General features: G+C 45.3%; 1 protein-coding gene across 4 annotated transcripts; it reads left to right on the plus strand.

Annotated features, from left to right (window-relative positions):
- The first annotated feature begins 72,838 nt into the window (after positions 1 to 72,838).
- Positions 72,839 to 481,921, plus strand: LOC146833852 (2-5A-dependent ribonuclease-like). 4 transcript variants are annotated; one of them, XR_014960622.1, is made up of 8 exons: positions 72,849 to 72,986; positions 116,056 to 117,690; positions 216,543 to 216,643; positions 254,683 to 254,867; positions 393,427 to 393,556; positions 478,289 to 478,410; positions 480,000 to 480,207; positions 481,396 to 481,921. XR_014960622.1 is itself a non-coding variant. In XM_085601751.1 (7 exons), the coding sequence occupies exons 2-7, from the start codon at positions 116,175 to 116,177 to the stop codon at positions 480,139 to 480,141; spliced, it is 2,196 nt and encodes a 731-aa protein (XP_085457877.1). In that variant the 5' UTR covers positions 72,839 to 72,986; positions 116,056 to 116,174; the 3' UTR covers positions 480,142 to 480,526. The 4 variants fall into 4 exon arrangements, 3 of the variants coding, with proteins under 3 accessions (XP_085457877.1, XP_085457878.1, XP_085457879.1); XM_085601751.1 differs by lacking the exon at positions 481,396 to 481,921 and having other exon boundaries at positions 72,839 to 72,986; positions 480,000 to 480,526; XM_085601752.1 differs by lacking the exons at positions 478,289 to 478,410; positions 480,000 to 480,207; positions 481,396 to 481,921 and adding an exon at positions 403,069 to 403,172.
- The last annotated feature ends 94,795 nt before the right edge of the window (positions 481,922 to 576,716 follow it).

Below are 576,716 nucleotides of genomic sequence, written 5' to 3' on the forward strand. Positions count from 1 at the left end.
TGCGATCGGGAGGGTGCGCGCTCGGTTCGGGGAGGGTGCGCTTACGGTGCGTGTAGGGTCCACGGATCCTCCCCGGCCATTGATATATATGTACATTTAACTCTAATTTGCTCAGGAACTACTGAACGGATTCACACCATTTATGCAAAAGGCACGAGTCTGAACTGAAGACTACCTCTTAGCCAAATTTGGTGTCATTCCGTTCAGCGGTTCGGGCTGTAGCTGCGACAACAGATCCTATGGGAAATTGCATGGGGAAAACGCATTTTGAGACCCCCCTTTTTTCTCGGCCCCCGCTTGACGAATCACCACGAGATTTTCAGGGTAGGAGCGGTACGGAGCTGGCCAAAAGTTTGGAAAATTTTGCAAAGATTCGTCAACTGGCGCAAAAGTTATTCCCAATAGAATGTTGCGGATTTCCTATGGAAAATAGGTCCTAACTATAACTATCTACTGGCGACCGCCAGTAGATAATATATATATATATATATATATATGCACTGACATGGCTCCGTGATGTTGGACCCCTGGCGCTTCTGTAAATCCGGTGCGACGCCTCAGTAGAGCCACACTGAAGAATTATTCACCATCACATTTCTTCCAAGAAGAACCCCCTCAACTTTGAAACGAAAATAAGCTGAATAAAAGATTTTGGGGATCAAGAATACAGAGCTTTGTGAGTGCGCGCCAATTATTTCTTGGAAGAAATGTGATGGTGAATATATATATATATATGATCAAGGGCTTACGGGCCCGAAACGCGTCATGGCGGCATCTACTGCGGGTAATAAAAGTAATTAAGCACAAGTTGGTGTCCGTTTCCTGCTTTCGGAAGGTCCAGCAGCACGATTCTTCCGAATTAGTTGGATTTCGAGGATATATATATATATATATATATATATATATATATATATATATATATATATATATATATCAGAAAATTGCTGGTGCATGGAAGACGTAGTCGACATCCAGAATTCCAAAAAACACTCGCTGACACGGACCTTTGGTAAGTGCTTGATTTAATTAGATCGTGAGGCTGTCGTCATAACGTTTCAGCTCCGTGGAGCCTTGATCACATGACAACGTCAGTACAATACAAAGACCAATAAATAGCCAGTATTCAGGGTTCAAAGTGCATCAATTGATACCAGGTGACTTGCGTCTTTCATAGAAATAAAGAAAACACTGTTTCATTTACATGTTCATGTGCAATATAACGCAGATGGCTTAATCCCCATAAAAAGAGAGAATAGAATATAAGAATGTGCAAATTGTCGCAATATTACATGATAATAAATATATAAGACAATAAATAGATAAATAGGTTTTAAAAATTAAAACATATACAATCTATTAAAATTCCTTGCTAGAACAACCCCCGTGTTGGTGAAGGCGTATTCAACAGTTATGGCCACACTGAAGAATTATTCACCATCACATTTCTTCCAAGAAGAACCCCCTCAACTTTGAAACGAAAATAAGCTGAATAAAAGATTTTGGGGATCAAGAATACAGAGCTTTGTGAGTGCGCGGCAATTATTTCTTGGAAGAAATGTGATGGTGAATATATATATATATATATATATATATATATATATATATATATATATATATATATATATATATATATATATATATATATATATTTTCACTTAAAAAAACATAGGTTTCACACATGTTATAGTTAGCTGGACATTTCACTCGTAAAAAACCATTTAAATTCCCCCGTTATAGTTATAACTCGCGCGCCCGCAATCCACTGCTCATGACGTCACATATTACATCACTCATGACATGGTCAGTGGCATCACTCATGACATCATTGATGACATCATCCTTGTGATAGAGTGGCGGTGGCACGAGTTATAGTTATCTGAACTAACTATAACGGGGGAATTTCAATGTTTTTTTACGAGTGAAATGTCCAGCTAACTATAACGTGTGTGAAACCTATGGTTTCTTAAGTGAATTTGTAAGGTTTTTTAAATGCTAAGTTATGTATGTATTAGATTGACTGTATCCTGTAATATGGAATGGCTCGTTTAAAATGTTTTTTTTTTTTTAAGGTTTTTCACCGTGCGCGCACGGTGCGCACACCCTGTGATTTTTTGAAAAAAAAATAAAAAAATGTTTTCATCCTTCGGGGTCCTTCAGGGACCCCCTGACAAAGGCTAGGGGGTCAGGAACTCTCTACCCTGCACCCTTTTCACGTTCTCCACCTTTCTTTTTCACTGTCACACACAAAACATACAAAATGGCGGCCGACACTTCCTGATTTCGACCGATACGAATGTTGACTGACATGTAACCACCAATCAGAATTACGCTCGCGCACGTTAGGGTGCGCGCACCGTGCGTGCACGGTGCGCGCACGGTTCGCGCTTATAGATATTTATGTACTTTTAACTGCAATTTTCTCAGGAACTACTGAACAGATTGACACCATATATGCAAAAGGCACATGCCTGACCTGAGGACTACCTCTTTGCCAAATTTCAAGTAATTCTGTTCAGCCGTTCGGGCTGTACCTTCGACTAAAGGTCCTATGGGAAAATGCATGGGGAAAATGCGTTTTGGGACACACTTTTTTCTCAGCCCCCGCTTGACGAATCACGCCGAGACTTTCAGGGTAGGAGCTGAGCGGAGCGCCCCATTAGTTTTGAAAATTTGGCGAGGATTCGTCAACCGGCGCCAAAGTTATTCAAAATAGAATTTTCTGATTTCCTATGGATATATATATATATATATTCACTGAAAAAACCATAGGTTTCACACATGTTATAGTTAGCGGAAATTTTACTGATAAAAAACCAATGAAATTGCCCCGTTATAGTTAGTGCTGGCAACTATAACTCACGCGACCGCAATCCTCTGCTGATGCTAATACTGTATTTAGACACTTATTTGCCCATGTCTTCTTCCATACATTTTTAGCTATACATATATTACAAATATTTTTTTTTATAAAGACACATATGTCATCAGCAGAAGATTGCGGTCGCGTGAGTTATAGTTGCCAGCACTAACTATAACGGGGCAATTTCATTGGTTTTTTATCAGTAAAATTTCCGCTAACTATAACATGTGTGAAACCTATGGTTTTTTCAGTGAATTTGCAAGGTTTTTTAAATGCTAATTCCTAACTATAACGTGTGTGAAACCTATGGTTTTTTCAGTGAATTTGTACGTTTTTTTAAATGCTAAGTTACTTTACGCCATTCGAGGCGTGCGCGCCCACTTAACGCAGTGCGTTCCGTGCACGGTTTTTATCAACTTTAATAAGCCCTGTACATTTGGTGGCCTTCGGCCACCAAAAGCACAGGGGGTGGGGTCAATGTGGATAGTGTTTTTTTTATTTTGATTTTATAATTTCATGTTGCCAAAATATAGTTTTTTTACTGATGTAATAAGCCCTGTACATTTGGTGGCCTACGGCCACCAAAAGCACAGGGGGTGGGGTAAGTGTGGATAGTGTTTTTTTTATTTCTATTTTTTACCGTACGCTTACGGTAAGCGTACGGTAAGCGTACTCGGCGAAATTGCCGAAAAAAAAATAAAACCGTTTTTGCTCTTGGGGGATGTTTGGGGACTCCCTCAACATGACTATGTGGGAGGGAGTTGTCAAAACAGCCCCGTAACATGTTTTTGGGCATCATGTTTGATAAATAACACTCAGTGCGAGAGACAAAATGGCGGACGCCGCTTCCTGGTTTCGGCCGATTCGAATGTTTACTAAGATCTAAGAGCCAATCAGAATCGCGCTCGCGCACGCCACCGTACGCGTACGGTAAGCGTACGGTAAGCGTACCATAAGCGGGCTCAGATATATATATTGATTTAAAGGCTATTTTCTCAGAATCTACTGAACAGATTTACACCAAACCTACAAAAGGCACTTCCTTGACATAGGGACTACCTCTCTGCCAAATTTCTAGTAATTCTGTTCAGCCGTTCGGGCTGTAGCTCGTTCTAAAGGTCCTATGGAAAAATGCATGGGAAAAACGCGTTTTGGGACCCCCCTTTTATCTCAGCCCCCGCTTGACGAATCCTCCCGAGACTTTCAGGGTAGGAGCGGAGCGTAGCGCCCCACCTATTTTGAGAAATTCGCGAGGATTCATCGACCGGCGCCAAAGTTATTCAAAATAGAATGTTGCGGATTTCCTATGGAAAAGGGGTCCTAACTATAACTACCTACTGGCGACCGCCAGTAGGTAATATATATATATATATATATATATATATATATATATATATTATCTACTGGCGGTCGCCAGTAGATAGTTATAGTTAGGACCGTGTTTCCATAGGAAATCCGCAACATTCTATTTGGAATAATTTTGGCGCCGGTTGACGAATCCTCGCGAAATTTTCAAAATAGGTGGGGCGTTCCGCTCCGCTCCTACCCTGAAAGGCTCGGGGGGATTCGTCAAGCGGGGGCTGAGAAAAAAGGGGGTTCCCAAAACGTGTTTTTCTCATGCAATTTTCCATAGGGACCTTTAGTCCAAGGTACAGCCCGAACGGCTGAACAGAATTACTTGAAATTTGGCAGAGAGGTAGTCCTCAGCTCAGGGAAGTGCCTTTTGCAGGTCTGGTGTCAATCTGTTCAGTAGTTCCTAAGAAAATCAAAAGTAAAATCATATATATATGTGGGCGGAGCCTAATCACACATCTCGTCCTGAGATCTGATTGGCTGTCAGCACTTCATCCAAGAAGTGTTGGCAGCCATCTTGGGACCAATATACATGATAGCACCTCATTAAAAAGCATTGCAGTTAATAGAAGGTTTTAAGACTTTAGTTACATTATAAATCATTTGTTGATGGTACCATACTCATTTTAGGAATTGTGGTATGTTCTAAGGTGATTTCACCATGTGAAAAAGCCTTCTGCTGGGATATCATGATTGAGAGAAAAATATTTTCTCATGCTTTTCCCACAGAGGTTTGGAAGGTGATCTATAAGCTAAACTGAGAGCTTATTTTCTGTAAATTCACATTATGTTTCTCAGTCATGTTAATGTTAATGTTAATGTTAAATGGTTCTTATAGAGCGCTTATCACCACTGGTCTCTAAGCGCTAAACAGACAACCACCAACATCGTACCGCCTCCCCAACCACATGCCAACTCCAATTAGCCTGAAGGCGTTACTGTGCCAAACAAAAATGTCTTCAGTTTTTTCCTGAAGGAGAGAAGGTTAAAATCCTCCTTCAAGCTAGAGGGAAGGTCATTCCAGAGTTGAGGAATGAGCACTGAGAGAGCACTACCGCCTTTAGTTTTTAATTTGAATCTGGGTTGAACCAGATTTGGAACAGCCCCAGAACGTAGGGGCCTAGCGGGAACATACTTCCTCAGGCGCTGTTTAACATATTCCGGGGCATTGCCAAAGAGTGCTTTATGGGCCATGCAGAGGCCTTTAAACTGGACCCTAAGCTTCACTGGAAGCCAATGCAGTTTACGAAGGAGGGTGGATGCGTGTGCACTTCTAGGAAGAGAGAAAACCAGTCTGGCCGCGTCGTTTTGCACGACTTGCAGTTTCCTCATCAGCTTCTGTGACAGGCCCAAGTACAGAGCGTTACCATAGTCTAGCCTCGAGATGACCGTTGCTGAGACAATAGTCTGCAGCGTGGAGGCAGAGAGAATGGCAGTAAGTTTACGCAATTGCCGCATCACGGCAGTACAGGAGCCTACCACAGCCGACACCTGGGGGGCCATAGTGAGAGCTGCATCGATCTTTAAGCCAAGACTCTTCACTACCGGCCCCGGGCTGGGGGTTTTGCCAAGTTCAGGGGGCCAGTACAAATCATCCCAGGGATTGGCTGTGTTGGTCACCACCAAAACCTCCGTTTTATCTGCATTAACTTTAAGGAAGTTGTTAGTCATCCAGCTGACCGTGAATCTCAAAAGATCTCTGACTGACTCCTGGGCCTCCGGAGTATCACCCAGCTGGACCAGTAGCTGCGTGTCGTCTGCGTAGTTAAAGACCTCGCAGTTCTTACACGTCAGTTCCTCAATCAGGGGTTGCAGATAGATATTAAAAAGAAGGGGGGAGAGTGCAGATCCTTGAGGCACCCCCCAGGTTACATCCCTACTCCCTGATAGCCGGTCCCCCATCTGGACCCTCTGAGTACGACCCGACAGGAAGGACTCCAACCACTTGTATGCCTGGCCGGCAATCCCCAGCTTCGCGATACGGCTCAGCAAGATGGAATGGCTGACCGTATCGAAAGCTGCCGAGAGATCTAGCAGAATCAGAGCGCAAGGTTGTTTATTATCAGCTCTTACTCTTAGCTCATCGGTGACCGTGGCCATCACCAGTTCCGTACTATGTAGAGGTCGGAACCCTGCCTGCCTGGCATGAAGGAGATGGTGTTCCTCAAGGTAGTTGGTAACTACGTTCAAAACATGTTTTTCCAGAATCTTACTTAGGAAAGGCAGCTGAGAGATAGGCCTGTAGTTTTTTAGTATTTTAGGGTCAGAACCTGCTTTCTTCAGAAGCGGGGAAACCCTGGCCTCCTTCAGGGATGCTGGGAGGTAACCCGCTTCCAATGAAGCATTAATTAGCTGCAGGAGCTGGGATTGGATGCCTGGCAAGGCTAGTTTGAAAATTTTCGGGGGACAGGGATCACTAGAGGATCCAGATTTAATACGGCTAACCAGTTCTAACAGGTGCTCTCCATTGATGGTTGGAAACTTAAACAAAGCTCTCGCAGACTGTACGCTGTCTGTACCAGATTGCGTTGGTAGACTGTCCGAGAGTGTAGAGATATCCGACAGGATATCCTGCACCTTTTGGAGGAAAAAACCTTGAAAGGTGTCACAGTCAGGCTGGGCCAGCCCGCTGTTTTTGTCATTCATTTGGGTGAGTTCCCTTAGAATAATAAAGGTTTCCCTTTGTTTATTCGTTGCCTCCCTGATCATGTGAGAATGAAGTCTGACATTCTCAGTAAAACATGTACATCCAACAAGGGCAGAGACTGTCAGTTGATTCCTTTGTGTTCTACTGCAGCTTCCCAGAGTGTTCCAAAGAACAACTAGAGCGCTAACAGTCCTACTTATGATAAACGTATGGCACACCTGAAGCCATCTTGCTTGGATTAAAGTGGTAAAACATTTAATTTAAAAAGGAACAAAATGAGGGGGTTCATTTTTCCATAACAAGTATGATTAGTGCTGCAGAAAGAAAAAGTAGGGCACATTTTGGCTTCTGAAATCCTCTTTTATTTCATTAAAAAATTCTGACATGCAGACTGAAACATGCACTTTCAATACCAGCAGCAGTTTTCCCTGGTGAGCAGTAGCTTTACTACAGTGATCTAATGAGCAAAAAGAGTGCTAACATTCTGAATTTGTGGCAAATGTGTGACACATCTGAATGCCTTCTTGATGGAATCAAAGTAAACAACTGAAAGTATTTCCTACTGAGGAGACTGCAGTAAATGAGGAAATTAGGAAACTTCATAACAAATAAGTCTCCCAAGATGGCCACCACAGACAAAAGAGCCCAAATGTAGCCCAAATATCACCCAGATGTAGCCCAAGTATAGCCCAATGACCGAATGTCCCAGAGTGTTCTTAAAAACAACTAGAGCGCTTACTGTCTTCATTATGACAAAAGTATGGCACACCTGAAGCCATCTTGATTAGAATAAACTGGTAACACTTAAAACATTTAATTTAAAAAGGAACACAATGAGGGGGTTTATTTTGCCATAGAAATTATGATTAGTGCTGAAGAAAGAAAATGAGGGCACATTTTGAGTGACTTCTCAAATCCTCTTCCATTTCATTAAAAAATTCTGACATGCAGACTGAAACATGCACTTTTAATACCAGGAGCAGACTTCCATGGTGAACAGTAGTTTTACTACAGTGATCTAATGAGCAACTAGAGTGCTAACTTTCAGAATTTATGGCAAATGTGTGACATATCTGAATACCTTCATGATGGAATCAAAGTAAAAAACTGAAAGCATTTCCTACTGAGGAGACTGCAGTACATGAGGAAATTAGGAAACTTCATAACAAATAAATCTCCCAAGATGGCCACCGGAGACAAAAGAGCCCAAATGTAGCCCAAAATCACCCAGATGTAGCCCAAATATAGCCCAATGACAGAAGTGTGCAAAACACTTATTATTTGGGGTTTTTGCAGTGTTGTATAGTGCAGACTTGTCAGGTATTGGAGTGCTTTACATGAGCATTGGTTACATCACACAAGAACAAATTCATTTTGGTTGTAGACATGGGGAGACTAAGTGATTTGACCAGAATCACAGAATGTCGAGCTGAAGCAGAAACTCCAACCTGGTTCCCCAGTTGCAAAGTCTGCAGTTCTGGAAGTAACACCACATCCTCTCCCCTAAGTGCAACATTTAATCAAGTGGTCAACTGGATAAAAAAACATAAAGATAACAAATAATTTAAAAGTGCTTTGTCGCTATTTGAAAACTCAGAAAATATGTCCTTAATTTAGTCTTTTAGAGCACTAACCATAATTTTGTTGCCAATAAGACCCTCTCATATATGTAATTTCTAAAGGAAATGCTCTAGGTATTACAGTTTTGATTACATCAAGATGACGTCAGGCGTTCCACACTTTTGTAATAAATTTAGAATGTTAGCAATCTAGTTGTTCATTAGGATACTGTTGAGAGGCAGAGGCCAGGGGCACGGACTCTGAAAATTGAAGGCAGGTAGGAGGGTGCAAAGGCAACAATTTAACCACACTGAGCAGGCAGGAAGGGCCGTGGCAGCACAACAGACTATGGAGGGCAGTGGAAAGGGGGGCAGGGGCAACAAACCAACAATACAGGACTTGCAAGAGAGGCTGTGGCAATGTAATAGACCATTGTGGGCAGAAGGAAGAGGCAATGGAAGTACAACCATACATGCCAACAGATCCGATTCAGCCAGGAAACGTCCAATGTTTTTAAGCTCAAATGGGCTTTATTTGATCTGTCTCCTGTCTACAATCTCCTCTTTTTCAATGTAACTCAAAGGGGAAAATCAATACCCCAGTTTTTTTTCAAAATCTCCCTCTTACCAAGTTCAAAATGTTCGCAAGTATGGTACATTGGATCATGGAAGGAAATGGGGTAGGGACATGGACTTGGATAACAGAGGACAGGAGGGACATGGAGAGGTGCACCAAACTGACCCTGCAGGGCAGGCATCAGGGTTTGCAGCAGCACAATACACCACACAGGGCATGCGGGACGGGAGTGTAGCACAACAATCCATAGAAAGCAAGAGGGAGGGGACAGGACCATGCACATGGACAACAGAGAACAGAGGGGCAAGAGGCAATGGTAGCTAGCTGACCATAATGGACAGACAGGAGAGAAAGCTGCAGCATAACAGACCATAAAGGGCAGGAGGGACAGATCAGGGGCATTACAATGGAACAGACAAGCCAGGAGGGAGGGAGTAGGGGTCTGCACATGTAAACAGAGGGCTGGGGGCAAGGGGGCAGGGCAGGAGCAGCAAGATAGCCATGGAGGTCAGGCAGGATGGGCACTAGAAGCAAGACACACCATGAAGAGCAACAGTGAGACTGTGATGGCATACACACAGACCATGGAGGGAAGGTGGGAGGGGGTCAGGGGCAGCTAACTGACCACACAGGGAAGGTGGAAGGGGCCACGGCAGCACAGAAGACCATGCATGGCAAGTGGGAGGGTTAGTGGCAGCACAATGGCTATGATGGGCAAGAAGGAGGGTGCAGGGGCATGCACAAAGGACGATGGAGGATAGAAGGGAGGGTCAGGACCTGTGCACAGACAAGAAAGTTCAGGGGAAGGGGCCTCACAACAGACCGCACGGGGCAGGCAGGAGGAGCAGTTGCAGCACAACAGACCAGGGAGGGCAGAAGGGTGTGGCAGTACAATGGACCATGTAGGACAGGAGGAAGAGGATAGGGGCATGGCATGTGGACAGGCAGGGTGGAGGTGGCAGGGACAGGTTACAGTCATCTGACAATGCTAGGCAGGTGGGAGGGGAGTGGCAGCTCAACAGCACACTCAGAGTAGATAGGAGTGGCAGGTCCATGGAACATGGTGGGCAAAAAGGATGGAGCAGGGGCATGCACAAAGACATCGGAGGGCAGGGGGAAGGAGAATAGGGGCAGCAAGCTAAGCACAGAGTTTAAGCAGGAGGTCAATGATGGGGCATAGAATTGGGCAATGGAGGGCAGGAGGAGGGGACTGGTACATGATACTAAATTGAGGGCAGTGGCAGCACATCAGACCATGCATGGCAGGAGGGAGGAGGCTAGTCCATGGATTCACACAACAGAGGATAGGGAGGAGGGGGATGGGGCAGCAAGCTAACTGTTCAGAGAAGGTGGGTATTAGGAACTTTATTGTTTTTAAAACGTGTGTCTGTGCGAACTACTTAAAATATGAACAAGTATGCATCATAATCTCACTTTTATTCAGGAAGAAGAGGACGTTTGTGACTGTGACTCCGGGCTCACTTGGCAGAAACACCCCCTGACCCTCCACCCCCTATCGCAAAATGTAATGCCCGTGAAAAGGGTAGGTGAACACAGTGTTATATAGAACATAGTCCTGAGAGCACGATTGAAAATGAAAACTAGATATAGTGTATGGTATAAACTATGCACCAAAAAGTGTGATATAAGATGAACCGGGCGTGAAATATAATATGCAATACATTGTGCGCAATGACAGATTCATTGGAGAGCGCGAGATAGCACAGGCACTAGCGTGTGCTATGCTATGTGCGCCTTGGAGTGTAATATGCACAGGGCAGTGTTGTGTAACCTAACTAGTCTCTAAAGTTGTAATATAAAATATGTGCTGGGGAGTGTAACGTTACATATGCACTGTGACAAAGATATGGATCCCAGATTGTAATGTGTATGGCATAGCACTGTGCGTTATAACATAGGCATCGAGGAAGGCACGTTAGATGGGGCAATATAACCCGTGCGAAGACAAGTGTGGCATGACATATTCACGGGGTGGTGTTACAGTGCACATGGGCTAGAGAGTGTCATAGCATATGCACTAGCTGGTGGAATACAACACAGAGGTGTGTGGCACTCGGCAGGCAATGGTGGGTGTAACACAGGATTGGGCTCTGTCAGGAGCGCGCTGTGACTCTCAAGTGATGTTCGTCCCCTTTCCAGAGAGTAAAATAAAAAGTATTACACATCCGGCAGTGGATGTGTGTTTTATTAACCGTGAGGGGGGTTTCTTATATAGTTTTGGTCGAATTTTTGTCGAATCCCCTTTGAATGGCTTGGTGTGCATGTGTATTAAATGTGCCCGTCAATAGCTACCCATGTTTGTATAAATAAACGACAAGGGTGTTTACCGGGATAAGGCACGGTAGGGCATCAGACATGTCAGAGCTTCACTAGTGGTGTAAATACATTCCACGTGGATTCATTGTATGCATAGTCGCCTTTTAATGAATATCACTCAAATCGTCATAGTGATGGGTATGTACGGTTTGTCCAGCATGTCCTAGGTGTGTCTATAAATATATATTTTTTAAAAATAATAAAAAACGGTGGCCGGCGCTGGGGATTGGGGTCAAAAAAACATAATTAGGAGAAAGGCCCTGGGGGATGGGGTCATTAGGGCCAATAAATTAGAATAAGAAGGGGAATCACACAGCCCCCCTTCTTAAAAAATTAAAATAAATAAAAGACTGGCATCGTGCCGGAGGTCACGCCCCCTCCTTGCAGCACTCTGCAAACGCGCCCCCTGGCGAGTTGTAAGTTGGGGAATTAATTCCTCTTCAATACTGAGGGTCCCTGAGGGCCAACTAGCCCAACAGGCATCTCCAGTATGCGCCAGAGAGCTGCGCTGCAGACAGGTGTTCTGAGGCCAAGCCCCTTTTTACACCTCTCTGCAACGCAGCTCTGTGGCACTTACTGGAGGTACCTAGTGGTCTAGTTTGACCCTAGGGACCCTTAGGATTCAAGGAGACTTAATCTCTCAACTTAGAACAGCCACAGGGCGCGTTTACACAGTGGTGAAGGGAGGGGACGGGGCCTGAGTTAACGTGTGCAAAAACGCCCTGTGGCCTGTTTTAAGAGGTAGTTTTATCCCCCTGCCCTATTATATACTAGGGGCTTACAGAGGAGGTCATGCTAATCACAGGGGGACCCTAACGTATAATGTTCCCTAGTGTATGTAGGTGTTTTCACTGTATTCTAAGTGTCTTTTAACATAGCACTGGCTCTAGGACTGGTTAGTCAGACTCAGTTACCACCAGTATCCGTCTGAAAAAGTTGAGGGTACAGGATGATTTTGCAACAAGGATTCTTTCTGCTCTTCTTTTTGTTCTTTCTGCACGTTATCCTTCTTCCTGCAATTTTCTTCGTCTTTGAGGACTTCTGTTGCTTCTTTCTGCACTTCTTTTTGTTCTTTCTGTGCATTTTTTCTTCTTTCTTCACATGTCCTATCTCTGTAGGCATAGTTAGAAATTAGCATTTAAAAAACCTTTGAAATTCACAGAAAAAAACATAGGTTTCAGGCACGTTATAGTTAGGAATTAGCATTTAAAAAACCTCAGAAATTCACTGAAAAAACCATAGGTTTCAGGGGTGTTATAGTTAGCTGGACTTTTCACTTGTACAAAACCATTAAAATTCCCCCGTTATAGTTAGAACAGCTAACTATAACTCGCGCGCCCGCAATGCACTGCTGATGACGTCACATATTACATCACTCATGACATGGTCAGTGACATCACTCATGACATCACTGATGACATCTCAAATGACATCACTGATGACATCATCCTTGTGATAGAGTGGCAGACCTCCTCTCACCCTAATATAACCTTTGATACACACATTCAAAAATAGAGACTAAAATTTTCAAAACAATGGACATACCAATACCAGTTACAACAACCTCTTCAGTAATTCTAAGATCAACATACACATCCACTCATTCACCAACAGTCCTATACAGTCACTCATACATGTACTCACTCATCATATGTACTCATACACCTATACATCCTGTTACACAATGCCACTCATCCATAGAGTTACTCACACACATAGTCATTCATGCTAATAAAGAATCAAACATACATTTACTTGCATATACAGTTATACACACACCACCACACTTACTTCTACGGAACCTTACACATACTTAGTCTTTTAAACAATCACTTATAGAAACACATACTTATTCATACAGGAACTCTTTTAATCTCTCACTCTCACATATACCCACTTATATACACCAATAGTCACATATACTAGTTTAAAACATATGTAGTTACTCATAAAGACACTATTGAGACAGTCATTCACTCACTAACACACCCATACACACACTAATCCACCCATACAGTCCTGCACACATGCTGTCTTCAACACATACAAACAGTGAGTCACTCATTCATGCACCTATGCACTACGTAATACCCCCCACCGAACCATGCAGACACTCAGACTGATACTCAAAAAACCAACTAATAACCTATATTGACACCCATGTAGCTACTCACCAACCCATGCAGCCACTTATACACAAAGTGAGAGACTGATACAGATATTTACATATTTAAACATTACTCACTAAGCCATGTATTCACTATGATACACTTAATCAGTCAGTTACACAATCAATTTTTCAAAAACAAATCATCCATTTAGACACTTATATACCCATTTATTCTTCCATCGACCTTGAGATATACATATATAAAACATATTTAATTTTCAGAAAAACAGACATTCACTGGATGATGTCATCAGTGATGTCATTTGAGATGTCACCAGTGATGTCATGAGTGATGTCACTGACCATGTCATGAGTGATGTAATATGTGACATCATCAGCAGTGCATTGCGGGCGCGCGAGTTATAGTTAGCTGAACTAACTATAACGGGGGAATTTCAATGGTTTTGTACAAGTGAAAAGTCCAGCTAACTATAACACCCCTGAAACCTATGGTTTTTTCAGTGAATTTCTGAGGTTTTTTAAATGCTAATTCCTAACTATAACGTGCCTGAAACCTATGTTTTTTTCTGTGAATATATATATATATATATATATATATATATATATATATATATATATATATATATATATATATATATATATATCTACTGGCGGTCGCCAGTAGATAGTTATAGTTAGGACCGAGTTCCCATAGGAAATCTGAAAATTCTATTTTGAATAACTTTGGCGCCGGTTGACTTATCTTCGTGGAATTTTCAAAACTAATGGGGCGCTCAGCTCAGCTCCTACCCTGAAAGTCTCGGGGTGATTCGTCAAGCGGGGGCTGAGAAAAAAGGGGGGTCCCAAAACACGTTTTCCCCATGCATTTTCCCATAGGACCTTTAGTCGAAGGTACAGCCCGAACGGCAGAACAGAATTACTTGAAATTTGGCAAAGAGGTAGTCCACAGGTCATGGCATGTGCCTTTTGCATATATGGTGTCAATCTGTTCAGTAGTTCCTGAGAAAATCAAAAGTAAAATCACATATATATCTGGGCGGAGCCTAACCACACATCTCACCGTGAGATCTGATTGGCTGTCAGCACTTCATCCAAGAAGTTTTGGCAGCCATCTTGGGACCAATATACATGATAGCACCTCATTAAAAAGCATTGCAGTTAATAGAAGGTTTTAAGACTTTAGTTACATTATAAATAATTTGTTGATGGTACCATACTCATTTTAGGAATTGTGGTGTGTTCTATGGTGATTTTACCATGTGAAAAAGCCTTCTGCTGTGATATCATGAATCATGTTTGAGAGAAAACTATTTTCTCATGCTTTTCCCACAGAGGTTTGGAAGGTGATCTATAAGCTAAACTGAGAACATATGTTCTGTAAATTCACATTATCTTTCTCAGTCATGTGAGAATGAAGTCTGACATTCTCAGTAAAACGTGTACATCCAACAAGGGCAGAGACTGTCAGTTGATTCCTAACTTGACCCACCGTGGAGTGTCCTGCTTGTGTCCTACCTTGCCAGCGCTGATCTTTTGCTGTCCTGCAGTCCCCCGCCGCCGCCATTCACACCAGCGGCCGCAGAGTGGGGACAGAGCCGGAAACTACATCCCCCAGCATCCCAAGCGCCACCGGACACGCGGACGTCCCGTTCGCGCCACGAGTCGCTTAAAAGAGCGACGCTGCCTCGGTGGAGCGGGTCCCTCAGCCTAACTTGACCCACCGTGGAGTGTCCTGCTTGTGTCCTACCTTGCCAGCACTGATCTTTTGCTGTCCTGCAGTCCCCCGCCGCCGCCATTCACACCAGCGGCCGCAGAGTGGGGACAGAGCCGGAAACTACATCCCCCAGCATCCCAAGCGCCACCGGACCCGCGGACGTCCCGTTCGCGCCACGAGGTGCTTAAAAGAGCGACGCTGCCTCGGTGGAGCGGGTCCCTCAGCCTAACTTGACCCACCGTGGAGTGTCCTGCTTGTGTCCTACCTTGCCAGCGCTGATCTTTTGCTGTCCTGCAGTCCCCCGCCGCCGCCATTCACACCAGCGGCCGCAGAGTGGGGACAGAGCCGGAAACTACATCCCCCAGCATCCCAAGCGCCACCGGACCCGCGGACGTCCCGTTCGCGCCACGAGGCGCTTAAAAGAGCGACGCTGCCTCGGTGGAGCGGGTCCCTCAGCCTAACTTGACCCACCGTGGAGTGTCCTGCTTGTGTCCTATCTTGCCAGCGCTGATCTTTTGCTGTCCTGCAGTCCCCCGCCGCCGCCATTCACACCAGCGGCCGCAGAGTGGGGACAGAGCCGGAAACTACATCCCCCAGCATCCCAAGCGCCACCGGACCCGCGGACGTCCTGTTCGCGCCACGAGGCGCTTAAAAGATCGACGCTGCCTCGGTGGAGCGGGTCCCTCAGCCTAACTTGACCCACCGTGGAGTGTCCTGCTTGTGTCCTACCTTGCCAGCGCTGATCTTTTGCTGTCCTGCAGTCCCCCGCCGCCGCCATTCACACCAGCGGCCGCAGAGTGGGGACAGAGCCGGAAACTACATCCCCCAGCATCCCAAGCGCCACCGGACCCGCGGACGTCCCGTTCGCGCCACGAGGCGCTTAAAAGAGCGACGCTGCCTCCGCGTCGCGGGACGCGCGCGGGCGACGCCGGGCTGAGCCCGGGCAGAGGGCGGGCCGTCTGTGGCCGTCCGGGGCAGGAGGAGGCTGGGCAGGGCCACGGATCCTTGATTATCGACGGACTTGTAAGTGATCAGTTCCACGCATATACCTGTCTCACAGGTTATCGCATTTGTCATCATGATGTCGAAGTCTAAGTCTTCTAACCAATCTGGCACAGGAGAAAAGAGGACTATGGATAACTACCTGGTAAAAGTTGTAAATAAGATCAACAAAGATCGGAGACTCTCATTGGGTAGATCGAGCCTTGAAGTATCCCCAGTGGACATATTAGCACCTAATACTGAAACATCCTTTTCTGAAAGTTGTAGGGCTAATACTGACACTGACACTGTAGATGTGACTGCCGATGTACCCCTTGATGTGGTTAATGTTGAAAGCATCGATGAACCTATTTCCTTAAATGACTTATCCCCCCCACAGATTATAGCATCCTGTTCAAAAACCACCCCAACTCCTTCTCCTATGCAGAGGAAAGTGCGGGCGTGTAGGAAAGCATCAATGAAGAGGGTGGTGTCTCACAAGTCTAAAAAGCAGGGTACACCTCAACCAAGTAGGGGGGTTACTCCAGATTCGTTAAAAGAAATATTGGGGACTAATGATAAAGCTGAGGGGGTTTTCCTTCATACAGCCTCAATAGGACATCTGGTATCAATCATTGAGTCCAAACTGGAGGCTTTAATTAGTCCCTTGCTGGCGAAGTTAAATTTATTCTCTGCAGAAGTAGACAGATAATCCCCGAACCGTCCGTTTCGGCCTCTGTGGTCCATAATCCAACAGATGGTGCCTTGGGACCCACTTTGCATTTGTCTGGTATTTACAGTAAGGGAGCTTCTATTACTCCGGGGGATAGCAGCCAGTTAAGTCGGCCTATAAATGCGTCATCCACTGCGATACCAGTACTTCCTTCTTCTTCTATAGCCACTTTATCAGGCAAATCATTCTCTGCACGCACACGCTCACAGAATATCCAGAAGCCTGTAGCTGAGGGAGATGCTGGGTTTATCAATCACAAGAGAAATCATATTGTTAACCTCCCACCACAGTGTGCACCTTACGCAGTGGTATTGATTAATGTTCCTGAGGTCGACTCTAGTATGCTTAACTCCAGGCAGGAAACTCACGACTCTCTAAAAAATAAGTCACTTGCCTGGCTCAACAAAAATTGTGGTTTTCCGCTGGCATTTTCTAATGATATTTTGTCTACCCGCAGAGTTGGCTGGATAGGGGAAGGCAGGAAAACTACCAGAGGGGACTGTATTATAGTTAATTTTAAATACCCACAGCACGTGGCAACCGTCCTCCTAAGAGCCGCCTCATTACCCAACCAAGTTAATTCAGTCTCTGCTAGACCTCTGGGTTATTTTTATAGTTATTTGAATTGCTCGCAACTACCGCGGCCCCAACAGGATGAGCATTATGAACCTGGTTTAACTAGGGGGGGGGTTGGTTGTCCCCCTAACTTGCCACCGAGAGCCCCGATGTATTTTAATAGAGGGGATATATACGGAAATGAGCCATCTAGCAGGCAGAGGGATTACACCCTCCCCCTTTTCAATCGATATTCTGCCCTGTCCTCATTGGAGGAAAACGACTGACTGTTTGATAATACCAGGAAGTCGAACGATAAACAAGCTATCTGTGACCTGTCTAATATAGTAGCGACTGTCCTTTCGCCCTCTCCTCTTGAATCTAATAAAGTGGATGCTGTTATGGTGAGCACAGGAACTAAACTGACCAAGATTATAACCTTGCCCTCCATCGCAGACTCCCTTTTAAATTCAGATTCCTGCCTTGTAGAACGATTAAACGATTGTGTAGTGGCAAACTGTGATTCCAATACAGGTTACCGCGTTGTTACGTGGAATATTGCAGGTTTGAAAAGGAAATTAGATTCCCCTTTCTGGAGGGATTTTATTAACATAGGGTATGATATAATATGTCTTCAGGAAACTTGGTGTGAGGAACCTATTTTTATTGAGGGATATTCAGCACACAGTTTGAATGCAGTGAGTTTGATCGCTGGAAGAGCCAAAGGTGGTCTCTTGCTTTTAATATCAACTAAATTAAACTCCTGCAAAATTAAAAGTTGTGTTTCAGTGGATGTCTATTCTCAGGTATTACGTCTAGAGTTTGACAAAGGGAAAGATTTGTTGCTGATAAATTTTTATAATAATGTATTCACTGCTGACAGAGGTAAAATTCTGATTCAGCTAGAAAAAGAAATTGTGAGTACACAGGCAGTTTCAGGCCATCAGTCGATCGTCCTTTGGGTGGGTGACTTCAATATAAGTCCTTGTCCTTTTGCTACGAGTAACTTATGTGGATTAAGAAGGGAATGCGGTAATACGGAGGAAAACGATTGTTTACACTTCCCACATTGTGCGTATGGCACCGCCCTAAATATGATGCTAGCTAAGTTTGACTTGGATATGTTAAGTTGCACGAAAAATAGTACTAACGAAAACTGTCCAACTTTTACTGGAAGAGGAGCTAACTCATATATTGACCATATTTTACTGTCTAATGATTGTGCATACTCCAACTTATGTGTTAATGAGCAAGCTTTAAGTGATCACAACAGTATCTCTTTATCACTGCATAGTTGGGGTTACAAAAACATGGATGCCAACAATTGTATTAATAATATCGAGGCAGTAAGACCTAATGGGTTTAGGATTAAATGGACAAAGGTTGTCCCACATGAATTGTTGGAGGAGGTCCTAAGAAAATGCAACATGGAGGTAAATTATTGTATTGGCGATGAGGTACACCCGCATGTTGTACTTGACCACCTATGTACAATTAATGAAACAATTGACAACCTACTTACAAAACCATATAAGGGGAAAAAAGAAATCAACACTGGTTGCTTTGACAAAAGCTGTACTCAGGCTCTCCATGCTTTAAAACAAGCGTTGAGCTCCAAACCTCGAAATTGCACAATAATTAAAAATTGTCGTGTTGTTTATAAAACATCACTTATTAAGAGGAAAAAAGCTCTCCAAGAGGAGGCCTGGAACAATCTCAGCTTTGCGGCCGAAATAAATGATAGTAAATTATATTGGCATACTATAAACAGCCCTTTTTAAAAAAATGATATAGTGCCTGAAATAACTTCTCACGTTGACTGTAAATCGTGGATGCATCATTTTTTAAATATTTTTAACCCGGATAGGTTAATTTTAGATTCCCATCAGGATAATGAGTTTACCTGGCCAAGATTGCCCCTGGCTATTGGCCTGGATGAGGTCTATGAGGGCCTAAGTAACAGCAAAGGTGGCAAGGCGCCTGGCCCGGATGGGGTCCCGCTGGATTTATATAAATCCGAGTTACATCTGTGGGCCCCCATTCTGACCAGGTTATTCAACGCAACAGTGGAGGGACAGATGCCAATTTCCTGGGGCCAGTCTATAATCATTCCCCTTTTCAAGAAGGGCTCCAGATCTGAGGCAAGTAATTACCGACCCATTTCCCTATTAGACGCATCTATAAAAATTATGAGTAGAATAATTTTAAATAGACTTGAGACTTGGGCCAAGGACAATTCGATAATTTCAAAGGCACAATACGGATTTAGGAAAGGTCTGGGGACGTTGGAGCAGTGCGTTAATTTAGACCTCCTTATACATAAATACACTGTTGCTAAGGATGGTAATCTGTTCCTCTGTTTCGCAGACCTAAGCAGTGCCTTTGATCTTGTAGATCACAATATTTTATGGGACACCCTGTTAGATCTGGGCACCCCCAAAGAGTGTGTATACTTTCTGGCCCGGTTATACTCCGGACTTTCATGCAAAGTACGTTATGGTCCTATGGGAGAATGCACGCCCTTTTTTAAAGTTGCAAGAGGAATTCGCCAGGGGTGCGTCTTGGCTCCGTTTTTATTTTCACTATTTATAAATGAAATTGATTCGATTTTAAGCAAATTGCCCTCAGACGCCCCTGTGATTGATGGAAGCGTTACTCCTATTTTATTATACGCAGATGATGCGGTTCTTTTATCACGAACACAGAATGGCCTACAACGCCTTATAGATAGATTTGTGTTATTTACCAAAGATAGGAAACTGATAATCAATAAGACCAAGACTTTTGTTATGACCTGTGGAAAGAGGGTGAAATCTAATTCTTCCTTCTTTATTGATAAAGTCAAGATACAATCGGTCAACAGTTTCTGTTATTTGGGGATAACATTTTCTAGGGATGGGAAATGGACTAACGAGGACGAGAATGTGAGGTTAAAGATGAATAGAAATACCAGTAGTATTTTTAGATTCGCGGCTAAACTAGGGCAAAGGAGAATGAAAGATATGCTGGCTATTTACAAAGCTAGGTGTATTTCATCCGCTTTATATGGGGCAGGAGTATGGGGACACCATCCTGTTAATAGTTTACAGAATGATGAAAATAAGTTTTTGAAGAAACTGCTATGTGCCCCCCCCTCAGTTCCCAATATTTTAACTCATATGGAAGCCGGTATTGACTTTATCATGGACCTAGCTGCATTACGCCCATTGTTACTTTGGCGCTCCATCTGGTCCAAAACTGAGACAGTATTTACACAAACAATCATTAAGGATTGTTTGAACCTTGATAATTTGTCTCGTATACCATGGCTGAGCTATATTTACTACTGGTTTAATCTTCTGTTTGATTGTAATATTCGTCTGAACCCTGAAGCAGCTGCGCTGATACCAAAGAAAGATATAAAATTGAGGTTTCTAGCACATAAGAATGCAGCTAGAGAGAATCAGTCCAGTAATTTAACAACTGTTGCTTCTTACCTTGATCTGAATTTAAGGAGAGGTTTCCAGACATATCTTGCGATTGTGACTTATAACTCTCACAGATTTGTCCTAACCCGCCTAAGGCTAGGGATTGTGCATCATTTAGTCTCATTCCCGGATATGAAGATCAAATCTAATATGCTGTGTCCTTGTGATAACATTTCAAAACAAAGCTGCTGTCACTTTTTATTGTTCTGTAAATTTTATTGTCATTTTAGGAAATTTTATCTAAAACCCATCCTTTTAAAACATAAGATACGTTCTACCAAATCAGCAATGAAGTTTCTAACAACTCTGGAAAGTCCTGATACCTGTTTTTTTGTGGCATCCTATGTGCTAAAATGCATGAATATAAGGAAGTCCATAGTCTGTGTTGATTAGTTATATTTTGTTATGTACTTTGCACATTTAGGTATCGCTCAGATTTTTATATGCACATATTGTCTTCTGTCATGTTCAGTGTACAAGATGTTTTTGTTTACTATGTATTTTATGTGTTTTGGTCTGCTTATATGGTTGTATTCTTACATACCGAATAAAGCTTTTGAACTGATTCCTTTGTGTTCTACTGCAGCTTCCCAGAGTGTTCTAAAGATCAACTAGAGCGCTAACAGTCCTACTTTTGACAAACGTATGGCACACCTGAAGCCATCTTGGTTGGAATAAAGTGGTAACTCTTAAAACATTTAATTTAAAAAGGAACAAAACGAGGGGGTTCATTTTGCCATAGAAAGTATGATTAGTGCTGCAGAAAGAAAAATTAGGGCACATTTTGAGTGACTTCTCAAATCCTCTTCTATTTCATTAAAAAATTCTGACATGCAGACTGAAACATGCACTTTCAATACCAGCAGCAGACTTCCCTGGTGAGCAGTAGCTTTACTACAGTGATCTAATGAGCAACTAGAGTGCTAACATTCTGAATTTATGGCAAATGTGTGACACATCTGAATGCCTTCTTGATGGAATCAAAGTAAAAAACTGAAAGTATTTCCTACTGAGGAGACTGTAGTAAATGAGGAAATTAGGAAACATCATAACAAATAAGTCTCCCAAAATGGCCACCAGAGACAAAAGAGCCCAAATGTAGCCCAAATATCACCCAGATGTAGCTCAAGTATAGCCCAATGACAGAATGTCCCAGAGTGTTCTAACGAACAACTAGAGCGCTAACAGTCTTACTTATGACAAAGGTATGGCACACCTGAAGCCATCTTGATTGGAATAAAGTGGTAACACTTAAAACATTTAATTTACCAAGGAACAAAATGAGGAGCTTCATTTTGCCATAGAAATTATGATTGGTGCTGCAGAAAGAAAAATTAGGGCACATTTTGACTTCTCAAACCCTCTTCTATTTCATAAAAAAATTCTGACATGCAGACTGAAACATGCACTTTGAATACCAGCAGCAGACTTCCCTGGTGAGCAGTAGCTTTACTACAGTGACCTAATGAGCAACTAGAGTGCTAACATTCAGAATGTATGGCAAATGTGTGACACATCTGAATGCCTTCTTGATGAAACCAAAGTAAAAAACTGAAAGTATTTCCTACTGAGGAGACTGCAGGAAATTAGGAAACTTCATAACAAATAAATTTCCCAAGATGGCCACCAGAGACAAAAGAGCCCAAATGTAGCCCAAATATCACCCAGATGTAGCCCAAGTATAGCCCAATGACAGAATGTCCCAGAGTGTTCTAGCGAACAACTAGAGCGCTAACAGTCTTACTTATGACAAAAGAATGGCACACCTGAAGCCATCTTGATTGGAATAAAGTGGTAACACTTAAAACATTTAATTTACAAATGAACAAAATGAGGGGGTTCATTTTGCCATAGAAATTATGATTAGTTCTGCAGAAAGAAAAATTAGGGCACATTTTGACTGCTCAAATCCTCTTCTATTTCATAAAAGAATTCTGACATGCAGACTGAAACATGCACTTTGAATACCAGCAGCAGACTTCCCTGATGAGCAGTAGTTTTACTACAGTGATCTAATGAGCAACTAGAGTGCTAACATTCAGAATTTATGGCAAATGTGTGACACATCTGAATGCCTTCTTGATGGAACCAAAATAAAAAACTGAAAGTATTCCCACTGAGGAGACTGCAGTAAATAAGGAAATTAGGAAACTTCATAACAAATAAATCTCCAAGATGGCCACCAGAGACAAAAGAGCCCAAATGTAGCCCAAATATTACCCCGATGTAGCCCAAGTATAGCCCAATGACAGAATGTCCCAGAGTGTTCTTAAGAACAACTAGAGCGCTTACTGTCTTACTTAAGACAAAAGTATGGCACACCTGAAGCCATCTTGATTGGAATTAACTGGTAACACTTAAAACATTTAATTTAAAAAGGAACACAATGAGGGGGTTTATTTTGCCATAGAAATTATCATTAGTGCTGAAGAAAGAAAAATTAGGGCACATTTTGAGTGACTTCTCAAATCCTCTTCTATTTCATTAAAACAATTCTGATATGCAGACTGAAACATGCACTTTTAATACCAGCAACAGACGTCCGTGGTGAGCAGTAGCTTTACTACAGTGATCTAATGAGCAACTAGAGTGCTAACATTCTGAATTTATGGCAAATGTGTGACACATCTGAATGCCTTCTTGATGGAATCAAAGTAAAAAAACTGAAAGTATTTCCTACTGAGGAGACTGTAGTAAATGAGGAAATTAGGAAACATCATAACAAATATGTCTCCCAAAATGGCCACTAGAGACAAAAGAGCCCAAATGTAGCCCAAATATCACCCAGATGTAGCTCAAGTATAGCCCAATGACAGAATGTCCCAGAGTGTTCTAACGAACAACTAGAGCGCTAACAGTCTTACTTATGACAAAGGTATGGCACACCTGAAGCCATCTTGATTGGAATAAAGTGGTAACACTTAAAACATTTAATTTACAAAGGAACAAAATGAGGAGCTTCATTTTGCCATAGAAATTATGATTGGTGCTGCAGAAAGAAAAATTAGGGCACATTTTGACTTCTCAAACCCTCTTCTATTTCATAAAAAAATTCTGACATGCAGACTGAAACATGCACTTTGAATACCAGCAGCAGACTTCCCTGGTAAGCAGTAGCTTTACTACAGTGACCTAATGAGCAACTAGAGTGCTAACATTCAGAATGTATGGCAAATGTGTGACACATCTGAATGCCTTCTTGATGAAACCAAAGTAAAAAACTGAAAGTATTTCCTACTGAGGAGACTGCAGGAAATTAGGAAACTTCATAACAAATAAATCTCCCAAGATGGCCACCAGAGACAAAAGAGCCCAAATGTAGCCCAAATATCACCCAGATGTAGCCCAAATATAGCCCAATGACAGAATGTCCCAGAGTGTTCTAGCGAACAACTAGAGCGCTAACAGTCTTACTTATAACAAAAGAATGGCACACCTGAAGCCATCTTGATTGGAATAAAGTGGTAACACGTAAAACATTTAATTTACAAATGAACAAATGAGGGGGTTCATTTTGCCATAGAAATTATGATTAGTTCTTGAGAAAGAAAAATTAGGGCACATTTTGAGTGACTTCTCAAATCCTCTTCTATTTCATAAAATAATTCTGACATGGAGACTGAAACATGCACTTTGAATACCAGCAGCAGACTTCCCAGGTGAGCAGTAGTTTTACTACAGTGATCTAATGAGCAACTAGTGTGCTAACATTCAGAATTTATGGCAAATGTGTGACACATGTGAATGCCTTCTTGATGGAACCAAAATAAAAAACTGAAAGTATTCCCACTGAGGAGACTGCAGTAAATAAGGAAATTAGGAAACTTCATAACAAATAAATCTCCAAGATGGCCACCAGAGACAAAAGAGCCCAAATGTAGCCCAAATATCACCCAGATGTAGCCCAAGTATAGCCCAATGACAGAATGTCCCAGAGTGTTCTTAAGAACAACTAGAGCGCTTACTGTCTTACTTATGACAAAAGTATGGCACACCTGAAGCCATCTTGATTGGAATTAACTGGTAACACTTAAAACATTTAATTTAAAAAGGAACACAATGAGGGGGTTTATTTTGCCATAGAAATTATGATTAGTGCTGAAGAAAGAAAAATTAGGGCACATTTTGAGTGACTTCTCAAATCCTCTTCTATTTCATTAAAAAAATTCTGATATGCAGACTGAAACATGCACTTTTAATACCAGCAGCAGACGTCCGTGGTGAGCAGTAGCTTTACTACAGTGATCTAATGAGCAACTAGAGTGCTAACATTCAGAATTTATGGCAAATGTGTGACAAATCTGAATACCTTCTTGATGGAATCAAAGTAAAAAACTGCAAGCATTTCCTACTGAGGAGACTGCAGTAAATGAGGAAATTAGGAAACTTCATAACAAATAAATCACACAAGATGGCCACCAGAGACAAAAGAGCCCAAATGCAGCACAAAGATCACCCAGATGTAGCCCACATGTAGCCCAGTGACAGAAGTGTGCAAAACACTTATTTTTTGTGTATTTGCAGCTTTATATAGTGCAGACTTGTCAGGTATTGGAGTGCTTTACATGAGCATTGGTTACATCGCACAAGATCAAATTCATTTTGGTTGTAGACATGGGGAGATTAAATGATTTGACGAGAATCACAGAATGTTGAGCTGAAGCAGAAACTCCAACCTGGTTCCCCAGTTGCAAAGTCTGCAGCTCTGGAAGTAACACCACATCCTCTCCCCTAGGTGCAACATTTAATCAAGTGGTCAACTGGATAAAAAAACATAAAGATTACAAATAATTTAAAAGTTCTTTGTCGCTATTTGAAAACTCAGAAAATATGTCCTCATTTTAGTTTTTTAGAGCACTAACCATAATTTTGATGCAAATAAGACAGTCTCATATATGTAATTTTTAAAGGAAATACTCTAGGTATTACAGTTTTGATTACATCAAGATGACGTCAGGCGTTCCACACTTTTGTAATAAATATAGAATGTTAGCAATCTAGTTGTTCATGGGGATACTGTTGAGAGGCAGAGACCAGGGGCACGGACTCTGAAAATTGAAGGCAGGTAGGAGAGTGCAGATGCAACAATTTGACCACACTGGGCAGGCAGGAAGGGCAGTGGCAGCACAACAGACTATGGAGGGCAGTGGAAAGGGGGGAAGGGGCAACAAACCAACAATACAGGACTGGCAAGAGAGGCTGTGGCAATGTAATAGACCATTGTGGGCAGAAGGAAGAGGCAGTGGTAGTACAACCATACATGCCAACAGACCCGTTTCAGCCAGGAAACGTCCAATGTTTTAAGCTCAAATGGTCTTTATTTGATCTGTCTCCTGTCTACAATCTCCTCTTTTTCAATGTAACTCAAAGGAGAAAATCAATACCCCAGTTTTTTTTCAAAATCTCCCTCTTACCAAGTTCAAAATGTTCGCAAATATGGTACATTGGATCATGGTAGGCAGGAGGAATTGGGATAGGGACATGGACTCGGATAACAGAGGACAGGAGGGACATGGAGAGGTGCACCAAACTGACCCTACAGGGCAGGCATCAGGGTTTGCAGCAGCACAATACACCACACAGCGCATGCGGGACGGGAGTGCAGCACAACAATCCATAGAAAGCAATAGGGAGGGGACAGGACCAAGCACATGGACAACAGAGAACAGAGGGGAAAGAGGCAATGGTAGCTAGCTAACCATAATGGACAGACAGGAGAGAAAGCTGCAGCATAACAGACCATAAAGGGCAGGAGGGACTGATCAGGGGCATTACAATGGAACAGACAAGCCAGGAGGGAGGGAATAGGGGTCTGCACATGGAAACAGAGGGCTGTGGGCAAGGGGGCAGGGCAGGAGCAGCAAGTTGACCATGGAGGTCAGGCAGGTTGGGCACTAGAAGCAAGACACACCATGGAGAGCAACAATGAGCCTATGATGGCATACACACAGACCATGGAGGGAAGGTGGGAGGGGGTCAGGGGCAGCTAGCTGACCACACAGGGAAGGTGGGAGGGGCCGTGGCAGCACAGAAGACCATGCATGGCAAGCGGGATGGTTAGTGGCAGCACAATGGCTATGATGGGCAAGAAGGAGGGTGCAGGGGCATGCATAAAGGACCATGGAAGATAGAAGGGAGGGTCAGGACCTGGGCACAGACAAGAGAGTTCAGGGGAAGGGGCCTCACAACAAACCGCACGGGGCAGGCAGGAGGAGCAGTTGCAGCACAACAGACCAGGGAGGGCAGAAGGGTGTGGCAGTAAAATGAACCATGGAGGACAGGAGGAAGGGGATAGGGGCATGGCATGTGGACAGGCAGGGTGGAGGTGGCAGGGACAGGTTACAGTCATCTGACAATGCTAGGCAGGTGGGAGGGGAGTGCAGCTCAACAGAACACTCAGAGTAGATAGGAGTGGCAGGTCCATGGAACATGGTGGGCAAAAAGGATGGAGCAGGGGCATGCACAAAGAGGGCAGGGGGAAGGAGAATAGGAGCAGCAAGCTAACCACAGAGGCTAAGCAGGAGGTCAATGATGGGCCATAGAATTGGGCAATGGAGGGTAGGAGGAGTGGACTGGTACATCATGCTAAATGGAGGGCAGTGGCAGCACATCAGACCATGCATGGCAGGCGGGAGGAGGCTAGTCCGTGGATTCAGACAACAGAGGATAGGGAGGAGGTGGATGGGACAGCAAGCTAACTGTTCAGAGAAGGTGGGTATTAGGAACTTTATTGTTTTTAAAATGTGTGTCTGTGCGAACTACTTAAAATATGAACAAGTATGCAGCATAATCTCACTTTTATTCAGGAAGAAGAGGACGTTTGTGACTGTGACTCCGGGCTCACGTGGCAGAAACACCCCCTGACCCTCCACCCCCATCGCAAAATGTAATGCCCGTGAAAAGGGTAGGTGGACGCAGAGTTATATAGAACATAGTCCTGGGAGCACGATTGAAAATGAAAACTAGATATAGTATATGGTATAAACTATGCACCAAAAAGTGTGATATAAGATGAACCGGGGCGTGAAATATAATATGCAATACATTGTGCGCAATGACAGATTCATTGGAGAGCGCGAGATAGCACAGGCACTAGTGTGTGCTATGCGATATGCGCCTCGGAGTGTAATATGCACAGGGCAGTGTTGTGTAACCTAACTAGTCTCTAAAGTTGTAATATAAAATATGTGCTGGGGAGTGTAACGTTGCATATACACTGTGACAAAGATATGGATCCCAGATTGTAATATGTATGGCATAGCACTGTGCGTTATAACATAGGCATCGAGGAAGGCACGTTAGATGGGGCAATATAACCCGTGTGAAGGCAAGTGTGGCATGACATATTCACGGGGTGGTGTTACAGTGCACATGGGCTAGAGAGTGTCATAGCATACGCACTAGCTGGTGAAATACAACACAGAGGTGTGAGGCACTCGGTGGGCACTGGTGGGTGTAACACAGCATTGTGCTCAGCCAGGAGCACGCTGTGATTCTCAAGTGAGGTTCGTCGCCTTTCCAGAGAGTAAAATAAAAAGTATTACACATCCGGCGGTGGATGTGTGTTTTATTAACCGTGAGGGGGGTTTCTTGCATAGTTTGGTCGAATTTTTGTCGAATCCCCTTTGAATGGCTTGGTGTGCGTGTATATTAAATGTGCCCGTCAATAGCTACCCATGTTTGTATAAATAAACGCCAAGGGTGTCTACTTGGAGAGTACCCACCGGCGGGGGCACCGGGATTAGGCACGGTAGGGCGTCTGTGGTAAATAAAATATCACGCTCTCATAATTTTTCATATTATCAATAGGATCATGCATAAAGCAAGAGGCTGAGTCTGTGGTATCAGATTCATAAAGGGCTTTATTCCAATAACTCGAGTCAAAGGGAGAATATTTCCATCACCAAAATTGGATCTGGACGGGGCTGAAAAGTATTCTCAATATTCTCAAAACATTATTCACAGAGTACAGTATATATACATTTCTCAATTGTACGTAAGCAAAAGAGCAAGAGAGAATGAGATAAGAGCATGTGGGCGTGTAAGTAGGCGTGAAGGTGGGCGTCCATGTGGGCGTCCACTTGATGATAATGGGTAATTTGTCATGTGTGGGTGGATACCTGGAGATGATTTCGCAATGTCAGCAGAAATACTTGGCAGAGATGCGCGCGCAGCAGCATGACGTGTGATTGACGCGCAACTAGAGGGTGAAGGGGACTTGACATTTAGCTCTACATGTGGAGACAAAAAGTCTGGGGGGTCAAGTCAACCTAATCCCAAATCATATCTAACATCCTATGTTTAAAGAACTATGTTATCCACAAGGGAAGGGCTCTCGGACAAAATCTATTCTATACTGACTGTGAGTGCGTGCACAAGCGTCTAAGTGTCTATATGAGATGCAAGGGGCAGAAACTTTCCATGGTAACAGGGCTATGAATTACTTGCATGAGGACAGAGAAGCCGAGTCTTTTGCTCGGTAACTGGAAGAATGTTTACTTAAACTACTAGGCAGGATTGCATCGGCTGAGGGGGAAGCAGATAATTCGAAGGTGAAATACAGTTCTTGGCAGAGAATAGGCTGATGTCAGGCTTCGTGAGCCGCGCAGAGAATGAGACAAAGTTCATGGTCACAGGTGCAGGCTCAGACTGGAGTTTTCAGAGGCAGAAAGCAAGAGGAGTTTGATGACAGAATCAGGGCCTACTTGCCTGGACTGTAAAATGGCATAAGTGAACCATATAAAGCCAGTGGCCTTTCATATTTAGGAATGGAATATCCAGCCTATTCATGGCGGATCTGACAGAGGACATGTTGACGGTGGACGCACATGTATTTGCGTCTTCATAACTGGAACTGGAGGGAACATACATGTACTTGTGACATGCACATAGAACCGTTGGGGTCCAAGATAGGGGACATAACTGACCAGGAAAATCCATATTTCCACATTCCCTCCTTGTCCCCTACTTGCCCTTCAAGAGATATCGATCTTCATTAATCCATTGATCTGTTCATATAGCATCATTTGTTCTTCTTTCTTCTTCCGTGACGAATGAAATCTTGGTGGTGGAATACACGATGTGGCACACAGACCACAAATCGCTGGTCCACATTGTAGACATAGACAGCAACTGAATAGTATGAGAAGGCCAATACCTAGGAAGGATAAAACTCTCCATCCCCAGGCTGATATCACACTCCAAAACCAACTGGACCAAGTCCAGGTGCCTGGATTCTGGTGTATCTGGCTTACAATCTTATGAAGGCGAGTTATGGCTTTATATACAGATGGCGAATTTTCTGGTATGAAAAATGCAACAGCTTGATTTGATGACCCTACAAGCTCCGCCCCTATCGGCCAGGATAACGTCAAGGACAAGACTATTTTGAAGCACAACAATCCGCATAGCAGACTGCTCTTCTGTTAAATTGCCTAAGGCGGAAATAGTTTCGTTCACTACTGCTTCAAGGGTTCTGGTTAATCTACGTATCAGCTTACTATTGGTAACTGTACCTATATAGGGAAAGAAACCTTTATTGAAATCTGTGTATTTTTCCCATGCTGCTTCAGTGTAATCGACAATTGGGAGATCTCTCTGCTGTCTATTGTGTACTAAATGAGTATTTCTATGAGAATCAGGAGGAGCTAGGAAAACAGGTGGTAGGAGGAATGCTATGTAACAGGTATCATCCCAATCTAGAGGTAGGCGTATATATGCGGTCTGGCCACATATAAAGTAGGAATGACGAGAAGCTCTAAATGTAGACTTGCCTTGATCACTGAATTTTATTACAGTGGTGCATTTACTATGGCCCATGTGTATGGAGCCATTCTTTCTTATACATAATTCCCCTTTTACTGGGAATACGGACATGGCGGGCAAGATTGGTGTAGCTTCAGATTCAACGTTCAGGATCATGAGGTTAAGTGTAAAATTACCTAATCCATATACTTCATGTTCTAGATCAGGTCCTGTTCTTTTGGGAAGTCCCTCCTTGTTAGGGTAGCAGACTTTAAGCAAAACTAAGTTCAGGTTTCCCCATACCCAGTTGTCTTGATAAACTGCGGAATTCGAATCTAGGGAATTAATCAAACTAAACCATGCTCCACAGGAGCCATTGTGTGTGAACGGATAGAGAAAGAGGGGCAAAACTCCCTTATAGTTCTGATAGGGGGGGAGTCGGCCACAGACCCAGCAGTCTGTAGCATTGCTAGTCTGATGTGAATGGTGCAGCATCTGAATAAAAGTATTGTTGCGTAAGGCAAGTCGATATGATAGCTCATAGGATGGCAGATCACTAAATGTGTGCTTTATGGTATCATTAGTGGAGGAGTATAAGAGTGAGGCAATAGGAGGAAAAATAGCATGTAGTATTAAGCTGATACATATTATCGTGATGCACATCTTGCTCTTTGTTTTTAATATTATAGTCCAAGATCTTATGCAAGCCAGAATACATGTTCAACCGCTTCACCACCTAGTGGACTTAATTGATCAAACGGGTTCTGACTTTTTTTTAGATCAAAGTTTAGCTTTGTGGAAACTTCTGGGGAGTCTCCTCTAGAAAATGGTGTTCAAAATCCAAAATCCAAGTTTAAAGTCTTTTTCCTTTGTAAAAGAGTGGTGAAGGTGCACTTTGACTTTAACGGCCGTCCCCGTGGTCCAGAGCACTGACTTTGGCGCCTTCCATCCAGGAGCGATGGAGTATTCTTTGACCTGGGTGTTGTCAGGGAAGGCGGCAGCAACCTGCGAACAACAAGAGAGTAGTGCAGACATCAAGGAAGCCAGGTAATCTGTCAGCATGTTATTATCTTTTAGGCATTGGAATGCCCCACCTATTTGGTGGTCTACCAAAGACCACTTCATAGGGAGATAAGCCTGTTCTAGAATGAGCTACCATTTGCATGTAAAAGAGGGCAACCGGCAGGGCTACCATTCAATCTATACCTTTGTCTGCGCAAATTTTTAATGTCTGATTATGTCTTTCTACAAGGCCTGCTGCTTCAGGATGTCGCACACAATGGAATTTCCAGGTATACCCTAACAGAAGGGACACCTGCTTCATTAGTACCAGGACATATTTGTAACCTCTACATCTGTTTATTTGGATATAATCCATTTGGAGCACTTCAAAAGGGTGGTCAGGTGGATGGAATCCACCTTGTTCCATCGGAATGCCTTTACCTGGATTGAATTGGCAACAGATCATACATGTTCTGACCTTTTGTTTCGCTGCTGCACGCAGGTGCTTGTTGAACCATATATTCTGTAAGCTATCTATCATTGCTTTCTCTCCTAAGTGTGCAGGACTATGTGCGGTATTTATAATCACTTGTACCCTTGAATCAGAAAGAAACCATGTGGATTTGCCCTTTGTCATCCAACCTTGATCAGTCAGTACCCCTCCTTGTTCCGATCATTTCTTTAATTCGTCTACAGTAGCATGTGTCTGTATGTCTTGTACATCCTTGGAAGGATCCCTAACTGTCATGGCTTTGGACACTTATTGAACCTGTAACTTTGTCATGTCTAGTGGGGTCTGAGCTGTCTGTTTAGCAGTTCGGTCTGCCAGATCATTGCCTTGGGAAATGGTATCTGTGGCTCTAGTATGTGCTTTACATTTTAGGATAGCTATGGCTGTTGGTAAATGTATTGCTTCCAGTAGGGCTTGAATAAGGGGGCCATGCTGTATCTTGGCCCCATGAGAGGTCAAGAAACCTCTTTCTCTCCACAAAATCGGTGTAAATGTTTACTCTCAGGTGCTTAGCTCTTATGCACGCTTGTGTCAGGGCGATGAGCTCTGATGCTTGTGCTGACAATATGTCTATTCTTTTAGTCTCTATTATTACAGTATCAGCAGTCACTGCATATGCTGCCACTAATTCTCCCGCCCCTGTCCTCATGCATGAGCCGTCAACATATAGTGTTAGGTCGGGGTCTGGGAGTGCAACATCTGTCAAGTCTTGTCTTGGTTTAGTCACGGTATGTATTACTTCAACACAGTTGTGTGGTGAAACGCTTTCTGTACTGGAGGGCAAAAGGGTAGCGGGATTCAGTATGTTGCATCGTCTGATCTCTATGTGTGGTTGAAATAACGTCAGCTCATAATCCGTCAGTCTAGCTACAGTCAGGTGTTGTGTTTGTGTCCGGTTCAAGAGAACCTCTACTGCGTGTGGTACTTGTACTGTCAGAGGGTGGCCCAGCACTATCGAGTCACTTTGTCTTATGGCTAAGGCCGTTACTGCAACTGATTTAGGCACGCAGGCAAAGCCTGTGCTACTGGGTCTAATGTACTAGAAAGATAAGCACAGGGCTCGTGTTTTCCTGCATGATCTTGTGTTAGGACAGATAGTGCTGTTCCATCCCGCTCTGTCACAAAAAGCATAAACGATTTGTTGTAATCAGGGTTTGCTAAAACTGGTGCTTGGCATAAAGCTCTCTTTAATTCTTCAAATGCCACAGTGTGTTCTTGAGGACTTTAGTCTTTTTGTGTCTTGGGCTGTGAAAAACCAGAAATCAATTGAATACGTTCCGGTGCCCACAACTAATTCCCCTGAAAGATCACAATAAAACATGAGAAAAAGGGGAAAGCACCATACCTATTTCCTCGGCTTAATTTCTAAGGGGGCTAATTTCTAAGGGGCTTAATTTCTTAAGGGGCTAGCGGGAAGCGAACCTCCTCAGGGGCCAGCAGAAAGCCAATATTCTCCTCCTTCCCCCCCTTTTTGACAGGAGGAAATCTGAAACAGATTTCACTGCTGTCAAACACTATCAAACCCTGTGTCTTGTCAACACTATTAATCCCTGTGTGTAGCTACTGGGCGTAAGCAAAATTTATAGGAGATACACAGCGTATGTGAAACGGCGAGAAATCCTTCAAATTAATGTACAAACCTCATTGTGTTAGCTCATAAGCTGGCCAAATGACATCTCATATGCAAATGTCCCTATTACATGAACCTACACCAACCTGAAGTCAATATTAATGCTAGGAGGCCCTAATAGGAATGCTAAATTACCTAAATATTCGGAAAACCAAGTTTAAGAACAGTTGTTAATGTTGATAATTAATAATTTATCTGCTAAAGAAATCAGTCATTGTGCAATAATTTCCACCTATACAATAAATAGCCTAATTCAAAAACAAGTCAACTTTTGGGGCCACCACTCACAAGAATGAGCTTACTAAAGCAAACTTTAAAAAGGAAATCCTGTCAGATATTTTCTCATTACCCTAAATACCGGGCCTCATATGTCACTCTGTGGTGGCAGTCCTTATTTAAAACAGGCCTTTCAAGAGTTAAGATGCTAGTGCACAGATCATAATTGTTCCTTAATGTCCAATCTGGAAACATATGACCGAGGCTGCCTGTCTATAAGAGAAAGGCAGTCATGTGATACATATTTTAGTCTTGCATAACTTTTCCTTCTTTTATTCATCTCCAATACCAATTAGACATACACTGATAACGTGTTGTCTGCTATTTTGACAGCATGATAAAGGTAATATCACGTCTGTGAAATTTAGTAATTGTGAACAAGTTCCAGCCAAGCGCTGTGCAAAGATCGCCGTCGTCACGACTATCTCTGTACTTGCACAGGAGAACTTGGTATTAAACGCTAAACAGACTGGTCAATACAACACAAAAACAAAACATATATAAAATACATATGCCAAGCCATCAGTATACCAAGCACAGAAAGCATAGACAATTGCACTAACATATATAAATGAGCAGCGATGCGCAATTACAGTACCTACAGCTCAGATGCGAACATTCTGGCCTGCTTAATTTGTCAGGCTTATAATCAATAACTTATTTACCTGCCCTATACAACCCCATCTGGCAGTGGGTCATCCCAATGATGACCGCGTCAAGTCTGACACACAGGATCAGCAACAATAATCAAAAAATGACGAACACACGAACCTGTCTCTTTTTTTTTTTTTTTTTTTTTTTTATAAAAATGAGCTATGCATCTTTGTACACAATGTACCCTCATGTCCTAGTCGAAGATGCATCTCACATCTTTCCTCACAGACCCGTAACCACTGGATCATTTATCCAATGCAACTGGTGGCAGCTTGTGGCCACAATTCAAAAATGTCTGAATTTGAAAATCGTTTTTATATAGGCACATAGCCCTTAAAATTCCAAACAAGAGCAACATTTTACTTTCTGGCCAGAAGCAATATAACAATTGCTAAAAAATAAAACAAATCTTCTCCATAGACATTTCCTCGGGGCACTTGTTTTGCACAGAATAGAACAAGGGAATCTTTCTCGACTTACATTTCTCAGCTGCCCTGTCTTATCAGAGAAGCTAAAAATAGCCCCTCAGCGCGGCCTGAGCCTGGGCTGCCAGCCATCTTTTTTTTGTTTTTCCTACTCCTGGCCCCAAGGCTCTCCAGCTGCAGGCATTACACAGATGCGATGTCAGAGAAGCCTTCTAAGCAGTGCCTCTGTTCTGCTCCTCTCACCGGCCCCCACCTACACTGGCTACAAGGTCAGAATTTGACTCCGATTTCTGTATCACATTCTGCTCTACACGGCCCCCACCTTCTCCTCACTCTGAAGCTGTCAAAGACAAAAAGACTACTCAATTCCATAAAAACTGCAATAATTCACCCAATTGAAAAAAAAATTTTTATATACAATTTGCTCTCAGGGGGTCATAATCTTACCGTCTTGACCCAGCACATTGGCTCACTGGACCATCAAGAACACAAACCTGTATTCATGAACAATTTGCAAATTCGAAATACCCACAATTCTTTTTTCAAGCTAAACTTTTCACTAATTATTTTTTCGTTAACACTTTGTACATTAGGGGTGTCACCAAATCACAGGAGTTGCTCCTTCTCTAGCTGCACCCCTCTGCACTCTAACTGGTCTTTCTACTGGGGCCACTCTTGCTAGGTCCTCTGAAAGGACGGGATAAATACCAGCAACGTCAGTATTTCTTTTCCTGTCAGCCTGCGCTCATTTTACCAACTCTAATTCCTCCTGTAACATCTCATCCTTGGCTTTTCCAGACTCCAGTCCACTTCTCTCTGCCTCGTGAAACACTTACTCTGTCCTTCTATGCAATTCTTTACGCCATAATTCAATGGCATATTTCTGTGACTGTCTGGCTGTCTTTTTCCATAACTCTTCTTCTACTCTCATGATGCAATCTGCATCCCATGTCCCAACTGCGGGCCACCTCTGACTTTCTGGTAATTCTTTGGTGTAGTCCACCCATAAATCAAGAAATAATATGGCGTCTAAGCCATGTTTGTGATACATGAAGTGCCCTGGAGTGTCCCTAGGAGGAATAGGAACAGCTTCTTCGAGCACCCCTTTTCTAGTTGTGATCTGTCTTAATTTTGAAAAGAGCGGCATATTGACAACTGATCTGATACTTAATCTTGAACACACTTAATACAAAAAGCACAACAATGAACAATCATTCATACCACAATATGCAGGACGTTTTTAACACATTAAACATTAAACCTTAAACATTTTAACCTCTAACAACAATGATGATCGTCTGCGTAACTAATCACCAAGCATAATTCTCGACAATTACTAGATACTTCGGAATACTTGATATACTGCTAAACAGTACATATACACTGCTGAAACAGTGCAGACCGGATTTGTGTACCCAAATCCGTCTTGACCGGCACAACCTATGTGCACGTCAGAACGCCTCCCCAGCAATGGTACTCACCGGGTAGCTCGGAACGGAAGGCCTCGCAACGGAGCTGAACTGGACTGGACCGGACTGGACTGGACTGGACCCGACTCGTGACCTGCATACTTCGGAATCTGGTGGGCCTCTGTATACCTCGGACACAGCTCTCTCGCAGGTGGGCTCTGGGTAGGACAATCTGCGTTCCTCACCGCCTCGTATGGATGCCTGGTCGCAGTCTGTCCCCTTCATTGGCCTGAGGGAGTTGGCGGGAAGACCCGCGACGTGCGCGCTTGAAGTCCATCACGGCTATGGAAGGGGGCAAAACTGGACCTTCATCTCCGGCGTGTGGGGAAAGAGATTAAACTGTTCGGGCGCCATTTTGTGGTAAATAAAATATCACGCTCTCATAATTTTTCATATTATCAATAGGATCATGCATAAAGCAAGAGGCTGAGTCTGTGGTATCAGATTCATAAAGGGCTTTATTCCAATAACTCGAGTCAAAGGGAGAATATTTCCATCACCAAAATTGGATCTGGACGGGGCTGAAAAGTATTCTCAATATTCTCAAAACATTATTCACAGAGTACAGTATATATACATTTCTCAATTGTACGTAAGCAAAAGAGCAAGAGAGAATGAGATAAGAGCATGTGGGCGTGTAAGTAGGCGTGAAGGTGGGCGTCCATGTGAGCGTCCACTTGATGATAATGGGTAATTTGTCATGTGTGGGTGGATACCTGGAGATGATTTCGCAATGTCAGCAGAAATACTTGGCAGAGATGCGCGCGCAGCAGCATGACGTGTGATTGACGCGCAACTAGAGGGTGAAGGGGACTTGACATTTAGCTCTACATGTGGAGACAAAAAGTCTGGGGGGTCAAGTCAACCTAATCCCAAATCATATCTAACATCCTATGTTTAAAGAACTATGTTATCCACAAGGGAAGGGCTCTCGGACAAAATCTATTCTATACTGACTGTGAGTGCGTGCACAAGCGTCTAAGTGTCTATATGAGATGCAAGGGGCAGAAACTTTCCATGGTAACAGGGCTATGAATTACTTGCATGAGGACAGAGAAGCCGAGTCTTTTGCTCGGTAACTGGAAGAATGTTTACTTAAACTACTAGGCAGGAATGCATCGGCTGAGGGGGAAGCAGATAATTCGAAGGTGAAATACAGTTCTTGGCAGAGAATAGGCTGATGTCAGGCTTCGTGAGCCGCGCAGAGAATGAGACAAAGTTCATGGTCACAGGTGCAGGCTCAGACTGGAGTTTTCAGAGGCAGAAAGCAAGAGGAGTTTGATGACAGAATCAGGGCCTACTTGCCTGGACTGTAAAATGGCATAAGTGAACCATATAAAGCCAGTGGCCTTTCATATTTAGGAATGGAATATCCAGCCTATTCATGGCGGATCTGACAGAGGACATGTTGACGGTGGACGCACATGTATTTGCGTCTTCATAACTGGAACTGGAGGGAACATACATGTACTTGTGACATGCACATAGAACCGTTGGGGTCCAAGATAGGGGACATAACTGACCAGGAAAATCCATATTTCCACACGTCAGACAAGTCAGAGCTTCACTAGCGGTGTAAATACATTCCATGTGGATTCATTCTATGCATAGTCGCCTTTTAATGAATATCACGCAAATCGTCATGGTGATAGGTACATACGGTTTGTCCAGCATGTCCTAGGTGTTTCTATAAATATATATTTTTTTAAAATAATAAAAAACAAAGGCCGGCCCCGGGGGATGGGGTCCCCGGGGCCATAAGTGGCCTGAGGAGGGGGGCAACGCAACCCCCCTCCTAAAGAATAAAAAAAAAAAAAGGCCATGACCCGGGGGTTGGGGTCCCCGGGGCCGATTAAGGCCTTCGAAGGGCCAAATTTATTTTTTTCAACAAAAAAAGTTAGGGTGCTGGCCCAGGGGGATGGGTTCTCCAGGGCCAGTAAATTAGAAAAAGAAGGGGGGCCACACAGCCCTCCTTCTTAAAAAAATAAAATAAATAAAAGACCGGCATTGCGCCGGAGGCCACGCCCCCTCCTTGCAGCACTCTGCAAACGCGCCCCCTGGCCAGTTGTAAGTTGGGGAATTAATTCCCCTTCAATACTGAGGGTCCCTGAGGGCCAACTAGCCCAACAGGTATCTCCAGTATGCGCCAGGGAGCTGCGTTGCAGACAGGTGTTCTGAGGCCACGCCCCTTTTTTCACCTCTATGCAACGCAGCTCTGTGGCGCTTACTGGAGGTACCTAGTGGGCTAGTTTGACCCTAGGGACCCTTAGGATTCAAGGGGACTTAATCTTTCAACTTAGAACGGCCACAGGGCGCGTTTACACAGTGGTGAAGGGAGGGGACGGGGCCTGAGGTAACGTGTGCAAACACGCCCTGTGGTGCATTTTAAGTTGGGGAAATAATTCCCTTTCAATCCTGAGGGACCCTGGGGGCCAACTAGCCCACCAGGTGCTTCCAGTAAGCGCCACTGCTCTGCGTTGCAGAGAAGTGGTGCAGGCTGTGCCCCTTTTTACACCTCTCTGCAATGGCGCTTACTGGACGTACCTAGTGGGCTATTTTGCCCCTAGGGATCCTCAGGATTCAAGGGGACTTAATCTCCCAACTTAAAAAACGGCCACAGGGCGTGTTTACACAGTGGGGAAGGGAGGGGACGGGGCCTGAGGTGACGTGTGCAAACACGCCCTATGGCGCGTTTTAAGTTGGGGAAATAATTCCCCTTCAATCCTGAGGGCCTCTGGGGGCTAACTAGCCCACCAGGTGCTTCCAGTAAGCGCCACTGAGCTGCGTTGCAGAGAGGTGGTCCAGGCTGTGCCACTTTTTACACCTCTCTGCAACGCAGGTCTGTGGTGCTTACTGGAGGTACCTAGTGGGCTAGTTGGACCCTAGGGACCCTCAGGATTCAAATGAACTTAATCTCCCAACAAAAAATGGCCACAGGGCGTGTTTACACAGTGGTGAAGGGAGGGGACGGGGCCTGAGTTAACGTGTGCAAACAAGCCCTGTGGTGCGTTTTAAGTTGGGTAAATAATTCCCCTTCAATCCTGAGGGACCTTGGGGGCCAACTAGCCCACCAGGTGCTTCCAGTAAGCGCCACTGCGCTGCGTTGCAGAGAGGTGGTCTAGGCCGTGCCCCTTTTTACATCTCTCTGCAATGCAGCTCTGTGGCGCTTACTGGAGGTACCTAGTGGTCTAGTTGGACCCTAGGGACCCTCAGGATTCAAGGGGACTTAATCTCCCAACTTAAAACGGCCACAGGGCGTGTTTACACAGTGGGGAAGTGAGGGGATGGGGCCTGAGGTGACGTGTGCAAACACGCCCTGTGGCGCGTTTTAAGAGGTAGTTTTAATCCCCTGCCCTATTATATACTAGGGGCTTACAGAGGAGGTCAAAGCATAGTGTTCCCTAGTGTATGTAGGTGTTTTCACTGTATTCTGAGGGGGAACAACCTTTACAACGCAACTTTTACAACGCACTACACTTACAACACATTTTTTACAACGCAAAATCCATTACAACGCATTCCATTACAACGCATGACACTACAACGCATTTTTAAAAACTACCTTTACAACGCATTCCATTACAACGCATACTACCTTTACAACGCATACCATTACAACACATAATATTACACTACACTATCCAACACTTACCCTACTGTTGCACCCCCTGGAGTTAGAATAGTAATTTTTACCCCTATACTATCCAACACTTACCCTACTGTTGCACCCCCTGGAGTTAGAATAGTAATTTTTACCCCTATACTATCCAACACTTACCCTACTGTTGCACCCCCTGGAGTTAGAATAGTAATTTTTACCCCTATACTATCCAACACTTACCCTACTGTTGCACCCCCTGGAGTTAGAATAGTAATTTTTACCCCTATACTATCCAACACTTACCCTACTGTTGCACCCCCTGGAGTTAGAATAGTAATTTTTACCCCTATACTATCCAACACTTACCCTACTGTTGCACCCCCTGGAGTTAGAATAGTAATTTTTACCCCTATACTATCCAACACTTACCCTACTGTTGCACCCCCTGGAGTTAGAATAGCAATTTTTACTCCTCTACTATCCAACACTTACCCTACTGTTGCACCCCCTGGAGTTAGAATAGTAATTTTTACCCCTATACTATCCAACACTTACCCTACTGTTGCACCCCCTGGAGTTAGAATAGTAATTTTTACCCCTATACTATCCAACACTTTCCCTACTGTTGCACCCCCTGGAGTTAGAATAGTAATTTTTACCCCTATACTATCCAACACTTACCCTACTGTTGCACCCCCTGGAGTTAGAAAAGTAATTTTTACCCCTATACTATCTAATACTTACCTTAAATGCAATTTAATATTATGCGTTGTAATGGTATGCGTTGTAAAGGTAGTATGCGTTGTAATGGAATGCGTTGTAAAGGTAGTTTTTTAAAATGCGTTGTAGTGTCATGCGTTGTAATGGAATGCGTTGTAATGGATTTTGCGTTGTAAAAATGCGTTGTAAGTGCATGCGTTGTAAAAGTGTGCGTTGTAACGACATACATCCTATTCTGAGTGTCTTTTAACATAGCACTGGCTCTAGGACTGGTTAGTCAGACTCAGTTACAGAGGAGGTCAACGCATAGTGTTCCCTAGTGTATGTAGGTGTTTTCACTGTATTCTGAGTGTCTTTTAACATAGCACTGGCTCTAGGACTGGTTAGTCAGACTCAGTTACCACCAGTATCCGTCTGAAAAAGTTGAGGGTACAGGATGATTTTGCAACAAGGCTTCTTTCTGCTCTTCTGTTTGTTCTTTCTGCACGTTATCCTTCTTCCTGCACTTTTCTTCGTCTTTGAGGACTTCTGTTGCTTCTTTCTGCATTTCTTTTTTTTCTTCCTGTGCGTTTTTTCTTCTTTCTTCACATGTCCTATCTCTGTAGGCATAGTTAGAAATTAGCATTTAAAAAACCTTTGAAATTCACTGAAAAAACCATAGGTTTCAGGCACGTTATAGTTAGGAATTAGCATTTAAAAAACCTTAGAAATTCACTGAAAAAAACATAGGTTTCAGGGGCGTTATAGTTAGCTGGACTTTTCACTCGTACAAAACCATTGAAATTCCCCCGTTATAGTTAGTTCAGCTAACTATAACTCGCGCGCCCACAATGCACTGCTGATGACGTCACATATTACATCACTCATGACATGGTCAGTGACATCACTCATGACATCACTGATGACATCTCAAATGACATCACTGATGACATCATCCTTGCTGATAGAGTGGCAGACCTCCTCTCCCCCTAATATAACCTTTGATACACACATTCAAAAATAGAAACTAAAATTTTCAAAACAATGGACATACCAATATCAGTTACAACAACCTATTCAGTAATTCTAAGATCCACATACACATCCACTCATTCACCAACAGTCCTATACAGTCACTCATACATGTACTCACTCATCATATGTACTCATACACCTATACATCCTGTTACACAACGCCACTCATCCATAGAGTTACTCACACACATAGTCCCTCATGCTAATAAAGAATCAAACATCCATTTACTTGCATATACAGTTATACACACACCACCACACTTACTTCTACAGAAACTTACACATACTTAGTCTTTTAAACAATCACTAATAGAAACACACACTTATTCATACAGGAACTCAAATATACCAATAGTCACATATACTAGTTTAAAACATATGTAGTTACTCATAAAGACACTATTGAGACAGTCATTCACTCACTAACACACCCATGCACACACTCATCCGTCCATACAGTCCTGCACACATGCTGTCTTCAACACAAACAGTGAGTCACTCATTCATGCACCTATGCACTACGTAATACCCCCACCGAACCATACAGACACTCATACTGATACTCAAAAAACCAACTAATAACCTATATAGACACTCATGTAGCTACTCACCAACCCATGCAGCTACTTATACACAAAGTGAGAGACTGATACAGATATTTACATATTTAAACATTACTCACTAAGCAATGTATTCACTAAGATACACTTAATCAGTCAGTTATACAATCAATTTTTCAAAAACAAATCATCCATTTAGACACTTATATACCCATTTATTCTTCCATCGACCTTGAGATATACATATATAAAACATATGTAATTTTCAGAAAAACACACATTCACTGGATGATGTCATCAGTGATGTCATCAGTGATGTCTTTTGAGATGTCATCAGTGCTGTCATGAGTGATGTCACTGACCATGTCATGAGTGATGTAATATGTGACGTCATCAGCAGTGCATTGTGGGCGCGCGAGTTATAGTTAGCTGAACTAACTAGAACGGGGGAATTTCAATGGTTTTGTACGAGTGAAAAGTCCAGCTAACTATAACGCTCCTGAAACCTATGGTTTTTTCAGTGAATTTCTAAGGTTTTTTAAATGCTAATTCCTAACTATAACGTGCCTGAAACCTATGTTTTTTTCGGTGAATATATATATATATATATATATATATATATATATATATATATATATATATATATATATATATACCAGTAGGTAGTTATAGTTAGGACCCTGTTTCCATAGGAAAACCTCAACATTCTATTTTGAATAACTTTGGCGCCGGTCGACGAATCCTCGCAAAATTTTCAAAACTAATGGGGTGCTACGCTCCGCTCCTACCCTGAAAGTCTCGGGGGGATTCGTCAAGCGGGGGCTGAGATAAAAGGGGGGTCCCAAAACGCGTTTTTCCCATGCATTTTTCCATAGGACCTTTAGACACAGCTACAGCCCGAACGGCTGAACAGAGTTCCTTGAAATTTGGCAGAGAGGTAGTCTACAGGTCAAGGAAGTGCCTTTTGTAGGTTTGGTGTAAATCTGTTCAGTAGATTCAGAGAAAATAGCCTTTAAATCAATATATATATCTGAGCCAGCTTACGGTGCGCTTACCGTGCGCTTACCGTACGCGTACGGTGACGTGCGCGAGCGCGATTCTGATTGGCTGTTAGATCTTAGTAAACATTCGAATCGGTCGAAACCAGGAAGCGGCGGCCGCCATTTTGTGTGTTTCACTCAGAAAAAAAAGGGTGATAACTTGAAAAGGGGGCAAGGAAGAGAGTTACAGACCCCCTAACATTTGAAAGGGGGTCAAAGAAGGACAGAAAAGTACAAAAAAATGTTTATTAATTTAAAAAAAAAATCACAGGGTACGCGTACGGTAAGCTTACCGTAAGCTTACCGTACGCGTACGGTAGAAAAAAAAAATAAAAAAAGAAATAAAATTCAGAAATAAGTGTTTAGATATTAGGGGGCTCTAAAAAGAGCCGTTGTGTTTATGAAGTGATTAGATTTTTTAGTGGTACCTACAAGTAAGTACCGACGCAGAGTCTAAGGTTCAAGAGGAAGACTCTGTTTCCTTCATCAGTGAAGTGTACACCATCTCCTCTATAAATGTCTTGCATGTCGTAACGCAAGTTGTTGTTGTAAATGGAACCCATACCATAGTCTCGGAGGAAAGCAGAAACAGATTTGTTGACGTGCTTTCTTGCTTTGTCAATCTGCGGACAAAATTGATTGGACCAGTTCCATTTTTGCCTTTGGCATATGTTAGAATACACAAAGGCAGTTTTAGGGAAAAGTGAAAACAGTTGTGCAAAGGTGTCCTTCATAAGCATTTCCAGACCTACCCCAGTCAAAGTGCCTAGGTCATTGCCACCACAGTGCACTATTATGAGGTCAGGGTGTTGGATTTGCATGAAGGATTTCACCAATGGTATCAATTGGTGCCACTTTAACCCTCTCTGACCAATCCATTTAATGTCTACATTTGGCAAAGCAAGGTCTCTCACCATACCTGTTTTCTCTGCATACTTTTCACTCCAGAAGACATAGCTGTGTCCTACAATCCACACTGTGAACATCTTCCAAGGAGATCGGGGTGCACTCAGGAGGTGTAATTCAGTAGAATGGTAAAAAGAAATGAAAGACAGTTTGGAAATGGAGGCATACATATTTTTTTTTAAAAAAGAACTGATTGGCTGTTTCATACCATTCTACACTAAAAACTAGGCTGTATGTGTAAATTTATAGAAGCATGTTTTGTATTGGTACAGAAAAATGTGTTACCAAAGAACAGTACTATGGATTTGCTGTTAGGTTTGAAAAGTCAAGCACTCCTGCTCTTTGGAAATGAAACATTGTGTGGTGAACTTCTGACCTAACTCTACACAGCAGTGTTTCAAGAGCAGTTGCTATGGTAGCAGGCAGAAGTCAAGTTGGGGGAAGGGTACTAGGCTGAAGTCAAGATGGGGGAAGGGTACAGTTGGAAAAGGGTTGGTTTTCAACCAATAGAAATGTGTGATTACATTTGAAAAAAAGGGGGAAGCACTGAGATTTGAAACTAACATGTATATGTGTGGAAAAAGAGAGGGAAACTTTGCCATTATCTGGTTCTGCTGAGAGGAGAGAGGTGTACAGAACAGAGATCCTGGCTCTGATAATCTGCTGTTTGAGTGCCACATTTCTTTCACAACTAACCAATTTTAAAGGTGAGTTAAGAGTTTGAGAGGGGATGTACATGGTAAATTAAGAAATGAATAATAGAATTGGAATTCCTTTTGTTGAAGTTGTGTTTATCATTTTGTGTTTTGGGAGAAATTTAAATGTGAGGAACATGTAAAATAATATGGACTATGTTTTCACCATAAATTAAGGTGTACTGGTATAAATAAGGAATACTTTTAGGGTTTGAGGTTCCAGTCAGTAATGCAAATACATTCAGCATCACTAAGGCTGGTTGCCTTTGCTGGAGTGTAGTCAGTCACCCAGGTTACACATGTTGCTGGTCTCAGAAAGCTGTTTGGTATTGCTCTGGTGATTTTACATTTGCATTAGATGGAAAGGGGGAGCTATTTTTTTATGCAGAAGCAGACTCTTAGCACACACCCAGCTGCTTATCCTGTGGAATCATGCACAGTATTCACAACCGAGTGGGGTTTGAGGTTGCAGTCAGTAATGCAAATACATTTAGCATCACTAAGGCTGGTTGCCCTTGCTGGAGTGTAGTCAGTCACCCAGGTTACACATGTTGCTGGTCTCAAAAAGCTGTTTGGACATGTGCTTTTTTGAGAATCTGAAAAGTGGATTAGAAATGTGTCAGATTGTAAAAGTACTTATCACTTGCCAAAAAAAAGAGTAGTAAGTGTGCTTTCAAATTGGCAAAGAAATTTCGTTTTCTGACTAATATGAAAACATGACTCTGTGTGCAAAGAGGAATTACAGGCAGAGATTTATTGCGTACTGCTCTGGTAATTTTACAGTTGCATTAGTAGGAAAGGGTGAGCTATTTTTTTATGCAGAAGCAGACTCTTAGCACACACCCAGCTGCTTATCCTGTGGAATCATGCACAGTATTCACAACCGAGTGGGGTTTGAGGTTGCAGTTAGTAATGCAAATACATTCAGCATCACTAAGGCTGGTTGCCCTTGCTGGAGTGTAGTCAGTCACCCAGGTTACACATGTTGCTGGTCTCAAAAAGCTGTTTGGACATGTGCTTTTTTAAGAATCTGAAAAGTGGATTCAAAATGTGTCAGACTGTAAAAGTACTTATCACTTGCCAAAAAAAAGAGTAGTAAGTGTGCTTTCAAATTGTCAAAGAAATTTCGTTTTCTGACTAATATGAAAACATGACTCTGTGTGCAAAGAGGAATTACAGGCAGAGATTTATTGCGTATTGCTCTGGTAATTTTACAGTTGCATTAGTTGGAAAGGGGGAGCTATTTTTTCTGCAGAAGTAGACTCTTCGCACACACCCAGCTGCTTATCCTGTGAAATCATGCAATATATTCTGAAAACAGCAAAATAATGGCAAAAAATTGTTTTTGGAAAATATGTAAATATGTGTACTGTATTATAAAATGTTTTATTAAATATTAATACTTTTTTCTTTTTTTTCAGATTGAGAAAGAAAATTTTTGAAAACTTGAACCATTTTTCTAGCAATTAAAATTACATTTTAATTAATAAATAATTTTTTGAGTGGGCATGGTAAGTCAGAAATTTCATGGTCCCTTTTTTCCACTTCTCCACAATCACATTTTCAGTTTTTCATTGTCATCTCTCAAGGACCTTGTAATGTGGTAATTGATTTTTAGTGGGTTTTTAAAAAAAAATAATAATTACGCGTACCGTACGCGTACGGTAAAAAAAAAATCAAAAAAAAGTAAAAAAAAATATATCAAAAAAAGTTGATAGGTAAGGTTGGCTCTTAAAAGAGCCGTTGTGTTCGTACAGGGACAGAGGAAAGAAAGAATGGGAATATTAGTCGGTAGGACAAATGTGCTGGTCTATTTTATTGTTAACTAGGGCAACACTGGTCTCCCTATGAGCAATTAGACCATAACAAGTGGCGCACCGCATTGTAACCCTCGCAAACCGATGGTTAGTTTCCAGAGGACCAGAAAAAGGAGATGCTCCCCCCACAGATGAAGGGCTCAGCTGACCTGCCGAAGATGGACTCGGCCCTGCAGATGATGGACTAGGCTGAGCTGCTGTGGATGTGCTTGGTTGACTTACTGAAGGGTTACCTCCAGTATGTCGAGCATATGTCCTACCGTGTACATCATGAAGGTGTCTTAACATAGTGTCATTCCCGAAGGAATACTTCTTGTTAGGATTCCCTCTTGAAAGTACACGGTCACAAAGCTTACAAGTCACTAAAGGTGCATTTACCTTTTTCTTGCCCTCTGGAAAAGAAAAATACTCCCATATGAAAGAGCTCTTTTGTTTCCTCCTTCTCTGCCTGATGGTAGTGCTGCTAGCCTCACTCTCAGAAGAGGTCTGCTGTTCTGCCATCGTATCACAAAGACAACTCAGCTCCTTCTCCTAAGGGATCACAAGCAGAAATGAGGGGAATGGGTGTGGTGTAGGAGAGTTCTAGAACTGAAAGTAGTAAAAACCAATCAAAAGTGTTGTTTCTTGATCACATGACCCAACGTGCGCGTACATTACGCTTACGGTGCGCTTACGGAGCGCTTACGGTAAAAGTACGCATGCGCGTAAAAAAGACACGCGCACGCGCGCATGCGCAAAAAAGGCACGCACCTTCACTTCCACGTAACATGCGCGTGCAGCGTACGCGTTACGCGCCGCGTGACGCACGTCTACGCAAATTGCGTAACTGAACGCAAACAGCGTAGAAATCTAACGTACTAAAAGCAAGACGTGCGCTTACAGTACGCGCACGTTATAAAAATACTAAAAAAAAAGAAAAGGGAAAAAAAGATTCACTATGCTATACTACTATATCTTACCTGTTTAGTTTAAAAAAAAGGTGAAAATAAAAAATATATTGTAGAATTTTTAAAATTTAACCATAGTCTTTAAAGAGGATATAAATTTAAAATAAAAATATGTAAAAAACATTGCAAAAAAAAAACGTTAAATATAAGAATTAGCATTTAAAAAACCTTGCAAATTCACTGAAAAAACCATGGGTTTCACACACGTTATAGTTAGGAATTAGCATTTAAAAAACCTTAGAAATTCAATGAAAAAACCAAAGGTTTCACACATGTTATAGTTAGCTGGACATTTCACTCGTAAAAAAACAATGAAATTCCCCCGTTATAGTTAGTTCAGCTAACTATAACTCGCGCGCCCGCAATGCACTGCTGATGACGTCACATATTACATCACTCATGACATGGTCAGTGACATCACTCATGACATCACTGATGACATCTCAAATGACATCACTGATGACATCATCCAGTGAATGTGTGTTTTTCTGAAAATTAAATATGTTTTATATATGTATATCTCAAGGTCGATGGAAGAATAAATGGATATATAAGTGTCTAAATGGATGATTTGTTTTTGAAAAATTGATTGTGTAACTGACTGATTAAGTGTATCATAGTGAATACATGGCTTAGTGAGTAATGTTTAAATATGTAAATATCTGTATCAGTCTCTCACTTTGTGTATAAGTGGCTGCATGGGTTGGTGAGTAGCTACATGGGTGTCTATATAGGTTATTAGTTGTTTTTTTGAGTATCAGTCTGAGTGTCTGCATGGTTCGGTGGGGGGTATTACGTAGTGCATAGGTGCATGAATGAGTGACTCACTCTTTGTATGTATTGAAGACAGCATGTGTGCAGGACTGTATGGGTGGATGAGTGTGTGTATGGGTGTGTTAGTGAGTGAATGACTGTCTCAATAGTGTCTTTATGAGTAACTACATATCTTTTAAACTAGTATATGTGACTATTGGTGTATATAAGTGAGTATATGTGAGAGTGAGAGATTGAAAGAGTTCCTGTATTAATAAGTATGTGTTTCTATAAGTGATTGTTTAAAAGACTAAATATGTGTAAGTTTCCGTAGAAGTAAGTGTGGTGGTGTGTGTATAACTGTATATGCAAGTAAATGTATGTTTGATTCTTTATTAGCATGAGTGACTATGTGTGTGAGTAACTCTATGGATGAGTGGCATTGTGTGACAGGATGTATAGGTGTATGAGTACATATGATGAGTGAATACATGTATGAGTGACTGTATAGGACTGTTGGTGAATGAGTGGATGTGTATGTGGATCTTAGAATTACTGAAGAGGTTGTTGTAACTGGTATTGGTATGTCCATTGTTTTGAAAATTTTAGTCTCTATTTTTGAATGTGTGTATCAAACGATATATTACAGTGAGAGAAGGTCTGCCACTCTATCACAAGGATGATGTCATCAGTGATGTCATCAGTGATGTCATTTGAGATGTCATCAGTGATGTCATGAGTGATGTCACTGACCATGTCATGAGTGATGTAATATGTGACGTCATCAGCAGTGCATTGCGGGCGCGCGAGTTATAGTTAGCTGAACTAACTATAACGGGGGAATTTCATTGGTTTTTTACGAGTGAAATGTCCAGCTAACTATAACATGTGTGAAACCTTTGGTTTTTTCATTGAATATATATATATGTATGTTAGACTTGGCATCTTTTGGCGTGTTTCCCCAGAGTTTTTGCTTTCTGAACTCCCGGTTTTTGGTGGCTTAGTATTTCTGCACACTTTACTCACTACTGATCAGTGGTAAAGTGCAAGTGCTCCTGTGGTAAAATGTGTTATGGATTGGTGTTTCCATGATTAGCCTATTTGATTTATGTGTCAGTCCCTAGTAAAGTGCACTGAGTGTGCCAGGGCCCGTACATCAAATGCTGTTAGTGGGCTGCAGCACTGGATTGTGCCACCCACACAAACAGCCTGTAAATGTAACTCTGGCCTGCCATTGCAGAGCCTGTGTGTAGTCTGGGACTGCCATGTCGACTTGGCAAGTGTACCCACTTGCCAGGTCCTAACCTTCCCTTTTCTTACATGTCAATCACCCCTAAGGTAGGCCCAAGGTACCCCTGTAGGCAGGGTGCAGTGTATGTGAAAGATAGGACATGGCCTGGTGTGTGTGGCATGTCCTGATAGTGAATTACTGCCAAGTTTGTTTTTCACTATTGCAAGGCTACCTGTTCCCCATAGGACAGAATAGGGAGTTTGTTTATACCATCTTAGAAACATAACTGGCCCTGGGAACTGGGTAAGGAAATAAAGTGTAGTATGCCTGAACTCAGAATTTGAAGATGCATCTTTTAGTGAAGGTGATTTTTACATTCTGTGTTTGAGATACCACTTTTAGAAAGTAGGTATTTTCTTGCTCAGCCATCCAGCAGGGCTCTACTAGGTTTGTGGATTGACTGTCTGGGTTTTGGATGACAGGGGCTGGGGAGCAGCAGAGGCTCCAGATAGTCTAGGTGGGTCAGGAAAGGGCTGAATAGACTTGGGCTGCATTTAGAGTAGGGGGAGGAGATTTCCTTGCACCTGAATGGGCCTGGTCTGCCTCTGACAATGCCGTCTCCACCTCCTGCCAGAAAGCCACACCAGGGAGTGAAGAACTGGTTCTGGCTGGGCACTGAGAGGACAAAGGATTTTGTGGTATAAATATTGGGGCCAAAACCCCTGAACTTTTGCACCAAGAAGACTGCCAAGAAGAAGAGCTGGAGAAGCTGTGAGGAGTAACTACCACTTTGCTGAGTGCTTTGCTGTGTTGGCCTGCAGTGGCTGCTTTTGTCTTGGGCAGTGAAAGGACTGGACTGAACTTTCTTCAATCTATTTCTGTGAGTTTCTCCAAGGGCTTGAGGTAGAGCTTGCCCCCAGTTCAAGAAGTCTCAGGAACAGCAAAGACTTCGAGCTCTTCTGCCCTCAGCACTGGAAACTGTGTGTTTTGTACTGCAACAGAAGAAAAAACAACCCGATGCCGTCTTAGATGTAGCTGCCGACTCCGTGTCCTGAAGGCACCGCAGAGGGCACCGCCGCACCGCGACCCTGGTCTCACCGCTGCCGCCTGCTGATGCCGCCACCGAGCTGCTGCTCACACCGCGACCTGTGGGCACCACACTTCGCATCGCCTCACTTCACAATGCCGCCGTGATATCCCCGACGACACCGTTCCATGTCGAAATCAACGCCCCTGCTTGTACCGTGGTTTGAGGGCACCGCTTGTAAAGTTACACAAAGCACCGCCCTCATCCAGCACCGCAGCCCTGGCCTACTGACGCCGGCACCATCGACTCCAGTTCGTCAGCCACTGACAGTGCTTCAGCAACGATGACGATGCTGCTTGCACCGTGACCTGCCAGCACCGTGACGAGCACCGCATCAATTTGCACTGCAACCCTGGTCTCAGCGCCGCCGCCATCTGATGCCGCCACCGAGCCGCTGCTCACACCGTGACCTGAGAGCATCGCATGCTGCACCGCTGCACTTCGCACTGCAGCACAGGACGCCTGCGGACACCAGCGCTCCTGACTTCAACCGTGAGGAGTTCAGTCTGCAATGCGTGTGACTTCAAGGGCCTGACGACTCCTGCACAGACCTCCAGAACCGACGACTTCGGACGTCGTGCTTTCAGAAGCTCAACAAAGAGGTCGCCGACGCCCTGCATTTCTAAAGTGATAGCCCTGGACGGACCTAACGACATCAAGGAACTGTTTTCCAAGGTTATTTTGATAACTGAAGATTCCTAAGTACTCCATTGTGGATATTTATCATTTTTGGTCTTGTCTGAAGTATATAAAAATATTGGATATTTTTCTAAACTGGTGTGGTGTCCTTTTGTAGTGCTTACACTGTATGACTGTTGGTTTTGTGCAACTACTTTACACACTGCCTCTAACATAAGCCTGACTGCTCGTGCCAAGCTACCAAGGGGGTGAGCAGAGGTTATTTTAGGAGTGTCACTCCCTTATCCTGACTAGGAAGAAGGGTCCCTATTTGGACAAATGTACCTACCTGCCAACTAGAGACCCCCATTTCTAACAATGTATATATATGTATATCTATATATATAGATATACACACACACACACCCTTTACAATTGCACTTTGCAAGTGACCTCACCAGTTTTAACAGTGATCTAGTGTGTGCCGCCCTAAAAATCACTTCTGGGCTTCAGTGCTTTATTGAAGGATGTTGGTACTAAGAAAGAAAAAGCTAAAAAGTGAAAATTGTAACATTTTTAAATAAACTGGTCAATAAATTTAAGCTCAACAGGATTGTGCTTTTAAAGTGCATCACCACCTAAAACACTTTCAAACATTTTTTGATGACCTTCCTATGACCCTGTAAAGCGGTATTTGAACTGCAACATAGCATTTAGGTAGGTGAACTCTTTGATTAGCTTCAACTGACGAAACTTAGCGAACATCTGTTGACAATAAGGAAATCCCAGTACTTGATGTCCGCATGCCTTGCAGAAATACAATAAATCATATTTAAAATGCACCACTTTTCAACAATATCTACCATGGAGTGCCCACGCATGCCAAGATCAGCTTAGGGCACTCTGAGTGTCAAGAAGATATCATCCTGCAAACATGCCAACATTTTAGAAGACAACACACCTCATAATACTTTTGTCACAAACTACAAACATACACCCATTCCCACCTTCCTGACTACATAAATAATACACACCATAAACAAACTCCTATGCGAAGCATCCTCTCTCCCCCACACCTAAAAAATATACAGCAACACAGCAACTCTCTTCTAAGCGCCTCTCATCCATTGGACGATTTATAACCTTACTAGATGACCCACATACTGCACCACCACCTCTAACCCGAGTACCTTCCAACATAAACAGACGCAAACAAAATAAGCAACATCCCACTCTTCACAACTTCGTATCTCCATGTCTACTGCACAACAAGGCTACACTACAAAAACAACACAGCTCCCCAACTCACTCTCAATCACCATCTCCACCACCTACACATGCAGACCCATCAAAATGCCTTCTTAGCCTGCTTGACGAGGAACATGATACATACAACAGCTACACAATTGCTGTCCTCATATACCAGCACTACGGCTGCAAGCCCACAAAATACTGTTCACTCTTCTATAAAACAAAGTCACACCTTCATCAAAGCACATTCTCTCAACGGTCTGCAAATAAATAAACGATCACTCTAAAAAAAACAAGCATCACCTCTACGACTTTTTCACTGACACACAACCTGACATACTCTTAATAACTGAATCATGGTTGGGAGATGATATGGCTTCAGTCTTGCTTGAAGCCATTCCTCTAGGCTATCAAACTATCACACAAAATCGTATCAGCAAAAGAGGAGGTGGCCTAACTGTTGTGTTCAATCAAACATTAAATATCAGTAAAACTGACGACATCTCCATGCAAGGTTATGAGGACCTCTGCACAAGATGCAACCCTACACGATCTTTCTCGTTTAACTTCCTGCTCCTCTACAGACCTCCACCTAGCAAAGCAACATTCCCATACACATTTCTAGACAAACTAGCAAATCATTACACAACCAAATCAAACACAGTGGACTCATATTTAAAACAAAGAAAAACCACCAGCACCAACCCTTTTACAAAATAAAATTTAAAGAATAAGCTAACCCAGACTCTCCATTCCTTCCGACAAATTTCACACAATGGATTTATGGACCTGGTCAAAGTAAGCAGGCCTGCGAGCAGCCCTCTGACCCATGTCCTCCACAAACCTTCAAGAAAATTCTTCAAATACCTCTACTGCCTCACCAGTAAGAGGAATCATCAACAATTCCATAATATTTCCAGAAGAACTAAAAAAGTCATACATAAACCTTTTACGGAAGGAGAAAACAAACCTGGTCCCACTGAATTCCGACAACTACAGACCGATTACAAATGGACGTTTCCTTGGCAAACTGAGAGAAAGACGACATTTGCCTAAATGTCACAGTTCATTGAAGATAATTCCATACCTTCAGACTTCCAAACAGGATTCCGTCCTGGAAAAGGCACAGAATCTGCCCTCATTGCTATCTGGGGTGACCTTAAGACCACAGTTGACAGTAACGGGGTTGCTGCACTACTTGTCTTGGACCTCTCAGCTGCCTCTAACATGGTGGACCATGACGCTCTAATACAAAGACTCTACAAAGCAGGCGTAGATGGGACTGCTCTTGACTGCATCCCATCCTACCTTCACAACAGAACTAATCTCATCCATACCCCCCCTTTCTCGTCGAAACCATACTTCACAAAAGCAGGGGTCCCTCAAAACTCCATCAACTCACCCATAGTTTTCAACATTTACATGAAGTCATTACTGGCACTGATCAATCAATTTAAGCTCACATTCTATAACTATGCAGATGACACACACATACTCCTTAAACTGGAAAACACCAAAGACATTGGAAACTCACCAATTTACAGTTGTCGCAGAGCCGTGGATCAATGGATGGCATGGAGCTATCTCAAATGGAATCCTTCTAAAATGGAAATACTCATGTGTGGTGATTGGAAAAATTATGACCCACTGGCCGCATGGCCTGATGATCTGGTAACACTGCCTTGCCATGAATTCCAAGCTATCAATGAAGGCCCAAGTGGACAAACGAGCAAAATCAAGCTTCATTACCCGAAAAACTCAGCAATGCATTTTCCCCCACCTGGGATTTCCACACACTGTCTAGGCTACCATCTCTCTTGTTCTGTCTAAACTCAATTACGCCAATACCTTCTACCACTCTTTAACAGCTATGAAAAGACTACAACGAATTCGTAACTCTGCTGCGAGACTACTCTTACATATAAAGCCACCAGCCCACATCTCCCCTCCCATGAAAGCCCTACATTGATTTCTGGTTGCCAGAAGGTCCAAGTTCAAGCTGCTTTGTATCACCCGCAAAGCAATTCATAGAACAGGACCACTCTTCATCCGGAATGAAATCACCAAATGTATTCAACAAATGAACCTCCGCTCTAGACTGGTACCTCGTCTCAAAATCCCACTGTACAAGACAAAAAGGACAGGTGGCACATCCTTCTCACTTCAAGCAGCCAAACTATGGGACTCTTTACCCTCAAACATAAGGTTCACGATAACCACCTTATCTTCAGAAGACTACATAACTAGAGGTGAGCAATGAATTCTGCTCCACTGCCAGTTTGCGGAGATTTGTTAACTACACACTCCATTCCTCCATGGAGTCAGCTCCTAAACTGCACCCACAAATGCTTTGATAAAGCAACTTTACATGCTAAAAAGCACATAACCAATTCACATATTCACAATTCACATAAGTGAACTTTAAAAATGAATAATATCAGGCAATGAGAGAGGTGATTATTTTGGGGTCCCCCTAACCTAGGGGGAGGACCAAGCAAATGCCTTGAACACAAAGAGCATATCATGCTGAACGATTCAGTGGTGGTCCCATCCTCTTAGGACCACCCCAAGCACAGTTATGGGCAAAAATACGATCCCAACCAAAGGCCCTGCAAATCATTATGGATTAGCAGTGGGCAATGAATATTATAGTATCCTATATCAAAATAATTCTACAAAGATCTGCAGTTCAACTAGTCCTTACTAGGTGTCCCTCATGAGTCAAATGCAAAATCATTGAAATTATTACATCAAGCTGCAGTTCAACTAGTCATTGCTAGGTGTCCCTCAAGTCAAATGATTGTGTATTTGACTCATGAGGGACACCTAGTAACGACTAGTGGAACTGCAGCTTCATGAGAGGGTTTCAATGCTTTTGCATTTGACTCGTGAGGGACACCTAGTAACGACTAGTGGAACTGCAGTTTGATGTAATAATTTCAATGCTTTTGCATTTGACTCGTGAGGGACACCTAGTAACGACTGTAGATGTGTACTGCTTAGTATAAACGTGTATAATAATTATGTTTTACAAATATTCATTAGTTCTGCTTAACAAATGTACATATTACCTATAGTTACATTATTCTATCATTAACATGTCTATGTGACTGCATAAATAAGTACATTTTTGATCACAACTTCGTATCTACGATTGCTTAAATATTGAATTACAAAAAAATAACAACAAATAAATGTATTTAAAGTACAGCAACACTTGAAAGTCTGAGTTTATTAAATGCAACTTCAATCTACACATCTTTAAAAGCACAGTTGTAGCACACCCTTATCAGTCACAAAGAATTCCAAAAGAAACATACAACCAATATGTATATGTAATGACAGCGTGTATTACAATTCTTAAGTCCACAGGCGAGTATATACTTTTCAGATTATATATATATTCTCAAGGATTGTTCACAAATCACATCAATTGGAAAAGCTCATTTATTCATATAGATCAAATTCCCAGCAGTTCTAGAAGCCAACACGTGTTTCGTCTGTACACATCTGTAGTCAGACTTTTTCAAGGCACACTGTATGGAACTTGAGTCGGGGTTCCGTGACATAAACGGTCCTCCACGTCAGTAGTGTCTTGATATACACTACTCTATCACTGTATCCGTAGCACTGACGCGATGGTGTAGCTATTGTTTATAATGCGTAATCCGATGTCCAGTGGCCCCTAAATTTGAGCCAAAAGTTGTACTGTGAATATAGTACTCATGGCGGTGGGGTGAAGTGAATCCTTATTGTCGGTTGGATAAGTCTTCCGAAGTCAAAGAGTTGAAAAAATTCCCCGGGCCAAACCCTGGTAAGTCTGTCCTCTCTCAAGTCCAAATGACTTGTTCACACCCCAGTACGTGTAGTTCTGAGCGACCACAAGAAAAAAAGCTTATTATCTTCCTTATACATGTATACATATCCATCTACGTATGTATCTTTATATTTATTACTTAGCTTCCAGTTCAGCATATCCAATGCACTATCCTATATCTCACCCTATATCTCTCGCAATATACCCTCTACCTCTACTCTGACTCATCTCAAACCTCATTCTACTACTTTTTCCAATGCACTACCCTATTTCTCACCCCGATACCTCTCTCAATATATCCTCTACCTCCACTCTCTCACTCATCCCGAACCCCATACCATTACTATGATCCCCAAAATAACCCTTTCTAGTCCCTTCCCTCCTCTACCCCTCCTTGCATCATCTTATACCTTTTTTACTATTCAGATCTCCCAAACAAGCCTTTCTAAACGCTTCACTCTGACTCTTCCCCCTCTACCTCCCCTTTACTCATCCCAAACCCCCTCCTACTGTTATGAACTTAAAAAAAACTAAAAAAACTTTCTTGAGCTTTCCTTCTTCTGTCCCTCCAGCATTCCTTTTCAATCCAAATAACAGACTAACATGTCCACGGCTCAAATTAATTTCATATTTCCCTATACTAATACCCCATTAATCCTGTTTGGGTTCTGGAGTAGAGTGCTACCCATCGAAAAGCATCCAACACCTCATCAGGGGTAGCAAGTGTTATCTAAATGCAAACCTTTCCCTCTTCTATCCTACCACTATCGTTTTTCAATCCAAATAACAGACTAACATGTCCACTGCTCAAATCAAATTAACTTCATTTTTCCCTATACTAATTTACCACCAATCCTTTTTGGGTTTTGGGTTTTGGGTTCCGGAGTAGCGTTTCTACTCCTCATCAGGGCCAGCAAGCGCATAATAAATACAAACCCTTCCCTCTTCCATCCGTCCACTATCCTTTTCAATCCAAATAACCAACTAACATGTCCACCGCTCAAACTAATTTCATACTTCCTTAGATTAACTCAGCACTAACCTCCTTTTTGGGTTCCGGAGTAGTGTGCTACTCGCAGAAAATCGATTCAACACCTCATCAGGGGTAGCAAGCTCTATATAAATGCAAACCCTTCCCTCCACTACTCTTTCTAATCCAAATAACAGAGTAACATATTCACTGCTCAAATTAATTTCCTATATATTTTATTTTGTTGCAGATGTTATAGAGCACAAACTCGACCCGAAAGTATTGGAGCACTTTAAGTGAGCACCAGTTACGTTACACAAGGACACATTAATTTCGTGGTAGGCACGTGGAGATTAAGTGATTTGGCCGGAATCACAGGATGTTCAGCCCATGCCATGCGGCTGCCCGCGGCCCACACAGGGGGCCACCCTAAGTGGGCAGCCCCTTTAGTGCCATTTGGGCACCAAGCCACCCCCTCTGAGGATGGGACTCAGGGAAGAGTCCCCCCTTTGCCTGTGGTGCACTAGGCGCGTCACTTCCTGCACGACAAGGATCTGGGGGAGGCTATATATGCCTCCCGCAGCCCTCCTGGCATCCTCTGTTGTGCCAGGCACGCCGTTTTGAGGGTTTGTGCGATCGTCGCCATTCGTTTAGTGAGTCAGCAGGCTCGACGCTGTTCCGGTCGTGCTCCGTGAGCTGTTACGTGACATTTGTCACGGTGAGTGCACTAAGCCCCCCCCACCGATCCCCCCGTCTCAGGGACAGTTCCCGGGCAGTCCAGCTTGGCCATGGCGCGGGCTGCCATGGGGAGGGTTGAGCTCTTTGTGAGCATGGCCAGCCACCGGCGGCGATGGCCAGTAACCGGGCCAGCAAGGGGTATGGGTTATGCCCGGGGGTGAGGGAGCATTCTCACAGCCGTCACTTTATCTATCTTTGGCTGGGGGTTGTGCGTGTTGCTCCGTGCCCCTAGTAAAGCAGGGATGGCGACCCATGGACACTGGGCAGAGGATCACGGGAGGGCCTCTACACGTAGGTGGGCCAGGGCTTGCGCGTGCCCTTCTTTGTGTCCAAGGGGTGTGGCGAGCGCTTTCTGGAGGGTTTTTCTCCGTGGCGTAAGCGGCCTGCTGGGGGTAGAACCGAGGATTCGGCTGGGGGCTTCAAGGTTCCTGGCGGGCTGGGGGGTCATGGGCCTGCTTAGTGGCACCGGGCCCTGAGTGCTCCAGCACACTCTTGCCGGGATCACGCACACCACAATGTGCCTAACATGATTAGGGTGTGCTCCGAGGCGAGGCTTTGTGTCGGCGCCAGAGTGTCTCTCTCATAGGCATTGTGGGGTCTGGCATGGGTCGTTCTCCAGCGGGCGTGTGGGGTAGTGCGAGCGGAGCGACGGTTTCACTTTCCTGTTTCTGCTGTCGCACACCCCTCCCCATTGACAGGGGCCTGCTCTCGGTGTCCGCCCTGGTGCCTTCCACCCTAAGCGTCTCAGTGGCCTAGTGGTTGCGGCCTGGGCTTTCAGTTCGATACCCGGCACTCCTGGGGGTGGGAGCGGGAATAATGGTGCCCACCGCCGCAGCAAAACCACGCCATTGATTGCATACCACTGCACGACCTGGTATGAGAGCAGTGGATGGCAAATCGCTGGTAGACACCATGCCTCTTCACGACTGCCCCCCTTCTTACTCGATCGTACCCTGCGCTATGTTTCAACGTGGTTGTTACTCCAGCTACATGGGGCACAGGGCTCGGCGCGAGGCCACTGGTTCACTTCCCAGTATCTCCAGGCAATTTCAATGTTACGTGCGGTGTAAGGGGGGATGACCCCGCGCGCTCAACTTTTCATGGTAATGTTTTCCTTTCCTTATGTACTCACTGAGTTTGTGCCCAGATCCCCGCTAGTGGGGTGTTTGCAAGGGTGTCGAGGTGGGGGGACCCGCCGCCCGATCGGCCAGTGCAGGGGGTTATGGAGACAACGGACTGCTTGCTCGCACCCCTCCCATACCCCCCAACCTGCTGGGTGCTGGTGCGCCATGAGCAGGGGCGCGGAGGGCATTACCGCTTTCTAACCGGTTGTGCAGGGGCACCTGAAGTACGGTGCATGACTAGCGGGGCGCAGGGGGCCATTACCACTTTAGTTATAAGTTTGATTATCTGATGTTTAATGGTTGTGGTTTATGATGTAAAAGTCACTCTGGCATAATTGGTAAGGTCTTAGAATCTTTCTCTGAGAATTGGGTGTTCAATCCCTGGTTTTTCATGGCACCGTATGGTTAATAAAATGTGGGCTATTTACCTTGCGAGCTGCCATGGATGCATGGGTTACCGATCTCTCTGGCTGGTTTGCATGTTCCCATGCCTGGAGGTTCCCTGCGCATGTGCTTTGAGGGCTATTGGTCAGGGTGGGGCCACATGGGGCTGCTTGTGTTCGCCAGCCCTTGCTAGGTGGCAGCGTGGGGCAGAGTGGGGGCGCCAGAGCGGGATGCCAAAGGAGTAATCTGCTGACCATTATTCGGTCAATGCTCTTAACATTTACATGTTGTCTTTGCCCCCTCAGAGATTTCTGTTAGGTGCAGTCGTTTCGGAGACGCCAGGAGCAGATCGTGGCAGCCAGGCAACATAGCAACGGCAAGGCAGAAAGTAAGCTAGTGCAAGCCATGCCCAGTGGGCAACGAATGGGTAGTTGGGGGTGACAAACCAAGTGTGGGTGCTCATGGTGCTGGCAAACATGGGTTGGCTGGAGGTACCTTGCAGGGATATCATGCTGGTGTGCGCCATTGGGGGGGGCACCACTGAGGGGACGCCCATTAGGGGAAATAACCGTTTTGTCATTTCATCCCCAAGGTTCTAAAGATTTGATCCCATGCCCCAATCGGAAGGGCGGACAAGGGCCACCGGGCCTCTCAAGCGAGCCAGAATTGGTTAGCGTCGGACCCAGCCGAAGCTGGGGGGGATGGGTTTGGGTTGGGTGGTACCAAATCATTATTGAATGTCCGCGATAACCACTGTTCTTTACAGGACGGGGAAGACACTAATTAGATGGTCGACCGCTCAGCAGGCTAGGTTGTCAGGAATCAAGAAGCAAAGTAAGTACCGGGGCACACGTGGGTTGGACATGCACCGGGGATAGGGACTCAGGGCCCCTGCAGTACAGTGTGTGGCAGCGCCCTCACGACTTGGCGGGGCAAGTATTTATGTTTTTCATTCCTCCTTAGGATCCATTTAAGGCTGTCAGCGTGACAGTCCAAAGACATGAACAGCCAAGGAACCCCCGCCCTTTTGTTTTCTCAAATCAGCTGCGTGGACGAGTCCCTGCCCAGCACGTCGCAGGAGGCAGTCTGGGCGAACTTTATGGACATAGCGAAGGCCAAAGGAGTAGAATGGGCCCAAGGAATCCTCAGTTCCCAAGTGCAGGAGGACACACAACTGTACTGGGGTGAATGTATGACATTGTTCTGCATTCTGTCCATCAATAGTTCTTTTTGCATTTGTCACCCCGAGTGGGACAGGTATGCTCAGACGTGAGTCCCGTGCTCTCCATGCCACTGGAATCAAGCTATCCTGGCTGAAGAGGGGTGAAACCCCGAAACCGGTCCTAGGATGCTTGTTTCCTGTCCAGGGAGGACCTGGTCTGGCAGTTCGGGCAGGACTGTTCCCATTGGGCACAGGGTCAAGACTGATTTGCATATGGCTGGGTCCAAACTGGAATGGCATGGTGAGCAAAAAAACGATGGATTTAGGCCCAGGTCTCTGTACTGGGGTGAATGTATGACATTGTTCTGCATTCTGTCCATCAATAGTTCTTTTTGCATTTGTCACCCCCAAGTGGGCCACAGGCAAGACCAGCATAATCCGTATCTGTCAAGCCCAAACGGGTGTGCAGGCCCACTAATAAGGAATTTCCGGCAGACCCTCCGGCACCGAAGGTCAGGGTAATGACCAGTCGTGAAGAAGTAGGGCCCGTGGCGCCACTGGCGAGCACACAGAACTCTCCCGCTGTTAGCGGTGTGAACATTGATAAATGGGGTAAGATTATAGACACCATGTTGAACCTAATGGCGAACTATCAAGCCAGTTTAGATAACTATATGGCATCCCCCCAACCCCCCCCCCCCCGTAAGTGCCCCCCGTGATGGTGCGAGCGGAGCCGCCATCCATTGCCCAGGTTTGGGGAGATCAGGCTAGCAGCGTGAGTGTGCCAAGTGCCCCGGAGGCAGCCGCTGATGCGGGGAGCTCGGGGTCCCGCCAAGGGCCTGGGTTGGGGGGAACAGCTGCTGGTTCCCAGCGGCGCAGCACCAAGTAGCACACCCCCTGGTTTCAGGGGAGAGCAGCTGACATCTCTAGCTCCTCAGTTGACTCCCGTGCCCAGTCCTGTGGTCCCCCTCATAGTTGAGTCCCCGCCGGCTGCCCCTCAGAAGGCCAGCACCCCCACCCCCACTATCGAGCCGGCAAAAACAGCTGCAGTGGTGGCACCGGCATCCCTGCCACTTATCACAGTGGCTCCACTGGTGTCTGGGCAGTGCTCCCTGGCTTGGGAGATGCCGCTGGCAGCTAAGGAGGGGATTTGGAAACGGGATTTCATAGATATATTCACCCTATTGATGCATGGTGTAGACGGGGTCGATACCAGGAAGATGGGGGGTAAGGAGGACAACAAGAAGGTGAAATACAAGGCATGGCCAGAAAAAAAGTATTGGAAATTGTGGGGATGCATTCGCCATCTTCTCAGCGGTAATCATGGAGAAATTCCAAGAGCAGGGGTCGGCGCTACTCAGGTACTCTCGCACCATAACCAATGAGGCGGAGATGACCGGGGGGATGAGTTGGTACAATTATGACCGGGATTTTCGGAAGAGGATGGCTAACTGTCCTGAGCTTACATGGGACCAGAAGGAAATCAGCTCTGGGTTAAGCACATGGGGTAGTTCACCCCTGAGCTGAAGGAAGGGGTGAGCAAGAGTGAGAAGGGGCGGGACAATGTTAAGGGACAGAAGCAGGCGGGGAAAGCTTCTTTTAAGCAGCCCTTTCGAAGAGGTCAGGGAGGTGGACAAAAGCAAGGGGGAAAAAGATTCAACTCAGGCATGTGTAGGCTGTACAATGCTGGGTCCTGTTCCTGGGGCAAAGCTTGCAAGTTTGCCCATAGCTGCAGCAAGTGTGGGGCCAATCACCCTGCTGTGTCCTGCAACAATAAGCGGGAAGGTCCTCCAACACCGGCCAGCCGGCAGTGCAGTTGGTCCACTGGTGGCATCTAGACCCTCCCTGAGTACACCCTCCCAGGTACCACCCCCTTCCAGCACACATGGCCCCTCTTGCCCACCTTCCCAGGTGATGTCAGCCGCCAAGGAGTTTATGGTCAAGGGTCCCTCTTCCATTGTCATTTCCAACCTCCTCCTCTTGCTCCGAGACAACCCGAACCCCAAGGACAGGCGGCTTGTGAAGGCTTTGTGAAGGGATTTAAAATACCGTACCTAGGCCCCTTCGTGGACAGGGATGCAGAGAACCAAAAGTCAACCAGAGAGTTACCTGAAGTAGTGTAAGTGAAAAAGTTCAGAATGAATCGACACTGGGGAGGGTTGCAGACCCCTTTGATCAGCCCCCCTTTAACAAATTTCTTGATCTCCACGCTGGGGGTGGTCCCCAAGAAAGACCCTGGGGCCTTTCAGTTGATCAATCACTTGTCTTATCCGGAGGGAAACTCAGTTAACCATTGGCTGGAGGAGGGGACGTGGTCAGTCTCCTACTGTTCCTTAGATATGGCAGTTGACATGGTTAGGAGAGCAGGCAGAGGGGCATGGCTGGCGAAAGCAGACATTGAGTCAGCATTCCGCCTGCTGCCCGTCCATCCGGAGAGCCAACACTTCCTTGGGTTCAAGTGGGAAGAGAAATTCTTCTTTGACAGATGCATGCCCATGGGTTGCGCTGTGTCCTGCGCCTACTTTGAAGCTTTTAGCTCTTTTCTCCAGTGGGCACTCACCTGGGCATTTGATGTGCAGGGATTGACCCACTACCTAGAAGACTTTCTGTTTATTGGGGGCGCAGGTTCACAGGAGTGTAGCAGAGGGTTGCAGAGTTTTCAAGAACTGGCAGGGCACCTGGGGGCCCCGTTGGCGCCTAGTAAGACGGAAGGTCCGGCGCAGGTTCTCACATTTTCGAGCACTGAGCTGGACAGTTTTAAGGGCGAATCCAGGCTCCCAGCTGAGAAGGTGCAGGATCTGCATCAAGACATTCAGGCATTGCTACGTAAGGACAAGGCTACCCTAGGTGCCATCCAGTGCTTACTGGGAAAGCTTAACTTCGCAGCTAGAGTGGTAGGGTGTTCGCCAGAAGGCTAGCAAGGGCAACGGTAAAGGTAAGCAAGAAGTATCACCTAGTCCGGCTGGGAAAAGGTTTGAAAGAGGATTTGGCAATGTGGCATGGGTTCCTCGTGCTATTCAATGGCACTGTCATCTGGAGGTCACCTTGGGCAGACAGTGCGGAGCTCTGCCTCTTTACAGACGCATCGGGCAGAGAGGGCTTCGGCACAATAATGGGTACCGAATGGTGTGCACAGAAGTGGCCCAACGCATGACGCAAGCATAACATCACAGCAAACATCACTGTCCTAGAACTTTTCCCCATCGTAATTGCCTTGCATTTATGGCCCGAAGCGCTATCAGCCAGAAAGATCCTATTCTGGTCTGATAACATGGCGGTAGTGCATGCAATCAATGGGCAGACGGCCAAGTGCCCATTAGTGCTGTGCTTGCTAAGAGAGTTAGTCAGGGCCTGCTTGTGCTGCAATATCGAGTTTAAGGCAAGGCATGGTGAGGGGGGTCAAGAATGTGGCGGCTGACGCTCTCTCTCATTTTCAGTGGCTCCGATTCCGGGAGGCCTGGCCGCGAGCGAGAGCGAAGACGTCCCCTTTCCCGGCACACCTGTGGCGCATTCTGTAGTGGAGCAGTGATTGAGGGCATTGGGAGAATGCTCTCTGGCACCAGAAACCATGAAGAAATACAGAGCCCACTAGACCACTTTTTTGAAAGTTTCTGAGTATCAGGACCATGGCGCACTTTCCTTGGAACACAGAGTGCAGGCATTTGTAGTGTGGGCAAAGGAACAGGGGAGGAGCCGTTGCTGGGTATGTAGTCCTTTGGCAGCAATAAGCCTTGATGCCAAACTAAAGGGAGGTCAGGACCTTACCAAGTCCTTTCTCATCAGGGAGGCCCTCAAAGGTTGGGACAGGGAGGAGGTAAAGGTTCCAGACAGCAGGGCGCCCATTGACATCCCCACACTTCAGGGCATGCTGGATGGAATGGAGCAGGTCACCTACTCACAGTTTGAGACCAGACTCTTCTCGACATCATTCTGTCTGGCGTTCTTTGGGGCTTTTCGGATCAGTGAGCTGGTGGCCAGGTTCAAGACAGATAGGTCCGGCGACGCCTTAAGCAGACAGGACATCATCTTGGATGGTACTTTGTCTATTCATATCAGAAAGTCCAAAACAGATCAGATAGGGCGGGGGGCCAATGTGGTATTGAAGCCGCTAGGGGATCAGAGATACTGCCCAGTCGCCCAAGTAAAAGACTATATGGCGCTGCGTCCCAACGTTCCTGGTTACTTCTTGATTCACGCTGACCAGGGGCCTCTGACCAAATTTCAGATAGAATGCATAATGAAGGATTGTCTTGCTCATTCTGACAAAAAATACTCCAGCCACTCCTTTAGGATTGGGGCAGCCACGGCTGCGTTTAAGGCAGGCATGTCACCAGAGGGTGTAAAAAAGGTGGAATGTTGGGAGTCTCGCTGCTACAAGCATTACATCCGCCCTTGAAGGCAATTTTGTACATAGCAAATATGGTGTGCAGTGACTTGAGTGTATTATTGACAAATCATGGTTGAATACAATGAATATTAAAAAGTTGAGTGTAAGAATGGTGTCCTTTATTTTGCCAGGATTCCAGGTATGGGTGATTGGGCACTCATTCGTCGCCAGGGTGGCACAGTGGGCGGGGTGCAGGAATTGGATGTGGGGATTTTCACAAATGCAGTTTGTTTGAATGGGTTTCCCCGGAATGAGATGGAGCAGCCTCATGAACAGTTGGTAACAGAGATTGGCCCAAGGGGGAGTTCCCTCCAATTTCTTAGTGATTCACCTAGGGGGCAACGCCCTCATTGCATTGGGGAGGAGGTCTCTTTTACAAGCCATGAAAGCTGACTTAGGGGAGATCAGTAATTACATGGGTCAATGTGAGCTCTGGTGGTCTGAGATTATTCACGCAGAGTGTGGCATGGGGCTAAGTCAGAGGAGGCCGTTGAACATCCCTGGAAAAGAGTTAATAGTTCAATGCATAAGTTCACAGACCAGAGGGGCCTTGATTTAATCAGACATTAGATGATTCAAGCTAATGTGGAAGTGTACTTGGATAAAGATGGGGTCCATTTGTCACCAGTAGGGATGGATCTCTTCCTTTTAGATTTACAGGAGGCCCTGGAGATGATAGGTTGCAGGTAGAGTTTAGCTGGTTTGGTGGGGGGCTCTAGTGGCGACGGGGGCTGCCTCCAAAGCTGTGGCGGAGTTACAGGGTGATCTGGAAGCAGGACAAAGTCCTGTGCACACATTTTTAGTTTGATGGTTTCAGTGTAGAAACCGCTAATCAAGTGTTCTTTGTGCAAAAAGAAATATGAAGGTTGACATCAGGAGAATCTTTCTGAAGATATTTATATATCAAACCAGATCAAATACAGAATTGAAAAGCCAGCCGACATGTGTTTCGTCAGAACGCGGTACAATTGTGACTCTTCAGGGCTGTTATATGGAAAAATCAACAGTACACTACACTGGAACTCTAGACGCGACTACTATTCGTCCTTCACTCGGGAGCTGAGGTCTCGTGTTTTCAGACTACTTCTGAAACACCTAGGAAGGACGACCCTTTCCTTCCTACCTGTCCTCATTGTTCGATGAATCTGTGTCCTTACCGGGTTGGAATTATCACCGGTACTGCGACTCATGCACCACGATTTTTCCATATAACAGCCCTGAAGAGTCACAATTGTACCGCGATGTGACGAAACACGTGTCGGCTGGCTTTTATCTTCAGAAAGATTCTCCTGAGGTCAACCTTCATATTTCTTTTTGCACAAAGAACACTTGATTAGCGGTTTCTACACTGAAACCATCAAACTAAAAACGTGTGCACAGGACTTTGTTCTAATTTCTACAGTGTGGGTCCTGACCTACACACTCGCAGGGGTTGTTTTGGGTTTGTTTTCCCCTGACCTGGCAGCACCGTACTCATTTGTCACATCTGTAAATTCGATTGCGTACCTGCTTGAGCGCCATTTCTTACTGTCCTCAATTGAAGCCCTCCACCGAACCAGTGATATGGAAGCAGATTAGTACAGAAGGGTACCTCTGCGCGGCACAATAGGAGTGCCAGAGCCAAATACCAGGAGCCTCATGGCAGGTTCCTGGAAAACCGTGTTGGTGCCCCGTTAGTCCTTCAGGCGGCTGTGGGCCTGAACAACTGGGGGCTTGCCTTGCTAAGCTCCGCCCTGAAAGGGACGTGAGTAATAAGGGACCAATGTGTCATGTGATCCGGAAAGAGGATCACCCCATAAGGTGTAGCACTAATGGGGTTCTCCACAGTGCTTGGCTCATCAGGCGGGCATGGCAGCATAGGTTGGTTACAGCTGCCTGCCCTTGGATCACCCGTAAGATAACCCACCATATTGCATACTTTTGTATGGAATAAACCTGCAGCAATATTTTTCCAAACAAAGGTTATGTTGTGTTTTTATTTATTCAGCATGCATGCTCTGTTGTTGTGTGGGCGGGGTGTGTTGCCAATATTGGCACTATGCTCGTCCGTTCAAATAACTTTATTCGATTCACTTGAATCATAAAAGTGGTCCATACATACATAAAACAATTTGACAAAACATTTTAAAAATCTTCTATACAAAAATTGGGGTGAGTTCATTTTAAAAACAAAATTTTTGATAAGATGCAACATTCCATCAAGTTAATTCTCCAGTAACAATTCATACCTTTTCCTAATTGACAATGCAGTTCTAATGAAGTTGAGCACAGCACTACAAATTACAGTAGCGGACAAAGAGCATAAATAGTTAAAACCTTCTTGATAAGAACAGGGACGAATTTCCTTTAAAAGAAGCTTAAGAAAGCGTACCCTAATATCGTTATAAAGTGTGCAAAACAGCATAAGGTGCATAGTACTTTTTGGGCCCGGTTATTACAAGGACAGGGAGTCAGCCTCTCACACCAACTAACCTGTTTAGGAAAAGCCACAAGACACTGCAAAGTAGAAAGACGAAACCTAGTCAAAAGGAAACAAGCTTGTGTTTGTGTAGTAAAAGACAAATAAAATTGATGATGAAGTAGCAACCCATCAGTAAGAACATCATTTTCCCGGTCAGAAGTACTTATTTCATTATAATATGCATTTTTTATAATTCATTTCATGTTAGATTGTATACCATCCGATTTATCATAGTAGTGACCCAAGCCGATCCTATAAAAAGTATTCTTGACATAACAAAGCCAGGAAATGGACAGGGCCTTTTCCAAATTCATACAATCTCTAATGATCGCTCTTGAAAATAGTAACTCCTCCGAAGTCCATACCTTTCCCCATAAGATCAATGGGGCAATATTTATTCTATCTTTGACATAATCTAGGCCCACATCAGAGTGACAACATTTTGTAGGAGAGCTAGTTGGAATCATCAGTAATCTTTTCAAGAATTTATTTTCTAAAATTTGTATCTGGCTGCTTTTTTGGTGACCCCATACTCCTGCCCCATATGTTGCTACCGAGAAACACTTTGATTTATATCAAGTCAGCAGTTCTACCACTGGCTTATGTCTTAGTTTGGACGCAAAACGAAACAGCCCCTCTATAATTCTACTAGTATGTTATACCCTGGTTACAATCAAATGGTCCCAATTTAATTTGTTATTAAAAACATTACCCAGGTATGTTAAATTGGGTACCTTGTCAATGATCTTTTCATTTACCACAAATGTTTGCGTTTTAGTCTGCTTGGGGCCACATACATGACAAACGATTTGCTAAAATTTACTTTCAGGTCCAAACCCATCATAAACTCAGTGAAAGCAATCAACAATTTTTGAAGGCTATTGGCCGTCAAGGCCATCAAAACCGTGTCATCGACATATGACAATAAGGGGACCAGCTGCCGGGATATGGCCCACTATTACTGATTTAAAAACATTTACCAACAATGGTGCCCATAGTTATAGATTACATTTAAACAAATCAAGCGGCACCCCATCTGGACCAAGAGAAATAGATAAGCTAAGTTGGTTCGCAGTTTCCAAGTTGATTACTATTTTATCTCTTTGATCATGGGGTAGTAGGCCTCTTGGGTTGAATATATTTGAGAAATGTGACTCCCAGGCTTCACCAGTTACTGTGGATTCAATGCTCCTTACATCATTTGTGAAGAGGGGACGATTTATAAATTCCCAAAAACCCTTGGAACAAGCATCACCAGTTATTGTTGATTCAATGCTCCTTACATCATTTGTGAATAGGGGGCCATTTATAACTTCCCAAAAACCCTTGGAATCATTGAGAGCGCTAGCTCTCTCGAGATCTTCCCAAGCATTTTTTCTAAGTTCATCCTTTCTATGTCCAATTAAATTTTTATAGGTTTGTCTCGCTGTCCGAATTAGTGCCCTATCACGGGGGAATATATGCAGGGCCTCTTTAAGATCTTTTTGTGCTCTAGAGCACTCTGCGTTGAACCATCTAGTTTCTTGTGGAGCCTTTCTTTTTACTGTTCGTGTTAGATTATTTGCCACATCTTTACAAATTTTTTCAAAACACTCTATAACCTCCTTCGCGGTAGAATCATCAGATGGCATATCAGAATTTGACTGAGGTTTGATGTCACAATCTCCCTCTCAAATCTATGTGCATTTATTTTGCTCCATTTAAGTCTCACCCCCTGATTTTTATTATAGCCTTATAGCCCGCCGTAGCCCGAGCCGAAGGCGAGGGACTTTAACAAAAGCAGCAGGACTTTAATAGCGGTATAGCCCTGCTACGAAGGGCTATAAGGCTATTAGAACATTCTGCCACTAGAGGGCAGAATGTTCTAACAAATTAAACAAAGGCTTCTCGAAGCTCGAGGGGATTTAAATCCCCTAGAGCTTCGAGAGGCTTTTGTAAAACATTGGAATGTTGCTCTGCGGGCCTTTACCGGCCCGTAGAAGCATGGAGCACTCCATTGTTTACAATGGAGGGCTCCACATTCCAATGTTCTAATATATATTAAAGGAATTTCATCACTATCACCCTTAAAAGCAGTTACATGCAAACTGGCAATAAGGAGATTGTGGTCACTAACAGGGTTAGGTTCTACCACAAAACTGTCTACCAGATGAGCAAATTTTTTGGATATTAGCATGAAGTAGATAGTACTCGCCCTACACCCTCCCAAAAATGTGGGGTACTGTATATGTGGCTTACCAACCAGAGTATTAACGATACATAGTTTGTTTACAACAATAATGGTATTTAACGCTTCACCATATGAAGAGTGTTTAAAATGCGCAAGTGGTTCGTTTTCAGTATCTAGAAGCCCACATACCATTTGCGAACTATGCTGGCACAAAGTACAGTTGAAATCTCCCAACCATATTATACATAGAGGGAAATTTTTAATCGCAGCCTTATCGATTTCCTCTTTGAGGGTATTAATGATCGCACAGTAGTTCTGGTCAAAAATATTATAGTACAGGTTAATCAATAGTGTTGGGGCATCAATCAATTTCCTAATCATGATGATCTGATACCAGGGGGAGTCAGCTATATTTTCAATCTTTACTGCTCCATATTTGACAGAAATCAGTGTCGCCAATCCTCCTTTCGCTCTCTCTGAGATAGATGGAGTTGCCTGGGCATTAAATGAGCGGAAACTGTCAATAATGACTTCCTCCCTACTCCATGTTTCCTGAGTACAAATGACATCGAATTTCTTCATATATTGTAGCCAAACCTCATCTGATAGTTTGGGTCTAATACCCGCAATGTTCCAAGAGATAAGTCTCAGTGGACAATCATTTCGACTGTGTCCCGCTGCCCCTACCCCTTCTATCTTAAGAGTGGGTTGTGCTACTAGCATGATGTTTGTGTCCTTATTGACCCTCCCTTCGCTGTCTGGATACAAATGCAATGGGCAATTAGGGCTGTCCTCTTGATCAGATAGATGAGTATGGTCCATAATGCCATTTAATAAATTAGGGGCTATCTCCGGTTCATTGTTTATGATATCCATCTTCCCTAGAACTCTCGAGTGTGAGGCCAGTCAATCAATATCTCCCAAACCACTCAGTGCCTCATAGCGGTTTGGGTGATACCAGGGAGGATGCACAGGATACTGACTATCTATTCTAGGTCTCTCTTTATCCACAACAGACCACAGCATTCTAAGTGGCTGGTAGAAAAAGCCCAGCGGTAAAACAGACACCCCCCTTGAACATGCAGACCAGGTATTTGCCCTTTCTAGAATTGTCTTAACTAGACGTGGATTTCTAAATGTTAAGATGATACAATCGCCTGCAAATTTCTTCGCGGATTTCCCCACCCACCTAATCCGACGTGCCATTTTGAATTCCACAAATAACTCCTCTTCTAAGCCCATCCTCGCCCTCAGAAAATGTAATGCTTTGTTCCTCAATGCAGACCAGTGCTCTGGTTCGCTTGAAGACAATGGGGGGACATTAGCTAAGATTATAGTATAAGGAGTTGCATCGGGTGGTAAATGTAAATTAGTATGTGGGCCATCTGAAGTTCTTTGATCAGGCAGCCTACCTTCCGTGATACTTGGGGTATGGGGTCTCTGGGCTCTCTCTCTATTAGGGTGGGAGTCGTTTTCACCATGTGTATTCTGGGGATTCGTTGGCATTATGTCTTTAACCCTAGAAGAGTACCCATCGCTATTTGATGTTAATCCTGGTGAACTTGTACATTGTAGGTCATTCTGTTTTTTACTTCTATCACATGATTTGTTTTTGTCTATGATCCTATTTTTAACAGTGCCCTCTGCCCCGATAGATGTTGCCGCATTTAGGTTACAACTTATCACTGTTTTTTCTAAATTCAGTAACCTATCCTCAATGTTGTTTAGCCTTTTTAACAGTGGATCTAAAAGGGTAGAAACCGTTGTTTCCAATTTTTTCCAGAAATCATCCTCTGTTGGAAACCCACCCCCTCCTGAAGCTACTTCAGCGCAGGATTGAGCAGATGCCTGATTATGTTCTAAATGTTCATTAAGTTTATTCCTAAGCCCTAAAGGCTTGGGCAGAAGAAAGTTTTGTTTATTCCCAATTTGTCCCTTTCTTTTCTTAGGAGGTGGTAAAAGACTATTCGCATGATTGGTTTTAGCTTTGGCTTTTTGGCCCGAGTGACATTTAGTCTGACCGTTTTTTCAGGATCATCTAAATTAATACATGTATCAGGAACGTTAATAGTTTCAATCGTTTCAAGGTCCGAAGATGTTGAATACAATGTGTTATTTTGGGTTACATTAGCTTCCAAGCTCAGTTGAGAAACTGGGGCAGTAGCAACAGAGATGATGGATGCAGTTCGATTATCGGTATTTTGATAGTCTTCGCTCAGTGAGTTCTATTTCATGGATGTGCGCTGACTTGGCCCTCAGCAAGAATGCATCTAGGGTCCCAACTACTTCCTGGCCGTTTCTAGACTTAAGCACTATGCTCCATTCCCCAGCTCCAAGGTCGGCAGCTGTAGCTGTGAGGTCACATCCTCTCTCTCATTTCATTATACTAATTCACAACTAATCCTTTTTGGGTTAAGAGTAGCGTGCTACTCAATGAAAAAGCGCATCAACGCCTCGTCAAGGGTAGTAAGTGCTATATAAATTCAATTTCAATTGCAATTTTAAAAACTATCCTGAGAACGTATTTCCCCCGTTGACTTCTATTGAAGCAGAGGCAGTTTCAAGAGACAGACAAAATAAAGCGATTTGGCTTAAAAAACCTCTTGCATTATCCCGCCTGAATCGGGTCTATTTACAGATGAATACTCGTATTGGTTTTGAAAAGGTGGCAGTCATGTTACTACGCTGTACGTGATCCTTACGGCAGCTCCTCTCCGCCCAGGGGAGCTGCCATATTTCTTCTCAGAGCTGATGCATAGCAGGGCTATGTCGTCACTGTGTATAAACGAAAGTGGCTGCCTGGCTGCTCCTCCTATTGCTCCAGCTGCGCGCGCTGCTCGCAGCTGTTGCTTGAGCCTGGCTCACCTGGCACTAAAGCGTGGGCTGCAAAGCTGGACGGGAATTAGGGGTGAGTAACATTCAGTGTTTATCGTCGAAATTACAAAGTTACTGCTGGTCGCTATTCAGGCGGCAGTCACATAGGCAGTTTTTTTTTTTTAAACCAAATTGTGCGTTCTTGTTACTTGTTTGAAATACAGGAAACGCGAATGGACGTCTAAGCTCCAGATTGCTAGAGACAGCTGAAGTGACATTTTGGCACAGGCGTATTCGCCGATGCTGCTGCATGGACCACAATGCCTTGGGGTAACACGCTGGTAGGACGAGCAGGGTGCGGCCAATTGGACTTTTGACATCGTGCAACATTTGACTCCGGACGATACCTAGGGGCTGAGCTCCGTCCTTAGACCCTCAGTAGCCTCGTTTTTTTACACAAAAGGGTGGAGGGGAGGGAGTGGCATGTGGTGGAAACTAAAGTACACCGGGCACGTTCAGCTCCTTTATGATTAGGGTGACCAGATGGCTCCACGTACCCCTCCCTGGTCGCCACTTTTCCATCTTTTCTTTTACATAACTTTATCAGATGCTGTAGTCCAATTAGCTGAAATAAAATGAACCGATACTACAACTCCCAGAACGCACCGTTATGTAAATGCAAGGTTCAGGAATGGAAAAGTGGTGCCCTGGTGATATGGAGCCCTCTGGTTACCCTACACATTACTCTGCAAGCCGGAAGTAGCGAGTGTAGAAACAAAGTTCTAGCCAAGGGATAGTCCTGCCAAATCTTTTGGGCTGTGATAGTTTTGAGAATCGTGACAACGATCAAACCTTGAAATTAATAGTTGCCAAAAGGGTGAGTTGTTGAAGTCGATCGTACTTGAGTAACCCAGGAAATTAGAATGATTTTGGACTGCATAATAGTGATTAGAATTTTGTTGAATAATCTTAAATACGACTTTTTACCTAGCAGCATTTTAATCAATTATTTAATCCCGTCGAGTGGTAATCGTGAAGTAACAGGCTCCAAACTTTCTGGACGAGTCCTAAGAATGCTAGGGTTTTCAGGTATGGGGAGCAGGATGCGCAGTTAAGCGCTAAAGATGGTGTATGTGGCGTGTCACAGGCCAGTTTGTCTCAACAAGAACTGTTGATGAAGTGTGTTGCTGTTTGTTCACGATTTACAGATATGATTAAATTATGCACAGTGTTTTAATTGTAATCAAGTGCTAAAACCCTTCTGGGAAGACCACTGCAACTTGCACCACCCATTGTCCTGAAGCCCTGCCAATGCCAACACAACCTCTAAGCATCACACTCCTACAAGTGTGAGAATTCACACTATTTCAGGCATCCCAAAGCTATCAAAAAGACCTGGGCAGCTGATATCATTAATTCTTAATGTATATTGAAGTATTAAACACTGTTGAATCCAATGCTAGACCACATCCCAGTGAGATTTATCAACAGGGGTGGTCACAGCAGGTCACTACCGTTCTCGTTGAGGAAGCTGCCACTCGAGTAGAACATCTGCTTGAGCAGCAGAAAGTATCTGCGCCCTCTTGCACTGCGTTTCTGCTGATTTTACAGCACAGGACAAGCGCCCAGCACTAAAAATCAGCATGTCTTGCCTCACCCCGCCACAAAACTCTGCTGAGTACGGCAGAGTTATTTTGTCACTTGCAAACTCCACCCAGCCCAAATTGTATCAAACTCAGAAGGATGAAAGACTTGAGTGGACCCACCAGGATTTGAACCTGTGACCATAAGATTTAACACAGACCTCTAGAGTGGGCGCATTAGTCCACTAAGCCACCATACCCGGCATAAGTACATTTATCCACCGCCTCAGAGATTGTTTAATTCATCATCCCTGAGTCCTTTCCACGACTGCTTACTGCTGTTTTAAGCAGGCCCAATTGAAGGAATATATACAGCTGTAGTGCCAAATTTTCACAACTACTTAGATAAAGGGTAAAGCTAAACACTCCTGCTTATGTGGCTTGTCCCAAAATTTGATGGAAACAGAATGATGTCAGGGCGTCAGTTTGTCTTTAATTAAGCCAAAGTGCGCCAATGGCTAAATCAGGGAGCGGTGTAGTCCCGATACGGACTTAGGTGCTCCCCGACTTGACCCGTCACTAATACATTTCAGATCAAGCTCAATATTCACTGCTGAAACATTCTTACTAAGAATGACAGACACAGGTTATAGTTTGGACATTTATATAAGGAATTAATAGGCAAAATACATGAAATAGGCCATCAATAAGTTTAGGAGCAAAGGGTACAATTCATATGTACAAAGAACTCAGTAAAATTCTATATGAAATCGGGCATAGATTCACCTTCTCAAGGTGGGAAGTAGGGGTTCCGCTGTATAGTGAAAGGCACGCCCTTTTAATAGTACTTTAGACAAAGACTTTCATATATTTCTACACAAGTATATGTTTCTCAGGATATGAACAAGCTAGAAGACACATTTTACTACATAATACATTTGAGGATTCTTTCATAGTAGTATTGCATTGGATTTAGTCGTTCTCACAGCTTGCTAGTTGATACATTGAACATCAATAGGATGGGACAGTTTGAACATCCTTGATATGGTGCTGGGAGACATCTCTGGGAACTCTCCCTCTTTATTAGTGTAAACTTGCAATTCTTTATTTAGAACAAAAAACAGCACAAGTCATCACGTTTTATATTACACCAGTGATTCAAGATGGAGGACAGTGTAAACGCAGTTTATGTTAGTGTGAATCCAGTTTCTAATGCATTTAAAGAGAGAAAAAGAAAAGCAGCTCACAACCTCACCTCTGATGATTTCTAAATCATCACCCTATCCCTTTATTACAACACATCATTTATTAACTTCGGGTTCTTCCACTCGGATTCTCCCAAGTCCTTCAAGGTGTTGAACAGATCACTTTGCATTTCTTCAACCTTAACGTCAAGTCTCTTTCTTTTCCTATCTCTCGTTGCTCACAGCTTTTTATATCCACACTCTATGCCATTGCAGAACCTAACCCTTCCCAGGCATCTAGTCTTCCAGTTTGGTTAGTTAGTGTGTTATGTTAAAAATGTTAGTAATGTAGCTGTTAAAATGCTCATCTATGCGCGGGATGTAAGTGCAGTATTCACAAGCGTAAATGACTTTGCAAACTCCGCCCTTCGCAAGGGACAAATCCAACTCAAGGTGATTTTGCATAATGATTGCTCTCAAAGCAAGTCATTTTTTATATATGATGGTCAATCAATCAGAGTATATGTAAAGCGCGCTACTTACCCGTGAGAGTCTCAAGGCGCTGGGGGGGGGGGGGGGGGATGCTGCTGCTACTGTTCGAAGAGCCAGGTCTTGAGGAGTCTTCTGAAGGCGAGTAGGTCTTGGGTCTGCCGTATGTGGGTAGGGAAAGTGTTCCAGGTTTTGGCGACGAGGTAGGAGAAGGATCTGCCACCGGAGGTCGTTCGTCGGATGCGGGGGACGGCGGCGAGGCTGGCGGAGCGGAGCTGGCAGGTGGGGGTGTAGAAGCTGAGTCTGCTGTTCAGGTAGGCTAGTCCGGCGTTGTGGGGTGCTTTGTGTGCGTGGGTGAGGAGCTTGAAGGTGATCCTCTTGTCGACAGGGAGCCAGTGTAGGTCTCTCGGGTGGGGGGTGATGTGGCTGCGGCGGGGGACGTTGACGATCAGTCGGGCGGAGGCGTTTTGGATGCGTTGTAGTAGTCGTAGTGTTTGGCTGAGCATCCTGCATAGAGTGCGTTGCCGTAGTCCAGTCTGCTGCTGACGACGGCCTGTGTCACCGTTCTTCTTGTTTCGGTCGGGATCCACTTGTAGATCCTGCGGAGCATGCGGAGGGTGTTGTAGCAGGAGGAGGAGACGGCGTTGACCTGTTTAGACATGGAGAGGGAGGAGTCGAGGATGAATCCTAGGTTGCGTGCATGGTTGGTGGGTGTTGGTGCTCTTCCCAGTGTGGTTGGCCACCAGGAGTCGTCCCAGGCTGAGTGGGTGGGTCCGAGGATGAGGACCTTCATCTTGTCCGAGTTCAGCTTCAGACGGCTGCTCCTCATCCAGTCGGCGACGGCTTTCATTCCCTCGTGGAGGTTGGTTTTGGCGGTGTGTGGGTCCTTGGTGAGGGAGAGGATGAGCTGGGTGTCGGCGTAGGTGATGATGTTGAGGTCGTGATGGCGGGCCACCTGTGCGAGGGGGGCCATGTAGACGTTGAACAGTGTCGGGCTGAGGGATGAGCCTTGGGGGACACCGCAGATGATTTCGGTGGCTTCGGATAGGAAGGGTGGGAGGCGGACACTCTGGGTTCTGCCGGAGAGGAAGGAATTGGTCCAGTCAAGGGCCTTCTCTTGGATTCTGGCTTCTAGAAGGCGTTTCTTTAGAGTGCGATGGCAGACCGTGTCGAAGGCGGCTGACAGGTCCAGGAGTATGAAGGCTGATGTTTCGTTGTTGTCTAGTTGGCACCTGATGTCTTCTGTGGCGGCGATGAGGGCTGTCTCGGTGCTGTGGTTACGTCTGAATCCGGACTGGGATGGGTCCAAGATGTTGTTGTCTTCCAGGTGGCGGGCAAATTGTATGTTGACGATTTTCTCGATGGCCTTTGCCGGGAATGGGAGCATGGAGATGGGCCGGAAGTTCTTGAGGTCCTTGGGGTCCGCTTTGGGTTTCTTGAGGAGGGCGTTGATTTCGGCGTGCTTCCAGCTTTCCGGGAATGTCGCTGTTTCGAAGGAGATGTTGATGACCTTCCGTAGTTGGGGTGCGATGGCTCACTCCTGTAGTGTCAGTGGCAAGGCGATCTACTAATGTGGACAGCTTTCTAATCTTTACATCGTTTAATGCAATTCCTATAGAAGGTATAAGTGCTCCAAAGATATCACTAAGGATCTGTTTAAAACTCCACATACTCCACTTTAGGTATCGCTCAAGAGGAAAATCTAGCTCGTAAGTGTGATAGATCCCAGGCAAAAGCAGAGCTGAATAGCAACTACCTACCTAGTTGTGTGGCAACTGAAAATACGTTGACTTACCACACACATAATAGATGCCCTAGACACTTGCCTCTAATTCAGCAAAAGGTCTGCCTTTAAATAAATGGTTATGCTCACAGTCGCCGCTCCATCCCAAATTATCTACAGTCTCAATTCCCTTTTGCTTCCTTATCACAGATTTGGATCCCTTCTTGTCAATGTCAATACTCAGTTTTGGAGGTGGTGCCTTTAAAATCGGCTTGTCTTTCCCAGTAACATGTTCCACACTCGTCTTATTTTCCCCTTTCTCCTCATCTGTTCTTAATCTTTTGTTCAGTTCACCTACAAATACCCTTTCGTCTTTACTGGTTCCTCAGGTTGTAAAATGCATGCTTTAATTAGTAGCGCTCATGTTAGTTACTGGAGTAAAGAATTTCATCATATACTCACACTGATCCCTTAACTTAAAACCTTTGTAAGAACATAAAACATGTTTGGTAGACCACAAATAAGCATCATTCATTGTTGGCACATCTTCCAAAAGTTTATCATAATCGGAACAACTTAATGGCATTCTGATAAAAGAGATTTAAGGAAACATAACAAGAAAATGAGTAAGACGTGGTAAATGAAAATATATGTACCCCGCATGCATAGCAGTTTTCTACCTCCTTTACTATCATATATTTGTCTAAAATTTGAAAATACACATTATAACTATACATACTCTCATACTGTGGAACATGTGAAACCTTATTCTTGTGTACTGGTTTATAAACAACAAACTTAGTTATGGAGTTTAGTGGAGCATGAGGGATCTCAACTCCCAACAGATAAGCATCCAACAGCTATCAAATAGAATATAAGATATAGCAACTGCCCAAACTACAAGCAATAGTTTGCAGAAGTGATGCTTTATGATTAGCTTAAATCAGATCAAGGAAATTTCAAAATTCCAGATGGTGGTGGTTTGTCTTCTAGGTTCTATCCTACAGTTTCTACTCTTTTTCAAAAGTTACAGGGATGTTTATTCTGCATTAGTTGGTCACCTAAGGAGCTACCACCCTCTTGACCTTTTACCATACCTGTCTGGCCGTCCTTTTCAACGTTTGTCAGTGATCAACATAAATGAGCTCTTTGTGTGGTTTTCCTTGATCTCGGGGAGGTTCGCCAATGTCGGTCAGGCAGTCGTCAGATTCAAATTGATTTTGGCAAGGTATGTCGAATCTGTGCCTGAATACTTACGGTTGGCATTTCTTTCTCTTTTGGGTCATTTGGAATTCGTCAAGTCTAGGCTTTCACCCATGATGTCCGGTTGCTCAGCTTGCTCTGGTACTTCTAACTCACCTTCTTGTCTGGAATTTTTCTAGTTGTCAGTAGTCTCTTTCGAGTTGTAATCGTTGGCCAGCCTTCCTCAGTGAAATCTCGATCCTTGGAGGTACTCTAGATTTCTGGCTCTGGTGAAGCCGATTCACTCTCAAATGTGGAACTTCCTTGTACCACGCTACCCTCTGACTCTTACAGTCTTGGCTTTGGTAGGTTTGTTTCAGCTATCCACGAGTTTTCACTGTCCCTTTGAATGCATATTTTTAATCCAGTAGCTGGTATCACAGCAGCTGTTGTAGTGCCAATACCTTCACCTGGCTCCTGCTCTGGATTTTGCTCTGTTTATGGAGACTTTGGGACCTCAGACTGGTCCTCTCTCTTCAGAAGCCTCAGAAACTTCAAATCTGGGATGACACATGGGGTTAGTGGATGTTGACTCTGCTTCTTCCTCTTCCAGTCTTACCCTCGTGGTGTGGCAGGCATCTATTCTTTTCAGCTGACCAGCACACTTAACTGCAATGTTCGAGACCAGGATCACCTGATAGGTGCCTCTCCCGTGCTTCTCCAGAAAGGACTGGCCTACGTGTTTCTTTATGTGACCCAATCTTTAGGATTAATTTCATGTCTTGGGGATTCTTTAATGGCAGGAGTTGCTGCATCAACCTGATGAGGGATAGAGTGCACCACATCAACCAATCCTATTCAGCACTTGAGAGCCGGGTCACCTGTGACATTCACAAGAGCAACTTCAAGAAACAGATGGAATTAGCATCATTATCTTGTGAAGACACAATCCTCTTTGTTTACAGGGCATACTTCGGATACTCGTCAGCACCAGGGGAGAGCATCAGGCCACTTTAGTGATGTGGTGGCACAGGTCTTGATCAATTTAGTTTTGATCGTCCGGTTAAATGTTTTTACGATACCTGAACCTCGGTTCTGTAGCTACAATGGAATTTATGATCAATCCCTAATGCTGTGTACAACAACTGCATCACCTCACTTTTGAAGTGAGTTTGTTGATCTGGTTCAAGATGAACTAGCATTGTGTATCATGGTAATAACTCTTGCAGTAATAATTTAGTGACTGTTAGACTGTCACATCTCTTTGTGGGATATGCCTCAAAACATTGTGAGAATAAACCTACAATGACGAGAATATACCTCAATCGATTGTATCTGGGCATTTCCACAAAGTCAATCTGGGGACCTTTGGAGACTTTTCAATGTGGCTCATGCTCACTACAACCATTTTGCCCACATTTTGCTTCTGACACGCGGCACAGTGCTGACACCCAAATGTTAGTTATCCTTCACACATCCCATCTCTCCCCATTTGGCCATCTTCATTTCAGAAGCAGTATGTTGCAATTTTCTCAACTCATTAAAGATGTGCACAGTATTTAGCAGCATATTGGAGTTAGTCTCTCCTTCAGCATTGAATGGTTCATCCATGTGAAAGGTGCTGGACTGATGAGCACAGTATCCGGCAAATTCGTCTGCATAACAATTGCCTCTTGTGTCATAATTTTTGCCACGCTTGTGTGCAGCACGCTTCACCTCTGCAGTTTCTTTGGGAAATTGCAAAGCTTCCAACAAATTTGACACAATCATCTATTGCGAATGGGAGATCCTGTGGATGTCATGAAACCTCGGTGCGACCACAACTGCTTAAAACCACGCACCACCCCGTACTCGTACTGGCTGTCAGTGTAAATGGTGGCTTGTGAGCCATCTGAAGTTCACTAGGATCTGATAAAGGTGATCAATTTACCTGTTTGTGTAGACTTTACATGGCACAGGTAGGATGCTTGCACAACCCCACTTACAGTACATACAGCATAGGTGGTTCTTAAAATACCACGTTGGTCTTTCAAACAAGACCCATCAACAAAAACAGTATGATCAGATTCAGAAAGGGGTAAATCCAGTATGTCGGGTCTAGGTTTCATGCTTAGTTTGGTTATAATAACACAGTTGGGCCAAAATCACTCTCATCATCTCCGTCTAGAGCTGGCAATGGAAAAGCAGGGTTTAGTGTGTTACATCTCCTGAGGGAAACGTTTTCGGCTGCCAAAATGATTCTCTCATAGTGGGTTAAACAGTTGTTTCTCAAATGTTACATGTCAGTACGGGTCATGAGAATGAGGGGCCACTACAATTAGGGGGTAACCGATCACAATCACTGTGGTTTGTTGAAACCTAAGGGCTAACAACTGCAACTGCTTTGTACCACCAGGCAAAGCTGCTGCCACCAGATCAAGAGTCAGAGAGAAGTAACCAATGGGGCCCTTAGTCTCCCATGGGCTTGTGTTAATAATAATAATGCACACCCATCTCTTTCATGGCAAAGGAAGGCAAATTCTTCAGTATAGTCTGGCATTCCAAAAGCATGTGCGCTGCAAAGTAACTTCTTGAGCTCCTGAAAGGCTTCCATGCTTTTGTCATCCTTTGGTACCAGGTCATTGACATCAGTTCGTGTCAGCCTCAGTAAAGGCATAGCCACAAAGGAAAAGTTCAGGATCCATTGTCTGCAGTAGCCAATCATGCCCAAGAACTTTCAAACTTCTCTCTGTAGGGTTGGAAATTTCGTTTTAAGAACTTGCCTCACTCCCTCTTCTATCTGATGTCCCAGATACATGACTTCCTTCTGACAGTGCTGTAATTTCTCAGGAGGAACTTTATGCCCATTCTCAGCCAGGTGGTTGAGCAGAGCAATCATGACTTGCTTACAAGCTTTCTTTGTCTTTGATGAATTAAAAGATTTTCGATGTACCATATTAGGATCGAACGACATGGTAGCTGCAGAGACTCTAGGTTCTTTTAAAGTAGCTGATTGAAATGGGATTGTCTTTCAGTATACCCTTGTGGGGCACAACACCACACAAGGGTCTTCTCTCGGACCCAGAACACAAAGAAAAACGGTCTCTCTTCGTGTAAGGAAATTGATAAGAAGGCTTGACAGAGGTCAATGACTGTGAACCATTCGGCTCTGCGGGAATCGAAAACAAAATCACAGCAGAGTTCATTACCAAAGAATAGCATGGAATGACAATTTGGTTAATTTTCCAGAGATCCTGAACTATCCTCCACTTTTTGCTTGCTTTTTGTAAGGCAATGATTGGTGAATTATATTAACTTCCAATAACTTCTTATAAAATACCCTGTTCTATCATGCTCTCGATGACGGGGGTAATTCTGGAAATGGCTTCTGGGGAAATTTTGTAAGGGCGGGTTTGAGGGAATACCGCATTGGTTCGTAGGGTGATATTTAGAGGTTTGGCACCTTTGATCATTCTAATTTCTCTCCTGGTGAAATCCCAGACATCCTCTCAAACTGTTTCCCTCAAATTGTTTGGTTGATCCTTCTCACTAATGATCAGATACACTCCAACGACAGACCCCAGTGTTTATAATTTGAACTCTGCATCAGCTGCTTTCATCTCATTCCGACTCTGTCTTGCATGCAGTAAATGACGCATTTGAATTTACAAAGAAGATCCCTTCCTAGCAGGTTTACAGAACTAGAATCATAAACCATGAACTGCTTTGCTCTCTGATTTCTCCTATTTTTACTGGAACAGGGGCAGTAATTTGGTTGGTGCACTGTTGATGGTGATGCCTATGACTTGGACTTCTTTTCCCGAGAGGGGTATGTTAGGGAACTCCACTGTTCTAATGGACGGATGAGTGGCTCCTGTGTCTGTTAGGAAAGATACTGGGTGTCTGTTAACCTCTCCGTTCAAATATGGTCCACTCTGGTTCACTTCCAGGACTGCTCCAAGTATGCACTCCTCCTCCCTCCTCAAGCATGGTCACTGGTCCTGATCAAAATCTGCAGAAGTCTCAAACATCATAGGGAGGGATTGGGCCATTTTGAGACTTCATCAGGTGGTGGGGTATTCTGTTAGTCATTTGGAAATGTGGACTTCCTCCTGGCAGCTGCATTGGGCTAGGGGAACTCTGTGGCATGCCAGACTTTGGGATCTTCAGGGATGACCTACTGTGTCTGGGTATCGGGAAAGCTCTCCCTGCCCTGCAAGATGTGCGACTTGGGCATCGTTCATGACTTATTCTGGGTTTTAACTCCTGCTTCCAATGCCCCACCTTGTTGCAATTGTGTCAAGGGGTAATCTTCTTTAGTGCAATTACTCTGGTTCCTGACACATTACCTCAATCTCTTCCCATCCCAGGGGCTTTCCCACCATAGGTCAAAGAAACTCCATGCATTGTCATCCCATAACCGAGATCTGTTTCAGGGCCTTTTGGTGGAACTCTAAACCCCTTTGTACCTCCGCCCAGTGATAATTGGGTTTGGGCGATCATATTCTTCTCCTTAAGCTCCTTTTGCTTTGCTTCCAACATTTCACTACAATATTTAGCATACTGCAGGATCATGCCAACTGGTTTATTCTGCCTGCATAGGACACCTTGGAAAATCTTCTTGCTGATCTTCGTTATATTTAATTTTGACTATGGGTGAAAGTGCATTCGTCATTGCCACCTTAGGGGGTTCTGTGTTGTCTAATCAACTGTCCAATTATATTCTGCCCATATGTCCTTTGAGATCCCCACCTCAAAGAACACATCCAAATGTTCCCACTAGACCTTTAAAGTGGTGACAATTAGTTCCATCTGTGTATACCACTTATCAAGATTCTGTCTGAGTTATGGAAGTGAGTTTGTATTGTGGAATAGATCTGATTGTGCTCACAGGACATGTACATGCACTCCTCCATGTACTTCTCTCATTGAATACTTCTTCACCGTTCCCCCTGTAGCTCCTTCCCCATCTTCCTTTGCACTTTCTTTCTTACATTTGATCTTCTCTTTGCTGGACCACAGCTTCCTGAATTTATCAGTCTCACTCCATTCCCTAATGTTCTCGATCAGTTCCCTTACATGAATCTGTAATCCTACCAACTTCAACAATTTTAACCTTGTTACCCATCATCATCCTAACATTCTTACGCAACGTCTTTTGCTGAATCCACACACATTCGCCACGTTTTCCATACTCGCATGCACCTCTTTTGCTCTCTTGCTGCTTCCTGCTCATCTAGAGCAATTTGCTCTCATTTTAATGCTTTAGGAAGTCCATTCCCACATTTCCCTTAACAACTTCTACGAATTCTGTTTTCAGTTCTACATGTAACAATCTGTACATTTGCTTAAAAAAAATCTAAGAATATCAAGAACGCAATAACCATCGTTCCCACCAATCCAAAAGCTAAAGCCACATAATAGTTCTCAAAATCCGTCCAATGCATTCCACTTCAGTGCACCCACTACAACTCCCAGCATACACTGTTTCACAATTCATTTGCTTCCCTTGCATGCATTAAAATCCCTATTAATACTCGCGTCTTCTTTCTTCGGCTACTTCATCTCTTGGAACCAGGATTGTTACCGGAACGTCTGGACCATGAACGTGCACTAATCAGTTCTATAGCCAATTGGGTTTTTCAATTAACAGTCGGATCCAATCGGAACCATCTCCTTTACTACTAGATCTGGCAGAGTGTTAATATGTCTTGAATCATGCCAAAGCATGCCCTGGCTAGCACCCAGGAGCGCTGTAGTCCCGATATGGGTTTTGTGCTCCCCAACTGGACCCATCACTAATACATTTGAGATCAAGTTCAATAATCAATGCTGAAATATTCTTACTAAGAAAGACAGACATAGGTCACGGTTTGAAAAATTTTATAAGTAATTTTTAGGCAAAATACAATCAATACATATAGCAGCAAAGCGTAAAATTCGTAGGTACAAAAGACTCAGTAAAGTTCTATATAAAATCCGGAATAGATTTACCTTCTAAAGGTTGGAAGTAGGGGTTCCGGGGTACAGAGAAAGGCATGCCCTTTTAAAGGATTTTAGACAAAGACTTTCATACATTTCTACACAAGTACATGGTTCTCAGGATATGAACCAATGAGGAACTAGCAACAGGAAACACTTTACTGAAGAACACATTCGAGGATTCTCTCATAGTAGTATTACATCGGATTTAGTCATTCTCACAGCCTGCTAGTTGATACAATGTACATCGATAGCCTGGGACGGTTTGAACGTCATTGGTATGGTGCTAGGAGAGATCTCTGGGAACACTCCTTATTTATTAGTGTAAACTTGCAATTCTTTCCTTGGAACAAAAAACAACAGTACTAGACAACATGTGGTATATTACAACAGTGATTCAAGATGGAGGACAGTGTAAACACAGTTTATGTTAGTGTAAGTTCTGTTTCCAATGCATTTAAAGTGAGAAAACAGAAAACAGCTCTCACAACAGCATATGTTAGTTGTAAGTCAAGATATCTAGTAAAGTGCAGTGCCCTGGATCATCCCAGCACCTAGTAATGCTTCACTCTGGACACTCATGCTTTGTAGGCTTAAGTCAACTATTGGATCTAGCCCAGTACAAAAACCACCATAACCTGCCAGGCCTAAAAGTTTCAACATCATTTCACTTTTTGAAATTTAAATGTATCCATGTGTATTGGTATGCATATTCACTTGACTCGCACACCAGAGAGCACTAACCATTACCCTTATTTTTAGCAATGACAATAGCCACTACCTTTTGATTTTACTAAAATTTTATGTATTATATACTTTTTCATGGGGGCCTCTAGGTAGCTATCCATCTTTTGGTCCGTTATTTTTTCATTCACATTTTTCTTCTACTCTCTATAGCATAAAGCAAAGGGCAGTGGGCTGCATGATTCAGACACTGGCTAACTTCACAGTGAGTGGCTGCATTCTACCCTTTCTCAACGAGCACATCTGCACTTGAAACAGTTCACTTCTGTGTGAGGGAATACTAAAGCAATGTCTGCTTTTTGAAGCAAAAAATTATTTTTGCCTTTCGCCAATGTTTTTAAAAAACATTTTTTTACATTTTGTATTTTTTTTAATAACCAGGTCCCGGCAGCTTTCCCAACCATAGCATTCAGCAAAAGACGAGATAAAAAAAGCATTGGCAAAGCCAAAACCATGACTGCAAAAGCCAGATGCTCTTAGCGCACACAATATCTTAACTTGGGTAAACAGAAGAGGAACTAACAAAGGGAGAATAGCTTTCCCATGTAAGGGGTGGGATCAGCAACCTAAATCATTTGTGGAGGGCAGAATCTAGGTGCCACTTGGACTGAATACTAGTTTTACACTGTGAGGTGTCCTTCTCTTCCCTTTGGCAATCATGGAATCCTCCCTGAGTAACTCTTATTTAGTTCAAGTGCCTCCGTTTTACCTACCTTTTCAAGTTTGAGGATGGCTGAAGATATCCCCTCTTTGCCCAGTAGATTAGTCCACCTTGTAAGAAAATATGTCCACACAGCCCTTACATGCACAATATTCTATATACATTAATTATACACACACACACACATATATACCCTATGCATAATTCAGGCTGGGATCTCTGTCTTCTCTATCTATCTATCACCCGTGCCAAATTCACTTATCTCTCTCACGCCCAAGAACTTGGGGGCTCGTGAACAGCCTTACATTGCAGCAAAGGTACTGTTCTGAGTGTGACGTCCCCAACCCCTGTAAGGTCATAACCTAGCCCCTCTGTCTTTCCATTTGTTATGACTGCACCATGCCACTCTAGGGAATTCTGTGGTCAGGAGTTTACTTCTAAGCATCTGAATTGGGGCTAACTCTTTTACTCTAACTAAGTGTTCTTTCCTCGTTGAGAGTATGTATGCTGCCCTTTAGTTTCATTTGCCTATTTGACACCTTGTGCCTTGAATATTTTGATATTCTCCCTTCACGATCTTTGACCCTGGAGGGTCTGCGTTATGATTTCTTTAATGATTTAGCTCGCTTCCGAGGATCTATGGACTCCAGTTCTCTCTAGTTTTCTCCTAAAACCTAGCACACTTTACTTACTGTGGGAGTCATTTGAGCGTAGTCTACACCCAACCAAGAGTTGAGAAAGCTTCTTATCCTGCTGATGGCCCTTGATTTGGGAGCCTTCCTATTAAAACCTGGTACTGTGGTACACTAGGATAACCAAGGACTATTCACTCGCCGATTGTCAGCCCTACCATGATCCATTAATAGACTTGGGGAATTCCTTGAAGTAGATGGACTTATTAAGATGCTTTCAGCCCACATTAAAAGCCTAGGTCTTTAGGGTCCACCTCTTGGGATGAGCAATTTTCAACTCCAACCAAGGAAGACATCCTGGGTCACACAAGACTAAAATATCTGTGATCCCTCCCACACTAAGTATGAGAGGGGGCCCGAATAGCACTTCGAGCTATCACATCCCTAGTCTCGTTTTTCTGGAAGAAGATTCTCCTAAATATTTCACACAGGACAGGCCCATCTAGCCTCCTCTTCTCTCCGGTCCAAGACTCCTCCTCCCCATGGCCTGACAGGCCAGCCAATTCTAACCAACCTGACCATTTTACTGTAACATTAGAAACCCAATCCTCTTTGTGCTGATTAATGTGATCAGCTCACAGAAGCAATAATCCATCAGCATCAACCATCAAGACACTAATGCACTCATGTTTTCACAAAGCATGCTACCATAAAAAAATTAACAAGAATTGGCAAAGCCAGTAGGTTTGACTTGCATTTTGAGTCCTGACTAAAATATAAAAAATTCTTGCTGCAGTCAAAAATCAAAAGAAAAAAAGTTTGCTTTCTGTATATAAAACATCTTTGAAATAAAAACAATCTAATGTGTCTGGATTCAGAATAAGTTTAAAATGTAAAATAGTCCCTATTGCATTGCAATACAGGCACTCCTTAGGGTTTGTAATGGTGCAGTAAGCAGTCAATCACATTAATCGAGAGAGATATCTACTAGGCCTGGGCGAAGCACTACGCTACGCTCGCGTAGTTTGCGAAGTTCGCGTTACTTCGCACTACGCGAACTGCACGTAGCACAGTGCGAACACGCGTAGCGTAGTTTTGCGTAGTGCTGCGGTCATTTTTTGCTTGCTCGCGGTCCTCAACGTCAAGTTAGCGACCGCGAGCAAGCAAAATGACATCCCGGCGAGACTTTTTCCTTGTTCGCGATCAGCAACATCAAGTTGGCGATCGCGAGCATGGAAAATAAACCTCCCGGCGAGATTCCCAACGCGAGGTTTCTCATTGCGAGGGGTCGCGTATGCTCGCGACCGCTCGCGATGAGAAACTACCAGTTCGCGTTGAGAAAGCTGCCGCTCGAGTAAAAATCTACTCGAGCAGCAGAAAACTACAGCTCGCACTGTGCAAGATGCCATTTTCAATGATTGCACAGTGCCGGTTGCTTGTCCGCACTGTGCAATCATTGAAAACAACATCTTGCACAGTGCGAACATGTTACTACGCAGTTCGCGAAGTGCTACGCGTAGCTCGCGAAGTGCTACGCGTAGCTCGCGTAGTGCGAACTTCACTTTGCGTAGCTTCGTGAAGTGCTACTTCGCGAACTACGCCCACCCTTAATATCTACTCCTCGTGGTAGAGCCAAAGCCCAGTCCGTGTATGCTTTAAATATTTGGTAACAGCAGTTCTTGCACACAATTATGAAGTCAAGCCAGACCTAAAAATGGTGAGCATAGTCCATCTGTTATGTACTACTGCAATTCCAGAGGGTCTTCTTCTATCAATAGATATGCAGGAGTAAGCTTGTCACTTTCTCAAAAGCTGTATTTATTTCTTGAAATACCAGATTATCATTTTTAAGAACTCCATAATTGGCCTCCAACATTACCATGTACTACAGTTCTACTTGGTAAATTCTGTTTATCGTAGTGATTTTTAAACATCATCAAATAGCGAATGATGATCATTTGTCAGAGATTTACATCATCATTATGCCAGGGATGGACAGAAATATTTCGTGAACAGTCATTATACGACAAAACTGGACATCGTTATGCCAGGGCTATCCTTCTATAACAAATAGCCACCATGATGTCAAATACACCCATAATATAAAACCAAACAGCACAATTATGACAGGGGTTGTGAGATTGTGGTCAAGATTAGAAACCCTGCCAATGATGGGCCACCGTTATGCCAGGCATGCCCATAATTTTGTCAAGAATGCCCACAATATGTCAAAGAAGCGCAACTATTACTTGGACTTGCAAGGATATTACCAAATAATCTAACAATTGATAGAATGTAACCGTTCTGTTAATAATACCCACAAATGTGTCAGGAATGCCCACAATATGTCAAGGATAGACAACCATCATGCCATTGATTGCCAGAATGTTGTGAGGAATGGCATCAATATGCCACGGTTCGAACTCAGTTCTGCCAGGGATAAGAAGAATGCCTATAATATGTTTTAAGCAGGAGGCCAGTGGTATGCCAGTTGTGACCAAAATGTTATCAGGAATGCCAATAACATGTTAAGGATTTGTCTCTTCTGTACAAAGGATAGTCAGAATGGCAAAAAGAATACCTATATTATGTCAAGGATCAGCCACTATTATTAAAAGAATAGCCTGAATGTCCAAGGATGCACCACTATTAAGGACGTGCTAGCTAGGGGATTAGTTAATAATGTCCATCATATGTCAATAATGGGCCACTAATATGCCAGGGATAGCCAGAATGTCATCTAGAATGTTCAGAATATGTCAAGATTTTTCCACTATTATGATGGAGATTGCCGGAATGTCATCAAGAAAGCCTACAATAGTTTGAGTGTACCGGCTTTTCCCAAACACGTCAGTTTCCTTACGAAATGTATTTTGTCACACATAGAGGCTTTTAATCTGGTTTCCAGCTTACCTTACTGAGCGCGGTGGCTCTGCAAGCAGTTTTCCTGATCTCCTGCAGTTGCATGGATGCCCTGGAAGTAGGAACAGTGTGGCAGGTAAAGTTGAAAGCTGATGTCATGGGTAACAGCTTTCACTTGTCCCTCCAAGGTCTGCAAAGGAGCTGGTAACTAAGCAGATAACTTTCGTTGAGGTCTTTTTCTCGTAATGACTCTTTTGAGTAGCAGGTGGAAAGAACTGGGGCTTTGACAAATTTGCCCTAATGAAATGTGTCAGGACTCACTTTAGCAGGTGAAACTGCAAGAGTATAAGAAGCTAAGCAGGTATCATTTGATCTCTGCGATGGTTATCCACCTGGAGGAAAGGTTTTCTGCTGCAAGATGGTATTCAAAAGTAGATCTTGCAAGACTAGACCAGTGTTCATTTTAACCAACCTAGTATGGGCTTCCCGGTCTCACGTGCCTTGACCTTATTAACTTGATTGTTGAATTGCAGAAGGATCCAGATTAATGTTGTCACTCAATTCTGGTGGTGCACATTGGTACAGGGTTAAGGGGTGTTCAATCCCCAAGTCTGATGCTGTGACACCTACCAAAGAAAACAAATCAGGATTGCTTATTTCATTACAGATATTACTTATTCGGGGACAGGGAATATTCCAAATGTAGAATACATATGCATGATCTATTCGGTTTACCTTCTCATATGCCAGAGCTGTGCCTCTATGCTCTCTGGTTCCTTGATACTTAGAAGCCCCAAAAGATCAGTCACTGCTTAAGGAGGGATTAACACTTATTTACAATAGCTATCCATTGAGCTTATAGGGGAGATAAACCCTGTTGAATTGAGTTATCCTAATTATTTTAGACAAAGGATCAACAAACTCGCCCCAGAACACTAAATGAGTGACAGTGACTAAGCCTTTTTGTCAAAACTGTTTTTATTGATATTTTATCACAAATCATTACTTATTCCAGAGGAGGAGGCAACACAGATCCCAACAGCACACTGTAGATCTTCAAAATACAAGTACAGTGTCTTGCAGAAGCTAAATACAGTCAGTAACGTGTGATTATAGTACAATACTTCAACCACCACCTTGTTGTCATGGCTCAAATGGTAAGACCCCCAACAAGAAGTAAAAGAACTCCCTCCCCTCCCCCTGACTTCCACTATCTCGAATAAGGGAGTGAGAAACAATAAAGACAACGGAAAAAAGAGAACAGAAATGGTAATTTAGATAGGCAGTGAAATGGTGTTTAGAAGCTGCTAAAGCATGTGTGTTGCGACTAGTGTTATGGAATGTGACTCCGGGAGATGCAACTATGAGGGCAGCGTCCTCTCAAAAGAAGAGAGGTGCTCCAATTGTATCAAAACTGAATAAGATGGAGAGCTCTTGTTCTGGTGGGGCAAGTTGTCAGAGGGAGACCTATAGAGACATAAGTCACTAGGGACCGCAGGTGAATGAGATCCTCTTAGATGATGTCTGCCATTCTTTCCATGGTATGGGCCTGCCATAGGTGAGCATACCACTGAGTTAATGCCGGGTCCTCCTTTTTCTTTCAAGCTGCGGCAATGGCCAATTTTGACGCCCCTAAACATAGCCACATAATCACTTTGTCCCCTTTAGTTTGATATTTAGGCTCTCACAGGCCTAATAGTTTGAAACCTGGGGTCTCCAGGATTGGGTAACCCTGGATATTTCTGATTTGCACAGGGATCTCAGTCTAAAATGGACTGAAAGTCCCACCATATGTGAAGGAAGTCTCCCAAAAGCCCATATCCTCTCCAACAAAGGTTTAATGTATTTGGATTTTTATTTTTTTATTTGGTAGGATACAGGTACCAATAGTACATGATTTTATAGTGTGCCTCTCTCATGCACAATGAAGGATTACATTTTGCAGCAATGTCCCCCCACATGTATTTCCATTTTATCTCTGGAATGTCCATCTCAAACACTTGTTACCAAACTGATTTATGTTGTGGTTGTGGATTGTGTAGCGTATCTAACAATAAGGAGTAAAGGAATGAGACGTTTCCTTTAGAGCTCCAAGCCCTCTTAACAAATTGTTCAAAGGTGGTAAGGTCTCTGGTGGTCGCTGCCCTGAACTCTGTTTGTAATGCCCAAAGTTTAAATTGAGTATAGTGGTAGTGTTCAGGGTCTCATTACTGGAAGTCACGTTTACAATTTTTGAACGTTAAAATATCCAAAGTGTGAAGAAGACGTGATCATTTTAAGCACCCACTCTCTTTCCATGCGTCAAAGGGGCCTGGTTCTAGCGCTGGTGGAAAGGCTAGAATATAATGAATGGGTGTGTATGGTGATTGAAGGTTGTATATTCCGCATATCTATTGACCTCATCCCATACTTTTAAGGTTGTCCTTGTGGGATTGTTCGGGTAGGCATTAGGGGGCAGTTCTGCTTTTGATTTCCACAGTACATCCCAAATAACTCTCCTCAATATGGCTCTGTCCACATGTAGCCAGTGCTTGTCCGATTCTCGAAGGGACCTCTCCGCAATCACTCTTAAATGAGCAGCTTTATAGTAAAGGTGGAAATCGGGAAGGGCCAACCCTCCCGACCCCCTTGACAATCTGAGACGGGTGTATGACAGTTGGGCTCTGTGGTTTTGCCATATAATAATGGTAATGAGCATGCACAAGGTCGAGAGGAAGTCTTGTTCCAAGGTGATAGGAAGGCTCTGAAAAAGATATAGAACCTTGGGCAAGGTGGTCTTCTTAACCACATTAACGCGGTACAACCACAACACATAGAGAGAGGTCCACCGCCTGAGGTCTGCTTTAAGTTGGTTAAGAAGCATAGAATAGTTGGCCTTGTAGAGGTTTGATAATCTGGAAGTGATGTTATTGCTTAAATAAGTTATGTTCTTTTTCACCCATTGGAATCGGGTTGAGGCTACCAGTAACTCCTCAGCACTGTTGGGTAAGGTCAGAGCGTAGAGGAAGGATTTGGTTATATTAATGTGAAAGCCTGCTATATTCTCTAATCTGTGCAATCCATCTTGGAGGGCAGCTAGAGAAGAAATAGGGAAGGTGAGAGTTAAAAGTATATCGTCTGCAAATAGAGATATTTTATGTTCTGTTTCACCAAACGTGAGGCCTTGAATTGTTAGTGTGGATCTGATCTGAGCTGCCAGAAGTACAAAGCTTAGAGCAAATAACAGCAGGGAGAGGGGACAACCCTGTCTCATCCCTCTCCCAAGTTGCAAGGGTTCAGAACTGACCCCATTAAGTAATACTCTGGATCTCAGGGCGCCATAGTTAGCTCAGAACATTGCTATGAATGCATCACAGAAACCAATGCGTTTTGGTGTTAGAAAGAGGAAGGACCAGTCCACTTGGTCAAACACTTTTTGACAGTGGAGGCCTAGAAGTGCTGGCTGAATCTGTTTATTCATGGCTTTCTCTATCAAATGAAGTACAGTATCACGTTGTCATGAGTCTGTATGCCCTTCATAAAGCCGGATTGATCCGGGTGGATCAAATCCGGCATCAAATCATTAAAATGTGAGGGCAATATTTTTTCATAGAATTTAGCGTCTAGATTGAGTAGTGCTATGGGTCTGTATGAACCCCAGTAGCTCATGTCTTTCCGGGTTTTGGGATCACTGTCACTAATGCCTCGCTCATAGAGGAGGTAACTGACCCCTGTTCCTCAAAATGGTTAAAAAGAAGTGTTAACTCTCAGGCCAGATCTAGACTACATGTCTCATTGAAGTGAGATGTGAGGCCGTCTGGCCCTGGTTCTTTATGGAGTTTCAGGGAAGCAATAGCTTTGCGTACCTCTTCTTCTTGAATGGGTTCTCCTAATACCTCATTTTGGGCCTCTGTTATCTGAGGAAGCTTCACATCATTCAAATACTCAGATTGGTTCTTAGTGTCTACCCGCTCTGCTGTGTAGAGTTAATTATAACAGTTCCCAAATATGCACGCTTTGTCCGTTTCTGAGGACGCTAACTGGGATGACTGTGTGCATATGTCTCTAATGTATTCTTTTTCACACTTGGTCCTTAGTTGGTGGGCCAAGTGTGTGCCCACTTTATTACTTTGAGAATAACAGACCTATCTGAGGCGGAGAAGAGTCAACTCAGCCCTATTGTTCTAAATAGGGTTAAGTTTTCCCCTAACCACTGGGACTTTCCACTGTAGATTCAATGTCGGAGTTAATTTGGGTGCCAGTTCAAGTTGGGTCTGTTTATGTTTTTTTAAACTCTTTCTATTAAGCAGGTAATCAGCACCTGGCAGTGCGTTTATCAAATGCAATTCCATACTCTTACATAGTTATCATCTCCACATCCCTGTCCCTTGTTATGTACAAGTCGGGTCTGTTTATTGAATGCAGAATTCAAAGCTATACATTTGCCCCTGATATGTGGTTTAAACATGTTCCAGTTTTTAGCTTTAGAGGTATCTTGAGGGCTATTAATTAAAAAAATCCTTGATAGCCTTTCTTAGGTCATCTCTTAGAAGCCGGTCCCTCGTCTGGGTAGAGGTGAAAACAATCATCGGTACAGCACCGGTGGTGTGACCCATTCCAACATCACCAAGACTGGTGCATGATCTGAAAAGGAGATGGGGAGGATTGAGGCAGCTTGTAAAATCTTGCGTCGGGCTTGGCTTAGAAAATTATAATCTAGCCAAGAATATTTTCGGTGTATGTGTGGGAAAAGAGTGTGTAGCTGTGTGCCATGGAGTGTCCTCCAGACATCTATGAGGCCTAGGGGCTGGAAAGCCTGTTTAAGTGGTTTAGGGAAGCTACCTGTTGATTCCCTGTTGGCATGAGTATTGTCGGTGCTGGAGTACCAAGCCAAGTTGAAATCGTCCATCATAACTATGTCTCCCTCAGTGAAACTACCCAGGAGAGTTAGGAGAGCGTGAAGAAAGGGGACCTGATTAGAATTCGGGGAATAAACGGAAGCATATTTTGCCCCTGAGGTGACCGTTTACCATGATGATCCTACCCTCCTTGTCTTTTTTGTAGCCTTCTGGTTTAAATTGTATAGTGGAATGAAATAGTAGGGGCACGCCGTTGTGGTTAGTAGAGGCCGATGACTTATAAACTATGGGATAAGTGTTTTGCCTCAGTCTATGATCTTCATCTCTCTTAAGATGTATCTCCTGGAGAGCTAAAACATGGTAGTGTAGGTCCCCTAAAAGTTTACATAATTTGTGGTGCTTGGCTGGCGAGTTGAGGCCTTTACCATTCTTAGTTAGTGTAGTGATCACCATGGTTACACTGAGAGTTTAATCCGCCCTCTGATTTTTTCAGTGCCCCTCATCCCCTCCCCCGATTGATCCCCATAGTCCGCCTGCAAGTACCCCCCCCAATATCCTCCCATCCTGCGCAACCCCCAAATAAAGTCCATTAATTGCAAAAATAAATGTATGAATAAAAAACGAAAAATCTTAAACTTGCAACTTGTACAACATTAAAACCCCAGAACGATTTATCTTGGGGAAAATTTCTAAACATGTCTGGCGAGTCGGTCTAATACCTCTACCCATGTTTCTTAATAACATTCAAAGTTAAGGCATTTATTAGCATTCAAGTAGTCCCTTAAAATAAAAAATTGTTACTGCTTGGAACACAAGGTATTTCTCAAATGTTTCCTGTGTCTCTCTGTGATTAGCAAGCGATCTCCAAGGTCGATCTGGCCCCAGACGGACCCTCCTGCTGGAAGCTATTTACCGTATAGTTCAGGGAGTGTAATTTCTCTTATGGTGGGTAATCGGGAGATGAAGAGCTGCATTGTTAATCATTTCTTCTTGATTTGACGAGGACGGCGCTGGGTGAGAAATTGCCCAGTTTTTTTGGGGGGTGCGGGTAGTACCCCAGATGGGCCAGTGCAATCTACAGTAGAGGGTATATTTGGATGTGGCATGTCCAATAGTGTCAAAGCTTCTGCTAGGTCAGTGACATGTCGAGGTTTGTTGTGGAGCTCAAATCCCAGACCAAAAGGATATGTCCAGTGATATTTGAAGTGTTCATCCTTTAATTTGTGAGTTACCGGTCCTGAAAGAGGGTGCAGGAGGCTCCTTGAAAGGTACCTGACTCTGCTTTTCGGGCCGCCAAGAGGATGGCTTTTTTAATTCTGATTGCATGTAGTTTGGCTAGGACATCCCTGCGGAGTTTCCTGTCACCTAGCGTTGATGGTTGAACTTGGTGGACTCTATCAATCTTAACTTTTGGTGTTGGACTACCCAGAGTCTCTGTGAAAAAACCTGTCACAAAGGCCTCTGAATCATGGCCCTCAATCCCTCTTTGAGGTTTGCTGCTTGAAGCTGTTGGCGAAGTGAGACCATCGACTCCACCTGGCCGCTTCTCTGTTCAAGATCAGCTGTCTTGGTTTCAAGGTCCAGGACTGGTGTGTCCACTGAGTCGACATCCTGTTGGTGTGTGGTTACCTTGCCATATAAATCCGAATGCAATGTCTTCAGGGAAGAGGTCAAGCCCGTTTTATGATCCTCTAGCAGCTCTTTCTTAAAATCCTGTAGAGAAGCATGTTTAGATCCTCCTTCGTGAGAGACATGGTGGCCGTCCCCAGAGCATTTATAGAACGTTCACGTGGTTCTGCTGGAGAGAAGTAGCTGGATACCTGATTAGGCTGTTGCTTCTATGGAGGCATAAAGACAGTAGCGTCGTGCAGGCAGGTCTGACTAATTACATTAGAGGTGGGCAGGAGACATCGGTGATTCCCATGTAGGAACTCCCCCCTCTGAGCCTCGTGATGTAGATACTTGTGTTGTTGCTGTAGTCGGGTTATGCATGCCTTAATTATGTACCCGTGGCTTGAGTAAGGGGCTGCAAATCACCCCCTGAGATGTGTGGCCTTTTCAAAACCTGGAGCTGAGGTATTGAGTCCAGCCTTGTACTCCCTTTAGTGGCACTCCCTCTATCCAAATGTGGACCTGATCTCTGTATATGGGAACGATTCTCTTTAATCAGAACATGATACATGCCACAGCCCCACCCTGATCTGGATGTGTGCATTTGTAAATGCACCCCTTATTTGACCTGCTAAATAAAGGCTTTAGTCGAGAAGAGCAGTCCAGGGTTGCTAGAGTTCCTGTCGGTCACCAATTGGTCCGTTGTTTATAGAATGCTTCTACGTCCACTTCTATCTGTAGCTATTCAAAGCGTTGTCTCGAAGATGGACTCTGGGTCCTGTCCCCATAGTACTCCATTTTAGAGTCCGGCATCACAAGGCAGTTGACCTTGAAGAGGGGGGGCGATCTCCCATACAATCGTTATAGAGGGATCTGGCTATAAGCGGCGATCATCTCTCCAGCTGAGTGATGGCCACGTGAGTCCCCGAGGTGCCATGTTGAAGTTAGACATGCCACGCTAACGGGCTCCAGGAGTGCTCCAAAGTGCCTAGCACTCTTCCCCCCTCTCCCATCGGGGAACTGGACAGACCACCTCGCAGCCCTTCCCAGTGGTGATGCCTCCAGGTGAGGGGGATTCAGCGGCAGAGCAGCAGCATGGGGCTCCAGGCGACTGGAGCGGTACTCACCGGGTCATCGGTCAGCCGGTCGTGGATCCCCCGACTGCTCTGCTTTCTTCCACTGGTCCTACACAGTATTGAGGATGAGCTCTGGTGTGCAGTAGGTGGGCTGGTGGGTCCTGTCAAGCTGTAACTTCTGTGGGCTCCTGTTATAAATGTTCAGGCGCCATCTTGCCTCCAACTTCATGCTCCAATCAGCCCAAAAGCTTTGCAGCGTCTAACCATCGGGCCGTCTCAGGCCCCCTCAGCCCTGTCTAAACCATTTTGTGGTGGTCTAAGTTGGGTCAGGTCGATGCGCCACAATAAGCCTTAAGTTTGCTGAGAACGATAGCGGAGCCGTAGTGGATCATGTCCACTCGGCCATCATGTCTGGGCATGACCCCTAATCTGCAGATTTTGTGAGGGAACTTTTTCAGCAACAGATTTGGGACAATTTTGCAGCAAGCCAAGGCAATCAAGCAAAAGTAACCTCAGCTTTGCCTCTAGATATTCTCGACCCATGTCTCAAAGTGTCTGGGAAATGTTCTTTGTCTCAGCAGCACTGGAAACCATGAATTTTTTTTCAAAACAGAATTTTATTGATTTTCAGAAGATATATTGAATCATCTTACAAATATTATTGGAATTGCGCATGAGTCTCATCTTACATCATAATGTAGTTAAACATAGGAACCTCAGGATGTCCAGTTGCAAACAATCATCAGTCCTGCTAATGAGCAAGGAAATAAGTGTTCATCCTAGCCCCAGGGTAGTCCTCAGCCCTTTGCCCTTTAGTGATTTGCAGTGCACGCTATTAGCCATGAATCTCCTCGAGGTTCTTCTCCACACACGATACCCCAACAGAGTTCCCTCCCACCACACCCACCTCCAAACACCCACCCTCTCCATCCCCCAGGCATGCCGCTGTGTAATCAAATCCTCCACATGCGGGTGTTGGTCGATCTAACAATACACAGTGTGTTCTATTTTATGAAACCCGCTCTACTGGTGAAGCTGTGGGGGATGTCCACCATACCGGTCAGTCCTATTATGTAGTCAGCAGACAGGGACACCAGATGTGCCAAGAGATCAATCTCCCACGGTAGGGTTCTCCACATCAGGGTTCGCATCTTCGTCATCAGGCGGTTGCCGCAGTAGGTCCACTAATGCCACCCATGCCCTCGCTGCCTCCAACGTCTTTTCATTCCCGGTTCTTCAGTCCATTTGCAGTCTGAAGGTCCCTTCACATTATGCCCACTTCACAAGCTCCCTCGTCCACCTTAGCACGCCAGGGCCATTTATTGCCTTCCAATGGCAAGTGATTTCTCTTTTAGCCAACACCAACCCCAGGTCTATGAATTTGCTAGTGACCTTATTCCTTGCAGTGTGAGGGAACCAGTGCAGCAAGCAACACCCTGAGGTCAGAGCCACTTCTCTCTCCGTCGTGGCCGCCAATCCCGCAATCACCCCTCTCCAAAACTCTCCCAGGAGTGGGAAATCCCAGAACATGTGTTAAACCCCCGCACCCTCCATGTTACACCTCGGGCAGGAGGTCGAGGCCCCAAAATATTCGTTAATCTTACTCGGGGTGAGGTATGCCCTATGCAATACATAGAAGTGAATCAGCTGGAACTGAACATTTCTAGTGCTCTTCCAGGCCCTTTCCACAAGTTCTCCCCATGGTTTCTCATCAATAGCCTCACCTAAGTCCTCCTCCCATTTGATGCGCTGCGGGAGATCAGTCAGGCTGTCAGGGGTCGGCATATCTCCTGCGTGAGGCGTCTATATAGGCAAGTGACCGCCTTAAATGTTCCAGCAGCTATCACTATATATTAACAAACCATGGAAGTCTGGGGTTCCACTATCCCCTCCTGCCAATGCTTTCTGATAGCTGCTGTCAGAGCTGCATGTAGAAGAAAATCTCCTCTTGGGAGGTCGTAACGCTCTAAAAGATCATAATTTTATTTTTAACCATATATTGTTGGCATTTAATCTTTAGGTTCACATACATCGTATTATGACGAAAACTCTCAGCATGTATGAGAATTGGGTCTATGACCATTTATAGGATCTCAAAAGCCAACACCTTCAAAACAAACAATAGAACATAGAAACAATACCCCCCTCCCCCCTCTCCTGGGTTGCAATGGAACAAGGACTGCAGAGGGGCTGCTGATTGGCAGCCACTCGTACAAGTGAGGTTTCGCAGTCGTGTGTAGTGGAGGCCAGGATCTCATGTGCTAAATTTGACGCCCCCCTAGATAATTGTCTAGAGCTGCGTCAGCCGCCCCAGCGGAGCCCACCTCCTCAATGTCTTCTTGGCCAGAGGCTGTTAGTTCACCTACTAAGGTGTCCCAGGCTTTGGCCTTGTCCATGGTACCAATCCCTCGACTGGCTTCCCTTAACAACAACCTGCTTTCAGCCCCCGCCCATCTCTCTAACTCTCTCCTCCAGGTGGCAATCTGTGGTCCTCTCAGGGTCTTCCAATTTCTAGCTATCTCCCTCTTGGCTAGGATGTAAGCAAGGTCATGAAACTTCCCCGTTACCTTGTTCTTAGCCGTGTGTGGAAACCATTCAAGGAGGAAGTTCTCTGGCGTCTGTGGCAATGCTTTATCAATGAGGTCGCCCACTATCTGTCGTATGTCTCCCCAGAAAGTCTGCAGTAGGGGCCAGTCCCAAAAAATGTGGAGTATGTGTGCCTCCCTCACCCCGCATCTTGGGCAGCCTGCTGATTCCACACTGAAGTACTGCAGAATGCGGGCCGGTGACAGGTACGCTCTGTGCAGCACATAATAGTTAATTAATTTAATACGGGCGTTCCGAGATGCCTTTGGTGTACGTTCTAGTATTTTTTCCCAGTCCCTCTCTGGAATTGGCTTACCCCATTGTAGTTTCAGGCGTTCTAGTGGCCGCCGTGCATCTGTATGTATGGCCTTGTATAAGCAGGACATCGTTTTAATTCTGCCCGCTGAGAGCGCCACGTATCTGCACCCCGCCAGTGGCTCTCTGTCCCCTCCTCTCCAATGTTGCCTAATCTTGCAAGTCGAGGCCCTATGCTTCAGGAAGTGTCCCCCGGGGAGGTCCTATGTAGCCTGCAGGTCCTCGAAGGGTATGAGTGCGGAGTCTCTGTACAGGTCCCCCATTTCTCTCAATCCCGCCTCTACCCAGTCTTCCAACCCCGCCCAGTGTTCTCCCTGTGGAAGATAGCGCAACTGTGTCAGTGGTATGGCAGGTGAGTAGGGAGTCGCAGCGCCCACCTTCCTCCGGTATCTGGACCAACAGTGCGTTACCACCTTGGTGGCCTGCTTGTCTGTCGGCGCGGTGCGGCGGACTCGTAAAAAGATTTTTGCTAGGTTGGCAGTATCCGGTGCGTCTGGGCAACGTTCCCTGTCAGGGTTGCGGTCTGCCGCTAGCCACAGGATCAGCCAGTATAGTTGTGCAGCTAGATAATAGCTCTCAAGGTCAGGCACTGCTAGCCCCCCTCTGCTGTAGGGTGCCGCAATGATGACAGTGCTACTCTCCGCCTGCCTGAGCCCCAGATAAAGGTCATCCTGACCACTCCTGGCTCTGCACGCCAATGGTTCCATGGCCAGAGCAAACAGGAGGGTGGAAAGGGGGCATCCCTGTCTCGTACCTCTCTCCACTCTCTGCGGAGGTGAAATTACTCTGCCAGTGCCCACCCGGGCTGTAGGGGCTGCGTACAGGAGCTGCACCCATTTTAGGAATCCTTCCCGAGGCCCATTCCAGCCAGGACTGCATACAAATACTGCCACTCCAGGCTGTCAAAAGCCTTCTCTATGTCCACTGCGAGCACTGCCGCTTCCTGCTTATTGTACCCTCCAGCGTCCATTACCGCTAGGAGGCGTAGAATGTTAGTGGCAGTTTCTGCCCCGGGATAAATCCCGCCTGATCAGAGTGAACAAGATGAGGCATATGTGGCAGCAAACAGGTCGCGAGGATCTTACTCAAGATTTTATAGTCCATGTTCAGCATGGGCAACGGTCTGTAGGCCGTAAAGTCATGGGGTTCCTTCCCTGGTTTAGGAATGGGGATGATAAGGGCCTCCCTGGTGCTGCCCAGCAACCGCCCCAGTTCACGGGCCTTGTGATACATTATAGTCAGGTGGGGGGTCAGCTCCTCCACATATGTTGCAAAAAATTCGACTGGTAGTCCGTCGGTACCTGGCGTTTTATTACGCGCCATTCCCTTAATAGCCACTCGGATCTCCCGTTGGGTCATATCCCCCCCCCTAAGAGCTCTGCAAATTCAGGGGTCAGGCGTGTCAGTGGGAGATCCGTCAGTTAGTCCCCCATATCTGCCAGTTCGCAGGTATATGTTTTGGCATAGAGTGCAGTATGGTATCGTGCAAAGACCTCGTTGATCTTACCCTGCACGAAGTGTCTGATTATCCCCCCCCCCCCCCATTCGTCCTCTATTTCCACTAGAGGAGAGCCCCGGCGCTCCGGATTTGTCAGCCATGCCAGGAGCGAACCGGACTTGTCCCTTTCAGTATGGGTGTGCTCCAGATATTTTTTATAGTCGAAGCTCCTGAGCCTCTCTGTTTGCCTCGTTGTCTCCTCCTTAGCATCCAGGAGTGCCCGTTGGAGTTCCGGGTGTCCCGGCCTCCTGCGTTCTACTTCCCGGAGAGCTGACTCTTCCCCCTCCACTTCTCTCATGAGGACCCTCCTGACTCCTGTGGCACGTGTAATGCACTGGTCTCTAAGGACCACCTTAAAAGCATCCCATTCTATGGCGAGGGATGCCGCCGTCCCAGTCTGAAATAGTCCACTATCTCACCCCTGACCTCCTCTCTAAAGACCTGATCTTCCACTGTATCTGGTCTAAGTCGCCATGTGTGAATCGCCGTTGGCGGGTGCGCTCACCTCAGGGACATAATCAGCACCTTATGGTCTGAAATGGTGCGTGCTAAATATTCTGCTGACGTGACTTATTGGTGAGCGTCCGCCGAGCACAACAAGGCATCTAGCCAGGCGTGCACCTCGTGGACCAACGAAAAATAAGAGTAGTCTTTGGTTTGCGGGTTCAGGGTGCGCTATGTGTCTAGCAGGCCCCAGCACTGCCTCCAGGTGGTGAACGCATGGGAAGAGCGTGCTGCTTGGGAGGTTGGCAGCGGGGAGTGAGACCGGTCCAGAAGTATGTCATCTACACTGTTGAAGTCGCCCCCCACTATCACAGTACCTGCAAGATATTGTGCTAATTTGTGGCTGAATGCCGGAAAGAATGCTGACTGATCGACATTAGGGGCGTATACACTGATCAAGGTAATGTCCCGGCCCTCCACCCTCCCCTTGATGGCCACATAGCGGCCCTCCGGATCGGTTACTGAATGGGGCAATTGGAAAGGAACCCCCGCTTGGATCCACACTAACGCCCCTCATGCATAGGCCGAATAAGTAGTGTAGAAGAGCTGCCCCCTCCACATTTTATGTAATGCCTGCCCTTCCTTTTGCGTGAAGTGCATTTCTTGGAGAAGAGCTATCTGGGCTCCTCGCCGTTTAATGTATGAATGGACTTTATGGCGTTTTGACATAGTGTGCATGCCCCTGATATTCCAGGTCTTGCATTTGTAATGTTGGTGGTCAGCCATGGTCGAGTAGTACTCTGGTCCGAACCCTTCCTAGGCCGGTCAACACCCACCTCACCCATCTCTGTGCCGAGCCCCCGTAACATCTTACATTTTGCAACCCAGTGTTCCCCCCCCCCCCCCCCAAACCCAACAACAAACTTGTTCCTGAACTCCCACTCCCCGGGATAAGTAGGGAAAAAAAAACATCCAAACCAATTTATAAAGTCTACAAGTGACTGCTTGTAGGGTGGTCAGTCAGTCCCAAAGGGTGGCCAGCTGCTGAAGCTCACCTGTCTCTGCCGCCGCCATCTTCTCCACAATGTCAGAGGCCCACCCCACAGCAGTCCTCCCTCATGTACCCCTGCACCTGAATGTAATCGCAGGAGCGCCCCCCAGTGAGCAAGATCTGCACCTCCCAGAGCGCCATTGTGCACCACTAGATGATGCCATCTGCCGTCTGCGGTGTTACAATCGGGAGTGGCGCACTCTGCACCTCAGAGTCACTGGACCCACCCTCCGAACCAGTATCTGCCGTATTTCCGCTGTCCTCCGGCTGGTCTTGGCTCTGCACCCCACCGCTGATCCGGGCCACCACCTGCATCGCGTTCAGCCGTTCGAGTTGTGTCTCCTCCTGTGAAGACGCCAGGGTCTCCGTCCCAGTCCTCCGATTCCTGGGTCGGTGTCCTCGTTGTCCTGCTTTCGTCAGGTTCCGTGGCCGCTCTGCACCGTCATGGTTGTCTAACCAGTCGGACGCCTCCTGAGGGGTTCTGAAGAACTCCGTGTGCCCAGCCGTTACAACTCACAGAGTAGCCGGGTATTGCATCGTGTATTTGTAATCCAGATGCCACAGCCTCTCTTTAACCTCCCGGTAGGAGCTCCGCTGTTGTTGCACTTCCCGCAAACAATCCGGGAAGATGCGCACCGTGGAATTGTGCACCTGCATGTCGCCCTTGATGCGTGCCTGGGTCAGAATGTGGTCACTGTAGTGTAGGAGTTTTGCTATCACCACTCTTGGCGGGGCGCCTGGCAAGGGTGGTTTTGCTGGGACGCGGTGTGCTCTTTCCAGGGCGAAAAAGTTTGACAGCCCGTTTGGCGCTATCTCTTCCCTGATCCATTTTCCAAGATAATCCGTCATGCTGCGGCCTTCATTTTTTTACGGCAGGTCCACGATCCTCCGGTTGCTTCTGCGTGACCTGTTTTCGGCATCTTCAGCCCTGTCCTCTAGCATCCGCACCTTTGCCTCTAACAGGGCCATTCGCTGCTTCGGATCAGTGAGCACCAGCAGGACCTCTGCAAGTTCCTCCTCAGTTGATTTGACTCGGTCCGACAATTTTCTTGTGATCGTCTCTGAGCAAATCCATGTCTGTGCTCAATGAGTCAATCTTGTTTTCCAGGTGCTCGCTGGACATGGTGATAGCCTGCAAGATGTCCTGTAGCGTGAGGGCTGCAGGGTGTTGCCCTTGCTTCTGGGACTTCCCATGTTCGTCTGCAGGCGCGTTCAAGGTGGGATCCTCTTTGTCCTTCTTCTTCTGGGGCTTCCCCACGGTGTCTTCACACCCTGGGGCACCTCTGGTGATGCGCGTACTCATGGGGCACCCCAAATCGTTCTCACCGGGTTTGGGCTTGTCGCTTTCAGCAGGCCCCTGTAATTATACTAGCCTGGTAGTGCGACGCTGTCGACGGCTGCCGCGCAGTGCACCCAGAGTCGCCAGTCTGAATGCAGGGCCCCACTCCAAGCCTCCCCCGCTCGCTGTCTGCGGTATCCGCTGTCACCAGGAGGTTCCAGGCCCCTCAGGAGCTCCTGCCTGCCCCAGGTCCTGGACAGGAGCCCCCAGTACTTCTCCTGAGTAGCGCGTGCTCAGGCTGCCCGGGTAGGCACACGGTCCCACCAGGGGCCTAGTCCGCTCGTCCTATGGCGCTCTCCAGTCCTGCACCCTGGAAGTCGCACAGGAGGAAGGGAGCCAAAACCTTGCCACGTCCACCTATGGCACCCATGGGCAGCCGGCGCCCGCCCCAGCCCCGTGCCTATCTGGGCTCATATTCTCATCGCCCCACCTGTGCAGCAGCGTACGCTTCAAGCTCCAGGCTCGTGGGGGGGTGGGGCGTCCCACCAGCGCTGCAGCTCTCCATCTGGTCGTGGGCCCTATGGGGCCTATCCCAAGTCCCTCGGTGGCAGCCGATCGCAGCACTCAGCTCTACACAGTGGGCAGGTGGGGCACCCTCCAGAGCTCAGGTGGATCTGTGCTAATCAAGGTGCCCCAGACTCCTCGATCTCCGTCCGTGCCGCCATCTTACCACCGTTCACCTCCCTCGGCCTTCCATCTGGTCTCACAGGCGCCGGTATGCAGGGAGCTTCTCCGGGGTCCACAGGTCCGTGGGAGTCGCACCCCGCAGAGGGCAGAAGATGAGGTGCTCCAGTGCTCAAGCCTCGCACCATGCGGGAGGCAGCTAGCGCTTGTTTCGTCGCTTTCAATTCCCGCTGGGAACCGCCATCTTGGTTCATCACCCGGCCGTGCTCTCAGCGATCAGTTTTCAGCGATTTACGGCCGCAGAGGAAGTTCGTTCCATCTCCTGGGTGCCCCCTCTTCGGTCCCAGTTATGGGGGTGTGCCGTGGGGCGTCGTGCCCCTCTTAAGGGTTCAGGATGATCGGCGATGGCGGCTGGCCGACGGGAGCTCGCGGTGAGTGCTGCTCACTCCATCGGCGCCAAGCCACGCCCCCTTCCTCTAAAATATCATTAATAAGGGAGCAAGGTATTTTCCTCATACAAATGCCCTATGGTGGAGATTCCTTCCTCCCCCCATGCCTGCAATCTATGCCTATCCCCTCCGTAGGGTAGTGCCTCGCATATAGCTAGCAGGATAGCCGGCGCGTAGGGGCATCGTATCTGCGCCCGTCTGAGTGATCTATTCCAACACTTGCGCACCGTCTGCAGATCCGAGGGGGTCGCACGATCTCTTATGGGGGAGACGCAACAACAAACGGGAAAGGAGTCGCAAGCTCGGATCTTGATTCCCAAGGTCCACCGCATTCCTGACCTGCCTTGCTATCCACTTCGTAAACCCCTGTAATTGTGCTGCATGATAGTAGGCCTCGAGAGCTAGCACTGCATATCCCCCCTCGGCTCTGGGCCTCATCATGGTGGTTATCGCCATTCTCCGCCTTCTAGTGCCCTACAGAAACCCCGTCATCGGTGTATTGAGTTGAGCAAATATCCTGGGCGGAATCTAAAGCGGAAGTGACCCGAAGTAATAGAGGAGCCTAGGCAGCGTCACCATCTTTAATAATGCCACCCTGCCCGCTACAGACAGTCGGAGAGTCCCACAGAACTCAAAAATGATTGTGGTGCTGCGTATTGTTCGCCGTATGTTGTCCTCCAGCAGATCTTCAGGGGCATGGTATATTTGGGTACCCAAATAGGGCAGACATCTGTTTTCCCATGACATGCCCTCTGCTTCTGGCGGCCCAACTCTATTCGAGTACACAGGGAAAAGGCACGGCTTGGCCCAATTTACCCTAAGCCATGTGGCTCTCCCCAGAACACTCAGGAGATCTTTGGCTCCTCTGAGTGCATCTGCTGAATTAGCAGGAACCTCAGGAGGTCGTCCGCATAAAGCACTATATATTGGAGCTGTCCCGTCACCTCCAACCCCTGATAATAGCGGCCTGATCTAGCATGTGCAGCCAGAGGCTCCATTGCCAGCGCAAATAACAGGGGCGACAATGGGCAGCTTTGTCTTGTTCCTCAGCCCACTATGCAGGCATCCGAAATCAGCCCTCTCATCCTGACTCTAGCAGTAGAATTTTTATATGAGATTGCCGTCCATTCCACGAAATGTTCCCCCAACCCAAACGCCCTCATAACCCTCAAAGCTATCAAAAGCTTTCTCAATGTCAACTGCCAGAATACACGCCTCTTCCCTCCGGTAAGTGTCCGCTTCTAAGACTCGTAGGAGCCTACGTATATTCTTCGCTGTTTTCCTGGTTGGGATAAATCCCGCCGGATCCGTATGTATTAGCGTCGACATGTGTACGAGTAGTCGCTTGGCCAATACACAGCTTAATATTTTATAGTCCAAATTAAGCATGGCGAGGGGGTAATATGCAGTCTGCTCCCAAGCCAGTTTGCCAGGTTTTAAAAGTGGAATGATTACCGCCTCCCTCGTTGAAGCAGGTGCAGAGCCTTCTTGTTTTGCCCTGCTATATAGCGCCACTAGTTGAGGAGCTAAGATATCTACATACGTTGAATAAAACTCTATTGGCAGCCCATCTGTCCCCGGCGTCTTATTCCTGGCCATATGTTGAATGGCGCTACGTACCTCCCCAATCTCGACTTCTCTACCCAGAGCATCAGCTGCCTCAGCATCTACCTTTGGGATGTCTATATCGCCAGAAATCCCACCTCTTCCTCCATTCCGGGATCAAGCCTACTCTGGTATAAGGCAGTGTAATACTCCAACAATTGGATGTTGATATCTTGTTGACTATAGTAGATCTCATCTTCCCGCCCTCGTAGTTCGAGTATCGTCACCCCTCTACACGCTGGGTGGCCAACCAGGCTAACAGTGCCCCAGATTTATCCCTCTCAGCATGGGCCCGGGCAATGTAAACCTTATAATCGAAGCAGTGCAACCGTTCTACTTGTGTTGCTAATGCCTCCCGAGCAGCAAGGAGGTCTGCTTGCCTATCCATCCTCTCCGGCATATCCTTTTCTATCTCCCGGAGTAGTTGTTCCACTCTTTGTATGTCCTTCATAAGAACCCTCCGTACTCCTACCACTTCCCCAATGCAGTGGCCCCTTCTAACAGTTTTAAGGGCAACCCATTCGATGAGGGGACTTGTCGCCGTATTGTCATTCTCTAAAAAATAATTCTCGATAGCAGAACCTCCTGTGGCCCGGAACACCTGTGTGGCATCTTGAGCCTGTCCTGCTTCTGATGTCATAGTGTCATGGCAACCTAGGAACCTACACTGGGTGTTGGTATCCCAGGTGAGAGAATGTGTTATTTCAAAAAGTACAAAGGAGCTGTTGGCTGTACTGGCTGGGACCTGGATGGGTTTCTTCTTAATAAGAAATAAACCTGAAGTTCTTCTGCACAACCTGCCTTTTGTGTGATTCTTTCATCCACTTCAAGGATCTTACAACCTGATCTTCTAACGCTTCCATTTGCAGGCGCCATACAGGTATTTTAGGTCTAACCCGTATCCAATCTAATATCACCAGCAGCGGGTTATGATCGGAAATCGTTCTAGTCAAGTATTCACTTAGTCTAACCCCCCCATGCACATTTGGGGAGCACAGGATCGAATCTAACCTAACGTGTAGTTCGTGTAATGCAGAAAAATAAGAGTAATCCCTTTCCTCTGGGTGTTGGGCCCTCCAAGTATCCGTCAGCCCCCAGTGTTGTTGCCAATCACATCTAGCCTCAGCAATTCTATGTGTGGGAGTGTCAGGAAGTGGTGGGTGTGAACGGTCTAGTCTAACATCAGTAATACAGTTAAAGTCACCCCCTAGTAATACCGATCCTGTCAAGACTGACGCTAGTGTCCGTGAAAGATGCGCTAAAAATGCGGGTTGGTCCATGTTAGAGGCATAGAGACTCACAATCACTATGTCCCTGCCGTCTAATCGCCCCGAGAGCACCACAGATCTGCTCTCCGGATCAATTATTTGCATAGTACACTCCTTCTTCCTTGTGGCCAAAGCCTGGAACGACCTTCTGCTCCACCTCAGACAGACAACATCGCTTCCCCTCTTCATAAGAAACATCAAAACCTGGCTCTTCGACAGACCGCCTCCTTGATGGACTGAAACCTTCATCCCCCCACCCCTAGCGCCTTGAGACTCTCACGGGTGAGTAGTAGCGTTTAACAAACGATTGATTGATTGATTGAAAAGGGACTCCCGCTTGCACCCAGACTAGAGTTCCCCTGGCAAAAGCAGAGTATGTAGTATAAAACACCTGCCCCCTCCATCTCCACTGTAATGCAGCACCTTCCTTCTGTGATAAGTGAGTCTCTTGTAAAAGGGCAATCTGTACCCCTCTCCTGACCAGGTAGGCATATATTTTATGGCGGCGCAACATGGTGTGTATCCTCCTAACTTTCCAAGATATACATTTAAGAACTATGGTGGGCCCCATTGTACCAATGGCGGCATACCTTTAGCGATTTCCCTCACAGCGACATGCCTGGTCCCAAACAAAATTTCCTCAACAATAAGAAACCACCAACACCCCCTCCCCAGGACAGGTACTGGCAAACAAGTTCCCATCCAAACTAGAACGTGTGAACATCTATTCACGAAAAGTGACGGGCGTAAGCTGACCCTGCTGGACTCAGATCTCCCCCAGGCTACCCCCCATCCTCTTAGGTCTTTTGAGAGACCCAGTATCTGCTTCGGTGTCATCAGGATGCTGCTAGAGGGCGGGAGTCACAGCAGATGTCAACTTCCAGTGCCAGAATCCCCTCTTACATATGACCTGGTGCATGAACTTCAGGCTAATTCATCCGCTGTTTGAGGAATGACGTCCGGGAGGACAATCTCAGAGTCTCCGCTTGTGCTACCTGGATGGGAGCTTTCAGATTGGTCCATGCCATGCTCGCTGGTGGTCGATTTCAGACTAGCTCCTCCATGACTAAGGTCTGCAACTGCTTGTAAAGCTTTGTGCCACTCTGGTCGGCGTTCTTTAGGTGAGGGAGCTCTTGGAAGATGCGGAGAAGTGGTCGATGTCCGCTGGGTCAAGTCCGGTGATGAAGTACGAGTTTCCGTGCTCTGCCGGTCCTCCAGCCATTCCCATGCGTCATGCGGGGTAGTAAAGAAATGTGTCTCTAACTTATCGATCACCCGGAGGCACACCGGGTACAATATGGCATATGGGATTTGCAACTGGCGCAGTTTCTGCTTTATGGCCATAAAGGAAGCACGTTGGCGTTGTACTTCCCTGGTGAAATCCGGGAAGATCATCACTCTATTATTACCAACCTGCAAGTTCTGTTTCTCTCGGGCTTGCTGTAATATGTGGTCCCTATCTCGATAGTGAAGTAGGCGCACTACCACCAGCGGTCGGGGAGGAGCTCCAGGTTTGGGTGGTCTAGCTGGGACCCTGTGGGCATGTTCAAGTGCATAGAAGGCGGCGAGGCCCTCCAGGGCTACCTCCGCTCTAAGCCAGTTCTCCTGGATGTGCACCTGCATCAGCCCCTTCCTCTCTCTCCGGAACTCCCATGATCCGTAGATTATTTCTGCGGGAGCGACCTTCACTGTCCTCTGCTCTCATTTCAGGTACCTTGAGCCTGGCCTCTACAGTTTTCAGAGAGAGCTGCAATGTGGAAACTGCTTCCGGGACCTCCTCCAGATTCTTCTCATTGAGTGTCACTCTCTCTTTGAGCTTGCGGTGGTGGTCTTTCAACAAGTTGAGATCGGCCCCTATGGAATCTATATTTGTCTCCAGGGCTTCTCTTGAGGAAGTGATGGCCTGCATAATATCCGCTAGGGTAGGTCCTTCAGGGGCAATACTTTTCCGCCTCTCCGACGTCTCGTCTTCATCATCAGTGAGCTGACCTGCCTCTTCCACATTTAGGACAGCATATCCCTTCTTTTTGGACACTCTCCCCATTGTTAACAGTCCGTTAGCGCCCTCTGGGCTGCTGCAGGGCAATATCATCCTTGTACGCAGATCACTGGCTACCGATTCAGCGTCAATGTGGGGCAGATCTTTGGATTTGGCTGTGGGCATATGATGTTCCCGCCCTCCAGGCTCTCTGCAGTATACGCAGTCCCCCAAGGTGCTACCCAGTAATGCAGGTCCTCAAACAGTTCTTATAGTCACTCCGCTTGTTGTCTCCTCAGCCCCCCTGTGCCTGCCATACACACCTAGGGGTTGATTTAGGGCCGCGTCAAATTCGACGTGAGTGCCTCCACTCTTCCACGCTCTCTGGCCCAGTCCTCCGCTTAATATAATATCTCTGTGTCTCCACAAGCGCTTTTCTGCTGCAATGGGGCTCGGCGGCATAACAATGGGTCCCAACTAGCCGGTCGCAGGTGCCTCAGTGTGGCCTTGTGTCTGTGTCGCACGCCGCATCTGCTGTAGTCCTCCCATCCAGCCCCCAGTGCAATTCAATGGGCTCGCACTCCCAGGTTGGCAGCCACTCTTCGCCCCTCAGAGTTACTGCTAAGTCCTCCCTACGTAGTGGGGCTGGCCCATTGCCCTCATCTCTCAGTGCTGCAATTCAGGGTATGAGGCATACGCTCCAGCGCTCCTCATACGGTCAGCATAGAGCGGCTTCGTTATCATCCGGCGCTCCTTCACCGCACCTCCCTGGTCTGCTGCGCACCACCGCTGCCATCAGGACCCGTTCCCGCAGCCCACAGCCGCCATTTTGTAGGCGTAACACAGCGTCGCGATGTCCAGGAGATCACGCCTAAGGCCGCCACTCTCACTGCTCTCTGCCGCAAGCCTGCACACCCCACCCACCAGGCAGCTCGCACGTACACCTCAATTCCACCGCCTCTGACCTCGGTGGAGGGCGCCGCGTCAGAACCTGGCCGCCATCTTGGATGCGCCGCCCTCTGCGCTCAGTCAGGGAATTATCTGCATTTTCACCCCGTCAGAGGCGCCAAAATTCCCGGCTAGCAGTCCAGCCTGGACACCAGTAATTTCGCCACCAGTATTGCAGCAAGGGACCTCACTGTTGGGCCAGGATCATTGCCGTTAGGGGAGAGCCGCAGAAGGAGCGCTGGAGTCCGCACCCCCTCACATCGGCGCCTAGCCACACCCCCACTGGAAACCATTCATGTTGATCAGTGATCTGTTCTAAATAAAGCCCAGAGTTTTGTAAATTTCGAGAGCTAGGTTTAGAGCTGTCCTTTGCATGGCAAACTGAATAAATGGTTCTTGCATTCTATTATAGACTCCGGGAGTAAGTGCCCCGGAATGTGTAATGAAAATAGCCACAAAAGCTGAAGAGACAGGCCTCGCAGGCACAGTAAATATGTGGCAGCCAAAGTAAATCTTGGCTTCTCATCACATTTGATACCACCTTTCATGTCCAAGCCTCAAAGGATCTCACTGGCCCTTGTGTTAAAGGAGGTAGTGTTAAAGGGTATACTGGTTGACTGTTCCCTCTGGGGGCGCTCCTATTCACGCTCTGTCGGTCTTCCCACCTGTCGACATGGCTTGTACTCTGAAATTACTTAAGGGCCTCAAGTCCGGTTCTCCTTCGGATGTATGCCCTGCCAGACTGCTGGCCGCGGTCGCGGAGATCATCAACCCTGAGGTGAATGCCATTATTAACCTTTCCCTTAGGGAGGCCTGTGTTCCGCCGGAGTGGAAACAGGCTAAAATTCTTCCCTTACTAAAGAAACCGTCCCTTGACCCCACGCTGCCCGGCAATTATCGCCCTATCTCCCTTCTCCCTTGCCTTGCTAAGGTATGTGAGAAGGTAGTGACCCGACATCTCTCCGAATTCGTGGAAAGATCTGAGGCTTTGCACCCCGCCCAGTCTGGGTTTCGGGCAGCCTATAGCACAGAGTCCGCGCTAGTGGAGATCTCAGAGGCAATTAGGGACTGCTTAGATGCTGGTGGCAGAGCAGCTCTGGTAATGCTTGATCTGTCAGCAGCATTTGACACGGTGCCCCATGCCAGACTGCTCTCCCGCCTCTCTGAGATTGGGGTTTCTGGCTTGGCCCTCGCTTGGCTGAGGTCCTTTCTGGAGGGCCGTACCCAACAGGTCTGGGTGCCACCAGCCGCCTCTTCTCGGCAGGAGGTTCCTACAGGTGTCCCCCAAGGTTCGTCCCTTAGCCCCCTCCTTTTTAACATCTATGTTACTCCTCTGGTCTTTTTGGCCGAGAAGTTGGGGGCTAAGGTGATAGCCTATGCGGATGACACACAGCTTCTTTTTACCTGGGCCAAGGGGGAAGATTCCGTCTTGCCTGTACAGAAGTGTCTGTCTTCGGTATTTGGTTGGCTTGCTAGTGCCCAACTCAAGTGCAACGAAGAAAAATCAGAGATCCTTCTGTATGGTAACTTCCCCTTGGACTTCAGACGCGAGATCTGGCCCCCGGATCTCCCTCCTCCTCCCTCTAGTGGTAACTCCGTTAAAAATCTCGGAGTGTGGTTTGAGGACAACCTGTCGTTCTCAGCCCAGGTGAAGAAGGTCTCGGGTGGCTGTTTTGGCCTTCTTAAGGTGCTTAGGGGTTTTCTTCCTCTTCTCCCTAGAACTGCCAAGGAAACGGTTGTTAGGGCACTGCTACTTTCCCGCCTGGACTACGCCAATGCCCTGTATGTGGGCTTACCTGGCTACTCCATGTACAGGCTGCAGTTGATCCAAAATGCAGCCGCAAGGCTCCTCCTTGGAATCGCCAGGAGCAGTAGCGTTCGCGCTCATTTCCGTGCCTTGCATTGGCTGCCCATGGCTGAAAGGGTTAAATTTAAAGCATTGGTCATCGCCCACAAAGCCCTTCACAACCTGGGTCCCATCTACTTGCAGAGGCGGTTTTCATTTTATGCCCCGACCAGAGCTCTCCGCTCTTCAGCCCTTCTGCTGGCCAAGGTTCCTCGTTTCTCCCGGTCCAGGCTCGGGGGCAGCTCGCTTGCGGTTAAAGCTGCCGCTGCCTGGAATGCTCTCCCTTTCTTCTTGCGCAACACTAAGGACCCACTCTGTTTCAAACGTCTCCTCAAAACCCATCTGTTTCCATAGCCTTCTACTTTAGTTCTCCTCATTTGGCTTCGCGCTGGGACACTCCTTGGAGTAACTATCGCGCGTTATAAATTTATCTAACATAACATAACATAACTGGTATTAAAACTGTGAAACTTGTCAGAAGCACTGTCCGTGTGGTCAATTTTAACTAAGTTCAGCACTTGAAGTTGGTCTCCATCAGACACCTGGTTGGCACAAGTGTTGCACCTCAAAGTGTTGTATTTTGCAGGTTCCTGTCTGAGGTGGCATGATGGGAAAAATAATAATAGACTGGGAGGTGGCCCCAAGCAATTACCTGTGGCTGAGATTAATTCAAGCATTCTTTCCATCACTTTTTTGTTTTCCTCAGTGCAATGCCCTTAGTCCAACTGGTTTGCCAAGATGTCATTACCATGCTTACTGTGCCATAAATTTCAAGCTGCATCCTATTCATGAGGCCCAAAAAGGCCAAAACCGGCCTGGGGTTACTTGTGTTCCCATTCATAAGGGACCTGGCCTGGCACTTAAGTCTGGGCTGTTCCCATTGGAGCAGGATCAAAGCGGAGTTACTTATGGTTGGTTCCTGTTTGAGGTGGCTTGATGGGAGAAAAAACTACGGGCTATGCTGCTGCCCTAAGTTCTTACCAGTGGCTGAGATCAATTCAAGCACCTACCTATCACTTTGGTTCCATGGTGTGATGCTAAAGGTGTGGGGGTACGCCAAAACATGGGCCCTATACTCACTGTATCATTGGACTCCAGTTGTAGCCTACGAATGAGGCCCACTTAGGCCACGGACAGTCTATGGTTGCCTGTGTTCCTGTTCAGAGGGAACCTGGCCTGGTAGTTTGACCTGGACTGTTGTTTTTGGAGCAGGATCAAGGCTGATTCGCCTATGTTTGGTTGCAGTCTGAGGTGGCATGTTGTAAAAAAAACGACGGAGCCTCATGCAGCCATAAGAAACTACCAGTTTCTTGGATAATTTAAAGAATTCCACCCATTACCTTAACTTCTAACCTCATCATTACCAGCTTATAGCACAACAAGTTTCTTGCTAAGGGAGGGATTGTTACAGATTCATGGGTATAACTAACAATCAGAAGACATGGAAGATGCTTCCATCTATCTCAATTTGTAGACCACCAGGGTCTAGTTGCATCTTCCCCCTAAAACGGGAACTTTAGGTCCTGTTGCAAAAGTGAAATGGCAGCTCCTGAAGTCCCTGGGCAGAGGGCACGCAAGATGGCAATGAAGGATAGAATGCTTTTGAGATAGATACCTTGAGATTTGGGGTAGATTGTAAGCTGGAGTGTGAATCTTTCCAACTTTGTGAAAGAGGCCTATGATTGGATTTGAAAAAGTTCTATGTTGCTGGAGCTGAACAAAAATTCTGTCTTTGTTGGGTTGAGCTCTACTAGACATCCTAATCTGGGTGAATGAGATGGAGTACGTGTGGTGATGGATGAAGCTGACAAATTGATTTTTCACATGCAGATCAGTGCCACCAGCTTACTGGAGTCTGCTGATTCTTCGAATGGCCCGAAGAAATGATAGCGGTTTAGCGTAGCGCTTTAAGATCACCAAAGAAATAATGGACCCTTGTATCATCATCTCACAGCTGGTGTGACCTAGAGTCTCTCATTTTAATTAATCGGTCCCTTTTGCAAAGGTAGTATGTTAATCATGACAAATATTGTTTGCAGTATTTATATTGGATTGGTAGTGTAGAACCTGAGATAAATGCCTGGAAACTGACTGAATCCTATACCCAAAACCCTGCTCCCAAGTTTTTCTTTTTTTCCTCTTTTTTGTTGGTCATTTAGCGGTGTTAAAGATGCTCGCCACAGAGTAGATCAGCTCTAACACAACTGTTAATCTCAATTTTTGTTTTCTTTGTGTCCATCCAGATTTTCAATGCATTGCGGATAGCATTAGGGTACGAAACCTAGTTCTACTGTGGTCTCAAGGTACAGAAAGTAAAATAAGAAAAACTGCATCAATGTGTGATATGTCTGAATCCACTGGTGGATGATTCACATGAATAGCTTCAATCTTAGATGCAGTTACTGGATTTGGGGGTTGGGAGACAGAATTAAAAACTGTGAACACTGTTGTGCATCACTATTTTGAACACGACAGTGCTGAACTGTTTCTGATGTTTTCAGAATGACATATATCAAATAATGAAGTGTATTATTGACTAGGTGCAACCAAAAGTGTTACTCTATTACATTAATTGTGGAAGAAAGTAGAGCAACATGGTTCTGACTTTATTGCTTATCTAATTACCCTTCTGCTTTAGAATTCATTGCACCATTTCTCTATTTCAGGGTGAGCCTTGGGTAGATAAAGCAGTTCGGCCTCTAAAGTACAGTTCAGCAGAAGAATCACTCCGACTATTCAGAAGTCACCATTAACGTCATCTACTGTCATGAACTAGGGGGAGGTGATGGAAACCTCTATGTTAACACCCTCCTCCCTGGGGGATCAGGAAATTATTACAGTAGCAGAAGAGATGCATAGTGCAGCCTCAGGCATCCAGTCTCAAACAGGATCTGAGTCACAAGCCAACACAACGCTTTATTCAGCGGGGTTAAGCAAATGCAGCTTGCTCTGGAAGGCTGTTATAGAAGGGAAGACCGACAAAGTGCGCCTGCTGTTGGAACAAGGTGCTGATCTTAATGCAAAAGATAAAAATGGATGGACCCCTCTGCTTCAAGCAGTGCAGCTCGAATGGGATGAGATTATTCATCTTTTGTTGGAAAGGGGTGCAGACCCATTAGTCAAAAAGAATAATGGTGCTACTCCATTCATTATTGCTGGGATTCTGGGAAATGTAGAATACCTGAAACTTTTTCTTTCCAGAGGAGCAAATATCAATGAGCAAGATGATTACGGCTTCACAGCTTTAATGGAAACCGCCTTAAATGGTCATGAGCAAGCAACCAAGTTCCTTTTAGGTGAGGGAGCAGATGTGAATGTGGTGCGGAGTGCAACTGATGAAGGAAAGTCCAGGAGCACTGGTGGACGGACAGCTCTTATGGATGCAGCAAAGAACGGGCATGGAAGCATAGTTAGTATGCTGCTGGCTAAAGGAGCCAATGTGAATCACCAGGACCTTCATGGACGAAGTGCATTGCTTCATGCCCTGCATAGTTCAGACCCCACTGTCATCAGTGTTCTTCTAGATTCTGGTGCAGAGATTAACATGAGAGACAGAGCTGGAAAAACAGCTCTTTTCCTGGCAGTGGAAAACAAAAGACCAGGTTTAGTAAAGGCTTTATTGAGCAAGTGTGGAGGTCAAGCTGATGTTCAGGATAACACCGGAAAGTCCGCATTGCAGGTGGCAGTCAAAAACAAAGATTATGAAACAGCCAAACTCTTGTTGGAAAATGGGGCTGACCCAAAAAATAAGCATTTAATCCGTGAAGCCCTGCCCTTGTATAATCCATTGTTGGTGAAGCTGCTTCTCGAGTATGGTGCAACTGTGGATCCAAATGACATGTCAACAAACTGGACTGTAGCCAGCAAATGCTGGGGGGAGAAACTGAAGGAACTCCATCATATGCAGCGTCCACTCAAAGGAAAACTGGCGATCTTTATCAAGGACGACTACAAGATTAAAAGTACTTCTGGGGTAGGAGTCTATCTAGGCATCTATGATGGTCATGAAGTAGCTGTGAAGATAACCCTGAAAGAAGGCGGGAATGAGAGATTCCTACAGGAGCAGCGGTGTCTGAATTATTTCCAAGGCAGAAGCCATACAATGAAGCTACTTGGAGCAGAAGAAGACGATGCCCGCCATTACTTGTGCCTTATGTTATGTGAAAATAGCATTGAGGGACATGAAGACATGCCTCTATTGAACACCAGAAACATCCTGAAGGATGTATTTCAGGCTCTTGAGGACTTACACCAATCAAACTTTGCCCACCAAGATGTATGTCCTGCCAACATTTTGATAGGTGAGTACTGTCTTCTCACTCTTGCAGTGAGTAAATGTGGTCTGGTGCGTTAGGTATTTCAGATGGAACCAAGGGATATGATTGATCTTATATAGTGTAATGTCTCTTAGATATTTTATTGATACAATGTTTTTTAACTTCTTTTTATCTTTGCATTTTTATGCGTTGAAATAATGTGAAATAAAGTATGTTTTGACTGACTGACTATCACCCTTGGTTGACCACAGGTACAATACAACATTGGGTGAATCACTTTTTGCAGTCTTGCTGCAAACAGTATTGTAACTAATCATTTAACATGTACTAAAAAGCGGTCTTTGTGACTGCCCCTTGCTCATGACTGTCTTCACTGTCTTAGCTCCCTTGGCCTGATTTTTTTGAGTTTGGCTTTCCTCACTATTCTTGTGTTTATACCACCCAGAGCAGCGTGCCAAACTTTGATTGGTTGACTTGTATATTTAAACTACTCATTTCAGGGGACTATTGTTCCTTTGATATGCTTCTATTGCATATCAGTTTTTGCACATACAAAAGGTATGGACTCTTCTCTTTTTTGCCTTTCTTGGTTGACTCCCTGCTCTTTATTTTCTCTCTCTGCATTAGTGGCCCCACTCCCTCTCCTTTGCCTTGCCTTGGTTCACTGTGCCTCCCGCTTGCCTCCCCTCCCGTCTCTGAGTCTGCAGCTTGAGCCTGCTTACAGGTGCTCTCCTGACCTTCCTTCTTTGCTGAAGCTGTGCGTTAACCAAAATAGTGTGGGGGAATTGGTTGCTGCACTACCAGGGTGTTGGGGCGCAGATCCATGTGGATGGATTATATTGGGTTAATGTCTTTGCTCATACCTGCTCTATGTTACTTTGTAAGGGTTGGTTTTCTTTCAAATGCCCTACCCATGCTGCGTGCCAGATACCTTACTTCATCCGCTTTCCTGAAGTAAGAATCTGGTACAGACAAAAGGGCAGTCCAGAACTAGAAATTCCCTTTTTTTGAATGGCAAAAACTGCAGTCTCACCCACCCTTCTCACTTCAGTCCACCCTCCAGGCACAGGAATGCAAGCAATACACTTTCACTATCTGGGGAACTACCCTCACTGTCCATGTTGTTCCAAGCTAAATCAGGAGCATCCAGAATGGATCCTAATGGATTCTGTCTCTCACACAGACACACAGAGTCCTAATACCATACATGTGTCACATGCTTACTGTACACGCACAGGAACTTGACATGTGCACAGAATGTCAGTGTCTGGTTCTCCGTTACAGATAACAGTGGACACTTACATGAGAGGGGTCAGTAGACAGCACCCTCTCTGACACATTTGTCTTTTATTTAATGCCAGTAGTGCAGAGGTACCCCAGCAGTGGATAGACCATTCATCAGTTTCTAGTGCCTGTTGAAACTGCCTTGTAGAGCACTATTTCATATGCTAAAAATGTTTCTTTCTGGGGGGCGCTAGGTGGCGAGAGACCAAGATTGCCGCACACAAGTAAGGCTCTCGCCAGCCGTGCGGATAAATATCTTTTAGTCCTATCCTGAGATGAATTCAGCGTTTTAATTCCAGCTGAATCGCTGCTGGAATCCCTGGAGGTCACATTGGTGAAGTGCGTCGTGCACCAGTGCTGCGATTCAAGCGGCTGAGAGCCGTATATCCCCACGCCTGATCCTGCGATTGGGGCCTGGAGCTGTGTGGCGGCGACAAGATTCAAGCAAGCCCGCGGCCTGACTCGGGAGCGTAGGCCCGGAGGCACCTGCAGCACGAGACACGGCCAACGGCGCCACTGCGATCTCGGAGGCCACAGTGACCCACAAGATTCCAGCAAGCCAGCGGCCTGAAGTGAGATAATGCGGAGGGGGAGAGAGCAACGCGCCTGCTGAGATTATTCCATCGGGTAGCCGCCCTTGAGAACCTGCCCCCGAGCCGATCTGAACTTTTGTGTGGGCTGGAGCCGGAACCTCGCAGAGTCTTGCCGGGCACCCAGGAGCTTACTAGAGGAGCGTGGGTTGTGGAAAGACTCCTGCTTTTACCGTGACGGCTGTGGTGCTGGGGGCTCTGTGCGGGGCAAAGGAGCCAAACATGTGTGCATACTGAAGCCCGGGGTGCTCGAGCGTGCCCTGTTACCTTAAGAGCACTAAATTTTTTGCCGCATACCTGGCCCAGAGGAAGTTGGACATTTTTGCCTGCCAACATATCCCAGAGGAGCGGAGCTGCGGGGCGCCATTTTCCCTAACTCTGCAGGACGAGCAATCACTGCCCACACACGGTGAGCCCAGGCCTGGCACGGGGAAAAGGTGCAGACTTCAAAGCCCATCTCCATACTGTCAGGTCGACTGGCTGTGCTAAACGACTACCCACTCTACCGCAGGTGCTAATGACAGACGCCGGGCCCTTCCCTTCCAACAAAATGAGATCGTGAGGTACAGATCGATGGCAGACATTTTGCAGCACGTCTCTGGCGCCCGGGCGCTCCTGCTTCCAAAGGGTCTGCGACCTGTTTCATTCCTGCCAAGAAGGCCTCCATCAAACTCCAGTGAACGCAATGGGTAGAACCGACACGAAACAAACTAAAATACCCTTCAAGTCATGCAAGCCGTCCAAACCTGGCTCCGCGGACCATGCGGACTCGGACACAGCGGAAAGCCAGGAAGAAGACTGGAATGCTCTACTGCTAAGCATGAAAAACAGTTTGACATCCATTGATGCGAAATTGGACAACATGAATGCGCGCTTGGACTCTGTGGTGCACAAACCAGACCACCATGACCAAAGGCTCAAGGAGTCGGAAACCAGAATCTCTGACCTGGAGGTTGGTACCACGGAGAAAAGGGAGCGGGTCTCGCAAATGGACAAACTCCTCAAGATTATCGCTGACAAAAATGAGGATTTGGAAGCCCGCTCTAGGCAAAACAATGTCTACATCCTAGGCCTTGCGGAGACGACCAACACAGGCCGCATGGAGGATTTCATTGAGCAGCTCCTGGTCGACCTGTTTGGGAGGAACTCTTTGTCAACTCACCTGATGGTAGAACGAGCACATAGGTCCCTGAATGCGCGACCACCTCCAGGTGCACCTCCACGCCCGGTGATAATCCGGTTCCTTAACTACCGGGATCGGGATACGGTCCTGCGCCTAGCCCGTGAGAAGAAGCAAGTCCACTACGAAAACACCACCCTCGCCTTCTATCCGGACTTCACACAAAATGTACAGGAGGCGAGGTGCAAATACGCCGCTGTCAAGAAGAAGCTGCAAGCTCAGGACATCCCATATGCGATGCTGTACCTAGCAAAGCTTCGCATTACTCACGAGAAAAGCAGCATTTTTTCCAAAATCCTCAGCAAGCGGAAGAATACCTGAAGCGTTGCCGCAGGATGTCCCCAACTGATACAGCCGCTCGCTCGCGTTCCAGATCCCAATCTCCAACGTCGGCTCCGGACTGATAATGGGCTGATCACTTAGTTGCTCGGATGGCTTGTTCTATTAGGACCTCCGATGCCATTTGATACTTGATGATAACCAGAGATCTTTTGCATATGAAGAGACTGACCAATGGTCCGCCCGGACACTCACCCTCCTCCCATGCATGCTGCTAGTCTGACGAAGACTTGGTGGCAAGTGGGCGCGACAAAGGAGGGGAGATGGCAAGTCGTGGGCCCCTAGTATCTTCCCCGTGTTTGTGAACCCCCATATAACTTTTTCTGAGCTGTATTGAAAGTTTGTTTTTTTAGGTTGTGTCTGCTCAGGGAGGGTGATAATGCCTGACAAGTCGGGGATGTCGGTGTGGGAGGGGGGAGGTGGGCCTTGCCCTGTAATGTCTGATTTAGTTCAACATTCCAGTCTTCACAGTACGAGAGTTATAAAAACCTATTTATGGTGGGGAAATGACGGATACTCCAGACACCAATAACAAGATGCTCATCCTATCATGGAACGTCCGGGTATTAAATAACCCACGGAAGAAGAGGCAGGTCATAGGCTACCTAGAGAGACACCACATAGCCCTACTGCAGGAAACCCACCTTAACCCCACGACCACGCCTCTGTTTGCTGCAAGATGGGCTTCCCACCGCTGCTTTTCGTCCTATTCCACGTACTCCAGGGGGGTTGCCATCCTTATCAGACGTAATGTGGCTTTTGTTCTGTGAGGGACTGAGGTAGACCCTCAGGATAGATATGTTAATGTTAATGTTAATTTAATTTATATAGCGCGGCTGCTACCCGGAGGTGTCCTGGCGCTTTGTAAATACAGAATCCGTGAGCGAACAACAATGGAGCGCTAGAGAGTAAAAAGCCAGGTTTTGAGGGCCTTCCGGAACATAAGATGATTATCAATCGATCTTAAGCGAAGGGGTAAATCATTCCAAAGTTTGGGGGCTGCAAAGGTGAAGCGCTTGCCGCCCCAAGTAGCCTTACGAATGAAGGGGACCGTAGCCAATTTGGCTTCAGAAGAGCGTAAAGATCTAGCAGGGGAATACCAAGTGATGTTTTGTTGAAGGTGTTGTGGGCCCAGTTTATATAGAGCTCTGTGGACTATGCACAGAGATTTAAATTGAATTCTGCGCCTGACCGGGAGCCAATGAAGCTCTTTGATTTTATCCTTAATGGGCGCAAATTTGGGAGTCTGGGTCAGGAGTCTTGCTGCTGTATTCTGGACCCGCTGTAATTTCCCTAACAGGCCTTCTTGTAAGTTTAGATAAATGCTGTTACAATAATCCAATTTAGGCATAACAAGAGATGTAATGACCGTCTGTTGGCAGGATTTGGGGAGGTAGGGGAGCAACTTCCTGCAAGTCCTAAGCAGATGGGAAGTGGAAGAAACAATGGTATTGATTTGGTCCTTAAAAGACAATTTATCATCAAGATAAATGCCTAAATTTTTTACTTTGGATGTAGGTTCTGGTAGTAAGCCCATGTTATCTGGCCACCAAGATGGATTCCAAAAAAACGGGTTGTTGCCAAAGACAACAACCTCAGTCTTATCAGTGTTCAACTTAAGACTGTTATCAGCCATCCAGGAGCCTACCGCCGCGATGCACTCCTTGAAGCGAAGAGGGGCAGAAGCAACATTCTGGGGTGAGAGAGAAACCACGATCTGTGTATCGTCTGCATATGACGTAAGGGAGAAACCAAATGACTTGATCAGTGGGGCAAGTGAGGTGACATAAACATTAAACAGCGTGGGGCTGATGGAGGAGCCCTGTGGCACCCCACAAGGAAGCCTAAATGGCTTAGACGTAAATTTTCCCAGGGCAACTGAGCTTACTCTCCCCGCTAAAAAGGATGAGAGCAGCTCCAATGCTGAGCCTCCGACACCGATCTCATGCAGTCTAGCAAGAAGAGTGGCATGATTCACGGTGTCGAAGGCTGCAGAGAGGTCAAGCATAATAAGTGCTGCGTGACCACCCTGGTCTAAGGAGGTTTTAATTTCTTCCGTTGATTTTAGCAGGGCCGTTTCTGTACTGTGAGCACTTCGAAAGCCGTATTGAGTGGGGTCAAGGAGATTGTTCGTGCCCAAGAAGGTGCTCAATTGGCTGTTAATGGCCTTCTCCAGTATTTTTGCCGGTAGGGGAAGACGGGAAATTGGCCTAAAATTGTTGGGATTGCCTGGGTCAAGCGAGGGTTTCTTTAGAAGGGGAACTATGGATGCTATTTTCCATATTGATGGAAAGATACCAGTTTGTAAGCAGTTATTGAAAATATCTGTAAGGGCTACGGCAGTTGGCTGAAGAGCCATTTTAATAAAGGCAACAGGACTGGGGTCCAAAGGGGAGCCAGACTTGGCATTAGTGATAAGCTTCATAATTTCTGTGGTGGTCATGGGGGCAAAGGACATAAGTGTAGGGCTGTTTAATTCAGCAGCTGCTGAAAAAGTAGAGCCAAGGGAGACTGGTACGGATATATCATTAGTGAAAGGGGAAAAGGAATTGAAGATGTGGCTAACTTTATTAAAGAAAAACTCGGCTATGCTTGATCTGGGGGCGACTAGCTTCACAAGACGTCACAATTGCTAATTATTATGGTCCCAATGTAGACGACCCACTGTCCCTAAATCTGCTATGGAGTAAGATCCAGTCTCTTGGCTCCACTTACCTGCTATGGGGGGGACGTTAATAGGACGATGTGCCCAATGATGAACAGATCCCAAGCTACTGCATCCCATTATATGGCCACTCAAAAACTGCTAGCAGTCCTGGTGACCACCAACTATCTCCTTGACACATGGCGTTACAAGCATCCTTCACAAAAAGAAGGTACACATTTCTCTGCAGTCCACTCTACATGGTCCAGGCTTGACTACCTGTTCGTCTCAGTGGGTATGGCGCACTGGGTAGATAACGTCACCCACCTAGCACGTACATACTCGGACCACTCGCCCGTCAAATTGGTGTTAACACCCCCAGTGGACCAGACCCTTTATGCCAGATGGCATCTTAACCCCACGCACCTCCTAGACATGGTCTTTAGGACTGAGCTTGAACAGGAAATTCAAGACTTTTTCGTGAACAACTTTGAGTCAGTACCTAGCCTTACTACGGGTTGGAGGCTTTTAAGGTTACGGTCAGGGGACGGTGTATTTCTAAAGGCGGGGGGATACTTAAGGATATCCGAAGGGAACTCAGTCAGCTGGAAGGTGACATCAAAATACTTGAGAGAGACCTTGCTACCATGGAGGAGGGGGAGGAGACCAGTGCCAAACTGTGTGACAAGTTGACAGAGTATACAACCGCAGCGGGATGAGAATATAAATTTTGAGGGAAATATCATGTAGCGAGAGTGTATGGAGAAGAGGATCGCCCGGGGAAGGTCCTGGCAAATTTAGTTCGCCCACCCAAATTCTCCAACTATGTAGCCGAGATCCAGGACTCGGAGGGGGAGATTCACAGGAACCTCCCAGATCAATTGCATACATTCGTGAAGTTCTACAAAGCATTATACACCTCACAGAGGGGGCAGCCGCTTGACCTCCCACAGTACTTTGAAGATACGGCCTTAGCATGGCTTGGTAATACCCAGCTGGAATTCTTGAGTGCCGAATTAGGGATAGACGAAATTACAGAGGCCATAATGCAAATGAAGTCAGGGCAAACACCAGGGTCGGACGGCCTCCCTTTAGAATTTTACAAAGCTTACATGACACAATTGCCCCCCATATTGAAAGAGGTCTTTAATGAAGCCAGAGAAGAGGGTTCCCTCCCGAGAACCATGAGAGAAGCGCAAATAGTCTCAGTACTCAAACCAGACAAGCCCCCACTCCACTGCGAATCCTATCGCTCCCTTTCGCTGCTAAATTGCGATACAAAAATACTTGCGAAGGTACTCTCCAACCGCCTTAATCTCCTGATGGAGCGGCTAGTCCTGCCCGACCAATCTGGGTTCATCCCTAATAGTGCAACATCACACAACCTTATAACACTATTGGTCGTCCTGCAAGACATAGATCACAATAGCTCTGCGGTGGCGGTGTTTCTTGATGCCACCAAGGCCGTTGATTCGATGGAGTGGGACTACTTTGTTGGCACCCTATGGTATATGGGAATGCCCTCTGCTTTTCTGGGCTGGGTGGTGTTGTACAGGCATCCGATTGCCACAGTGCTGCTGAACGGTGCCTGATCCACTAGTTTTGCCATCTCTAGAGGCACAAGGTAGAGCTGCCCCCTCTCCCCCATTTTGTTTGCCCTAGCAATAGAACCCCTGGCTGCGAAAATTAGACCGCATCATAAAGAAAAGGCACTGGTGTATCCCTCTAGACAGCTTATAGTTTCGCTCTATGCAGACGATATTACACTATACATCAAAAACCCCCAGGACAATCTTAATCCTGTTTTGCGAGAAATAACCAAATTTGGCGCTTTTTAAGGTATCCATATTAACTGGGCCAAGTCTGCGGTATTCCCATTAACAGATTTGACTAAGCCGCACCAATTAGACTATCCCTTAGTCTGGAAATGTGATAGATGTTAAATATCTGGGAATCCGCATTACTAGAGATAAAGAGGAGCTGATGCGCAATAATTACGGAGCTACAATAGATAAAGTGACGGACACCATTACCCGGTGGCTGACATTGCCCCTTTCGATGGCCGGGAGAGTCTCGCTAGTTAAAATGGTTCTCTTACCAACATTTCTATATCTTTTTATTAATATCCCATACAACCCCGGGGGGAGGGGTTTAAGACACTAAAATGCAAGTCACCCGGCTTATTTGGGGGGGGAGGCAGGCGCGGCTTAGCTTCACCATGCTGATGCTGCCCTACTCCCTAGGGGGGTTCGATGTCCCCAATTTTGAATACTATTACTACTGTGCCCAGGCACACTTCACAGTGTATTGGTTTCTCCCGCCTCCCTTTATGCCGCATTTAGTGGTAGAAGATGGCCTTATGGCCCCTGTCCCAACCTCGGACTACCTGTTTACGTTAGGAGGGAGCGGGGAACGAGATTCGTCCACAGTTGACTGCACCAATATGGCCTGAAGAAAGATTACAGCCAAACTAGAGGTCCCAATGATGTATTCCCCTAAAATGCCCTTGGTACACCACCCATCATTCTAGGTTACCTATGAGGGGTTATGCCACCGGATGTTAGAAAAACTCAAATACACTACATGGGGAGACCTCTATATAGGAGGCACTTTCCGAATCGGGGTGCAATTTTAGCACTCATGATCCTACTACCATGGACCTATTCATGAACATTAGACTTAGGCAAAGTGTGAAGGCTGTCACCCCAACATTCCCCTTAGAACCACTCACCTTGCCACCGCCACATGCGATTTTGCAACCAAAACCCCCTAGCCATGTCATCTCGCTTCTGTACAAACACACACAAAAGGCACTATTACCTTACACCCCAATTGCCCGGGCAGAATGGGACAAAGACCTAGAGACACCCATAACAGATGAGCAGTGGGAATTCAGCTGCACACAGACAGAAGCTCTCACCGCTAGCAGTCGGCTGCAACTTATTCATTATAAGTTCCTGCATAGATTATACTACACCCCTGCTAAACTCCACAAATTTAAGTTACGGGAGAAGGACAGGTGTGCGCGGTGTGGAAGGGGAGGGGCGGACTTTTATCACTTAGCATGGCAATGCCAACAGATATATGACTACTGGTTACAGGTATTCGAGGGCATGTCACGTATGCTAGAAACAACTACAGCCGACCCCATTGATAGCACTGCTGGGCTGCACCCAAGCCATAGTTACGATACATAAAAAGTTTCTTGCGCTGGGATTCCTCATAGCTAAGCACAGAGTAGCTTGCAAATGGGGATGGGGACGTGCCCCCAAATTTAAGGACTGGATGCAGGATTTGACTACCTGGTAGGAACAATCGTTATGTTATGCCGAGCTGCTTCCATTATCGTCATGGCTGAAAGACATATGGGGCCCACTAACCTCATACCTCCTCTCTCAGAGGGCTGCTGAGGATGCAGAAGAGGACGGGGCGGTTGACCGACCGCGGTCTGAGAGGTGAAGCACCCTACTCTCCTTCCCCCCCCCAGGATGTAGCGGGGAGTACGCAATCTTGGAGACTGGCATACAGGGAGTTGTGTGATAATGTTGGGAAGTGTGGTTTCTGTCCTATATGTGCGGGGCTTCAGCGGTTCCTATCCCTCTATGGTGGGACATTCCTCATGAGTGCTGGGTGTTTCATTCCTCTGGACTGAAGACTTGGTTGTGATGTAACTCATGCTTTTTAAGACAGTACAGGCTTACGGAGTTGGGTGGGGGTGTTTCTGGTTGTTTTGAGTTCATTTGTTACCCCTGTGGGGACGGTTTGATAAATACTGAAACCTCATTGTCTGCATAATAATAACTCTGTTCAGTAAAACTTGACAGTACAATAAAGACATTTAAAAAAAATAAAAAATGTTTCTTTCTGTAGTTGTGCTCCCTCATAATGCCTGCCACCTGAAAATGCCTCCTCTACATTCCTAAACCCCTACACGAAAAATGTACCGACTTAAAAAGTCTGACTGTTCTCTCTCCATGTTTTTTTTTCAAATGACCATTGCCTTACTGTCCATCCTCTGCATGCCTCACAGTACAGCCTACTCTTGTCATCTCCTCTAGTCTTCATGTTAAGCTCACCAGTTATTTTTCATTTATCTTTAATTGTATTTTCAAACTTCAATACCTAACCAGTTCTTGTAAGGTTGAAACAAAAGTTCCAACTTTAAAAGAAGTGCAAAATGTAAATAAAATCACAAAGGCGGTTAATTATACTGTATAATAAATTCATATGATCATAGGTGTACATACAGTTCCTCACCAGCAGGCCACCATCCCTGGGAGAGCCTGTCATTCCCAATGGGCTTGCAAATTGCGAGAGGCTCATTAATATTCATGACCATCGCAATATGCGACCCCATTGGGAATCGCAAACCGTGTTAAACACACTGTTGTACATGCCAAATAGCGCCTCGCAAATTGCGAGTCGCAATGCGACGCAATTTGCAAGGCACCATTTGGCAGGTCGTACATCTGGCCCACTGTCTCTTCAGTCTCCTAAGTGCTTTTTCCCAATCACCTACCCTAAAAGTGTTGGGGATACCATCCATGACACTATTTTCCAGTAATACCGTCTTGCCTTCATGTAGCTGCCAGAAATGTCAAGCTATTGGGTATGTGTTATCTCTGTTATTAATAAGTCTAAGATGTTGTAGCATCCTCTTGTGTATGGGTAATTTGGTGTTCTCAATGCACTTTATCTGGCAAGGGCAATTTCGCCTCTATACCACAAAATCATTCTACCACCCACACTGTTTTCTAATAAGCTTAACTGTATTTGTTGATGGGCTCACCTACTATGAAATTCATGCCATGTTTACAAGGCATACACTTGAAGCATTTGTGGAACCCACACTACTTCCTAAGCCAGAAGGTACATTCCATTCTTCTAAGGTCACTGTGTACCAACCTATCCTTCCTGGATGGAGGCTACCTTCAGTTCATTAGAGATTTATTATTTAGTTAGTTACCTAACACAGAGTCAGATTTTAATAATGGCCAATGTTTTTTCAATATGTGTCTCAGTGACTTGTGTTCTGTGCTATAAGTAGTTATTAATCTCAGGGTATCTCCACGAGTAATTGCTTCTTTTTTCCTTTGGGTTATAGAAGTTCAAAACAATATGTCCCCTCTTTTCTTATTTTTAACGCTCTTAACAGATTGACTTAACGTGTCCACCAAGATTTATGAATCTCTTTCTAGTTTATCAGACCTGGATGCCATGTAGTTGGCCACCATGCTACTATTTCTTCTAGTTCTACAGAGCTCTCCATATGGTATGGGGGGGGGGAGAGGGTGTGTGTGTGTGTGTGTACACACACACGTGTCTCATTCTATTTATACATCTTTCTATATATCTCTCTCTATATATATATAGATAGATATCTCTTTCTCTCTCTATATATATCGATATATTACCTACTGGCGGTCGCCAGTAGGTAGTTATAGTTAGGACCAAGTTTCCATAGGAAGAGATTTTTTTGTTTTGCTTTTAACTTTGGCGTCGTTTGATGAATCTTCATGAAATGTTCCAAAAGAATTCTTTTTTCATACCCGCTCCTATGTTGAAAGTTTGGGGGTGATTCGTCAGGGGGGGCCGAGAAAAAAGGAGAGTCCCAAAACGTATTTTCTCTATGTTAATTTCCATAGGAAACTTTAGACAAGGCTACAGGTCGAACGATTGAACAGAATTATCCCAAATTTGGCAGAGAGAAGGGTCTTGGTCTAGAAAGCACGCTTTTCTTTATTTGGTGTAAATCCGTTCAGTAGTTTTGGAGAAATATCTAAATTCTGCCTTCTGAGGTGTTACGAGCATGAGCTTGCTGCTTATTGGCTGCGAGCGGTGTGAGCGGTTGCAATTAGGAAGTGTTGGTCAGCCATTTTGTGATTCCATTGAAGCGAGTAAGGGGAAAAAAGGGCAAAAAGAGTAGGAAAGAGGGGAGTAGGAGCGCTGTGAGGTCTGTAAGGTCTGTGGGGTGGTTAGGGTGTGCTACACAGGGAGTGTGAAGCGATGTATTCACCCCTACCGGTGTGAAAGTGCTGTTTTGCCCAGAGTGAGATGGTGCTGAGGTGAGGTGCCGGTACACTCTGGGATGAAACCGTGAGCTGATGGCTGTAAACTGATGTGCTGTGGGCGCTGTAGGATACTGGCCGCTGTAGCATAGCTTTACAAGTAGTGTTAGTATGGGTTTAGAGTATAGCAGTGTGAGCTCTGTAGGGTGGTTAGGGTGTGCTATACAGGGAGTGTGAAGTGAAGTATTCACCCCTAGCGGTGTGAAGTGCTTTTTTGAGCAGAGTGAGATGGTGCTGATGTGAGGCGCCAGTACACTCGGGGATGAAACCGTGAGTGGATTGCTGTAAACTGATGTGCTCTGGGCGCTGTTGCATACTGGCCGCTGTAGCATAGCTGTGCAAGTTGTGTTAGTATGGGTTTAGACTATAGCGGGAGTGGGAAGCAGTCTACTGACCCCTACCGGTCTGAAGACTCGAATGGAATGTTTTAGCAAGCAGGAATAAAGAAATAATCGTGAAGAATATAATGCAGAATGTTGCAATGCCACAGAAGACAAATGGTGAATTCAGGTGTGTTTAAGAAAGTGGCTGTGTGGGATAAAGCGATGGAGTCTGCAAGTTATATAAAAAGTGTCTTTATGGAAGTGCCATAAATGGAACCACTGGTCCAAGAGCTAAGGCATCCAGCTGAGGCAAACTCCAACCGCTTCTGCTGTATTCAAACCTAAGCTCCTGCATCAGTCATTCCTTCCACATTACATGTTACAGTTCCATGTGACATAACCAATACCTATTAGACATGAATGACTATAAATTGTAGAATGAAAATAGAGGTAGGATACGATTACCACACTGTGCCAACCAGTCCCTAAACAATGCCGTGTTTTTTTATCTTGATCGCCAGCTTGTGAGCAGAGGCTGAGGATGAGCTAATTTGTGTGAAAGGGCTTCGTGGGTAACAGGCAGGCAGAGAGACGTGTGCACAAAGAATAGATATGGTTTCAAAATGGATGTCGGGTTTAGGCTAATTTAGCAAGTAAATAGCGTTTTTGCATAGGCCATACATCATCCATCCCTGGTTAGTGTGGAGACGTAAGGGCCAATAATGAAAACAGAGTTCAAATGCCTAAGCATACTTAGAAAGTTATTATATGAAAATAGTTCAATTGAAGTGCATAAAAAAATTAAATAGGAAAAAGTTGGAATAAATCAATCCTAGACTAAAGTGAATTTCTTACAAGTCTTGGAGATTGCAGTCCGGAAGTTCTACAGCGGCTTGAAATGCGTAATATTCCAAGAGGTGATTGTTGCCATCGTCTGAGAAAATCGAAGCGATCCAATTCATATCCTCGAAGGGACAGTAATGCTCCTCGAATGTTGAAGCGGCAATTTGAATTGGCTGGCAATCTGCAATGTTGTCAAAGGTCGCATGTTGCAGGAGATCTTTCGCGGCTGCGCAGAAATCCCATTCCGCCAGGATACCTTTTTGCGTTGCATCCACCATTGCTCCACTGCCCGAACAATCAAGTTCATAGTTTTCAAGATACTCCATTACCTGCTGGATATCGGGGGCATTTGCTGGGATGTTGGCAAGGCATAGATCCATTCGCCAGTCGATTGGGCAAGTTTTGCAAATAAATGTCATGTTGTAGCTGGCTCCGATGATAGATAGAGGCAGGCAGCTGAAAAGTTGTTCCATTTTTTTCACGGTATTGATGTAACTTCCCGTAGAGGCGTATTCTGTCAGAGATGCTTGTTACCACAGGAAGCGTAGCCATTTTTAACAAGCTAAAATAGTAGTAGGATGGCCGCAAACAGAGCGAGAATTATGGGCACTGTTGCTGTTATTCCAGAGATGATCGAATGAATGAAGTCTGGTATTAGTCTAAAAACAGGTTGAAAGCCTGTGAGAAGTCCGGGGGAGACAATGTTAAAGTGTGACAGACCTTAAATGTCAAATGTGTTGAAAATTGTGTAACAATTCACGAAGTGTAATGGGAGGTTCGTATTTAAAAGGGAGTGTATTTTACTTGAAGTTCGTGCTATCTGCAGTCTATAAATTACTTTTGGAGAAGTGAGGGACACTTCTGTTTGAAACAAAAGAGCTTTCAGTTTACTCCGTTTAATAAAATCTGTTTTCAAAGTAGGTATTGAAGTCCAAGTTGAACTTTGGGAGTTACTTTGTGTGGGTGGGAATAGAGATTGCCAGAGGAAGTTATCCGGTTTGAAACAGTAAGGACATACGGTATGCCAGCTCATATTGCTTAGCAGTCCATGTTATTAAGAACCAGATAACGGCCGTTGGAAAGCTGTGTGAATGTTGGTCTGATTGTGGGAGTTGGCGTGCTTTTAAGAAAGCATGCAAGATTGGGGGCTGTAAGCTTAGAAGCGTCATGCAGTTGGACATTCTTGCATAGTAATGAATGATTGCCATTGTGGTCTCACTTTTCACCTGTGAGAAAAACTTTGATATCTTTTTTTAAGACTGCGATATGTAAATGGGAGAAACCACTGCTCGTGAATAAACATGCTATCTTATATAATCACATACAACATGGCAAACAACATGTACACCTAGCAGACACAACGACACTACGTACTGTGGGAACCGTGGCTAGCCATGTACACAAACCAAACATAGCACCTCTGCCACACAATGTAGAATGCGGGGAGAGATGGGAGCAAAGTATGTGCGAAGGTGGGAAGTGATTCTCGATTATAAAAGTATACAATGCAAAGTGTTGAGGGGATGTCCCGGGCAGACTTGAGTATGCAGAGCACAGACATGTGCATGTCAACATACACTGATGGTCTATTGAGTGAAGTGAACAGTGGACGCAACCATGATAGTACAGTCAGTAGAGAAGATTACGAAAACATAGCGCGTACGTGGCCCCTCCCCCCCAATCTTTAGCGTAGTGGGCTGGCTCGGCGTACGCAAGGCTAGCGTAGGGGTATGAATAAAAGGCACGTTTCGCTGGGTGTGGTTCTCTTCCGGAAAGGCGAACATGTCTGTCAGGTCTGCGCAGCTTACACCGCCATGAGGCTGATGCTGTGAACGAAGGCGGCCACGGGAATAATGCTCTCAGCCTGCTGCTACCCAGAAACCGTCATGGCCGCTGCGACGCACACATGCCCCACAGTTGACCTTTCGACACCGTCGTATGTGAAAGAGGGCCCATCACGTGCCGGCGGAAGCTCCTGGGCCGAGGTCTGCAAGCAGGGAAGGCTCCTGAGATCAACGCTGGCTACCGCGACACAGGCAGACAGCGCCCAGCCTGAGGCCCAGCACTGTGGAGTGCTCTGTATACTACTAACACAGTAGTCCAACAGGTACCAACAGTGGAACGGTGTCTTGATCCCACAATGGACAATATTAGAACTGCATCTGAGAGTGCAGATGAAGGTACTCCTTTCGACCAGCTGTAACCAACTCTAGGTCCCAACAGTGGAACGGTGTCTTGATCCTACAATGGATGATGTTAGAACTACATCTAAAAGTGGAGATGAAGGTACTCCCTTCGACCAGGTGCAAGCAACTCTAAGTCCCAACAGTGGAACGGTGTCTTGATCCCAGAATGGATGATGTCCGATATTACCTGCTGCTTGGTCTTCACAGAACTCCCTCCGTTGAGGTGCATCAGACTCTGTGCTTCCGTAGCTAATTGCTGCACATGATCATTGGGCTTGGCTGACTGCAGTCGGTGGAGTACACCGCGGTACAGCAGGTCCGAACAGTGGAACGTGGTCTTGATCCCAGAATGGACGATGTTAGAACTGCATCTGAGAGTGCAGATGAAGGTACTCCCTTCGACCAGGTGTAACCAACTCTAGGTCCCAACAGTGGAATGGTATCTTGATCCCAGAATGGATGATGTCCGATATTACCTGCTGCTTGTTGGTTTTCACAGAAGTCCCTCTGTTGACGTGCATCAGACTCTGTGCTTCCGTAGCTAAGTGCTGCACATGATCATTGGGCTTGGCTGACTGCAGTCGCTGGAGTACACCGCGGTACAGCAGGTCCGAAGAGTGAAACGGGGTCTTGATCCCACAATGTACGATGTTAGAACTGCATCTGAGAGTGGAGAGGAAGGTACTCCCTGCGTCCAGGTGCAAGCAACTCAAGGTCCCAACAGTGGAACGGTGTCTTGATCCCAGAATGGACAATGTCCGATATTACTTGCTGCTTGGTTTTGACAGAACTCCCTCCGCTGAGGTACATCAGACTCTGTGCTTCCGTAGCTAACTGCTGCACATGATTATTGGGCTTTGCTGACTGCAGTCGGTGGAGTACACCGTGGTACAGCAGGTCAGAACAGTGAAACGGGGTCTTGATTCTGTGATTGAGGATGTCAGAAGTTAAAGTTTGTGATGATTTGTGTATACTCCCTCCGATCAGGTGCAACCAACTGCGTGCTTCCGAATCCAACGGCACGTGGCTGTGAGGCGTTAATGATCACTGCCTCTGGCCTACACTGCGGTCAGCAGGGCTCACAATTCAGATCAAGTGGTGATTGTTTAATTACAGAATCCAGTAGGCAACTAACTACGTCTATTGAAATATACACAATAGCCTTTTAGTATAATTGCTTGAAGAAGTTTTTTAAGATGACTTCTAGGTCTAGTACAATGACCAAATTATTCTTGTTAGTGGTAAAGAACACTGAATAACAGTGTACACAGTGGACAGCAGAGATCGCAATTTGAATTGTTTTGATTTATTTATTGCAGAGTTTTGTGTAATTTCTGTTGTATTTAATGAAGAGGAAGTGAGAAAAAGTATTCATGGAAGACTGTGCTCACTGCTGCCTTCAATTAACACTGCAGACAGCAGTGTTCACAATTCAGATCGAGTCGCTATTGTAGATGATGCAGTCCTGTAGGCAAAAGACATTGCTCCAGTACGCTCTGTCCGCACCACGCATACGCATCATCACAGGGTTCGCACACGGTTTTTTGTTGCTTTGCGTACGGCAAACTGGGCAGCTCAAGTCAATGCCACTTGGCTGTGGGCCCTTGCTGACCGCTCTCTGGCCTACACTGCAGACAGTAGGGTTTACAATTCTGATCGAGTCGCAATTGCAGATGATGTAGTGTTGTAGGCGACAGACATTGCTCCAGTGTGCGGTGTCCGCCCCACGCATACGCATCATCACAGGGGCCGCACACGGTTTTTGTTGCTTTGGTAATGGCAAACAGGACAGCTCAAGTCAATGCCATGTGGATGTGGGCCCTTGCTGACCGCTCTCTGGCCTACACTGCAGACAGCAGTGTTTACAATTCTGATTGAGTCGCTATTGCAGATGATGAAGTGTTGTAGGCAACAGACATTGCTCCTAGTATGGCCCGCCCGCAGCAAGCATCATCGCTTGGTGTGCACATGCTGAATGCTTTTGATGTGGCTATCGAAGTGCACTAGACCTGATGGACCCTTTATGATACAATCTTTTTGTGTATTATTTCAGATCTACTGCCTGTATCTTAGTATACCACAAGTTATGTTTTTTTTCCTGATAGAATCTTTTCTGTATTATTTCACCTCTAGTGTCCCTACCTTACTGCAGCACAAACTATTGACCCTTTTATTATTGAATCTCTGTGTGTGATCCAATGATTACTGTTGTAGTTGATGCTAGCAGCAACCATTCCCTGAGGGCTGGTTTACACTCACCCCACACGCATCCAGCACAGACGTCACTGGATATGTGACCCTGGTAATAAAAAGGAGTTGAGCGCTTGTGCCCGTACCCACTTCCACTATCTATCTGTGTCCGTGTGTTCATTATCTATGCTTGATACTGTTCCTGGGCCGTACCACATTACATTGTGCTGTGGACAGCGTATGCAACCATGTTACCTCTGGCTGTGGGGAAATGTTCTGTTATGTAGCTTTTAGATGCATGGCTATCACAGGTGGAAAGCTACTGTATAGTGCATGAATATTGATGCAGATGATGGTTGCATGTTGTGTGTAGTGTCAGATATGTGTACATAGTAAAAATCTTTCAAAAAAGCTCTGTAAGCAGAAGAGAAGTCTGTCATCAAACGCTTTAGAGAGAATGACTAAAATGGGTGGGGTCCTCCAACTGTTACAATGGGAAATGTTATGAGCCAATCAAATGCTTTTCTTAAAGGTCACATGGCAATCGCGCACCAAGCGTGTAAGGAGGCCGCACCCGATACGATTTTGAGAAAATATTACCATAATATAAGTTTATTACAGTTAGAAATATATAAATGTTAAAAATATTTTAGCTTATTGCTTGTTCTCATATACACTTTAAACTTATTTAGATATAGTTTTGAGACAAAAAAATGAGGGAATGGCGTTCCCGGTGCGACACCATACGTCTGTGACGTAACACAGGGCCTGGCAGCGTGCACTCGTTGCACATGCAAGGCGCAGCGGGCGTGACCCCATACGCACATGACCTAAGGCACGGCTTGGCACTGCGTACCCGTCGCATACCAAAGTAGTAGCTGGCCTGACCACATACGTATATGATGTTACGCGGGGCGCGGTACCACAAACCCGTCGGATACGAAATGCGCATCCTTTACGAATTTAGCAATATGGCGGATAGAATTCCCATGCTGATTGAGCTTGGTACACTAACGGTATGGGACATCAGTTTTCTAAAAAAAAAAAAACATATACATACTTTTTTTGAAGATATAAACCATTACATATTTTTCAAATAAAAAAAAAAAAGATAATAGAGTTACAAAATATTAGAAAAAAAATTAGGTTTTATAAAAATTAAAATATGAAATTAACATTTAAAAAACCTTTGAAATTCACTGAAAAAACCATAGGTTTCAGGGAAGTTATAGTTAGTTGGACATTGGACTCATATAAAACCAGAGAAATTCGCCCTTTATAGTTAGTTGAGCTAACTATAACTCGCGCGCCCGCAATGCACTGGTGATGACGTCACGTATTACATCACTCATGACATGGTCACCTATCTTTTTTCTGTGTTTTTTAATTATCATCCCATTCTCAACTTGGTGAAAACTGCAAATCTCACCACTCTTCCATCAATACCTTACACCAACAAAATCGCCACAAACAAGAGCCACATCTAACTCTAATGAAATGCACAGTATGCGTTCCCATGCAAAAGAAACACAAAAGCACCACTTCCCCATATTTTCAACGACCAGCCAAATCTGCAATGTGATCCAAAAAGCAGGCGATAAGCCGAGTTAGCAGTAACAAATTAACATCGACCTTTAACTGGTGTAAGGAGGTCGACTATCTACTTCGTTATTTCGACCCAACTCACAGCCACATCTAAAGACCAACACGTGATACAGCTACTGATCATGCAGCTCCGACACCCATCAACACCCAGCCCCACCACCACCAGAACCTCCCCCTCAGACCACCCCACCCCTACTACCACTGAGGCAGCACAAAACAGAACAACGGACCTTCCCAAAACGCCATGCCCCTCAGCCACACAATAGCTGAATGTTGGGAGATGAGCAACCAACTATATATGAAGGAGGCAAGTCACCCATCACTGATAAAGCACACAATGCCAAGTGTAACGCTCATGTGCTGCACAGACCTCACTATGCAAAGCACAAACCTCTCCATGTGGAGATATACTATTGATACTTGTAGTGTAGTGCACAGTGGACGCAACCATGTTACCTCAGTCAGTGGGGGAAGATCTCGGTCAGGTAGCTGTATTGTCCCCCCCAGAAGTGGAAGCGGAGTGGGCTGCTCCAACGTACGCCACTCCAGCGTAGGAGTATGAATAAATAGACCAGGCCCTAGGCGTGGTTCACTTGTGGGAAGACCAACGAGTCTGTCAGAACGGCAGCCCTCAGCCTGGCACGTGGCACCCGCCATAACTGCAGACCTCCTCGACGCAGGGCCCCTGCAAACCCAGCGGCACTGCACTGCAGACTTATGTCTGTACCGACTACTGCCTTCGATCTACTCTATGGACAGCACGGCTCACAATTCAGATGTAGGGGCGATTGCAGATATCGCAGTCTAGTTCGCAAGACACGTTGCTCCCAGTGCAGCCCACCCAGACCACGCATCATCGCAGGGTGCGCACACGCTGTGTGCTTCAGGTACTACTAGCTCACTGCACCATAAGTCATCGTCACATGGCCTTATCAACGCAGAATTCATTAGACAAAACACATTGCTCCCAATGCGGCCCACCGGGACCACGTCTCATCGCAGGGTGCTCACACGCTGAGTACTCTAGGTGCCACTAACTGTGCAGCTCAACTCAACGCCACGTGGCTGTGCGCCCATCCTGACCGCTGCCTCCGCCCTACACTGGAGTTACATGGTTCACAATTCAACATTAGTAGCAACGCAAATTGTGTAAGAGACTATAATGGGTTAAGAAGACCAAATGCTCCCAATCTGTGCAGCTCAAGTCAACGTCACCTGCCTGTGGGCCTTTGCTGACGGCTAGCTCCGGCCTACACTGTGGAAGACCGGCGACTAACCCTGTTCAACACAAGCCGATCCCACATGTGTAACTGTGTCCTGAGTCCTCAATGGCAGCGACCACAGCACCAGACTCCCTTCGATCACCGAGGGGTATTTCCACATGGAATACCAGCGACACGTGGTGCCACTGAACCTGTACTACGCAAGGTTTGTTTGCGTCACCAATGTATGCACGTGGCTGTGGACCCTAGCTCATCGCTACCTCTGCCCAACACTGTGGGCGACCGGTGACAAATGGTACCACTAACCGTCTTCAACACAAGCCGATCCCACATGTGGAACTGAGTCCTGAATGGCAGTGACCCCAACTTCTTGCCAGCGGCCACAGCACCAGACTCCCTTCGATTAGTGTGGCGTATTTGCATATCGAAGTCATCAATGTGGAAAGTATTGCAGACAAAAAGATATCGCAAAAGATACATTTTACACAAACTGTTGATTTCCCTTTTCACGTCCAGTAATTTCCAAAGGAAGAGTGAACAGTTTTATGTCAGCAATGAGACATACCATCACTCGAATATCACCCAAAAATACTTATAATTTAAAAAGAACAGAAGCATCGAAGTACAATAATGATTACAATACGGAGATTTTGAAGATGTGAAATGCAAATATGAACATACAATATGATGCACATAACTCAATTGCTGTTTCTCACTATGTCACGTCATATATTACCAACTCTGAGAAGACAGAATTGAAAGAAATGTGGGAAGAAATTTCACAGGAGAAGACACTTAGGAAAAAAATGTACAGCTACAGTTTGAAGATACTTTCACATCGAGAAATTGGATCCTACCAATGTTCAGATCGATAGACATCTGGAAGTTTATATTCAAAGTCAACAGAAACCATCTGGATAAGTCTAGGTTTTCCTGCGGCACGAAATAGAGTTTTAGTATAAATGTTATAAAACAAATTTGTGATGATATAGACTTACGTTTCTTTGCTAGTCAAGAGAACTGTACAGAAAATAACAGTTGGATATGTCTAGGTGTTGATCAACAAATGGAAGAGAATACTGTTGTGAAGTTTGAAAAAGAAATAACAAAGTTTAAAGTAGTTTCTGGTGAAAATCCCAACTGTGTTTATATTTATTGCCGGCGTACTCATTATAAAATTCAAACTAGAATGTAGATGTACTACCACTAACCCTGTTCAACACAAGTCGATCTCACATGTGTAACTGTGTCCTGAGTCCTGAATGGCTGTCACCCCAAGTCCGTGGCAGCGACCACAGCACCACACTCCCTTCGATCACTGAGGCATATTTCGATATGCCAGGCCAGTGACACGTAGTCCCACTAACCCTCTTTAACACAAGCCGATCCCACATGTGTAACTGTGTCCTGAATGGCAGTGACCCGAAGTCCGTGGCAGCAACCACATCAGCATACTCTCTTTGATCAGTTAGACGTATTTCCATATGCAACGGCGGCGACACGTGGTGCCAATAACTCTGTTTAACACAAGCCGATCCCACATGTGTAACTGTGTCCTGAGTCCTGAATGGCAGTGACCCCAACTCCATACCACCACACTCCCTTTGATCAGTGAGGGGTAGTTCCATATGCAACTTCAGACTCCAGTAGGCAAGTAAGTATCATAGTCCTACACCCTACATATTATCCTTTTAGTATCCTTGCTTCAAGAACTTTTTTTTATATCAGTTATAGCTTTACTACAATGACCAAATTAATCTTCAAATGAAAACTAAAATGGAATAGCAGTCTACACTGCAGGCAGTACAGCTCGCAATTCCATTTTTAAATGCTAATTTCTAACAACAAGATTGTACTCACTTCATCAGTGGATTCTATACTTATTTCATCTTTTCATCATACGTCTACACTGCACTCACTAGGGCTCCCAATGGAAATTATTTCTTCATTCATTAACTACTACAGGCCTCAGATCTACATCATATCCTTTTAGTATCCTTTCTTCTTGAACATTTTTTATATCAGTTAAACCTTTAGTACAATCACCAAATTCATTTTCAAGTACAAACGAACACTCAGCAGTCTACACTGTGGGCAGCAGACCTCGCAATTTGAATTTTGGACACGTGGTGCCAACTAAAACTGTCCAACACAAGCCAATCTCACATGTGTAACTGTGTCCAGAGTCCTAAATGGCAGTGACCCAAAGTCCATGGCAGCCACCACAGCAGCAAACTCTCTTTGATCAGTTAGACATATTTCCATATGTAGTGACCCAAAACTTCATGGCAGCGACCACACCACTACACTCCCTTCGATTAGTGAGGAGTATTTTCATATTGAAGGCTGGTGACAAGTGGTGTCATTGAACCTGCACTACGCAGGCCGGTGAGGCCACCAACGTATGCACGTGGCTGTGGGCCCTTGCTCACCGCTACCTCTGGCCTACACTACGATCAGCAGGCCTCACAATTCAGATAGTCGTGATTCCACATGACGCAGTCCTATAGCCAAGACACATTGCTCCCAGTGTGGCCCGTCCACACCAAGCATCATCACAGGCTCAAACACTCTCAATACTTCTGGTGCCACTAACCCTCTTTAACAGAAGCTGATCCCACATGTATAACTGTGTCCTGAGTCCTGAATGGCAGTGACCCCAAGTACGAGGCAGCAACCACACGACATACTCCCTTCGATTTGTGAGGCATATTTCGATATGCATGGCCGGCGACACGTAGTCCCACTAACCCTCTTTAACACAAACTGATCCCACATGTGTAACTGTGTCCTGAATCCTGAATGGCAGTCAACCCAACTTCATGACAGCGACCACAGCACCAGACTCCCTTCAGTCTTATTTGTTGTTCTTTTCTTTAAATATTTTTTTTTATATCTAAATCTATCCATGTCTAAGAGTCTCCTTTGTCCAACCGCACAGGGACACTTCCAGGCCCAAGAAGGTTGTTGGGGGGTATGATGGTATGGTGGGAAGAGGGTGCGTTACCTGCTGATGTGGGGAGAGGCAGCGTCAAAGGGGTATCTATCGCAGAAAGAACCCCAATATGTTTTCACAAATACCTCGGACAAATGCCAGCTGACGGACTGAATCACAAAATGATTTTTCAATACTTATGTAGTGTGAGTTATGAACAGTTCGCACCCAGGCTCGCAGAGGGACAGCTGCGGCCCGTCCACTCCTCTCACAGACGCAGTACTATGAGCTGTCCGCGCCATTGTAGCTATCCCTGCCCTGTTCCGTCGTATGCCACGCCATGCCACACCACGCCACTCAGATTACGTTCTGACGATGGCCCCACATACCTACCTGTCGCAGGCATACTCGACGCTCCTGTACAGGCCAGTGGTCTAGTTCTCCACATCTACCGCCCACTCGCTTAGGGCAGATTTACCCACACACCACACCCGTCCCGCACATGCGTCACAGGCCATGTGACCACACAAATATAATAGATCAACAACGTCACATCCTTTATTGCCGGTGCTGACTAGATGCCGGACGCTCCATGTGTCACAATCATAAAGAGTCTTTCAAAACTGTATAGCCGGGCCTAACACCCCCTTGGCGCGGACTTCAGATGCACAGGGTTAGTGCCACCCAATGCTCATATGGCCATCAGGGGCCTACCACCACGTGGCACGAACTTAACTTCCACAGGCTTAGCGGCCCCAAAAGCTGATGTGGTCTCTGCCATTCATGACTCAGGACTCCGCGACAACTGTGCGATCCGCCAAGCATCTGATGTGGTCTCTGCCATTCATTACTCAGGACTCAGAGACATATCTGGGATGAGTTTTGACGGGCACACGGAGTGCCCACTGGTGCACACTCCGGTGGCACCAGGTAATTATTTGCTCATGGATGCGCAGGGGAGGCTCTCTCTCTCTCTGTCTGTCTGTCTGTCTGTCTGTCTGTCTGTCTGTCTCTCTCTCTCTCTCTCTCTCTCTCTCTCTCTCTCTCTCTCTCTCTCTCTCTCTCTCTCTCTCTCTCTCTTTCCCTCTATCTCTCTCCCTCTTCCTTCTTTTCCCTCCAACTCTCTCTCTCTTCCTTCTTTTCCCTCCAACTCTCTCTCTCTCTCTCTCTCTCTCTCTCTCTCTCTCTCTCTCCCTTCTTTTCTCTCTCTCTCTCTCTCTCTCTCTCTCTCTCTCTCTCTCTCTCTCTCTCTCTCTCTCTCTCTTTTCTCTCTCCCTCTCCCTCTCTCCTTCTTTTCTCTCTCCCTCTCCCTCTCCCTCTCTCTCTCTCTCTCTCTCTCTCTCTCCCTCTCTCCCTCTCTCCCTCTCTCCCTCTCCTTCTTTTCTCTCTCTCTCTCTCTCCCTCTCTCCCTCTCTCTCTCTCCTTCTTTTCTTTCTCTCTCTCTCTCTCTCTCTCTCTCCCTTCTTTTCCCTCTAACTCTCTCTCTCTCTCTCTCTCTCTCTCTCTCTCTCTCTTCCTTCTTTTCCCTCCAACTCTCTCTCTCTCTCTCTCTCTCTCTCTCTCTCTCTCTCTCTCTCTCTCTTACTTCTTTTCCCTCCAACTCTCTCTCTCTCTCTCTCCCTTCTGTTCTCTCTCTCTCTCTCTCTCTTTCTCTCTCCCTCTCTCTCTCTCCTTCTTTTCTCTCTCTCTCTCTCTCTCTCTCTCTCTCTCTCTCTCTCTCTCTCTCTCTCTCTTCTTTTCTCTCTCTCTCTCTCTCTCTCTCTCTCTCTCTCTTCCTTCTCCCTTTCTCACTCCCTTTCTTTCCTTCCCTCTCTTTTTCTCTGTCTTTTTTTTCCTTCTCTTTTTCTCTATGTCTCTCTCCTTTGATATGCACATTACACACGTCCTTATTTTGTGCTTTATTTTCCAGGCTCTGTCATTCACTTCCATGGTCCCCACAGCAGTGTTCCACCTTGTTATTTTGTATTTTTTTGGATAAATTGTGTTTATTACTTTATTGTTGATATATGTTAATAAAAACATTTCTGGTTGTTTTCTTAACTGCTGTGTAACTCTTTCTTGTTCTTATTACTGTTATTTGATGAAGTCCACCATGGTCTTACATTTTGGAGGACTTATCGCGGGAATACTGGTGATGTCTGCAGTTTCCACCAACTTCTTAATAGTGCGTTAGATTTATCTCAACTTTACTTCCATTAAAGTGCTGATCATTAAATGCAAACTAGCTGTTCCCGTGCAAAAAGACACGAGGTGCACCTTTGCGATTTATTCTAAATACTAAAATCCTGTATTGAATTGCACTGACGTAGTGGCTGCACTCAGTGTACACACAAAATAATTTACGAAACCTCATTGTATTTATATTGATTGGGAATCTGGCGTCAGATGCTGGATCTTGATGAGATACACTGCCCAGTTCGTATATTGTCCTGCACACGCAAAAAATCCCATCACAACTTTCACACCAACTGCAATGCGAAACAAATTCCGGCGATAAGCCACGTTAGCACCAGGGATTTTACACCTGCTTTCCGATGCTTTTAAGCAGGATGACTACCTGCATCATGAAAGAGAACACAGCCAAGAGCCACACCAGAACACCCACAGGTGCCATAGAATAAATGAGCATGATACAGGGATACCCATGAAGGCCACAAGACTCTTCGGAACAACTCCGGGACCGCCAACGCCCCCCAAACCCGCATCTAGGCAAGTGTGTCCTTCTGGTCATTGTGTTAGCATGATAGCACACTGTGATGTTGCATGGCTGGTGCCTATCACCTCAGCGTTGGCAGTGAGCCTGGACATGTAGCTACGCACGCATCCTCCTGCATGCACACCCGACGTATGCTGGTCCAGAGTACACAGGTCAGCGCAGGGGTGTGCCTATCCGACAACGGGAACGGGCTATCTCGGACATCTCCATGTACAGGAAGTGCGGTAAGTGTGTCTCTGTGTTCTGGTGTGGCCTGCCACAAGGGCCGTAGCAGTCGTTGTTGTAAAGTGGCATGCACCACCTACAAACGGCACTGTGATGGTGTAGTTGGACTGCAGCAGCACATGCGCAAATAGGCATTAAAATGGTGTGCCGTACGAGTGCACGAGATACAACAGCGCACTGTACAAAAGTGTGAGAGCTCGTGGGAGGTAGGAGCAGCTGTTTGCAACGTAACAGACAGTGAACTCGCCCACGTGCCACGTGCTGGGCATCTCATCCATGATGACCACGGTCGCAGACATCCCACAACACCAACGACCCGCCTTTGTACACATCCTCTATGAATGCTGCGTGGTTTTCACTTCTATGCTTGTTCACTGGTGTGATGTTGGTGAGTTGTGTGACTTGTGCTCCTTGTTGGTGGGTTCCATTTTGGCCATTGTTTGTCTATACTTGTGCTATACTTAATTGTGCATGTCTGCCATTCTGCCCATCTCCCCCCGTCCTCCCACTCCCTGCTTCTTCCTCTTCCTGGTGCTGTTCTGTCTATAATTTTGTTGCTCCACACATAACTACATGTAAAGAACAAATTAGAATATTTCCTTGATTCTTTTAGGTTTCAAAACTTCTGTCTCTTGGTTTCTTTTTAATTTTCCATAAAATCAGTTTTTTTAATATTCAACAACACATAGAAATCAGAAGTGCAACGTATTCTATCAACACACTTTCTAGAACATTCTACAACACGTGCAGGGTAAAAGTTCATCAATCTTTTTCAACTTAACCATAATTTTTTGCAACATTTTCTCGAACATTTAACGGCACGTGCAGGTTAAAAGTTCACGATTGTTTTAAGTTCGAACAGTGCCTTCCAAATGCAAGTAGCAGGTGTGGTTGAGTTGACAACTTTTATCCTATGATATGCACTCTATGTTGAAACTGCTTTTTCTTAACCAATCACAAAGATGCTTTTCCACAAAACAAATGTGCACCCTACTATTAAAAAAGAATGCTTTTTGTCTCCCAATCACGTATCGTTTTGTATGGCAATAAAAAGTAGTTTCACATCTTTAAACATATCTCTTATTCTACCAAGGAACTGCATGAGCTACAGACATCTTTCCATACCTTCCAGCCATACCTTCAAAATGCTAGTGTGGATCGTAGGACATAGCTATATTTTCTGGTGCAAGAGGTATGCAGAACAGAGACATATTGACTTAGACCAAGGTTTACAAAATGTGGACATTAAATGGTTTGCACAGAGAGGATTGAAGTGGCACCAATTGTTGCTTTTGGTTAAAACCTGTTTGCATCTCCAACACCCTGACCTCATTATTGTGCACTGTGGTGGAAACGACCTAGGCACATTGACTTGGGTAGGTTTGGAAATGCTTATGAAGGACACCTTTGGACAATTGATGTTACTTTTCCCTCAAACCGCCTTTGTATATTCCAATATATGCCAAAGACAGAAGTGAAAATGGTCAAAACAATTTTGTACTCCAATTGAAAAATCTAGGAAGAAACTCAACAAAGCTGTGTCTGCATACCTCAGAGACCACAAAATGAGGTCCATCTACAACAACAACATACGTTTTGATATGGCTGATATCTACAGAAGTGATGGAGTACACTTCACAGATCACGGAAATCAAGTTTTCCTGAATAACTTGAAGCTGTGAATCCGCACTTATATGTAGCTCCAACTAATCAACACAAGGGCTCTTTTTAGAGGCACCCTATAACTGACAACTTAGGCCCGCTATTTTAGGGCCAGGTAACGGCAACTCCCGGACCCTCGCCAAAATGTATTTTCCACACAGCTGTGAACAGCGGGCAGACCATCTGACTTTGCAGCACCAAGCTCTCGCTTTGATCACCACCTCTACTCCCCATAGGGGTGAGTAGTTTGTGCTTTACAAATACCATATTGATTTACCTTCGCACTCCCTGTACAACCCCACCTAAGCACCATATAGAAGTTAGACAAGTGTGGCACAGCACCCAGAGCACATGACTTCACAGCATAGCAAACACAGGCTCACGGTTTCATACCCGAGTCCAGCAGCAGCTCAATTTAGCAGCATGACACTCTAGGCAATACCTCACTTAATTTCCGTACCCATCAATTTCAGACAGTCAGTAGTTCACCGGCTTTACCCCGAGTCCGTCAGCAGCTCAGCTTACGCCCCCAGCGCCATCAGACCCGTAGGAGTGAGTAGTTTGCACTTTACAAATACTGAATTGATTTGATACGTGCGAATTTACCTTCGCACTCCCTGTATAACACCCCCTAAGCACCATACACAAGTTACAATGTTCGAAACAAAAGTTCCTCCGAGTAGGTATAACTACATACTGACACTACTTGGACAGATGTGGCACAGCGGCCAGAGCACATGACTTCACAGCACATGACACACAATTTGGGCTCATGCTTTAATCCCCGGCTCCCGCACCAGCTCACCTTAGCAGCATCAGACTCTAGGCAATACCTCACTTAATGTCCATAGCCCAGCACTTTCACACCGTTAGGGGTGAATACTTCGCTTCACACCCCGCCTATAGCACACCCTAAACACCCCACAGAGTTTATAGTGCTCCTACCCTCCTCTTTCCCACTTTTCTCGCCTTTTTTCCCCTTACTCGCTTCGACGGAATCACAAAGTGGCAGCCAACACTTCCTAGCTGCAACCGCTCACAGGGCTCACAACCAATAAGCAGCACGCTCGTGCTCGTAACGCCTCAGCCAATCAGATGGCAGGATTCCCAAATATCGATATCTGTAAATTTCAATATGTTTCAAAAACTACTGAACCGATTTACACCAAATAAACAAAAGCGTGCTTTCTAGACCACGACCCTTCTCCCTGCCAAATTTGGAGTAATTCCGTTCACCCGTTCGACCTGTAGCCTTGTCTAAAGTTTCCTATGGAAATTAACATGGAGAAAACATGTTTTGGGACCCCCCTTTTTTCTCGGCCCCCCTTGACGAATCACCCCCAAACATCCCACATAGGAACTGATATGAACAAAGAATAAATTTGGAAAATTTCATGAAGATTAATCACATGACGCCAAAGTTATAAGCAAAACAAAAAATGTTCTTCCTATGGAAACTTGGTCCCAACTATAACTACCTACTGGCTACAGGAGCGTTATAGTTAGGCTGACATTTCACTTGTACAAAACCTGAGAAATTCATCCGTTATAGTTAGCTGAGCTGCGGGAGCTGGCATGGATTTTTACCCCCAGGGAGCTGCTGACGTGCAGCTCCCTGGGGGTAAAAAGCAAAGTGTACTCTCTTTGAACAAGCAAGAGAAAAAAGGGGGTCCCAAAAAGTGTTTTCTCCATGTTAATTTCCATAGGAAATTTTATTCCAGGCTACAGCCCGAACTGCTGAACGGAATTACAGCAAATTTGGCAAAAAGGTAAAGCTTGGTTCAGAAAGCGACCTTTTCTTTAAATGGTGTAAATCTGCTCAGTAGTTTCTGAGAAATTCAAAAAATAAAAGTGAAAAAAGCAGTTTCCTATAGGAAACTCTAGCCAAGGCTACAGCCCGAACTGCTGAACGTAATTACAACACATTTGGCAAAAAGATAATGCTGGATTCAGAAAGCGATTTTTTTTTTTAAATGGTGTAAATCCATTCAGTAGTTGCTGAGAAATTAAAAAAATAAAAGTTTGGGTATCTGGGGCAGCGGTGGGTTCGCGCACCCTCCCTACCACGTGCTTCACTGTGATTGGTTGCCACGACCACGAGCTTCACTGTGATTGGCTGCCAACACTCCAAACCAGGAAATATTGGCAGCGAAAAAAGATTAAAAAGCAAGAAAAGGGATCAGTGTAGAAACATCCTGACACCCTAGGTCTGCTCAGGGGGTAGGCACAATTCTTTTTTTTTTTTTAACCTCCGATTGCGCACTGGGTGCGCGAGTCAAGACAATTTGTTTTTTTAAATGAATTGGGGGCTCCCCCACTTCATTTAATTGAGCCCCCGGGTTGGCCAGGTTCCGGGGGCAATGCTATAATTATATTGTGGGGGCCTGTGGGGCCTACGCAACCCCAAGGAACACCACCTCTGCGGGGCTTTGAAAATGGAGGGAGGGGGGCCGCGCAGTCCACCTGCTGGAGCCCTTGATGGCCCTGGGGACCTCCACTACCCAGGGCCGGCTCCTGCAATGTCCCGGGAAGCTCCCCCCGGGACATTGTTTTTTGCTATGAGAGGGTGGAAGCATGTCTCACACACTATCATAGCAAACCCTGGTTTGCTTTGTTGAAGCGAGAGGAAGGAAACCTTCTCTCGCTTCAATGAAGCGCAGCAGGATTGCTTTTGGGCAAGGGGAGCTGTATGTTAGCAGCTCCTGTTGCCCAAAAGCAATGCCGGCTCCCACAGGAGGCGGGGAGCCGGCTGGGAGCGTGGGGGCATTGGGGTTCCCCCCACGGTCCCCAACGAAGAGGCCAGGCCTGGGGGATGGGGTCCCTGGGGCCAGAAGTGGACAAGCGAAGGGGGACCACGCAGCCCCCCTTCCTAATGATTAATAAAAACATTCTAGAATTTGGTATGCTCCGGGTGATGGGGTCCTCGGGGCGAATATTAATTAATGGAATTGGACCTTTTTTTTATTTTTTATTTTTTTGGTAAAATTTGGAGTGGCGATCCTAACGCGGCGCTCAGCACGGCCCCGTAGTGTGAACGTGCCGGGTGCGCGGCTCTCAGCGCGACCCCTCTTGTGTGAACGCGCTGGGTGCATGGCTCTCAGCGTGGCCCCCTAGTGTGAACGCGCTGGGTGCACGGCTCTCAGCGCGGCACTCGAGTAATTCACAGCTCTTTAAAAGACCATTTACCTGTAAATGAGGCTTTGTTGTGATTTCACCTCTTCTTAGAGCCTCAGTATCTCCACTCTGCCTATGACTGGAAGAATTAGCCCTCCCCCATGGAATTTTTATCAGCCTCCCCGAAATTTGGCTCTAGTTGCGCTCCTGACAGGCGTACGCCGGCTCTGCCCACTCCGCTTACAGAATTCCGTAGATTTTATCCGCCATATGTCAATGATCCAGCTGAGAATATCTTGCAGAGAGGATTTTGGGCCTTTCCAGAGGCTTGGTTTGCAATCCTGACGCTCCACCAGGGTTGCCACTGGTTGGCAGCCAATTAGTGCCAAGCTTGTGCTCGGGGTTATGCTCCGCCAACATATGTACTTATCCAATCCCTCCGCCAATCCCCAAGCACTTTTAAATTCACTATACACTCTCCTTGTAGTACTCTAATCATCCAGTCTCTATCCATGTACTCATAGAATGACACAGACAAAGTTACATAACTGAGGTCTTCCAAAACTGCCAGAGGTGACATGGTTGCGTGCGCAGTCAACAGCACAATGTAATGTGGTAGGGACCAGGGCCATCATGCATACATAATGAACACACGGACACAGTTAGATAGATAGTGTAACTGGCTGCGGGCATGTGCGCTCGGCCCCTTATTATTACCAGGGTCACATGTCCAGTGACGTCTGTGCTGGATGTGTGTGGGGTGAGTGTAAACCAGCCCTCAGGGAATGGTTGGTGCTGGCAACAACTACAACTGTGATAATCAGATCACACAAAAGATTGTATCGTAAAGGGTCCATAACTTGTGGTGCACTGAGTTAGTGGCAATAGTGGCACTCGGTGTGTGCACAGGCAGCGATGATGCGTAGTTTAGGCGGGCCGCACTGGGAGCAATATCTTTTGCCTAATTAATTCTGCGTCAATAAGGCCACGTGGCGGTGGCTTGTGATGCACTGAGTTAGTGGCATCAGAAGCATTCAGCGTGTGCGCAGTCAGCGATGATGCATCGTGCGGACGGGCCGCACTGGGAGCAATGTCTGTTAACTACTGGACTGCATCATCTGCAATTGTGACTTGATCTGAATTGTGAGCCCTGCTGTCCGCAGTGTAGATGGAAGGCAGTAGTCAATGCAGACATCGAGGAATGATTTTTGTACTTCCTCTTGACGAAATCTGAGGACATAGAATACAATTCACTCTGCAATTAGTAAATCAAGACTGAATTTGAATTGTGAGCCCTGCTGACCGCAGTGTAGGCATATGGGACAAAAGATGAAATATGTATGGAATACATTGTTGACATTTTTAGGTTTGAGGGACATTATAGTTAGTTGTCTACTGGACTCTGAAATTAATGAATCAAGACTGAATTTGAATTGTGAGCCCTGATGACCGCAGTGTAGGCCGGAGGCAGCGGTCAGCAAAGGTCCACAGCCACGTGGCGTTGACTTGAGCTGCACAGAGTTAGTAGCTCCTGAAGCACTCGGCGTGTGCGCAGCCAGCGATGATGCATGGTCTGGGTGGGCCGCACTGGATGCAATGTCTGTTGCCTACTGGACTGCGTCATCTGCAATCGCGACTCTATCTGAATTGTCAGCCCTGCTAACCGCAGTGTAGGCCGGAGGCAGCGGTCAGCAAGGACAGACAGCCACATGGCATTGACTTGAGCTGCACAGAGTTAGTAGCACCTGATGCACTCAGCATGTGCGCAGCCAGCGATGATGTGTGGTCTGGGCGGGCCGCACTGGTAGCACGGTCTTTTGCCTAATTATTTCTGCCTCAATAAGGCCACGTGGCGGTGACTTGTGGTGCACAGAGTTAGTGGTACCTGAAGCACTCAGCGTGTGCGCAGCCAGCAATGATGCGTGGTCCGAGCGGGCCGCACTGGTAGCAATGTATTTTGCCTAATGACTTCTGCCTTAATAAGGCTATGTGGCGATGACTTGTGGTGCAGTGAAATAGTAGCACCTGAAGCACTCAGCGTGTGCGCAGCCAGCGATGATGCATGGTCCGGGTGGGCCGTACTGGATGCAATGTCTGTTGCCTACTGGAGTGCGTCATCTGCAATCGCAACTCGATCTGAATTGTGAGCCCTGCTGTCCGCAGTTTACATATCGAAGGCAGTAGTCTGTACAGACATAACTCTGCGGTGCTGTGCCGCTGGGTTCGCAGGGGGCCTGTGTCGAGGAGGTCGGCGGTAACGGCGGTGGCCTCTTGGCACGGTGAGGGCTGCCGCTCTGGCAGACGCGTTGGCCTTCCCAGAAGTGAACCATGCCCAGAGCTCCGGCCTATTTATTCACACTTCTATGCTAGAGTGGCGTACGTTGGACCAGCCCACTCCGCTTCCGGTTCTGCTTACAGGAGGGGACGACATGGATCGACCGGGATCTTCCCCACTGCCTGAGGTAACATGCTTGCGTGCACTGTCCACAACAATACAAGCACCAACAGTATATGTACACATGGAGAGAGAGGTCTGTGCTCTGCATAGTGAGGTCTGTCTAGCACAACAATGCTACACTTTGCATTGTGTGCATTGTTATTGATGGGTGACTTGCCTCCTTCACACATACTTGGTTCCCACGTCTCCCAACATTTAGCTATTGTGTGGCTGAGGGGCCATGCCGTTCAGGGAAGGTCCGCTGTTCTGTTCTGCGCTGCCTCGATGGTAGTAGGGGGGTTCTGAGGGGGATGTCCTGGGGGTGGTGGCAATGGGTGTTGTGGCCTTCTTGGGTGTCGGAACTGCATGATCAGTAGTTCATACTGTAGATAGTCGTCCTGCTTTACACCAGTAGAAGGCAGATGTTAAATTCCTACTGCTAACGCGGCTTATCGCCTGTTTTTGGATCGCAGATTTCGCTGGTTGTTGAAAATATCGGAAAGTCTTGTTTTCATAGGTTTTTTGCACGAGAACGCCTATTCTGCATATCATTAGCGTTAGTTTTCGCTCTCATTGGTAGCGATGTTTTTTTGAGGAAGCTATCGCTGGAAAACTGGCGATATCAACAGTTTTCACCAGGTTGAGAATGGGATGATTATTTTGCTGCGGTAAAGTGCCGATAACTCAGCGATAAGTTCTTGAGAATACCCCCCATAGTTTATTTTTATTTTTTCGTCTGGCTTCGTGCACCCAGTCGCTTTAAAAAAATAGTAATAGTTTTCTGGCCCTGGGGCTTTTTGTGGGATCCCCTGAGCAGGCCTAGGGGGATCAGGGTGTTTGTACCCTGCCCACTTTTCTTGATTTTTTTTATTGTGATTCGCATGCCCTAATAAACACAAGGGCTCATTTTAGAGTCCTCCTATAACCCAACAGTTAGGACTTATAGCCGAGTTATCGGCAGTTTAGCACAGCAAAAGTGGCAAAAGAATTAACGCCCCATTCTCAAGTTGGTGCACACTGCCACATTACCCACAGGCTGACGGTACCAACAACAGTGGACAATCAACATCGTTACGCAGACAAAGCTGCTGGCTGTGCTGCACCTGTTGGCCTCTGGTATATTCAACTGCAAGAGTCGGAGGAGTCTCACAGCCAGCCCTATTAAACTTCCTCACACGTCTTAGATGCATGTCTACAAAAGTAACTTAGGGCCCCCGCATCCGCACCACCCGCTCGTCCCAATACGTAGTATTCCTGCACAACCAACCCCGGCCGTTGCTTGACGCCTCTGTGCTCCAGATCCAAGATTGGAGTCACTGAAATGGGGTGCGCCAGGTCATGAAGACTAGTAGTCAACATTAGTGGAAAAACAGTGCTCCATTAGAAAAACATAAATTAACAACACAAAAACATCAAACAACGAGTGACATTGCCAACGGGGAACATTAACTTGTGGATCGAAATAACTGTAGATCCTCCTGGAAATCCCAAAACTCCGTATTCAGAAACCTGTTGGATAAATGAAGATAATGGTCAAGCGTTAGTATGGTCAAAAACGTAATATAGTACAATGTATTGCGCTTGGACAAACCGGAATGCTTACAAGTATGATCAATCTTGCACAAAATAACCGTAACAGAAGCTTGTGTGGTCATAACCTTCGTAGGAAAGAAAAGGAACGTTTCAACCACACAAACTTCTGTTATGGTCTCATTATGCAGGATTTATCAGACCTCTAAGCATCAGGGTTTGTTTCAGCTTGATACACCTGCATGTTCACTTCACCTACACTGCGCAGAAACAACTGGAGACCAAGCAAGGGAACTACACCATAGCAGCCTTCCTGAACGTGTTGGGGGCAACTGACTACACACATGTACTACTTGTGCCCCGTGCCGACACTGCACACAATCACCGCAAAAGAAACCAGGCGCATTCCAACAATGTGCAGGCAAAACTGGACCACCGGGGCCTGTACACTAATGTCGTCGCAAACTTCTCAGGCAGTGTGCATGATTCTTACATCTTTCGCAAGCATCCCAGCCCTGGTCCCCAGACCAGTCCGCTGCCCAGCGATGACTGCCCGACCCTACGCACCCAGACCTCAATGCTCACCTGCCGCCACCAGCATGTGTACAAGAGGGCCTACCACGTGCCGGAGCAATATCCTCAGCCATCGCTGGATTCCGCAGCACAGGCCCCCAGCGCATCCTGCTGCACTGCGCCGAGGAGTCACGTCTGTACAGCCAGCTGCCTTAGGCGTACACGCTGTCCAGCCGAGCTCACAATTCAAATCAGGTCTTGATTGCCAAGATAGCGTATCGAGGCCATGCATCATCGCAGGCTGCACACCCGCTCAGCTCCGGTGGCACTAACTCAGTGTAGCTCAAGTCATAGCCACGTGGCGGGAGGCCTGTGTCGGCCAAAATGCCTCGGCTGCCACCAACTCTGTGCACCTCAACTGATTGCGACGTTGCGGGAGGCCTGTGTCGGTCAAGGTACCTCGGCTGCCACCAACATAATAAGCAGACAGATACACCCAGATACAGAGTGGAAATGGCGTCGAGCACGTGTGCCCAGCCCTTTTTATTGGCAGGGTCACATGCCCTGTGACGCTTGTGCTGCATGGGTGTGGTATTGGTGTAAAGCAGCCGTGAGGGAGTGGCTGTGGCAAACTGACAACTAGACCTGTGTTCAGTAGATCACTACAGGAAAGAACTCGGACATGTAGCATTGTAGTTCCCCTCCTGTAAGGGTATGCGGAGTAGGCTGGCTGAAACGCGCATCCTTCACGACTTTACCAATATGGCGGTTTGAATCCGCACACCCACCGAGATAGGTACACGATGGGTGTGCGACTCCAATTATTTCTCAACAAAAAAATATATATATTAATATTTAAGAAAACAAAAGACATTATATTATTTTAATAACAAACAAAAAAAAGTACAAAAACAATTTTTGGGATATTAAAGTTACAAAATATCACCACAAAAGAAATCCAAAATTAGTGAAAAAACCATAGCTTAAATGAACATTATAATTCGAAATTAGCATTTAAAAAAACCTTTGAAATTCATTGGAAAAAACCATAGGTTTCAGGCACGTTATAGTTAGTTGGACATTTCACTTGTACAAAACCAGAGCAATTCCCCTGTTATAGTTAGTTCAGCTAACTATAACTCGCACCCCCAAAATGCACTGTTGATGATGTCACATATTACATCATTCATGACATGGTCAGTGACATCACTGATGACATCACTGATGACATCTCGCCTGGAGGTAGTTATAGTTAGGACCTAGTTTCCATAGGAAAAACGTTTTTTGTTTTCCCAATATCTTTGGGGCCGGTTGACGAATCTTTGTGAAATTTTCAAAACTAATGGCCCGCTCCGGTCAGCTCCTGTCTTGAAAGTTTTGGGGTGATTCGTTAAGCGGGGGCCGAGAAAAAAGCGGGGGTCCCAAAATGCGTTTTCCCCATGTAATTTTCCATAGGAAACTTTAGACAAAGCTACAGCCCGAACTGTTGAACGGAATTACACCACATTTGGCAAAAAGGTAGCCCTTGGTTCAGAAAGAGTCCTTTTTGTTAAATGGTGTAAATCTGTTGAGTAGTTCCTGAGAAATTTGAAAAAGAAAAAGTTTTGATATTTAGGGACACGGTGGATTTGCGATCCCTTCCGGGCACGAGCTTCATTCTAATTGGCTGCCAACACTCTAATCTGGGAACTGTTGGCAGCCATTTTGTGACTTGGTAGAACCACGTCACAAGAAAACAGTAAAATAAATGTTTAAAAACAGAAAAGGGGGCAGGGTAGAAACACTCTGACCCCTTAGGCCTATTCAGGGGGTCCCACAAGGACCCCCAGATTCCAATAAAGTATTTTAAATTTATAATTTCAGCAGAATGCCCAATGGGGTCGCGAAACGCACCGACATTTTTAAAAAAAATTAAGCGTGGGCCTCCGTACTTGATTTAAATGAGGCCCCCGGGTGGGCCAGGTCCCGAAGGTATTGCCCTATTCATGATTGTGGGGGTCCGCTGGGCTATATAAAGTATATGCAGGAGGGCACGCAGCCCCACTCCCGCAGCCCCGGGGACCGCCCCCTCCCTGGGGCTTTTTCTTATTTAATCTTTGGGGGGGCCTCCAAGGCCCCTCAAGCCCCGGGGACCGCCACCCCCAGGGCTTTTCTTGAATATATGCGGGGGCACACGGCCCCCCCGCTGCCCCAGGGACCGCCACCCCTTGGGGGTTTTTAACCCTTTCGATGCTCATGACGGAATGGGTCTATCATGAGCATCGGTGCCCCTGTGCTCATGACAGAACCATTCTGTCATGAGGACAGGGGCAGGAAATCCCTCTGCTGCAGACAGCAGAGGGATTTCCTTCTCTCCCCCAAAGCCTCGGGAGCTGGGGAAGAGCTTCCCCAGCTCCCGAGGCCCCCTCCCTGGTTTCTGTGCAATGATGAGCAGCGCGCACGTCGCGCTGTCGTCATTGCACAGAAACCGAAACTGAAATGAGTAAAACGGGCATGCCCATGCCCCACACCCTCCCCCGTGAAAATTACAGCCTTCCTGCCCCCCCCCGGGGGGCAGATGGAGCAGTAGCCCCCAATATGCCCCTCCAGGGGGGCAAAAAGCCCTCTAGACGCCAGGGATTTTTTTGGGCACATTTTAATTAGGGTGGGGGCATTGGCATGCCCATTTTGGCCAGCCCCCACCCGAATTAAAATTTGCCCAAAAAAATCCCTGGCATCTAGTAGGCTATCTGCTCCCCCTGGGGGGCAAAAAGCCCACTAGTCGCCAGGGATTTGTTTGGGGCAAATTTGAATTAGGGTGGGGGCATTGGCATGCCCGTTTTGGGCAGCCTCCACCCTAATTAAAATGTGCCTAAACAACTCCCTGGCATCTAGTGGACTTTCTGCCCCCCTAGGGGGCAGATGGGGGCATTCGCCCCCAATCTGCCCCGCCGAGGGGTGCAAAAAGGCCACTAGACACCAGGGATTTTTTGGGGCAAATTTTAATTAGGGTGGGGGCTGCCTGAAACAGGCATTTCAATGCCCCCACCCACAACAATTACAGCCTTTCTGCCCACCCCGGGGAAAGATGGGGGCAGAAGCCCCCAATCTGCCCCCCCCGGGGGGGCAACAAGCCCACTAGATGCCAACGATTAAGCTGGCTTGTTCATGCGTGGGGTGGGGGCTGCCCAGAATAGGCATACCAATGCCCCCCCCCCAAAAAAAATAGCGACAGTGTTTCTGCCCCTTTGGGGGATATCGGGCCCCCCCTCCCGATATCTCCCCCAGGGTAGCAGAAAGCCAACTAGGCACAGAGATGTTTTTAGCAATATGCCTACCTGTGGATTTTGGGCCCTAGCGCAGCCGGCACATAGGGAAACCTAGCAAACCTGTACATTTTTTATAACTAGACACCCAGGGGATTGCAGGATGGGGTGACTTGACTGGCTCTCACCAGGTTCTTTTACCCACAATCCCTTGCAAACCTAAACTGTTGTAAAAAAAACACATGTTCCTCACATTTCTGTGGTGGAAAGTTCTGGTTTCCACCCACCCCGCCTTCTCCAAAGTCTTCCGAGAAAAACGGTACCTCACTTGTGTGGGTAGGGCTAGTGCCCGTGACAGGCAAGGGTCCAAAACCTATTGAGGCGACTTCAAAACTACCTATCACAAAACAACCTGGTTTTGCAAGGGGGTTCCCATGAGTTTTTAGCCCCGGGCTTGGCCACCAGTAAGGGAACCCTACCAAACTTACTCATTTCTGAAAGCTAGACACCCGGGGGAGTCCAGCGAGGTCTGGCTTGCGTGTGTCCCCAAACGTTTTCCTACCCAGAATCCCCTGCAAACCTCAAATTTAGCTAAAAAAATCACTTTCTTCTCAAATTTCTGTGTGGGAAAGTTCTGGAATCTACGCGGATCCACAAATTTCCTCCCACCCAGCGTTCCCCCAGGTCTCCCAATAAAAATGATTCCTCACTTACGTGGGTGGGTCAAGTACCCGCGACAGGCAAGGGCCCAAAACCTATTGAGGCGACATCAACATTTCCTATCACAAAACAACCTGGCATGCAAGGGGGGGGTCCCATGAGTTTTTGGCCACGGGCACGGCGGCCATCTAGGGAAACCTACCAAACCCACACATTTCTGAAAAGTAGACACCCGGGGGAGTCCAGCGAGGTATGGCTTGCGTGGGTCCCCCAACATTTTCCTACCCAGAATCCCCTGCAAACCTCAAATTTAGCTGAAAAAAATTACTTTTTTCTCAAATTTCTGCGTGGGAAAGTTCTGGAATCTACGTGGATCCACAAATTTCCTCCCACCCAGCGTTCCCCCAGGTCTCCCAATAAAAATGGTACCTCACTTGTGTGGGTAGGCAAAGTGGCTGAAACAGGAAATGGCCCAAATCGTATTGTGGAGACTTCATAATTACCTATAACAAAACTACCTTGTTTTGGGGGGGGCGGGTACCGGGTTTTTTGGCCCCAGGCTTGCCGCCATCTAGAGAAACCTACTAAACCCACATGTTTTTGAAAACTAGACACCCTGGGGAGTCCAATGAGGTATGGCTTGTGTGGATTCCCCAACGTTTCCCTACCCAGAATCCCCTGCAAACCTCAAATTTAGCTGAAATAAACATATTTTCCACATATCTTGGCGTGGAATCACCGTGCTGGCACAAATGTCCTACCACCCAGCGTTCTCCTTGTTTTTCCAAGTAAAATGATACCTCACTTGTGTGGGTGTCCAAAGCAGAACTGGCTAAAATATAGCGCTTAGAATTCTCTGTGCTATGCTCTAAATCCCTATGTTTTGGGCTCTTCCTAGTCACGGGCCTTTGGCCCACCCACACAAGTGAGGTATCATTTTACTCGGGAGAACAAGGGGAACACTTGGGCTGGCATGGTGATCCCACGCAAAAATGTATGGAAAAAGTGATTTTTTTTTTTTCAGCTATATTTGAGGTTTGCAGGGGATTCTGGGTAGGCAAAACGTTGGGGGACCCACGCAAGCCATACATCGCTAGTTTTCATAAATGTGTGGGTTTGGTAGGTTTCCCTAGATGGCGGCCAAGCCCGGGGCCAAAAACTCATGAGACCCCCTTGCAAAACCAGGTTGTTTTGTGATCGGTAAATTTGATGTCGCCTCAATAGGTTCTGGGCCCTTGCCTCTCACGGGTACTAGACCCACCCACTCGAGTGAGGTATCATTTTTATCGGGAGACCTGGGGGAATGCTGGGTGGGAGGAAATTTGTTAATCCACGTAGATTCCAGAACTTTCCCACACAGAAATTTCTGAAAAAAGTGATTTTTTTAAAACTAAATTTGAGGTTTGCAGGGGATTATGGGTAGGAAAACATTAGGGGACCCATGCAAGCCATACCTCGCTGGACTCCCCCGGGTGTCTAGTTTCCAGAAATGTGTGGGTTTAGTAGGTTTCCCTATATGGTCGCCGAGCCCAGGGCCAAAAATGCATGGGACCCCCCTTGCAAAACCAGGTTGGTTTGTGATAGGTAATTTTGTTGTCGCCTCAATAGGTTTTGGGCCTTTGCCTGTCGCGGGTACTTGACCCACCCACGCGAGTGAGGTATCATTTTTATCGGGAGACCTGGGGGAATGCTGGGTGGGAGGAAATTTGTGGATCCACATAGATTCCAGAACTTTCCCACACAGAAATTTCTGAAAAAAGTGATTTTTTTTAAGCTAAATTTGAGGTTTGCAGGGGATTATGGGTAGGAAAACATTAGAGGACCCATGCAAGCCATACCTCGCTGGACTCCCCCGGGTGTCTAGTTTCCAGAAATGTGTGTGTTTAGTAGGTTTCCCTATATGGTCGCCGAGCCCAGGGCCAAAAATGCATGGGACCCCCCTTGCAAAACCAGGTTGGTTTGTGATAGGTAATTTTGATGTCGCCTCAATAGGTTTTAGGCCCTTGCCTGTCACGGGTCCTTGACCCACCCATGCAAGTGAGGTACCATTTTTCTCGAAAGACTTTCGGGAACGTGGGGTGAGTGGAAATTTGTGGATACACGCAGATTCCAGAACTTCCCACCACAGAAATGTGAGGAAAATGTGGTTTTTTTGGATAATTTTTTAGGTTTGCAATGGATTCTGGGTAACAGAACCTGGTGAGAGGCAGTCAAGTCACCCCATCCTGTATTCCCCTGGGTGTCTAGTTTTCAAAAATGTATAGGTTTGCTAGGTTTCCCTAGGTGCCGGCAGAGCTAGGGTTAAACTACAGCTAGGCACTTTGCCAAAAAAGGGTCATTTTTCACTGTGAAATTGTGGTGTGTCCACGTTGCGTTTTGCGTCATTTCCTGTTGCGGGCACTAGGCCTACCCACACAAGTGAGGTACCGTTTTTCTCGGAAGACTTTCGGGAACGTGGGGTGAGTGGAAATTTGTGGATCCACGCAGATTCCAGAACTTTCCACCACAGAAATGTGAGGAAAATTTGTTTTTTTGGGACAGTTCTTTAGGTGTGCAAGGGATTCTGGGTAACAGACCCTGGTGGGAGACAGTCTATTCACCCCATCCTGGATTCCTCTGGGTGTCTAGTTTTCAAAAATGTATAGGATTGCTAGGTTTCCCTAGGTGCCGGCAGAGCTAGGGTTAAAAAACTACAGCTAGGCACTTTGCAAAAAAAGGGTTATTTTTCATTGTGAAAATGTGGTGTTTTCACGTTGCGTTGTGAGCCGTTTCCTGTTGTGGGCACTAAGCCTACCCACACAAGTGAGGTACCATTTTTATCGGGAGACTTAGGGTAATTCAGATTTGTAAAGCAACTGTTATTACCTATTGACATTTCTGCCTTCCAAATGAAAGATAATGTATAAAAAAAGAAGTAATTTTGAAAAATGATCGATAATTCTCATGCTAGTATGAGTATTTCCAATTTCGGAAATGTGCAAATATCTACTGTTTCTAAACTCTATATTTTGTTCCCATTTCAGAAATACATAGGTGTCTTTCATACCTATTTTTCCATGTATACATTTTACCAGAATAATTGCTATATACCCGGTACATAATAAACAAGCATTTGCAATGCAATAGGTCTCGCATTCACGCGAGTTTGAGCTATTGGCATTGTAATTGATAATTACTTTTATTTATGTTTTGGTTTTAAAAAAAACATAAATAAAAGGCCTTGTCATTTACAATGCCAATAGCTCTAAATCTTGCAATTGCGAGACCTATTGCATTGCAAATGCGTGTTACAAAATGTGACGTTTACTGCACACATTTTTAACATTCTGCCTCCACCAAATGACGCTGCAGGACGCCCGGGATATAACGTATGCAGTCTGCAGAGACAAAGACATGTGGTTTTTGTGATATGCAACCCAACCCAAGCCTAGCTGAATACAGTGTTGTTTATCAGAGCCATATATTTTAACGTGCGCGGTTCTGCTGCAGTTCGTAATTTGAAGCGGAGGGATGTGCCACTCAAAAATGAACGCAAATGGAAACAAACGTATACACTGCCGAAGAGCGACACAGACAAAATCGCAAACACTCTGGTACTATGTAAAGCTGAAACCAAAGGCATGCGCCTCGCCACAAAGAGAATGCCCATATGCCGTTCACGGCGAAACTACAAAGAATGCAAAACCCCAGGCTAGACAAGTGGCTCACATCTCCTCACCAATGCAAAAAAAAAATAGTAAATAAAAACCACAGAAAGAAGAGCAAGTTGGGCGCGAAGAGACTTACTCAAGTTCGGCAGAAAGGATCGGCGATAAGTTTGATGATGTCTCAAAATTAAAAGACTGCATGTCATGGCTCAATACGTGTTTTTGTTTTTTTAAATCTTAATTTATACTTGTTTTCCATCCAATATAAATATGCCAAAGCTGGTTTAAGATAGTGAGTCGATATCGTAGGCTTCAATTTAAGAAACAAATATTTTATTAAAGTGATGACACCCTACTATACATAGATACTAGTAGCCACTGGGGAATACAAGTCCCTGCAGTTATTTAACAAAGGGGGATTTCTTTTTCAGCGGCTGTGTTGTGAAAAGCTAAATGCAGTCTCTTAAATTGAAGGTATCCAATGTCTGGAGCTGGACGACCCAATATCTTGTACTGTGTGGAGGGAGCATCATTATTTTTTGGGAAAAGCAAAGACCAGCAAGACAGCTAAAGCTATCTTTAGGCCAGATATAAAAAAGCAATCATAAGAGTGAACAGTGTGTTTTGCCATTCTATGAGAAACAAAATACAGTTTTTGACAGCCATCAAATAAGAAATATTCTGTATTTTTTTTTTTTTTTGTAAATTCTTTTTATTAACAAAATTTCTGAAACATTTGGTCACTTCACAGTTTAAAATCAGTAGAGTTACAGTGTTCGGCTGCAAGCCCCTGGTCCGCCTCTCGTGCAATAAGGTTCAACATAACAGGATATGACAGTGTCCATTGTCTTATGGGGATACCATTTCTACTGGGGAAGAGGGGACCGGGGGCTCGCAGATGTTGCCCCGGTATGCATTCCAAGGAGACCAGATCGCCACCCACTTCCCGGGGCACCCCCTCGGACATATACTATCTTTTCCTGCAGCATGCACCAATCCATGTCTTTTTTCCATGCGCCAAGCGACGGCGGCATATCTGCCCCTCAGAGGCGCGCTATATTGCGTTTTGCAACCGTCAGGCCTAGTGTTAGCCATATTCTGCCTTTAACCGGTAGGTCCGTGGGCTCCCAGATGTTTAGGAGGCATCGTTTGGCCTCAGGCCGCGACCTCAGCCCCGACACCTTGCTTATACAGTCGTGTATCTTTGCCCAGTATGTTTGAACCTGCAGGCACTCCCATAGCACATGAAGAAATGTCCCCCTCTCCCCACACCGCCTCCGGCAGAGCCCGTCCACACTCCTCCCCATCAACACCAACCTGGTGACCGAAATATACACCCGGTGCAGTACCTTGAGTTGCACAAGCCGCAGTTTTGCCGATATCGCCACCTCTTTTGGGGACGATAGCGCCTCTCTCCATTCCTCCTCGTCAATTTAAAGGCCATCCGCCTCCCACCTCCCCTGGGGAGTGATGTACTAGTTTTTTGTAGGTGAGGGATATTGCCCTCTCGGGCAAGTGACCGTCCAGCAGCCTGTGCTCTAGGGGGGAGGAATCTGGGAGCGACGTCCCCGGTGGTATATTGGACTGAAGAGAGTGGCGGACCTGCATATACCGGAAGAGCTCCGAGGGCGCTAAATCATGCGATTGCTGAAGTTAGGCAAAGGGTACCACTCCCCCAGCCCCCCAAAGGTCACCTATGCGGGATATACCAATCCAGTCCCAGTTTCGAAAGCCCTTCGAGCGTCCCAGTGATCCGAGCTGCTCCAACACCCACAGTGGGGTTGCTTTTGTCAGTTTGCCAGCCCACCCCAGCCGTCGGGTGACAACATGCCACAGTTGGACCGAGTGTTGTGTGGGTCCCGTGAGGTGGAACTTCGTGGGTCGCGAATAGAGCGCCGCCTCAATATTCCCTCAGGGGAGGAGCCACCTATCCATCCCATAGCCCGGGTCGTCCCCACTGCCGTACGTTCCCTGGTTGATGGCCGCAAGGTGAGCTGCCCAGTAATATGTACGGATCTCCGGAAGGGCAATGCCCCCATCGTACCACCCCAAGGTGAGTTTCTGGAGAGAGATGCGCGGCGCGCCATTCCACAACAGGTCCCTCTGGGCGGCTTCAATCTCTGCAAAATAGTTATGTGGTACTAGATCTGGGTAGTTTTGGAGCGCATACAAAAACCGCGGCAGGGCCATCATTTTGAACAGGGCCGCACGCCCCAGCAATGTCAGAGGGAGCCTCCTCCACACCGAGACATCCCTCTGGAACCACCGCAGAGGCGGCCTAAGGTTGGCCTCAAAACGTGTTCGTGCATCCTTGGAGATATAGATTCCAAGATATCGGAACCCCTCCGCGGCTATCTGGATCAGGCAGTCACGTGGAACCAGCAGTGGGGCCCCATGCAACACGTAGAGCAAAGACTTCCCCCAGTTAATTTGGTAGCCGGAGTTCCTCCTAAAGCTTGTGAGGATGTCCAATGCCACCCGGAGTGGCCTCGCTGGGGAGGCAAGATAAAGCAGGATGTCGTCCGCATACAGCGAGATCCTGTCCTCCCATCCCTCCGCCCATTTCAGCCCTCGGATCGAGGGATCCTGTCTTATCCAGGCAGCAAGAGGCTCTAAGCAGAGCGCAAACAGTAGGGGCGAGAGGGGGCAACCCTGTCTTGTCCCCCTCTCAAGGGTGAAGAACTCAGAACTCCTGTTGTTTACAACTACGTGCGCCAGGGGTTCGGTGTAGAGGAGGCGCACCCACCCGATTAAAGACAGGTCCGAATCCCAGCTTCGTGAGGACCGCCATCATATAGGGCCATTCCAGGGTATCGAAAGCCATGGCAGCATCCAAGGACACCACCACCGCGTCCTCCTGGATCGTGTGGCAGCGTGCCATCACCCCATGAAGCCGCCACAGATTAAGGGCCGTGTTCCGGTGCGGCATGAAGCCTGATTTGGTCGGGATGAACCAGTTTAGTGATTAGTGGTTTGAGCCGGTTCGCCAGAAGCTTAGCCAATATCTTAGGCTCCGCGTTCAGCAGTGATATAGGCCTATAGGGGGAGCAGCGATCCCTGGGTTTCCCTTCCTTGGGGATAGCCATCAAGGTGGCAATGCGCTGCTGGTCTCAGGGTAATATCCCCTGCGCCCTACTCTCTTCAAACATATCTTTGAGGTGTGTGCCCAGGCAGTCAGGCCGAAGCTTGTAAAGCTCAATGGGCAGGTCGTTTGGACCCAAGGCCTTCCCAGTCCGTAGGTCCCCAATAGCTTTGGCCAGTTCGGCGACTGTAAGGTCGCCGTCCAACACCTCGCGATCCACCTCTGAGAGCACCGGCAGTCTAATATCCTTCAGGAGCGCGGCCGAGTCCTGCTCTGACCGGTCCGTGCCTTTGCTGTATACACTCTTGAAATGTGCAGCAAACTCGTCTATTATCGCCTGTGGCTCGGTAAGGGGGAGGTCCCCCGCGGATCGGATTTCAGCCACCACCCTCTGTACCAGTTGTTTTTTGTCGAGCCAAGGGATGAGCTTCCCTGCCTTGTCCCCCTGATCATACAGTCGTCCCCCTGTGTGTCGGGCTAGCATCTTTGCAGCCTCTGTGGCGAGGGCCTTGTATTCGGCTGCCTTCAACAGCATCTGATGCTGGGCCGTCGGGGGTCCCGCGTGCTTGTGCCTCTCCTTCTAATGTGAGAAGGTCCTGCTCCACCCCCAGCATCTGCGCCTCCCTCTCTTTTCGTTGTCCGGCGATTTTTGAGAGGGCCTCCCCCCTCAGCACCGTCTTAAATGCCTCCCAGAGGGTAGTTGGGTCTTCCACCGTCCTGACATTATCAGTAAAGTAGCGATCAATTGCACGCGCCAGAGACTTCTTAAGCTCAGGATTACGCAGCCACCAGGGATTTATGGGCGCAACACAACCCACCCTCTTCTCCCCGAACGTGAGCTGTGCCCATAGCGGAGAGTGGTCCGATATACCCCTGGCCAAATGTTTGACCTCTTGAACCAGAGTATCATGCTGCAGGAGAGTAAGGAGGTAGTCTATTCTGGAGAATGTGTGATGAGGCCCCGAGAAGAACGTGTATTGCAATTGAGTGGGGGTGGCGCAGGCACCACAGATCGACCAGCCCATATGTCTCCAGTAGATTGGCCAGCCACAATTGCCCTGGGGCGATGTCTCGTGGCGGCTGTCTATCCAAGTCCCAAGAAGCTACCGCATTAAAATCCCCCCCAACTAAGAGCCGTCCCTCAGGGAGGGAGAGGAGGAGCACCCCCAGGTCTTGATAAGATTGGTTCTGGAGACCAGGCGGAATGTACACCGTCACCAGATTGAGAGTGTGGCCCTCCCATCTACCCGTGAGTACCGCGAATCGGCCCAACGTGTCAGTGTGCGTATGCTGAATTGCCATCGGGAAGCTACGGCGTACAAGAATGCCCACCCCTCGTGACCCCGACGTGAAGCCCGCGTGTGTGGCTAATGTGTACCCCCACCTGTTAAGCGCCTGGCAGGTATTACCAATAAGGTGCGTCTCCTGCAGTAGGACCACATCCGGGAGATGCCTTTTGAGGAATTGGAGTACGATACTCCTCTTAAGCTTGTCCCCAACCCATTCACATTCCAACTAAGCACTTTGATACTTTTATCCCACTTCATAGCCATTTCCACAGATGATGCAGAGTTGATGCCCTGAGCTCGCGGCCCCCTGACCTCCATTATTGAGATTGAATTTGCGTGACCAGACAACACTCCCACCTCCCATCATAACCTTACTAACAACCTCAAAAACTTCCCACCCCCCCTGCCTCTCACCCCTCCCTGCTACCCTGCTGTGTAGGCTTACAACTTTCCACATCCCCCAACTAGCAGAGCGCCTTTCGCCCTGAACAAGAAGGAGAGATAGCCCCTTCCTTCTGCTAACTTATTGGTGAGGCGTGCGCTGGCGCCCGCTCCAGCCGGTGGACGCCCCCCCCTTTACCAATGTCTATAGTGTTCTACAACCCATGCGAGCCCGCCACCACGGTGGTCACTGTGTCCCCTGCCGCACCTCTCCGCCCCTCCCTCGAGTGGGAAAGCCAATGATCACCGCCAGTGGGGCACAACCCCCTTGTTCAGCCTGCTAGGTGTATCCCAGCGCCTCCCCCACACAAGGCACCCCCCCACAGACACCCCAGCAGGGAGACCCCCACCTCTGTGGAAGCCATCATGGGCACAACCCCCCCCCCCACAATGTCTCAGAGGAAAATCATACATTACAGTGCAGCAGTCAATTAGCAGGGGAGCCCTCCACTCCGAGTCACCCATGTCCCTGCTGTCTTCAGAGGCCAGCCATATCCGGACTGCGGGATCGTGAACGCCACGAGCACTGGCTTGTCTTGTCCAGCTCCGGCCCGCCAACCCGTGGGGGTTGCGAGCCGGTACGGGCAGCTCCTCCCTCGTCTCTCGCCGCACTGCCCGACTGTTGCGACATTCCCCGGTCTAGCCAGTCCTGGACCTCTGTGGGTGTAGTAAAGAAGAGGGATTTGCCGCCAGCGATGAGTTGTACCTTGAGTGTGAAGTCCGGAAAGAACCTGACCGTTGCATTTTCGTACTTTAGGTCTCCTTTTTGTCGAGCCGCCTGCAGAATTGCGTCCCGATCTCTGTAGTTAAGGATCCGCGCTATAATGGTTCGCGGCGGGGCCCCCGGCCTGGGTCTCGGGACCGGCGCACGGTGCGCCCTCTCCACGGAGAACATGGCGGATAGTCGTTTCGGCTTCAGATTGTTAAGGATGAGGTCCTCAAGAAACAGGTCCATGCTCGGCCCCTCCGAACCCTCCGGGACCCCCACTACCCGGACGTTGTTTCTTCGGGCCCTCCCCTCCTGATCCTCCACCTTCAGGGCCACCTGGCGGTGTTGGTGGACAAGATCGTTCACCCTTTGCTCAAGTTTCTTGGAGGAGGCCTTGAGCTCCGCAATCTCAGTCTCGTTGGCCCTGGCTTTATCCGACGTTTTATTGAGGTCCGTGCGCAAAAGGTCCATTTCGATGGACATTTTATCAATTTTGGATTCCAGTGTGGTCCCCATGGTCTGAATGGTAGTCAGGATGGCCGCCAGGGAGGGCTCGGCTGCCATTTCTCGCTCCCCGGACATTGCCTCGGTCTGGGGGGCCTGTCTCGGGACCGCCTACTTGTCCAATTTGTTGGACTGGGCTGCCGCCGCTCCCTTAGGCCTCATGGCTCGATCCCCTAGCGGCTCCCCACTGGCCAGCGTCTGCTGCGACCCTCCGGGTTTGACCTCCGTCCAGGCCCACGATGCTTCCCGGCCCCACAGTTCCAATTGCGCACAGCCACCAGCGGATCTCAGCAGACCGGGGCGCGCTCCGCCACTACACCGCTCCCGGGATGTCTCCAAACCCGGCCAAGGACGGGCAGGGGGGGGAGGTTAGCCCACCGATGAAAGAGGGGAAGGTATCACCCAGTCCAGGAGCCCACTTCACGGATCCTATCAACAGGCAGCCTGAGGACAAAACCAACGGGGGGGCCCTGAGCCGGCTCTCCCCCAGTCCTACTGTGCGTCCGGCCCTCTCCACCGGGTCTCACAGGATCGCCGCTTACCTGTCAGGGGACGGGGGGGGCCCAAAGACGTCTACACGATCTTCGGATCCCGCCGGTCACCCCCCACCTCACATGTGTCGAGCAGGGGAGGAGAGGCAAGTTCCCCAGACACCTCCAGGCAGCTTCTTCTCCGGGTGCCTCCCAATGGCCGCCAGTCTCACTGCCTCACCTCTGCCTCCAAGGATATGCCGCTGTCGTGGTGGGGCGGCTGTGTCGCCACCGGGAGGGTCGCCCCTCGATCTCCGGGCCAGTCTCTTCCCGCGACCCTCAAGGGCACCGCCCCCGCCGCCGATGGCAGATCCAGGGATGCAGCCCCTTAGCGCGAGCCGCAGGCCTCCAAGCCGCCGCGGCGCCGGGGCGTCGCGCAACCTCCTCCGTCCGACCTCAAACCGCTCACCAGCGTCGCTAGACCCGGCCGCTGTAACTCCGCGGCGGAGGCGTCCCCAGCTCTCGGGGTTAGAACATCACGGAGCTCTGGTCACAGGCAGGGTCCCCGCACCTCGTGGCCGCCATGCATGGGCGATTGTGAGCGGATATTTGCGGGAAGGGACGCCGCTTCGGCGGAGCCTCGAACTAAGTAGCCATTTTCGCCGGCTCTTAGCCACGCCCCCCATATTCTGTATTTTTAAAAGAGCAACAATTTGGTTCCAGGGTGACAGGTGTGGTAAGATGAAGGCAAACTCTTTAAGCTTTCTCCGAGTTTTAAGTAGATTTCGTATTTCACAACTAACTCAAGCCACATCTAGGAGTGTTTTTGGGCTAAAAGATGCTGATGGATTTACCCCCTTATCCCTAACAGAAGACATCCTGGTGAGTCTAAAACCCGGACCAGCACGTCTGTAAGCAGATATTGCTTCTAGGTGAAATAGTCCAACCATATGTCCTCATTTTCCGAAGTAGTTTTTTATTGTAGCGTATCACTCTTGCTTTATCTTTCTAAAACGGGAGAGGAGTTGGCCTAACGGCTACGGCGGTCGACCTCGAATCGGGGAACCGAGTTCGAGTCTCGGCAATGACGCTGAACATCCTGTGATTTTGGGCAAATCACTTAATCTCTCTGTGCCAAACAAAAATGAATGTGTTCTCATGTAACGCAACTGGTGCTATGTAAAGCGCTCTGGTACCAGATACCGGGTCAAGTTCGCGCTATATAAAAGTACTAAAAAGTTATCTCTTCAAGAGTTTGCAAGATGTTATGCTGTTGTGTTTACATCTATGCCAACGTTGTTTTGCAGAGTTAAACATTGTTCGTTACTAAGTTATATGTTGTCTTTGGGGCTAAAAATGAAAGTGATATTGAGTGGCGAAGAGGCTTGCAGGGCCTTGCTGATGCTCCGATACTTTGTGATATCGAAAATATCCTGGTGAGGATGCAACATGCAACAAGGCGCTATCTGTCTCGAAGGCAACCTGGAATCTGTATTTTAGTCGCTTGTTCTCTTCCCTGGAAAGGCTGGCTCCCCTTTGACCCTGGTGACCTATCGCGTCCTTAGTGTCTGTAGGGGCTTATCTGATCCCCTACCCCCTTGTACAGATGGAGGGAGGGGGGCCGGTAGAGCAGGGGGTGCGGGGAAAGCGGAGACACACAATGGAGAAGAGGGGGCTAAATAAGACGGAGAGAGAGAGGTGGACAGCGAGACAGACACAGCACATAGAAGAAAGAACAATATACACAGAAGAAGAAATATGTGCAGACAGACAGCTGGGGAGGAAATGGAAAGAATGAGTAAAAGAAAAAAAGAAGTAGAATTAATAGACAGTGGTTGGGAGAAACAGAGAGATGGAGACAGAAAGATTGAGATAGAAAGAAATGGAGGGAAATATGAAAAAAAAGCTGTGAGAGATAGAGAGGCCAGAGAACGAGGCAGGGGAGAGCGAATAGTACAAACAAACAGAAAGTGGAACGAGAGGAAGAAGAGGGCAATGCATGTAATGGAATACGTGGCAGGAGGGAGGGAATGGGAGAATGGGAGAATGGGAGAGGATGTGGTCCGTCGGCTGCGCTGCCGCCTCCTGAATTTGTAATGTAAATACGGTGCTATGTAAAGCGCTCCAATACCTTCGGGTCGAGTTGGCGCTATATAAATATGCAACAAAAAAAACAAGACAAGCCCGGCGGAGCGTGGCGCGAGCGCTTGGCTTGGGGGCGGGGGAGCGCATTCCAGGCGGGGGAGCGGACCCTTTGAAGTTAGATTGCCAAACGGATTGCATGGCGGCACAATGCACGTGGTTGTGCACGTGCTCTCCATGCAATCCGCTTTTGGGAGCACTTTTGGGAGCCCCTTACTAAAGTCTCGCTGGGCGATCGCTTACGCGATAGCCAGCGAGACCTAAAAACCATTGCAAGTCGCTGCTCAGTTTTTGGCTCTTGGTTCGTCGGGTTCTTGGTGAACCTACAAGTCCTATATATCCCCACAACCAGTAAGGTCCAGTGGATGTAACAGTATATTACTTTCAAAGAGTTGTCATAATTAGAAGAAGTTACATGTGAAAATATTGACACAAAATGCTGTTTTTTTTTCAACTAATTTTCAATTTTTCCTATATTTAACTGTTAGTTACTATAAAGAAATCTTGAAGGATCTACTCAAATGACCCCATGTTGAATTCAGAATTTTGTCTACTTTTCCAAAATGTATAGCTTTCCTGGATCCATTATTGCTTTCATACCCATTTCTACCATTAACTGGAAGGAGGTTGAAAGCACAAAAAATGGCAAAAATAGTCAATTTCCCAGAAAAATGCCAAAACTGTGTAAAAAAAATGTTGTTTTTCTGAGAAAAAGTCTGCTTGTCCCTGCAAGCTGGGAAGATGGTGATTTCAGCAAAACAACCCCTTTTTTGATACCATTTGCAGGAAAAAAAAAGACACTTTCATCTGTAGCCCTTTTGCCCCAAAAAACCAAAATTTTGCTGTATTTTGGCTAATTTCTGGGTTCCCTCCAGGGGAATCCACAAACCCTGGGTACCTTGAGAATCCTCATGATATTGGAAAAAAAGGACGCAAATTTGGCGTGGATACTATATGTGGTCAAAACGTTACAGGGGCCTAAGCGCGAACTACCCCAAATAGCCAAAAAAACGCTTAGCACAGGGGGGGGGAAAGGCCTAGCAGCGAAGGGCTTAAAAAATAAAAAAAATAAAAAATTAAACCTGGCTTGAGCCTGCACCACACACCCCGGGGACCACCACCCCCCCGAGGCATTAATAATGCAAATTAGGGGGTCCGTTACAGACCCCGAGCCCTGGGGACCATCACCTCCCCCCGTTGTGCACTAATAGGGAGGGGGGCCACGCGTCCCCCTTCCAGGAGCCCTCCATGGCCCTCCATGGCCCTGGGTACCACTACCCTCCTGCAGTGTCCCGGAGTGCCCACCCCCGGGACACTGCTGTTTGCTATGACAGGGCGGGAGCCATGCGCTCCCGCCCTGTCATAGCAAACACTTCTTTGGATTTTGGAAGCGAGAGCAGGTTTTCTGCTCTCGCTTCCAAAATCCAAAGCAGATTGCTTTTCCACACGGGGAGCTGCATGTTAGCAGTTCCCCTTGTGGAAAAGCAATGCCGGCTCCCGCAGGAGATGGGGAGCCGGCGGGACCGTGGGGGGATTGGGGCTCCCCCACGGACCCTAACCATGAGGCCAGGTCCCAGGGGATGGGGTCCCCGGGGCCCAAAATGGCCCGGGAGGGAAGTGGCAGTCCCCCCCCCCCCCCCCTCCTCAGTTTAATAAAAAAAAAAAAATATTTTTGGGCATGCCCTGGAGCCGAATGTAAATGAATATAAATAGATGTTTAAAAAAAAAAAAAGAATTGGAGTCGTGACCCTAGCGTGGCTCTCAATGCGGCCCCCTAGTGTGAACGCGATGGGTGCGTGGCGCTCAGCGCAGCCCCTAGTGTGAACGCGGTGGGTGCGCGGTGCTGAGCGCGGCCCCTGGTGTGAATGCGGTGGGTGTGCGGCGCTCAGCACGGCCCCCACTGTGAACGCAATAGGTGCGCGGCGCTCAGCACGGCCCCCTAGTGTGAACGTGATGGGTGCGCGGTGCTCATGGCACCCCCTAGTGTGAACGGGCTGGGTGCGTGACTCCAAGCAAAAATAATTAAGATTTTTTTTATATATAAACCTAGGTTATATGTTGGGTTATTGCGTGGCTCTAAAAAGAGACCTTGTGTTTATTATGAGTTTCTTGCAGCTACATGTAAGTGCGGATGCAGAGCTTTAGGTTGTTGAGAAACACTCTGTTCCCTTCATCAGTGAAGTGTACTCCGTCACTCCTGTAGATGCTCTCCATATGGAAACGTAGATTGTTGTTATATATGGAGCCCATTCTATGGTCTCTGAGGTAAGCAGAAATAGCTTTATTGACATTTTTTCTAGCTTTCTCAATCTGAGGACAAAATTGATTGGACCACTTCCATGTCTGTCTTTGGCATTGGGGGACAAGCAACATCAATTCTGCAAAGGTGTCCCTCATTAGCATTTCCAGACCTACCCCAGTCAATGTGCCTAGGTCATTGCCACCACAGTGCACAATCATGAGGTCAGGGGTTTGGAGATGCAAAAAGGTTTTAGCCACAGGCATCAACTGGTGCCACTTTAATCCTCTCAGTCCAATCCAGTTAATGTCTACATTTTGCAAAGCTAGGTCTTTGTCAATATCTCTGCGTTCAGCATACCTTTTGCACCAGAAAACATAGCTGTGCCCAACAATCCACGCTGAAAGCATCTTGAAGTGATGACTGTAGGTAATGAAAAGATGTCTGTAGCTGAGGTAGTCAGTTGGTAGAATGAGAGATATCTAAAATGGTGGACAAGATTCTATTTGAAAGAAAGTAGAGAATTCATTGGCTGTTTCAGAACATTATACATTCAAAAATAGGGTGCATTATAGTTTGTTTAAAAAGCAAGTTTCTTATTGGCTAATAGAAAATGTTTGAAAGGTACAGCAGAATGGATAAGGTCATGTTTTGCAACGCCAACCACACCTGCTGTTCTCATTTGCAACATTGTGTGGTGAATTTGTGACCTATGAGTTAAGTTGAATTTTGCATGACCTGTTACTATGGAAACTGACATTAGGCAGAAGGGGTGAGGAAGTCAGTTGATAAGGGTTATTATCTGTGACTAATGGAATTGAGTTTTACAATTTAAAAAACTCTGGGAAGCAATGTCATTTGTTGCTTATGTGTATTTGTATGGAAAAAGAGAGTGAAACATTGCCATTACTGGTTTTACCTTGCTGAGTCTGGTGATTTATATTGATTGTGTGCAAAAGAAAATCCTGTCTGAGTGTGTGAGATTTTTCATTCCACAGATTTATTTGCAAGGTGAGTTATATATTTTTGATGTTTATTTAAAAAATATTTCACATTATTCTAAAACGGTGTTGTTTGAAACATATTATTAAATGTAGAGATGTATATTGGAATTAGTTTCATTGTACTTGAAGTTTCTTTAACAAACTGTCTGTACAATAATATATATATTTTTTAAGTCTAATCAAAGGTATAGCTGAATGATGCTTCATATTTTTAGATAGTTCTTTGAAGATGCAGTACAAATGTGTATTTTGAAAGATACTCGTATAAGGGGCAGTTTATTAGGCATCATTTTTATTCTCTCTACAAAGGTATAGCTTAATGATACTGCATAATTATAGATACTTTGGTAAAGATGCAGCACAGCTGTGGTGTTTGAAAGATGATCATATAAGGTGTTATTAATTAAGTTTCTGTTATTAGTTTGTCCAGAAGGTAAAGTTACAATATGGCATATAATTACAGATAGAATGGTGAAATAAGGTGCTGTTAATTAGGTTTCTTTTTGTAGTTTAAGCAAAGGTATAGTTGAATGATGCCACCCTGGGGGAAGCATTCTTACCTGGCAGCAGCACAGCAGGCATTGCGGGCAGTTCCTGGGTGCGGCGCGGTGCCTCAGAGACTGGGTGGCAACGCTGTCGGTCTTCCCTGCCGCCTAACTTCAGCATCGGCCGCAGTCGGGGGAGACTACACCTCCCGTGAGGCCTTGCGCTCCCTGCCCACTTCCGCCTTCCGTCCACCTGCGCGCCCGGAGGCGCTTCAAAAGGACAGGCTCCCTCGGTGGAGCGGGGGAAGCATTCTTACCTGGCAGCAGCACAGCAGACATTGCGGGCAGTTCCTGGGTGCGGCGCGGTGCCTCAGAGACGGGGTGGCAACGCTGTCGGTCTCCCCTGCCGCCTAACTTCAGCATCGGCCGCAGTCGGGGGAGACTACAGCTCCCGTGAGGCCTTGCGCTCCCTGCCCACTTCCACCTTCCATCCACCTGCGCGCCCGGAGGCGCTTCAAAAGGACAGGCTCCCTCGGTGGAGCGGGGGAAGCATTCTTACCTGGCAGCAGCACAGCAGACATTGCGGGCAGTTCCTGGGTGCGGCGTGGTGCCTCAGAGACGGGTTGGCAACGCTGTCGGTCTCCCCTGCCGCCTAACTTCAGCATCGGCCGCAGTCGGGGGAGACTACAGCTCCTGTGAGGCCTTGCGCTCCCTGCCCACTTCCGCCTTCCGTCCACCTGCGCGCCCGGAGGCGCTTCAAAAGGACAGGCGCCGGGCTGAGCCCGGGCAGAGGGCGGGCCGTCTGTGGCCGTCAGGGGCCAAAGGAGGCCGGGCCGGGCCATTCCTCTTGGTTCCCATACCTGGAGTTATGACTGAGCATCAAGTCTAATGTGACACAGGGTGCGTAAAAAGCTTTATATTGCCCTACTATCCAAGACTTTGCCTTTGGGATTTGCTATTTTGCCAGTACTGTTTTATGTGATTGTGGTGACAGGGGCGGTGGGGTAAAAACGGGTGATATTCCACATTGGGTGCGGTGAAGGTCGGGGCTGGAGGAGGGTGATCAAATCCCCCCACGATACCTCTAAGGGCAGGGTCAAATTGGCGCTGGGAGTATGGCAGGTAAAACGGTTACACGCTCGACTAGGACAAAGTTGACATCCCCACCTGTCCCTCAGGCGCATAAAGCTGTTACTAGCTCACCATTCCCCGTCATCAAGCAGCCTACAGCCATCGATCGCATGCTCAAAAGAGCGCTAGGGGTGGTGTCCAGTGAAATCGAGCGCACAGAAAGGCGTCTTTCCATTACCCCAATACCTGACCCACTTGTAGGCACCCATGATGATGATCAGGAGGTCATGTTAATTACATCTCCCAGACCTCCAGAGCCAAGTGAGCAGGATATCCCTTGTGCCCAACCGCCCATCATTAGGATTAGGGAGGTCGTAGGCCCAGCTAAAAGTGCCATCACGCTAAAGAAGAAGAAAGGCTGCCCAAGGAAGCGGAAGACTAAAAACAGTATAGATAGCCCCTCCTATCCTGTGAGCAGCATGAACGCTGGGGTCGAGCGAGCAGTACAGACAATCTCTCAAATTGAGCCACCAATATGGTTGTCGCAAATTACGTCTGATTTACAAGCCCAACTAGAAATTTTTATTATAAATCAGTTAAAACCACTGGCAAGCCGGTTGGATAAGATTATGAGTGAACTAAAAAATAGGGAGAAAAAAGCTTGTAGAGGAGGGGAACCAAGTATCCCCACTAGTACCCCAGTCACTAATTTAGTTCCTCAAAGGGAGATGAATACCAGCAATAAAGGGGCTGCCCATATAACAACTGCACAGATTCATAAAGCCCCGGTTTCGCACCAACAAGGGGAGAAGATTACTGACCCTAGAGACAGGAAAGGCAATCCCAACTCCCTGTGGATCCCACAACACGACCAGCACACAATATAGAGAGGGCTTCCACATCAAACCCCATCAATGTACTCCCCATAATAAACCTGCCACCTGAGTCATGTCCACTTGTGGTAGTGTTCGCTGGGACCCCGGAATTAAAACACGGTCAGAGCGAAACACACCAGGAGTTAAAAAACAAACTCATTCACTGGTTGACTCAAAATAGACCATTAGCACCTAATCAAGATGGGGAAATTTTATTGGTTAGGAGAGTGAACTGGATAGGACGTAGACCCAAAAATATAGAAGGCAACTATATTATCGCCAATTTCAGGGACAGGGGGGTGGTTGAGCATATTATTAGACAGGGGCCACCTGGGCGTGCGAGTGGTATAAAGCCGCTGTCTCTCAGCTATTTTTATCCAAGGCAGCAGGAAATCTACGAGGGACAGTGTAACATATGGAGAAGTGGGGAGGGTTCATACCCGACCTTAAGAGGGCCCCAAATGATACACGAGGAACGGTAGAGATCTGGGAAGGTGGACACCCATGCTGGGTAAACAGGTTCAGCCAATTAAGGTCTCTAGATGAGAATGACTGACTAATGACCCCATATATCCCGTTAAAGCAGGTTGTCACCGATTACGCAAATGTTGACCCGGACACATTGATTGGGGGAGGTTCGGAAAACAGAGGGGGGACACTATGTACTCTTCTTTTGGCCAATGAGGATAGTCAGGCATCACCAGAGGTGGGCAGGCGCAGGAGCCTAGTAAAGACTCCGGAAGCCTCTAATCACTCCCCCAAGGGAAGCCCGTATGTACTCCTAGGAGCAGGAGCTTTAGTCCCAAATCCAATACAGCAGGGCAAGGATTTACAGAGGCCACCTTATAGGACTCTAGTTGGGTCGCCTAATGTCCCTCAAGGTGTGACTGTGCCAGGGCCTGATAACAGTATGGAAGAGGGAGTGAGAATCATTTCATGGAATATAGCTGGTTTGGCAGGCAAATTTGATAATGTGGACTGGCGGCAATATATGGCCCATTTCCACATAATCTGCCTGCAAGAAACTTGGGTAACAGACAATTCCCAACTTCACATGGCAGGATACAAATGTTTTTTCATTCCAGCACAAAAAAACTCCTCAGGTCGAGCCAAGGGAGGCCTGTCCATATACGTAGATTTAAAAATACAAGGCAAATGGTCCAGTGTGGACTGGTTCGCTTGGAATATCCAGGCTTTGAGGCTCAGGAACAAAGGGTGAAGGCTAGTGCTGTTTAACGTGTATAACACTGGCCCTTCAGGAAACGATAATTCCACCCTGGGGGAACTAGACCACAGATTGAGCCAAGAGCTGGCGCCTGTTAATGGTGCCCTGACCCCATTGACAATAGTAGTAGGTGACCTGAACTGCCACTTATGCCCCCTATTGTTTCCGATTAATGCGAGCTGGTCACAATGCCCAGTGAAAAAAGGTCCCCACTTTAGCCACTCACCAAGTGGTGCAGAACTGGGAAAGCTCCTCCAATCTTACGATTTGGAACACACGATTGATATGATATCATTGGGGCCAGACGGCACTCTCCTCCCCACTTTTAAAGGGAGAGGGTGCTCCTCTTACATAGATTATATCTTTGTCTCTAGATGCTTAAAGCACCGGATCACTGAAGTAGGAATTGAGTGGAGTCCCTTTAGTGACCATAACCCCTTGGTTATGGAGTTTTTGTACTTGGCAAAACAAAAGCCGACCCCAGCTGGGGGTATCTCCGAGAGGGTAACGGACCAAGGCAGAAGACTTAGGTGGGCGAAACTAGACGGTGAAAGATTTTACCGGTCCTTAATGGAAAAAGGCAAACCACTCATTGATAAGTGTCTTGATTTCTCAGCCGAAGGGGCCCGCTTAACACACGTTTTTGGCCAAATAACTAATCTGGTGGAGGGGCTATTGCGGACTAAGGCTCCAAAAAAAAAACAACTCGAATCTTCCGAGATGGTTTGATGGGGACTGCACACGAGCCCTGAGGAAGTTAAAAAAAGCCCTTAGTAGCAAACCTAGGGACCCAATAAAAGTCCACACGCATAGATTAAAATATAGGAGGGAGATAAAAAGAAGGAAAGCAGGCCTGCAGGGGGAAGCGTGGGCGGCTTTGAGGGAGGCCTCCGAAAAAAGGGATATAACGGAATTTTGGAGAATAATAAATACCCCTTGTTTTCAAGATAAAAACTCCCCCGCGGCTGCCACAAACATTTTACCGGAGCAGTGGACAGCCCACTTTGAGGGCTTGTACAACCACGGGGAGGTGGACAGGACAGAGGAGCGGAGGGTGATCACGCAGGGACAGGTATTGGAGTTCACTATGGAAGAAATAGTCTTGGGCATCGAGGGATTAACCAAAAACAAAGCCCCGGGCCCAGATGGGACCCCTCCGGACCTGTTTTTGAGTAATCTGGAATTATGGGCTCCCATTTTAACCAGAGTAATAAATGCGGCCATCGTGGTAGGCCTGCCTCGGTCTTGGTCGCTGGCCATTTTTAAAAAGGGCAATAGAGACAACCCCCAATGTTATTGTCCAATCTCTTTGATAGATGTCTCAGCCAAAATTTTAGGGAGAGTTATCTTGAATCGACTGACTGACTGGGCCGAGGACAACAACATCATCTCGGACGTTCAGTACGGTTTCCGGACCGGTAGGTCCACTAGTGACCAATGCTTGAACCTCTATATGTTGGTCGCCAAGTACACCAAAACCAGTAACAAAGCTATTTACTTGGGGTTCATGGACTTGGCCGCGGCATTCGACCACGTAAACAGGAACAAGCTTTGGGCGATGATGAGTCACCTAGGAATTGACCCAGGTATAATTTGTACTCTGAGGGAATTGCACAGAGAGACCTCTGCCAGAGTACGTTACAACATGGAAGGGGGGTTGACTGATTCTTTTAGATGCACCAGCGGTGTGAGGCAAGGCTGCATATTGGCCCCTTTTTTATTCTCGTTATATATTAATAACTTAGAACAGTCCCTGACCAACCTAAAAACAGACTGCCCAAGGGTAGGAACACGCAATATCCCAGTGCTGCTGTACGCAGATGATGCGGTTCTCTTGGCGCGCACCCCCAAAAGCTTGCAGATTTTAATTGACGGGTTTGTCAAATTCATGGATGCGCTAGATCTCTCTGTCAACTTAAAAAAATCTTATGTAATGACAGCAGGTCATAAACCACGGACTAGCTTCCTATACAAAATTGGGAATCATACACTAGAAAGGGTGCAATCCTTTTCGTATTTAGGTGTGCTCTTTGATGAGTCCCTGAAATTTGCCCCTCTGGTACAGGAAAGGTGTGGCAAATTGGTGGCATCAACTGGGGCCATAGCAGGCTTTGGAAGGAGAGTTGGTCGATGGTCCCCGGAACAATCAATGAACCTTTATGGTTCTATGTGCTGCCCCAAAGCCATGTATGGTTCAGAAGTGTGGGGTTTCATAAATCTTGACTTACTGCAAAGGGAAGAAAACAAAATCTTTCGCTCAATATTGAAAGTCCCCAATTGCACCCCAGCCGTCATAGCCCATAGAGAACTAGGACGACCTTATTTAGAGGATTTGATTAAATTCAGACCAATCCTGGCCTGGTTGAAAATTTGGCTTAACCCTGAAGCTGGGTTGAGTAGGCAGATCCTAATAGATTGCCTTGGGAGAGATAAAAGCTTGAATATCCCATGGCTTATTTATGTTAAAACCATTTTGGAAAGTATGGGTCAAAAGGAGTTGTACTCAAACCCTTCAGGGATCACCTCACAGGATAAGCTTATTCTCAAGAGAATTTTTCTGGACCAAAGATCTCTTGCCAGATCCACAGTGGAAGGGGTCAAACCCTCAGTGAGTGTTTATAGCAGGCTTGAAACCACTGATGGGATGGAACGTTATCTTTGTGTCGTGTATAACGCCCAAGAAAGGTTTTTAATGTCATGTTTTAGGCTCAATTTTTTACCTTATTTGTTAGCTGAACCAGCTGGTTTTAGTCATTCAATTGAGCAGAAGGGTGCCTGCGGCTGCGACAATAAGTCTCCGCAGGACACCCTTCATTTTGTACTTCTATGTCCTCTATATGCAATCCCAAGACGTAGATTTTTAAAGGAAATTTAAAAAAAGGCCAGGTTCACTCGTGCCAAAGAAGCACTGACCTTCCTACAAAGGGCCAGTGACCCGTTAACCTTGTGCTCTGTTATAAGTTTCCTGAAATTTGCACTAAGATTAAGGGTAACCAGAGGATAGAATTACTTGCGAATCCTGCAGGATCCCCCACCCGTCATTGCGATTAAGCTTTCATGGTGGCTTCACTGTGAATAATGAATTATTTTATGTATATAGATTCAGTCAATGTTCTTGTTTAATTTAATATTATTTTAAATTGTATATATGTGTACTCTTTTATGATGGTTTTTAACCACCGAATAAAGAATTATTGAATTGAATTGAATTGAATGATGCCACATAATTTTAGATAAAAAGCTGAAGATCTATGTGGTTTTAAAAAAGATCACTAAATGTGTTGTTAATTGCTTTTCTTTCTTAAGTCTGTTGTGAGGTATAGTTTAATGATGTTGCATATTTGTAGATTGAATGGTCAAGATGTAACTCAAAAATAAACCAACATATATTACCCTTTGTGGTATGTTGAACTTATCTACTTAACTAGATAGTATGTAATGAGTGTGTTCAGATACTATTTATACAGTTGCATGTATGCTTAGTGTACTCATGGAATGACCCAGGCACTAACTCATGCACTTCTACAATCCCTAGAGCACTACATATACAATTCAGTAATTTCCCTGTTACTAGTTATGCACTCCTCCAATCACCCAGACAGTCCCATGTCCGTATCTAATTATTCCGCCAAAACCCAAGCACTTATAAATTCACCATGCAGTCAACTTGCAGCACTGTAAGTATCCAGTCACTATCCATGTACTCATGCAATGGCCCAGGCACTAACACATGCAATGCTACAATCACATATGCACGATCCATGCAGTCCTCTAACCACCTACAGACTACTGATTCACTCCTCCAATTACCCAGGTAGTACCCATGCAGTCCAGCAGTTACACTGTCACTCCCTGTGCATTTTTCCAATCGCCCAGACAGTTGCATGTCCTTATCTAATTATTCCAGCAAATCCCAAACACTTATAAATTCACCATGCACTCTCCTTGCAGTACTCTAATCATCCAGTCAGTACCCATGTACTCATGCAATTACCCAGGCACTAACACATGCACATCTACAATCCTTTGAGTGCTACCTATGTATCCCATATATATTTCATCTTTTGTTTGAAAGTGACTTGTCTGGAATTTCATATGCAGTAAACCACATATTAAAAACGGGAGTTAATCTTCAAAATGTTTCTGCAAAGGAACTCATGGACAAAGTACATGACAGAGTTGATAATTTAGAATCTCAATTGATTAATTTGATGGCTTGTCAGCGTAGTACTAATGAGTATTGGTATCGTCGTCATGGAGAACTTAAATACATGATAAGGACCATAGGAACTCCTACGTGGTTTGTTACGCTAAGCTGTGCTGAATACGCATGGGACAATTTACTTGAATTTCTTCGAGAAGCAAATACAAATATTAAAAACATTCAATTCAAGACACCTAGAGAACTGTGTTCCTTGTATGTTCTTAAAGAGAGTATTCTTTTTGAGGAAAAGTTTAACTACCACTGACAAATTTTAACCTCTGATCGAATGGTCTTTAACTTTTTATGTAATAACATTTCACACTCTATGAAAGCATTTTGCACAACATGATAGCTGCTAGTTTGTAATCTCCATTTTTATTGAATATAAATGTGAACATATTTTTTAATTTGTGCTTTTATGATTGTAAATTTGTAACAATCAAATAAAGTTTTATGATGATGATAGTGTTCCTTGGATCCTGTAAATGTGTGCAGATATTTTAATCATAGGTTCAAGCTATGATGGCTTTTATTTGCAATAAAAACAATCCTCCTCTTGGAGAAGTTATTGATTTCTTTTGGAGAAAAGAGTATCAAGCTAGAGGTGCACCTCCATATACGTATGCTTTTATGGATCAAGGATGCACCCAAATTTGGAACTGATTTGGATGAGACTGTTTTACCTTTTATTGAAGACTGTTAAATGTGCTATACCAAAAACAAGAGAAGAAAACACCTTAAGGCAACAAGTGTTACAGTTTCAAACTCATTGATGTGCAAATTCTGTCGACGGAAATACAAGTCAAAGGTAAGGTTTTATACCAAATGTCGTTTTGAATTTTCACGTCCAGTAATATCCAAAGGAAGAATGAACAATTTCATGTCAGCAGTGAGACATATCGTCACTAGAAAATCTCCTAAAAAAATACAATTTAAAAAGAAGTAAACAATCAAAGTATATTAATGATTATAATCCAGTTATTTTGTCGATGTGGAATGCTAATATGAATATCCAGTATGTTGCAGATAATTCCATTGCTGTTGCTTGGTATGTAACGTCATATATAACAAAATCAGAAAAGATGGAGTTGAAAGAAATGTGCGAAGAATGTGGGAAGAAATTTCCCATGACAAGAGTCTTAGTAAGAAATTTTACAGCTTTAGTTTGAAGATGCTGTCCCATCGAGAGATTGGATCCTGTGAATGTTCGCATCGGTTGTACTCTGCAAGTTTATATTCAAAGTCAAGAGGAATAATTTGGGTTAGCCTAGGTCTTGCTGCAACAAGAAATCGAGTACTTAAATCTATACAAGAAATCTAATATTTAGCACTAAATGAACCGGAAAGCACAGATATTGTTATCTGATTACATACTATCCAAATAGAAGTCCTCAACTTGAAAACATATGTCTCTATGAAGTGCTGCAACATTACAGTTTTAAGAGAGATATTACAGAGAACATAAAGGAAGAAAAATATGCAGTGATTGGTTCAGAAGGATGTTTGGTGAAACATAGTAAAGGAAATCTGATTAATCATAAGAAACTGAGTTGCGATGCTCCTGATAAAAGAGAATTTTACTATTTAGCACTTCTGCAACACTTCAAGCCTTGGCGTACAGAACTGGAATTACTTTGAGATTTTTCAGTGCTATGAAGATTCTTTTAATGCATGTAAAGATAGCATTGAATGCACAGTTTTTCCAAATTATCTCAAAATGTTGAATGAAGAAATTGATCAAGGAGCTACTATTGCAGCTGATATTGCTAGAGACCGTTCTCAACACAGTCAAAAGTTCTGCTCCACTGAGTCAAGATCCACTAGGACAACCAATTCTTGAAAATGATGCAGTAATCACCATGAATGAAGTGGAAACGGCAATGCATCAAGCTCAACATGATGTTATGGACTCAGGAAACTTGGAAGAACAACTAAATATTGAACAGAAAGAAATATATCCGCAAGTGAGACAACAGATCGACCATGGTTTTCTTCATGAAAAAAAAGAATGCACATCATTTCAACCTATCCGAATGTATGTCAGTGGTCAAACTGGCACAGGAAAAAGTTTCTTCATTAAAGTTTTGACCAGTTATCTACAGAAAACCACTGAATCACATTTATCTTGTGTTGTAACCTCTCCAACTGGGTTAGCAGCACACAACATTCAAGGAATTACATTACATCGCTTACTAATGCTACCTGTTGAACATGAAAACAAATTGGAATATCACAAGCTATCTGGAGAAGCTTGTTATGAAGTTTCAAGAGTACTAAATAAAATGAAACTTCTGATTATTGATGAGGTGAGCATGGTCTCAAACTTAAGGGCCTATTACGGTGGCGGGCAGACTTTTCCACCCGCCACTGTACAGGTAAACGGGACCGACCGCCAGAGGTGCGGCGGTCCCGCAATAGCAACTAGGATGCGACCGCCACCCTGACGGTCGCATCCCGGATATTCAACATTGTGGCGGACGGTGCTGTAAGCAGCACCTGCCACAATGTTGAATGTGCACGTTGTGCATTGGCATGCACAACGTGACAGGCACCGCGCGGTGCCTGCCACCTTGAGTATGCCAATGCAGGGGGGTACCATAGGTACCCCCCATGTGCACCCCCCACACCCCCAACACCAAGGGGGCCCACAACGGGCCTCACAGCTAAAGCCTGCATGCCGATGCCGCCATGGAAAGGCCAAAATCTGCACATATCCTAATATGGCGGGCAGTGCCTGCTAGGCACCGCCACCATATTAAGGCCCAGGACCACACGGCAGGCAATCGTAACAATTGCCTGCCTGGGGTAAAGCAGCAGACTGTCTTTCCGTCTGCCGCTGTACCACCTGCCATTGTAATATGGCGGGGGTAATTAAAGTGTGGGCGGGTAAAGATGTCAGGCGGATCGCCACCGCCGTTGCGGCGGTGGCGATCCGCCCGACATCATAATGGGGCCCTTAATACTTGCCTTTGTGCATTTAAGAATGCAGCACAGGGGGAGGAGCCTAGCGCTTGACCATGATGGCCGCGTGAGCTTAGAGCTCCCTCGCGCCCTCCGTCGACTATCCTGTCTCTAATCCTGACGGTATGCATGGCACCGTGTTGCTGAGTTGTCAGGGAGGCGATTGACACTATCCGCGGTCGGATCGCCCATCGGGAACCGGACTTACGACGGGCGAAAGATTGCGGCCTAACTCCCGGAGATGCCAGGGGCTAGAGTTGGCAGGATGCCCGACTCCTAGTTGATCAACAACGGCCTGGTGAGGTGTGAACTGCCGGACGGAGGCCCTCGCTCTTTCACTTTCGGTTTCGTTCCCTTTGTCTGCCCGGACACTGAAGAGCTCTGGGCGGCTTTACAACCCCAGGGACGCTCGGCGGGCTACTCTAGCAGCACAAGGCGGACTTGCTCACTCCTTATTCCTCTCTCTGAGAGGGAGCGGTCTTCACTGCATCGGACTGCCTGGAGTCCATTATGTCGGGCAAGGCAGAAGGGGATCGGTTGAAGACTAAGTCCACCAGGCGGGGAACGTATTCCCAAGTCAACAGTATGGACCGCTACGCCCTCCTGAAAACATCGCCGAGTGGACCGAGCCAGGCGCCGGATGCCCAGAAGGAGGACTCGCCTGGGACACCGGAGCTATCCCTGCAGGATGTCATGGGCGCGCTTGACGGGATGCAGACCTCGATGGGGAGGCAATTCGAGGCCCTGGCGCATAAGGTGGATGCCATCCTGGTGGATGTCAATTTGATCCGCTCGGACCTGGGCAAGACAAACGAACGAGTTAAGAACCTGGACCACAAGACCACGGGCCTCGCTGATGATGTCGCGGATTTGCAGAACGAGGTCCGGAAGCTGAGGGCCGAGAGCGACCTCGCCGCCCGCCGGCTGGAGGACTTCGAGAGCCGGTCCAGGCGCAATAACGTGCGCGTCATCGGGGTCCCGGAGTCCTCGGATGAGGCTTCGACGGACCTGCTTGTGGAAGATTTGGTCCTCAATTATCTTAAGCCTAAGGGCCTTGGAAAGTTTTTTGCGGTGGAAAGGGCCCATAGGGTGCCGGGCGGGCGGCCCAAGGCGGGGGCCCCGCCGCGGCCGATTGTCGCCCGGCTCTTTCACTTTCGAGATCGGGACGCTATCCTGCAAGCTTCGAGGGTGACGGGCCCAGTCCCCTTCCAGAATGCGTCGGTGAATTTTTATCCGGACTTCACCCAGCATGTGCAGAGACAGAGGCAGAGCTTCCTGGGGGTGAAGCGGAGACTTCGGGAAATGGACCTGAAGTATGCCATGCTTTTCCCCGCCAGACTACGGGTGGTGCATGAAGATCGGACATTCCTTTTTGACTCTCCTGTTATGGCCGACGAATGGCTGGACGCTTTGCCCCGGCGACGGACCGGGGACGACACAGCCGAGCATGGAGACAGTGGCCGGAATGGACAGGGCTGATATCTCAAAGCCGACCTGACTTGATTTAACCATACTTGAAGATTTGAACAGAGTGCAGTAACTGTGGAGGGTTGCGGGAGGACGAGGGGTGCTCTTTTCCTCCCTTAGGGTACTTTTTGTAGATTTTTGTTTTTGTAGGGCGACAGGCACACTGCAAGTTGGGGGGGCTTTTTAAGCTGCAGCAGGGGTGCAGGGTGGGGGGAGTTTTTGGGATTTTGAGTTTGTTGTTGGGGGGTTTATTTCTGCAAGGCATGATGATTATCCTCAGGGCTGTTCCATGGTGGCGCCTCGGGTGTGGGGTGGGCCTCTTTCCGTTTGAGGATGGGGGGTAGAGGCTTAGGTGTTATAAGCTGGAATGTTAATGGTTTGGGGGATCGCATCAAGAGGGGGATTGTGTTGCAATTTTTGAAACGCTCAACGCCAGATGTTGTCCTGCTGCAGGAGACGCATCTCATAGGCAATACGTGCTATGCCCTGAATAGGAAGGGGTATAAATTCATCACACACTCGGGATTCTCTTCTGGGTCCAGGGGTGTGGGCATCCTCGTTAGAGCATCGCTGCCTTTTGAGGTGGACTCCACCATTGTTGACGATAGGGGGAGGTTTGTGGCGGTGGCGGGGCGGTGGGAAGGAAGGACTTTGGTTTTGGTTTCAGTTTATGTCCCGCCGGCCCTGCAGGCCTCCACATTTGCTGAACTGGGAAGGGCTTTGCTGACTCTCCCGGGGGGAATGCTGGTAGTGGGAGGGGATTTCAACGCTGTGGGTTCCGGACTGTTGGATAGATACCCTCCCAGGGACACAGGGGGGGCTCAGAAATGGCTTCCAGACTTCCTGGATACATTTGGTCTGATAGATTGCTGGAGGCTCCGGCACCCCACACAGAGTCAATACACGTTTCACTCCGGGGCGCATGGTAGCCTCTCCAGGATTGACTACCTGCTCACTCTGGCCGCGCATGCCTCGTTGATATCCGAGGCGAGGCACATGGCACGCGGTATCTCTGATCACTCGCCAGTGTGGATCCGGCTGGATCTAGGTCGGGAGGGAGGAGGGAGGGTGGCCCCCATCAACCCATGGTATTTTCGAGACCCCAAGATGCGCAGCGCCCTGGTAAAGAAGGTAGATAATTACTTTAAGGACAATCTGGGAACCGTGGACTCGGCGGTGTCGCTGTGGGAAGCTTTTAAGACCGTGCTTCGGGGGGAAGCCCTTTCCCGTGTGGTGGCTGCCAAGAACCGGAGGGATGGCGAGGTGCGGCGGGTGGAGGAGGAGATTGCGGCCCTTGAGGGGGATATGGAGGAGGAGGTTACAGAGTCCTCATTGCATGAGCTTTGCCTGAAGCAGGCGGAGTATAGGGACCTGGTGACGAACGCCGCTAAGACCCTCAGCAGGGAACAACAGGGCCGCCTGTATGACGTTGGGGATAAGGCAGGGAAACTCCTGGCGTGGCTGGACAGGAAAGAGCGGGTCAATAGAGTGGTGCCAGAGTTGATTGGAGAGGGGGGAGAGGCGATCGTGGAACCTGAGGGGATTGTGAAGTGTTTCGCGGAATATTTTCATAGGGTTTATTCCTCTGTGTCGGACAGGCCGCCCGAGGACTCGTCTGATCTCCTCCGAGATATCGAGTTGCCCTGCCTCTCTGACATAGATAGGGACGATTTGGATGGTGATATCACGGTTGACGAGGTGGCGGGGGCGATTCGCGCGTTGAACTCGGGTAAGGCCTCTGGACCGAATGGACTGCCGATCGACCTGTACAAACTGTTCCCGGATAGGGTCGCCCCTCATCTGCGCGCCATGTTTTTGGAGGCGCGGGGGGATGGGATCCTTCCGTTGGACCAGCGGCTGGCGTCGATCGTGGTCATTCATAAAGAGGGTAAACCCCGAGATAGATGCTCCTCCTACCGGCCCATTTCACTCCTCAACGCTGAGCCGAAAATTCTGGCCAAACTCCTGGCTACCCGTTTGATTAGGGTACTTGGCGATTTGGTCCACCCGGATCAATCTGGCTTTATCCCGCACCGAAATACAGCATTGAACCTTAGGCGTCTTCATGGCGTCATCGCCAGGGCGGGCACGCTGCGGGAACCGGCTGTTGTGGCATCTCTTGATGCCACGATGGCCTTTGACACGGTGGAGTGGGCATATCTGTGGGCCGTGCTGGCCAAGTTTGGTTTCGGTCGCGGTTTTGTGAGTTGGGTTCGGTTGCTGTACGAGGGGCCACTAGCGAATGTGGTGGTGAATGGACGGGCATCTACTCCGTTTCAGCTTGGTAGGGGTACCCGCCAGGGCTGCCCCCTGTCGCCTTTGTTGTTCGCCCTCGCCCTTGAACCGTTGGCTGCGTGGATACGTTGGCACCCGGATATACGGGGCCTTCGGTGGTCGTCGGATCATGAGGACCGTATTTCGCTCTATGCCGATGATATCCTCCTGTATCTTGCCTCACCTAAGAAGTCACTTATAGTGGTCTGTGACGTACTCGCATCGTTCGGTAGGAACTCGGGGCTTGTGATTAATTGGGGCAAATCGTACTTGTACGTCCTTAGTGGCGAGGTCCCACCGATCCCTAGAACATGTTCGATACAGGTTGCCCAGCAGGGTTTTGTGTATTTGGGGATTTTTATATCCTTGGATCCTGCTGTGCGCTATGAGAGGAATCTGCTCCCCCCCTTGGCACGCTTGCGGCGAGATGTGGAAGGTTGGCGGAGGCTGCCGCTCTCCCTCGTTGGGCGAGCGGCCCTGTTTAAAATGATGTCTCTTCCCCGCTTCCTCTACGCTCTCCAGAACACCCTGGACTGGGTACCGGCCAAATACTTTCGGGAGGTCGAAGGCCTCCAAAGGACGTTGCTGTGGGATGGGCGGCCGCGAATAGCTATTTCAAAGTTGACGCTCCCATGGTACGATGGGGGCATCACGCTCCCAGACATCCGACGGTACTATTGGGCCACGCAGCTGAGTGCGATCAACCATGGGTTTTATGGCCCTGCCCTCAGCCCTGGGTATGCCATGGATAGGTGGCTGCTGCGCGGCGGCAACTACTACAGGGCGTTGTATTCGCGGTCCTTAGACTCGTTCCTCACGGGGCCCACAGGTGTGGCTGTGCGCGTATGGAAGATGGCGACTGACTCGTTGGGCTGGAAGGATAGGCTAACCCTCGCTACCCCATTGTTTGAATCGGAAAGATTGGGAAGACTCTGGCACACGAAGGGCTTTGATAAGTGGGACCTGATAGGTATATCCAAGGTGGGAGATGTACTGCATAAGGGGAGGGTGAAGTCTTTCGAGGAGTTGCAGACTGAGTTTGAGCTAGGGCCCTCAGAGTATTTCAGGTATATCCAGCTGCGTCACGCCCTCCGATCAGTCCTTGTTGAGGGTGAGAAGGTGCTGGAGTCCTCTCCCCTGGAGGACCGAGTTCTTGATGGTCATATGCCCGAGAGCACGATCTCGCTCATATATAAGAAGTTGATAAACGTCCGGGCAGACTTGCTGTTGGGGCTGAGAGAACAGTGGACCAGGGATGGTCTTGAGTTGGATAATGAGGACTGGCAGTCAGCGGTTTCTTCGCCTAAGGAGGTTGCGATCCCGTCGCGTCTGAGGCTGGTGCAGCTTAAAATACTGCACCGGGTGTATGTGACGGGGACAAGGCTGGTCCGCATGGGATTCTCGGAGGACGGCCTGTGCAGAAGGGGATGTGGTATGGTGGGCACTTTCCTGCACATCATTTGGTAATGTGGTGTCATTGTGGAGTTCTGGAGGAGAGTCCATGCAGTTATGGGGAGGTGACGGGCATTGTGGTACAGCCGGAGGCGCGGTGCTGCCTCCTGAACGTCTGGGGGCCCACTGACCTCGATGAGGCGCAGACCCAATGGGTGACTCTGGGTAACATGGTAGCAAAAAGGGATATCGCGCGGCTATGGGGCTCCTCGGGACCCCCTACATTGACCGCGTGGAAGGAAAACATGGATTGGAGCATGTTTAGGGAGAAGACGGTCTACTGCTCTAGAGGTCGCCCCCGGAAGTGGCACGCCATCTGGGAGCGGTGGAACCAATACAGGGGGGGAATATGTCTAGCCCCGGATCTGGAACCTCCCGAGGAACAGCTTTCCCCCGACCTACTTTCCAGCACAGCTTGGTTTTAGTAACTGTTCTGGGCCTCTGCTGTTCCCCTTCTTCCTCCGTACACAGTCTTGTACTTAGTAGACGAGTGGGGTCCGGTCTCCCCTGGGGGCCTCCGCCATGGGCTCACAATGTCCTTGCCTTGCTGGGGTTTGTTGTTAGTTCTTATGTGTGTATTTAAAATTGAACCTTTTGCATCATTCTTTGAACTGCATTGGGGACACATCACTGTATCTAACTTGTTATGCTGCCGAACCTTCGGGCTGTCGGCTGAATAGCTGTGTCCTGAATCTTGAAATAAAGGTTTTCAAAAAAAAAAAAAAAAAAAAAAAAAAGAATGCAGCACATTTTAAAAACAGATTCGATGTCTTATTTGCAGGAAAACATGTGATAGTTTTTGGCGATCTACTGCAACTTACTCCTGTAAAAGGGCAACCAGTATTTAAAACACTTGTGCATGAAGACACCAAAAAGTCTGGCAAGTGATGAAGACTGTGGAAGTATTCTTCAAGATATAAGAATTGGTGTATTGACAGAACATGGTAAAGAAGCTTTGCGAAGTCGGCTACTTACAAACTTGTTTCCAAATGAAAATGTTGCTCCAGAAAAAATATGCAAAAAAATTTGAGAAAATAAATCTATAATCTGCCTAATGCCAACACTGCGAGAGTGTTCTACATTCAATGAAGAACTTTTAAAGCTGGAAAAACAACAAATAATAAAAATGGAAGCCATTGATAAAATAGGGCACAAAGGTATTACTATTATTTTGACAGAAAAATTAAAAACAAAATTGGATTAATTGGAAAAATCTGTATCTAACACTGCTGGTTTAGAAAAGAATTTATATGCATGTCAAAACTGTCGGGTAATTTTACGGCGTAATTTGGATGTGGAAAAAGTTTAGTAAATGGAGCAATGGGAAAAGTTGTTGATTTTGCTAATTATCAAAATCGAGATGGAATTGAATTTTTAAAGATTACATTTGATCAGATTGAAAAAGTAAAACAGATTGGACGTTGTTCTGTTCGTTTTTTGCTTGTAAAAGATTTATATGTTCATAGAAAACAGTTTCCTCTCTCTTTATCATATGCGGTGACCATTCATAAATCTCGAGGTTTAAGTGTAGACAGAGCTTTGGTAAACATTGGAAATACCGTGTTTAAAGAGGGAATGGCGTATGTTGCATTGTCCCGAGTCAGGAATTTATCTGGATTGTATTTGATTGATTTTGATGAGAGAAAGATTAGTGCAGATGCAAATTGTGTTAGAGAGTATAATCGGTTAAGAAGACTATGCTACACATTTAGGTGAATATACTCTCCTTGCACTACTGTAATCATCCACTCAGTACCCATGTCCTCATGCAATGACCCAGTCACAAACACATGTACTGCTGCAAATCCTATGCACTACCCATGCAGTCCTTTAACCACTTACATATTTCTCATTCACTCCTCCAATTCCCCAGGTAGGACCCATGCAGTCCAGCAATCACCCTGTCACTCCCCATGCACTCCTACAGTCACTCAGCCACTACCATGTACTAATCCAATCACTCCGCCAATACCCAAGCACTTATAAATTCGCCATGCACTCACCTTGCAGTACTCTAATCTTTCAGTCAGTAACCATGTACTCATGCAATTACCCAGGCACTAACTCATGCACTTCTACAATCCTTTGAGTGATTACCCAGACACTAACTCATGCACTTCTACATTCCTTTGAGTGCTACCAATACAGTTTAGAAATCTCCCTGTTACTACCTATGCACTCCTCCAATTACCTAGCCACTCCTATGTCCTTATCCAATCACTCAGCCAAAAGCCAAGCACTTATAAATTCACCATGCACTCTCCTTGTAGCACTCTAGGTATCCAGTCACTTTCCATGTAGTCATGCAATGACCCAGGCACTAACACATGCAATGCTACAATCACATGTGTACTATCCATGCAGTCCTCTAACCACCTACACACTACTGATTCACTCCTCCAATTACCCAGGTAGTATGCATGCAGTCCAGCAATCACACTATCACTCCCTGTGTATTCCTCCAATCACCCAGACAGTCCCATGTCCTTATCTAATTATTTCGGCAAAACCCAAGCACTTATAAATTCACCATGCACTCTCCTTGCAGTACTCTAATCATCCAGTCAGTACCCATGTACTCATGCATTTACCCAGACACTAGATCATGCACTTCTACAATCCTTTGACTGCTACCTATACAGTTTAGTAATCTCCCTGTTACTACCTATGCGCTCCTCCAAATACCCAGCCAGTACCAAGTCCTTATCCAATCACTCTGCCAAAACCCAAGCACTTATAAATTCACCATGCACTCTCCTTGCAGCACTCTAAATATACAGTAACTATCCATGTACTCATGCAATGACCCAGGCACTAATACATGCAGTGCTACAATCACATGTGCACTATCCATGCAGTCCTCTAACCACCTACACACTACTGATTCACTCTTCCAATTACCCAGGTAGTACCCATGCAGTCCAGCAATCACACTGTCACTTCCAGTGCATTCCTCCAATCACCCAGCTAGTACCATGTACTAATCCAATCACTCCGCCAAAACCCAAGCACTCACAAATTCACCATGCACTCACATTGCAGTACTCTAATTCATTTATTTATTTATTTATTTGGTGCTTTCTATAGCGCGAACATGACCCTGCGTAGGGTATCAGAGCGCTTTACAATTGCATTTCCAAAACCAAAACCATTTATGTTTCCAAGTCATCTGTTATTGTACCATGATTAGAACTAAACATGAATTATTAATATACATATATACAATCCCACAAAGGGTTAATGATCGATGAGAGGTCGCTAGAATACTATCATGACCGGTCCGTAGACAATAGCTAGACTGTTGAAAATTAAGGGAGATATTTCCTCATATAGAACGATTTTGCTTCCTATTTGAATGCCACGATGGATGGGATTCTGCTAATGTTAGGCGGGAGAGCGTTCCAGATTCTAGGAGCTGCACCGGAGAACACTCTGTCATAAGTTCTTTTCTTACAAAAGCGAGACGGTTTCAGTAGTAGATCTGCGTGGCTCCTGGAGAACCAGCACCCTCCTGATAGAGTGAGTTTCTGGGCTAGGTAACCTGGTGTTTTGTAATTTATCACTTTGTGAGTGATGCATGCCAACTTGAATTGAACTCTTGCTTCGAAGGGCAACCAGTTTAGTGCTTTCAAATGAGGGGAGATATGGTCGAATTTTTTGGATCCAGATATTAGTCTTGTGGCTGCATTAAGACTAGGCCTGGGCAAAAATTTCGTTCCGTTCGCGGAAATTGCGATAATTTGACATTTTTGCGTTCCGCGGAGAGCGCGAAAATGTCAAAAATTCCGGTTTCCGCAGCTTGGCGATAATTTGTTTCTTGCTCGCGCTGTAAAATAATACATTCTCGCGCGCGCGCGATCGCCTTACCTGAATCCCTGCGTTCGCCGACAAGTTTTCTTGATCCGGTCGCGTTCTCCATGAGATGTTGTATTGTTTTTAGCCATTTGCGCTGTCTCGCGACAGTTCGCGCCCGCAGTGACGTCATGCGTCGCGCGATAACGTCTTTCTTCTCGCGATCATGCACCGCGAGAACAACTCAAAACAAGATGGCCGCGCCCGCAAGCAACCACATGGGTAAGTTGGCGACCCGCAACCATGCAGAAAATCTCGCGAACATGCCGGAAAAAAACTTCCGCATCTTCGCGATATTTCTGCTTGTTTGCGATAATTTTAAACATTCTCGCGATAATTTGCGAAGGTTAATTCCGCAAATTCCGCCCACCCCTAATTAAGACCAGCTTTCAGTGGGGCCGTTGATATCTTGGGGAGACCGGCCAGAGTTGTGCATCCATACTCTATCCTTGATATGACCAATGCCTGAACTGCGGTTTTGAGATCTGTCTTATTTAAGAAATGGTTTTAGTTTTCTAAGGTAGCTTAAATGGAACCGGGCATGTTTTGCCATCGTGTTGATATGTGATAACATGTTCATATTTTTGTCCAATATAATTCCCAATGATTTAGTAGAGTCAACAATCTTCGGAATACACTTTAAAGCTGTGATAAGATTGGTCCATTCTACTATATTTGATGTGCTTCTCTGGGGTGTAATCAGCAGGAATTCGGTTTTATGAGGGTTAAGCTTCAGGTGGTTAGTGGTAATCATCCAGTCAGTACCCATGTACTCATGCAATTACCCAGGCACTTATTCATGCACTTCTACATTGCTTTGACTGCTATCTATACAGTTTAGTAATCTCCCTGTTTCTACCTATGCACTCCTCCAATTACCCAGCCAGTTCCATGTCCTTATCCAATCACTCTGCCAAAACCCAAGCACTTATAAAATCACCATGCACTGTCCTTGCAGCACTGTAAGTATCCAGTCACTATCCATGTACTCATGCAATGACCCGGGCACTAACACATGCAGTGCTACAATCACATGTGCACTATCCATGCAGTCCTTTAACCACCTACACACTACTGATTCACTCCTCCAATTACCCAGGTAATTCCCATGCAGTCCTCCAATCATACTGTCACTCCCCGTGCACTCCTCCAATCACCCAGCCAGTACCATGTACTAATCCAATCACTCTGCCAAAACCCAAGCTCTTATAAACTCACCATGCACTGTCGTTGCAGCACTGTAAGTATCCAGTCACTATCCATGTACTCATGCAATGACCCAGGTACTAACACATGCAGACCTACAATTCCCTGTGCATTACTCATGCAGTCCAGCAATCTCCCTGTCACTACCCATGTGCTCTTATAATCAATCATGCTCTACACATGTACTTAAGCAATCACCCAGATATTAGAAGAGAACAGTTTTTTTCTTTTTTGTTTTTAATTTTTTGGGTGTTTTTTAAACTATTTTGTGATTTATTTTGGTGTTTTTAGGAAAATGGAAAAACAAACAGACAAAACTTTATACTTTTGGAATTATATTGTCATTCCAACAGAAAAAAAATGAACAGCGATGGTTTCTTGCTGCTGAACACACAGCGTCAACTGGCTGCTCCCCACAACATAAAATGGCATGCATTTTATACAATGCTGTTTGAGCTTCGCAAACTCTGGACGAATGTCCGGACCGCCAGATGCAGAGGTTGAGCCTCCAGAAGTGCTGGGACCAGCTCCCTGGTCAGTTTGTGGTGTGGCCTCTTTAGCACGTTGCAGTTGTTCTCGTACAAGTTGTCTCGGATGTATAGTCTGTAGATGCTTATACATACTGGAAGTGCCACACAAGTACTTCTTCTCGCTGCCTCTTGATAGAACTCTGGGACAGAGCGTGCAGCTCACCTTCCTTTCATTCATTTTTCTTTCACCCTCTGGGATTGTGAAAATTTTCCCAACAATAGACTCCGGCCTTTTTTTGGGAGGTGGTACCAAATCTTTATCATCAGATGGAAGGTCTATTGGTGGATTTGAAGAAGTCATTGTAGACGTTTTCCAAGTAAACACCAAAAACAAATCACAATTTTGCTCCGAAAAAAACAACAGGTGTCTCTCCTGTGATGCAGCAGAGAGAATGACTAAAAAGGGTGGGGTCCTTCAAGTTCTATAATGGAAAACCTTGTAAACCAATGAAATGGTTTCTTTTAAAGCCACATGGGAGTCGGGCACCCAACGCGACTTCGCGAAAATATGTTTAAGAATAATATAAGTTTATTACAAGTACAAATATATTATCTTTATAAATAGTTTAGCTAATCTCTTGGCCTGATTTGTACATTAAAGTTATATACATATAGTTTTAAAACATAATTTTTTTTACGGGAGTCGCGCACCCGGCACGACCCGGCACCGCGCACATGTCGCATATGAAACGCGCACATGACGGAAACCCATACGTATATGGCGCTACGCGGGGCCATGCACCGCGCACCCGTCGCTTACTAATCATGCACATGACGCGATCCTATACGTATATGACATTACGCAGGCAACGCACCGCTCACCGGTCACAAACCAAAAACAACTTTACGAATATGGCGGCTTGAATTTGTGCGCCCACCGTGTTAGGTACAAGATGGGTACGCAACTCCAGAATGTTTTGGGGAAAAAAATATACATATATTTTAAAAGACATAGGACATTACATATTTAAATTAAAATGGAAAAAATAAGAGAAAATTATTATAGGATATTAGAGTTATAAAATAACTTTTTTTTTAAACTTATAATTTACAGAAAAAAAGGCTTTATAAATATTAAATTTACAAATTAGCATTTAAAAAAACATTGAAATTCATTGAAAAAAACCATAGGTTTCAGGGACGTTATAGTTAGTTGGACATTTCACTCGTACAAAACCATAGAAATTCGGCCATTATAGTTAGTTCAGCTAACTATCTCTTGCACCCCCGCAATGCACTGCTGATGATGTCACATATTACTTCATTCATGACATGGTCAGTGACATCACTGATGACATCACTGATGACATCTCAAATGACATCACTGATGACATCACTGATGACATCATCCAGTTACTGTGTGTTTCTATAAAGTTTAAATATGTCTTATATATATGCCAAGGTGTATTGAAAAATGAGAGGGTATATAAGTGTCTGGATGGATGATTTAGTAGGTGCATGACTGACTGTATAAGTGAGTGATTAAATGTGTCTTACTGAATGCCTGGGTTAGTGACTAAACTGTGTTAATGTCTGTATCAGTCTGTCTGTTGTTGTATAAGCTGCTGCATGGGTTGGTCAGTTGCTACATGAGTGTCTATATGGGTTATTGATTGGTTGTCTGAGTATCTGTATGGGTGCCTGTGTGTGTGGGGGTGGGTGGGAGCTGTGTGACTCTGCATAGATGTGTGAGTGGTTGATTCACTGAGTGTATGGGTTCAAGAGTGCATGTGGAAACAGCTGTATGGATGGGTGTGTGTGTGGGTGTATTGGTGAGTGAATGGATGTCTCAGTGGTACATGTCCAAGTAACTACATATGTAAAAGGCAGTGTATGGGAGAGTTGGAGTATATAAATGACTATACTTGAGAGTCAGTGATTGTGAGAGTGGCTGTATGGATGAATGTGTACTTGTATCAGTGATTATATAAGAGAGTAAGTATGCGTTAGTATCTGTATCAATAAGTGAGGTGGTGTGTGTATACCTGTATAGGTGAGTAAATGGGAGTGTGATTGATTCTTTGCATTACTGACTAGGTGTGTGAGTAAGTCCATGGATGAGTCGCGGTGTGTGAGTGTCTGTATAGGTGTATGAGTGCATACGATAGTGTTGTATTGATGAATGACTGCATGTACGAGTGATTGTATTGGTGAATGCGTAGATGTGTGTGTAGACCTATGAATCAATGAGTGCGTATGTAGTAACTGGTATTGGTGTGTCAATGGTTTAGAAAATGGTAGTCTGTATTTTATAGTGGGTGTATCAAAGGTTATATTAGACTGTGAGGAGGTGCATCAGATTTTCACATGGATGATGTCATCAGTGATGTCACTGAGCATATCATGAATGATGTAATATGTGAAGTCATCAGCAGTGCATTGCGGGGGCGCGAGTTATAGTTAGCTGAACTAACTATAACGGCCGAATTTCTATAGTTTTGTACGAGTGAAATGTCCAACTAACTATAACGTCCCTGAAACCTATGTTTTAAAAAAAATATATATATATATATATATATATATATTTCATTGGAATATATATATATATATATATATTCCAACGAAATCCCAGAGCATAAACAGCCGCAATGGCGCAACACCAGGGCACAGACTCCGAAAGCCGGTATGAAACAGTTTATTCACACATCAGAAGAGGTCCAAATGATGCGTTTCGGCTGCCAGACATGCAGCCTTGATCACAATATAAATATATATATATATATATGTATGTATCTCTTTATTTATATATATATAGATCTTTTTATATCTTTATATATATATATATATATATCTCTTTATATCTCTTTATATATATATATATATATATATATATATATATATATATATCTTCAATCCCTGCGGGTGGCCAACCCCATGTAGTGCATGGACAAATGCTATGTGCAGCATGGAGTTGGATGCAGAGCCTGCGACCAACCCTTTGGCCCTCTTCGTAAGCCACTTTTGGCACCGGAGACCCCATCCCCTGTGACCTTTTTTGTTATTAAGGGGAGGGAGGCACTTTAGGCCCCAACCCCAAACTACTAAGGGCCCGGGGACCCAAGCCACCAGTCCCTTATTCCTTTAATAAGAATACGAGGGTGCGTGTTCCCTCTTCCCATGTCTTAATAGGCCCCAGAGACCCCATCACCTGGGGCCGAATTCCATTAATAAGGGGAGAAGGTCTACAGCTTGAACAAGTCAACAAGTGCAATATAAATGTCTGCTTTGTTTATTAAACTTAATAAAATAGATTCAAACAAAAAAAAAAGGGAGGAGGAAACTCAGGCCTGTTAAGGCTTAAAAAGGAGGCCGCATGACGTACGGCATATTCGTACCGGTGTTTAAAGGGTATGTGACTGGTAAAAGAACAGGTGTCATCATGCAGCCTTTATTCAGCATTGTTGTTATCAAAGTCATTGCACACTGGTTGCGTTGCCCTGTACTTTTAAAAAAATGTTTAAAGCTTTGTTTATATTTTCCTTAAAACCAAGCAATACAATTTAGGTCCATATGTGTATATAGCAGCCAAAACTGTATACATATTTTTCTGCCCTGAGTCCATGGGTAAAACAATTGTCCATAAGTTACAAACAGCAATATACACTTAGTGTCCCCACAGTTCATTCGATGCAATTCCCTGATGAGGAGGCCTGTTCAGTTTGTGAGCTCACCGATGTTTGTGCTAATAAGTAGGATCTAAAGGGTTGCCATATGTCAAGTGGCCTTGAAGCTGGGTATATAATTCACTGTTAGTATTGCAGTATGACATGCTAAACATCTACCCTTTCAATATGGGTGAGTATTTACTCCCCCAGTGTATTGCGAGTTCTCTCTTGGCCAATAATAATGCTAATGCGCCGAAGCGCCGGGAGGATTTGGGGAGATCCTTAACATATCCCAGCAGTGCCATTAGGGGCATAGGGCAAATGGGCGAGCAGGTCATATGTGAGAGTTCTTCGAACACCCTTGTCCAGAATTGGGCCACCTTGTCATATGTCCATGTCATGTGTGCGAAATCTGCCATTAGGATGCTGCACCGAGGGCATATGTGTGGTCGTGAGGGATCCATGCGGTGAACCCTAACAGGGGTAATATAAGCCCGCCGCAAGTACTTAAAGTGTAGTATCTTATGTTTGTGATTAAAGGAGACTCTACGTGTTGTCGCTCACAACAGAAACGCCATTGTATGTCCGTGAGGGGTTCACCCACATCCTCTTCGCACACCTGTCGTACCCCTTCATCCCTAGCTGGGAGCAGTGAAATTGTGGCCTTGGACATTTTAGACATTAGGGGCTCCCCGCCTCTATCCTTGATGAGGAGTGTCAGCGGTGGGAAGTCTGGTGGTTCTATGGGGTATCTGGCGACCTGCGATCTTAGTGCTATTTGCAGACGGCAGAGTATGAACTGATCCATAAATGTAGCCTCTCAGAATCGGGCGTCTTCGCTACGAGAATAGATGTGGCCATTGGGGTACATATCCCTGAATGTTGCCAGTTCAAATTTAGTTGGGGTGCGTTGCACGGTTGCCTCCTGTGTAATAGGGATCCATAGGTTCTCCGTTAACGGAGGGACGAGGAGTATAGTAGCGGCGCCCCGGTTGCCGGGGTCAATTGCTTCCAGGCCCAACTGGTCGTGGATGACGTTTGCAGGTCAAGTGGGTCTCGGGCCAGGTCAATCGGCAGGAGTGACGACAGGGAGGGTAGGATGAGAGAGATCGACTTCTGGCCGGAGATAAGAGTTCTGGGAGTCAGAGTGAAAACAGTGTCTTGAGAAGCTGCATTGTGCTATTAAATGATAGACTCGAAAATTCGGGATCCCAAACTCCCTTGTTCATTCGGTAATGGCATCCCAGCTGACCCTGGGCTGTACGCCCCCCTATACCAGCCGTATTAGCTGGGAGCGGAGTGTGGCAAAGAAGCTCTTGTACAACGGTATTGGTATGTTCTGGAAGAGGTACAAGAACTGAGGGAGAACAACCATTTTAATCAAGGCAATTCTCCCGGCCATTGACAGGGGTAGTTGCAGTCAGCGCCCAATTTTATCATTTAGTTTCTCCATAGCCGGGCCATAGTTAAGTTGGATTAATATGAATGCCTAAATATTTGACGTCACACCATTTTAGTGGGTATTCCGTACTCCGACTACTGTGGGCCTCGGTTAAAGGGAAAACCTTGGACTTGCCCCAATTAATTTGCAAACCTGGCAGGACACTGTAGCGAGTTATCTCTCGGAGAATCGTTCCTAGGTTTTCATCTGGGTATCTCACATAAAGGATGATGTTGTCCGCGTATAATGCAATCAGTAAGGGGCCCGTCTTATACTGTATACCCTGGTGGAAATGATTATCTTGGAGGTGGCGTACGAGGGTCCATCGCTATTATAAACAGCAGCGGGAAGAGGGGGCTCCCCTGTCCGGTCCCCCTCGACAGCATGAGAGGGGCTGTCAGGGAGCTATCCAACCGTACACGGGTAGAAGGGCGAGTATATAGCAGGGATATCACTGATATACATCTGGGTGGCAGCCCTAATCGCACCAATGTGGCATTGAGAAAGGGCCATTCCAACGAGTGAAAGGTTTTTCGGGATCCAAGAGGATCGCCGCCAGCGGAAGCAAGGGGTCGACCCTATGAAGGGTAGCAAACAGGATACCCAGGTTCAGCGCAGTGGATCTGTGCAGAATAAAGACCGCCTGGGCCGGTGATATCATCTGATCGAATATCAGGGACAGAGTATTGACCAGCATGTAGCAAAATTCAGTTGTGAGAGGGTTCTATAGGAGCAAGCACGTTGCGGATCCTTGCCTGATTTGGGGAGGAGTGTGATAACCGCCTCCCGCAGTGTCGGTGGGAGTTCGCGTACATCCATGGCTTCCTGGTACACGTCAATGAGATGCAGGGCCAGTGTTTTCTTGAACACCTTATAAAAACAACCCGGGAACCTGTCAAGGCCTGGCGCTTTTGAGTCGTCCATGTCTTCTATTGCTTGGATCACTTGGATTCTGTGAAGTGATTCACAAGGAAGTTCCTGTGTGTATCTTTCATCCAGCCCATGGCCACCTCATCTAAATACCTATTACCGGCCAAGGAGCCCGGGTGACCTTTGGTCGTATATATCACCTGGCTATCGCTTGTTTCCCCAAAAGTGTGCTTCCAGTTTCGGCGCCTCCTGAAACCGGTACAGCAGTGCCGCCCTCTGTCTCAGACCAGAGGCAGTCCGGGACGCCTCTTGGTCCGCATCTATTGTCGGAAGTTGGGCCTCGATTCCTGCCAATGTACGCCGCAAATCCCTTAGTATGCCAGCACTCTTGGAGATGCAAACCCCTCTTATGTAAGCTTTGAGCTCCTCCCATAGTGTGGCCTTGATCTTTACCGTGTCAAAGTATCCCTCTACTTCTAAATATAATTCCACCTTTTCCAAGTAAACACCAAAAACAAATCACAATTTGGCTCCCAAAAACACAACAGGTGTCTCTCCTGTGATGCAGCAGAGAGAATGACTAAAAAGGGTGGGGTCCTTCAAGTTCTATAATGGAAAACCTTGTAAACCAATGAAATGGTTTCTTTTAAAGTCACATGGGAGTCGGGCACCCAACGCGACTTCGCGAAAATATGTTTAAGAATAATATAAGTTTATTACAAGTACAAATATATTATCTTTATAAATAGTTTAGCTAATCTCTTGGCCTGATTTGTACATTAAAGTTATATACATATAGTTTTAAAACATACATTTTTTTACGGGAGTCGCGCACCTGGCACGACCCGGCACCGCGCACATGTCGCATATGAAACGCGCACATGACGGAAACCCATACGTATATGGCGCTACGCGGGGCCATGCACCGCGCACCCGTCGCTTACTAATCTTGCACATGACGCGATCCTATACATATATGACGTTACGCAGGGCAACGCACCGCTCACCGGTCGCAAACCAAAAACGACTTTACGAATATGGCGGCTTGAATTTGTGTGCCCACCGTGTTAGGTACAAGATGGGTACGCGGCTCCAGAATGTTTTGGGGAAAAAAATATACATATATTTTAAAAGACATAGGACATTACATATTTAAATTAAAATAAAAGAAATAAGAGAAAATTATTATAGGATATTAGAGTTACAATCTAACTTTTTTTTTAAACTTATAATTTACAGAAAAAAAGGCTTTATGAATATTAAATTTACAAATTGGCATTTAAAAAAACATTGAAATTCACTGAAAAAAACCATAGGTTTCAGGGACGTTATAGTTAGTTGGACATTTCACTCGTACAAAACCATAGAAATTCGGCCATTATAGTTAGTTCAGCTAACTATCTCTCGCACCCCCGCAATGCACTGCTGATGACGTCACATATTACTTCATTCATGACATGGTCAGTGACATCACTGATGACATCACTGATGACATCTCAAATGACATCACTGATGACATCATCCAGTTACTGTGTGTTTCTATAAAGTTTAAATATGTCTTATGTATATATGCCAAGGTGTATTGAAGAATGAGAGGGTGTATAAGTGTCTGGATGGATGATTTAGTAGGTGCATGACTGACTTTATAAGTGAGTGATTAAATGTGTCTTACTGAATACCTGGGTTAGTGACTAAACTGTGTTAATGTCTGTATCAGTCTGTCTGTTGTTGTATATGCTGCTGCATGGGTTGGTCAGTAGCTACATGAGTGTCTATATGGGTTATTGATTGGTTGTCTGAGTATCTGTATGGGTGCCTGAGTGTGTGTGTGGGTGGGTGGGAGCTGTGTGACTCTGCATAGATGTGTGAGTGGTTGATTCACTGGGTGTATGGGTTCAAGAGTGCATGTGGAAACAGCTGTATGGATGGGTGTGTGTATGGGTGTATTGGTGAGTGAATGGATGTCTCAGTGGTACATGTCCAAGTAACTACATATGTAAAAGGCAGTGTATGGGAGAGTTGGAGTATATAAATGACTATACTTGAGTCAGTAATTGTGAGAGTGGCTGTATGGATGAGTGTGTACTTGTATCAGTGATTATATAAGAGAGTAAGTATGCGTTAGTATCTATATCAATAAGTGAGGTGGTGTGTGTATACCTGTATAGGTGAGTAAATGGGAGTGTGATTGATTCTTTGCATTACTGACTAGGTGTGTGAGTAAGTCCATGGATGAGTGGCGGTGTGTGAGTGTCTGTATAGGTGTATGAGTGCATATGATAGTGTTGTATTGATGAGTGACTGCATGTATGAGTGATTGTATCGGTGAATGCGTAGATGTGTGTGTAGACCTAGGAATCAATGAGTGCGTATGTAGTAACTGGTATTGGTGTGTCAATGGTTTAGAAAATGGTAGTCTGTATTTTACAGTGGGTGTATCAAAGGTTATATTAGACTGTGAGGAGGTGCATCAGATTTTCACCTGGATGATGTCATCAGTGATGTCACTGAGCATGTCATGAATGATGTAATACGTGAAGTCATCAGCAGTTCATTGCGGGGGCGTGAGTTATAGTTAGCTGAACTAACTATAACGGCCGAATTTCTATGGTATTGTACGAGTGAAATGTCCATCTAACTATAACGTCCCTGAAACCTATGTTTTTTAATATAAATATATAAATATATATATATATATATATATATATATATATATATATATATATATATTCAAACGAAATCCCAGAGCATAAACAGCCGCAATGGCGCAACACCAGGGCACAGACTCCGAAAGCCGGTATGAAACAGTTTATTCACACATCAGAAGAGGTCCAAATGATGCCTTTCGGCTGCCAGACATGCAGCCTTGATCACAAAATATATATATATATATATATATATATATATATATATATATATATATATATCCCCCGTTATAGTTAGTTCAGCTAACTATAACTCGCGCACCCGCAATGCACTGCTGATTACGTCACATATTACATCACTCATGACATGGTCAGTGACATCACTCATGACATCACTCAGTGGCGCTTACTGGAAGCACTTGGTGGGCTAGTTAGCCCCCAGGGGCCCTCAGTATTGAAGGAAAATTATATCCCCAATTTAAAACGTGCCATAGTGCGTGTTTGCACACGTCACCTCAGGCCCCGTCCCCTCCCTTCACCACTGTGTAAACGCGCCCTGTGGCTGTTCTAAGTTGAGAGATTAGGTCCCCTTGAATTCTAAGGGTCCCTAGGGTCAAACTAGACCACTAGGTACCTCCAGTAAGCGCCACAGAGCTGCGTTGCAGAGAGGTGTAAAAAGGGGCTTGGCCTCAGAACACCTGTCTGCAGCGCAGCTCTCTGGCGCATACTGGAGATGCCTGTTGGGCTAGTTGGCCCTCAGGGACCCTCAGTATTGAAGAGGAATTAATTCCCCAACTTACAACTCGCCAGGGGGTGCGTTTGCAGAGTGCTGGAAGGAGGGGGTGTGGCCTCCGGCACGATGCCAGTCTTTTATTTATTTTAATTTTTTAAGAAGGGGGGCTGTGTGGTTCTCCTTCTTATTCTAATTTATTGGCCCTGATGACCCCATCCCCCAGGGCCTGTCTCCTAATTATATTTTTTTGACCGCAATCCCCAGGGCCAGCCACTGTTTTTTATTATTTTTAAAAAATATATATTTATAGACACACCTAGGACATGCTGGACAAACCGTACGTACCGATCACCATGACGATTTGCGTGATATTCATTAAAAGGCGACTATGCATACAATGAATCCATGTGGAATGTATTTACATCTCTAGGGAAGCTCTGACATGTCTGATGCCCTACCATGCCTAATCCCGGTAGACACCCTTGTCGTTTATTTATACAAACATGGGTACAATAAGAAAATGACAAAGCTGTTCCTAGGAAGAGGACGCACCATGTAAGGGGAGGACTGTTATGGATATTGGAGCCCTCACACAGCCATCAGGATATTGTGAATCACATACCCTTCAGGATGTAATGTAACATCATCGGGCTGCTCCTACGTCGAGTCGGCTGGTGCAATACCCGACGGGCTCTTGTTTAGAGAGCACTCTTATGGAGATCTTTTATATCCAAGATAGCCGATAGTTCAAATGGAAAGGTGGGGCTCGATGAAGATGTAGATGAATGTTAAAAATAGGAGAGGAAGTACTATCTCAACAATTTTATTACGATGTCTCCTCGCCTAATTAAAAATATGAGGTAAAAGTGTTAGTGACTCAGATCTATGTTCTGGGTTGCCTACACTGCCTCGTCATGGTCAAGCTATTGACGGGCACATTTAATACACATGCACACCAAGCCATTCAAAGGGGATTCGACAAAAATTCGACCAAAACTATGGAAGAAACCCCCCTCACGGTTAATAAAACACACATCCACTGCCGGATGTTTAATACTTTTTATTTTACTCTCTGGAAAGGGGACGAACATCACTTGAGAGTCACAGCGCGCTCCTTGGAAGAACCCAATGCTGTGTTACACCCACCGTTGCCTGCTGAGTGCCACACACCTCTGTGTTGTATTCCACTAGCTAGTGCATATGCTATGACACTCTCTAGCCCATGTGCACTGTAACACCACCCCGTGAATATGTCATGCCACACTTGTCTTCGCACGGGTTATATTGCCCCATCTAACGTGCCTTCCTCGATGCCTATGTTATAACGCACAGTGCTATGCCATACATATTACAATCTGGGATCCATATCTTTGTCACAGTGCATATGCAACGTTACACTCCCCAGCACATATTTTATATTACAACTTTAGAGACTAGTTAGGTTATACAACACTGCCCTGTGCATATTACACTCCAAGGCGCATATCGCATAGCACGCGCTAGTGCCTGTGCTATCTCGCGCTCTCCAATGAATCTGTCATTGCGCACAATGTATTGCATATTATATTTCACGTCCGGTTCATCTTATATCACACTTTTTGGTGCATAGTTTATACCATACACTATATCTAGTTTTCATTTTCAATCGTTCTCTCAGGACTATGTTCTATATAACACTGTGTTCACCTACCCTTTTCACGGGCATTACATTTTGCGATAGGGGGTGGAGGGTCAGGGGGTGTTTCTGCCAAGTGAGCCCGGAGTCACAGTCACAAACGTCCTCTTCTTCCTGAATAAAAGTGAGATTATGCTGCATACTTGTTCATATTTTAAGTAGTTCGCACAGACACACGTTTTAAAAACAATAAAGTTCCTAATACTCGCCTTCTCTGAACAGTTAGCTTGCTGCCCCATCCCCCTCCTCCCTATCCTCTGTTGTGTGAATCCATGGACTAGCCTCCTCCCTCCTGCCATGCATGGTCTGATGTGCTGCCACTGCCCTCAATTTAGTATGATGTACCAGTCCACTCCTCCTGCCCTCCATTGCCCAATTCTATGCCCCATCATTGCCCTCCTGCTTAAACTCTGTGCTTAGCTTGCTGCCCCTATTCTCCTTCCCCCTGCCCTCCGAGGTCTTTGTGCATGCCCCTGCTACATCCTTTTTGCCCACCATGTCCCATGGACCTGCCACTCCTATCTACTCTGAGTGTTCTGTTGAGCTGCCACTCCCCTCCCACCTGCCTAGCATTGTCAGATGACTGTAACCTGTCCCTGCCACCTCCACCCTGCCTGTCCACATGCCATGCCCCTATCCTCTTCCTCCTGTCCTACATGGTCCATTGTACTGCCACACCCTTCTGCCTTCCCTGGTCTGTTGTTCTGCAACTGCTCCTCCTGCCTGCCCCGTGCGGTCTGTTGTGAGGCCCCTTCCCTGAACTTTCTTGTCTGTGCACAGGTCCTGACCCTCCCTTCTATCCTCCATCGTCCTTTGTGCATGCCCCTGAACCCTCCTTCTTGCCCATCATAGCCATTGTGCTGCCACTAACCCTCCCACTTGCCATGCATGGTCTTCTGTGCTGCCATGGCCCCTCCCACCTTCCCTGTAGGGTCAGTTAGCTGCCCCTGACCCCCTCCCACCTTTCCTCCATGGTCTGTGTGTATGCCATCACAGTCTCACTGTTGCTCTTCATGGTGTGTCTTGCTTCTAGTGCCCATCCTGCCTGACCTCCATGGCTATCTTGCTGCTCCTGCCCTGCCCCCTTGCCCCCAGCCCTCTGTTTACATGTGCAGACCCCTACGCCCTCCCTCCTGGCTTGTCTGTTCCATTGTAATGCCCCTGATCCGTCCCTCCTGTCCTTTATGGTCTGTTATGCTGCAGCTTTCTCTCCTGGCTGTCCATTATGGTCAGCTAGCTACCATTGCCTCTTGCCCCTCTGTTCTCTGTTGTCCATGTGCATGGTCCTGTCCCCTCCCTCTTGCTTTCTATGGATTGTTGTGCTGCACTCCCGTCCCGCATGCCCTGTGTGGTGTATTGTGCTGCTGCAAACCCTGATGCCTGCCATAGCAGGGTCTGTTTGGTACACCTCTCCATGTCCCTCCTGTCCTCTGTTATCCAAGTCCATGTCCCTACCCCATTTCCTTCCATGATCCAATGTACCATACTTGCGAACATTTTGAACTTGGTAAGAGGGAGATTTTGAAAAAAAACTGGGGTATTGATTTTCCCCTTTGAGTTGCATTGAAAAAGAGGAGATTGTAGACAGGAGACAGATCAAATAAAGCCCATTTAAGCTTAAAAACATTGGACGTTTCCTGGCTGAATCGGGTCTGTTGGCATGTATGGTTGTACTACCATTGCCTCTTCCTTCTGCCCACAATGGTCTATTACATCACCACAGCCTCTCTTGCAAGTCCTGTATTGTTGGTTTGTTGCCCCTGCCCCCCTTTCCACTGCCCTCCATAGTCTGTTGTGCTGCCACGGCCCTTCCTGCCTGCTCAGTGTGGTTAAATTGTTGCCTTTGCACCCTCCTACCTGCCTTCAATTTTCAGAGTCCGTGCCCCTGGCCTCTGCCTCTCAACAGTATTCTAATGAACAACTAGATTGCTAACATTCTATATTTATTACAAAAGTGTGGAACGCCTGACGTCATCTTGATGTAATCAAAACTGTAATACCTAGAGCATTTCCTTTAGAAATTACATATATGAGAGGGTCTTATTGGCATCAAAATTATGGTTAGTGCTCTAAAAGACTAAAATAAGGACATATTTTCTGAGTTTTCAAATAGCGACAAAGCACTTTTAAATTATTTGTTACCTTTATGTTTTTTTATCCAGTGGACCACTTGATTAAATGTTGCACTTAGGGGAGAGGATGTGGTGTTACTTCCAGAACTGCAGACTTTGCAACTGGGGAACCAGGGGAGTTTCTGCTTCAGCTCGACATTTTGTGATTCTGGTCAAATCACTTAGTCTCCCCATGTCTACAACCAAAATGAATTTGTTCTTGTGTGATGTAACCAATGCTCATGTAAAGCACTCCAATACCTGACAAGTCTGCACTATATAACACTGCAAAAACACAAAATAATAAGTGTTTTGCACACTTCTGTCATTGGGCTATATTTGGGCTACATCTGGGTGATATTTGGGCTACATTTGGGCTCTTTTGTCTCTGGTGGCCATCTTGGGAGACTTATTTGTTATGAAGTTTCCTAATTTCCTCATTTACTGCAGTCTCCTCAGTAGGAAATACTTTCAGGTTTTTACTTTGATTCCATCAAGAAGGCATTCAGATGTGTCACACATTTGCCATAAATTCAGAATGTTAGCACTCTTTTTGCTCATTGGATCACTGTAGTAAAGCTACTCCTCACCAGGGGAAACTGCTGCTGGTATTGAAAGTGCATGTTTCAGTCTGCATGTCAGAATTTTTTAATGAAATAGAAGAGGATTTGAGAAGTCACTCAAAATGTGCCCTAATTTTTCTTTCTGCAGCACTAATCATACTTTTTATGGAAAAATGAACCCCCTCATTTTGTTCCTTTTTAAATTAAATGTTTTAAGAGTTACCACTTTAATCCAAGCAAGATGGCTTCAGGTGTGCCATACGTTTATCATAAGTAGGACTGTTAGCACTCTAGTTGTTCTTTGGAACACTCTGGGAAGCTGCAGTAGAACACAAAGGAATCAACTGACAGTCTCTGCCCTTGTTGGATGTACATGTTTTACTGAGAATGTCAGAATTCATTCTCACATGACTGAGAAAGATAATGTGAATTTACAGAAAATAAGCTCTCAGTTTAGCTTATAGATCACCTTCCAAACCTCTGTGGGAAAAGCATGAGAAAATATTTTTCTTTCAATCATGATATCCCAGCAGAAGGCTTTTTCACATGGTGAAATCACCTTAGAACATACCACAATTCCTAAAATGAGTATGGTACCATCAACAAATGATTTATAATGTAACTAAAGTCTTAAAACCTTCTATTAACTGCAATGCTTTTTAATGAGGTGCTATCATGTATATTGGTCCCAAGATGGCTGCCAACACTTCTTGGATGAAGTGCTGATAGCCAATCAGATCTCAGGATGAGATGTGTGGTTAGGCTCCGCCCACATATATATATGATTTTACTTTTGATTTTCTCAGGAACTACTGAACAGATTGACACCACACATGCAAAAGGCACTTCCCTGACCTGAGGACTACCTCTCTGCCAAATTTCAAGTAATTCTGTTCAGCCGTTCGGGCTGTACCTTCGACTAAAGGTCCTATGGAAAAATGCATGGGGAAAACGTGTTTTGGGACCCCCTTTTTTCTCGGCCCACGCTTGACGAATCACCCCGAGACTTTCAGGGTAGGAGCGGAGCGGAGAGCCCCACCTATTTTGAAAATTTTGCGAGGATTCGTCAACCGGCGCCAAAGTTATTCCAAATAGAATGTTGCGGATTTCCTATGGAAACACGGTCCTAACTATAACTATCTACTGGCGACCGCCAGTAGATAATATATATATATATATATATATATATATATATATATATATATCTCTTCAATCCCCGCGGGTGGCCAACCCCATGTAGTGCATGGACAAATGCTATGTGCAGCATGGAGTTGGACGCACAGCCTGCGACCAACCCTTTGGCCCTCTTCGTAAGCCACTTTTGGCACCGGAGACCCCATCCCCTGTGACCTTTTTTGTTATTAAGGGGAGGGAGGCACTTTAGGCCCCAACCCCAAACTACTAAGGGCCCGGGGACCCAAGCCACCAGTCCCTTATTCCTTTAATAAGAATACAAGGGTGCGTGTTCCCTCTTCCCATGTCTCAATAGGCCCCAGAGACCCCATCACCTGGGGCCGAATTTCATTAATAAGGGGAGAAGGTCTACAGCTTGAACAAGTCAACAAGTGCAAAATAAATGTCTGCTTTGTTTATTAAACTTAATAAAATAGATTCAAACAAAAAAAAAGGGAGGAGGATCTCAGGCCTGTTAAGGCTTAAAAAGGGGGCCGCATGACGTACGGCATATTCGTACCGGTGTTTACAGGGTATGTGACTGGTGAAAGAGCAGGTGTCATCATGCAGCCTTTATTCAGCATTGTTGTTATCGAAGTCAGTGCACACTGGTTGCGTTGCCCTGTACTTTTAAAAAAAATGTTTAAAGCTTTGTTTATATTTTCCTTAAAACCAAGCAATACATTTTAGGTCCATATGTGTATATAGCAGCCAAAACTGTATACATATTTTTCTGCCCTGAGTCCATGGGTAAAACAATTGTACATAAGTTACAAACAGCAATATACACTTAGTGAGAGTGTCCCCACAGTTTATTCAATGCAATGCCCTGATGAGGAGGCCTGTTCAGTTTGTGAGCTCACCGATGTTTGTGCTAATAAGTAGGATCTAAAGGGTTGCCATATGTCAAGTGGCCTTGAAGCTGGGTATATAATTCACTGTTAGTATTGCAGTATGACATGCTAAACATCTACCCTTTCAATATGGGTGAGTATTTACTCCCCCAGTGTATTGCGAGTTCTCTCTTGGCCAATAATAATGCTAATGCGCCGAAGAGCCGGGAGGATTTGGGGAGATCCTTAACATATCCCAGCAGTGCCATTAGGGTCATAGGGCAAATGGGCGAGCAGGTCGTATGTGAGAGTTCTTCGAACACCCTTGTCCAGAATTGGGCCACCTTGTCATATGTCCATGTCATGTGTGCAAAATCTGCGATTAGGATGCTGCACCGAGGGCATATGTGTGGTCGGGAGGGATCCATGTGGTGAACCCTAACAGGGGTAATATAAGCCCGCCGCAAGTATTTAAAGTGTAGTATCTTATGTTTGTGATTAAAGGAGACTCTACGTGTTGTCGCTCACAACAGAAACGCCATTGTATGTCCGTGAGGGGTTCACCCACATCCTCTTCCCACACCTGTTGTACCCCTTCATCCTTAGCTGGGAGCAGTGAAATAGTGGCCTTGGACATTTCAGACATTAGGTGCTCCCCGCCTTTATCCTTGATGAGGAGTGTCAGCGGTGGGAAGTCTGGTGGTTCTATGGGGTATCTGGCGACCTGCGATCTTAGTGCTATTTGCAGACGGCATAGTATGAACTGATCCATAAATGTAGCCTCCCAGAATCGGGCGTCTTCGCTACGAGAATAGATGTGGCCATTGGGGTACATATCCCTGAATGTTGCCAGTTCAAATTTAGTTGGGGTGCGTTGCACTGTTGCCTCCCGTGTAATAGGGATCCATAGGTTCTCCGTTAACAGAGGGACGAGGAGTATAGTAGCGGCGCCCCGGTTGCCGGGGTCAATTGCTTCCAGGCCCAACTGGTCGTGGATGACGTTTGCAGGTCAAGTGGGTCTCGGGCCAGGTCAATCGGCAGGAGTGCCGACAGGGAGGGTAGGATGAGAGAGATCGACTTCTGGCCGGAGATAAGAGATCTGGGAGTCAGAGTGCAACCAGTGTCTTGAGAAGCTGCATTGTGCTATTAAATGATAGACTCGAAAATTCGGGATCCCAAACTCCCTTGTTCATACGGTAATGGCGTCCCAGCTGACCCTGGGCTGTACGCCCACCTATACCAGCCGTATTAGCTGGGAGTGGAGTGTGGCAAAGAAGCTCTTGTACAACGGTATTGGTATGTTCTGGAAGAGGTACAAGAACTAAGGGAGAACAACCATTTTAATCAAGGCAATTCTCCCGGCCATTGACAGGGGTAGTTGCAGTCAGCGCCCAATTTTATCATTTAGTTTCTCCATAGCCGGGCCATAGTTAAGTTGGATTAATATGAATGCCTAAATATTTGACGTCACACCATTTTAGTGGGTATTCCGTACTCCGACTACTGTGGGCCTCGGTTAAAGGGAAAACCTTGGACTTGCCCCAATTAATTTGCAAACCTGGCAGGACACTGTAGCGAGTGATCACTCGGAGAATCGTTCCTAGGTTTTCATCTGGGTATCTCACATAAAGGATGATGTTGTCTGCGTATAATGCAATCAGTAAGGGGCCTGTCTTATACTGTATACCCCGGTGGGAATGATTATCTTGGAGGTGGCGTACGAGGGTCCATCGCTATTATAAACAGCAGCGGGGAGAGGGGGCTCCCCTGTCAGGTCCCCCTCGACAGCATGAGAGGGGCTGTCAGGGAGCTATTCAACTGTACACCGGCCTAAGGGCGAGTATATAGCAGGGATATCACTGATATACATCTGGGTGGCAGCCCTAATCGCACCAATGTGGCATTGAGAAAGGGCCATTCCAACGAGTGAAAGGTTTTTCGGGATCCAAGAGGATCACCGCCAGCGGAAGCAAGGGGTCGACCCTATGAAGGGTAGCAAACAGGATACCCAGGTTCAGCGCAGTGGATCTGTGCAGAATAAAGACCGCCTGGGCCGGTGATATCATCTGATCGAATATCAGGGACAGAGTATTGACCAGCATGTAGCAAAATTCAGTTGTGAGAGGGTTCTATAGGAGCAAGCACTTTGCGGATCGTTGCCTGATTTGGGAGGAGTGTGATAACCGCCTCCCGCAGTGTCGGTGGGAGTTCGCCTATATCCATGGCTTCCTGGTACACGTCAAGGAGATGCAGGGCCAGTGTTTTCTTGAACACCTTATAAAAACAACCCGGGAACCTGTCAAGGCCTGGCGATTTTGAGTCGTCCATGTCTTCTATTGCTTGGATCACTTGGATTTTGTGAAGTGATTCACAAGGAAGTTCCTGTGTGTATCTTTCAGCCAGCCCATGGCCACCTCATCTAAATAACTATTACCGGCCAAGGAGCCCGAGTGACCTTGGTCGTATATATCACCTGGCTATCGCTTGTTTCCCCAAAAAGTGTGCTTCCAGTTTCGGCGCCTCCTGAAACCGGTACAGCAGTGCCGCCCTCTGTCTCAGACCAGAGGCAGTCCGGGACGCCTCTTGGTCCGCATCTATTGTCGGAAGTTGGGCCTCGATTCCTGCCAATGTACGCCGCAAATCCCTTAGTATGCCAGCACTCTTGGAGATGCAAACCCCTCTTATGTAAGCTTTGAGCTCCTCCCATAGTGTGGCCTTGATATTTACCGTGTCAAAGTATCCATCTACTTCTAAATGTAATTCCACCTTGAAGACCGAATCTCGGAGGGCCATCCCTGGGAATCTCCACTGTTTCACCCTGTCTCCCGCCCCAGGGACCCGTAACCGGAGCACTACTGGGGCATGATCTGAAAGAGTATGTGGAAGGTGGGTAAATGTGTTCAACCACGCTGTTATGCTCGGGTGAGAAATCAATAATCCAAGTGGGTCCATGTGTTATGAGGGGCTGAGTAGTGAGTGTAAGCAGGTTTATCTAGATTTGTGTCGCACCAGACGACAGTTGATATGCGTCTATCAAATTGGTTAGTGTTTGCCTGGCCCTGGGTTTCGTATCTGGTGTTCTAGCCGTGCTATCTAACCTAGGGTTCAATAAGATGTTGAAGTCACCCCCCCATGCAAATGTGATCAGCCCCCATTCCGTCCATGCGGCAGTGGAGTTCCACAAAAAAGTCTGGGTTGTCCCTATTGGGTACATAAACGTTAACCAAAAGGATCGTATTCCCAAGGAGCCATCCTTTCACCAGTAAGTATCTACCCGCCTGATCTGTACATACCTCTACTGTCTTAAATGGTAGTCGCTTATGTATGAGTATCAAAACCCCCCTTGCATATGTACTATAGCCAGCAAATTATCAGTTTGAACCCCCAACTGGCGGCAAAGCCCGGGGATGCATGTGGGGGTAGATGCGTCTCCTGGAGGAGTGCAATATCTAGCTGGTGGCGTTGTAAATAGTGCAGAACCTGTTTGCATGTACGTGTGTCATTGAGCCCTCGTACATTCCAGGACATCAGGGTAATGTCCTCCAGGAGATTAGCTTTGTATCAACTGTAGGTTGCACCACCTTACAAAAGAGTCCAAAGAGAAGTAAATATACGAATGTCCGTCTAGTGTTGAGAAAAATCAAAAGTTCTTTATTCTTCTTAATAGTGATGACAATTGTACAGCAAACAGCCAACGCGTTTCGTTCTATACCAAGAACTTCATTAGGGCAAGTCTAATTGATGTCTTCAATTTTTGACCAAAATGAACATATGTGTTCATCTAGTGTACTCCACTGATCAGTCACCATGGCCTGCCGCTTTTCATCAAAAATAACAGCAGGCAAGGACTAAATAAGTCCAGCCTTTTAAAAGAACTATATCCAGCCCCAATCCGACTCGGAAGAAGAAGTATATAAATGGCTGAAGTGCCAAAAAGTGTCCGATACCACGTTACACAGCTAACAGGTTGTTTAGTAAATGCGCGAATGTTCTCCAGGAGATTAGCTCTACGTGCCATGAAAGGAATTTGAGACTATTCTACTTCGTGGACCAGTGGTGAAATTGTACATCATTACCATGAGTCTTTGAAAGGAAAACAGTGATATCAACCAAACTCCTCCCACATGCCCCCCAACCATCCCCTTATCCTCAACATAGGGGAAATCCCAAATCCCGCACAGAATCATAAACAGTTGTTACAGTTATTCTAAGTGATCGAACCTTAGACAGGAGGCTAAGCAAGAGGGAGGCAACGCTATGCCTCGTCCCAGGCTACATTAAATATATAAATGAAAAAATCAGAACTACCGTTAACCTGCCAGTCAACATGTTAACTGTTATAGCGTAACATGAAACACAGGCAATACTTATTGACATATTGCAATACAGTGAGTCCATCAGCTGGCGGAGAACAGTTCAACACCGGTGCCGGAGTCTGACCCCCGGGGGGGGGGGGGGGCAGGTCTAGCAAGGGTGATTTCCTTGGCAGCCCAGTAGTTGCTCGAGTTCTAACGTAGTCCTGTACAGCTGCTGGTGAGTCAAAGATCCAAGATCTGCCATCAACATCCACCCTCAGATGTGCTGGATATAACATCCCATATTTCAGGCCGGCCTCGCGTAGTGTAGCCTTGACCATTGCGAAATGTCGTCGGGCCTCTTGCACCATCCCGGTGAAATCAGGGTACAGGGAGATGAAGAAACCCTGCCATTCCAGTGACCCCCTTTCCCATGCCATCCATAGGGCTGTGTTCCTATCTTTGAAGTTCAGAAGCCGTGCCATCATTGGTCAGGAGGGACAGCTGGGGTTAGGCTGGGGTCCAAGGGTCCGCTGCACTCATTCGACAAAGGTGGCAGTGAATGAGTCCCGTCCGAATAAGTCAATCAAGAGGCCCTCCATGAATCCATCTAGCAGCCCTGTGTTCGTTGACTCTGGGGCACCCAGGATACGAATGTATTGCGTCTCCCTCTGGCCTCCAAATCCTCATTTTTTTATAGCGATGGTTTTGAGCACCTTTTCCATTCTCTCCAGTCGTTTGGGTGCTTGTGTAAATTGTCCTCTAGGTCCGAGATCCTACCCTCAGCGGTGTCCAGCCTCTTGCTGTGTTGGTCTAACCTGGCCCCCATCTGATCCAGCCTTTTGTCCAGCGCATCGAAGCGGATGTCCGGGGCCTTGAAACCAGCCCTAAGTTCAGTCATGAGTGCCTCGTTGCCTTGCAAGGGCAGCTGGGGTGGGGCGGTGGCATGTTGCTGCCAGTTGAGTCTGTTCCGCCGCCTATCTTTTCGAAGGGTAACTTTCTTTGACTGGGCTACCCTCTGCCCATGTCTAATAGGGAGGTGATCTGCCACGTTCTCTTTGCTGATGGCGTTACCCAAGGCCAGTTAGGCCCAACCGCCCAGTGTCTACCCCCTCAAGGGTCCTGTGTTGGTAGGGAGAGTCAGTCCCCCGGTGCCGTGTGTTTTCCTGTAGAGCACTCTTCATCATGTTGCCGCTGTGTGCAGTGTGTACATCTCTCTTGTGGCCTTAGCACTATAGCTGCCCAGAAAGAAGGCAGAGGAGCCAACTCAAATCAGGCCTCAGGGCGTGTCAGGTGTCTGCCATTATGCCATCGGGTGCTGCCACAAGTGCCACAGTGATGGTGCAGCGAGCGCAGGGACAGGGGGGCCGGTCAAGTGCAGAAGGTCACTGTATCGGCCCAACTAGACGGCCGGTCCCCAGGCTCTCCCCAGGACCATTTCTCCATGGGGCCTCCGGGGACACCGAGCGGGCGTACCTGTGGGTTGTGAGGCTGTCCTCCGGGCCCTCCGTCTCTCGCTCGCCCCAGGTCGGTATGGTCGGTATGGTCGGTATGGTCTTTGTGCCACCTCAGGAGTCCGTTGTGATGCCCTTGTTGCTCAGCCCGCAGGCCGCCAGGGTCCCGATTCCGAGGAAGCGGAGTCTCTGCTCCCGATGGCGGCAGTGCAAAACTTGAGCCCCCGGCTGAGCCTCGCGCCCCAGGCCTTCCATGCACTTTGGCGTTGCTGCGGTTCCCGGGGCTGGAAATTAGTTTGAAAGGGGTCGCTGGGCGTACGGGGGGCATAGTCGTCCCGCTGCAGCCTTTCATCATAGGCTGTAGCCGCCGGGATGGCCAGTTGTACTGGGGAGCGAAGCTCCTCAGCTACATGGCCATCTTGGTCTGCAGCTCGGCCACGCCCCCCTTGCCCTGTACCTTTCATCTTAGATCTGGATGCATTGGTTGTATAACAACACTTCACTCGGGCTTCATGTCCCTCTTTCTTTAGATTTTGCCTTTTTAAGTTTAGAGTGTAGTGAAATGCTGATAAATGTTTTACCATATCAACCATTTCACAAGCATGTAAAATAATCCATGGTCAGTTATGCAGGATTTTACTTGGGGAAACAATCGGCACATCTCATTTAGATAAGGTTTTCAATCAAGTGGAAAAGAAACCTCTGCCTTACCTCAAGTCTTAACTGTATAATTGTGTAATGTGTTTATGGTGTCGCTATATGAGAAAAGCCTATCGAAACTGCTATAATTTCTAAACAGATGAATGGTATTTATGAAAGTGTTCTCACTGTCCTTAGATTACAGGGGGAAGTGTTATCTCTCAGACTTTGACAAGAGCCTGCGATTTGAAGCCAGCGCCGATAATGTAAAGCGAGAGCTGATCAAGAATGACATGAAGGTAAGCACTAGAGGCTTCCAGCTTCATAAATTTCTCCACAAAATGCTTTGTGTCCTTTCAGATGCAAAAACAAAGCATGAAGCAGACAGTTAACCAGACTAGTTTTCATGATGCCTATCTTTTTAGACAAGCCACTAGCGAAGTCTCTCTTTGCCGCGATGAGCCGTGCATGCTTCTGGAGAAACCCACAGTGCCGGTGGAAAATAGATTGTGTGACCTGTAGTCTGTATGACCTCTTAGATGACCACCCATACCATGTAATGCCCACAAATGCCATTTGATGTATTTCAATCTTGTTTGCAATCAGTGGGTGGTCCGAGCATGCCCATTCTTTTCAGCAGTGCATTTGTGTTAGAGCTGTAAAGGAGAGAGGAGAGGAGTTAGCCTAACGGCTAGGGCGGTCTACCTCGAATCTGGGGAACTGGGTTCGAGTCTCGGCAATGGCGCTGAACATCCTGTGATTTTGGGCAAATCACTTAATCTCACTGTGCCTAAAAAAATGAATGTGTCCTCATGTAACGCAACTGATGCTATGTAAAGCGCTCTGATACCCGATTCGGATCACGTTCGCGCTATATAAAACTCCGTGAAAGAAAAAGAAAGTTGTCTCAGGTTTCTCTACAGATAGTGCTGCCCAGGCATTTGCTGTCCTCTGTTTCTTTGTAGAAAATGGTGTCTGTCCTTACACCCTCCATGTTGGTGCTTCTACTGCTAAATAGCAAAGCAGATGATGGTGTCTTTTCTTCCTTCACAATGTGATTCTTTCTGCTGGTAGTAGTGTCTGTCCTTTGCTCCCAAGGAATGGATCACGCACCGACAGTAGCGGTGCGTCCATAAAGGCATTGGGGCGTAGCCCCCCCACCCGTAGCGTCGGCGTCTTTGAACTTAAGTAAACAGAATCCATTTACTTAAGTTCAAAGAAGCAGAGGGAGAACTGACAATCATGTCAGTCAGCATCACGTCGGACCGCCCACCCCCTTCAGAGTCTGAAGGGGGTGGGTGGACCGGCGTCATGTTGACTGACATGATTGTCAGACGGACCAGGCAGGGGCAACAGGCAGCAGCACAAGTGCGCATGATTGGGGAAGGTGAGCGGATTTTCGCTCCGTGCCCAGTCATGCGCACTAGTGTCTGCTCTGGCTGGCGCATGCCCATTAGGAGACCGAGGGTTGAGCAAAGGCTCAAACCTCGGTCTCCTAATGGGCAGGCGGGCAAGCAGTAACCGTGCCTCAGGATTGGCTGAGAGCCTGAGAGGGGCTGTAGGCGCCGACGGACCCGAGGCGGCGTGGACATGCTCAGGACCTCAGGTAGGATAAGGATTTTTTCAAATTTATTTTAACACTCGCCCCGCGCGACATCCCCCTCCCCCCCCACTCCTCCCTCTCCCTCTCCCCCCCTCCCTCTCCCCCCCTCCCTCTCTCCCCCTCCCTCTCCCCGCGAGCCACGACTGGTTTTGAGTAAACAAATTTATCCAGACCCTGGGGTCAGAGACTGCAACATAGGTAGGCCAGCGGGCATTGCCAGGAGATGGAAACCTTGTTCCGTTTGTACCACGGGTTAGCAGGGCCGGGTCAAACACAAAGGTGCCACAGTTCAGATGGGCAAAGATGAGAAGAGACCGCAATGGGGTGCCACAGGAGTAAAGCACGGGTAATTGGAGAACGGATGAGATCGCGAGAGACGAGAAGTTATCTCGGGTGTAGAGGGGGCACTAGAATGACTGTTTCCAGGGTAAATGTCCTCAGGTGGGGGGGGCGCTAAAAAGAGGGTATCGTATGATACTGGCATAAACGGACGTACGCATACAATATTATTTCTGGTGGCTAGGCCAGGTAGTTGTAGTCCAAGGACTGATGCCACATGGAGGACTAGGCGGGAGCTTATGATCAAGTATTTGAGACGTATAACATTTCACCTCTTGCAGCATCGGATGCTGAAACCAGGGTATGCCGCGAGATTGTGTCACAGTTGTTATATACGGGAAATGGGAGTCCATTCAGACCCCCACCCTGTTTCTGTCTGAATGTACCTTGCGTTTTGACTGCAGACCCCCGGTCTCCTGTCTGGGCTGAGCCTGCAGTAACACCTCTGCCTGACCCATGTGTGTCATTCCCTGCTAGGTGGCTGCACACAATTTGCTCCTGCATGGTGAATCCTCACTGTGTCAAAAGCCTTTTACATGCGCTAAACAAAGTCCTTTTAACGTTCACCTCCAAGGGCTGTGAGCAGCCCTGTAACATTTTCACTTTGGCAATCAGCGTATACTAAGTGTTTTAAATAACATGCGCGCAGTGGGAGCAAAGCCTATTTGCATGCTTTATTCTCTGTGTTTTGCCTGAATCTGTAACTCGGTCCTAAAACACACCTAGTAGTTGTCGAAAATGGAGGTTATGCTAAGATAAATGACAGTAGTAACCAATGTTGTAGCAGGGCCGGAAGTCCTAAGGTGCCAATTAAACCCTGTCTATTGTTGTATTTTTTTACTAATCTAACTGCTATAACGGTGGGAGGGGGGGTATTTTCCTTGCCTGCACCGTGTCCCCTGGCATCCCTGCTATGCTTTTGCTGGACTGTTTACATGCTACGTTTTAAAAGAATCTTTATTTCGGCAAATGGTCTGAAGAAATCTGTCTGATTAATACTTATGTTACTGTAAAGGTGGCCAAATAGTGCAGAAATACAAGCCATTAAATACCTCTGGTTTATTACAAAGACAGCATTAACATGTAGCTGACTAGTTGACAGCTGTATTTCCCTACTATAAAAGGCAAGTATATCACTAACTTGTGCAAGAGTCTCTGGGTAGGTCAATAAAAGCTTAAAATATTCATATGAGTTGATATATACAGCTCACACTTAAAAAAAAAAAACACTCTCAGTGTTACAGAACAATAACAGTCAAACAAATTTGGTTGCATGATTTGGTAACATATTACATTTTATAGCCTAAAAATTAACTATACTTTAATGCATCATGTACTTTCATCCATAATTGTGTAGAGTCTGCTTGGCGGTCAAGTTGTGAAATCATGGCCTGTCCCAGAGAGGGCATCAAGTATAGAGGTAGGGTGCCAGGGGTATTATCTAGGACAGAACACTACTGCAGCGTGGACTGAGGCATTCATCATGTCTGTAATGTCTAATACAGAATCTGGGGGAATGTAGTAAAACAAGGTTGAGCTAGGGCTCCATGCGTGAGATGGGCTGTTTTATCTTGTAGACCAGGCTGGGCATCTTGGCAGGCTCCAGACACTGCCAAAGGCATTGAGAGTTTGAGATAAATGTGGCATGCCATGAGTTAGCAAAGTACTGGGATGAGTTTTAGCACTCTTTAGCCATGGATTTTATTCCAGTCATGAATGAAAAAGATAAGTCTTTGTGTGTGGATATTGCTGGTAATATTTTTGAAGGATTTTAATGAGAGCTGCATGCTGTGGAGAATCCCTGTTCTCTTCAGCACTATCATGACTTCAAGTTGCATATTGTTATGCTGCCAACAGTGACTATTTGCTTTTTATGTTGTGCGTTTTTTGCAAAATTGAAAATAAAACAATTAAAAAGAAATCCCTGATCGCCAGACTCCTCAAGACCCCTGGTGCAGTTATTGCTATCCATCATGCCTCAGAGAGTTGTGTCTGTGGTTAAAAAGCCATATTGTTGTAAATTTTGTAAACTGGCACTATGGGTTAAATACCTACACTGACAATGGTTAAAACTTGGAAAGACCAACGGAACCTACTCAATCCTTCATCATTTCATGGTAGATAGTCTGAATACTATTTGTTTACATAATAATACCAGTTATTTGGTGCATAATCACATTTCAGGTTGTGGTATTCATTACTATCCTTAAATGTTTGGTACGAAAGATGAATTGATCTTGAAATCTCAGAGAGCGGACATTGGGTTTCCTTATGTAAATGCCAAATAGCTAGAAAGATGCAGCAACGGTTCCTGCATTCGGGCGTTGAGCCTTCTTGTTTCCTCTAATTTGTATGAAAATGCCCCATTTGCCCACTCTTTTTTTTTTAATTCAGAGGGAGAACCCCTCCGAACCATCCTTATGGGGGATGAGCTCACTCGCTACGCTCGCACGCCACCAGGCACTCATCCAGAACTTTTACGCCCTATCGCTTAAAAATGTCGCTAGCCGCCCCTGCGCACCGATGCAGTAAACAAGGGAATCATAATCCAGAGGTGAAATCACACAAGTATCAGCACAAGTTGAACACGATTTTTAAGGATATTTTGGTTTATGAAGCTTGCTCAGCTAACAGGTTTGGCAATAGAGAAGCGCAACACCTTACAATTCTGCGGAAAATTTCATTTTTTCACAGCCTTGATCTCTTTACAGCATGTAAGCAATGTCCATTTGTGAAATAGTAGATGTCTCATCATGCAAAGGAATATCTATGTATGGACAACAATATCGTCTTTCCTGTGTTGCTGTTTTACTTTTGAGGAAGGAACCAATACAGTTGCAGGTTTGTTTTTCTTGCTCTATAATATCCACTAATAGATTAACCTGCCCTGTGTGTGCCGGGATCTGGAAGCTTCCACTGGCTGATGATGAAGCACTTGCTGTGAGATCATCTGAAGTAGGGACTTTTGTTGATGTGGTCTGAGGGGAGATATGAGAGGAAAGACATGGACCTGAAAATAACATTGCATGGAACTGAAACATACAATACTTCTCTCACCTGGTACCTCCCCGATTTACATATTCTGATAATAACGATGGAGTGGAAAGGAATGGGAAATGGTAGAGAGCTCTGTCATAAAGGCACAAAAATGGCAACAGAGATGGGTGATTGACAACAATCTCTTAGTCTTAGTCTTAGACGTGACACATTGCAGCATTTTCCTGAGCAACTGTTAAGATGTTCAAAATACCAAGTTGACCCCCTGATTGAGCCCTTTGGGATCTCAAAGTAGAGAGCAGGGTAGTAGATGGTGTGGGGTGAACTAAACATTGTGTACTGTATGTGTGAAGAGATGAAATGTAATTTAACTGAGCCCAGAGCAAAGAATACCCTAGGGGATAAGAGACTACTAATTTGGGCATTTTGGTTGCCCAGAGCAGGATTAAAACTGCATGGAAATTCCTACCAGGCAGTCAATCTGCTGGGGTTGTGGCATCTGACCAGGTGTCCGTCATTCTTAAGTGGTCACCTCTCAGTGAGGACTGTTGCTTTTTTGAATGGTGACTCGGAGAGTTCTGTGACTGTGAATGTAGCAACGTGGAAATATTATGTGGTATGGCTGGGGGTCTTACCATGTAATATTAACACAGCACCAATAAATGGACCTTAGATTCACGCTAGTAATCCTCTCAGTCCTGGTAGAGTGGCAAACAGCAGACAGGCTTACTTGGAGGTCAAGTATAAGCATTTTACAGTACCAACAGTGACGATAAGTAATTGACATGACTCTAAAGAAATCCAACACCTATTTATAAAAGTAGAGAATATTTTTATATAAATTTAGACACCAGAATTGAGCATGTACAGTTCGTATAACTGGAGTTATAGAATTTACAGTGATAATCAATCCATAGCTGTCAAACTTTACCATTCAAGTCAATGGGAGAAATACAGAGTTAAGGTCTTGCGAGTCCTCTGAACAAGCTCTGACAGTTTGAAGAATTCTAACTTGCCCAGGGAGTCCAGGTGAAGAGGTGACATGGCTGTCCATGGTGCTGAACGGGATCCATTGCAGCTGTATAATACACAGCACTTTACAAAACGCTACTTGCAGGTTGAGTTCAGAGGAGACCCTTGGAGGTGAAGCTTGCATGTGCCCCTGGACCGGGAATCACCAGTCGGAACAGCTCTTCCTAGCTCAGGCCTTTCAGGTGAAGAGGTATACCTGGCTATCCAAGGTGCTGAATGTGCCTGCGGAAACTGGCGTTACCAGGTGTGCCAACGAAGCAGTCTTTGGGATGCTAGGGCACAACAACAGTGTCACAGAAGAGGAGGGGGATGATGCCAGATGTTTCCTCTGTGTGGTGCGTCAAGTTAAGCAGGTAGTAGTCAGCAAAAAAAACCACCAACAAGCTTCTTTCAGAGGTCCGAGGAACGCTGTAGAGGGTTGAGACTCAAAGAGGTTCAGGACTACACTTCCTAGAAGGCATGTGGGCAGTTACTTTTGGGCTGGTCCGCGACGGGGCCCGGTGGTCGGTCCTCCTTTGGAGCGTGGAAATGCCGGTTATGCCTGCTGACTGCTGGGGACTAGTACCTCTAGCCCTAGGGAGTCCTGATGAAGTCTTTGGCTTACAGAGGGGTTCACCTTCCTTTTGGAACCGGTTTGTGGTCCTGGCCGAGTAGTGGTCCGGTGGGGTGCAGGGGAGCTGCCACAGGCGCAGTACTTCACGCCTTTTCTTTGTGGAGTCCTGTCTTATGCTGACACAAGTCTCTTCTTTGTCCTCCTTCTTCAGAGCAGATCTGGAGTTCTGCTGTGAGGGGTTCCCCCTTAAATCCTGTATTTAGGGGGTGTTTAGGGGAGTGAGGGCTAGTAGCCAATGGGCCAATAGTCCTGCAGCTAATCTGCCCCTAAAATGACAACACCCGGTGGGTGTATGTCACCAAACTACCCGGGGCCCGCTGTTATAGTGACTTTTCAAGATGGTACGGGCCATCCTCAGCTGTACAGACCGACATGCCCACCCTAGAGGTGTGGCTAGCCTCCGGGTGTTGTACACCTCCTGCATACCTAACTTCCCGGCTGCTCGCAAACATGAGAGCTTGGGTTCAGGGGGTTGCCTTTGTCTCCACCGGGAGACAAATTATTTACTTATCAGAGGCAGTGAAGCCCTTGAGGCTCGCTGCCTTGAATGGTCTTTTACTAGCCATCCTGGGAGGGCATAGGTGTGACCTCCTTCCTGCCCAGGCCTTTTGTCCCATGTTCTCTGGCAGTGATAGCATGAGGTCAGACTTCTGTCTTGGCAGCATCCAGCTCTAAAAGCCCTCTAAGGGTGGCACCGGGGTGCATGGCAGTTCCTCCTCAACACAAGAATCCTGTCCGGGGTGAAAAAGCACGGTGGTTGATAGCAAAGACGACTAAATTCAATAATGCCATTGTGGAGCTGGGTATCTCGATTTAGTATGGTAGACAGTCCACGTTAACCTATGGATTGCTTTTCACTTACAGTAAACTTGAATAGCATGATTACTGTCGAGGTATATGTGTCTGTACATCTATACCTGCACCATTAATATAATGCACCCTGCCTCCTGGGCTTTAGTAGGCCTACCTTAGAAATGACTTGTATATAGTAAGGCAGTGAGGGGGCTCTGTCTGACATGGTGTGTGCAGAGTCACACTCGAGCAGGCTGCAGTAGCAGACCTTACTTTTACTCGGATCACTCAGGGTGGCACAAAAGGCGCTTCAGCCATGGTGACCGCTTTAACTCCTTTGTCCTGGGTACCACGGATACCATATACTAGGGAATTATGGGCGGGAGGGGGGTTAAAGCAACTTGCCAATTAAGTGTACCAATTCACATACAATTTGAGGGAAAGAGCACTGGCACTGGGGCCTGTTTAGCAGGTTCCAGTGCACTTTCAGTTCTAATACCACAGCATTCAAAGCAAAAAGAGCTCTTTCCTATATGACCCCCCAGATGAAAGGTGATGAGCTCTAACATCCCGCTAGATAGTCCTCATCATCTAAGTGGAAGAACCTGGAAAGGCCTGGTCAGTCTCTGGTCTGTGTTCCACTGCAAAGTCCATCCCCTGTAGGGAAATGGACCACCTCAACAATTGGACGTTCTCTCCTCTCATCTGCATTAACTGCCTGAGAGGCATGTGGTCGATTTGAACCTTGAAGTGAGTCCCAAATAAGGTATGGTCTCATCTTCTTATGAGACCAAACAACAGCAAAGGCTTCCCTCTCAAAGGCACTCTAACGCTGCTCTCTGGGGAGGAGTAGCCTTATAATGTAGTCTACTGGCTGGTCCTGACCCTTATTGTTGGTGTGTGACAACACTGCCCCAATCTCGGGGGTCATAGCCAGCAAGATGCCGGAATGACTGATGTGATCCTGCATCCCTGCTCCCCATCGGCCCATATCTACACCCTGAGCACACACCCCGGCTGCAGACAACTTCTTCAATGCGGTTTTGGATTCCCTCATATTAGTTAGGTGGAGGGAAGCGCCAACGGGATGATCAGTCCCCTCACCTAAGATGGCCGCCTCCCCGACACATACCTACGACAGGTGCCCTGAGGAGCCAGCGAAGTCCGGGGGAGTGACTGAGCACGCTGTGGGCATTGAGGTGCAGGTGTCGCTCCCCCCACACCCTGCAACTCCTGCCTCTTTTGCTGTTTTCTCTGCCACCACGGTCTGACATGCAGGCTTCTGCCCGCTTGGAGAGAAGTGTGAAGCATTGACGGCAGGGAGAGAGAGCCCCGGCGTATTGGCTCCCAGGACCACCGGGAAACTGTGGAACGGCACGGCATGGTGCAGCTGCTACTTGGACAGATAAGGGTTCTGTGGCCAGCTGCGGTCGGAATTGTGTGTAGCGCCGAGGACAGAAGAGGTGAGAGACTCCCCAGGGCCACCCCCTGATGACGGACTGCACAGAGCCCTGGCAGTATATCAGCGATGAAGATCTGCAATACAGGACCCCACAGGAGGCAACGAAAGGGTCGATTCAGGCCAAGACTGTTTTGGTGCTGGTGCAGAGCACAGACCCCTCTCAACGGCAGTAAGTCCTGGGCAGTCCAGGGGTGAGCAGGGACTAGAGACATCGTGGGCATAGAGGCACAAATGCAACAGTGATCCAACTGCCTGACTCACAACGTATAAGTTGGGACCCATGTGAGTAGGACCCCACTCCCTTTATAAAGAGCAGCTGACTGCCCAAGACTGGGAGAGGTGTTCTTGCTGCCTACTGCGTCAGAGGCATAGCCACATACTAGGTTGGATGCCTCCTTGCTGGAAGGGCCTCTGCTGAGAGGGAGAGAGAAAGGCCCAGCGTAACTGAAGGCACACAGTGACGAGCCCCAAGACTGTTCCCCACACCACGGTTTGGCCCTGACCCCCTGAGTGGCCTGCGTGGGGCACATAGCTGACACTGGCAGAGTGAGCAATCTGATAACGGTCTGATAATAGTGAGTTGGCACTAGGATTCAAGAGAGCTGCGACTCTTGATGGGACTGATGCGCAGTGGGGAGCGAGCAGCTTGTGTGGGGAGATCCCTGCAGTGACGGTGAGGGGTCTGGTTTTAATCCTGAGCTTCCCAAGAGAACTATCAGCAGTGACTAAATTGAAAAAAGCTGGGGCCGTGTACTGTCACAGTGGTCAGTGTGAGGAAATCATCATTGTGTGCACGACCGACAAGTATGAGAGTCTCAACAGGCCTTAACCTGCTGACAAGTGTATGGTGGTGAGTCCCCCTTCCCTTCAGGGATGGCAAAAGATAAAGACCTGAAACAGACCTGTCAGGGGAAGATAGATAACTATTTCAGACAGGTGGACCCTCCCTTATAACCTCCCTTAGATGCAAATGATGCCCACTCAGACAACATGGCGCTAATGGCAGCAATCCACCAGTCCAGGTTGATGTTAGAAGCTAAAATAGGCACGGTGGGCATGGAGGTCACCCTCCTAAGACAGTATCTCCGTAAGGTCGCGGACAGATTTACGGCAATGGAGGAAAGGATATCTGAGCTGCAGGATACAACACACTGCCATGGAAAAGACCTAGCAGTGGTGAAAACACTTACCAGAGACTTGCTAAGGAGTGTTGAAGATGCAGAAAATCGCGCAAGGTGCAATAATCTTATGTGTGGGATTTCTGTAGGGAGTGGAGGGCAACAACTTACCTACTTTCTTAGAATACTAGCTCCAAAACACCTTCACCTCTAGCATCTACTCCATTTGCTTAGTCATCGAGCATGCTCGCAGAAAATTGGCCTCTTAGCTTATACTGGGTGCACCCCACCCAAGGTCACTAATTAGGCGCTTTTTGAAGTTTCACATCTACAAATCGATTCTGAGTGAGGCGAGACAGCTTGGAACTCTCAAATATGACTCCCCCACCAATATATTGTTTCCTGACTACTCTAGAGAAGTGCATGAACACAGACGCTCCTTTGATGCAGTGAAAGCCAAGCTCCGATCGATGCACATTCATTATATGCTCCTCTTCTCTGCCAAACTCAAAGTAATTTTCCTTGACAAAAAGCACTTCTTTGAAACTCCAGAAGAGGCCTGGAAATGGATAGAGGAGAGACCGACCCTTCGTCCTTCGGGCGTGACCCCGCAGAGGCCATCTGGAGGAGCAGACCCAGGGTTCAGGTCCAAACTTTAGACTTTGAAACGCAAGCGCTGGAAAAGATCATGGCATAGCAGAACTAGGTAGAGAGGGAGGACTGACGGAAGAGACTTGCTAGCTGAGTGCTCCTCCGACTCAGACTATGTAGTAATGAGACAGGAGAAGTTACAACATGGGTGTGAAGATATTGAACACTCGCCTCATCTACCATCGGAGGGAGACTGGTATGACACTCCAAATGAACTTATACCGAATACTGGAACTAAACTATGCTAAGGGACCTAACCCTCTAAAAAGTTGTCTTGTGCTTGGAGGGCCTGATGGGCTGCAAGGATGATGCCTGGGCATCAGGGAGAGTGGAGGAGGCCTACCGGTTGGCCTAGCAAGGATGCAGTGCATTTATGTGTACGAGCATCCTGTGAATGCCTTCTTTCCCTCTATCCCCCCCTCCTCCTTTTTGTATTTTATTAGTTCTGATTGATTGTGTGAGTGTACAATGTGTTTGACCCACTTTCCAAAGGTGAAAGTGGGTAATGTGTGTGGAGTGTGTGGAGTGTGTGGAGTGTGTGGAGTGTGTGGATGGTGACTGGGGTGGTGAATAGAACGGGGACCTCAACCTTACCCTGGATTGTGTTTGCAGCCTGAGTGGTGAGTGTGTACGAGAGTGATTTTGAAACCTACTATACCTTGTTGGTATTTTTGTTAGTGGGGTAAGAGAGGGGTGGGCTACAGACCTCACAGGCCTGTTCCTGTGACACATTTGCCTAAATTTGACGAGTTCATGTATGCATGCGGGGGAGAAAGGTGGGGAGGGAAGATGCAAATGTTTTATTTGAATTGCTGTTGGTTTCTCCTTTACACCAGATGCAGGTGAGATGATGGAATTGGGGCAAGATTTGTTGCAGTGGGCTGAAAGACACATTTGCTACATAGGGCAGGCATGACACAATCCCATGTGCCTGACCAGCTGAGTTGTTCCTTGCTTACCTGGAACGTCAATGGTTTAGACAACAAGATTAAGAGAGGGCTAGTTATATCCTACATTAGTCTTCACAAACTGAACGTTGTTCTATTACAGGAGACCCATTTGAGGGGAGACTCAATGTCATTTCTTAGCTCGGGGGAATATACCACGCTGGCACATGCAGGCTTCAATTCTGGTTCATGGGGAGTAGCAATTCTATGTCGGGACCGGAGGCTTCGGATTATGCAATCACTTTCTATGCTTTATTTGCACAGCAGCCATTTTAAAACTCAAATGTGGACCATCTTTCCCAAACACCCTCGGTGAAAGTGGTCAAACAAAACAAAGAAGGGACAACATATTCCTCAGTCCATAGCAACCAATTACAGTCCGGGACCCTCTCCTAGTCCCTCTTCACTGCTCTGGTCCTCCTCTTTCTTTGCTGCTCAGCAGCCGGAGATAAGTGTTTTTCCGTTCTCTGTTGTTATTGCTGTGTTGGTATTGCTGTGATAATACCGGAGGTCGCGGAATTGACTTTGGCATCCTGCGCCCGTTAATATTGTTTATGGGCTGTTTTTACTGTTTCACACTTTGTGTTGTGGCCCTCAGCGTCGGCGCATTCCAGGGCTCACCTCGGGCTTGGTGTGACAGACTAGTCCGCTGGTGAGCGCCGCAACGCGCTTCCGCTGTCTCCCCGCTGAGGTTCTCTTTGTGTGGGAGTGTGGCATTGGGACGGAGCTTCGGCTCCTTGTTTGCAGGTGCGGTGGCCCGCGGGTCCAGTTTCTGGGCTTACGCGGTCCGGCTGACGTGACAGTTGAAGAGGCGCGGTCAAGACCCCCAACCGCTAGGGGCGCTGCTGTGTCTCTCAGACGCGACGGCCCTCTCGCTGGCAGCGCGGTGCGTGGAATTTTCGATTGGCATTCTTCGCATTCTGCCGCTGCTGCCAGCCTGCCTCACGCCCCTGGAGACTAACGCCCTCTTTGAGGGTCTGTAGCGCTTCGCTCCCGCCTGCCCGACGCTCGTTTTCACGAGCAGTAGAGTCTTTGTTGTTTGGACGCCCGCTGGGTGTATTTTGGTGCTTACAGCACGCAGGCATTTCCCAGGTGAATTGAGGCCTGGAGGGGACAGTCCCAGGGTGTTTGGTGTGCCCTTCTCCCTCACTCGTTTTGTGTCCCTCAGGTCTATGACCGTGTTGCATTCAATAAAGGGTTCTACCCTGTGAATCTGGCTGGTCCCCAACATATTGACTTCAGACAGACTGTTTGGGGGTTCCCACTGGTTTCTTTCTCATCCATCCAGTGGTCAGTTGGGTTGTTCAGCATGTCCCAACAGGGAGACAATAACTGGGGAGAGGATCCCCTCAATCAGCTACTGTGGGATGATGATTTCTACGACACGGATGATTCTTCTATCTACCGCGGCGTAGAAGAGGCCATGGGCCCTATGGAAGAGCGCCTTTGTAGATGTTTGGAACAGTTCTGTCGTCTGTGGGCTCCTCCTACACCCTCTAGTCAGCAAGCGGTCCCTTTGGGCGACCCGGTACCTGCGAAACGCCCCAAAGTGGACGGTGTGAATCAGGATGCCTTGGACAGGCTGCGGGATGCTTTTTTGGCCCACAATGCTTCGCAGCGCCCTCCTGTGATCCCTTCTCCGCCGGCGCCGCCCACTGATCTATCCAGTCCGGCTCCGGACACAGGTGATGATGTCAATGGGGATACGGATGAAGAGCCGGGACCTTCTAGACCATGGCGGCACGCTTCTTCACCGCCCCCATCGGACCCTCGAGTTCCCTCCGTTAGCTCTGATATGCTGGACCCTGAACTGGTGGTACATCCTCGTTCCTCTGAATGGACGCCTTCGGCCAAGGTGGCCGCTTACGTGGCCAGTAGGATTCGCACCCCTATGGGGAAGGAGGCGCATAGCCGACTTCGTTCGGAGTGTCCCCGCCCCTCCCTTGATGGGAAAGTCGCACAGACCCCTGAGCCGGATGGCGACTTTTCTCGCTAAGTTTATCAAAGATCCCAAGAAAGGGATAGATCGTTCCTGGAGGGCATGCCAGGATAAGCTCCTGGATGCCCTCGGGCCCATGACGATGGTGTTGGATATGGCGGAGGATGCCAAGGCTTCAGGTGCCTTGATTTCGCCAGAGGACCTCTCGGGATGGGCGCAGAGGGCGATAGTCTTCTTAGGAAATGCGAACTGCGTGCTTTCCACAGAGCATCGTCGTTCTTTCCTTATTCAGGTGGACCCTAAGTTGGGGGACTTGGCGGATTCGGAGGCCGTAGCCCAAGGGGGTTTGTTCGGGGAACCCTTTATCAAAGAATTAGGAAAATTCGTAAATACATTCACCTTCTTAGATCGGGCCCATTCGTCTATTAAAAAAGTCTTTCCCTCATGGGTTTTCCGTGGGGCTGGTCGAGGCAGGGGCCACTCGACCGGCCAGGTCCCCGCTATCAGCACCAATAACTCTAGGGAACAAGGCTCCAGGCAAGGGCAGTACCAAATGCAGGCACGATATTCCAATTTCTACTCGTCCCACGGCAGACGTTCCAGAGGCAGAGGTTTCCGCGGAGGGGACAACGCTAATAACACCGGTAAGTGTTTCTTGTGCTTCCCAGGTGGGAGTGGGTGGACGTTTGACTCGCTTTCTGGGTGTGTGGAGGATGATCCCGTCCGATGCCTGGGTCCTCCAGATGGTGCAGGGGTTTCGAATAGAATTCTGCGGCGAACCCGGCAAAGCTTCCCGCCAAATCCCATACGTTTTTCGCGGTCAGAAGAGGCCCTGATAGGCGCGGAAATCTCTGCTCTCTTAGACAAAGGCGCGATTTGACGCACAGACTTAGATCCTCTCGGTTTCATCAGCAGCATGTTTGTAGTGGACAAGTCGGATGGGGGACAACGTCCGATCCACAACCTGCGGGATTTCAACGTTTGGTTGGTTTACCGTCATTTCAAAATGGAGGGTATTCACCTCCTCAGGGATGTGCTCCGTTCAGCGGATTGGATGGTCCTGTTGGATTTAAAGGATGCTTACTTGGCCATCCCTATTTTTCCGCCTCACAGTAAGTTTCTTCAATTCCTTTGGAAGGGTCAAGGTTATCACTTCACTACACTTCCCTTCGGGCTGGCCTCCGCCCCTTGGTTCTTCACAAAGGTTCTCAAACCAGTGGTGGAGTACCTCAGGGCAAGAGGAACACGTCTCATTGTTTACCTGGACGATATGTTCTTGCTGGCCCAAGACCCGGTTTGTCTTCGGGATCAGTTGCAACAGGCCGTGAGTCTGTTGGAGGGCTTGGGTTTTGTCATAAATGTCAAAAAGTCCCTCTTGGTACCGGCCCAGCGTGTCACGTTTATGGGTTTCGCGGTCGATTCCACGAAAGCAACTCTTAGTCTTCCATCGCGGAAAATAGCAAAAATTTGTCACGAGCTCAGACAGACGCTTGCCAAGGGCACGGTTCCCCTGCGTCAGATAGCCCGCATCGTGGGCTTACGGTCAGCCTCGATCCAGGCTATCTTTCTGGGGCCCCTTCACTATCGGGTGTTGCAACGACTCAAAGCCAAGTTCTTGTGTCAAGGTCTCCTGTACTCTCATCCGGTAACCCTGTCAGGGGAAGCGGTGGAGGAAGTTTGTTGGTAGCTCTCCCACATGGAAGCATGGAACGGGAGAGCGATCTTTGGCTCCGCCCCAGACCTGGTCAGAGAGTCAGACCCAAGCAGGTCAGGCTGGGGCGCTCGGTGTGGAGATTTGTCCACAGGAGGTTTGTGGTCCCCACAGGAACAGGAGCTTCACATCAACTGTCTGGAGCTTTTGGCAGGCTCCTTCGCTGTGCGTTGTTGGACCAAGGACAGAGTTCAGTTTTGCGTCCTATTGAAGATGGACAACGTTTCAGCGGTCAGGTATATAAATCCCCTGGGCGGTATTAGCTCAAAGGTGCTTTCGGACCTGGCTGCGAATTTGCGGCAGTTTTGCCTCGACAATCACATTTCATTGATGGCGGAGTATCTCCCGGGTCGTCAGAATTTGGTGGCCGACTGGCATTCACGTCATTTCAGGGATTCCAGTCTGTGGAAACTGCATCCGGACGTGTTTCGTCGGGTGCAGGACTTTTGGGGTCCTTTTTCTATGGATCTTTTTGCCTTCATGTTGGACCAACAGCTGCCTCGTTTCTTCAGCTGGAGGCCGGACCCCCTGGCGGCGGCCACGGATGCGTTCCTGCAAGACTGGAAGCAGGAAACGGATTACGCGTTCCCGACATTCGCCATGATCACTTAAGTTTCCGCTCTGATTCGACGGCAGCGAGCCAGCATGGTTCTCATTACACCAATTTGGAGGTCTCAAGTTTGGTTTCCGGTTCTTCCGGAACTTTCTTGGGATTTTCCAATCCCACTCCCCCACTTTCCAGAGCTTCTCCTTAATCCGGACGGTGTTCACCATCAAATGGTTCTCGAGGGCTCTCTCCACCTCATGGCGTGGAGGATTACAGGGGACGATGGATGCTCCCGGGCCTTTCACAGTTCGCTGAGAGCCTCCTGTCCAGGGCTTGGTCAGACAGCACGGTCAAATGTTATCGCTCCACCTGGACAAGGTGGTGTTGGTGTGTGCGACGGGGTTGTGATCCCGTGGTCGCAGACGTGGTCGAGATCTTGAATTTTTTGGCGCACCTCGCTCAGCAAGGCCTGGCTTATCGGTCGGTCAACACCTTCCGTTCGGCAATTTCGGCAGGTCATTCCCCGCTGGGGGGCAAACCGGTGGGAGAGCATCCTTTTGTTTGAAGGCTCTTGAGGGGCCTCCGGTTATCCTTTCCTCCGGAACCCCGATACTCGGAGCTTTGGGATGTTAATAGAGTGCTTAATCTTTTTCTGTCATGGCAACACAACGAGTTTCTCTCCCGTAAAGAATTATCAGCGAAGCTTGCGATGCTTCTTTGTTTGATTTCCTGTCACAGAGTTTCGGACGTGCGAGCTCTAGACGTCACGGGGAGTGTCTTTCACTATCTGTCACAGAACTAAGACTCATATTCGGATTATTGAGTACCCAGCGTTCCCGGACTCTCCTAAACTGTGTGTAGTCCGATGCTTGAACGCGTATGAGGAGATGTCTGAGGAACTTCGTTCTCCGGGAGAGCGGCAGCTCTTAATTGCACTCAAGAAGCCTCACAAGGCAGTTTCATCCCCTACTATCGCACGTTGGGTGCGTTGGGTCATGCAGGAGGCAGGCATTAGCCTGCGGCAGTTTGGGGCTCACTCGGCACAGGGGGGCGATGGCTTTTAAAGCTTTTTCTCTGGGTGCCCGTTTAGAGGACATAATGAATGCAGCTGACTGGTCCTCCGATTCGACTTTTAAGAGGTTTTATTTTAAACCGGTCATTGATATGGCCATTTGGTGGTAAGTAAGCTTTGAAGCAGCTTAATCCGAAGCCTCCGGTCCTGACATAGAATAAAAAATTTCCTAGCTAACGTAGCGGAAAGTTTCAATTCTATTAAGGACTCGGAGGCAAGGATTATCCCACCGCAGATTGGCGCAGCGATTCCCACCCTTCGTTGGGAGTAAGTATCAATTGGATTTTTCTTGATCTGGTTTGTGGGACAATGTTCGTGATTTAGCATGTTCTTCTTTGGGTCGAATTTGAACAAGTCAGAATCTTGTATTTGATTGATGATGCTTATCTCGCAGTTTCTTGCATTGTGCTCGTTTTATTGCGCAGGCCTTCCTTCTCAGACTGGGTACTGACGTTTTTTCTCTTTGGTTTCCAGGATCGGATTCCGGAAAGCAGGACACTTGATGGAGGTTGAGACGCTTCCCAGCAAAGAAAGAGGAGGAACAGAGCAGTGAAGAGGGACTAGGAGAGGGTCCCGGACTGGGATTGGTTGCTATGGACTGAGGGATATGTTGTCCCTTCTTTGTTTTGTTTGACCACTTTCACCGAGGGTGTTTGGGAAAGATGGTCCAGATTTGAGTTTTAAAATGGCTGCTATGCAAATAAAGCATGGAAAGTGATAGCATAATCCTCGTCTCCGAGTCCTTAATAGAACTGAAACTTTCCGTTACGTTAGCTAGGAAATTTTTCATTCTTGTCCGTAAGTCTCACCCTTTAAATGTGCAGAGTTCGTGGGGAGACCTACATGGCACTTGTGTAGCAGTGAGGGGCCTTTGGGGTAGACTAGATGTTACACTCATAGGTGTCTATGCGCCTCTCCGACTTCGGTAAACTACACTTGATAAGTAATGGGCATATTACTAGACACAGACTCGTCGCTCCATTTTGTTGGAGGGATTTAATGATGTCATGCCCACTGCAGTGGATAGGACCAGGACCTCCCCAAGGGTCACTGGGGAGATGCCTCTGGCCTGTTTTGCCGCAACACTTGGACTTACTGACCTGTGGCATCATCACCACCCAACAACTAGGTACTACTCCTACCACTCTGGTGTGCATAGAGTGTCTTGCCGGTTAGATTATGTACTTACCCCAGTGGGTGAAGTATGTGTGATTCATACAGCTAAATACTTAGCTAGAGGGTTGTCAGATCGCGCCTCCATCTGAATCACCCGAAGCCGGAATCCCTGGGGTAACAGGCTGGGATGGAAACTGAATGCATGGGATTTGCGAGATGAGACTATAGTACATGCACTCAGCATGGAAACTAAACTCTATTTCTCGGAGAATAAGGATTCAGTGGTGTCAGTTGTGATCTTGTGGGAGGCTAATAGATAGTGTTGCAAGACCAAGCTCAAAACATTGCTTTCAAGAAAAAGAAGGCAGTGCGATAGGTGGTAGCTTTAGAATCTGGACTGAAGCAAGTGGAATTGACAAACGCAGCTTCCTCAGACCCCCTTCATTTGAGAAAGATGTTAGCTGTGCGCGCTGAATATAAAGCGCTGGTACAGAACAAGGAGCGTAACCAAATCTTGGCCACCCAGTGCCACCTCTATAACACCAGGGACAATGCGGGTAAACAGTTGGCATGTTTGGGCCGTCTGGAGATAGAAGTTAGATGGGTGCACCAGATAGAGGGAGCGGATGGCGGCTCTTATACTATGGATAAGGACATAGCGGATGCATTTTCTACCTTCTACGAGGCCCTGTATACTGTGCATATACTGGAAACTCAGCCTGAAATAGAGAAGTATCTGCATGAAGTGTCGCTGCCATCCCTGGCAGCGAAAGACCAAGATGCCCTTAGCAAGCAAATCTCCCTTGCTGAGGTACAGGCTGCCATAGACGAGCTCAACTCTGGTAAAACACTGGGGGACCAAATGGTATCCTGGTGGAGTTTTTTAAGAAAAATGTGACAGAACTTGCTCCTCACCTCCTCAATATGTATTTGAGAGCCCGAGACAGGGAGATACTTCTATTGGATTTAAGCAAAGCCACAATAGTGGTTATACCTAAAGTGAGAAAACCGGCCTCTAAATGTGGGTCATACTACCCCATCTCATTGCTAAATATGGAAACTAAGTTCCTGGCTACGGTACTGGCAATGAGACTTTCCAGTGTTATAACCCCCCTCGTACACAGATATCAGTCTGGCTTCATTCTCGGACAATAACTAGGTATAACCTTGCAGGCTCCACAACTGGTTAGTGGAGGCTCAGGCGCGACTTTACCACCACAGTTAATGCAGAAAAAGCATGCTATGCAGTTCATTGGCCTTTTCAGATGCAGAGTCTATGGAACTTCAGATTTGGCCCCCAATTTCAGAAATGGGTAGCGCTCTTATATCATGCCCCTTTGGCAGCAGTATGTGTGAATGTTTTTTTTACGCAGACTTCCCTATATGGAGGGGAAATAGGTAGAATTGCCTTCTGTCGCCCCTCCAGTTTGCTTCAGTATTGGAGTCATTAGCGTGTTTAGTTCAAGCACACCAAACTATCACAGGCTTCCATGCCCCCGGGTCACCGATCGATGAGGAAAAGATTTTGTTATATGCAAACGACATTCTCTTATACCTCGCCCATCCAGGAGAGTCGATCCTTGCAACATTCCTGACATTTGACAGATATAGTGCCCACTCAGGATACACCATACACTGGGATAGATCAGTTCTATTCCGTGATAGTGGCTGTCTGGACCCCTCGGTACTCTTTCGGAAACTGCGGATTGTCTGGGAGGTATTTTGATATCTGGGAATATACGTGACACTGAATATAGAGAGGGCCCTAGAACGGACCTTCTTAAAATACAAATAGCATTCTGGGCTGATGCGGAACATTGGAAGACATTTTCCCTAACTCTACTTGGAAGGGCTGCCATGTTCAAGATGGTCACACTCCCGAAATACATATACACCCTGCAGAATACATACTATAGAGTCCCTGAGGAACTCTTCACAAAGATTGATAAAGAACTCAGGAAGTTGCTGTGGGATGCCTGTCGTCCTAGAGTAGCCCTCAAAACACTGCTATGGAACCAATATAATGGGGGTATTGCTCTCCCAGATGTGCAAGCTTACTATTGGGCTTCCCACCTTATTGTTATCAATTATTGGAGTCACTCCCTAAGGGATCATCTCAAGTTTGCGTGGACTCAATTCCACAGGCTTCCCTTTCAACATTATCTATATGGAGGCAAGGGGGCGAGTCAATTCTTACCTGTGACTCAAGTATGTTTGAATCATGGGTTAGAATGAATAAATTCATTGGGTGGGCCCGTGGAGTTACTCAAGAGACCCCATTATGGATGGGAGTGTACGAGAAAAGGAGAACCTCTGGGGGCTTTAATTCCTTGGACTTAATCAGTATTTCCAAAGAGGGTGACCTCATTCAGAATGGAAGCTTTATCTCCTTTCAATCTCTCCAGAGGGATCGTCAACTCCAGGGCAGATGGTGTAGTGTCAAATCTTCCAAAATATACACTTCTGGAAGGTAGGCTCCTGATGGGAGAACTGACCGAGAAAGGTGTTTCCTCTGTCATTAAAATGGTCAATAATAATGCGCTGGACAGCCTTAAAAATCTGAGGTCTAAGTGGGAATCGGAACTGGAGGACTTGGATGATCTTGATTGGGAGTCAGTCTTAATGCACCCGAAAGAAGTGGCGATCAAGTTTAGATTGAAACGTATTCAATTTAAAATCCTTCACCGGATCTATTTTGATCTGCGCATGATTCCATAAAGTCAGAAGGGTGATGTCCCCACAATGTCTGAGGTGTAGAGCCCAAGGGGAAACTTCCTACATACCCTGTGGACCTGTCCGATCATACGTTCTTACTGGGAGAAAAGGATATACGAACTAGGTAAGGTTGCAGGAGCAACACTCAGCAAAGACCCCAAGTTTGTCCTTTTGGGCATCCCCAACGATGTTGATATTCCCCGAGCGAAGCTACTTTTCTGTAATCTGAGACTAGTAGTAGCAAAGAGAAATGTGGCAAAATACTGGGGAGCCCCTGAACTGCCAATTATGTTGGAATGGAGACGGGGGATGGACCTCTACATGCCCTGAGAAAGTGGCCTATAACAATACAGGGTGCCCACGTATGTTCCATAAAGTCTGGTGCGGGTGGATTGCATACGACAATCTCAAGGTTTCAGATGAGGTATCTGGATCTCTATCTGCACAGGTCTGATGCTTGGTGTACCCACATTGATTGTAAAAGCCTATAGTTTGACAAATCTTTACCTGCTCCTATTGTACTATTGCTGTAAAACGTAATGATTGTTGCCTGGAATGATCTCGCCTGCAATGTTCATTTGTTAATCATGGGCACATGTTGGTGCCCGTTTGTACTGCTTTTCAAAAATCAAATAAAAATATTTTACACACAAAAAAAACACTGCCCCAATACCATGTTACGATGAACTATTACCCATAGTCTGGTGCTTTTACTACAGGTGCTGAGTACATGATTGCTTTCAGGGTGTCAAAGGCATTCTGACAGCCTGTGACTTAAATGACCTTCTTTGGCGGCTTCTTAGTGGTAGGCTCAGTGAGAAGGACCACAATGGTACCATACCCCATCACAAATCTCCTATAATATCCAGCCTTGCCAATGCTGACCTGGGTCTTGCGAGGTTCCCAGTCCAGAATGGTCTGGATCTTGGGTTGGAGATGTCTCACTTGGCCTCCACTTATAAGGTGGCCCAAGCAGACCGCAGTAGTCTGCCCAATCTGGCACTTACTGGCCTTGATTGTGAGCGCTGCCCACTGCAGGGCCTGCAAAACATCTCGCTGGTGGACCAGTTGATCCTCCCAGGTGGAGCTAAAGACAGCAATATCATCCAGGTATGCTGCACTAAAGTCATCCAGGCCTGAAAGAACTGGATTCACCTGCATTTGAAAAGTGGCAGGTGCATTCTTTAATCCAAAGGGAATCACTTTGAACTGAAAGTATCCCTCTGGGGTGGAGAGAGCAAATCTCTCCTTGGCTCCCTGAGTCAGTCCAATCTGCCAGTACCCTGTTGTAAAACAAAGGTACTAAGGAACCTGGCTGCCCCTAGCTTATCAATAGGCTCATCTGCTCCTGTATGGGGTGTGCATCAGTCTTTGTCACAGCACTCAACTCCCTGTAGTCCACGCAAAATCTAATCTCAGTCTTCCCACCTTTTGAGAGACGTTTGCGGACCAGTACCACTAGGCGGGCTCAGGAACTGACAGAAGGTTCAATTACACCAAGCTCTAACATCTTGCTTGCTTCTGCTTTGATACAGGCTTTGACTTGGTCAGACAATCTATACATCTTTTTCTTGACAGGGAGGCTGTCTCAAGTGTCCACATCATGGGTACGCCAGGTTGTCTGTCCAGCAGTCGAAGAAAAGAGCTCTGCAAACTGGCTGAGGTCTTGCCTACAGACAGTCTGCTGCTATACAGTGAGAGTGTCAGACAAGACTACACCCTCCACTGTACTATATTGTGGATTGGTCGATAACAGGTAAGGGAAGGGTTCACATTCTTCCTCCTGTCGTGCATCAGTGACCATCAACATGGTCATGTTAGCCCTGTCTTGGTGTGGCTTTAGGCAATTTAAATTGACTACTCTGTGAGGACTCCTGGTAGTTGACTTCCCCCTTCTTCTCCAAAATGGGATAGGGCCCAGTCCACTAATCTTGGAGGGCCTTGGGAACCACAGGCTCCAGTACCTACACCAATGACCTGGTTGGTACTCAACCATGGCTGACTTTTGGCCATACCAGTACTTGCCAGGTTTCTGGCTGGCCTGCAAATTCTTGTTTGCCTTCTTAATGTACTCTGCAATACGTGAACATGAGCCTAGCACATAATCCTCTATGTCCTGTTTGGGTTGGATTGAGAAGCTTCTCCAACCCTTCCCCCACTAGACTTAGGGGACCCCTTACAGTATGGCCCAGCATAACTTCAAAGGGGCTAAATGCAACCCCCTTCTGAGGCATCTCTCTGTATACAAACAAGAGGCATGGCAGCAGAACATCCCATCTCCTTCTGAGCTTCTCTGGGAGTCCTATGATCATGCCCTTAATGGTCTTGTTGAATCTCTCCACCAAGCCATTAGTCTGCAGGTGATAGGGGGTATTGACTTTTTTTTAACTCTCTCCACATTCATCCCAAATATATTTTAAGTATGCAAATAAGAAGTGTGTCCCTCTATCACTGCCCACCTCTTTAGGAAACCCAACGCTGCTGAAGATTCCAAGGAGGGCCTATGCCACTGCAGGAGCAGTTGCAGTCCAGAGGGGAATTGCCTCTTAATATCTAATGGCATGGTCCACTACCACCAGGACAAATCTGTTTCCAGGTGCAGTGTTGGGGGGAGGGGGCATAGTCTTGACCCCTCAATATACCGCAGTAAAAAATTGTTGTCCAGACATTTTCATTTTTGATTTGTTTTTTGTATCATTAGACAAGTAATTTAGCTTGGGTAGACATTGCTAATCTGTACTGAATTTTTCTGCTCGACATTTTAAAAAATGGCGGATGTGTTGCAGTGATGACATAATATTTCAGGAACCATGAGACCAATATACTTTATTTTGGTTTCTAAACATAGGGTTGGGGGGTCAAGTAGTCTAATAGAGACAGAAAATAATTCCTCAGAGCAACCCTTCTGCCATTTTCCAAAATGGCGGCTCAATAATGATGTGTTTTAGCCATCATATTGGTAATTTATTTTAATATTGTATTTGTTTCAGGTTTTTCTGTTGATTCAAATTTGTAAACATGAGCGAAGCAGGTGGTAGCAGAGGATCTTTACCTCCTCACAGAGTGTTGCTAACTACAAAATTTGAGACTCCTTCAACAAAGAAAAATGTGTCATATGTCAAACTAATCCGAAAGAAAAGCCAACATCTACTGCGGCTGGACCGAAGAGAGTTCGAGATGCTGCAGAAATACGGCAAGACGAAGTTCACAAAAGATTAAAACTGATGGGTGAAGAGGATAAAATATTTTATCATTGTAACAACAAGTGCTACAGGACGTATACAATGGAAAAAAGCCTGGAAAAAAATTGACAAAAAATAGCAGAAACCAGTGAATCACAACAAGAATCCAAGTCTTCTGAGACAACGATGACAACTAAACCCAATACCCATCCACTTAAAAGATCGATGGCTACCCCTCGTCTTTCTTTCTTTTGGGTGATAGTCACATATTATAACAACATTGTATGTTTAGCGCTGTGTGATCCAACACTAATTCACATCTTGCATTATTATTTTTAAAAATGTGTGTGCTCTTCTGCTAACATTGGCACAGATATCATATCTATGAAGCATGCATTGCTCACATTTTTATCAAGACCATTGTCTCAGGCTTAGAGTGCTTTTGTATGTTTTATATTGTGTCTATTTTACACGGTCATAGAGAAAGATAAGACGGTTCCCCTGACAAAGGCTTACACGCCGAAATGCGTGTCGTGTTTTCAGCGACCGCCAGCCTCTGAATTGTTCGCCAACACATCATTTCTTTATCATATTTTTAATCTTGTGTATAGTAATGTCAATTGTTGTCTCTGTTATAATTTTAGATTTTTATATTTGGTTCTTGTACATGTGTGCTTGTGTCTATGTGGATGTATATGTTTTGTATATATTAGTGACTTTGTATTAATTACACTATATGTGAAAGTAAAAATATCAAAATATAAAGGGGAAAAAAAAAAAAAAGTAAGGAAAAATATGATATAAGAATACAAAAAAAAATAGTTTGTAAGAAAAAAAATCTTTTCCAGTCATGTGTACATTTTTATCTTATATGCACTCTGATTTTCTATTTGCAAGTGTTAGTTATGATTTATCACCGGCAGCACTGGAGGTAGGGTAGGTTTCCCGTTTCCTGAGGAAGGAGACTTATTTCCTTTCCCCTGCGGTATCGCTGAAGGAGCCCATCTTTGACCGTGAGGAGGGCTATGAACAGGAGTCACGTATAAGAACGTGTCCCGTAGACAGAACGTGTCAAGCAGAACCTATAAGAAGGTTATTCATGGTAATATAGGGTGTCTTTTCCCTGATTGCCATTATTTCTCCTAGGTCCTGATGAAGCGCTCTAGGATCCATTTGGGACCCACCCACAGCGCGAAACATGTCGACCCCTTTCTAACACCTCACACTTTAGATACTCACTACACGGGTTGAGAGCAGTGGGATCTTATTTGTTTGGTTTCCCCTCTCAATGTGGCACTATTGTGCGTCTCCATCCCTGTGATCTTTTTATTCTAATCTAGGGGACCTCCTAATAAATTGTCTAGGCCCCCCTGGGTTATTTTATCTTGCACTCACTATCACCTCCCATCCCACACACCCTCATACACAAATGCGGCAACTCCTAAAAAGATCTCCGCCAGAGAGCCCTTGAATAGGGCCCGTGAGGGACTGCAGCGCCACCCCCACGAGGAGCTTTCGCCCGATGATGATGCTATACACTCGCAAGGGTGTGTGAGGGCACCACAATTGACACATAGGAGTACACTCTCTCTCCTCTTTGCACACTCACATATCCTTCGGAGACACCCCTATCCATCTACAATGTATCTGGTTGTTGTAGAATCTCTCCCTCCCTTTAAGGAACTGATACCATCCACATTGGTAAAGTTAGGATTTAAGCCTGACATAGTTTTGTGATTAATTATCATAGATCTTGTGTCTAGCCTTTCTCTTTACCCCTTATAGCCCTCGTCCACCTCCAACATCTGATCAGAAAGCAGAGGATCTTCAATGTGTTATCTGTGGTTTAGCCAGAACAAGAGCCAAAGGGGTTGACCCAAGAACAACGTACAGAGTATGTGAGGCTCAAAGGGCAAACATGTTTTTATCTGCAGGTAGATTCTTTCAAGATGAAGTTTTCAGCCGAGTAGCTGATCAAAACAGCGAGGTGAATGTATTTGCAGCGGATTTGTATGCCCAACCAAGCTCCATGCATGCATATATTCGAAAATATGGATGTACATTGAGCTCCAGCAGCAACATAACCGCCAGCCTTCAGTTAAGTTTGCACATTTTGAAAAAGCAAATGAAGTTTTAAAGCCACTCTTGAGTGCTGGCTACAGGTTCACACTCAGTGAGATAATGGTTAACATTGATGAAACTGTAACGATCCATAATAATGAAATTAAGATTTTTCTGGTGAGAATGTACAATGACCGAATTCGTTTTTGTCAGTCTAACAAAAAGAATGAGTTGCTTATGGTGTTCTCAGGTGATTTGACTCCTGAAGTTCTTGCTGCCAAAATAAGATCACAGGATGCAGAAAAATCAGCATGAACCATTTTAGGAAACATCTGAAAAGATTTAGATTTTGGACTTAATGACAATCTTGTGATGCCCCAGAACTCCGCAAATCATGGGAGCAAACAAGAATGCCTGTTGTTTTTGAGTTCGGAACAGAAGCCGACATCATTGATGATGACTTTGAAGATATAAGCGAAGAAGTGGAGCCAATCCCATGAACCGACAGTCTTATGCTGTGCAAATGTACTGTATTTTCCAAATCATGTTTTATTAATTACATCATGGCAAAAAGTAAACTCCGCTACACATGGTGACTGCCCACGCAAACAATGAAAAGTGCAAAAGTGGAGAGCTAATCGCTTCAATGAATAGGGTTGGTATTTCAACAAGTTATAATGACATAGTACGGAGCAGGAACTTGTTAGCAGCTCATGCTGTAAAATCTTGTGAATCCGACTGCACACCACTTCCAAGTCACTTTACCAGGAAAGGATTCACAATTGCTGCTCTTGATAATTTCGATTTTGAAGACAGCTCTTCTTTGTCTGATAATTCCAGCACACATGATACTGCTATGGTGCTTTTTCTAGACGGTACCAATGAAGTAGATGCTGGAAAACAAGCTGTTTCAGCTGTAGGCATAAACAAACAAAACTTCAAACTTATAAGCCAACTGCCTCGCAAAATCACACAAGCCATCAACACGTCCCAGACTACCAGAATGTTTCAAAGTGGCTGATGACATAGATCTTCTTCTACCTGATGCTGTGGTCCGCATAGCTTATTTATTTGAATTTATCATATTACTTATTCGGTGCTGACTGAAGGATGAAGAAAAGCCAGTTCCTCTGTGGGATGAAATTCATGCTCTGATCGCCAAGAATACCGTCCCACTGAAGAAGTTTTTTATTTTTTTACCAGTAATACTATCTCCAGTCACAAACTACGCAACAGTATACACAGCTCTAAAACATTGCCCAAATGTGTGTGCTCAGCTTGAATACAAGCTTATCCTACCAATTTTCTGCAATGAAGGTGTTTTCCGTACATTTTTATAAGCAATCCAGTAGATTTTGATGATCTTTATCCAATGATAAGCATTTCCCACATGGCAGAAGTTGCTTTGCAGTGTGCAGGAATGTATCCCAGTGGATGTGGCATAGACCATGCACTTATTGAGGCTGAAATCTTTTGAAGCAAAACTGTCCAGTCAGTATTGAGCGGAATTCATTATTTTTGTTCAATACAAGGTATGCTCATCATATCTAAGGCTATAGAAACATTGTGTCGGAATGCTTTCTGGAACAAGAATGCCTAAATATGTTTTGCATATCTTTTCTCAGAAGTGAACAAGGCACATGGTGCACTTCATGCAAAATACATAATGGAAAGCCAGGTAATGTTCAATAAACTCAGTTCTAAAATCAGAAAATCTGAAAATCATGTTTGTAGGGTTTGTGTAAGGATGTGAAGAGAAATCAGAACTTTGCAAGTTCTGGGGAAATGTTTTACACAAGATAGCTCTAGTGAACAACTTGGTACATGCTGATCTGGAACGTGATTGGGAGCTGCACATGAAGACTGTGGAGTCACTGAATACTGTGTTTCACAAATTCAATTGCGTAAACTACCTGAGACACAGGTCCTGGCATTTGAAAAGAGTGAAAAAGCTAGAGATCGAAAAACCATACCACTACAGAATATTCATCCAAAGACATTTTGTGGTGAAAGACAGAGAGGGAAGGTTTAATGCTGTGCCTCCAGATATGAATCCGGAACAGATGATCCAGAGATCACAGAAAAGCTCCAAGGGAATTGTTGGTTAGACACATAAAAGTGAATATGTTGCTCAATGGCAGCTAGTTTACCATGAAGTCCTTTTGTATTTGCAATGTTTTCAGAGAGATGACAAATTCAAAATTAATGGACCATTGTGAAACTGTTCCTCACCACAAACTTGTGGGAAAGAGTGGGCAACGTTTTAATAAACCTGTTGACAGCCTTCTTCATTTCATGCAGCAGCAAGGAAACCCCTTTGAAATGACTGAGCCTTTGCGACTACACAACTTCGTGACCAAACAATATGTGGATAATGCTATAAAGATACGTCTACTAGATGTCCTGGAACATGGATCGAAACTATACGCAGAACTGAAGCAGGAGAAATTTGTATTAAAAGACAAAATAGCCGTTTGACATAATCTAAACTTCCACGCTTTAATTGCGATAGTATGAGTTTCAGCCAACCAGCCAGTACAAAACAGGTTACAAAAAAACAACTTCTGTAAGCACATAGAGAGATTAATGTAGGAAAAGAAAGGGGTGAATTTATCAAGGCCATTCCATTGCATGATCTTTTTTCAGCAAACGCATTATTTGATGGGGATGCTGCAACCAAATCAGTGAAACACAAACCCGTACAAGAGATCGAAAAAAAACCTTTCACCTGAAGAATTTCAATTCAAAAAGGTGTCCTTGTTGAAAACTGCTTTTGTTGTGGACTATGTCACCATTGTGGGAGCTAATTCAGACTGTTCTACAGATATCAAAGTCAGTGTGCACCTTGCAAGAACTGTACGTTGCCTTTGACAGTTATCTTGAACTATTTGTCAAAGAATATGAGAAAATCAGACGAATGTCTACAAGTGGAACAATTGACCTTGCCTGCATCAAAAACTGGACTCATGAACTTGGAGATGTTAACTCGTCAAAACATTGCTGATGCTTCAGTGAACACTGAGGGGCTTATTTACAAGCCCCTTGCACTGCCGGTGCCTCACTTTTTATGTGATAAAAAGTGATGCACCAACAGCGCAAGGACTTGTAAATAAGCCCCTGAATTTCCAATTATTGCAAGTGGAATGATTTTCAATGAGGAGTTGGTGCCTGCAGAGAGATATTCAAAAGGTATGGGCCATATTCTTCAAGAACTTAACAGCAAAATAAAGGAAGCTGACCTTCGTGTTGTGTCACATGTTGAGTGGGCTGTTCTAAATGGTTCAAATTGAGTCATTGTACTGTCTAATGACAAAGATGTTATTATTGTCAGCTTAACTTTGTTGCTAAATTCATAAGTCAGGAATTGTCAGAGTTATGGATACGTTATGGAACAGGCGAGAAAAGACACTTAATCCCGCTTCATATTCTGTACCAGTTAACTTGACCAAGAGATGCCCACTATTCTTATCAAGGCACATATTCTTACAGGTGATGACACTATGATCAAAATTGGAACAAAGCTTGGAGCTTAAACTGCTGAACCTGTGAAGTTTCTAAAAGGATTTGCTGAGACATAAGAAGATTGTTACTTTAAAGACGTACAAAAATACCTTGTGCGTGTGTGAAAAACAAGTTCTGACTGTCACACATTTGAGGATCTTCGGTACAGTGAGTTCAAGAGATCAGTCCTGCTAAGTGATCTTCTACAAATGTCATATTCTGTCCTTGGACACAATAAAAAAGCGTTCTACTTGATTAGAACACGTGTAAATGTTTTGCATCATGCATATGTAGAGAAAGATCCATGTGAATTTGGTTGGGAAGATATTGATGGGGTGCTAAAACGTACAAAATGTCTAAAGCCTCTATCCACAGAGCTTACACGTACATGTACTTGCAAAACCTGTGCTACAAAAAGATGTCCCTGTCGATATGCTCTTCTCAAATGTTCAACATTCTGCGAATGTGCCACGATCAATTGCCAAAACAAATAAATTAAGTGAACTATGAAGACGTGTCTAAAACAGAGTGATAAACATTATTTTTTTTTATATATTCAGATCATAAACATTGTCTGGTGTATACGTAAAAGGATCAAAAATCATTATTTGTTTCATGTCTCTTCTTCCCCTATAATAGCCTCCTTTTTGGAAAATGGCGGAAGGTTTGCTCTGGGGAGTTATTTTCTGTCTCTATAAGACTACTTGACCCCCAAAAACCTGTGTTCTGACATCAATGTGAAGTATATAGGTCTCATGGTTCCTCAAATATTACATCATCACTGCAATACATCCACCATTTTTAAAAATGTTGTCGAGAAAAATTCAACCCGGATCAACAATGTCTACCCAAGCTAAATTACTTCTCTAATGATCCAAAAGCACAAACAAAAATGAATATCTCTGGACAACAATTCTTTAACGGAGGTAGATCAGTGGAGTGGGATTATCAAGTGGATCAATTAAAATGGGCAACCAAGCTGTCCCAGGTTTTGGTCTGTGCTAGATGTCCAGCAAGATGGATTTCATGGGCTAAAGTTAAAATGAACTCTCTCTACACCTGGGGGACCACCACTCTTCTGGATGCCCATTGTTTGGGGTGCCTTGCCTCAGTATACAGGAGCCCATCCTCACAATAAACCCGGTGAGTGCCACTGGCATTTCCCTCTTCTTGCCTGGTAGCCTACTGCCTTAGGCCCTCAAGAGTAGGGCATCTCTTTTTCTCTTGGCACAGGTCCTCTCCGGAGGGTACCTCTGCATCAGGAATCTCTGCCAGGTCAGGCTCAAGCTCTTTAGCTGCAGTTCGCTTGTGAGGCATCTGGGAATCTCCCTGGGGAGACTTCTCCTCCTAATCCTCGACCTCTTAGTAGCCGTGTCAACAGTCTTGCCCTTCCTCTTGTTTCTGATGGTTTGAAGCCAGACCTTCAGGCTCCAAGGCCTTCTGACACCCCCGATATGCAGTCTGTGCCCTAGTTGTCTCACAGACCCACTCAGGGAGGTCCAGCATTTCTGCATGAGCCTTCCGCTTTACTTCTGCCCACGCAGAAGTCTCCAGATCATTGCCTAACAGGCGCACTACTGGAAAGGCAGGAGGCACAACCACCTCTTTCTGCCTATTAACTCCTCCCCACTCTAGGTTCACTTAAGCCATTGGATGAAGCCTACTCTCATTGTCAGCATAGGTAATCTAGGGGCATATGCATCAACATTAGCATTTGCGATTCCTTATTAGCGAAAAATAAGGAATCGCTAATAAGGAATAGCAAAAGGCTATGCATGTAGGAATCGCTATTCAAATAGCGATTCCTTAACATTCCTTATTACCGAATCGGTAATACCGAATCGGTAATAAGGAATACCTACCCATTCATTCCTATGGGCTTGGAGGCCCATAGCAATGAATGTAAAGCCATTCTGTATTAGCGATTCGGTATTACCGAAACGCTAATAGCTGGAGCACTTTCAAGGGTGCCAGGGTGTCAAAAGGACACCCTGTTGCACCCCTGAAAATGATATGTGCACATATGTTGCACACACACATGCTCTAAGGGCATGTGTGTGCGCAACATGAAACTTTGAAAAATGCACAAAAGTGCATTTTTCAAAGTTTTTGCAAATTACCATGCAGTTCATCTTCATGGTAATTTGCTCCCCTTATTAGCGAAATCGCTAATTTTTTAACTTTGATGCATTGCATTTAAGGAATCTCACTTTGGGATTCCTTAAATGCAATCGCTATTTAAGGAATCGGTATTTAAGGAATCCCTATTTAAAGAATCGCTATTTAAGGATTCCTTAAATACCGATTTCTGCTTTTGGGTTGATGCATTGGGATTGGGTATTTTTTACTTAATACCGGGAGCTAATAAGGATTCGGTATTTTACCGACTGGATTTTGGCTTGATGCATAAGGGTGAGAGTGACTTACATCCGGGGTCATTTGGTCTGGGGAAACCAGTATGGCTGCCACCATGGTGACACTGGCACCTATATCCCTCAAAGCCTCAACTTCAATCCCATTGATGGTTTGCCTTTGTTTGTACTTCTCCAGTCTTGGAGATAAAACTGCTAAGGCTCCAAGGCCCACCCCTCCTAGGGACACTAAAGTAGCCTCAGTGTAGCCTCTGGCCTCTTTAGATTACACTTACACTCCCATCCCAACACTTACTATTTCCTTGGACTGTCCACCAGTGGGGGACTTCTTGGTGCATATTGCTTCACCCTTCTTGTGCCCTGGCTGATAACAGTCAAAGCACATCCCAGTCTTCTTGGGATCCCAATTTTTTTCCTTGATATCTCTTTCCTTTGGACTGGGAAGAGTCATGGGAGAAGTATGTTGGGGGCCTTTAGAGAACTCCTACTTTTTGCCCCTGTCAGTGATCACCTCCTACCCCTATTGTGAAGTCTGAGCACCCTTCTTGGGGTCACCACCACCTCGGGTCTTTTTCTTGGATACCCTGGATCTGACCCATTTATCTGCCTTCCTCCCCAGCTCCCTGGGAGAGGACAGTTCCGAATCTACTAGATGCTGCTGTAATAATGTGGTACAGTTAGTCAGGATGTGCTCTTTCATTAACAAATTATACAGCCCTTTGTAAGTGTCCACCTTATTACCTTTCACCCAGCCCTCTAGTGACTTGACCGAGGAGTCAATAAAGTCTGCCCAAGTTTGCTTTGGACCTTTTTGGGTCTCAATAATCTAGACTCTGTACTCCTCTGTGGTGAGTCCAAACCCTTCTATGAGTGTCTCCTTCATGTGCTGCTAGGACTCAACCACTTCCTCTTTAAGGGTCAGAAGTCTATATCCGCCCTGTATTGAGAATAACTCCCAAAGTAGAGAGCCCCAATGTTGGCGACCTATCCTCCTCATTTTGCAGGCCCTCTCAAAGACTGCAAATCATTTATCGATGTCGTCTCGATCACTGTACTTGGGGACAATCCATTTGGGGATCTTAGGGTCAAAAGAATCCTTTTTTTCCCTATCTGAATTGCTGCCACCATATTTGGGAACAAGACCCCACTTAAACCGTTTCACCTCAAGGGCTAGTCTCTTCTCCTCAAATTCAAGTATTCTCTCCTCCAGGAAGAGTTGGGCTAGCATGTCCACAAGCTTTCCTAGCACCCAAACAACAGAGGAGTGTTCTTCGTCACTTTCTGCTGGTGAGGGGGGTCTGGGAAACAGTGCAGAGCTTTGGTTGTCACAGCCTCTCCCATTGTCTGTTCGGGATAGGAAGTCATCCTCCTCATCTATCATGACTTCAGAGGTATGACTCTCCTTGTCCTGCTCTTCCTCGTAGGCACCGAGTGCCTTCTCGACAGCCTCTTTCTTTGCAGTAGCTCTAAAGCTAATGCATCTAACTGTGCATAGGGCTCTCTAATAGTTCATCTTGAGAGTGGAGAAGATGGGCATATCGGGGTTCTGTAAATCCTCCATTGTGCTTCATGTATCCAGAAGTAGGGATTCTTCTAAACAAAAATTACTGGTAACTTTTAAACACACATTTATCCTAACTTTCTGGAATCTCAGATCTTGATTTTGCTTTTGGAATGGGGGTCTACACAGGGCCCTAACACTTCCACTCATACTTGTTTTAAAAAGATTTATCAAAAATAACTTTCTAAAGACAATTGCTAGGATTTCTTTGTGTACACAAAAAAAGTAAGGTGAAGGGGTACTGCGAAACACAAGTTCAAGATCTCAACCGTTGTAACACCAATGTAGCAAATTGGAAATATTACGTAGTGTGGCTGGGGGCCTTACCATGTAATAACCAGGGGTGGGTGGAATTTGCATAGTCTCACTACGCAAAGCTCTGCAAAATGGTAAAAAATCTCCCCGAGCATGCAAAAGTTCCACGAACATGCGGAATTGCTTGTTCCGCCCGTTCGCGATGCTTTTTTCTTGTTCACGAATGCTGTTTGCGTGCTCAGGGAGAAATATCTCACGAACACGCATTTTGAAAGCGCGAACAAGCAACAAATTCCGCGAAGCCACGGATCGCAGAATTATTGTCATTTCCACGTTCTCCGCGGAACGTAAAATTACCCACATTCTGCAAATTCCGCGAGCGGAATGGAATTTACTGCCCAGGCCTAGTAATAACACAGTACCCAAAAGTGGACCTCATTTTGACACTAGTAATCCTTCTCACAGTCCTGGTACAGTGGCAATGTCAGGGTGTGGAATTTAATAAAATATCTACTTTTCCATGGGGCAAGATGCTTCATAAATCTACTTGTCCTGTAACAAAATCCACTTGTCCCTTTTGCGCCATGTAATGCAACGACAAATTATGGCAGCAATCTCGTTAAATAAGAGCTCTGATATAGCCTGTCTGATTATGCCAAGACCCTTACCATATTAGGGTTTGAATACTTTGCAACTCCCTTATTTTGCCATGTTTCCGCAGATCTTCGTAGTAGGCCTGAATGTAGTGGTAAGCAATAGTTCCAGGGTTGGAATGCCTATTTGAGTCTCTGAAAACCTACTAACTTGCATGTTTTAAGGGTTTTCACCAATTCTTCTTCTCTAGTCTGTTCCCATACTGAGAAAAGTTGAAAATTTACTCCTGACAATGGCAGACTTAAAACTTCTTCAAGGGCTGAGAAAAAAAGTGGTTGGAGGAATAGTGAACTTGCAAACACTCAACAGACATTTGCAAGAGCAAATCTGCACATGCATATTTGCTCATGCTTAAATGCAGTTGACAAATATTTTCTTGGAGTACTATTTCTTGGCCTACTTCTGTAAATTTTTTTGAAATCACGAACGCTGTAAATCTGCACTTAATGCAAGGACATATACTATGGATGCACTTTTTGAGACTTTCGTTAATAATTGGGCCCCTAATTAGGTCTGATGTTTTGAGTTTATTAAAATTACGTCTCTCTCTCTGTCTATTGGCTGGCTTCACTGTGAGTGACCGTATTCTGCTCTTTCACAAGGAGCATATCGGCACACAAAGTAGTTTTGTTCAGTGCCAGGAACTACTGAGGCATAGTGTGATTTTTGAGACCAAAAACCAGTTTTGCTTTTGTCAATGTAATGGTGAAGGCCCGGCAGCTCCCACACCAATAAGGTTTTTACAAAAACCATGCCAAAACAAGACACACCTTGACAAACCCAAGAGGCTGACCACCAATTTCAGATCTACTGGCTTTGCCAATGCTTGTTTATTTTTATGTTTCCCATAATCTTATTGAAACTTTGTTTCACTGATTTTCCATTAGGAATATTTTTGGGAAATGCTAGCATACATCAACACATTTTACTAAATAATGCTGCAAAAAAAACGGTACGAAATATGTTACAGTAGTTTATCAATTTTTTTTTTGCTATTTGCAGTTTTTTGTGAACATTTATTTTGAAAGCAAAGAATCATCAATCTACTTTCAAGCTTCTGCAAATATTTGCATCTAATCAGAGAGCATCCTGGGAGCGTTATACATAGCCTCATATTGCTAAACTTTGAAATCGTGTGTACACATTTTAATACTGGAATCACTGTCAGTAGTGCGGTCTGAGCTTACAACATTTACTTCGAGCACTCACCCTAATAATAAAGACTTTGCATTAATGAACCATAAATACAAGTTTGAACCGCATAAACACAAGGACACAAATATTAGCTTAACTGCAGACAGTGCCCTTCCCTGATGCATAATTTGATACTGTAAACTGGCAACAAAAGTGTTTGTGCTGTAGGGGGTTGGGCCTACTTGTCCCAAGGACAAAATACACCTGAAAACTTGTTGCCCTTGACCCCGAACAATATGTCCGGGGCGTCGGGCTATAGGAATTCCACATCCCCAGCAGACAGGCTTCCTTAGAGGAACATGTTAAAGCATTTTACAGTACCAATAGTGACAATAAGTAATTGGCAGGACTCAAAAGAAATCTGACACCAATTTATAAAAATAGAGCTTATTTTTTTTAAATAAATTTAGACACCAGAATGAAGCATGTACAGGTCACTTGACCTATAGAATTTACAGTGATAATTAAATTGATACTTTGTAGAGCTGTCAAACTTTACCATTCAAGTCCATGGGAGAAATACAAGGTGGCACTTGGTCACTTGCAGGGTGAGTTTAACGGAACCCACTCAGAGTTAAGGTCTTGTGGGTCCTCTGACCGAGCTCTGACAGTCACAACAATTTTACCTTGCCCAGAGAGTCCAGGTGCAGAGGTGCCCTGGCTGTACTTGGAGCTGAACAGAATCCACAGGAGATGTCAAAAAGATAGCACTTTACAAAACAATACTTGCAGGTTGAGTTCAGAGGAGCCCCTTGGAAGTGAACCTTGGAGGGGCACCTGGACCCGGAATCAACAGACAGACAGCTCTTCCTAGCTCAATCGCCTTGGGTGCAGAAGTGTACTTGTCCATCCATGATGCTGAATGGGACTGCAGGAACTGGGTTTACCAGGTGTGCCAACAAACCAGTCTTTGGGATGCAAGAGCTTAACAACTGTGCCACAGAAGAGGAGGGGGGATGATGCCAGATATTCACTCCATGTGGGGTATCGTGTGAAGAACGTAGAAGTAAGTAAGACCCCAAAGAAGGCTTGGTTCCGGCACGGGTTACGACAAGGTCAATCTTCATCCAGAGGTCTGGGGAATGTTTTAGAGGGCAGAGACTTGGAGGTTCAGGACTACGCTTCCAAGAAGGCACCTGGCCAGTTACTTTTGGGCTGGTCCACGACAGGGCCCGGTGGTCGGTCCTTCTTTGGATCTTGGAAGTGCGGTTTGTACCTGTCGACTGCATGGGACTAGTACCTCTAAACCTAGGGAGTCCTGATTAAGTCTTTGGCTTGCAGAGGAGTTCACCTTCCTTCTGGAACTGGTCTCTGGACCTGGACGAGTTGTGGTCCAGCGGGTGCAGGGGGACTGCCACAGTTGCAGTATATTGTGCCTCTTATTTGGGGAGTCCTGTCTTGAGCTGAAATGGGTCTCTCCTTTGTCCTTCTTCTTCAGACCAGATCTGGAATTCTGGTGTCAGGGGTGCCCCTTAAATCCTGAATTTAGGGGGTGTTTAGGGGAGTGAAGGCTAGTAACAAATGGGCTACTAGAACTGCTGCTAATCTGATTCTGAAGTGTCAACATCCGCTAGGTGTATGTCACCAAACTACCTAGAACCCACTATTCTAGTGACTTTTCAAGATGGCACGGGCCATCCTCAACTGTACAGACCAACTAGCCCACCTTAGAGGTGTGGTTAATCTTTGGAGGTTGTACGCCCTCAAACACGAGTGCCTGAGGGCAGGAAGGGCCTTTGTCTCCACTAGGAGACAAGTAACTTGCAGATCAGAGGCGGTGAAGTCTTTGAGGCTCACCGCCCCGATGGGTCTTTCACTAGCCATCCTGAGAGGGGCGGAGGTGTGAGCTCCTTTCTGCCCAGTGATAGCAGGAGGTCAAACTTCTTGGTGGCAACCAGCTCTAAAAGCCCGTCAAGGCCCAGGGAACTCAATAACTCGGTGGGCACCCTATAAGGTTGGCGCCTGGGTACATGCCAGTTCATTCTCGACACGAGAATCATGTCAGGGTGAAAAAACACGCTATTTGATACCAAACACTACTAAATTCGATGGCGCTGGCTATCTCAGTTTGGTTCGTTAGCCAGTCCACGTTAACTTATGTACTGCTGTTCACTTACAGAAAACTTGAATGGCAAGGTTACTGTAGAGGTATATGTGTCTGTACATATGTACCTGCACCATTAATATAATACACCCTGCTTCCTGGGCTTTAGGAGGCCTACCTTAGGAGTGACTTATAGATATTAAAGCAGTGAGGTAGCTCTGTCATGCATGGTGTGTGCAGTCGCACTCGAGCAGAGATGGTCATGCAGGCTGCAGTAGCAGACCTTACTTTTACTCTGTCCCTCAGGGAGGCACAAATAGTGCTGCAGTCCTAGTGATCCCTGTACGTCCCTCGCCCTAGGTACCACAGGTTCCATATACTAAGGACTTTTATAGGGAGTTAAAGCATCTTGCAAATTGGGGGTACCAATTCACATACAATTTGAGGGAAAGAGCAGTGGCACTGGGGCCTGGCTACAGGTCCCAGTGCACCTTCAGTTCTAATACCACATTATCCAGAGCAGAAAGTGGGGGGTGACCATCCAAAGAGAGCACTTTCCTACAATGAAGTAAAAACCTTCCCTGGAAGGCTGTCGTGTTAATGCCGGCGAGGGAAGCTATGGTATGAAAAATGGATTTAGGTGGTACAGACAACGCTGGGTCCTCGAACACATTTATAAGTGGGTTGCGTTTAGGAAGTGAAACAACTATTAATTTGCAAAATAAAATTTTGTTTTTAAAATGTGAATCTGTTTTCACTTTGCTATGACGAGTGCTTTAATATTCAATTGAAACAATGATTATTGAACATACAAGAGTCTATTGTGCCTTGGTAATATAACATGCTTCCTCCTGTTCCAGGGCCTAGCAGACGTGGTCCAGTACATGACTGGAGCAGTGGGACAGGATTTGGATGGATTACCTCCAGATGTGGTGGACAGTTCCTTGGAGGCGGGGGACTTGATCCAAAAGCTTCAGAACCCAGATGAGGAGCACCAGTCAATAAAAGACTTCTTTAAGCACCCTTTCTTCTGGAGCCGCGAGAGGTGAGAAAAGACACGTGTGACACAATAGGGAGGGGAGTCTGTTCAATCACTTCTTTATATTGCCAATGTATGTTCATGTTAGTCAATTACACATATATACAATGTGTAACATAGAAAAGTACACTGATTTACCCAGACTCCCATGATTAATTCTCATGCCCAGGTAATATTGCAGTTACGCCACATCTCCTCCTACTGTGAATGTGTAGCCCTTGTTTCTCTGTTTCTGAGACCTCAGCCACTTGGGAGGGTTTCTTGGTTGCCACTAACGTGCAGAGGTACAAGCTCACACCCTGAACCGTTGTATGCACGTTTATGCAGTACATCATTGACTTTCCAACACTCTTTTCATTACTCTTGCAAAAGTGTGACTCAGTCTTGTTATTGTTGGTGTCCAGAGAGGGCCTTTTATAAAGAAATTACTAACACAAAGCTGCAAACATGCCAAACTGTAATATTTACTCAAAATAGGTTCCAACTATGGGGCCCATTAGGATGGTGGGCGGATCGCCCCCGCCTGGCCGGCAGTAGTCACCGCTGGCCCGGCAGGGGCGATCCGCCCACCATCCACACCTCAAAGCCCCCCGCCATATTAGGATGGCTGGGGGATCCGCGGTGGGTGGACAGACCGTCCACCGCTTTTCCGCTGGCCGACTCGTCAACCGGGTGGACAACGTGGTTAATATGGTGGCGGTGTCTTCAAGACACCGCCATCCATATTATGATTACGGCGGTGATCAGCCTGTCCATGGCGGCAACGCTGCCATGGACAGGCATGCAGTCTTTACTATTGAGGGCCCGTAGCAGGCCCCCAGGAGGTTGGGGGGGTCGGGGTGCACATGGGGGGTTCCTATGGTACCCCCTGCATTGGCATGGACAAGGTGGCAGGTGCCTATCACCTTGTGCATGGCAATGCACAACGTGCATTCCCAGCATTATGGCGGGCGGTGCTGTGAGCACCACCCGCCACAATGCTGGGAATAGGGGATGCCCCGCCACGGTGGCATCCTAATTGCAGGTGCGGGACCGCCGCACCCCTGGCGGACGGTACCACATTCCGTTACGGTGGCGTCGTAATAGACCTCTATGTTCACTGCTGCAACCATTAGAGTGTCATATGCAGGAACAGCTCACTCATCGCAGAGATCCTAACAGGATAAACTCTTATACTCGTTTCAGAAATTGCAGGTGGCTTACTCTCTGTCACGGGGCCGCGGGATCCCCTGTGACGTCCGATACACATTCACCTGGCCGATACCCTGTCTTTTCCCAACAGCCTCACGAGGAGGAATATGACCCCAATATATCCGAAGATCCGCTGAGCAGGACAGGCGCCTTTAAGATTCCCGGGAATGATGCAGAACCCGCCCCCAACTATCATGTGACCTGCCCTCTACCACTGAAAAGGGAGCAGCCTCTCTACGTCGGGGGAACCAAACCTCGAGGACGAGAAGCAGACGTGAAGGACCTTGCATCGGTAACCAAGGACTCGGAGAGCTTCGTAGATGCAGCGGCGGACGGAGAGTCGAGGAGACCCACGGACGAAAGCGGAGGCGGAAGACGAAAGCCAGTAGGCCAACCGGAAGGTGTTTCGCCCAGCCACGTACCTGGAGGCGCGTGGCTCACCCAGGTACGCGGGCGTATGGCAGGGTGGTTCGGGAGGCGGGAGAAGGTGTAGTCGGCTCTCCCTTCTGTGTACCCACGTCCTATCCAGGATCACTGCACTTCTTGTACATATGAGCACCGGTGTCCCTCACACCCTTCCCCAGCAATACATATAGAAGCAGGCGATTACATTGCTCTTCTTGTTTCTCTTGCCTTACATGCTCCACCGATGGCCCGGCCTTGAACCAAGAGCCAAGAGAACCTTCCAGGCACCCTAGCAGCATACCGACCCGCCCAAGGAACCACGAGGAGGAACGCCCATAGAAAGACTCTGTAGTTTATTGTATATACCTCTTGACTGAACCGTAAAGGTTGTTTGCCGTTAAGGTGCTACTACGCTGCAGAAGAGAAATAAACCACCTTTAGTCTCGCACAATCTGTCTCCACGTGTCTGCCTATAGAACGGTCCCCCGCAAAACGTAGTCCCGAAGGCCAGCCCAGAGTTACATACATGACATTTGGTGGAGAATGCCGGCATTGTAACCATTAGCACCGCAATAATGGAAACCGTCATCCAACATCTAATAAAAGGGCAGGATGAACTTAAATGGGCAGTGGAACGGCAGATGGCGTCTGCTCAGGCAGATAGGGACGTCTTTAAAGATTCCTTTGCGGCACAACTGGATCATTTAGTCAGATACTCCAGTGACAAAACAGAGGGGGGACAGAGGTACCCCGGTCCTTTCCCACAGGCCCCACAGGCATCGCGGTCCAGAAATATGTACCGGGTGAAGATCCAGACTCCTATTGAACTTTGAGAGAGCCGCAAGGGCTTGTAAGTGGCCAGTGGAACAATGGCCTTTTGTACTAGCTCCCCTACTCACAGGGACCGCTCAGGCGGCATATCAGGTGGCGAACCCGAACGGGACCACACCGTATGAAGCCATTAAAACTGTCATTCTTGACCACCTTGGCATGGACTGCGAGGCATATCGCTTACGTTTCCGTAAAGAGAAGGGAGTCCCGGGAGAGAACCCCAAGACCCTTTTCTATCGTTTGAAGAACGAGGCAGATAAGTGGCTGCGCTCACAAGAGAGTACGAAGGAGGAAATCCTCGATAAAATATACCTAGAACAATTCTTAGAGGCCCTCCCCTATAATACTCAACGCTGGCTACGCCAACACTCAGGTCTCACCACTGCTGATGCCATCGAAATGGCCTCCACGTTTGCACGAGCCCAACCACGAATACCCCAACTGGAAACGGAGCGTGGGTCACGACTACAAAATCAAAAGCCGGAAAAAAAAACAGTAAAACCCCCTACGGACTCTATACGATTACCTTCACGCCGTATGGAAGGGGGACCTCCGAAGGGGCCGCAGTGCTATGACTGTGGTGACTGGGGTCACATTGCTAGAGCCTGCCCCAAGAGGCGATCTCCGGAAGAACCCATGGAGATCGGGTATTTACCGAAGACAGTGTTATACACGGCCGAGCTCGGGAATGCCTTTTATGTGAGTGTCCTGGTGAACGGACTATCGGTAAAGGCCTTGTTAGATTCCGGGTGTAGGCAGTCGGTGGTGAAAAGGGAATTAGTGAGGCCCAACCAGCTAGTGACCGGGGAACAGGTACACATTAGATGTGTACACGGTGACATTAAGCCATACCCTGTAGCCCTCTTGGATATCACATACCCTGGGAAAACCCCACACTCCATCAGGGTTGGTGTCATGACAGGACTCCCTGAAGCTTTAATAATAGGAACAGATAACCCCGACTTCCTCGACCAGTTTCAACACATCCTCCGAGCACAGGCTCTAAACCCAGACAGAACCACAGCAGGGTCGACAGTCACACACAACCTACTTACCCAAGAACCTTGGCTTCTGGACAGAAGCTTCAAGTTTGCACAAATTCACTGCGATACTCTACGTAACGCTTGGGAGTGCGCCCGGAGAAGGGACAAAACAGACACCACCAGCCACCCCTATTTTTTCATTGATAGGGAAATGTTGTACAGAAAGCAGGCTCCAGAAGAAGAGGCTCAATTGTTGGTACCTAGGGCCTTCCGTGCTCAGATTATGTTCTTCTCACACTCTCACCTAACTGCTGGGCATACCGGTGTAGAGAGAACCTTAAAAAACGTGCTAAGACACTTTTATTGGCCCAGGATATACCAAGAGTTGAAACAATATTGTCAGGAGTGTGCCACATGCCAAAAGCGCAATCCCTATCAACCACCCCATGTACCGTTGCAACCACTTCCAATTGTTGGTACACCATTCACCAGGGTAGGGATGGATATAATAGGTCCTCTCCCTAAGACCCGAAAAGGACATGAATATGTACTCGTGGTGGTCGACTATGCCACCCGGTTCCCCGAAGCCTTTCCCTTAAGAACTACGACCACCCAAAACGTAGCCAATTGCCTGGTGGAATTATTTGCGAGAGTAGGGTTTCCCAAGGAGATCCTTACGGATCAGGGCACCCCTTTTATGGCCCGTACTATGAAAGAGGTGTGTACCCTCCTCGATATGTCTCACATTTGTACCTCAGTATACCATCCACAAATGGATGGTCTGGTTGAGAGGTACAATGGGACATTAAAACTCATCCTCAAAAAAATGCTGACGGTAGAGGGTAGGGAATGGGACCGTCTCCTACCCCTCGCTCTCAATGTTATCCGGAGCCAATACCAGAGTAGCCTCGGTTGCTCGTCCTTCGAGTTACTCTATGTACGGCAACCTCGGTCGCTGTTGGACATGACAAGGGAGGCATGGGAGCAGGAAGAGGAGATAGGCACCAAGGAAATGCTTGAGTATACACGGGATCTCAAGTCCCGCTTAGGGAAGTTACGAGACCTTGCATACTCACACCTAGAAAAGAAACAGAAGGAACAGGCATACCACTATAACAAGGGGAAAAAGTGGAGACTCCTAAAGGTAGGTGACTGGGTACTCGTCATGATGCCATCCTCCACATGCAAGTTCAGGGCCGAAAAACTGGGTCTCTATAAAATCGTAGGGACTGTGGGGAAAACCAGCTATAAACTCCAAATAAAGCCCAACAGAGTACAAACGTACCACATTAACCTCCTTCGCAAGTGGTTAGGCCCGATCCCCCAAACGGTGGGCTTTACCTTACCCTCTCTACAGACATCCGACACTACATTAGAGCAATTGGTAGTCAACGCAGAGCTAGACAGCCCACTCAGGGAATAGCTCAATACCCTCCTACAGCAATATGCCCATCTGTTCTCTGACTTGCCTGGTAGAACCACACTCACCGAGCACAGGATACACACTCTCCCGGGTCAGGTGGTTAAAAAAAAAAAAACTTATAGAATTCCTGCGGCCAGACAGGAAGCCGTACGGCAGGAGGTGAGGGACATGTTAAAGATAGGGGTCATACAACCCTCCAGAAGCTAATGGAATTCACCCATAGTGATGGTGCAAACGCCCGATGGATCCATTCGCTTCTGCATGGACTTCAGGGCCCTCAACGAAATATCGAAATTTGACTCATATCCCATACCCAGGGTGGATGACTTAATTGAAAAATTAGGGGAGGCCCGCTTTATCACAACATTAGACCTTACCAAGGGCTATTGGCAGGTCCCCTTGCATCCATCAGACAGAGAAAAGACCGCCTTCTCCACCCCAGACGGGTTGTATGAGTTTCTGGTGCTTCCCTTTGGTCTTCATGGGGCGCCGGCAACATTTCAACGCCTCATGAATGAGGTACTGAAAGAAGTCCGGCATTGCGCATCAGCATACCTCGACGATATAGTCGTGTTTAGTTCAACCTGGGAGGAACACCTGCACCACCTCAACCTGGTCTTGGGCGCTTTACGGGAGGCGGGCCTACATATCAATGCCAAGAAATCCAGAGTAGGTTACCACTCTGTCAAATATCTAGGATATGTGTTAGGTCACGGGATGATCGCTCCTCAAGAAGAGAAGGTACGAGCTATCCGAGAGACCCCTTTTCCTAGCACTAAAAGAGAGGTACGCGCCTTCCTGGGCCTCCTCGGATACTATAGAAGGTTTATCCCCTCATATTCAGAGATAGCCGGACCTCTCACTGATGTGCTAAAAAAGGATGTAAAGGTCAAAGCTCTCCAGCAGCCTTCTGAGACCCTAAAAAGAGCCTTCAAAAACCTCAAACTTGCCGTCACTACTAGCCCCGTACTGGTGTCACCCGACTTCACACGACCCTTCATGTTGCAAACAGACGCCTCCGGGTGTGGGATTGGAGCCGTACTATCACAATTATCGAGGGAGGGGATAGAACATCCAGTTCTCTTTATAAGTCGAAAACTGTTCCCCAGGGAAATGAAATATCCGACCATCGAAAAAGAGTGCCTAGCTGTAAAATGGGCTGTAGATAAGTTAAGATTCTATTTGGAAGGAACACACTTCACTCTATATACAGACCATGCCCCTCTACAATGGTTAAGCAGAAACCAAGGACACAACCCTAGAGTCTTTAGATGGTTCCTGACCTTACAACCCTTCTCCTTTACCGTCAAACACAAAAAAGGCAGTGAGAACGGGAATGCGGACTTCTTATCACGCATTCTGCCTCTCCCCGATCGGGAGAGTCCTAGGGGGGAGGTATGTCACGGTGCCGCGGGATCCCCTGTGACGTCCGATACACATTCACCTGGCCGATACCCTGTCTTTTCCCAACAGCCTCACGAGGAGGAATATGACCCCAATATATCCGAAGATCCGCTGAGCAGGACAGGCGCCTTTAAGATTCCCGGGAATGATGCAGAACCCGCCCCCAACTATCATGTGACCTACCCTCTACCACTGAAAAGGGAGCAGCCTCTCTACGTCGGGGGAACCAAACCTCGAGGACGAGAAGCAGACGTGAAGGACCTTGCATCGGTAACCAAGGAGTCGGAGAGCTTCGTAGACGCAGCGGCGGACGGAGAGTCGAGGAGACCCACGGACGAAAGCGGAGGCGGAAGACGAAAGCCAGGAGGCCAACCGGAAGGTGTTTCGCCCAGCCACGTACCTGGAGGCGCTTGGCTCACCCAGGTATGCGGGCGTATGGCAGGGTGGTTCGGGAGGCGGGAGAAGGTGTAGTCGGCTCTCCCTTCTGTGTACCCATGTCCTATCCGGGATCACTGCACTTCTTGTACATATGAGCACCGGTGTCCCTCACACCCTTCCCCAGTAATACATATGGAAGCAGGCGATTACATTGCTCTTCTTGTTTTTCTTGCCTTACATGCTCCACCGATGGCCCGGCCTTGAACCAAGAGCCAAAAGAACCCTCCAGGCACCCTAGCAGCATACCGACCCGCCCAAGGAACCACGAGGAGGAACGCCCATAGAAAGACTGTAGTTTATTGTATATACCTCTTGACTGAACCGTAAAGGTTGTTTGCCGTTAAGGTGCTACTACACTGCAGAAGAGAAATAAACCACCTTTAGTCTCGCACAATCTGCCTCCACGTGTCTGCCTATAGAACGGTCCCCCGCAAAACGTAGTCCCGAAGGCCAGCCCAGGGTTACATACGTGACACTCTCTTAACAGGTATTTGGTAGGGCTGTACATACCTGTTATGGCACTAGATTAATTTTTGTAGATCCTGATTATTCGGCTACCTGTAGGTCATGAAACCTCCTGCTTATGTAATGCTTCTGCTGACTGCATAGGTTTTCTAGGAAGAGAGTTGCTTTGAGCAGAAATATCTTACACAGTAGACAGTTGTGAGGGAGAGGTATGCTAAACAATTAACTCTCATGAGCACATAGTGAAAATCGGTCATGTGATGAAAATATGGCAAAAGTCCCAATTTTCGAGCACACGTGCACCCTTATGTGGCCCATCTTAAATCTGTAGTTCTCACAAGTATTATGCATGGTACTTCAGAAAAAAAGCTATGCATGTTTGTCCAACTCTGGTAAAGATATATCTTGTTGGATTTCTTCTTCCTTGCTAAGGCTGGGTCATCTCTACATATCCCAGTGGTAGACTAAAGGTTGCACACACATTCTCTGAGCTGCGGTGATGGCTTCTTTTTCCTGAGTCTACTAAGGATACATGCGAAATTGGGTTGTGCTTTGATTTCCAGTGATCATATCCCCCTTATTCTGTCTATTCATAATCTCTGGGTTGGTATTGGGAGCGAGCCCCCGACACCATTAACCACAAATATTCTAACCCCCACAAACGACAAGCGCCGACTTAAATGGCCTGTGGTACTGGCGGATGAATCAAAGATCAAATCGATTAAGGACGCCCTAACTAAGCAGTTGGCGATTCTAACTTCTGCGACCATGGATTCGCCCAAACAGAGTAGTTGTAGTACCCTCCATAGGGAATTCTTTGTTTGTCTGGCCCATTTTTTTCATGCCCCGATTAATAAGACCAGGTTATCTCTGGGAAGACATTCATGGTTCAATAAAGAGTGTAGGACCCCGAGAGGGAAACTGACTGTTGCTATTAAGAACAGAGAGCCAGCCAGTTTTCGCAAAGCTAGGAAGGAATATAAACAGATGCAGGGCAAAGCCAAAAAGGAATGGGATGAGAGGAGATAGGAGGAGCTAGGAGAGGCCATTAGGCATCCTGATACTCTGATGTTTTGGTCCCTGGTGTCCAAAAGAAACTTCGAACGCACACCGCCCATGACAACTAACATTCCGGCCATAGAATGGCATAAACATTTTAGTGAGTTGTATTCCAGTGGTCCCACTATTGACAGTTTCCAGATGCTCCACGACTGGGCAACTTACTTCATGAGATTGGCCAATGATATTACTGGCGGGGGAGCATCCCGGACACCTGGAATGGGGCAGAAGTAATACCCATTTTTAAGAAAAGGGACAGGTCGAAGCTCGCCAACTACCGTCCAATTAGCTTGATAGACTGTGACCAGAAGGTCTTCTGCCGTTCGCTCCTTGTTAAAATCCAGACCTGGATGGAGGAGAATGACATCCTCTCTCCTCTCCAGACGGGCTTTCGATGGAAGACCGGCACAGTCGACCAGGCATTCGCCTGGTTCTGCTGTATTGGAAGTTAGTTGTGCTTGGCAAAGGCAGTTTATATCTTGCCTTTATTGATCTCAAAACAGCCTTCGACCTAGTCCCCAGGGATTTACTTTGGCAAGTCCTTCGGGACATGGGTATGTCTTTGGAACTCCTTGAACAACTTATCAGGCTTCATGAGAATAATTTTGCATGTGTAAGGTGGGGAAATCAGGGGCAAACTACCGAGCCATTCAAGATGCGGCGGGGGTACGCCAAGGGTGTGTCTTGGCTCCCACCCTTTTCTCCCTCTATATAAATCAGGTGGCCGATCTCTTGTGCTCTACTCCGGCTAATGCCCCCTCGTTGGCAAACCACAAAATAGCTAAATTATTGTTTGCAGACGACACCCTCTTAGTGTCCAAAACTCCCATGGGCCTACAAAAACTTTTAAATCGTTTTAAGACCTTTTGTGATGAGAGGGGTTTGGTCATCAACACTACTAAAACCAAGTTGATGATGCTAAACCCCCACAAATCCTTTAAAGGTACCCTGGTCCTTGACAATGTCCCGCTCGAACGAATGAGTTCCTTTGACTACCTTGGAATTAAGCTGTCCGAGGGAATGGCTTGGAAAAAACATCAAGAGAGTGCGTCCCTGAAGTTCTGCCAGTTAACTGGAGCCTTGCGATTGGAGCACTGCCTCTCTTATACCAAGCCTGTAGCCCCCGTACTTAAGTTGTATAGTTGCAAGGTAGTGAGTAGTGTGCTCTACGGGGCAGAGCTGTGGGGTTGCATAAACGTTAACATCCTTTCAACAATAGAAAACAAGTTTCTTAGGAGCCTGATATCACTCCCACAGAGCACCCCCTTCCTCCCCTTAAAACTTGACATGGGTGTCAAGTCTGTCAATGAACAGGTGAGGTTACGTCCATTGATCTTCTGGCATAGATTGGTTACAACCCCCGATCTGGCCCCATACGCCGCTGCTTTTCCTGAAGTTTCTGCCTTGGATCCAAATCATAAAATTGGGTGGATCAAATACATGAATACCATCCGGGCAGATATAGGTGTGCCTAAGGAGCTAGAAGGTCTTCCGCCCACATACTCTAGGGACCAATTAAAATCATAGTTTTTGGCATGGGTAGAACAGAAGAATTTCCTGAAAATACACCAAGGCTGTTTAACTGATGTGTTCACTGATATTAAATCCATCAGCCAGCTTGAAAACTACCTCGATTTTATAAAAGTGCCGGCAGACAGAAAATGTTATATTCAGTTCAGATATGGCTGTCTACTGAAGTACTGGGTATTTTAGACCCAGCGGTGCAGGGGCACACACCCTATGACTTCTGCGTTTCACCCTGTTCCGGACCTACAGAAACACAGAGTCCTCTGGGTGAAGTCAAAGATTTGTTTATTGGCTGCAGACCAATGACAGGTATCCTAGAAGTACAACAGCGTGTATGTTCTCAGGAGACTGCTGAAAATCATAGGAACGGACTTCATCTTAAATACGCTTTTTCCTGCCTCAAGCATACATTCCTAGGTTTTATGATACGGCAATATGCAAGTGTACATTACAAAGAAAAGGCAGAGTCATGATGACCATCCCACATTCCAGTTCGGCCAGCCCACAATGATTTACACAGTAAGGTTCAGATCCCACGTTTGATGTAAAGAGACCCCCCCAATAAACATGGGCATCTCCTGTTTTGGGAAACAAGTCATAAAGCAGGAACAAGCAGGTGTGGAAGAGATTAGCCGGGGGATTGTGTAGAATGAAAGGGCTTTATGACGGGTCAAACCCTGATGCTAATCACAGGTGGACGGAGGAAGGGGAGCTCGTGAGACCGGTTTGACCCGGGGCAGCAGAGCCAGCTGCCCAGGTCACAGAGAAGTCAGAGGGAAAGCCCATGTACTGTGAGGCCCGTATTAACTCCATCATAGCCTATGTGAGGGCAATGACAAGATGGCCACTGCTTCCAAAATGGAACCCGCGTAGTGAAGCTGAATAACGTGTACACAGTGCATTCATAGCTAGAACGATATATAAAGCACTCGTACATGCCGCATTTACCATTTGCGGTTCGCTAATACCAAGATAGACAGGGGTAGGGCCCTGTCCCCTACGCGGTCCCGAATATTAAAGTACGACAGACCCTCCTTTTGCCCTTACATAGGCAATCACTATACTCATCTTAATCCGAGTCTAGGTCAATGTTCACGAAGTCATGGAGATGTTGCTGTAGCATCATCCTATTACTTAGCTCGTCCCTCGATACAGGTTTCCTTATACATAAGGTAGTACAGAGACCACATATCGCGGGAGCACACTGTATACACAGACAGAATAGGAAAAGAATGGCTAAGATCATTCCAATGACCATCAGAACTTTCCAACCCCAGGCAGATATCAATTCCCAGAACCACCCCACCAGTGACCAGTCTCCCTTATCCACGTGTATGGCTTCAGATATTTTATGGAGTTTGGAGATGGCTTGATACACTGTTGGAGCATTATCTGGTATGAAAATGCAGCAACTGGATTGGATGACCTTGCATACCCCACCGCGGTCTGCAAGAATAACGTCTAGAACCATGCGGTTCTGCAAAGTCATAAGGCGATCCGCTTGGAGCTCAGCTGTCAGATTACTAAGGGCACCAGCCGTTACATTGACAGTGGATTCAACCACACGTGTCAGCTGTCTCAGGTTCCTACTATTGACCATAGGTCCCCAAAACGGCAGGAAACCCAAGAAGAAGTCTCCTGCTTCCTGACCGGCAGTATCCTCCTTACTAATCACACCTCTCACAACTCTGGTCTTGTGATAGTCAGAGGCAGCAGTAAATGTCGGCGGTAGCAAGTTCGCAATATAACATGTGCCCGAGAAATCAGGGGGTAGCCATGTATATGCTCGGTCATGACAGATGAAATATGTGCCCTTAGCAGCCAAAAACGCAGGGGAAAACTGCGACGGGAAAGTGTACGTTTCAGTACAGTCACTCCGTCCCAGTTGAGCTCTAGGATTCTGACCATTACCCTGTAAGCAGAACCGACCCATGTGGGGTACGACCCAGATTGGAGATGAGATTTTCCGCTGTCTTTCACCCAGACTAATACTATACCCCGTCGCGTTCCATCCTACATAAGGTCTCAACTCTTCTTGGGGAATAGATGAGTACGCATTGATATCCCTACTCATATCGGCAACTCCTTTCATCAAAGCCTTATTATTGGTGATGGGTCTGATGGAACGCGGTTGGCGAGGGGAGTATGTATCTAGAGCATAGAGAAACATGGTTTGGAATGCCCATGACGATCCATTGTAACTGTACGGCAGCACCAGGTAGGGAATACCCTTGTTAATGGTATGGGGCATTAACCCACACACCCAGCAATTGGTCGTATTCATTACCAGTTGGTGCTGGTGCAAGAGCTGGATAAACGAGTTATTTACGAACTCTGATCGTCTGGTCTGTTCGTGCTCAGGCAAAGGGTGAAAAGAGTGAGAGGAGGCAGTAGAAGGAGATATAGGCTGTTGAGTGGGTGCAATGGGCTTTTGAGCGGAGAAGAACACAAATCCTACAATAAACATTATTATGCTACACAGTGTAAAAAGGCACAAAAAGACAAAACATTTACTTTTTACAATTCTACACATCCTTGCGTTAAAGTTCATTTCCTCAATCGGTCTCTCCATCTTAAAAAACTCCATCCTCTACTCGGGCCGCTCGCGGTGGATGAGTTTCTTCTGCTAAGGAGTACGCCTGTCAGTCCAGGGAAACGCCCTAGACTAACCAGAACCGTCGACCTAGCGTCTTCGGCCTGTACCCCAAAGTCTTGGCACCGCGACCCTGCGGCAGAACCCGGATGGTGGTTCGAAAAACAAAAATCAAGAAAGTCCTTCAGATGGGAGAGCAAAAATGTCAAAAGGGAAATAATGAGGACATCTTTATTTGTCCATGGGCCTAGGTCTCAAATTATAGCGGAGACGGCCAGGTGCTGTTTGGTCTTGAAACAAAAGTTCAGGCTCAGTGGTGTCCAGTCGACTCGATGGTGGCACAGCTTCCTGCAGAATATTGTCACTCTCTTGGTCTGAAACTGTGCCTCTTAAGCGTGCGTCACTGAATGTTACAAAACGAGGTACAGTGTCTGTCTCTGAGTCGGCGATACCCTCCTTGACCCACTGGTCATATGGCAGAGGCAAGGGGACTACTTTGCAGTGAGTACCATGAATCCAGTGCTTCTTCCCTTTCACTCGCACTGCTGATCTTGTTGAAAGAAGAACAAGATGAGGGCCGATCCAGCGAGGCTCGTCGTTGCTCTTGCGCTGGAAATTTCGGACCAGGACCCACGTACCAGGGTTGATAGGGTGTCCAGGAGGTTCAGAGGCTTGGGGAAGGGTATCATGTACCTGTTGGTGCAAAACACGCAGTTTAACAGTCAAATCATACAGGTAATCGAGCAGTACTGGATGCTCTATTTCGCTAAATTTCGCCGGTCTTGGCACACCCCATACATTAGCCGGGCGGCCAAAGACGACCTCATAAGGGCTAAGTCCCACTCGTGAGTGTATGGTCATTCTGGTGGACAGGAGTGCTAGAGGTAGAGCGTCAGGCCATTTAAGACCGGTGCTCGCCTGGATTTTGGCCAGCTTGAGCTTTAAGGCTCCATTGTAGCGTTCTACTAATCCAGCTGATTGGGGGTGATTTGCAGCGTGGAACTTCTGCTTTATCCCTAGCCCTTCACATACATTCTTCATCACTTTACCCACAAACTCACTTCCGTTATCACACCACACCATTCTTGGCATCCCAAACCTAGGGAAGAATTCCTTCACAAGGGCTTTGGCTGTGGATAGGGCAGTGTTATCTTTCAGAGGATAAGCCTCAATCCATTTTGAGAAAGCACAAACAACCACCAATACATATTTCAGGTTGTTGCATCTTTCCATGTGAATAAAGTCCAGCTGCAAAACTTCAAATGGACATGATGGGGGTGCAAAGTGACCAGCCGGAGTTGGGGTTCCCCTACCAGGGTTGTACTTCAAGCATACTATGCAATTCTTGACCACGTTCTCTGCACACTTGGGAATCCCAGCATTCTGCCATACTGGAGCCAACAACTTGCATATACCTTTCGTACTGATATGTGCCATTCCATGTGCCATAGTAACCACTGGAAGCACATATGCATCAGGCAACAACCATCGCCTATGTTCTGTCAGATCAATCCAACAACCATTCTCATCCAACTTACCCATACTTTCTCTCCACTTGCTTAACTCTTCCTCTGTGGCTTCAGCTTGAAGCGACTTCACACTCTCTATTGTGTTCTCACACATTCCCACATCATTAACCCATCTTGCGGGGCCTGCAACATACATTCTAGTCTTCACATTCTGTGCAGTTTCTCTCGCGGTCTCATCAGCAAACGCATTCCCACGTCCAACATCATCTGTGACTTTCCTGTGCGCACTACATTTCATGATCGCAACTTGCAACGGTAGGGTCAGTGACTCAAGGAGATCATTCACCAACTTGCCATTCTGAATTTTAGCTCCATGTGACGTCAGGAACCCACGTTCCTTCCACAGTCGCCCAAAATTATGAGCCACGCCAAAGGCGTACTGGCTATCTGTGTATATATTCACTCTCATTCCTTCAGACAACACACATGCTCTCGTGAGGGCGATTAATTCTGCTGCTTGGGCCGAATTATGTGGCACTCGTGCAGTTTCCACGACCGTGTGCAAAGTCGTGATAGCATATGCAGCAGTAGTGTCACCATTAGGGAGCTTAAAACATGACCCATCTACCCATAAAGTGCCATCACACTCAGTCAGGGGAGTATCTTTCAGATCTACTCTCCCTTTCGTTTCTTCTTCTGTTCTGAACAGACAGTCATGTTGCTCAATCTCATCTGAGTCTGCCGGAATTGGCAACAATGTAGCTGGATTCAGCGTATTGCATCTCTTTATGTGTATGTGATTAGCTAACAGTGTAAGTTCGTAGCCCGATAATCGTGCACTGGTCAAGTGTTGTGTCTTGGTTCTATTTAATAATGTGTCTACAGCATGTGGAACCATAACAATCAATGTGTTGTCCATTACCAAACCAGACGATTGTCGGATAGACATCGCTGCAGCAGCTGTCGCACTCAGACAGCTTGGCAATGCCCTTGCTACAGGGTCCAAGGTAGATGAAAAATATGTGCATGGGCGCGGTCTGTCGCCAAAAGGCTGTGTTAACACTGACAACGCACATCCATCTTTCTCGTGAACATACAGTGTAAAAGGCTTACTGTAGTCGGGAGTACCCAACACAGGTGCTGAACATAATGCATTACGCAATTCCACAAAACTTTTCTGGCACTCTTCAGACCATGGGATAGGATTCGGTGTGTCTTTGCATGTTAAGGCTAACAAAGGTTTTGCCAATAAGGAAAAACTAGGGATCCAATGCCTACAGTATGAAGTGATGCCCAAGAACGCACGCACTTCTCTCTGTGTTTTCGGCACACTTAACTGTGCAATAGCTTGAATTCTTTCTGGGGTCAGTTTCCTTCCCTCCTTCGATAAGAGATGACCTAAGTAGGTCACTTCTTGTCGACAATATTGCAGCTTAGAGAGAGACACTTTGTGATGGAAAGCGGATAAATGGTGCAACAGTGACAATGTGGCTTCGTTACAAATCTTCTCGGTATCCGCAGCGATCAGTAAATCGTCCACATATTGAATCAGGATAGCGCCACTAGGTAAAACAAGTGCATCAAGCTGCGCTTTCAGAGCCTGACTGTATATGGATGGACTCTCACAGTAGCCCTGGGGAGCGCGTTTGAAGCGGAAGCTTCGGCCTCCCAGACTAAAACCAAAAATATCTCTGCTCTCTTCTGCAATTGGGATACTAAAGAAAGCATTCTTTAAATCGATCACTGAAAACCATGCAGCAGAGGCTGGAATCATCGTTAACAAGGCAGTTATATCGGGGACAACCGGAAACTGTGGCACAACAATCTTATTAACCTCTCTGAGATCAATCACAAATCTGTAAACAGGTGGCTGTGAAGGGTCCGTTCGTTTTAAGACAGGTAAAATCGGACTATTGCAAACGTTGCCTCTTGTTTCCTCTATCACACCCTTATTAATCAAGTCGCTGACAATGTCTAACAATGCTTTCTGCCCTTCATTAGAGATCTTGTACTGAGGAATACGTGGCAGTCTGACATTAGCCTTTAGAGTCACCACATATGGCGGTATTTCCAAGAGGCCCACATCATTGGGACCAGTAGCCCAAAGGGCATCCGGAAGGGATGACAATTCAGGTGGCATCGTGTTTTTAGACAAATACATTGGGGAAACCACTTTCTTGCCTAATGTAAGTTGTACTCCCGAAGGAGAACAATACAGTGTAGCGTGCAATCTTTTCAACAAATCTAACCCCAGCAAATTCTCACCACAACCTGTTGTCAGGATCAGGGGTGCTTTCAGCTCGCAAGGTCCAACAGAAAGTGACATGGGACTGGAAATCGGGTTCCTAACTGGGGCGCCAGAAAAACCTACTGAAACATTTATATCGCCAGACAAAGGTGCGCCAGGGAGTTTTGAATGCATGATTGAACTCTTTGCAGCACCAGTGTCTAGCAGAAAAGGCTCCGTTACATTTGCTGTAGTCACCTCAACATATGGTCCACTCTGATCCACTGGCACTGAAACAACTCCCTCTCTCTGTCTATGGCTATCCTAGTAATCATTACTTTCCGCATCACCGTCCTCTGCATAATAATCATTATTATAATACTGTGCCGTATTGCTAATCGCGTTAGCTTGCTGATCAAAGCTATTGATGGTATTTTGAGGCGGCAGAGGACGCGCGTTCTGGGGAACACTTCCACGCCCTCGGCCTCCAGGAGCTTGCTGACCACCCCTACCTCTTGCGCCATACGCATTACCGTTCCGCTGCATTAATTTAGGGCAACTGTATTTAAAATGACCTTCCTCTTTACAGTATGAACATTGGTTGGGACCTACAGGGACACGTGGTTGGTAATACCCGTTCATTTGCTGGTTTGCCTGAAACTGTTGGGGTTGGTGATAGACACCTTGGGGTTGCCTATAATTATTACCATCTCCACGTGGCGGATAGGCCTGCTGTAAAAGGACCTTTGTCTTTAGTTCCTTCGTTTTCTTCTCCGTTCTATCTTTCTCGTCTTTATCTCTATTTTCATAATACTGTGCAGTAGCCAGTATTTGCGCTGAAGAAGAAACAGCCCAAGAACTTTCTGAATCTTTTAACTTTTTACACAGGTCAGGAAGTAAATTCTGCACAAACTTATCCACAAACAGCCGTTGTCCACCCTCAGTACTCATATCTTGCCCATTGTGATCAATAAACGTTTCTTCAAACCTAGTAAAGAAGTCTGACACTGTCTCATCTTTCTTCTGCTTGCATGCAGATAACTTATCCCAATTTACGCGCATCGCAGGCATTATTGTCTTCATATACGTGATGATTCTACCAGGCAATTCAGCTACTAAAGGTTCTGGTTTCGCACCACCCGTTTGTCTAGCGTCAGCAGCAATAATGTTAGTCCATGTATCACCTAGTTCTGCATTGTGATCTACATTACGAATTGATCCCCATAGAGGCTGTGGAACAACATTACCAAACAACATGTCTATATCGGCCAGATTCATAATGCATGACCCTGCCGTCTGTGACAACTCTTTATAATAACCTGCTGGGTTTTTACGGGGATCAGGCAAGGACTGCTTAAGCGCTAACACCTCAGAGCGCTTCCATGGAACATGCACCCAAACACGCTGGAAATGCGCTGCCACAGCGGGGTTACCACCGGCAGCTGCAACCGCTTCCTTCCATACCGGGGGAACTTCTCTCATAGGGTATTGTCGCGCCTTTGCCTTTTTCCCCACAAGGACCTCTTGTTCAAACAATGACTGTTGGCAATCGTCATTCCTTAAGGACAATACAACCGCAACTGCTTTATCTACTTCGCGGTCCACAATTATACCAGTTCCAAAATCAAACCTCACTCTACACAATTCCTGCTGGTTCGGATTTCTACCACTATCCTCCAATTCTTCACAGAGAATTTCGCACATTTTCTCAAACACATATCTCTGTTTAGGGGCATCCCATTGATGGAAGGTGTTAACAACTGATTCCACATCATACTGTGAAGGGAAAACGATCCATCTACGCGCCATGTGATCTATTACCTTTTTCTCATCGGGGTTAGGCAATTGGCTGCGCAACTGTTTACGCTGTACACCTGGAGTTGAACCAGATGACCCAAAGAGAGGAGACATTAATGTAGTAACCACATTAGCTAAGCGCCGTCGCGCTGAAGGAGAAGCTGAGGCGAGAACAGGGGGAAAAACAGAGGGAAGAAAAGAGGATGTAGAGACAGGTACTAGAGTGGTGGAAGGAAGAGTGTTAGGGGAGGCAGTTACTGGATTAGGCAAAGTCGCAGGAAGTGCGGGGGCCGTTGGAAGCACAACTGGCAGCACTTGAGAGGACTGCGCTACAGGAATAGGAACTGGCTGCAAAGCAACTGGCGGTAGCGGCAAGGCTTGCAGTATATGCACTGGAGGCGGCATATTTACAAGCTGGGGAGGCGCCGTGGCAGTTTGAGCATACGGGGGTGGCGAACTCAACAAATGTGACATCAAAGGATCTTACTCCTTTTCTTCTGACTCATCCTGCTTAGAATGTGGCAAAGCTGGGTAACATTTGTCAATCCCTAACTTACGCTGCCTGTGCAATTGCTCATTCATTTGCTCCTCTTCATTGTCTTTAAATTGTACAGCTGCTTGCATTACTGACATACCTCTCTCTCTCTTATTCTTTTTCGCTAACTTGATTTCCTTCTGTTTGGCTTCCTTTCGCCATAAGCGGAAAGAGTCAAACATCGCCGGCCGGGCTTTCTTCTTAAACAATTTAATTTCCAGATTATCTAAAATATCAGTATCAAAACTACCATTTTGGGGCCATTTTAAAACACCATCTTTCCTAGTGTAGTGGATCCACACTTCGTTATATGCAATGGGGCCTACGCCATGTTTCACATAGAGCTCATAAGTTGGAGTTCCAACCGGAGGAACCGGACATGATTCCTCTAGCTGGAAATCTTTTCCACAACCCAAACAGAATAATCTACCAAATAGTCCAGAACCAGGCATCTTCGCTCACTAGTCTAGATCCAAACGTTAAAGGATTATCGATTACGATAGCCTCGTGAATACACGAGTCCTCTGGTTTTGGCGTTTGCAAACTCCAAAGTACTAATTCAAATGATCCCGAAGGATACCAAAACAAATGGGAGACGCTCCACTTATACTTAACTGAATTTTGCTGATCGATGGCGTCACCAGAAGACTCTCTCGATTGTTTCGCTCTCTCAAACTCGTCAAGGGTCCAAAACAGGTCGATTAATCAGGGCAGCAGTCCTTCGTAGCCGTCGGGACGTGGAGAACCTCGCAGAAAAGACTTTCGGACCACGTCGACATGCAGGGGTCGATGAAGTGGCGGCCTTCCTCCGGAATTTCCACACGAAGCTCCTCACGAACCTCTGGCTTGGACTGGTACCGCTGAAATGGCTCCACGTTGGGCGCCAAACTGAAGTACTGGGTATTTTAGACCCAGCGGTGCAGGGGCACACACCCTATGACTTCTGGGTTTCACCCTGTTCCGGACCTACAGAAACACAGAGTCCTCTGGGTGAAGTCAAAGATTTGTTTATTGGCTGCAGACCAATGACAGGTATCCTAGAAGTACAACAGCGTGTATGCTCTCAGGAGACTGCTGAAAATCATAGGAACGGACTTCATCTTAAATACGCTTTTTCCTGCCTCAAGCATACATTCCTAGGTTTTATGATACGGCAATATGCAAGTGTACATTACAAAGAAAAGGCAGAGTCATGATGACCATCCCACATTCCAGTTCGGCCAGCCCACAATGATTTACACAGTAAGGTTCAGATCCCACGTTTGATGTAAAGAGACCCCCCAATAAACATGGGCATCTCCTGTTTTGGGAAACAAGTCATAAAGCAGGAACAAGCAGGTGTGGAAGAGATTAGCCGGGGGATTGTGTAGAATGAAAGGGCTTTATGACGGGTCAAACCCTGATGCTAATCACAGGTGGACGGAGGAAGGGGAGCTCGTGAGACCGGTTTGACCCGGGGCAGCAGAGCCAGCTGCCCAGGTCACAGAGAAGTCAGAGGGAAAGCCCATGTACTGTGAGGCCCGTATTAACTCCATCATAGCCTATGTGAGGGCAATGACAAGATGGCCACTGCTTCCAAAATGGAACCCGCGTAGTGAAGCTGAATAACGTGTACACAGTGCATTCATAGCTAGAACGATATATAAAGCACTCGTACATGCCGCATTTACCATTTGCGGTTCGCTAATACCAAGATAGACAGGGGTAGGGCCCTGTCCCCTACGCGGTCCCGAATATTAAAGTACGACACTACCCATTACGCTTTTACCAACACTTGGCTGACAAATACACCACAACCCAAGGGCTGCCCCTCTTGTCCATGCCCTTATGAAACAATAGGCCATGTATTCTTTGCCTGTGCTGCTTATGCCAGACCTAGAAGGAACTGGCTAACTCTGGTATGTAGAAAATTTGGGTCACATAGCCATAAAGATGCCCTATGTATTTTAAAGTCAGATGTGAGACCACTCTATGCTTGTGCAACTGCAACATTTCTGGGCCATTAGAAGGAGGGCTCTATCTACTTCGCCGACTTGCATGAACAAAACAAACTGAAATCTAAATGATCAGACAAGTCGGGCGCGTACCCTGCACTAGCACTTTGGCTTGTAAATAACTGGTTTTAATGCTACTATTTTTAAACTTTTATCCTTTTACTGGTTATTTGGGGCACGGGATTAAAATGGGTGTTACTGTGTAATCGTGCCGTATATTTGTAAACTTGAGATAAAAACAAAATATAAATAGGCACTAGCACTTTAGCTCTGTTCCGATAGGATAAATCACTTAAATAATGAAATTGTTTACCTTTGTACCCTTTTTGTACTTGTATCTTTGTGTCATGATCTTGTTAAATTTTTATTCTTTTTTCTTAATTTTCCAGAGTGTGTATAAGGAGTATTTTATAGTACCTTTTACTTTGTTCATTGCTATTTAAGATTCATGTGCTTATCTCTTTTATGGTACTGTAAAACCGAAATAAAGACTTTTGATGATTATTTCCATGCCAAGAAAATACGTATATGAGAGCTAGGTTTTAGCTAGGTCCCAACCCCTAATCTGAAGGTAGCTTCTACCTAAAATATCTTTCAAACCTGGGGGCCCATTAGGATGGCGGGCGGATCTCCCCCCACCATCCACGCAGCAAAGAACCCCCGCCATATTATAATGGCTGGGGTGTCCGCGGTGGACGGAAAGACCGTCCACCGCTTTTCCGCCGGTCGACTCGTCGACCGGCGGAAAAAGTGCCTGCTTATGGTGGCGATGTCTGAAAGACACCGCCATCCATATTACAATGCTGACGGTCGTATGCCTTTCCACGGCGGCGTTGCTGCCGTGGGAAGGCATATGGTCTTTGCTTTGTGGGCCCGTTGTGGGCCCCCAGGGTGAAGGGGGTGGGGGGTGCACATGGGGAGTACCTATGGTACCCCCCTCATTGCCATGCACTACGTGGCAGGCACCATGTGGTGCCTGCCATGTAGTGCATGGCAATGATGTGCACAGTCCTTTTCCATTGCAGGTGGGTCTGCAGCCAGCAGATCCACCCGCAATGGAAAAGGCACAGGATACGCCCTCCAGTGTGGCGGGCGCTTCCTAATGTGCATGACATGACCGCTGCAGCTTCAGCGGGCGGTCCCTCGCTCCGTTATGTAGGCCCCTTAGTTTGGTAGTCCTAAGAATAGTGACTCGCATTCAGTAGTCCACTTATTGCCCACAAACAAAAGTATCCAGTTCCGGGTTCCACCAAGTCCTCTCTAGCTCCTGTGTTTAGCACCTCTTAAAGATGGCCTGGGTATCGGGATGGCCGCAGGGGATGTACCTGTTGGTGGCTCAGACCTGTCGGGGATTTACTCATCAGATGCTAACCTATACCTTCCCTACTTTCCTGCCGTGATGATTTTTACAAGCAAACAGCAGAGGAAGGATGTGGGGGGTAAAATATGGGAGGCGTCCGGGGAGAGAATCATTGCAGCTTCCCCTTCCATTTGGTCGAGCACTGGATAGAGGCTCCTTCACTGATTCAGATAATCATAAGTTGGCATACTGGGGCACCCTCTGAAGTACTACAAGGCAAAACTCATAAGGGAACAATGGTCTCAGACATGTTACATTGACAAGGCACAGGAAAAATAAATGACCAGCTTAAAAAAAAAAAAAGCAATAGTGATGGCGAGTCAGCAAGGAGGACCTGACTTCCGACCCTGGAGTCTGATAAACCAGTTTCTGATGGGGAAGTCAGGATGCAGCATAGAGGGGAGAAGCTTATGGAATGCCTGAACGCGAGTAATGAAGGAAAACTTGCCTGCACTGGTAAGGAGAGGGGACATCCACTTGGAGGGGCATACATGGGTGCAGGCCAGGCACCGCAGGGACAGGATCAGGGCTCAGCAGAAGGAGGCAGTGAAGGGGTGGTGGATGCAGGAGAGTCACTGGCAACTGCAGTGGAGGTGTTTGACATAGTGGGTGCAGTCACAACTGTGGGGCACAAGTCAGATGGGGTGGGTGCTGGCACAACTGCAGTGGGCAGGTCAGATGGAGTGGACTGGGTCCCCACTCCAGTGCCCAAGTCATACGGGTTGGTCGTGGACTCCACTGCAGTGCCCAACTCCATGGGAGCGGAATGGGGTTCAGGTGAGGTCGGCAGGATGGGGGGGGGGGCCCACGGTCCCCACACCAGTGGCACAAACAGTCTGACCGGGGGGGTGGGGGTGGAAGAGCAAGTGATGGGGGGAGGGCCTGAGCATTTTGGGGATGGTGTATCTGTGGGTGGGGGAACCTGGGGCAGGGTGTGGCGGGCGAAACTGTGGAGTGGTGGCCTGGGGGATGGAGGACAAAGACTGTGTCGTGGCGCTGCGGGGCAGGGGTGGGGTCTTGCTCTTCCGGCTCTGGGGGGACTTGCGGGTGGGGGCCTCAGTCTGACTGCGCCTGGGGGAGGGTGTCTGGGTGTGAGGGGCACTTCCCTATGTGTGTGGGGACTTCCTCATAAGATGGATCTGCTGGATCAGTGGGGAAGAGGCCAAGGTCACAGAGGAAGAGCTCCTTGGGAGATTGGGTTGCAGGTGAGGCAAGGGAAGGGGTCTTGGAGGGAGAGGTATCGGAGGACTGCTGAGTGGTTGTGGATGTCTGTGTGTGTGTGTTTGAAAACCATCCCCTGTGAGTGTGGTATCAGTCCCCTGAGGGTTCTTGTGTGCACGTCTAGACCTTGGTTTGGGTGGTTGTGTGCTGTCCGTGTCTGTGGGTTTGGGTGAATGTGCTGGTGTGTGTGTGCTTGGGACAGGTAGGGTGCTAGGAATCGTGGATGGGGCAGGGGTAGGAGGGGTGAGGGACTGTTGGAGGAGGGACACTGCTGCCGTCAGGGAGAAGGCCATGAACTGATTGGTCCTCTGTAGGGCAGACATGCCCGATGAAATGCCCTCCATGAACGACACCAGTTGTGTCAACAGACTGGTGTGTGCATGGAGGACACTAAGCATTGATGTCTGCCCTACATGGATCTGTCGAAGCAAGTCCACAGACAACACACTCAGGGCAGCAGGAGACACAGGGGTACGGGGTGCAGTGCCTGGCACAAAGGAGACATGCTCCCGAACAAGGGAGCCTCCACGGACCTCTGGGATGGGAGCCGATGGGAGGGTGTTGGTGGTGGTGGTGGTGGTGGCGGGGACAGCCTCACTAGCTGGGGTTTGGTGGATGCTGACACCTGCCTCCACAAGGGAGTCATCCTCCGAGCTGCTGTGGCCCTCAGCTGGGGTGGATGGTGCTGAGGACTCCTCGGGGTGGCTCCACTTGTCCTCCGTGCCACTGGGTCCCTCCAAATCCTCGCTTTCTGTCCCAGTCTGGCTCTGTGGCTCCTCCTGGTCCTTGGCGCTGTCCCATCCTGTGGCCGTGGATGTATCTGGATAGAATTAGGAAAAACAGAACAACATCAGTCACCTGCACTGACCACACACACACCACAGTGAGTACAGCACATCACAGGGCAAGCCCTGGCATCATCAGCTGAACACTACTCAAATTGCTCACACTGTTTTGAATAAGCCAATTGTCAGTCTCACCATCATCCATGGCACTCGTATCCCTCCTGGACATGCACCCATATGTCTGTTGCATGATGGATGCTAATACCCCAATGTGCAGACATGCACCACCTACACATTTGTTGGACATGCAAGTGAACGTGTAGGAGTATGTCACTATACACACATCATATCTCTTGCCACTGACTCAGTACAGGTGTCAGGAAGAAGGGATGCTTGTGATGCATACCAGCAACACACACTATGATGTTCTCATGTCCTGATAGTCAATGCCACAATGGGGTGCATGGAGCACATTTGACCCCAATGCAGGATCACTCATAGCAAGTTAAATGCCATGGCACAGGCATGCCTGGAAAGTCAGTCATCACTGTCTCCTGTCACAGGGGCAGGGCATCCAGACAACAACAGTATGCACTGTGTCACAATTATAGGTCATGTGTAAAGCAAACTCTGCAGCTGACAAGTGAACTTGTCCATCACCTGCAAACAACATATCCCGGACCCAGATGACCCCACATCATACAAAACAGACATGTGAGTGTCTGCGAACACAACTCCCTGAACATGAGCACCTCACAGTCTGCTGTGCATGAAACACAGCTGCCTGAACTTCACAGTTGCATACACCATTGTGCACTGTCAAGTGATCACACACCTCTATGTCACACAGGTCTCGTCTCCTATAGTCACATTTCAGATGTCCTGCTGACCCTCAAACTCATGAACACCCCTGTTGTCCTGAAAAGGAAGCCACACCACAATGACAGAGGCAGACACCTGAAGGCACATGTCACTAAGCACAACCTGTAAGTTGATACACGGGAGTACAGAGTGTTTCTAAATGCCCTGGAGTAGGCATGACTGCCCAGGTCTGCGTGAAACAGTGTATAGCCCTGGACAGTAGTTAGGTGGCTAAGCAAGTGTGACACACTTGATATGCATACTCCTGAGGCCCAAAATCTGGAGTCCCCTGCTGCATGGTTGTGTTTGAAATACCCCAGGCACATGTGGCGAGTCAGACCAGCAATTGGAACACATTTCAAGGGCACACACAGATCACATGTCCGATCTCAGGCATTGTGTAAACAATTGACCCACCCATGAAATACACAACAGAGTCACGGTAACAGATGCTGTCCGGAACCTGAAGCATAGCTGACTGCAGGGACACAGTGCCCTAGTGACACAAGCCAAAGACTGTAGGGTCCACACCTGTGGATCAGATGAGGAGGGTGCATCACACAATTGAGGGACATGAGTCCTGGACTACAAGACCTACGTAATGTGGAAGTGCGACCAGGCCAAAAGACTGCAAATAGCATGTCAGACATAGTACACAGATTAGGCATGGACTTACCTCCTCCTTGCTGCTGTCTGGCCTTCAGCTGCCCACCCAGGTCCGGGAAGACCACCGCCATAATCCTGTGCATGTGGGGGGTCAGGGTCCGGTGTCTGCCCCTCCTGCGAGGAGACAACAGCTTCAGCTGGACCCTTGTGATCCTCCGGGTCCAGCCCCGAAGGTCCTGCCACCTCTTCTGGCAGTTGCGGATCCGGCGCTTGTAGAACCCCACCGATCTAACTGCCCGGGCGATGGTCAGCCAGATCTCCTGCTTCTGGTGGGCATCAACCTGTGAGGATGACAAAGTTAAAAGTCCTTTACCACACATGCCACATATATGTGCTGCACACAGTTGGATATACATGTAGTCATCACAAAGGAAAATGAGGTCCACAGGTAGTGCACCCATGGAAATGGACAAAAGCCCTGCATGTCTGACAAGTTAACATTGCCTGGGAAGTTAAAGCATGCACAAATGCACTTTTACTGCAGAACACCTGTTCATCACATGTACCTACACACTTTGGGGGTTGAAGGTACTCAGTGAGTACGCTTGCCACTGGTGTACACACTGCTAGTATTGCTAGTCAGAAAACATGCACAATTAGGAAGGCAGTGGACTGCACACTCACCTGCTCCCCTCGTTTCCCATACAGCTTGCAGTACTGTGGAAGGAGCCCGTCCAGCAGGGCCCGGTTCTCCTCCTCAGTGAAGGCTGGGGCCCTCTGCAGAGTATGTGCCATAGCAGTAGCCAGAGGATGCAGAGACCGCAGCAGTGGTAGCAGAGATGTGGTCCAGTAGCATGTAGTGCAGGTAAGTGAACTCCCTGGGGGCCAGCCAGCCTTATATCTGTGCTGCAGAGGCAGAATCTGTGCCATATGTCCCAAGTGATGGGTCCAACACGGTCGCATTCTATGAATCTGACCAATCCGTGGAATTGTACGACTCGTACACGTATTCCGCATCGTTCAAATCTTCACCTTCATGACATCCTAGAAATTGCAACATTGTTGTAGGCATTAAACTGAATTTCCGGCGCATGACTCGTACAAGTTTTGAATCCGCGCCCGTCTCCATGACAGTCCAGAGCCAATGGGTCTCCATACAATTCAATGACCAAGGAGTGCGCAGGGCTCGGTCCATGCCTGCACGACGCGTATGCATGATAGTCACCCGCATCGGTTCTCATTGCAGTCAATGGCTAAGCGTGCGCACGGCTCGGTCCAGAACTGTGCAATGCGTATGCATGATAGTCAACCGCATCGGTTCACATTGCAGTCAATGGCCAAGGCGTGGGCAAGGTTCCGTCCATGCCTGCACAGCACGTATGCATGATAGTCACCCGCATCGGTTCTCATTGCAGTCAATGGCTAAGAGTGCGCACGGCTCGGTTCAGAACTGTGCAATGCGTATGCATGATAGTCACCCGCATCGGTTCGCATTGCAGTCAATGGCTAAGCGTGCGCACGGCTCGGTCCTGAACTGTGCAAAGCGTCTCTGTAAAAGTCACCCGCGTCGGTTGACATTGGTGTGACTTTTTGACAGATTCCACACACAATTACTTGCCAGGGACTCAGGTGCACACCTACCACACTACAGCATGTGCCACACTGTGTCCCATGGTATGTAAGGCTGCATTACCTGTGTGTGTAGGGGGGGCAACATTTGGTTTGTTGTGTGGCACTTTGGTGCAGCCACTCCCAGGCTGCACACGTGTTCATGGGGACAGAATCCTTTGTGTGTTGTGCACATTACCACTGTGATGTGCAACTGTACAGTTATGGGCATGAGTCATGGACACAGTTGCAGGTTGGATATGTTTAGGACATGTCACATACACCCAGAGTCGTGGGTGGGATGGTATGTACGTCACAGTGAGACCCATAGCCACAATTTTGATGTACACCCACAGTCTGTGTGCATGTTGTGTCTCAAATGTGTCTGATCAAATGTGCCCAATGGGAGACAGTCTCCACATCCATGTGGTTTGTGCATCAACATTGATGTTGTGTGTGTCTACGAGACGTCCATGTAGGGCCTGCAGAGAAAACAGAGGTCACTACCTGTGGGACTCATGGTTGTTTTGTGGCGTGTACATGATACGCCATGTCACGCCAGTGTCCATGTGGCAATACAGGGATCCTGGGTATCTGCCTGTCAAAGAGCTGTGATGCCTGGGAGACATCAGGCCTCACTTGTCACTGTGGTGTGTGTTTGGAACGTGACAGCAGTACATAGGTACTGTGACACAGCCCAATGATTGGCCATTGCACTACATGGAACTTATGTAGACATGTAGACTTGAGATGTGAGGTGATGCGCATGTAGGTGACATATGTGTCCATACCCAACAGCACACACCTCAGTACATTGTGTATTATCATGATGTATCATGTGATATTTTGCTTGGTCATAGCCACATGGTTGGATGAATCGTCAATCTTCCTTTGTTCATCTCTGTACTGCAGGGCACCAGCTGTCCATAGACCATTCCCAGACCTTGAAACCATGCAGGAACCTGACTGCATCCGACAGTACCGCTTCACCAGGCCTCTGATTGAGGAGTTGGCAGAGCAGTTGGCACCACATCTGCTACCTGACCGGACATACCCTATAGCACTGACCCCAGAGGTGAAGATGATGGCAGCCCTGCACTTCTTTGCTACTGGTACCTTCCAGTACACTATGGCTACTGCTGGTGGTATGTCGCAAACTATGTTCAGTCGTGTGCTACGCGATGTCTTGGAGGGGATGTTGCATTTCCTTGACGTGTACATCAAGTTTCCTAGCCCAGGTCAACTCACTGACATAAAGGATGCTTTTTATACACTGGGGAGGATGCCGAACGTCATCGGATCTATTGATGGTACACATGTGGCCCTGGTACCACCACAGGCACATGAGCAGACATACCGGAACAGGAAACATTTCCACTCCATCAATGCTCTGGTGGTATGTCTTGCGGACATGTGTATCACACATGTGTGTGCACGTTTCCCCGGTTCTGCGCACGACGCCTACATCATGAGCATTGCAACGCTGATGTCACAAATGCCAAACCAGCGTGCCTGGCTTGTCGGTCTGTACGGACTGTTTACCATTGTATGTGTTTGGCAATGTTGTATTCCATCGTAGTACAAATGGAGTGGGGGACCGGGAGCATAATTAGAGAAAGGTCCAGTACCCGTGCTCCCTCAGAATACAGTATATATACTAGGAGGGTAACTGTTCCTAAGAGAATGGGAAAAGTACCAAGAAGTTGGTACGTGTGCTTCTCACGCGGTCGGGTCAAAGTGAGTGTGGGGGAATTTCTCCTTTAGAATATAGTGCCCTCACACACCCTTTCGAGTGTCATGCTTCATCATCGGACATTGCTCCTCGTGTGGGTGGCGCTGCAGTCCCTCACGGGCCCCACGAGAGGGCTCTTTATCGGAGATCTTTTATGGAGATGCCGCAGTTGTGCATGGGGGTGTGTGGGCCTATAAAAAGGGAAGTGAATTAGTGAGTTAAAAATGCTATATGGAGCCCAGAACCAAAGTTTTTATTCACGGTTCCGTGTGGCAAAAGTTAAAAATAATCCTGGAGCTCCTCTTTGGAAAAAATGGTTGAGGGCAGATGTTTAACTTACTGCTACTCTCAGGATCGGTGTAGTGTAGGTGAGTGGAAGTCCTACAGAAATGGGGTCAACATGCTTTGCGCTTTAATGCTGGTCCATAAGGGATCCATTAGCGCTTCGTCAGGACCGGAACTAAGGTGAGAGGAAATGTTCATGAGACCAGGTTCCAGGGAAGAACAGAACTGTGAACCTGTAGTACCTTAATATTAAAGGGATCAAGCATCCACGCGCTGATAGGAACTCCTTCTTTTAGGAACCTATACCCAACCCTTCTAGTTCAGGGGATGGGCTCCATCGGCGCCTCGGTGGTGGCAAGTCGAGAAAAAGTGCTCGTCTGCCCAGGGTGTGGAAACCTACCCCTCCTCCGTAGTGAGCCGGGAATGATTCTGGGCTCCGTATAGCATTTTTAACTCACTAATTCACTTCCCTTTTTATAAGCCCACACACCCCCATGCACAACTGCGGCGTCTCCATAAAAGATCTCCGATAAAGAGCCCTCTCGCGGGGCCCTTGAAGGACTTACTGCGCCACCCCCACGAGGAGCAACGCCCGATGATGAAGCATGACACTCGACAGGGTGTGTGAGGGCACTATAGTCAAAAGGAGAAATTCCCCCATACTCACTTTGACCCGACCGCGTGAGAAGCACACGTACCAACTTCTTGGTACTTTTCTCATTCTCTTAGGAACAGTTACCCTCCTAGTATATATAATGTTGTATTCCACCCTCTTTGAAAGCTCAGCTAATTGTTCAATTGTTTGTATGTAGGTGACTTAGTATACCCCAACATGTCATGGTTGCGAACACCCCTCAGGAACTCTGTGACACCAGCCAAGATGCGCTACAATGAGGCACATGGTCGGACCAGGAGGGTGATTGAGCGGACATTTGGTCTCCTGAAAAGCCGCTTTCGCTGCCTGGGCCCTCCCATATGACCCTGCAAAGGTGTGCAAAATTATCCTTGTATGCTGCATGCTACACAACATGGCAGTGCGGAAGAAGTTGCCTCTCATCCAGGATGACGATGACCTACATCCGCCACCTATGGAGGATCCAGGCCTGGGCCACGATGCCAGTGATGATGATGATGAGGGTGACGTCCGCACACAGCTCATCAACAACTTCTTCACCGGAATGCGAGTTTACAGGGTTGTTATGTCAATGTATAGCCTGAAATGTGTTGGGGCTGCTCTGTTGCTGTTTGACTGTGTCTGTGTGCTACTTGACTGGATGCGTGCAGTGATGTGTCCTTTCAGGTAGTCTGTACTCCACAATAGTGTCGACATGCTAACTTGTTTCTGTGTAGGTTTCTTGTGACATGTTTTGTGCATGTGTATTGCATTTCTCTCCTGTTCTGCTGTGCTTTTGACTGTGTCTTATGTCTGTCCTTCCCAGGGTACTTTGCCTGTTGTTTGGTCAATACTGACCCCCCAACACCCAGAATCCAACCCCAGGGTGGAAGTTGTCGATTCCCATCAAGTGATGTACCACACACCCCTGGACTTCAATTCTCCAACACTTTGTGACCGTGTGTCCACTGTCACGTAGAATTACCTTGCAACCTGTGTGGAATAAACATGTTGCTGATGTGTGATGAACCTATGCTACGCTTTGTTATGTGCGTTGTCTGTCTTCCCACATCTGACTGACATTTGCTTACCTCATCTCTGCAAGCCGCGACCTCTGCCTACCACCCCTCCCACCAGCCCTAGCCACACGGCAGGACCTGCGGCGGCACGCACAGGTGACACTGGGCCATCTTGGGTGTTGTTACTGGTGGTGTTGTCCATAGCTTCCTGGGGGGCCTGTATCCCTGTGCTATCGGTAATCTGTGTCGTTGGTATGTCTGTGTTGGCGGGGGTGCCCTGTCTGTTGCCAGATGTTGGAGGCGTGGGTACACGGGGTGCAGATGTTTGTACTGCTGGTGCTGCATGATGACTCACACTGGAGGTGCCAGGTTGTTCTTCGTCATCCGAAGAGGACAGAGTCTGATCCACACCAGAGAGCTGAGGGTCCACCGGAGTCTGGGACAGGGACTCCTGTTCATTTGCTGCTGTCCCCCGCACCACCTGTGTTTGGAAGAGACACACAATGTAAGTTATGTTTCTACAGGCATCAATGGTTCACATACATGACATTTGCTACTGTACGTCAGGATGCGTGCATGTACACTGCTTTGTCCAAAGTTGTCACGGACAGAGATTGATTGTCCAGCCAACATGAAGCATTTCAATGTGCATGTCGAAGTGTGTACATGACCAGCTCATGTATAGATTTGACTGTACATGGCCATTACTACTCAAGGGCCATCACGTTGCTGACACAGGTGTGTCATCCCTGAACACATTTGACCTTTAACAAGGACATGCGTGCAATTTCACTGAGGATATGTTGTAAGATTGGGGCATGTGTGGTAGCAGATTTTGCTAGTCTTTGTGTGTCACATTGGTGTATTGGTACGACATGGTCACAGTCCGGTATGCCTGTGATCTCTTGGGAGAAAGTGAGTTCCTAGTTCCCACCTCATTTCAAGTGATGATGTCATCATAATTAATTAGTCTGGTGCTGAGTTTTGTACGTACATATGTGATTTGACTTGTCAATGTTCTCCATGGTTTTTCAATGCTCATGACAGTGAGAGCAGGTGTTGTGTGTGCTGCGGTTTGGCTGCTGTGAGTAGCATGTCTCCTCCAATGCAATCCAGGTTAGACCTTGTGTCTACAGTGTCTATGACAGTGAGTGGTGTGTTGTGTGAAGGATGCATATGTTGCACAACAATGTAGGAGTGGAATGCAGCTCACAACAGCACCGAGTGTGAATGAGACCATGCTACGGTGTCGGCTATATTGGTGTGTCCATTCCATTCACTGTCAGATGTCCCCTGTCAATGATGTATATGTGAGTTCCTTTGTGTTTTGTGCAATGTACTATATATGGATCTCCACACTTGTCATCTGCCAGACACACCTCCACAGCCAGGCCAGGGGGCACCCCTGGACACTGCATCCCCAGACAGTGAGTTTGAACATATGGTTGCAACGGCTGTGTGTGCAAACGCGTTTGGTTTGGCCAGTGCATATGTGTGATTTTCAGCCACATAATTTATCAGGCCCATGTGTCAGACATCTTGCCTGGGCATATTCTTTGTGAGTGACTGGTACCAAGTGTGCAATGTGTTTTAGCATAGAAGTTGTGTGTATGGCCAGCATCGGTGTTATTTGTTTTCAAGTCAGGACCTCCTTCTCCCCCAGGCCAGTTATCCCATCATGAAGTGTGACACCATTGCAGTGGGTGCAGGTTAACTTTCAGGATGTCAATCAGTGAAGTCCTGGTGTTTTTTGGTTCGCAGTTCTCAGCAGGGCCTTGTGCTCCCTACAACAGAGCCTAGTGTCAGACATTTTGCCAGTCCATTTCCATTCCCTGTGAGTTGAGCATGGTTCAGTGTGAGCTTGTTGGGCATGTGGATGGGTGGGGATTGTCTGTGATTGCAACTCCCATCATGCTTTTGACTACACCCCCCTTCCCAGCATGCCCATACTGCCTTCCTTTTGACTCTGCTTTCCTGTGAGGGAGTGTGACAGCAATGGCAAGATGGCTGACTGTGCAGTCCTGGTGTTTGTTTGGCTACAAGTCCAAAGAGAGCCCGTGTGCTTCACACAGCAGAACCCAGTGCGGTGTATCTTTGAGTGATATTTCACTAGAGTGTGAGTCAATGCATTATACCCAGTGAGTTGTGTGGGGTTTGTGTTGAGGGGTATGTGTGTCTACACATGCTGGTAAGTATGGTCAGAGCTGTCAGTCCTCCTTCCCACCCGGCCAGACATTCCACCATGAAACGAGCTTCCATTGGAGGGCGTGCAAGTTGGCTTTCAGGATGTCAGGCAGTGGTGTCCTGCTTCTGATTTGCAAAGAAAAGGGAGTAACCCTATTGCAGAGCAAAGGGACAGGATAAAAGTAATATTACTAAAGAAAATAATGTCCCTATCGTTTTCTTAAAAAGGGGAAAATTCTCTCCAGGAACAAATTATCTATTAGGTTATTGCACAAAAGTCACAGTCCTAGTCAGTAAGAACAAAGTAAGCAATGGACTAAATATGTATAAAAGATATCACAATACAATTTATTAATAATGAACGTATATTGAATAATGTACATTCTAAACCACTTTTGGTTTAGATAAATGCCATATCATTCCTCCTATTATAGGTTACAATCTAAATTCCAGTTCATAAAACAATTTTTAAAAAACATTTACTAGATTTGATATAATCAATACAAATATTAAAAACAATAAAATCAATACGGTTATTAAAAGACAATCTTATCAGTAGAGTTGTTAAAAAACAGTCGACGCAGCGTTTCGGTGACTTCTGTATGCTTAGCACCTTCCTCAGGACTAACAACTTTATACAAAAATCTTTATGTCTATAAAATCTCCTGGAGTCAGCGTTTATAGGCTGTTTCTAATTTTCCAGGCTCCATATATATCTTGGTCTTACATCCCAGTGGTGCGTACTTGTATTCGTTAGAGCCACCGTATAAGCTTCTTCTAAAAATAGTTGTTTAGGTTTAATAACCTCTTTTCTTCCTTTCTTTGTAGACTCAAGTTTGATCCTTCTATATGAATTGCCACTTGAGCTTGTATGTAAACGCTTTTTCAATTGGCGCTTTTATACTCTCGTTGTCGGAGGTTCCATGTATAGACAGTCGGAATGAAATTCTGCGGCCTCCCTGCTCTAACGAATTTCCGGGTTCGTGCGTATCGAACCCGGAAATTTGTTTTTATTATTGTTATTATTGGAACTCGTAGAGCGCACGGCTACCTCCAACGGAAGTGTCCCAGTGCTAGCAGCGCGTAATCTGTAGAGAGTGAAACCGGACTAGACAGTGAGCATTAGGATAGGCCGAAAAGCCAAGTTTTTAAAGCTTTCCTAAATATGGCTTCTGAATTAGTCTTCCTCAGATGCTCAGGCATAGAGTTTCATAGTGTAGCGGTATTCACCGTGAAGGCACGGCTGCCGATCCTAGCCTTTGAAAAATGAGGAATCACCAGAAGATTCTGGTCGTTTGATCTGAGTACTCTGGCCTGGCTGTATTTCTGAAGTCTCCGCTTCAGGTAATGGGGACCAATACCTCTGACTGCTCTGTGCACTAAGGTCAATGCCTTATATTCTATTCTTCTTTTTACCGGAAACCAGTGTAAACTGCGCAAGTGGGGGCTAATGTGGTGTCGCAGTGGCAAATTCCTAATTAGCCGGCTGCCGCGTTTTTAATGATCTGTAGCCTCCTGAGCAAATACTCAGGGAGACCAAGGAAGAGGCTATTAGCATAGTTGAGTTGAGAGGTGACTAATGCATGCACTACTGTCTTTCTACAGTCCATAGGCAGGAAGTGAAGGAACCTCCGCAGAGCCTTCAATTTCCAAAAACACAGTGAGGAAACATGAGCAATTTGTTCCTTGCCCGTAAGTTGAGAATCAAACTTAAACCCTAGATTCCTGGCCGAGGCAACTGGCAGCGGAGGTGGGATTAGCTCAGTCGGCCACCAGAGTCCCGACCGAGGGGGCATGGGTTGATTAAAAAAACAGGACCTCCGTTTTGTCAGTGTTTAGGTTTTAGCAACGATCCGTCATCCACGGCGAGATATTTAGAAGACACTGCTTAAAATTGTCTAAAGCTGCCTCGTTGTGTTCTCTAAAAGCGAACACCAGTTGTGTGTCGTCGGCATACGAGACAACTTTCACCCCACATTGCTCAACCATTGCTGCTAGGGGAGTGAGATAAACATTAAAAAGCGTTGGGCTCAGAGCCGAGCCCTGAGGGATACCACATGTGAGGGGACTGGAACTGGAGACATGGGGGTGGAGAATCACTTGTTGAGAGCGACCTTCAAGAAATGATTGGAACCATGCCAGAACAGTTCCCGTCACTCCTAGATGGTTAAGCCTACGCAGGAGAATCATGTGTGACACCGTATCAAAGGCTGCGGACAAGTCCAGCAGCACCATCATCGTGCAGCTGCCCTGATCTAAGGTTTCACAAATCTACTCTGCGACTTCAACCAGAGCTGTCTCTGTACTGTAGCCCGATCTAAATCCAGACTGGGAGTCATGCAAAAAGTTGTTTGACTCCAGGAAGTCCGAAAGTTGTCTCTGGACTTCCTTTTCCAGAATTTTAGCCGGGACCGGAAGAAGAGAAATTGGCCTAAATCTTTTTAGCTCTGCTGGCTCAGCCTCCTCTTTCTTAAGGATTGGCTGGACATATGCTTTTTTCCAGTTGGTTGGGTAGACCCCAGTCTCTAATGAGGCGTTCCAGATAGAGTTAGTATAGGATTGAACCAGGGGGCTAATAGCTTAAAAAATCTGGCTGGGCAGGGGTTCACCGGAGAGCCTGATTTTGTTTTGTTTAGTTCCACCAGGGAGGCTTCCAGACAAAAAGAGCAGAAAGCTGACCACATGCCCAGATAATGTGGGGTATGTGTTACCAGATCGGATAGTCCCAAGGATGTAAAAGAGGAATAGATAGCTAGAATTTTGTTCTGAAAGAAAGTGACTAGATCTTCACAAAAACCATTGAGGGGGGATAGTACTCTTCAGGGCTTGTGGTTTAATAAAACCTTGGACTATCTTAAAAATTTATTTTGCAGACTTGTCAGAGGACTTGATCTGCTTTGCGACGTAGTCGCTGATGAGCTTACGTTTTAGGCTATGAAATTTCCTCACTGCTGCTTTGTATGCGTCCCTGGCCAATGGTTCATAATTTTTTCGCCAGGCACGCTCCAGCCTCTTACATAGACTTTTCTCTGTGCGGAGCTCCATAGAAAACCAAGGGGCCAAAGGTTTATGCCTGGCCATTTTCATGGTCTTAATTGGGGCTATTTTGTCAAGGACTGAATCTACCCACCCATTGATGACTGAAGCATCCTGGCACAGATCACCTGTAAGCTTAGGGGGGGGTGTTATTAAGCGCGCAACCTATGGCTTCAGGTGAAATCTTTCTCCAATTTCTCCTGTCCTCCTATCTTGATCGAACCTGATTACTGTGGGCATCCCAAGTTAGTTTGAAAGGGACTAGCCAGTAATCCGACCAAGTCACAGGTGAGGGATCCTCTACCTGTAATGTATGATAATTAGTAAAGAGTAGATCAAGCGTGTGGCCAGCCACATGCGTAGGCAATAATAATTTTTGAGACAGGTTTAACCCTTTAAGAGTGTCAGCCAGTTGAACCGCTATAGAGCAGTTCTTGTTGTCCATGTGGACATTAAAATTGCCGAGAACTGTGAAGTTAGTATGTTTGAGTGAGAGATCAGTAATGGTGTCATACAACTTCTGCCAGTGAGCAGTTAATGCATTCGGGGGTCTATAGACCAGAAGTCCGGCCATAGAGGAGGTTGTAGAGAATTTAATACAGAAGGACATGGTCTCAATCAGTCCCGTATCTTCAATTCTCTTGTGTGAGATTTCCCAGCCTTCTTTCATAATCATGGCAAGGCCGCCGCCTAATCTGTTACCAACCCTATCTGCCTTAGTTATTCTATATCCTGCAGGAATGGCCAGTGAAATGTCCGGGTTTGAGCTCTCTCTCAGCCATGTTTCAGTTAGAAACACATCGTCCCAGGCAATAGTCTTTAGGGTGAACCAAATTTCACTCGCCTGTTTAGGGAGGGATCTGCAGTTGATCAGGCATGCCCTGATAGGGAGCCTGGAGATAGATTTGGATGTGGACACTGAGGTTAACACAATCGCAGTATTATCGATATCCCCACCTTCTTGCGAATGCACCATATCCAGTCTGAAAGTACAGGTCTTACAGTGAACTCATGATGGCAGAGCCCCTTATCCCCCACCAGACCGAGATCCAGACACGTAGGCCTATAGCAATCTGATGTTGATATAGCAAGTAGCTGCTCCCTGGTCCAGACAATCCTGGCTTGAGAAAAGCCATGAGCAGCATGGCTGGCGCTGGGCACGACCCGGACGCAGACGGGCTTGCCTTTTGGAAAGCCCACTGCGCGTATCCGCTGGGTGCTCACACCAGCCTCCCCATTTCCACTAGTCCGCTAACCGCACCTCCCAAAATGGCGGCCCGCTGTACACCTGTTTTGGCTATTACTGCCTTCCTAGTTACTTGCATTCTACCCAATTTGAGGACTGCTTTTTTTACCAAAGGAAACCCCCAATTGCACAAAACCGCACAAAAACAATAGCACTTAGAAAACAGGTAGCAACAACGTGTACAGTCCGGAAAGCCACCAGGGGAGCCAGGAGAACCAGTTCGCTAATCACTCCTACTCATGAGCACCTCCCTCCTCGTGTATGTCTCTTTGCAAACGTTGCTGTGCTTGGATGGCAAGAGTCAGTTTCCCATTATCAAGGTCATTCCCTGGGGTGAACGTGCAGCAGGGCCACCAATCTTGGCACACACCCCACTCTCCATTGCTGTCAATAAGTCTAACATATATCGATGTTGCATCACCATGAGGCGGATGGCTCTCAGTTCTCCCTTGGCCAAATTAAGGCAGAACTCAGTACTGTTTATCATCTTGAGCATTTTCCACCTGGTTATTTGTAGCCAGTGGGCATTCACTTTCATCTGCACGATGAAGAAGGGTATGGACCCTCCCACTGATACTTGTGCATCAGAGAACATTCTGAACTCTTCTGGATTGTCCATCTACTGAGCCCAGCCAAAATAATCAGTAATTCTCTTTTCACAAGCCTGATGCAACAGAGTCATCCTTAGCCAGTGTTGGTACAAATCTGATGGTTCTTGTGTGGAATGACCTGGGTCGGGTGTGTATAGTCATGAGGGAACAAATGCCACGCCATCCGGGGACGAGCTGAGTGTAGGCAAACTCGCTGCACTGCCAGTATGTATCCATCAGTGTGGTGGTGCCCCATTTCAATTTACACAATTGTGCCACAGTTTTCATTCATGCTAAGTGGAATTATTCCTTTACCTCTGAAACACAAGGAATACAGTGTACGTTTCCATACAGTTAGGGGTTGCCCCTTACCATCTAGCCAAGTGTATCCACTTACCTCGGTATCCCAGATTTCCTGACATGGGTTGTCTATGCTGTTGTTCAACCCTCCCTTGTGAGACTTGTTTCCCTTTGTATTATTGAGATGGATGGCCCTACACTGGAACTTCATGTCTGGGGTGCATTTGTTATTAAAGAAGATTGCCCCAGATATACTAAGGGCCACCCTGGGACCACAGATGGAAGGGTTAGTGGACGTGTTCGTGCATTGGTTTGGTGGTTTTGCTACCTCTTAGAATCTTTTCTCTGGGAAGTCTCGAGGTCAAACAGTATCCTCCCCTATGGTGCTCTTCCTGTGCATTCTATCTAGTTCAGTTTGAATATCGCTAGGCTCTGTGAAAAACTACAGTGCTGTTGGATTGGGCTTGTATCGGGTCAGATTCACTACTTCTCTATGGGGTTCTACCTTGTTGGGTTGTATTTTAGCCCTAATCCTACATAGGTATAGATGGAAAAGGCATTTTGCTTTTTTGGGGGCTACCTCTTGAGTCAAGTAAAGTCTGTCTGCTTCTATTGCATGACGTACGCAAGTGCTGTGGTAGTTTCTAGGTAGACTCCATTTTACTACGCAGTTCTTTGGCAATGAATGAATGCGGTAGCACCCATAGTAAAACGAGGGTACATAGAAGTGCAATTACACATAAGTTATTGAACATTGCAGGTCTTTGGATGAATCCGGGGGAGGTGTCTGTAGTCCTCTGGTGATTGGAGGTTTCTTATTTAACAGTTCAAGACAAAGAATTTGCGATGCACTTCATGGGGGGTTTGCCATGGAAGGTTTCAGTCGTATGTTGGAGAGATGGACCCACAGATTTTGCCCCTCCACCTTGAAGGCAGTTGGCGTTGCAAAGACCATTTTGTAGGGTCCTTCAAACTTGGCTTGCTTCCATTTCCTTACAAAATTTCAAATGTATACTTTTTCTCCGGGCTGAGGTGTCTGATATGGTAGCTTGGTGACTGGGCACTTAGAGTTCTGGTGGTTGACTTTTTTGGATAGAAACTTAGCGGTTTTGGGTAGTTCTGAGAGATACTCAAGTAATTTGTCTCCCAGTGCTTGAGATCTAGCCTCGGCTCTTTATTTGATCCTGGTTTTTGGATGGGTGTCCCATCAATCTACCAGTCGTGACCTGTGTTGTGTGAGATGTGATCGCTGTTGCGTGTGTTCCTTAGTGCAAACAAGGCTACGGGCAGACATGGAGCAGCTTCCTATTAAGGCTGGTGTAATTTTGGCTTATTTCATTTTTTAACAGGCTATTGAGTCTATCAACAACGCCGTTGTTTTGGGGATGATACACTGAGGGTAGTTTGTGTTATTCCTAAAAGGGTGCAGATGTGATCGAGCATAGAGTTGATGAAGTACTTTCCATTGTCTGACCGAATGATGTCTGGTACCCCCCCACCTTGATATTACTTCTGTGACCAGGAACGTTGCTGCTGCCTTGGCGTCGCAGTGCACAAAAGGTCCATCTTCAATCCTCCTAGAGTATGGGAAGCCTACTACAATCGGGTATCGAAAGTTAGCATATCAATTGATCATGTCGATAAAGTTGAGGTGTAACGCCCTGAAGGGCCGCGTTGGTCTTGGGATAGCTGATGACACGACCTTGAGTGTAGGTTTGGTTGAGTATAGTTGGAAGATGGTGTATCTGTTTAAATACATAGCCACGGTTTTGGCAAGGTTAGGGATAATCCAACAACCTGCAAGACCTGGCAGTAATCGGCATTTTCAATCAATTTTTAAGTGTAAATAGGTAGGATTACTCATAGGGTAATATATATATCTATTTCCCCTAAATCAGTAGTTCTTTTCATGAACTCTGAAAAAATCCCCTGTGCCATGCAAATTAATATTTAGTAAAAATACCAGCCACAAGTTAAGTCACTCAAACAGCACCCATCAATCTTGAAAAGTATATATATCATAAGGATGGTGAGGTACAAGGAAAAAGTGTAGAGAAATGAGAAAGTATCTCACGTGGGCACCACCAGAGGGGCTGCTGGCAGGTACTCATCAGCTTGCCTACGTTCTTATCATCATTGATAACTTTCTCATAAAAAGAAAATTGTGTCCAGTGCAAAAGAAGTGTTAATTTTTTTTAACAAAAAATGTATATAAGCAAAACCCCAAAGAAAAAAGAGACAAGTGAAGTCTCAAGTAAAATTGGGTCTAACTCACGTATATACTTCCAATTTCTTTATTTCATTGCGTGAATTATCCCAAGGTTAAAAACACAGTCATGTTGTTTAACCACATCAAGGATGGCCAACATGTTGCATTGCCTTTTTCAAAGATAACGGCAAATTCATCAGGGCATCTGAGTTTAGCATTCACTTCCCTGGACCTTTCTACTTAAAAAAGAGTGACTGCAAAACAAACAAAAGAGACATGGCTGGTAATTCATGAGAGGCACCACCCATTCCCATCCAATAATTCAAGATAAGTAGTCATAACAACATCAACTGAGTTAAACTAGCAACCACATGACATGAGGTTACAAAAGATATTTACCTAGTGAGAGCCACGGGCCCGTATACCAGCTCTCACTTAGTTGCTGGGGTGTGTGTTATATACACTATTCTCCCCATCTGCAAGCACCTCTGTTGCTCACACCTTCATCTGCGGAGACAGACGCATACAATGAAATAATTAATGCATCAAACTAACATTCTGTACCAACATCACCAATCCATCTTATATGCCCTTCATTATAATAAAGCATAGGATTGAGTTTGAAAATAGTTAGACATCAGGAAGTTAATATCCATCCCTGACTCGTTAAAAATCCCATTCATTTCATCCCTTCTGAAACCAAGAGCGTGTTTGCACCTTTTCCCTTTTCATTTCTTTCACCAGGGTCCTCAATCATTCAACTCCGTCGATGTGGCAGTAAACTGCACACACAGGCCCTGTAGTGGCTGGCCTGAGACAGGTTTGAAAGGCTACTTGTGTGAGTGGCACACTCAGTTCTGTAGATCCACTAATAGCATTTAATGATTTACAGGTTCTGGGTAGATGGTATACCACTTTACAAGGGACTTACAAGTAAATTAAATATGCCAATTGTGTATACACCAATGTTACCATGTTTAGAGGAGAGGCTCATGTACTGTAGCACTGGCCAGCAGTGGTAAAGTGCTCGGAGTCCTATGGCCAACAAAAAGAATCAATAAAAAGAGGAGGTAAACAGGCAAAAGGTTGGGGCGAAGACCACCCTAAGGATGACCGGTATAATATGTGGCATCTAGCTATGCCAGAGTGCTCTATTCTGCCCATTCCCAAAATGGCTAAATCCTTCTCTTGGTGTGTGGGGCTCAGTAGCCTGCCCTAAGGGTGTGGCTACCCTGGGACTACATGCTCATGGAAAAACTGGTTTGGCCAGTGATTCCCACACTCTGTCCCCAATGTCAATCTGTCCTACCCAGAACAAACACCAGCCCCTCTAGAGCGTGCTCACTATTTGCCCTTCAATGGTGGCTTCTCCTTTGAAGCTTGCTTTTTGGGCTAACACCCTGTGTGGCTTCCATCTAGGAGGATGTAACACCTCATCCAGCTGTCATGCACCTATTATTACCAGTCCTGTTAGCTGTTTGTACGTCTACCCAGGTGGGCAGAAGGCTGTGTTGTGGCTAGCATCTGCGGATGGCCACTGTAAAACCTAGGCAACAGAGTGGCAACTTTCTAAAAGTTACACGCAGCAACAAGTTATTTAAATTTCAAACGTGGGCATCAAGTCGGTCTTAATGTTATGTCTTGATTGATATCTAGAAGCATCAACTTTAGTAGTTCCATTCTGAATTCAGCACAGCTGAGTTGTCAGTGTGTAACCTTGTACTGGCTATTGGGGCTACTAGCCTCTCTCACAGTAAAAACAGTTGTGAGTTTTTACTGTCAGAACATGTGAAACTGTAAAACACATTCACATTTTCTACTTTTTATTTTGCTGCACCCTGCCTTAGGACTTTATAGGCCTGCTGTATGGGTGACTTAAATATATATTAAAAAAGAAGTTTGGGCTTTGCCACTATTTAAAATGGTAAATTGAGTTAACTGCTCTATTAGTCTGCAGAAGCAGGCTCAGATACATGTTTTAACTTTTCGTTCTCATGGTGGCACAACAGGTGGTGCAGCCCCTGAGGGAACACTTTTATTTACAGGGCCTGGGTACCCCTAGTACTATATTCTAGGGACTTCTAAGTAAGTTAGCTTATGGATCAGGGCACTGAGGTCTGCTTCGCCGTCCCCAGTGCACTCTGAGTAGAGACAGCAGCAGCATCAGTTCAGAAGTTCATATATATCCAACAAACACACATAGAGCTTACCGCAATATCAAAGGTCCTGTCCTGTGGGCTAGTAATCTCCATTACAGGTGCGCCGAAATAACTCAATAACTGATTGTCCAGTCTGTACTTTGCTTTATAAAAGTAAGAGTACATTTATTAAACACACACTCTGCTCAATACTATGCACCAATTTACAAATATACATAAGCTGTTGGAATTACTTTGTGACATTGCATAACATCTCCACCCCTCCCGCAGGGGAGGTGGGGTCTAGCACCACCACTCCCATGTATGCACATCATCTTGCCCCCTAATACAGTTAGTTGAACATAACCTGGAGCGAGGGCCCTGCGCACTGGCACCATCCCAGTGGCGACTCACCCCATTACCTCAACAAGCATTTAAAATGGGCCCACCTGCTATGGTGACACATAGCCCTAGCTGAGCATCTCCTACTGACCAAGAAGTATACATCTCTACATCTGAGGGGCTAACAGTCTGGGTTGTTCTTTACTTAAGCGCAGCAGCAAGAATACATGTTTAAGCATCACTTTAGAATGACAGTACTCATCACATTTGTTGATCATTAGAATGCATTGCAATTACAGCCCCTAAAGGCATCACAGATGAAATCACAGGATTAAGCATCTACAGCCAGATACCCTAGCAGGAATGTCGAGCAACATAAGCCCATTTGGCTTATGACGTCACCTTACACAGGTACTTCACGTAACACATCTGACTTTCAGTCCCTCTAAAAGAAATAGCGTTAGTAAATGCTTGTCTGGTGCAATTACACCTTTTCACCTCCTGGGAATGCCCTTCTCCAGAAATACCCAACTCAGCCCTTCACTCCTTGAGGCAGTCCCTAAGGCACCCCCAGCTGTAGAACAAAAGTTCCAGCCATGGGGATGCAGATGACTCGTGGCTGAGCCCTTGAGGGGTTATTCTTTTGAGTCCCCATGAGACTCAGGGAGGGACATCCATTTTCATGCTGGGGGAGACTGGGTTGCTCCTGCAGCTCCCCTGGCACCTTTACACACACCTTGTGGTGACCCCGTCCTCCTGGGATCACCACACGCAGTAGACCAGGCATTTTCCTGCAGGCCAGCTTGGTCCTGCAAAGCATTATGGGGCGAGGTGCTCTGGCACGTGAATATTATAGCAGCGGCTCTCCCGTTGCATCGGGGAGAGCCACGATCTATGCCCCCAGCCGTGTCTGCTCCTCGTTGGGGGGCCCGGTCCCACCCGGGCCCCCTGGTGAGTTTATGCGGCTCAGGGAGCCAACCCCCGGCTGCTTTGCTTATTTTCAGGGGCCCGGTCCCACCCGGGCCCCTGACACCTTCCCGCTGTTCTCCTCGGGGTCCTGGTCCCACCTGGGAACTCCGTACTGCATACTCGCTGGTTAGGCTCCCTGCCCGGCCAGCACCTTCGCGTGCTGCTGCGGGAGCCGGAACTCCTCTTCTGGTCTGCCCGCTCCTGCGGGCAGACACGGAGATTCCTGCTGTTGCAGGTGGACCTCGGGGGAGTGCAACGGCACTCCCCCGCTTCCTTCCAGCTTTGAGGGAGTGCAGCAGCACTCCCCGATCTTCCTCATCTCTTTGGGGCCCGGGGATGGGGTCCCGAGCCCCTGGGCCACTTTTCACAGGGAACGTGAAGGCGTTCCCCAACTTAGCTTCTCCGGCGGAGGCCAGGGAGGGCTCCTGGCCCCCCCGCTTCACTGATCTTCATGGGGAGCGCGACAGTGCTCCCTGGCTTCGGCGGGGCCCGGAGTTGGGATCCCGGGCCCCAGAGTCTTCTTCGCAGGGGCTCGACGGCGCTCCCTGCCTCCTTCCACCTCACACGGGGCCCGGAGTTGGGATCCCGGGCCCCTCCCCGAATCCTCACGGGGAGTCCCCAGTGTAATTTTCGGCGGAGGCCAGGGCGGGCTCCTGGCAACCTGCTAGGGCACCTTCACTTCTTCTGGGGGTAGCTCCCGGGACCTGACCCACCCCGGGGGCATATCCAAGACACGCGGCGGAGCCCCACGTGCTTCGTCATCGGTCTGCCAGAGGTCAAAGGTTGCCTACCTTCTGAGGGGCATTTCTCAGCCCACAGGGAACCGATCTTCGCGATTCTGGCCTCTTCTTGCTCCTTCCAGTGCACCCCAGCCACTGGGAACACTTTCCTCTGCCCTCCTGCTCTCAAAAAGGGTGCATTCAGCAGGGAGCTGTCTTCACTGGCTCCCTGCGCCAGCCTTTCACCTGGGTCGCCTCCTGGGCCTCTCTTCTCCCTGCGCAGAGGCCCATGCTTCTGCGCACTGGTCCTTGACTCTTCTCCTGGCACTGTTCAGGATCCTGGGACAGTCAATGGGTTCCTCCTTCCAACTACCCATTGCGCCAAGCTCCAGCACCCTCTGCCTCAGCAGACCACACCTCAGGGAGAGCTTCTCTTCCTGTGCAAACACTTTTCAAAGAATGGGAAGGTGGCTGGCAGGAAGTCTGTTTGTCCTATCAAACAGTGACACATCACTTCACTGCCCCTGCTCCCTCTTTCCTGCACAGGCCTGTGGGTTGTTTTAAGATGGCGTCGTCCAGGGGTCTCCTGCCACAATAACTCTGAAAGCCCCTTCCCCCGCGCTGCCTTCTCCCTTGTGCAGCTTGGTGCCTGGCACCAGGTGACAGCTGCTGATGGATTAGCCTGTAGCTCCCCCCACCTTCTCTTCTTGGAGAGGAGGCCTTTGATCTTGGAAGGAAGGTCATTAATCCAGCCTTCCAGGGTCAGCCCCCAGCCAGGCCCTGGTAATGAGCTGACTCAGAGAAATATGACATTTCTGGATGACCCAAAAGCAGTACAAATATGACAAAATAATTCTTCTCACACCAGTTACAGTGGACTTTAGTGCGTGTCTGGAATTTGTAGGCCTTAGGAAAGTGAAACTAGCCCATGGGCTCCACATCCCCATAGGAGAATAATGAAGTGGAAAAAAAGAAAAACACACTGACTTTCCCTGCCATGTTTGTTCTCAGTGTATAAAGCCTATTCCATGTCACCACTAAGGCTGGGTGTCATCCTCCGCTTCTCCCACAGAGTGCACGTAGCGCTGCCTGCTTCGCCATTTACGAAGTAGGCGTAGCAGGCAGCGCTACGCCCACGCCGCTGTGAAGCGGAGCTGCCCGCCGCCCGCCCTCATTTTAAAATACTTTAAAGAATGTAAATAGTAAATAAAAGACCTTACCTGCAGTGCGGCGTCCCGGGGCTCCCTCTTCCTGCTTGCCGGCAACTTCTTCACACAAATGTGCATGCGCGGACGCCTGCACATGCGCATTTCTCGCGAGAAAAATGCGCGCAGGGTGCGCGGATCCGGACGTCAAAAAAAAAAAAACGAAGTGCGGGCTTTCGCGCTTCCTTAATAATTAGCCCCCGGGGTGCCAAATCCCGGGGGCAAAATGTGTAAAAAATTTAAAGGGGGGCCCAGGGGGGCCCCCCAGCCCCGGGGACTGCTACCCCCGTGGCTAGAAAATAAATAGGGGGAGGGGCTGAACGGCCCCCCCAAGCCCCGGGGACCACCACCCCCCAGGGCTTTATTTATTGAGGGAGGGGGGCTGCGTGGCGTCCCTCATGGAGCCTTCGAGGGCCCTGGGGACCGCCACCCCCCAGGGCCGGCTCCTACAGTGTCCTGGGGTGCCCACCCCCAGGACACTGTTGTTTGCTATGAGGGGGCGGGGGTCTCCCACTTTCCCATAGCAAACTTCGTTTGGATTTTGAAAGAGAGAGCAGGGAAACCTGCTTTCTTTTTCAAAATCCAAACCATATTGCTTTTCCACACGGGGAGCTGCATGTCAGCAGCTCCCCATGTGGAAAAGCAATGCCGGCTCCCGAAGGACGCGGGGAGCCATCTGGGACCATGGAGGCGTTGGGGCTCCCCCCATGGTCCCCAATGTGTTTTTATAAGCCCTGGGGGATGGGGTCCCCGGGGATAATACAAATTAGTGATACTGGCTATTTTTTTTTTTTTTTACAGTAAAATTAGGAGTCGCGCATCCTAACGCGTTGGGTGCATGATTTCTCTCGCGTGCGTCGCGTAACGTACTTCGTACGTGTCGCGTGTGGGCTTGGAGGCACGTAACGGTCGCATAGCAATCGCGCACGAAAATACGTACCCAAAGCATACCGTATGCGGATCCTACACTACAATCGTAAAATGGCGACTATGTTCCGCGCAGGGATCGAGAAAGGTGCGCATAGGGTGCGCGAATCCAAAAAAAACTTGTAAAAAAAAATAACCAACTATTAAAAATATAGTTTAGAAAATATTTTCAAAAATATATAAAAAATAGTTTTAAAAAAAAATTACAAATATTTTTTTTTAAAATTCATTACAAACAAATATTTTTTTATTTTTAAAAGAATTAAGTATTTTTTTTTAATAAAAATGGTGAAAAACAATATAAAAAAAATTATTGGAATTCATACACTGAAATATAAAGATTTAGAAAGCCTATGAAAATCATTAAACATCATAAGTTTAGAGATCAAGTAAAAAAATTGCTTTATTCGATAAGTAAAATACCATAAAAGCATTCTGCATCTTGTGCATACTGAAACACAACAATTATAAAAGAGAAAAATTGATTATAGATTTAAGATTACTAGATAAATTAATCCATCTAAAAACATTATATCACAAAATGGGTAAAAATTCATAGAGATAAAACAATAAAACAGAATATCCTAATAATTCCATTCCATTTGTAAACTTTATTTCGATCAAAAGATCATAAAAGTTGCATAAAATACATATAAAAAGCAAATTTGAGCATAATAAAAAACATTAAGAAATTGATTTTAAAATAGACCATGGAAAATATACATAGCAGCATACGATTCTTTAGTACTTAAGACGCTTAATCCACATTGCATGTAAAAAACGTGAAACAGCAAACACTACAACAGTACTTGTATCGGTGGCTAAGATGCGATAGGCTTCAGTACATCTTGTAAATCCTAGGCTCCTACATAGAGGAATGAGCCAATATTTCCTGGGGGCTCTATATGCAACGCAAATAAACAATACATGGATTATTGTCTCAGGCGACCTTCCACAGGCTGGGCAAATTGTTTCTCTTTGTTTGGACCAGTTCTTAGTAAAGTCCCTAAGAGGTAAGGTGCCCAGCCTAAATTGGATATATAGTTTCCTTGCCAGAGATGGGTGCACTTCATTCAGGAATGATTCAAAGATATACTGGTCTTTATTTAACATAATTCCAATTTGGCAATATAGCAGTATCACTCCAGAAAGCTTTCTTTTAGTATTTTTTGGCGCTTGTTCCATGCACGTCTAAGAACTTAGCCACCCCGCAGACCAGCAGTGGAGTGCCGTTTGTTCTTAAGATTCAGAGGGCGACTAAATGTTTTGTTGTGCCAAGGTTTCTACAGATTGGTTTTAACCATCTGGCCCTTGCCAGTTTGTATGCGGGGCAAGCAAAGAGAAAATGGGCAGTACTTTTCTCCGGGGCAGGGCAGCATGGGCATGATTGTGGTGAAGGTTTTGATGGATTTCATTTGGCTGTAAAGGAGTTTAAGGGTAAGGAACCTAACCTAAATTGAATGTACAGGGTTCTATCTCTTGGGACTTGAATAAATTCCATGTATGGTTCGAGACAGCTGTGTTGTTTATGTGAGAAGTACTCCTCAGTTAGTTTTCCCAAATGACGAGTTCTTAACTCCCGATCAGTTACCCAGTACCAGTAAAGTAATTTGAGCTCCTCTTTTGCCGGAGGGATCTAGCTTGCCCATGCCCCGGACATCCCAAGATCAGTTAGTAGTTTCTTGAGTTTCACCAACCATTTAACTTTGTTACCTAGGTCCAGTGTGAGGACCTCTGAGAGTGCTGCTGCATACCCAGAAAGCTCCTGCGTCCGCCGTAGGCGTGCCCAAAAGAACAAGGGACATGATCTGACAATGTCTCTAAAGGGGCGCTTGCCCATATCACATAAAATTGGTCTCAGGGGAGTACCGGTAGGAAGTGAAACTAGCTCTCTAAGGAATTTGTATTCAGACTTGGAGATATCGTCAGTGTTGTCAAACCCCCAGAGCTCGGTACCATATAGGGCCGCGCTCACTGCTTTGCTCTCATAAACCTCGAGGGCAGGAGCGACCGGTTTGCTTGATGATAAGCTTTGTGCTTTCCTGATGGCTCCTGCTGCTCGCTTGTGATTTAGTAACATTTTGTCCAGATGGAATCTCCAATTCATCTTGTCAGAGAGTCTAACCCCCAAATAATCAAAGGTTTTGACTCTCTCTAGCTGGGTTCCATCTAGAGTAAGGCTAGTTCTAAACTGTTTATGAGGGTTAAACGCCATAAACTTCGTTTTTGCAGTATTTAACTTAAGGCCACGAATTGTACAGAAAAGATGGTATCTATCCCGCAGCTTCTTTAGACCAACTGGAGTTTTGGAGATGAGCAATCTGTCATCGGCAAAGAGGAGGGTCGCGATTTTATCACCAGCCATAGGTTTAGAGATAAGTTATAGATAGGAATTAGCATTTAAAAAACCTTTGAAATGCACTTAAAAAACCATAGGTTTCAGGTATGTTATAGTTAGGAATTAGCATTTAAAAAACCTTAGAAATTCACAGAAAAAAACATAGGTTTCAGGGGCGTTATAGTTAGCTGGACATTTCCCTCGTACAAAACCATTGAAATTCCCCCGTTATAGTTAGGTCAGCTAACTATAACTCGCACCCCCGCAATGCACTGCTGATGACGTCACATATTACATCACTCATGACATGGTCAGTGACATCACTGATGACATCACTCATGACGTCTCAAATTACATCACTGATGACATCACTGATGACGTCATCCATGTGATCATTTGATGCATCTTCTCACAATATAATATAACCTTTGATACACCCACTCTAAATTACATACTGCCACTCTCAAAACCATAGATACTCCAATACCAATAAGTACATACCCCATCACAGAGTCTTAGGTCTACACACCCATCCACACACTCACCTGTAAAGTCACTCATACTTATGGTTACTCAGTACAGGACTATCATATGTACTCCTACACCTATATAGACACTCACACACCCCTACTCATCCATAGAGGTACTCACACACGTACTCAGACGTGCAAATAATTAATCACACTGCCATTTACTCACCTATACAGTTATACACACACTAGCTCAATTGCTCATATAAATATTAGCATTCTTATGCTCTTATAGAATCAATGATACAACCACACACTCATCCATACAGCCACTCACACGATCACATACTCCCACTTATAGTCATTTCTGTACTCCAACATACATATATACTGCCGTTCACATATGTACTAAATCACACATGTACTAATGAAATATATATTCACTCACTAACACAACCATACACATATTCACCCACCCATACAGTACATCACAGACAGTCTTGAAACCATGCACCCAGTAATTCACCCACTCACACATCTATGCACAGAGTCACACACATCCAACCCACACAAGTACTCAGGCACCCATACAGATACTCAGACAACCAAAAAATAACTCATATAGACACTCATATAGCTATTCACAAACCCATGCAGCCGCTTACACACCAACAGACAGACGCATACAGAAATTCACTCAGTTTAGTCACTAACCCATGCATTCAGTAAGATACGTTTAATCACTCACTTATACAGTCAGTAACGCACCTTCTAAATCCTCCATACAGACACTTATACATCCACTCATTCCCCAATACAGCTTGGCATATATATATAAAACAAAATTAAACTTTACAGAAACACAGTCACTGGATGACGTCATCGGTGATTTCATCAGTGATGTCATTTGAGATGTAATCAGTGATGTCATCAGTGATGTCACTGACCATGTCATGAGTGATGTAATATGTGACGTCATCAACAGTGCATTGCGGGGGCGCGAGTTATAATTAGCTGAACTACCTATAACGGGGGAATTTCAATGGTTTTGTACAAGGGAAATGTCCAGCTAACTATAACACCCCTGAAATTTATGTGAAAAAAATGTGTACCAAAGACCAATGCCACCTTTGCCATGCGCAAGATTTTCAAAAGAGTTCTGTTACGAGGGGATCCTAACAAAAAATACTCGTGCGGCACAGCAAGTAGGATGAAACACCTAAGGACCCTTCATCCAAACAATCTTGCACGAGAAGAGTGCAAACAGATGAGAAACACTCCTGTTCTGTATCTGTAAAAAATGAATGAATGAAATGAGTTTTGTCATGCGCAAACTTTGCCCAATGGGCGTCAAGGCGCCTAATTCAAATAATACAGCTCGCAAATCAAACCAGCATTCTCTCATTAGTAGGCTTTGGTAAAGTACCACGTCTTAAGGGCCTTTTTGAACAGATCAATTGAGGGAAGGGTTTTGACCTCAATTGGAAGAGAGTTCCAGAGCTTAGGAGCAGCAACAGAAAAAGCTCTCGCTCCCCATCTGGCTCGCCTTGTGCGGGGCACTACCAATTGAAATAACCCAGCAGATCGAAGAGATCTGGTTGGGATATAGCGGGTAAGCAGAGACCCAAGTGCATCGTCCGTGCCAGCCGCAAGAGCTCTGTATGTAAGACATTGAATCTTAACCCCTTCGATGCTGCGCAGATTCCGCCGCTGTGCTGGCGGAATCTTGCGCGGGTGTGGTCATGACGGAATGGTTCCGTCATGAGCACAGCTCAACCGTGGGTCATGACGGAACCATTCCGTCATGAGCACCGAAGGGGTTAAAGAAGACTCTATGCTGAACAGGGAGCCAATGAAGATCTCCCCTAGCAGTCGTGGCTGAAGATGCCAAGGGAAGGGCCAGAACAAAACGTGCTGCAGCATTCTGCACGATTTGCAGTCGATGGATAAGGCCCTTGTTGGACTCCACATACAGGGAGTTGCAATAATCGAGCCTGGAGCCAACAAGAGCGACTGCAATCTGCTTACGAGCCTGGAGAGAAAGATAGTTACGGATCCTATTTAGAATCCTGATAACACCCCAGCATGTAGCCACGGTCCTATTTACTTCGAGCATCATAGAGAGTGAGGTGTCAAAGTCCACGCCGAGATTTCTGGCTGATTGGGAGGAAGTGGGGCAGGTGCCAAGAGATGAAGGCCACCACTCGCTCGACCAAACATCTTAGTCTTTCCCAAAGACCAAGACCTCTGTCTTGTCGCCGTTTAGCTTTAGGGAATTGATGATCATCCAATCTGCCACATGCTGCATGCATGACCTAAAGCTAATGGCGGATGTATGGACAGAGGAATGCGCCAGTGACACCATGATCTGGGTGTCGTCGGCGTAGGATACCACCTCCATCGCCTGCGATCTTACTAGTCTAGCAAGGGGGGCCACATAGATGTTAAACAGGGTCGGACTAAGGGCCGACCCCTGTGGCACCCCACATTGCAATGACTTGGCAGGGGAGAGGAAATTTCCAAGCTTTACTCTCTGTTCTCTACCAAGGAGAAAGGAGTTAAGAAGATTCAAGGCCGGCCCAGTAACCCCTGCCTCCCTAAGCCGAGATGTTAAAATGGCGGGAGACAGGGTATTGAACGCGGCTGTGAGATCTAATAGGACCAGTATTGTAGTTTGGCCACTATCCACTTTACGTCGGATGTTGTCTACTACAACAGTAAGTGCGGATTCGGTACTGTGGTACTTTCTGAATCCGTGCTGTGTGTTATCAAGATACTCACTGGTCTCAAGAAAAGTGGAGAGGTGGGAGTTGAGGTGTGCCTCCAATATTTTTGCAGGGGCCGGGAGCAGAGAGATTGGCCTGAAGTTTTTAAGAAGGCCAGGATCCAAAGACGGTTTCTTAAGGAGAGGCTTTACAATAGCCTTCTTCCACACTGGTGGAAAGGAACCCTAGACAATAGCTCTATTCATGACTTCCAACATGGACGGAAGAATGCTGTTTCTGCACTCCCTCAGTGTTTTTAGCAGTAAAGGATCCATTGGGGAGGAAGATTTAGTCCTATCAAGTAGGAGGTTCAGTCCTTCCAAAGACAATAAGGGAAATTGCCTGAATAGTTTGGAAGGGCCTTCACCCAAAGTGTCCAGATTGGCTATAGCAGAAGGAATATCCTTATTCAAGGAGTGGCATTGGGCTTCTAAGGCGATGTGAATGTCCGAGATTTTGCTGTGAAAGAAGTCAGAGATGTTATTACAAAGATCCTGAGAGCTAACTACAGGATCAGGGAGTTGGAGAGAGCATAGTGAATCAGCAATTTTAAAAAGTTCCCTGGATGAGGTTAGGGAACCTGTAAGATTGAAAAAGTACTCCTGCTTTTCCACTACAACTCTCTGTTTGTAGTCCCGTAATGCGGACTTATGAACCTCTCGATCTTTCGGATCCCAGGATTTCCTCCAGCTTCTCTTGCTGCTCCTACACCCCTGCCTTAGGAGTCTCAGATGTTCAGAGAACCAGGGTGCAGTGGGTTTCTGCCGAGCTACATATCGAAGGGAGGCGGGGGCAAGCTTTTCCACTGCATTGGTAATAGAGTCCATAAGTTCTTGAGCTGCCTCATCCGCATCCTTCAAGGAGAAAGATTCCGAGATCCGAATGTGAAAAGCAATAGTGTCATCGGTAATATTTCTAAAGTTTCTCCTAAGAGTAAATGAAGTAGCGACATGATTAGCTAAGGGCAGGGCAGGAAGAGCAAGTTCAAGCGGTACTGCAAAATGATCTGTCCAGACCAACGGCAGAGGCGGGCCAGTAGATAGCCTAGAATCACTAGAAAATACCCCATCAAGAATATGGCCAGCCTTGTGTGTTGGGCTGCTCACCAACTGAACGAGGTCACAAGCTCCGAGTGACTCAATTAATGTCAGGGTATCCTTTGAGTTGATTTCATCAAGATGGAAATTGAAACCACCCAAGATGGAGAGATAGGATTTTCCAAAATAAGGTTCTAGGATTCTGAGGAGATCTGAAGAAAAACTAGCCCTAGGGCCGGGTGGCCTGTATATGAGTATCCCAGTGAAAGAGACAGATGGAGCACACAAAATGCAAAAATTGAGTGCCTCAAAGTGATCTCCAGGCATTGATAGAGATTTAACAGTGCAAGAAAAAGAAGATTTAAAAAGAACGGCAATTCCTCCACCTCTACGCAGTGGTCTATCCTGCCTATGGAGAGAATAGCCATCAGGAATGGCCAAGAGTAGATCGTGACCGGAGGAATCCGAAGCCCAGGTCTCCGTGATAAAGACCCAGTCCGGCTGTCTTTCTTCCACAAATTCGTGGAAGGCAACATTGTGCTTGATCAGCGATCGCGCATTAATTAGGAAACCGGTTTTAGGCAGCGAAACAGAAAGGCATCCCGAGCGCGAATAGGATCTAATAGTGCTGGGAGCGGGGCAGCGAAAGGAAACCTTACATGTCATGCATCGCTGGGAATGTAAGATGCCTTCAGGAGAAAAGCGGTGAGAGCATCGCTGCACTGATGGTCTACAAGCCATGAGTTCCGACATAGAGTATTGCCTAGGCACCTCATAGAGTGGAGGGGGGTGCCAGTCGAGTCCAGCCCGCCCTGCAGCACGTCCTCAGCGCGGACGGGCGCAGACGGGCTGAACTCAGGCGTAACTCCGGCGGAAGTCCGGCGATCCCGCTGCGCGATGACGCTGCGCGTAGGCATGGCTGCTATTTATGCTGGTCGAGCCTCCTAAATGAGGACTAGACCGCGATGTGGCTCACCCCATACCTAATATGGCCGCCAACGAGACAATGGCGAGGGACCCGCGAAATGCGGTGCTTTTTCCAAATTACCGTGCAAGTAAGGATGACAGCATGCAGGTAAGCGTGGCCGGCAATGTTAAAAACAGTGGAAAAACAGTGCTAACCAAAAGTAACCTAGACGACAAAACAGGAGTTTTAAAATAAGCAGGAGCTACACAATGCCAAAGCGCTGCAAGGAAATGCGCCGAAGAATCACAAATAAATGTATATTACTAACTTTCAAATTTATACTATTCCATTACTGTACAAACACATTTTATATAAATACTGACTAAGAAACTATAGCCCTGAACCACAAGTGTGATGATGGTTAAAACACTACATGCATAGTGCATACTACTTTGAAGCAGTTCATGCCCTAAAGCCTACCTCACTAAAACACTACATGCTAACTGACTAAATGATTACAGTACTATAAGGAGGCACACTGGGTGAGTGACAGGGTGTTTGCTAGAAGTGTATGAATACTAACTAGGGAATTGAAGGTGTGAAACACAACTGTGTAGGTGATTAGAGGACTGCATCCATACTGCATAGGCATTTAAAGCAGTCCATGTGCTAAGGCCTGGCTCACTGCATGACTACTTGGGTACTGACTGAATGATTAGGGTACAGCAAGGAGAGTGCCTAGGTGAATTTATAAGTGGTAGGCTTTTCGCACAGGGAATGGATTAGTACTTGGTACTGAATGGGTCACTAGAGGAGTGCAAAGGCAGTGACAGGATGTTTGCTGGACTGTATGGATACTGACTAGGGAATTGAAAGTGTGAAAGACAAGTGTCTAGGTGGTTAGAAGACTGCATACATAGTGGATAGGGGTTTGAAGCAGTCCATGTGCTAAGGCCTGGCTCAGTGCACGAATACTTAGGCACTGACTGAATGATTAGAGTACTGCAAAGATAGTATCTTGGTGAATTTATAAGTGTTTGAGTTTTCGCACAGTAAATGGATTAATACATGATGCTGAATGGGTCACTAGAGGACTGCAAAGGGAGTTACAGGGTGTTTCCTGGAAGTGTATGGATACTGACTAGCGAATTGATAATGTGAAAGACAAGTGTATAGTATGTTAGAAGACTGCATGCATACTGCATAGACATTTGAAACGATCTATATGGTAATGTATGGTTCACAACATGAGGACTTGGAAACTGACTAAATCCTCAGACTACTACTAGGTTAGTGCCTGGGTAAAACTTTTAAAATTTCAGTTCTGGCACAGTGAATAGAATAGTACATGGTACTGCACTTTAGTGTCAAACCCTGACTGACTCATTTTATCAATGCATAAGCAAAGAATAGCTTCTAAAGCTACTAAAACTTGACAACATGACCGATTTTAAAACAGTTATCTGTCATCAAATACACTATGTTACCAAATGCTTCTCTCACAATCCTTACCCAAATGTACACAGACTCACAGTGTGATTTTAGACAAGCAACACTATCCCTAGCAGTTTACCAAAACTCATTCACTAGTCTAGAAGAGTTAATGGTACTGCACACAATCTACATATTTAAGTACAGCATATTAGTGTCAAAGCATGACTCATTTAATCAACGCATAAGCAAAGACTGGCTTCTAATGCTACTAAAACTTGACAACATGACAGGTTTTAAAAGAGTTATCTGCTAAAAAATACACAATGTTACCAAATGCTTCTCTCACAGTGGTTCCCAAATGCACACAGACTGACAGTGTGATTCTAGACAACAACCACTATACCTAGGACTATACCAAAAATCATTCACTACTGTGGAACTGATAAGGGAACTGCACACAATCTACATATTTCAGGACTGCACTTTTCTGTCAAAGCCTGACTCATTTAATAAAAGCATAAGCAAAAACTGGCTTCTAATTCTACTAAAACTTGACAACATGATAGGTTTTTAAAAAGTTATCTGTCAGAAAATACACGATGTTACCAAATGCTTCTCTCACAGTGATCCCAAATACACACTAACTCACAGTGTGATTCTAGACAAGCACCACTATCCCTAGGAGTTTACCAAAACTCATTCACTACAGTACAAGTGGTAAGGGAACTGCACACAATCTACATATTTCAGGACTGCACTTTTGTGTCAAAGCCTGACTCATTTAATCAAAGCATAAGCAAAAACTGCCTTCTAATGCTACTAAAACTTGACAACAAGACAGGTTTTAAAACATTTATCTGTCAGCAAATACACAATGTTACCAAATGCTTCTCTCACAGTGGTTTCCAAATGCACACATACTCACTGTGTGATTCTAGACAAACAACACTATCCCTTGCACTATACCAAAACACATTTCTTCATCTAGAAGAAGTACTACATTTTAGTATAGAAACATAACATAACTCATTTCACAAATTCATAAACAATGACTGGTTTCTAATTCTACCAAAATATAAAAACAGCACAGTTATCTGTCTGCAAAGACATGAAAAACACAAATGCTTGTCACAGAATGGTTTCTACATGCACACACACTATCAATAAGATTGTAGAGAAAAAAAAGTACTCCCTACACTTTAGCAGGAGAAATACATTAGTCTGATTAAAATCAAAATAGTCTACATACATCCCCTCACAATTAAATAACTCATCTTTCAAGTTGTTTTGTAGATTAAGAAGTATATCCCTTTCATTTTCCACACATATACATGTAAACATCAAATCACAATCCTTCACACATAAACTCAAAAGCAAACACACATTTCTATTGGTTAAACATTTCAACCCTTTCCAACTGAAATACATTTCAACCCTTCCCCCAATCTGCCTTCTGCCTGTTTCCATAGAAACAGGTCATGGAACACTGCACTAAGCACACAGGTCAGAAGTTCAGCACACAATGTTGCTAAACAAGAGAGGAAGTGTGCTTGACTTTTCAACATATCAGCTTATCATATATAATGTTCCTTACAATCTGTTTTTGTTAACCGATAAGAATCATACCTTTAAAAAACAGAAAATACACCCTACCTTTCAGTGTAGAAAGTTGTCATACAACCAATGATTTCTTGTCTTTTTTAAAAAAAAAAATCCGTGGATCCGCGCACCCAACGCGAGAGAATCTGTGCACCCAACGCGATAGGATGCGCGCACCGTGCGCGCATTTCGCTGTTTTTTTTAATTAAAAAAAGGGGACCCCAGGGGGTCCTTCTAGGACCCCCTAAGCACCTCTAGAGGGTCAGAGTATTTCCACTCTGCCCCCTTTATATGTTTTACACACTTATTCCCCTTGCTTCGTCAGCCTCGCTTCTACCGAGACAGAAAATGGCCGCCAACAGTTCCTGGTTTCGAATGTAGACAGACACTCGACAGCCAATTAGCATTCAGTGCGCGATCGGGAGGGTGCGCCCTCGGTTCGGGGAGGGTGCGCTTACGGTGCGGGTTGGGTCCGCGGATCCTCCCCGGCCATAGATATTTATGTACTTTTAACTCTAATTTTCTCAGGAACTACTGAACGGATTCACACCATTTATACAAAAGGCACGAGTCTGAACTGAGGACTACCTCTTTGCCAAATTTGGTGTCATTCCGTTCAGCGGTTTGGGCTGTAGCTGCGACAACAGATCCTATGGGAAATTGCATGGGGAAAACGTGTTTTGGGACCCCCCTTTTGTCTCGGCCCCCGCTTGACGAATCACCACAAAACTTTCATGGTAGGAGCGGAGCAGAGCTGGCCAAAAGTTTGGGAAATTTCGCGAGGATTCGTCAATCGGCGCCAGACTTATTGGGAATAGAATGTTGCGGATTTCCTATGGAAAATAGGTCCTAATTATAACTATCTACTGGCGACCGCCAGTAGATAATATATATGTGTGTTTTTTTGGAATAAAGAACTTTATTGCCAGAAATCTCCCCGTGTCGGTGTCCGGTTGCATGTTGAAAGGAATCGGATGTGGTGTTCATATAAAAAAAAAAATATATATATATATATATATATATATATATATATATATATATATATATATGAGCACCTTGACAGCTGGTGCACGCGTCGAGATCAGGACAGCGATCTCGAATTCATATTACTGACAAAAAGAATAATGACGCGGCACTCCTCCCGATGATTAAAGATGTTATTTAATCTTCAAAAAGTAATCCTCCCTACGCGTTTCGAACCGTAGTTCCTGGTCACGGTAGATTGTTACAGTAGTCCTACTTTCATTTCTTGTTTTTATACACATTCATAAAGGTGCCGTTACATTGCATTCTGGGTGTTGTAGTTTATAAAATATAAGCAATGGGGAATTCACTTCATTCCTGTTCTAGGGTATAAACATATACAGATGCTACCCTGCTTAGGTGCTTTCAGGAGGTCATATATACCTCAATCAGTGCTTTATAACACAAAAAAAACATTTTATGTGAAACACTTGAGTATGTGTTCATTATTGATTACTGAATGCGAGGCACATTGTGTATTTCAATGTGTGATAGCGACATGTGAAATGTTGTGCATGTCAGTATGTCACAGAGTGTAGATAATTGCATCGTGTTGCGCAAAAAATCATGGCTGAGTGCCAATTGACATTCAATTATTACTGAAATCCTATATATCTGTGTCGATTTAAACTAGCTTTTTCATGATTATATGATATTTCAATGGAAAATTGAGTCCCAAATCAGATGAATATGATCATATTTGTGCAGGTTATTTACTGATGCAGCAAGAATATAGTGTGTTGTCATATGTCAGTTATATTGGGAAGGTCTATAGGTGGACATGAAGTTCCTCATCCCCATTCAGACCCAGAGGATGCTTGGTTTTGAATCTCATTATCATGCGTGACTCCAGCCTACGTAGTTTCTGGATACGGTTTCCACCTCGTTCATTTGGAGGCACCGTCACAAGTCCCGAATATTTTATGTCCAACCATGATTTCCCCACATGCAGTGACATGTGTCTTGCGATTGCATATGTCATGTCCAAGTTTTGAATCGCTCGCATGTGTTCTAGTATGCGTTTTTTTAGGGGGCATATTGTACTTCCAATGTACTGTTTGCCACAAAAACATTGGAGTATGTCAACCACAAAAGTTGATGCACATGTAATTGTCTCCCTTATCTGAAAAGTTTTGCCATTTGGATCTTTAATACTTTTTAGATTTTTACCAATCTTGCAAGCTTTGCAGGACATACATTTGGTAAATCCCTTAGATCTTGATTGTAGCCAAGATTCAGATTTTGTGGCTACAAAATGACTTCGTACCAAATGATCCGAGAGGTTCGGTGCTCTTTTGTAAGATATCCACGGGTAGTCCCCTATATTCATGCCAATGTCAGGATCTTTCTGTAGTATGTTCCAGTACTTGTTCAGTATTTTCCTAATCTTGAAGGTTTCCTTGCTGTAGGTGAGTATCAAACGTGGTTGATTATCTTCAGTTGTTGCTTTTGTCACATTTTGTTTGTCACTAACTCCACTCTGCTTTTTTCCTTCATTTTTAGTTCTCCTCGTGCGATATCAGCGTGTCTGTAACCTCGTTGTAAGAAGCGTGTTTTAGTTTCCTCGCATTTTTTTAACATTTCTTGTTCTTCTGAACAGTTTCTTTTCATACGTAATAACTCACCGTATGGTATGCTTTATCTTAATGAGCGAGGATGAAAACTTTCGCCATGTAACAGACTGTTGGTGGCTGTCTTTTTCCTGTGCAGCGTTGTTTGTATGCGGTCATCTTTGATGTAGATCTTGGTGTCCAAAAAGTCAATTTCTTTTGGGCTCAGATTATAAGTAAAACTGAGTCCCACATTGTTGTTATTCAGTTCCGTGAAAAAATTGTCAAATTCTTTTGCAGTTCCTTTCCACAACACAAATAAATCGTCTATGAATCGGAGCCAGAGGGCCACGTTCATCATGTGGTGGTTGTTTTCCTCTCTCCAAGCAATGTTCCTCTCCCACCATCCCATCATGAGATTCGCATAGCTTGGAGAGAAGGAAACTCCCATCGCAGTACCACTGCGCTGTACATACATTTTTTTGTTGAATAGAAATATATTATTGTTCAAACACATGGAGATCATTTCAAGTAGCATTTCAGAATGTGCTAATTGACTGATGGGTCTCTGCTTGAGAAAATATTGAATCGCATGCAGACCATGGTTATGTTGAATTGAGGTGTATAATGATACTGCATCAATTGTTATTAAGAGATAATTGTATTGCCATTGAGTCTCCATTATAATACGTAAGAAATCTCCAGTGTCCTTTATGTATGAACTTAGTGTTGGTACAATGGGCGCCAGGAAATTGTCCACATATACAGACATGTTTTCATACAGGCTGCCACAGCTGGAAATAATTGGGCGCCCTGGTGGTTTGTTCAGTGTCTTATGAACTTTAGGAATAAAGTATATTGTGGGTATAATTGGATCATCCATCATCATGAAAGTTTTCTCATCTTCCGTTAGCAGTCCTTTGTTTTGCCATTCGTTCAACTTGTCATTCATTTCGAGTATTAGGTCATTGATGGGATTCTTCTCCAGACACTCATAATTTTTTGTGTCGAGCAGTTGACGCCTAGCTTCTTCTATATATTGTTGTTTGTCTAGGATGACGATGTTTCCGCCCTTATCAGCTGGTTTAATTACAATTGCGTTATTATTTTTGAGTGTTTGTAGGGCCCCGCGTTCTTTCTTCGTTAGATTCTCACGGCTTTTATTGTTGGGAACATTTTGCATTGATTCCAGATCTCCTAAGACAAGTTCATAGAATATGTCAATCTTGTTGCCAGGATGTAAAGCTGGGCAAAATCTAGATTTCTTCCTGGAATGTGTTGGTACTCGTTTGTCTGTTTGGATGTCCATTTCCCTCAGGATTTGATTATCCGAGATTTCACTTGCTTCTGTCTCATTAGCCAATTCATATGCAATGCATAGTTGAGGTATTTCTTCAATTCGATATGGTTCGGGATCTTCCATATCTGGTATATCTGGTGATATATCCATTGTTTTGGGTAGCTGTTTGGAAAAAAAATGTTAATTTGAGTTTCCTTATGTATTTGTAAAGATCTATTTTGGTCTCAATTGGATCCTGGTGTATTTCTGGATAGAATGACAAGCCTTTATTCAGGACATCATATTCAGACTTAGTGAGAGTGTATCTTGAGAGATTGATGACCAAACTCGGAGTTTTTGGACTTTTGTGGGATGTGATTTCTATTTTCTTATTGCTGTGTGGTTTCTTAAGTTGTATCTGCCGCCTCTTCCGCTTCCGCTTCCCTCTTCTTGTCTTTCTTGTTGTTGCTCTGCCCTTCCTCGCATTCAGTAATCAATAATGAACACATACTCAAGTGTTTCACATAAAATGTTTTTTTTGTGTTATAAAGCACTGATTGAGGTATATATGACCTCCTGAAAGCACCTAAGCAGGGTAGCATCTGTATATGTTTATACCCTAGAACAGGAATGAAGTGAATTCCCCATTGCTTATATTTTATAAACTACAACACCCAGAATGCAATGTAACGGCACCTTTATGAATGTGTATAAAAACAAGAAATGAAAGTAGGACTACTGTAGCAATCTACCGTGACCAGGAACTACGGTTCGAAACACATAGGGGGGATTACTTTTTGAAGATTAAATAACATCTTTAATCGTCAAGAGGAGTGCCGCGTCATTATTCTTTTTGTCAGTAATATATATATTCACTGAAAAAACCATAGGTTTCACACATGTTATAGTTAGCGGAAATTTTACTGATAAAAAACCAATGAAATTCCCCCGTTATAGTTAGTGCAGGCAACTATAACTCACGCGACCGCAATCCTCTGCTGATGCTAATACTGTATTTAGACACTTATTTGCCCATGTCTTCTTCCATACATTTTTAGCTATACATATATTACAAATATTTTTTTTTCATAAAGACACATATGTCATCAGCAGAAGATTGCGGTCGCGTGAGTTATAGTTGCCTGCACTAACTATAACGGGGGAATTTCATTGGTTTTTTATCAGTAAAATTTCCGCTAACTATAACATGTGTGAAACCTATGGTTTTTTCAGTGAATTTGCAAGGTTTTTTAAATGCTAATTCCTAACTATAACGTGTGTGAAACCTATGGTTTTTTCAGTGAATTTGTACGTTTTTTTAAATGCTAAGTTACTTTACGCCATTCGTGGCGTGCGCGCCCACTTAACGCAGTTCGTTCCGTGCGCACACGGTGCGCTTCGCGCACCGTGCGCGCACAGTGAGCACGCGGTGCGCTTCGCGCACCGCGCGCCCACTTTACGCAGTTAGTGCCGTGCACGCACGGTGGGCACGCGGTGCGATGACAAAGCAAGAAAGCACGTCAACAAATCTGTTTCTGCTTTCCTCCGTGACTATGGTATGGGTGCCATTTACCACAACAACTTGCGTTATGACATGCAAGACATTTATAGAGGAGATGGTGTGCACTTCAATGATGAAGGGAACAGAGTCTTCCTCTTGAACCTTAGACTCTGCATCGGTACTTACTTGTAGGTACCACTAAAAAATCATTTCATAAACACAACGGCTCTTTTTAGAGCCCCCTAATATCTAAACACTTAAATCTGATTTTCATTTTTTTTTTTTTTTTTTTTCTACCGTACGCTTACCGTAAGCTTACCGTACGCGTACCCCGTGATTTTTTTTTAAATCAATAAATGTTTTCTTTGTACTTTACAGTCCTTCTTTGACCCCCTCACAAATGTAAGGGGGTCTGTAACTCTCCTCATTGCCCCCTTTTCTTGTTTTCACTCTTTTTTTTCTGAGTGAAATACACAAAATGGCGGCCGCCGCTTCCTGGTTTCGGCCGATTCGAATGTTTACTAAGATCTAAGAGCCAATCAGAATCGCGCTCGCGCACGCCACCGTACGCTTACGGTAAGCGTACGGTAAGCGTACCGTAAGCGGGCTCAGATATATATATTGATTTAAAGGCTATTTTCTCAGAATCTACTGAACAGATTTACACCAAACCTACAAAAGGCACTTCCTTGACCTAGGGACTACCTCTCTGCCAAATTTCGAGTAATTCTGTTCAGCCGTTCGGGCTGTAGCTCGTTCTAAAGGTCCTATGGAAAAATGCATGGGGAAAACGCGTTTTGGGACCCCCTTTTATCTCAGCCCCCGCTTGACGGATCCCCCCGAGACTTTCACGGTAGGAGCGGAGCGTAGCGCCCCACCTATTTTGAGAAATTCGCGAGGATTCATCGACCGGCGCCAAAGTTATTCAAAATAGAATGTTGAGGTTTTCCTATGGAAAAGGGGTCCTAACTATAACTACCTACTGGCGACCGCCAGTAGGTAATATATATATCCGTCAGGTTGCTGCACGAGCAGTCCCCAGGCCTACGACGTTGGTGCTGTCAGTGGCAGCAGCAGCCACTGTGATACGATTCGAATCCCTTTATTCCGTAGCAATTCTGTGAATGACAATGATGTTATTCTGTCTTCAAAATAATACCTTTCTTTTCGAGAAGTCAGTGTATCGTCAACTATCTGGTACCGCTATGGGTACTTGTTTTGCCGCCAGCCTAGCGAATCTTTTCCTAGGTTGGTGGGAAGAACAGATAGTGTGGACAGACCAATTCCAAACTTACACTGATCACATAGTGGTATGGATCAGATATATAGACGATCTATTTCTCATTTGGAATGGCCCACAAAATCTAGCCAAAGATTTCATTGACCAACTGGGTACCAATGATCTGAACTTACAGTTCACCCACAAGATCAGTTCAAGTTACTGTGAATTTTTGAACATTGCAGTTGAAATAAAAGAAAAAAAGATCACAACAAGCCTTTTCCGCAAACAGACCGCAGGCAACACTTTGTTGCACGCGGCAAGCCATCATCCAGTCCCCCTAACACAAAGCATACCCTACGGGGAATTGCTAAGAGCTCGCCGTGCTTGCAGCATGGACAATGACTTGAAAAAAGAGCAACAAACTATGCTCACACGTTTTAGAACAAGAGGATATAAAGAGGAAACCCTAGAGAGAGCCCAAAATAAAGTCAAGGAGCTGCAACAACACGACATACTCTTTAAACCATCTAGGAGCACTATCAATAAAAGTAACAAAGATAGTAACCAGGTCAATGCGCCAAGAATGGTAACACAATACAGCAGGGGAGCCTGGACTCTACTGATAGCAGACCCCATCATCGGTACATGCATAGGAACCAGACCACAAATAACATACAAAAAAGCAAGGTCTCTGAAGGACAAATTGGTCCATAGCTATCGTGAAGAGATGACTCAACCCCAATGGTTAACAATGCCGAATGGCTTCACTACATGTGGGATGTGCAAGGCAGATCGCAGTGGTATAAACTGCAAAGAATATACCACAGGCACTAAACAAAAACGTCCAATAAAACACCTAATCAATTGCAATAGTGATTTTACCGTCTACATACTTGAGTGCCCCTGTGGCCTCAGGTATGTAGGCAGTACTAAATTACCACTCAAATCAAGAATTTTGCAGCATTTACGTGCGATCACTAATTGTGATCATAACTATCCGGTGGCACGTCACTATTCCGAATTCCACAACAGTGACAACAGTAGCTTGCGGTTTTTCGGAGTAGAAAGAATTCCTAAATGTATACGAGGAGGGGACCGAGAAAAACACCTAAGAGTACTTGAGTCCAGATTTATTTTAGATCTAGACTGTAAAATACCCAAAGGACTAAACAGTGGAGAGGAACTTGCAACTCACATAGGCTTATAATTAACAATAACATGGTCTCGAAATTAACATGATCACTCCCAACCAATGGTTGGGATTTTAATTATTTCCAAATTCATTTCAATATACTCACTTTTATTAAGATAGGGAAATAGGGTCATACAGGATATAAATAGCATTTCCCAATTGGGATATTATACGAGCACTTACTACAATTGTGGATGCTCTCATTGGAACCCCCTAGGGTTACCTATTCTTTATCCTGATTATTCCCTGATACCCTTCCTCTTTCACACATTCAATCATATTATTTGTTACACACATCACTATCCCATCACTTCCCTAACACCTAGCACTTAGTAAAGGATACTTCCTACCCGTGCCATCATACCATGATATCAGTAAGGAACAGTCCTGTATTTACTTAATTGGAAATGTATGGATAAATAGCAGGAGCCATTGTCCAACTAACCTGTCTCTTTTCATAATGTCCGCTGTAAAATAAAATGGTATCATGATCTTAGGGTCCCACATAAGCACAGCACAATGGACATTAGTTTGGAATGTAGGGCTATTTAGCCTTTATAGAACCAAATTGATAGTGGATGGCGCATTTGCGCATAACATTGTTTAATCAGGACATGCATAATTGTAAGCTACCTGTTTTTTGTTCACATTATTTTTAACTTTATTGTTCCCTGACAATTCCTGTATGATGATCATCAAATACGAGGATGTAGTACCTATTGCGATATTATGCCTCTTACTGCAATGTATTATTTCTTGCAATTGCTGTTACTTTATTCAATTTGTGTATCACCATCAATTATATGTTTAAGTTTAGCTTATGTCGCGCTCGCCATGCAGTACAATACTGAAGTATTTCTTCCATGTTTATGAACTACGTACCTGTATTTCTATGGTCGATTGGCATGCAGGAAGTAACTTGACAAAGGCAAACGCCGAAACGCGTCGTCCTTCTAAAGCTAGCGCACAATAAACTTTTGTGCGGTTTCCTGGTGTACTGTCCTCTTATTCACAGAATTGCTACGGAATAAAGTGATTCGAATCATATATAAAAATATATATATATATATATATATATATATATATATATATATATATATATATATATTCACTGAAAAAACCATGGGTTTCAGGGGCGTTATAGTTAGCTGGACATTTCCCTCGTACAAAACCCTAGAAATTCCCCTGTTATAGTTAGTTCAGCTAACTATAACTCACGCCCCCGCAATGCACTGCTGATGACATCACATATTACATCACTCATGACATGGTCAGTGACATCACTGATGACATCTGAAATGACATCACTGATGACATCACTGATGACGTCATCCAGTGAGTCTTTGTTTCTGTAAAGTTTTAATATGTTTACTATATATATTGAAAGGCCTGTTGAAGAATGAGTGGGTGTACAAGTGTGTGAATGGATGATTTTCTAGGTGTGTAACTGACTCTATAAGTGAGTCATTAAATGTATCTTACTGCAGACTAGTGACTAAACTGTGTGAATGTCTGTATGTGTCTGTGTGTTGGTGTATAAGTGGCTGCATGGTTTTGTGAATAGCTATATGAGTGTCTATATGGGTTACTGATTGGTTGTCTGAGTATCTGTATGGGTGCCTGAGTGTTTGTGTGCGTAGGCTGTGTGTGACTCTGTGCATAGATGTGTGAGTGGGTGATTCTATGGGTGCATGATTTTAAGAGTGCATCTGTGATGAACTGTATAGTTGAGTGAGTGTATGTATGGGTGTCTTAGGGATTGAATGTATATCTCAGTGGTACATTTGTGACTAACTACATATGTTAAAGGGAGTATATATGCGTGTAAGAGTATATAAGTGGGTATATGTAAGAGTGTGTGATTGTGAGAGTGGCTGTATGGATAAGTGTGTGCTTGTATCAATGATTGTATAAGAGCGTAAGAATGTGGTACTATTTTTATGAGTAAGTGAACTTGAGTGTGTATAACTGCATAGATGAGTAAATGGGAGTGTAATTAATTATTTGCATGACTGACTAGGCGTGAGAGTTAACTCTATGGATGATTGGTGGTGTGTGAGTGTCTATGTAGGTGTATAAATGCATATGATAGTCTTGTACGGAGTGACTGTAAGTATGAGTGACTGTACAGGTGAATGAGTGGGGGTGTATGTAGACCTAAGAGTTAATGAGTGGGTATGTAGATATTGGTTTTTGAGTATCTATGGTTTTGAGAATGGAAGTCTGAAATTTTGAGTCGGTGTATCAAAGGTTACATTAGTGTGTGAGAAAATGCGGTAATTTATCACATGGATGACATCATCAGTGATGTCATCAGTGATGTCATTTGAGATGTCATCAGTGATGTCATCAGTGATGTCACTACCATGTCATGAGTGATGTAATATGTGACGTCATCAGCAGTGCATTGCGGGGGCGCGAGTTATAGTTAGCTGAACTAACTATAACAGGGGAATTTCTAGGGTTTTGTACGAGGGAAATGTCCAGCTAACTATAACGCCCCTGAAACCTATGGTTTTTTCAGTGAATTTCTAAGGTTTTTTAAATGCCAATTCCTAACTATAACGCCCCTGAAACCTATGTTTTTTTCAGTGAATTTCAAAGGTTTTTTAAATGCCAATTCCTAACTATAACGCCCCTGAAACCTATGGTTTTTTCAGTGAATTTCAAAGGTTTTTTAAAATGCTAATTCCTATCTATAACTTATCTCTAAAGATATCATGAAAAGCATTCTTTTTTAAAAGTAGGGTGCACATTAGTTTTGTGGAAAAGCATCTTTGGGATTGGTTAAGAAAAAGCAGTTTCAACGTGGAGTACATATCATAGGATAAAATTTGCTCAGATCAACCACACCTGCTACTTGCATTTGGAAGGCACTGTTGGAACTTAAAACAATCATCAACTTTTAGCCTGCACGTGTCGTTAAATATTCAAGAAAATGTTACAAAAAAAATTGTTACGTTTTTAAAAATTGATGATCTTTTAACCTGCACGTGTTGTAGAATGTTCTAGAAAGTGTGTTGATAGAATATGTTGCACTTCTGACTTCTATGTGTTGTTGAATATTAAAAAAACGGTTCATATGGAAAATTAAAAAGAAACCAATAGAGAAGTTTTCAAACCTAAACTATTCTAATTTATTGTTTACATGTATTTATGTGTGCAGAAAATTATAGGCACAACAGCACTAGGAAGAGGAAGAAGCAGGGAGTGGGGGGAGGGGGGAGATGGGCAGAATGGCACACATGCAAAATTAAGTACAACACACATATAGACTAACAATGTCCAAAATGAAACACACCAACAAGGAGCACAAGTCACACAACCCACCAACATCACACCACTGAACGAGCATAGAAGTGAAAACCACGCTGCATTCATGCAGGATGTGTACAAGGCCAGTCGTTGGTGTTGTGGGATGTCTGCGACCGTGGTCATCATGGATGAGATGCCCAGCATGTGGCACATGGTCGAGTTCACTGTGTGTTATGTTGCCAAACGGCTGCTCCTCCCTCCCACGAGCCCCCACACTTTTGTACGGTGAGCTGTTGTATCTCGTGCACTCGTACGGCACGCCATTGTAATGCCTATTTGTGCATGTCCTGCTACATTCCAACTACAACATCACAGTGCCGTTTGGAGGTGGTGCATGCCACTTTACAACATCGACTGCTGCAGCTCTTGCAACAGGCCACACCAGAACACAGAGACACACTTACCGTACTTCCTGTACATGGACATGTCCGAGACACCCCGTTCCCCTTGCCGGATAGGCACACCCCTGCACTGACCTGTGAACCCCAGACCAGCACACGCCAGTTGTGCATGCAGGAAGATGCGTACGTAGCTACACATCCAGGCTCACTGCCAACGCTGAGGTGACAGCACACTGTGATGTTGCAGGGCTCGTGCCTATCATGCTAAGACAATGACCACAGGGACACACTTACTAAGATATGGGTTTGGGGGGCATTGGTGGTCCTGGAGTTGTTGCGATGAGTCTTCTGGCCCTCATGGGTATCCCTGTATCATGCTCATTGACTCTATGGCACCTGTGGGTGTTCTGGTGTGGCTCTTGGCTGTGTTCCCTTTCATGGTGCAGGTAGTTGTCCTGCTTAACACCAGCAGAAAGCAGGTGTAAAATCCCTGGTGCTAACGTGTCTTTTCGCCGGAATTTGTTTCGCATTGCAATTGCTGTGAAAGTTGTGATGTGATTTTTTTCATGTGCAGAACAATATACGAACTGAGCAGTGTATCTCGTCAAGATCCAGCACCTGGCGCACTATTCCCAATCAATATAAATACAATGAGATTTCTTAATAGATTTCGTGTGTACACTGTAAGTGCAGCCAATACCTCAGTGCAATACAATACAGGATTTTAGTATTTAGAATAAATCGCAAACGTGCACCTCATGTCTTTTTGCACGGGAACGGCTACTCTCTATTTCATTATCAGCACTTTAACGGAAGTAACGTTCAGAAAAATCTAACACACTATTCAGAAGTTGGTGCAAACTGCAGATATCACTAGTATTCCAGCGATAAGTGCCCCAAAAATTTAACACCATGGTGGACTCCATCAAATAACAATAATAAGAACAAGAAAGAGTCACACAGCACTTAAAAGAACAACCAAAAACATTATTAATTTTTTTTTCAAACTTTATTTTTTATAATAATAAATATATAAACGTTAAACTATTTTCAAACTTTATATTTTTATTAACATAAATATAAACAATAAACTAATAAACAAAATGTAACAACCATAATTCAAAACAACAAAGCGGAACACTCCTGTGGGTACCACGGATGTCGATGACAGACCTGCAAAATCAAAAAGATTGTTAAAAAAAAAACAACATGGTACTCTTAACAAAATACCACAAGAAACAAATCACAGATATATAAAATGTATACAGCCAACAACATTTTATAAGTTTAACTTACAAAAACTGTAATTGTTGCCGCTTTAAAATATTTACCCAATCTGAGGATTTTTTTTTGCAGAAGGCACCATGCCCACAACGTTTTCCTTCAGTGGTGTGGAAATTTTTTACTTTTCCCAAGGGGCAAACAAAGATCAATGCCACCTTGGTCACGTGCAAGATTTGCAAAAGAGTTCTGTTGCGAGGGGATCCTAACAAGAAATACTCGTACGGCACGGCAAGTATGATGAAACACCGAAGGACTCTTCATCCAAACAATCTTGCACGAGAAGAGTGCAAACGGATGAGAAACACTTCTATTCTGTATCTGTAAAAAAGAATCACAAATAAATGTATATTAATAACTTTCAAATTTATACTAATCCATTACTGTACAAACACATTTTACATAAAAACTGACTAAGAAACTATAGCCCTGAACCACAAGTGTGACGATCGTTAAAACACTACATGCATAGTGCATACTACTTTGAAGTAGTTCATGCCCTAAAGCCTACCTCACTAAAAGACTACATGCTAACTGACTAAATGATTACAGTACTATAAGGAGACACACTGGGTGAGTGACAGGGTGTTTGCTAGAAGAGTATGAATACTTACTAGGGAATTCAAGGTGTGAAACACAACTGTGTAGGTGATTAGAGGACTGCATCAATACTGCATAGGCATTTAAAGCAGTCCATGTGCTAAGGCCTGGCTCGCTATATATAAATAAATAAATAAATTTATTAGTGCTAGGCTTTTCGCACAGGGAATGGATTAGTACATGGTACTGAATGACTCAATAGAGGAGTGCAAAGGCAGTCACAAGTGCTGAACTGTATGGATACTGACTAGGAAATTGAAAGTGTGAAAGACAAGTATCTAGGTGGTTAGAAGACTGCATGCATAGTGCATAGGGGTTTGAAGCAGTCCATGTGCTAAGGCCTGGCTCAGTGTATTAATACTTAGGCACTGACTGAATGATTAGAGTACTGCAAAGATAGTATCTTGGTGAATTTATAAGTGTTTGGGTTTTAGCACAGTGAATGGATTAGTACATGATGCTGAATGGGTCAGTAGAGGACTGCAAAGGGAGTGACAGGGTATTTCGTGAAAGTGCATGGATACTGACTAGGGAATTGAAGGTGAGAAAGACAATTGTGTAGGTGGTTAGAGGACTGCATGTATAGTGGATAACGGTTTGAAGCAGTCCATATACTAAGGCCTGGGTCACTGAATGAGTACTTGGTTACTGACTGAATGATTAGAGTACTGCAAGGAGAGTGCCTGGGTGAATTTATTAGGGTTTGGCGCAGTGAATGAATTAGTACATTATGCTGAATGGGTCACTAGAGGAGTGCAAATGGAGTGACAGGGTGTTTGCTGGAAGTGAACGGATACTGACTGGGGAATTGAAGGAGTGAAAGACAAGTGTGTAGGTGCTTAGAGGACTGCATGCATAGTGGATAGGGGTTTGAAGAAGTCCATATGCAAAGACCTGGCTCTGTGCATGAATACTTAGGCAGTGACTGAATCATTAGAGTACTGGAAAGAGAGTGTCTGGGTGAATTTATAAGTGTTTGGGTTTTGGCACAATGAATGGATAAGTACATGCTGTTGAATGGGTCTCTAGAGGACTGCAAAGAAAGTGACAGGATGTTTCCTGGAAGTGTATGGATACTGACTAGGGAATTGAAGGTGTAAAAGACAAGTGTATAGTATGTTAGAACACTACATGGATACTGCATAGACATTTGAAGCAGTCTATTTGGTACTTAGATTCTGACTAAATAATCAGACTACTTCTAGCACAGTGCTTAGGTAAAACTTTTAAATTTGCAGTTCTGCCACAGTGAACAGAATAGTACATGGTACTACACCTTAGTGTCAAACCCTGACTCATTTTATCAATGCATAAGCAAAGACTAGCTTCTAATGCTACTAAAACTTGACAACATAACAGGTTTTAAATTAGTTATCTGTCAGCAAATACACGATGTTACCAAATGCTTCTCTCACAGTGGTTCCCAAATGCACACAGACTCACAGTGTGATTCTAGACAAACAAAACTATCCCTAGGAGTTTACCAAAACTCATTCACTACAGTGGAAGTGGTAAAGGAACTGCATACAATCTACATATTTCATGACTACACTTTAATGTCAATGCCTGACTAATTTAATCAACGCATAAGCAAAGACTGGCTTCTAATGCTACTAAAACTTCAGAACAATACAGGTTTTAAAACAGTTATCTGTCAGCAAATACATGATGTTACCAAATGCTTCTCTCAAAATCCTTACCCAAATGCACACAGACTCACAGTGTTATTTTAGACAAGCAACACTATCCTAGCACTTTACCAAAACTCATTCACTACTGTGGAAGGGGTAAGGGAACTGCACACAATCTACATATTTAAGTACAGCACATCAGTGTCAAGGCATGACTCATTTAATCAACATATAAGCAAAGAGTATATTCTAATGCTACTAAAACTTCACAACATGACAGATTTTAAAACAGTTATCTGTCAACAAATACATGATGTTACCAAATGATTCTCTCACAGTGGTTCCCAAATGCACACAGACTCACAGTGTCATTCTAGACAAGCACCACTATCCCTATGAGTTTACCAAAACTCATTCACTACTCTGGAAGAGTTAATGGTACTGCACACAATCTACATATTTAAGTACACCACATCAGTGTCAAAGCATGACTCATTTAATCAACGCATAAGCAAAGACTGGATTCTAATCCTACTAAAACTTCACAAAATGACATGTTTTAAAACAGTTATCTGTCAGCAAATACACGATGTTACCAAATGCTTCTCTCACAATCCTTACCCAAATGCACACAGACTCACAGTGTGATTTTAGACAAGCAACACTATCCTAGGAGTTTACCAAAACTTATTCACTACTCTGGAAGAGTTAATGGTACTGCACACAATCTACATATTTAAGTACACCACATCAGTGTCAAAGCATGACTCATTTAATCAACGCATAAGCAAAGACTGGATTCTAATCCTACTAAAACTTCACAAAATGACAGGTTTTAAAACAGTTATCTGTCAGCAAATACATGATGTTACCAAATGCTTCTCTCACAGTGATCCCAAATACACACTAACTCACAGTGTGATTCTAGACAAGCACCACTATACCTATGAGTTTACCAAAACTCATTCACTACAATGCAAGTGGTAGGCGAACTGCACACAATCTACATATTTCACAACTGCAATTTACTGTCAATGCCTGACTCATATAATGAAAGCATAAGCCATAACTGTCTTCTAATGCTACTAAAACTTGACAACATGACATGTTTTATAACACTTATCTGTCAGCAAATACACGATCTTACCAAACACTTCTCTCACAGTGGTTCCCAAATGCACACAGACTCACAGTGTGATTCTAGACAAACAACACTATCCCTAGGAGTTTATCAAAACTCATCACTATGTCAGTAAATACACGATGTTGCCAAATGCTTCTCTCACAATCCTTACGCAAATGCACACAGACTCACAGTGTGATTTTAGACAATCAACGCTATCCTAGGACTTTACCAAAAATCATTCACTACTGTGGAAGGGGTAAGGGGACTGCACACAATCTACATATTTAAGTACAGCACATCAGTGTCAAGGCATGACTCATTTAATCAACATATAAGCAAAGACTGGATTCTAATGCTACTAAAACTTCACAACATGACAGATTTTAAAACAGTTATCTGTCAGCAAATACATGATTTAACCAAATGATTCTCTCACACTGATCCCAAATACACACTAACTCACAGTGTGATGCTAGACAAGCACCACTATCCCTATCAGTTTACCAAAACTCATCCACTACAGTGCAAGTGGTAAGGGAACTGCACACAATCTACATATTTCAGGACTGCACTTTTTTTTTTTTGTCCTCATTTGCCTTACCCTCAGTATGGGAGATTTCAACCACCTTACATGGCCCAAAAGCGTAGAATGTTATAATGGTGGCGTACATGACCCGCAGGACTGCACTTTTATGTCAAAGCCTGACTCATTTAATGAAAGCATAAGCCATAACCGTCTTCTAATGCTTCTAAAACTTGACAACATAACATGTTTTAAAACAGTTATCTGTCAGCAAATACACAATGTTACCAAATGCTTCTCTCACAGTGGTTCCCAAATGCACACAGACTCACTGTGTGATTCTAAACAAACAACACTATCCCTTGCACTATATCAAAACACATTTCTTCATCTAGAAGTAGTACTACATTTTAGTATAGAAATATAACATAACTCATTTCACAAATTCATAAACAATGACTGGTTTCTAATTCTACCAAAATATAAAAACTGCACAGTTATCTGTCTACAAACACATGAAAAACACAAATGCCTATCACAGAATGGTTTCTACATGCACACACATTGTAGAGAAAAAAGTACTCCCTACACTTTAGCAGGAAAAATACATTAGTCTGATTAAAATAGTCTACAAACATCCCCTCACAATTAAATAACTCATCTTTCAAGTTCTTTTGTAGATTAAGGAGTATTTCAATTACTCACCATATTTTCTTGGACAGAATCTCTGCACTGTGCACCTCTCAGCAAAAGCAAAGAATGAAAAAGTTTCTCTTTCATTTTCCACACATATACATGTAAACATCAAATGACAATCCTTCGCACATAAACTCAAAAGCAAACACACATTTCTATTGGCTAAACATTTCAACCCTTTCCAACTGAAATACATTTCAACCCTTCCCCAAATCTGCCTTCTGCCTGTTACCATAGAAACAGGTCATGGAACACTGCACTGAGCTCACAGGTCACAAGTTCAGCACACAATGTTCCTGCACAAGACAGGAAGTGTGCTTGACTTTTCAACATATCAGCTTATCATATATAATGTTCCTTGCAATCTGTTTTTGTTAACCAATAACAATTATACCTTTAAAAAACAAAAATATACACCCTACCTTTCAGTGTAGAAAGTTGTTATACAACCAATGATTTCTTGTCGTTTTTCAAAAAACGTTGCTGTGGATCCGCGCACCCACCGCGAGAGAATCCGTGCATCCAACGTGATAGGATGTGCGCACCGTGAGCGCATTTCGCCGCTTTAAAAAAAAAAGGGGGGGCCCCAGGGGGTCCTTCTGGGACCCCCTAAGCTCCTCTAGAGGGTCAGAGTATTTCCACTCTGCCCCCTTTATTTGTTTTACGCACTTATTCCCCTTGCTTCTTCAGCCTCGCTTCTACCGAGGCAGAAAATGGCCGCCAACAGTTCCTGGTTTCGAATGTAGAGAGACGCTCGACTGCCAATTAGCATTCAGCGCGCGATCGGGAGGGTGCGCGCTCCGTTCGGGGAGGGTTCGCTTACGGTGCGGGTAGGGTCCGCGGATCCTCCGCGCCCATAGATATCACTAACTTTTGTACCCTAATTTTCTCAGGAACTACTGAACAGATTCACACCAAATATGCAAAAGGCACGAGTCCGAACTGAGGACTACCTCTTTGCCAAATTTGGTGTCATTCCGTTCAGCGGATCGGGCTGTAGCTGCGACAACAGATCCTATGGGAAATTGCATGGGGAAAACGCGTTTTGGGACCCCCCTTTTTTCTCGGCCCCCGCTTGACGAATCCCCACTAAACTTTCCGGGTAGGAGCGGAGCGGAGCTGGCCAAAAGTTTGGAGAATTTCGCGAAGATTCGTCAATCGGCGCCAAAGAAATTCCCAATAAATATATATATATATATATATATATATATATATATATATATGAAAGCCAAAGTCCTGGAACACTCCATAATAAGATCCAACAAGCAGGTACGGACCACGATGTGGAGAGTAAATTCTTTTATTGAGTTTAGCAGATTAAAGTGCAAAGTGCATAGAAAGTCTCACGCAAGTGCTCAGCCTGACGCGTTTCGACTGCCCACGGCAGTCTTGATCACATGACGCGCAGGACCAATGGTTGTCTTTATATAGGATAACTAATGACTTTACCGCTTAGATAATTGCCAACACAGTTTACGAGTAGACATAAACATAGGACTGCATGTATGCCAAGTATATAGATAAATACAAATATTCTTCTAAACGCTAACATAATTAGCTAATCACTGTTGAACGGAAAAATACAATTTGTCACCATGGTAGGTATGAGAATACATTTGTCAAATTAGAACATAGTGTTCCTATATGCTCATTACCTAATCTAACGTTGTTGTTCTAATATTGAACATGCAGTGCTTTATAAAGTTGTTCCTATTTGTGACCATTCTAATTAATTATTTAAGAAAAAATATATTCATATATCACAAATCACAAATATCCAACTTCACTAAAAGGGAAATCATATTGTCCGTTGTTGATAATTCTATCTAAATGTATAATACATGACTGGCATTTTTGCTTATCATCAGAATCAATTTATGATACAGTTTAGATAATGTATTGTTTCAAAAAAAATCCCCACACAAGTCCATACAAATATCATAGGCTTAATGAGCGGTAGTTATGAGCAATGGTGCAAAATAGTGCAAAGTAACGTGCTGTTTTTAAAGTGCATAATAACGTAAACTTAATAATTGAATATAAAGTACAAAGCAGCTTATAAATCATATTTCTGTCGTTTCTCCATTTTTCAAGGGTTTTGAAGTGCAATGTTCGTACAGATACACGCATCATCCTCTTCAAAATTGATCATATTAATAGTATCTGATGAGGTAAAAGAATCAAAATATTTTTGCATTAGAATTCAATACAAATTTGAGGTTTCAAAACTGCTAGTTAGTCATATAGGAACATATAAGTCCATCAAATTCAAAGCGTGGCAGCAAAAAAAAATTTTTTTTCTCATATGATTGCACAACTAAAACGATGTCTAAAATAGATAAAATCTGATGGTTTAAAACTAACTCTAAAATCCCATAAAACCAAGTAAAATCTAGATAACTAGATAAAATATGGTAAAATTAAGGATAAAACGTCAGTTAAAATAAACCAGGAACCGATCAATTCCTCAACATCATTAGTTCTTTATAAAAAGTTATGCAAATCTTCATTATTGTTAAGCCCATTTGGCATTTTTGTATCTAATAACATAATGAATTCAGACTCCGCTTGTCTCAAACTCTTCTCTCTGTTTCCCCCTCTAATATTTTTGGGTATTGTACTAATAACATAGTAACTGAGGTCATTAAGGTTGTTCTTATGTACCAACTTTAAATGTCGCGCTACAGGATATGTTGGGTCGGAGTTAACCACAGCTCTCAAATGTTGTAAAATCCTGTTAAAAACTTGCAACTTTGTACTGCCTACATATAATAAGTGGCAAGTGCATTCTAAAATATATATTGCATATTCAGTTCTGCAAGTTAGATGTCCTTTGATTTTAACTGGATTAGGACTGAATGCCGTGACATATTCTGATACATTTTTTCCAAACTTACAAGCGCGACAAGAACTACACTTAAAAAACCCATTTCTAGCTGATAACCAAGTATTGGAGGTCACCACCTCAGGACTATTTCTGACTAGAGCATCCCTCATTAAAGGGGCCCTTCTAAAAGTCAAGAGGGGGAGTTCTGGCAGAATTTGCGACATAGTGATGTCTGTCCTAACTATTGGCCAATTTTTATAAAGTATTTTGCGTATTTGTCTTTCTTGTCTACAATAGTTAGTTATCAATCTGATGTTGCTCATAGATTCTAAGACAGTGGAGTCCCTATCATTATTGCCAAATCTTGATAAAGCTTGGGCCTCATGAGTAGTGTGATGATACGCCATCAGGGCTGTATTATTAGCCTTGTCTTGAGCTAAATGCAAATCGGAAGCCGCATAGCCCCTATTTAAAAATCTCTCAAATGTATCTTTTTGACAGGCTTTTAAATCATCCTCATGGCTGCAAATCCGTTTGATTCTTAAAAATTCCCCATAGGGGATGCTACGAATAAGATGGCGAGGATGAGAACTTGTAGCATGTAATACAGAGTTCCCGGCTGTAGCTTTTCTGTGCAATCTAGTGTGTAAAGTGCCGTCTCTAATAAAGATTTCAACATCCAGGAATTGTACTATGGTGTTACTGATGTTGGAAGTAAACTTAAGATTCAATGTATTATCATTAATTTCTTCAACAAAGGTATTGGCAGACTCCATGGTGCCTTTCCAGATTAAACAAACATCATCAATAAATCTCCACCAATGGAGCACATGTTGTTCACACACCAATTTGTGGGTGGCCATTAAAACATGCTCCTCCCACCAGCCCACATGTAAACATGCGTAGCTGGGGGAGAAACATGCTCCCATAGCCACACCGCGCAATTGTTGGAATACTTCCTTGTTGAATAAAAAATAATTGTTGGTCAAGCAAGTGGTGATCATTTTTACAATCATTTTGTTATGCTCATACATATGTATACTTCTTTTGGCGACCGCCAGTAGATAATATATATATATATATATATATATATATATATATATGTACTGCAATGCGGCTTGGATGCGGATCGCTCAGCAGCGGGTGCAAGTGTTGGGCCAAGCCAGCGGCCAAGAATCAATTTTGCAACAAATGACGCTCGCACTCAGGAACCTTGCAAGTATTTTATTCTTAACAGAGTACCCTTCTGTTACACCGACGCGTTTCAGCCATGTCGGCCTTGTTCACGGTAGGTGACACTATATCCTGTTGCAATTTAAAGCATTTCCTATGCAACGTAATACGCCCCATGGGCTTCTGGGAGCTGTAGTTTTTACCTTTTGTAAGTTTTTTTAACATAAATAAAGTTTTGTGATGATCACCTTGTAACAGCAAAAATCAAATCAGTTCAATTTCCCAAGTCAACAATAAAGCATTTGGACAGTTGTGACTTTCTACAATAGTTATTTGAATAAGAGTAGATTTCCAATGTGAATTGAAGTAAACGATACAACTCAAGGAATAGTATTTACAATGTATACTATCTAAATGTTCCAGTTCTATAGTAGCCTTATTCTAGAACATATGTAATGGCAACAGTTTAACAATTTAACCACCAAAATTACAGTGAACCGGCATTAGTGGCCAGTTAAAGTTCCCTGAGTGTAACTGAAACTAATTGAGTTATACAGAAATCTACTAATGTGTGGATATTTTCTCAAAAGTAGGGAAGGGAATTTGCAAAGATGGGTACGTAAGCGATAGTCCATAGTGGTTAGAGGTGTACATAAAGTTCCTCGTCCAAGTTCATCCCTCTCGGGTGTTTAGTCCGGAGTCGAATAATGTATTTTGATTCGAGTTGTCTCAATTTTTTCTGACGGTCGCCCAATCTCTCATTGGTTTCGATGGAATCAATTGCAAAGAATGACATGTTCATCCAGTTACCCTGCTGGCATGCTAGCATGTGTTTTGCGGTAGCATAAGAAAGATCTTTGTTTTTGACCGCTCTGACATGTTCTAAGATGCGTTTTTTGAGCATGCATATGGTGCTACCTATGTAGAGAATACCACAGTCGCATTGAATTGCATAGATGACAAATTTCGTAGTGCAAGTTATCTTATGTTTGATGTGAATAGTTTTGCCTTCTGGGTCTGTTAGTGTCTTCATGTTTTTCCCAATTTTGCAGGCTTTGCAACTGTTGCACTTTCTGAACCCTACTTGTTGCTGCGTGAGCCAGTTGGATTGCATGGGTTTGATATCTTGAAAGTGACTCTTGGTAGTGAGGTCTCGAATCGATTGGACCTTTTTGTATGCAATTGACGGTTGTGTTCCAATGATTGGCATCAAATCTTGGTCCTGTTGTAAAATCGACCAGTACTTTTGAATGATGTATCGAATTTTGTACGATTCTTTGCTGTATGTGAGAATCAGTCGAGGAGCAGATTGGTATTCGGTGATCGGTTGATCCGATACTGGTTGTTTTTTGACCAGAATGTCTGTTCTACTTTTGGTTTGGACTCGTTTCATACATTGATCCAAGTCTCTTCTCCTGTAACCACGCTTTTGAAGTCTCTTGGTACATTCTAAAATTTGATCCTTCGCATCTGCATCTTTTGAACAATTTCTTTTCATGCGGATGAACTCACCATACGGAATGCTTCTGAGTAAAGCTTTAGGATGAAAGCTATCTGCATGTAGGATACTGTTAGTGGCCGTTTTCTTCCTGAATAAAGTTGTCTCAATTTGATCATTTTCAATGTAAACAGATATATCCAGGAAGTCTATTCTATGGCGGCTGGTATTGCACGTGAAGGAGAGACCAATGTTGTTATTATTGAGACTATTGAAATATGACATGAAGTCTTTTTTATCTCCGTTCCAAATTAAAAACAGATCGTCAATATATCTTGTCCATAAAATGATCTTTTCAAGTGCTGTGTTGTTTTGTGAGCCCCATGCAATTTCCTTCTCCCACCATCCCATTGTAAGGTTAGCGTAATTGGGCGAAAAGGAAATGCCCATGGCACAGCCACACAGTTGATGGTACAATTGATGATTAAACAAGAATATATTGTTTTTCAGACATATTTCAATCATAGATAATAGCATGGCTGAGTGTTCTAGTTCATGTATACTTTTTTGGCGTAAAAAGTAGGCACAGGCATTCAGGCCAATCGAATGCTCTATAGAAGTATACAGTGATACCACGTCTATCGTCACCATAAGGTAGTTGGGGTTCCATGAAGTGTTAGCCAAAATCCGTAAAAAGTCACTGGTGTCTTGGATGTATGAAGACAGATTTTTTACTAGGGGTGCAAGATATCGATCAATGTACATAGAAATGTTCTCATATATTGAATCACAAGAGGATACGATTGGTCTCCCTGGTGGTTTAATGAGTGTTTTGTGAATTTTCGGCAGAAAATATATCGTTGGAATCGTTGGATTTTCTTTGAATAGGAATTTCTTTTCCTCAAGATTGAGTAAATTCTGTTCATGCCACTCTTTTAAGTTCTTTTCAATCTCCTGGAGCATTTTAAACATGGGATTGTTAGTAAGCTTGGCGTATTTTTCAGAGTCATTTAGTTGACGATAGGCCTCTTCTACGTAATCCACTGTGTTAAGTATTACGATATTGCCGCCCTTATCAGCCGGTTTAATAATTATGTTAGAGTTGTTTGCCAGGTTTTGAATAGCTTGACTTTCTTTTTTTGATATATTTTCCCTGATTTTATTGTTCCTTGTTTTTTTGAGTTTGTCAATTTCACCCATGATTATTTCGGAGAAGGAGTCAATTTTGTTGCCAGGTGACAACTGTGGGCTATATCTCGATTTTTGTTTCAACCCACTTGGTTCATGTTGTTGGGTATCAATCTCAAGTAGTTTGAGTGTCTCCAAATTGGTAGTTTGTTGACTATCCGTATCGTTTGCTAGATTATATAGACTTAATAGATGTGGTATTTCCTCGATTGTGAGTCGATGTTCTTCGATCGGTTCCGTACTTCCATCCCCTGAATGTAAAGCGTTAGGTTTTCTGGATGCGTGTATTTTGGCTAGTTTTAGCTTGCGCACATATTTGTATATGTCGATTTTGGTGGTAGTGTAGTCGAAGTGTTTTTCAGGACAGAAAGACAGGCCTTTGTTGAGGATTTTTTCTTCGGTTTCCGTTAGCACATGGTCTGATAGATTCACTATTAGATTTTCGATAGCTAGTTCTTCTTGGTACGATTTCTGAGACCATACCTTTTTCCGTTTGGATCTCCGGGTTTTCCTGAGGCTTCGGAAGACTTTGAATTGCCTCTTCCATACCCTCTGCCTCGTCCTCTGCCCCTGCCTCTTCCCCTTGTCCGGAACAAGTTCTGGTCCAGGTTGACGAGGCGCATTTCCTCTAAAAAAGTAGTGTTGGTAAGTTGAATGGTACTAGAGGTTTTTTCACTTTCACTACCACTGATGTCTGATTCAGTGTCAACATCGCTTGGAGGTTTTGAGAGAAGTGTTGTTCGATTCAGCTTCATTGTATCAAATCTCTTGGCAAATGTTAGAATCCTGCCATGTTTATAGTCGGCCTCGTCGCGAGCAAACTTTCTCTTTTTTCTTTGTTCTATTTCGTCTTCATACTTCCCTAGATGTTCCTCCATTTCTTTTCTCAATTTGTCAGTGTCCTCTGTGTTGTTCTGACCTATTTTGGCTTCCAGTTCTTGGATTTGGATATGTATTTCCTCCAGATCTTTTTCAGCATATTTGATGAGGATGCGCATCATGTTTTGACTACATGCAGTGTTATTCGCCCCCCATTCTTCAAGCATATCGGTTCTTGTGTCCGGGTGGGTAGGCATAGTAAAAATTCTTAGTCCGCGTGGGATCCTATTGATTTCAAGATATTTTTGAAGCGCGAGTGCTTAAGCCAAAATAGGTCAGAACAACACAGAGGACACTGACAAATTGAGAAAAGAAATGGAGGAACATCTAGGGAAGTATGAAGACGAAATAGAACAAAGAAAAAAGAGAAAGTTTGCTCGCGACGAGGCCGACTATAAACATGGCAGGATTCTAACATTTGCCAAGAGATTTGATACAATGAAGCTGAATCGAACAACACTTCTCTCAAAACCTCCAAGCGATGTTGACACTGAATCAGACATCAGTGGTAGTGAAAGTGAAAAAACCTCTAGTACCATTCAACTTACCAACACTACTTTTTTAGAGGAAATGCGCCTCGTCAACCTGGACCAGAACTTGTTCCGGACAAGGGGAAGAGGTAGGGGCAGAGGACGAGGCAGAGGGTATGGAAGAGGCAATTCAAAGTCTTCCGAAGCCTCAGGAAAACCCGGAGATCCAAACGGAAAAAGGTATGGTCTCAGAAATCGTACCAAGAAGAACTAGCTATCGAAAATCTAATAGTGAATCTATCAGACCATGTGCTAACGGAAACCGAAGAAAAAATCCTCAACAAAGGCCTGTCTTTCTGTCCTGAAAAACACTTCGACTACACTACCACCAAAATCGACATATACAAATATGTGCGCAAGCTAAAACTAGCCAAAATACACGCATCCAGAAAACCTAACGCTTTACATTCAGGGGATGGAAGTACGGAACCGATCGAAGAACATCGACTCACAATCGAGGAAATACCACATCTATTAAGTCTATATAATCTAGCAAACGATACGGATAGTCAACAAACTACCAATTTGGAGACACTCAAACTACTTGAGATTGATACCCAACAACATGAACCAAGTGGGTTGAAACAAAAATCGAGATATAGCCCACAGTTGTCACCTGGCAACAAAATTGACTCCTTCTCCGAAATAATCATGGGTGAAATTGACAAACTCAAAAAAACAAGGAACAATAAAATCAGGGAAAATATATCAAAAAAAGAAAGTCAAGCTATTCAAAACCTGGCAAACAACTCTAACATAATTATTAAACCGGCTGATAAGGGCGGCAATATCGTAATACTTAACACAGTGGATTACGTAGAAGAGGCCTATCGTCAACTAAATGACTCTGAAAAATACGCCAAGCTTACTAACAATCCCATGTTTAAAATGCTCCAGGAGATTGAAAAGAACTTAAAAGAGTGGCATGAACAGAATTTACTCAATCTTGAGGAAAAGAAATTCCTATTCAAAGAAAATCCAACGATTCCAACGATATATTTTCTGCCGAAAATTCACAAAACACTCATTAAACCACCAGGGAGACCAATCGTATCCTCTTGTGATTCAATATATGAGAACATTTCTATGTACATTGATCGATATCTTGCACCCCTAGTAAAAAATCTGTCTTCATACATCCAAGACACCAGTGACTTTTTACGGATTTTGGCTAACACTTCATGGAACCCCAACTACCTTATGGTGACGATAGACGTGGTATCACTGTATACTTCTATAGAGCATTCGATTGGCCTGAATGCCTGTGCCTACTTTTTACGCCAAAAAAGTATACATGAACTAGAACACTCAGCCATGCTATTATCTATGATTGAAATATGTCTGAAAAACAATATATTCTTGTTTAATCATCAATTGTACCATCAACTGTGTGGCTGTGCCATGGGCATTTCCTTTTCGCCCAATTACGCTAACCTTACAATGGGATGGTGGGAGAAGGAAATTGCATGGGGCTCACAAAACAACACAGCACTTGAAAAGATCATTTTATGGACAAGATATATTGACGATCTGTTTTTAATTTGGAACGGAGATAAAAAAGACTTCATGTCATATTTCAATAGTCTCAATAATAACAACATTGGTCTCTCCTTCACGTGCAATACCAGCCGCCATAGAATAGACTTCCTGGATATATCTGTTTACATTGAAAATGATCAAATTGAGACAACTTTATTCAGGAAGAAAACGGCCACTAACAGTATCCTACATGCAGATAGCTTTCATCCTAAAGCTTTACTCAGAAGCATTCCGTATGGTGAGTTCATCCGCATGAAAAGAAATTGTTCAAAAGATGCAGATGCGAAGGATCAAATTTTAGAATGTACCAAGAGACTTCAAAAGCGTGGTTACAGGAGAAGAGACTTGGATCAATGTATGAAACGAGTCCAAACCAAAAGTAGAACAGACATTCTGGTCAAAAAACAACCAGTATCGGATCAACCGATCACCGAATACCAATCTGCTCCTCGACTGATTCTCACATACAGCAAAGAATCGTACAAAATTCGACACATCATTCAAAAGTACTGGCCGATTTTACAACAGGACCAAGATTTGATGCCAATCATTGGAACACAACCGTCAATTGCATACAAAAAGGTCCAATCGATTCGAGACCTCACTACCAAGAGTCACTTTCAAGATATCAAACCCATGCAATCCAACTGGCTCACGCAGCAACAAGTAGGGTTCAGAAAGTGCAACAGTTGCAAAGCCTGCAAAATTGGGAAAAACATGAAGACACTAACAGACCCAGAAGGCAAAATTATTCACATCAAACATAAGATAACTTGCACTACCAAATTTGTCATCTATGCAATTCAATGCGACTGTGGTATTCTCTACATAGGTAGCACCATATGCATGCTCAAAAAACGCATCTTAGAACATGTCAGAGCGGTCAAAAACAAAGATCTTTCTTATGCTACCGCAAAACACATGCTAGCATGCCAGCAGGGTAACTGGATGAACATGTCATTCTTTGCAATTGATTCCATCGAAACCAATGAGAGATTGGGCGACCGTCAGAAAAAATTGAGACAACTCGAATCAAAATACATTATTCGACTCCGGACTAAACACCCGAGAGGGATGAACTTGGACGAGGAACTTTATGTACACCTCTAACCACTATGGACTATCGCTTACGTACCCATCTTTGCAAATTCCCTTCCCTACTTTTGAGAAAATATCCACACATTAGTAGATTTCTGTATAACTCAATTAGTTTCAGTTACACTCAGGGAACTTTAACTGGCCACTAATGCCGGTTCACTGTAATTTTGGTGGTTAAATTGTTAAACTGTTGCCATTACATATGTTCTAGAATAAGGCTACTATAGAACTGGAACATTTAGATAGTATACATTGTAAATACTATTCCTTGAGTTGTATCGTTTACTTCAATTCACATTGGAAATCTACTCTTATTCAAATAACTATTGTAGAAAGTCACAACTGTCCAAATGCTTTATTGTTGACTTGGGAAATTGAACTGATTTGATTTTTGCTGTTACAAGGTGATCATCACAAAACTTTATTTATGTTAAAAAAACTTACAAAAGGTAAAAACTACAGCTCCCAGAAGCCCATGGGGCGTATTACGTTGCATAGGAAATGCTTTAAATTGCAACAGGATATAGTGTCACCTACCGTGAACAAGGCCGACATGGCTGAAACGCGTCGGTGTAACAGAAGGGTACTCTGTTAAGAATAAAATACTTGCAAGGTTCCTGAGTGCGAGCGTCATTTGTTGCAAAAAATATATATATATATATATATATATATATATATATATATATATATATGTATGTATGTATGTATGTATGTATGTGTATATATATATATATATATATATGTATATATATATATATATATATATATATTCGGCTTTTCCCGTAGGGAAGTTTTTTCCTCGTGCACTCCCGTGTAATGAAATCAAGGAAACCAACACCGGGTTTTCAATCAAATTTCCATGCGTTTATTACAGCATCCAGCAAAACCTTACGCGTTTCGGTCTCTACGGAGACCTTGCTCACAGGTAAAGTATTGGGCTGAAATTGTGCTTTTTAAATCAAAAGACAAACGGAAAAACCAATAGGGTTACATCACTTCCTGTAAGTTATACAGGCATTGTGGGACATGTAGTTTGTTCAACAAATTCCAGAAAACGTTGATTATGTCTTTTAACACAAAAAAAGGAAGAATTACTTTCAAACTAAGAAGTTTATGCATTTAACTCAAACATTGGTTATCTTCCTCGTTGACATTAAAAAGTTAAAGTTCCAGATCCACAAGTTTGTATCAAGGCCCTCCAGTGGGCGAACCTAGTTTGCATTACAAATTTTTATCGTCAATTTAAATGCTCGTACAAGCGAGTACCCGTGTTAATCAAAATTGTTATCATACAATTTAAAAAAAGTGTGTTATTTAGACGATTAATTGAAAATGAAAATATAGCCCACTAGAGGGCTATTCTTCCTTTTTTTGTGTTAAAAGACATAATCAACGTTTTCGCACGGTTTCTGGAATTTGTTGAACAAACTACATGTCCCACAATGCCTGGATAACTTACAGGAAGTGATGTAACCCTATTGGTTTTTCCGTTTGTCTTTTGATTTAAAAAGCACAATTTCAGCCCAATACTTTACCTGTGAGCAAGGTCTCCGTAGAGACCGAAACGCGTAAGGTTTTGCTGGATGCTGTAATAAACGCATGGAAATTTGATTGAAAACCCGGTGTTGGTTTCCTTGATTTCATTACACGGGAGTGCACGAGGAAAAAACTTCCCTACGGGAAAAGCCGAATCTTTCTATTCGCAGCGGGTCCTGCTGCGCCTCGCGTGCACCGCCTTAGAGAACCCGGGAGCCTCCGAACTTGGGCCAGACTGAATTAATATATATATATATATATATATATATATATTTCACGAAGGTTGATTCAAAACCGGAAAAGAATCCACACGAGCCCACTCGATCGTCAAAAGCAGCTTTATTCTTCACAGGGCAGAAGAGGACGACGCGTTTCGACCACGTCCGTGGTCTTGGTCACATGACCATAGTCTCCATTTGCACCAGTTAAATAGGGTAAGTGCACTTTTTTTTATAAGTATAGACATAAAAGAAATACATAGCAAATTGCAATAATTACAGATTTAACGTAATTACAATTCCAGAGAAGTAAGGAACATAATTAAACAATACAATTTCATTCATTGTATGATTGTAACAGTGACCATGTGATGAGTATGCAAAGGTATATGTCATAAAGGACTAGTGCCGGTTGTTACAACTATGTGCCCACGTGTGGTGTAGTTTCAACATCGTGTGATGGAGACTAGTTCTCACAACAATAAGGCGAAAAAGGTGATGGAGGGTCTAGTGCCCTTTGAACATCTTATCCAAATGGTGACTTGGAGTCGGGAGAACTCCGGTGCTCGTAATTCTATCACTGGTGTGAGATACAGGTGAATTCAGAATGATGTTCCTGTATAGAATCAAAGAGACAATTTGAATTAATGCCATAGTTCAACAAAACCGTAGTTTTAGGACAAATCTATATTTCACATTCACTGGTCATATGTAATTGCATAAATGCTGTACATTCAATAAATTGCAATCAGAAAAAACAAAAATGCACATGTTTATAGGGAGGGGGGGGTTTTAGGGGGGAGAGAGATATGGGCAGGGCATGAGTAGCCCACCAAGGTCTAACTATTTCAGTATCAAATGGTGCCTCATTGTAGGTGGGAATAAAGTTCCTCGTCCTGATTCAGGCCATCCGGGAATTTGGTGCCTGCCAGGAGGATGAAACGTGATTCGAGTTTGCGTAGAGAGGCAATGCGGTTCCCACCCCGAGCATTGGGTTTGACTGTGTCCAATCCAAAAAATTTGGCTTTGGTCCAGTCCGCCCCATGTTCCTTCAAGAAGTGTCTAGCCGTACTGTAAGTTTGGTCGCAATTCGTGATTGCTCGCCAGTGTTCTAGGATACGTTTTTTGATCGGAAAGGTGGTTGATCCGATATACCATAGCTGGCAGGGGCATACTATTGCATATACCACGAAGTCAGTATTACATGTAATGAGTTTAGGTATTTTCCATAGAGTTTTCGTTCTTTTTAGTGTGACTTCTGATACATTGTTGCTGTTTCTACAAGCCTTACAATTCCCACATTTCCGGAAACCTTTCATTTGCTGAAGCCAGCTAGTTTCTTTTGTTTGTAGATGGCTATGTACCAGCATGTCTCTGAGAGATGGACTTCTCATGTATGTAATAGATGGGCTAGCCCCTATTTCATTTCTCAGAATTGGGTCCTGTCTAAGGATGTCCCATCTATTTTTGAGGATACTCCGCATCTGATTGGATTGACTGCAAAATTTCGTTATGAATCTTACTGTTTTTTTGGGAGTGTTCTGAGTGATGACAGTCTGCTTGGTTTTGTTGAGAATTTCTTCCCTTGATTGACTGTCCACTCTTTTTTCTGCCTGTAGTATCGCTTTTCTGGGGTACCCTCTTTCCTTGAATCTCATTTTCATTTCATGCTTCGTTTTTTCATATGTTGGGTTGGTACTGCAATTGCGCTTAGCTCTTAGAAACTCACTATAGGGGATTCCCCATCTGAAACTCGGTGGATGCGCACTGGCAGCATGCAGGATTGAATTTCCTGCTGTTTTTTTCCTGAAAAGATTAGTGCTGATTCTGCCATTGTCATTACTGAGTTTCAGATCGAGGAAATCGACACATTCTTGGCTGTAATGTTTGGTAAATCTAAGGTTGACATCGTTCTGGTTGAGACAGTTAATAAACAGATTGAGTTCCGCCTCTGTTCCTTCCCACACAAAAAAGATGTCGTCTATGTATCTGAGCCATTTTGATACACAGAGAGTCCAGTGTTCAGTATGTTCGTTCCAGAGCACCTGCTTCTCCCACCAGCCGACCATCAGATTGGCATAGCTGGGAGCGAAGCAGGTGCCCATGGAAGTGCCTTGCAGTTGTTTGTAGAATTCTTTTTCAAACATGAAAACGTTCTCCTTTAGACATATATATATTATCTACTGGCAGTCGCCAGTAGATAGTTATAGTTAGGACCGTGTTTCCATAGGAAATCTCAAAATTCTATTTTGAATAACTTTGGCGCCGGTTGACGAATCCTCGCGAATTTTTCAAAACTAATGGGGCGCTCCGCTCAGCTCCTACCCTGAAAGTCTCGGGATGATTCGTAAAGAGGGGGCCGAGAAAAAGGGGGGGTCCCAAAACGCGTTTTCCCCATGCATTTTTCCATAGGACCTTTAGACACAGCTACAGCCCGAACGGCTGAACAGAATTACGTGAAATTTGGCAGAGAGGTAGCCATAGGGTCAAGGAAGTGCCTTTTGCAGGTCTGGTGTAAATTTGTTCAGTATTTTCTGTGAAAATAGCATTTAAGGCATATAAATATCTATACGCGCGCAGTGTGCGCGCTGGGTGCGCGCACCCTGCCGTGCGCTTGCGCAATTCTGATTGGTTCGAATCGGTCGAAACCAGGAAGTGACGGCCGCCATTTTGTCTCTCGCAACGCGCAGATTAAGGAAGGTAGGAGCCCAGAACCGTCAAAACGATACGCCCGTTTGTGCTTCGCTGGCTGCAACGGAGAAGCCACAACCCGGAAGAAGGGGGCGACAGGAGGCTCGAGGAGAAGGAATCTGCAAACTCGTTAGTACTGATACGCCCGTTTGTGCTTCGCTGGCTGCAACGGAGAAGCCACAACCCGGAAGAAGGGGGCGACAGGAGGCTCGAGGAGAAGGAATCTGCAAACTCGTTAGTACCCTGCTGACCATACTAGGAAATGTCATTGGGAGCCAACAGAGAACGGAGACAAGGGCAGGCTCTGCAGCCTTAATGGAGAAGCCACAACCCGGAAGAAGGGGGCGACAGGAGGCTCGAGGAGAAGGAATCTGCAAACTCGTTAGTACCGATACGCCCGTTTGTGCTTCGCTGGCTGCAACGGAGAAGCTACAACCCGTAAGAAGGGGGCGACAGGAGGCTCGAGGTGAAGGAATCTGCAAACTCGTTAGTACCCTGCTGACCATACTAGGAAATGTCACTGGGAGCCAACGGAGACAAGGGCAGGCTCTGCAGCCTTAATTGTGTGTGAAAGGGGAGAGGAATATCTGGGTACCGGAGGTGGTGTGGGAGGAGGATGTGGGAAGGGCGTCTGGCAGGGAAGCTTCAAGGGGATGGGGGAGACGCTGTAGGGGCACGGCGGCAGGGAGTGAGCAAGGAGGATGGATGAAGAAGTGTAGAATGATGGAGGGAGGGAAAGGGATGGCAAGATGTTTACGACATTGAAAGTGGCCTTAAGAGAGGCAAGGGGGAAATGAAGGGATATGCAAGAAAAACGCAGTGAGACCGTTCCGATGAGAAACCAGTCTGCATAGTGCGCTTTTCATCCTTCCTCCTTTGACTTCACTGTACTCCGTCTCCCCGCACTATGTGAACAAGACAGGCCGAATTCGCATCAGTCACAGTGTTTCCGTGTATGATGGCAATTTTCCAGGAAGAAGGGCAATGCCTGAATGGTCGGGCACCCGGGTACCACTCAGGCATTTCAGCCTCTCTTCCTGTTCTCCCAGAGCTTTCATGCTTCTCTTCTTAACTACAACTTGAATATAACTTTCTTTCCCTTCATCTCTCTGGAGGTGACCGGTCGGGGTTTCAGTGCAGAATGTACATTATAGATGAGCCCTAAGACTGCCATAATGACAATGTCTTAATGACTAGGCGGCATCTGGCACCTCTGTTTAGACTACTGAAATGTGTGTTACAAGAGACAAAACTCTGGACTATTTGTATTGGATATGGCATCTCATTACAAAAGCAACAAATGGATGGAGGGCAGAGGCATAATGTAAAATGATGGGGTCCATATGCAGAATGTGGTGAGGACCTCTTGAATATCCCTTCTCGTACAGATATTCTTAGGTTTTAAGCTCAATGGGGGGAGGATGGGGGTCCCCTGCACTTCAAGGGACTGTAGGACCGTGTGTTACATCCCTGATAGAGGGGGACATTGTTAGACAAAGCTATGTGAATACCAGTGGGAGCCACACATCGGAGAGAATCATCAGAGCATTGCCTCAACCCTCTAGGGACTGAATCGTGAGATATGGGGGTCCTAACGACAAGGCCACCTCCGTGTATCTGTCCTGTGTGAGCACGTCAGTAAATATGCTGGAAGCCCTCGCATTTTGCTCTGCAAGGAAAGTACTGGCCCACCATGAAAGGTTTTCAAGCAGCTATGGACAATTTATAAGCTTGAGTCTAGAGAACCTGAAAAAAAAAATATTAATAAATACATAACTTAGCATTTAAAAAAACGTACAAATTCACTTAAAAAACCATAGGTTTCACACACGTTATAGTTAGGAATTAGCATTCAAAAAACCTTGAAAATTCATTTTAAAAACCATAGGTTTCACACATGTTATAGTTAGCTAGACATTTCCCTCGTAAAAAACCAATGAAATTCCCCCGTTATAGTTAGTGCAGGCAACTATAACTCTCGCGACCGCAATCCTCTGCTGATGACGTCAGACATTACATCACTGATTACATATGTGTCTTTCTGAAAAATAAATATTTGTAATATATGTATAGCTAAAGATTAATGGAAGAAGACATGGGTAAATAGGTGTCTAAATACAGTGATGTAATATCTGACGTCATCAGCAGAGGATTGCGGTCGCGTGAGTTATAGTTGCCTGCACTAACTATAACGGGGGAATTTCATTGGTTTTTTACGAGGGAAATGTCTAGCTAACTATAACATGTGTGAAACCTATGGTTTTTAAAGTGAATATATATATGTGTGTGTCTATATATGTGTGTGTCTATATATGTGTGTCTATATATGTGTGTCTATATATGTGTGTGTATATATATGTGTGTATATATGTGTGTGTGTGTATATATGTGTGTGTATATATGTGTGTGTGTATATATATATATATATATGTCTCTATGTGTGTGTGTGTCTGTGTGTGTGTGTGTGTATATATATATATGTATGTGTGTGTATATATATATATGTGTGTGTGTATGTGTCAACTTTTCTCGCCATGAACACAGTCCCTTGTCCTGGGAAACAGACGATGCGGACCCAATTTGATGGTGCTATTTATATTTAATAAAGTGCCCTGCACCATCCGCCATTACGCGTTTCGGTCTTCCAGAGACCTTGATCACATGACGCGCTTCAACCAAGTTCCATTACATTTAAAGTGACAGTGCATAATCCTTGTGACTGAATTGGTAATAGACATAGAAAAGTCAGTAAACACATCAGCATGGGTGGACAACAAATAACGGTAATTTTATAACTGTAAAATACATATGAAAACAGCATGATAAATATCAATAAATATGCATCAATTATAAAATAAATATTTTAAAAACAGGTGCATATGCTGTTAAAAAACCGTAAAATGCAAAATTGCAACTGGAATAGTAAAAGGCATGGTGAAACGGCCCACATGGTAGAATGTACACTAAAAAAGTTCTTAAAAATAAAAACCCTCTCAAATGTGGACATTTTCCTTTATCCAATGCCTGCCCATATTATTGATTGTGCTTTGATGTTGAATTGATAGTGCCCAAGTGGGCCTTGTATGACCTTCAATATCTAATCTCTAAGAAAAGTGCATGTGCCCAATAAAGTGCCACCTAAAATTTACAAATGTGCAAACAATGCAAATAATATATAGTTAACGTTAAAAACAAATGAAGAGGCAGCGACAACAGTCTTGTATATATATGTGTGTGTGTATATATATATATGTGTGTGTGTGTATATATGTGTGTGTGTATATATAGGTGTGTGTGTGTGTGTACATATATATATATATATATATATATTTGTGTTCTCCAAAACACCCTTGCGCTCATGGAATGCACTCGACTATGCTCTGACCACTTGGCCCGTATTAGCCTTGATGCAGCACGCTTCCCATCTGTCCAAAATAGCAAAACTGATACTCGCCGCGTTTCAAGGCAAACGCCTCTTAATCATGAGTTCACAGAGGCACAGAAAGCTCACCTGTTGATTTACTCTTAATTTATTAAAACAGTCCAACCATAGTGGGTGTGGCTTACAGTAAGCGCCACTTTGCATGATAGTACTTGCAGTTTATACAGGTAAGTTCTAATATCAATCCACAGAGGCACTCATGCCTCTGTGTGCAGTAAAACTTTTTTGTGGCATCCTTTAGTAAGTAGGGACTTTTGAGCTGCACGCTATTCTTTGCAAAGGAACATCGTGCCACAGAAAGGAATGTTACCGTCCCCAGACATTCAGTCCGAAATGGTGCACTGTTAAGAATAAAATACTTGCAAGGTTCCTGAGTGCGAGCGTCATTTGTTGCAAAAAAAATATATATATTTCAAAAAAAGGAAGAATTACTTTCAAACTAAGAAGTTTATGCATTTAACTCAAACATTGGTTATCTTCCTCGTTGACATTAAAAAGTTAAAGTTCCAGATCCACAAGTTTGTATCAAGGCCCTCCAGTGGGCGAACCTAGTTTGCATTACAAATTTTTATCGTCAATTTAAATGCTCGTACAAGCGAGTACCCGTGTTAATCAAAATTGTTATCATACAATTTAAAAAAAGTGTGTTATTTAGACGATTAATTGAAAATGAAAATATAGCCCACTAGAGGGCTATTCTTCCTTTTTTTGTGTTAAAAGACATAATCAACGTTTTCGCACGGTTTCTGGAATTTGTTGAACAAACTACATGTCCCACAATGCCTGGATAACTTACAGGAAGTGATGTAACCCTATTGGTTTTTCCGTTTGTCTTTTGATTTAAAAAGCACAATTTCAGCCCAATACTTTACCTGTGAGCAAGGTCTCCGTAGAGACCGAAACGCGTAAGGTTTTGCTGGATGCTGTAATAAACGCATGGAAATTTGATTGAAAACCCGGTGTTGGTTTCCTTGATTTCATTACACGGGAGTGCACGAGGAAAAAACTTCCCTACGGGAAAAGCCGAATCTTTCTATTCGCAGCGGGTCCTGCTGCGCCTCGCGTGCACCGCCTTAGAGAACCCGGGAGCCTCCGAACTTGGGCCAGACTGAATTAATATATATATATATATATATATATATATTTCACGAAGGTTGATTCAAAACCGGAAAAGAATCCACACGAGCCCACTCGATCGTCAAAAGCAGCTTTATTCTTCACAGGGCAGAAGAGGACGACGCGTTTCGACCACGTCCGTGGTCTTGGTCACATGACCATAGTCTCCATTTGCACCAGTTAAATAGGGTAAGTGCACTTTTTTTTATAAGTATAGACATAAAAGAAATACATAGCAAATTGCAATAATTACAGATTTAACGTAATTACAATTCCAGAGAAGTAAGGAACATAATTAAACAATACAATTTCATTCATTGTATGATTGTAACAGTGACCATGTGATGAGTATGCAAAGGTATATGTCATAAAGGACTAGTGCCGGTTGTTACAACTATGTGCCCACGTGTGGTGTAGTTTCAACATCGTGTGATGGAGACTAGTTCTCACAACAATAAGGCGAAAAAGGTGATGGAGGGTCTAGTGCCCTTTGAACATCTTATCCAAATGGTGACTTGGAGTCGGGAGAACTCCGGTGCTCGTAATTCTATCACTGGTGTGAGATACAGGTGAATTCAGAATGATGTTCCTGTATAGAATCAAAGAGACAATTTGAATTAATGCCATAGTTCAACAAAACCGTAGTTTTAGGACAAAGCTATATTTCACATTCACTGGTCATATGTAATTGCATAAATGCTGTACATTCAATAAATTGCAATCAGAAAAAACAAAAATGCACATGTTTATAGGGAGGGGGGGGGTTTTAGGGGGGAGAGAGATATGGGCAGGGCATGAGTAGCCCACCAAGGTCTAACTATTTCAGTATCAAATGGTGCCTCATTGTAGGTGGGAATAAAGTTCCTCGTCCTGATTCAGGCCATCCGGGAATTTGGTGCCTGCCAGGAGGATGAAACGTGATTCGAGTTTGCGTAGAGAGGCAATGCGGTTCCCACCCCGAGCATTGGGTTTGACTGTGTCCAATCCAAAAAATTTGGCTTTGGTCCAGTCCGCCCCATGTTCCTTCAAGAAGTGTCTAGCCGTACTGTAAGTTTGGTCGCAATTCGTGATTGCTCGCCAGTGTTCTAGGATACGTTTTTTGATCGGAAAGGTGGTTGATCCGATATACCATAGCTGGCAGGGGCATACTATTGCATATACCACGAAGTCAGTATTACATGTAATGAGTTTAGGTATTTTCCATAGAGTTTTCGTTCTTTTTAGTGTGACTTCTGATACATTGTTGCTGTTTCTACAAGCCTTACAATTCCCACATTTCCGGAAACCTTTCATTTGCTGAAGCCAGCTAGTTTCTTTTGTTTGTAGATGGCTATGTACCAGCATGTCTCTGAGAGATGGACTTCTCATGTATGTAATAGATGGGCTAGCCCCTATTTCATTTCTCAGAATTGGGTCCTGTCTAAGGATGTCCCATCTATTTTTGAGGATACTCCGCATCTGATTGGATTGACTGCAAAATTTCGTTATGAATCTTACTGTTTTTTTGGGAGTGTTCTGAGTGATGACAGTCTGCTTGGTTTTGTTGAGAATTTCTTCCCTTGATTGACTGTCCACTCTTTTTTCTGCCTGTAGTATCGCTTTTCTGGGGTACCCTCTTTCCTTGAATCTCATTTTCATTTCATGCTTCGTTTTTTCATATGTTGGGTTGGTACTGCAATTGCGCTTAGCTCTTAGAAACTCACTATAGGGGATTCCCCATCTGAAACTCGGTGGATGCGCACTGGCAGCATGCAGGATTGAATTTCCTGCTGTTTTTTTCCTGAAAAGATTAGTGCTGATTCTGCCATTGTCATTACTGAGTTTCAGATCGAGGAAATCGACACATTCTTGGCTGTAATGTTTGGTAAATCTAAGGTTGACATCGTTCTGGTTGAGACAGTTAATAAACAGATTGAGTTCCGCCTCTGTTCCTTCCCACACAAAAAAGATGTCGTCTATGTATCTGAGCCATTTTGATACACAGAGAGTCCAGTGTTCAGTATGTTCGTTCCAGAGCACCTGCTTCTCCCACCAGCCGACCATCAGATTGGCATAGCTGGGAGCGAAGCAGGTGCCCATGGAAGTGCCTTGCAGTTGTTTGTAGAATTCTTTTTCAAACATGAAAACGTTCTCCTTTAGACATATATATATTATCTACTGGCAGTCGCCAGTAGATAGTTATAGTTAGGACCGTGTTTCCATAGGAAATCTCAAAATTCTATTTTGAATAACTTTGGCGCCGGTTGACGAATCCTCGCGAATTTTTCAAAACTAATGGGGCGCTCCGCTCAGCTCCTACCCTGAAAGTCTCGGGATGATTCGTAAAGAGGGGGCCGAGAAAAAGGGGGGGTCCCAAAACGCGTTTTCCCCATGCATTTTTCCATAGGACCTTTAGACACAGCTACAGCCCGAACGGCTGAACAGAATTACGTGAAATTTGGCAGAGAGGTAGCCATAGGGTCAAGGAAGTGCCTTTTGCAGGTCTGGTGTAAATTTGTTCAGTATTTTCTGTGAAAATAGCATTTAAGGCATATAAATATCTATACGCGCGCAGTGTGCGCGCTGGGTGCGCGCACCCTGCCGTGCGCTTGCGCAATTCTGATTGGTTCGAATCGGTCGAAACCAGGAAGTGACGGCCGCCATTTTGTCTCTCGCAACGCGCAGATTAAGGAAGGTAGGAGCCCAGAACCGTCAAAACGATACGCCCGTTTGTGCTTCGCTGGCTGCAACGGAGAAGCCACAACCCGGAAGAAGGGGGCGACAGGAGGCTCGAGGAGAAGGAATCTGCAAACTCGTTAGTACTGATACGCCCGTTTGTGCTTCGCTGGCTGCAATGGAGAAGCCACAACCCGGAAGAAGGGGGCGACAGGAGGCTCGAGGAGAAGGAATCTGCAAACTCGTTAGTACCCTGCTGACCATACTAGGAAATGTCATTGGGAGCCAACAGAGAACGGAGACAAGGGCAGGCTCTGCAGCCTTAATGGAGAAGCCACAACCCGGAAGAAGGGGGCGACAGGAGGCTCGAGGAGAAGGAATCTGCAAACTCGTTAGTACCGATACGCCCGTTTGTGCTTCGCTGGCTGCAACGGAGAAGCCACAACCCGTAAGAAGGGGGCGACAGGAGGCTCGAGGTGAAGGAATCTGCAAACTCGTTAGTACCCTGCTGACCATACTAGGAAATGTCACTGGGAGCCAACGGAGACAAGGGCAGGCTCTGCAGCCTTAATTGTGTGTGAAAGGGGAGAGGAATATCTGGGTACCGGAGGTGGTGTGGGAGGAGGATGTGGGAAGGGCGTCTGGCAGGGAAGCTTCAAGGGGATGGGGGAGACGCTGTAGGGGCACGGCGGCAGGGAGTGAGCAAGGAGGATGGATGAAGAAGTGTAGAATGATGGAGGGAGGGAAAGGGATGGCAAGATGTTTACGACATTGAAAGTGGCCTTAAGAGAGGCAAGGGGGAAATGAAGGGATATGCAAGAAAAACGCAGTGAGACCGTTCCGATGAGAAACCAGTCTGCATAGTGCGCTTTTCATCCTTCCTCCTTTGACTTCACTGTACTCCGTCTCCCCGCACTATGTGAACAAGACAGGCCGAATTCGCATCAGTCACAGTGTTTCCGTGTATGATGGCAATTTTCCAGGAAGAAGGGCAATGCCTGAATGGTCGGGCACCCGGGTACCACTCAGGCATTTCAGCCTCTCTTCCTGTTCTCCCAGAGCTTTCATGCTTCTCTTCTTAACTACAACTTGAATATAACTTTCTTTCCCTTCATCTCTCTGGAGGTGACCGGTCGGGGTTTCAGTGCAGAATGTACATTATAGATGAGCCCTAAGACTGCCATAATGACAATGTCTTAATGACTAGGCGGCATCTGGCACCTCTGTTTAGACTACTGAAATGTGTGTTACAAGAGACAAAACTCTGGACTATTTGTATTGGATATGGCATCTCATTACAAAAGCAACAAATGGATGGAGGGCAGAGGCATAATGTAAAATGATGGGGTCCATATGCAGAATGTGGTGAGGACCTCTTGAATATCCCTTCTCGTACAGATATTCTTAGGTTTTAAGCTCAATGGGGGGAGGATGGGGGTCCCCTGCACTTCAAGGGACTGTAGGACCGTGTGTTACATCCCTGATAGAGGGGGACATTGTTAGACAAAGCTATGTGAATACCAGTGGGAGCCACACATCTGATGATTCTCTCCGAGCATTGCCTCAACCCTCTAGGGACTGAATCGTGAGATATGGGGGTCCTAACGACAAGGCCACCTCCGTGTATCTGTCCTGTGTGAGCACGTCAGTAAATATGCTGGAAGCCCTCGCATTTTGCTCTGCAAGGAAAGTACTGGCCCACCATGAAAGGTTTTCAAGCAGCTATGGACAATTTATAAGCTTGAGTCTAGAGAACCTGAAAAAAAAAATATTAATAAATACATAACTTAGCATTTAAAAAAACGTACAAATTCACTTAAAAAACCATAGGTTTCACACACGTTATAGTTAGGAATTAGCATTCAAAAAACCTTGAAAATTCATTTTAAAAACCATAGGTTTCACACATGTTATAGTTAGCTAGACATTTCCCTCGTAAAAAACCAATGAAATTCCCCCGTTATAGTTAGTGCAGGCAACTATAACTCTTGCGACCGCAATCCTCTGCTGATGACGTCAGACATTACATCACTGATTACATATGTGTCTTTCTGAAAAATAAATATTTGTAATATATGTATAGCTAAAGATTAATGGAAGAAGACATGGGTAAATAGGTGTCTAAATACAGTGATGTAATATCTGACGTCATCAGCAGAGGATTGCGGTCGCGTGAGTTATAGTTGCCTGCACTAACTATAACGGGGGAATTTCATTGGTTTTTTACGAGGGAAATGTCTAGCTAACTATAACATGTGTGAAACCTATGGTTTTTAAAGTGAATATATATATGTGTGTGTCTATATATGTGTGTGTCTATATATGTGTGTCTATATATGTGTGTCTATATATGTGTGTGTATATATATGTGTGTATATATGTGTGTGTGTGTATATATGTGTGTGTATATATGTGTGTGTGTATATATATATATATATGTCTCTATGTGTGTGTGTGTCTGTGTGTGTGTGTGTATATATATATATGTATGTGTGTGTATATATATATATGTGTGTGTGTATGTGTCAACTTTTCTCGCCATGAACACAGTCCCTTGTCCTGGGAAACAGACGATGCGGACCCAATTTGATGGTGCTATTTATATTTAATAAAGTGCCCTGCACCATCCGCCATTACGCGTTTCGGTCTTCCAGAGACCTTGATCACATGACGCGCTTCAACCAAGTTCCATTACATTTAAAGTGACAGTGCATAATCCTTGTGACTGAATTGGTAATAGACATAGAAAAGTCAGTAAACACATCAGCATGGGTGGACAACAAATAACGGTAATTTTATAACTGTAAAATACATATGAAAACAGCATGATAAATATCAATAAATATGCATCAATTATAAAATAAATATTTTAAAAACAGGTGCATATGCTGTTAAAAAACCGTAAAATGCAAAATTGCAACTGGAATAGTAAAAGGCATGGTGAAACGGCCCACATGGTAGAATGTACACTAAAAAAGTTCTTAAAAATAAAAACCCTCTCAAATGTGGACATTTTCCTTTATCCAATGCCTGCCCATATTATTGATTGTGCTTTGATGTTGAATTGATAGTGCCCAAGTGGGCCTTGTATGACCTTCAATATCTAATCTCTAAGAAAAGTGCATGTGCCCAATAAAGTGCCACCTAAAATTTACAAATGTGCAAACAATGCAAATAATATATAGTTAATGTTAAAAACAAATGAAGAGGCAGCGACAACAGTCTTGTATATATATGTGTGTGTGTATATATATATATGTGTGTGTGTGTATATATGTGTGTGTGTATATATAGGTGTGTGTGTGTGTACATATATATATATATATATTTGTGTTCTCCAAAACACCCTTGCGCTCATGGAATGCACTCGACTATGCTCTGACCACTTGGCCCGTATTAGCCTTGATGCAGCACGCTTCCCATCTGTCCAAAATAGCAAAACTGATACTCGCCGCGTTTCAAGGCAAACGCCTCTTAATCATGAGTTCACAGAGGCACAGAAAGCTCACCTGTTGATTTACTCTTAATTTATTAAAACAGTCCAACCATAGTGGGTGTGGCTTACAGTAAGCGCCACTTTGCATGATAGTACTTGCAGTTTATACAGGTAAGTTCTAATATCAATCCACAGAGGCACTCATGCCTCTGTGTGCAGTAAAACTTTTTTGTGGCATCCTTTAGTAAGTAGGGACTTTTGAGCTGCACGCTATTCTTTGCAAAGGAACATCGTGCCACAGAAAGGAATGTTACCGTCCCCAGACATTCAGTCCGAAATGGTGCAACTCTTGTTACCGGGCTCAATCCAAGGACACAGCAGGGAGTTTTGACGGAAGTCCTTTATTCACAGGTTGCAGCGTAGCATAATGCATTTCGGCAAAAGCCTTCCTCAGATGCCGCTACTGGCAAGCGTTAAAATATATCACCAAAACGACCACTTCAGTCCGAAAGCAATCCAAGGACACAGTGGGGAGTTTTGAGGGAAGTCCTTTATTCACAGGTTGCAGAATCTGATGTTGCTCTTGTGAGCGCTGAGATTGCCTTACAAAGGGGGGTCGTGTAGCAGCTGGTGATAGCACAATATCTGTGTTCCGGTCCCCCTCAAGTCCCCTATGTCCAGCCTCAAAATTGGGAACAAACCGGGCCGTGAAGCGAGCTGAAATCACACTCACTTCCCTGTGTAATCACAGTCTGCTAATGGCAGCAGCCACTGGCAAGGCTCATTGGGCCCCCCTCTTAGGCTTTTGGAGTGGGTGTATGGAAGGTTATATTATGGTATGAGTGGGAGCATCAGAGATTCTGTGGATGATGTCATCAATGATGTCATGAGTGATGTCATTTGAAATGTCATCAGTGATGTCACTGACCATGTCATGAGTACTGTAATATGTGAGGTCATAAGCAGTGCATTGCAGGGGCACGTGTTATAGTTAGTTCAGCTAACTATAAATGCTGAATTTCACTGGTCTTGTATGAGTGAAACCTGAGCCTGACTATAACGTCCCTCTAACCTTTGTTTTTTCAATGAATATCTAAGGTTTTTTAAATGCGAATTCCCAACTATAACGTCCCTGAAACCTGTGGTTTTTCAGTGAATTTCTAAGGGTTTTTAAAAGATCATTTCTAGCTATGCCTACATAGGTAGGACATGTTCAGAAAGAGAGGTGCACGAAGAGAGAAGAGATGTGCAGAAAGAGGGAAGGTGAGTGCAGAAAGAGGCAACAGGGGTTCAGAGGAGGCAAGAGAGGTGCAGAAAGATCAAGAGAAGTGCAGAAAAAAGCAACAGAGATGCATAAAGAGGCAAGGGAAGTGCAGAAAGAGGCAACTGGGGTGCAGAAAGAGGCAAGGGGTTGCAGAAGAGGCAAGAGAAGTGCAGATTGAAGCAACAAAGGTGCAGAAGGAGGCAAGAGAACTGCATAAAGAGGCAAGAGTGTTGCAGAAAAGACAAACAAGGTACAGAAAGATGGAACAGATGTGCAGATAAAGGGAAGAGAGCTGCAGAAAGAAGCAAGAGGGGTACAGAAGTTTGCAAGAGAGGTGCAGAAAGAACCAACAGAACTGTAGAAAGAGGCAAGAAAACTGCAGAAAGAGGCAAGAGAGGTGCAGAAAGAGGGAAGAGGGGTGCAGAAAGAGGCAAGAGAGGTGCAGAAAGAATTAAGAGAAGTGCAGAAAGAAGCTTCACAGGTGCAGAAAGAAGCAACAGAGGTGCAGAAAGAGGCAAGAGGGGTACGCAAGAGGGATGAATAAAGAGGCAAGAGAAGGTAAGAAAGAAGCAACAGAGGTACAGAAAGAGGCAAGAGAAGTGCAGAAAGAGAGAAAAGGGTTGCAGAAAGAGGTAATAGGGGTGCAGAAAGAGTGAAAAGGGTTGCAGAAAGAGGTAAGAGGGGTGCAGAAAAAAGCAGGAGAAGTACAAAAACCAGCAAGAGAGGTGCAGAAAGAGGCAATAGAGGTGCAGAAAGGAAAGAGGGGTACAAAAAGAGGTAAGAGGGTGCAGAAAGAAGCAAACGAGGTACAGAACGAGGCAAGAGAACTGCAGAAAGAGGCAAGAGCATTACAGAAACAGGCCAACCAGGTGCAGAAAGAGGGAAGAGGGGTGCCGAAATTTACAAGAGAGGTGCAGAAAGAACCAACAGAGGTGTAGAAAGAGGCAAGAGGGGTGCAGAAAGAGGCAAGAGAAGTGCAGGAAGAAGCAAGAGCAGTGCAGAAAGAGCCAAGAGTGGTGCAGAAAGAGGCAAGAGAGGTGCAGGTAAAGGGAAGAGGGGTACATAAAGAGGCAAGAGAAGTGCAGAAAGAAGCAACAGAGGTACAGAAAGAGGAAGGAGAAGTACAGAAAGAGGTAAGAGGGGTACAGAAACAGGCAAGAGGGGTACAGAAAGTGGCAAGAGGTGCAGAAAGGAAAGAAGTGTGCAGAAAGAAGCAAGAGGGGAACAGAAAGAAGCAACAGAAGTGCATAAAGAAGCAAGAGAAGTGATGAAAGAGAGGTACAGAAACAGGCAAAAGAAGTACAGAAAGAAACAAGAAAGGTGCAGAAAGAGGCAAGTGCGATTCACAAAGAGGCAAGAGAGGTGCAGAAAGAGGCAAGAGAGGTGCAGAAGGAGGCAAGAGAACTGCAGAAAGAGGCAAGAGTTGCAGAAACAGGCAAGAGGGTACAGAAAGAAGAAAGAGGGGTGCAGAAAGAGGCAAGGGTGTGTACAAAGAAGCAACAGTGGAGTACAAAGAGGCAAGAGAACTGCAGAAAGTAGTAAGAGGTAAAGAAAGAGGCAAGAGAGGTGCAGAAAGAGGGAAGAGGGTGCAGAAAGAAGCAAGAGAGGTGCAGAAAGAAACAAGAGAGGTGCAGAATGAAGCAAAAGAGGTGCAGAATGAAGCAAAAGAGGTGCAGAAAGAGACAAAAGGGGTGCAAAAAGAAGCAAGGGAAGTACAGAAAGAAGCAAGCGAGGTGCAGAAAGAGGCAAGAGAAGTACAGAAAGAGGCAAGAGAGGTGCAGAAAGTGGCAAGAGACGTGCCGAAGAAAGACGCAAGAGAGGTGCAGAAAGAAGTAAGAGAGGTACAGAAAGAAGGGAGGTGCAGAAAGTGAAAGAGATGTGCAGAAAGAGGCAAGAGAGGTGCAGCAAAAGGAAGAAAGGTGCAGAAAGAAGCAGGAGGGATACAGAAAGAGGCAAGAGAGGTGCAGAAAGAAGCAAGAGTGGTCTGCGCACCATTAGTACCAATTTAACACCCACATTTAGCAATAAGTAACAGGTGACCATTCCAGCTTTGCAAAGGGCATTCCACCACTCTGTAACACTTGTCTCTGTATTTATGAGCTAGAAACAAGTTTTTTTGGGTTCAAATCTGCAGATTATGCAGCCGATGATGGATTATGTGGAAAATCCGGAAAATGTATAATCATGCAAAAATCGATGCAGCTGAACATTCGCATAGTTCCATTGGCCCTGTTCATACCTCTGACTAGGTCCAGAAGTGTGCCTCAGTTGTTACTTCTTTTTTTTGTCTCATTGAGTTTATAGTTTAGCTTCTATAGGTTACCACTCCACAACACAGACTACCATACCACATAATTACTCTCCACAACACATAATCTCTCTCTACATAATTCCTATTCACTAAATACCACATACTTTCTATCCACATACTTTCACTGCACAACATACCACATAATTCCACTACACACAACGTAAATCCACTCCACTTCAAAAAACATAAGTAAAAAACATTTGCATTTACAACGCCAATAGCAAATGCTTCTTTAACTAGTAGTTGCATTTGCATAGTGGTGGAGAAAGGGGGCTCCAACCAGTGCTCAGGAATCCGGTACGTAGGACTTACAGGAGGTACCAGGAGGGCTTCTCGGGCCCCAAAGTCCCTCAGGATTAAAGTGGACTTCATCCCCCAACCAGTAGTGTGCCAGGAGGCGCGTTTGCAGAGTGGTGGAGAAAGGGGGACATGGCCTCAGAAGACCTCTTAGGAATCCCACTGTGTGGGACTTTCTGGAGGTAACAGGAGGGGTAGTTGGCCCCCAAGGACATCTTTGGGGGCCAACTACAAGTCCTATTACCTCCTGCACAGCAGGGTTGCTAAATTTTCTTAGCAGGCCACACCCCCTTTGCCCACCACTCAAACGTGCTCTCTGGCATGCTCTTGGATGGGGATTGAAGTCCCCATCACTGTGGGGGTCCTTAGGGGCCAACAAACCTACCTGTTAACTCCAGTAAGCCCCACACAGTGGGATTGCTGAAAGGTGGACACAGGCCATGCCCCCTTTCACCACCACTCTGCAAACACATCTCCTGGCACGCTCTTGATTGAGGGATGAGGACCCCTTGCCTGGAGGTGTGTTTTCAGAGTAGTGTAGGAAGGGGGGAGGGCCTCCAGCGAGTTGCCGGTTTCTGTTTATTTATTTTTATTTTAGGAAGTGGGACTGTGTGGCTCCCTTCCCTTGACCCTTTTGGGTCACGGGGACCCCATTCCCCAGGGCCTGAGAGATTTTTTTAAAAATGTAAATGGGAGGGTGGCGTAAGGCCCCCCTGCGGAGGCTGATTACGGCCCCGGGGACCCCATCCTCCGGGGCTAGGCCTTTGCTTTTTTTGTGTTTTTTTTTATAGGGGAGGGGCGCCCCCGGAGCTTGGCTATTTCTTTTTTTTTTAACCTAAATGTAAAGGAGAGGGGCCACGCATCCCCCTGCCTGAGGCCATTTTTGGCCCGGGGACCCCATCCCCCAGGGCTTGGCCATTTTTTTATTCATATTTGTTCTAAAGGAGGGGGGCACAGCCCTCATCCCCAGGCTGATTGTGGCCCCGGGGGCCCCACCCCCAGGGCCTGGCCATTTTCGTTTTTTTATTAAGAAAAGGGAGAGGGGCGAGTACTTTTTTCTTGTGACTTGGTTCAACCGAGTCACAAGGTGAATGCCAACACTTCCTGGTTTGAAGTGTTTGCAGCCAATCAGAGTCAGGCTCATGATCGGAAGGGTTCGTGGATCCACCACATATCACCAGATACTAATATTTCTAAATATATGAATTCCTCAGGAACTACTGAACGGATTTACACCATTTAACAAAAAAGTCGCTTTCTGAACCAAAACTACCTTTTTGCCAAATTTGGTGTAATTCCGTTCAGCAGTTTAGGCTGTAGCCTTGTCTAAAGTTTCCTATGGAAATTAACACGGAGAAAACGCGTTTTGGGACCCCCTTTTTTCTCTGCCCTAATTGATGAATCACCCCGAAACTTTCGATAGAGAGCTGACCGGAGCGCCCCATTAGTTTTGAAAATTTCGCGAAGATTTGTCAAACGGCTCCAAAGATACTGGCAAAATAAAAACACTTTTTGAATTCATAAAAAAAACATAGGTTTCAGGCACGGTATAGTTAAAAATTAGCATTTAAAAACCTTCGAAATTCAGTGAAAAAACCATAGGTTTCAGGAACGTTAGAGTTAGTTGGACATTTCACTCTTACAAAACCATAGAAATTCTCCCGTTATAGTTAGTTCAGCTAACTAGAACTCGCGCCCCCGCAATGCACTGCTGATGACGTCACATATTACATAATTCATGACATGGTCAGTGACATCAATGATATCACTGATGACATTCTAAGGTTTTATAAATGCTAATTTCTAACTATGACGTGCCTGAAACCTATGGTTTTTTCAGTGAATTTTAATGTTTTTATAAATGCTAATTTCTAACTATGCCTACAAAGTTAGGAAATGTGAAGAAAGACGAAGAAAAGCGCAGAAAGAAGCAAGACAAATGCAGAAAGAAGCAACAGAAGTCCAGAAAGACGAAGAAAAGTGCAGGAAGAAGCAAGAGATGTGCAGAAAGAACCAACAGAGGACCAGAAAGTCCTCCTGTGCCCCTAACTTTTTAGTGACGGGTACTGGTGGTAACTGACTCTGACTAACCAGGACCGGAGCCAGTGCTATGCTAAAAGACACTTAGAATACAGTGAAAACACCTACATACACTAGGGAACACTATGCGTTGAGGTAACCCTGTAATTAGCATGACCTCCTCTATATTTGCCATGAGTTAGTGCCTGGGTCATTGCATGAGTACATGGGTAGTGACTGGATGATTAGAGTGCTGGAAGGACAGCGTATGGTCATTTAATAACTGCTTGGGTTTTGGCAGAGTGATTGGATAAGTACATGATGCTGTATGGCTGATTTGAGGAGTGCATGGGTAGTGACAGAGGGATTTCTGAAGTGCATGGGTACAACCTGGGTAATTGGAGGAGTGAATCAGTACTGTGTAGGTGGTTAGAGATCTGCATGGGTAGTGCACAGGGGATTGTAGCAGTGCATGTGTTAGTGCCTGTGTCATTCCATGAGTACACGGGTACTGACTGGAAGATTAGAGTACTGCAAGGAGAGTGCATGGTGAATTTATAAGTGCTTGGGTTTTGGTGGAGTGATTGGATAAGTACATGGTGCTGGTTGGGTGATTGGAGGAGTGCATGGGTAGTGACAGGGTGATGGCTTGACTGCATGGGTACTGCTCAGGGTATTGTAGCAGTGCACAAGTTAGTGCATGGGTCATTGCATGAGTGCATGGGTAGTGACTGAATGATCAGAGTGCTACAGGGAGAGTGCATGGTGAATTTATAAGTGCTTGGGTTTTGGCGGAGTGATTGAATAATACCCATATTTAGCAATAAGCAACAGAAAGGTGACCATTCAAGCTTTGCAAAGAGCCTTCCACTGCGCTGCAACTTGTTGCTGATTTTTTTTTTTTTACTTTTGAACTGTTTGAGCTAGAAACAATTTTTGGGGTTTTTGCTCAAATCTGCAGATTATGCAGCAGATGATGGATTAAGATACATTGTTTACCTGTAATCCTAGTTGTTTTCCAGGGGAATCCTTATCAAAGTCATAAGCACTTAATAGTCCCGCCCACGAGTGGAGACCTCGTAGCACTTCTTAAACATAACATATATATATAGAAAACTTGTATGTCGTATATATATGTATGTATATATATATATAATTATATAAAAAAAATGCTTTTCCTATGGAAACTTGGGCCTAACTATAACTACCTACTGGCAGCCTATAGAAAGGGTAAAAATAACCAGATTAAATTTACATTTTCTTTTGAAAACAGAGCATAAATACCATTCATGCAGTAAGAAAACAGCTAAGTACAGGAAGCCTTCTCCAAAATCTTTATTTAAAAGTAAAAAGAAAAGGGAATATAAGGCATTGTTAACCAATAGGTTGCATTGAGCGAGTAAGCATTTAAAAAAACTGACACTGCGCCTTTAAGAATCTCATCATAACCCCTGTATCCATCATGCCCCACAGGTGAAAGTTAGGTCAGGTCATTTTTACAGAAACAGTAAAATAATTCTTAGAACAGATATTGGTTGTGTGCTGTAATGGCTTCCGTCTAGTGAATTGTGATGGGCTGCTAATGACTTTGATTAGGATTCCCTTGGAAGAGAACTAGGATTACAGGTAAGCAATTTATCTTTCTCTCTCAGGGGATCCTTATCAATAGTCATAAGCACTGAATAGAATAGCAGTCCCACCCTACAACTTGCGGACTTAGAAGCAAAAAAACAGCTCTAACCTTTTAACCAAAGAGATTTCTTAATGAAGCCTGTCATACTTGAATGCCTACCTTAGCATCTGAATCAAGACAGTAATGCCTAGTAAATGTATGGACAGATTTCCAGATACATTTCTCAACATAGCTGCTGTAGCAGCATTTCCTTTAGTAGAGTCGAGGCCTAACTGGCAATGGCTTTTTTAGCTAACTGATCAGACAGTACAATACATGAAACAATCCATTTGTAAATTGATTGTTTATAGGAGTCTAGGCCTGTGCGAACTGGACCATAGTTAACAAACAAGTGATCTGATTTCCTGATACTTTTGGTCTTATCTAAATAAAGGTTTAAGACCCTTTTCGCATCCAATGAATGCAGAGATTGTTTCTGCTGGATTTGAGGGATTAGGAAAAAAAGGTAGGTAGAGAGTTTTTTGATTGATGTGAAACTTTGGTAGAAAACTAGGGTGAGTCCTAATAATTACTCTGTTCGAGTGAAAGACAGTATATGGAAGCTCTGAACAAAGAGCTTGGATTTCACTTACCCTATAGGCAGAAGTGATAGCCACCAAAAAAACGCTTTCCAGCAAAGGTGTTGCAAAGAGGCTTTATGGATTGGATCAATTGGAGGGCCCATCAATTTGGAAAGGGCAGTATTTAGTTCCCACAGAGGAAAGGGGTTCCTAACTGGAGAATGTCCTTTACAACTTGAATTCTGAAAAAAGAAGCTTTTGAGGGAGATTTCCTGTACCCCGTAATAGCTGCAAGGTGTACTCTGATGAACGAGAACTGTAACCCTTATTTTGCCAAGTGAAGGCGATGGGAAATGAGCACATCCTCCTGGCAAGAAATTGGATAATGGTTATTTGTGTGCCCCACAGATAAAATCTTTTCCATTTAAAGGCGTAGGAACATCTAGTGGAAGGACTCCTTATGAATGTCCATATACTCCTTGGGAAGCCCTAAATGACCATGTTGGAGGAATTCAGGAGCCATCCTGCTAAGTTCAGGTAGGAGAGGTTGGGAGTAAGTATCTGTCCCCCAAACTTGGACAGGAGATCCTGTCTACAGGGAAGCCTCTTGTAGGGCCTCTCCGAGAGATGCAGGTCTGTGAACCACCATTGGTGAGGCCACTCTGGGGCTATGAGAATCATCCTGGTGTGAGATCGGTAGAGCTTCAATATCACTGTGGTAATGAGAGGAGTTGGTGGAAATGCATAAAGGTATCTCCCTGACCAACTTATCAAAGGACATTCCCCTGTGACCCTGGTTGGGAGTATCTGGACGTATAGTTTTTGGATGCCATTTTTTGTTGTGGACATCTGCAAACAAGTTTTTGAGGATAGCCCCACTCTTGGAATATTTCTTACAAGACATCGTTGTTGAGAACCCAATTGTGATGGTCTTGAAAATATGACTGCTTGCTCGTTTTGAGTTCCTGGCAGATGGATAGCCGTTACCATGAGATTCCTGGCTAGTAGTCATTTCCAGATGGTCTGGGCCTCCTGAGAGATAGGACGGTAATGAGTTCCCTTCTGCTTGTTCAGGTAATGCATGGTTGTCGTGTTGTCTGTTTGGACAAGTATGCAGTTGGTCGTGAGTGCTGGAGAGAAGGACGTCAGAGCTAGGTGGACTGCTCTGAGTACCAGCATGTTGATGTGGGAAGTTTGTTCTTTGTTGGACAACAAACCTTGAGTCTGAAGGGGGCCCATATGCACTCCTCATCCCTGAAGGGAGGTGTCTGTTTCTAGTGTAGTTCCTGATGAAAGGACACCCCACCATGAGATTGTCCCTTTGCCGCTTGTGTGAGTGTTACTATTTCTTCCCAGCAATTGGACAACTGATTCCATTGATCATCCAAACACAGCTGTAGTGGTCTCATGTGCAACCTCGGGTTAGGAACCATGAATATGCAAGTGGCCTAGGACCCCAGAAGAAATGCTATTTGCCCTGTAGAAGGACAAGGAGATTTCAGAATAGTGTGACACTCTTGCAAACTGAGTATCCAGTGTAGCTCCCAAGTAGTGCAGTGTTTGGACTGGCTCGACTGTTGATTTCTGGAAGTTGATGTGAAGATGGGGCTTAAGAGAGTCTTCACATAAAAGCAGAAATGTTCCTTCATTTGGGAGGAAGAGCAACTTTTTATTAGCCAGTCGTAGAGGTATGGATAAATGAAGGTTTTTAGTCTCCTCGCGAATGCTGCGACGACGGGCATGGACTTTGAAAATGTTCGTGGAGCTTGGTGGAAATTGCGACTTGGACGTATGCATCCTGCAGATCGATCTCATGCATCCAATCCCCCTGTTCCAGCTTTGGATATATTTGGTGCAGAGCCAGCATCCTGAAGTTTTCTCTGCATATGTATTTGTTCAGCACTCCTAGTTCTAGAATGGGTCTGAACTCCTGTTTCGGGCTTTTCTTTCCCACTAGAAAGTAGCTGGAATAGATCCCCAAACCCTGTTGATGATGAGGGACCTCCTCTATTACCTCTTTTTGCATCAATGTGGTGACTTCTGATTTCAGAAGAGGTAGTTGGCACCAGGATGTTTTTACTGGGGCCACGGTTGTAGGTGGGGACTTGAAGCGTAGAGACTAGCCATTCTGCACAATATTCAAGACCCATTTGTGTTTCGTGATGGTGTACCACTCGTCCTTGTAGTTGGTCACACTCCTCCCGCCTCCCCCAGGAGCAGGAAACAGTGAAAGGGGAAGAGACTGCTCATTGCTTTGTTGCAGACTTTCCCGGTGATGCTGGCTGTTGTTGCTGCTGTGCACCCCTTTCTCTGCATGGTCTACGAGGATGGTAGTGGGATCTTGCTTGCTGCTGGTATTGTTCCAGTGAGGGGTTTGAACCCTCTGTTGGTAGACTCCCCTTTCATAGGGCCTGTAACGACTTCGGAACTCTTTCTTTTTCTCAAGGGCCACAGATTTCAGAGTGTCCAACTCAGTCTTCACTCTGGATATGTCTTCATCTGCATGAGAACCAAAAATGGTATTACCAGAAAACGGGCGGTTTAGGATACGATGTTACGCTTCAGATTTCAGCCCTTTGAGGCATAGCCAGGCAGATCATCTGGTACATGCACCATGTGCATAACCATGTGCTGCCAAGTCTGAGGCAGCAGCGCTTATAATCTGGTTGGCAACCAGGTCGCCTTCATTATGAACCTCAAGTAAGTCCTCTCTATCTTCCTTCGGCAGCTTGTCACTATACCTTGACTGCGAATTCCAGAGGGTTCTGGTGTAACATCCAAGGAGAGCAGTGGAACTTGCTACCTTTATAAAGGATGCAGAAGTCTTGCACATTTTCTTTTCTAGTGCACCCATCTGTTTACTTTCCTGATCTGGTGGGGTTAAGGAAGAAGATGAAGCAGCAGTGTGAGATTTCCATGCAGCTGCTACTATGACAGAGTCCTGAGGAGGATCAGCTCTGAGTAATACTGGGCCCTGATCTGGAGCTTTATATTTCTTAAGATTCTGAGCTGCTGTGGATTGTAAGGCTGCTGGTGTAAGGAACAGCTGCATTGCTGGCTCTATCATCCCAGGCACCAGGCAAAGGAGTGGTTCTGGTGCCGCCCTATGATGAGGAGTTTCAAAAATCGCAGAGGATGTGGTAGCGGGCATCAGTATATCTGTATTAAATTTCATGGCACCTCTGATTAAGACCTCATTAGGCTTTCCTGTTTTCAGTTTCTATTTTTGGTAAATTCTAGTTGGGTTTTTTCAGTGTTTTCAAGCAATTTCAGTACCTTAAAAAAACTGTGGTTATCAGTGGTTACACTTTTTTGCGCCCTTAAAAAACAACAGAACCAGTGTTTTTCGGGTGTTTATGGAACTTTTTGCTTTTATTATTGCTTGCTTTCTGCACTGATAGTGCATGGTATATAGACAGTGCATATGAGGTCCAAATACATTTTTACAAATCAAACTTATCGTATTACACCATACAATACTTCTTCAGTGAGTCTTTGGTAATGCATGCTCGCTCTTTCTTTCCCATGTATCACTCCAATCTTTGTTGAACTTGGTAAGAACTTTTTGCAGCAGCATTCCAAGTAACACTGTGTTCTATGTTTTGATATTTCCTGATTCTCTACAGTTTATAAAATAAATAAACAACACCTAAAACATGCTTCTAACACCTGTATCTTTAGACCAAAGACCACAAAACTGAAAAAGGAAGAAGAAACTATTTTTTAGTGACATGCACAAACACCAAAACTCAAGCAGAATAATGTTAGCCCAGTCTTTCTTACTGCTACCTTATATAACAAAGTTACATTGTATTGGCCCCTTTAGGAAAAAATAAAAATTACTCTTTCACTCTCCTTTTCCTTTCTTTGAATGGCATTTAGTTTGTGTTAGTGTAGGGTTTTTTCCAGTGTTTATATGTTTACAGTGGTGAGGGCTATTTCACTTCAGGTGGGTTTTTATCAGTTGTTATTGGTTTAAACCTATAACCAGACAGCCTAGACATCATTAAAAGTTAGGAGGTCATCCACAGGTGACATCTGTGATGGAGGTGTGTCTGACAGAGTCAGTGAGTAGTCTCTCACTGATGTTGTGGACCAAGATGGTGTTCGCCTGTGCGATATCGAGGCCTCCTGGTCTTAAACCTTGATATAATGTGGCGACGGCCTTAACTTCTAGATCTTGTGCTAGATCTTGATTTAGTATTGCAACGTCATTGACTTATTGGTCTCTTACGCGGTGTAGTAGTAGAAGTAGGAGGAATAGAGGAGGTACTTGGAGATAAACAAGGTGAAGGTGTCCTGTTTGGAGATGGCGTACGAGGTCTGGAAGTTGAATATGCCTGTGAATATTCTGTCTGATTTCGCAGGCACTGGCCTTTTCTTCAAGTTAAAAAAGAACAATTGATAGACGGAATGCTGAACAATGTCAATTATTCACCCCAGTACAAAGATCTGGGCCAAAATCCATATTTTTTTGCTCATCACTTCATTCCAGCTTGGACCCAGCCATTGCAAATCAGTTTTGATCCTGCTCAGAACTGCCAGGCCAGGTCCTCCCTGGACCGGAAATAAGCTTCCTGGGACTGGTTTTGGGGTATCACCTCTTGCTTTTGTCACCCTAAGTGGGAATGGTATGCCCAGACGTACGTCCTGTACTCAATGTGCCACTGGATTCAAGCTCGCCTGGCTGATGAGGGGTGATACCCTGAAACTGGTCTCAGGAGGCCTGTTTACGGTCCAGGGATAACCTGTCTTGGCATGTTCCCATGAGGAGCATGGTCAAGACTGATTTGCATCTGGTTGGGTCCAAACTGGGGTGGCGTGGTGAGCAAAAAACAATGGATCGACCCCAGATCTTTTTGGCAGAGGTGAATGTTTGCATTGTTCAGCATTCCATCCATCAATTGTTCTTTTTGCTTTTCTTCAAGTTGTTCAAAGCCTCTGGAGGGAGGTGAACATGAGACTGAGACTTGACGGTGGCTGTGATGTCACCACAATACTATATGTATTTCAGGAGATGTTCCCAGCTACATTTTTCTCTCAACGTCGACTTGGCTTATGAAGTTGTATTCTGCTTAGCCCTCGGTGGTGATGTCGACTGCTTCTTCACCGTCGATACCAGAATCCCTGAATGCTCCAACACTGCTGTATGTTTCAATATGGGCAGATGGCGTTGAGCAGTCGATGTTGACTTTGACAGTGTGTGGTGCCTCAACCTCAGTGAGTGTGTCAACATCAACGGGTGGCATACTGGTGATTGCTTCGACATTGACGACTTTCTTGGCATGGATGGATGGTGCTGCACCGGCGATATGGCCTTTGATGTCTAGCATTGGGTGTGTTCGGATGGTGAGCGATGCTCTTTCGGCGGCATGTCCGGCTTGCAACCCAAAGCAGCCTTGGTAAATTTTGTCAGATCAGCCCCGTATGGTGCATAGCTACTGCAATGAGCGAGCCTGGATACTACAAAGGGGGCTTTGGGGAGGGTTCTCACCCCCCCCCCCCCCAAGAAAATGTGGTAAAAAATTGTACATTCTACAACACATTTGTCTTTATGTATTCAATTGTATTAGCTTTTAAAGCATAGTAAATGATGATCTTACTATGCACCACGATACGACAATCTTTGTTGGTATCCTTCAAACATTTTCTCACTATCACCCTCCAACAGAGCCTCTCATCTCTCCATAGCTTCTCTCTCCTGTGTATTTTATTTGGTTTATAGCACCTCTCATACCAGTGTAGGGTGCCAGAACACTTTACGTCACTCACACATACAGATCCAGTAAAGTATAAGATATAAGTACAGATAAGTATATTGAAAATGTTACATAAGGCAAAGGGGACTGCAAGGTGCAGGATTCACATGCCATCCATACTGGTAGGCACTTTTTAAGAGTGCTTGGTCTGGATAAGCACGAACTCGGGATTCAGAACAAAACACAGTGGTTAGGGTTGACTTCAATAATTTGAATGTATTTCTACACAAACAATCCTTTTTTAGCAACATCAGGCTAATGAAAGGCTGGGGAAACAACAGAACTTTATAACCTGCACCATGAAGCTGGTGTACAGCTCTTTGATGGCAGTTCATGGCTCACTTTACTTGATTATGATTGTAACTAATGACCTGCACAGTAACAAAAGAATCTCTGTGACAAAAGAGATATCCCACTGAGTTATGCACATAGAATATTGCTCTTTGATATGCATGGTACAAGTTCTTTGCACCAAGCATATTAACCCTCTGCGCTACCTTAGATTTATCAAAACTGCCACTAGACAAAACTACTATCTCTCTCCATCAGGTACATTATCACCAGAGTTAACTTGACACTTTTATTGTTGCCCTAAAACTGCTGAATATACAAGGAACTTTGCAGTGCTTTTAAAACTGTTAACCTGCTACAAAACCGGTCCCCCATCCTTCAAGCTCCCAGGTAATGCCTGGTACCCAATCCGGCTTGTCCGTCTTGGTCTTCAAAGTTGGGCAAATAGGAACGTTTTTCAACGTCCCACCGCTCAACATTGACTGGGACCTTGCTCCATGCCGTTTTTCTTTGAATATGCCTCTCTGTTGATCCTTAGGATGAGAGGAGGGCTCCTTGGAGGAAGAAGAACGTACCCCAAAGACTCTCATGAACGATCCTGTCTTCTTGAGTCCATGAAGTCTTATCTTTTCTCTGTCCCTCAGTGTGCATAGCCTTGAGAGTTTCTCGCATTATGCGTGTGGCTTTTGCAGAGCCTGTCCGTTAGCAATAAATGGGAAAAGCATTGATATTGGTTTGAACAGCCCCTGGGAACTAAGACAACACACCACGTGCAATACTGAAAATGTGATCTATGTATTAAAGTGCCCGTGCCAATTGTTATATGTTGGCATGACGACCCGAAAAATCAAGATCCGTATTCTGGAACATATGAGTACCATACGTTGTGGGAAGTCCAATACGAGACTGACTGCCCACTTCCTTGAGAAACAACATAACGAGAAGGATCTGAGATGGGTGGTGGTCAAACCATTCATACCACCCAATACTAGTGATGTTCCGAGTCTCCTCCTTACACGTGAACAGAGATGGGTGGAACGACTGAAGAACCATACGTTGGGATGAAATGATGGGATCCCCTGGTTCCAACTGTATGGTATCATGCAACAATGATTTTTAGCATGAATTATTTCTAAAAGGTGTTTACCCAGAGAGAGACGAAGAACCCATGGGCTGATCCATGCCTTGTACATATAAATACATTTTTGGTCAGTCTAAGACAAGTCCCTTATATAATATGCTTTAAAAGATGTTCCTGTAATTAAGTACACAAGGATAGACAAGAGCAACATACTCTTACTCATTGGAATAATAACGGGTCTATCTCCTCTATGAAGTTTAACTAGAGGTGACTAGGAACTGCAAAATGGCCGCCACGTTCTTGAGAGTGGCTTTGATAGTCCTGAAGTCCTTTCTCTATTATAGTGAAGGGGAGAGGGCGGTCCGTAACACACAGGGATGTAGCGTGTAGTGAGCAGCGGTGGAGTCAAGCTTGTCTCTTTATATGAGGGCAGAATACGAGGCACATTTATCGTCGGAGGAAGGTTGTGGGGCAACAAGAGAGAGTGTCTCTTTGGAGTAGTGAGTACCCTTCTGACAGAGGTGGTGTGACAAGGGGTTGTAGGCGTGAGAACTGAAGGTTGAGTTATCGTATACGCCATAGCTTTGTAACCCGTTGGTTGGGAATGATCGGATGCAAGGCATATGGTAGTGTGGTTGTGATTAGAGTTAACCACACAACGAGCGCGCTGGGGCTCCAATGAACGAGTGAGCACGCATCTTTATAAATACGATTGTGTTGCTTTGCCGACAGAGTGTGACGACAAGAGCACCCTCCCCCGCCGTTCCGGGTTCAGAATTGAAACTGTAAACTCTTGTGAGTATGTAAGGTCATATTGTACTTGGGACACCAGGTGTTTTGGGGTTGATTGGCAATAGAGGATTTTCTGTAGTTACACAGTGATTGATTTGCACCTGTTTTTAAGTGTGAATCCTGTAGATACACCGAGGCTTTTATCGGACACTTGTTACACTCGGTTTTATGCTCGTGGTGAGAGGTGGTGCCCACCGGTGCAAGGACGTGGGTGTTGTTTTAAGGTCAGGCTGCACCGAAGACTATTGTTCACATTTATGATATTGTGGGATTATCTGTGAGAACTATGTTCAAGTATAAGAAGCACGAGCATGTGAATTACGATCCGTTTCCTCTGCTTTCTTTCCCTTTTTTTTGTAGATGTGTAAATCCTCTTGGAAATTCCATTAGAGAGGAACGCTGGGGCAATACCCTGATTGCTAAGGTAATATATACCCAAGTAGTGGTATAGACCAGACAACAAGGGACCAACACTCTGACGAATGCCAGAGTGACCCAGTTGGGCACAGAGGATACTGGCAGAAACATGTTGGTTTTAGCAGTGGGGATTATGGGGTCGTTACCTGCCCTTGATACCCCATTTCGTTTATTTTAACTCTGCCCGAGGTTGACAGGAATAAAGTTGAGGGTTAACCTCGAGACAGTTTTATACTCTCTTTTTTCTGCACTTTTTCTTGGTCCCTTCCTTTAGGAGACTATTCGTTTCCTTTCTGTCAGAATCTCACTTCTGTGTTTATTCTGTTTATTTGTTATTTGTACTGTACCCTCACCACTTTCCTTCATCATATACTACTTCTCTTTCCTCTAAAAAAAACTGCGCTCCACCCAAGGTGTTGGTCTGCACCTGGGTGTATGATGCGGCCCTATGATGAAGCATGACACTTTCGAGTGTGTGAGGGCAGTATTAAGATCTCTATAGATTTTCCCACCTACCGTGGTTAGTACTACTCTATATTTTCTGTGATTGCTTCTCTGTCGTGTGTGATTAAAGGTATTTGAGGGAGTCCGAGATAGCCCTTTTTTTTCCTCGTCTCTCCCACGTTGTGTGTTTTGAGTTTAGCACGGCTGTTGAGCCGTAGAGATGTTTTTGGGCATTACCCCAGTCTAATCCCCAGGAAGGTTTGAGTAGAACCTACAATGGAGGAACAAGGCCTCTCGTATGGTGATGAGGCTGCAGCCAGAATTTTAGCATGTCCGTCCTTGTTAGGGGACTCTACACTCACACAAGCACTTTCACAGGTGGAGGGTTGGGATGCACTTACTGAGTTAAAAAGGACACAGGTTAAAACGATTTTACATGGTGCCATACTCACCGAATATTTGAGAGCGAATGCTGCCCCTGGGGGTTTCCTAGTTGTTAATGAACCTTTGATCTTCTTGGAAGATACCACATTCAGAAAAAATTGGTCATTGATAGCATGGAGATGCTCCAGAGATTGGCTGATACTCATTATTGAGACAGCCAAAAAGATTTCAGATGAGCTTTTAATTCAAATTCAAGCGAGTGAGGATAACCTTAGAACACTAATCCAAATCTCTGTGTTCAAAAAGAAATTGGAGGAGACTAACAAGGTAGTCAATGAATATAAAGACTATTTGGTAAACTCCAAAGTCCAAAAACTTCAGAAAGAATTGAAAAAATTTTCGAGGGAAAAGGTTTACCCATACATTACAGATGAGTATGTTAAGAACAAAGAGAATATAATCACACAAAAAAAGCAGACTCGTCAGAACACTGAGTTTTCCAGCTCAGGTAGTGAAAGCAGTGACAGTGACTACAGACCCAGATATAGGGGTAGAGGGTGGTCTAGATGTTATATGCGTCTGTACCAACAGGGGCCACAAATGGGATTTGGTTGGCCCCCAATGTACCCTCCGATTGGCCCTCCACAATTTTTTCAGAAAGAGTACCCTCCTTTTTTAGAGAGAGGCAGGGGGAGAGGCAGGGGGAGACAGAGAACACAGAGAACCCAGAGAGTTCAATGGGAAGATCTGAATCGGCGAATAACGCGCAGCATGGCCCGGGAAGGGGATCCGAGTACCAGCAGGGACCAAGCCTGATCATGAACCTAAGTAAATTAGCTTTAACACCAACACAAGAGAAAGTGCTTTCAAGAGGTTTAGGATTTGTTCCTACCAACCAACCCGATAGTTTCAAACTCAAGTGCGAACTAGCCGGGTTCTTTCGAAATATACGCCTAAGAATCTTTTTTGAGGGCAAAGAACCAGCTGATAAGGGGGATGACACAGGATTCAAGAAGAAATCAACATTTGTTCCCACCCTAAATCAGTTACCTCCAGAGGTGGGGGTGTTTGAACAGGCAGTGCTGAGAGAGCTAGACCTCTCGAAGGCTAAAAAACCTTTCTTTAATCTCTCTACAGCGGAGAATAAAGCCCTTAAGGATCTCAGGGATGAGAAAACAGTAGTAATAAAACCAGCTGATAAGGGCGGGGCAATAGTTATCCAAGATCTCGATACCTATAATGCCCAATGTCTCCTACTGTTGGATGACAGAAGAAATTACACCATCCTACCTAGGGATCCTACAGAGGAACTTAGGGTTCAAATAGCCTCACTAATAGAGGAAGCACTTACAAACGATTGGATCAGCCAAAATGAGGCAGCATTTTTGTGCAATCAACAGCCAACGGTACCCTATTTTTATACCTTACCCAAGGTACATAAACCGACGCGACCCCGTCCGGGGCGACCTATTGTTTCTGGAGTAAATTCAATCTTAGAACCTCTATCCAAATTCTGTGATATCTACCTCCGCCCGATCGTACAAAAGATGCCTGCATACTTGAAGGACACCAGAGAGGTACTGAACCTTATTAAAGATGTGGAGTTCGATGTGGACAGAGATCTGCTAATCGGGTTGGATATAGAGTCTCTGTACACCAACATCCCCCAACAAGAGACTCTGAGGGTGATTGAAAATATCCTCTTTTCAGAGGATTGGGACTTCCAAACACCGAGGGCTTTTATACTCTGCCTCTTGGAATTAGCACTGACTAAGAATTTCTTCAAGTTCGGAGATAAATTTTATTTACAGACACATGGTACTTCCATGGGGAGCTCGTGTGCCCCCAGTCTGGCCTGTCTCTATGTATCTAAATTTGAGGAGGAAGTGATTTTCCAACCTACCAATCCTTTTCGTACCAACATTAGGGATTGGCATCGATACATAGATGACCTCCTCATTATCTGGAGGGGAGATAGAACTTCGGCTGAAGTCTTTCTCATCTGGCTGAATCAAAGAAATTCTTTTTTGTTCTTTACTGGAACCATTACCAATAACTCACTTCCCTTCCTCGACCTGAATATCATAGCTGAGGGCGGATTCTTGAGAAGTAATGTGTTCCACAAAGAGACTGATAGAAATAATCTATTATCCTTCCTGAGCTTCCATCCAAGATCTTTGAGGGAAAACCTTCCCTACGGACAGTTCCTGCGTCTTCGCAGAAACTGTTCCGGGGTGGGGGACTATAAGAAGGAAGCAGGGATCCTAAGCGCTAAACTTAGGATGAGAGACTACCCCGATATCGTGATCAAGAAAGCTCAGAAAAGAGCGAGGAATTGTAACAGAGATGCTCTTTTAGAGACCAATACGAGAGAGGCAGTGGATAGGAGCATTTGTGTAACGACATACATCCTCCAATCTTCTCAAGAAAATTATCCATAAAAAATGGCAGATTCTAAACTCTAACGGTTTAAATCAGCCTACTCCCTTGTTCTCTTTCAAGAAAAGTGCGAGTATTAAGAATCTGATTGTGAACACTCGCCCGAGATCAGAGAGGCACGCAGGGAACCTGCGGAATGACCAGCAGCTCCTACCACCAATAGTGGGGCATTATGCGTGTGGCTTTTGCAGAGCCTGTCCGTTAGCAATAAATGGGAAAAGCATTGATATTGGTTTGAACAGCCCCTGGGAACTAAGACAACACACCACGTGCAATACTGAAAATGTGATCTATGTATTAAAGTGCCCGTGCCAATTGTTATATGTTGGCATGACGACCCGAAAAATCAAGATCCGTATTCTGGAACATATGAGTACCATACGTTGTGGGAAGTCCAATACGAGACTGACTGCCCACTTCCTTGAGAAACAACATAACGAGAAGGATCTGAGATGGGTGGTGGTGGACAAACCATTCATACCACCCAATACTAGTGATGTTCCGAGTCTCCTCCTTACACGTGAACAGAGATGGGTGGAACGACTGAAGAGCCATACGTTGGGATGAAATGATGGGATCCCCTGGTTCCAACTGTATGGTATCATGCAACAATGATTTTTAGCATGAATTATTTCTAAAAGGTGTTTACCCAGAGAGAGACGAAGAACCCATGGGCTGATCCATGCCTTGTACATATAAATACATTTTTGGTCAGTCTAAGACAAGTCCCTTATATAATATGCTTTTAAAGATGTTCCTGTAATTAAGTACACAAAGATAGACAAGAGCAACATACTCTTACTCATTGGAATAATAACGGGTCTATCTCCTCTATGAAGTTTAACTAGAGGTGACTAGGAACTGCAAAATGGCCGCCACGTTCTTGAGAGTGGCTTTGATAGTCCTGAAGTCCTTTCTCTATTATAGTGAAGGGGAGAGGGCGGTCCGTAACACACACGGACGTAGCGTGTAGTGAGCAGCGGTGCAGTCAAGCTTGTCTCTTTATATGAGGGCAGAATACGAGGCACATTTATCGTCGGAGGACGGTTGTGGGGCAACAAGAGAGAGTGTCTCTTTGGAGTAGTGAGTACCCTTCTGACAGAGGTGGTGTGACAAGGGGTTGTAGGCGTGAGAACTGAAGGTTGAGTTATCGTATACGCCATAGCTTTGTAACCCGTTGGTTGGGAATGATCGGATGCAAGGCATATGGTAGTGTGGTTGTGATTAGAGTTAACCACACAACGAGCGCGCTGGGGCTCCAATGAACGAGTGAGCACGCATCTTTATAAATATGATTGTGTTGCTTTGCCGACAGAGTGTGACGACAAGAGCACCCTCCCCCACCGTTCCGGGTTCAGAATTGAAACTGTAAACTCTTGTGAGTATGTAAGGTCATATTGTACTTGGGACACCAGGTGTTTTGGGGTTGATTGGCAATAGAGGATTTTCTGTAGTTACACGGTGATTGATTTGCACCTGTTTTTAAGTGTGAATCCTGTAGATACACCGAGGTTTTTATCGGACACTTGTTACACTCGGTTTTATGCTCGTGGTGAGAGGTGGTGCCCACCGGTGCAAGGATGTGGATGTTGTTTTAAGGTCAGGCTGCACCGAAGACTATTGTTCACATTTATGAAATTGTGGGATTATCTGTGAGAACTATGTTCAAGTATAAGAAGCACGAGCATGTGAATTACGATCCGTTTCCTCTGCTTTCTTTCCCTTTTTTTTGTAGATGTGTAAATCCTCTTGGAAATTCCATTAGAGAGGAACGCTGGGGCAAAACCCTGATTGCTAAGGTAATATATACCCAAGTAGTGGTATAGACCAGACAACAAGGGACCAACACCCTGACGAATGCCAGAGTGACCCAGTTGGGCACAGAGGATACTGGCAGAAACATGTTGGTTTTAGCAGTGGGGATTATGGGGTCGTTACCTGCCCTTGATACCCCATTTTGTTTATTTTAACTCTGCCCGAGGTTGACAGGAATAAAGTTGAGGGTTAACCTCGAGACAGTTTTATACTCTCTTTTTTCTGCACTTTTTCTTGGTCCCTTCCTTTAGGAGACTATTCGTTTCCTTTCTGTCAGAATCTCACTTCTGTGTTTATTCTGTTTATTTGTTATTTGTACTGTACCCTCACCACTTTCCTTCATCATATACTACTTCTCTTTCCTCTAAATAAAACTGCGCTCCACCCAAGGTGTTGGTCTGCACCTGGGTGTATGATGCGGCCCTATGATGAAGCATGACACTTTCGAGTGTGTGAGGGCAGTATTAAGATCTGTATAGATTTTCCCACCTACCGTGGTTAGTACTACTCTATATTTTCTGTGATTGCTTCTCTGTCGTGTGTGATTAAAGGTATTCAGAGATAGCCCTTTTTTTTCCTCGTCTCTCCCACGTTGTGTGTTTTGAATGAGGACAGGAGTCCAGACAATGAGACTCTGAGAAGCAAACAATACAGACTGCATGGGGATCAGTCTGGGCATTCTTCATACCTCAAGAGGGGCACTTCACAAACAGTGAAGCATTTTTGACAGAAATAAAAATTATTCTCCGTCAAAAAACAGGTTGTCAGCACAGCACCTACTGGCAACTATCAAATGAAAAGCTTTTCACCAAAAAATAGTGAGATTTGTTTTGACTTTTTAGTCATAAAAAGAAGAGGCTAGTGCTCCAGGATCCTAGCAGAAGGAGCCGGAAAAATGTATTGACCTAACTGTCACCTGTGGGGCATGATGGGATGCAAGGGGTACTGTAAAGGTCTTAAAGGCACAGTGGCAGTTTTTTATATGCTTATTCTCTCAATAGTTAACAATACCTCATATTCCCTTTCCTTTTTACTTTTAAATAAACGGTTTGGAAAAGACTTCCTACACTCAGCTGGTTTTCTTACTGCATGAATGGTATTTATGCTATGTTTTAAAAAGAAAAAGTAAATGTAATCTGGACATTTCTTACCCTTTTCCATAGGCTGCAGATATATATACTAAGATACGTTCAAACTAATAACAATGGATGTGATCTCTTTATTTACGAACATTGAAAATGAAATAGGTATCACAGCATGTGAATACATCCTAAACAAAAGAAACATACAATTCGCCCACCATAATGCAATGTTACTCAAAATGATTCAACTATGCTTGACTCAAAATATCATCCTATTTGGGAGCGATCTTTTCCTACAGATCAAGGAGGCATCTATGAGCTTTTCATTCAGCTCAATCTATGCCTGCTTGACAATGGGATGGTGGGAGCAACAACTGATCTATATGTGAACAAGATCATTATGTGTCTGAGATATATAGATTATCTTTTTATTTTTTGGGATCAAACGGAGAATGAATTTGCTGAATACTTTCAAATATTAAATTCACATACAAAGTTGAAATTCACATGTTCGATAAGTGAATTAAGAGTTGTGTTTCTGGGTACAGAAGTATATATCCAGGAAAATAAAATACAAACAACTCTGCATCAAAATGAAACTGCAACTAACTCAGTCCTCCATGCCCAAAGTTTCCATCAATCATCAACAACATCCCATATGGAGAATTTCTAAGGATACGTAGATTCTGTTCACAAGGAGAGAAATGGAAGAAATACAGTGATGTCACATCTCAGAATTAAAAAAAAAAGAAGCTATACTCGGGGAACAATCACCTCTTGCCTCAAAAGAACTGAGCAAAAACAAAGAATAGATCTGTTAAAAATAAAAAAAGAATTAAACATCTAAATAAAAAAAAAACAATCCGGCTGAAAAAAACCTTTGAAGCAGAAGCTAGAAACATCAAAGGAATAGCCTAAAATTTGATCAAACAGTAGCAAACATTATGGGCAATCATCCTTATATAACATTCAGGCGAACGAAAAATCTGAAAGATAAGTTGATACATAACCATTTCCGTATAGAAAATAAGAGTGGCTCTAATTGGTTAAAGCAAACGGGTTTCTTTGAATGCAACAACTGTAAAGTGTGCTAAACAGGAATGGACAATAAATCAACATATTACATGTAAAAGTCAATACGTAATCTAAGTCATTGAATGCCCATGTGACTTAAAATATGTGGGAAATACAGTATGTGAATTTAAAAAGCGGCTTTTGGCAGATGTGCGAGCAACAACAAATAAGGACCAAAGTAACGCCGTGGCCAAGCACGTGGAGTCTCATTATGATAGTGACTGGAAGAAATTTATATTCTATACAATCGAACAAGTATAACATCATGAGGGGAGGTGACCGTGAACATAAACTAACACAATGGGAATCGCAGCATATTTTAAACCTGCATACTCCCACCCCACATGGTTTGAACCAGAACGAAGAACTGTACATGCATTTATGAGACTCTTTTGACTTCTCTCAGAAAAATGAACTGGCTGTTTTTATGTCTCACTTTGCACATGTCGCTTTTACATTCATTGTCTACATAAGATTAATACGTTTTGAGGCATCAGATTCTAAATCATTTTGGCTAACAATATATAGTGTAAACTACCTATTGGCAAGATATGATTAGGAAAGACATTGATATACTGATAGAAGCAATCGGTTGGATATGATCCAATATTTGGGCTCCAAGGTCTTTTGCTTGAGTCATCCCGAGAACCTTCCATCACTGGTATGTGTAGGGGTTTCAATTTTATGCAATAAGGTAGTCTTGTACATCAAGTGGAAACGACTGACACCTTTTAGAATTTAACAGATTTATTTGTACACTTTTAAATGTATAAAAACCTTAGATCGGAACCCAGGATAAGGTTTCCCGAAATATCTATTTAATTGAATATGCCTAATTCTGCTAGAAATCGTTTTTCAAAAAGTTTTTAAAACTTTTGATTCGGTTTTAAAGGAGTTCACATTTTAATTGAATAACCAATGATACAAACAAAATATTGTTCTTGCCTCAACCTTTCAGCCATGTACTGTTTTGCATTTGCACTTTATGTATTTCACTTTTGTTCATAATTGGTATTGAACAGCTACCCAAAATGAGTTTGAATTCGCCCGTGATCAAGGTCTGAATCAGACCGAAACAAGTAGGGATTTTCTTGGTCCTTGTATAATGAAATAAAGGAAACTAATTACCTTCACTTGTGAGTGCGATCTAACTTCCTTTGGAGGATTTGTGGCTGTAATGTAATACGGCGTGGTTCTGCCGTGAGAGGAGTCTCGCCACCATAGACGTGCCGATGGTATTCAGCAAATAAGAGAGCTGGTTCATATATTTATATATATCTCTCAGCTCCAACAAACGCAGGGTACTCACTGTGTTTGCCTGAAATACATTTTATGAAATGACGACGTGTTTCAGCCATTAGCTTTCCTCAGTGGCATAAAATGTGCATACAATGCGCACAGTGTTTAGTTTGTTTAAATAATGAACACAACCTCTTCATCGGTGAATTCAAAATAGTGGCCAACAAGAAAGGACTGTAAAGTTTTTTGATTTTGGCTGCCATGCTGGTAAGGTGATATACCAATATTTGTTGTAAATGCCATATCAATGTCACAGTAGATCATTATGTTTCAGAAATTAAAGGCATGTTCTTATCTTTATGTCCACAGCACTCCACAATTTGAGCCAGTCCCATCTCGTGTCTCAGCCCCACATGGGTTGCCACAATGTCACTGCGCTCTACATACCCCTCGCCAAACAGCTAGAATTTATGCCAAGATAAGTTTGCAGGCAGCAGTACTATTACTGCATGCCATGAATTTGAATAATCCACAATCCTCTGATCGTCAGAAATGTCTTTCAGTGATGGTTCTGCCCGTGTGTCATCGTCGGTATACTTACTTACTTTTTCCGCATTCACCAGTGAATTGTTCCCATGCGCCCTTGTTGTTTAACTTGAATTTTCTTCAAAGGAGCCAGGCTGAGTCTTGATGCCACCAATGTCTGCCTGCCCCTCAGTGCCCATGGCAAAAGTAGTCCTTATAATGCCATGGCAGATGCTCCGTATTTCCTCATGTTCACTACTGTAAACTAGGCCTAACACTGTGATTCGTTCTGTTTTTTTGTGCAGTTTTATATAAAACCAACACCACTCAAAGGTTGTGGAGTGCTTTACATTAGCACTAGTTACTTTTTTTTGTGCGGTTTTACATAGCACCAACACAACCTGAAAGTATTGAAGTGCTTTACATTAGAACAAGTTTCTTTACACAAGTACACGTTCATTTTTGTAGGCACGGGGAGATTAAGTGATTTACCCAGAATCAGGGATGTTAAGCTGACACTGAAACTAAAACCCGGTTTCCCAGCTCCATAGTCAGCAGCTGTGGCCCTCTAGCCACACCCTCTCCCAAGAGGACACCACTTCGCCCCCTGGCCTCAGTTCCACATTTTGTGATTACGGCAAAATCACGTAATCTCCCTGTTTCTAAACACAACGAGCATTGGCAAAGGCAGTAGGTTTGTCTGTGCAAAATCTATTGTTTTTAGGTCTAGACAACGCCCATCTCCTACCAGTGGAAAACTTCACTGTCGCTCTCATTTTCTGTAATGCCTTTCGTCATGGCATGCGGGTGTCATGCCCTTTTCTTTTGTTTGGCCCTTCCATAGTGCATGGACCAAGTACATGTGTCCTTACACTGTTCCCAGGTTGCAGAGCTATTTTTTCCTTTATGTTCCAGCACTCCATGGGCATACTTGTGTTTTCAGACTGTCTCGTTTGTACTCATACCACTAAAATGCATGTGCGTGTATATAAGTGAATGCATTTCTTGAAAAGTTATTATAACATGAACAGCACTTGTTTATTGTTTGCATGATCCAAGGGTATTGGAGAGCTCACTCCATCCTCCATCTTCCATAGCGCAAACACGAGCCGATGGATTTGGAGCGCTTTAAGTACTCACCAGTTATATTTCACAATGACACATTCATATTAGTCGCTGATCCTGCTTCAATTAAGGTATTTTTTTACCCCTTCATTATTGCTTCCTCCCACCCTCTCCTGTCATTGCTTGCCCATTCCCCATCCACTCCTGATTCACCCGTCCCGCCACTATCGCCCTCGTCGCTGCTGCATATATATATATATATATATATATATATTTTTTTTTTTCTGCATGATTTGATGGTATTGGAGCACTTGTTCCGTCCTCCATCTTGACATGGTGCTGACACCAGCCGATGTTATTGGAGCGCTTTAAGTGCCAATTACATTACACAATGACCCATTCATTGTCATGCGCAGTGGGAAGCATAAGTGATTTGCCCAGAATCACAAACTGTTCAGCCAACCCCGAGATTCAAGGGTGGTTCTCCTTGTCGGCAGCTCTGAATGTTACACTGCATCCTTGCTTCACTTCAAAACTTCTCAGCTGTTTCTCACTATCACTTCCACATTTGTTCAGCAAGACCTCATCAACACTGAACAAGCATTTGCAAAGTCAATATATCTTGGCAGTGCCCAAGCTATTTGCCTTGTCAATGTGAATGTCTTTTAGCCATGTTGTCTAGCAGCACATCTCCTGTTCAGCATGGCACAAAGTCACTGAAAAAAGAGCTATGATTCGGCCAGCGCAGGCCACGTGCTAGTGCTTTTTGTGTTAGGAGGGGCAGGACAAACTCAACATGAGGGCTCAAGAGACATAAGTTGACTCAACATCATGTGATTCTGGGCTTTCAGTGAGTTTCAGCCATGCTGAACAGCAGGAGTGCTGCTAGAAAACATAGCTAAAAGACATTCACATTGACAAGGCCAATAACTCAGACATTGCCGAGACATATTGACTTTGCCAATACTTGTTTTGTTATAGGGGCTGTGGAGGGAGCCCCAGGGCCCCAGCCGTCTCTCTGCAACTGGCCCCATTTAACATGGCCGTGCAGGAGCTGACATTTTTTAATATACATATATATAAAGGTGTGCAGAGGTGTCCAACCCAGGGCAACCCACACCTTTATTTTTTGTTGGGAGCTGCATGGGGAGCCCCAGGGCCCCTGTGGTTCCACCGGCTACCTGTTCCTGCAGAAGCCAGCCTTTTTTTTATTTTGAAGTGAGATGCCCCATGCCCTTTCTGGGTACCCCACAGCATGTCCCTCTTTAGGGCCTCGGAGGGAGGCCCAGACCCCTTCAGCCCAGCCAGCCTAGTGAAGTGGAGAAATAAACTAAAAGGAGGCTTTCAGCAGCTGTAGAGTCCAATTCAACACATTGGTTATGTTCTTAGTTTTGGTATAGCACCTTATAAATTTGGTAGTCCTTTTCATGTGACTCTGGGATTCTGTCTGTCAGTTGTGTATGTCGTTGGGGATTTGTACTGTATAGTTTAGCAATAGTTTGTATAGGTTAATGTGAAAGTAAAAGGAGTTTGGTCTTAGGTGAGTTTATTGGTAGTGTGTTTTGCATTTGATTGGGCGTGCTAAAGGACTTTGGTATTCTTCATTGAGCTTGTTCGTCAGTAATGCATTGCCAGGACTATACAAACATTTTTCCAGACAGCATCGGTAGTCAGGTAAATAGATTTGATGCAATGTTGTTTGTGCATTAGTGTGGTATGTTTAAGATACCTTCACCTGAATCATTCTAAGATGGATGTAGATATGTTGAAAGGGAGTATTGGTTGTGAAAGACAAATTACAAGTGTGAGTTGAAAGGTGCTGTGAGGTTGATAGTATTCGTGTAAGTAGCAATTGTTACTGCGATAGCCAAACTATGTGGAGTATCTATGCGTTTTGAATGAGCTTTCATTCTATCTAATGTGTTCTGCTGGTTGTTTTTGTGTGGCATGTCATGGTGGCAAGTGATCTTGTGAGCAAGTTGATACCCAACTATGTCCTCAGCTATGAGTGGCCCGTAATTGAGTTACTTGGCTCATTGCAGTCATAGTGTTGGTGTTTCACACTAAGATAAGTCTCTGGATGAATTTCTGTGGACAAATGTGCAGGAATTGGCACAGAAAAAGATTCCCGCTTTATTCCCCAAAACCCAGTAATTCATGTTATTTCTTTGCCCCTTGAATTACCTGGAATATTAATTCCGAGGTCGAGAAATAACTGAAATTTTAATGGCACTCGTAATGAGGGCTGATATGGCATATATGCGTCCTGTTGGATGTGTGCATGTATAATATTTCCTGTTTTGTGTTTGTTGCTATCTGCATCCTAGAATTGTAGTAACTTTTGTATGTGTACATTCACACGAGGAGATCCATATTTTCCCTCTCAACCGTGAACCCTCCTCCTTGTGTCACACTCATCCTCGCTCTGTGCTTCTGTGAGTTCTTATCATTCTTGTCCATCTATAAGTGTGGGTCCTCTCAACATATGTGGTCCTTCATACTGTGATGTAGAAATGTCAGTGAAAGTCAGTGGGTCTTTTTCTTACCTGTTCACCACAAACTAGAATGCATGGAGACTACAGAAATGATTTTCTACATCAATTCCCTTCAACTTTCCATGTTCGCTTATTACACACTTCAGAGTTTGCAGTTTTATCATGAGCTCCGCATCGTGCACTTTTTATCCTTCTCTGTTGCTATGATATGTAGTTGCTATGAATGATTAGTTCTGCATGGCCATTATCTCATAAACATTTTTTTTGTCTCTGTACTATATTTTGCATACATTGTAATATAACTCAATGAATATTCCACAAAAGCAAACACAATGATCGGAGCATCCGATAAGAAGCAGTTGAAAGCCACTCAGAACCAGAATCCAGTCATTCCCCGATGAGACCATATCACAATACTTAATTGGAGCTGGTGATTGCCAGGGGAGGGCACTGTAGTGTTGTGATATCATGTGCAGTAGGACTCTTGTGGTCCACGGCTGACTCTTTAAAAGTTACATCATCGTTTGGGAGGTATTTGGGTGTGTCTGGTTGAGATCAATAAAGTTTATGACCTAGTGGGTTCAGTTAACAGTTTCGTGTCCAAGAATAAAGATATGTGACAGAGCTCCATTCAACACCGCCAAAATATTGGCACTAAATGGAATGCATGGATCAAAATCTTCGATGACTTCATAGATGCTTTAGAAGAAGTAGATTACAAAAAGTTCATCAAATACTTAAAGAAACCTTGCAGGTGATGGAGTGAAATAAGTGATAAAGAAAATATCACAATCTGATGAAGTATCGTACCATCAACTCAAAAAAACATTGGAAGCCAAGTTTAATTCAGTACCGAATGTCGACTATAAATGGTACATTTTCAGCCAGGCAAGACAGCAATCTGGTGAAACGATGGAGGAGTTTATCAAAAGATTTGATGCCCTCATCAACCACTGCAAGTTCAGTGAATTCAATGACGAAGAAGCCATGCGTCTCAGAGTCCGCAATGGTTTCTGCTCCGACTCGTTCAGGTGAAGCATGCTGAGAGAGACACTCAGTCGAGAAAGGGTTCTCATGGCTTCGAGAGCTGAGGAACATGTAGATCGAAAGGCTGCTGATATGGAAGCTGCAACAGCCCAGAATGAATCTGCCTTGATCATGAAAAGTAAGCAGAAACACAAGGTAGAGGCCCATAAGACGATGTCTCCAAAGAAAAAGAAATTGTGTTTCTGAAGTGGATTCTTATTACCACACAAAGGTAAATGTCCCGCTATTGGACAGATATGCAAGGGCTTGGGAAAGAGAACCATTTCATAATGGTCTGCAAAGCGAAAGAGAAAACAAGTGCGTCATGACGAGAAGAGAAAATGGGCACCAGGAATTTCTAGAAGCATTCTAGCCATGCCCATGAGGCCAAACGTCAACATCAGTTAAGGCAAGTAGAAAAAAAAAACAAAGACGATCGTCATCAAATTTGTCTTTCAAAGGCTCTTCAAAGACATCATTGAGTGAAGATGGATGTGCAATGGCGATGTCGACCACAGAACAATGTGCACATGTAGGATTGACTGCTTGCAAAGAAGAATATAAGTCAAAGAGAGATGGGCACGTGAAGTGACCAAACTCATTTAAACAGTGACCTAAGATCACCCTAAAGGTGACTGGCTACCCAATACCTTTTATTATAGACAGTGGTGTATCGATCAATATCATGCTGGCAGAAAAATACAACAAACTGTCTCTGGTACCACATCTAATGCCATCAAAAACAAAGTGGCACACATGGACTGCTTCTACGCCATTGCAAAGTTAAGGGTCATTCGTAGCGACCATGAGGCACAAGAAAATGACAGTACAAGCACCAATACATGTCCTGCGAGGTACTTCGTCGAGTGCAGGTCTACTCAGTTTCAGCACTGCTGCTGCCATGGGACTGATTGTCATCAACTACAACCTCAATGCACATTCTGAAATGGTAAGTCAGTTCCTGTTATTGTTTCATGAACTAGGGAAACTTAAGGTGCAATTTTACATTAATGAGGACATTCGTCCTGTTGCTCAGCATCACCGCCGGTTTGCTTTTCATTCACAGGAGGACGTTGAGAAAGAACTAGAGACTTTATTAAAGCATGACATCATCGAGCACTCTACTGGTCAGATGCCATGGGTTTCGCCCATAGTGATAGTGCCAAAAAACGACAGTAGATATGCAATGCACATTTGTGTTGATAAGTGCTAGACCATCAAAGCAATCGAGAGGGAAAGACATCCAGGCCCATACATACTGAACATGATTACACAGCTGAAAGGCGCCAAAGTCTTCTCCCGTCTTGATTTGAACAAAGGATACTATCAACTCGAGCTGGAAGAGAACTCCAGGTACATTAATACTTTTTCAATTCATGCTGGTTTGTTCAGACACAAAAGACTCAATTTGGGTAAGTTGTTGGCTGCAGAAATCTTTCTGGATGTCATTTGTCGAGTAATTCAACTTGTCACACATGCTTTTAACTACAGTTATGATATACTAGTGTTTGGGGCCACACAAACGGAGCATGATAAAGCTCTTACATAAGCATCGAGAGGTGGGTGTTAAGCTTGCAAGAGTATGATTACACTATTGGGCATATTCCGGGGACAGACCATAACCCTGCAGATTACTTCTCACGGCTGCTGTTACAGTGCAGCATCTAAAGCGACTAAAGAGTATATCAATTTCATAGTAAAGTATAGCACCCCTGCAGCTCTATCCATTGAGCAAATCATTGCTGCTACCATCACAGTCTGAGACATGCCCAAGGATATTATTACAACACAATCATGGAGAAAATAGTCTCATCCTGCCACAGAGGACGTTGAATATCAAAAATTCAAAAATGTGCAGGAAGAACTTTACGTCACTGAAGAAGGTATTATACTAGGAGGTTCAAGAATTGTCATACCTGAGAGCTTGAGGCAACACGTCATTGAACTGGTACTCGAAGGACATCATGGCTTGTAGCCACCAAGAGAACCCTCGGAGACAGGGTGTGGTTTCCTCGCCTTGATGAACGAGTTGAGAAGGAACTGAAAGCATGTCACATGTGTAACGGCTTATCTCCCTAGGCAACACAGCATTTGCTAAATATGCCATAAACAAGCGTGTGAGAAAATTGCAGTTGATTTCTTCTGATCTTCAAACAAATGCCATCATCTCATGGAAGTTATTGATGAGCACTCTCCTTTTCCTTTAGTGGAAGATTTATCATTGACCACCTAAGACAAAGTCACTTATAGGCTGGATGATATTTTCGCAGCGTGGGGTGTTCCCTCCACTCTCAAATATGACAATGGTCCACTCTTCAACAGCAGAGTGTTTAAGCACTTTCTTAGTCGATTGACTGTCAAGTATCAGAAAATCACACCTCTCTGGCCACAAGCAAATTATGTTGAATGATTTATGGACATCTTGAAGAAAGTGATTGTGTGCTGCGCTCGAAGGAATAAGTCTCAAGTCAGCCTTGTGTCCAGTCCTTTGTGCCTATCGGTCAACTCCCTATTCTAGAACAGGTAAAAGTTCTGCCACCATGCTGTTTGGGAGAGCCATTGGGACAAAGCTACCACAATGGACCACGAGCCAAGTAGTAGACAATGATTGGATTCGTGTCACAGATATTTTTACACAAAACCAAGATGAAGATCTATGCAGATAAGTGCAGATGCACTTTGGACATGGTTTTTGAAGAAGGAAACTGGTTCCTAGTCAAACAAAAACGGAAAATCAAGACTGATGCTACATTTGGTGCTGATCCAGTCGTGATAAGCTTGAGAGTCGTGACAAGTAAAGGACATATGGTGACCACTTCTCTTCCTGGAAAGTCCATTACAAGAGTCTAGTCATATTTCAAGCATCTTCCTCGATGTTCGTCGGCGCCAGACCTTATGAGTAAGACAAGTCCAACTGAGTGCCCAAGAAAAGCATCTGAGTCTGCATCTGAGTCTACATCTATGATGTCAAATGACCTTCACCTCGTACTTCTCGATCTGAAAGATTGGTGCAAGCACCTTGACGACTCATTGAGGAAATCTAATACATAAATGTTGTCTGTACTTTTGATTTAACAAAGGGTGTCATGTAGTTCCTAGGAATCCCCCCAGGACCTTCGAGTTTAGGATGTCCTAAACTGATGGATTGGTGTTTAAACAGGCTCTGGACACCCCCACAGGATATGTCAGCCAGTAGACCAGCTAGCTCTACAGTGCCACCACCACCCCCCTGTATTCTACAGTGGTGTAGGTAGTTTCTGGCAACCACTGAACATGACAACCCTGATTCCTCCGGGATTGTGGAAAACAGTACAGTACTTTTCGCTCAGTCGTGCTTGCTTATTCCCATAAAACACATAGAATGACGATTGGAATGTTTTCAGTAAGTATTTATTGGTCCAGCGACAATCTTGTGTAAAGCATATGTGCTGCGACAATCAGGAGACAGAAGCATACGAAAGAAATTGCAAATGCTAATATTGTAAACAATAGATACATTTCTACCATAGTGCTAGAAGGATGAACATGGATAGTTCATAAAAACGATAGCAGTTGCGTACTCCTAAAATGTTGGGAAGCTCCAACCTCCTCACCTGATGGTTGAGAACGAAGGACCTCGCCTCTGCTGTGCAACATATAAAAAAAAATGACAAAGCCAATAGAAGTTGCATAGGTGAAACCTATTGGTTTTGCAATTGTTTTTTTATGAGTGTAGTTAAATGCTAGCGTCAGTGATGTGTTTTTATTCCCCCCCATTTCCCGACTGCTTCCCATTTTATTTATTGTTGAATGAGCTGCAAACTGTTGCGTACCGCTTGCTTCCTTTTTTTTTTTTTGCAGTAGAGTTCACTTTGTTCTCTTTTTAGGTCTCGCCTGAGCCAACGCGCATGCGCTGCTCTGTGAGGCATTTAGTAGGGGCTTTGGAACTTTGAACACATGCTCGTGCGGGTTCTTTTTTTGTTTTACTAACCCGCTATTGGCCTGTGCATGTGTCTTGCTTAAACAGACCTCACGTAATTGGTTCAAGGCAGGTGATTATCCCGCCTTGTTTGTACCCTGGTCTAGGGTGCTCGGGAGCGAGCATTAATGCCATCTGTTTCCAATTATCACATTCGTGTTAATTGGAAACAGATGGCATGATGGCGGACAGCGCTGGTCATGCTGTGTTTTTTGCCTGCAGCGGCGGGCACAAGCGTACGCGCGCACCACTCCTGGGCTTGTCTGGTTTTGAAAGGTGCTGGGTTTACACACCCCATACAAAGGAGAGTGAAAGTGAGTAAAGAACGGCCTCCAGCGTAGCTCACGCGATACTCCGAAAGTACACCCCTCACTCTGAGCACTGCAAGCACACAACACATCTAAGCAGCATCTGCAGCAGACACCCCTCGTAGACCCCAGAGGGGGCCAGCCCCCTCCTAGTATCTGAGCCTATCCCTGTTGTACAGAGCTCCGTTTCGTTACAACTGGGTTTACTCCATGTAAATACCTATAAACACATGTATCAGTCTCGACACTGAGCTGGCACCTCGCCCGCAGTGCTGCCTGATGCCTGCCACACTAAGCGGGGTAGCGTCAGTATCTGGGGGCCTAAAGCCTAGGTTTGGCAGCATGGAAGAATTGAGCCTCGACATATAAAGGCCCCAGAAATAAGAGGCCATCCCCAAAGTCGGCCCCACTGTGTATCCGAGATTCAAAAACCTTCTTGTGTCTGGAGCATTGGGGCGCACGTCCCAGCTCTGCTTTGACACACTGTGTGATGCTCGATGTATAACCTGTACTTGACGATCATCCGCATCTAACCAGGCCTAACCCGACTCGCACAACTAGTCTAGCCCCTTTTATTTTCGGTTTTTAAATCGTTTACATTTTCTCTTTCGCCCTCGCTATCTGCATTTCATATTGTTAACTTTAACAAAACAGCTGTTCCGATCTGTACGACCGAAACCCTATAACCGTGGGGCAGTGACAGGGGAGTGGGTGGGGGGGAGAGAGGACGGGTATTCCCTTTCCATCGGACTGAAATGACAGAAAATAATGCAAAACATCAAACAAGACTTTTAAATATCTAAACATTGATTATTTCGATATTCCTGGTTTGTTCAGTGCTGTCTCGCCAGTTATGTTTCTGCTGCACAAATCCAATCATGTACACGTATTCATACATACATTCTTTCACACATAGATACTTTCATACACACATACATACACACACATACACTCGTACATACATGCATGCATACATACATTATACGTAAAAAAAAGCACTTCCCATGATGAATCTTAAAGGTTAAGGGGATGTGAGTCAAGGGGATGATGTCTACAAGCATTATAGGGTGCAGGGAGGTCACCTTGACAATTCATGCTGCAATACGACAACCTCTCATTCATTCATTCATTCATGGCTGGATGGTCTGTAAAAGGCTGCGGAAGAGGTCACTTCATTGACTGCCCTTCTTGCTTCAGTAGGAGACCGACCCCGCGGTGACTGGGTGGGGTATTTCAAAGGCCATCATCTTGGGTATCAGGTATCAGGGAGTTAAATGAGGGTTCTGTCGCTCAACTCATAGCCAGGATCTGGCAAAGAAGGGGCGTTTGAAATCTTCGTCTATTTATCCATTTTTTACTTCTTTTCTACATTTTAATGCAAATTATCAATATTTATTTTGGTCGGTGATAAAATAAAGTTGCTTCAAATATATTTATACGTTTTTGTTTAAGTGAACAAGTTGCACTCCTGTTTCCATATGCTTAGGGTTTTAGTGCACGAAAGGATCACAATAAAGTTACTCACTCTTGAAAAGATGAGTATTTCAGTGCATGTGGATGGGCACAGCTGCAGCCGTGTAAACATCACCGATGGTACCCTCTGTTTTACAGCATATCATATATTGTCAGTGTGCATAGCTTCTCACATCAGCTAAGTGTCAGGCAATCTGTTCAGCTTCTCTAGATAAACCTCCCATTGCTCCATTGGGTGACACCTCCCATCCCTGACGTCTGCTCGTACCACCAACTCAGTCGATGCCCATCTGACCGCATCTTTCAGGCGCATGTAAATGGGTAAAACTGCAGCTGCCTTCCATGACATGGCTATACAGCATTTAGCCAGTACCAGAGCCAAGTTCTGAAATCCAGCTCTTTGCCTCATCCGCTTGGTTACCACCCTTGTGTTGAGAAGCAGCGCAGTGGGTCCTGCGGTAGGATGGAGATAGTGACTTCTGATATACATTGTAAAACCTCCTTCCAGAACTCAGTAATTACCGGGCAAGCCTACACGATGTGACTATTCTGATGCCAACCTAATGCTGCCCCAATCTTTTACATACTTCAGTTGCTCTTTTACTCCTCAACCTCTGATATACAAAAACAAGCATTGGCATAGCCAATAGGTTTCGCTTTTGGGACCTTATAAGTATTTAGTTATGCAGCACAATATCCTTGGTGCAACAACATCAACTGTTTCATGGCTAAACTTTTATAAGGCCCAAAAGGCGAGACCTATTGGCTATGCCAATGCTTGTTTTTTTTACTTGTAATTTACCATTCATACCATTCTAACGTGGCAGTTCGCTGTGTTAGATCAGTTAATAAAAAAGGCCGCCTGACATCACAAAACATGCCTTTACAATGACTTCCACAAACTATTTAAACATGAACTGTGCATTGTGGTGATTAATAATTTAGAGAGTGGCGGCCTTTGACAAACAGTGTCTTGAACTGGGAGAAAATAGAAAAAAGGGGATAAAACCAAAACATTGCTTACTTCTCTCAACTGCTACATTCTTAGGATGTTCGTTCTTGCAATGTGGCTGCAACATCACATTGCACATAGCATCCAGGCAGGCATCAGGATTTGGGAGCTAATGTAATATCAGCCGGTATGATCTGCACAACAATTCCCCGGCTAAGGTACGGTACATTAGATCATGTTCTTACCTTTTCTGCCCATGTCAAATGTTCACACTTCCATAAACACCACGAGGTAGACTTGTGAAATTGACAAATGCCCCACTATTACAGAAGGTGCCAATGAGGCACCGCCTCCAGGGCACTTCGGTATTACAGAAGGATCTACAGACACTTGAGACATGCTCTTTCTGTTATATGGATCATTCTGACACACATTTTATGCTTGCCCAGTCCTAAGAGGATGTTACCTCATTTGCATGAGGCAGGACTCCATAAAAAGGAGGGAACACCTGTGCCTCTGCTACCGTGCTACAGACGTGGGTGCAGAGGAGGAGCACTAATTGTGTGCGACATATGAAGTGGTGAAAGTGGTCCAAGCTCACCCTTTGGGTTGCACAGAGGTCTCAGGAAGCCATTAGGCTTCTCTCTGTTTGCAGAGATAGGCACTTACGCCAAATTGATGAAAAAACAGCTTCCTACAACTAAACACCAACAAAAGGGAAGTACTCATCATGGGCCCAAACCCCGACGCCTGAAATGACACCTGGTGGCCCCCAGCCCTCGGAAGCCCGCCCACCCCCACAGACCACGCACGCAACCTGAGAATCATCCTGGACTCAGAGCTCATAATGGACCGCCAGATCAACTCCGTCTCGTCCTCCTGCTTCCACACCCTCTGTCTCCTATGTAAGACCTTCAAATGGATCCCCCTTGAACACAGAAAGACCGTCTCTCACGCCCTGGTCACCAGCAGGCTCGACTACGGCAACGCACTCCATGCCGGAATAAACAAAAACCTCACCCGCAAGCTACAGAACTTCCAAAACGCCGCCGCAAGTCTGGTCCTCAACCTGCCAAGACACTGCCACATCTCCCAGCACCTGCGCACACTCCACTGCCTCCCCATTGAAGCTAGAGTTACCTTCAAGATGCTCACCCACGCTCACAAGGCCCTCCACGATACCGGACCAGCATACTTGAACAGCAGACTCAAATTCCACGCACCCCAAAGGACCCTACGATCAACTCAGAAAGATCAGATCAGTGGCCGCTCCTTCTCCTTCCTCGCGGCCAGAGCCTGGAACACCCTCCCTCTCCACCTCAAACAGACAACATCTCTCCCCATCTTCACAAGAAACCGCAAAACCTGTCTCTTCGACAGACCCCCTCCTTGATGGACTGGAACCTGCGAAACCCCCCTCCCCCAGCGCCTTTAGACCCTCACGGGTGATCAAACACCTGATTGATTGATTACCTATGAGATATTCCTGTCCCCTTTGCAAGGTGCTGCTGATCACTCTGCTTTGAAATATAGACCGCTGGTTTCAAAGAGCTGGTCCACTTTCCAGTGCCACATAGACCCCAATGTAGGACTGAGTTCAGACCTGCACTGGATGCGACCTGTGTTTTTTAATGTAATATAGCACACAGTCCCTGTCCGCATGGATGCATCAAAATGAGGGTTCCCCCCCACACAAGCAGGGATAGTGCACAATTTTACGTAATACAGTGCCTTGTGTCCAAAGCGAAAAATTAAATGTGAAAAGTTTATAAAAAGACACACAAAAAAATCAAAACATAGCACTGCTAAGTGAAAATAAATAATTTGCAACGGATTCACCATTGTTCCAGCTTGCCATTCTTGTGTTTGTGAGATAGGTTAAGTACAGTAACCCTTCAGTGTTTCTATTTTGAATTTTTTTTACCAAAGCATACAAAACGTAATTTCCCTTTTCGCTTTGCCTCTTTCAGCAAGTTTAACTTTCTCAAAGAGGTTGGAAATGAACCTGACATCAAGAAGTCGAAAAACTGTACTCTGGTTGTGAACTTGAACTGCCCGGATGCAATTAAAGGAAAATCTTTCAATGAATGGATTGAAAAGGTAATGGATTTTCCAGCAACTAATAAGTGTGCCTAGTGTGTTAAACAGTTGTGTGGGAATGTGTTTTCAAAAGTTTGGATTCTATTTAAACATCTCAGCTAAATAAGACTGTAGAAACTCACAAGTGCAAATTAAGGCCCCGAATTACTAAACTTTGGGGTGAGTACTCAATACTCATGGGACACACAATGGGTGCTTTGCAACGAACAGTGGCACAAATGACATTGTTGATCAACTTTCATGAGCAAAATTATTTTTGAGCCAAAAGTTGACAATAGAGCAGTACTACAACATATGAACCCAATGGCAACCCCTATGCAAAGTGGGTGCAATGGGGTGGGAACAGGGCAAAAACCTTTGGGAATACAGGCAAATCCATGGCAACTAAAGTCATGCACTGTAGCATGAACAACTAAAGTCCAGCCAAGTAGCACAGCCTAGCTTTGTGTGGAATCATCGTGCCAAATTAAATCAGTCCGAAACAGTGTGCTAAAGGTAAACCAACATATTGCCAAATGTACTACATTTAATTTCCATGAAATTACAAGACATTAGGTGATTTACACTTGAGCAGTTATCTTTTTATAAGTTTTAGAAATACTTTATTTTTTAGTTATATGAAATATAAGATAATAAACATTCTGTAATGAACAGAATTATGCTTTAACATAGAAAATAGTTTATAATCGAACTTCATATCTAGAATAATACATGTATTCCTATTACTAATTCAAAACATAAACGATGGGAATATATACAAAAATCCATGTACGATCAATAAGGAAATTAGAAAGAAAACTAAAAGGAAAGAGAAAGGACTGAATAGTGGGGAATTTATTAAAAGCTAGAAAGTTTTAGAAGTAAATAAGTGTAGCACATGTAATAATAAACATGGAGCATTATATGCTGATAATTCAGTAAAAACCATAGCATGTTATAGAAAAACCGTAATTTAGATTTATCATGTTATTAAGTGTGTATATACATATCATCTTTCCAGCAGCTTTGGTAGCAGGTGGCAAAGTTCTTCGTATATATCTATATATATATATATATATATATATATATATATATATATATATATATATATATATACATACATATAAGTATTTGAAGAGCAGGATGGAAAAATATGAGAAACGCATCAAAGATAGGAAAGCCACAAAATTTCGGAGAGATCGTATAGATTACGAATCAGGACGGATCTATACATTCGCCAGAAAACTCGATTCGGAGAGGCGACAGAAGATCTATAGCGGCCAAATAGACCACCAGGAGAATGTGCAAAGTGAAGTCAGCTCAGACACTGGCTCGGAACAAGAACCAGAGGAGCAGGGCCATAGAGGGGTGCGAGACGTGAGGCTAGCTGTAACTGAGGAATTCCGTTTCATGCTTCTGGAACAACAGACAGACCATCGCACGACGAGAGGACGCGGGAGAGGAAGAGGCCAAGGAAGAGGAAACAAAGGAGAGGAGGTGAGGGATATAGGAGGAGCACAAGATTGGCAAGCAAAAAGATCATTGCGTCAATACGAAGAAACAAAACAAAAAGTGATGGACAATACAACGGTGATTAATTTGAGCAATATGAAGCTAACGGAGGATGAAGAATCGATTCTGAAATTAGGTATGTCCTTCTGCAGCAGTAATGAATACAATTACCCGAGTAACAGAATGGATCTATACCGCTTCATTAGAAAGCTCAAATTGTCGAAAATGCATTTGAACCAACATAAGACTAATCAAGCACCGCAAGCAGGAGCACTAGAACCCTCTAATAATGAAACCTCCCTGAATGTAAATGACATACCCACCTTGACAGACATAATCTCACTGGCTAGTGAAGATAACCCACCAGAAAACGAGGAACAATCGATGCTGTCTTTTGTAGGTATGAACAAAGAAGATCATACCCCATTTCGACCACCATCTAGATTTTTGCCCCAAACCATAAAAGACAACCTTGACATTTTTGGGGAAAATGTAACCAAGGACTTGAAACAACTATATATTGCGGCAAATCAGAAGAAAAAGAAAATGTGTCCAAAAAAAGCACTTTTCCACAAGACAGTGAATAAACTCCAGAAAGAAGATGGAGTACTGATTAAACCCTCGGATAAGGGAGGGAATATTGTTCTATGGGGTAGGGAACTGTACAAAAAAGAGGCCCTCAATCAATGGAACAACAGTAACTGTTACATCCGGATAAATATGAAGGAATATGAGAAGATGAAATAACTATTCTTCATAAGGCTGGATGTGTGGAAAGATAAAGGCTTACTGAGCTGGGATGAATATAAATTCATTAAAAGAGATAAACCAACGATCCCGGTGACCTAGTTTAGGACACCCCCCGCGCCGCACGGCCACCAGCTGCTGCGTGTGCCTCCAGCCTGCCTGCCTCACTGCCCCGGCTGCCGCCGCGTGACCACGCCCCCTGCCACCGAGCGGCGTGGTCCGCGCTCGCCTGACCTGCAGGCTCCTGGGCCCCGCTTTCTTGCCCTGTGCCCCTGTACTTATTGTATTGTATTGTAAATTTGTATTTCTGTAGTGCCTGTTTGCCTGTTTTCTTGTTGCCCCCGTCTCTTCCCTCCCCGCTCCCCGCTTCCTGCCACCGCCGCTAACCACGCCCCTTTTCTCCTTCTGTACCCTCCCCGCTCCCGCCTCCCAGCCGCTCCGCCCCCCCTCGCACTTGGCCATATATGGCGACCGTGCGACGCAGGTGAGTGTGACCTAGTTTAGGACACCCCCCGCGCCGCACGGCCACCAGCTGCTGCGTGTGCCTCCAGCCTGCCTGCCTCGCTGCCCCGGCTGCCGCCGCGTGACCACGCCCCCTGCCACCGAGCGGCGTGGTCCGTGCTCGCCTGACCTGCAGGCTCCTGGGCCCCGCTTTCTTGCCCTGTGCCCCTGTACTTATTGTATTGTATTGTAAATTTGTATTTCTGTAGTGCCTGTTTGCCTGTTTTCTTGTTGCCCCGTCTCTTCCCTCCCCGCTCCCCGCTTCCCGCCACCGCCGCTAACCACGCCCCTTTTCTCCTTCTGTACCCTCCCCGCTCCCGCCTCCCAGCCGCTCCGCCCCCCCCTCGCACTTGGCCATATATGGCGACCGTGCGACGCAGGTGAGTGTGACCTAGTTTAGGACACCGCCCGCGCCGCACGGCCACCAGCTGCTGCGTGTGCCTCCAGCCTGCCTGCCTCGCTGCCCCGGCTGCCGCCGCGTGACCACGCCCCCTGCCACCGAGCGGCGTGGTCCGTGCTCGCCTGACCTGCAGGCTCCTGGGCCCCGCTTTCTTGCCCTGTGCCCCTGTACTTATTGTATTGTATTGTAAATTTGTATTTCTGTAGTGCCTGTTTGCCTGTTTTCTTGTTGCCCCCCGTCTCTTCCCTCCCCACTCCCCGCTTCCCGCCACCGCCGCTAACCACGCCCCTTTTCTCCTTCTGTACCCTCCCCGCTCCCGCCTCCCAGCCGCTCCGCCCCCCCTCGCACTTGGCCATATATGGCGACCGTGCGACGCAGGTGAGTGTGACCTAGTTTAGGACACCCCCCGCGCCGCACGGCCACCAGCTGCTGCATGTGCCTCCAGCCTGCCTGCCTCGCTGCCCCGGCTGCCGCCGCGTGACCACGCCCCCTGCCACCGAGCGGCGTGGTCCGTGCTCGCCTGACCTGCAGGCTCCTGGGCCCCGCTTTCTTGCCCTGTGCCCCTGTACTTATTGTATTGTATTGTGAATTTGTATTTCTGTAGTGCCTGTTTGCCTGTTTTCTTGTTGCCCCTGTCTCTTCCCTCCCCGCTCCCCGCTTCCCGCCACCGCCGCTAACCACGCCCCTTTTCTCCTTCTGTACCTTCCCCGCTCCCGCCTCCCAGCCGCTCCGCCCCCCCTCGCACTTCGCCATATATGGCGACCAAGCGAACGCGCAGCGGTCACGCGCAGCGGGCGCGCCGATTGCGCGCCAAAGGTAAGCCCGTCTGCGCCCGTCCGCGCCTGGACCGCGCCCAGTGCCAGGACCCCTGGCCCCCACAGACGGAAGACGACCCGATTGTCCTACAACGCCACCGAACTCAGCGCACTCAACACCGGCGGCATCCCTGGATGTTACCGAGCCACCCCGAAGCACACCCACGGACCCTTCAGCTGCCATGCCTGCAAGTTCACCTGCATCCGGACCTGCCCCACACCAGCACCCGCCAAGCCGAACACCAGCAGCAACCACCTCAAGTGCATCCTGCTCAACACCCGCTCCGTCCACAGGCACGCCATCGAACTCTGGAACCTCCTCGACACCACAGCTCCTGACGTTGCCTTCCTCACGGAAACCTGGATGAACGACTCCTCAGCACCCGACATCGCCATCGCCATCCCAGAGGGATACAAGATCACCCGGAGAGACCGTGACAACCAGACTGGAGGAGGCATCGCCATCATCCACAGGGACACCATCCACATCTCGACCAACACCGACGACACCCTGAAAACAGCCGAACACCTGCACTTCCAGATCCACACCGACCCGAAGACCACCCTCAGGGGGACCCTATTCTACCAACCCCCGGGACCACGCACACAATTCAGCGAGGACATTGCCGACTTCGTCAGCCCGCATGCCCTCCCCTCCGCTGACTACATCCTCCTGGGGGACCTCAACTTCCACCTGGAGAACAACAACGACCGCAACACCACCACCCTGCTCGACAACCTCGCCAACCTCGGACTCAAGCAGCTGGTATCCACCCCCACCCACCTCACCGGACACACACTCGACGCAGACTTTTCATCCAGCAAAGACATCGCCTTCAACCACGCCACTGGACTCCACTGGACGGATCACAGCTGCGTCCACTTCACCTTCCAAAGAACGATGATCCACCACCACCAGCAACCAGTTGCTCGAAGAAGCTGGAACAAGATCTCAGCCGACCAGCTCGCCGCTTCCCTGAGCCAGCACCCCCCCGCCAGCTCAGCGAACCCCAGCCAGGCCGCCGACAACCTCACGAAGTGGATCAACAACTGCGCGGACGAACTCGCCCCACTGAGGACCCTGCCTAGCAGACCCGGCAGCAAGAAGGCCCCATGGTTCACCGACGAACTCAAGAGCTCCAAGAAGAACTGCCGAGCCCTCTAGAAAGCCTGGAGAAGAGAACCAACACCGGACAACACGACCGCCCTCAAGATGGCCACCCGGAAGCACCACCAACTGATCCGCGCCACCAAGAAAACTGCATTCAAGGAGCGGCTGGACAACAACGCACACAATTGCAAGGAACTCTTCAACATCGTCAAAGAGCTCTCCAACCCCAACGCCGGAAACAACGACATCACCCCATCGCAAGACCTCTGCAATTCCCTCGCCTCCTACTTCCACAACAAGATCGCGGACATACACAACAGCTTCAGCACTCAACCGACGCACGCCACAACCGAACCACCGCCCCCCACCACCACCCTCCGCGCCTGGACTCCGATCAGCACCGAAGACACCATTCGCATGATGAACTCCATCCACTCCGGATCTCCGACCGACCCCTGCCCTCACCACGTCTTCAACAAGGCCGAAGCGGTCATCGCACCCCACCTACGGGACATCATCAACACCTCCTTCGACACCGCCACCTTCCCGGAGAGCTGGAAGCACGCCGAACTCAGCGCCCTTCTAAAGAAACCTACAGCGGACCCCACCGAACTCAAGAATTACCGCCCCATCTCGCTCCTCCCGTTCCCAGCCAAAGTCATAGAGAAGACCGTCAACAAGCAGCTGGCCGCCTTCCTCGAGACGAATGGATCCCTCGACCCCTCCCAGTCTGGCTTCCGAGCCAACCACAGCACCGAAACCGCCCTCATCGCTGCCACCGATGACATCCGAGCCCTGATGGACAACGGAGAAACAGCGGCCCTCATCCTCCTAGACCTCTCCGCGGCATTCGACACTGTCTGCCACCGCACCCTAGTGCAGCGCCTCAGCAACGTCGGAATCCAGGAGAAGGCACTGGAATGGATCATCTCCTTCCTCGACGGAAGAACACAGAGAGTCCGTCTACCACCGTACAAGTCAGAGGCCACCGAAGTCATCTGCGGCGTCCCTCAAGGATCCTCGCTGAGCCCCACCCTCTTCAACGTCTACATGAGTCCCCTCGCGGCCATCGCACGCCAACACAACCTCAACATCATCTCCTACGCCGACGACACCCAGCTGATCCTCTCCCTGACCAACGACCACGCCGCCGCCAGAGCCAACCTTCACGAAGGGATGAAAGACGTAGCCAAGTGGATGACGACCAGCCGCCTGAAACTGAACTCAGACAAGACAGAAGTCCTCATCCTGGGCTCCTCGCCCTCCGCCTGGGACGACTCCTGGTGGCCCCCCGCCCTGGGCTGCGCACCCAAACCGACAGACCACGCACGCAACCTGGGCTTCATCCTGGACTCCTCCCTCTCCATGACCAGACAAGTCAAGGCCGTCTCCTCGTCATGCTTCTACATCCTGCGCATGCTACGGAAGATCTTCCGGTGGATCCCCACCGAGACCAGGAAGACGGTCACCCAGGCCCTCGTCACCAGCCGACTGGACTACGGCAACGCCCTCTACGCCGGAACCACCGCCAAGCTCCAGAAGAGACTCCAGCGGATCCAGAACGCCTCAGCCAGACTCATCCTCGACATCCCACGTCACAGCCACATCTCCAGACATCTGAAAGACCTGCATTGGCTCCCCGTCTACAAAAAAATCACCTTCCGCCTCCTCACCCACGCACACAAAGCCCTACACGATCAAGGCCCGAGCTACCTCAACAACCGCATCAACTTCTACGCTCCCAAACGACATCTCCGATCAGCCAGCCACGCCCTCGCCGCCGTCCCCCGTATCCGAAGAACGACAACAGGAGGAAGATCCTTCTCCTACCTGGCCGCCAAGACTTGGAACTCCCTCCCGACCAACCTGCGCCTGACCCAAGACCACCTCTCCTTCAGGAAGAAGCTCAAGACCTGGCTATTCGAGCAGTAGCGGCACTCCCCCCCCCCCCCCCCCCTAGCGCCTTGAGACCCTCCGGGTAGGTAGCGCGCTATATAAATGTCCGTGATTGATTGATTGATTGATTATATGCTCCCCAAGGTGCATAAGAGTCTCACCAGTCCACCAGGGAGACCAATCATTTCATCTTGTGGGAGCTTATTTGAGAACGCATCATGCTACATAGATTACTTTTTAAATCCGATGGTAAAATCATTGTCTTCATATATCAAAGACTCAACGGATTTTTTAAAGTGTATCTTTGATATACAGTGGGATGCGGAGACCATGGTATTATTGACACTTGATATTGCAACACTGTACACCAGTATAAGACACATAGATGGTTTAAAGGCAACTGGGTATTTCCTGAATAGAAGACCAATTCGACTCATGGAACACAACAAAATGATTTTGGAATTAATGGAATGGTGTCTGACAAAGTATATTTTTCTGTTTAATGATGAACTTTTTCAGCAGGAACAAGGGACTGCGATGGGCACCTGTTTCGCCCCCAGTTATGCGAATTTACATCTTGGCTGGTGGGAGGAACAGGTGCTCAGAGGCAGTCCATTGGAGCACTGGTCAGAACATATATTACTGTGGGTTAGATTTATTGATGATGTCTTCGTGCTGTGGCAGGGCACGGAGACAGATATAGAATTATTCATCAAAGACCTGAATCAGAACTCAATTAATTTAGAGTTTATAGGTCACCACAGTAAAGTCACTATAGACTTTCTTGACATCCGGGTCAAACCGTTGGGAGGGAAGTTGGAGACCTCAGTGTTCCGTAAGGCCACCGCCGGAAATACAGTGCTCCATGCGGGGAGTGCCCATCCATCTGCATTAATTAGGAGCATCCCCTTTGGGGAGTTCTTTAGAGCAAGGAGAGCATGCAGCAATCAGGCTGAGTATGATAAAGTTGAGAGTGAGATGACCCGTAGATTCATCCAAAGAGGGTATTCCCCGGCTGTAATAAAGGGGGCCTCATCTAAGGCAAGGAACCTGGATAGACAGAAAATCCGGTTTGAACCATCAAGAACAAAACAGAGGAAAACACAGAGAGAGGAGAATAAAAACCAGATTAACTCTAGATTTATAACAACATTCAATGAGAAGCATAAAGAAATAAGATCTATTTTAAATGAACATTGGCACCTAGTGAGAAATGACCTTGTACTAGGCCCTAAAATGAAGAAACATCCTGACATCACCTATAAGAGATCAAAATCATTGAAGGACTTGGTTGTAAGGAGCGAATATCAGGAAGTGAAAGGGCGAGCTCCCACCTGTTTGCATCAGAAACCAGGTTTTAGAAAATGCCCAAAATGCAAAGCGTGCCAGCATGGCGTGAATTGCACTGATTTTAAAACTTTTTTTAATAAAACCATTGTTAGTAAAAGTTTTTTGACCTGTAAATCTAGCTATGTTGTTTACCTGTTACGATGCCCCTGTCCAAAAGTATATATAGGAAGTATGACCCTTCCTGCATATAAACGAATTCTACAGCACAGGAGGGCAATGGTGAACCAAGACAGAACATATCCTATAGCGCGACACTTTGAGTCCCTTCACCAAAATAACCCGGTATTCCTACAATATTCCTGTATAGCGGAAGTCCCGAGAAAAAAGAGGGGAGGGGACAGGGAAAAGGAATTAAGGAGATTGGAAACATACTTCATCCTAGAATTTAATTGCATAGAACCACAAGGATTAAATGTGGATGAGGATCTCTACACGTGTCTGTCTTGAAGTACTCAGAGAAAAATAGAGAATAGGAAATTACACACATGGTAAATCACTGATGATATGGTGTTTTTTCTTTTCTTGCCCTTCTTGTTTTTAATGGTGAAAAGTGGTCAACATAGAGGTCAATTCAACATAAATAACCGCACTGGAAAAAATATCAAATATGATTCTAATATTTGTAAATATGTACGTACATGTGATAATAATCCCTATTGTGTTTTATTTTAATTGTGCCGGGTTGAAAAAGTAAATAGGTATTTTAGTTGATAAATGCCTAAGTTTACATAAGCACTTGCACTTTAAAAATGTCATGATAATCATTATTAGGAAAAACTGTTTTGATAATCTATATACTTTTTTAATACAGAATGTATATAATGAAATGGCTTCTTGTTTTGCTTTAATAGAAAAAAATCATAGTATGCTATATAGACATTTTTTTTTTTTAATATAGCAGAATAGGGATTTCCTGCGTAATTTGCACAACAGGCACTAGCACTTTAAATTATCAATTGTTATAAGGAAATGAGAAAGGCACTTGCCGAATATATTCGTTAAAGAACAAATATCATTTGCACTTGCACTTTGAAAATAATCCTAAACTTTATACAAATGTATTCGACCATAATTAACTATTAAGAAATGTGTGCAAGGATGTATACTCCTGCGAGGTATATAAAAAATAGTTTAATTATTGGATCGCGAAAAATATATTTCTTTTCTTTTCTCTTCTCTCCCTCTTTTTGTAAATTCATAGAGAAGTAACACACTCTAACATGATTGCAGATAGAATACGAAAGGAGGAGAGGGGAATAACCGTAATGTACAATGTAAAAACATGTTAAAGGAATAGGAACGAACATGTTAAAAGATGGCGGCCAAAGTGCACTGAGCAGAGCTGGTGGTTTTATAAGTTGAGTCCCTCTTTGATGTTATTCACCAATTGATGTGTATTTTATTGAGAAAGAAATGGTGCACAAACATCGTGAACAAGGCAGCGTGAGTCTGCTGAAACGCGTTGATGTTACGCCTCGTTCATCAAAATAAAGACCGAGTGGCCAATTTTGACCTCGGAGTGCTGGATGTTTATTTCATGAAAGAAATACACCTATATTTGGATATATATATATATATGCAAACAAAGTACTGACCTCCCGATTTCACAAAGGGAGTTTGGAAACAGGTACGGACCTCAGTCAATGCTCAATACTGTCATCCAAGAAATGCACCAAGCGGTTTCAAAGTTCAAATCCTGACATTTTATTTCATTTAGTCAGACAAGTGTCCGCCTCAGACGCGTTTCGATCGCCTCCGCGATCTTGATCGTGATATATATATATATCTATATATATCTATATATATATATATATATATATATATATTCACTGAAAAAGCCATATGCTTTAGGGAAAGTATAGTTAGTTGGACATTTCACTCGTACAAAACCATAGAAATTCCCCGTTAAAGTTAGTTCAGCTAACTATAACTCGCGCTCCCGCAATGCACTGCTGATGACATCACATATTACATCACTCATGATATGGTCAGTGACATCACCGATGACATCTCTGGCGGTCCCCAGGGCCATCGAGGGCTCCAGGAGGGGGTGCCGCGTGGCCCCCCTCCCAATGTGTATTCAGCCCCGGGGAGGTGGTGGTCCCCGGGGCTCAGGGGTCTGTTACGGACCCCCTGAATTAACATACTTAGTGTCCCCAGGAGGTGGCGGACCCCAGTGTGTGTGGGGGGGCTCGAGCCCCCCCCACACAGGTGTATATTTAAAAGAAATTAATGTCCCGGGGGTGGTGGTCCCTGGGGCAGAGAGGGGCCATGTACCTCCCACGATTATAACTAATAAAATCCCCGGGGATGGCGGTCCCCGGGGCTGTGGGGGGCTGTGTGCCCCCCGTGAATATTTATGGAAAGCCCCGGGGGGTGGCAGTCCCCGGGGCTGCGGGGGCCTCCCTGGGCTCCCACAATAACATTATTGAATGCCCCCGGAACTTGGCCCACCCGGGGGCTAAATAATAACGAAGTGCGGGAGCCCGCGGTTCGTTTTTTTTATTTTCGTGGCCGGATCCGCAGATCCTCCGCGCATCTCGACGATTTTTCTTTTTCGGAAAAAATGCTTTTTTGGGCCCTGGGGGTCCTTGTGGGAAAACCTAAGCAGGCCTAGGGGGTCAGGGTGTTTCTACCCTGCCCCCTTTTCTTGTTTTATGCGTTTGTTTCCATGGTTTCTTGTGCCTCGGTTCTACCGAGGCACAAGATGGCTGCCAACACTTCCTGGTTTAGAGTGTTGACAGCTAATTAGAATACAGCTCATGGTTGGGAGGTTGCGCGGATCCTCCGTGCCTCTAAATATCTAAACTTTTATTTTTGCTTTTCTCAGCAACTACTGAACGGATTTACACCATTTAAAAAAAGGATGATTTTTGAAGCAAGCACTACCTTTTTGCCAAATTTTGTGTAATTCCATTCAGCAGTTCGGACTGTAGTCGTGTTTTAAGTTTCCTATGGGAAATTGATTTTCTGACCTCTATATTTTGAATTTCTCAGAAACTACTCAACAGATTCACACCATTTAATAAAATGTCTCTTTCTAAACCAAGGGCTACCTTTTTGCCAAATGTGGTGTAATTCCATTCTGCAGTTCGGGCTGTAGTCGTGTCTAAAGTTTCCTTTGGAAAATAACATGGAGAAAACACGCTTTGGGACCCCCCTTTTATCTCTACACCCGCTTGGCGAATCACCTCGAAACTTTCAAGATAGGAGCTGACCGGATCGCCCCACGAGTTTTGAAACTTTCGCGAAGATTCGTCATCCGGCGCCAAAGTTATTGGGAAAAGAAAAAAGGTTTTTCCTATGGAAACTAGGTCCTACCTAGACTAACTACTGGCGACTGCCAGTAGGATATATATATATATATATATATATATATATATATATATATATATATATATATATATATATATATATATATATATATATATATATATGTGTGTGTGTATATATATATGTGTGTATATATATATATATATATATAGTTAGGACCGTGTTTCCATAGGAAATCCGCAACATTCTATTTGGAATAACTTTGGCGCCGGTTGACGAATCCTCGCGAAATTTTCAAAATAGGTGGGGCGCTCCGCTCCGCTCCTACCCTGAAAGTCTCGGGGGGATTCGTCAAGCGGGGGCTGAGAAAAAAGGGGGGTCCCAAAACGCGTTTTCCCCATGCAATTTTCCATAGGGACCTTTAGTCCAAGGTACAGCCCGAATGGCTGAACAGAATTACATGAAATTTGGCAGAGAGGTAGTCCTCAGGTCAGGGATGTGCCTTTTGCAGGTCTGGTGTCAATCTGTTCAGTAGTTCCTGAGAAAATCAAAAGTAAAATCATATATATATGTGGGCGGAGCCTAACCACACATCTCATCCTGAGATCTGATTGGCTGTCAGCACTTCATCCAAGAAGTGTTGGCAGCCATCTTGGGACCAATATACATGATAGCAACTCATTAAAAAGCATTGCAGTTAATAGAAGGTTTTAAGACTTTAGTTACATTATAAATCATTTGTTGATGGGACCATACTCATTTTAGGACTTGTGGTATGTTCTAAGGTGATTTCACCATGTGAAAAAGCCTTCTGCTGGGATATCATGATTGAGAGAAAAATATTTTCTCATGCTTTTCCCACAGAGGTTTGGAAGGTGATCTATAAGCTAAACTGAGAGCTTATTTTCTGTAAATTCACATTATCTTTCTCAGTCATGTGAGAATGAATTCTGCCATTCTCAGTGAAACATGTACATCCAACAAGGGCAGAGACTGTCAGTTGATTCCTTTGTGTTCTACTGCAGCTTCCCAGAGTGTTCCAAAGAACAACTAGAGCGCTAACAGTCCTACTTATGATAAACGTATGGCACACCTGAAGCCATCTTGCTTGGATTAAAGTGGGCACTCTTAAAACATTTAATTTAAAAACGAAAAAAATGAGGGGGTTCATTTTTCCATAAAAAGTATGATTAGTGCTGCAGAAAGAAAAATTAGGGCACTTTTTGAGTGACTTCTCAAATCCTCTTCTATTTCATTAAAAAATTCTGACATGCAGACTGAAACATGCACTTTCAATACCAGCAGCAGTTTTCCCTGGTGAGCAGTAGCTTTACTACAGTGATCTAATGAACAAAAAGAGTGCTAACATTCTGAATTTATGGCAAATGTGTGACACATCTGAATGCCTTTGGAATCAAAGAAAAAAACTGAAAGTATTTCCTACTGAGGAGACTGCAGTAAATGAGGAAATTAGCAAACTTCATAACAAATAAGTCTGCCAAGATGGCCACCAGAGACAAAAGAGCCCAAATGTAGCCCAAATATCACCCAGATGTAGCCCAAGTATAGCCCAATTACAGAATGTCCCAGAGTGTTCTTAAAAACAACTAGAGCACTTACTGTCTTCATTATGACAAAAGTATGGCACACCTGAAGCCATCTTGATTGGAATAAACTGGTAACACTTAAAACATTTAATTTAAAAAGGAACACAATGAGGGGTTCATTTTGCCATAGAAATTATGATTAATGCTGAAGAAAGAAAATGAGGGCACATTTTGAGTGACTTCTCAAATCCTCTTCTATTTCATTAAAACATTCTGACATGCAGACTGAAACATGCACTTTTAATACCAGGAGCAGACTTCCATGGTGAACAGTAGTTTTACTACAGTGATCTAATGAGCAACTAGAGTGCTAACATTCAGAATTTATGGCAAATGTGTGACATATCTGAATACCTTCATGATGGAATCAAAGTAAAACACTGAAAGCATTTCCTATTGAGGAGACTGCAGTACATGAGGAAATTAGGAAACTTCATGACAAATAAATCTCCCAAGATGGCCACCGGAGACAAAAGAGCCCAAATGTAGCCCAAAATCACCCAGATGTAGCCCAAATATAGCCCAATGACAGAAGTGTGCAAAACACTTATTATTTTGTGTTTTTGCAGTGTTATATAGTGCAGACTTGTCAGGTATTGGAGTGCTTTACATGAGCATTGGTTACATCACACAAGAACAAATTCATTTTGGTTGTAGACATGGGGAGACTAAGTGATTTGACCAGAATCACAGAATGTCGAGCTGAAGCAGAAACTCCAACCTGGTTCCCCAGTTGCAAAGTCTGCAGTTCTGGAAGTAACACCACATCCTCTCCCCTAAGTGCAACATTTAATCAAGTGGTCAACTGGATAAAAAAACTTAAAGGTAACAAATAATTTAAAAGTGCTTTCTCGCTATTTGAAAACTCAGAAAATATGTCCTTATTTTAGTCTTTTAGAGCACTAACCATAATTTTGATGCCAATAAGACCCTCTCATATATGTAATTTCTAAAGGAAATGCTCTAGGTATTACAGTTTTGGTTACATCAAGATGACGTCAGGCGTTCCACACTTTTGTAATAAATATAGAATGTTAGCAATCTAGTTGTTCATTAGGATACTGTTGAGAGGCAGAGGCCAGGGGCACGGACTCTGAAAATTGAAGGCAGGTAGGAGGGTGCAAAGGCAACAATTTAACCACACTGAGCAGGCAGGAAGGGCCGTGGCAGCACAACAGACTATGGAGGGCAGTGGAAAGGGGGGCAGGGGCAACAAACCAACAATACAGGACTTGCAAGAGAGGCTGTGGCAATGTAATAGACCATTGTGGGCAGAAGGAAGAGGCAATGGTAGTACAACCATACATGCCAACAGACCCGATTCAGCCAGGAAACGTCCAATGTTTTTAAGCTCAAATGTGCTTTATTTTATCTGTCTCCTGTCTACAATCTCCTCTTTTTCAATGTAACTCAAAGGGGAAAATCAATACCCCAGTTTTTTTTCAAAATCTCCCTCTTACCAAGTTCAAAATGTTCGCAAGTATGGTACATTGAATCATGGTAGGCAGGAGGAATTGGGGTAGGGACATGGACTTGGATAACAGAGGACAGGAGGGACATGGAGAGGTGCACCAAACTGACCCTGCAGGGCAGGCATCAGGGTTTGCAGCAGCACAATACACCACACAGGGCATGCGGGACGGGAGTGCAGCACAACAATCCATAGAAAGCAAGAGGGAGGGGACAGGACCATGCACATGGACAACAGAGAAAAGAGGGGCAAGAGGCAGGACCATAATGGACAGACAGGAGAGAAAGCTGCAGCATAACAGACCATAAAGGGCAGGAGGGATGGATCAGGGGCATTACAATGGAACAATGGAACAGACAAGCCAGGAGGGAGGGAGTAGGGGTCTGCACATGTAAACAGAGGGCTGGGGGCAAGAGGGCAGGGCAGGAGCAGCAAGATGGCCATGGAGGTCAGGCAGGATGGGCACTAGAAGCAAGACACACAATGAAGAGCAACAGTGAGACTGTGATGGCATACACACAGACCATGGAGGGAAGGTGGGAGGGGTTCAGGGGCAGCTAACTGACCACACAGGGAAGGTGGGAGGGGCCATGGCAGCACAGAAGACCATGCATGGCAAGTGGGAGGGTTAGTGGTAGCACAATGGCTATGATGGGCAAGAAGGAGGGTGCAGGGGCATGCACAAAGGACGATGGAGGATAGAAGGGAGGGTCAGGACCTGTGCACAGACAAAGTTCAGGGGAAGGGGCCTCACAACAGACCGCACGGGGCAGGTAGGAGGAGCAGTTGCAGCACAACAGACCAGGGAGGGCAGAAGGGTGTGGCAGTACAATGGACCATGTAGGACAGGAGGAAGAGGATAGGGGCATGGCATGTGGACAGGCAGGGTGGAGGTGGCAGGGACAGGTTACAGTCATCTGACAATGCTAGGAAGGTGGGAGGGGAGTGGCAGCTCAACAGAACACTCAGAGTAGATAGGAGTGGCAGGTCCATGGAACATGGTGGGCAAAAAGGATGGAGCAGGGGCATATACAAAGACATCGGAGGGCAGGGGGAAGGAGAATAGGGGCAGCAAGCTAAGCACAGAGTTTAAGCAGGAGGTCAATGATGGGGCATAGAATTGGGCAATGGAGGGCAGGAGGAGTGGACTGGTACATCATACTAAATTGAGGGCAGTGGCAGCACATCAGACTATGCATGGCAGGAGGGAGGAGGCTAGTCCATGGATTCACACAACAGAGGATAGGGAGGAGAGGGATGGGGCAGCAAGCTAACTGTTCAGAGAAGGCGGGTATTAGGAACTTTATTGTTTTTAAAACGTGTGTCTGTGCGAACTACTTAAAATATGAACAAGTATGCAGCATAATCTCACTTTTATTCAGGAAGAAGAGGACGTTTGTGACTGTGACTCCGGGCTCACTTGGCAGAAACACCCCCTGACCCTCCACCCCCTATCGCAAAATGTAATGCCCGTGAAAAGAGTAGGTGAACACAGTGTTATATAGAACATAGTCCTGAGAGCACGATTGAAAATGAAAACTAGATATAGTGTATGGTATAAACTATGCACCAAAAAGTGTGATATAAGATGAACCGGGCGTGAAATATAATATGCAATACATTGTGCGCAATGACAGATTCATTGGAGAGCGCGAGATAGCACAGGCACTAGCGCGTGCTATGCGATATGCGCCTTGGAGTATAATATGCACAGGGCAGTGTTGTGTAACCTAACTAGCCTCTAAAGTTGTAATATAAAATATGTGCTGAGGAGTGTAACATTGCATATGCACTGTGACAAAGATATGGATCCCAGATTGTAATATGTATGGCATAGCACTGTGCGTTATAACATAGGCATCGAGGAAGGCACGTTAGATGGGGCAATATAACCCGTGCGAAGACAAGTGTGGCATGACATATTCACGGGGTGGTGTTACAGTGCACATGGGCTAGAGAGTGTCATAGCATATGCACTAGCTAGTGGAATACAACACAGAGGTGTGTGGCACTCAGCAGGCAATGGTGGGTGTAAAACAGCATTGGGCTCTGCCAGGAGCGCGCTGTGACTCTCAAGTGATGTTCGTCCCCTTTCCAGAGAGTAAAATAAAAAGTATTACACATCCGGCAGTGGATGTGTGTTTTATTAACCGTGAGGGGGGTTTCTTGCATAGTTTTGGTCGAATTTTTGTCGAATCCCCTTTGAATGGCTTGGTGTGCATGTGTATTAAATGTGCCCGTCAATAGCTACCCAAGTTTGTATAAATAAACGACAAGGGTGTCTACCGGGATTAGGCACGGTAGGGCATCAGACATGTCAGAGCTGCACTAGTGGTGTAAATACATTCCAAGTGGATTCATTGTATGCATAGTCGCCTTTTAATGAATATCACGCAAATCATCATGGTGATAGGTACGTACGGTTTGTCCAGCATGTCCTAGGTGTGTCTATAAATATATATTTTTTTAAAATAATAAAAAACAGTGGCCGGCCCTGGGGATTGGGGTCAAAAAAATATAATTAGGAGACAGGCCCTGGGGGATGGGGTCATCAGGGCCAATAAATTACAATAAGAAGGGGAACCACACAGCCCCCTTCTTAAAAAATTAAAATAAATAAAAGACTGGCATCGTGCCGGAGGCCACGCCCCCTCCTTGCAGCACTCTGCAAACGCGCCCCCTGGCAAGTTGTAAGTTGGGGAATAAATTCCTCTTCAATACTGAGGGTCCCTGAGGGCCAACTAGTCCAACAGGCATCTCCAGTATGCACCAGGGAGCTGCGCTGCAGACAGGTGTTCCGAGGCCAAGCCCCTTTTTACAGCTCTCTGCAACGCAGCTCTGTGGCGCTTACTGGAGGTACCTAGTGGTCTAGTTTGACCCTAGGGACCCTTAGGATTCAAGGGGACTTAATCTCTCAACTTAGAACAGCCACAGGGCGCGTTTACACAGTGGTGAAGGGAGGGGACGGGGCCTGAGGTGACGTGTGCAAACACGCACTATGGCACGTTTTAAATTGGGGATATAATTTTCCTTCAATACTGAGGGCCCCTGGGGGCTAACTAGCCCACCAAGTGGTTCCAGTAAGCGCCACTGAGCTGCATTGCAGAGAGGTGGTCCAGGCCGTGCCACTTTTTACACCTCTCTGCAACGCAGCTCTGTGGCACTTACTGGAGGTACCTAGTGGGCTAGTTGGACCCTAGGAACCTCAGGATTCAAATGAACCTAATCTCCCAACTAAAAACGGACACAGGGCGTGTTTACACAGTGGTGAAGGGAGGGGACGGGGCCTGAGTTAACGTGTGCAAAAACGCCCTGTGGCCTGTTTTAAGAGGTAGTTTGAATCCCCTGCCCTATTATATACTAGGAACTTACAGAGGAGGTAATGCTAATCACAGGGGGACCCCAACGCATAATGTTCCCTAGTGTATGTAGGTGTTTTCACTGTATTCTAAGTGTCTTTTAACATAGCACTGGCTCTAGGACTGGTTAGTCAGACTCAGTTACCACCAGTATCCGTCTGAAAAAGTTGAGGGTACAGGATGATTTTGCAACAAGGCTTCTTTCTGCTCTTCTTTTTATCTTTATGCACGTTATCCTTCTTCCTGCACTTTTCTTCGTCTTTGAGGACTTCTGTTGCTTCTTTCTGCACTTCTTTTTTTTCTTTCTGTGCATTTTTTCTTCTTTCTTCACATGTCCTATCTCTGTAGGCATAGTTAGAAATTAGCATTTAAAAAACCTTTGAAATTCACAGAAAAAACCATAGGTTTCAGGCACGTTATAGTTAGGAATTAGCATTTAAAAAACCTCAGGCATTCACTGAAAAAACCATAGGTTTCAAGGGTGTTATAGTTAGCTGGACTTTTCACTTGTACACAACCATTGAAATTCCCCCGTTATAGTTAGTTCAGCTAACTATAACTCGCGCGCCCGCAATGCACTGCTGATGACGTCACATATTACATCACTCATGACATGGTCAGTGACATCACTCATGACATCACTGATGACATCTCAAATGACATCATCCTTGTGATAGAGTGGCAGACCTCCTCTCACCCTAATATAACCTTTGATACACACATTCAAAAATAGAGACTAAACTTTTCAAAACAATGGACATACCAATACCAGTTACAACAACCTCTTCAGTAATTCTAAGATCCACATACACATCCACTCATCAGTCCTATACAGTCACTCATACATGTCTTCACTCATCATATGTACTCATACACCTATAAATCCTGTTACACAATGCCACTCATCCATAGAGTTACTCACACACATAGTCACTCATGCTAATAAAGAATCAAACATACATGTATTTGCATATACAGTTATACACACACCACCACACTTAATTCTACAGAAACTTACACATACTTAGTCTTTTAAACAATCACTTATAGAAACACATACTTATTCATACAGGAACTCTTTCAATCTCTCACTCTCACATATACTCACTTATATACACCAATAGTCACATATACTAGTTTAAAACATATGTAGTTACTCATAAAGACACTATTGAGACAGTCATTCACTCACTAACACACCCATACACACACTCATCCACCCATACAGTCCTGCACACATGCTGTCTTCAACACATACAAAGAGTGAGTGACTCATTCATGCACCTATGCACTACGTAATACCCCCCACCGAACCATGCAGACACTCAGACTGATACTCAAAAAACCAACTAATAACCTATATAGACACCCATGTAGCTACTCCCCAACCCATGCAGCCACTTATACACAAAGTGAGAGACTGATACAGATATTTACATATTTAAACATTACTCACTAAGCCATGTATTCACTATGATACACTTAATCAGTCAGTTACACAATCAATTTTTCAAAAACAAATCATCCATTTAGACACTTATATACCCATTTATTCTTCCATCGACCTTGAGATATACATATATAAAACATATTTAATTTTCAGAAAAACACACATTGTGTAACAGGGGATGTATAGGTGTATGAGTACATATGATGAGTGAGTACATGTATGAGTGACTGTATAGGACTGTTGGTGAATGAGTGGATGTGTATGTGGATCTTAGAATTACTGAAGAGGTTGTTGTAACTGGTATTGGTATGTCCATTGTTTTGAAAATGTTAGTCTCTATTTTTGAATGTGTGTATCAAAGGTTACATTAGGGTAAGAGGAGGTCTGCCACTCTATCACAAGGATGATGTCATCAGTGATGTCATCAGTGATGTCATTTGAGATGTCATGAGTGATGTCATGAGTGATGTCACTGACCATGTCATGAGTGATGTAATATGTGACGTCATCAGCAGTGCATTGCGGGCGCGCGAGTTATAGTTAGCTGAACTAACTATAACGGGGGAATTTCAATGGTTTTGTACAAGTGAAAAGTCCAGCTAACTATAACACCCCTGAAACCTATGGTTTTTTCAGTGAATTTCTGAGGTTTTTTAAATGCTAATTCCTAACTATAACGTGCCTGAAACCTATGTTTTTTTTCTGTGAATATATATATATATATATTCAGATTTTAGACAAATGTGGTAGAAAATTATAAATTGTACTTCACATAGAATTAATCAAGAGAGATTTACATGGGGGTTTAGTCACCTCTTCAATAAAAAGATTGTTGTAAAGCATACAAAACACTGTATTAGATGAATGGTAACGGGAGATCATAGAGCTTCCCCGTTGGCTTGGCCCTTTTTGCATGGTCAGCGCAGAACTTGTTGCCTTCCTCCTATATTTCTTCTGACCTGTTGCTGGTGATTTTATGACTCTGGGCACTTTACCACTCCTTGTAAATTGTATTTATAGATTGCTGATTCCATGATTGGCATATTTGATTTCCTGGTACGTCCCTAGTACAGTGCACTGTGTGTGACCAGGGACTGTAAACCAAATGCTGCTAGTGGGCCTGCAGCACTGATTGTGCCACCCACATGTGCAGCCTGTAAATGTAACTCAGACCTGCCACTGCAGTGTCTGTGCGCAGGTTGGTACTGCCATGTCAACCTGGTAAGTGAACCCACTTGCCAGGCCCTACACTTCCCTTTTCTTACTTATAAGACACCTCTAAGGTAGGCCCAAGGTATCCCCAGTGGCAGGATGCAGTGTATGTGAAAGGTAGGACATGTACTGAGGTGTGTGACATGTCCTGATCGTCAAAAACAGTGTATTTTGTTTTTCACTATTGAAAGACTATCTGTCCCATAGGATAGAATGGGAGTTTATTTATAACAGCTTATAAATATAACTTCCCATTGGGACAAAATAGAAAGAGGAAGTTTAGTATGCCTGGACTCAGAATATAAAAATGCATCTTTTAGTGAAGATGATTTTAATATTGTGTGTTTCAAAATACAACTTTTAGAAAGTGGCTATTTTCTTGCTTAGCCATCCTGTGTGCCTCTGCTGGTTTGTGTATTGACTGGCTGGCTTTGGAGTGACAGGGGCTGGGAGGTACATTCTCTCAGGCAGCCACCGGGGGGTGGGGGGGGGTTGATGTGTGTCCTGCCTTTCTTGAATGAATGGGGGCTGGGCTGAATAGACCTGGGCTGCATTCAGAGTAGGGAGAGGAGTTCTCACTAGCACCTGAATAGGCCTGGTCTGCATTTAGAGTGGTGGGAGGAGATTTCCCTTGGCCCTGAATAGGCCCTGTCTGCCTTACACAGTGTTGTCTCCACCTCCTGCCGGGAAACTGCACCATGAGGACGGAACTGGTTTTGGCTGGGAAAAGAGCTTCTCTGCCACCAGTGAACAAAGGAATTTGTGCTATAAAAAATGAGGCCCAGACCTCAAAACTTTAGACTACTGCTGAACTAAGGAACCTGCCAGGAAGAAGAACCGGGAAAGCTTGAGGAGGAGTACTGCCCCTGTTTTGTGTGCTGTTGGGATTGGCCTGCAGTGGTTGCTTCTGTCTTGGGCAGGGAAAGTACTGGACTGTGCTTTCATCATCCTGCTGTTAGAGATTTCTCCAAGGGCTTGAAGTAGAGCTTGCCTCCTGTTAGAAGTCTCAGGGATAAAAAAAGACTTCAAAGATCACTTCTGGGAATCAAGAGGAACCTTTGCCAGGGAGAAGAGCTGGAGAAACTGAGGAGGATTACTGCCCCTTTGCTGTTTGCTATCAGACGTTGGCTTGCAGTAGCTGTTTCTGCCAAGGAAAGGACAAGTACTTTGCTGTGTGCTGTGTCCCTTGCTTGAGGAACATCTCCAAGGGCTTGAAATAGAGGTTGCGTCCTGTTAAGATGTCTCAGGGACACAAAAGATTTCTAGCAACTCTGCTGGTGCTGCTGGACGCTGACATCTGTGAGTCCTACCCTTGCCTGAGGGGCCTCCTGCAGTCAAAAGGCCTCAGAAGAGGATTTTGCAGCTGATGTCGGCAAGAACCCGCGGGAAGCATCGCGAAACTGTGCAAAGCCTCTCGGAACCGATGCCGGGTGATGCGAAGCCTCGCTGAGTCCCACCGGGTGACGAAAAGCCTCACTGTGCAGCTCTCAGCAACGACGCTGGGCGACGCAAAGCCTCGCAAAGTGACGACTCACCTCCGGTGCGCAACCCATAGCACTTGGGTGCCAAGTCTACAAGAACACCAGGGCCGCAGTCAGAAACCGATCCATTACCTCCCCGCACAGTAAGAAACGACACATCACCTCCCCTTCAGTAAGGAACCGACGTATCACCTTCCCTGGGCGAAGGAACAAATGCATCACCTTCGCTATGACTGTTTTTGTTTGTGACTGTGACGCATCCAAGGTACTTTGTGTTGAAAGTGTTGCATCCATAGTTTGCTATGGACAGAACTGTTTCTACCTTTTGAAAGTCATATTTTGATTACTATATTGTGGATTTTTGTCATTTTGGTCTTGTTTGGTTTAGATAAAGATTACTTATTTTTCTAAACTGTTGTGGTGTCCATTTGTAGTGTTTTCACTGTATTGCTGTATGTGTGCACAAATGCTTTACACACTGCCTCTAAGATAAGCCTGTCGGCTCGTGCCAAGCTACCAAGGGGGTAAGCTGGGGTTATTTTAGAAGTGTATCGCCCTTACCCTGACTAGGAAGAAGGGTCCCTACTTGGACAAAGGTGCAAACCATTGCCAACTAGAGACCCCCAATTCTAACATTTCCTTTTCATAGCAAGTGAAATAGGTGCAATATAAACTCTATCAAGTCTATGGGTATAACAAATTGTGTACCTCCAAGCTTGAAACAAAATGTGTTTTCGAGTTCTTCCACTTTTTGGTAATTTGTTGTTCTGCGACTGCTAAAATAAGGTAATATTTATTTTTAAATATAATCACTCCAGTCTTCCGTTAAGCTACCTAGGAACAGATTGACATATGATCAAGAAACATTTGATTGAAACACAGAACTTATCTGTTCCTAAACCTTAATTGAAAACTAGTGAGCATTATGACGACTAAATATTACGTGTTTATAGTCTGTGCTACATTCATTACCTTAGACAATATTTGAGGAGTTATAACACATATAATATTTATGATAAACAAAGGATTAGGTAGAGTTTCTGGTCTTGAAGATTTTCAAAACTTGAAAAAATGTTATTCCACTAATTAACTTGCTTGTGTTTATGATATGATACAATACTAAAACATAAACAAGACGTCTTGAATCATGTGTCATTCTTGTTAAATACGGAGCTGCTAAACCTTTTGCTGTTAGCGCAATGTAACACTTCATATTTCCTCATTGCGCAAATCTTCATGAATCTTGAACTATTTCTGCCTGTTGCCTTCATCATTTTTTTGTGATGCATTTTGACATTTTACTTGAAAAATGTGTAAAGAAACGTGCACATTTGTTTGCATCCACTTTGCATATTTAATATTCACCTCTTTACAAAATGTGGCTGCAAACCCTGGAACACCTGGCATGCCACTCGTATCAGCATGGTCCTAAACACCAATGCAAAAATGTTGCATACATTTTTAGCACTGCAATAATCTCTAAATCACTCCTTTGTATATCCGAGAGTCAGTGTGTTAAAATGTGTTCTAATGTGTTCATGAGAATGTGCGTGGCGAGTGATTGTTAGTGATTTCTTTAGAAGGAATTATGCCCTAGTATTTAATCAGAGCGCCCCCACTTTACTTGCTCCTTTGTCAAGATCTCATCTTAAAGCAGTAGTGGTTCAGGTAAACATGGCACCAAGGGTTGGGACATAGCACTGACCCAAACTATATGCTGTCTCAAAAGTAATTTGAATGAAAGTGTTTCTTTCACTTCTAATTTAAAAGATGCACCCAAGGAGTAAGTCGAGAACTCATCATCTTGTAACTAATGTAATAGATTATATGCACCCTACAAAACATTATAAGGATATAAATAGTTACTGAGGAGTCCTATGACCATATAAAGCAATAAGGATGTAGTTATGTGCAAAGTTACAACTTTTCCACCAGGGAACTTCCAGTAATTCTTACATACACTAAACTTTTCTACCAGTAGTTTGTGAAGTTTACTGCCTATGGGTTTTGACATTTCAATCAAGAACTTTGTCTGCTTTTAAGCTATGACAACATCCATCCAGATATAAAGTTGAAAGGGAAATAGTGACAAAGTTAACTCATGGGAAAACGACAAATCCATTTTCATTGCCAAATAACACTTGCTTATGCCAGACTCTCCTGAATCTATCACCAATTGACGTCACCCTCTCTGTTCCCGGCCGCTATCATGATGAGTTGGTCCAGCATGATTTTGTGTGTGTTCTGGGGTACCTACAGGCAAATAGAAATAATCTTGGTCCCAACATAGTTCCATGTTCTCTCTAATTCCTTTTTCATCTATGTGTGGCAATGAATGGTGTCTGTACACTGCAGACGAGGCTATGTGCACCGAAGACATGCATCAACTGTCTTTGCAAGCAAGCTCAGTGTGCGAGCTGCAACAATCAGTGGTGCTTGCCACTCCTAACATTTGTTTGAAAATAAAGGCAAAGAGTTGCATTTTGACTCACATTTTGCTGTGTGTGCTACTCACTCTTACGACTTGTGTACCAGTCTCAGGGTACAGTGTGCCCAATTGTGCATATAACCATTATTTGCTTCCTTGTGACAGCATTGTTTCCTATACTATCTTGGTCATTGCTGTGCAGGCATTTCCTTTTTTATATATTTTTATTGAAGCAACACCTTTTCCCCCATAATTATTCCAAACCCTGAACCCCACACTTAAATACATCACAAGAAATTCATAGGCTATAAAGATGATCAACATTAAATCACTGTGAGTTCTTATTTCATATCAACAGACAAAAAAAAGGCTTACGGAGAAAAAGCACCCCTAGAGAATCCATTCATCATTTAGCAGCAAATTCTAAATACAGTAGTGCACAATACGTAGCAGATGCAATGTTAACAAGCCTAAAACCCACACCAGCCCACCTTTTGGTTTCCTACTCCAATTATTGCGGCAAAATAATCCCATAAAGTGCTAGTGTGTTCTACCTATCCGATTGTTGAACCCACTTTCAATTCGCTATGCGTTTCAAAATTCGTATTCCCTTTTTCTTGGTTTTATGTCCCTTTCGAGTATATATAGCTTTCTCAAGACTATATGTCACTAATAATCTGGCCAGCCATTGTTGGAACAAGGGAGGTACTGGGTCTAGCCAAGCTGAAGCAATGCATAATCTATACACAGCCATTGCTATGCTTAACAGGGAACACCCATCTTCTGCCCCCAGATTGGTAATACCCAGTTACATTAACGGGGGGCTAAATCAATAAATAATTGCAGTTTGCTTCTCAAAAATTCAGATTACATGTAGCAAACATATGGACCAAATCTGCCTTGTGCAAAGTACAGCTTGGACAGTACACTCCTTTTCCCTCCCCCATTTTGCTATCCGATATGGGGTGTAATAAAGTTCAAAACAAGTCTTTTAATACTGTGTTTGGAGGTTAGCAGCCATTAAAACCTATTGGGAGCTTATAAAAGCATTTTGAAATGCAGTCTCAGTGATATCTAACTTAACTTGCCACTTGGTAGAACACTTATCCAAATCATCTTTCATAAGTTTGTTAAGCATCCTGTACATACCCCCAATTCATGGGGGGCTAGGCTGTAATAGTTTGTCTGCAAATTTTCTTTCTCCATATCTTTCAAATCCCCCCCCCTTTTCTGTAAATAATTTCTAACCTGAAGATATTAAAAAAATTCTCTATGGGTTAGACCAAATTTCAATCTTAATTCATCGTATGATATAATACTACAAATTGAGGAAAAACAACCTATTTGTTTTATCCCGGCCTTAAAACAGTTCTTTAAATAAAGGTTGTTAGACCTGGCATCATTGGCATGAGTCTCTCCTCCATTTTTTCTGTTTGCCTCCTCCGGTTACGATGTTTTTGCTGGTTTATTGCTTTGGGCACTGTGCCACTGCTGATCAGTGCCACAGTGCAAGTGCTCCCTATATTAAATTGTTACATTGATTGGTGTTACCATGATTGGCTTGGTTGACTTACTGTTCAGACCCTAGTCTAGTGCACTGCGTGTGCCAAGGGCGTGTAAGTTAACTGCTGCTGGTGGGCTTGCAGCACTGGTTGTGCCACCCACAGAAGCAGCGTGCAAAATGTGTCTCAGGCCTGCCACCGCGGCGCCTGCGTGCAGTCCCTGACTGCCATGTCGACTTGGTAAGGAAACCTACTTACCAGTCTCTAAACCTTCACTTTGCCACATTTCAGACACCTCTATGGTAGGCCCTAGGGCAGGGTGCATTGTTGGTAAAAGGTAGGTCATGCCCTGATGTGTGTGGCATGACCTAATAGTGAATCACAGCCATTTTCGTTTTTCACTATTGAAGGGCTACCTGCCTCCAATAGGCCAGACTGGGCAGACTGGTTATTAACTCCATTATAATCTATCTGACTCAGGGAGCATGGTAGCAAGTCGAGTTTAGTATCCCTGAACTCAGAATTTAATAACGCACCCTTTAGGATGGATGGGTTTTAAATTCTATGTTTGAAAATAGCACTTTTAGAAAGTGGCTATTTTCTTGTCCAACTATCTACCGGTCTCTGCTGGTTTGGTGTGTGTGTCAGGGGCTGGGTGGCTCCAGAGGTCTGAGTGAGTCAGTGTGGGGTGAATGGGGCGTTTACACGTAGAGTGAGGGAAGAGTAGCCTGCCCTGCCTGACACAATACTGGCTCCGCCTCCTGCTGGGCGACTGATAGCCCTGCTCCTGCCAGGGACAATACTGGCTCCGCCTCCTGCTGGGCGGCTGAGGACTCTGCCCTGCTCAGTGAATAGGCCAGGTGCCTCTGCCTGGCAACACCCACAACAAACCTGAGATGGTGGGAATCTCCCTGCTTGGACAAAGGGAACAAAGGGAAAAAGGGGTATAAGAGAAGGACCCCTGAACCAAGAACTCAGATCACTTCTGACAAGGAAACCTGTACCAAGGACAAGAAGCCTGCTGATCTAAGGACTTGCCTCCCCTTTCTGCCAGAGTGCTGTTTTGCTGTGGAGGAACCTGAAAGCTGCTTCTTTATTTTTGCCAAGGAACAAGGAGAGAGGAACTTGGTGTGTACTCTCTGAACACTTGCTAGGAAATCTCCAAGGACTGGAAGAGTGCCAGTCTCCTGCTGAAGTCACAGGGCCAAAGGACTTCACCATTTGCTGAATTGCTGGAAAGTGTTGTTTCCAGTACACAAGGGAAAATCTGCAGTCTCGACGCCAGCAGCAACGCCAGTGAGCAGTGGGTATCGGCCCCGGCTCCAAGTGACCCCGTCTCGACGCCGGTATCGACGCCAGTGAGGAGTGAGTATCGGCTCTACCTCCAAGCGACCCCGTCCCGACGCCGCTGCTGATCGCATCGACTCGACGCCCTTCTCGACGCCGTGAGCGCTGCTCCGGCCCGACATCCCTCGACGCCGCTGCGGATTGCCCGACTCCGAGGCACGATCGACGCCGACCTCGACGCCGACATCTCGACGCCGTGGATCATCATTTTCTTCGTTTCTCAAGGTACTGTACTTGTGGGGTCTGTTGCGACTCCAGGCTCGACGTAGCGCTCCTCGCGGTCGACGCCGAACCTTGGGAATCTTGTAGACTCGACGTCGTGTGACTCCTGTGGGGGTTACATTGTTGCCAAAGAACTGTGCTCAGAGGAATACTTTGCTAAAGAACTATTTGCCAAGAAGAAACCTTACTTGAACTATTATTTTTCCTTCCAAAGAGTATTTATTAAGACTGTGGTATATTTTTTGTCGTTATTTGGTCTTGTGCTAAGCCTTATATAAAAATACTATTTTTATAATAACTTCTGTGTCGTGTCCATCTGTAGTGTATTCACTTTATTACTGTATGTGGTCATAAATGCTTAACACACTGCCTCTGAGATAAGCCTGTCTGCTCTGCCAAGCTACCAAGGGGGTAGCAGGGGTTATCTGAGTGTGTAATCCCCTTTCCCTGACTAGAGTTGGTTGGTCCCTATTTGTCAGAAGTGTATACCTCTGCCAACTAGAGACCGCCGGTTCTAACATTGGTGGTCAGCGGTGAGGATTTGAACTTTGCATTTATGACTCATGTGCAGTGATTAGTGTACGCTACATAGTGAAAGCAGACCATAACGCAGCCACAGTCTGTTTGGTAGGATTGCCTATTTTTGTTCTCCGCTTTCCTGGAGCTTATTTTCTTAAACACTGCCAGTTTTGACCATGGAGAATGCCGGAGCTGCTACACCTGTGGAGAATGTTGTGGGGGAATTCGATAAGGAGAAGATAGATTCCTACACGCTAAAAGATCTAAAAGGTTTTTGCAAGCAGTTTAAAGTTCCTACCACAGGTGTCTCAAAGAAAGAGGGCTTCCTCAAAGCGCTGAAGGCCTGGTTAGAGGCCAGAAATCCCTCTGATCCGGTGGTGGTACCGGAAGAGGAAGAAGAAGAGGAAGAGGAAGAGCCCACAGGTGGGCCAGTGTCATCTCCAGGCAGTAGTGCGTCCTCTAGGAGCCTTTCCCCCGAAGAATTAGAAGACAGGGAGAAGGAGAGGGGGTACAAGTTAGAAATGGCAAAACTTAAATTAGGAGGGCAGTTGGAATTAGAGAATGCGAGAAGCAAGAGAGAAGCTGAAATGGAGAGCAAAAGATTAGATTTTGAGAGAGAGAAATTAGCGTTTGAACGTGAGAAGATGGTGAGGGAGATGGAGCTTAAAACTAAGAGTTTAGAGTTGAATCCCTCTGGTGGCAGCACTCCATCCGTGCCTGCAGAAAGTAGGTTTTATTTTCCTAAGGATGTGATCAAAGATTACAGTAAGAATGAGGATATTAGCCAATGGTTTAAAGCGTATGAGTTAGCATTGTTGGCCCACCGGGTCCCTGAGAAGGATTGGGGAACGGGGTTGTGGAGCCGCTTTACAAACGAGGGGAGAGATACCTTGTTGAGCCTTCCTGCTGAGGATAGGATGTCTTATACTCATATGAAAGATGCTTTAATGCTGAGATATGGCTTAACTCCAGAAAAGTACAGACAAACCTTTAGAGAATGTAAGAAGTTGCCTGGTACTACGTGGGTTGAATATGTGTCTTTTTTCTGCAGAACCATGGATGGTTGGATAAAGGGTAGCAAGGTTGATAGTTATGATGCTCTTTATGATTTGTTTGCTTGGGAGCACTTGTCTAATAACTGTTTTCCAGAGCTACGCCAGCACCTTGTTGACGGCAAGCTATCTAACCCTAGAAAACTTGCTGAGGAGGCGGACCGCTGGGTCAGTACCAGGGTCCACAAGGGTCCAGTGGGAGACTCAGCCAAAGGTGGGCAGGGTCCCCAGCAGAAGAGTGGGGGGGACAGGGGTAAACAGAGGGAGTTTCAGAAAGGGCCCCAAAGTAGTCCCCAAGGGAACCAAGGGAAGGGTTCCCAGCCTCCCCCTGTAAAGAAACCAGAGGCCCCGACAGGTAAACCTGTTCACAGGGGCCCCATGACCTGCTATGCCTGTAAGCAGGTGGGACACCGTTATTATGATCCCCAGTGTCCCATGAAGGATTCGAATGCACCGCCGCGTGCACCCCCTCGTCAGGTAGCGAGTGTAGCCCTGGGAGGGGAGGAGATGGGTGCCCCCGGTGGGTGGGGTCCCGCAGAAATGTCCCTGGTCTCTTTAGGAGACGTGGAAATGGTCCCTCCAACCCCTCTGCCTAGTAACACTAAGAAATATAGGCAGTGGGTGACCATTAATGGCCATAGGGTGGAAGCTCTCAGAGACACCGGAGCGAGTGTGACAGCTGTCAAGTGTCACTTGGTGTCCAGAGAGCAGGTGGTCCCTCATGCATTCTACCCCGTTGTAGCTGCTGACAACTCACAGAGTAAGTGTGAGGTAGCTCAAGTTCCTTTTGAGTGGGGGGGTCTCAGGTACTCTTCAGGTTGCTGTGAGGCCCGCCATGCCTGTTGATTGTCTCTTGGGCAATGATTTGGAGGACTCCCCTTGGGCTAAGGTGGAGAGAAAAGCGCATCTGGAAATGTTGGGTCTGCCTGAGTGGGTGTGTGCGACCACCCGGTCCATGTCAGTCAGTAAGGGTGTTGATGGGGGCCCGGAGCCTGCAAGTATGGCCCAGGTCCCAACCGTGAAGAGAAGAGGCAGGGGGTGCGTGAAACCGTCCCCCATCGTTCCCGCGGTCCAGGAGGGAGCAGACCCTGAGGGGGATGCCCTGGAACCGACAGGAGAACAAGTGGCCGAACTGGGAGACCTGCCCGAGCTGACCCATTGGCAGCAGGATGGTGGTCCCTCCAGGGAGGAATTTTGTGCTGAGCAGAAAGTGTGCCCTTCTCTTGTGGGTATGAGGCAGCAGGCCTCAGCCCAAACGACAGGTGATCAGTCAGGATCACATTGGGTCTACTGGGAGAACGACCTCCTGTATAGCGAGCCTAAGGCTGCTGAACCTGGGTCAGCCCGTGTGCTGGTGGTACCCCAGCGCTTCAGAGCCTTCCTACTGGGGTTGGCTCATGACGTTCCGTTAGCTGGACATCTGGGGCAGGACAAGACCTATGACAGGCTTGTCACCCATTTTTATTGGCCTCAGATGAGAAGGGATTCAGATATCCATTGTAGGACCTGTCAGACTTGCCAGGCAAGTGGGAAAAGTGGGCGGAAGCAGAAGGCTCCCCTCCAACCTTTTCCCGTCGTCAGTACCCCCTTTGAGCGAGTGGGAATTGACATTGTGGGGCCACTGGACCCCAAGACAGCCATGGGCAACAGGTTTATCCTGGTCTTGGTGGACCATGCCACCCGGTACCCGGAAGCCATCCCTCTCCGAACAGTGACGGCCCCCGTGGTGGGACGGGCACTGATGGGTGTTTTCTCCCGCATGGGGTTCCCCAGAGAGGTGGTGTCAGACCGGGGCACCAACTTCATTTCGAATTATATGAAGTCTCTGTGGAAGGAGTGTGGGGTAACCTACAAGTTTACCACTCCTTACCACCCTCAAGGTAATGGGCTGGTTGAGAGATTCAACCGGACCCTAAAAGGCATGATCATGGGTCTTGAAGAACCAATGAGGCGTAAATGGGACGTCCTCTTGCCATGCCTGCTGTTTGCTTACCGTGAGGTGCCACAGAAGTCTCTAGGGTTCAGCCCCTTTGAGCTCCTGTATGGTCACCCGGTAAGAGGACCTTTGAGTCTGGTCAAAGAAGGCTGGGAGCAATCTCCCAGGAAACCTCCCCAGGATGTATATAGTTACATGCTGGCCTTTAGGAACCAGACTCGGCGCTTCAGAGATCTTGCTCAGGCAAATCTGGAGGCCAGCCAGGAAGAGATGAAGCGGTGGTACGATCAGAATGCCACTCTGGTTGAGCTTCAACCTGGTCAGAAAGTTTGGGTCATGGCCCCTGTGGAACCTTGTGCGCTCAAGGACAGGTGGACTGGACCGTTTGAGGTTGTGGAGAAAAAGAGCGATGTCACCTACTTGGTGGACTTGAAGTCTCCCAGGAACCCCTTAAGGGTCCTGCATGTCAACCGGTTAAAACCCCACTTAGAAAGGTCCGAAGTGGGCATGCTCCTTGCCACAGATGCTGGGATGGAGGAGGAGAGTGAGCCTCTTCCTGACCTCCTGTGTGCAAAAGAAAAAGATGGGTCAGTGGATGGTGTTGTCCTCTCTGACACACTGACCCCTGAGCAGCAGCAAGATTGTCGCCATCTGTTGGTACAATTCCCTGATCTGTTCTCCTTAATCCCTGGTGTCACTCAGTGGTGTGTCCATGATGTGGACACCGGGGACAGCACTCCTGTGAGGCACAAGGCCTACAGGGTGACTGAAAAGGTCAGAGCATATATCAAGGAGGAGGTCTCCAAGATGTTTGCCTTAGGGGTGGTTGAGTCCTCTAGCAGTCCTTGGGCCAGCCCAGTGGTCTTGGTCCCAAAGGCTGCAGCGCCTGGTGCTTCACCAGAACTTCGGTTCTGTGTGGATTACCGAGGACTCAATTCGGTCACCAAGACTGACGCGCACCCCATCCCCAGAGCTGATGAGCTCATCGATCGGTTGGGGGCTGCCCGGTACCTTAGTACGTTTGATCTAACGTCTGGGTACTGGCAGATCGCCTTGACTGATGGGGCAAAAGAGAGGTCTGCATTCTCCACACCAGATGGGCACTACCAGTTCCGTGTGATGCCCTTTGGGATGAAGAATGCCCCTGCCACATTCCAGAGGTTGGTTAACCAGGTATTGGCCGGGCTGGAAGATTTCAGCGCCGCCTACCTGGACGATATAGCAGTGTTCAGCGCCAGCTGGGAGGAACACTTGCGCCACCTCCAGGAAGTGTTGTTGGCCCTGCGCAGAGCAGGCCTCACAATCAAGGCTAGTAAGTGCCAGATTGGGCAGGGTTCAGTGGTGTACTTGGGGCACCAAGTAGGGAGTGGCAAGGTGGCCCCCCTGCAACCCAAGATAGATACCATCCTGGCTTGGGAACCGCCCAAAACCCAGACTCAGGTGAGAGCCTTCTTGGGTCTCACGGGTTACTACAGGAGGTTTGTCAAGGGGTATGGCAACATTGTGCACCCCTTGACCTCGCTGACTTCCAGGAAGCAGCCGAGACTTGTGATCTGGACTGACGCCTGTCAGAAAGCCTTTGACACCCTGAAAACTGCAATGTGTACAGCACCGGTCCTCCAGGCACCCGACTTTTCAAAAGAATTCATTGTCCAGACGGACGCTTCAGAGCATGGTGTGGGGGCTGTTCTAGCACAGATGAATGAGGAGGGCCGAGACTTACCTGTAGCCTTCATCAGCCGGAGGTTACTTCCCAGGGAACAAAGGTGGAGTGCGATAGAGCGTGAGGCATTTGCTGTGGTCTGGGCGCTGAAGAAGCTAAGACCCTACTTGTTTGGGTCTCACTTCCGGGTTCAGACGGACCACAGGCCCCTCAGATGGTTAATGCAGATGAGGGGTGAGAACCCAAAGCTGTTGAGGTGGTCCATTTCCCTACAGGGGATGGACTTTACGGTGGAACACCGCCCTGGTACAGATCACGCCAATGCTGATGGTCTGTCCAGATTTTTCCGCCTTAGTGATGAGGACTCCCTGGGTGAAGGGTAGTTCTCCCCACATTTCAGCTGGAGGGGACACGTGTTAGACCTGGCATCATTGGCATGAGTCTCTCCTCCATTTTTTCTGTTTGCCTCCTCCGGTTACGATGTTTTTGCTGGTTTATTGCTTTGGGCACTGTGCCACTGCTGATCAGTGCCACAGTGCAAGTGCTCCCTATGTTAAATTGTTACATTGATTGGTGTTACCATGATTGGCTTGGTTGACTTACTGTTCAGACCCTAGTCTAGTGCACTGCGTGTGCCAAGGGCGTGTAAGTTAACTGCTGCTGGTGGGCTTGCAGCACTGGTTGTGCCACCCACAGAAGCAGCGTGCAAAATGTGTCTCAGGCCTGCCACCGCGGCGCCTGCGTGCAGTCCCTGACTGCCATGTCGACTTGGTAAGGAAACCTACTTACCAGTCTCTAAACCTTCACTTTGCCACATTTCAGACACCTCTATGGTAGGCCCTAGGGCAGGGTGCATTGTTGGTAAAAGGTAGGTCATGCCCTGATGTGTGTGGCATGACCTAATAGTGAATCACAGCCATTTTCGTTTTTCACTATTGAAGGGCTACCTGCCTCCAATAGGCCAGACTGGGCAGACTGGTTATTAACTCCATTATAATCTATCTGACTCAGGGAGCATGGTAGCAAGTCGAGTTTAGTATCCCTGAACTCAGAATTTAATAACGCACCCTTTAGGATGGATGGGTTTTAAATTCTATGTTTGAAAATAGCACTTTTAGAAAGTGGCTATTTTCTTGTCCAACTATCTACCGGTCTCTGCTGGTTTGGTGTGTGTGTCAGGGGCTGGGTGGCTCCAGAGGTCTGAGTGAGTCAGTGTGGGGTGAATGGGGCGTTTACACGTAGAGTGAGGGAAGAGTAGCCTGCCCTGCCTGACACAATACTGGCTCCGCCTCCTGCTGGGCGACTGATAGCCCTGCTCCTGCCAGGGACAATACTGGCTCCGCCTCCTGCTGGGCGGCTGAGGACTCTGCCCTGCTCAGTGAATAGGCCAGGTGCCTCTGCCTGGCAACACCCACAACAAACCTGAGATGGTGGGAATCTCCCTGCTTGGACAAAGGGAACAAAGGGAAAAAGGGGTATAAGAGAAGGACCCCTGAACCAAGAACTCAGATCACTTCTGACAAGGAAACCTGTACCAAGGACAAGAAGCCTGCTGATCTAAGGACTTGCCTCCCCTTTCTGCCAGAGTGCTGTTTTGCTGTGGAGGAACCTGAAAGCTGCTTCTTTATTTTTGCCAAGGAACAAGGAGAGAGGAACTTGGTGTGTACTCTCTGAACACTTGCTAGGAAATCTCCAAGGACTGGAAGAGTGCCAGTCTCCTGCTGAAGTCACAGGGCCAAAGGACTTCACCATTTGCTGAATTGCTGGAAAGTGTTGTTTCCAGTACACAAGGGAAAATCTGCAGTCTCGACGCCAGCAGCAACGCCAGTGAGCAGTGGGTATCGGCCCCGGCTCCAAGTGACCCCGTCTCGACGCCGGTATCGACGCCAGTGAGGAGTGAGTATCGGCTCTACCTCCAAGCGACCCCGTCCCGACGCCGCTGCTGATCGCATCGACTCGACGCCCTTCTCGACGCCGTGAGCGCTGCTCCGGCCCGACATCCCTCGACGCCGCTGCGGATTGACCCGACTCCGAGGCACGATCGACGCCGACCTCGACGCCGACATCTCGACGCCGTGGATCATCATTTTCTTCGTTTCTCAAGGTACTGTACTTGTGGGGTCTGTTGCGACTCCAGGCTCGACGTAGCGCTCCTCGCGGTCGACGCCGAACCTTGGGAATCTTGTAGACTCGACGTCGTGTGACTCCTGTGGGGGTTACATTGTTGCCAAAGAACTGTGCTCAGAGGAATACTTTGCTAAAGAACTATTTGCCAAGAAGAAACCTTACTTGAACTATTATTTTTCCTTCCAAAGAGTATTTATTAAGACTGTGGTATATTTTTTGTCGTTATTTGGTCTTGTGCTAAGCCTTATATAAAAATACTATTTTTATAATAACTTCTGTGTCGTGTCCATCTGTAGTGTATTCACTTTATTACTGTATGTGGTCATAAATGCTTAACACACTGCCTCTGAGATAAGCCTGTCTGCTCTGCCAAGCTACCAAGGGGGTAGCAGGGGTTATCTGAGTGTGTAATCCCCTTTCCCTGACTAGAGTTGGTTGGTCCCTATTTGTCAGAAGTGTATACCTCTGCCAACTAGAGACCGCCGGTTCTAACAAAGGTCATTAAAAATCTCTGGTGAATTTTTATTACACCATAGGAGGGTATAATCATTCAGTATCCCTACCCCTAATATGTGACGTACCGGGGTCCATACTTTAAAAGCAGTGTCTTAAAATGCACCCTTTTATAATATTGATAATCCAGCTGGAGCCATAGACATCCCCAGGCTTCAGGGCCAATCAGTAATTCAAACAGGAAGGGATATCTTGGGCTCCAGCTATTAGGAGTTTCCCTCAAAAGTGCTGGGTATTGTACCAGTGAAGCCGCCCACCAATGTAGCTTAAGGTTAGTAAGGGCCAATCCACCACGTTCCCTGGGTAAGGACAGAAATGTATACGATCTTGGTCTCTAGTATGCCCATATAAATTGTGCAAATATGCTTTCAAGTTTCTTCAACCAACAATTCGGAAAGACGAGGGGAATTGCTAAACAAAATACAATATTTTAGGAAAAACTATTATCTTAATTAAGTCACTTCTACCAATCAATGTTAAATGTAAATTGTAAGCTCTTTTCAATGCCTTACTGGTTTCTCTTGCGCACAAACCCAAGTTTACATTTACCACCTCATCAAGATCAGAGCTTATCATGACCCCTAAGTATACTGCTTATTAACTACCCTACAATCATCAAAATATGTAAATTAATTAGTCACAATTTGTGTCTTATCCCTGTTCAGGGCATATTCCATAGTATACCATATCGCTGGGCTTCTTCTACTATTACCCCAATAGCCTGTGCCGGATGTGAACTGACTAAAGCTATATCATCGGCATATGCCAACTCTTTACTCTCAAAGTCATACAAAACTGAAGGACTCCGTCATCTCACCATTTATAAAAATAGTTGCGACAGGGTCCTTATATAAAGCTTAAACCGCCCAAATAAAGTTCATCCCTATACACTTTTTTCGCATCGTGGTCAAAATAAACTGCCCAGGAGACGCTATTGAATGCTTTTTCGGCATCAAACAGAATTGCCGCCATAGGGTCTCCTGACACTTGTTTGGCATCAAACAAGGTAATAATCCTTCTGATGCTCTATTGTCCCTCTAACGGGGATGAAGCCATGCTGCCCATGGATACAACCCTGTGAATCAGTTGTGATAAGCTTAACGCTAATATTTTAACATCACCATTAATTAATGTCTTTGGGCGGTAGGAGGAAAGCTCCTGTACAGTTTTATTTTTCTTTGGGAAAACTATGATCTTTCCAGACATTCGGCGGGCTAGCTCCTTCAGAAATCTGTAAAAATAAAGTTGTCATGACGTCTTTTAACTGATCCCCAAAGATCTAAAAGAATTCTGTTGCGATTAAATCAGGCCCAGCTGCTTTCCTCTGGGTAAATTTGACATTGCTTCCGAGATCTGGGGCCAGGTCAATGGATTATCTAGTTGCTCCCTCTAATCTTGTGTTAATACCTCCAATACAGAGCAATTCAGATAGCTATGTATTAAGTCCTCACGTTGACCCCCATATCTTCTGCATCTTCCTTGTATAGAGCCTGATAAAATTTGTAAAAGGCTGCATGAATTTTACAAGGTTAAGATATCAGCTCAAGTACGGGATCTCTCACCGTATTAATTTCACGGCGAGCTATTTCCTGCCTAGTTCTTACTGCTAATAAATGACTCGCTTTTTCGCTACATTCATACATCTTCTCTCGAAAAAATATTGAGTTATTTATTGCCTTCTTCAATAACCTTCTCCCAATTGTTGCTTTAGCACAATCCACTTCAGCCTTATCTTCCTCCACCCCTTTCTTCTGTTGCACAGAGGTGATTACATTTCCATCTGCCCAAGCCAGTTTTTGTTGGATGAGCTGCATACAACCCCATTCCCTTTTTCCCTTTTCTTAATCGAGAATTGGATTGTTTCTTACCGGATACCTGCTTTTAAAGTGTCCCAAACTATATCCAACTATGCCGTTCCTACATTCCTCTACAGAAACTCTGGTATCCACTCCTTCATGTCTCTTACATAAGCCTCGTCCAGTAATAGTGCCCTCTCGAACATCCAGGAAGTAGCCCTTGCAGGGGGGCCCTGCCGAGCGAATTCTAAAACTAAAGGATTATGGTCTGATAAAAATCTTGGAAGACATTCAATTCTGCTCTCATGAATTTCACAGATGAAACAAAAAAATAATCCCTTGGGTCATTGCCCCCACTATTCCATACCCAAGATTCTTTAGAAGCCCTTTCAGTGTATCCTCTAGGTGGGTTTCTTGCAGGCAGACAATGTCTGCCTGTAACAGTTGCAGCCCTTATGACACCATCTGCCCTTTTTTAGCATCATTTAAGCCGCAGATATTTACCGTGGCTATCTGCAATCTTCCCATCTTTGCGGTCTCTTTAGTCCAATACATGAATAGTTTCCCCTCTGCATATGTAAGCCTACCAAAACAAACTGAAAAACAAACCCCACAAAAACCGATGCCTTGTCCCTCCGCACAACCCTCTGTGTGAGCCACCCTCCCTAGCCACCCCTGCAACCCCCAAACAACCAGGCAATCAGGCATAGCCTGAGTGATGAGCGTTTAACCCACTGCCCAACCATCTCTCTTCCATTACTGAAACAAAATCCGCATTTGACTGCCCAATCCATTAATCATCATTGCACCCTGAGGAGCATAATAGTCCATTCCTTGGTAGGATCTCTTCTTCCTTCTTTGCTCTTGATTTCCTCTAGATACTCCTGTGCTTGGACCCCTGAGGTGAAGCTTCATATAGTTCCATTAAACTTGATCTTAAGTCTGGCTGAACTCTGGAGAAAGACCTCAGCTCCTATTTTCTGAAAGGGGTAAATCTGTTGCCATGAGCACCATCGTCTTTCTACTGTTGCATGAGCAAAGTCTGGCTTGGCAAAAAATGATATACCATCCTTGGACTACGGAGTGCTGTGGCGGGCTTAATCGTAAACTAGTTGCCTTAGTAGAAAGTTGCAGAAGAAAACCAACATACTTCTAGGTCTTTCCTTGTTATTTTTGAGTTGTTTGTTCAAGTTTAGCGGGAATCGATGAGCTCATTGGATTTCAGAGTCCCAATCTCAGTTCACTTGCTCAAGAAATACACCTTTCAGTAGGTTCACCACATAAGCCCTCGGATTGCTACCTTCCAGTCCTTTGAGTATCCCTAGAAGATGCAAATTGTTTCTTCTGTGGCAGTTTTCTTGATCTTCAAGCTTGGACATAACATCAGACATGACTGCGCCTTCAGTGGCACTTTACAACTTCAGGGATTCAACCTCAGCTTTCAATATTTCGGTCCATGTCTCGACCGATGCTAAATGTTCAGCGATTTCACCACTAGTTTTATTCAGCTTACCAATCCCTGCTTGTACTTTTTTTAGCAGCGACTCTTTCTTTCGCCCATCATTCCTAGTTTCTTCTTGCATTTGTTTAATGGACATAAATATAATTGCCAAAGAAGGCTCCTTAGACTGCGTAGCCACATTTGTGTTATCTTCTACACCATCTTTCTGATGTATTATCTTAGTGTCTGAATAGTTCCATTTTAACTGTTTTCCGGCGCTTCCCTTCTGTCTTTCTTTCCTCTTTTTCTTTTGGAGGACCTTTTCCTTTGTGTTATCTGAATATCCTCAATTGATGTGCAGCTGCTGGAATCCGAAAAAGCCTCATTACTTGAGGAAGTATTTTCCTGCCTGGCAGAGTCTGAGTCATCTGTTAATGAAAAGAACTTCTCTCCAGGCAGATCAGGAGAAGAGACCCCCCTGCACTGACGTGTTAAACTAGAGGACCCAGATCTCACGAGACTATAACATTTTTAACCCTCAGGGCCATCCTCTATCTTGTCAGTTTCCTTGCCATCTCCTCTTAGCGTTGCACACTCCTCCTCCGTACTCATCAGGTTTCCCCCCCCCTACTGAGATCTCGATGGCAGACTCTGGCATATCGGCACAATACCATTAAATCCTGCTTCGGCCATCCCGTGGGGCCTCCCCCCACCTGTGTCCTTGCTTTTATCCTTGTTGTCTGTGCAGCGTTCCGCAGACTCTTCTGCCTGTCAACTGATAAACATGCAAACATTGAAACCACGTTCAGTTGTACACCCCCCCTTCTACCTGTGACATGGGCTTAGCTGCTGTCTTTCTCGCTCACATTTCTCGCTTTACTTTTCACAGTCTGCTGGGCTTCATTGGGTCTGGAACTGCTCCAGTAACATCCCGACAGTCCACACCTTCCCACCTCTGGACGCCATAAGCCAGTCTGACAGCTCTCTTCATAGCCGCCGTCGCAGCTGACCCCAGCCAGCTAACAATATGTGCCACATACACGTACTCGTCAAGGTCCGTTGTGACACCTCTAGGGACCAAGTACACAGTAAGCAGTTCACCAAGTCCAAGCGCAGTTTGAGCAGTTGATCGTTGTACCGCCGAACCATGGAGAGAGACGGTGAGTGACGCAGCAGTAAGGCGCCTGCCATCTTTGCCTCTCCTAGCTGGGCCGTTTTACTATGCAGACATTTCCACCATGTCTACTGGGCTCATAAATCACATGTCCCAAAAAGTCATGATTTACAGTGTAGTTTCATGTACAGCCAATTTGCTCTGCTCTCTTCAGTGATTCATAATAATAGAAAAAGGTATTCCCTCTTTTCATGGGTACACTGGATCAAAGCAAACACACAAGTGGTTTTATGTCAGTTCTAGAGTCTCACTGTTGGAATAGCAGCAGTAATCAATGTCAAAGTCTCACTAAACCCTACACTGGGATGCACCAACAGAGTGTTGTTTGGAGAGCACCCAGTGCTTGAACAGGTGGTGCTGAAATGAGGATTGGTCTGCATTGGTAGATTTGGGCATAGAGTTTCCTATCACTGCACAAACATTCTGTACATATGTTATATATTTTGAGGGTTTGTGTACATTTGGGGGGAGACAGGCAGGTATTAAGAATTGTGTTGCCACAGGAGTCTTGTAGGGTGTGAAATATACCAATAAAAATGTCATTTTAGAATATAGTGCCTCATTGGAAAGATGGACAGAAGAGCAAGTTACACGAATATTCTATCTGCCCATCTGCCCAGGCTAAAGACAACTCATCCAGTATATTAGTCAGCGAGGAATAGAGGAGGCCATGGCACAAGAAAGTTGAAAACCCCAAACCAAGGGCATCACAGTCATAATGCAACAAAAATAATTAGTAAGCAACACACCAAGAAGAAGGAGCAAGGTCTTCCAAAGGTGAAATGTTAATGATCTGTCCACACCTTTGCATCTTAAAAATATCTTTTCAGAAATTGTTTTTAACACATATATTAATGCATTCCTGAGCCATGTGTAGGGCCCCCAAAGCAAGGGCACTGGGGTACCCATACAATAATGGAACAGATGGTGCAGGTTAGTGGTACCTCTTCCTACCATTACATACTCATGCAAGTGCACTAATCCCCAAAACAGGAAAAGATGCAAAAACAAAGCATGGAGCAGACTGTTAACCAGACTAGTTTTCATGATGCCTATCTTTTTAAACAAGCCACTAGCGAAGTCTCTCTTTGGCGTGATGAGGCGTGCATGCTTCTGGAGAAACCCACAGTGCCGGCGGAAAATAGATTGTGTGACCTGCAGTCTGTATGACCTCTTAGATGACCACCCATACAATGTAATGCCCACAAATGCCATTTGATGTATTTCAATCTTGTTTGCAATCAGTGGGTGGTTCAACCATGCCCACTCTTTTCAGCAGTGTGTTTGTGTTAGAGCTGTGAAGTAGAGAGGAGAGGAGTTGGCCTAACGGCTAGGGCAGTCGACCTCGAATCTGGGGAACTGGGTTCGAGTCTCGGCAATGGCGCTTAACATCCTGTGATTTTGGGCAAATCACTTAATCTCCCTGTGCCTAACAAAAATGAATGTGTCCTCATGTAACGCAACTGATGCTATGTAAAGCGCTCTGATTCCCGATTCGGGTCACATTCGCGCTATATAAAACTCCGTAAAAGAAAAAAAAAAGTACAATGTATGCAAGATGGCTTCTTGACACTAACCAAACTGAAGACAAACAAGAAGTTGAGAATGAAGCTAAGATTTCCCAGCTTTCCTAAATTTCAGGTGTCTCTATGGAGCGTTGGGACAGTGTGTAGAGATGAGCTCGATATTGCACGTGCTTTAATAGTATTCATGTAATTTAAAAGGCCGTATTACCACCAAAGCCACTGCCTGTCCACGCAGGAGGCTGCCTCCTCTTTCTGTTGTCAAATTCACACCATTGCTTGTGTTAGATTCTGCCATCCTTGCAAACTGTGGAAGATTACCATTATTCACTGTTTGACACTTTTGCTTAAAGGAATTTAAACAGCATACACCATGCCCACTGCAGCATGTAGTGCACTTTTAAGCTGCCATTTTTACCTGGCAAAATATACTTTAGGGCCTGAAGGTTCATAGGGCAAGGTGCATGGTATTTAAAAATTAGGACAAGTGTTTAAGTTTTACATGTCTTTGACAGTGAAAAACCCCTTAAATAGTTTTTCACTGAAGTAAGGTTATCTCTCCCCTAGACTAACACTGGGTTACCCTATTACCCTTCATATGTGATAACTTCAGTTTGGGAACAGATACAGAAATGCTTCTTCCTCTCGTTTGAATTGTAATTTAATATTCTCTTTAAAGGTAAAGTTGGGTTTTAAGTTGCTATTCTGAAAATGGCAGTTTTAGAAAGTTACCATTTTTCTGCCTGAACCAAGTGCACCTTTGTGACAGTGTCCAGGGTCATATGACTGTGAATGGCTCTCCTGTTGTGTGTTGTTTATTCCTTCCAGACATGTGGACAAAACGGCCTTGGATGTGGGGCAGGGTGCTCCTCTGCTGAGCAGGATGTCCTGGGGGTTGTACTGAGCCATTCCTGAGTGTCAAGGAGTAGCCTCAGGGCTATGCCCACACACTTCATGACTTCTAAGGGATGCCTGTCCATCAACTGTACCAGTGCTCCTCACACCTAGGCCTGCCTGATCTTTATTACCCTATACAATTTGGAGCCGAACCCAGTAAATGGGAAAGGTTAGACAAAAGGGGCATCCCCACCCACAGACTGGAACTGGGTACGAAAATAGAACGTTTCATCAAAACACTCCTGTACATGTGGAAGATTCTGAAGGACTGCCCTGCTGTCTGAAGAAGGCAGAATGGACATGCTTGCCTTGAACGTGGCAGGCTCCCCAGAAGTAACCCCGAGGATCAATTGACTGGCCTCCTGTTTGTGCTAGAGGAACACAACAGGAATCCAGCGGCCTTCCCTGCAACTGCCCAGCTGACCAGCACAAACTGGACCTGCCTGAGCCCTGCTGCTGGCTTCTGCTGGAGTGAGTACTAATCCCCAAGAGGTGCCCCCAGGTCCTGGACCCTTGACTGGCATCAGATGGAAGTCCTCCAGAACTGCTGGTGAAATTCCAGAAGATTTGGGCTGTTCACGACCACGAATGGACTCCTTGCAGTGAACAATTACCATCTGCTATTCCTGGCGACGTGAATCTCCAGCAACAACTGCTCTTTGCATCCGCCACAACAGTCTACATCAGCAGCAACACTCCACGGTGCCCACAAAGCGAAGCTCCAGCTACAACCGGCTCTTCGTCCCACAACAGCAGCCATCTGCAGCGCCTGACCACCTTCCCACGCTGACAATCAAACATGACTTGTATAGTGCAGCTGGTCACCCGTAAGGGTATCCATCCACTGTGAAACTTGCGGCAGAGGCTCAGTCAAACAGCCAGGTGTTGAGTGCTTTCCAGAATTCCAGTAGCGAGGGTGAGGTCCAGAGGTGAAGAGGGAGGTCGTTACAGGATCTGGCCACAAGGAAGGAGAAGGAATGACCTCCACTGTGGCATCAGTGTATGATATGCTAGGGGTATGGGGTGTGAGCAAGGCAAAGGGAGGCAGAGCATAGGTGTTTGGAGGATTAGTGGAAGTTCAGGTGGTGGTTGATGTATGCTGGTTTTTGGTTTTGTAGGGCTTTGTATGTGTGGATCAGCATTTTGAAATGGCATCTCTTCTGAATGGTGGAGGTAGAGGATGAGTCTTCCAGCAGAATTCTGTATGATCTGTAGACTCTTTGGGAGGTGCAATATGATTCCTGTTTAAAGAAAAAAAAACACGTACTGTTCTATATTATAAATGCTTTACAGTTATCACCCTTCATAAATTTGGCCTTGTGTAGGATCTGTTCCCGTATTGAGTTCACGTAACGTCAACGAATCTCCTTTCAATTTATGAAGGGCGATAACTGTAAAGCATTTATAATATAGAACAGTTTGTGCTTCTACCAACCAAGAGAGGCTGATCACGATAAGGATGTAAAACTACAGTTTTCCTTCAATATGGAATTTGGTGCAACGTGTATTTTTCCGAGTCAGTAACACGGATTCAACACAGAAGGAAATCCTTTTTAACCTATAAAAATTTCATGGGGTAACATATAGATAATAAAGACAGACACAATGTTGTGATTAACGAGCACCTCTAACCAAAACAGTAAAAAGGATTATAAAACATCAAGCACGGGCCAGAGATAAAATAACAGGATTCATGCTTACATGTATTGAATTACAACATCGAGAGAAAAATTAAGGTCTTGGAAAAAGATGGTTTAAATGTGTGATTGCCATTGAAACGCGTCAACGTAACTACATACACAATTCAGTGCTTGACTAGTTCGATAGATACTAATTGAGGGACGGGTATCCAGCTCCAGTCAACATTTCCCTTGACAAATGTGTTTATAACTATGACAAATTTCAGTGTCTAGTATTTTCTCTCAGGGGGTTGGTGTATTGATGTTTTCTGGCAATATTGTTTTTATAAATTGGAATAGCATACCTGTGTATGCATTTGACTGTGTGTTTTTATGGGGATATGTTTTTAATTTACTGTATAAACTTTCTGTGCAGTTATGCAAATGATTTTATGTAAGAATGCTTTCCTATTCTGATATTTTAATACATTTTGTATTGATCTATTTTTGGTGATTACGTGCCTAGTTTATTGTTTGGGCTTCTATTACTTTTTTCTTCTATTTTTCTCTTATTCTTGGTGACCAGCGGTGAAAGTGTTTAGTACGTGATTAAGTTGCTTTGGTTATTGCAATATCCAAGGGAAACCTTTGTTTTTTTCTTGTTAAGAGTACCCTATTTACCTTGTAGTGAATAAGGGATCCCTCTCTGTGTTACACATTCCTGTTTAAAGTGCATGCCCATAGTCCAGCTGGCTGGTGACTAGGGCTTGGGTGACGGTTCGTCTAGTGTTGACTGGGAGCCAACTGAAGATCTTGCAGAGCATGCGAAAAGTGAGGAAGCAGACATATGAGACTAGTTTATCATGGTGAGCTTGCTGTCCAGGGTGATGCCAAGGTTGCGGGCATGGTCTGTTGGTGTGGATGAGGGATCTAGTTTGGAAGGCCTCCAGGAGTAGTTCCACTGGGTTGTTCCTGAAGATCAGTACTTCTGTTTTATCAGTGTTCAGTTTCAGGCAGTTGTCTTTCATCCAATATGACGATGCATGTCTTTTACCTGTGGAAGTTGGCTATAGTGGTGGAGAGCACTTCTGATAGTGAGGGGGTGAGCTGTATGTCGTCGGCATAGGAAATTATGCTTAGTCCATGGGTTTCGACAATGGTTGCCAGGGAGGGTCATGTAGGTGTTAAACAGGGTGGGGCTGAGCAATGAACCTTGAGGGATGCCGCAGATGATGATCTTGTGTTCTGAGCTGTAGTGAGGAAGGCGAATTCTCTGGGTTCTTCCGATGAGGAAGTAGGCCATTCATCTGAGGGCATCTTCTTAAATTTTAATGATCTCCTTTTGGCCTCTGGCAGCGCAAAACTCCACATGCAGCTTCTCGCGTGGACCTGGACTTTAGAGGAGAAACTCTTTAGCAGGAAAAGCCTGGTCGATGTATCCGACCCACACTCTATCGCGGTCAGCCTGGACCTGTGACTTTATCCCTGGGTAGCATGACCATATTACCAAGAGTGGCACTTTATGCCTTGTTGTGCTATTTTCCCTTAGAACTTTAAAAAATCTTAACTCTTGTTCTACTGATTGGATTTTTTTTCATTTTGATACCATTTTATTTAGTAAACTGTACTTTATTTTTCTAAATTGGTTTAGGATTTTTCTTGTGCTGTATTTTCGCTTTATTGCTGTTTGAGTACTGCTTTAAAACTTGACACTGTGCCTCTAAGGTAAACTTTAACTGCTTTTGTGCAAAGCAACCAGAGGGTTAAGCACAGGTTTATTTATTGACTTTTGTTGTTCACCCTGACAAGGATTGTGTTAATCATTTGAGTGGGGCTTCCACCCCTCTTAGATGAGAACCCAATGTTTTACACCTTTCATTTACCCAGATATTGCCAGCTGGGATCTTGTGCCTTGTACAAATTATATTCTTTATTCAATTGCCTCCATACTTGATTTATTACACCAGGCCATCCATCGTCCTGTTTGTTCAATATATTTAAATTTAATAAGAGGACCATTGCTCAGAACATCTGCCTTAGTGTCATCAATTTTGTAAGAAGGTGCACAGAGTAATTAATGCGGAACTCAATATTAGATTTTTACCTCAACCAGTCCACAAATTGTTTTGAATACCATTCCATAGGTCCTCTTCTTTCATCTTTGAATCCCCCTACTTTTAACTTTAATAAATAGGTCAGATGAAAATTATCATTATTTAAAGGTTTTCATCCCTCGTACCTATAAGATGCATGAACATCTTAAACACTAAAACATGTATAGACTACAAGTGATTTTTGCTTGTTTTCATTTATTAGCCTAATAGTCATGTTTTGAATTCTATTTGAAAAATGTTTACCTCTTATTTTTCCTTGCTTTTTGAAGCACTGCCCTTCGGATTACACCAAAAGCACTCAGTCCACTTTGGTTGTGTCTGTACAGGGAAGGCTTGCATTAAAATACCCCAGCAATAGTGGAACACTTGTTGGATGCACCAACAAATACTCCTTAATACCACCTTTCAATTATAATAAGGACTGATCCTTCTCTGCTCCTGAAGGCAAATACAGATTGAGTGATAAAATCTTTCTCCATTACTTCACATCCATCTTTAAATTCTGAATTAATGTTTAATGAATTAGCAACATTAGTCCCTATTACAGCTGTGGCTGCTGTCTGGGGAAAGTGGCAAGGCGGGGGAACGACGGACAAACAAAGAAAGAAAAATGTTGAAACGTACCTGCTGCATTGCCGATTTTCCGCTCCTCTTTGGCTTTAGTCCAGTTCATGTCCATGTTCAGATGTAATCTACGATTACCTCCAGTTTGCTGTGACGTCAGAAGTTGTGGTACTTGCATCACAGGACCTTCCGAACAAGAAAAATGTTGAGATCGCGATCTGGGCACATTTTGACACTGCACTACATTTCCCTGTGGCTGAACCATACTCCCATTCTGTTCCTGATTAGCGGGATTTAAATGACATTCTCGCTTCCAATGCCCCACCCTATTACAATAGTGACAAGGGTCAGTCTTTTTCAGAGAGGCAATATCAACTCAATTCTTAAGATCTATAGGAACACCTCTTCCTTGTCCCTGAAATCCTCCACTTTGCTTCACCGGAGTCCCAGTCTGTTGAACTCCTTGCATAGAATTAGTATTCCCTACATAAGTTTGTACTTGACTCCTTTGAGCTGCTTTCATCCGTGCTACCGTCAAGTTCTCCTTAAGCCTTTTGTTCTTCATCTCAATGTCATCACATTAGTACTTTGCATACACCAGAAATCCCATCTACAGATTTGTTCTACCAACAGATTAATTGGTGCTGTATCTTCATACTAATCTCAGGTCTCAATCTAGTCACAAATCTAGACACCAATTGTCCCATGTCCTTAGACTCTAGTTTATCCATTCCACTATACTGCTTGAAAGCCTGTAACAATCTTTCATAAAAGGCATGAATTGTCTCTTTATTTTCTTGGGTCATCCTGTCATCATCACAGTACTTTATTTGATTTTACAAATAAAATCATAAAAGACATAAAATGTCATAGAAGTTTACACGCAGATTGTCAAAGTCATTTGTGTTTTAACTCTCCCCAAAAAAACGTACAAGAAAAGCAGATAAATGGAGAGTTTAAAAGCTGTAAAAACAATAAGGAGGGCCTCACTTGAATAAAATTCATTGGCTTTAAAATTGGAAGTAGAAACTTAAACCGCAAATTATTATATTTTGGCCAAAACATAGTGACATGTAAAGCATCATTAATCGTTACATTATTACAGTCACAGCCGGACAGGTCAGAATACGAAAAACAACTATAATTAGAAGGGATAAGGCGAAGAAATAGGTTCAACCTGAAATGGATCAACAGACGACGTTGGTGACGTGTCATATTCCAGGTTAAATATGGTTCTAAGTTACTGATAGTTTGTATTAAAATTGCATGCTGCATAGAATGTTTTGTTAGTGCTAAATCCTCGCGCTCTGACGCCCACTTTTCCCTAAGCGCTTTTACTGCCATTTTGCCCACAGAACGTGTTAATGCAGAGGGATTATCAAACAAATCGGACCTCCCTAAGGACCTCAGGTTACCAGCCACATACACCAGCCACGGGATCAGGAAGGATTTTTCCAACTGTAAGCAGTCCCGCAGAATTCATCTACTAAAACTAAGTTCCTCCTTTAACCAAATCAAATTCCAGAGCTTTAGAGGGCCAAGGCGTAGCTGATTGATGAAAAGTCTATACCTAGTTCCTCATGAACAATTTCACAGGTTATACTTAGGAGACCGCCAAGAGATTTCTCAGAAATGTATTTTCCGAAATGGCTGCTCACTTGCGGAGCTCCCTCCAGAGACTCCCTAAATATCCACTTATTCCAGTGTTGCCCCGTGTGTGTCTTACTTGAGATGACTGTCGAGTGTTCCCGGGAGGAAGGAGGTTTGCCCAGCCGAGTTGGGACCGGATCCGGTGAAGAGAGCTGCCGATCCAGTGCTGGACCCGTGCTCTGCAGTGACAGACCGAGGTGCGGCCTGGAGAAAGCGGCCGTCTGACTCAGCCGATCTGCCGGTGAGGTGCGGCCCCCGTCTGCTGTCTCCTGGGGGGCCGCCTTGATGCAACCTGGGCCAGTCCTGCTTCTGCCAGTGGTGCGATGCAGAAGTCCCCAGTAACTCGAGTGCCGGATGGGTGGAGCCTGTGCGAATCTTTCTGCTGCCGCTAGGAGGGCTGCGTTAACGGCCCATTGGGGCCTAGTGGGTGATGCTCTGAAGCCGACCCGCTGCACCGCGCTTCCACCGCCTGTCGCTGACCCCCGGTCTGGGTACCAAACAGCTGCGTGAGGATTCCTGCCGCTACCTCCCTGCGTTGACGGCGCTGGGGGCTGCAGCTACTACGATCATTGTGGAGGGGAATTATTGAAGGCGACATCGCACCTCCTCTCTGCAACTGCTGTAACTAAAGGGGCTCATAATGAACAGATAGGGCTCTCAGCCCAGGAGGATCCCCACCACTCGCCTCCAGGGACTCCAGAACAATAGTTGACTCTCCAGACACTGCTAGTGAAGCGCCAGTAGCAAAAAGCTGCCCTTGGTATCCCTCTGGGTGAGCTCTCTCCTAAGGCCACTTATTCTGAATCCCCTATTCGTGTGATCTCGCCTCATGCTCCCCCAAATTCATCAGCCAGCAACGCTCTCTGGGGCTTGGGAGTAGAGAGCCCTGTTGAAACTGCGCCTGGTGCACGCCACATATATCTTTGACCCCAGATGCTCCCGGAAGGCTGCTTGCGTCTCTTGCTCGCCTCCTAGCCGGAATGTACAACAGCTGGGACGAGCTTCTGGGACTTGCCCTCCACAAGGGGTTGCGGTGGCGCGGTGCCGGCGCCACCGCCAAGGGCTCAAATTGCGCCTAAAATTGCTGAGCACACTCAGGATATACTAGTCCGGAAAACCTGGAGTGCCGGGGCTGTGCGGCAGCCCCGCTCCCACTCTCCGAAGAGCAAGCATTGGCCACCGCTGCCCCTGGAATATCATTCCTTACGCAGGCGGTGGTGAGTAGCCGGCTGGACCCCTCCTATTAGCCTGGCTGCGATTGGCGTGCTGAAGGCGTCATGGCGAGTGGTCTGGGCGGCTTAAACGCGCTCTAGACGAAGCTGGAAAAATACGCTTGGCAGAAGGGGCAGGGGGTTGCCCAGACCTCCTCCACAGAAGCCAAGAATCCACCAGAACCGACGTTGCAGGATATTCTGGTGGCCATAACTATGGTGCGCACATCTCTGGAGGGCCGCATCGACACCGTCGCGACTGAGGTCGCCCTGATCAGGGTAGATATGCGCCAGACGAACGTGCGTCTCTCTGAGGTGGAATCCACCACCAAAGACCTAGTGACTGACTCTGATTTGCTCAAACGCCAAGTTGCGGCTCTGCAGGCCAACCAGGAACTGTTAACGCGCCAGCTCGATGACTACGAGGGCCGTATGCGTCGCAACAACGTGCGCATTTTGGGAGTGCCTAAACGGGCGGAGGGGCAGGCGGCCGATCTCTTTGTTGAGAACCTTGTGCTACAACACCTGCATCCTAAGGGACTATCCAACTACTTTTCGATTGAAAGGGTGCACAGGGTGCCAAGGGGCAGGCCGAAGCCAGGAGGCTCCACCCTGTCCCCTCCTGGCGCCGGTGTTTAACTTTAGAGATTGGGATGTCATATTGCACACAGCAAGAGTAAGCCTGCCAGTCACAATCGACATCAGCACAATCACTTTCTTTCCTGACTTTACACTACGCATGCAGAAGCAACGCCGCAGCTTTTTGGAGGTGAAGCGTGCTCTGCCTGGGCAAGAGATCAAATATGCTGTTCCCCGCGAAGCTACGTGTCGAGGCGGAGGGGAAAACCTGGTTCTTCTACAGCCCAGAGGATGCATGGGACTGGCTGGAGGGATGGCGCACAGCCGAGAAGCGGAAGGGCAGGGACCACCGAGGGATGGGACGTCAGCCACGGTCAGAGGATCGTCAAAGACCCACTAAGCCGGACAGTGTTGTTGCCGATGCCTCGCCAGGCCAGAGTCAGACAGAGGAGCGGTGAGACCCTGGAAATTGCCTATCTGCGATCCACCTTGGTGAACCTATTGGGATCACTGTACTCTGGGCGCTGAGCCTGCCGTCTGTCAGAAGCCTGGGAGTGCCTGCTGCGGATCCAGACGGCAGCGGAGACGTACCCATGTATACAGAGTGGGGCGATGGGGACATTTATTGATTGGTATTATCTCACGGCCCAACCTCCTCACTAGGGACAAGTAATGGGGGCATAGGTTGTTACAAGACACTGTCACAGGGAGTGGGGTTGGTACACGCTCCTACAAGTTTCTTAGGGTGGGCGATAGGCACTCTGCAAGTTTGGGGAGGTGGGTAGGTTCTTGCCCGCCATGCAGGGAGGGGGGAGGCAGGGAGTTTTTCATGGGTGGGGGGGTTTTGTTAGTTTTTCTTTTCATTTGTTGGGTTAATTGCATCTTGGGGGGGTGGGCATTGAGTTCACTGCCTTTCTCCGTCATGCATCCTATTCTGTGCTCTGTACAGAGGGCTGGTCTATGTACGGGGGGTTGTTTGAGAAATCCTATCTTTGGAGGAATCCCTCCGGCTTGACGACTTGGTGGGGGGGCGGCAGAGAGTACGTATTAAAGTTAAGGAATACACCGACTTAGCGACTGAAACTGCTCAGACGTGGAACAGGGCCACACTCAGTAGGATCTATGATGTTGGTGACAAGGCTAGCAAACTGTTAGCCAGGCTAGATCGTAGAGACCAGGCCCTAGAGTCATGGCTGAAATAGAGACAGATGCTCTCCTCCACCTCACTGCCCCCCAGGACATAGCGGATGCATTCGGACAATACTACCAGTCACTCTATTCGTCTCGCACTCCACATACGGAGGAGGAAGCTTCCTCGCTCTTGTGAGACATCTCTTTACCCTCGCTCACTAACAAGGAGTGCTCCGATCTTGACTTAGATATCACAGTCGCGGAGGTTACAAAAGCCATCCACGATTTACGCGGTGGGAAGGCATCGGCCTCTAATGGCTTGCCTGTTGAGTTATTTAAGCTCACTGCGGGCACGATAGCGCCCTACCACGTAGCAATGTTTCAGGATAGTAAGAAGGGGGGACGCTGCCTGAGGATCAGCAGGTTGCTAATATTGTAGTCATTCACAAAGCGGGCAAGCCAAGTAACAAATGTTCCTCTTACAGACCCATCTCGCTGCTCAACTGAGAAGCGAAAATCCTTGCGAAGGTCTTTGCCTCCCGGCTGCTTGGGGTCATCGCCCGGCTGGTCCACCCAGACTGGTCGGAATTGATGCCCAATAGAAACACTTCTCTTAACCTGAGTAGGCTCCACGGAGTGCTGTGCCGTGCTAACACAATTAGAGAGGACACTTTTGTGGTCTCTCTTGACGCTGCATTAGCATTCGACACCATCGAGTGGCCTTATATGTTTGCTGTTCTTCGCAAGCTGGGCTTCGGTCCTGAGTTTGCGAGCTGGGTCCGGCTCCTCTACCAACAGCCACTCGCTCAAGTAGTGGTTAACAACAGGAAATCTCCTGTTTTCACTCTTGGTAGGGGCACCAGGCAGGGATGCCCCTTGTCCCCGCTTCTCTGTACCCTGGCCCTCTAGCCTCTGGCAGCGTGGGTCCGTAATTACCCCGCCATACGGGGCCGTAAATTGATGTCCGGCTGGGAAGACCATATATCGCTGTATGCGGACGATATTTTGCTCTATCTGGTGTCCCTGGCTGCATCGCTCAATGTGGTTACTGGATATCTTCCAGGTGTTTGGTAGATATGCTGGCTATTCTATAAACTGGTCTAAGTCGGTGATATATGCCCTCTATGGGAAAAGGCCTACGCCCCCATGGGAAGTCAGCTGGCAGAGGCCATTGACGGCTTCAAATACTTGGGGATCTGGGTTTCAAAGGATCCGTCCTGATTTTATGATCGCAATCTCCTGCCACCTCTCACGCGTCTTAAAGCTGACGTCTTACATTGGGAATCGCTTCCACTCTCTCTTTAGGGGCGAGCCGCCCTGTTTAAGATGATGTCCCTTCCCAGGTTCGTATATGCTCTCCACAATACCCCGCACCCCGTTGCACCCTCGTACTTCAAGGAAATTGCGATTCTCCTATTAACATGTCCAGAGAATCTGGATTTCATTAAAGACACGGAGGCTATCATTATGCATTAATCCTTTAATGCAGATCACAAGCAGCCGCACTACATCGCAAAGAGAAAACAGTTCTAGAATGCGGTGAGCACAAGGTATAAATGGCATGAGAGACAAAGAGACTGCCTCTCTTAAATGAAGTGAAGTAACAGAAGTTCAAATGAGAAGTCCAGTTTGATCTTGAGACTGCAGATGGAGAGAGGTCTGAAGCGGGATAAGGAATGCAACAGGACATCAGGTGGAGCTGTCTGAAAGAAAGATGAGAATGTAAAAAATACGCCATGAGCTAACGCAAAAGACAAAATATGAGCATATGCAAAAGTAATCAAGCAAATGATAAAAAGTACAGTTCAAGGCTATTCCGTCCAAAGGAGGGACGGGTGGGATAATGATAGCCTCCGTGTCTTTAATGAAATCCAGATTCTCTGGACATGTTAATAGGAGAATCGCAATTTCATTAGAAGACCGGAGGCTACATTATGCATATTGGTAGCCCTGAAGGACGACATCGGACATATGCTCAATAGGTTTACAGTAGTGGTGAGCGAAGGTTGAAGCATTTGACCAATCAGCCGCTTTAAGGATATCATTCAACTTACCACCTGACCAAAAGGATTTGCTTGCCATAGCACCTCTGAGAGAATGTGCTTGGAATTTAGATAGGTCAATACCAGCTAGATTCATGACTGATTTGACCCATCTAGCAATGGTGGAGGAAGCAACTGGTTTGAAAGGCTTGACAAAAGAGATAAGGAGTTGATTAGCATCTAAAGGGCGAAGGTCTTTCATTCTCGAATCGTATTCTTTCATACAGTCTACAACACACAGCTTTTTGCAAAGATCAAAACGAGGGTAGAAATAGAGTCTGACATGGTTTTAGTCCTTATAAATATATCAAATTTAACCCCAAACATATCATAATGTCTATAAGAAATATCTAGGCATTTGACATCTGAAACTCTACGACAGGAGATTAAACATAAAAGAGTAGCAAGTTTAAGAGAGAGGCATTTCCTGTTAAGAAAAGGATTATCGGGCCAGGAAGAGAAAAGATCTAATATAGCTTTAACATCCCACAAGGACTGGTATTTAGGTCTAGGAGGTCTTTTGAGTCTAATGCTTTTCATAACTCTACAAATAATAACGTTTTTACCTACCGTCTTATTATTGACAAAGGAATGTCCGGCGGAGATTGCTGATCTGTAGTAATTAATGGATCTATAAGATAAGCCCCTATCGAATTGTTCTACAAGAAAGTTAACTATATTGACGATAGAAGATTCCACGGGATCCAGGTTCCTCTCCAAGCACCAACAAAGCAATTTTTTACAAATGTTGTTGTATCTATAGTGTGTTCCGGGAGTCCATGATTCACCGAGGAGAGTGAGAGCTGATGACGAAAGGCCAGACAGTTCATTGGATTGCCTGACACTTTCCAAGCAAGATTGTTCAAATTCCCTGAAATGATTAGGTGATGATCTTCTCCGTCTGCGTTGGAAACCAGACCCTTGCTCGCTGGGATGAGAAAGGGGATGTCGCAGGACAGTTCCAGAGACCAAGCGCCACCAGTGTTTTGTTCGAGGTGGCGAGCACCCCAACCGTGCAGGCTGGCATTTGATTCCAGAATAATTTCCAGTGTAGAGCCGAAGATCGCTTTCCCATTCCAGGCATCCAAGTTCTCCAGCCACCATGAGAGTTCTGACCTGGCTTCCTGGTCTAAGGTCACCAAATCTCCGTACCAAAGACCGCACCTGAGAGCCTTCGCTTTTATTCATTGAAGGGCACGGTAATTCAGAGGGCCCGGAAAGATAGCTTGGATGGAAGAGGAAAGTAGGCCTAGGAGTCTGGCTAATTCTCGGAGGGTTAGAGATTCTTGCTTTAAAAGATACCTGATCTCTTTTTGAATTTTCGCAATTTTCTTGGTAGGGAGAAGGAGAAGGCAGTTCGAGGTATCTACAGTGAAGTCCAGAAATTCTAGAGATGTGGAGGGAGTTAAGATAGATTTTTCCCTGTTTATAATGAAACCAAGACTTTCGATAAGTTCCATTGTAGAATTGAGGTCTTTCAAAAGTTGGGAGTAGAGCTGAGACATGATGAGGATGTCGTCTAGATAAATGATGAGGTGAATACCCCTCTCTCTCAGAAGAGAGACAATAGTCCTCATGATCTTGGTAAAGCACCAAGGGGCAGAGGAAAGCCCGAAAGGAAGTGCTTTGAATTGAAAAAGGCGATTCTTCCATATAAATTGGAGAAAGGGTTGGTGTTCCTTGGCCATAGGGATGGTAAAGTAAGCGTCTTTTAAATCTAGTTTGACCAACTAATCTCCTTTCAGGAGAAGATCTTTGAGAAGGTGAATGCCTTCCATTTTGAAGTGTCTGTAAACTAGGTACTTGTTTACTTCCCGAAGGTTTATGACCGGTCTCTATCCTTTTTCCTTTTTTTGAACGAGGAAAAGGGTGCTGACAAAGGTTTTTTGTACAATAGCTCCTTTTTGGAGCATTGAAGAGATTTCCTCTTCTACAATCTTCTGATGTTCTTCCGAAAGTGTTCGCGGTTCTGGGGGATGTGATTGAAAAGGAATATCTATAAACTCTATTTTGAAACCCTGCACGGTTTTGAGAATCCATGGGTCTTGAGTTAGCGATTCCCAAATATGGTAAAAGTATTTTAGTCTGCCCCCTACTTGGGAAGAAACAGAAGAAAGAGGAAGACTTACTTTGAGGATTGGAGCTGTTGGCATTTCCTCTGGACCTGTAGCCTCTGTTTTGTGGGCCTCTGCCTCGTTGTGGATAAAATTGCTGGTTAGATGGGTAGAACCCTCTTCCGGTACCTCTGAACGTTGAGAAGGGCCGTTGGTTGCCACGGCCGGAAGAGTGGCCTCTTCTTCCGGCGTGTCCAAAAAGGTTGGAGTTGAAAACTCTTTTCATGTTGGCTTGAGCCCTATCCAGGGCAGTAAAGGTTGCAACGTATTTGCCAATAGATTTAATCATGTCCTCTCCGAAGAGTAGCCCCTTGGGGTTATCGGAGGGTTCTTTTTCAGCCAAATTACCCAGTTTTGGGTTAATCTTGGTGAGGATAGTTCTCCTTCTTTCGATGTTGAGGCTAGAGTTGGCATTGCCGAGGAGAACTATGGCCCTTTGGTTCCAGCCTCGAATGAGGTTAACATCAAGGGGGGTACTGGAAATATGTGATTCTTCGGCTAGGTCGAGAATCCTTGTGAGTGGTCCAAGGATGTCGAGTAGGCGGTCTTGACAACCTTTGAGAGCTCTCTCTAGACCTTTTCTAGGGTCCTTTCCCAATTTAAATAAAAATGTTATAAGGTCGAGGTTGGGGGTTTGGGAGACCTTATCTTGGATCGAGGGTCTTGGACACTCTGATCTCAGGGTGTTTCTGGTCTCTCTTTCGAGATAGTTTCTAAGCCACCTAGTGATAAATTTAGAGACGTGTTCTTGAGGGAACCATTTGGAGCTATTGGGGTGTGAAATATTGAGGGGGGAGAACATTTCCACTCCTAGGGGGTTAAGGATAACATTTTTAGAGGAAGAAGGGGAATCTAGGTCAACGGGGTTGTTGAATTCGAGGTCCTGGTCATCTAAGTCTAATACAAATTAATCATAGGGGTTATTAAAATGTTCTTCCTCCTCCTTGGAGTCAGAGACTGCATCAAACTGCTTTGAATTAGAAATTGTGCCGCGAAGGACACCCATCAAATTTGTGCCGCTGGGGACACCCATCATATTTGTGCCGCGAGGGACACCATTGTCATTTGAGGCGCAATATCCTCCCATCATAAGTGAGGTGCTACGACCTCCCATATCAATTGAGGTGCTTCGACCTTCCAAATTGCAGTCAAAGAATGATCGCAGTTTTTTGATTTTTTTAGTTGTTTTACGCTGACTACTGAGATCATCGGGGGAATCGGTATGGGGAAGGGAGAGAGATCTTTTAGAGGACATAACTTCTTTGAAGGTAGAGAGCATACAGGATCTCATTTCTTTTTGCAGGAAAAGTTTAAATGAATTATCGTCGTGAATGGGAGAGCTGGTGGTAGCCTCGTCTGAATCTAAGACATATTGGGAAAGGCTGATAAGGTTGGCCTTGAAAAGAAATTAACGGATAAAAGCGGAGTTCTCTCCACTTCTTTTTTTTTTTTTTTTATTTTTTTTTTTACTAGTAAGATAAGTTCAGAGTTCTTATTTAATATATATTATTATTATTATTTTTTTTGGGGGGGGTATTTTTAGGTTAGGGGAATGATATTATTCTGAACACCCTTGAACTAGAATATTAGTAATATGAATGCCCTGCTGATTAGGGTAAGTGAAAGGTGGCAAATTGAGATAGCTTAGAAGAGCTATTTAAAGTATCTAGTTTTGAAAAGTCCTCAGGAGTTCTCCGGCAGCAGCTGATCATCAAAGCGAAGTAACTGAAGGCTTCGCTCGAGGGCAGCTGCTGCTGGTAAAGAGTTAAAGGAAAGGCCGTAGGGAGCTGCCTGACGCTTCGGCACCGTTGCTAAGGTGCTTTCTTGACTCAGAAGCGCTCGCGACGCGCTCGAGAGGACAAAGCGAACGCGTTGAACAGAAGCGCCAAAATTGCCCCCAAATATGTGACGATGATCCTTTTCGGCACACGGGGAAAAGGAGTGGGATGGCGGCAGGGAGCAGAAGCGTCCACGCACAGAAACGGGCGCGCACAAGGAGAGCGGGGTCAACCCGATCGGGGTGAGCACGTCGAGAAACCAGCAAGGGAGGTAGGGAGGAGCTGGAAGGGGAAGCGACAACCTAAATAGGAAGTCGGGTGAGGGGGTGACGGGGGGAAGAGACCCAGGGTCACCAACAAGGGCGAGGGAGGAAGCAAGCCCCAGCGAGAGAAACACAGTGGAATGTGTGAAAGGCAAATACATAAAGATGAGCAATCGAAGAAAAACACGGCAAATTGGCACAATGATCAAAACATTTGGGTAAAGGAGCAAGAGGAGATGTTACTTATCTGCTTGTGAGCCGCATTTAAGAGGCAGTCTGTTTGTCTCTCATGCCATTTATACCTTGTGCTCACCGCGTTCGAGAACTGTTTTCTCTTTGTGATGTAGTGCGGCTGCTTGTGATCTGCATTAAAGGATTAATGCATAATGTAGCCTCCGGTCTTGTAATGAAATCGACTGTATCATACGGGACCTGTTGTGGGAGGGTAAACCGCCTCATATCACGACGCACAAGCTTACGTTGGGTTGGTTCGATGGTGGAATCGGACTCCCACACACACGCAAGTACTATTGGGCATCACACCTCGTGGTGATCAATCAATGTACGTGTAGACCACAGGGTGACCCAGCCTTCCAGATCGACAGGTGGCTCCACCCGGGAGGTAGCTTTGAAGGGGCTCTTTATGTACGGTCATTGAGACCCGCCCTGACTGGCCCAACCGGGCATGCGGTGCAGGTATGGAAGGCGGCTATTAAAGGTTTGGGATGGGAAGGGAAAATTACACAGGCCACTCCACTCTGGTATAGCGAGCAATTGGGCAGGTTGATTCGCTCGAGGGGTTTTGATCAGTGGGACCTTATCGGTATATTCAAGGTGGGCGATTTGTGGAAGTCAGGTGATGCGGTTCCTTTCTCTTGGCTACAAAAGGAATATGAGGTAGCGCAATCGGAATATTTCTGCTATCTCCAAATTAGACATGCTTTGCTGGCGGTGCTCCCTAAGGGTAGTGAACTCCCTGGTTCCTCCCCGCTTGAGGATAGAGTGCTAGATGGCAATCTACTGTAGAAGGACATATCACTCATCTACAAAAAAACTGCTCAACAATATGGCAGACCCCCTGACTCATCTGAGGGTTAAATGGGATCCCGATGTAGCAGGGTTAGATGACGACGAATGGTTGGCGGCGGTGGCATCCCCCCAGGAGGTGGCTATATCTTCCAGGCTGCGCCTTGTGCAGCTGAAAATTCTTCATAGAACCTATCTGTCTGGTTCGGTATTGGTACGCATGGGATATGGCACCGACGGCTACTGTGTAAGGTAGTGTGGGCAGGAGGGAACCTTTATTCACACAATTTGGGAGTGCACGACCATCCAGAGATATTGGGAGGCGGTACTTGGGTCACCTTGGAGCTGATGGTGGCAAAACGCAACATTGCAAGTTTATGGAGAGCTCAGGACTCACCGTTTATTGAAGACTGGGGAAAGGATATGGACTGGTGCATGGTCACTGAAAAGTCCGTATATGAAGCCAGGGGGTGCCCGAATGAATGGACGCAGGTCTAGGGCATTGGAACACCCACAGGGGGGAGATATATGAACCTCCAAGATCAAGAGAAGATGTTATAAATGGGACTGAAAGTGTTGTCGGTGACCGCTGTGACTTCAGTATCATTTGTGATATAACAATATTGCCATTGTATATGTACCATGATTTTATCATTGATCATGCCTTGTTTTCAATAAAAAGATTTATAATTAAAAAAAAAAATTACTTGAAGAGGGGCAACCCTACCATAATCCCAGATTCTGCTACCATAGGCCACTAAAGGGATACACTTGGCCCTGTAAATTTCCAGGACCAATTGGATGTGAGAGAATCCTAGACGACAGGAGAAATCTTTGATACTAAATGTCACTCTATTGAAAGCCAAAACGTTCTGGGACATAAGAGAGTGCCACTTTAACTCTGAGCATAGAAGAATCCCCAAATACTTTAAGTTTTCTACTTGACTGATATGTTCTAATGTTAGAGGGCCCAACTTTCATAATGTGGGACTTCCTGTCAATTTTTACCCAATTAATATCCTGTTGTTGCACCTTTGACTTTAACCAAGTAATAACCTGCTCATACCTTTTCATCGCTATAGGGGCCAGACCATGGGTAACAGGGTCTCTATCTATCTCACTATCAGGCCCATCTATAGCTATTTTACATGCCAACTCTAAATCAGCTTTGAAATTTTAACAAATAGATCAACCTGCTTGTACCACTCAACAGGTTTCTCTCTCAATCCTGGGAAATCATTTGTAAATGCCGCAAGATCACCTCTACTCCACAGTACATGACATACCTCCACTCAGCACTTCTCGTAAAGGGAAAGCATGAACACCCACTCCCTTTTCTCCCCCAGGAGGAGGTTCTCCCATCATTGTCTTAGAAGCCTTCCTCTTAGCCCACTTCTCTTCCCATCTATCCAATTTACTCTAAACTTGAATGCATAATGTAAGTTCTTGAATTTGAGCTTTCAGTTCGGTATCCTAAGATTCTCTATGCCCTGATTACTAAATGCAAGTCTTTGGTTTTCCTGCAAGGCCTTAGTTCATTCCATATCAATATAATATCTATTGGCCAATTAAGATAATTTCTTGTGTGCCTGTCTTGCTCTTCTTGTGACATCCTTGCTCATAAACAATAATTCACCTGGTTGATAAGAATCTATTTGGTAGAGTTCTAAACTTCCACTTAGCATCGCATCCAATTCAGTTTTAAATTTGAGCACATCAATCAAGTTCACTTTTACAACTGATTTAATAGTTCCATGACTAGTTTCAGTACTTTTGCTCCCTATTGATTTTTCATTATGCGCTTTAAACCATTTCACGAACTCTTAAACATCAAATACATGCTGGCCCACAAAGTTTCCCTTCTCTGGAGTATCATAGAATGCGGCGTGCTTTTGCGCACATTTGGGAGTTTTTGCCCATACAAGTGAGTTAAGGCCTACAAATCCCAGAAAGAACCTTACGGGTCCGCATCCATTCTTCCGGACAGAAGGATCTGCATTTGCTGCGCAAGGGTGTACTCTCATTCCTTAGAACAAATGGTTCAAATTGCATTCTCTGACTCTCTACTACCTTTGCTTTTGTGGAAGCAGGTACTTTCTGTCCTCCATTTCCAATAGAGCTAGGAGCGTATATAGGAACAATTGGGCCAATAGTTACCGGCACTGTAAGAGCACCCGGAATTTGTGAAACCGAATTAGTGTTACCATTTCCAGAGGTTACAATTTGTGCTCCTCCAGTCCATATGACCCCCTACATCTATAGGACTAGAAACAACTGGTGCCGAGGCACTTTCAGAATTGTCAGTAAGATTCACATTTCCCCCACTTTCCATCTGTGTCTGATTATATGGAGGTGGACGTTCAGCTAGCAGTCCATCCAAAAAGCTGTCACTTACATAACTCTCGCTATCTTCTTTTTCCTCTTTCTTCCTTTCCCTTCTCCTTCTTCCAGCCTGGTCTCCCTCGCTTATTAAAGCTGGGTACAATCTTGCTCCCTCAATCAGGTCTACTCTCCATCTCTTTTGTTGGTCATCCCATCTTGCATCTGCGTATGCATGCATTGCCTTTGTCATTCATCCTGATATTTGTCTTTGTGTTTCACATATGCTGGACGTTCCCATGCATTAAGCGCTTCAAACCGTGTAGGTCTAAGTGATGGTTTCATTGCAAATAATATTCTCCTGAAATGGTCAATTATTCTCAAATTGAAAGTGCCGTAGTGGGGAAACATCAATCACCTTCTTTCTCTGTCGTATCCTCCGATGGCGCTTCCTCGATACTCGTAGTAGGCACCCCGACATCTCCTCGTGTCACATCTCTGACTGCTTTAAAACATCAAATTTTTCCATCCCTTATTTTGACAATTTCAATCTCAAATTAAATTAAAAATTTTAAGTTCAGTTCAGCTCAGTTCAGCGCAGCATTACACCAACTGACCTATCCCCACATGGCATACTCTGATGTCACTCTCACCACTACAGTTCACCCTCCTTCACACTTTTTCGCACACTCTCTCTTGTTCACTTCTGTTTATACCAAACAACAGCTACTAATTGTCTGCTTCTCCAAAGGAATGAATAGAATCACTCACCCAAAGAACACATATTCACAAATGAAACCTCGACCAACGGGGGTTAATTAAATCAGTATAGTTTCATTCTGCTCAAAAGATCCACCACACTAATTACTACTGTATCTTACATACGAAAGTTCCCCACAAACCTTAGCAGATCATTATAACACAGTGTCTTCTGGACCTTTATTATATCTCCCGGGATCTTTTATCACGTCAGACCCAATAACTTCAACTTCAGAACATCAACTTGGTACCACATTCACACGACTCTCGCAACATCTCCGCCAGACATCACACAATCAATGCTGTACCGAAAACTAAGCCTAAATTTCAAACACAAATCCCTACTAATACTCACTCCTTCGCCTCCGTTTCAGCGCATGCCACTGGAACTCCATCTGTCTTCCACAATCCTGAATTCTGAACTAGGGACACTAATGCTGGGAACCGGATTTTCTAAGTCAAGTTCCAGGACCCTTCACTTCACTAACTAACCATCCAACGGTGCTACCAATTTGTTCAAGGCCCATTTAGACAACTTCTCTCCAGAGGGGATAGGTCTCTCTAGTAGAGTGAGTGGTGAAAGGAACAAATCATTCACTGTCATCACAATACAGTGCAACCAATGTGGCTACACATTAATCCACTCGACTCCTTGATTGAGTTTGGTAAGTTTAATTTATACATTTAGAAACAAATCAATGTAAATCAGTCTCAGTAAAATCATTTACAAGTACTAAAAGATCAGAATAGGTCCAAATCTCCTTAAATGATGTACCCTGTATAGTACAAAGGAAATCACTACCCTAAGGCAATGATGCAAGCAATCAAAAAGAAGAAATGAAGGTTAAATTGCATTGATTGCTTTTCTTTAATGAGCATGAGTAACTGAATTGAAATAAGAGGAAGAAAGGTGTCAGTCTTCAGTAGAAACACTCTGACAAGGGGTCAAGTAGCTTTAAGCCACTCAGGCAAAGAAAAGGTCTGCTCTCTAAGGAACCCGAAAATGGAATGGTCTTCCTAACTAATACAGCACATAATATCATCTGCTGCCAACATGAATCTCTCATGCGACTTCTTGGAAATTTCCATAGCTCTGGTATAGCTGGATACTTTAAGTACCTTTCTCAGACAGATCGTACATTATCTTTTTGTCCTTGGCCATTCCCCTCCCATGTGAATTTCTCTTTTTACTGCGATTTTCTAAGCCAACTCCTCTCTCTCATGCTTTGCTATCTGTCAAAACACGACTCAATTATTGTAACTAATGAAGCTTCTCCACACCTGCAGGGGGAATGGAATGACACCAATATTCCACACTGAAGGTCGAATATAGGAAACATGAAATTGCAACGTGAGCTTGCACTGAAAGTTAGGCAAAATGAAATCACACATGACGTTAGGCTAACATAAGCATTAGGCCGCAATTTAATTATCAACTTTTGGCTCATGCACTCGTTTACAAGTATGTACCTTTCAACAAAATTAAATAAGTGCAACTTCTCATAAACACAAATATGATGCAATGAACTAAAAGCGTCAGTATAATTTTCCCCTACACATGATTAATTCAGGTTATACGTGTGAATGAGCAAATAAATTGCACACATTCTAGGTAAGTATCTCACTTTAAGACATTTCAGGTTAAGCTCTCCTGTCATATTAATAGGTAAATTGTCACATAACTTTATTAATACAGTCTAGACACATATTTCTCAAATAAAATATCTTTAGTATAAGGTACTCCACTCCTTTAGTACATTAGTCATGACTACACGTGAATATGATGCACTCCTACATTATCTCAAGATGAGATCAAGATTACACTTCTTCGGACATTTTTGTGTGTAAATTTACCAGAAAGTGTAGACTTGCATGTCTCCACCTCCTGAATTCATGAGGTGGAGCCTAATTTATCAGTGTGAAGTTACTACTTGTAAGTAAGTGTTCACACATTGGCTGAGATAGGCGAAGGTCTCCGCCACCAGGGCAAAATCTTCCTATGGTGAACACAGAGAAATTGTGAAAAGTTTAGTAAACTTACTAAAAAACAAAAAATCTTTTTAAGTTACATAAATATAAATCTTTCATGTTTTTATAAATTGTATTACAAAATAATAAAAATGGTACAGCACTATTACCATAATTTTAAATAAAATATTTAATCTGTTTAAATATATTAAATACATCTACAATTTTAAAGACTTATTTAAAAATGAAAAACACCTAAAGTAAAATACTTTTATTCATTTATTATGTATTAAAAGTTACCAAACGTTTCTATTGAATTTAAATGAATTTAATTACCTTAAATGATAAAAATACTAACATTTTAAATTAAAGTTATTAAAATATTTTAAAATAAAATAATATGCATTGTTTATATTTTTTACATTAAATAAATGTAAAATGCCATCTTAGTCCTCCCTTATTCCTTTTCATTTTGTAGTAAGTATCCCCTATCTTTGTAGCCAATCCTCCCTGTACCTCGCACATTTACTAAAAAGTACTAAAATGTAGGCATAGATCACCACAGTTGGGCGGAGGTCTCTCCCCAATGTTTGAATGGAAAAAAATAAATGCAGGTACTCATCAAATTGAGTTCTGGACTTTGGGCAGGATTAGAGGTCGGGCTAGAATGCCAGCATCCAATGAGATCAAGATATTCTCTGTCTAAATCTATGCATTTTGATGCAGAAGCAGATATTGCGTGCATGCTACTTTACCAACACTGCCACCAAAATACCATATGGGAAAGATTAATTACAGGCCATGGTTGCGGAATCAGGGATGGGCTTACATCCCAGGTTTTCAAAGGACACGGTTCACAATTTTCTGCTCTATATCCTTATCCCAAGTACCTTACAACGACAAGCCAGTGGGGATAGTAATTTTTGGCAGTGAATATGTTTTTTGAACCCTTGCCACTACACTGGCCCCTTGAATTAGGTTCTCTCACTCACAGACTCCTCTAAAACAATTGGTTATCATAGACCTGAAATAAATGTTAGCCACCACTGCAGTTGGTGCATTTATTATGAAACCTTTGTATCTACACACATTAAATAACCACCTTTTCAGACACACAGAGATACAGTTGAAAAGCAGCACACTTAAAAATTCAAATTTACTTCAGAGGAAACAGATATTGAAGGCTTTGTGTTCAAGAATGTGATTACTGGAGTCAGCCCTTGAGAGGGAAAAGTAAAATGGTGTACTCTTATAACTAACATATAATCCAGCACTAATATACTCCATGTAGTGATTAATAAACAGGTTATAGGCATGTGTGTGGGGCTGTTGCAGGGATTCTGTACATATACAGAACTATGCGCAGGAAACCAGGACCTCGGTGTATTGTGGTGTACAAAAAAACCCACCTTAGTACCTAAACCCCAATCCGACTAGCAATAGTGTCTCATTCGTTCTCCGTACTACATCGAAGCTACCAATGATTAGACAACCTAGAACAAGCGACTTTGTTCCTCTCAGGAGTAGTGGGAAACAAGAACACTCTTTCGCTCAAACACTCATACTTGTCCACAACGTGAGTAAACAGAGACACGATATAGTTTAAAATGTTAACGTGCTCTATAATGCAGTACACGAGCCAATACTAGCAGCAAAATGCATAAGAACAATATAATCAGCATTATTACAAGCGGGCTCTTTGTTTGTTTGCTGTCACCGGACCTGGCTGTCCTTACCTGACGTTTTCCTTTCGTTGCTGGCAAGCCATCACTGTTCTCCAGGAGCTTTCCCTTCCGCCGTCGCTTTGGTGGTGTAGGCGACCGCTGTGTGGAGGGTCTGGTGGACCACAATTACCAGGCTCCTTTGCCACTGCACCCGGACCCGGAACCGGACACCTGACATTTCGCGCCCGAAGGCGTTTAAAAATCATCCCGCCCTCGGCTGAGCGGGCTGAGCGGGCTCTTTGTTTGTTTGCTGTCACCGGACCTGGCTGTCCTTACCTGACGTTTTCCTTTCGTTGCTGGCAAGCCATCACTGTTCTCCAGGAGCTTTCCCTTCCGCCGTCGCTTTGGTGGTGTAGGCGACCGCTGTGTGGAGGGTCTGGTGGACCACAATTACCAGGCTCCTTTGCCACTGCACCCGGACCCGGAACCGGACACCTGACATTTCGCGCCCGAAGGCGTTTAAAAATCATCCCGCCCCCCGCAGCGCGGGACCGTGCACGGGCGGCGCCGGGCTAAGCCCGGGCAAAGGGCGGGCCGTCTGTGGCCGTCATAGGCCGAAGGAGGCCGGGCTGGGCCACACCTCTTGGTCGCGGACACCGGGTTAGTTTGGACTTCTAATCTTCACTGGTCATGAGACCTCTGTTTTTATATGTACTACTCAGCCATAAGCTGTGCATAGAGTGTTCTATCTTTTAACAAATACTGTTTAGTTTTTAGCTATTTGTTGTATAGGGGTTCTTTCCTGCACTATACCAGCTTGTTAGGCTGCACCTGAACTGTGGGGAAACACTCTAAACCTTCATTGAGTCGCCCTATGACTAGACAACTAGCCAATTCAAACCCGCCGCTCCCAAGTCTTACAGCTATAGATAAAATGCTGCAGAAAACAATTGGGGTGGTTGCTACAGCCATTGAAAACACGGAAAGACGGCTGTCCATTACCCCTGCATTCACTATGGCACCCCCTACTGATGGTTTGGCTGATTCGTCTTCATATCAGGTGGACATGGAAGCTATGTCATCTATGCTGCCCTCCTTTACCCAGCTACCATGTGCACAGGCGATATTAGACGAGTCCGAGCAAGTGGAAGTCGGCCTATTATCATCCTCTTTTGTCTCTATAGTGGCTCCCAAGAAGCAGGTAAAGCCAAGGAAAAAAAAACAGAAAACCAAAAAAAGGAACATACATCCTGCCCCCCCTGCAGCTGGGCCTGCCCTTCCAGTTCTGGCCCAACACCCTCCCATTTCTAACCCACCGGTCTGGGCTTCTAATTTATTAATAGACTTACAGTCGCATATAGACCACTCCCTAAACCTTCTTTTAAAAACCCTGTCATCTAAAATCGACAGGTTGGTATCCTTAATTAATACCAAAGGCATTGGGAAAAAGCAGCCAAATCACGATCTACTGCATAACTCTGGTTGTATGGAGGGTGTTGGTACCCAAGCCACGATTAACAATGCTACTTCACAGGGTCAGTCTATTTTCCCCTCGCACCCCACTGCTTCTGTTTTAGCTCAGCCACCTTTGGCGCTGCTAACTGCCCCTACTCTCTCTGCTGGTCCCCCTACGCCCCCGATCATCCCCTGAGTTTCTATTGTTTCATCAGCATGTGACCAGTCCCACAGTAATAAGGATCATATTCCTCGAAGCCCCGGTGGGGGTAGGCTTCTCTCTAATATGGGTGGGAATTCAGCTCCACGGACCCTGGCCGATTCCTCTCCCCTTGTACAGCTCCCTACCGAGGCAGCACCTTATGTGATCGTGCTTACAGGAGTTCCTCCACTAACAAATGCTAAGGGGGAAACATATTATGAATTAAAAAATAAAGTCATCCACTGGTTGTCTAAAAATAGACCATTGAATGGAGATGGTAGAGGGGAGATCCTTTTTGTTCGCAGGGTTAGCTGGCTAGGGACTCGACCAAAGGACATCGGTGGGGATTGTGTCCTGATTAATTTTAGGGACCCTAGAGTAGTCGGACATATATTGGATCTGGGCGGGAAGTTTAAACTAGGATCCATTGACACTTCTCATCTGGGGTATTTCTACCCCCATCCTAATGTTCTGAACCCTGTGGAACTTCCCTACTTTCACCAAACCTCTCATAATTCCTACTTCAATATCCCGGTTGCCAACCGCTTTGATGTGCTCAGTTCCGTGGATTGACCATCATCCCTGAGGCATAACAAGGGAAGGCACATGCATACGGGGGGAGTTTGGGCAGGGATGGCCATGGTGTGGAGTTGGATCTCTCCTTGGCTGTACCTGGTTCCGGGAGAGGACTCACTTCCACCTTTTCTTTGTTTCCGAACAACAGCCCCACGGAAGGGCGCCCTGAGTTGGGCCCCCTTGAGCTTATTGCTTCTCACTGTTCCCCCATCTCTCTCCCCCTGGTGGCCAGTTCCCTCCGCACACCTACACGCAGACCTTTAGTAGGGTCTTGGAATGTGGCTGGATTGGAGTCCAAACTCTCTGACCCTGAGTGGGGAGAGTTAATGGACAATTATGATATTTGTCTATTCCAAGAAACATGGCTACGGCACATTCCAGTGAGGGCGGGCTACGCATCTTTTTCTGTTCCTGCGGTCCAAGGTGCCAGGGGCAGACCTTCGGGGGGGTTAGTTGTTTGGGTTGCAACCCACTTAGGTTGCTCTGCAAAGCCCATAGATTCAAAGTCCTCTGATATCTTGTGTCTGTTACTTACCTTCCCTGCCGGTTATTCGCTGGTAGTACTAAATGTCTACCTGTGTCCCTATCCGGTACAGCTGGGTCTGTCGATTCTGGGTGCCCTAGATGATGTATTACATTCTCTTCCCCCTGCGTCTCATAAATTAATAGGTGCGGATTTTAACTGTCACTTTGAACCCCTCCTTGGGATCCCCTCTCCTACTTGTGATGAGGATGAAAACTATAAAATCCCAGATCCTACCATCTATCCTGCCAAACGTCTTCTCCCACTAGCCCTTGAGATCAACAAGCTTGCCATTGCACATTCCTTGAGGGCGTGCAATGGTAGACTTTGTCCTGATGTACCGGGTTCCTTCACCTTTAATAGACCCGGGAGTTGTTCGACTATCGACTACATTCTGGTGAACGTGGAATTCTGGGGCTATCTAGCAGCTTTTTCTGTTATTCCGCGGGTCGATAGTGATCACAACCTATTGTCATTGGAACTGGTAAATAATATTGGTGGCAGTGGAGCCCCTCGGGGCCTAACTCCATCAAATAGTGAGAACTTGGTGCTAGCTGCAGGAGGTAGACGGATTAGGTGGGCAAGGGTTGTGACCGACGAGATAAAGCTTGCAGCATTATATAGCAGTTTCACTCGTTCCCTGGAGGCGGTTTCCCACCTTTTGAGCCCCAATGGGGATATCCGGCAGAACCATCTCCTAGATTTCCAGAATATTCACAAGGAACTCCTCGGCGGCCTGGTTGGCTTTTTCTACAGCTCTACTGTCTCAAGGCCAAGGGCTCCAAGGCCTGAGCATTGGTACAATGGTTCTTGTAGGCTGGCCAAGACTGCCCTGATTAAAGAGGTAAAAAAGGGTACACAGTCTAGTATCCAGGCTGCGAGGGCCTTTTACAAAAATCTGATTAAGGAGGCAAAATCTGAGTGGGAGGATCTAAGGTGGCAAAATATGAAGCAAGCATTAGCAGATCGTGACTCGAGGGCTTTTTGGAACATTGTTCGAACTGGTACGGCAGCATGTAGCCCCGCTATTATCCCCAATCTCAGCGAGGAGGTCTGGCTTGCCCATTTTAAACCCCTTTATTCTCTCAGTAACCCTAGGGGAGGTTTTGACCTGGTAACCCCGTCTAATGATATTGTAATGAATCAAATGGACCAGGATGTTTCAGTGAGCCGACCGTTCGCCCTTCCAGAAATAGAGTTGGCTCTTAGTACCCTATCAGTAGGGAAAGCTCCGGGGCTCGATAGGATCCCTGGTGATCTGTTTAGAAGCAAATTAAAAATTTGGGCCCCTTACATTCGGGTATACTTTAATGCCATTCTGCAGGGCCTTGAGATCCCGGATACCTGGTTGGGAGCAGAAATTATACCCATTCATAAAAAATCTTCCCCCTTGGATCCAGCCAATTATCGCCCCATAAGTTTGATTGACGTCCTACAGAAACTGTTTGCCCGAGTCCTTTTAACAAGACTGCAGACCTGGATGGAGGACCATCAAATTCTAACCTCCCTCCAGGCGGGGTTTCGAGCAAAGGTTTCTACCATTGACCAATTGTTTAGGTTACAGTTGATTTATTGGAAGACAGTCAGCATGGGTGCAGGCAATCTCTACTTGATTTTTGTGGACCTTCGGTCCACATTTGATATGGTCCAAAGGGAAAAACTATGGGTTTTATTATTAGAGATGGGTGTTCCACCCTACCTTTGCCATTTATTTAAACGTCTGCACGAAGGCACTTATGCAAGGGTGAGATTTGGGAGATGTGGGGAAATTTCAGGGCCATTTCCGGTTGAAAAGGGTGTGAGGCAGGGCTGTGTCCTGGCCCCCACTCTCTTCTCCCTTTTTATTAATGGGTTGATTGAGCATCTCTTGTGCGCCGCTAACCTGGGTTCCCTTATCCTAGCGGGGCGTAAGATACCGGCCCTAATGTTCGCGGATGACACGCTCCTGTTGTCTAAATCTTACATGGGCATCCAGCGTACATTAGAGGCCTTTTGCTCCTTCTGTAAAAAAAGGGATTTGGAACTGAACCTATCTAAAACAAAATTTATGGTTTTCAGCTCTAATTCAACCAACTGTCCCCACCCTAAGATGGGAGATGTAGAGCTGGATAGGGTCTCTACTTTTGAATATTTGGGGGTGACCCTCAATGACAAAATGAAATGGGGGTCTCACATGGCGAAGGCAAATTTGAAGTTAGCACAATCAGTGGGGGGTATCCTGAAGGTTTTTAATAACACTTCTTCAAAACCTCTGGGCCCCCCCATGGAAATTTACAAATCCCAAGCAAGAGGGGGTGCGCTTTACGGCGCTGAACTCTGGGGATATTGTACTCCTGCGTCCTTATCGTCAATTGAGAATTCTTTTATTAGGCGATTGCTGAAACTACCGGCAAGTACCCCCTTAATTCCCTTGAGATGGGATCTAGGTTTAGTTCCTATAGAAGAGATTGCCCTGAATCGCCCTCTCCTGTTCTGGAGACGACTTTGGTCAACGCCCGAGCTTGCAAGCTATAGGTATGATCTCGGCGATATACTGTCAAGGGGCAAATTGGAAAAAATTCCTTGGTTAACCTATGTAAAGAACCTCTGTTATTTCATAGGGACGGGGGACCTATGGTCCGCACCGGAAGAGACAAGCCGCTCACTATCTAAGAAATCACTGCGGGAGGCTTTACAATTGTATCGGAAGGATATTTTACTGCATTCCTCTCTGGGTAGGCTTACTGACACCTTTCTGGACATTAAGATTAGTCCCCAGTTCGAAGTTTTCTTGGATGTTATCCAACCCCCTTTGGCAAAGAAACTTTACATTCAGTTTAGACACGGTTCGTTACCATTGAGGGCATTTACATATAGATGGTCTAATGCATCTGATCCCTTAAGCACGTGCCCTGTATGTATTGATATTTGTGAAACAGAGCTGCATGTTGTTCTTTTTTGCCCCCTATATAACAAGGCAAGGAAGAAGTGGATCATCCAGCTCTGCAAGTCTAGGGGTCTTAGGGACTATCAGGAGGTGTTTAGAATTCTGAAGTATGACACTACCCCATTGATAGTGTTTGCGATGGCCAAATATCTTCTTTCTATGTGGTTCACCAGGTCCAAAAAAATGCTATTTGCCACACAACTCTCTTGATCCCAGTATTGTCATTACTGTTACTATAGATGCTTGTGGTGTAGCGAGAACGCTTTGGGCTCTGGATACAGTTCCAACAATTTGTTCTTATGTGGAAAAAATGTTGTTCTCATTTGCCCGTGTAATTTTTTACTACAAATTTTTTTTAATGTTTGATGGATTATACTCTATGCAATGTCTATTTAATCATGTTTTATTGTACATAATTATTTATGTCTTTTTATGGTATTTTACCGAAATAAAAGCTTTGACTGACTGACTGACAATTCCATAAAGCACAAAAGGGGAAATCATATTATAATGGCAGTGGAAACAGGACTACAGCATCTTACTACCTTCCCTGTGCTAAGAGCTAGTTTATTATAATTATAGAAGACCTCTAGGCTTTGTCATGGTGACCCCATACCTCCAAGGTTAGATGCAATGAATTACATCTCTGGACAAACACAGCTCTTCTTCGTTGGAAAAGTTTTCTCCAAGTGCCCTCTCATGCATCTAATGCCATATTAAAAGCACTCGAGTTTCAGTAGTGCAGCTGTGTTCCCTGTTATGTCTATGGGCGTGGGACTGACCAAAGTGAATCAACAGCATACATTGTTTTTGACCTTGAACTCGCTTTGCAGACGAAGAGCACGGTGTACAGCTAGATGTGTGAAAGGCAGACAGTTCTCATGTGAAGAAGCGCAAGCAGAGTATTTACAAGAACAGAGCCATGTAGTGTCGTGTGCAAAAAGCGGCAGAATGGCGACCAAGCATATACTAACTTATGCTATTATAGCAATGTCCGTAGTTAATCCCATGTTCTCACTACACCTTCCCCTGGTCAGGCCAACAGTTGGTGGTCTTTGGTGAATACAGAGTTCAAGACGTGCGAGCAACAATCAAGAGCATCTGTATGGATGTGAGTTCAAATTTAGGCAAAGAGAGTTAATTTGTAATTTTGCACAAAAGTCTGAGGGAAAAAAAATCAATTTCTAAAAAAGGCAACAAATATATAAAAAAAATTATCCCTCAGATGATGGGTGCTAACCAAATCAATCCATCGAGGTGTATGAGCAGTAAGTTTCAACAGCCTCAAGAGGAAGTCATTGTTATCGTCAGAAAAGAGAGACGCCATCCAATCGAGTAAAAGAATTAACATACGTGTTCCTAAACAATGGGTGCCTCTAACACCATTAGTGGACAACTTGCGTGATCTTCTATAAAACTTCGTTGTAGGAAATCCTGTGCCGCTGCACAGATATCCTATTCCGCCAAAACTCCAAGCGCAGCCGCGCAGGCTATAATCCCAACACCGGAACATTCTTACTCATGGGCCACTAAGGGACTCATTAGCAGCTCAAAATCCGGTGCAGGAGATACCGTATTGGAGAGGCAAAGATCCAATGTCCATTCAAATGACCATTCCAAGCAGGTGAAGACTGGTTGCATGCAAGTGTAGCAAGCGAAACGAAAGGATAATCCATAAGCCACGCTGTGTGTGGCCAGGGGCAGAGTACCGTAGCATTCAAGCATACGGCTCCGAAGCATCAGAAGCCGGTCTGGACTGTGTAGGGCCACAGGAGGAACAGCCATTTCGCAGCAGGCAAATCAACAGCATAACTCTAGCAGCTAAGGCAAGTAATAGTGGCAAGCCGCCGAAGACACTGGAAAAAATAGAATGAATAAATGCTTATATCACACCAAATATAGTTTGGAAAGAAGTCACAAGGCCAGAGCCCACAACTTAAAAAAAAATGGGCCAAGCCTGTAGTACTAGAGGCATTGAAAATCGTATGAATCAAGGCACCGAAATGTAGTGGGAGGTCAGTATTAATAAGGACTTGCACCTCTGTTCGAGTGTTTGCCACGTGAAGGACGAATGTCTCACGGGCAGATGTGAGGTCAACTTCTTTTTGGGACAATAGTGCTCTTATTCTGCTCAATTTATTGAACTCTGCCTTCAAGATCGGAATAGAAGGCCAAATTGAGATATCGCGCCTCCCGTGTTGGGGTGAAAAAAAGTACATTTTTACAGCAAACCACACGTTGTGAGACTGTCACAATGTAAGGGATGCCGGCAAGCTTGCCGCAGCAGTCTTCATTATTTAAAAGCAAATAACTACTGTTTGCAAGCAGAGTAAAAGTAGGTGTAATAGCTGGCACTGGATTACTCTTCAAAACACACGCCAGATTGGGGGCTGTAAGGTTATAAGCGCCATGCAACTTTATATTTTTGCAAACAAGAGAATGTATGTGAGTGAAGACCACACCTCGTGAAGGAATGCACTACCTAAGGGTTCGAAGCGGCCTAGGGGATAATGTTTCATGCATGAACTAAATTTAAATAAGGAAAATGGAAGTGTTATTACCCCATGGATGAGCCATACAGCTGAGTCAGTTTTGGCCACAGAGAATGGTAAAGGGTCCAACTTTTCAATATATAAAAGAGTGTATGTAGCATCCTTCATGGACATAAACTGCTGTCACGTTCAAATAATCACGTGGAACTTTCCCAATCTTCAGAGTCTGCAAAGTCCATGCAAACTGCATGGCCGAACGCAATTGATTTGGACCATGATATAAAACAGACGCTTCATCATGAACAAGATCAACAACAGATGGAACAATATTATCCAATGTGTAAATGCAGGAAGAAAGTGTGTTAATACTATTATCAACAACTGCAAGTACTTTCTCTAAATTAGCCTGGTCTATTGCCCGTAGATGAGAAGCAGCTTCGATTTTGGGATAGCTACCAGATTTCATTGTAAGTTGCATAAATAAATCTTTTCGATCTAGGACCAGCCGGGCCTTTTATAAAATCTGCCAAGTCAATGTCACCGGACAACAACGACAAATGTTGTTTTACTGACGTTAGTGTTGAGTGTTGTAACCAATTCTGACATAATTTTCCCACAGAGTAGGTAGTAACCGAAAGGGAGCTGGAAAAACGTGGATCAGGTCTATCCTGAGTGTATCCATGGGCCTTACCAAGAAAACGGAGTTGGCAAGAATCAGAACTTGCCTGCCAAACTAACCAACCTAGGGGATCTAGACTAGAAATATTAAAGGTATCATTTGTAAACATCGATTGCAAATCTTCAATGGCAAAATTGGTATGATTGCTCCAGTTCTGATATATAGCGAGAGCTGGAATTGTAGGGGCATTTATTTGCTCTGAGGTAGCCAATCTTAAACAAGTTGTCTGATAGACTGAATTATTTAAAAATAGGATCTGAGTTGGTATGAGGCACGCGCGATGTAAAGCTTCCGTGCCTTGCACCTGCCAGGATCTAGAACCCCAGACTGATTTAAGATCTACTGTATCTTTCCACAGTTCATATCCACCCACTGATAATTTATCAATAAAGGATTTGGAATACACCAATTTAGTGTGGGTGAGCATTACTTTAGTATTTAATCTAAAAAAGAATGACCCTGGTTTGGATTTACTAAAATCAGTAAAATAAGTACATTTCTTCAAAAGTGTTTTTGAGCTGCCTTCCAAGGGAGCCGGGCAATGTTCCCTCTGTGTATAATTAAAAACTTTTCTTAAAGTATTAGCTTTATGCAGATAATGATGTCCATAATGCTTATAGCAAAACAAATCGGCATAATTTGCAGTATTCAAATATAAATCTTCAGCATCAAATGCAGCATAAGACTTCAAATCTGAAAACAAAGATTGTAAGGCCTGTACATCCGAATCAGCAGAGTGTATGTTCTGTTTCACTACATCCCCCATAGAAACACGAAGTACATTTGGAACATTAACCACCTCGGTAGGGCCATGAATTTGAAACTTCACTGCATCCCAAACTATTCCATCCGCAACTGGCCAGGCGGAGATGTTGACAAAAGTCTGGTCTCTTTCATGATGTGAGAAGAAGAGTGCGGAGCCAAAGTTCCATCAACCAATTTTACAGCAGAGCATTCAGATAGGTAGTGACCATTGATCAGAAGGAAACAAAATGTCACAAATCCAATTGACATGAACAAAAAAATGGCAATGAGCACCAACCAGATGTATGTCCAAGAGGGAACCAAATAAGTCTGTTTAAACCAAGTGACAAAAATAGCGAATTTGGTAGGGGCTATTGTTGATGTGGAGTGTGACTCAAAAGAAAAACGTGACTGGTTAAGGGTATCCGATTGTAAACCAGGCAATGACTCTGTAGTTGGATACGCATATTCAGTTTCTTCATTTGGACTGGAAGCCTGGGGGTTTAGCAAGGGATTAGTAACAGAGTCCATCTCTATGGCAGTGTCACACTGGATGTTGTTCGAAGCGGCCAACACTGTATTCCTGGATATTGCTGGACAGGAAGCAGCTGGTGTCATACTATTTAGGATCGGCCAGACGTTGTAGCTTAACATTGTCCACTGAGATGTATCTGTTGTCTTTGCGATCAGGAAGTGGTGGTAAAATGACTGTACGGGTACCCTCCCGCCAAGCACTGGGACAGGTGCACGATAAGAGGGGCCAAACTCTTTTTTGTTCTCCACCATCTCTCGGACCAGGTCTCCGACTTTAGGAAGCCAGCCGACTACCGGAATCTGCAGCGCATCATTAGTGGCGGAGGGTATGTGTTCCTTTGCAAGACTGTCATGAGTCTCTTGTAGTTACTGTAATACAGCAGAATGATTATCTACGTCAAAGGATGTGGCAGTCGCCGCCATGTCTAGACCATCAAGGTCTGGCACAAACATTTTCATGCCAAAGAGCATTTCGTATGTGGTCCGCCCACCCAGAGATCTTCTAGGGAGATTATTTAGTGCACGTTGTACGCTATATAAATGTGCGAACCAGTTTCTGCCAGTACCTAAAACTCTAGCTGTCAAGGTTTGCTTTGTCACGGTTCATTCGCTCCACAACTGAGTTGCCCTCAGGCCTGTACGGTGACGAGAATTTGACCTGCACCCCCAGAGACCTCATAGTATCCTTGTACGCCTTGGAAGCGAACGCGGGACCCTGGTCAGAATGAAAGGTGCCACATGCAAAAATTCCCACAAAGACACGCAAACCCCTGATGACAGTTCGTGCATCAGCACTGCGTTGTGGCCAGACCCAAAGAAAACGTGTGCACGAATCAACTGCAACTAAGATTAATTTATAAGAGGTATCTGAAGAAAATGGACTGCAGTGATCTAGATAAACACATCCAAAAGGTTTATTAGAAATGCACAGCTGTGTTTGTGGTGGTCGTGTTACCGTCGAAGGTTTAATCTGCTGACAAATGTCACAAGAAAGCACATAATTACGGGTTTGTTTATATAACCCACGCCACTAATAACGCTGCTGTAAGATTGAAACAGTCGCTGAAACGCCAGCATGGGCTGAAGCCATGCCTTCGTGTGTGGCTGTTATCAGAGAAAGTCTGCGGTCCACGTTGGAAATCAACCTGTCACCAACATCATGAATTCTCACATGAGGAACTTTATCGGGACTTAAATGATAAGAGTATTTTGAAGGGAAACCCTGGGGGTAATTACCTCCCTTCTTAGTTGCAGCTATCGCTGCCAAAATGTTATTATCAATCTTACTCATGGATCTTGTAACTGCTGCAACTGAACACGTGGCTACTGCTGTTTTAGCTGCTTCATCAGTCAAACTATTACCGCCGTGTGTACTCCTACGCGCTGGTGGCCAAGAGTATGAATCACATGTGTGAGAGGCAGACTTTCTTTAAGATCTGCGACTCGAACCCAAAGCATGTTATGCTTAATTGCGCTACCTTTAGAATCCCAATAGTCATCCTGAGACCAAAAGAATAAGTTGTCATTAAATGACTGAACACAGTAGTAAGAGTCGCTTACAATCAAAGTAGTCGCATAGGATCAGCAAACTCCTGTGCAAGAACCAGAGCGTGCAGTTCCACTAACTGGGCGGTACAGTCACCGAGTGCCTGCGTGTGCACAACTTGGACTTGAACTCACCATTCACTATGGTACTTGCCAAATTAGCGCATGCTGCTGTATGCGAATGCTTTGACCCGGTTGCGCTGAACCGTCGGTGTAAATGATACAATGGTACTCCTCTAGTGGGTGCATTGACAGAGGAGGAGGATGAACAAATTCATACTGTAAAAACTCCTGTGTTTGCAGCGAGGAGTCGAAGATGAACGTGACATCACGAGAGGTCAACGAAGTAGCCCATTGTATCCAACGTGGACGCAAAGTCTTTGAGTTTGGTACACTTGCTTTAGTCACTGGGTCAAGAGCAGGATATGGTGTTACAACCAACATGCGTTTCCCCTGCGCCAGTGCGCGTTCCTTCAGGATCTCCATCTGGACCGCTGTCAAAACTTTTTCCACAGTTGAAAAACGCAGTTCAGCCGAAGGACAAATGTGATTTGTAAGCATTACTCAGTACGTGTCACCTTCATTAAATGTCAAGTAAGTGAAGCCCACTGCGCCTGGCACAATCCGTTTCACCAGATTTGTGTGGTTATCACGCGTCAACAAGTATTTATATTCAAGGCGATCAGACTGCAAAGATTGCAGGATAGCTGAATATTCCGGAAGCCAGCAGGCTTTTGAAAATTTAGGTTGTATCAAAGCATACAGCGGCTTGATACGCTGGGCATATTCGGGAATGTAAGTTTGACCTAAATTAAAAAAAAAACCAGCAAAGATTGTAATTTTTTCAGGGTTGTAGGAGATCGCAAACGTGCGCATTTCTCCAAGAAGTGAGGCGCTAAGCCTCTTCCTTCATTATTGAGCTTGTAGCCCAGGAACAACACTGTGTACTCTGCAATGTGTGATTTTGCAAAGTTAAATTTGTAGCCGTAGTCAGCAAACAAAACTATGATGCAGTCAACGCGACAAAGATGCAGCCATAATTCGTCGTCCGTGAGATAAATGCCATCAATGTACGAGTACACATCTGGGTCTATGCCGTCCAACAATGAGACGACACAGGCTGCGAAAATGCCCGGGCTGTTTTTATAGCCCATGGCTAATCTTCTATATTGTTTTTGTTTTCCGCCAGCGGTAAATGCGTCCATTGACTGCTCATCGGGGACAGATTGTGACTGAAAAAGCTGTTGGAAATGTGAAGCGTAGTTTTATATTTTTTATGTACAAGACTGTCTACTAGAGCAGAACTATGGGTATTCTGAACCCCAAAGGTGCGACAATGAGAGTTCAAATGTCAGTAATCCAAAACTAAGCGGTATGACCCATCTGGTTTGGTTACGGTAAAAAGAGGGGTATTCATTGGTGACACACATGTTTCAATCACTCCTTGATACTCCAATTGATCTAGAATATTGGAAACGGGAGCTTTTGCCTCCCGCCAGAGGGGATATTGGAGTTGTGGCTGTGGCATAGACCGCAATGAGATCTCATGCGGGGGAGAGTCTTTATCCCAGCCCACCTAAGTACGGTACAGAGCCGGTGCAAGGACCAAAGCCCACTCTTCTGCAAAGGCCACCGCTAGCTCCTTGGAGACGTTGTGTGAAAAACTAGGGAGGATTACCTCCTCCTCCCCTCGCGGAGCGGCCAGAACAAAACAGAAGTCACTTTTTCCCAAAAATGCCTTTAACTACACGTTGTATATCACCTTCAATCAGAAATACAATTTCATATAATCTGTCAGGGGGAGCCACTCGGGTGTCAGCCGTTTCGACTGTGATGAAAGTCTCAGTTGCTATCGCCTCCAGAAATGGACGCAGTGCTTGCCGCACTATTGTAACCTCCGCTGCGCTGTCTAGCAGCTTTACTGCCCATTTTAGATTCCGGAGCTGGGTTCTCACCGTCTGAGGCATATCTCGCTGTTAAAGCAGCAACTTTCTTTTTCTGAAACAGTGAGCGCTGATGAGGAAAATCGTCTTGCTTCCCTTTTCCGTCAGTCTGACAAGGCTGCTCATGTCCTTGTGGGGCACCTCGACCTCTGCAGCGCTCCTGGCATTCCCCGCCACCGGCATGTGAGCCTGATGTTTCCTGTGAAGAAACAGGAGAACGCTGATCAGGAACCTGAAACCTGTCAGGAGACCTAATTCTCGCGAGGTCACACAAGTCATAAGTGCCCTCAGAAGACTCGGGTACCAGTGACGCTGCATGTGACCCTTGTTTCTGTTGTTGCTTCCTCTGTTTTTCTATTTTTCAAATGCTGTTTAGGAAAAATAGGACGGTCGTCTTTAGTAGATTGTGCTGGTATTCTAGCAAAAGGCTTAACACCCAAACTATTGCGTCCAATGGTCTTATAAGCATCTGCAAAAATGTTAGGTAATTCGCAGGGTTTCTCTTCCTCTGGGACAAGACGCAAAGCATTAGACACCTGAAAGTTAACTGCATCTCCCTTGACGTTCGCAAGGATGATATCAGCAACTACGTCAAACACTCCGAGTAGCCTCATCCCTAACTCAACCGCCGCCTCTGGGCCATACTCATCCTGAACACGCTTATCACGGAGGGCAGCAAGGTCATCGAAGGCGTGCCAAAACACTTTGCATATACCGCCGCAAACACTTTACCCCAATTTTCACAATCGGTTACCACTGGTATTAAGTCTTTCTGCAAACTAATTGTAAAGATTCTGTGTTTTTCCTCAGGAGTGGTGTTTGGAAATACCGCTTCCAGCTGGTCAAAGTTTTCAGCAAGCCAGTAAGGTAAATCATCCTTATTCTGTGGACGCTTGCCCATAACCAAATTAACCATGACGGGACTAATAGTCAGCCTGCAAGGTCCAGCTGGTTGCGCCGCAACCCCCGGTGCTCCCACCTGGAAATTGCGGGAAACGTATTGTACTAGAGCCCTATGCACCTCAATTAAGGAGTTGTGTAAGACACGCAGTTCGTCTACCGGGACTGCTAGATAACTGGATGTGGTGTTACCCGGCCAAAACTGGCCAAGTGGCCCCTGGAATCGACAAAGTGCCTAAATGGACCAGAGTCACTGTATGGGGTAGGGCGCCATTAAACCAAATACGGTGTTGCTGTGCCGAAATCCGAACTTCAAGAGTTCTATAAGGCCGATATACATTAGGTGTTGCAGTGTGAGTTTATACATGGAACAAGTCATCATCACTGTTCACTGCCGGAAAGGTTACCCAAGAGTAATACACCTCAAAGTGGTAAGCTGGATCAGCACCACCCACAAAAATAAGTGCGATACCCACGTCAGGCACTCCATATGTGTTCAAATGACGACGGAGTGGAGCGCGGCTATGTGCAGCAATATCTACTTCCGCCATAAGGACTATGAAAGAAAAACAACTCAATACGTGACAGCGCAAAAGGGTAGCAATTCAAAAGAATAACAAATCCTTTTAACAATATGCAGCTTGAAAAACCTATAAATACATCAATATAGGTAGGTTATGCCGTCACCGCTGTTTTCCGGAAAACAGAAGCAAGGGTATCGTGGACAAGCACAAGTACTCCTAAAGTGCCTCATAAATAAGTACCAGACCAAACATTAGGTGCGCCATGTTGCAGGGATTCTGCACATACACTGAACTATGCGCAGGAAACCAGAACCTCGGTGTATTGTGGTGTACCAAAAGACCCACCTCAGTACCTAGAACCCCAATCCCACTAGCAATAGTGTCTCATTCGTTCTCCATATTACAGGAAAGCTACCAATGATTAGATACCCTAGAACAAGCGACTTCGTTCCTCTCAGGAGTAGTGGGAAACAAAAACACTCTTTTGCTCAAACACTCATACTTGTCCACAACGTGAGTAGACAGAGACACAATACAGTTTAAAATGTTTATTTTAACTAACGTGCTCTATAATGCCGTACACAAGCCAATACTAGCAGCAAATTGCATGAGAAAAATATAATCAGCATTGTTACAATGCCATAAAGCACAAAAGGGGAAATTATATTATAATGACAGTGGAAACAGGACTACAGCGCCTTACCACCTTCCCTGTGCTAACAGCTAGTTTATTATAATTATAGAAGACCTCTAGGCTTTGTCATGGTGACCCCATACCTCCAAGGTTAGATGCAATTAATTACATCTCCGGACTAACACAGCTCTTCTTCATTGGAAATGTTTTCTTCAAGTGCCCTCTCATGCATGTAATGCCATATTAAAAGCACTTGAGTTTCAGTAGTGCAGCTGTGTTCCCTGTTATGTCTAAGGGCGTGGGACTGACCAAAGTGAATCAACAGCATACATTGTTTTTCGACCTTGAACATGCTGTGCAGACGAAGTGCATGGTGTACAGCTAGATGTATGAAAGGCAGACGGTTCTCATGTGAAGAAGCGCAAGCAGAGTATTTACGAGAACAGAGCCATGTAGTGTTGTGTGCAAAAAGCGACAGAATGGCGGCCAAACATATGCTAACTTATGCTAATTTAGCAATGCCCGTAGTTAATCCCATGTCCTCACTACAGAGCATTCTGACAAAAGAACCGCCTTTCCATCGAAGGCACCCCTCCTGGGCTGACTTACATAGCTGATTTCATGCAAACACCCCAACTTAGCATCTGGTGCATTTTCAACACAAGTAGCTACAACGTTTTCTTTAACAGCTATTTTAGTCGTGAAGTTTGAAAATCAATATAGAGATGATAAGCTGCATAGTTAGTAAAAGGTTGCATTTTCCAGGTAAGTTGCACCTATTCATTTATTTAGGTAAGAGTTTTATGTAGCGCTGTGCATCGCCTCATTGTTATTTCACAGTGCTAATGTAGGATGTATTACAGATCATTCCATCGTGCATGTTCTATTCATCGTGTGTGGATGAGCAGCCGAAGCTGCAGTAGTTGCTGGTCTGCTGGTGGAGTGGCGGGGGCCAGTGGGGATGACAGACAATGGAGAGGTGGGGAGGGGGTGAAACAGACAACAAAGGCAACATTTTAAGAAAAAGGGAAAAAAGAGCTTACCTGCCGCCTGATACTCTTCTGCTCCATGCCCTCGCTGCAGCACACAGGCTTCTAGTGTCCCCTGCGGCCAATCCTGACGCTGCTTTCATGCTTAAAAGAAGTGTCAGGCTTGACTTGAGCACTGTGAATTTGCGCTCCCAGAGAGACTTGGAGCATGTGCTTTGCTGTCCTCAACCCAGCAGCACAGCCGGGTTGGAGACAACTCAGTGCACATGTCGGTTTGGCCGCCCTGAGGCGGAAGCCAATCTGACATGCGAACTGAATGCAGTGCCTACCACTCCCTCTATCATTGCCCACCCGATGGCACTGACAAAAAGACTCGCCGGCCATTAGAACCTGAAAAATAAAACGCGAATAAACCTGTTTTATTTTACAAGTTTTGAGGCAGACATGGGAGTGACGCCCCTCTGCCATAGTGGAGGAGCCACCACTGCGAAATAAAATGACTTTTTTCTCTGGCAGTCCAGTGCAATCTAATACACACACACACACATATACAGACACTCACACATGCACATCATTCGAAGAACTGATTTTTTTGTTTTTACAAATGCAATATTCAGGAAATACACGTGCTTACACAGTCTCATGATCTGTAGCATGCCCTTCACACTTCGACTGGCTACACACACTCCTCCCATCATTGTCACCATTTCAACTCATGACAAGCTTGGATCCGTCACAATCACACCTACACTATATTTGAAAGAGAAGGGCCTGATTCAACCCTGCCCTGCCAATCAGATTGGTGTCCACAGCCCCCGCCAGCCCCGAAACCTAAATGAGTTGCTACATCATAGCTCTGTAGCAGTTCAGAAGGTTCTTCAGTAAAGAATAAAAAGCACTGGTTGTAGTTTCTGAGCTTGTGGATGGCTGCAAGCTCATAAGTACTGGTCAACCTTTGTGGAATCCATTTTCTACAGGTCCAAAAGGATAGAACCGTTGACACACTCCTCTTGCAGTGTTTCCTCCACAGTACTTGTAAAACTGCATGGCACACGGAATTTTCTCACATTCCACTAATTTGGGATTTCGAAACAGGCTGCACACAATTAAAGAAAAGGAATGCTGACCAGAGACTTCTTGAGCTATTGTTTTGTTTCACTAGCAAAAGTTCTGAAGCTGCTCCTGACTAGTATGTGGGGTGCTGACCCATGGTAAGATACGACAAGAGGACGGTGGTTTAACCTCACGATTCTGTGCTGTAATGGTCACTCCAACCACTAGGTGGCGCAGCAGAAGTGCACACAGAAAATGTCGGCAGGTTTTGTTTCTAGTAGAACCTAATCGATGCTGGACGCCATGTGGGATACTCTGCAACTGCATACATTACACAGTTCTTGTTGTAGTCCAGTCTCGTCAGTTTCAGAGCAGCGCCTGTTGTGTGTTGCTGCACATCTGTAAAATTGAGCCTTGCTACTGCCCCAGAGTACAGGAACACTCCCTGGGCATGCAGAAGTTCTGGTACTCAAGGGGGAAAAATTCCACAGTACCTGTACTTAGTACTGGTGAGTACCGGCCCATATAAAGCACTGTGCACAGATAGGAGAGGTAGGCTGTCCCACACCCAGGTAAGTGGATCGCATCTTGTAGTGTGAGTAGGGCTATTGTAGCACTAAAAACAAGTGTTTTACAAAATGCAGTTTGTGAATAGGGCCCATTATGTTTGGGGTATGAACTTTAATCTAATCAGCTGAGATGAATTTATCAATATTAAGCAAGATTGATATGACCCCTTTTGGTCTTCCTTTTGTTGGCACCTTCATGAACAGGGTGAAGCTGTGAACAATAATAGCCATTTCTGTATTTCTGGTCTCCCAATGCATCCGTGGCCTTGTAGTCATGTCAAGGGTCATGTGTTCAGGCTTCGGTATCCCACATTCTGGGAATCGAAGTAAAGCTGCGCTGGTCTGGAAGCAATTACGTATTCACACGTACGTAATAACTTTTGTGCTGCAGGGGAACACCTCAGCTAATGCATAGCCCTATGCCAATAGGAAGAACAAACTAGGGCTCCAGCAAAGTTGCAAAGTCTCTCTGCTTTTTGATTTATTTTTTTAAAAGTGCATTAGCTTCGCAAATTGCCTAGCTCAAGAAGTTTTAAAAAACCAGGACATCTTCAGCACCCCATTGCGCTTGCAGTATATCTTTCCTGATGCGACGAAGCGCAGCAGGTGGGGGCTACCATTTGCCGCCGATTCCCCATCAGTGTCCCAATTTCTGGCAAGCACCTGCCTTAGGCCATGCCTTTTTCCCTGACACGTTTTAGCGACCCATCGCTCTTCCAAGGTCCCAGAGTTCGAGCCCGTGCGTCCCCTGATCACAGAGCGTCAGTCATCTGGATTCCACGACCCCATCTCATTCCATCCCCTGCCTGCCACATCCCCAGTCGAACCTTAATGTGCACAATTGTTTGTCAGCAACTGGATGTCCAGCCCTTCACAGCTGGATCATCTGTGGAGGGAAGTAAGCCCAATTTTGCTCAAGGGCAGATGGTGAATCTTAACTTTCGTTTAAGTCTTACAACTTGCGCTTGCGTCCCAAAATAGTTTTTCGAAAGGTATCTTACTTTGGGGGTGAAGGCGAAGCTTTTACCAGCCTCTACTACAAACGAGAATGGAATACGTGTGTTGTGGACGCACTCCACATAGAAAGCTCATTAACACCTTCCCTGTGACTATTTCGATCCCTACCTCTTTTGCTAAGGCGTTTCCTGCTGACAAATTGCTCTATAGAACAGTGCTTCTTTGGTTGTACGGTTGTGCCACAGAGCGAAGTTATTCAGATGAGGTATGTTTCTTTAGTGAAAGACAGCTGGATTACTAAGGTTGGCTATCAATATTTCATTGTATCATGTGCTCCATGTTCACTTGCCTTGCTAATTGTGTGCTTTGTGCATTGCTGTAGATTGACAAGCCGATCATGAATGCCATGCCTCCTCGCAATCCGAGGTACCCTTACAAAGACACGGTTGACAGCCTACTGAAGTTCATCAGGAACTTGGGTGTTCACTACAAGGACGAAGACAAGTAAGCAATGTGCATGTGTTTGTGATAAACATACCCAACCCGCTCTTACCATTTGTGGTGTTGGGTGGATGGATTTAGCTTTGATTGTGTATTCTGATGATTGTATAACTTGGAGTGAAACAAAACGGATTATCAGTACCATTGCAAATGTGAAGTCAGGAGTTGGCTTGAGTACACTTTTTTTCTCCAGCAGTACAAGTTAAGAGTTGTCATGGCGGCTTGTCATAAGATTTTCCTCTTTTCTACTCGGGCACCATCATGGACTCGTGGTGCGCAAATTCAATTGCTCCCGTCCTAATCTGAAATGTGTTCATTTGGCAAAGAGCAGTAGTGCATGCTTCAAGCAATAAGCAAGCACATAATGTACAGTGTATTCAGCCATGTCTTAATACAACTCAATAGAACAAAAAAACTAGGAAAACAGGCCTACAGATTCTCCTCTTTTGACCCACCCTATTCGTCTTTTGGACATGGAGGTAAACCCCTAAACAGTGATCCTCAAACATAAAAAGCAAAGCATGGGGAGGAGACCTCATTGCGCCATCCAGATTTAGCAAATGATACACATACGTTTCTGAACACTGTATGTGAATGCGCCAAGCTCATATGTTTAAATCCATAGGTTATGAAGTAAAACATAAGCTAAAGAAGTGCACAGAGAGATGATGAGGAGCAGAGACAAATGGATGGAGAATGGTCAAATCTGCCACTCATTACAGGGCATTGCAACTCAGATTCACAGTAGATACCTCATAAGCACTTGCAGCTTGCGGTTTTTACAAATACTTGAATTGAACACATGCAGCGGTCAGGCCTTAAACCTATTTCACTTTTTTAGTTGCTTAATTGGGGTAATGGCTGGGCTTGCAGAATATGCTACCTAAAGCAAAAAGGGAGTCTGTAGCGAACAGGGATCCTTTTAAGGTAACTCAGCTCAGGGCATGCCTGGCTGAGACTTATGAACACTGACAGATGGGATCTTTGGGTAATCAGATGCCATGAGCTAAGGCCAAGGGATATTAGCACCTAAGGGCCATATTCACAAAGTTTACTTAGAAGTTTGATAACATTTTCACTTTGGACTAGGTTTACTACTTCCTGTATTCACAAACTCCACGTATAAACTTACCACAAAAGTGTAAGTTACAGGTCTCCACCCCCACACAAGAGTAAGCAGTTGGTCCCTCTCTAAACTTCTCCCTAAACACCTTTTACTCCTGCCTTATTACATTCCCTTATGTAGTAAGTCTGCCCTTTCTCCCACCCACTTCCTCCAGTTTTACTACTAAAACGTTTACTTACGTGTGTTGCGTTCTATGCTTCGACTGCAGAGATTACGCACACTTAAGTATACGTAATGCATAGTCAAATGTACTGCAATGTGCAGTTTGTGCATCCAGCCTTAAGTCTCAATGGTTCACCTGCACACGTCTCCTCCATTCATCTAATCTTCACTAATGTTCTCCTCTGTTGAGCTTGGTCATATCTCTCATTCATGTATGCAAGCAGTCATACAATTTGTGCTTTTTATTTAGGGTTTTGAGAATGTCTTTGTCGCTGTTCATCACAGCCCCTCTCTCCCCTTTCAGCATAAAGGAGATCATGAAAGACCCCGGTGAATACTTCCTGAATTTGTTTCCGGATCTGACCCTGTACATCTATGAAACCATACGAGTCTTGGAAGACAAGAAACGTTTGCTGGACCCCCATGGGATTTCTCTTCAGACATGAGCAACATCCAGAAGGTCATAGGCTGTTAGTAACTAACAAGCTGATATGAAAAGCTTCTTTCAAGGTGTAGGTATTATTTACCAATGGTTATTTATAGGTTCATCAGGAGTAAGCCACACATACTCACAAAAAATATCTCTTAATCAAGTATAGATTCTTTGCACGTTGCTTAATCTCCCCCTGATGAGTCTGCAATCCATTATGGGGATTTGTGTGTACCGGAGTGCTGAATTGCATATTAAACTGGCTTGTGCCTTGAATCTCAGATTAAAATTATAAATCGACACCCAAAGAATCTAGCAGACCGTGCTGTCTGTCTGTTGTTTCTATTAGTATTATTATTAGTACATGTATCGGAGAAAATAGTAAACACTTACTCTAGACACCAGTGGTTTCAGGTACCAACTTTTTGTGAGCGTTTAAGGAGAAATTTCAAGGGGAGAGAGCCCTGGACATTTCGATTACAAGTCATTGTTATATGGGGTGTTGGTCTAGTTGGTTTACGGAATACAAAAATTAACTAAAGCTCCCAAAATGTATTAGATTGTCATATGAAAGTCTAGGACTAGAAATATGTTGTCCTTTTAAGGTAACTCAGCTCAGGGCATGCCTGGCTGAGACTTATGAACACTGACAGATGGGATCTTTGGGTAATCAGATGCCATGAGCTAAGGCCAAGGGATATTAGCACCTAAGGGCCATATTCACAAAGTTTACTTAGAAGTTTGATAACATTTTCACTTTGGACTAGGTTTACTACTTCCTGTATTCACAAACTCCACGTATAAACTTACCACAAAAGTGTAAGTTACAGGTCTCCACCCCCACACAAGAGTAAGCAGTTGGTCCCTCTCTAAACTTCTCCCTAAACACCTTTTACTCCTGCCTTATTACATTCCCTTATGTAGTAAGTCTGCCCTTTCTCCCACCCACTTCCTCCAGTTTTACTACTAAAACGTTTACTTACGTGTGTTGCGTTCTATGCTTCGACTGCAGAGATTACGCACACTTAAGTATACGTAATGCATAGTCAAATGTACTGCAATGTGCAGTTTGTGCATCCAGCCTTAAGTCTCAATGGTTCACCTGCACACGTCTCCTCCATTCATCTAATCTTCACTAATGTTCTCCTCTGTTGAGCTTGGTCATATCTCTCATTCATGTATGCAAGCAGTCATACAATTTGTGCTTTTTATTTAGGGTTTTGAGAATGTCTTTGTCGCTGTTCATCACAGCCCCTCTCTCCCCTTTCAGCATAAAGGAGATCATGAAAGACCCCGGTGAATACTTCCTGAATTTGTTTCCGGATCTGACCCTGTACATCTATGAAACCATACGAGTCTTGGAAGACAAGAAACGTTTGCTGGACCCCCATGGGATTTCTCTTCAGACATGAGCAACATCCAGAAGGTCATAGGCTGTTAGTAACTAACAAGCTGATATGAAAAGCTTCTTTCAAGGTGTAGGTATTATTTACCAATGGTTATTTATAGGTTCATCAGGAGTAAGCCACACATACTCACAAAAAATATCTCTTAATCAAGTATAGATTCTTTGCACGTTGCTTAATCTCCCCCTGATGAGTCTGCAATCCATTATGGGGATTTGTGTGTACCGGAGTGCTGAATTGCATATTAAACTGGCTTGTGCCTTGAATCTCAGATTAAAATTATAAATCGACACCCAAAGAATCTAGCAGACCGTGCTGTCTGTCTGTTGTTTCTATTAGTATTATTATTAGTACATGTATCGGAGAAAATAGTAAACACTTACTCTAGACACCAGTGGTTTCAGGTACCAACTTTTTGTGAGCGTTTAAGGAGAAATTTCAAGGGGAGAGAGCCCTGGACATTTCGATTACAAGTCATTGTTATATGGGGTGTTGGTCTAGTTGGTTTACGGAATACAAAAATTAACTAAAGCTCCCAAAATGTATTAGATTGTCATATGAAAGTCTAGGACTAGAAATATGTTGTCGGGCCAAATGGAGTGAAGAGGACAGCTCAGGGCCGGTTCTACGATTTGTTCTACGATTTGTGGGGCCCTGGGCAGAAAAGGCACATGCAAGGCCCCTATAGTTTGCATACGATGTTACCTTACAGAAAGTGACATCACAGGAAGTGACATCAATTGAGCATATTTATTCTTGCATTGCTGAAGCCACTTAGTGTGGATATCAGTAAAATGGCTATAAGTATATAATTAATCATCTTATTCTCTTATTAAAATAAGTAGATATATTTGAAATCTCTATTAGGTGCAAATACATTAAATTAATCAAACTAGGTGGAAAAGCTAGGCTTGCATCCCTTCAAAACTGATCTGACTATTTTGATGTTTACTAATTGTTTCCAGAATAGTGCATGATTTGGGAAACTGTCACTAGTATAGTTCTAGTTTTTTGGACAATTAGTGACAGTGATACACACTAGGGCAGGTGCATTGGCCTCAATCTACAAGGCCTTCTAAATATGTTTGCAACATATGTGGGTTTCCTCACATCCACCTTTCCCCAGGACGTTTTGTAAAATTGCAGCCTTTTACCTTCTCTATCTGGTTCTTCCTCTTGCATTCTTCTTTCCCTTTTTTATTCTACTCTGTACTTCTGTTCTTCCCACGCAGCCTCAGACATTTTCTTGCTGGTCCTGTCCCTCTAACTTTGACCTCTAGCTCTCTGGCCTACTCATCTCTCACTAAGCCTTTAACTTTATCCTGCTGGTTCTGCCCATCTAACTTACACTTCTCCCCTCACATCTCCCTCCCCCAGCCTCTTTCTATCTTTCGGTGTTTCTGCTCTCTTCTATCCACCTCTCATCATTGCTTCTCTCCCCACTCTGTGTATGTTCTTTTGCTGGTTCTGCCTCTCTTAGATCCAGGCCTCTTATCCATATGATACCCATTACCTTTCATCTCTCCCCATATTCATAACTTCTTTCTCAGTTCTTCACCATTTACTCCCACCTCTCCTCTTCCATTTGGCTGAAACGTCTTATCTTTTCTTGTTTATTCTGCCCCTCCTAAATCCCCCTCCCCTCCATGCTCTACTCTTATCTTTTCTGCCCCTCTTACATCTATCTCTCCCCTCACCTCCAGCTTCATCCCTTCTCTTACTGGTTCTGCCCCTCTTATATCCACCTTTCTACTCCATGCTCTATACTTTATTTCATCTCTCGGCCCGACTCTTACAGTACTCATTGATTTTGTTCTAATTGATTTTCATTGATTCTGCCCCTTTTAGATCCACCTCTCACTATTCCATCGCTCTCCCCTCTATTTAATTTCTCCTGCTGGTTCTGCTTCTCTTAACATCTCCCCTTAGAATGTTTTTTGCTGGTCTGTCCCCTCCACATCCACCTCTCCCCTTTCAACCCCAGCCTTCTATCTTCTCGCTGTTTCTGCTTCTCATATATCCACTTCTCACTTCAATTCTGTACATTTCAATTCATTCTTACCCCTGCTCTCACTTTCCTCACTGATTCTGCTCCTCTAACATCTATCTTTTCCCTCTCTGCTGAACACTTCACCTCTCATCTCTCTCCCCTGCCTCTAATCTTCTCTCACTGGTTCTGTCTCTCTAACAGCTACTTCTCCCTGCCTCTCTCCCCCGACCTCTTACCTACTCTTGGTGGTCCTGCCCTCTTACATCCACCTTTCACCACTCCCTTTTCCCGCAACTTAAGCTCTCCTGATGATTTTGCCTCTCTTATAGCAACCACTACCATCCATGCACTACCTTTCACCTTCCATATTTCCAACTAGCATCAACATTTTCGCATGTTCTGCACCCTTTACATCCATCTCTTTCCTCTATGGTCTACTCTTCATATTTTATTTCTCTGCTGCCATTAACTTCTTCTCCCAGGTTCTCTCTCTAACATCCACCTCGTCCCTCTGTGTGCTGATCTTCACAACTTTCTCATCCTTTACATTCACCTCTCCCCTTCACCACCGCTACTCTCCCCAATCCTCCTAAATTTTTGCATGGATTATGCCACTGTTATATCCATTTCTTCTGCATGTGATGCCCTTCATCTTTTTTTCTCCCAGCCTCTTCCCATAGATTCTGCCCATTACATCCACCTATCTTTTTGCCCGCCTCGCTTTCCTCAAGCCACTTACTCTTTGCTACTGATTCTGCTCCTCTGTGAGCACCTTTTGTCTCACTGCTGTACTCTAACTTATCTGCTCTCCTCTCCTTTCATCTTCTGTTTGGCTTTCCTCTTTTACTCACCTTCTCCCACCATTCTCTTCTTTTCTCCCTTCATCCTTGGTGAGCAGTAGCCATTGTGATGAGAAATGATTCTTTTTTGTGAGCTCTGTGTTTCACCCTCTTTTTAATTCACGCAGGGGCAAGACTCACTTTACACCTAAAGGCACTTTAAGTACTTGTCTAATCGCCGTTATCATGCAGATGCAATGATTACGCTAATTTAGCTGGGGCACCTGATAAAAAGAGAAATTATAAACTTGAAGGGCCCCCTGGGCCTCGTCTTTCAAAAGGTGGTGCACTGGTACGAGGCCTCATTGCTGAGAGCAGGAATGGGGCCCTGTGCAGCTGCCCATGCTGACCATGCCTAGCTCCGGCCCTGATGGCATCAGGTCCTTCTATGTCTTAAGGAGTCCTATAGGTACAACAGGACACAGTTTATATAGCATGTTGGATCAATAATTCAATCAAGTTGTACTTGTATTGTGCGACTTATGACCTGAGAGGGTATGCAGGCGCTGTGCTGCAGGTTTCAGTCGAAGAGCCAGGTCTTGAGTCCCTTCCCGACGTGGTTCAACTAGGTGAGGTGCAGGGGTGGAGGGCATTCCAGGATATGGCAGCGAGGTGGGAGAAGCAGCATCCTCTGAACCGGCAGCAGCTGGTGCATGGTATTTGTGCGAGGGTGAGTGAAGGTTCCTGAGAGGTCGGTGAAAATGCAGGAGGTGCTTCATGTGGGTGGGTCCTTGACCATGGAGGCTTTGTAAGTGTGGGTTAGAAGCTTGAATTGCCATCTCTTCTGGACCGGGAGCCAGTGGAGGTCCTTCAGGTAATGGGTGATGTAGGTCTTTTTGGGCAGGTTGATGATTAGTCTGGCAACAGCATTCTGGATCATCTGGAGTCTTTTCTTAAGTTCAGTGGATGGTACCAGCATGGAGTGCATTGCCGTAGCCCAGCCGGCTAGTGATGAGGGCCTGCGTCACTGTTTTTCTGGTACTGAGGAGGAGCCAGTTGAAGACTTTGTGGAAGCAGGCTGAGGAGACGGCGTTTAACTGACATTTCATGGAATGTCAGCTGTCCGTGATGGTGCCTCGATTTTGCGCCTGGCTTTCGGAGTGGTGGTGGGTCTGAGTTCTGATGGCCTCCAGGAGTCGTTACAAAGGGCTTTTTTTCTGCCGAAGATCAGGACTTCAGTTTTGTCCAAGTTGAGCTTCAGGCAGTTGTTCTTCATTCAGACTGAGACGTTCTTCATACCGTTGTGGAAGATGGTCTTCGTGTGATGGGTTGTCAGCTGATGGTGAGAGGACGATCTGGGTTTCGTCGTCTTATGAGGTGATGTTGATATTGTGCGATTTGACCATGTCTGCAAGCAGTGTCATGTAGATGCTGAAGAGGGTTGTGGTGAGAGACAAGCCTTGAGAGATGCCGCAGATGGTGTGCTTGAGTTGTGAGGTGAAGAGAGGCAGGAGGACCACCTATCTGAGCGCATCGTCGGAGATTCCAATCTGGCGGCGTTGATCGATCAGTGTGCGGGATGAGATGGTGTTAAGGGCTGTGGAGAGGTCAAGCAGGATCAGGGAGACTGATTCTCCTCTGTTGAGAAGTTTGCAGATGTCATCTGTTGCGTCGATCAATGCTGTCGCGGTGCTGTTGTTGGCCGTTAGCCCTAATTGGGAAAGGTTATTTCTCTCCAGGTGTTCTTTGAGTTGGAGGTTGATGGCCTTTTCCAGGAATGTGGTGTAGAATGGGAGCAGTGAGATAGGACGGTAGTTTTTGAGCTTGCTCAGGTCGGCAGAGGGGGTTTCTTGAGAAGGGGTCTCACCTCTATGTGTTTCCAGGCGTCGGGAAAGTTGGGTGTGGTTATGAAGCCGTTGACGATGGTGGTAAGCTGGTGGACGATCTCATCTCCTCTGAGGTTGAAAAGTCAGTGGGGCATGGGTCAGTGGGTGCTCCAGAGTAGATGAAGTTCATTAGAGCGCTTGTGCTGAATTGTTGCCATACAGTGAGCGGGTGGTCGGCGGTGGTGGTTGATGGGATGTTGTGGAGATCGGTGGGTTGGGGATCAAAATTTATGTAGATGGTTGCTATGTTGGTGTTGAAGTGCGCAGCAATGGTGTTGTGGAGGTCTTGTGAGGAAGGGATCGAGTTTTCAGTGGCTGGTGGGTGATGAACTCTCTGACAATGGTGAAGAGTTCTTTGGTTTGGTTGCTGCTGGTATCAATCCAGTGAGTCAGGGCCTCCTTGTTTTCTGCTTTGATCTGGCAGTGGTAGTCATTGAGGACTGACTTGAAGGTGGCTCTGTCAGTGTGGTTCTTGCTGGTGCACCATATTCTTCCAGTTGTTTGCACCTGTGCTTCGATGTGCTTTGTTCCAGGGTGTAACAGCTGGCTCGTTTGGTAGGTCTGTGAATTTTGGCAAGTTTTGGGGGATCGACTTGGTCGGTGGCACAGGTGAAACAGTCCCTGAAGTTCTCTTCTGCTTTTTCCAAGTTGGTGATGGCATTGGGCTTTGTGATGCTAAGGGCATCAGCACATTGGTGCTGAGTGACCATGATCCAGCTGTGGAAGGGGATCCTGTGGGGGTTGGAGGCATTGCAGGGAGGTCCGGCGAGGGTGAAGTGTGTGATGGAGTGGTACGACCAGGTGAGTTCCGTTGTTGGACTTGCAGATGGAGTCCAGCGTGTCCTGCTTTGTGCATGGTGTCTGTGAGCAGCTGCTTGAGGCCGATGTCCAATCTTTCCTAGAGGTTGGTTGAGATGGTGGGATCGGCCCAGTGGAAGTTGAGATCTCCCAGGAAGATGTAGTGTATGGATTCAATGGCGAGCAGGATGATGAATTCCACTATGGCGCCGCTGAGGTCGGTATGTGGTCCTCGCAGTCTATATGAGTGCGCCTTTAATGGTGTTTATTTTCGCCGGTGCAGAGATGGAAGTTCATGTGGTCCAAGATTGGCGTGGTTTCATCATCGATGATGGTGCAATTGATCGATTCCTTGTATACGATGGTGATGCCACCTCTGTGTCTGTTGGTGGGGTCAATGTTTTGCATCCTGTAGCCATTGGGTGCTGCCATGGCGCTGTCAGGGGCCAATGCGTGTGTGAGCCAGGTCTCGGTGATGAAAGTCACGTCATGGGTGAGGGTGGAGATCGTGTCCCAGACTTCGGTGGCCATTTGCATAGTCATCTGGCATTGATCAGGAGGTAGCTAAGTTGTTCCAGGGTGGACTCGGCCGGTGGGGGTGTCGTAGCGGTGGTTTCAGCAATGGCGGTCAGTCCTAGGTTGGAGGAGAACCGGCAGTGGATGCAGGAGAAATATTCCACTGTAGACCGAGGTGATGCAAGGCAGCAGTTGTTATGTCTGGGGTCCAGGGTATGGAGATCTGCGGCGAAGTATCTGGGGAAGTACGGAGGGCCAGAGTTCCTGGAGGTGGGCGCGGTCCAGGTGCGGGCGGGCGCAGATGGGCTTGCCTTTAGCGCAGCTTCAGCGCGTCAGCAGCAGGTCTGAGCAGCGGCCTCCATAAGATGGTCTGGGAGGTGGGAGGGCCTAGGTGGGAGGCAGGAGGGTGTGGAGAGGGAAAGAAGCCTGCGGGGACTGGAACTGATGGGAGAATGGTGAGCGTGGGAGGAGCGGGGATGTGAAGTGAACGAGTGGTGGGAAACAGGGGAGTGCGCACAACCCAGAGAAAGACTAGCCCTGTACCAAATTGCCCAAAACATAACATTCAGCCCAAAATAAACTGTGAAATCAGGCAATTACCTGTACATTAACAGTACATCACCCCACTTTCAATTACAGTCCAAAGTAAATTAAGCCCTAGCAGCGGGAGCAAGCTGGCAGATGCAGGGAGGTGGACCAGCATAGGCAGACGCACTATCAGGGAGCCCAAGGCCACTGTGGCAGTGGTGGATGAGGGGAGCGACTGGCGATTATGGTGAAAGGGTTCATGATACAATTGCTTATCAATAATGTATTGTTAGGTCATTAAATATTGTGGAGCTGAGGGACCGTAATCTCCTTCTTCAATGCAGTTATGTTCATGAATGTAATTGCTATGCATTAATCAAGAGGGTTTGATGATTTCTAGGAACCATGAGGCCAAAGGCTGAGTGGTTTATAAGTGCCACCTAAAACCCCAAGAAGGCAATATAGGAAAACATAGCACATGCTACTCATTATGGGCCTGATTCCCAAAGGTAACTTACACCTTTGAATGAGTGTACTACTGTTCAATATTCACAAACTGCACTTTGAAGTAATTTATACTTCTGTAGTAATTTACTGTTTTGTAGTAAGTCCAGCACTACACATGGCCAACCACTGATGTGGCAACACCCTGGAGGCAGGGACGTCCTATAAAAGTGTAAGTTACTACAAAACTGCAGTTTGTGAATAGCAGTTTGTAGTAATTTTTGTAGTACTACTGTAGTACTACACAAAGTACTCAGGTCCTATGTATTTTTTCATATCACATGATTTACTAATTGATTTCAGAAATTATTTGAAAGATTTAGAGCATTTGAGCATCATCTGTTTAGTAGTCATTGTTTGCCTGAGACTGCAGAAACGTCTGTTAATGTTTGGAGTAATGTATGTTTTTGTGGGGGACAGTCCGCAAATATTATTAATGTGTTATAAATCGAATTTTAAATACAAAGCGCATTGAAAGGAAACAAAAAAAAGTAATGTAAAATGTGTTTTTCTTTTGTAGTACATAGTCACTATACATTAGGTTTAACGAGACTCGTTTGACCAAATTCCATAAAGTGCAATGTGGGGTTGTGTAACTCATTGCTGCCAGAGTTCTGCATTCACAATGTCTAGTTTAACACACTGGGCAGGATTCATTGGTAGATACTTGCATAAGGGATGGACTTGTGATGTGAGTTTGTCAGGTGTGATAATTAATGGTCTAGGAAGAGCACTGTCCTCGTGAAATCATTTTTACCAACACTGAAAGAAAGATGCAATGCTGTTTTAATCATCCATGTAACTTTTTTATTTGGTTAGAGACACTAAATAACCTTCAAATGAATTCACCACTATGAATTACAGGAAATATTTCACAGGCAGGCCTCTTTTCTGTGACATATGAGCATGTTATTGGTCCTCACATTCAGCTCGCTCCAATTACGCTGGATCAGACCATGCCCTGTGTAGCCCACTATGGAGGACTATAATGCTATATTATGAGATTTGTGAAAGTGTATTTTGAGCCCCGAAGAAGCGAATATATATCTACACCAAGAAACACATGCTGGTTATCCTTCTGTTCATGGTTGTTTTTGGCTATTTTTTCTTCTGTTTAAGTATTATCCTCTTTCCACACAGAAAATCTGATCGACATTGTGGACTGTGTTGTCTTCCTTCTAATGTGAGGAACTGAGATAGAAAGAAAATTGTTGCAAAGAGGAGACTTACACAGTAATTAGAAGAGTCTTATTTATTGCGTCTTAACACCATCACAGGTTCCAGTCAGCTGGCATCAGCTGTGGAATGTTCACACATTCTCGCCCGACACGTACCAAAGGGGTGGAGGGCAGAGGGGTGGCGGGACATACCAAGTGTAGATTACAACACATCTCCCTACATAGGGAAGGAAAGGAGGGACAAGGGATGAGGGGGTGTACCAGGCAGAGACAGGGCTACCTACAAATATGCAACAGGGATTACATGCAATAGGGTCACAGTGACCACATTAGTTAACCAGAGGAACAAAGAACATGTTTAAATGCAGTACCAAACTTTGGATGATCTCATGTGAAACAATAATCTTTTGCCCACCTAGGCGCAGCCGTAGGCCTTAATGGTCTCCTATGAGCAACGTTTGCATTACCACCCCTTGGGGGCATCGATTTGAGGGACTGATACCTCCCTATGAGGAACAATTCTGTCCATGCGCCAAGTTTGCCCATTTGCTAGTTGAACTACATTTCAACACCTTGATTACCTTCATGGGTTCTGAGAATCTTGTGGCCTCCCTTCTGCATGGTTTAGGAAGGTCCACGCGGACCCAATCACCTTCTCTGACCATGCGAGATTTCACATGTTTAGTTGTATCATACCTGACATTGTACTTGGCTTGATGACCGGCAACTCGTCCCCTAATCTCGTCACGATTCACAGTGCAGGTGTTCTGTCTTTTTAAGGGAGGAGAGAGTCTGGTTTTGGGAACCCTACCCTTCAGCGAACTAAAGGGGGACACCCCTGTGACCAAGTTAGGGGTTGTACGATAGGGCCAAAGTGTGTCTTGCAAAGTGTCTTCCGCCGAGATGCCTAAGATCTCTGCACTCTGTAAGCATTCTTTTACCAGGCGATTCATGCGTTCTACCAACCTGTTGGCCCAGGGACAATATAGGGCCATTTTGTGATGGGTGATGCTCATTTCTGATAGGAATTCAGTCATGTTTTCCGAAGTAAACTGCACCCCATTATCCGTTACCAAGGTGTCCGGGATCCCTTCCTCAAAGAATACACCCCTCAGGAATTTTATCAGTACCTTTGTGTCTATCTAGTGCACGCACTTATAGACCACCCTCCTAGTGTGGTAATCCACCATGACCAATATGAATCGTTCCTTCAAGGACTCAAGGTTGAGGGGACCAATTATGTCAAGGGCTAGTTTGGACCATGGTTTATCTTGACAGGTCATAGGGAGCGTTTTCTTGCCTGTTGTATTTTGTCTGATCGGCTGCACTCAAGACAGTCCCTCACTGCGTGCTCAGACATGGCATCCATCCCGACCACCAGTAATCCAATCTCATTTTGTTTTTTTTGCGGCTACGCCCCAGGTGACCAATATGGTCTAGGTCCACAATTTGTTGTCGAAGTGCTACAGGTGGAACAATTTTCTCTCCCCTACAAACCGTTCCCTCTTGAATGTTCAATTCCAGTTTTACGTCCAAGAAACCGCTCAATGTAGTGGCGACCTTACATTTCTCATTGGGCCACCCCTTGACAATAAAGCTTTTAAGGACCCTCATTTCTTCATCATTTCGGAAGCACTCCTCTCATTCTCCTTTGTTTAGGCAAGACACTTTAAGAATCACGTCATCAGTTTCAACTTGGGTTGCATTGTCATCAGCATCCGTGGGTGAGCGAGAAAGGAAATCCGCTATCATATTTTTTTAACCTGGCGTATACTTTACGTTGAAATTGTACCCTTCCAGCCCCAAAATCCATCTTGCTATCCTAGGTGTGGTCTTTTCAGTCCCCTTAGTTGTGAATGCATACATGAGGGGTTTGTGGTCGGTCTTCACGGTGAAGGGAATACCCCACAGAAAGAAACGGAAGTGTTTGATGGCCCATGCACAGGCAAGCGCTTTTTTTTCAACTACGGAGTAGTTTGCTTCTGCTCCTTTAACGGCGCGAGAAGCGAACGCCACCACTTGTTCCTTGCAGTTGACGACCCGGGTGAGACTGGCACCCAACCCTTTATTACTTGCGTCAGTGTACAGGACAGTGGGTTTAGTGGGATCGAATCTGCCCAACGATGGGACGGAGGCAATGCTCTCCTTCACTGTGAAGAACGCCGCTTGACAATCCTCGTTCCATACAAAAGGGGTCCTTGCTTTAAGTAAAGCCCTCAATGGCTCCACAATACTTGCGTAATTTCTGACAAACTTTATGTAGTATTCAGATAACCCCAAGAAAGACTTTAAGTCTTCAACACACGCTGGAGCGGCTGTCCCCTGTATGACTTCCACTAGGTCAACTTTTGATTTTATTCCATCTTGAGAAATGGTATGGCCTAGGTACTCCACAGAGCCTACCCCGATGCAGCACTTGTCCTTCTTGAAGGTCAGGCCTGCTGCCACCAGTTTGGTCAACCCACTCCTCAAAATGGTGTTATGTTCTTCCAGATCTTTCCCATAAATGGGGATATCATCCTTGAAGCACCTGGTACACGGAAGGTCCTTAAGTACATGTTGCATGATCCTCTGGAAGGCGGCGGCTGCTGAGGCCAACCCAAAGGGCATGCGCATGTACTGGAACACTCCCAGCGGGGTTATGAAGGAGGTTAAGTGGCGGGAGTCAGGGTGTAGATCTACCTGGTGGTAGGCGGACGAGAGGTCTAGCACACTGAAGCAGCTTGCATCTTTGATTAAGGTGAGGATCTCGTGTATGCGTGGCAAGGGATGCCTATCCACCCATATGTTACTATTAAGGTCCCTCAGGTCCACACATAACCTGATCTCTTTGCTGGACGCCTTAGTCGTAAGGACAATGGGGGCCAACCACTAAGAGCTTTCTATGGGTTCAATGACCCCTTGTGACAGGAGTTTGTCTAATTCTGCTTGGAGGGGTGTTTGCATCATATGTGGTATGGGCTTAAGCTTGTGAGCCACTGGTCTAGCATTGGCTTTAAGCTTAATGGAGTGTTGATAGTTTTTTAGTAGTCCTAGTTTGTCAGTAAAGACCTCAGGAAAGTCACTGCAAACTTCTGTGCCCCCCACAGACGGGTCCACTAGAAGGACTTGGTCAGGACTATTGGGATCTAATTTGATGCCCAGTTCCCTCTGGTGTTTCCACCCCAACAAGTTGGATCCCTTTTGCGTGATGTAGATTTTGCCCACAGTACTCCTCCCTTTAAACCCTATGGTCATGGTTGTCATGCCAATCAAGGGTATGGGGTCCCCATTGTAACCCCCCGGATGGATGTCAGGAGGCTGCATGCCCTGTTGCCATGAGGGGAGCAACTTAATAAATGCCTCAGCTTCCACCAAGGTATAGGGTGAGCACGAATCGGTGAAGACCGTCACCTCTCTTTTGTCCAAGGTGATAGTACAAGACAGAGTCATTTGTCTTGTCACCGCTTTGTAGTTGGAACACCAGTTTGGCTTCTTGAGGAGGCTCTTGCGCTATGGCCAGTAACATTTTCGATTGGTGATCTTTACATACAATGGCCAAATGACCCCTCCGTCTGCACTTATGACAGGTAACCGATCTGGCTTGACACCCTGTATATGTTATACCACACCTATAACATTTGAGTTTGGTGCCTGTGGGGAGAACACTGGGACCTTTATTCTTGCTCTCCTTGGTGACCTCTTGTTTGCTTATAGCATTTACCTCTGCGTTTTTGTCTACATCCCCTTTCATCGCTACCATACAAGCTGTAGTGTGCTCAATCCCTACGGCTATGTCTATAGCTTGCTTAAGATCAGGATTGGCTACTAACAGCCTTTCTTGTATCTTGGTGTTGTTGGTGCACCTTACCAACTGATCTCTAATGAGGGAATCTTGCTAAGCTTCGAATTCGCACGTATTACCCAGACCTTTAAGGGCTGCAATGTAAGTTTTGACTTTCTCATTCTTTCCCTGTACCCTCGAAAAGAACTTGTGCCTTTCCAACACCACATTTATAGTTTTACCAAAATGCTTTTCGAGTCTATTAACTGCCGCTAAGTACACATTCTCATCGTTTTTACTATCCTCATCTGCTTCTGCTGGAATATTGTCATATGTCTTAACGCCCTTCAATCCCTAGGTTATGAAGCAAGGTATGTAGTTTCCGAAGGGCTGAGAATTTTTCCCCCCCAATTGCTATGAGATAGGTCTCCAGCAGACCAAACCATTGCTTCCACGGTAACTGTGGCTCCCCCACTTCGTTGAGGGACGGGGGTGGTTGCGACATGTTTGTACTGGCCATGTTGTAAAGAATATGCTATATGAAAACCCCAACACTGTAGCTGCTAGCTTATGGGTAGGCACCCACCCGTTGAAGTGCACAACCTCTGTCCAGTCAGTGAAAACCAGTCAGGTGATTGTGCCTCAGGTCTTGAACTGGTGAGCCAGAAAGCCCAGCTGTGCCTGTCAGTGTGACAGAAAGGTAATAGGCGTGTGGAAGTTATGTGCACATCAGAAGAAAGCAAATCGCTTCATCAACTTCGTTGTCAGCTGTGCCTGTCAGCGTGGGCAAGCAAAACAGGCTAGAAGAGATGCAGGAGAGAGGAAGGGGTTAACTTGCAGACCTCCTCGCTGACGATCGCTGCATCGAGGGACGCCTCCTCACAAAGATCTCATGCTGCTCCACCTCACGAAGGCAACCCCGCAGTGTCCGCTTCTCTGTTGAACTCCCCGTGCTGCCACACACCTCATACGGCCTTTGGATGCCGGCACTGCCTCCACACACATCTTCCCCCTCACAGCTGTGGCACCTGATGCGGGCAGTGTCTCGCTTCCTGATGGACGTTTTGGGCCTGCGCTCCCCTTTCCGCAGCCCCTTGACGCCGGCCCCGTCACCACACACTGATCCTTTCTCGGCTGCTGTCCCAGGCCCGGACTTCTCACTGCGGTGTCCCCTTCCCTTACAGCGACGTGGATGGCAACACCTCACCTCGACAGCAGCTCACCGGTCCGAAGCGCTGTTCTGTCCGTGAGCAGACAGCTCCTTCGACATTGACAACTACCCCAACGCTCCAGATGAAGCTGGATTTTTGGTATATAATTGAAGTGTGTATCACTGCGAGCGCTGTGGTCCTTGCTCAAGTGGAAGATTCCATGCATTAATCCACCCACTATGGACTCTTTGCATGCAGCCAAGCCAGAATTTGAAGGTAAGATGAGTACTCACTTAGTTTGTAAAGTAACTCAGCACAGGCTGTCCTGGAGTACGTATTGGGGGTGATGGTGTGGACCGTCCCCACATGGTTGTTTGTCGCCAGTGTTGCAAAGAGGAGACGTACATGGTAATTAGAAGAGTCTTCTTTATTGCGTCTTAACACCATCACAGGTTCCAGTTAGCTGGTTTCAGCTGTGGAATGTTCACACATTCTTGCCTGGCATGTACCAAAGGGGTGGAGGGCAGAGGGGTGGCGGGGCATACCAAGTGTAGATTACAACAAAAATCATAACAAAGTAGACTGATCCTGCCTTTTTGTGGAAGGAACTGAACCTAAGGATATCATCTCCACAATGGACATGTGCCACTAAATCAGAGAAATGTGGATTAATTTCACTAATTGTACTTCATGGATTTTTTATAAAGTTGTTTGAAATTATGAAAGAAAGGAAATGGTTTTAAGATACAACAATGTTTTGTAGTAATTAAGTTTGTGACATATATTAAATGTAAGTAGCTATTTTCACACAAATGGTATAATGTGATATATCCTTCAAACAAAGTTCAATATTGTGCTTGAAATATGATTGCTTTATAGAAATAGTAAGCTCCCCACATTATGCTTGTCTCTATCTTTGAGAGTTAACTTAAGCCCTAATCTTGGGTCATTGGGACTATCGATCTTAGTCGGAGGAAGCCTATATTCAGCAGGGCCATTGCTAAGGTACTGGCAGTAACTCTTCTCCCTTCCATTCAATTAATCTTATTACAATCTTTTAAACTCACCTGATCCTTAACCTCCTGAAACATTTATCACAGAATGCTATCACTCCACCAGTACTTAACATGCTTAAATAAGGCATGCATAAATACAGTACAAAAAAATATTTTAATACCTTCTGGACCAAATGATGGCATTTCTTGAGATTAAAAACAATTGGTAACTACCCAAAATCGTTAGGTGAAAGCTGTTGGTTATGGAGTGTACTGTAATACATTATTTTAGAGTACAATTTCATATTTAATTAGTGCTGTAGGAGCAAAAACGTGTTTATTTATAATTCTCCTACCTTTAAATGTATTTTCCCTGTGACATGCTTGGTTCTATCTCAGGCAGCTCTCAGAATTCCTAGTAAATGAAAGTGAATTTAGTCAGTTCTCACAACTAACAAGTAGATGGCAGAAATATACTGTGTAAGTATTAAAAAATGTTACGTTTCTTTAAAATTCAATCCTATTCCCTACCATAGAACGCGATGGAGCCATCCATGTTTTCAGTAGCGGCTGCAAGTATTGCGATGTGGTGGGCGGGGAGGGGTGAATACAAACAAGAAGGCCTAATTAAAAATAAATATTGCACTAACCTGCCGCTCCGGCGGCTGCCTCACTCCTCTCTCCTGATTGTTGACTCCGGCAGCTGGTGCACACTGCACAGCCTCCCAGATACCGATCCCAGCACTTCTCTTGTGGTCCCAGCATGAGAGAAGCACTGGGATTGGTCTGAGTATCCTGGTTCGGCGCTCAGACAGGAACTGGGAGCCTGTGTCAGTTCTCCGCCCAGCTGTACATCACAGTCAGGTGGAGAAAAGCTAAGTGGACATGACGGTTTGGCCCGCCCAAGACAGCCAGCCAAACCGTTATGCACACTTATGGTGCACACCACTACTCCTCCTCCCTGCTCCAACGTCCCATAGCACAGCCCCGCCTGCCCTAACCTGGCTCCTAAGTAAAAATAGAATGATAATAACATAGCGTTATTAACAATGTGTTATTTTCATTTTATATTTCCTTTTACACTGCTCTTAGAGCAGTGGGGCTACTCTCCTCCGCCTTATCGGAGGAGCCGCCGCTGCTTGTTTTCTCACAAAATAGTTAGGGACAGATTTACTAAGGGCTTGCGTTGCCCTTGCTTCACTCAAGGCGACATAAGCCCTTAACTGGGATTTACTAAGACATGCTCTGCGTTGATTAGTAAATCCAAGGTAACCCAAGGCAGTGCACTCTGCTGCCTTGCGTTACTTGGCGGCAGGCGTTCCATGGGTGTAGTGCGTGCATTCCCACCCATATATTTTGACACGTTTCCACATTTATCAGTCAGTCAGTTAGAAAATATTTATTCGGCTGTGTTCAGCCATAAAAGAGTACATCTCAAAAATAACACATTTTATAATAAAACACACAAAAAATTAATAAAATACAATTATCAAATAGAGGAGCAACTGCAAACATGGCTCGTATCAGCAAAACATTCCATGTTTAAATTTCAACATTAATCACTGTGGGAAAAATAAATAAATAAATGTCATTTTCCAACAATGTTTCATAACCGAAATGCGGAAGAAATATATTTATAAACCATTAGGCAAATAAATTCATTGTTTAAAAGCTGGAGATAATGCAACGCGGCCTGACATTTTATTATGTTTAGGAATTTTAAAAGTGGCATTAAAAAAGCGCGTCTTTCATTAATACACAATTTACAAAAAAACCTTCTGAATCACAGGGGAATAAATCAAATTTAGCATCAGAATGTACGTTTCGAGGATATGAAACCAAAAGATGAGAGATTCCAAATCTGAACCTAATACAATTTAGCATGGCTAAGGTAAAAGGATAGATAAAGCTCCGTTCCTGGAGAAGAGACTAAAAGTGAGTGGTCAACAACCCTTTTTTTCGTTATTTCCTGTGTCCCTCTCATCGGATAGGAGTGAGCTAAAAAGTCCCTTTTCAGCTTTGCCCTTGATGTTTTGGCAATACTACCAGGGTTGTCGAAACAATCCGACAAACCCAGGGTCTCCAATTGAGCCTTATTGTAAGAGATCCATGGGATTTTACTCACCCGTTCCAGTTTTAAACAGTCTGTAATACAAGCATGATTCAAAGCCGCTTCTTCCTCGACAACAAAGGGGCTAAATGTATGCGGAAGGACAGGGGAATCACACCAAGTTCGCTGTGACAGATGGTAGCAGCAGTGCTTTTTTGAACACTCAGCAAACGTTTCAGAAACGTATTCTCAACTTTCTGCAGGCATTCGACATTATAGGAACCCCAAACTCCGGCACCCATCAGGGTGACAGCACACGTGCGTGCTTTATAAATTTCAGTCATTACCTTGATAGGTCGGGAGTCTAGTTTTTTTGTGAACCTGAAGATTGCCTCCAGGCTTTGGTTAAAACCCCTGATCCTAGCCTCTAATAAGTGAGACCAAGTATTTTTTGATTCAAAAAGAATTTCTAGATAAGAGAAAGTGGGCACATAAAGCAATTTCTCATTATTTTTAAAACATGTCTTTAAAATTGCGGGTGATTTACCCACCACCATATTATGAGATTTAGCTACATTTGTCTTCAGGCCATGGTCATCCATAAAAATGTTTAAACTAGTTAAAAGCCTTTGCAACCCCACCCCAGTTCTGGACATTAGAACACAATTGTCTGCATAAAATAGCGCTGGTAACAACCTACGGCCTATCTGGGGAGTGTCCACATTCCCATTTTTAATGTGGCTCTCTAGGTCGTTTTATACAGACAAAATACAAATGGGGCAAGGATGCAGCCCTGACATACCCTGCGTTTTATTTCAATTGGGGCAGTAAGTTCCCCACCTGCTCCATAACGCACCCTCCCTGTGACGTCCCGATGCATAGCTGCTAAAAAATGCACACTGGCCGGTTCAATGCCCATTTGCAGCATCTTCTCCCACAGCCTCGCTCTCTGCACCCAGTCAAAGGCAGACGTCAAGTCCATGAACCCTAAAAAAAGGGATCCAGGCTTGGCCAAGGTATATTTACCTATGACTAGGTGCAGATTGAGGCACTGTTCGACGGTACCGAGGCCTCTCTGAAAACCGTATTGAATATCCCAAAAATTGCCGGTTTCCAGTACCCAATCCTCCGGCCTTTCTAGGATAACCCTGCCCATAATTTTACAGATACAGTCAATTAAGGATATAAGCCGGTAACAGTTGCGATCCACCCTATCACCTTTTTAAAGATGGAGACTATTATCACGGATCTCCAAGAGTCAGGAGGTCCCTGGGCCGCATAGCAACTCAAAATATTTGTAAGCAGCGGGAGCCACAGGGGAGTGTTAGCTAAAAACAGATCTGCGGGGATGCCATCAGGGCCTGAGGTCTTATTCCTCACAGTCTGTCTTAAGGCCCTATCCACCTCATCTAATGTGGGGGGCGCCAGGGTTGAGGCCTCATAATTGAAATTGGTACAAAAATCAAGATCACTACCAGTTTTATACAGATCTGAAAAATTATCAACCCAAGTCTCAGGAATAATTGCCGCGTCAATCTTACTGCTATTGTTTCCATTAAAATAATCCTGGTAAGCAGTTTGCCAAAAGAGTTTGGAATCTCTACTTTGGCAAGCCACATGGAGTTTTTCTCAAGCCTCATGTCTAATTTCTATCTTGCGTTTCTCTAAGGCCTGCTTGTATTCGAGGCATGACTGCTTTACCTTGGATATATTTCGCGGTTTTATTTCCAATACCTTAATTAAGTTGTTATGAAAGAAAGTGCAGTCACTATTAAATCACTTCTTGTTATTCTGTGTGCTGGACTTGTTTTTTTTGTCAATGCAACATTTATGGTCTCTATTATTGATTCAAATGATGTTATCATAACTGAAGGACTTATGGTATCTTCCAAGCAATCTAGAACTTGGGTCAAATTATTTACTAATATTTGACGCAAAGTATCAAGGCAACTTGCTGCACTGCTTCAAGTGGAAGAGGCAGGAATGAGCCATATTCACTAAGATATGGTGCATTCCTGCTTTTTCTCGGCATTGACGCACTTGTGGCTGACAAGCACCAACACAGGTGCCCTTGCACCATGGGGCAAGGGTGCCCGAGTTACATCCAGCATTGTTTTTGTGCAGAAAGGAACGCCTTTGTGCACAAAACCAATCCTCTGAGGCTTTTTCCTCATTCTATGAAAAAGAAAGAAACAAGGAGAAGTGAACTTATTTTTCCATGTAACACCTCCCCTCAGAAGGTATACCATTTTGCCACATTCCCAGATTTACTGGTGTTAGTAAATCTGAGAATGCACCAAAACCCATGGGTGGATGCATGTGAACACCCACTCTCCACCCATGCAACACCTTCCTAGGGCAGAGTAACAGGAGGCAGCGACTTTCTCTGCCTTGTGTTACTCCAGATTTACTATGCCAGGCAGAGCTATGCAAGGTAACTCTGCATGGCAAAGTATATCTTACTTAAGGTTTTGCTTTGCCCTTGCATCATCTTGTGTGACTCAAGGGCAATGCAAGCCATTGATAAATCTGGCCCAAAGAGTTGTACACCTGGGAACGCATCAAAATGGTACACCTCCAGGCCCACCATAGTTCAAGGGTGCCTGTGTTGGCCCTAGGCAGAACACAGTGCAAGGAGGCAGCAGAAATGCTCCATATCTTTGTAAGTATGTCGTATTTCTGATGTCTCCCTTTCACACAATGCAGCGCAGCAGGTTGCCCTGCTATGCTGTACTGCATGTAATGTTAGTAACTCTACCCCTTATTTTCTTGCACCAAGAACTCTTTCAGTACCCAGACAATCATGGACACCTAACTGTTTAAAGGTTTTAAGACTCAGAGAGCATATTATAAAAAGTAACAGCTGAGTGCGTGTATGGTGCCACAGGTGTGCACACTACTCAGACGCCGCCAGGCCAGTGCACTTTACCTTTTTTAATTCCCACAACAAGCACGTCATAGTCATTGACATCCCTGCGGAAAAGCAGCAGCACAATGAACCTGGAATTTCTAACTTGAAGCAAACTGCATTCTGGAACCTCTGCATCAGGCGAGATGGTGCAGACCAGAAACTGCAACAAATTGTAAGTGTGAAAAAGTTGCTTTAATGTGACAGGGGCATACCACAGTTAATCCCTGGCAACATGTTTTACACAGGGTGACAGGGAGGGGGGAGGGAAAGCAGGGGCAGTTTCTGGTTCAAGATTTTGCTATGGTTCAGATGGTTTGTTTCTTAGATGGCAATCAAGACGACAGAACAAGGTGGTCATCACAACTAGCTCCGCACTCCTATACTATTACAAGCATACATGGCACACACTAGCCCAGTAACAGGCACTGAGAGGTACCTGTCCCAAAGCCCCGAGGGACCACCCCCTCCTTTCACGGTGCTGTCATGGAACGTGAACGGACTGGGAGACAAGATTAAAAGGGGTCTGGTCCTCCAGTACATAAAACGTAAGGGCCCTGCGATGGCACTCCTGCAGGAGACACATCTAACAGGATCAGCCACCAAAGCCCTAGATAGATGGGGATACAGCATGGCAGTCCATTCGGAGTTCACCTCCGGTTCCCGTGGGGTGGGAATTCTGGTCCACAAATGCTTCCCGCTGATACTAACCGGCTCTGCAACGGATGATCAGGGACGCTTCGCAGCGCTGACTTGCCAATGGGAAGGGCGGCCATATAATGTGGTCTCAGTATATGTTCCACCGGCCTTACACCAAACGACCTTCCAAACACTGGGAGCCTTTTTGCTATCTCTGCCTCAAGGTGAAATTATTATGGGGTGGACTTCAATGCCGTAATAGACGCCTCCATCGATAAACACCCACCCAGAGACCCGGGTAGTACAAATCCTAAACTAACGGACTTCATTGACACCATTGGTCTCCTCGACGTCTGGAGAGCCAGACACCCACGGGATAGACAATACACCTAACATTCAGGAGTACACAATAGCCTCTGCAGAATCAATTACGTCTTTACGATAGCGACTGGGTTGGACCGGGTTATAGAGATTCAACACCTGCCCCGGGGAATATCACATCACTCACCCTTGTACATGACATACGCATCCCATACCACGTCAAGACAACGGATATTCCCAGTTCATCCAGGGTACCTCAAAAACTGCAAGATAAGCAAGGGGCTACGTAGGCCACAAAGCACTATTTCGCTGAGAATGAACTATCAGTGTCCTCCCCTTTAATACTCTGGGAAGCCTATAAAACAGTTCTTCATAGTCATGCGATCTCATTAATAGCTTGGCATAAGAAGTCACAGAGGCAACAGGTGGACGACCTAGAACGGGGCGTGGCCGAAGCAGAGGCAGGTCATGCACGTAATATCACTGATGATACAACACATGCACTAAATATAGCGCAACAAGAATACAATGTATTTGCATGGGAGGCAGCAAAGGCCAAACTCACAGCTACACAACACACTATTTATGAGATGGGTGATAAGGCAGGCAAACTTCTTGCCTGGCTAGACAAAAAGGAACGCGCCAGTAGATGGATAGCCCAACTCCATTTGGAAAATTGAGATGCGACCTCGGAGCCACAACAAATAGTAGACGCGCTAGCTTCACATTATGAAGCAGTATATATGCCCACAGCAACAAATACAATTGACGATAATTTAGCCCTCCTCAAGGACATTTGCATGCCCACACTGCCACGAGACGCCTCGTCGGCACTTGACGCCGAGCTAACCGCAGAAGAACTCGCCCTGGCAATTGGGGCACTTCATCCAGGGAAAGCCCTGGGACCTAATGGCATCCCAGTAGAACTCTATAAAGAACTCTATAAAGAAAATGGCGACCCAACTCACACCACATCTCCTTAACATGTATAAGGCCAGCCTTTGGAGAGCTTCCCAGGGACCAACGCCTGGCAACCATAGTCACCATCCACAAACCATTGCATGAATGCACGTCCTACAGACCAATCTCCCTGATAAACGCTGAAGCGAAAATATTGGCCAAGGCACTGGCGACACGGCTGCAGCCATACCTGACTACATTCATTCACCCGGATCAATCAGGCTTCATGCCCAATCACAATACGGCCCTGAATCTCCGAAGGCTCCAGGGTATCATAGCGCGAAAGTCAACTATCGCAGAAGATGCAGTTATCCTTTCGTTAGATGCACGGATGGCGTTTGACATGGTCGAATGGCCCTTCCTTTTTGCAGTTCTCCGGCATATGGGATTTGGGCCTAAATTCTGTGACTGGGTACACCTACTCTACAATAAACCCATGGCGCATGTTGTAGCACACGGCCGCACTTAAGGGACTTCCCCCTTGGAAAATGGACGAGACAGGGGTGCCCACTTTCCCCACTTTTATTTGCGATAGTACTGGAACCATTGGTGGCTTGGATACGCCAGGACCAGGTCATTAGGGGGCTGAAATGGACTATGGGATGGGAAGATCGCATATCATTATATGCAGACGATGTGTTGCTTTACATGTCATCCCCATCGCGATCCATTAACTGCCTATTAGACATTTGTGCAGCTTATGGCAAAGCCTCCGGCTACACCATTAATAGGTCAAAATCATTGCTTTACATCCTTCATGGCCCTATGCCCAGATTGCCACGTAACTGTGAAATCCAAATTACAGACCGAGGCTTCAAATACCTCGGCATATATATCACCCCCTAAGTCTCGCACTTTAACAAAGAAAATCTAATGAAGCCCCTGGCCCGACTCCGCAGTGATGTAAAACAGTGGCGTTTGCTGCCCCTTACTCTGCTGGGAAGAGCAGCCCTATTTAAAATGATGGCGTTACCCAGGTTTTTATATATCCTAAAAAACACCCCCTTTCAGATCCCCCCCAACTTTTTCGCACTGATAAACATTGAAGTAACTAAGCTCCTCTGGGATAGAGGGTCTGCCCTATCGCCATGAAAAAATTGGTGAAGGGCTGGTACGATGGAGGAATAGCCCTCCCACCCATACAGAAATATTACTGGCCGTCGCAACTAACTGTAATAAATCAGTGGCTTCATGCGCCACAGGAAGAGCCGGCCTACCTTATGGACCGACATCTCCTACGTCCAGAGGGAATAATGTCGGCACTTTACAATAGATCCAGGGACTTACACTACACGGGCCCCACGGCCCACACAATACAAATTTGGTATGCGGCGTAGCGAGCACTGGGATGGGAGGGTACCCTCACGCAGATGACCCCACTGTGGGACACCCGTAAGTTAGGGAGACTAAAAAACACCAAGGGATTCCGGCAATGGGATTTGGTAGGTATCTCTAGAGTAGGGGACCTTTGGAAGAAAGGCGAGGTCATCCCATTCACTCAACTGCAAGCTACCTACAAATTAGCGCAGACTGAAACCTTCAGATACGCACAGATCCGACATGCATTCTGGCAGTGATTCCGACAGCCACACAATTACTGGAGGCCTCCCCGCTGGAGGACAGACTCCTCACAGACCGCCTCCAGAAAAAATCCCTTTCCCTAACATATAAGAAAATAATAAACAACCAGAAAGACCCAATGGGGGCCCTAAAAGTGCGATGGGAGACGGACCTGGGAGACCTAGATGAAGAGGACTGGCAGGCAGCCCTAGCGTCCCCGAGGGAAGTTGCAATACCCTCTACACTAAAATTATTGCAATTAAAAATACTGCACCGCATATACTATAAAAGAACCCTGCTGCACAAGTTGGGTAAAGTGGACACTCCTCTCTGCCTCCGACAATGCGGGGCTGAAGGCACATTCTGGCACACCATCTGGGACTGCCTGATAATAACCCGCTTCTGGGAAGCCGTCCTCCGCACAATGTCGCAGGTTAACAAAGTAAAGATTCTGCTGGACCCAAAACGATGTTTACTCAACATCTGGGAGCCAACGGATCTGAATCATACAGACCAAGACTGGGTGACGCTAGGAACGACGTTAGCCAAACGTAATATAGCACAATTATGGGGTTCGGGACAGCCACCTTCACATCGGCAGTGGTGCTGTGATATGGACCGCACGATGGTAACAGAGAAATCGGTGTATGTTCACCGGGGCTGCCCCCCAAAATGGACGTGTATATGGGGAAAATGGAATAGATTTTGGGGCGATAGAAGTGAACCTCCTTCAGCGGAGCAGGAATCAGACAATAGCGATGGACCGGAGTGAGGTGCCGGGATAAAACATGTCCTGACACACGTGCTGTACCATTAAACATTAATGGCCGCTGGTTGCTTTTGTGTTGCTACGCAAGATTTACCACTATTGACGATAGTTAACTCATTGCTGAAGTATGTTGTGGAATACTCCACTGCAATTCTGATTGATTGTCCATATATGTTTTAAATGTCAATAAAAATGTTTAAAAAAAAAAAAAAAAAAGATTTGGAGTTTGGTGTCGCTGGACACTCAATTTATTTATTTGAAGAGTTTTGGCTAGACCCGAAGGTATCAGAGCACTTTACATGAGGATATGGTTACAAAAGAACAGTGTTACAAAGTTACATTAGTTTCTAGAGCATAACATGGCGTAGCGAAAGACGGTGATTACATTAACCCTTTGAATGCCCATGACGAGCTGGACTCGTCATGGCACACAGTTCTCGTGTGCCCATGATGAGTCCAGCTCGTCATGAGGCATCCCCTTCGAAATCCCTCTGGTGCGGGCACCAGAGGGATTTCCTTTAAAGCAAAATAGTCTTGGGAGCTGGGAAAGAGCTTCCCCAGCTCCCGAGCCCCCCCCTGCTTTCCCTGTAATGACGATCGGCGCGCACGTCGCGCCAACGTCATTACAGTGAAACTGAAACTGAAATGAGCCAAGAGGCTCATTTCAGTTTCACTTTCTACGTGCTCAGGGGGCTATCTCAGCCCACTGAGCACGTAGAAAGACGGGAGAGGTATCGTTGGAAAGGGGAGAATCTCCCCTTTCCAATGGTACCCCTCCCCAGTGGATCCCTGCTTGGGGATCGCCACAGGAGGGCGATCCCCAAGAAGGGATCCACCCACTAGACACCAGGGAGGGGGGAGCGACCCCTTGGGCAAGGGCCTTTGCTCCCCGCTGATTATTTTGGCACCATTGAGTCTTTTTGTCCCCCCTGGGGGGCAGAGGGGGGCAGAAGCCCCCAATCTGCCCCCCCCTGGGGGGGCAAAAAGCCCACTAGACACCAGGGAATTTAAAAAAAAAAAAAAATAGGGATGGGGGCTGCCCAAAACGGGCAGGCCCATGCCCCAACCCGACCCCCCAATTATTACAGTCTTTCTTCCCCCCCAGGGGCAGATGGGGCAGTGGCCCCTAATCTGACACTTCGGGGGGGGGGCAGAAAGCCCACTAAACACCAGGGATTTGTTTTTAGGGTTTTTTAGTGTGGGGGCTGCCCTAAATGGGCACACCAATGCCCCAACCCACCCTCCACCATTACAGCCTTTCTATCCCCCCTGGGGGGAAGATGGGGCATTGGCCCCTAATCTGCCCCTTAGGGGGGGCGGAAAAGCCCACTAGACACCAGGGATTTTTTTAGAAACTAAAAATAAGGGTGGGGGCTTTCCAAAACAGGCATGCCCATGCCCCCACCCCCCACAATCATTAGTCTTTCTGTCCCCTCTGGGGGAGCAGATGGGGCATTGGCCCCTAATCTGCTCCTTCGGGGGGCAGTAAGCCCAGTAAGCACCAGTGCTTTGTTTTTGGAAGGTTTTTTTTTAGGGTGGAGGCTGCCCGAAACAGGCACGCCAATGCCCCCACCCACCTGCCACCATTACAGCCTTTCTGCCCCCCGGGGGGCAGATGGGGCATTGGCCCCTAATCTGGCCCTTCGGGGGGGTGGAAAGCCCACTTGACACCAGGGATTTTTTTCGCGCAATTTATTTAGGGTGATGGATTTTATTTAGGGTGGAGGCTGCCCGAAACGGGCACGCCAATGCCCCCACCCCCCGCCACCATTACAGCCTTCGGGCAGATGGGGCAGTAGCCCCCAATCTGCCCCCCCAGAGGGGCAGAAAGCCCACTATCCACCAAGGATTTTTTTTGCGCAATTGTTTTTAGGGTGTGGGCTGCCCGAAACGGGCAAGCCAATGCCCCCACCCTCCCCTCCACAAAAATGACAGTCTTTCTGCCCCCCAGGAGGCAGATGGGAGCTGTAGCCCCCAATCTGGCCCCCCCTGGGGGGCGCAGAAAGCCCACTAGAAACCATGGATTTTTTTGTATTATTAGTGTAGGGGTAGGGGCTCCCCAAAATGAGCACGACAATACCCCCACCCCCAGGGAAATTCCAGTCATTCTGCCCCCCCCCCCCCAGGAGGGCAGATGGTGGCAGTGGCCCCTGATCTGCACCCTGGGGGGGCAGAAAGCCCACTAGGCGCCAGCGAGTACACAGGCTTTTTTTATGTGTGGGGTGGGGGCTGCCCAAAATGGTCATACCAATGCCCCCCACCACAAAAAATAGCCACAGTCTTTCTGCACCTTTAGGGGCATATCAGGATGAAACCCCCTTCCCTGATTCCTCCCCCGGGCGGCAGAAAGCCCACTGGGCTCCGACTTTTTTGTAGCAATGTGCATACCTGTGGATTTTGGGCCCTAGCGCAGTTGGCACGTAGGCAAACCTAGCAAACCTGTACATTTTTTAAAACTAGACACCGAGGGGAATCCAGGATGGGGTGACTTGACTGGCTCTCACCAGGATCTGTTACCCAGAATCCATTGCAAACCTAAAAATGTGTCCAAAATAACACATTTCTGTGGTGGAAAGTTCTGGAATCTGCGTGGGTCCACAAAATTCCACCCACCCCGCGTTCCCCAAAGTCTTCCGAGAAAAATGGTACCTCACTTGCGTGGGTAGGCCTAGTGCCCGCGTCAGACAAGGGCCCAAAACCTAATAAAGAGACATCAAAATTACTATAAAGTACCCGCGACAGGCAAGGGTCCAAAACGTAGTGCGCCTCTACAGGCAAGGGTCCTAAACGTAGTGCGCCTCACTACGTTTTAGACCCTTGCCCGTGGCGGGTCCTTAGGCCTCCCACACGAGTGAGGCACCGTTTTTATCGGGAGACCCGGGGGAACGCTGGGTGGTAGGAAATTCGTGTCAGCCCAGTGATGCCACAACTTTCCCACACAAAAATGTGTGAAAAAGGTGATTTTTTTCAGCTAAATTTGAGGTTTGCAGGGCATCTGGGTAAGGAAACGTTGGGGGATCCACGCAAGCCATACCTCCCTGGATTCCCCCGGGTGTATAGTTTTAATAAATGTGTGGGTTTGGTCGGTTTCCCTAGGTGGCCGCCGAGCACCGGGCCAAAAAACCAAGTGACCCCCCTTGCAAAACCAGGTTGTTTTGAGATAGGCAATTTTCATGTCGCCTCACTACGTTGTGGGCCCTTGCCTGTCGCGGGTACTTGGGCCTCCCACACGAGTGAGGCACAGGGAGACCCGGGGGAACGCTGGGTGGTAGGAAATTCGTGTTAGCCCGGTGATGTCACAACTTTCCCACGCAAAAATGTGTAAAAAAGGTGATTTTTTTTCCAGCTAAATTTGAGGTTTGCAGGGAATTATGGGTAGGGGGATCCATGCAAGCCATACCTCCCTGGAATCCCCCGGGTGTCTAGTTTTCAGAAATGTGTGGGTTTGGGAGGTTTCCCTAGGTGCCAGCAGAGCTAGGGTTCAAAAACTACAGCTAGGCACTTTGCCAAAAAGGGTCATTTTTCCCTGCGAAATTGAGGTGTGTCCGCGATGCGTTTTGCGCCGTTTCCTGTCGCAGGCACTAGGCCGACCCACACAAGTGAGGTACCATTTTTCTCGGAACACTTTGGGGAACACAGGGTGGGTGGAAATTTGTGGATCCACGCAGATTCCAGACTTTCCACCACAGAAATGTGGGGAAAATGGGTTTTTTTGGGGCAATTTTTTAGGTTTGCAAGGGATTCTGGGTAACAGAACCTGGTGGGAGGCAGTCAAGTCACCCCATCCTGGATTCCCCTGGGTGTCTAGTTTCCAAAAATGTATAGGTTTGCTAGGTTTCCCTAGATGCCGGCAGAGCTATGGTTAAAAAACTATAGGTAGGCACTTTGCCAAAAAAGGGTCATTTTTCGCTGCGAAATTGAGGTGTGTCCAATTTACGTTTATCGCTGTTTCCTGTCGTGGGCACTAGGCCGGCCCACACAAGTGAGGTACCATTTTTCTCGGAAGACTTTGGGGAACGCGGGTGGGTGGAAATTTGTGGATAGACGCAGATTCCAGAACTTTCCACAAGAGAAATGTGGGGAAAATTTGTTTTTTTGGCAATTCTTTATGTTTGCAAGGGATTCTGGGCAACAGAACCTGGTGGAAGGCAGTCAAGTCACCCCATCCTGGATTCCCCTGGGTGTTTAGTTTTCAAAAATGTATAGGTTTGCTAGGTTTCCCTTGATGCCGGCAGAGCTATGGTTAAAGAACTACAGCTAGGCACTTTGCCAAGAAAGGGTAATTTTTCACAGCGAAATTGAGGTGTGTCCACGTTGCGTTTTGCACCGTTTCCTGTTGCGGGCACTTGGCCGACCCACACAAGTGAGGTACCATATTTCTCGTAAGATTTTGGGGAACGCGGGGTGTGTGGAAATTTGTGGATCCACACAAATTGCAGAACTTTACACCACAGAAATGTGTGGTAACTGTGGTTTTTTTTACAAAAGTTTAGGTTTGCAAGGGATTCTGGGTAATAGAACCTGATGAGAGGCAGTCAAGTCACCCCATCCTGGATTCCCCTGGGTGTCTAGTTTTAAAAAATGTATAGATTTGCTAGGTTTCCCTAGGTGCCGGCAGAGATAGGGTTAAAAAACTACAGCTAGGCACTTTGCTAAAAAAGGGTAATTTTTTAAAAAATGTTTTTTAATACATTCTGTTTATTAAACAAGAAAAATTGTTGTCATGCGATACAGATATTCATGTCGTACAGTTACAAGGAAAAGTTTCTTTACAAGCGTCGGTATATTGTTTTCGTTATCAAATTTACCTCTACAGTACATGCAGTGGGTTTCAAACCGTGATGTGTTCGTCAGGGGATGGGATAATAGAAGGTTCACACAGTCCTCCCCGATATATGTTCCATTTATTCCAAATTGCTACCCATTTCCTGGGACACCCCCGAGCTACATACACTGTTTTCTCTCGTGCCATACACCAATCCATGTCCTCCTTCCATTTCCTCATTGTCGATGGTGCAGCGGCCCCCCATAACTGTGCTATGTTGCGCTTGGCAATCATCTGCCCGCGTGTAAACCAGATCCTCCCCTTCACATTTAAGTCTGTGGGCTCCCAAATGTTCAACAGGCATCTCTTGGCTTCGGGCAGTAAAGTCACCCCCCAGACCGTACTCGTACATTTCAAGATTTTCTGCCAGAAGTCTTGAATTAGCGGACATTCCCAGATAACGTATAGGAATGCACCCTCCATCCCACATATCCTCTTGCACAGCCCATCGTCACTTCTACCAATGAGCATTAGTTGCCTCCCTGAAAGGTAAATCCTGTGCAGAATCTTCAGTTGTACCAATTTCAGTTTTGCCGAGATGACAACTTCTTTTGGCGAGGAAAGTGCCTCCTGCCACTCCTCATCGTCAATTTCCAGACCATCCCCTCCCCATTTCTCTCTAAGTGCAGTAAGAGGGTCGGGGTGTGATGGATAAGTTTTATATATGTTAGAGATATACATTTTTCTGGTAAATGCCCATCGAGCAATCTATCCTCGAGAGGGGATGCCTCGGGCAACGATGTCCCATTCGGGATGTTGGCCTGTAGGGAGTGTTTAACCTGCGCGTACCTAAAGTATTCTGATTCAGCCATCTCATACGTCTGCTGCAGTGTGGTGAATGTCTCCACTCCATTCCGTCCCCAAAGGTCCCTTATGTGTGAGATACCTATGAGGTCCCATTTATCAAACCCTTTTGTTCGCCCCAGAGTTCCCAGTCGTTCTGAATCCCATAGGGGGGTAGCCATTGTGAGCCGATAGGCCCATCCCAGAGCGCGATTGACCATGTGCCATACCTGTACCGCATGTGTTGTGGGGCCAGTGAGAATGAATCTTCCCGGTCTAGAGTATAGTGCTCTCGTGAAGTCTCCTCCCGGCAGTAACCACCTATCCATTCCATATACTGGGTCATCCCCACTTCCGTATTGACATTGGTTAATTGCAGACAGCTGCGCTGCCCAGTAGTACTTCCTGATGTCCGGCAAAGCAATACCCCGTCGTACCATCCGAGCGTGAGCCTACCGAGTGCTATGTGTGGTCTCCCATCCCACAGCAGTTCCCTCTGCAACGACTCAACTTCCTTAAAGAATGTGTGGGGCACCAAGTCTGGGTAGTTCTGAAGGGCGTATAGGAATCTAGGTAGTGCCATCATTTTAAACAGTGCTGCCTTCCCAAAGGAGAGATAGGGGCAACTTCTTCCAGACATCCACATCTCTTCCAAGCCTCTGCAGGGGTGGTATGAGATTCCGCTCATATCGAGTCCTGGCATCTGTGGTGATAAATATGCCGAGATATTTAAATCCCTCGACCGCTACCTGTGTCGTGCAGTTCCTAGGTATGGAGGGAGTGTTTCTGTGAAGAACATAGATCGTCGACTTGCTCCAGTTGATTCGGAAACCCGAGTTTCGCCCGAAGCTAGCAAAGATATCCACCACCATTCTCAATGAACTCGAAGGGGACGCAAGATAAAGGAGGATATCGTCAGCATAAAGCGAGATCCTATCCTCCCATCCCTCGGTCCATCGAAGGCCACGGATCGAGGCATCACTCCGTATCCAGGCCGCGAGCAGCTCGAGGGAGAGGGCGAACAGGAGCGGCGACAGCGGTCATCCCTGCCTGGTACCTCTGCCCAGTATGAACAATCCGAGGTTTTGTTGTTAACCGTCACTTGGGCTAGTGGTTCAGCATACAGAAGGCGTATCCACCCTATAAAGTTGGGGCAAAAGCCCATCTTTTCTAAAATTGCAAAGAGGTATGCCCATTCCATGGTTTCGAATGCCATAGTTGCGTCTAGCGAGACCACTATTGCATCTTCTTGGATTCCGGGGCATCGCCCCAGCACTCCATGGAGACGCTGCAAATTAAGGGCCGTGTTTCGATGGGGTATAAATTCCGATTGATCAGGATGTACTAGCTCAGCTATAATCAGCCGGAGTCTATTTGCTAATAGTTTAGCAAGTATCTTGGGTTCTGCGTTTAGAAGGGATATAGGTCTGTACGATGTACATTTGTCTTTCGGTTTCCCTTTCTTTGGGAATGGCGACCAATGTGGCTATGCGTTGATCTCTTGGCAATCTACCTATTTTCTTGCTATCATAGTACATGGCCTTCAAATGAGGTACTATCTTATCTGGTTTGAGCTTGTAGAGCTCAATTGGAAGGCCATTGGGCCCTAGCGCTTTTCCCACCTTAAGATCTATTATTGCCTTGGCTAATTCGTCAGTTGTGAGATCCTCCTCCACCCTTTCACGGTCTTGCTCAGTGAGGGTCGGCAACTTAATGTCTGCCAAAAAGTCAGAGGAGTCCCTCTCCGTGAAGTCTGAGTCCCTCCGATACACTCTCTCAAAGTGAGTAGCGAATTCTTTAGCTATGTCGTGAGGTTCAGTGAGGACATCGCCAGTAGTGCTTTTTAGTTCAGGCACCACTCTTTGCGCTTTCTCTTTTTTATCTAACCAGGTTATCAGCTCTGGTCGTAAATCCGTCCATCCCTGTCACGTGCCAGAGTTTTTGCAGCATCTGTTGCGATTGCTTTATATTCCGCTGCTTTTATTTGCAATTGGTGAGATATGTCATTGTCAGGGCTGTGTCCAGCTCTTTCTTCTAGTCGAAAGATGTCATGCTCGACATCGGTCAACTGCTTTTCTTTATCTTTACGTCTTCCCGCCACTGCCGAAATCGCTTGTCCCCTTAGCACCGTCTTGAACGCCTCCCACAAGGTCGTAGGGGAGTCCACCGTACCCTCGTTGTCGAGGAAATATTGTTCAGTTACCTTCACCATCATTGCTCTGGTTTCTTGATCTTTCAGATACCAGGGATTTATCGGTACGATACTGCCCATTCTTTTGTCCCCAATTGTTAGATGGACCCATATTGGGGAGTGATCAGAGATACCCCTCGGCAAGTGCTTAATGTCAGATGTGTTCACTTCTGCCTGAACCGGTGCTAGGATGTACTCGATTCTAGAAAGGGTATGGTGGGATCCCGATAAGAATGTGAATTCCCTGAGTGGGATGCCGCCTCCTCCATAGGTCGATGAGGCCAAAAGCTTCAAGGAAGTTGGGGAGCCATTGCTGCCCCGGTCCGATATCTCGCAGGGGATGTCTGTCTAGTGCCCCTGATACAACGGAGTTAAAATCACCCCCAATCACGAGGTGTCCCTCGGGTAGGCAGAGGAGAAAAGCGCCTAGGTCTTTATAAGATTGGGCCTGTTAGCCTGGGGGAATATATGCAGCCACTAGTATGAGAAAAAGGGTAATTTTGCATTGTGAAAATGTGGTGTGTTCACGTTGGGTTTTGAGCCATTTCCTGTTGTGGGCACTATGCCTACCCATACAAGTGAGGTACCATTTTTATCAGGAGACTTAGGGTAATTCAGATTTGTAAAGGAACTGTTATTACCTATTGACTTTCGATGCATTTCTGCCTTCCAAATGAAAGACATTGTGTAAAAAAGAAGTCATTCTAAAAAATGACTGATAATTCTCATGCTAGTATGAGTATTCCCAATTGAGGAAATGTGCAAATATCTACTGTTTCTAAACTCTATATTTTGTTCCCATTTCAGAAATACATAGGTGTCTTTCATACAGATTTTTCCATGTACACATTTTTACAGAACAAATACTACATACCCGGTACATAATAAAAAAACCATCGCAAGTTGCTGCTCAGTTTTTGGCTCTGGGTTCGTCGGGTTCTTGGTGAACCTACAAGTCCTATATATCCCCACAACCAGTAATGACCAGCGGATGTAATGGTATATTGCTTTCAAAGAGCTGTCATAATTAGAAGGAGTTACAGGTGAAAACGTTGACACAAAAGGCTTTTTTATGCAACACATTTTCAATTTATCCTATATTTAACTGTTAGTTTCTATAAAGAAACCTTGATGGATCTACACAAATGACCCCTTGCTGAATTCAGAATGTTATCTACTTCTCTAAAATGTATAGGTTTCTAGGATCCATTATTGCTTTTGTACCCATTTCTACCATTAACTGGAAGGAGGTCGAAAGCACAAAAAATAGCAAAAATAGGCTATGTCCCAGAAAAATGCCAAAATTGTGTAAAAAATGTTGGGTTTCTGACAAAAAACTGGTATTCCCTAAAAGCTGGGAAAATGGTGATTTCAGCCCCACAAACCCTGAGTACCTTTAGAATCCCCATGATGTTGGAAGAAAAGGACGCAAATTTGGTGTGGATACCTTATGTGGTCAAAAAGTTACAGGGGCCTCAGCACGCACTACCCCAAATAGCCAAAAAAGGGCGTGGCACAGGAGGGGGGAAAGGCCTGGCAGCGAAGGGGTTAATACATCTGTTGCAAGAGCATAAGATAACATAGTAAAAAAACTAGTCCTAAGGAGCATAGATGGTAGAGGGGGAAAAGTAAAAGGGTTGGAATATATATCAAATCAGGAAGACCAGTCATGGAGAAAGAGTACTTCAGTGCATATAAAAAAAAGTCAGAGAAAGCAAGTCGAACAAAACCGGAGAGGGTCCAGGGATCAACAACAACCAGTGCCGGACTACTTGTTTGGGTCGGGTAGAAAATAAGAAATGGAAGGGGTGTGAAGGAGGGAGTGAAAGGGTGCCTCACAGTGGCCAAACAAGAAGAGAAGGGAGTAGATGACTCAGAGGAGGTCGACAAAGGACAATAGTCCCTCCGGTGGCAAAGGGTACTGACCAGTGGCAAGGATCAATCAGGGGAAAGTCGAAACCGCAAGATGGAGGAACCAGGACAAGGACCCCAAAGTTACGTAAACAAGATGGCGAGACTCCGGGTAGAACACAAATCCGATCAAAAGACCCAGCATTTGAAAACTTACCCCAAAAGCAGAGCTGAAATGGGAAGGCAGCAGTCCGTTCCGGTGGAAGGAAAGGTTGAAAGTCGCCAATCTCCACCGGGTCATCCAAGTCCGGGGGAGTACGCGCGGGTGCCCAGGCAGCAGTCCCTGAAGAGGAAGGCAGCTGCGGAGTCAGGAGGGCAAGCAACTCAGAAAAGCAAGCTCAGTGGTGCAGCGGGATGGAAGGCAACTTCGTCTCAGGTCCGGAAGGTGGGTGACTGCCGGAGGAGAGATTCCCCGCCATCCCCCCAGAAGCCACCCAGGAAGAAAGAAATTTTGCCGACCATCATCGGCAAAATCATCGGAGTTTCATCAGGAAGGCGGGGGAAGACGGAGACACAGCGGAGAGACGAGGAGAATTGTGCCCGATGTCCAGCTGGGTAGGTGACGGCCAAGGCAGTGAAACTGTAGCCAATCTCCCCTATAGCTGTCTAGGCAGCTCCACCGGGCATCGGCCATGGTTGCTCAGGCTACGCGGTTAAACCATCGATCACGTTTTTCTCCAAGGATCTCGAGCCCAAAAGCGGGAGATTGGAGAAACGAGGACCACAGTCAAATGTGACCCCAGGTGAGTAAAAGGGTCCAAGGAGGAGGTAGATATCAGGGGGATTTGAGCCAAAAAGTCAATCCCAAGCGGGCAGCTCCCGGCCGAAGCTCCTAACCTGTCAGCCATCTTGTTAGTCCCCATTTATAATCACATCTTATGGTGAAGTTGAATTTCAAATTGTAAGTCAGAAAATGCCAGTTTTAAAAACTTGCCATTTTCATACTTTAACTAGTCTGTGCCTCTCCCTGTCACTGAACACACATCTGGGCTGGGTGACAGCTGGGCTTTGGGCATTCCTAGACAGTCACACAAAGGGAGCGGGTGTGACATTTGCATCCTGATGGCCCATCACGAGGCTGATTGGACTTCCTGAGGTAGATTGGGAGGGAGGAGCTGAAATCTGCACCTGAACAGGGCTGTGCCTGTCCTCACACAAAGAGCTGCATATCCCCCTGTAGTGTGTCTGGAGCCAGGGTAGGAAAGGCAGGGACCTTGTGATCGTCAAAGGCCTCTTTGATGTCTCCCCCCCACTTCAAAGACACATTGGGGTACAGTACTGGACCCTGACACCACCAAATCAGAACTCTACTGGAACCAAGGATATTCTGCCTAGAAGAAGAGTTGCTGTGCTGTAGAAGGAGCTGCCTCTTTGCTACTTGCATTGCTGTGGTGGCATGCTGCTTGCTGTGCTGTAGGAGGGACTGCCACTTTGCTACCTCCTCTGCTGTGTTGGCCAAATCCCTACAGCTTCTTCCCTGGGAGTGAAAGGACATGACCATCCTTGTACCCAAGATTCTCCAAGGGCTTGTTCGCTTGTCTCCTGTTTTCTGAAGTCTCAGGGACACAAAAGACTTCTTGCAACACTGCTGGTGCTACTGGACTCTGCAATCTGTGAATCCTACCTTTCCATTAGGTGCCCCCTCAAGTCCAGGGCCTCAGGAGTGGTTTTTGCAGCTGTTTGCTGCATAAATTGAGGCTGTTACACTTTTGCTCCGATCGGAACCAACACCGTGTCGTGCGATGCCGAGGCAGTGCCGGTTTGACAACGACGTGGGTCTCAACTACGAGGTTCAACGACAACGCAGTGTCAGTCTTTCAACACCAACTGTGAGGCTTGATGCCAATGCTGCACCAATCCTTTACACAGACTGTGAGGCTCCACTCCGATGCATTGACCTAACTGTGGTGATCAGAACCAACACAGTGAAGCCTTCGACGCCGACGCTTACTCAGTACAAGGTACTTTTTCAGCAGACCCTGTGTGGGTTCTGTATTCAGCCTGCCCTCCATTGCAGTTGGCCTGAACTTTAGATTTGTACCGGACCCTCGCAACCTCAAGTAACCTTTTGAGCACTAGTGACTTTTAAGCACTGTTTTTGCAGTAAATATTTAAAAATTAATATCTCGACTTCTCCTGATTGGATGTTTGTCATTTTGATCTTGTTTTACTCAGATAAATATTTTCTAGTCTTCTAAACTGGTGTGGAGTCTTTTTGTGGTGATTTAACTGTGTTAATGTAAATGTAAGTGTTGTACAAAAACTTTACACATTGCCTATCAAATGTGGCCTGACTGCTCTGTGCCAAGGTACCAGATAGCAGAGGGTGAGCAAAGGTTAATTTGGGTTGTGTCTCTGACTTACCCTGAACGAGATTGTGACTCCTGCTTCAACAGGGGGTATACACTTGATTTCTAACTGTACAGTTCATGAAACACTAGCATTTAGGGATTGTAAGGATTTTGTTTAGTTGAACAAAGTATAGCATTAAGGTGTTTATACTAAGGGTTTTTAAAGTTTCATAATTGGGAAGTATTAAGAGGATCTGAGGGTTATTAGGGTACAGTTAGCAAAATGAAATGATGCATGTAACAAAAATGACTTTTAAAAAACAACATTTTTGGAAATGTCGTACCTCATAATGAAGGACACAACATTATTACCCAGATAATTTCAACTACTACATTTCTGTACTCAACATTTTAAAAGTTGACGTTATTACAGACAACGGCCCAACCTAGAGTGGCAAAGAGCAACCTTCTAAAAGCAATAAGAAAAGGAGAAACCAGGAGATCAGGAATTGCAGAGTATTACATCAATCTGCAATAAGGCAAGGTAAGGAAAAGTTGGAAAGTAATAAATTGGATTATCTCTTAGAATCCTCTGCTAGTAATGATTCAAATACATTTTGGTGGTTAGTGAGTCAAGGAAGTAAGAACAGTCAAGCCAGCGGAGACTGCTTTGCCATGTGAGTAGGTTTCCCATTTTGGGAATCTTTATTCCCAGAAAACTACAAAAAGAACTACAAAAAGAACTGGTGGTCACAAGAATTAGTGCAGGGAAAAGAGAACCTGAATCTTAACATCCAAAGATAACTACCTTTATTGTAACATACACTTAGAGAATGAGAAAAAGACAAATGATAGGATTTCCATCAACTGCCAAGAGAGGCCAGTGTCATCACTTGGTCATCCTTTAATCTTGCTACTACTCCTCTAAGCCTAGAGGTGAACCAAGTAGCAAAGATTACAACTGGACAGTAGGGATAGAACCAGAAGAAAAAGAATTCAGAGAAGATAACTGACCTACGTGGTCCTATTTCAATAAATCAACTCTTGTGCAGTCGAAATTCTAGTGCAGTGCATATAAGTGAAGATTAAAAAGGGAGTTGGAAGAGAGAGAAAACACTTTAATACACATCTCTCTAACAATCCTGTGAAAAACGTGCAAAGACAACTTTCAGCAAATAGGTTGCCTTACAGATTGGTCAACTAGTTTCAGCCTGAAGGGATTATGCTCCCGGCTTTCTTCAGGACCCACAGATTGAATAGCTACTGCAAAAATGTGTAAAATATGAAGCGAGAAATAAGAAAAAAGTGCTTTCAAAGTTGTCGAACAGTACAACCTGATATGGTGAGATCTCTAGACAAGCAGGGTACTCTTCACTCCTGTAAGAGATCAAAATACAAACAGGTATATTCTCGGTGTATAGGCTAGATCAAGGTTCTGTTGATCCCTGCATATTACTTGTCTCTAATTATCACATGTTGAGATGTAACACGGTAATATCAAGTAATGAGGATTGGATGAACTCACCTGTCTTGTGTGAGATTCAAACCTCACCTCACCTGGTCACAAACTCAGGTATTGGAGACTCAGATTCAGTCTGTGGAAGGGGATACTCATTAGTATTATCATGTATGATCTGACAGAACTCATAAACAAGTGCTCTAGTAGGGCTTGTTATAAGGACGACCAGGGAATCGAATCATTTAAGCCCTTCCCGTCACTCTGCAGTTTAAAGACCCATTGTTGCTCTTTATTAAATAAAAATCTCGCTTTGTCACTGATGTGGGTAGGTATAAATGATCTCTCTAGAACTGTCTAAGTGAAGTCATCTGCTTGGTGGTTCTTTTCAGCAAAATGTCTTGTTAGTCTGGTGTTCGTTTTTTTACATCTAAAAGTACTCTTGTGTTCGAGCATTCTCAATTTGACTTTCCAGGTTGTCATGCCTACGTACTGATATTGGCACGGGCATTGAAGTAAATAGATCAGGTTATCACTATTGCAGTTTGAAAAGATCTTCTGGATCCATGGTCTATTCCTGCCTAGATCGATTGTTTTGTTTGTGGGCAAATAGCACATGTCCCACAGGGGAAATGTCCTTGTACAGACGGTAGATCCCACAGAGCGTCTAATTTCTTTGGTTCTTGCTCTCTTGTACGTGTATGAACCAATTTGTCTCGCAAATTAGGACCTCATTTGAGGGCAAAGAGAGGCATTGGGATCTTTTGGTTGCAAGTGTTCAGGATCCGCCAATTTTTCCGAATGCATTTCTGAATGCCATTCGTGAGTGTGCTGAAAGTATTGACAAAGGTCAAGCGCCCCAAAGGTATTTTCTCTCTTTTCTTTTCTAACAGCGCATCCCTATGATTATTGCTAGCACGTTTGCATGCATTCTTGATAATTTTCTTGGGATATAACTTCGCTGTAAGTTGGTTAGATAGATCACTGGCATGACGTTTGTATAGATCCAAGGTAGAGCAGTTTCGTCTCAATCGCAAAAATTGGCCAAACGGCAGATTGTCACGTAAGGCCTTCGGGTGTTGACTGTCATACCTGAGCAAAGAGTTGCGGGCCATCGGTTTACGGTAAAGTTCACTAGCTAGCCCTGAATCTGTTACGAAAATAGAAAGGTCTAAAAAGGCTATCTTCGTTTTGTGTGCCTCCAGGGTGAACTTCAAAAAAGTATTGCGCGTGTTCAGCCAACTCTGGAATAGAACAACCGATTCTAAGTCACCTCGCCAGATAACTAAGATATCGTCAATGTATCTCTTCCATAGTCTAATTGACTCATGGAAGGGGTTCTGTTCATGAAGGATGTGTTCTTGTTCAAATTTGTGGACATAAAGATTAGCCAGACTCGGCGCAAAAACACTTCCCATGCTCGTACCTGAGATTTGCAAATAGATCTTATCTTCATATCTAAAGAAATTTTCTTTCATAGCCAATTGTGCTAAAGCCATAATGAAATGAACTGGGGTAATGGAATCTAGAACGATCTCGCTCAAAATTGAGGCAATAGTGTCTAATGTTTCATCTTGTGGAATGGACGTATAGAGAGATTCAACGTTAAAAGAAACCAATAAATCTAGTTCTGAGTCGAATTCGACTGTTGGAAGAAGGCGTAATACATCTTTGGTGTCTTGGAGGTAGGTAGGCATCTGGCTCACTAGCAATCTCAGAAAAAAATCCACAAAAGTTGACAGAGGCTCTAACAAGGAGCCAATTCCTGATATGATGGGTCTACCAGGAGGAGGCCTTTGGGTCTTGTGTATCTTTGGTAATGTGTAGAAATACGGCATTACCGGATGAGTTGTTTGAAGAAAAGCCCCCTCCTGTGGTGTTATCCAACCTTCGTTGAGTGTTTCTTCCAATACTTCTGTGATGATTTTGCCAATTTTCTCTGAGGGATCTTCTTTTAATTGGCGATAGAATCTTTTATCATCCAATTGTCTCAAGCACTCATTGCGATAGGTCTGGGTATCTAATATTACTATGGCACCGCCTTTGTCTGCGCGCTTTAAAGTAATTTCTCGATCTTCAGTCAATGTGCGGAGTGCACCTTGTTCTTTCTTGGGTAAATTGCTATAACTCTTCCTTTTGTTATTACAAAGCATTGTAATTTCTTCTTGAACAGCTCTCTCAAAGGTTAGAACTTGTGGTGGAATGTTCTGTACTGGAGGGTAAACTACCTTTAGTGTAACATACACTTAGAGAATGAGAAAAAGACAAATGATAGGATTTCCATCAACTGCCAAGAGAGGTCAGTGTCATCACTTGGTAATCCTTTAATCTTGCTACTACTCCTCTAAGCCTAGAGGTGAACCAAGTAGCAAAGATTACAACTGGACAGTAGGGATAGAACCAGAAGAAAAAGCATTCAGAGAAGATAACTGACCTACGTGGTCCTATTTCAATAAATCAACTCTTGTGCAGTGGAAATTCTAGTGCAGTGCATATAAGTGAAGATTAAAAAGGGAGTTGGAAGAGAGAGAAAACACTTCAATACACATCTCTCTAACAATCCTGTTAAAAACGTGCAAAGCCAACTTTCAGCAAATAGGTTGCGTTACAGATTGGTCAACTAGTTTCAGCCTGAAGGGATTATGCTCCCGGCTTTCTTCAGGACCCACAGATTGAATTGCTACTGCAAAAATGTGTAAAATATGAAGTGAGAAATAAGAAAAAGGTGCTTTCAAAGTTGTCGAACAGTACAACCTGATATGGTGAGATCTCTAGACAAGCAGGGTACTCTTCACTCCTGTAAGAGATCAAAATACAAACAGGTATATTCTCGGTGTATAGGCTAGATCAAGGTTCTGTTGATCCCTGCATAGTCTATTTTTAAAGTGTTTGTCTTGAATTAGAAGACATAGATGTTTTAGTTAGATTTAAAAAATACAGGAGGATTCTTACTTCTCTCATTTGATCCACTACAATTAATTTGTTGTAGGGCGGGGTCTCCAATACCGGAGTTTGTGCCCAGGTGAGGTGAGGTTTGAATCGCACACAAGACAGGTGAGTTCATCCAATCCTCATTACTTGATATTACCGTGTTACATCTTAACATGTGATAATTAGAGACAAGTAATATGCAGGGATCAACAGAACCTTGATCTAGCCTATACACCGAGAATATACCTGTTTGTATTTTGATCTCTTACAGGAGTGAAGAGTACCCTGCTTGTCTAGAGATCTCAACATATCAGGTTGTACTGTTCGACAACTTTGAAAGCACTTTTTTCTTATTTCTCACTTCATATTTTACACATTTTTGCAGTAGCTATTCAATCTGTGGGTCCTGAAGAAAGCCGGGAGCATAATCCCTTCAGGCTGAAACTAGTTGAGGCAACTCCGACTGACATCGTAATCGAGCCCATAATTTCACATATGTATTATTACATTTTCAGCCGTTAGCATTTTGTATTATGCTACCGCACTGCCTCAACTTTGTTCACTTCCAGGAGTATTGTTTAATTCACAGTTGGTGTCAACAACAGATAGGCTGTAAACAATCCCCAGACATCCTTAGGCCTATATGCTGCAGGCAGATCCTCTGCATATATGTCTAATTGAACCATACAATACACCACATCCAGTGGACATTGATCAAATGTGGAAGCTGCTTTTTCCCCCAGGACATTGCCACCTGTCTTTTGGCAAACAACGTGGTGATCGCCACTAGCTTGTGATTGGATTACTGCAGGGTCTTAACATGATCCAGGAGGCATATATGTGGAGTGCATTCTATCCTCTCCATTACCATATATCAGAACTTGGACCACCTGTGTCCAAAATGGGTTATATTAGTGCACATGACCAGACTAGGTGTATAAAGTCTGCATCCGTTTCTCCGCATCGGACACACTGGGGACTGGTTCGGAGCCCAAACCTGTGTAGTTGAAGAGGAGTGTTATATATCTGGTGCAAGTACTTAGAGTGTATTATTCTTAGGTTCCAGTTGGCTGTGAGTCTACCAAATCCCTAGTCCTCTTGTGAAATCGGCATATCAAGCACTGCATTCCACTTGTCTAGGGGTGTAGTCGAGCTAACCGGCAAGTCCCTCTAGGAGGAATTATACAACCTTGTTATGAGGCCTTTATATGAGCTGAAAGTCAGCATCGCCTGCAACACCCCTAATGATGCCGGTGCTTCCGGGAATTGAGAATATATAGTGCTTTTGTAGCTTTCCTAAGTCAAAGGTATGTAAACACCACTAGCGGGTTGCGACTTTTTGTTATAGAAAAGGCTTCTAGTGACACAAACTGCCCCTCTGGGTAGACATTCCCTTGTGTTGCTAGCCCTGCCCTGGTTAATATAGATAGTGCTTTAGGTTCCTGAGTGACTGGAATTGGGGAGAGGATGTAGCCTTACGGCTAGAGCGGTCGACCTCGAAGCTGGGCAACCGGGTTCGAGTCTTGACAATGATGCTCAACATCCTGTGATTCTGGGCAATTCACTTAATCTCCTTGTGCCTAACAAAAATGAATGTGTCCATCTGTAACGAAACTGGTGCTCATGTGAAGCCCTCTGATACTTGATATCTTCGGGTCTAGTTGGTGCTATATAAAGCTTACAAAAAATTAAATGGCCGAGTGACACAGCAGAGGTAGCGCTGATGCATACATTGGGGTCTTATCCTCTCTAACATGCAGCTAATACTAGGCTCTCGAGGTGCTGCATATAGTATTAATTTCTAGTTGTGTGATCTCTGCGCACTCATATGGTAGGATGGCAGTAAAAGGCATTGGGTGTGCATCATCACATTTATCGCTAGGTGTGGCAGATATTGAGTGGAAAAATGCAAATAATGTGCAAATTGTGCCTGTGCACATAAGTAATACAGGTACATATCCAGGGCTCCAAACCCACCTTGGTTGTAAGGTTTAGTGAGCATTCTCCAACAGCATCCGGGCTGCCTTCCCACCCAGGCCAATAATATCATGCAGGTTCGAAGGGTGTTAAAAAATGCATTTGTTAAAAGTATAGGAATGTTGATGGACATATACAGAAACCTGGGCAATATAACCATTTTCATAACTGCTACCCTGTCTGCCAATGGCAGAGGTAGTTCTATCCATCGAGCTACCTTTTCTTCCAGTTTTGTGACTGCTCACCTATAATTACCCATATTTCCAGATACTTGACAGGTTCCGTACTCCACTTGAGAGGAAAATAAAGAGTTTGAGATTCAGTGGATTGCATTAGAAGGAATATGGTCAATTTGTCCCAATTTATACTCAAGCCCAAATACCATTCATTTCTAATGTATTCATGTATGAGGGGTGCCAGTTACTCATTAGGGTTACGGACGTACTACACCATTTCATCAGAATAGAGTGAGATGGCAAGTGGGCATTGGTGGAATTGTAGTGCAGCTTCTGCGTGTCTCTCTGACTTATCACACACGCCAATGGTTCTAATGCAAGAGCAAACAAGATTGGTGACAGTGGGCAGCCCTACCTCGTCCTTCTGTAAATTTAGATTAAGCCTGAAACACCGCCATTTATGCGCACCCTTGCTACTGGATCTGTGTGCAACAGACATATTTACCTAAAAAATGCCTGTGGCATTCCCATGCAATGCAGCACCGTGAACATCTAGTCCCACTGTATACAATCTCATGCCTTTGCAGCATCTAACAACACAGCTGCTGCCTTGATCCTTGGGTCCAGTTGATGTACAACTGCAAACAATGTTCGCTGGTTTGCGCGGTCGACCGTGCAGGTATAAACCCCAATTATCTGGCAGTACCAATACTGGGAGAAAAGGCTGTAACCTGGTGGCTATAATTGCCGCCAATATTTTGGTATCCATGTTGATTAGCGATAGCGGTCTGTATGATTAACATCTCTCTGGGGCCTTATTCGGCTTTGAATATTGCTATTATTAATGCTTCACGTAGAGTCGGGCAGTGCTTGCTTCTCATATGCCCCTCACTTCATCGCAAGTATCACCATCTCGGTTCTCAATCCCCAAAATGTGTGTTTGTGCTCATGGTTATTTCATTTTAAAGGCTAGTGTACGCCCAGGTCTCCCACCCTCTCTATAAGATCTCGCTTCCCATCTTCTAGACATATCTTGTACTTCCTGCGTGGCTGTTTCATCGTACTCAGTGGTTTGCTCTCTTATTTCTTCCAATGCCCCTGGGGTGGGGCACATTTCATATTGCCTCTCCAGGGTTCTCAATTTGCTCTCTATAGCCTGTGGCTCAAAGTGGAGAGACTGCAGGACCCCAGCCTGCAATCCCATACACTCCCCTCTGATACTAATTCCGAATGCCTCCCATAGTGTGCAGGCATCCTCTATAGTGCCCTCAATCCTCAAAGTAGTGCACAATCGCCATTCGTACACCCTCCCTGAACACCAGATCAAGCGAGGAGGAGGCCTGATGTTGCTAATGAAATTGTGTGGGCATGTATGTGGGACTGCGAGTTCTAACAGGAGTGGTGCATGGTCTGAAAGTTCCCCGGGCAGATGACTCATGGTTGTCGTCCATGTACTCACCTCCCGTGACACCAACCAATAATCTAATCTAGACCATGTGTTGTGTACCAAGGAGATTAATGTACCTTCCCTGACTTCCAGATGTCTTGCCCTCCATATATCTATGAGCCTGTATTCTCCCATATAACCTCAGATAACATGGGCTGGTTGTTTACCGTGCCAGGCTGTGGAGGTAGACCTGTCCAGTGTGGGGTCAATGTACGTGTTGAGGTCCCCTCCCTTAATGACCGTTGTAGGGCATAGAGGCATCCCCAAACCTGAGTATAAAACTCAGGATAATCTACGTTAGGGCCATCTGTATTGATGATAGTCACTACAGTGCCGCAGAGATGTCCAGCACTATTCGGTACCGCCCCTGGTCATCCGTTTCAGAGTGTGTGAGTATGAACAGGGCCCCTTTTTTTACTAACAGCAGAACTCCCCTGGAATAGGATGAATACAACAAGGCCACTGCTGCTCATCGTGCACCTATTTTTAGTTCCGTGGCACATGTGAGATGTGCTTCTTGCCGCTGTACTATCTGTACACGTTAGCAGTCGAGGTAAGCCAATATGTGCCTTGTCCTTTTTGGGGTTGTTTAGCCCTCTCACTTTCCATGTTAGAAACCTAGTGCGGCCCGCAGTATGTTCTATGTCACCTGGATGTGTGTGTGCAGCCTGTGAAATAGCGGCCATAGCATATTATAAGATGATATACTTTATACACACACACTCCAACCTTTGGTTAAATCCATGATAGCATTGGATGTATTCTTCAGTGATGTCATTTCAGATGACATCAATGATGTAATCAGCGATGTCATATGAGATAATAAGCAGTGCATAATGAGGCACGAGCTATAGTTAGTTAACTTTAACCATAAGGCGAGCATTTCAATGGTCTTAAGTTGTTTTATAACCATATGCTCAATTTAACCTTTGTTTTTTCAGTGAATTTCTGGGGGGTTTGCTCATATACCCCATCAATGTGTTCCTTGCACTTAACCTCCTACTTACCACTGAGATCCACTGTGCTAAGGGTGTTGACTGGCAGCAGTCCCTGGCCATAACCAGGCTCTGCAAACGCCTGCGGACTGCCAAACACCTTTGGTCCTCTGCAGCAGGGTTTGGGCGCAGGTGCTGGCCTTCAACAAGGACAAGAACCCAGCCTCTGAAAGCAACAAGCTTTTGCTGCATCTGGACTTTTCCCTTAATTGTTTTTTAGGGTTTGTGGGCCCAAACAGAGTCCTGTTACTTTTTTCAGCCTCCTATAGGAATGGCAGACCTACTTCAGGATCTCTGAACCCCATGGGAGTGCTAACAAGGCCAGAGGTTTGCAGACCTGTGGCTAGATTTTGCAGACCTCAGGCCGCACTAGAACACATATGCCCTGCTGAGTTATCTGCAAACCCCATAACAAAACCTACTTTAAAAGTTTGTTCTTTGGGGGGACCTGAGTCAGGGATGCTACTCGTGCACCATGTTGGCCCTTTTTAATAGAATTTTCTGGACTCTGGAAACGAGACGCGGTGCACTTTTCACTTTGTGGCCAGTCAATCAGAGAGCTTTGGGTCCACAGACCCAGCTTTGAATTTGCAAATGAGAGATGGTTTTGGAGAAAAAAAGCTCCCTAGTCAATAAGGTTTGAATGTTTGCTTTTTCATTTTTGCACTCCACGGAGGTCCATGAATATTCCCATATTCACAATTAATCTTAACTGTAACCTCTTCATGCCTAGACGAAAACACATTTTAAATGCTATATTCTCAAAAACGTTTGAACGAGTTATACAAAATAAAGCAAGGGCACATCCCTGAGTAGTTTCAGGTCCAGTTTGATGCCAGGTTTGGTGAAGTTCCATTCAGAGTTTTTTCTGTTTATTACAAAGTTAGTAGCATATAAAAACAGTTTTACCCTCCCTTGATGGAACTGCATAAAACTTGCATAACCACAGAACACTAAACATGCTGTTTGCCTAATCTCATGTGGATTCGCTAAATAAAGCCAAACACTTCGAAATATAAACACGTTTGTCCCCCCCTTTTACTGTTCCTCCCTTGACAAATATACACTAATTTAAAAACAGCAAGAGTATGCTAAACATGCTAAGCATGTGCCAATTTTCATGCAAGTTCAAACAGTGCTAAAGTTATAGGCAAATCAAAAATATGCCTTTCCAGCCCACATAGAAGTGCAAAGTTGTTTTAGATGTTTTTGGAATAAGAGCTTGTTTCAATAGCACACAGAGCACTACTTTTTATTTGTGGTTATTCAAGTCACAATATGCTGATCAGAGTATTAGTCTTTCTTTTCCAAAACATTTCAGTCACGGCTATTTATATTCGACTCTCATTTTCATTATAGTTTCCGCTGAGGTGGGAGTTGTTTGCCCGAAATGCATTGGGATTATCATCTTCACTTGAATTATGAGGAATTTTGAACTTCTTTTTGTCATGGTAAAAAGCCTGACCAGCACTCATTGAACTTGTTAAGGTGAAATGGAAAACTATTTACAATATGGATTACTCTTGGAATAAAAATAAAAGAAAATCAGTCATCATTGTTTGAACTTTATTGGATGGTTCATTTGTTGCTGTGCATCCTGGGTTGGGGCGGGGCACATGACGAGGCTCCAGCTGTTCCATTGATTATACACGCGCACGGACGGAGCGCGTTCCAGGCTGGCACGCTTCACACTTCCTTGATCATCACTAAATGTTTTGAAGGACATTATATGTCAGTGTGCATTCTAGCTAATTTTGTGATGATACTGCTAAAATAGCCATTTTTGATTTAAACTGCAGTCATCAGCGTGTGACGACGCGCTGTGTGGCACCTACGGGATGCTGTGGAGGCCGGCAACAGGGGGAAAAAGCTGCTGTGTGATGGCTGCTGATGGACTACAAATCCCTGCATTCCCTGTAATTCTCCCCAGCAAAAGCTGACATCAGTACTTTAAAAGTGTGTGGCGGTTCCTGCAGTGCGGGACACACGCAGGCCGCTCCCAGGCCCGTCCGTGCCCGTCAGAGGCTGGGCCATCCCTCTTGGCACGACAGTTCTAGTGATGATTGAAGGTACGGCACTTAGTAATTATCCTTAATATTTTCCCTTTTTGTGCCCCACTTGTGACCAGCTCCAGGATGGTTAAGACTAAGGCATCTGCAACTTCTAGATCTAGAAATATTCCATCTACACTGGGCGGTTACATCAGAAAGGCAGTGGGAGCGCTCGATAAGGACATTGCCCATGTGGAACGACTGTTATCTATTACTACTGTTCAGTCACCTGGGCTGTTGACATCCGATGAATGTGCCTTAGTCACCAATGATGAGCATTTACCTGATCATACTTTAGATATAATACTGTGTTATCCTCACATACTCAAAATCCACTTCACCCCCCCAATTCTGAATTCTGAGGGTGCACAGGATAATTGCACTTTGTCCGGGTCTCCCCATAATAATAACCCCCGGCTAGGCGCAAGAGATGTCACGGTTGGAAGAAAAAGGCGCAAAAATCTGAAGCAGCCAATGGGTCTGTATTTGACCGAGGTTCATCATATGATAATCTTTTGGGCGATATTGAGAAGCTGGTGGTAGTTTTTCTTACACCGATTTCTAATTGATTGGGGGCAATTGAGGACTCTTTGTTGTTCCTTAAGAATCTTCATCTTGCTGGAGTTAGTACCAGCAAGTCACAGCCTGAGGGTGCACATTTTGTTCCCACTATGTCTACCAACTAATTTTTTTGTCCCGGATGGGCGATACGGTCCTCCTAACAGGCAGAACCAATTGCGACCACATCCAACAGTACACTGTGCACTTCGCAATGAGACCATCCAATTTAGAAGGAGTTCACGCCATGGAGTGGGGGGCCTCTCCAGTCCCGGCAAACATCAGCACAATCTCTGTCCTCTGCAAGTGTGGCTCAAAGTTCTACTAATAAAAGCCTCCCTGATAGTACATGTGGAAACTTTGCTCAGTTTATAGCAAATGGTCGTAAAAATGCTAATGAAGAGGTGCCAGACACAACAACTATAAACTTACTACCGGCGTGCAGCACTTGTGTGGTAGTTATGACAAATGACCTTCCTTTAATCCCAGGTGCGAGTGAGACACCACATCAACTAAAGAATAAATTACTGCATTGGCTGCATTCTGATTTCCTACTTCTGATTGCTGACCAAAGTGTGATGATTCGGAGAGTGGGCTGGATAGGCCCAACCAAAAAAGCATCTAGAGGGAACTGTATCATTCTTAATTTTAAATCACCCAGCTGTACTAGAGAAACATTGAAAAGATCACTACAGCTTCCCATAGCAGTTAATAACATTCTTGTCTTCCCCTTAGGGTTTTTAGGTCTCGAAGACCTAGCGCTGGAGCGCGCATGCACTCCTCGCTCTGCAAGGGCTTTTTGTAATCACGCATGCGCTCCTCGCTCTGCGAGGGCTTTTTGTAATCAATACGCTTTTAGAAGGGGACTTAAAGCCCCGCCCATGATTCCTATTGGGTTGCGTCATAGTGCATGGGAAAAGGTGGCTTCTCATTGGAAAGGAGGCTTCTTAGTCCCTCTTGGTTACTGCCCTGTCCAATTTTGACCCCGCCCACCCGGACTGGATCCTTTACTCGCGGCGTTAGACTGTGGCCTTTAATTACTGGGTAAGCACTTTTTGTTTCCCCTCGGCTTTTGTTGGCGTAATGGCAACAGCTTGTTCTCCCTCCGTTCGCGCACGCTATCTCAACCCCCTCCACTCTCCCCACCGTGTCTCCCTTTTGTGCTCTCTTAGTACACACTCTCTTTCTTGTCCTCTCTTTTCCATCCTATCCTCTCTCGATCGCTTTTCACTTTCTTGTTCATCTTTTGCACTTGTATTCTTTCTCGATTATATTTCTTTCTCTCCTTGTTTCTCTCTACTTCTTTTCCGTCACTTTCTCTCACCCTCTCGCTTCTTCTCTATTTCTTTCGCTCACTCTCTGATTTAACTTTCAAACCAGTGGATTTTTCTGAAGATGGAAAAAAAAATCTTCCAGGTCAACACTTGATGTTTGCATTTAGATTGCGCAGGATCTTTCTAAGCCTGGTGTGCAGCTGTCACAACGTGCATCAACCACTTTCAGGGGGATATTCACAAGAACGTGTGCTAAACATTACCAAAAAATGCTAACGCAACTTTACACATCGCAGCCTATCGTGGGAAAATAACCCTGTGTCAACGTAGAATTCACAACAAGGCGGTACCATGCGATAGTCTGCCAAAACTGCGGCCAATGTCTGCGATACAACCACCCTGATGGAGATAAAAACACAAACCACAACACGAAAAACACATGCGATGGGCCAAAGCGCGATGAGGAAATCAGCGATAAGCAGCGCCAGACCTGCAATACACACATGACAGGAGGGAAAAATCACTATAAAAGTAGAAAAAACCCTCAAACGCAAACTGACCAACACCCAAGCACCATGGAGGCAGCCGGAGCAGGCGCAGAGGACGAGCGCAACCCCACAAGCACCCCGGACGACAGTGTCTCTCTCTCCCTTCCCCCTCTCGCTCTGGGGGCTGGGGGTGGTGACGGTGGGTTTTGTGGCCCCCATGGGTATCCGGGTTGCATGATCATTGTCTCCATGGCATCTGTGGGTCTTCCGGTGCGGCTCTTGGCGGGGCTCCCTTTTATACTGCAGGTAGTCGTCCTGCTTAACACCAGCAAAAGGCAGGTGTTATTTTCCTGCTGGTACCGCGGCTTATCGCCTGTTTTTGGTTCGTATCGCAGATCTGTCAGTTCGTTGTGAAAGTGGTGTTGTGTTTTTTTCTTGTGTTTTTGCACAGGAACGCCTACTCTGCATCTCATTAGGGTTAGTTGGTGGTGTCCACCGTGGAGAAAGATTTTAGGGCAGTTATTGCGGGAAAACTGCCAATGTCTGCAGTTTGCACCAGCTTGTGAATGGGGTGTTAAATCTATCTCCAATTTTGATGCGCTAAGGTGGAGAAAAATCCGAGATAAGTCCATGTGAATATCCCCCTCAGAGAGTCACCGTAATCATGCTCTTCACCTGCACACCAGTGTGTGTCAACACTAAAGTGCGCAGCGGAATACATCGACCAGCCCGAGATCACACACAGTGTCAGCAGGTGACCAGGGACTCGAAGTAATAACGTCCATCCTGATTAAAACCACGCTGAAAACACCATGTCACCACCCCCCAACCCTCCCCCCGGCGCTCTTACATTCCTTCATTAACGTGGGACCTGCCCTCCAAGTGGAACCCATTTATTACACATAGGATCTTTCTAGGTCAGCTTTGAAGCTTAGTGTGCAGCTGTCACCACATGCATCAACCACTTTCAGAGCGTCACCGTAATCATGCTCTTTACCTGCACACCAGTGTGTGTCAATACTAAAGTACACAGCGGAATACATCGACCAGCCCGAGATCACACACTGTGTCAGCAGGTGACCAGGGACTCAAAGTAATAACGTCCGTCCTGATTAAAGCCACACAGAAAACACCATGTCACTCCCCCCCGCGCTCTTACATTCCTTCTTTAACGTGGGCCATGCCCTCCAAGTGGAACCCATTTATTACACATATTAAAGGGAGCACATTCTGCTGCTATTGGAAGGAAGGAAGTTAGATAGAACGCAGCAGGACATTACATCTTCTCAATTCTAGGGTGAAGCGGAGTGGGGAAGAGGGCTCCCATTCCTTCCTTTGAAGCCTCCTGGATGTCTTCAAAGAGAAACTGGAGAGAACTACAAATCGAGAGAACCAGGAAGTCCCGACGCCAAGGTAGACCTTTAACATAGAATAGAAAATAACCAGTAGACAGGTTTGAAGGTATCTTCTTGAAAAGATTTAATAATGGATGAAGATAAAATGTTGTCTTAAAGATGGCCGTGCATGAGTTCAGAATGTCGGTGAATTCAGAGTGCTAGAGGTGGTTGAAGGCAGTCCACTTTACAGTACAGCGTAGGGGTACAGGAGTTAGTATGGATTACTTGTTACACATTGTTTATGTTCTCAGGGAAGATGTGAGTAATGACTAGAGAATATGTTTATTGATAGAGGGACTAGAGCGCCTGAGAGTGGACTAATGAAGTGCTTGATGGCCTAAAAGAGTAGAGTACTTCTGATAGCCCCTTCACTAATGGCAGCCTTGTAGAAAGAAGCTTTGATCGGGTAATTAAGGATTCAAGCATTGACTCCTATGACATGCTTATCGGAAACAGTGAACTGTAAAATAGCTTAGCACTTGCAAATAAACATGTTTAGTATTTCTCAGGCATAGTTAATCAACTGTCGACATGATGCTCCTTGAAGGCTTGTGGCACTTTAATCTCAACTCTTCTTTCGCTATCAAGTATTGTAGATTTTTATGTCCGGTGTAAGTAGACTTTGGCGTCAGCAGCATTAAACCCTTCTATGCTCATGACAGAATGGTTCCGTCATGAGCACAATTTCTAGTGTGCTCATGACGAACCACTCCGTCATGAGCATATGCTCAGGAAATCCCTCTGCTGCATACAGCAGAGGGATTTCCCATCTATTTTTTTTTGCCTGGGGAGGTGGGGACCTTCACAGGCCTATTTTTGATTTTCATTGCAATGATGATCGTGCGCATGGAGCGCTATCGTCATTGCAAAGAAAACGAAACTGAAACTTAGTTTCAGTTTCTCAGTTTCTGTGCTTTTGGGGCTATCTCAGCCCCCGAGCACCGAAAAAGATGGGAGAGGTATCGTTGGAAAAGGGAGAATCTCCCCTTTCCAATGGTACCCTTTCCTAGTGGATCCCTGCTTGGGTATCACCCCAGGAGGGCGATCCCCAAGCAGGGATCCACCCACTAGCACCAGGGAGGGGGTAGGGGCCTCTTGGGCAAGGGCGTTTGCTCCCCCATATTTGTTTGTTGGCAACTGTCTTTCTGCCCCCCAGGGGGTGGAAAGCCCACTAGAAACGAGGGATTCTTTTTTTTTATTGATGTTGGGGTAGGGGCTGCCCAAAAGGTCATGGCAATGCCCCCACCCACCCCAGAGAAATGTAAGTTTTTCTGTCCCCCCCTCGGGAAGGCAGAAAGCCCACTAGGAACCAGGGATTTTTTTTTGTTGGGGTAGGGGCTGCCCAAAAAGGGCATGGCAATGCCCCCCCCCCTGAGAAATATCAGTCTTTCTGCCACCCGGGGGGTGGAAAGTCCACTTTAAACCAGGGATTATTTGTTTTTTATTGACGTTGGGGTGGGGGCTGCCCAAAAAGGGCATGGCAATGCCCCCTCCACAGAGAATTGTAGGTCTTTCTGCCCCCCAGGGGGCAGAAAGCCCACTAGGAACCAGAGATTTTTTTTATTGACTTTGGGGTGGGGGCTGCCCAAAAAGGGCATGGCAATGCCCCCACCCCCCAGAGAAATGTAAGTCTTTCTGCCCCCCTGGGGGGCAGATGGGGGCAATAGCACCCAATCTGCCCCCCCTTGGGGGCAGAAAGCCCACTAGGAGCCAGGTATTTTTTTTAATTGACGTTAGGGTGGGGGCTGCCCAAAAAGGGCATGGCAATGCCCCACCCCAGAGAAATGTCAGTCTTTCTGCCCCTCGGGGGGTGGAAAGCCCACTAGAAACCAGGGATTGTTTTTGTATTCATGTAGGGGTGGGGGCTACCCAAAAAATGGGCATGACAATACCCCCACCCCCCTCAGAGAAATTCCAGTCTTTTTGCCCCCCCCCGGGGGGAAGAGGAAGGCAATGGCCCCTGATCTGCCCCCGGGGGGCCAGAAAGCCCACTAGGCGACAGTGATTACGCTGGATTTTTTAATGCATGGGGTTGCGGGCTGCCCAGAATGGGCATTCCAATGCTCCCACCCACCCCCCCCCCAAAAATAGCCACAGTCTTTCTGCTCCCCTTGGGGCCATATTGGGGCAAACTCCCCCTCACCCTGATTCCCCTCCAGGGCGGCAGAAAGCCCTAAAGGCACAGACTTATTGTTAGAAATGTGCCTTCCTATGGATTTTAGGCCCTAGCGCAGCCGGCACATATGGAAACCTAGCAAACCTGTACAATTTTGAAAACTAGACACCATGGATGATCCAGGATGGGGTGAATTGTGTGCCTCTTACCAGGTTCTGTCACCCAGAATCCCTTGCAAACCTCAAACTTTGTAAAAAAAAAATAATAATTCTGTTGTGGGAAAGTTCTGGAATCTGAGTGGATGCACAAATTTCCTTCTACAGAGCACTCCCCTAGGTCTCCCGATAAAAATGGTACCTCACTCGCGCGGGTGGGTCAAGTACCCATGACAGGCAAAGGCCCAAAACCTAGTGAGGCGACATCAAAATTACAAACCAACCTGGTTTTCATGGGGGGTCACCTGGATTTTTGGCCCCTTGCTCGGCGGCCAGCTAGGGAAACCTATCAAACCCACACATTTCTGAAAACTAGACACCCGGGGGATCCCAGGGAGATATGGCTTGTGTAGATCTCCCAACATTTTCTTACCCAGAATCCCTGAAAACCTCAAATTTAGCTGAAAAAATCACTTTTTTCACACATTTTTGTGTGGGAAAGTTTTGGCATCACCGGGCTGACACAAATTTCCTACCACCCAGTATTCCCCCAGGTCTCCCGATACAAATGGTGCCTCACTCGTGTGGGAGGCCAAAGTACCCACGACAGGCAAGGTCCCAAAGCGCATTGAAGCGACATCAAAATTGCCTATCACAAAACAACCAGGTTTTGCACCTGGGTTGGCCACCGAGCACGGGGCCAAAAACCCAGGTGACCCCCCTTGCAAAACCAGGTCGTTTTGTGATCGGCAATTTTAATGTTGCTGCAATACGTTTTGGGTCCGTGCCTGTCGCGGGTACTTGGGCCTGCCACTCGAGTGAGGCACCATTTTTATCGGGAGACCTTGGGGGAACGCTGGGTGGTAGGAAATTTGTGTCAGCCCGGTGATGCCACAACTTTCCCACATAAAAATGTGTGGAAAAAGTTATTTTTTCCAGCTAAAGTTGAGGTTTGCAGAGGATTCTGGGTATGAAAATATTGGGGGATCCACGCAAGCCATACCTCTTTGCAATCCCCCGGGTGTCTAGTTTTCAGAAATGTGTGGGTTTGGTAGGTTTCCCTAGCTGGCTGCCGAGCACGGGCCAAAAACCCAGGTAACCCCCTTGCAAAACCAGGTCATTTTGTGATAGGCAATTTTGATGTTGCCTCAATACGTTTTGGGCCCTTGCCTGTCGCGGGTACTTGGGCCTCCCGCACGATTGAGGCACCATTTTTATCGGGAGAGCTGGGGGAATGCTGGGTGGTAGGAAATTTGTGTCAGCCCGGTGATGTCACAACTTTCCCACACAAAAATGTGTGGAAAATTTGATTTTTCCAGCTAAATTTGAGGTTTGCAGGGGATTCTGGGTAAGAAAAAGTTGGGGGCTCCACGCTAGGGGTGGGCGGAATTACCGGCAGTGCCTTTCTCCAAATATCGCGATACGGCACAAAATCTCCGCGATCACGCGATATTTCGCGTGATCGCGGAGATTAGTGCTTCCGGTTTCGTTTTTGTTACAGGAGCATCGTGCCAGAATGATTCCTGCTCTGCATATTTACCCAAGAGGATGCCACCGTTTTGTGCAATACCTCTACTCGAGTACTTTCTACTGGCTAATCCGTAAGTACTTACTTTTACTTTGCCACGGCGCCGACGGACCCCCTCGAGTAAGCTGTCCATCATAGTGGGGGAAAGTGCGGGAAGACGTTGCCCACCGCTGGTTTGTGGGGCGGGGCTTCCATGCAGTTCACATGCCTCTTGTTTAGGGCCAGAGACCGATCAGAGCAGCAGATGAGGAGTCAGAACCTCCGGGTGTCGGGGACTACACGGGGATTGCGCTCGAGAAAGTCATGGCTGCACAGAGCTCCATCAAGGACCACAGCTAATTTTTGACGGTAGATATGGGGAAAAAAGCACACCTGCCCAGCCTCGACCTAGCTCCCGAATGTTTTGTGCTGATTAATGCGTTACTGAATTTGAGCTTCAACTAGGGCCCCTGCTTTATTTATATCTGTAAGTGCTTCCTGTTGAGGTTTACTTTTTGTGACAGGAAAGGAAGGACTAGTCTCAAGGCGACAACTTCCGTTCCCTCGTGGAAATTGCGACAATTCGACATTTTCGCGTTCCGCGCGGAAAGCGAAAATGTTGAATTGACGCAATTTCCGCGGGCGGAACGGAAACTGTCGCCCACCCCTAATCCCGCATGCCATACCTCGCTGGAATTCCCCGGGTGTCTAGTTTTCAGAAATGTGTGGGTTTGGTAGGTTTCCCTAACTGGCCGCCGAGCACGGGCCAAAAACCCAGGTGACCCCCTTGGAAAACCAGGTTGTTTTGTAATAGGCAATTTTGATGTTGCCTCAATACGTTTTGGGCCCTTGCCTGTTGTGGGTACTTGGGCCTCCCACATGGGTGAGGCACCAGTTTTTATCGGGAGACCTTTGGGAACGCTGGGTGGTAGGAAATTTGTGTCAGCCCGGTGATGCCACAAATTTCCCACACAAAAATGTGTGGAAAAAGTGATTTTTTTCCAGCTAAATTTGAGGTTTGCAGAGGATTCTGGGTAAGAAAACGTTGGGGGATCCACGCAAGCCATACCTCCCTGCAATCCCCCGGGTGTCTAGTTTTCAGAAATGTGTGGGTTTGGTAGGTTTCCCTAGCTGGCTGCCGAGCACGGGGCCAAAACCCCAGATAACCCCCGTGCAAAACCAGGTCGTTTTGCGATAGGCAACTTTGATGTCGCCTCAATACGCTTTGGGCCCTTGCCTGTTGCGGGTACTTGGGCCTCCCACACGAGTGAGTCACCATTTTTATTGGGAGACCTGGGGGAACACTGGGTGCTGGAAATTTGTGTCAGCCCGGTGATGCCACAACTTTCCCACACAAAAATGTGTGGAAAAAGTTATTTTTTCCAGCTAAATTTGAGGTTTGCAGAGGATTCTGGGTAAGAAAACGTTTGGGGATCCACACAAGTCATACCTCCCTGCAATCCCCCGGGTGTCTAGTTTTCAGAAATGTTTGAGGTTGGTAGGTTTCCCTAGCTGGCTGCCGAGCACGGGGCCAAAAACCCAGGTAACCCGCTTGCAAAACCAGGTTGTTTTGTGATAGGCAACTTTGATGTCGCCTCAATACGTTTTGGGCCGTTGCCTGTTGCGGATACTTGAGCTTCCCACACGAGTGAGGCACCATTTTTTATTGAGAGACCTTGGGGGAACCCTGGGTGGTAGGAAATTTGTGTCAGCCCGGTGATGCCACAACTTTCCCACACAAAAATGCTTGGAAAAAGTGATTTTGTCCAGCTAAATTCGAGGTTTGCAGGTCATTCTGGGTAAGAAAACGTTGGGGAATCACGCAAGCCATACTTCCCTGCGATCCCCCAGGTGTCTAGTTTTCAGAAATGTGCGAGTTTGGTAGGTTTCCCTAGCTGGCTGCTGTGCACGGGCCAAAAACCCAGGGTACCCCCCTTGCAAAACCACGTCATTTTGTGATAGGCAATTTTGATGTTGCCTCAATATGTTTTGGGCCCTTGCCTGTCGTGGGTATTTGGGCCTCCCACACAAGTGAGTCACCATTTTTATTGGGAGACCTGGGGGAACGCTGGGTGCTGGAAATTTGTGTCAGCCCGGTGATGGCACAACTTTCCCACACAAAAATGCTTGGAAAAGTGATTTTTTCCAGCTAAATTTGAGGCTTGCAGGGCATTCTGAGTAAGAAAACGTTGGGGAATCAATGCAAGCCATACCTCCCTGCGATCCCCCGGGTGTCTAGTTTTCAGAAATGTGTGAGTTTGTTAGGTTTCCCTAGCTGGCTGCTGAGCACGGGCCAAAAACCCAGGAGACCCCCCCTTGCAAAACCAGGTTGTTTTGTGATAGGCAACTTTGATGTCGCCTCAATACGTTTTGGGCCCTTGCCTGTTGCGGGTACTTGGGCCTCCCACACGAGTGAGGCACCAGTTTTTATTAGGAGACCTAGGGGAATGCTGGGTGGTAGGAAATTTGTGTCAGCCCGGTGATGCCACAACATTCCCACACAAAAATGTGTGGAAAAAGGGATTTTTTCCGGCTAAATTTGAGGTTTGCAGGGGATTCTGGGTAAGAAAAAGTTGGGGGATCCACACAAGCCAAACCTCCCTGGAATCCTCCAGGTGTCTAGATTTTAGAAATGTGTGGGTTTGGTAGGTTTACCTTGCTGGCCGCCGAGCATGGGGCCAAAAACCCAGGTAACCCCCCCTTGCAAAACCAGGTCATTTTGTGATAGGCAATTTTGATGTCGCCTCAATACGTTTTGGGCCCTTGCCTGTCGTGGGTACTTGGGCCTCGCACAAGAGTGAGGCACCAGTTTTTATCGGGAGACCTGGGGGAACACTGGGTGGTAGGAAATTTGTGTCAGCCCGGTGATGCCACAACTTTCACAAACAAAAATGTGTGGAAAAAGTGATTTTTTTCCAGCTAATTTTGAGGTTTGCAGGGCATTCTGGGTAAGAAAACGTTGGGGGATCCACGCAAGCCATATCTCCCTGGGATCCCCCAGGTGTCTAGTTTTCAGAAATGTGTGAGTTTGATAGGTTTCCCTAGCTGGCTGCCGAGCACGGGCCAAGAACCCAGGAGACCCCCTTGCAAAACCAGGTCGTTTTGTGATAGGCAATTTTGATGTCGCCTCAATACAATTTGAGCCCTTGCCTGTCGTGGGCACTTGGGCCTCCCACACGAGTGAGGCACCATTTTTATAGTGAGACCTGGGGGAACGCTGGGTTGTAGGAAATTCGTGTCAGTCCGTTTATACCACAAATTTCCACTCAAATATGTGTGAAAAAAGTGATTTTTTTCCAGCTAAATATGAGGTTTGCAGGGGATTCTGGGTAAGAAAACGTTGGGAGATCTACACAAGCCATACCTCCCTGGAATCCCCCGGGTGTCTAGTTTTAAAAAATGTATAGGTTTGCTAGGTTCCCCTAGGTGCCGGCAGAGCTAGTGTTCAAAATCTATTGCAAGGCACTTTGCCCAAAAAAAATCAGTTTTCACTGTGAAAATGTGGTGTGTCCACATTGCGTTCTGGGCCGTTTCCTGTCGCGGGCACTAGGCCTACCCACACAAGAAAGAGGTACCATTTTTCTCGGAAGACTTTGGGGAGCGCGGGGTAGGTGGAATTTTGTGTATCCACGTAGATTCCAGAACTTTCCACCACAGAAATGTGAGGAAAATGTGTTTTTTTGGACAAATTGTTAGGTTTGCAAGGGATTCTGGGTAACAGAACCTGGTGACAGCCAGCCAAGTCACCCCATCCTGGATTCCCCTTGGTGTCTAGTTTTCAAAAATGTATAGATTTGATAGGTTTCCCTAGGTGCCGGCAGAGCTAGGGTTCAAAATCTACAGCTAGTCACTTTGCAAAAAAAGGGTCCGTTTTCACTGTGAAAATGTGGTGTGTCCACGTTGAGTTTTGGCCCGTTTCCTGTCGCGGGCACTAGGCCTACCCACACAAGAGAGCTACCATTTTTCTCGGAATACTTTGGAGAGCGTGGGGTCGGGGAAATTTTGTGGATCCAAATAGATTCCAGAACTTTCCACCTCAGAAATGTGAGGAAAATGTGTTTTTTTTTACACATTTTTAGGTTTGCGAGGGATTTTAGGTAATAGAACCTGGTGAGAGCGAGTCAAGTCACCCCATCCTTGATTTCCCTGGGTGTCTAGTTTTAAAAAATGTATAGGTTTGCTAGGTTTCCGTAGGTGCCGGCAGAGTTAGGGTTCAAAATCTACAGCTAGGCACTCTATAAAAAAAATGGTCAGTTTTTACTGTAAAAATAAAGTGTGTCCACGTTGCTTTTTGAGCCGTTTCCTGTCGCGGGCACTAGGCCTACCCACACAAGTGAGGTACCATCTTTATTGGGAGACTTAGGGTAACGCATAATTGTAGAGCAACTGTTATTATCTATTGACTTTTGGTGCATTTCTGCCTTCCAAATGAAAGACAATGTGTAAAAAAGAAATCATTTTGAAAAATGAACCATAATTCTCATGCTAGTATGGGTACTCACAATTTCGGTCATCTGCAAATATCTACTGTTTCTAACCTTTATGTTTTGTTCCAATTTCAGAAATACATAGGTGTCTTTCATACCGATTTTTCCATGTATGTATTTTCCCAAATTAATTGCTATATACCCGGTACATAATAAAAAAACATTTCAAGATGCTGCTCAGTTATTGGCTTTGGATTTTTCGGGATCTTGGTGAACCTACAAGTCCTATATATCCCCACAACCAGAAAGGTCCAGCGGATGTAACGGTATGTTGCTTTTTAATTGCTGTCATAATTAGAAGAAGTTACAGGTGAAAACGTTGATACAAATGGCTGTTTTTTTCAACTAATTTTCAATTTTTCCTATATTCAACGGTTAGTTTCTATAAAGAACCCTTGAAGGATCCACAGATAGTAACCAATGGCAATCAGTGTGTTTGCCAAAAGCTCAGAGAAGAGATACAACAGGTCGAGGCTCAACCTAAAAACATATAGTTTAAGGACTAACAACACACAAAAAAACAAGGACTTAAAAATTTGTAAACCCAAAAATGGGTCAAAATAAACACAGTTTGTTGTTAAGTCGAATGGATGATAAAAATACATGAGAAAATAATAATAATAATTTCACAGTATTACTACAACTAGCTTGTTTCTGCATGGTTTCAATGTTAAAACCATATGCGGTCTGAGCAGAGAAATCGCCTGAAAATAAAGAGCTGAACGTTGGTAACATAAAAAGAAGAACCTGAAGTAAAAAAAAAAAACACCTCACAATTCATACTAAATGTAATTTACAATAAGTGCAGAACATTAAACACAACAACCTCTCACTCCCCCATAGCGCTTTAAGCCTTCAACCCACTGCTTCTCTCCACCCCACCTCGCAATCACAACCCCAAGCAAACCGTAGTACTGCCAGAACCACCAGTTTATAGCTTTCGGATGTGCTCCGCTTGGGGGCGGAGACTTGTCCAGCAACCTCATTAGCCAAATAAAGATGAGATGCACACACAACGTTTCACGGGTGTGCTGTATTACACAGCCTCTTTCTCACACCTGAGATGTAATTTAAAGCTCAGACAGGCGTTGGCGAGGGTGGTAGTCTTCAGTATTTTTTATTAAACTGTGTTTTTAATGAGCTGACATGCTCCCGATAGCTGATCTCGGGAAATATTAAAGGCTGGTCTGATCCTTTCAGAATTTAATATAACATCATTTTCAGACAGGAATAGTTTCCAAGTAACTCCACATCACCTCAGTTGGACTTCAATTTTTAGCAGATTAAGCTTCTTAAACTACTTACTTCCAATACATAAAGTGCATCTACAAGATTAGAATACAAAGCACTATTGAATAAAACAAATGATGATGTGACATGGGGCTACATGGCAACTATGCTGTAGAGACATCAAATCTTATTAGCATGCGGTGAATAATGAATCTGAGCTTTTTTCCTCATGCATGACTACAAAAAATGCAAGGGAAAAACCAGTACTAAATGAAATGTATGCGCCTGTAAAGAGCGGGAAAACCCCCATATTAGGAGGGATAACTCTGCACAGTTTGTTGTCGGTTTTCTTACTTGTTTCAGAACTCACGTTTCCTAGTTTCACGGAGAACAGCTCCTTCAGCCCAGGAATTTTCATTGAATCCTGGGACTTATAGTTCTTGTTTTACAATGGATAAAAATATGACTACAAGTCTCAAAATGCAATTAAAAAAACCTGGACTGGATGAGCTGCACACGCATGGAAATCAAGGACTGCTACAGTCCAGTTTTTTCCTTTCCATTCTCAATCTTATGGGAAATGCGGACTTTAGCTCAATAGGACCAGTGTCCCTGCCCCATGCACCGAACTCGGGGGATGAAGGACAGACCAGACTGGTGAGGTGTGAGAGGCGGGACCGCAGCCTCAGAGATATTTGTGTGCCCAGCAATTTACGTTGGAGAATAATGACAGTAGTATATCTCTGGTGGTTAATGCACTTGCTGGAGAGATCTGTAGTTTGTCTAGTCACAGTTATGACATAATCACTAATACTGAGGGTGAATGTGCCTGTCTCAAAGCACAACCAGTAACATGAGAATTGGGGACTTGTTTTTTAATTTGATAGCTCAACGGGTTGCCTCTTTTGTCACAGAGGTCCTTTTGTGACTTGTACTTCAAGATTTAGAATACTTCTAATATAGCACAGTGAGCTATGAACCACATCAAAGGGCTGCATGTAAAGCATAGGTTTAGCACCTTATTGTTTTTTCTCAATCTTTCATTATTCTAAGGTTAATAAAATTGTTCTTTTGAGTACTAATGAATTAAAATTAGTACAAACAATACCAATCAATATGTTACATTTTAAATACTAAGTTTGTTTTTCTCCAGACCAAGTCAGACAAATAAGGCTTACCAGTATGGATGGCATGTAACTCCTACACCTTGTAGGCCTCATTGTCTTATCTAACATTTCATTTACATTGATTTACACACTTGTGTGATTCATTATTGGGGTTGGACTAGATTATAGAGCGATCGGGCAAAGCCTGATGGTCTGGTCTGACAGATCAGTGTGTTGGGCGGTTGTGGCCTGTTTTATGGCCAGGTGGACTGGATTATAGGGCTAATTTCCCAAATACTACCACTTTTTTTTTTAACTATTCGCTTCACTAAATGGGGTCACTTTTATTTTGGTCCAGGGCATTTTTCTTGTCCCAGTCCAACTCTATCATTGTGCCTGTGTAGTATGTGTGTATGATGTAAAGCACTCTGACACCATACATTAAGAAGAGTAATGCTATAAAAATAAATGCATATAAGAGAGGAGCTGTGGAGAGATGGGAGGCACTATTGGAGGGTGGGAGCGAAGAAATCTGTGGAGAAGGTCATTTGAGGGGCTAACACCAATGCTAAAGCCAGCCCTGCTTGTAGTCTTCTATATCCCATTATATATCCAAGAGTACAAGTCCCTGAATTTCAATTAAAACACTGTACTGGAGCAACTATTCATACATGGACCGAGAAAACATGGCTGCTGTGCGGTTTTCACAGTTTGTAGGAATGGAAAAATGGCACTCAGCAAAAAACCTACAATTTCAGCACTAGAAAATGTATTTCAAGAGATCGTAAGTTCCCTACACATCATTTAAACCTATTTGAATGTATATCAGTGGGCAAGCTGGAACAGGAAAAGGTTTCTTAATTAAAGTTTTGACCACTTATCTACAAAAAAACACTGAATCACATATATCTTGTGATGTAACCGCTCCAACTGGGTTAGCATCACATAACATTAATGGAATGACATTGCATTGATTACTCATGCTACCAGTTGAAATGAAAATAGGTTGAAATTTCAAAGCTTGTTATGAAGTTTCAAGAGTACTCAAGAAAATGAAACTTCTAATTATTGATGAGGTGAGCATGGTGACAAACTTAATGCTTGCCTTTGTACATTTAAGAATGCAACAGTTTTTAAAAACAGATTATGATGTTCTATTTGGAGGAAAACATGTAATTGTATTCAGTGACCTACTACAACTTACTCCTGCTAAAGGGCAACTGTTTTTAAAACACTTGTCCATGGAGACACTAGGAAATCTTTGGGAAGTATTGGAAATGTCAACATTTGGTCTCATTTTAAATAAGATCTTATTAAGAATATGTGACAAGCAAATGATGGCCATTATAGAAACATTCTTCAAGATATTAGAATCAGTGTTTTGAGTAAAGATGGTAAAGAAGCTTTACAAAGTCAGCTTTTAACAACTTGTTTGGAAATGAAAACATAGCACCTGAAAAAATGTACAGAAAATTGGAGAAAAGAAGTCTATAGTTTGCCTAATGCCTACACTGCAAAAGTGTTCTACGTTCAATCAAGAACTTTTGAAATTGGAAAAACAGCCAATAGTGAAAATGGAAGCTATTGATAAAATGAGACACGAAGGAGTTATAATTCTTCTCTCAGAGAAATTACAGTCAAAAATGCATTCTTTGGAAAAGTCGGTGTGTAAGACTGCAGCTTTAGAAAAGACTTTATATGTATGTGTAGATTTTCTGGTAATTTTACTGCGTAATTTGAATGAAGAAGAAGGTTTAGTAAATGGAGCAATGGTAAAAGTTGTTGGTTTTCAAAATTTTCAGAACAAAGATGGATTTGAATTTTTGAAGGTTACATTTATCAGATTGAAGAGGTAAAACAGATTGGACGCTGTGCTGTTTGTTTTTTTCCTGTAAAAGACTTGTACGTTCGTAGAAAACAGTTTCCTCTTTCTTTAGCATATGCTGTAACCATTCATAAATATCAAGGTTTAAGTGAAGACAGTGCTTTGGTTAGTATTGGAAGTACAGTGTTTAAAGAGGGCATGGCATATGTTGCATTGTCTTGAGTAAGAACATTATCTGGTTTGCATTTGATTGATTTTGATGAGAAAAAGGTTAGTGCTGATGCAAACTATGTAAGAGAGTATAATCGGTTAAGAACACTGTATGCTCCTAACTTAGGTGAATATCCAGTATATCAGAAACGTGTAGTGTGTCCAAAACTAAAATATGACAAACATTCTAGGGAGGTTCAAAAGAAGAAAACAGTTCAAGAGAATGACGAAGCTACAAAGAAAATGAAAATGGACACTGTTGATGATATTGTAGGATACCAGTTAGTAAATTGTTCAGGTATCAACTGCTATGCTAATGTAATCGTGAATGTTGTGTTTTAACTAGAAGATCTTCATCATGAAATTATGTAAAATCAAGAAAAATGATTCTGTTCCTTATTACATTATATTTTTCAAAAGTTGGTAACTGATAGAACTAAAATCCATACGGCTTCTGGCATACGGCATCTTTTGGATATATGTACGTGTTCATTGCAATTTACACTTAATGTACAACAAGATGCAGAGGAATTTCTTATGTTTATGCTTGCAGTATTGGAAGATGAAGGAATAGAAACTGAAAATTTGTTTGGACTAAGTTACAGATGGGATCATAAATGTGAAGAGTGTCCATTTTCTTCTACCACTGAAATAGACACAGAACGATTCATATATTTGACGATACCAGATTTCAAAACAGTGTCTTTTAACAAATTAGTAAAAACAGCTAATCAAGATATGTAATGTTGTCATTGCAAATCAGAAATGTTGTCAACATTATTTATAGACAGATTTGGACAATATGTCGTTTTAATGCTACAAATCTGTAGAGCAGATGAAAGAAAATTGGAAACCAAAATTTAAAATTTTGTGGCAAGTCAAGTATTATTTCAGGAAGTACTTTTAAAGCAGTGTCTACTATTTTTCATGATGGATCTACTACAACATCAAGACACTATAATGTGTATTTAAAGTGCAATAAAGGATGGACTCATTGTAATGATGCCCATTTGGAATTCAAATGTTGGTTGCCTTATGAATTACTAAATTCATATCTGATATTTTTGATGCCAAAGTTTTGGAAACATCATTCGGCCTATTGGGAAGATGTGAACACGAATTAACGAGTTTATTTTGGATATTTTAAATGCAAATGGTTTTGGAAACATTATTCGGCCTATTGGAAAGATGTGAACAAATACTGTTTGGATTATTGTTTGTGCTAATTCCTATTGCATTTGCAAAATTGTGTTTGAAAGAAGTAGTTTATATATTTGATCTTTATATTATACGCGATGTAAATGAGAGTATATATATTACAAAATGTACTTGAGAGAAGTAAAAGATTTGATGTAGTTGAAGAATGTAATTTACAAACTGTAGATGGGAAAACAGATAGTTGCACTCGTAAATATTTTCAATGCAGATTTATTTATTTTTTTACAATTTCATTAATTGATTTTTTCCCCCTGCTGTTGTATGATGATCTACACTGAAATCACTGTGTATGGTGAAATTCAGTAGAATCTGAGAACAGCAAAAAGGGAAACGGAATATGTTATGTAATTCTAAAATTATGTTGTGTTCTTAAAACTATAATATTATATGCAATAACACTTTTTCTTCTTTTTTTTTTGACAGAAGGTAATACTAAAGTTTGAGAATAATTAAAAATCTGTTTTCAACAAAACTACTGTAAAATAGTTCCACTGAGTTTTGTATCTTCTTTAATAAAAAGGTAAGATGAAATAATGTAATAAGCATGATAATATGAATTAATGTTTACAGTGACTTTAACTGCACTCATCCATCTTTTCAAATACTACCCATGTAGTCATCTATATAGTTAGGCACTGTTCCCATACTCCTCCAATCACACATGTATTATCTATGCACTTCTGCAATCGTGTAGCTAGTATCCATACACTTATAATATCACCCAGACACTACCTATATACTCCTTACATCACCCAGGCACTATCTGTACACTGTGCAATCAGCTAGACATTACTTATACACTCTTCCAATCACCCAGGTATTACCTATATACTTCTCCAATCCTCTAGACATTACCCCTACACTCATACAATTACTCAGGCATTACCTATGCATTCCTCTAGTCGTCAGACATTGCACTTGCACTCATGCATTCACTCAGATATTACCCCTGCAGTCATACAATCAAACAGACATTACTTGTGCACTCTTTAAATCACCCAGGCCTGACCCATGCACTTATGCAATCACCCAGGCATTACCTGTGCACACATACAATCACTTAGGCACTACCCATGCACTTCTTCAATGACTCTTCCAATCACCCAGGCAATACCCATGCACTTATGCAATCACCCAGCCATTACATATGCACTCCTTCAATCAGTCAGGCAATACCCATACACTCCTCCAACCACCCAGACATTACCTGTGCACTCATGCAATCACTTAGGCACTACCCATGCACTTCCTCAATGACTCAGGCACTACCCATGCTCTCTTCCAATCACCCAGGCACGACCCATGCACTCATGCAGTCACCCAGGGATAATGCATGTACTCCTTCAATCACTCAGGCAGTACCCATGCACTCCTCCAATCATGCAGACATTACTCCTGAACTCATGGAATCACCCAGGCACTACCCATGCACTCGTGCAACCACCCATTCAGTAGCCATGCACTAGTCCAATTACCTAGGCACTACTCATGCACTTATGGAATCACCCAGGCATTACCCATGTACTCCTTCAATCACTTAGGCACTACCCATGCACTCCTCCAATCACCCAGGCATTATGCCTGCACTCATGCAATCAGGCAGGCACTACCCATGCACTTCTTCAATCACTCAGGTAGCACCCATACACTCCTCCAATCATGCAGGCACTACCCATGCACTTCTTCAATCTCTCAGGTAGTACCCATACACTCCTCCAGTCACCCAGGCACTACCCATGCAGTGTTGCAATCACCCAGGCATTACCCATACACTTCTTCAATCACTCAGGCATTACCCATGCACTCCTTCAATCACTGAGGCAGTACCCATGCACTCCTCCAATCAGCCAGACATTACCCCTGCACTTATGCAAGTACCCAGGCACTACAGATGCACTTTTTCAATCACTCAGGCAGTACCCATGCATTCCTCCAATCACCCAGGCACTACCCATGCACTTCTTCAATGACTCAGGCACTACCCATGCTCTCTTCCAATCACCCAGGCATGACCCATGAACTCATGCAATCACCCAGGGATAATGCATGCACTCCATCAATCACTCAGACAGTATCCATGCACTCCTTCAATCACCCACGCACTACTCATGCACTTATGCAATCACCCAGGCATTATCTATGCACTCTTTTAATCACTCAGGCAGTACCCATGCACTCCTCCAATCATGCAGACATTACTCCTGAACTCATGGAATCACCCAGGCACTACCCATGCACTCATGCAACCACCCATTCAGTACCCATGCAATAGTCCAATTACCCAGGCACTACCCATGCACTTATGGAATCACCCAGGCATTACCCATGTACTCCTTCAATCACTTAGGCACTACGCATGCTCTCCTCCAATCACCCAGACATTACGCCTGCACTCATGCAATCACGCAGGAACTACCCATGCACTTCTTCAATCACTCAGGTAGTACCCATACACTCCTCCAATCACGCAGGCACTACCCATGCACTTCTTCATTCTCTCAGGCAGTACCCATACACTCCTCCAGGCACTACCCATGCAGTGTTGCAATCACTCAGGCAGTACCCATGCACTCCTCCAATCACCCAGGCACTACCCATGCACTTCTTCAATGACTCAGGCACTACCCATGCTCTCTTCCAATCACCCAGGCACGACCCATGCACTCATGCAATCACCCAGGGATAATGCATGCACTCCTTCAACCACTCAGACAGTAGCCATGCACTCCTCCAATCACCCAGGCACTACTCATGCACTTATGCAATCACCCAGGAATTATCTATGCACTCTTTTAATCACTCAGGCAGTACCCATGCACTCCTCCAATCATGCAGACATTACTACTGAACTCATGGAATCACCCAGGCACTACCCATGCACTCATGCAACCACCCATTCAGTACCCATGCACTAGTCCAATTACTCAGGCACTACCCATGCACTTATGGAATCACCCAGGCATTACCCATGTACTCCTTCAATCACTTAGGCACTACCCATGCACTCCTCCAATTACCCAGACATTACGTCTGCACTCAAGCAATCAGGCAGGCACTACCCATGCATTTCTTCAATTTTTCAGGCAGTACCCATACACTCCTCTAATCACCCAGGCACTACCCATACAGTGTTGCAATCACCCAGTCAATACCCATGCACTTCTTCAATCACTCAGGCATTACCCATGCACTACTTCAATCACCCAGGCACTACCCATGCATTCACCCCGGCATTACCCATCCACTCCTTCAATTATTCAGGCAGTACCCATGCACTCCTCCAATCACCCAGAGATTACACCTGTACTCATGCCATCACCCAGGGATTACGCATGCACTCCTTCAATCACTCAGGCAGTATCCATGCACTCCGCCAATCACCCAGGCACTACTCATGCACTTATGCAATCACCCAGGCATTACCTATGCACTCTTTTAATCACTCAGGCAGTACCAATGCACTCCTCCAAGCATGCAGACATTACTCCTGCACTCATGGAATCACCCAGGCACTACCCATGCACTCATGCAATCACCCAGGCAGTACCCATGCACTATTCCAATTACCCAGGCACTACCCATGCACTTATGGAATCACCCAGGCATTACCCATGTACTCCTTCAATCACTTAGGCACTACTCATGCTCTCCTCCAATCACCCAGACATTACGCCTGCACTCATGCAATCACGCAGGCACTACCCATGCACTTTTTCAATCTCTCAGGCAGTACCCATACACTCCTCCAGTCACCCAGGCACTACCCATGCAGTGTTGCAATCACCCAGGCATTACCCATGCACTCCTTCAATCACTGAGGCAGTACCCATGCACTCCTCCAATCACCCAGACATTACCCCTGCACTTATGCTAGTACCCAGGCACTACAGATGCACTTTTTCAATCACTCAGGCAGTACCCATGCACTCTTCCAATCACCCAGCCATTACACCTGTACTCATGCAATCAGCCAGGGATTACGCATGCACTCCTTCAATCACTCAGGCAGTATCCATGCACTCCTCCAATCACCCAGGCACTACTCATGCACTTATGCAATCACGCAGGCACTACCCATGCACTCATGCAATCACCCAGGCATTACCTATGCACTCTTTTAATCACTCAGGCAGTACCCATGCACTCCTCCAATCACGCAGACATTACTCCTGCACTCATGGAATCACCCAGGCACTACCCATGCACTCATGCAATCACCCAGGCAGTATCATGCACTATTCCAATTACCCAGGCACTACCCATGCATTTATGGAATCACCCAGGCATTACCCATGTACTCCTTCAATCACTTAGGCACTACCCATGCACTCCTCCAATCACCCAGACATTATGCCTGCACTCATGCAATCACACAGGCACTACCCATGCACTTCTTCAATCTCTCAGGCAGTATCCATACTCTCCGCCAATCACCCAGGCACTACCCATGCAGTGTTGCGATAACCCAGGCATTTCCCATGCACTTCTTCAATCACTCATGCATTACCCATGTACTCCTTCAATCACTGAGGCAGTACCCATGCACTCCTCCAATCACCCAGACATTACCCCTGCACTTATGCAATTACCCAGGCACTACCGATGCACTTTTTCAATCACTCAGGCAGTACCCATGCACTCCTCCAATCACCCAGGCACTACCCATGCATTCACCCCAGCATTACCCATCCACTCCTTCAATCATTCAGGCAGTACCCATGCACTCCTCCAATCACCCAGCCATTACACCTGTACTCATGCAAACACCCAGGCATTACACATGCACTCCTTCCATCACCCAGGCAGTTCCCATGCACTCCTTCAATCACCCAGGCACTACCCATGCACATATGCAATCACCCAGGCATTACCTATGCACTCTTTCAATCACTCAGGCAGTATTCATGCACTCCTCCAATCACCCAGGCATTACTCCTGCACTCATGCATCAAATCACCTAGTCACTACCCATGCACTCCTTCCATCACTCAGGCAGTATCCATGCACTCTTCTAATCACCCAGCAATTACGTATGCATTCCTCCAATCACACAGGCACTACCCATGCACTTATGAAATCATCCAGGCATTACCTATGCACTTATGCAATCACCCAGGCACTACCCCAGCAGTCATTCAACCACCCAGGCACTACCCCTGCAGTCATTCAACCACCCAGGTACTACCTATATACTCATGGAATAACCCAGACACTACCCTTGCACTCATCCAATTACACAGCCACTACCATGCACTTGTCTAATCACTCAGGCACTACACATGCACTTCTATAGTCACCCATACATTACCCATGCACTCATGCAATCGCTCAGGCACTACCCATGCAGTCATATGTGCACTCAGGCACGTCTGCAGCACTCATGCAATCATCCAAGCACTACCCATGCAGTCTTCCAATCATCCAGGCACTACTCCTGCACTAATGCAATCACCCAGGTACTACTCATGCACTCTTCCATGCACCCAGGCATTAACCATGCACTCCTTCAGTCACCCAACCCTGGACTCATGCAATCACCCAGGCATTACCCATGCACTCCTTCAATTACTCAGGCACTACTCTTGCAGTCATGCAACCACCCAGACACTATGTACACACTCATGGAATAGCCCAGGCACTACCCTTGCACACATTTAGTCATCCATGCACTCATGCAATAAACCAAACACTACCTATGGACTCTTGCAATCATTCAGGGACTACTGCTGCACTCATTCATTCCCTCAAACACTATGCATGCACTCATCCAATGACTCAGGCTGCACTCATTCATTTACTGAGACAGTACTTATTCACTCATACAGTGACTCAGACATTACCCTTGCAGTCATTCATAGAACACAGACAAGTTTGTCTATATTTAACCAATTAGGTGGTTCTAAAAAGAACCATTTTTTCTTCTTTTTTGTCTTATATTGTTTTGTATGTTTTTTTAACTCTTTTTTGAATTTTTTTGGTGTTTTAAAAAAAAAGAAAAACAGAACCAACAGTGAGCATGTTCAACAAATTATGCAATTATGAACTCATTGCATAGAAGATAAAAAATAACACTGATGGGGGCAGATTTACGAGAAGGTGCCGCAGCGCGGCAGAGCAAGCCCTTTGGCTGCGCCACGCTGCGGCACCTTCAGAGCACAGGAATGCAACATATATACAATGACATGTAGCATTCCTGTGCCCTCCCCTGCACTGGCGCACAAACAGCTGCCATGCGCCAGCGCAGGCACCCTTGCACCATGGTGCAGGGATGCCTGCGTCATGGGGAGATTGTGAATATATATATATTGTACAAGTGAAATGTCCAACTAACTATAACGTCCCTGAAACCTGTGGTTTTTTAGTTAATATATATATACATATATATATACACTGACATATATATATATATATATATATATACACACACATATATGTATATACACACATATATATACACACACATATATACACATGCATTTATAGACACACACGTATATATACACACACACATTTATTTATATATATATATATATACACACACACTCACATATATACACCCACATTTATATACACACACATGTGTATATATACACACACATATATACACAAATATACACATGCACTCACACACATATACACACACACATATATATATGCACACACACACACCCATATATATACCCAAAATCACATATATACACACACACATATATATACAGACATACATTTATATACACACATTACCTACTGGCAGTCGCCAGTAGGTAGTTATAGTTAGGACCTATTTTCCATAGGAAATCCGCAACATTCTATTTGGAATAACGTTGGCGTCGATTGATGAATCTTGGCGAAATTTTCCAAACTTTTGGCCAGCTGCGGTCCGCTCCTATCCTGAAAATTTCACAGTGATTCGTCAAGCGGGGGCCGAGAAAAAAGGGGGGTCCCAAAACGCGTTTTCCCCATGCATTTTCCCAAAGGAGCTGTTGACGCAGCTACAGCCCAAAGTGCTGAACGGAATTACACCAAATTTGGCAAAGAGGTAGTCCTCAGTTCAGACTCATGCCTTTTGCTTAAATGGTGTAAATCCGTTCAGTAGTTTCTGAGAAAATCAAAAGTAAAATCACATATATATCTGGGCGGAGCCTAACCACACATCTCATCGTGAGATCTGATTGGCTGTCAGCACTTCATCCAAGAAGTGTTGGCAGCCATCTTGGGACCAAAATACATGATAGCACCTCATTAAAAAGCATTGCAGTTAATAGAAGGTTTTAAGACTTTAGTTACATTATAAATCATTTGTTGACGGTACCATACTCATTTTAGGAATTGTGGTGTGTCCTAAGGTGATTTTACCATGTGAAAAAGCCTTCTGCAGTGATATCATGAATCATGTTTGAGAGAAAACTATTTTCTCATGCTTTTCCCACAGAGGTTTGGAAGGTGATCTATAAGCTAAACTGAGAGCATATTTTCTGTAAATTCACATTATCTTTCTCAGTCATGTGAGAATGAAGTCTGACATTCTCAGTAAAACATGTACATCCAACAAGGGCAGAGACTGTCAGTTGATTCCTTTGTGTTCTACTGCAGCTTCCCAGAGTGTTCTAAAGAACAACTAGAGCGCTAACAGTCCTACTTATGAGAAAAGTATGGCACACCTGAAGCCATCTTGGTTGGAATAAAGCGGTAACTCTTAAAACATATAATTTAAAAAGGAACAAAATGAGGGGGTTCATTTTGCCATAGAAAGTATGATTAGTGCTGCAGAAAGAAAAATTAGGGCACATTTTGAGTGACTTCTCAAATCCTCTTCTATTTCATTAAAAGATTCTGACATGCAGACTGAAACATGCACTTTCAATACCAGCAGCAGACTTCCATGGTGAGCAGTAGCTTTACTACAGTGATCTAATAAGCAACTAGAGTGCTAACATTCTGAATTTATGGCAAATGTGTAACACATCTGAATGCCTTCTCGATGGAACCAAAATAAAAAACTGAAAGTATTCCCACTGAGGAGACTGCAGTAAATGAGGAAATTAGGAAACTTCAGAACAAATAAATCTCGCAAGATGGCCACCAGAGACAAAAGAGCCCAAATGTAGCCCAAATATCACCCAGATGTAGCCCACATGTAGCCCAATGACAGAAGTGTGCAAAACACTTATTTTTTTGTGTATTTGGAGTTTTATATAGTGCAGACTTGTCAGGTATTGGAGTGCTTTACATGAGCAATGGTTACATCACACAAGATCAAATTCATTTTGGTTGTAGACATGGGGAGATTAAGTGATTTGACCAGAATCACAGAATGTTGAGCTGAAGCAGAAACTCCAACCAGGTTCCCCAGTTGCAAAGTCTGCAGCTCTGGAAGTAACACCACATCCTCTCCCCTAGGTGCAACATTTAATCAAGTGGTCAACTGGATAAAAAAACATAAAGATTACAAATAATTTAAAAGTTCTTTGCCGCTAATTGAAAACTCAGAAAATATGTCCTCATTTTAGTTTTTTAGATCACTAACCATAATTTTGAAGCAAATAAGACCCTCTCATATATGTAATTTCTAAAGGAAATACTGTAGGTATTACAGTTTTGATTACATCAAGATGACGTCAGGCGTTCCACACTTTTGTAATAAATTTAGAATGTTAGCAATCTAGTTGTTCATTGGGATACTGTTGAGAGGCAGAGGCCAGGGGCACGGACTCTGAAAATTGAAGGCAGGTAGGAGAGTGCAGATGCAACAATTTGACCACACTGGGCAGGCAGGAAGGGCAGTGCCAGCACAACAGAGTATGGAGGGCAGTGGAAAGGGGGGCAGGGGCAACAAACCAACAATACAGGACTGGCAAGAGAGGCTGTGGCAATATAATAAACCATTGTGGGCAGAAGGAAGAGGCAGTGGTAGTACAACCATCCATGCCAACAGACCCGTTTCAGCCAGGAAACGCCCAATGTTTTTAAACTCAAATGGGCTTTATTTGATCTGTGTCCTATCTACAATCTCCTCTTTTTCAATGTAACTCAAAGGGGAAAATCAATACCCCAGTTTTTTTTCAAAATCTCCCTCTTACCAAGTTCAAAATGTTCCCAAGTATGGTACATTGGATCATGGTAGGCAGGAGGAATTGGGGTAGGGACATGGACTCGGATAACAGAGGACAGGAGGGACATGGAGAGGTGCACCAAACTGACCCTACAGGGCAGGCATCAGGGTTTGCAGCAGCACAATACACCACACAGCGCATGCGGGATGGGAGTGCAGCACAACAATCCATAGAAAGCAATAGGGAGGGGACAGGACCATGCACATGGACAACAGAGAACAGAGGGGAAAGAGGCAATGGTAGCTAGCTGACCATAATGCACAGACAGGAGAGAAAGCTGCAGCATAACAGACCATAAAGGGCAGGAGGGACGGATCAGGGGCATTACAATGGAACAGACAAGCCAGGAGGGAGGGAATAGGGGTCTGCACATGGAAACACAGGGCTGGGGGCAAGGGGACAGGGCAGGAGAAGCAAGATGACCATGGAGGTCAGGCAGGATGGGCACTAGAAACAAGACACCATGGAGAGCAACAATGAGACTATGATGGCATACACACAGACCATGGAGGGAAGGTGGGAGGGGGTCAGGGGCAGCTAGCTGACCACACAGGGAAGGTGGGAGGGGCCATGGCAGCACAGAAGACCATGCATGGCAAGCGGGAGGGTTAGTGGCAGCACAATGGCTATGATGGGCAAGAAGGAGGGTGCAGGGGCATGCACAAAGGACCATGGAGGATAGAAGTGAGGGTCAGGACCTGGGCACAGACAAGAGAGTTCAGGGGAAGGGGCCTCACAACAGACAGACATGGCAGAAGGGTGTGGCAGTAAAATGGACCATGGAGGACTGGAGGAAGGGGATAGGGGCATGGCATGTGGACAGGCAGGGTGGAGGTGGCAGGGACAGGTTACAGTCATCTGACAATGCTAGGCAGGTGGGAGGGGAGTGGCAGCTCAACAGAACACTCAGAGTAGATAGGAGTGGCAGGTCCATGGAACATGGTGGGCAAAAAGGATGAAGCAGGGGCATGCACAAAGACATTGTAGGGCAGGGGGAAGGAGAATAGGGGCAGCAAGCTAAGCACAGAGGCTAAGCAGGAGGTCAATGATGGGCCATAGAATTGGGCAATGGAGGGCAGGAGGAGTGGACTGGTACATCATGCTAAATGGAGGGTAGTGGCAGCACATCAGACCATGCATGGAAGGAGGGAGGAGGCTAGTCCATGGATTCAGACAACAGCGGATAGGGAGGAGGTGGATGGGGCAGCAGGCTAACTGTTCAGAGAAGGTGAGTATTAGGAACTTTATTGTTTTTAAAATGTGTGTCTGTGCGAACTACTTAAAATATGAACAAGTATGCAGCATAATCTCACTTTTATTCAGGAAGAAGAGGACGTTTGTGACTGTGACTCCGGGCTCACTTGGCAGAAACACCCCCTGACCCTCCACCCCCCATCGCAAAATGTAATGCCCGTGAAAAGGGTAGGTGGACGCAGTGTTATATAGAACATAGTCCTGAGAGCACAATTGAAAATGAAAACTAGATATAGTATATGGTATAAACTATGCACCAAAAAGTGTGATATAAGATGAACCGGGCGTGAAATATAATATGCAATACATTGTGCACAATGACAGATTCATTGGAGAGCGCGAGATAGCACAGGCACTAGCGCGTGCTATGCGATATGCACCTTGGAGTGTAATATGCACAGGGCAGTGTTGTGTAACCTAACTAGTCTCTAAAGTTGTAATATAAAATATGTGCTGGGGAGTGTAACGTTGCATATGCACTGTGACAAAGATATGGATCCCAGATTGTAATATGTATGGCATAGCGCTGTGCGTTATAACATAGGCATCGAGGAAGGCATGTTAGATGGGGCAATATAACCCGTGCGAAGGCAAGTGTGGCATGACATATTCATGGGGTGGTGTTACAGTGCACATGGGCTAGAGAGTGTCATAGCATACGCACTAGCTGGTGGAATACAACACAGAGGTGTGAGGCACTCGGCGGGCACTGGTGGGTGTAACACAGCATTGGGCTCAGCCAGGAGCACGCTGTGACTCTCAAATGAGGTTCGTCTCCTTTCCAGAGAGTAAAATAAAAAGTATTACACATCCGGCGGTGGATGTGTGTTTTAATAGCCGTGAGGGGGGTTTCTTGCACAGTTTGGTCGAATTTTTGTCGAATCCCCTTTGAATGGCTTGGTGTGTGTGTATATTAAATGTGCCCGTCAATAGCTACCCATGTTTGTATAAATAAATGACAAGGGTGTCTACTTGGAGAGTACCCACCGGCGGGGGCGCCGGGATTAGGCACGGTAGGGCGTCAGACACGTCAGAGCTTCGCTATCGGTGTAAATACATTCCATGTGGATTCATTCTATGCATAGTCGCCTTTTAATGAATATCACGCAAATCGTCATGGTGATAGGTACATACGGTTTGTCCAGCATGTCCTAGGTTTTTCTATAAATATATATTTTTTTTAAATAAAAAACAAAGGCCGGCCCCGGGGGATGGGGTCCCCGGGGCCATAAGTGGCCTGAGGAGGGTGGCAATGCAGCCCCCTCCTAAAGCATTAAAAAAAAAAAAAGGCTATGACCCGGGGGTTGGGGTCCCCGGGGCCGATTAAGGCCTTGGGAGGGCCAAATTTATATTTTTCAACAAAAAAAATTAGGGTGCAGGCCCGGGGGGATGGGGTCCCCAGGGCCAGTAAATTAGAAAAAGAAGGGGGGCCACACAGCCCTCCTTCTTAAAAAAATAAAATAAATAAAGGACCGGCATCGCGCCGGAGGCTACGCCCCCTCCTTGCAGCACTCTGCAAACGCGCCCCCTGGCCAGTTGTAAGTTGGGGAATTAATTCCCCTTCAATACTGAGGGTCCCTGAGGGCCAACTAGCTCAACAGGTATCTCCAGTATGCGCCAGGGAGCTGCGTTGCAGACAGGTGTTCTGAGGCCATGCCCCTTTTTACACCTCTATGCAACGCAGCTCTGTGGCGCTTACTGGAGGTACCTAGTGGGCTAGTTTGACCCTAGGGACCCTTAGGATTCAAGGGGACTTAATCTCTCAACTTAGAACGGCCACAGGGCGCGTTTACACAGTGGTGAAGGGAGGGGACGGGGCCTGAGGTGAAGTGTGCAAACACGCCCTGTGGCGCGTTTTAAGTTGGGGAAATAATTCCCTTTCAATCCTGAGGGACCCTGGGGGCCAACTAGCCCACCAGGTGCTTCCAGTAAGCGCCACTGCTCTGCGTTGCAGAGAGGTGGTGCAGGCCGTGCCCCTTTTTACACCTCTCTGCAATGGTGCTTACTGGACGTACCTAGTGGGCTATTTTGCCCCTAGGGATCCTCAGGATTCAAGGGGACTTAATCTCCCAACTTAAAAAACGGCCACAGGGCATGTTTACACAGTGGGGAAGGGAGGGGACGGGGCCTGAGGTGACGTGTGCAAACACGCCCTATGGCGCGTTTTAAGTTGGGGAAATAATTCCCCTTCAATCCTGAGGGCCCCTGGGGGCTAACTAGCCCACCAGGTGCTTCCAGTAAGCTCCACTGAGCTGCGTTGCAGAGAGGTGGTCCAGGCCATGCCACTTTTTACACCTCTCTGCAATGCAGCTCTGTGGCGCTTACTGGAGGTACCTAGTGGGCTAGTTGGACCCTAGGGACCCTCAGGATTCAAATGAACTTAATCTCCCAACTAAAAACAGCCACAGGGAGTGTTTACACAGTGGTGAAGGGAGGGGACGGGGCCTGAGTTAACGTGTGCAAACAAGCCCTATGGCGCGTTTTAAGTTGGGGAAATAATTCCCCTTCAATCCTGAGGGACCCTGGGGGCCAACTAGCCCACCAGGTGCTTCCAGTAAACACCACTGCGCTGCGTTACGGAGAGGTGGTCTAGGCCCTGCCCCTTTTTACATCTCTCTGCAACGCAGCTCTGTGGCGCTTACTGGAGGTACCTAGTGGTCTAGTTAGACTCTAGGGACCCTCAGGATTCAAGGGGACTTAATCTCCCAACTTAAAACGGCCACAGGGCGTGTTTACACAGTGGGGAAGTGAGGGGACGGGGCCTGAGGTGACGTGTGCAAACACGCCCTGTGGCGCGTTTTAAGAGGTAGTTTCAATCCCCTGCCCTGTTATATACTAGGGGCTTACAGAGGAGGTCATACTGATCACAGGGGGACACCAACGCATAGTGTTCCCTAGTGTATGTAGGTGTCTTCACTGTATTCTGAGTGTCTTTTAACATAGCACTGGCTCTAGGACTGGTTAGTCAGACTCAGTTACCACCAGTATCCGTCTGAAAAATTTGAGGGTACAGGATGATTTTGCAACAAGGCTTCTTTCTGCTCTTCGGTTTGTTCTTTCTGCACGTTATCCTTCTTCCTGCACTTTTCTTCGTCTTTGAGGACTTCTGTTGCTTCTTTCTGCATTTCTTTTTTTTCTTTCTGTGCGTTTTTTCGTCTTTCTTCACATGTCCTATCTCTGTAGGCATAGTTAGAAATTAGCATTTAAAAAACCTTTGAAATTCACTGAAAAAACCATAGGTCTCAGGGACGTTATAGTTAGGAATTAGCATTTAAAAAAACCTTAGAAATTCACTGAAAAAACCATAGGTTTCAGGGGCGTTATAGTTAGCTGGACTTTTCACTCGTACAAAACCATTGAAATTCCCCTGTTATAGTTAGTTCAGCTAACTACAACTCGCGCGCCCACAATGCACTGCTGATGACGTCACATATTACATCACTCATGACATGGTCAGTGACATCACTCATGACATCACTGATGACATCTCAAATGACATCACTGAAGACATCATCCTTGTGATAGAGTGGCAGAGCTCCTCTCCCCCTAATATAACCTTTGATACACACATACAAAAATAGAAACTACAATTTTCAAAACAATGGACATATCAATATCAGTTACAACAACCTATTCAGTAATTCTAAGATCCACATACACATCCACTCATTCACCAACAGTCCTATACAGTCACTCATACATATACTCACTCATCATATGTACTCATACACCTATACATCCTGTTACACAACGCCACTCATCCATAGAGTTACTCACACACACATAGTCACTCATGCTAATAAAGAATCAAACATCCATTTACTTGCATATACAGTTATACACACACCACCACACTTACTTCTACAGAAACTTACACATACTTAGTCTTTCAAACAATCACTTATAGAAACACATACTTATTCATACAGGAACTCTTTCAATCTCTCACTCTCACATATACTCACTTATATACACCAATAGTCACATATACTAGTTTAAAACATATGTAGTTACTCATAAAGACACTATTGAGACAGTCATTCACTCACTAACACACCCATGCACACACTCATCCACCCATACAGTCCTGCACACATGCTGTCTTCAACACATACAAACAGTGAGTCACTCATTCATGCACCTATGCACTACGTAATACCCCCTACCGAACCATACAGACACTCAGACACTCATACTGATCCTCAAAAAACGAACTAATAACCTATATAGACACTCATGTAGCTACTCACCAACCCATGCAGCCACTTATACACAAAGTGAGAGACTGATACAGATATTTACATATTTAAACATTACTCACTAAGCCATGTATTCACTAAGATACACTTAATCAGTCAGTTATACAATCACTTTTTCAAAAACAAATCATCCATTTTTACACTTATATACCCATTTATTTTTCCATCGACCTTGAGATATACATATATAAAACATATGTAATTTTCAGAAAAACACACATTCACTGGATGATGTCATCAGTGATGTCATTTGAGATGTCATCAGTGATGTCATGAGTGATGTCACTGACCATGTCATGAGTGATGTAATATGTGACGTCATCAGCAGTGTATTGCAGGCGCGCGAGTTATAGTTAGCTGAACTAACTATAACGGGGGAATTTCAATGGTTTTGTACGAGTGAAAAGTCCAGCTAACTATAACGCCCCTGAAACCTATGGTTTTTTCAGTGAAAATATATATACACACACACATATACATATACACACATACATATATATAAAGACACATATATATATTATCTACGCCAGTAGATATTTATAGTTAGGACCGTGTTTCCATAGGAAATCCGCAACATTCTATTTTGAATAACTTTGGCGCCGATTGACGAATCCTGGTGAAATTTTCAAAATAGGTGGGGCGCTCCGCTCCTACCCTGAAAGTCTCGGGGGGATTCGTCAAGCGGGGGCTGAGAAAAAAGGGGGGGTCCCAAAATGTGTTTCCCCATGCATTTTTCCATAGGACCTTTAGTCCAAGCTACAGCTCGAACGGCTGAACAGAATTACTTGAAATTTGGCAGAGAGGTAGTCCTCAGGTCAGGGATGTGCCTTTTGTAGGTCTGGTGTAAATGTGTTCCGTATTTTCTGAGAAAATAGCATTTAAATCAATATATATATCTATAAGCGCGCTCCGAGCGCGTACGGTAAGCTTACCGTACGCGTACGGTGCCGTGCGCGAGCTTAATTCTGATTGGTGGTTACATGACTGTAAACGTTCGAATCGGTCGAAATCAGGAAGTGTCGGCCGCCATTTTGTGTGTCTCACACTGATAAACTAAGGTGGAGAACATGAAAAGGGGGCAACGAAGAGAGTTGCAGACCCCCTAGTGTTTGTCAGGGGGTCCAACAAGGTCACAAAAGTATGAAAAATACATTTAAATTTATTTATTTTTTAAATCGCGGGGTGCGCGTACGGTAAGCTTACCGTACGCGTACGGCAGAAAAAAAACGATAAAAAAATAGAAGAAAAAATGAAATTTAAGTGTTTAGATATTAGGGGGCTCTAAAAAGAGCCGTTGTGTTTATGAAGTGTTTTTTTGTGGTACTTACAAGTAAGTACCGATGCAGAGTCTAAAGTACACCGTCTCCTCTATAAATGCCTTGCATGTTGTAACGCAAGTTGTTGTGGTATATAGAACCCATACCATAGTCTCTGAGGAAAGCAGAAATAGATTTGTTGACATGCTTTCTTGCTTTGTCAATCTGCGGACAAAATTGGTTGGACCAGTTCCACTTTTGCCTTTGGCATATGTTAGAATATACAAAGGCAGATTGAGGAAAAAGCGACATCAATTGCACAAAGGTGTCCTTAATAAGCATTTCCAGACCTACCCCAGTTAAAGTGCCTAGGTCATTTCCACCACAGTGCACAATAATAAGGTTAGGCTGTGGGAGATGTCGAAAGGTTTTCACCAAAGGCATTAATTGGTGCCACTTTAACCCTCTCTGACCAATCCATTTAATGTCTACATTTGGCATAGCAAGATCTCTCACCATACCTCTTTTTTCTGCATACTTTTCACTCCAGAAGACATAGCTGTGACCTACAATCCACACTGTGAACATCTTTCAAGGAGATGTGGATGCACTCAGAAGGTGTCTTTCAGTAGAATGGCAATATGAAATGAAAGACAGTTGTAAAATGGAGGCATACATACTTTTGTTTAATAAAAAGAACTCATTGGCTGATTCAAACCATTTTACAGTTAAAACTAGGGTGTATGTTTACATCTTTAAAAGCATTTTTAGTATTGATTCAGAAAAATGTGTACCCACAGAACATTACTTTGGATTTGCTGTTAGGTTTGAAAAGTCAAGCAATCTTGCTCTTTGGATTTGAAACATCGTGTGCTGAACTTCTGACCTCTCTGCTCAGAGCAGTGTTCCATGAGCTGTTGCTATGGTAGCAGGCAGAAGTCAAGTTGGGGGAAGGGTTCATTTGGAAAAGGGTTGAAGTTTTCAACCAATAGAAATGTGTGATTTCATTTGAAAAAATGTGGGAAGCACTGAGATTTGTAATTAACATGTATATGTGTGAAAAAAGAGAGGGAAACATTGCCATTTACTGGTTCTGCAGAGAGGTGTAGAGCTCTGATATTCTGACTCTGATAGTCTGCTGTTATTTTTTTTTGCCCGCTGTTAAGTGATGAATGCAATTGCTTTCACGATTTACAGTGAAATGCAATATATTCTGAAAACAGCAAAAAAAGGGAAAAAAATTGTTTTTAAATATGAAAATATGTGTACTGTATTCTAAAATGTATTATTAAATATTAATACATTTTTCTTTTTTTTCAGATTGAGAAAAAAAAATTACGAAAATATAAACCTTCTTTCTAGCAATTTAAATGAAGCATTTATTAATAAATACGTTATTTTGTTGGTCAGGTAAGTGTGAAATTTCTGTATTTATCACACATTTAGTTTCATGCCCCCTTTTTTTCACTTCTCCTCTCTCTGCTTTTCTCATTTCCGTAGTACTCCCTCAAGGACCTTGTAGGGTAAAAAAAAAAAATATTAAAAAAAAAAAAAAAAAAAAATACGCGTACGGTAAAAAAAATGTTTTTTTAAATTAATTACAATTTTTTTTAAAAAAAGTTGTGAGGTAAGGTTGGCTCTTAAAAGAGCCGGTGTGTTAATACAGGGACAGAGGAAAGAAAGAATGAGAATATTAACAAGGACCACAGATGTGCTGGTCTATCTTATTGTTTATTAGGGAAACACTGGTCTCCCCATGAACAATTAGACCATAACATCTGGTGCACCTCATTTGTACCCTCCCAAATCGAGGGTTTGTTTCCACAGAAGCAGAAGAGGGTGATGCTCCCACCGCAGAGTAAGGGCTCGGCAAATAAAAGAACTCTTTTGTTTCCTCTTTCTCTGTCTGATGATGGTGCTGTCCTGCTCACTCTCAGAAGAGGTCTGCTGCTCTGCCATTATATCCCAAAGACAATTCAGCTCCTTCTCCTAAGAAATCACAAGCAGTAATGAGGGGAATGGGTGTGGTGTAGGAAGATTCTAGAACTGAAAGTAGTTTAAACCAATCAAAAGTGTTGTTTTTTGATCACATGACCAACCGTACGCGCACGTTAAGCTTACCGAGCGCGTACCGTAAATGTACACATGCGCGTGCAAAAAACACACGCACACGCGCATGCGCATTACAGGCACGCTCGAACACTTCCGCGTAACGTGTGTGCGCGCATGCGCGTGTAAAGCATGCGCTTACGCGTCGCGTAGGAAGTACGGACGCCTACGCAAATTGCGTAAGCATGCGCGAACAGAGTAGAAATATTACGTATGCTCACCGTACATAACGCGAAGCGTGCGCTTACGTTAAGCTTACCGTACGCGCACGGTAAAAAAAAGTCAAAAAAAAAAAAGGTTTGTTGAAGATATTAACTATGTTATACAGCTATATCTAACCATTTATTTAAAAAAGGTGAATCTTTACAAATTGAAGAATGAATTTAAACCATGAATATATACATAGATAGAATAGTGTATAAAGGAAAAACTAAAAAGAAAAAAAGATGTAAAAAAACAATGAAATTCAATGAAAAAAACAAAGGTTTCACACACATTATAGTTAGAAATTAGAATTAAAAAAACCATGCAAAAACACAAAAATAATATAGGTTTCACACGCATTATATTTAGAAATTAGCTTTTAAAAAACCTTGCAAATTCACTGAAAAAACCATAGGTTTCACACACGTTATAGTTAGGAATTAGCATTTAAAAAACCTTGCAAATTCAATGAAAAAACCATAGGTTTCACAAATGTTATAGTTAGCTGGACATTTCCCTCGTAAAAAACCATTGAAATTCCCCCGTTATAGTTAGTTCAGCTAACTATAACTCGCGCGTCCGCAATCCACTGCTGATGACGTCACATATTACATCACTCATGACATGGTCAGTGACATCACCCTATTTCTGTATGCTTGTTTTTAACTGACGATGAACTAAGATGTTCCAAATGTCTATAAACTTGAATCTTCACTACTACACATTCCAATCATGAATACAGGGTTGAATCCTTGGTAAAGTTATTTAGAGAGTGTACACCCTCCTGCTCTATTGTCGTTTTGCACCCAGGTGAATCTAGGTGCAATGGTACCCATTTGCTGACCATTATAGAGGCATGCTGGGAGTGCCCTTCCCTGGTCACATGACAGGTCTGGACCTCACTTTGTCAGGGAGCCTCAGCATCTGTGCGCATGCTAGATTAGCATAATGGCAGGGCAATGTTTAAAGTTAGGATAACAGATTGACATGTAGATGGGAACTCGGGGCATGGAAATGCGTTCATATTCCACGTGGACAACATTCCCATCTAAAAACCCATTTCCATCTTCCTGGCTCTTATCTTCTTTACTCTCTTTACTTTGCCTCTCAAAAAACCTCCTCCTCCCCCATTAAGACCATTCTCTTTCCCCTTTATCTCGTCCTCTTCTTACTCCATCTCCACTTTCCCATCACTTGTGCTCCCTTCCCTTCAATTCCCTGCTCCTTCGGTTTCCCCATTATGTCTCTTTTCTATCTAAGTTTTTTCCATCTTAGCTCTCTTTTGTTCTCCTGTGGCTCCCTCTTAAAACCTGTCCCCTTTGTCACAGTCACCCCTTCTAACTTTATCTTACTTCATATGTACCAGGCCACTCCATATTCCCCTGCTAATAGATGCTGCTGACCCTGGAGAACAAAAAGTGTTATATCCACTCATCCTTTCTCCTCTCCCTTGCTCGACTTTGGCTCTACGGAAGCAAGCATGACTGGCCACCACACCTAATCTTTCTGTGGTCTTCTCATTCCTTCACCATCTTCCTGTGAAACTCCCTTTCTTCTCTCCTCTGATAGGTGTCAGTGGAGATAAGGCAAGAGCATTTTCTGGAGAAGTGTGGTGGGAAGATCTTTATGAGGGTGTGTGTAGGAGCAATGGCCATGTCTTGAGGGAAGCAATGGTTGACTTTCCCCTACCTCTCCCTCCTTTCCTGGAAAATGTATTTTTTACTCCTGCACTGTGCTCTTGCTGAAATTAGCAGGTAAAGTGAATATTTTCTGAACACAGCTTCATATGTTCGCTTTTTGAGAAGGGAAACAATAGGCAGTACGTTTAGGCAAAAAGAGATTTGGACAAGCCACTGAAGACTTGAGCCAGATGCCTTGATCTGGCTCTGCTCAGTGTCTTCTTGGAACCATGAGTACACAACGAGCCAGACTTCATATGGCTTCTGCCTGCCACCTACACTCTATCCTCAGGCACCAAGAATCAAAGACAAAGCATTAGCCTTTAAGGTAAAACAGGAGGTACCTATCCAGTGGTTGAATTGGATACTGTGAAACCAGAAAACCTGACATCATTACCAGCTTCCCCATTTGAGTAACTTCTGTGATCCTAGGCAAATACCTATATCTATTTTGTGTTTGATTATATAGACTATAATGTTGCTCCATGTGTAATAAAAATATAGGTCACATATAGGGTGTACATGACAAGAGACTTGTATCTTATGGAGGCATGAATTTGCCTATGTTCGTGTTCACTTTTAAAACACAAGTCTCAATGTAGTGATGCAATCTGATGTACTAAGGATACATTACTGCATGTTAAAGAAATACACTTTTTTTTTAGTTTTTGGACACTTTATCATATGTGTACATGATGTCTTTAGCAAAAACTGCATGGCAACTATTTTCATGGCTCAACTCTTTAATGGGTTCTAAGACCCAAGCCGTACTCTTGCCTCAGCTCTGGCACTCCCTGTTAATTTGTTGGCTCGCCCACCTCTGTACCTTAGAAAGCTCCAGAGAAAGCAATTGTTTTGCGAGAAAGTGAAAAATAAATTATGAGATTATTAACCGCTTTATTGTCACAAAGGACCCCTCAGAGGGGTTCTTGGGGGTATGAGTTGGCATGGAAATAGGGGAGCTCCATTTCGTTATACAGACATATCAACTAACCCGCAATTTTCGGTTGTCACCCGCATTTGGGTGCTTACAACTATACATCTGCAGATTTCTCTTTACCATTTGAATTACACATGTAATCTTAAATCCTGCTGCGTTTGTGGCTGAGCAGTCTAAGTGAGAGGCATAAAGTCAGAGACTTTTTAAGGCACAGGCAAAGTGGACAATTGCCCAGGGCCCTCACCTTCCAAGGGGTCCCCTGGGAAAGGGATCTTTCTTTCTTTTACTTCTGTCTATTCTCTTTCTTTAGTGATCAGTAGGAGGGAATAGGTCCTTTTTAACCTGTGTCACTGGAGTGAGGCCTAGAGTCTCACTCATTTTTAAAGATAAACTGCTGCGTGCTTAACTTACCCTTGGCCTACATCTGTTTGTTGTGAAGTGCTCCGCAGCTCAGAAGTGGTGCATCTACACTGGGTGCATGTGTGCATGGGAAGGGTACAAGACAGGGATAATGCATTGCTGGGCAGTGCGTGTGTGGTGAATGCATGTACTGGATATATGGTTACCTCTGAGTGGTAAAATACATGAAGGATACAGTACTGTGCAGTATGTGTGCCTGTAGTCATTCAATGGGAGGATGTGTGCCTGTAGGTGGTACAATTGGTTTGTTGTGAAGTGCTGCGCAGCTCAGAAGTGGTGCATCTACACTGGGTGTATGTGTGCATGAGAAGGGTACAAGACAGGGATAATGCATTGCTGGGCAGTGCGTGTGTGCTGAATGCATGTGCTGGATATATGGTTTCCTCTGATGGTACAATACATGAAGGATACAGTACTGTGCAGTATGTGAACCTGTATTCATTCAATGGGAGGATGTGTGTCTGTGGATGGTACAATACATGGAGGACCCGGGTACCATTTTGGAAGAACCAGGCCTGCATGGTAAAACATGGAGAGGCGGTAGTGCGATCACCCCAGACAGATTTGTGTATTGCTGCATTCTTATAAGCTGGGTGGGACAAACACTGGAGAGCCAGGCGTCTCCTGTACAATTCAAAGGATGCTCTTTGATTTAGTGGCAGCTCACAAGGAAGGTGTCTGGGTACATCTCAGGAAGGAAGATGGAGCTGATAAGAGAATCATAAAGAATAGGGCTGGGGGCCCAGGGCTAACCTCTTAAGCACATAGCACTGTGGTTGACATCCAGATGTGGACTCTAGTTACTCCCATGGCCTTTATAGTGGGACTATCAGCTTTGAAGTCACTACTGGAGCACCAGTGTCTGCCTGCTTGTCAAGACCAGTTGGCCTGTAAAGAAGAGTGCACTGGAGGGAGCGAAGTCCAGTGGTGAGCCCTGTCCAGTGGACTCCCGCTGTGAGGTGTGAGGAAATGGCTCCTGCACCAGAGAGGTGTTTGCCCATGTGCAACACAAAGTTGGCAACACCCATATGTTAGGCGCGGGCCACCATGAAGAGAGTCCTGTGCTGCACTGCACCGATCGGGCTGGAGCCATGTATAGTGCTGAGTCGGCAACCCCAAATGCCAAGATGGGCTAACATGAAGTTGTAAGAAAATAGCACTCTGCAGATTTCCCCACACTTTTTACCCCCATTTAAACTACTAGATGTGGGTTTACAATTCTGACAGTGCACTCGAACCTGCTAACCAGGTTCCAGTGTCAGTGCTCTTTCCCCAAAACTGTCATGTGTGAATTGGTAACCCTAATTGACAAGGATTTTGCTCCCTTATAAGTCCCTAGTCTATGATATCAAGGGCACACAAGGCATAGGGTGTAAAGAGGTCCCCAGGGATGCAGCACAGTGTTTTGCCACCCTGGGTGACCCAAGCAAACTATTGACAGCAGGCCTGCCATTGCAGACTGCAGGAGCAGGGCACACTGCTCAAACTCAACTGTACCCTCACCATGTGTAGCACAGTGAAATGCACTGCTTTTAGTATATTTCAGTCACCTTTAGAGAAGGCCTCCTGTGCCCAGGAGGCAGGGTGCAGTATGTTAAGAGTGTAGACATGTAAGTGCAAGCGTATATAACTATATAGTGTAATTACCATTAAAGTACACTATAAGTGATAGGTGACATAGGATAGCATGTGACTTGCATCCAGACAGAGCCAGGTAGCTAGCTCCATTATGGTACCACCTAAACATGTTGTGTTTGGTGTCAAACAATGTGCCTTCACTCCCATGACACTAATCTGGTGTTTTAGGAAAGGCTGGCGTGCACCGAGGTGACTACCTAGTGGTTGCCCACCTGGTTACCCTAGCTGACGTACTTTTGCTGGCAGGTGCAAGCTGTCCCCAAGACAGGCTTTTGACATCCTGCCAGGCAGTATGAGGATTCCAGGAGTAAAAACAAAGGCTTGGGCAGGAAGGAGATTACACCTCCCGCCTCCAAAATGGGGTAGGGAAGTGACACGTCAGAGCTGATCTGCATCTGGGTTGGTCCCCCGGAGGAGGACAAAGCCCTCCCTTTGCCCCATGCACGCTTGGAACCAGGCAAGGTGGGAAATTATGTATTCTGCAGATGTACACCTCCAGGAAGGCTGGCCACACCGCCAGGGTGAGCAGCCTGATCTGTACATTTAAAGCTGATTTCTGCCATTTTTTGGAGGGCAGAAATAGTAGGCTCTGGATAGAATAGGTGACCTACTCCACTGGATGTGGTCACCTCAGGGGCAGACTAGCTACCAATTGGCTACTAGCTCCCACACCCCTGATTCCCCTAAATCCAATATTTAAGGTACCCTCCTGACACCGGAACCTCAGCTCTGATCAACTTACTTAAAAAACAGACAAAGAAGAGACCCGTATCACGGACAACAGGACTTTTCCCATCACCACAAAGCAAAAGAGGGATATTGTGTCCCTGAGGCAACCAACTTGAAACTGAGTGAATGACCCTCAACCTTGGCTAAAACGTAACACTCCCGAAGAGAGGGACCCTTGTTGAAGCCAGTAGCTGCCTCAGATTCCCCTGGACTGGAGGGATCAGTTCCCTGCAAAGTGCAGGTAAAACAACGCTCCTGATCCAAAGAATTGCTGACCATCGGGCCCTCAGAGTGATTGCCCTCAATTAAATAGTGCAGTGTATTCTGGGAGTTGTGCCTGGCTTTCACAGAATGTTCAAGCCGCTACAGCACTCCCCTGGTCCTCCAAACATCGAAGTTCCTTTATGTTACTTTTACCGCTACCAAGGCTTGTTGGTCACCAATCCGGTAACCGACCCCTTAACTCGATGCTGCATAAAGAAGGAATTCAGCACCTGTGATAGATGTCAGCAACAACCATGCTCTTGTGGTTTTGCATCCCCTTTCTGGCAAAAGAAGCTTTACTGCGAGTCCCATTCAGAACCACTGATATCCAGGACAACCACTGCCCAGGTAAACTTTAACTGACTGTTGTGGCCTGGTCATGGGACCCCAACCACCTCAACCTAAATCGACCCCTAAGTGACTGACTGTCACTATTGGTTTTTGCCATTGCCGCAATGTTAAATGACAGCTGTATTTAAATGTACTTATTTTCCATTGATTTGAGAATTCATAACTTCTGTTATATGTATGCTAAAAGTTCGTTTTGGTGCCTAACATTATATAGAAATAGGCTCTATTTTTATAAATTGGTGGCAGATTTCTATAGAGTTGTCTCAATTACCTCTGAACCAAAAGGGTCTGTCAAATGCTTAACACATGTTTCTCCAATAAAGTCTAACTGCTCTTTACCACCCTACCAGGACGGAGCGAAGGATTTATTGTTGTGAATACAAGGATCATCTTTGAGGCATTGTGATAATATTGCATGGTTAGGTTACCCAACCAAATCACATAATATTCCACTTTCCGGCTTTGGTGTCCAAAGGTGTGGATCTAAACCTGTGTTTTGTAGTAGCACTGGTCATAGGTTAATTGTGCAAGTGAAGTCCAAATAATTTACTTAAGCATAAAAAGGTTTATTTCAGAATTATTTTAGATTTTGGGAAATTGGTTTTGTAGAGCCCCGTGTAGATCCCTATACCAATAGTATATTAATAAATTGTAGGTAAGCTAGGAAAAGGTTTAAAAGTTGGTGGTAAATTTTAAAAAGATCCCAACTTCCAGTTAAAAATGTTAGGCACAATGGAGGCCGGTCAGAACTTCGACCTGGAGCCATCCCTGTAGTGAAGATTGCTATCTATATACGTACAATGCTAAGTTAGCACAACCGCGTTAGATGTTAGAAAGCCATCTTGCCGCTTTTGCACACGACACTGTAGTTACATGTTATTAATTAAGAAATGCTTGCTCGACTTTGCTTCACATGAGAACTGTCTGTTGTTCACAGCACGAACAGTGAGCAGCGACCTTGGTCTGAACATTGTGTAAAGAAACAGTCTGGGTCGCTAGACGGTGCATGTTGTTGGGTTCAGGTTGATCGGCCCACTATTTAGCCATAACACGCACGCAGCTGCAAATACCTGAAAGTCGGGTGCTTTTAATATTGCCGCGTTGCATGTTTTACATTACATTCGGAGGAAGAGCTTTCCCAGGAGCAGAGTCTAGCTGATCCTGTGATGTGATCCCACTAAGCTGATCTTTACAGTATGGGGTTCCCCATTCAAGCCTAGAGACCTTTAATTAGTAATAATAATAATATTAGTTTACTAGGGAAAGGAAGATGGCTGATATCCACTGTCATTTTAGTATGATTACTCCTTTCATTTTCTATGGTATTGTAACTATGCTGATGGTTTTGATCTTAATCATTTGTCTGCTTATGTTAGCCAAAGTACTGCATCTTAGGACTTGAGGTTTATAAAATAAACTCTTTAAACTTTACCGTGTCTCTGTTTATTCTGTTGTGGACTGATATGAGAATAATTACGAACAGGTATTTCTGATTCCCACCATTCCTGAGAATACCCTAAGTCGCTTGTTCTGGGTTGTCTATACATTGGGACCGCCGAGATAAAACTCGGATAACGAATGGGACACTGATGCTGGTCGGATAAGGGGTTCTGGGTTCTGAGGTGAGTTTTTTGGTACACCACAATTCACTGAGGTCCTGGTTTCTTGTGCATAGTTCTGTGCATAAGCAGAATCCCTGCAACATGGCGCACCTAGCGTTTGGTCTATTGATTTGAAACGCCTTAGTAGTACTTATATTAGTCCACAACACCCTCACTCTAGTTTCCGGTTGACGGGAGTGAGGGTTTAACCTACCTGTGTTTCGACTAATAGGTTCTTTTAAGCTTGATCATTAAAAAGGTTATTTTTACTGAACCCCAGTGCTACTGTTGATATCGTTGATACTCTTTAGTGTGTCCTAATGGCGGTCGAGATCGCCGCGCATAGTCGTGCACCTCTATGCTGTCATTTGACGACGTATGGGGTGCCGGATGATGGTATGGCTGTTATTTTTGTGGTGAGCGCTGATGCGTCATACCCGTATGAGTTGTTCTGCTCTTGGGTGACTTTTCTGGCAGTGGATGACGATGATACGTTTCATTCCTTTACTCACACACAGCTACCTGCGGTCTATACCCCGTATAGGACAAAAGAAATTCCAATCTCTGCCTGGCAGCATACCATTTGGTTTAATGGCGCCCTTCCCCATGCGGTTGCACCGGCAAGAATGGGCCCGTTGTCTATTGCAGGGGCCACATGGCCTGTGCTGGCTGGCTTTACGCCTCATCCCCGCTATCTCACGGTGGCGGTGGCTGAGTTGCGGGTACTACACACAGCCCTGATTACAGTTCATAGGGCTTTAGTGCAGTACGTGTCACGCAACGTACAGGTGGGGGCACCTGCTGTTGCGGGACAACCAACGGACCACCACGCGGTGGTTATTAGTCCTGTTATGGTTAATTCGGTAATGGGCAAGCACCCCCAAAGTAAGGATGATTTTCCTTATTGGCTTGCTGAGAAATTTGACCAACTGGAGGCGGTTTTTCCGCATACCACTCCTGTGGAGTAACACAGGATACTCACCATTAGTTTGCCGAAAGACTTAGTCCCAGATATGGCTGATTGCACAAACTGGGGCAAGGTCTTTCCCGCGACCTACTCGAAGTGCTTCGGCACTCCGTCTATATCTGTACTACCCTCCGTCATCAAACGGGTTCAAGAGAATCACGGTGCGGAGGCTGCTGTTGAATTAGGAATGAGGCTTGTCGGAGTGTTCAATGTGGTGGCTTCCATGGTAATGGGCAACCTCAAAGGCAATGCCATGCAGTTCCAAGTACTAAATAAGCTGGACAGCGTGGAAGAACGCGACAAGCCCAAGGAGTTCGCAAAAATAATTGCGCAAGCCTATAGGCAAGTGGGCCGTTGTGCATTGGGTGTTAAACCAGCCGTAATTCCTGATATAGTACAGCAAAATAAGGTGAGCTCGTCGACTAAAGACGAACGCGCAATTTTTCCTAAACAAAGTTGGCGAGCAAAGAAACAGGGGAAGCAGAAACAGGGGTCTCGTCCTGTCTCGCCAGTGCAGTCGTCCAGCGAACGCACATATGATCTGCGCGATCGATCTCGTATTAAGTCACCTGATAGATTTCAGGTTTCTGAACAACGCTCTCCTCGTTCTTCACAGGAAACATCGGCTTCACAATCCGATGCCGGAGACCGTGGGAAAGGAAGGGGTGCCCAAAGTCGTGAGCAACCCCGCCAGACTGACGGCAAAGGCAAGCAGGACGAGTCTGCACGTCAACGACCCCCCTTTCAGAAGAAGAAAATTGCTGCGCTAACAGCGAGGTATGCCACAGATGGTGCGGACTTCAGAACCTGACATAGGCACTAACGCTGCTCGACAGCGCGGCAGAAGTTACAGTAGTGTGACAAGCACTGCGTCCATATCTGGTGGCGACAGCAACTGACACGTTCATAACTGTAGAAACTGCTGACACTAGAGTGGCTCCCCCTGATAGACTATATAATATAGTCCTTTTGATTGAAGGTGACATACAACGTACGATAAAAGGGATTTTTTGGGATAATCTGACCACTTCATATGATATTCTATTGGCAGAGGCAGATTGGCCCCCGGCTTTCGTTTTAGATGCTCCTAGAGGGGAAGAGGTAATCCTCCCGTCCTTCGCGCACACAGTGCCGAAGGACCAAGCTAAAAAGTTCGCCGAGGAGTGGGCTCTGGTGCTTGCACCTGCGCTGTACCGTAATCAGGTAGGCTGGGATAAATTGTTTCCCAGCCATGAAATTCCGTTGCGGTCCACGCCCCAGCCACAACCCCAATATCCCATGCGTCGCGAGGCAAGACCTCACGTCGCGGCCATCCTTGAACAATTGGAATATCAAGGTGTAATTCAAACATGTGTGTCTCCAATGAATAATCCTTTATTCACTGTGACGAAGCCTGACGGGTCGTACCGCCAAGTTTTGGATTACCGGCATTTAAATTCTCATTGACGGACATGCGCAGTACAGAATACCCATAGTTCGGCTCTCGTCGATAGTCTCGTGAGAAAACGGTTTAAAACCACACATTTCCAATGGCTTTTACAGCCATAACCTGTCCTCTCTTAGTTATGAGTGGACGGCATTTACCTCGGGTGGCAAACAAAAACATTTCAAAAGATTACCGATGGGCTTTAAAAACAGTCCTGGTGTCTTCGCCGCTCGCGTAGTCTCTCTGCTAGAGAGCATAGACCCTGATGCGTACTCGTATGTGGATGATATTTATCTCACGGATGACGAGTTGGAACCGCATCTCCGTCGCGTGGATCGCATTATTGTTTTGTTTGCAGACTTCGGTTACAAATTCAACTTTGCGAAGTCTCGCATTGCGGAATATACAGTGTTGTTCTTGGGATACAAACTCAACAATGAAGGTCGAGGATTGGCTCCGCACTTCCTAGAGAAATGCGCATGCCTACGTGCTCCTACGACACTGAAGAAATTACAATCTCTGCTGGGCTTTCTGAATTTCGGTCGAACGTACATTCCTGATTATGCCCAGCGTATCAAGCCGCTTTATGCCTTGGAACAACCTACTTTTTCCAAATCATGTTGGCTGCCAGAGCATTCAGCTATATTGCAATCATTGCAAGCTGATCTTGCTTCAAAATACTTACTGACGCGTGATAACCACACTAACCTGGTAATAAGAATTGTGCCAGGCGCAGTGGGTTTCACATACTTAACGTTCAATGAGGGCGACACCGTCCCCATTGCCTACAAGTCACACTTGTACACTTCAGCTGAACTGCGATTTTCCGTTGTCGAAAAAGTTCTGACAGCAGTACAGATGACGATTCTGAAAGAGCGAGCGCTATCGCAAGGTAAACGCATGTTGGTGGTAACACCATATCCTGCCTTTGAGGCGGTGACGAAAGCAAGTGTACCTAATTCTAAGGCTTTGCATCCAAGGTGGATACAATGGGCCACTTCCTTGACATCGCCTGACGTCACATATATCTTTGACGCGGCTCTTCAGACTCAGGAGTTTTTACAGTATGAATTCGTTCATCCAGCTCCTCTGTCTTTGCGCCCGCTCGATGATTACCATTGTGTCATTTACACTGACGGTTCTGCGCAACCGGCTACTGGATCGAAGCACGCCTATTCAGCGGCCTGCGCAATTGTGGTCGGTACTTTCATGAATGGTGAATTCCAATCCGATGTCGTGCATACGCAGTCATTGGGTGATTGTACCGCACAGTTGGCGGAGCTTCGTGCTCTGGTGCTTGCACTAGAGTTTGCTGATGCCCGAGTCACTACTCTTATAGTGAGTGACTCATTTTATTGTGTCCAATCTTACAACGACAATCTACATTTTTGGTCTCAGAATGACTACCATGATTCCAAAGGTAGCACGATTAAGCATAAAACGCTTTGGGTTCGAGTGGCAGAACTTAAAGAACATCTGCCCATCGTGAATGTTATTCACACTCTTGGTCACCAACGAGTTGGTGTCCATGCTGTCGGCAACAGCCTTGCTGACGAGGCAGCAAAAACAGCAGTGGCGACATACTTAGTAGCAGCAGTTACAAGATCCAAAAGTAAGATCGATGATGACATTTTGGCAGCTATTGCTGCTACAGAGAAGGGAACAAAATATCCAAGAGGTTTCCATTCTCGTTACCATTATCGCTTAAGCCCTGATAACGTCCCATTAGTGAGGATTAACGACGTTGGTGACAGATTGATTCCCAATGCGGACTGCAGACCATCTTTGATATTAGCAGCTCACGAGGGCATGGCGTCCGCGCATGCCGGCGTTGCAGCTACTGTATCTCTGTTACAACAACGCTTATGTTCTTAATTGTGACATTTGCCAGCAGATAAAACCTTCAACTGCGGCGTGCCCACCACAAACTCAGTTGTACATATCTAATAAACCACTGGGTTGTGTTTATTTAGATCATTGCGGTCCATTTACCTCTGATACTGCGTACAAATACATCTTGGTTGCAGTGGATTCGTGCACACGTTTTCTGTGGGTGTGGCCACAAAGAAGTGCTGATGCCCATACTGTCATCAAGGATTTGCGTGTCTTTGTTGGAAGTTTTGCATGTGGTACCTTTCATTCTGATCAGGGCCCTGCGTTCGCCTCTAAGGCGTACAAAGAAGCCATGAGAAATGTGGGGGTCCAAGTAAAATTTTTGTCTCCATACCGACCTGAGGGTAATAGTGTAGTGGAGCGGATGAACCGTGACTTAAAGCAATCTTTGACAGCCAGGGTTTTAGGTACTGGCCGGAACTGGCTAGCCCACTTATATGACGTGCAACGTGCACTTAATAATCTCCCTAGAAGGTCTCTGGGTGGGCGGACCCCATACATGATGCTCTTTGGCATACGAATGTTTGTCCCGGACCTTGATGGTCTAGACATGGCGGCGTCGGCTGCACCCTTTGACGTAGATGATCACTGTGCTGTATTTCAGAATCTTCAAGAAGCCAGAGACAGTCTAGTGAAGGAACACGTACCCTCCACATCTGATGCTGCACTTCAGATTCCGGTAGTCGGCTGGCTACCTCGAGTTGGTGATCTGGTCTGTGAGAAGGTGGAGAACAAGAAGGAGTTCGGCCCCTCTTATCGTGCACCAGTTCCAGTGCTTGGAGTACAGGGTACACGTACAGTCATTTTACCTCCACTTCCTGGTCATAAGGATAACAGGTACATCTCAATTGACAATGTCAAACTACAGCGAGTGGCCAATTCCTCTTAGTATGACTCCGGCAGTTTCTTGCCCTTCGATGCTGAGAAATTCTGTTGTGGCCACAGCTTCTGACACCTTGCCTGATGTTGCCGTCGAGATGCATACAGTTACTGGTCCTTTATTGCCACCGACACCTGGTGGTCTACCTGAAGATATTGAGTATGCTTATCCTGCGAATGTTCCATTGCCTGTTTTACAATCCACCACAGTTACCCAGTCACGATACTCTTTTGACACTAATTCAATGACTTCCATTGCCCCGTCCAAAGTTTCGATTTTTGTGGCCTGGTTCAAAAGACATT

This window comes from Triturus cristatus, chromosome 4_2 (genome assembly GCF_964204655.1).
Source record: "Triturus cristatus chromosome 4_2, aTriCri1.1, whole genome shotgun sequence".
In the NCBI taxonomy this organism is placed as follows: Eukaryota; Metazoa; Chordata; class Amphibia; order Caudata; family Salamandridae; genus Triturus; species Triturus cristatus.

Excerpts from the sequence above, each read along its gene's own strand:
- LOC146833852 (XM_085601751.1), top strand. The coding sequence starts at position 116,175 with ATGGAAACCTCTATGTTAACACCCTCCTCCCTGGGGGATCAGGAAATT. Across the intron at positions 393,557-478,288 it reads TCAATGAATGGATTGAAAAG|ATTGACAAGCCGATCATGAA; the intron begins GTAATGGATTTT and ends GCATTGCTGTAG. Across the intron at positions 478,411-479,999 it reads CACTACAAGGACGAAGACAA|CATAAAGGAGATCATGAAAG; the intron begins GTAAGCAATGTG and ends CTCCCCTTTCAG.